We start from the raw sequence: 576,716 nt of genomic DNA on the forward strand, positions 1-576,716 counted from the left end.
GAATTTATCCAGGTCTACTGCTGAAATCTAGGGCAATGAAAGTTCTCCCAGCCTACCCATTATTGCGTTTTCCTTCATTAAGTTACGCTTAACAAGTTTATATAAAAGCCCCCTGCAAAGAGAATCTTTGTAGGGTAGAGTTTCAACTGACTGTACTTATCTGTAGTCATAAAGGTTTTTATTTTTTGACTGGTCACTATAGATCAGAAAGTATATAGGAGATCAGACTAGGTTTAGAGATTTCTTTTTTTCTTTTCTTCTTCTTCTTTTTTTTTTTTTTTTTGTGTGTGTGCATGTTCTCTTTATCGTTAGTAAATACACTAAAAGCTGATTTTCAGGGAGCTGCCTGGCCATGGTGGTTATTTTTTGGGAAAAAGCAACCACATGTCATCTTTCTTCTCTTTTAATTTAAGTTTTACACTAAAAATCTGTTTTGAGAAGGAAATGGAGCGTGTTAGGCTAATGACAGCTTTACCCTCTCTTATTTTTTCCGTTTAAGGGCAACGCTCCTATAGGCTCCCCGGCGTGCCTGGATGTGGGCACTGCAGCCTTAAGTGAAGGCTCCAACGACTCGAAAAAATAAAAACAAATAAACAGCCCCATTCCCCCCACTCCAAAGTGGGGGGAGGGCTTAAGAGGAAACTGTACAAAACGTGTCGGCAAACAGATGAATATATTTGCCAAGGTATAGTTTCTGTGACTACAGACAATCCCCACGTTGCCCAGAAACTGTTAGATGCGTCCTGCTGAGAAATGTGCTCGGCTAGTCCGTGATTGCCTTTCGGATCCGCCCAGGCCGTCCCACCAGGAGGACCCGCGTGAGGGCCCCCCCATTTCCATTCTTAGGGAGAGGAAGCCGGGGACCCACTTGAGCTCGGAAGACAGCTGATCATCAAGTCCCAATACTTGCCAAGCGTCCCCTAATTCCCATTTGGTTACAAAAATTCTCTCCTCCATTGCATATCCTCCTTTGGGCAGAGTGGGCCACGGCTCGAGAGAGAGGCCGCTATCTGGCAGGGATCATTCCTGGGCGGTAGGTAGGGTTGGACTCTTTGACACCCAGGGCTGCTGAAGCGACAACTCCAAGCTCCCGAGAACGCCGCAGCGGTCCCTGCCAGAGACTAGCCGCCGCGCGGGTCCCTCCCTCTTTTTCGGGTGAATGAATGATTAGTCAAACAGCACCTCCCTGCCCCTGTTCGCCCGAGGTTGGATGGGAGGAGTCATGGAACCACTGTTCCTTTTTTAAGGGCGGAAAGAGTTCGCATCTGTGCGTGCATTAATCTACCTTGTGTGTCGTTTCAAATTGTCTTCCCTAGTGTCGCGACGCACAGACACAGCAGCACTGAGCAGTGATCTCGAAGGCCCCTCGCCCCTCTGTCCGCTCAGGGACTGTCGGCCGTCGTGCCCCAGCCAAAGGAAGGCAAAGCAGAGTGAAAAGTTGCCCGCACCCCCACCCTGCCACAGGCGCTGGGTTTATCACTCCTTCCCAAAGCTGGGGCATCAGGGAACGAGCCGCGGTGGTCGGGCGCCCTGCGTCCCATCTTCTCCCTCCTAGGGTTGGAGCACAGGAAAGGAGCAGGGTTGGAGCACAGGAAAGGAGCAGGGTTGGCGCGGCATCTCCCGTAAGGGGAGGAATCCCTCCCCACCCGCCCCCGGGGAAAGGGAGGAGGCGCTGCGCGCTCCGGGTGGTGGAGACACGCCTGCCCGGCTCCGATCCGTGCCCCGGGGCAAGCGGCCTCCCTCGAGGGTCTGGGGGAGCTGGCTGGACCCCCGGCGGAGACAAGCGCCCAGCGCGAGGCTTCTACTATCCCTCTTGCGTCCGGGCGCCCCCAGCGGGTTCCCCGAGGCGCTCAGTGCGCCCGGGTCTCCGGCGCCGGAGCGAGCGTGCGAGCGGACCGAGTGGAGAGCCGGCGGGGCGGGTAGGAGGTGGGAGCGCAGAAGTGGAGGACGCGGCAGCTGCAGCAGCGGCGCGCCCCGGGGCAGTCGCTGCGGCCCCGGCGGCGGCGGCGGCGGCGGCGGAGCAGCGGTGCGCAGCGGGCAGCGCAGCCACTCCTCTCTGCCTATCTCCCGCAGTTCCGATACCCCCTCCTCCTGGCCCCCTCTCTGGCGTGGAGAAGCCGACGACTAAACCGCTGCGAGCAACTCCTTTAAAAAAAAAAAAAAAGCCGCATTGGAGGAGCCTGGCCGCAGGACCCCTCCTCCCTGGGCGCCCCCCACCCCTCGCCTTGCTCTCCCGCCTCTCCCCCCGCCAACTCCCCCCCCCCCCCACCTTTCCCCCGCCCCAGGCTCCCGGGCGCCCGCCTCCCTCCTTCGCGGACTGTCTCCCGACTCGCCGGCTGAGAGCCCTTTTGGACTGCGAGCGGCGGTAGCGGAGCACAGGCGGCGGCGCGGGACCTGCAGTCGCCCGGGATTCCCTCCAGGTGACGATGCTCTGGTTCTCCGGCGTCAGGGCTCTGGCTGAGCGTCCCTGCCGGCGCTCGCCCGGGATTACCTGCTGCGTCTTGCTGCTGCTCAATTGCTCGGGGGTCCCCATGTCTCTGGCTTCCTCCTTCTTGACAGGTAGGGGAGGGGTCGGGAGGGACCGACCCTCCCAGACGCTGGCTTGGTACCTGGGAGAGAAGGCGCTGACTAGCCCCGGGGACGGGAGGGTGGGGAACGAGCACCTTGGAGCCTGCTCCTCGCTGGCGCATGGGGATGAAGGAAGCCCTTCGGGGTTAAGGGGTGGGAAAGCAGTGAGTAGGCTAAGGAGTGGAGAGCGGGCAGGCTGTTGACATTAATACTGTAGTGATAACGGAAATTCTATTTGAATTTGAAAAGTTCCTTTATTATTTTTAGTTTTCTTCAACCTTTAGTTTGATCTCTTCTCCCGTATGCAATTAAAGAAAAAAACAAAACAAAACACTGCATCGTTTTCCACCCATAGGCCTGTCTCATTCTGTAAGGTTTACTGGTAGTGATCTTTAAAGCACCCGCCCTCCAGAACTGGATTTAAAGAAACTATCATATTTTAAAAGGGTAATAATAGCAGGATATAATAATTATATGCTTTCAGGCAGGTGAAGACCTCAGCTGCTATTCTGAAGGACATACTTTACTGACACCTGGTGCAGAAAAGAAAATATTGAGTCTATTTCTAAGAAAAGAGGAAAGAAGATTGTATTTCGAAAAGTAATTTCAATTCAACACAATATGAGGCAGATTCATATAAAGGCCTGTTTATTGACACAGTCCTGAATTCTGTTCAAATTTAAAATCTGCCTTAATGGCCAATTTGAATTTTTTGCTTATGGGAGTGTTTATTTAGTTGAAATGGTTTTATAAAGGAGGGCTATTATTAAAGATCCAATGAAATACTTGGAATTGTGCATAAACCAACCATCTGAGAGCAGAAAATATATCTATATAGCACAGGCTTTAAAAAAAACTTGTTCTAATAAAATTATTTAAAGTAGGTTTTTTTCAAGGGGACTTTTTTGAGTGAATTTGATTATTTAGAACTCATTAGGGATTTTTGAAATTTGGATATAGTTTTCTCAAAAAGTATTATTATAAAAATTCTATTTTTGTAACAAGGCCATGCAGCTAAATTTAAGTAACTTTTTTTCCCCTTTAGGTTCTGTTGCAAAATGTGAAAATGAAGGTGAAGTCCTCCAGATTCCATTTATCACGGACAACCCTTGTATAATGTGTGTCTGCATGGTGAGTATGGAGATCAGGTAATGGGAAATCAATTCCTCCCTCTGACAAGGTGAATCCTTTAGCTGTAATTTTATGACCAGATCTTAAAAATTGCTTTTGGTCATTACAAAACCATAGATGGCTGGTGAATTGAATTCCGTTCAATTTCCAAGTTTTATGGACTTTGGCAATTTCTATTTTATCAGGCTGGAGATGTTTATCTTTGACATCAGGTTGCAGAAGTTAACTTCAGATGGACTTGGTATAGCATCACCTCAGTGGTAATTACCACTTGCACTTCTGCTGCTGGGAATGGCTATTGCCACCAAATCATAGGTGCCACCAAACTTTTTGCTCTGATTCCATTGCCTGAGCTCAGTGTGAAAATGATAACATTTAGGTATAAAGGTCTGGGATAAGGTATGTGACAAGGGGAAAGAGAGGTTAGAGTCACAAAGCACAAACATGGGGACAAGATCTTGAGTTTTTTGCCTCTTATATCCTAAGCTCTCAAAAACAATCTTTATATATCTGATTTGGAAGCCATGAGTCAGAAAGGACATTCTGTCCTTAATAGAGGATGACACTTGGCTGTCAGCTGCTTAGTTAACACTAGCAGTGGCTGGTAGATTAAAAAAATGATTTGTTTCAGTTTATTTTAGCTTTATAGTAAATGATAAGATCTAATAAGTAACCACATGGGGGAGATTAAATTATATGAATAAGAATTTCTGAGCTGAAATAGCGACTCACAAAGAACATTTTTTGTTTAAAAGTGTTTTACATGCCAATCACTTTTGGCAAACCTTGATTAAAAACTACATATCACAAAACCCTGTTGGAAATACATTAAGGCAGTCAAAGTCAAATGCAAAGCCCCCAAATGATAGATGACTGCTTGTTATCAGATCAACATGCTGTATGCAACCAGAGAAGGGAATTTTCTCTGTTTAGGGGAAAGCCAAGCCATCTGGGTTTAAACTACCCGAAGTTTTTCATGACAAGAGATGAGGTCAATGTTGTGAAATGATAAATGGGTGAAGGTGAATGTCTGTATCAAATGATTATCAGGTTCTGAAGACTAAGGAAATCAGCAGAAATACAGGTAAAAATGCATTCCATTTCCAGAGATGATAAGTGTTGCTGCTTTAACAAAAGGGAGCTGAGAGAGGGACAATTAGGTTTGTGTTTATGAGCTGCCTTGTTAATGATCTTTCACCAATGGACCTGTTGAAAAGGAGCTTTGCATTAAATTTTGGCTCAATTGTGTATTTACAAATGTAGTGTGTCTGCCTCTGTGTGTGTGTGTGTGGTGGGGGCAAAAGGGAGATGATTTCTTTATTTCTCCTATCTGCATAGTGTTAGTGAATTACTTTATCTTAATCTCGTAAGATCTCAGAAAATGGGGTAATATTTAAATAAATTTGGAACTCCACATGTGAAAATACTGTTTTTCTCCTCAGCAATATTGTTACATTTATAATGTTTAAACACAGAGTTTGGGTTTTGCAAACTTTTTCCAAATAGTATGAAAATTCTCCATACAGCATTTCCCTTTTTTGGTGCTCTTGCCCTGGTGGAAATAGTGCCTTTCCCCGAAAGTACAGCTTACTGCTAATAAGACCTTGCTGTTTTGAAGGTAAAGAGTGAATCTGAAGAGAAAAGATGCGTCGGTTGGAATTCTGGAGTGATACTTATATTGATTATGTTCAGAAGGGTGGTTGGTTCATTTATATCTTTGAGTAACATTTGGAAGTATCTGCCTTCATGAAAGCTATCAGAAATCCTTCCCAAACACATAAAGTCGAGACTCGCATTCTGACTCACTAGCTTTTCAGAGGATGCCTCAAAGTTCCCCCTAGCTGAAAGGTTCGGTGATACGTTGCCATGACTTTTGCAGGGGTTTAGGATTATGGGGCCCAAGTTGTCATAGTTATTATTGTTTCCCAAACGTTTGTAGTACTTGATAAAGTTGAGTAAGGCTAGATGGACAACTGTTTCTTTATTTGTAAGTTTCCAAGGGACCCACTGCAGTATATGAATTTCGAAGCACCTAGCTTACCATGAGGCTAGTTGACAATTTTATATTTAGGCTGGATATTTAGCAAACAGATAATGTCAGAAATAACAACTAACACTTATGAAATACTTTATTTGCTGGCACTTATCGAAGACTGCATCGTTTCATTTAATCTTCACAAAAATCTTTTGAAGATTTGTACCCCTCCCTCCATTTTACAGATGAGGAAACTGAGGCTAGAGGATTTAGTAGCTTCTAAAGGTCATATTTTAGTAAATAGTGGAGCTGGAACTCACTCTCACCTGCCTCTAGAGTACATTCCTATAGTCAAGTGAAACAGGCTATTTTCTAAGTTAAAGATGTGAAAAAGCAAGGAAAAAAATAGATTGTTGAGTTATTTGACTTTTTGGCATTGCTTGAGTTATTTTGCTTTTTTCTTTTGAGTCTTTTAGGAGTTCGGTCAGCTAACATTTGTTAATCACATTATATGAAAGGAAAATCTCGTTATGATTTCAGTTGACCTGCAGGGAGCTTTCGTTGTGAGCTAGTTTTATGTATGTACGTTAAGAGGGTATGTAATAGTCAAAACTGTACTTTGGATAAAGAAAATAGTCATATTTAGTTTGTGTTGGTCCAGCCTTTTGGCAGAAAGCTACCTAAAGCTGAGTATAAGCTCATATCTTATTTCATAACACGTACTAAAAAAAAAAAGCTAACCTCAACGTATGCTTAAAAAAGACGTAAAATGTTACAGTTGAGAGGAAATAGGTGGCACAAAGTCCTGCATATAATTACAGTGTAAAAGCTAGAAAAATCCCACAGAATCAACTTGGCCTGATTTAAACTTTTAAGCTCCGAAATGTTTCAAAGGTGGAATGAACTCATTTCTGTGGGAATTTTGAGGATGACAGCTGATGCAGTGGCCACGGTGAGCAGAACTGAATAATTTTATTCTCATTTATCCTTGTCTGCCTGGACCTCCTCTTGCCAGCATCAGTTGTGGTCCAAGAATAACCAGTTTGTCAGCTGTTGATGGATATTATTTTAAAGTGTGTGGGTTCAACTGTTCAAGGGGGAAGGTGAGAAGTTGGACTATTGTCCCGAAATCTAGGGAAGCGGGTAGACAGTTTGGATTAAAGATGCAAGCGCTTCATTGTTCAGTTAGAAAGCAAAGCACAGCTTTTCCTCGTCTTACAAAACGGTCTTTTGTGGGGCTGGGGAAGGAAGGCCAGACTTATTGCTGTTTTGTGTGGTGTTTTTCCCTTTCTTGCTAGAATTATTTTTCCCGTAATGCCTAGAAAAACATACTGGTGCCTTACGTGAAGTACAGCTGATAGGAGCCAGCCCGTCTCAACTAATGAAAGTGGTCCTCTGGATCTTTTGGACATCCCCAAATCCATCCAGTGAACCTGAGGATGTGGTACCCCTGCTTCTCACCCCTTTTCCATCTAACCATAACATAGAAGGAAATGGCAAAAGCCAGTGAGTTCGGCCCAGTACTGGAAACCCGAGAAAACTTGGGAGGCTGGGACTCAGAGAACAGAAGTCAGTCCGAGCTTAGTTTGGCATACGTTTTGTTCAGCAAAAAACATTATTCTGAGGTTTAAATTTCCTCTTTTAAATCCAGAGGTGCAATTTAGAAATGGACCCTCTGCTCATAAAAAACAACGTGAAATTTGGTGTTACAAGAAGTGGGGCTCTACCTCGCTTGGAGCCAACCAAGGGGTGCAAACAGAGGGGGCTTTGTCTGCTGTCTTCTACTTTTAATCACAGAATCCTCTGTCACTAAACAAGCAGCTACCAGCATTTTTGATTCTCTAGGGTACTTTATCTCTATAAAAGCTTCATGTTTTTTATTGTTCAAATTAACTGGCTGGAGAATATTTATCTATTAGCTGAACAAGTGTAAGGCACGTGTTTGAGGATGAGGGAGACAGCGGTGCATCAGGATTCAATTCATGTATGTCTGCGTGTGTGTGTGTGTGTGTGAGAGAGAGAGAGAGAGAGAGAGGTGGAGAGAGGGAGAATGGGCATGGTGAAGGAAGGAGGGAGGCAGGGGAAATATAAAGTAGTCTTGATGTGTTCAGAGAGTATGCTTCATACATGCACATATGAATAGGTTGCTACAATTTTTTGAAAATTGTTTTGTATCATTTTTAGACTGGATATTGGATGCTCACTAAGACAATGATCAAGGTTTATTTATTTATGTGTTTATGTGTTTATTTATTTTTACTTATACTCTGTTTAGAAGATGGTATGACCAATTGCCTTCCCATATAATAAGGTATTCAATAGAGTTTTAGGAAAGGGTAACTAATTTAGTTAGAGAAGACTCTTGAGAGTACTTGGACTGCAAGGAGATCCAACCAGTCCATCCTAAAGGAAATCAGTCCTGAATATTCATTGGAAGAACTGATGCTGAAGCTGAAACTGCAATACTTTGGCCACCTGATGCAAAGAACTGACTCCTTGGAAAAGACCCTGATATTGGGACAGACTGAATGCAGGAAGAGAAGGGGATGACAGAGGATGAGATGATAGGATGGCATCACCGACTCAATGGACATGAGTTTGAGTGAACTCTGGGAGTTGGTGATGGACAGGGAAGCCTGGTGTGCTGCAGTCCAGGGGGTCGCAAAGAGTCTGACACGACTGAGCGACTGTACTGAACTGAACTAATTTACAGCATCTTACTGACAAATTCACCAATACCAGCTCATAGACGATTATTATCATTAGCACTTTTTTGAGGCTCATAGAAGTGGAGCAAATGCCCTGAAGTTATATAGTTACTAAGAAACAGACCTGTGATGTGAAAACAGTGTTTTCTCTGCTAAACCAATTTGCTTTTGCAGGTTGTTTACTATTTCCAAATGTCTACAGATCCCTCCAAGGGCTTTAGAGAGTTATCTCAACCTCTGCAAAGCTGACATAGGCTCACTCTAGGGAGTAGTTAGAGTGATGTTGTCTTATAACACAAACCAAGTCTGGCCTTGGAGGGCCCTTCAGAGGAAGATGCAGTGCAGGCAGCTATTGGCTTGTATCATATCATTTTGGCAAAGTGCTTTAGCCCTGGCATCAGACAGGCCTGGGTTCCAATACTGGCTCTGTTGTTAATTGCTAAGTGATGTCCAACTGTTTTGCGACCTCATGGGCTGTAGCCCACCAGGCTTTTCTGTCCATGGGATTTCCCAGACAAGAACACAGGAGAGGGTTGCCATTTCTTTCTGGAGATCTTCCTGACCCAGGGACTGAACCCTTGTCTCCTGCATTGGCAGATGGATTCCTTACCACTGAGCCACCTGGGGAGCCTGGCTCAGTCACTTACTGCTGGTGAACTCAGGAAAGTTTTTTCACCTTTCTAAGCCTCCATTTCCTTATCTGTAGAGTGGGATGGCTGTCATTAACAAACTCATAGACTTGCTGTGTGAACTAAATGAGATAGAACCTTTAAGAATTGGTCCAAAGCTTGGCATTAAGTCAGAATGATTCATTATTGTTATTGTTGATGATGATGTTAATGTTTAAATTCTTATTTCCTCACATGGAATTAGAGGCAAATGTTCATCAGAAACGAGAGAAAAGGGGGAACTTCACTGGTGGTCCAATGACTAGACTCTGGGCTCCCAATGTAGGGAGCCCAGGTTCTATCCCTGGTCAGGGAACTAGATCCCACATACTGCAACTAAGAGTTGGCATGCTGCAAGGAAGATTGAAGATCTCGCTTGCTGCAACTAAGACCCAGTGCAACCAAATAAATAAATATTCTTTAAAAAAAAAAAAAAAAGAAAGAAAGAAACCCTATGGGCTCATTAAAAAAGAAAGAAAGAAAAGGGAGGGAAGGGAAGCTGATGGAGAAGAGACCTAGGGATAATGATGCCAAGCCCACCCATCGTTATGAATGGAGAGGGCTAGGTGAGTAACGTTTTGTGGGGTTTCCTGTCCCTCCAGACTTGGACTAGGTTGATCTGAGCTGCTTTCTTATTGGTCCAGTGGTCCGTGAGCCCTGCTGTAAGTTTTCCCCTTGCTCTCCATTAAACACTAAAAAAACTTTCCATGGAAGAGGGGCCTCATTTTTTCTGCAGAGTATTTACATCTCCATGCCTGTGGGGTCACCTTCACTTGTACTTTTATTGGCAGAGGGATAGGGTAGGGACTCAGGAGCGTTGTAATTCTGGAAAAACTGCCTAGTGGTCTGGCATCACGGTGATTTTCCTGGACCGTCTTGTGCAAGTCTCTCAACCCTATTCCAGACCTGAGAAGGTTTTTGCTGCCTACTTACTTGTGTGCTCCCCTGCCCCATTCCCATTCCATTTTAAACATGCTTTCTTTTCATTTCAAGGTACCAGTCTTCATAGTGTGCACCACCAGTAAACTGCGTTTTAAGTGTGGGAAGGCAGGCTGGGGAAAGAGAGCCCTTCCCCAGATGAGGATTCAGATATAGTGAGGGCAGGAGAACAGCACATCATAGGAAAAGTCAGGCAACACAAAGTGATGGAAAATAAGCCAATTAATACCAATTCATTGAATAAACAAAAGATATCAGTTTCTTGCACCCTCTTCTATGGCACTTGGGTCCAACTGATAGTCTGTTGAATCCTTTATGCTATAAAAGAATACTAGTAACATCACCTTTTATGGCACCAGGAGGTCAAGTGTGCTTGTTGAACTTAGTTAAGATCAGCAAAATGAGCTGGGTGTATATTTTAAGACCTCCTGATTCCCAGTTCTAGTTCTATAAAACATCACTCAAAGCACTAGGGATAACAGGTTATACATTCAATAATATTATTCTTTCTTCCTTCTCTTCACACTTCATTCTCCCCTTCCTTTCTTGCCTTTTCTGTGTTTGAAGCATTGTGCTGGTTGGGCACCTTGGGGGGCCAGACCAATAGTACAGGTTCTTGCCCACAGTGGAATGGAAGAGAAAAACGCAGGCAAGGATGAGTTTTACAGGAGTGCCAGAAAAACACTCTGCTAGGCTCAAACCCAAGTACTAAGGGAACTGTAGACGAATTCTGATTGGATTATCTGGGACCTTGATGGGCAGAGAGAGGATAGTCTGGGCAAAGCATGATTGGAGCAAAGGCACAGAAGAGTGTGTGCTTGGGAACTGTGAAGATTGAGGAGTTCAGTGTGCCCTGTGTACCCGAAGCTCTGATGGAAGCTACAGTTAGAAGGCTTGGTGAGAAGCATCAAGGGGAGGACACTGAGTGCAATAATAAGGAGCTCAGTCCCACTTGTGGCGTTGTGGGAGCCATTTAATATTTTGGCTCACCCACATGACACAGTAAGATGTGCTTAGTATGAATTCCTCTAGAAGCTTTTGTGAGAGCTGTTTAGAGTGGAGAGGCCAGAGTTTGGACAACAGGCACCAGAAAAAACACAGTAGTTAAAATGCGGTAGTCAATACGGTGGGATGATGCACTAGTGTGTCTCTGTGGCAGTCACTTTGCTCATCACTTGGTGTGTCTGGAACAGCTCTCAGTGCTGCTATTTGAATAGAATGGTTTACTTCCAGACCTCACTCTCAAAATTTCACTTTGGGGCCATCTCTCTCCTCTTACCCACAGTGATACCTTGCTCTGCACTGTTGCTTGACACATTTGGCAAATTATTCAGTTTGACAGATACTATTATGGTGGTATGTATTCTCAGTGGTAGCACACATTTTTTTACAACAATCAAAATTGTATGACCCACCTTAAAGCAAGTATACCCCTGTGCTGGGACCCCCAGACTTGCAGAGGAGTTTTAGAGCCCAAGTTAATGTGCTGAGTCACTTCAGTCATGTCTGACTTTGTGACTTCGTGGACCGTAGCCCACAAGGCTCCTCTCTCTATGGGATTCTCCAGGCAAGAATACTGGAGTGGGTTGCCATTCCCTTCTCCAGGGGGATCTTCCTGACCCAGGGATTGAACCTGCATTCTCTTGGCAGGTGGGTTCTTTACTACTAGTGACACCTGGGAAGCTGTTGATAGAACTTGGCAATAAAATAAATGGCAAAGGTGAGAAATGGGGTGGATTGAAGGGAATTTTGAGAATTCTAGCCAATGTTATGCACAGTGTAGGAAGAGAAGAGGTCATGGATGTGGATGGGGGATAATAACTTCAGAACTGAAGTGGGCTTGAAGACCTTCCAATTAGGAAAACCTAGTAGGCTTTTCAAAATGTAGATCTTGATAGTAATAGAGACATCAAGACTAGAAACCAATGTGTTAACTGTTTGCACTGAAATAAATTTCAGAACTTTGGGGATTAATTATTTGTCTTTGGAAGGGGTCTAAATTGAGATTTCAAGAAATTAGCCTATAATAGTAAATAGAAGAAGGGCTATATTTAATAGAAGTTTAGGAAGGGAGAAGCCGATGACAGAGACTGAGGTATAGTTACAGAAGGAGAATCAGCAAAGTGCAGGCCAAGGCAGAAGGTGTTTGAAGAAGAGGAAGGTCAGTGGTATTAGATCTTCCAGAGTTAGACTGGACCTTCTGGGAGAACATCAAGGATGGAACTTTCTCATCATCATCTTGAACTATTTGAAACAAACACAATGGTGTCCAGGTGTTGCTCATTTTCCCATGGAATAGAATTGATCATAGATGGAATTTGGTGGAACCCGGTTTGAGAGCAATACTAAGATTGCTCTAGGGATTTTGAAAATTTAGTGCAAAAATCACACATTTTCTGAATATAAAGGTCTCAGCAAAAGTGAATAAATACCACATGACATTTTCAAAGGTCCCCAAACAAAACTAATTTCATGAATAAAAATAATAGACTTTGGAAGTGTCTTTGGAATGTTTCTATAGTTACATGCAAAATGGACAAAGCTACATGGAGGCAGTTCTTATTATGAATCAGAGCAGCAATATCAAAGAACTTGGCTAACATAAAATCTTACAATTATAAACTTTCAAGTTTGCCCTATGAAACTGTTAATGGTGCTTTAAAAATATTATGATATAATTTAATCCTTTAGTTAGATCTTCAGGAAAATATTTTCTTTTTTCACTAAATTTTTGATGTCTGTTTCATCACTGAAGAAGACCTGTGGAATGGCAGCCTTGGTGTCTTAAATTATGGGCTCAAGTCTCCCCAGGGCCAGCTTGTAGCTGTGCATAACTGGGCAGCCACCTTGGTCTCCCTGAGCCTTAGTGTGGGCACTGAGCAAGTCACAATGGTATGTCTGCCCTTTGGCTTCATTTCTAAAGAGGAATCGTAGTGGAGACCCCATCTGTGGGCTGTAGCCATTGACTGAGATGATGTGTATGGGTTGAATATACTAGTGTTTGTGAAAGACCTCTGTAAACAGTGTAAGTGGAACTATTATTAAGGGCCAGAACTTGAATAAAAGACAGTGAAGTGTATGATATAAACTAGTTTTTAGCACATACTTTAGTGAGTATATTTTTTAGCAATGATAGTGTAGTGACTCCTATATCCCCTTTAATAGTTGTACAGCTTTGCGTGAGTTGCCTAATATTTCTATATCTTGACATCTTTATTTTCATCATAGGGCTTTTGTCAGAATGGTGAGTCTAAACATTTCTTAAGTCAAGATTCTTAAAACAGAGTCTGGAAAAGTGGTAAGCACTTCAGAAATGATAGCCCTAGCCTGCCAGTACAGGAGATGTAAGAGACATGAAGGAGTTCAATCCCTAGGTGGGAAAGATCCTCTGGAGGAGGGCACAGCAACCCACTCCAGTATTCTTGCCTGGACAATTCCTGTGGACAGAGGAGCTTGGCTTACTACAGTCTATGGGTTTGCAAAGAGTCAGACATGACTGAAGTGACTTAGTACACATGGACACACGCCGCCATCAAAATGCTATGCAATTACTGCCTATCCTAGACTTCTAAGAAGTGCTTAAGTAGATGACTACAAGGCTTCTAAATCTTCTAAGAAATGATTAACTGGACTACTGCTTTTATTTCAGTGTATGGCCAGTTCCTATGACGTGTTTACTCTGAACTCCTATCAGGGCAGATGATGGAACTTTAGTAGAGGTCACTGCTATCTTTTCCGTAAAAGATAGAAAACCTGGGAAATATTTGGGGCTTAGCAAGATGGCTGCTTCTCTGTTCCTCATTTTCAGAAGTCTACCTGTTTCGTGTTCGTCTCCTGACGGCTAATCGAAACATTGCTTTCACAGTGAGGCCGACCTGTCCTTTGCTGCACTGCCATTGAATGAGGAAGTGGAAGGTGGGAGGCAGAAATGTAAAACTAATCGCTGGGTGGAGCCACTGAGACTGATGCTTCAGAATCTTCTCCCTTTTATTAAATTAATTTATTTATGTTTAAAAAAATTTAATAATTTTGTGTGCTTAAACTTTTATTTTTGGCTGAGAGGCATGGCTTGTGGGATTTTAGTTCCCCAGCCAGGGTTTGAACCCATGCCCTCGGTAGTGAAAGTACAGATTCCTAACCACTCACCACCAGGCAGTTCTCCCACTTTTAAAACATGCAGAGCCCTGCTGTGTCTGCCCAGCCCCAGTCACTCTGTGGCTGCTCGCGGTGTAGCAGGTGATCCCACATTAACTGATGTGACTGGATTTGGACTTGTAGACCCTCCACATTCACAGAGCGTTATGTGCTTTTGACCCGCTGTCTCGTCAACTCTTCTAGGAATCTGCCTCTTCTCTTTGAGAGCGTGTTCTGTGTAGTAATGTATGTGGTTCACTTGGGCAGATTTATCTTAGGAAATGAGGTCTTCAAGTGTAAGAACCTTGTCCCCTCATCTCTGGAAGCCCCATAGCTTCAGCGAGAGGTCTGTAACCTTGGGACTTGAGTGGGAGTCAGGCTGGAGTTTCCTGTTTATAATTTGGGTTGTTAACACTTGGGATCGCTACCCCCCAGAATGGAACTCCAAGTTCCAAAACAGGATTCTCCCAGTGAGTTTGTCACAGAAGGTCAACCCCGTCTATAAAAGACATCCTAAATAATCATTGCAAGAACACTTTTTTTCTTCCTTTGAAAGGAATGTACTCCCATTTGAGACCTCAAGTCATATAGACATTAAGTCCTGCTTTTATTTGTGACGAAAGGAACATTCTGTCTTATAGTAATATCCTGCTGCCGGGTAGGCAACAATGCAGGAGGTGCCTGAGAGGGGAGAATCCAGGATTATCTCAGTTCAGTTTTCAAAAATCACAATCAAAAATGCCTCGGACCCCCTTGGCTGCCATTCCCATCATTCCCTCCCCCTTCACTGAGCCTAACTCTGAAACCGGGACACAAGCCTCAGTGTTTATATTAGGTTTTGGATGTTAGCTCCCTTGGCTTCTGGGAGCCGACTCTGTTGAAAATTATGTTTTTCTTTTAAGGACAAAGGCCTTATTGTATGTACACGTCGTGCAATGTAATGAGTTTTCTGTTTTTTTTTTTTTTTTTTAATGTTAGGTAATGGGCGGGACTAACCCAGATCTAGCAAATGACCGGTTCAAAGGTCTATACCCTGAGTGGCAATTTGAAGGTTTCATGCAGGTAACTCAACCAGAGAAAGTGGGAGGGAGGGACAAGTGGCATCTTCCCTGACCAGAGCATGTCCCCTGAATGCCCTGCTTTGATGGAATAACCATAAAACGGCTGTGGGAGAGGGCCAGCAACATAAGTGATGATACCCCAGGGACACTCCAAAGAGAATGACAGCGACAGCAAGAATCACGCAGATAACTGTCCTCACATTTTCACTTACGAAAGCGCGTGTTTCCAAAATAACTCTTGTACTCTTGGTCAAGTAAATAGGTTTTGGCCAGATGGTTTTTCAATGGCCGCAAAGGCTGCAGGCGTAGGCTGAGCATCTTATTTTGAGATGCCGTGCAGTGGGCTCTCTGGTTGTGCTGCTGGCCTCTGCAGCTGTGGGTGACCTCAGAAGATTATTTCCAGGAGAGGTGGAGCTGGTTCTCTGAAAGGAGGCAGGAAAATTAGGAGGCCCGAAACTGTTTTTACATTTATTTGGGTCTCACTGAGAGGCATTTTTAGCATCTTTGTCTTAATTTTTTTTCCTTCTCTTTATGTAAAAAAAAATTTTTGGAACCTGTCCTCTCAGGTTCCTCTTGGAGGCAGATCTGCAGACAATAGCATTAGCAATAAGGTTCCTTTCCCTCCTCACTGCTTTCTTTTTAGTGAGCAAAGCAATGCCATTTGCATTCTTTTCTGTATTTATTCCTAGAACTTCTTACTAAAAAATATCGGGGGATTCCTTTTCCATTTTATTTTCTAATTGAACAGACCTGTTTGAGGCAAGTTATGACAACTGCTTCCTCTGGGTTCAGAGAGCAGGGCTGCATCTGGTCAGTGTCTTGTGGGACTTGCCACTTCTGCCTCCAGGAGGGCCTTGCTGTGCTGTTTGACTGCCTGTGGGCTTCCCAGGTGGCATAAGTAGTAAAAAACCTGCCAGCCGATGCAGGAGACGTAAGAGACATGGATTCAATCCCTGGTTTGGGAAGATCCCCTGGAGGGGGGCATGGCAACCCACTCCAGTATTCTTGCCTGGAGAATCCCATGGACAAAGGAGCCTGGTGGGCTAGAGTCCATAGGGCTGCAAAGAGTCGGACACAACTGAAGTGACTTAGCACACATGCACTGTCCCTGTACCTCTCAGAAATTCATGAATTCTAGAGGCTCTCACAGCCTGCTGGGTCTCTCCTGAGTTGTGGATTTATAGAGTGAAAGCAGTAGCATCAGAACATTCACATCCCGGTGTTTCTAGGTCTCAGTGGGATGCTGTTTTCCTGAATGGGAAGACTAATCAGATATTCTCCCACTTGACAGCTGCTATGCCATGTTCCTGGGTTTATGCTCCTTGAGGGAAACGGGCCTATTAGAATTGAGATGAGGCAATTTCCTGTTTTCAAGCACACGTGAATCAGGGGTTCCAGCACCCAGTGGTACCCACCAGAGCTCAACTTGCAGTCTCATTAGCACAATAGGTGAGCACCCAGACGGAAATTCCTTCCCCTTAAGAGGTGACTCAGTCAGAGTCTGGGGAATAGTTGGATGGCAGGGAAGGGGGCAGGAGCCTGCTTTTTGGGTAAGTGTCTCTAATTAGTTCCGAAGTGATGTCTGCTGGAGGAACTGGTGCTTCTTCCTTCCCCCTAGGATGAGCATGTGCCAGATAGCAGTGACCTCCTTTCTCCTGTGGCTGCCTGTGTGCGTGTAGGGAACTAGTTGGGATTTATTAAAATATGTGATTTTTTGTTTTCTGTTTCGTAAAAGCTGTACACTGGGCAAAGGCAAAGAGACATTTGATTAAAGTACTTTACACACCACTTGGCCAAGTTATAGAAACAGCTTCCAGATTTTGGATATTTGGTGTTGACCTATCAAAACAACAATTTCTTACAGTTCAACCTAATATGTACTTTAAGCACCTCGAGAATTTTTCACTGGAGATACTTATCCTGGCAGGTTATTTCAGTGTATCTTAATGAGGGGACCTTTAAATTCAGGGTGAACTGACACTGGTTCCACAAACTAAAAATAAAATGTGTTGATATGGTAAAACACCACCTCTCTTCATCTCTGAGTCCCCAGCTCTGAATTAATGGGTTCTGCACATCCTCACGATGCCTCTGATGGTGGGGTGGGGGGAGGGAAAGGGAGGAAACAACATTCACCTTGGTACCAATGAGAGGGGCACATGGTGACCTGCAGGAAACATGGGAACCGAATTGCAGGACTGAACTAGGAAAATGATTGATGGGTATTAAACGCAGCACATATGTACTGAGCATTTATGGTAATAATGGCCTGAGGCGCTGTGAGATGGAAAAAAAATTTTTTTCCTGCATGAACGAAAGAGATTAAATTATGTTCCAGATAGTTTTGAAGTTAGATCTCTTTTATTGCTTTCAAGTTCTTTGAAAATTGAAGAACTCATGCAGGCCATAGATATTAACTCTTGGTTGGAGTATCTGATTAATCAGAACAAATTATTCTTTGACTGTGCTGGATGACATATGTGTATGCTGCTGCTGCTGCTGCTGCTGCTAAGTCGCTTCAGTCGCGTCCAACTCTGTACGACCTCATAGGCAGCAGCCCACCAGGCTCCCCTATCCCTGGGATTCTCCAGGCAAGAACACTGGAGAGGGATGCCATTTCTTTCTCCAATGCATGAAAGTGAAAAGTGAAAGTGAAGTTGCTCAGTCGTGTCTGACTCTTAGCGACCCCATGGACTGCAGCCTACCAGGCTCCTCTGTCCATGGGATTTTCCAGGCAAGTGTACTGGAGTGGGGTGCCATTGCCTTTTCTGGACATACGTGTATATGCATATGTAAATATGTATTGTATATGTAGGCATTTGATGTAAAGTTTGGGTCATGTATTTAGTTTGCAAATGACTTTTTCTCATGAGAGAGTCTCAAATAAAAGTGTGAAAATGTGATTGAACCAGAGGTTGTATATGTGTTGGGAGAGACCCTTAGAGCATAGCTTTGAGCGCTCGTGACTAAGGACTCACAGTTGCGTTCTCATCATTGGCAGCCTCTCCTCCCTCCTTGCCCACCCACTTCAGTCTGATGACGTGTCTTCTCTCACACAGTTGTAGGCTATTAACAGGTCAGTGGTAACAATTCTCCCACCTGGGCCCCAGCAGAGGCGACTCTCAGTTTTAATGAACATGAGAACCCCCCAGGGAGCTTGTTAAAAATGCAGATTCTAAGAGATTCTGACTCAATAGATCTGACAGAGATCAAAGAATCTCCATTTTTTAAATTGCTGTTACTATCAGCATCACCATCTTTTTTGTTTTTTTAAGAATCTCCGTTTTTAATAACCTCATCCAGCGACTCCACGCAGGAGCCAGTATTTGAAAAACTTCCCATCTGAGATTAGGGGAAAGAGAAGGAACTATGAATATAACCATAGGTCAATTCCCCAATGAAGCAACATGTCCTCTAGTGGTCAGGTACATTTGAGATTCTGTTATTGGTACCAAACTTACCTATAGGTCAACTCATTTACAGAACTTTATTTTTGTGGAGCTTTGCAGTAATCTTGTACATCAGCCATCTTTATTGAAGTGCTACTTTTTTCTCTTTGTATCATCTTCTCTTCAAGCCTCCTCTAGTCACTTGATCAGAACTAGTCACTTGTTCTTTGAAGCCTCATGTTGATTTCTCATATTATAATCCTTATTCCTGCCTACCCTGAAGTTTCATTAATTATTCACATGGCTGTCTCCCTATTGGACTTTAGGCTTCTTCAGGGCAGAAACAGTGTCTGATTCTTCTCACCATCACTGAAAACATTTTGCATGGCACCTTGCGTTCTGTAAGTCTCAATAACTATTTTACGAATCAATACCATGTTCTTAAATTGGGGATAGCCTGACATTCATCTTCCTCAAAGCCACCCTGTGAAGGAGAGAAGGTTTCTCAAGAAACCTATTTCACAGTTGAGACAATGAAGGCTCAGAAAAGTGAAACAAGATGAAGCTCACACCGCTAATCAGTGAGAGTCAGGGCTACAATTCAAGTATGGGAATCGAGACCTATCCTGGGTAGATTCCACTGAGATGTCTCTCAGAATGCTTCCTGACCACAGGGGTTGAGAAAGCACCCCAAGGGGGCTAGTGAGAGAGACCCAGGAAATAACTTCCCTGGGGATTCTGTTTTTAACAGTCCTTGTAGTCCAGTGAGGTAGACACTGGCGACTTTGGGTGGGACAGGCTGACCCTCTGGGTTGCTGCCAGCCTTCTCATGAGATGGATTCCCATAGGAATACACTTTGTTTCCTGTGGTCTTTCTGTGATGGGCAGCAGCTGCAGGGTGAAGCTGATATGACGTTTGTTTGTTGCTTCTCCAGCCTGAGTCAACTAGATGTAGCAATTTGACAAAACAGCCAGGGTTTTATGACAGACTTGCTGGGATCCAGCAGCATCTGGAGGAGCCAGAGGCAAGCTGTAAGAGCTGAGGGCCAGGTGAAGCAGGATTTAGAGGTGCTCCCCACCCCCACCCCTTCCATTCCCAAGCCTCTATAACGGGAGCTATTTCCTTCTGATGGCAGCTTCCGCCCAGCAGGTCCCTTCCTCATCTGGAACAGACCCATTCTGGGAAATGTTTGTTCTTTCCGCTCTGTTGATGGCACCCAATTTCTGCCCACACTTTCCTCCCCGAGATCTGCTGCTGCTGCTAAGTTGCTTCAGTTGTGTCCGACTCTGTGCGACCCCATAGACAGCAGCCTACCAGGCTCCTCCGTCCCTGGGATTCTCCAGGCAAGAACCCTGGAGTGGGGTGCCATTGCCTTCTCCAGTGCATGAAAGTGAAAAGTGAAAGGGAAGTCACTCAGTCATGTCCGACTCTTCGCGACCCCATGGACTGCAGCCTACCAGGCTCCTCCCTCCATGGGATTTTCCAGGCAAGAACCCTGGAGTGGGGTGCCATTGCCTTCTCTGTCTCCCTGATCAGGGAGAGTAAAAAGTCAAGCTGACAGGGTTCTGATTTGTGTTACCTTCACATAATTCTGGTCATGTTGCTATTTTCCATACTTTTAATGAGAATCCCTTTAAAAAAATTTTTTTAAATTAGTCCGGCCTTCCATTGTTCCAGGGTTCCACCCTTATCATTTCCATCTTTATTTTTTTTTACCATGTTATTTTCTTTCTCTGTTATTAGCCCAGCGTTTCCATGATGTCACCACTCTCCAAGTTTTGTGTCTTGTTTTTCTCAGTTTCAGTTTTTAATTCTTGGTTCCAGCCCGATAATGAAATACATAAACAATTACAGTGGGGTGGTAGTGCTTCCTACACACCCCACGTGGACCAGACAGTTGAGGGATGGACTGTCCAGTGGGGAGCTCTCTGACATCAGCTGAGTTGGAAGAGTCAGTGGAGGCCAGAGGAGGGCCATTTGTGATAATGACGAAGTGGTTGAGAAAAAGAAGGCTGGGAATAACTGAAGCGCTAGCTAGAGCAGTGTCAAACACCCAGGTGGGGGTTTAGTAAATATTATTCACTAATAATGGTGTGCTGATATCATTTAGCCTGGTGGACAGAATGCCCAGGGGAACTTTAACGGCCTTCAAGTATGTGGGAAGAAATATGATGTTGAAAGGACAGAGAGGAGTACAAATTTCAAAGCTGCAACATATCCTCAGCTCTAGCTTCTCTGCCGGCTGCTCTCTGCTTCTTGCTCACTTTCAGAATGCTCTCCAAGGTGGTTGTGGGGTCTTGGCTTCCCTGCTTCTTGGCCAGTTCCTGCCTGTGAGCGCAAGCCACTTCCCTAGATCCCTGAGTCCTAGTTATCCTGCCGTAGATGAGATCACTCATGCTCCCAGCTTTGAGCCATGTTTGTTAGGATCAGAAATTGAAAGCAGGGTCTGACTATGGGCTCTGTTCTTTCCAGGGGTTTGACTTTAGGTCTTAGTTCAACTGAGAAGGAAAACCTAAAATGGGGGTTTTCCTTTTCCTTTTCAAGTCCTAGGGATTTAATGTTCTCTTACTCCCAAACTCATCTCTAACACTTGCCTAGCGTTTGGCTACTGCTCTCTGTTGGGTCTGAGCTCCCTTAGGACACAGGTTCTAGACCTTTCCCTTGGCGTTCTTAGATCTTCTAGGCAATCAGCATTTTCCTGAGCTAGAGTCTGTTCCCTCAGAGAGGTAGCTTGGCAGGCATGGCACTTATTAGCACTAGGGTAAGGAGTGGCCAGCAGTAGCCAAGCAGAAGCTCTCTCGTGAGCCTTAAATAGCCGCACTGACAGCTGTGCTGAGGCATCTTGGTTGGTAGGTATCTGACATAGTGGCAGGTGCTGAGAGAAAGTGACCTCTGGTGGTCACTGGGTTAATATAGTAGTCTGAACCAGTGATCTTATACAGTTGTGTGTGTTATTGCCTGAGGGGTGTGTGTGTGTGCACATGCATGTGTGTATAAAGACACACATATAAAATTTTCTATGGGTTTATAAGAATTATGTTTATTTGGCTACTCTTTCTCAGATCTTTTTATCCTGGGTCTTCCTTATCTTTCTGAACTTTATGTATTGGAGGGCCCCAGGATTTGATCAAAACATTCTCTCTGTTTATACTCCTTCCCTAAGTGATTTTTATATAAATTCATGGCTTAAAAACATCTATATGCTGAAAGTTCCCACATTTGTGTTCCCAGCTCCCTTACCCCTCAAGGCATGCATGCATGCTAAGTTGCTGCAATCATGTCTAACACTTTGCTCCCCTGTGGACTGTAGCCTGCCAGGCTCTTCTGTCCATGGGATTCTCCAGGCAAGAATGCTGGAGTGGGTTGCCATGCCCTCCTCCAGGGGATCTTCCTGACCCGGGGATTGAACCTGCATCTCCTGTGACTCGTGCATTGCAGGTGGATTCCTTTACTGCTGAGCCACCGGGAAAGCCTTAACCCCTCAAGAGTAGGCTTGTAAATTCAAATGCCTGCTTGGCCTCTCCACGTAGATGCTAGGAAGCATCTCAGACTTAAAATGGCCCAAGCAGAGATTTCATTTTGCACCTCTCCTCCAAATCCTGTTTCTTCCAGCCAGCAGTATCAGTTGCAATGCTCCATCTTTTCAGGGATCAACCGTGATGTCCTGAGTTCCTCTTTCTCTTATATCATATGTTCGATATAGTAGCATATCTTGATGGCAAAACCTTGACAATGTATCTGATAATTCCTATCTTCATGATCACTTTTGCCTCTGGACAATACATTATCAGGCAGTGGCCACTGAAATGTATACATCCGATTATTTCACTTATTTACAAAAATTCCCCCAGTGGTTTCTCATCCGACTTGGACTGCAGTCTGAAGTCTAACTGCAGGGCCTGCAGGATCTGGCTTCTGATGCTGTCTCTGACTCTGCCTCCCAGAGCATCCTCCCCTTTCGGTCCGCTACTCTTGCATGATCTCAGCTCCCTCTTAACAAGGGTGTCTGCTCTTTCCTGTCCCCAGAGCACATGTATCCAATATATTTGTTGTTGTTGTTTAGTCACTAAGTTGTGTCTGACTCTACTGCAACCCCATGGACTGTAGCCCTCCAGGCTCCCCTGTCCGTGAGATTCTCCAGCAAGAATGCTGGAGCAGGTCGCCATTTCCTTCTCCAGGGGATCTTCCTGACCCAGGGATCCAACCCCATCTCCTGCATTGGCAGGTGATCCTTTAGCACTGAGCCACCAGGGAAGTCCCATCCAATATAGTTACGCATTCTCATTTCTTCATTCTCACCTCTGGAGAAATGCTTTCTTATTTGAGGCCTTTTTTCTGACCTCTCACCCCTGAAGTACACAGCCTGTCATTCTTTTCCCTTGTCCTGCTTCGTTTTCTCCATAGCCCTTATGAGTATCCCTTGTATCTCACACATCTTTGTTTCCTGAAGGTCTCCCTACTGAATGTCAGCCCTGGAGGCTGTGGACTCTCTAGTCATGCTGTACCCCAGGGCCTGGACCACTGCTGGTCCCCTCCAGCATTGGTCCCCTCCACAGCATACCTGTTGGATGACTAAGTATATGCTGTGTTTAATTTATTTAAATTTAATTTTTTGGTTCAATTAAATTGAATTAATTAGCCTTTAATTAATTCAATTAGTTGTCTTTAATATTTTGGTTTAGTAATTTGAAGATAAAACTCATTATTTCTCTTCCTCAGGGTAAGTTATGTATTTTCCTTTCTGCTCTAAACTCTGCTTTTTCTATATTGAGAGCTTGCCATATTCATGGCTCACGTTACTCCACATATCAAGTCAGATGGTGGGGAAATTGTACCAATACACAGACAAAGCTGAAAAGCTATCTCCAATGAACCAACTAAAATTATAGTAAAATATATAATAGGCAATAATAACTGGAAAATAAAATGTGTGCCTTAGAAAAGTGGTTTTAAAAATAAGTATTACTGCTCATGGGCTTCCCCAGTGGCTCAGTGGTAAAGAATCTAGCTGCAGTGTAGGAGATGCAGAGGATGCAAGTTCAATCCCTCCCTGGAACAAGAAAAGATCTCCTGGAAGAGGGCATGGCAGCTCATGCCAGTATTCGAGCCTGGAGAGTCCCATGGACAGGAGCCTGGCAGGCTGCAGGGTTGCAAAGAGTCAGACACGACTGAAGCTACTGAGCACAGCACACAGGGTGTTACTGCTTATACTTGGTGACATAATAATGATTGGTTTGGGAATGTAAATTAAAATTCAGTATGTTGGTATTTAACAGTTTACTTAAAATATATGATGGAAGAAAGACTAGCAAAGGGTGTTAAACTTTACAGTTTCTTAGAGCAAGAGAAAAGTGGCAAAGCATTTCCCATAATATGCATAAGATGGGCTGCTTTTCTGTTGGTGGTGCCCAGCCATGTTGCTGCACCTACTTTGGAGGGCACTGGAATGGCATCATTGAAGGAGATCCCTTTTGTGGGTTCTCCGATTTCAAGGGTCTAACATAGGTAGATTGAATTGTCTCAGTGAGAGAATTGTATAACAAAGCTTTTTGGAGGCTCATTCAGGGGCCCACGTATGGTCTGAAGAACCAGGAGGGTTAGGATGATCTCTGGGGGTTTATGGCAATGGAGTTTGGTTGAAACAGACCTTTGCCTCTTCTTAACTAAGTCATGGCTGCCCTGTGTCCACTCATGTTGCAACATGTGAGGTGCTTCTGCCGTGTTTGTGCTCTGGCCCCTCTCCCTCTTGGACTGGAATCTCTTCCAGGGCAGAGGATAGATCTGATTCATATGTTCTATTCTCAGCAAAAACCTGGCACAGTGCCTGGCCCACCACAGGGGCTCAACAATATCTGTTAAACAAACTCATGCATTTTCAGTCAGATAGGTTTGAATCTGTGGAGCCAACATTTAACCTGCAGAAAAATCCAAGTTTGTAGCCACGATGTCACATTTTCTAAAGGCCGTTTGTCTTCTGTTGACATTTTTGTCTTATTTTAGATGTTAAAGCTTCAGAGAAGCTGTCTTAAGATGAAATCTTTAAGAGAAACCAGAAGGGTAATAATCTTGGCCAGTCATTTCTTTTTTAAAATGAAGCATGCATTGTGAGTCCTTTTAGCAACAAGTTTATGTTAATGGTGACCAGTTTATGTTATGGGTGACCAGTCACTTTTATTTCTTCATAACACCTTAATCAGAAATGGATTATATGCAATATTGGCATTCATTGATTGTTTCATGAGTTTGAAAGTGGAAGCCAGTGAATTATAATTGCATTCTAAACTTATGAAATAAATCTGTGGCTTCTCCAGTTCTTTCTGACATCTGCATGTGGCCCTTGGGGAAGACTTGGTGACGAGAACAGGCTGTTAATGGCCCTGGTGAATGAGTCAGACCATCCCCAGCTCACACGCTTGCTTTCAGATGAAGGATGCTGTCTGAGACTCACTTTCTCAGTTTTGTGAATTTCCATCTGGCCAGAGGGCTCCTGTCCCCTTGTTGCTCTGCCTGACATTCCTCGGGCTAACTGGACACCCTCTGCCCTCAGCACCAGAGTGAATATAGTCCAGGAGCAAGGATGTTTCCAGCACCTGATGCATCAGATAGCCTTCACTGTTATCCGCAGGCAGGACGGCAGGAACCAGCTCTAACGCCTGCATCCCAGGGGTCCCTTTGAAAGCCTCTGTGATTGCTGATGGTCAAGGTCAATTGTAAAGATGTCTTTAAAAGTGTCTCACTAGTGACCAGAAAGTTACTTTGTCAAGATGACAGATGGGCTGTGAGCAGTTCCTCTGCCCTGCCTGTTCCCTGTGATGTCAGCTCCATTTACTTGTCGAGGTTAGGTATTTCTGTAGCTCCTCACAGCACGTGGACTTTCACGGGCAACCTGTGGAAAATCTTCTGTTCTCTTCTGTGAAAAATCAGCTCAGTGGCTTGCCATTGACCCACCAGAATGAGGGGCGAATGCGGACCTGGTGAGTCCCACTCACTGCGGGTAGAAGACCCAGGCAGAGATTCCTGCTGACAAGAGGGTGACAGCCCTCCAAAGCTGGTCTTGAGAATAAGTGGTTTGTCACCACCAAACATGCCAGCAGGACACAGCCGGGGCCTAAGACATTTACTCAGTTCCATGTTTTGGATGCGTTCACTCTCCATTGCCCAGACAATCATCTATGTGTACAATTAAAAGGGTCCCTTGAGGTCGCAGTTTCTTTAGGTAGCCAGGGAGCCCAGCTTGTTATATTGTGGCGAGTCAGAAAAGGGGCTGCTGAAAGAATATCTCCAGGTAGCCTTCCTTAACTCCATATCATGAGCTTTCCCATGGAAGTGACTCCGATTTTCTTGTTGTCTTTAACTCCTGAACCCTCACACCTTGCTTCCTCCAGTGCCCCTGCTGGCCTAGGCAGCACCTGGTCCCAAGACTGAGAAGCCTGGCTAATGCCTCTGATGATGCCCTCTGATGAAGATCCCGCTGGTCGTTGGGGCTGGATGCCCCACCTTCTTGCTAGTTCGAAAGAACTCACCAGAAAGGCATAAAAATATTCTTAGAATCTCACGCCCTTCCCTTTTTTGTGTTTTAGGGGAGGGGGTCAGAGAAAAAGCTCATTTATTACTTGTCATGTGCTGAAGGGCGCCCGTCGTGCAATATAGTCAGAGATGCTGGGAAAGGCGACTGGGCCACTTGTGCACGAGACTGTGTTCCTCTGCAGCCTCTGTTCCCCTTCACCCTGGGAAGCGCTGGCTTCTTCCCATAGTGACCATCTGTGGATGCTTTCTCTGCAGCCCCAACTTCATCCTGCATCCCAGCTGTTTGAATCCCTTTTGATTTTGAGGAGAAAAAGGTAGACTCAGGAATTGTTGTCGTTCAGTCTCCAAGTCATGTCTGACTCTTTGCAACCCCATGGACTGCAGCACGCCAGGCCTCCTCGTCCCTCACCTTCTCCCAGAGTTTGCCCAAGTTCACGTCCATTAAATGGGTGATGCCGTCCAGCCATCTCATCCTCTAATGTCCCCCTCTGCTTCTGCCTTCAATCTTTCCCAGCATCAGGATCTTTTTCAGTGAGTCAGCTGTTGACATCAGGTGGTTAAAGTATTGGAACTTCAGCTTCAGCATCAGTCTTTCCAATGAATATTCAGGGTTTATTTCCTTTAAGATTGACTGGTTTGATCTCCTTGTTGCCCAGGGGACTTTCGGGAGTCTTCTCCAGCACCGTATTTCAAAAGCATCAATTCTTTGGCCCTCTGCCTTCTTTATGGTCCAAATCTCACATCTGTACATGACTACCGGAAGGACCATAGCTTTGACTAGACAGACCTTTGTCAGCAAAGTGATGTCTTTCCTTTTTAATACACTATCTAAAATCCGTCATAGATTCATCATTTGAATTGGGAATGTGGACCACATAAAGGATGCTGACAGTCACTCCGCTAAGGTCTCATGCCTGGCTCCTGTTCTCTGGTAGAAGAGGACGCAGTCAGCCCACCCTCTGATTTTCCGGTCTGCTTCTGGGAGCCTGAGTGGTGTCCCAGAGCTGCATCTGTGACGGGGTGCCCTGCACTCAGTCACTGGCTGCTCTGTGCTCAATTCATTCCAGTTACATTAATGTGGTGCTGCCAGCAGATCCCTTGCTTATACGACGTACAGTCTAATAAAAACCAGGCAGTGCTACTTTCTTTGGGCTACTATTTTTATTTGGTGGTTATTTCTTTTGTCTTCTGCCTTCTCTAATGCTTTGGTTCTATTTCAAAATACGATTAAACAGAATGAGGAGCTGTTTGACACTGCCCTGTTTTAAATCAGAGCTGTACTTGAGTGGCTGGGACAGTCTAATGGCTTGTTTCTCTTTGTTCTGAGAGGTCCTTGAAAAGGTGCCCCCCTCAAAAAAAAAAAGCCAGACCTAAATCTTTAAACAGCTTAGGACCCCCAAACAATCCCCCCAACAAACTAAAGCCCATTAAAATAGAATTGAAATGTTAGGTAAGTTAAATATAAAAAGGGCCTCCTTATTAATCCCCTGCTGCTTCTGCGGGCACGTGTCATATTTTCAAGGTACAGTATCAGGAGAATACTGTCATTTAGTGATGTATTAGGGCCATATATCATCAGAACATCGTCCTGGTAGAGGATATGGGCACTAAAAGACACGATTCTGGCCAGACAGAACAACAGGGGGTCTTACTTCTTTTCTCCAGCCCCTTGCACCCCCTCTGCCTTTTTCTTTAATCTCCCTCTGTTTTGTGTTGCAGAGAAGTGAATTTCTTCATGGGATATGACTTGTTGCAAAATAATCGGGGGGCCCCAGTGGACTTCATAAAGTCTTTTAAATGGCTGGGCTTCAAGGGCAGCTTTGTTCAGAGTTTGAGCCGTTAGCTGGGCTGGGGAAGGCCGCCTTTGCCAGGGTCCAGGTCTCTGGGGTAAAGACTTGCCGAGCCTAGACTAGAGGCAGAAAGAATAACACTCCCAGATGGAGTGCAATGAATTGTGAGATGTTTTGCAAGATGCTTTCACATTAAGTCTCCAAAACTATATTCTTGCAAGATGCTTTCATGTAAAGACTCCAAAAGTATGGCTATGGGATGCTGCCAGCCTCCTGGGAGAGGAACACTCTGTCCCTGCGCCCCCAAATCACGAAAGAAACCAGAGGACTTGGAGGATTTTGGTCCGGGCTCTGGTCTGACTTGCAAATGACAGGGCACTCAGAAGCTGACACTTGTTTTGAGTTTTAAAGTCAGAGACTTAATCTATTTTTTCTACAAGGCACTATTTTTACTCTTGTGTTCAAAACAGAATCATAAACTAAGGTTTGTAATGGTCTTAAAATGGGGAAGTGCTTAACAAAGGCACGCATTTAAATGTGTTGGCTGCAAGGAAGAGATGGCTCATCTTAACCTCTAAACCAGGCAAGCTGGTATAGCGATGAAATCACAGATTCTGATTTCAGCGAGACCTGGGTTTGAATCCCTGCTGCAGCTATGTGAAGCTGGGTGAGCCTTTTAACACAATTACATATAAAATGGATAACTAAGGAGAACCTATTGTATAGCAGAGGGAACTCTACTCAATGCTCTGTGGTGAACTAATTGGGAAGGAAATTGAAAATAGTAGATATATGTATACGGATGACTGATTCACTTTGCTGTATACAGCCAGAAGCTAACACAACTTTGTAAAGTAACTATATTCCAATAAAAACTAATAAAAAATAACCTCTCTGAGCCCCAGCGTTACCCATAAAATATGAGTAAATCAGTGCATTCTTTAGGTTTGTTGTGAGGGTTAAAAAGGACATAATACACAAAGCATGTTCAGCACGATCTAGCAAATAATAGGTTTTCTATAAATGTCAGGAGCTATTATTCTTAATAGTTCAGCAGCCTGCCTGGAAAACTGTTACTGCCACTTCATAGAATTTCGTTAGAGATGGGTCAGCTCTGGCTTTTGATAGTGAAGGGATTTGCAAAAGTGGTGGGGGTTGGGGCATTCAGAAAAATCTGGAAATGTTACTTTACATTAACAGCAAGGGCCATTGACACCCCTCACCTCTACTGACCTTGGATGTGTCCAGCCTCTTCTTGGCTGGGAAGTTTGGTTCATTTTCCCTGTTGAACACACTTTCTTCACCTTAAAAATGGTTGTGTTGGTGTTTTTTCAACATTCATTGAGCTGAGAAACATGGTCTGGAGCCCTGGAGCCTCATACTTGTACACTAAGACTTTGGAGTGGACCAAATTGCCTTTTTTTTTTTTTCCCTCTTAGCTCTTTTGGTGCAAGAGTTATGAAATCAATTGTACTGTCAGTAACAAAGAACGAGCAAGTCCAAGCTTAATTAAAATAATAAATCATCGATCAAGTTTACTATTGCCATTGGCAACCACTGAGCTATCTCAGTCTCCCTCACCTTCCAGTGATTCTTTTCTCAGAGATTAAGAACAGATTTCATCCAGAGGAGCCCGGCTGGAGCAGGTACAAACTTGTGTTGTCTCCTCTAGGAGGCTCATGCTAGCTTGCACGATTTCCCCAGATTGTATGTTCTGGAGAGGGAATCACTTCACTGTTTCAATGATCAAAACCAGGTATCAGTGATACCTACCCCCCCACCCCCAACCCTGGGTCTTTTCTTTCAGTTTCTTTCTGTGTCTCTGCATTCTAGAACTGTCATTTTTGCAGTTAGGTCTGTTTATTTGAGTTTTGACCCATCTCTTTGGTGGCATCTTTCACAGGTTACCTTCTAACAGGGCAGGGAACAGGAGCCCTCACGTGTCCGACCCAGGTGGCCTGTCTTTCCAGAAAATTTCCAGACTCGCTCAACTACATACTAATCTAGTCCTAAACTCTCAACAGTCATGTAGGAGCTAACCTAATTTTAATATGATACACTCATAAAGTTTAATGCTGTGCCTTAGCAACTAACCTCCCTGGCTGGCCCCTTAATCCCAGTCTGGGAACCAGGTTTTCTTCCCAAGTTCACTGCTAGCTAGCTCTTTGAGGGACCTGAGACACTTAACTTCATTGTGTGCCATTCCTCCGTCTGCAAATCTTAGGAAACCTGTGAGGATTAATGAAATAATGTCTGCAGAGCTCTTTAGAAGAAAAGTGCTATGTAAACATAAAGTATTATTCTTCTGTTTATGAGACGTTTTATAATATTGCCTAGGAGAAATTGTGACCGGTGTGCAAAAGTACCATAAAATTCCTTTTTGGTTCTTTTGGAGCTGGAATTGAGTTACAATGGGGGCACTTCGAGGAAAAGTTGACCTCTTTGACCACATGTGTGTGAAGACCTGGAATTCCAAGGAGAATACATGCGCTGATGTTGGATCACCTTCTTCCTTGGGAAACTTGACAGAAGACATCTGTATCCCTTAAAAAAATTTCCTCTCTGAGCAATTTTAAGACTCTCAAATAGTGCAACACTACTGTGTGTGCACTTCAAACAAGTTCTCTAATAAAGAGAATTTGATTAAGGGTCAAAGTGTCTTGTTTGTGCTCACCATCCATGATGGCTTTTGAGTTAAGGTGGAATTCTCTTCTGTAATTCTCACTTGGGGCCAGAAGTTACACTGCAGTGTTTTGTGATCCTGCTCATGTCTGGTGTCTCGTTTCCTCCAGGAGATTTCTGGAGCAGAGAAAGGAAGCTTGCTACGTGGTTTCTTTCTCCCTCCCATAACCCTGGGTCCAGTGGCACATGGACCATAGCTTTGGTTTGGCTACTTTAGAACTGCCCCTCCTCTCCTTCTCCAAGTCACTGTCCTGGACATATGTCCCCGATTGGAGCTGATGACAGAGGGAACGCCTTAGTCAGAGTCAATATGAGTCTAGCCCCATAGATATTTATATTTTAATAGGGGCTCCATCCCCTCCCTAAATAAGGCTACAGTGATGAAATGACAGAGAGTGTGTGCACACGTGCAGGGTAGGGTGGCGTAGTCTGGCGGGGACAGACTCCAGACTCCACCAAGAGCAGAGGACACTTAGTACCTGTGGGATAAGGCAGCCAGTGGAAAGGGAGTCCTGAAGACACGGCTTTGTATGTCCCCCTTCTCACCAAAGAGGCTGACTTGGAAACCAGTGTTTTTGTCTTTTGGTAATCTGGAGAGTTTCTAATTTAGGAAAGAGAATTCTACCTATGATAGAATGATACTACTCTAATGATACTACCTGGCCCATGTACCTTATTGACATATTTTGTTGTTCACTTGGGGCAGAAAAAAATATTACAACTTCACAGCCTTCTTGATTTTCTGAAAAAGGATCTGGCCCTTAGAATTTGTGAGTTCGCCAAATGACAGCTATTTGCCTCCAAGGCAGGCTTTGCTTTCATAAAAGACAGGAAAGGAGGGAAAAATCACACCATCTTCTGGATGGCCTGCCACCTCTCTAGTATAGCTAATCACAGCAGGATCAGCAGGCAAGGCACCCAGTACTTTCATTTTCCTTCTTATTTCAAGAAATGTGTGTTGCCATTTCATAGTCTAGAAATACAGCATCTGCCAGCTGACATTTCTCCCTGATCGCTCTATCATATCAGCTGCTGTGTTTTCTCCTCCAGATTTTTATTTCATTATTATTTTTAAATATAAATGAAAGGTCAGGTATGGACTTCCCATAGTCCATAATAGGATTGGGACTGGAAGAATCTTAGAAAAAAAATCTTCAAGACATTGGCTTGAAATAAAAAAAAAGCATCTCAAAAACTTTTTTTTTCTCGTTGAGAAAAGCAAACAGGAAGTTCTCACAGTGGCGATTTGCTGTCTTCTCTAACCTCCTCGCCCCACCCAGCCCGAATCAGTGAGAGACGATTTCCCTCCACACCAGACGCGGAAAAATGCTCAGGAAGCACTGGCAGGTCTCCTGGCCACATTTCTCGGCCCGGGGTACTCTGTGCTGCCATCTAGTGGCAGATCTTAGACACAGCAAGCTGGCTGCTGAAGTCCTGTTTGAACTTGGCTGTGGCCAGAGCTGTGGTTTGGCTTGCATCCTTATAGAGCTTTGTTGCCAGCCATGTAATTTTTTTCCCTTTTTACTCCTTATGCCCATCTTTAATGTTTGTTTGTTGGCACTTCATTTCATGTGCCTCCAGAGGCTGTGTTGTGAGTTTTGATATATTTGGTCTTTCCAAAAGAAGGCATTAATGCGAACAGATGCCTTTGACAACAGGTAAATGACAGGCTTGCTGATCCCAGAAAGTGGAAAACATGGGGAGACAGAGACTGAGAATGAAAAATGTGATGAGGTTTGTTATCCTTAGGCATGGGCTAGGTTGGGTTTTTAAAAATCTTCTGACATTTTCCTCCACTGCATGTTTACCACCATTTCTGTGGCGTAGATTTGGGAAGAGTCAAATTCAAGCTGAAATCTTGGGGAAGATTTACTTGGAGATACGAGCCTAGCCATCAGCGATGTGATAGGCACAGATAATGATCCATGTCCAAAATAGTGCATCTTTCTTCGTTATCAGAAACAAGCTGGTGTTTGTGGACCTTGTCATGGTTGGTGACGACACAGCACCTCGGAGTTATTCAGCTCTTGTCAGTGAGCTCACTTCATGTTTGTGGAACCACCTGCAAGGCACCAGTCTCCCCTGGGGCCTTGAAACTGTGATGTTCCTTAGTTCTTGTTAGTATCCCGAATGCCTGGGAAATAGCTGGTGGCGCATTTAAGTGCATGCCTTCAAACAGGTAATGCATCATATTTGGATCTTCTCAAAGTCATTTTAACGGCTAACCTTTCCAGATAAAACCAAAGATACAAATGCTCACCACACTTTCATTAGCATGAGTGCTAATATAGTGCTTCTCTCCAATCCCCTGGGAGTTGCAGAGCCTCTCAAGGCACTCCCAGGGTCTAATTCTAAAATGAATCCAGACTGTCATCTCTTCCCTTTCTGAATGAGCAGAACCCCTGAGAGTCTGAGAACTCCACACTCTCCAGCTCACCCGTCACCTGTCCCCTAGAGTGAGGCACATGGAGCCTGGGGATGGGTGGGCCCCGCCATCCCAACAGCTCTATTTCTACATGGTCTTGTTGTCTCAGTACCCTGATGGCTTTGCAAGGCCCCTGACTCATGGGAATAATAAGCCCACCCCAACCAATGTTCCATACGATGTTACAGGAAAACCTGAACGAACTTTTGGGCCAAACCAATACTCCAGATCTGCCTCTTGTGAGGCCTGGGCAAGTTGGCTAACTCTGGTTCCTTAGCTGTAAAATGGGGATGATGTGGATTTTTTTTTGTGAAATAATGCATATGCAGCTCTTAGCACAGAGCCTGATACATAGAAAGTGTTTGGTAAGCATGAATCAGTAACAGAAAACATTTCTTGAATGAGAAAAGGAACTGAATGAGCCGTGATCTTGAGTAAGAACAGAGGACACTTGGTGCACATGCGATGGGTGGCCAATGGAGAGGGAGTCTTGAAGGGACGGCTTTGTGTGTGTACCCCTTCTTACCAGAGCAGCTGGCTTGAAGACCAGTGTTTTCGTCCCTTGGCGAAATCAGGGAAAGCAAAGTGAGTGGTCTTAATTAACCTGTGCTTGAATTTACTCTGTAGCTGCTGGACTCAGTTAAGGGGATGGAGGAATCAGCCTTTCACCAGTGATTCTCTGAAGTTTTTCTTTGTTTCTTGGAGGGCCTGGGAATCTGGGCTTGTGCTCCGCATCCACGCAACCAGACAACAGGGAAATGATCAGATCTGGCAGCTCTGTACCTACATGACCCTTGGCAGAAAATAAAAAAAACCTCCCAAGTGTTATCAGAAGTGGGGGAAAACTCCCTAAACCTACAGCTAAGGTTAAGGTTTGTTCTGTGTGTGTGTGTGTATATACACAAAAAAATTCCAGATGTGAATCTACAAACCATCTGGTTGAAATAACTTTTGTGCTGAACTGTAATTACAAGCTATTTATTGTGGATCTTGGATCTATGGTTTTTGACTGCCTGCTGGGTTTCTAATTTAGCAGAGTTCTGACATGTAAGAGTATGTGTCTTCCTGTTCATTAGATCCCAAATTTTGACTTCACATCCACCCTGACTACCCTTAGAATTTTTAATTGCTTGTGTCTAAGGAGTTTTCCTTTCAGAGAGGAGATGCACTTGGGGTGACTTTTCCTTAAGGCTGCAGCCAGGTTTGCTGAATGCATAAAGCCGATTTAACAGATGCTCTGAGGTAATGCCCTGGGTGGGGACATCTGGTATCAAAACTATGGTTTTGTGTAACTGATGTTTGCGAAACTAAGTCAGTGTTCATCATGCCGAGCAGCGTATATACCTGATCGCTGTTCTCGATTACTTTGGTGGTGGTTAAAGGTCCCTATAATTTTTTTAAAAAATACTTCTTTAATTTGAAAGGTGACCATAACTATGTATTGCATTTGTAATTTAAGAAGAGAGTATGAACAGAAATTGCAGGGCTGAGACTGACAGTGAGTCATGCTGCCACCTTTATTATGAAACAGAGAGGGTGAGGGAAGGAGCTTTGCCCTGCTCAGAGCCAGGATATCTGGGTTCAGGTTGGAGTCAGCCGGTCACTCTGGGACTGTGGACAGCTCCTGAGCCCACCCAGTTCTTGCAGCAGGAAGAGCACTCTTCTCGTGGCAGTGGTTCTCAGCCTGGGCTGCACGCTGGAATTATCTGGGGAGCCTGGTCCTGAGAGAAATCAGATCTGAGCTTCAGGGGCTGGGAGACAGTGCCAGGCTTCCTGAAGAACTGCGCACGGATTCTGATTAGCAGCCCAGGCTGAGAATCACTGCCTCATAGTGTTTTAAGGAGTTGGTGAGATTCTCTATGAGAATTCTTATCACATAACAGACGCCAAAAATGGGGAAAGAAAAGGAGACTGGATTACTTAGCTCAACCACACCTTCTGATCAGACACCAATAACCAATAAACGAGAAAACTAGAAGTCTGCCTACCAGCCTTGCAGGAATGGGTACAATGCCTGAAGACTGATGCTTGCTCTTTCAGTGGCCAGGCAGATCCTGGGATGACCCCATCAGAGTGTTTACAATTGGCCTTGGAAATGATGGTCATTTTCTGTGTGTGGCATCCAGTGGGAATGTTTGAGCAACATTGGTTGGGGTGGGCTTATTATTCCCATGCTTCAGTGGCCTTGCAAAGCCATCAGGGTCCTGAGACAAGACCGGGGAGAAATAGAGCTGTTGGGATGGCGGGGGCCCACCCATCCCCAGGCTCCATGTACCTCACTCTAGGGGAGAGGTGATGGGTGAGCTGGAGAGTGTGGAGTTCTCAGACTCTCAGGGGTTCTGCTTATTCAGAAAGGGAAGAGATGACAGTCTGGATTCATTTTAGAATTAGACCCTGGGAGTGCCTTGAGAGGCTCTGCAACTCCCAGGGGATTGGAGAGAAGCACTATATTAGCACTCATGCTAATGAAAGTGTGGTGAGCATTTGTATCTTTGGTTTTATCTGGAAAGGTTAGCCGTTAAAATGACTTTGAGAAGATCCAAATATGATGCATTACCTGTTTGTAGAACAAGATACGTGTGAACCAAAAATAGTATGTTACAACACTTCAGCAAGATTGAGACTGTAGCAGCAGCAATTGAGACTGTTCTATCTTAGCACTGATTTACAGCTGGAATTTCGTGTATAGGCTGAACTTGGATTCCCAGCCGCCAACATACCATCCCCTCCCCCCCCCCCCCACACATACACACTTAGACAGTTACAGACACTCCTTACACCTCTCCTTGGTGCTAGAATAGAACTGGAGATCTTCTTTAGTCTCTTGACTTTGAAGACTACTGGTTACACTTGTAAATCTTCCCAAGGTCTTTGTCAGGGCTGAGTCTCCTGCACATGTTCCAGAAGTGTTCACCTCAAGGTAAGAGAGTTGGTCAGTTGCTCTTCTCTAGTCTGCCCCCAAATCAGGTGATGAATGTGGTCATTCCAGCCTTAACTCAGGGTAGGAGGTGGGCCTTGTGTACGTTTGTGAGCTCAATTTTGAAATCCACCTCTATGATTGCAAAATTATATGATCTTCAAAAAGTCAGAGCTACTCGGAGCAGCAATTTTCCTGTGCATAAATGAGAGAGTGATAATATTTATCTCCCAGGAATTTAATAAGAATGATTATTCACCTAGCATTTAGTAGACACTTTTCCAGTCCCAGTCTTGTTGAAGTGTTGTGACATAGTATTTTTGATTCATGTGCATCTTGTTCTGCAAACAGGTAATGCATCATATTGGGATCTTCTCAAAGTCATTTTAACAGCTAACCTTTCTGGATAAAACCGAAGATGCAAATACTCACCACACTTTCATTAGCATAAGTGCTAATATAGTACAGCTGTCCCACAGCTATAAAACACTGACGCCTGTGTCTCTGCTTGGCATGGGGAATATTATTTTTTCTCTTACTGAGCCGATTCAATACTCAACTTTGTCATTATTTGAGTTGGAACTTTAGATTGCTGCATGTTAATGCACTCTACTATTAAGGATAGTTGGACGGCCGTGTGCAAATATTTTTGTTCTCACAATGCAGTCCTGGCCCAGGTAGCCCAATGGGCAAAATATGATTTACACAAATATTATCATTTCTATAGTGTGTACCAGAAAGAAATGGTAGAGCAAAAGAAAGCTTCTCTCTCTCGGAGTTTGGTTATTTATGTTAAACTGGCTGGTCAAGAAGGGACTTTCCATCCTGTTCATCTGCCTCTAATCTCAATCTGTTCCTGGATGGGTATACCCGCTCCCGAAAGAGCAAAGTCTCGTTGGCTATCCCAGAGTTGCCTCGTGAAGATGAAGGCAAGATAGGAAGACGGAAGCTGGGAAAGGCTCAACTGTGTGCTAGGATTCTGGGGATTCTGTTTGAAGCTGATTTCAAATGTGTCTTGTCTTTTTTTTTTTTTTTTTTTTTTTTGCCTAGAACAAGGAAGTGACCTGTAAGAGAGAGAAGTGCCCAGTGTTGTCCAGAGACTGTGCCTTGGCCATCAAGCAGAGGGGAGCCTGTTGCGAGCGGTGCAAAGGTGATTTATGTCTTGGCTGCCTTTTTTTGGCTGTTCCTGCAGGCGTTTTTATTTCTCTTCCTCTCACCTTTCTATTCATTGAGCTTTTAGCTGGGATGCAAGGGGGTGTCAGGAGGGGCGCGAGTGAGTGTTGAGGGGCTGGTGGTAAGGAGGAATCTCCTAGTGGGGGATGAAACCATAGAGAGCATCTGCGTCGTTAGCCTATTTTCTGAGGCAAGTTGTTAAACTGTCCTAGAAGAGATGTGAACACGATGCCCCTGCATGTTGGTACACACACACACAAGCCTGTTTTGTCAAGAAGTTTCAGCACTCAGTTTTTCCAGGCTCTAGCTTGCCCTGCCCACCTCTGCCGGAGGAGTCTTTAAGACCAGTTTCTATCATTTTGGTCCCTATTAAAGTTTTTTCTTCTGAATTAAACCGAAGTTCTTCCCTTTGTCTTTGAAACGCCCTTAAAATTTCCTTATTCCACCCCCCCCCCTCCGCCCCGTCTCCTGTGACTCTCCCGCATGCCCATCTCTCTAGAGCCTGTTCTTCTGGCCTTGCTTCTGCCTTCACTCAGGTCTTTCCTCCCAGCCTGCCCAGATGCTGCCTGTGCTCAGGGTCCCCCAGCCCTCATCCGTCACATCATAGCTAAGTTTCCATGGCATCAGAAGGCCGCACAGACATTTCAGCGATGTGATTTTTCTCCTTCATTGTCTCGTGTGTGTTCAGTCGATTGTCAGCTCCTCAGGACAGGAGCCAGGTCCTGCTCTGATGATGCCTAGTGTATGTAGTATGGTCCTGCAGATGTCAAAATGAGCACAGGGCTTCAGGATGTGGCCCTGGAGTCTCACTGCCAAGTCCAGATCCAACAGTCCTGGGTTGCAAAGAGATTTCTCACCCCAAAGATGCATCCTGGGTTGCAGAGTATTCCCCAAAAGTTCACATCCACTAGGAACCCCAGAATGTGACCTTAATTGGAAACAGGATCTTTGGAGATATAATTAGTCAAGGTCATGCCAGATTAGGGGTGGCTCCAAATATATTATGCCTGGTGTCTTTATATGAAGAGAAGACAGAGACACACAGAGGAGGTGGCCGTGTAATGAAAGAAGCAGGTGTGAGTGCCTGGGCTGTGTTGCTGAGGTTCACCTTATTCACTTGCTCTGGGAAGAGAAGCTTAGCCTCTGTCTTTTTGAAAAGCTCCTGGGGGATTTAATACGCAGCCTTGGTGGGGACCTCTGAAAGAGATCTTGATCTGGTGATTTCTACCCTCACAGAAGAGAATGCAATTTTGGAGCAGCAAGAGAGGGGCCCTTCTGTAGAGCTCTCAAAAGCAGTTCTTTAGAAACCAGGTAAACTAAAGCGCCATTTCTAGTGGCAACCCCCAAGTCTCTATACTCAATTACGAGTTTGAACTTTTCAACACACACTATTATATGAAGTCCACATGTCAAGAATTAATGCCCAGTTGTTTGTGAGTGACTATAATTATAAGAGTAAACTATAATGTTTAAGGCTACAAATAAATACATGAGGCAGAGGTTGGAGTTGTGTTGCCACAAGTCAAGGAATGTCTCTGGCTACCAAGAGTCAGGAAAAGCCCAGGGGGGTTCCTCCCCAGAATCTTCAGATGGAGCATGGTCCTGCCAACACCTTCATTTGGAACTTCTAGTCTCCGAAACTGTGAGAGAATACATTTCTGTTGTCTTAAGCTCCCAAGCTTGTGATAATTTGTCACAGCAGCCTGAGAAACTAATACCTCAAGGTTTCCACTTGAGCAAGTAGAGACACGGAGCCTCTCTCTACTGCATCCCCTCACCTGTTAAACGAAGATAGCAATTGTGTTGGAGAGGTAGCTAATGGTAAGAAGCAAAGTGTTTAGCACAGTGTCTGGCGTGTAAGCATTTCTCAGTATAAATATAGTGGGTACTCTATAAATACCTGATGGCCTTGACTATAACTATGCGTTTTCTGAAGCCTTTTGGAGTAGGAGTAATCAGTCATTTACTTCTCACCTCTTTCCTGCGGAGTTGGGAGTCAGATGTTTTACTCACATGACATCGGAGAGCTATGGATGCAAGACTTGAAATAGTAATTTCTTAGGAATTTCCCAAGCTGATGGTCAGATAAAGTAGTTACAATGAAGAATACATTGTTGAATTAATGTGTGTCTGATTTACTGTTGATTCACCTTAAAGAACCTCTTCCATTTCATTCTCCATCTTTTAACTGGTGATTTGCCAGCTTCATCTTGCAAGGCAGCCTCGGCAGTGAGAGATGAATCGGATGCTACAGGGTGGAAGCAGAATGTGTGAAGGGACCATGCCCAAGGCTTTCAGTTTGTCTCTTGTTATCATGGGACAGGGGCCACCTTGGGTTGCTCTAGTGTGTAATCGCCTTTCTTTCTTGTCCTGTTGTTTCCTTTATCATCATTCTTCCTTCCCATCATCCTGATCTTCCAAGGGATAGGGATACTTTTCCTGAGTATTCATTTTTCTCTTAAGATAAAGCTCTTCAAATGGAACTGGACCCAAGAATAGACCATTGAATTCAGTGTCCTGAGTTCTCCGTTTTTTAAAATTAATTAATTTGTTTGGTTGTGCTGGGTCTTAGTTGTGGCATGAAGAATCTTTTTTCAGTTGCAGCATGTGGGGTCTAGGTCTCCGACCAGGGATTAAACCCAGGGCACAGAGTCTTAGCCACAGGGAAGTCCCTTGAATTCTCATTCAGACAGTAAAGTCAAGGCTTTCTGGAGAGGTCAAAATCCTCAGCCTGCCTCAAGATGGAACTTCCTGATAGAAGCTCCTGAGTAAATCTGACCTGTCAGGCTCTAGAGGGGGATCTTAAAGATGCCTCCTTTATTTTCTCAATTTCTACTCCATATTACAGTGTTTGTCCCCTGGGTTTTAAGAAACACAGTTGTATTTGCTCTTAGCTACTGGTTTATTTATATTTTTTGGATTAGAATAGTTACATATGCTCACAGAAGAAGCTTTTAAAAATAGGCTAAACTGTGGAAAAACAGAAAATAAATTACTCATAATCTTACCACCCAAAAGTAATAAATAATTGTTGATATTTGATATATTTTTCCTGTATTGTTTCCCATGTAAAGGTGTTTACCTAGTTGATATCTTGGGCATCCCTGGTGGCTCAGTGGGTAAAGAATCCACCTTCAGTGGATTCTTCAATTAGACATAGGAAATGCAGGCTCGATTCCTAGGTCAGGGAAGAGCCCTTGGAGGAGGGCATGGCAACTCACTCCAGTATTCTTGTCTGGAGAATCCCACAGACAGAGGAGCCTGATGGGCTATAGTCCATGGGGTCACAGAGAGTTGGAAACAATGGAAGAGACTAAGCACACACACAGTAGGCATCTCACCATCAAATTGTATTATTTCTGTTTTATTTTCTTCTCCCACTTAACATCAGGGGAGGAAGGAATAAAGTATTTTCTATAAAACTGAATCTTCTAAGAAATAACAATTGTTATCAATTTATTGTCTTTCCCAGACCTTTTCCAGTTTATTACATGTACAGACATTTATATATATATGTAATCTTGTACGTGTGGTTTTATTTTATATGTCATTGTTCAGTCACTCAGTTGTGTCCGACCCTTTGTGACCCCATGGACTGCAGTACGCCAGGCTTCCCTGTCCTTCATCATCTCCTGGAATCTGCTCAAGCTCATGTCCATTGAGTCAGTGATCCCATCCAATCATCCCACCTTCTGTTGTCCCTTTCTGCCTTCAGTCTTTCCCAGCATCAAAGCTTTTCCAGTGAGTCAGTTCTTTCAGATCAGATGGCCAAGGTATTGGAGATTCAGATTCAGCATCAGTCCTTCCAATGAATATTCAGGATTGTTTTCAGGATTGACTGGTTTGATTTCTTTGCTGTCCAAGGGACTCTCAAGAGTCTTCTCCAATACCACAGTTTAAAAGCATCAGTTCTTCGGTGTTCAGCTTTCTTTGTGGTCTGACTCTCACATCCATACATGACTACTGGAAAAACCATAGCTTTGACTATGCAGACCTTTGATGGCAAAGTAGTACCTCTGCTTTTTAATATGCTGTCTAGGTTTGTCATAGCTTTTCTTCTAAGAAACAAAAGTCTTTTAATTTCATGGTTGCAGTCAACATCCACAATGATTTTGGAGCCACAGTGATTTTGAAGAAAATAAACTGCTTCCATTGTTTCCCCATCTATTTGCCATGAAGTGATGGGACCGGATGCCATGATCTTCGTTTTTTGAATGTTGAGTTTTAAGTCAGGTTTTTACTCTCCTCTTTCACCTTCATCAAGAGGCTCTTTAGTTCCTCTTCGTTTTCTGCCATAAGGATGGTGTCATCTGCATATCAGGGGTTATTGATATTTCTCCCGGCAATCTTGATTCCAGTTTGCGCTTTATCCAGCCCTGGATTTCACATTATGCACTTTGCATGTAAGTTAAATATGCAGGGTGATGATATACAGCCTCGATGTACTCCTTTCCCAACCAGTCCATTGTTTATATACAATTTTAACTGTTGCTTCTTGACCTGCATACAGATTTCTCAGGAGGCAGGTAAGGTGGGTCTTGTATTCTCATCTCTTGAAGAATTTTCTACAGTTTGTTGCAATCCACACAAAGGCTTTAGCATAGTCAATGAAGCAGAGGTAAATGTTTCTCTGGAATTCTCTTGCCTTTTCTATGATCCAACAGATGTTGGCAATTTCATCTCTGGTTCTTCCTCTGCCTTTTCTAAATCCAGCTTGTACATCTGGAAGTTCTTGGTTCACATACTGTTGGAGCCTAGCTTGGAGGATTTTGAGCATAAATGAAATTAAATAGTACTTATTCTTTTGCTATTTGCTTTGTAAAAATATCTCTATAGCTTTTTTTGCTTTAAAATCTTGCTTATATAGCCACATTACCCCACACTGCCCATGTAACCAGTTATTTACTTGTTACTGCTACATGCACACTCCTGTCCCAAGTTTTTCCTGTTCTGGATTTCTCCCATAGTATAACGGGAATTTTTCTCTCCCTTTCTGTGGTTTTGTGAGAAATGGTATCAAGCTCCTTTTAAAGAACCTAGCTGAGGGCCAGACATTACTTTTATGTTTTTTCAACAATATGTATAAAGCACTGACAGTTGTCAATAAATCAAGACTTGAATGATGCTATTTCTGCAAAATCTTAACCCAGGCTGATGAACTGCAATGATAGGATCAACTGAATTTAGAATATAGGCTAGATGAAGAAAGGGGGGCTATTTTACATGCCTCATTTCTTTTTTTTTTAATTAAAAAATTATTTATTTTAATTGGAGGCTAATTACTTTACAATATTGTAGTGGTTTTTGCCATACATTGACATGAATCAGCCATGGGTGTACATGTGTTCCCCATTCTGAACCCCCGTCCCACCTCCTTCCCCATCCCATCCCTCTGGGTCATCCCAGTGCACTGCCCTGAGCACCCTGTCTTATGCATCAAACATGGACTGGTGATCTATTTTACATATGATAATATACATGATTCAATGCTATTCTCTCAAATCATCCCACCGTTGCCTTCTCCCACAGAGTCTAAAAGTCTGTTCTTTACATCTGTGTCTCTTTTGCTGTCTCACATATAGGGTCATCATTACCATCTTTCTAAATTCCATATATATGCATTAATATACTATTCTAGTGTTTTCTTTCTAAGTTACTTCACTCTGTATAATAGGCTCCAGTTTCATCCACCTCATTAGAACTGATTCAAATGCATTCTTTTTAACAGCTGAGTAACATTCCATTGTGTATGTGTACCATAGGTTTCTTATCCATTTGTCTGCCAATGGACATCTAGCCATGTCCTGGCTATTGTAAACAGTGTTGTGATGAACATTGGGGTATATGTGTCTCTTTCAATTCTGGTTTCCTCGGTGTGTATGCCCAGCAGTGGGATTGCTGGGTCATATGGGAGTTCTCTTTCCAGTTTTTTAAGGAATCTCCATACTGTTCTCCATAGTGGCTGAACTAGTTTGCATTCCTACCAATAGTGTAAGAGGGTTCCTTTTTCTCCACACCCTCTCCAGCATTTATTGTTTGTAGACTTTTTGATGGCAGCCATTCTGACTGGTGTGAGATGGTACCTCATTGTGGTTTTGATTTGCATTTCTCTGGTAATGAATGATGTTGAGCACCTTTTCATGTGTTTGTTAGCCATCTGGACGTCTTCTTTGGAGAAATGTCTGTTTAGTTCTTTGGCCCATTTTTTGATTGGGTTGTTTATTTTTCTGGAATTGAGCTGCAGGAGTTGCTTGTATATTTTTGAGATTAGTTGTTTGTCAGTTGCTTCATTTGCTATTATTTTCTCCCATTCTGAAGGCTGTCTTTTCTCCTTGCTTATAGTTTCCTTCATTGTGCAAAAGCTTTTAAGTTTAATTAGGTCCCATTTGTTTATTTTTTGTTTTATTTCCATTACTCTGGGAGGTGGGTCATAGAGGATCCTGCTGTGATTTATGGCAGAGAGTGTTTTGCCTACTTTCTCCTCTAGGAATTTTATAGCTTCTGGTCTTAAGTTTAGATCTTTAATCCATTTTGAGTTTATTTTTGTGTATGGTGTTAGAAAGTGTTCTAGTTTCATTCTTTTATAAGTAGCTGACCGGTTTTCCCAGCACCACTTGTTAAAGAGATTGTCTTTTCTCCATTATATATTCTTTCCTCCTTTGTCAAAGCTAAGGTGTCCATAGGTGCATGGATTTATCTCTGGGTTTTCTATTTTGTTCTGTGGGTCCATTTTTCTGTCTTTGTGCCAGTACCATACTGTCTTGATGACTGTAGCTTTGTAGTATAGTCTGAAGTCAGACAGGTTGATTCCTCCAGTTCAATTCTTCTTTCTCAAGATTGTTTGGCTATTTGAGGTTTTTTGTATTTCCATACAAATTGTGAAATTATTTGTTCTAGTTCTTTGAAAAATACCATTGGTAGCTTGATAGAGATTGCATTGAATTTACAGATTGCTTTGGGTAGTATACTCATTTTCACTATACTGATTCTTTGATCCATGAACATGGTATAGTTCTCCATCTATTTGTGTCATCTTTGATTTCTTTCATCAGTGTTTTATAGTTTTCTATATATAGGTCTTTTGTTTCTTTAGGTATATTTATTCCTAAGTATTTTATTCTTTTCATCACAGCGGTGAATGGAATTGTTTCCTTAATTTCTCTTTCTGTTTTCTCATTGTTATTAGTGCAAGGGATTTCTGTGTGTTAATTTTATATCCTGCAACTTTACTATATTCATTGATTAGCTCTAGTAATTTTCTGGTGAAGTCTTTAGCGTTTTCTATGTGGAAGATCATGTCATCTGCAAACAGTGAGTTTTACTTCTTCTTTTCCAAACTGGATTCCTTTTATGTCTTTTCCTTCTCTGATTGCTGTGGCTAAAACTTCCAAAACTGTGTTGAATAGTAGTGCTGAGAGTGGGCACCCTTGTCTTGTTCCTGACTTTAGGGGAAATGCTTTCAACTTTTCACCATTGAGGATAAAGTTTGCTGTGGATTTATCATATATGACATGCCTCTTCTTTCTAAGAATGATTTTTCATTGAGAAATATTATTTTTGTCATTCGAGTTGTCAAACATACTTCACATTTGAGGCCTTTGAAGAATCTTTGGGGTTACTACTTTTTGTTTTTTGTTTTTTTTGATTCTTCTAATAGGGGAAAGCTTGGGGAGAAGGCATATTATCAGCACATTTTTTCTTGAACAGTCTGTTAAGAAATTTGGGTAAAAATGAATTGGGGAAATTTAAAATTCCCACATTAAATTATGCTTATGTTTATGTCTACCTGTGTACTGATGTATATTTGGGAACATTTTTAATTAGTGTTCATAGTTTATCTATCATTATGTGGAGCCACATTTCATTCTTTTAAATAATTACAGAATAAACAAATAAAATAAAACTCAACATTCAAAAACCTAAGATCATGGCATCCAGTCTCATCACTTCATGGCCAATAGATAGGGAAACAATGAAAGCAGTGAAAGACTTTATTTTCTTGGGCTCCAGAATCATTGCAGATGGTTACTCCAGCCATGAAATTAAAAGACACTTACTTCTTGGAAGAAAAGCTATGACTAACCTAGACAACATATTAAAAAGCAGAGGCATTACTTTGCTAACAAAGGTCCATCTAGTCAAAACTATGGTTTTTCCAGTAGTCATGTATGGATGTGAGAGTTGGACCATAAAGAAGGCTGAGTGCTGAAGAATTGAAGCCTTTAAACCGTGGTATTGGAAAGGACTCTTGAGAGTCCCTTGGGCTGCAAGGAGATCAAGCCAGTCAATCTTAAAGGAAATCAATCCTGGATGTTCATTGGAAGGACTGATGGTGAAGCTCCAACACTTTGGCCACCTGATGCCAAGAGTTGACTTATTAGAAAAGACCCTGATGCTTGGAAAGATTGAAGGCAGGAAGAGAAGGGGCTACAGAGGACAAGATGGTTGTATGACATCATCGTCTCAATGGACATGAGTTTGAGCAAGCTCTGGGAGTTGGTGAAGGACAGGGAAGCCTGGTGTGCTGTAGTCCATGGGGTCACAAAGAGTCAGCCATGACTAAACAACTGAACAACAACAACAGCAATATTTATTATGGGCTTCCCTTGTGGCTTGGTAAAGAATCTGCCTGCAATGCAGGAGGCCTGGGTTCAGTCCCTGGGTCAGGAAGATCCCCTGAAGAAGCAAATGGCAACCCATTCCATATTCTTGTCTGGAAAATCCCATGGACAGAGGAGCCTGGCGGTTATAGTCCATGGGGTTGCAAAGAGTTGGACATGACTTAGCATCTAAACCACCACCACCACAATTTATTATATTCATAAAGACCATACTCATTCCCTATAGGTTTTTAATGGTCATTGCTATTCTTTGTTTGAGGCTAGGCTCAGTTATGACCTTGTTCCTACAGAAAACAAAATCTTCTGTATGTCGTTCCCCTTTTGGTGCGATAAAAGGTGGAATCTCTTTGTATTTACCAAGAACTCTGAGAAAGTTGTGGCATTTGCCTTTCCACATAGTGTTGAAGCCCTGTGGCTGGTGAGATGTTGATTGATTTTGAAAACTTTATCCTACCTGTTACCTTCATAGTAGTGGTCCCAAAGGCACCCACACTGCTGGACACTGGGTTACTTGGTTTATGCTCTCACTTAGTCCTCACAACAGCAAGGCCATTTCTATCTTTCTCATTTTATATATGAGGAAACTGAGGGCTCAGAAAACTGAATTCATTTACCAAGGTGTTAGTGACCCAGAGGTCAACCAGAGGGTGTCCATGCCCTCAAGGACCTTGCTGTACGAGAGGGACAAAGAATTACCATCTGGTGGGTGAAGTTCTCTAGGGAGGGTATGCCAGAGAGTAGAGGACAAGTGCAGTGCACTGGGGAAGGCTTTCCAGAAGGGGTGACTCATTGTTGTGATCAAGGGGTTCATCACATCCAAAGAGGGCTGTTGTGGGGAAGCTCTCAGGGGAAGGTCGTAATCCACACAAAGTCATGGAATATTTCTTCAGCATTGCCTTCCACTCATATCACCTAGGGAACTTGTTAAAATACCTTTTTCTGGGCTTTTAAGTTTTTGTTTGTTAATTGTTTGGAGGGAAGTAGAGGAGTCAGACAAGCGCATGAAGAATCTGAAAAGGATTGGTACTGAAAAGGAAGCAGTAGAGTAAATCTGCTGAAGCTAGAAATATGAAAACTCATTATTTCCAAAAGGATTTTGTGTGTGTGTATGTGTGTGTATAGGGATTTGTGTTCTTGTTTGCTTCAGTCACATTGCTCATATATTCCATTCATTCATTCATTCAGTCAAGTATTTACTGATCCCGTGCCAGGTATTTATAGGATGACACTGCTTACCAAATTAGTCTTATACCTTTTATGAAGCCAGATCATTCTTTAAAACAGAAAAAGCAAGTAAATTATAATGAATTCTTCTTAAGCAAATGTTTCAGTGTACTTTTCAGATTATTTTATGCTAATAATTGTTATACATTTTTATCCAAATAGCTTAAAAACTGGGCAAAAGATTAATCTAATTTGAAAAAACTCAATATTGTTTGATTAAAAACAAATGAGATCATTGAGAGTCAAACAGACAGTTTTGGCTGCTTTTCTGTATTTACTTGGACTGCAAACCACTCTTTAATCTGGGGTTCTTTCATGAACAATAATGTATTTGTTATTTGAATATGTTTGTTATTAGTGTATCATAAGTGAATAAGGTGTGTTTCAAACCTTTATAGGTTCAATTCCATTCTCTTTCTTCATATACAGCATAAAATATTAATGGTCCAGAATACTTTGATGAAAGATAGAAGAACATAGTTTTTCATTTGTTAAGTGGGATTTATTTTCCGTAGTCTTCTCTTGCCTTTGATTTCTCTGATTTCTTTGTGCTTCATCTTGTTTTTCTATGATTATGATCCCATGGATTGTGTTTTTTAATAGTTTAATTTTTATATTTGATTTTAAAAGATCCTATGGTGTCTCAGAAAATGAAAGAGACACGATATAAATATTTGCACACTGATTTCCAAAATTGGACACCCATCCTAGGTTCTAGGCTTATTTACAGAGACCAAGTGCTGACCAAAGTAACAAAGAGTATGAATAATGGTAAAAGATTGAGTATTATTAATTACAGACTGCCTTTCACATAGTGCAGGTTCACACAGAAGGGGTTACTTTGCCTGTTGCTTTGAGAATGACCTGGAAGATGACTATGCCTTTCAGAATATTGCTACGTGGCTGTTTTGGAGGAAGCCAGCTGATTACCATATACAGGAATGAACTTAAAAAAAAAAAAAAACTTAAAAAATAATAAATCCCTGTGTTGACAGAGTAAATTGTCCTCTTGTTTACATGTTTTAAGACGGAAAGGCTGAGTTAACCATGCTCGTGTCCATCTGGTTGTTTCCTTTTAACCAGACTGCTTTGGCAGTCCTAACTGTGTATTGCCTGCTGCCCAAACAAAAGAGCAGCTCTTTCCCCAGCCTCTGTTTTCCTTTCTTTTAGACATGACCAGATTCTCTGGTGGTTGTTATATATGATTGACCTGGATGCCGTTTGCCCCAGGTTTCATATTCCAAATAAGGTATAACCTGCCTTAAGGTTAATACTCCATCAGTCATATAAACTGTATGGTGATTCAGACAATATTTTGAAATAGACAAACTCCAATCTTTAGGTTTTCATAGATAATGTTATAGTCTCTGAGGTGGGGGTTATTATTATTCTGACTTAACAGATGGGGAAACAGAGATACTTAAAGAGGTGAAGAGATTTTTTTTTTAAAGATGCACAGTTGCTCAGAAGTAGTGGGACTCAGATTCCAAACACTCCATTCTTCTTCCTGGTAACACATATGCTGCCTATTAGACGGGAAGGAAGGAAGAGTGACTGGAGAATTAGGAGCACTCCAGAGATGAAGGAACCAGAGAGACGCTGGCATCAACTTTGCAGCAGTGTTGTCTCTGTCACACCCTTTCTGCTTCCCTGGACTTTTACACTCTGGGTGGATCAGCAATTTCAAAGGAATTATGTGAGCAGTGAAACTTTATGGAGGTATTGGAAACAACATGTGGCTTAGGAGGTGGTGGCTTTTCTTATGAACTGTTTTGGGGAACCCCTAGCTTACTTTCTTTTCCTCTTCAGTATCCATGACTGTACTGCAGTGTACTGAGACAATTTAGTTGATCTTTACTCTTTTGTGTGTATGCCTGGTCTCATAAAATATTTTTAATAGATAATCGATTCATAAAATTAAAAATACACAAAAGCATCCTACGGTAAAAGTAAGGCTTTGTCCTAGTCTCGACCCTAGCCACCTTGTACCCTTTCCTGGAGATAACCATTTCCCGGATTTGTGGGAATCCTTCCAGGGTCAGTCTCTGCATACAGAAAGCAGTCTCTGCTAGCTTAACTCTTAGCTTCTTTAATGCTGAGCCTCTGACATATAACTTTAAACATTTTAAGAAATTACATTGCCTGAAAAACATTCCCATCACTGAGCTACTTGATTCCAGTACTGCTGTCATTTTTTACCATGATTTTTTTGAGCTTAGGAGAATTCCTAATGTGTTTCTTGAAATTGTTGGGTTATGAGATGCTTGCGTGTGTGTTATAACCTATAACTATTTTAACTTTTAACAGTATAACTAATTTCACCTACTTGGCCCCCAAAATTTGAGTGGAGGTTGTTAATGTGTTTTTAAGGACAAGAAAAAAAAAAAAAGAAAACTTGAGGGGTTTGTTTTCCTCCCTCCTTTTCTCTAACTGAAAAAATATGTATAAAATGTTATGTTTCATAGATTGGTTTCCCATAATATAAACCGGGCTATTTTTGCATTTAAATAAAACAAAAAAGAAACTATTTGTATGAAAGGATCTTGTTAACATTAAAATCATACTTTACAAAAACCTGTTCTTATTAAAACTAGTAAGAAGACTTAAAACAGAGATCTGCTTTCTCTGTCACATTTGTTTCTGTCCTTTCATTTACAGCCTCTGTGTTTTAGACTCCATGGGCTTTGGAAGACAGTTTAAGTGAAAAGCTTGTGATTGCCTTTCAGTTAGAAAACTGCATTTCCAAGTCTTGCTGCTGACTTGGGGTGCATCAGTATTTACTTTTCTGAGGTGGGCAAATTGAAAATGTTTCTCATTGTTACGAAGTGTGGTCCTGGTTTCCTGTCATATGCAAAGCGTTGCAATCAAATGTGGACCTGGCACCTATATAAAAAGCATGGGAATCCTCTTCAATGGTTACCAGCCTAACAGATCTTCCTTCAGCTACCAATGTCCAGTTGATATATTTTCTACTGACGCATAGTAAGTTATGACAAACTTAGTGGCCCGAAATAGCAGTCCTTTATTATCTCATCATTTCCATGTGTTAGGATTCTGGACATAGCTTAGGTGGGTCTCATAGAGCTGCAATCAAGATCAGCTAGGGCCACAGTTTTATCTGAAGCTCAAGGTCATCTTCTAAGCTCATGTTACTAGAATTCAATTCTATGTGGTTATAGAATGGTTACTTCTTCAAGGTTAACAGAAAGTGTCTCTCTGACCTATAGACTCTTTAAGGGCTCACGTAATAGGTCAGACGCACTCAGGAAAAATTCCCTCTTTAAATGGCACCCCACTCCAGTACTGTTGCCTGGCGAATCCCATGGACAGAGGAGCCTGGTGGGCTGCAGTCCATGGGGTCATGAAGAGTCGGACATGACTGAGCGACTTCACTTTCACTTTTCACTTTCATGCATTGGAGAAGGCAATGGCAACCCACTCCAGTGTTCTTGCCTGGAGAATCCCAGGGACGGGATAGCCTGGTGGGCTGCCGTCAATGGGGTCGCATAGAGTCGGACACCACTGAAGCGACTTAGCAGCAGCAGCAGCAACGACTCAAAGTGAAATTGATGAGGGATCTTAATTACACCTGCAAAATTGCTTCGTCTTTGCATAACCTAATTATGGGAATGATATCTTTCACATCCACAGGTCTTGTCCACTCTTGGGATTATAAAAGGTGGATGTATAAGGGAGCGGAAGTCTTGAGAGTCACTTTAGACTCTACCGACCATACTCAGAGCAGCTTTGGTATGCATGGCAGTAGAAACATCTGTCATAAATGGTGCTTAGAGCTAGAATAAACCTTATGGGTCCTGCAAACAGCAAATGCTAGAAAGTGCTCACCCTTGGCTATTCCCTTTCATCCCTGTAAGGTCTGGCTCCTACTTGTCTTTCTAGCCTCCTCTTGTTCTGGACTCCTATGGCTGGACATTGTTTCTCTCACTGTTCTGTGCATGCTTCTTGTCATGGGGCTTTGTACACACTGTTCACTCTGTATGCCTGCTTTTTCACCCAGTGTCATCTAGTTGACTTTTATCCTTTCTTCAGCTCTCACTTTAGACATCACTTCCTGGCCTCAGTGCTACTTGCTGTGGAATTAACACTAGGCACAACTGTGGTTTAGTGTTTTGTTTTTCTGTAACTCCCACTAAAGTAGAGGTTCTGTGAGGGGCCATAGTATTCTCAGTTGTGATCACTGTGCGTGGCACATGGTAGGTGAATGTATGTTGGAAAAAGGCAAGGCGGAGAAAGGAAAATTGGAACCAGATTCCAGTCTTCCTTGTTTAGTGCATGACTCGTGAAATCAACTGTGTATTTAGTGTATTACTGTCGAGCCATATACATCTTAAATTCATTTTGGAATTCAGCAGGACTTTAAAAGAGTTGAGCGAGAATTTTAGGGAGAGGGTCAAAATGGATAATAGAAATGAAAAAATGGCAGCATGTCTCTAAACCATCCCCAGACTCCTGATGCCTTACTGTTTCTTTGCTGAATTCCATAGAGATTTTAAAAAGTCCTTAAAATCACCATAACCTAAGTGTATTTTCATGTGGTGGTAGCTGTAGTATATTTCATACTTACAGACTTAGTGATAACCTTAATATAATTTTTAGTAGATTTTTCACCAATTATAACTTCAGATTTCCTAGTTGCTGTCATTTTGATAGGATTACGTACTTCCTTTTGTGACATCACATAAAACACACTTTAAAATTGGCTTTGATTTTTCTACAGTGGCTCTGAAAACTATTCTGTGACTGCATCTAACTTGCTCATGGAGAGTAAGGTGCTCTGCCCTTTAACATGATTTTCCCCTCCTCTGCTCTGATATTTCACTTACAAGAATGAAATCACGATGATGCCTATCATCTTGAAATGTCTTAGAATCAAAACATTCTTATCTCCTCTGAGGCTTCTAATAGAATTGTTTCATGGAGATAAAAATAAAGGTAGGTATTCCAAGTGGAAAGTTGGAATGCATCTTTAAAAACTGCAGGAAAGCAGTGATTTGAAATAGAAGCTATCAACATCTGTTTAGGGTCTCTTTTACTTGCCGCCTGAGTTTGGCAGCTGCAAAATTGAAAGTATGTCTGTATGTGTGATACATCACTCTATGAAGATACATAAATCTATGCATCTATTTATTATTTTTAAGTGACCATCATGCAACAATTAGAAGTAGTCTTATTGGGCTTTGATCAGAGAATAGTCTCTTTCAGTCTCTTTAGAAGTTGGCACAATTGGTTTTTAGGATCAAATGTTTTAGGTTGTCTTTTTGACAGGTATCTCACCTTGAGAACTAATGTTTGTTTGCCTTAGAAATCTATCTGCCAGAGAGGCTCACGTTTTACTAGGGCTGATGTGGTAATAAAGGTGAACAAAGTACCTTGGTATGTTCATGAACTTGAGTGTCTCCTTCACTGAGATGAGCTTATTTACACCGGAGTCATCTAATTATGCTTTCAGTAGCTTGGTGGTTACAGGGCTGTGTATCTGTTTATCTGCAAACATGCGTGGGCATGAACTAGCTGATGTTTAGCACATGAGGCAGCCCCCTGATTCCCTGAGAATGTCTGGGCATTCTCTATGCCATACGTGGAGCCAGCAGAGGGATCAGATTTAAAAATACAGTTGGAATTTTTGATATTTGGGGTTTGGGTGTCTGCAGTGTGGCTACCTTGATGAGGCTGTGAATGCAAGGTAACAACTTCAAACCTCTAGAGGCAAGACCACATTGAGGTGCTAAATGCAGAAGCCAGGTCATATTTTCAGGCATCTAGACAGAGCTTGTGTGCCTTGGGACCTGTGGATTGGATAGTTGTAAAGATTCTCAGTCATTTGAAGAATGAAGTGAAAGGGGACTAGACTTGGAATTAGATCTGGAATCAATTCCTTCCTCTGCCACTTCTAGTTACTCGACTTTCACTCAGTGATTTCTTTCCAAAGCCTTGGTTTCATCTTCTGTAAAATGCAGGGGTGCTGAACCTGAATGTGCCTTAAAATTGCCAGGGCTGTTTGTGAAATACTCAGATGCTCCAGCCCCACTGCAGACCAAGGGAAACAATTTTCAGTGGGCAAGGCCCACGCATCTCTGTTTTTTATTAATTTTTATTGTGGTAAAATACACAAAGCATAACATTTACCATTTTAAAGTGTGTAGTTCAGTAGCATTAAATGCATTGTTATGCAATCTTCTCTGAAATATTTTTCTAGAACTTCTTCCATCATCCCAAACTGAAGCTGTATACTTATTAAGCAGTAACTCCTCATTCTCCTTTTCCTGCAGCCCCTGGTAACCTCTATTCTAATTTTTGTCTTAGTGAATTTGCCTATTCTAGGTACCTCTGTATAAGTGGAATCATATAATATTTGCCCTTTTGTGTCTGGTTTATCTCACTTAGCACAATGTCTTCAAGATTCATTTATGTTGTAACATGTATCATAATTTCATTCTTTTAAGGGCTGAATTATATTCCATTGTATATATACACCATATTTTTTTTATCCATTCATCCATCAGTGGACATTTGGGTTGTTTCCACTGGGTATCTATATTCTGAATCAGCCCTCACATGATGGTCAACAACTTTGACAGTCGCTGGAATGATTGTTCCCCTGGTTAAATGAGTTTGTGTATGCCAGGTTTAGGTGGAGGAGGGTGAGATATAATGTCATCACAGTGAGATATCATTTCTCACTTAGCAAAATGGCAAATATATATTCATATAATGTATAGCATGGGCCTCCCTGGTGGCTCAGTGGTAAAGAATCTGCCTGCAATTCTGGAGACCTAGCTTCGATCCCTGGGCTGGGAAGATCCCCTGGAGTAGGGCATGGCAACCCATTCCAGTACTCTTGCCTGGAGAATTCCATGGACAGAGAAGCCTGCCAGGCTACGGTCCATAGGGTCACACAGAGTCAGACATGACTGAGCAACTAAGCAGCAGAAACAGTGTATAGCATGATAACCCCAAATGGTGAAAAAGATGTAGAAAATCTCCTATATATTGTTGGTGAATATGCTAAATGTTTCAGCCACTCTGGAAATCAGTATGGCAGTTTCTTATAGAACTAAATATACACTTACTCTTCCCTGGTGGCTCAGAGGTTAAAGCGTCTGCCTCCAATGTGGGAGACCTGGGTTCGATCCCTGGGTCGGGAAGATTCCCTGGAGAAGGAAATGTCAATCCACTCCAGTATTCTTGCCTGGAGAATCCCATGGACGGAGAAGCCTAGTAGGTTACAGTCCACGGGGTCGCAAAGAGTCGGACACGACTGAGCGACTTCACCTCAAATATACGCTTACCATATAACCCAGCAATTGCATTCTGAGCTATGTATACCTTAAAGTGAAAACCTGCTTTCACTCAAAATCCTGTACTCAAATGTTCACAGCAGCTTTAATTGTAATAGGCAAAAAAACTGGAAGCTACCATCAGTGGGGGAGTGGTTAAACAAACTGGTGCATCCATACCATGGAATACTACTCAGCAATAAAAAGGAACAAAACATTGATCCATGAAGCTACATGGATTGATCTCGAAGGAATTATTCTCAGAGGAAAAAAAAACAAACCCATATAAAAAGGCTACAGAGTAATTTATGCAACATTCTTTTTTAAAATATAACATTCTTGAATAACAAAATTACAGAGATGGAGAGGTGATTCATGGTTGTCAGGGCTTAGGGATGGAGGCTGTAAGTGGAGTGAGTGTAGTTATAAATGAGTAGCTTGAGAAGGCCTTGTAGTGAGAGTGCAGTTCTGTATGTTGATTGGTTACACAAATTTGCATGTGTGATTCAACTGAATAGAACTACACACACACACACACAAATGAGTCCATGTAAAATCGGTAAAATCTGAAAAAGCTCAGTGGACCACATCAGTGTCAACCAGTGTGTTTCTTGATCCTGATGCTGTACTATCATGACCCAAGATGTTAACTAGGAGAGACTGGGTGAAGGGTGGGTGTAACCTTCCTGTAGATTTTTTTGTACCTCCCTGTGTATCTATAATTATTTCAAAATATAAATGAGAAAAAGGGAGATGTTAAGATATTCCTAACAGTATTTTTGCAGTGAGCCCTAAACATCCTATCTAATCAACCATGACGGTTGCATCTGTGCAATATGTAGCTCAAAGTATAAAACTGATGCAGGGTAATACATTGGTCCCACAAATGACATTTCAAATGTGTGTCGAATGTAGCTCACTCTTTAGCTCATCAAAGAGATTTTTACTGATGTCTTTGAAATTATGTTCAGGAAACTTAGGATGACTTCTCCCATTCATGACTTCTCCATGTGGCTGCCATAAGTTTTGTTATGAGACTGTTGGTTATTTTGTTGTATTCAAATAAATTTTATTTTCTTACACTGCTCCTGTGTACTCCAAATCATGAACTATGTTCCTGTTTTGGGAAATGCGTGACTCGGACCTGAGATGTTTGATTTTTGTTGTTGTTCAGTCGCTAAGTTATGTCTGATTCTTTGCACCCCCATGTACTTCAGCATGCCAGGCTTTCCTGTCCTTCACTATCTCCTGGGGTTTACACAAATTCATATCTATTGAGTTGGTGATGCTATCTAACCATCTCATCATTGGACTTTACTTTCACCACCAGACATAACCACAACTGAGCGTCATTTCCACTTTGGCCCAGCCACTTTTCTTTCTGGAGCTATTAGTAATTGCCCTCTGCTCTTTCCCAGTAGCATATCAGACACCTTCTGACCTGGGGACTCATCTTCTGGTGCCATAGCTTTTTGTCTTTTCATACCGTTCATGAGGTTCTCGTGGAAAGAAAACTGGAGTGTTTTGCCATTTCCTCCTTCAGGGGACCTTGTTTTGTCAGAACTCTTTGCTGTGACCCATCTGTCTTGGGTGGCTCTGCATGGCATGGCTCATAGCTTCACTGAGTTACACAGCCTCTTTGCCACAACAGGACTGTGATCCATGAAGGGGGTTTGCTCTTTTGATCCCTTGTTGTTTGTGGCTTCATCATGTCAAAAGGCCTGAGACACAGCATGGTTCATAGCCAGAGGTAAAGGCGTTTAGAACAGAGTAAACATAAATCCACAGAATAGGGTCTTGCTTCTTCCAGTTTTACTCTATAATACTGGTTTTCAGACATCACTGGAACATGATGTTAAAGGATCACGTAAATGAGCAAGTGAAAGGCAGCATGTCATCCTCTCCAGGGATGTTATTTCTACTCTGGGAGCTACTCTTTCTGTTTCTTCCATGCATCTGGCAGGACCCGGTGAATGAATGGAACGTGGACTTTGGACTAAAATATAGAGTGGCTGTGTGACCTGGACAGACTAATTTAGCTTTTCTGAATATTGGATCCTAATTTTAAAAACTAGGGGTAAAATATTATCTGCCCTAGAGTGCTTTTAATAAGAATAAAATTAACTTGTATATGAAAATTCCAAGTACGTTGCCTCACCTATAATAATTATGCAATGACTTTTCTCTTTCTTTCTCTCTTGTTGGAGGGTTGTTTATGTAATATTTCTGAAAATATTTTTGGAATTCATCTTTGGAAATGGCTTCTAGTGACATTTTCCTGCATTAGAAAACCACACTTATGACTTCACAGGACAATCTCTGCAGGTTTTTCTTCTTTTTTCATTTTTGCTCAATATGAGCTCAAAATAGTTATTTGTCTTTTGTCTTGTGAGAAACAGTGGATATTGGCTATTTGACAGTGGGATATGGTGGGTAGCATGGCTGCTGCAATACTGATTCAGCCTAGAGGTAGAAGCACTCCCATATTTAGAAGTGTTTGTTCCCTGGAAGGAAAGCTATAATAGATAGTATATTAAAAAAGTAGAAGCATCTCTTAGCCAACGAAAGTCTGTCTAGTCAAAGCTATGGTTTTTCTAGTAGTTAGGTATGGATGTGAGAGTTGGACCATAAAGAAAACTGAATGCTGAAGAATTGTTGCTTTCGAACTGTGGTGCTGGAGAAGACTCTTGAGAGTCCCTTTGACTGCAAGGAGATCCAACCAGTCAATTCTCACAATAACAACAATGAAAAGACCAGGTCAGATGCAGGAATGATGGGTGATGTGGCTTGTATTAAATAGTTGTTGCAGGCATTTTTGTCCTTAAGGCATTGCATATTTCTTTTGTTGTATCAGTTATATTAAAGTTTGAAATTGTGTTTTATCAAATAGAAGCCTAATTTGTTTGTGACTCATAGACTTTGTTCTATTATCTTAGCATCAATGCCAGATACTGTATGTATTACAATGTTATAAAGTCATGAGACAGGTTCTGTAAACCACAGTGTCATCACTTCAAAGTCTTCAGCAAGCACATGGATTAGAAATCCAAGCAGATCACATGGAGATTTTGCTTTCCTTTATACTGGTGAAGTGAGTTGAGTTTACAAGTCATCTGTATGCACCTGATATTTCCGTGTATTTAGGTTTTTATTCAGAAATCATCAAAAATTAAGTTACATAGCCTTCCACCATTTCTTTCTCTATTGTTAATTATTTTATTTCAATCATGTTTTTAACTCATAACTGGAAAACAAAACAAAAAAGCTATGGAAAATACTATTCTGACAGGGGGCACGCACCACTCTTCAAGAACTCACTTCACGGGTCTGAGTCTTTCTCTTGGGATTGAGGAAATGGTTTGACTATAAAATTCCCATTAGCTAAAAATAAGCAAAATTGCCTGCAGGATTCATTGTAGGTACAGCCTTGAAGAGTAATAAAAGGCTGTTTTAAATGAACTCCTGAGGACAAGATTTAAGCCCTAGAATGGCTAGTCAGGTTTTATGTTTATCCCTTTTGATTATACTTCCATATGTTCCTGGAGAGCAGTGTCCGAAAAATGGTTCATTAAATAAATTGTATTGGGCTGAAGTAATTTGGGGATTATTGACCAAGACCAGGGAGCGGGGGCTACCAGATCAGGTGACCTGGAAACAGCAAAGAATGGCAGACCGACCTGCTCCGCTTCCCTGTACCAGGTGGGCATGAACTGATTTCAAAGACCCCACAGTTGGTTTCTTTTAAATAAATACGGCAGTTTGCATCCTGCTCCCTACCTCCAAAAAAAAAAAAAAAAAGAAAAAAGAAAAAAAATAAACCAGTAACTTGGAGGACCAAAGTGGGTTTTGGAAAGAAAGGGGATCCTGAAAGTGAGGTGTGCCAGTATGGGAGAAGGGAGCTGAGGATGTGTTGATATGCTTCTTATTTCTAAGGGTGTGTAAGTACTGGGCTGCTCAAGGACTTTTCTCCACTGCATTCGGCTCTAGCTGACCTGAGCCATGGGAGAATGGGGACGGGGGTTGGTATTAGAAGAGACAGACTTTGGCATCTGAGTTGCTCCAGGAAAACTTTGTTGTTTCTGGAGGTGGAATAGTGACTTGAAGTGGACTACCTGCCAAAGGAGAAAACAGGACATCCAAGGAATGTCATCCTGTCTCCATTTCTTTTTCCTGGCGGTTTGCAGGAATAGTTTGTATATTGATGTTTACTATGTATTATTGGTGAAATGAGACATGATTAAGTACCTGCTAAATGCAGTGCTGTATCTTGAAATAGATGTTTGAAAGGCCAAGTCTTCCTGGAGAAGGAGCACTGGAACTTACCCTGAGCGGGGAAGTTTCTAGGAAGGCCTCTCAGAGGCTGTGACCTTGAGTTAAGTCTGGAAAGAGAAGTTAGCTACACAAGGAAGGAGAGCCTGGGTGACTTTTGTGTCCTTGTGAGGATAATGGAAATGGAGGGAAATGGAAGAGGTCTGGGTTTTTTAAGAAGGGGCCAGCATTTGCAAAATCACAGGGTAACATTATTTGGTGATTTCTGGGAGAAGTGTGGGGAGTTTCGGAGTAGCAGATAAGAGAACAAAGAAGTGAGTCAAGGCCAGATCTGAGAGTTGCATATGCTAAGTTTGAATTTTATAGTAAGAGTCAGTGATTTTCAATCCTGGCCACACGTTAGATTCCTCTTCTGCTTCCTACTTCCAGAGACTCTGATCCAGTTGGTCTAGAGAACAGAGATTGGAGATAAGTACCAGTGTGTACTTCAGCTAGGCTAAACCATCAGTCACTGATAAAGAGTTCAAGTGTGTGAATGAGATAATAAGACCTGGATTTGAAAGAGCACACACTGGTAGTTGTGTAGGAGGGTGCCTGGAAAAGGATCCCATCCCAGCCATAAGCAGTCAGTGAGCCTGTTGTAATAGTCCAGATGAGGAACACCCAGCAGCTTAAGTTGAGGCAAGAGTAGAGGGAATGGAAAGGCAATTGTATGAGAGCATCTGGAAAAGTGGGGTGATGGGGAGTGATGGAGGGATTGGGGGCAGGATGAGAAGGGGACGACAGAGGATGAGATGGCTGGATGGCATCACTGACTCGATGGACGTGAATCTGAGTGAACTCCGGGAGTTGGTGATGGACAGGGAAGCTTGGCGTGCTGCGATTCATGGGGTCGCAAAGAGTCGGACACGACTGAGCGACTGAACTGAACTGAACTGAACTGGGGAGTGATGGACAAAGGAAAATGTGGTCGACTTGCTACGGAGAAGTCTTCTAAGATAAGGGCTGAGTGTCCCCTTGGATTGGGCACATGTAGGCAGCTGCAGCTGAAAAGAGGGACGTTTCAGTGGGATGATGAAGGCAGGAGCCAGATAGCCTTGGTTGAAGAACTTGAACCTATTTAAAGAAGCATTCAAGTTCATTATGATCAGGTAACCCCAGAGACTTAGTTCCAGGAATGAGGGCAGAAGACTGGAAAGGTAGGTTGGGGCCATGTAGTGAGGCCTTTGGGTGCTGGGGTTAAGTTATTGGTAATGATAAGATCCGTAGGCTAATGTTAATGTGAAAAAAGAGAGGATTAAAATTAGAAGGATGAGACTGGGTGGAGCTATGATTCATTAGGTGGCCAGTGCTTTATTTGTTTATGGTCCTGATGATTTTTAACAGCTATTTTAATAACAGAATGATGAAAATGTGTGGCATTCTCTCTCCCTTGGGATAATGTGGCTTCCAAAAAAGGTCACAACTGATAAGAAAGATGAGTTTTATTACTTAATTGTGGATTCAATTTATTTATGTCCTTCAGCCTAACAGCATATTAAAAAGCAAGACATCGCTTTGCCAACAAAGGTCCATCTAGTCAAAGCTATGGTTTTTCCCGTAGTCATGTATGGATGTGTGTTGGACTATAAAGAAAGTTGAGCGCTGAAGAATTGATGCTTTTGAACTGTGGTATTGGAGAAGACTCTTGAGAATCCCTTGGACAGCAAGGAGATCCAACCAGTTCATCCTAAAGAAAATCAGTCCTGAATATTCATTGGAAGGACTGATGCTGAAGCTGAAACTCCAATACTTTGGCCACCTGATACGAAGAACTGACACATTTGAAAAGATCCTGATGCCGGGAAAGTTTGAAGGCAGGAGGAGAAGGGGATGACAGAGGATGAGATGGCTGGATGGAATCACTGACTCAATCGACATGAGTTTGAGTAGGCTCTGGGAGTTGGGGATGGACAGGGAGGCCTGGTGTGCTGCAGTCCATGGACACGACTGAGTGACTGAACTGAAGCTGAAACTGAACTGTTTCCGTTGCCATGCTGTTTTCCTAGTTGACTGGGCCAAGCTTCTCTATAGTAGTGTGTATGTGTTTAAAAAAATGCTCTGAAATTCTTCCTCACCCTGAAAATATTTAATATAAAAAAGCTGAAATAAATGCACAAGTACCATATAGCTTTTTTGTACTATTTTAGTTTTGGGAAGAAAAACCATTTTGGGCTTCGTGTGATGGTTTAGATCAGGGATTCTGAACGTTGGCATAGTTAACGTTGTGAGCTGGTTGGTTCTTTGTTGTGCATTGTGGAGTGTTTGCAGCATCTCTGACTCCTGTGAGGTAGAACCATTTAAGCCCCTTTATCCCCAGCCTGTGACATCTAAAAATATCTCCTAACATTATGAAAAGTCCTCTGGTTGGATATTGGAAGGGGAAGGCAAAATCATGCTAGATTGAGAGCTGCAGGTTTAAAAATAGTACAGTGACTTTATCAGAAAATAATCATTCTTCCTGCTACTGTATAGGTGGTTTTCATGATGCTCTTGGAATCTGGAAGGCTTTTTATCTCCAGAAGAAAACTAATGAATGTTTATAAATCTCCTTCTCGAACATTTATTTTAAAATATTTGAAGAGGAAAAGAGACTTTACTGGTTGCCTAACTATTTGTCTGTTGCCCAGCTTGTCCACTCTTTCATCAAGTTCCTGGATATTCTATCATTTAATTTAAAAGGACCGAGTTGATTTTTTTCCTGGGCCATTAAGTCCTCAATACAAAAGGGCTTATGAATTAGAAAGTGCCCAAATAATACTGTGAGTTTAGACCTGGATGTGAAAAGGTGGATTTCACGCAGGACCAGGTTTTAGTGTTAGTTTTACACCTAATGCCTTCTAATTTTGAGTAAACCACTTTAATCTTGTTTGTGCAGATTTTCTTTTATGTAAATGAAAGAGAGAAAGTTTATTATCTGCTATTTGACTTCTAGTTCTAAATGTCTAAGATTGAAATCTTTTGATTGTTTCTTTGGGCTGTTCCCCCATCCCATGACACATCCCTCAATGCAGAGCAACTCAAAATGTGCTCTGTAAGTCTCTATTGGTCCAGAGATGACCATGCTGATCTACAATGAGAAAAGTACAGAATTAGAGAGTAAGCCACTAGAAATGTTTCTCATGATTCTAAGTAATTTTATACCCATTACATATAATAATAATTACATTTTGCCATAGTCTTTTAAATTTAATTTTTATAGTAATCTATTTTTATTATATTTTATGAATGTATCGGCCCACACTGAATTAGAAAAACAAAAACAAAACAAACTTTTCCCTAGAAGTGGTTTGAGAAACACTGCCTTAATGTACAATGGACTTTTTTTTTTTTTTTGTCTTTCTTTCTACTCTGGCCGATAATAGATATTTAATATATTCCTCCTCTGGGATTTCAAGGGGCAAGATGTTGCCAGTCTTCCCTGCTAGCAGTATAAAGTTGGTGGCAAAAGAGATTTTATTGTAAAGAAGTTTGCCTTACAGAGAATAGGAAGTAATTCTGGAGTAAGTCTGAGGATCTTTTTGATTGTATGTATTTGTGACTCTTCACATAGCTCATGTTAGCGTTTTGCATTAAGATGGCATGTTTATCTCAGAACATGAACCCAAAGAACAGTGAAAATAGCCTTTTAAAAATTATCCGATTCCCAAGAATCCCTTACATCTGAAATCGACCTAGGATGCTTGGTCTACTGGAGTTGCCAAAACCAGCCAATGCTGTTGAGGGTAGGTGAAGAATGAAAAGATATAGCTTTTACTTTTGAAAGAGATTAATACTGATAGTTTTGAGTCTATTCAATCATTCTGACTCATCCAACATTTGGGAACATCTATTATATGGATTCAGGTGTTAAGCTGGTCATAATTTGATCTTGGTCTTTATATGTTAAACTGGTGTAGGAGCCAGACTTCATTTTGACTTATTTGAGGCAGGAAACATGGCTGGGTTCCCTGCACTGTGGACCACTCTGCCAATACCTTTTATTCCATACTGGGTGGAATAATCTAGAGACTTCTGCCCTACTCCTGGAAGTCATTTGCATATGGCCTGGCATTGTTCGGGAACAGTCTCTTGGCCTGCAGTTCCTGCCTGGAGTATATGGGCTTGCAGTGCACTTCCTCCTGCGAAGTAAAAAAGGCAATCTCTTTGCCTGCCCTATTAGAATCATAAAATCACTCTTTCTTTTAGTTTTTTTTTTTTTTTAATCCAGAGGATGAAAATGTATAACATATTTGGAAACTCTACTGGCAGACTTGGCAGGCGTTTCATATTTACTTGGACTTAACTTGAATTGGATTTGGTCCTCTGATTTCCCCACCTCCACCTCTCGGAACAAGTTATTTATTATCCGAGTGAGTCTGTGGTAGTGAATCAGACATGCACATGGCACGTCTATTGTTAAGTGTGTTTGTTCCGTAAGATTTATGCTAGCCCAAATGGTTTTATATTGGTTTTCATTGTTGAAAATTTACTGTATTCATTCTGGGTTTGGTGTTAAGTATTTGCAGTGTGCTAGGCGTCCCTGTGGTTGAACATTTTATCGCTGTAACACTTCATGCAAAGGAAATTAAAAAATATATAGTGAAAGCATTTCCCTAATATGTTTCCAATCAGCTGTGTACTTTGGTAATTTGATTTGTAGGAACTAGAGAGAAGAGTGTTACTGAGCCCTTTTCAATCATTCATAATTCTCTGGGAATTTGAATCATGGTTCTGAGTTTATGAAAATGTCTATTGAAGTTTTCTTAAGTCTTTATTATTCTGTTTGTATTGAGGTTTCTTTTTTCTTTTTTAATTACCACTGCAGTATCCAAAAGAATTCAGGGAAGGAGGTGAATCTTCTCTTTGTATCTTGGATAAGAAAAATCGTGAATTGAGGTGGAATGGGTTGACCGAAGCCAGTCACTTGAACAGAGGCAGACCCTTTTATATTTGCATTATCCCATCTGTGTGTTCCTACTGCTGTACTTTTTGGGCTAAGCAGTAGGGCTGTGCTTGGTGAATCCCATTTGCCTGGTGTACTCCTGATAATCCAATGGGCACATACTAGAGACATAGCTGGGTTCATCTTCCCTTGAAACCTAACTCACAAGGTAGAAGGCGTTATTTGGACAAACTAAATTAAGATCTAGGTTGTGATCCTTGCACCATTATTTATTTGGCTCTTTCTACAGAGGCTTAAACTTGTTTCCTTTTTTGAGACTCTCTGGCCTTTGACTTCTGTTTTTGCAAGTGAATGAGCATGACTTCTGTTTTGGCTAGTGAATTGGCGTGGGATAATCTATACATCATCTAGTTTCAGATTTCCTTAATCTAGTTCACCACTTAAAAGTAAAATCAAAGTGAAAAATGAAATCATAGCTCTTAAAGCTGGAGGCAAGTCTTGGAAGGTTTCATCTGTTGAAGACAGTAGCTTGTCAGGAGTCAGATGGGTATAGGATTTTGCGACCATTTTTTATATTTTAATTTTCTTGCTTTTGCTTCTTGCCATGTTTTACATTTCCCTCTTGACCTTCAGGAATCTTAAGTTCATTTAGTCTTGTGTAAAATCTCCTTTCACGGTGATGTTTTGAGTCCTGGTCCTCTTCATATTTACTAGGTATAAATAAAGTCACGAGGTTATGTATTTTGGCTTAAAGAGTTCATCAATCCATGGTTTTCCATTTGAAAATATAATCTGTGAGGTTAATCTTTTTGGTAGTCAAAGAATTAATGTAAGTAAAAGCCAAGTGGATACTTAGAAGGCTTAGTTGTGTTTAGAGGAAAATCGCCAAGGAGCATGGTGTTTCCTACGATCACTAGTTCTGGCTTAGAAGACATAACTTCTTTTGCTTCAAAGATAAATGAAACTCACATTCATTCTTGGCCTTTCTTCCTGCCTCTGTGTTTCTTCTAGGTTGTACCTATGATGGAAGTACCTATAACAGCTCCTTCAAATGGCAGAATCCTGCTGAACCCTGTGTCCTGCGCCAGTGCCAGGTAAAGTCCATTTATTTTACTTTCCAGTGACAAGAAATCCATAAAGTCCTTTTCAGAAACCCTTTCCAGAACACAGAACAAACACAGAATAAAACTCCAAAGAAACAAGCAAAAAATGAGAAACGAATGAAAAACCAACTCTATCCTTGTCTATATTTATTGTGACATTCACCATAACAAGACAGGTACAGGATAGTTATTGCATGGGTCTTAGTTCCAGAAGCACACAGCAGAATTGTTCACCGTTGCTAAATTGTGCCTGGAAAAGCTCCGAGAAGATGCATATGTCCTTGGGGAAAATTCATGTCTTCCTGTTGAGTCAGCTTTGCAAAACACAAATTCTTGCTAGCAGAAAGAGGTATTGTTAGAGGATATATGTTTTCCTTTTTCTTTTTTTATTTAGAAACATTTTGAACTGAAGCCAGTCTGTAAACTGTATTAACCAAAGCAATTAGGACATTGTGATCTCCATGATTTCGACCCAACCGATTTAAGAACCGCCAGTTCAGCTCCTAAGGAGCCCACTGTGCCTGGTGCTCGCTGAACTCTGAAAAGTGCACTGTTTCCACGTGACTCTAATCATTACACGTCTTAAACACAGGCAAGATAAACTAAAGGGGAAATGAAGAATCAAAATTTTCTAACTTATTTTCTTTAAAAGAAATACTCTGTTAAAAAAAATGCTCATCTAATTTTGACATAATTTAAAATTTTTTCTCTGTAGAGAAGATGCTATTTAATCATTTTACTCCAGGTTTATTTCACTGTCCAGGGTATTCTGTTGCATTTAAAGGAGAAAGCAGTTAGTATAATAATGCATATTTCTCTCTGATCTTATCTCAAATATATTGACATTTAGCTTATTGAAATCTGAATCTTATGGAATCATGTTCTTATTATAAGCCCACAGCAGGCATGTTCACTCATAAGATCTTCAGTTACTTATTCAGTTAAATATTCAATTAATTTATGTAGTAATCTAAATTATTTATGAAAATAAGCAGTAGGTAGAACAGATATGAACAATAGATTAATTGATTCAGTGAGTATTTGTTGAATTTTTTCTCTGGGTTATACATTCAGTCAGCTTCATGGAACCAAATGATGATGACAATGACTTTTAACAACATCAAAGCCCACACTCATTCTAAAATTTGCCCCACCCCATCACCACCCTGCTTCTTGACTGATGCAATTTCCAATTTTTGACAGGGATACTCTGAAAGTAGCAGCCGCTTGCCTTTTGGATTGGACTATAATATTTGTATACAATAGTCAGAGGTCTTGAAGATCCTCAAGTTGCATGAACCAGTGGTGAATTTTGCTGCCTTTGTTTGAATTAGATGAAAACCAGTATTATCTGGGAGGGAATATTCTGTTGAATGAATAACATATCAAGCCATCATCATTTGTGAACACTGAAAATCCTATTGCGTATCAGCTTTGGTCACTAGTCACTCACCAGGGCCCAGAGATAATATATAGGAATATCAAATTATTGTTGAAAGAAATCTTAAAGACCAACAGACCCAGGAGTCAGGAAGTGCTGAACTTTAGGATGAAGCACAGAGAGGAGATGTTCACCACCAAGGATGAACTTTGCCTTTTAATTTTTCTCCTTTTATAATACTTTGCCTAAGACCTGTTGCTGCTGCTTAGTCACTTCAGTCGTGTCTAACTCTGAGACCCTAAGGACTGCAGCCTGCCAGGCTTCTCTGTCCATGAGATTCTCTGGCAAGAGTACTAGAATGCATTGCCATGCCCTCCTCCAGGGGATCTTCCCGACCCAGGGATTGAACCCTGTTCTTCTACATTGTAGGCAGATTCTTTACTGCTGAGCCACCAGGGAAAATATCATTTTACTCAATCACCATAAAGGCAAACCTCTGTTAAATTAGTTACAAAAAGCTTCTCCTTCTCTTAGTTAGTACCTTCCCACTCCTGCTTACTTTCTTCCTTCTTTAGGGAAGGTGACCTCATCTATGAATGCAGGAAATGACTGTTTACTGGTACCATCAGGGAAGTCTTCATGTAAGATGCTCCTCTGCCGAAGGACACAATTGCAACCTCTCTCTCCAAGATCTTTCTTCTCAGGACACAGAATTAGTAGCAGAAGAGAGAGTGCAGTGTAGTGAGTAAAATATGGCTGTTGCCATTCACATAACTTATTACTTAGCCTCTCCAGACTTCACGTTCATGCCCATAAAATGAGGATAGTACTTCCTCATAGAGTGGTTGTGAGAATGAGCAACACTGTCATTTAAAACACTTCTGGTAGAGCCTGCGTATACTGAGTACAACTTGGTACCAGACCAGTAACAGCTAGTCTAATGATCCGGTTTATTTCCACTTGAGTTGAATTCTAGCTTATTTCTTATGTCTTCTTACTGAAGGAGTTTGATGGTGGAAAATTTACCTTTATTTTCCACTTTTAGTGTCTAACTGGAAGAGGAAAATCTGAAGATCAGAGACAGGAAATTCATGCTGGGGAGTAACCTGAATCCTGCATCTGCATTGCAGATACTAAAGGGAATTTGATCCTGGACTTTTTGCATTGCTTCAGTTATATAACTAAAGGCCAGTTCCTTTTTTGATGTTGCATATTGCTGGAATTTTGACATTTTTTCCTTCCCAGATGTGATATAGACCACAATAAATTTCTTGGTAGTGGAACCCTCAGGTCTGACAGATGTGAAGACATTTAGGATGTAACTTTCTTTGTTGGATTGAGATGATATAGTAGCAGGCTTGATGAAGAAAATTGTCTAGTTGTCAGATTGTTACATAGTGTTTTACCTTTTGTTACCACTCCCCTTGAAAGAAAATTAATAAACACACAAAACCATTTTGTAAAGGGGGTAGAGAATATAGAGAAAAACTTTCAAAGGCCAACTCTGAAAATTGAATTTAAAAAAATGTTTCAATCAACATTAAAGTACTAGAGTCAAAAGATCAGTTGCAAATGAGCCCCTTGATTTTGTTATTAAGACTGAAAGTCTCTATTTTAACATAATATAGTTTCCATTGGTCATGTATGGATGTGAGAGTTGGACTATGGGCTGAGGGCTGAAGAATTGATGCTTTTGAAGTGTGGTGTTGGAGAAGACTCTTGAGAGTCCCTTGGACTGCAAGGAGATCCAACTAGTCCATTCTGAAGGAGATCAACCCTGGGATTTCTTTGGAAGGAATGATGCTGAAGCTGAAGCTCCAGTACTTTGGCCACCTCATGCGAAGAGTTGACTCATTGGAAAAGACCCTGATGCTGGGAGGGGTTGGGGGCAGGAAGAGAAGGGGACGACAGAGGATGAGATGGCTGGATGGCATCACGGACTCGATGGACGTGAGTCTGAGTGAACTCCGGGAGTTGGTGATGGACAGGGAGGCCCGGCATGCTGCGATTCATGGGGTCGCAAAGAGTCGGATATGACTGAGCAACTGAACTGAACTGAACTGAGTATGATCTTTAAAATAGTTTTATCTGATCTCTTCATTTGCTGAGTGAGAGCCAGGCTCTCTGGGAAGCCCAGAGAAATGTCTACGATTGCAGAGCTGGTGTCTAGTTATTCCTGGAAGGGTGGTGAGGATTTGGGTCTCCAGATGCCAGTCTGGGATAGTATGTTTGCCCTCTGTGGCTTATAATTAATGGCTTAAAGTGTAACAACAATTATAGATCATATAATACATGTTGAAAACCTAAAACAGTTGTGAATGAATAGCTAGACTCTGTCAGCTACTGACAGACAGCAAGGAAATCTTAAATATTAGATTTAGAAAAAAGAAAGGAAGAAATCAGAGTCAAAGAGAAAGAGCCAGAACAGGGAAGAGAACAGGTTTGCGCTTGTTTGCAATGGACAAACTGGAGCCATCAGACCTCGTTTGTGCCACGGACCTAAGGACCTGACGCCTATCCCCCCTTTGCACTTTTCGTGTTTTGATTCTTCTCCTACTACTTTGGCTACTTTCCAGAAGTGAGTAAATCTCCGTGGGAATACTGGGGCTGACGTTGATTGTGGCATTCTGTTTTTCAGGAAGGCGTTGTCACAGAGTCTGAGGTGCGATGTGTCGTTCATTGTAAAAACCCCTCCAAGCATCTGGGAACATGCTGCCCCACGTGTCCAGGTAACCTCTCAGGAAGGGGAAGGCAGTGTGGCTTTCTGGTACATTACAGCACTGTTGAAATCCTTCGGGGTTCTCTCAAGCATGCATGATTTTCCCACTCCTGACTGGAAGTTTTCTCCCTTTACGTCTGTGTACCTAATGGGTGAGGAGAGCAAACTTCTTTGCATAGAAATGTCCGGTTGGACTCTGGCGGGCCCGGGATGACTGCAATGTGCTGTAGGTCTTGGCAAGGATGCTCCAGGCTCCGGAGGCCTGCTTTCCACTCCACAGGGCCACAGGTAACGCTTATTTTGGAAGGCAAGGTTGTGGCTTTCCCTTGCTTCCAGAAATGTCTTTTTACTGCTTCATATTGCAATACCTTGGCTGGGGCTCGCCGGCTCGCCTTGGTGATGAGGCGACCAGATGTTTTCTGAACACAGAGAGCTGGGTCCCTAAGTGGATTTAGCTTAAGGCTTTGCTGGTCTCAGTTTTCTGTGTGGTGCAGCGACTGGGAACCACTGTCTTTTTAGAGGGCCCCAGGGCCTAGCTGACAGCAAAGCGATCTTTCCTTTTCAGTGGCTGGAGTGTTTCCTCTTACTTCTCTGAACAGGATTACAAAGGCCTCCTGCCTCTTTTCTTGCCCTTAGGTACGAGCCCGGGGATTTTGAGGTGAGAGATTTTTTTCTGATCCCTTAAGCCCCTGGCCCATACTCTTCAACAGATGTTCTACATTTTGGGTTTTACTCTGAGTGCTTTTCCTCACTGGAGGCGATATTCACAACTACTTCTCTTTGCTTTTGAAGTTAATCTCCAAAGGGCCTTCTGTTCTGTGAGCCTTCCCAGGAAATGGCAAAGGCACCGTCGTCGGATGCTCTGTGAAGATGAGCCCCTGGTCCCTTCTCCTCCTGCCGTTTTCCTCCACACAGTCTGCCATGCTCCCAGACCTGAGTCCCTTCTAGGGTCCAACCTTCCCTCATCTTTGAATGACAGTGAGGACAGTCTCTCTCCACTGCTCCTAACCTTCCTGGGTTCCCTGGACAGTCTTTATTGAGCCAAGCTTCCTTTTCACGCTGCAATTTCTGTTAAACTTGTATTATTCGATAAACTTAAGTGAAGGCCTGAAACCAGTTGAAAGTAAAATAATTCTTTCCATAACTCAGTTATTTTGTATCTATCAAACAGAGTTTGCTTGAGTACCCTTCCCCTCTGAATGCACTGAATGCTTTGCATCATGTAACCATATTCTAAAATGCCTAAAGGATCTTTATTAAGTTAGCTCAGTCATTCTTTAGGCTGCACATGAAAATCACCTGGGAAGTTTTAAAAAATAAATCTTGATGCCCAGGCTGCATCCCAGACCAATTCCATCAGAATCTTGGAGGGTGGAACTCAGGCCTCCTGGATAATTTCTGTGCACAGCCAAGCTTGAGATTGAGAACAGAGCAAATTTTATATGCCATAGAAATTTAAAAGATATCAAAGCTGTTAAATATGAATTCAGCTGGGTTGAGTAGACTGTCGCTTTATTGGTGCAGAATCAACTCGGCATATATAACATTCCTTTTCACTTAGGAGATAGTCATATTTTTAGACTGCCTTTGAAAGTATGTGTATAGAAACAACAGAGTGAATTTATTTCAGCAGCTGAAGTTATCATATTTGAGCAATTGCTTCTCTCATTTTGTTTTTTAGTTGAGTTCCCAGGAAGGAAAGGCTGAGCTCTGTAATTGCACATATTGTAATGTTAAGCCTTCACCACCATTTCAGTAAGGGATGAAGCAGTGTTTTTCGTTCACACAGGCAGAAATTTGACTCAATGAGGATAAGTCCAAAGGTGGGGGTGGGGTCCCTGGCCTCTTTTCTTCTCTGGCCTCTATACTGTACTACCTGCCCCTACCCCACACTGTGATCATTGTTCAGCTTGGGTCTAGATGCCCTGGGAAGCAGTATTTAAAAGTTAGCTTGCCAGTCAGCCCTGATGGGAGGGAGTTTAGAGGGGAATGGATCTGTGTGTATATATGGCTGAGTTGCTTCTCTAGGCACCTGAAACTATTACAGCATTATTAATCGGCTATACCCCAATATAAACTAAAAAGGTAAAACATTAGGTTGCCAGTGCTGCACACTAGCCCCCTGACATCTGGGTAGGCACTCTGCCCTTGGTTATGGGGTCAAGAATCAACTTTATTCTTTCCCCTTAATTTCAAAGACCAACCTTTGGCATGAAAATCAGAAGACTCAGATCTGGCCGCATCCAGACTGCATTATCCTGTGTCTTGGGAAGGAGGCCTGAGCCAAGTCTAGAGAGGGACAGTGCATTGAGGCCTTGGGGTATTCTCCTTGTAATTCAGAAGGACTGGCATCTGTCATTGATCATGGAATGGTATTCCACATAATGACAAACACATACGGCTTGTGGTCAGTTTCTTCCTGAAACAGATTGCAGGACATTCTTAGTTATCTGCTCCTTCTTTTCTCGTCTGACTCTTTGCTTAAGGAGGATGGGCTGTAAAAGGAACAGTTTGCAAGAGTTTTCATTTAAAAATTTGTTATAAGGGAACAGCAGGAGGGTTTCTCTGGCTCCTCCCCTGGCTCTGGTTATGGGCATCAGAAAGATTTTAAAGCCACAATTCACCCAGCTATTCAGCTTCAGTAACATTTGTCTCCATGTGTTTCAGTTGAACAAAAGGCTTCACATCTAGCTTTAAAATGAACAGGTCCGGTGGCTTGATCAGGTGGTTATGGGCAATGCTCATATGTTCAGATGTTCCTTTTGTCAGGAACCAGCTGCTTTGAGAGTTGGTGGGTTCTCTTGACAACTTTGGGTTTCCCAGGGTGCACAGTGGTAAAGAATGCACCTGTCAATGCAGGAGATGAGGGTTCAATCCCTGGGTCTAGAAGATCCCCTTGAGGAGGAAATAGCAACCTACCCCAGTATTCTTGCCTGAAAAATTCAATGGACAGAGAAGACTAGTGGGCTACATACAGTCCATGGGGCCACAAAAAGTCATACATGACTGAGCATGCATGTTGATGGCCTTAGTGGACAGGCCTTGAATACCTGTTCTCAGGGGCATGAGTCGGTTTTTCACAAGAGCCCTCTTTGCTGAGTTTCCCCATTGGAAGTGCTGCTTTCCACACTGTCTATCTGTGGAAAGTGACCTCAGCTATTCTGGCAAGGCAGCTGGGGAGGGCAGTCCTGAGGAAGGAGGCTTGGCTGTAGCTGACGGTCCTCCTGTGCATGGCCCATGTGGCGCAGGGTCATTGGCCAGCCTGTTCTTCTGGCCATCTGTGACATTGCTTAAGAAAAGAGCAGTGACCTTGGCATCTTTCTGATAGGAGGCACCTCCTGGCTCTTGGGCCTATTTTTAGCCAAACTTGTTGTGGACATCCTGGCTCCTTCAACAACACACAGGGTGGGACTGAAAACCTGTGTGGTGCCTCCTGTCTTGCCTTTGTCCTTTCTCGTCTTGGTGTCTGGCCCTTTGTGTGGTATGGCCAGTGGGTTGGAGCTGAGTTAGCACCCAGTGCTGCCAGCTGGATGAGTTCCTTCCTCTCTCTGGGCCGCATGTTTCTCACCTGCAGGGGCAGTGATCAGAGTCCATGCTCTGTGGGCTCGCTGAAGATAGAGTGAGGTCAGGAGTGCGAAGGGTCTGGCAGGAGCTGGCCACTTCTGGCTACTCTCCAGGTGGCAGCTCTCCATGTCATTTGCTCCTAAGCTCATCCTTGACCTCTCTGGCTTGACCTTCTCTTTGCCTCTTCTAGCTCCTCTGGAGTTTGGTTCCCTGGCTGTTATTGGGGTGGTGCTGGTGAGTTCCTCAGACTCTTCATGGCTCAGAACCCTGTACTGCTGCTGCTCAGGCCAACCTGACTTCCAACATTTTGTTTGCTTTCTAGCATCTTTGGGTTTCTGGGTCCATGTCGATCTTTTGTACTCTACAGGTTTTTCTTTTTTTTTTTTTCACTTTGAAGCACTCTTGTCCTCTGATTGAAGACTATGCTGTACAAGTTGGGGGTGGAGGTGGGGATGGTTGCTCAGTGGCTAGAAGGATATAATGTCAAGCTGAGTCAAGACTGTGGCCCTGATTCGAAACTCTGCATTGCTTTCCAGGCTGTGTGTTTGAGGGGGTGCAGTACCGAGAAGGGGAGGAATTTCAGCCAGAAGGAGACAAGTGTATCAAGTGTTCCTGTGTTGTAAGTACTGCCTTGGATGTTCCCAGGGTATTCCTTTTGGTTAACTGTGCCTTCAGCTCACCAACTCCAGCCCTAAGTCTCTTTATAGTCTTTTCTCTCCCTCCTGATGTGGAACCAAGGAAAAAGCTCAGCACTCTAAGGTGGGTATCTCAGCCTTGGCAGTGTTAATATTCTGGGCTGGGTAGTTCACAGGTAGCAGCTGTCCTGTGCCTTGTAGGATGTTTAGCAGGATCCTTGGTCTCTATGCATTGGATTTTAGGAGCACTCACCCTCTCAGTTGTGACCAGCAACACTGCCACATGTGTCCTGGAGAACATGACCACTCCTGATTGAGAACCACTGGTCTAAAGAGTGAGGGAGAGGGGTTGATTTCCCTTCACCTGCCTTCTTTGGGCAGGCATGGATTCTCCAATCTTTGGGCCAGAGAAACTTCTTGTTTAGGCAGCTGTTGAGTTCTTTAGTGCGGTCAAATGGGAAGCAGATGGAGATAAATGTAGCTTGCTTTGGAAAGAAGCTGATTTGAGGATTGATCAATTATACTGAGGAGAATGGACAGGAGGAAATGACCCCTAAAACGTGGATTCAGGGCAGAGAAGGGATTAGTGAGACAAAGCCCGAGACTTGCCTTTCTAAGCACTGTTGATTTGTAATTCACAGACTAAGAATATCTTCATAGTGCTTAGGAATGAAAAAGGAACTTGGCATATGTTATAGTTTTAAAGGGATATTTTTTATTAATGTATTTTAAATTTGGAGGAAAATCATTGGTGATGATGGTGGTATTGATGATGATGGGGACTCTAGTCTTAACCAGCCGCTCCAAGTTATTTACAGTAGGGAGTTAGTACAACCATATATTTTTTAAGCTTTTAATCTTTTGCAGTAAAGAACACACAGTAGTCATTTCAAAATATTAAAAAAAATAATACATGGGGAACTTCGGCATCCTAACTTCACCAAAGCAGAATCATATGTGGGTCATCATAAATCATGGTATTTGTCATTTCTCCATGTCTTTTCCAAAATATTTCCTCCTTCCTAGAGCACACATACACATACAACTTAGAGAGTCCAGATTAAAGTAAGCATGACCAAGGGTTATAGTTTTTGCAAGGGGAAGAAGGACAGGAAGGAGAGAGAAGGAAGGAGACACAGGATATTTATATCTATACCTATAGATAGATAGTATTTATATCTATAGATAGATAGTATTTATACCTATAGATAGATAGTATTTATATCTATACCTATAGATACAGATGTAGATATAGATATAAAATAAATATGTAATATAAGGTATATGTACATGATATACCATGTATGTGTAAATATAAATATGTAATATAAGGTATAGGAAATACCTGATAAGAATATATAAAAACACAAAAGTAGCTAATTAATGAAGATGAACATGATTTTGCATATTCAGACTCAACTTCCATGTTTTTCCTTTCTTGCTAATTATGACTAAATAGCTCTTTGTTTTTGTAATAATTTCTATTTGCCACTAAATACTGCCCATTTCACAATTTTATTTCTTCCACACTGGTAGCTGTAAAGTTTTCTGATAATTAAAAGAATTATTTTCATCTCATTCTTTTGGGTAGATTGAGGAAAAACAAGGCAAACTTCAGTAGAAAACTTTAAATCTTCACCTGAATGAATTATTGTTTCCATAAAGGTGGGCCAAGTTTAGGCAACTGAGCCTCCTTGGGGAAAAAATTTAGAAGATGGCAGGGAGGATGGGAGGCTCTCGTAGTTTCGCCAATGACAGTCACACGAAGTTATCTGATGTTGGGAATGGAAATGAGTTTAGAGATTCTATGTAAAGGGTCATATACTCATGCACTCAAGGCCTTCAGACTTTGTGTGTTTGTAAAGACACTGCATGATCAATGAAATACACCGGAGGGCCAAATTCAGGCCCCTGCAAGTACCGCTTTTATTTTCAGTTGAAGAAAGAAAAATCCAAAGAAGTAATTGCTTGCCCAGGCTTTCCTTCTCATGAGTTCCTCCAGTTCTATATTCTATATCATTTTCTGTATCCCTATATATTCTAATCTCCTGTGTTTCTGTATTCCTAATCCTATATTTTTTCTAGTTCTCCATGTTACCACCCTTGGCACATAAGGGGCAGCTAATGGCGTTGGCTGTCCCTGGTGTCAGCTTGTCAGTTAATAAGGGAAGGAGAAGAAGATATGGAGCTCTTGCTTGGGGACAGGACATTTATGAGTTTGCTTGGGTATAGGTAGAGTCAAAAGAGCAGTTTTTCTTTTTGTGAATACAAAAGTTTGAGTCATAAGCTTTCTTGTTTGCAGCTTGTTATGAAAGTAATTTGGTTTTTAATGTGCTCTATTTTGCTATCTTTCAATGTAGTATGCTAAAAAAAGAAAAGAGAGAGAGAGAGGCAATGTCTTGGCAGCAGATGGCCCTGTCCTGAGACTGGCAGCTGGACAGATGTTTGCTTTAGAAGGCAATATTGCAAATGTGCAGCCTGGCCCTGGCACCATGAGACTCAGTGTGAAGGTTCTGCCTGGCCATGGGCTCAGACACCTTGCTGTGGACAGTGCGGGGAGTGAGGGGGTGAAATTGGACAAGGGCTTTGGACAGGACCTGTGCGAGGCTGGGTGGTCCACTGAGGCGGTTACAGGAAGGGTATGCCCCTGGAAGCTGCAGATCCTCCAGTTTAAAAAGAAGATTGTGTATAATTACCGACTATGCTTTGGTAAAAAGGAAAACAATGGTACTATAAGTAGAGAGATGGAAACACATCGATGCATTTGGGTGTATATGTGGTGTTTGTGTGCATATATATTTACATGCATAAATGTCTGTATCTATGGGTGTATCTCTCCACACGTACATATCCACATCTATAGAAGCATGCCTATAAATATAAATACAGACCCACATTTACATGTCTAACCTTGGATCCCCCCAGAAACAGACCTTGCAGCGAAGGTTGGGGTGTAGGAGTCTCATGGGAGATGGAGGATACTGGCCGAGGAGAGCAGAGATGAGATCAGAAGAGGGAGGCAACTAGCTGAGGGTATGTGACCAAGTGTGGATCACCATGCCTGACCAGAGTTCACCCCTGCCGGCAGACTTGGGAAGCCAAAGGAAGTCATGCCTCAGAATTTCCTGCCCGACAGTGAGAGAGATGAGTTATGGTTGCACCACCTCCCATCTGCTCCAGTGGGGGAGTTGATTGGGTACCCTTTTGAGCTGCCTCTCAGGTGGCAAAGTGCCCTCTAAGAGAAAGAATACAGGTGCAGGCAGCTGACGTCTGGCGTGTGCAGTCAAGTGTGTGGGCACAAAGAGGTGGGTGGGGCTGCAGCAGTTGGCTACAACATATATATGTGTATACACAGGTACATGTATGTATGCACACAAGCACAGACATTACTATTTTTGTATCTCTGAATATGATGCTGTGGAAGTGTTGCACTCAATATGCCAGCAAATTGGAAAATTCAGCAGTGGCCACAGGACTGGAAGAGGTCAGTTTTCATTCCAATTCCAAAGAAAGACAAGGCAAAAGCATGCTCAAACTACCGCACAATTGCACTCATCTCACATGCTAGTAAAGTAATGCTCAAAATTCTCCAAGCCAGGCTTCAGTAATACGTGAACCGTGAACTCCCTGATGTTCAAGCTGGTTTTAGAAACGGCAGAGGAACCAGAGATCAAATTGCCAACATCCGCTGGATCATGGAAAAAGCAAGAGAGTTCCAGAAAAAGATCTATTTTTGCTTTATTGACTATGCCAAAGCCTTTGACTATGTGGATCACAAGAAACTGTGGAAAATTCTGAAAGAGATATGAATACCAGACCACCTAACCTGCCTCTTGAGAAATCTGTATGCAGGTCAGGAAGCAACAGTTAGAACTGGACATGGAACAACAGACTGGTTCCAAATAGGAAAAGTAGTACGTCAAGGCTGTATATTGTCACCCTGCTTATTTAACTTATATGCAGAGTACATCATGAGAAACGCTGGACTGGAAGAAACACAAGCTGGAATCAAGATTGCCAGGAGAAATATCAATAACTTCAGATATGCAGATGACATCACCCTTATGGCAGAAAGTGGAGAGGAACTAAAAAGCCTCTTGATGAAAGTGAAAGAGGAGAGCGAAAAAGTTGGCTTAAAGCTCAACATTCAGAAAACGAAGATCATGGCATCCGATCCCATCACTTCATGGGAAATAGATGGGGAAACAGTGGAAACAGTGTCAGACTTTATTTTTTGGGCTCCAAAATCACTGCAGATGGTGACTGCAGCCAGGAAATTAAAAGACACTTACTCCTTGGAAGAAAAGTTATGACCAACCTAGATAGTATATTCAAAAGCAGAGACATTACTTTGCCAACTAAGGTCCATCTAGTCAAGGCTATGGTTTTTCCTGTGGTCATGTATGGATGTGAGAGTTGGACTGTGAAGAAGGCTGAGCGCTGAAGAATTGATGCTTTTGAATTGTGGTGTTGGAGAAGACTCTTGAGAGTCCCTTGGACTGCAAGGAGATCCAACTAGTCCATTCTGAAGGAGATCAGCCCTGGGATTTCTTTGGAAGGAATGATGCTGAAGCTGAAGCTCCAGTACTTTGGCCACCTCATGCGAAGAGTTGACTCATTGGAAATGACTCTGATGCTGGGAGGGATTGGGGGCAGGAGGAGAAGGGGATGACCAAGGATGAGATGGCTGGATGGCATCACGGACTCGATGGATGTGAGTCTGAGTGAACTCCGGGAGATGGTGATGGACAGGGAGGCCTGGTGTGCTGCGATTCAGGGGGTCGCAAAGAGTCGGACACGACTGAGTGACTGAACTGAACTGAAGTGAACCGAACTGAACTGATAGGTACATACGCATGCCATCTGTCCCTAGATTACGAGTTTTTTCCCTAAACCCATTACTTCCTTATGCCTCCCATTCTTTGCTCATGTCTCCACCCTTGTTTGGAATCCCTGTCTTATCCTTCTTCACCTGGTCAGTGCTTGGCCTTTCAAATTTGGTTATCATCACCCACAGCAACTCCCTGATCACTCCATGCCTCGAGGCAGAAGCATAAAAAACCGTTTTCTTATTTGTATTCCTGAGGCACAGGGCTCTCCCTGGCTGGCTTACTTGCCATATGATGTTCCTCCCTCCTTGCGTCATGTGCAGACACATGCACACACAACACACACGTGCACACACCTCCAGGTGAGGCCTGGCCCCATTGTAGCATGATTACCAGAGCATTTTCCTGTTCTGTGTTAGGCCATGTCCTCCGTAAGGGAGGGAGGTGTGTTTTCCGATGCTCATCTTGCTAACCTCTGAGCTTAGCCGTATGGCTGCTCTGATGCTGGCTATGCTACCTTGTAATGGTGTACACTGAACCAGCAATCTCTTTCCTTCCAAACTGCGACAGTTCTGCCCTTTAAAGCTGGCCAACTCCTTCTTGCCTGACAGAATGTGTGTGTGTGTGTGTGTGTGAGAGAGAGTCACTCAGTCATGTCTGACTCTTTGTGACCTCATTGACTGTAGCCCACCAGGCTGCTCCTCTGTCCATGGGATTCTCCAGGCAAGAATATTGGAGTAGGTTGCCATTGCCTTCTCCAGAGGATCTTCCCAATCCGGGGATTGAACCTGAATCTCCCGCATTGCTGGCAGATTCTTTCCTGTCTGAACCTCCTGAGAGAATAGTTATTGTTAGATAAATATCCTACTCTCATTAGGTTACTGTTTGCCTTGGAGCACACCCCAGAATGTGTAAACATCTCTAGTGTATATTACCCATCTCTGATGGATGAATTGCCAGCTCTTCAAGTAAATATTATATACACTGTGAAAATTGTATTTTACGTCCAGCCCCCTTTGTTACATTCTCCAAATTTGTGAAAATCTCTCTACCCGTGTTTTTCGGATGTGGTGACAGAAGCAGACCACCAGAAAGACACTCCATCTGACTGAGATGGATTCCTTGGGTAATGGAACAAATGCCTTACACATGGTTTCTTATCCTTGCTTCAGGTCAGGACAGTATATACAGCATTCCAGACAGCTGAGGACATGCTAATGTTTGATGATATCTGGAGAGATTTCACAACCTCTTGCTCTTACCCATTTTAGAAGCAGAGTGTCTCCCATTTTTTGGTGTGAAAAGCATTATGATTCATGTAGAAAATGCAGTGCTTCACTGTCACTTGTGAAACTGTGTCATCCCCATGCTCCCACTATACATAAATGACAGAGGCAAGAGTTACTTCCCTAGAGAGCTGGTACTTACCAGGGCAGTGGACATTTGAGTTCTTTGAGCTGTTCCTTAGTGTTGTCTGAGTCATAGCAGAGTGCATTCCTCATGGTGTGTGTTCAGTGAGAATGAGTCCTGTGTTCATTTTAAAAATGAAAGAAGATTCTTTCCTAAGACAGAAGCAAAGAGTAGTTTATAAAGTATATTGAACATTCATCTGAGCTTGAATTTTTATGACCTGCCTAACTGAACGAGAGCTTCCATCCTGGCTCAGCAGTAAAGAATCCTCCTGCAATGCAGGAGATGTGGGTTCGATACCTGGGCTGGGAAGATCCCCTGGAGGAGGAAATGGCAACCCACTCCAATATTCTTGCCTAGGAAATCCCATGGACACAGGAGTCTGGTGGGCTACAGTCCATGGGGTCGCAAAGAGTTGGACACAACTTAGCGACTAAGCAACAACAACAGGCTGAACAGCAAACAGTTCACTGTGCCTTTTTTCAGTCAAATGCTCAGGCTGGTGGCAGTTGGTACAGATATTTCTAGAAAACCTGATGTCTTCAGGCGTGTAAGGCTAAAGGCCAGGGTGCCAACGAGAGGTGTTTGTATTCTGTTTTACCAAACTATTTTAAGAACCCTATGGGCTCTATGTCCCTGGAAATCACTTACTGAAGTAGGGAAGCCCGCAGAGCTGTAGGACGCTCTAAAAATGTGGCAAGTCCTCAGTCTGCAAAACCAGCCAGATTAACAGGCCAAGATCAATTACTTTTGCTGACAAAGGTGTATTAAGTTCTGAGGATTTTTACTAATAAACATGGCTTGTTAATGGTCTGTCTGTGATGAAGGAGCTGAACTTTATTGGCTCTTAGAAGCCCCGGAGTCCATAAACACCTTTGCTCTCACTTGTACTTTAGATACTGCAAAGTGCTGTCTCCCAGGGAAATTGAAACTCCCAGCAAGGTTATTTATTTGGAGAGAACAAAGGAAATGGAGCTCTTCGTGGTTCCCATTCCTCTGAGACCAGATTCCTTAAGATGCTCTGCACAGCCTGGCATGGTCCAACCTCTGCCGGGCTCTCTGGCCTCATCACTGACCCTTCCTCGTTCTCTCTGCTCTGACATCTGGGCAGATCCTCCGGATCCTAGCTGCACAAAGCGCACACCCGACCAGCCATATTGACCTCACCTGAGAGCTTGCTGGAAACGCAGAAGTTTGGGCCCTACCCCAGGTCTAGAATTGAAATCTACAATGTGGGAAGATTTTCAGAAAACTCATTTTCCAAATAAAGTTTGAGGAGCTCTGGTCTAACAGCTCTTGGCCTTTCCCTGGGCTGCTTTTTCTTTCTTCTCTCTACTTTGCTCCTAGTTAACACCACTTATCCTGCGCTTGGAAGCTCAAACATTCCTTCTTTCCAGAAGCTTGTGTGACTCCCAAGACTAGATCGGATACTATTGCTAAACCCTGTAGAGCAGCCCATACTTTACTTCCTAAACATTTAAAAGGATTCCTAATTGGATATTTTTGTGTGCAATGATTTTACTTAACTCTTTGAGGGTAAATTGTTCAGTCATGTCCAACTCTTTGCAACCCCATGGACTGTAGCCCACCAGGTTCCTCCATCCATGGAATTCTCCAGGCAAGAATACTGGAGTGGGTAGCCATTCCCTTCTCCAGCGGATCTTCCTGACCCAATGGTAACTCTTGTATCTTCGGTGCTTCGTGCATAATGGATATTCGTACTAATTGTTGAATTCAGGAATGAATGAATGTTGACTTTGATTTTGATTTCTTTCCCTACTGCCTCTTTCCCCTCTCTGCTATTTCATATTCTGCTGCATGTTTTGTCTTTTCCATTTCTGGAAGGAAGTTGGATATATTTGTAGCCACTGTAGTACTTATTATAAATTGCTTTGTGTGGAATGTAGATGACTTCCCTAAGGATGTCTTGCTTGAAAAGTGTTGCCTGAGCCTTAAAGATTTCCACTACTCATGACAACAGAAAGATGCAGTGGCAGGAAGAATTGGCCAATGACTGGGGCCACTCACTGTGGCAGAGCTTGGAAAGGAAAGCATAATTTTCCACCCTCAGAGCTGACTTTGCCCTGAAATATGGAGAGATGTGTCTGACCTCTCGCCTCTCCAGTCTGTCCAGCTTCAGATTGTACTTCCCTATAATTGGATGCAGTGGGGTAGCTGGCCACTTTCCTGGTCATGTGATGCCATGGCAATCCCAGTTACTTATTCCCAGCCATGGCACTGCTCCTCTGACATGGGAACTTGGGACCCTCGATGCCTGAGTCCTCTCACATGGACTCTGCTTTACTCTTGATAATATGTGCAATTTGGCACATTTTAATGATAGGCTGTCGTTATGTCTTCCCTGTCCATGGGGAGAAATTTGGCTACATTTGGGCAATAAATTGGAGAATTGAGCAATTATTGAGTGAATTAGATCAATGTGGGCAGTTTCTCTAAGCAGTGTGGGCCAAAAACCCTGAGAGTAGTTTTCAAAACTAGTTTGAAATGTTGATGTAATTGCTGCAGAGTTCCATATTGCATTGTGGTTGTACCATCACTCTGAGGATAAAAAGATCCTGGCTTTGAACAGTCAATTTAAAAAAGAAAAGGCTTTTCTTTAAGGGCTGGATAGCACTTGCCACTAAAAGGGGCCTCAATTTGCTTGGTAAAGTGCCTGGTACTCTGCCTGCTTTTGGCTAGACCATGAGGTCCTGAATCTTGGGGTTTTATGTTAGGATGAATCTGAGCAATTGTGGTTTCTCTGTCAACCTTCTATTAGAGGGTCTATTTAATGCCATTCTCTTCAGGGTGACTATGTAAATGTGCAGCTGTTGTTATAAGGGTGTCAAATTCTTGCTTATTGAAAATAATACCAAAGTAAGGCAGAGCTAAGGATATTGCTTACTGTGGTCATCAATGATTACCTTGATGGAGCCTTAAAATATTATTTTAGAAGGAAGAGGACAAAGATAGGATATTTGTGAGGTTCCTTGGGGTGGGGGAGGTTTGGTTAAGGTGAGTTTGTTAACATAAGGAATTGACTTGGATTGGGCAATTTTCATGATATACTATATCATGATATACATATTGGTGGAAACTATGAAGTGAGCTTCATGGCTTGTCCTAAAGAGTTCATGAGCCTGGTTGAGTTATCTGTGTTACTAATACTTTCAGTAAGTTCCTGAAAGCAACAAGAAGCTCATTTTTTTTTTATGTTAAAAAGATTGAAATAACTGTTGTATATTTTAAATCCTATTTCAGCCCTGTCTCATGTATTTTCAGGCCAACACTTGAATTTTAATCCCTACACACTGTCTTATTTTTTTGTGGTTTCTAAGGTTCCTTATGTTTATTTCTTTATATGCTTTATAGTTGAAGCTTCTTGTAAAATTATTTTTCTACATTGGGAACCACCATCTGAAAAATGAGCCTAATGGGGTAAAGAGTTAGAAAGGAAAAATCTTGTGTGACATTTGAGCATTTATAGGAAAACACATAGTTTGAAAGAGATGAGCAAATGATTTATTTATAGAGGAATTACTGATACTAATAGCTGCTTTTGCTGAGTGTATACTCTATGCCAGATATAGTGCTATAATGTCCATTTTCAAGATAGTCCTATATATCTAGGGGGCATTAGCACCATTTTTTTGGTGAAGAAGTTGAGATTTGAGAAGTTTAATCGCTTGCCTAAGGTCAAAAAGTTAATAAGAATTGAAATCCTGAACTATGTGATTATAGTCACATGTTATTTCTATCCCATCTACCAACCTCCCCCCCCAACCCCTGCCAAACCCGTGTCATTTTGAGATACCCAATGTATGGTTTTTTTGTAGACATTTGAAAGTGGGACATGCCATCTGAATCTATGGAATGAAGAGCAACCAGATATTTTGAGGGAGAAATAATTCAGCCTTGGGCGTTCAGCCTAAGTATGTCACAGTGATGGCACAGTGAATGATGAACATGTATCTGCTACCCTCACATCAGTTGGAGAATGGAGACAGTGTGATCTATAGTGTATCTGTTTGCCAAGAAATTATGAATACACAAAGAGAATGTGATTGTTGCTGGGACAGAGCCATGCGCAGTGCTTCTGCTTTCAAAGATGATAGAAATAAATGTTTATCTGGTGGGTCTTATCTGTTCCTTGTAATAGTCACTGACGGAGTTTAATCATCAATTTTGGATAGCCTTCTTATCCATGTAAGAAGCAGATGCATTTGGAAATTTAAGTGACTTTCAGAATGGGTATTGATAGTTGGGAGAAAAACGTGTAGCTCAGATGGCAAAGAATCTGCCTGCAATCCAGGAGACCCAGGTTCTATCCCTGAGTTGGGAAAATCCTCTAGAGAATGGACTGGCAACCCCCTCCAGTATTCTTGCCTGGAGAATTCCATGGAGAGAGGAGCCTGGAGGTTCTAGTCCACAGGGTCGCAAAGAGTTGGACATGACAGCAATTAACACTTTCACTTTTTTTCTTTCCTTGGTGGCTCAGATGGCCAGGTGGTACCTGTGGTAAAGAACCCGCCTGCCAGTGCAAGAGATGCAGATTCAGTCCCTGGGTCAGAAAGATGCCCTGGAGGAGAGCTTGACAACTCCCTCCGGTATTCTTGCCTGGAGAGTCTTATGGACAGAAAAGCCTGGAGGGCTGTAGTCCATAGGGTCGTAAAGAGTCAGACATGGCTGAAGCGACTTAGCAGCAGCAGCAGCAGCATGCATGCATGCATGCAGAAAAACAAGCTCCGTTGATTAAATCTCATCCCATTATATCTTTGTAAAGATCGTTCCTTGTAATTTTTTCCTCTTTCTTTTATTCTTTCAAGATGTGTCGCATAATGAACGCCTTTCATGTCTGAAAAATCCCAGGAAAAATACTGATTTTACTAAAGAGTGAAGAACTTTCCAACTATTCCTTCATTTTTTCTTGTATCTTTTCATCCATCTCTTGTCTCTATAGCCAGCCAGCCATTTACTAATTTAACAAAGATTGAGCGCCTGCTTTGTGTTAGATCCTGTATTAGGTATTGAGTGTTCAAAGATGAAGAGGATTTCACTTTTTCTTTCCAGGTAACTCGATCTATTGACTTGGGCATACTTACTAAACTCAAATCAAGCCATACTGTAACATTTCTTTCCAGGTAACTCGATCTATTGACTTGGGCATATTTACTAAACTCAAATCAAGCCATACTGTAACATTTTTTGTGTGTGCCATGTAAAAGATAATAATATTATATATGATAATATATGCCAAATATAAAATATTTATAAAAGTCCAGATATATTGAAGAGTAGAAGTAATTGTAAAACTCAAGAAAACCAGTTAACATGATTTGACATATTTCCTTCCAAGATTTTTTCTCTATATTTTCATATAGTTATATAACTAGATCACATTCTATATTTTGCATCCTGGTTATTTTCATTTAGCTTTATGTTATGAACATATCTTTATTTCATTAAAAAGTCATTTAAAATAATTTTCATAGCTGCATAATATTTTGTCAGTATGTGCTCAGTTGCTCAGTCATGTCTGACTCTTTGTGACCCCATGGACTGTAGACTGCCAGGCTCCTCTGTCCGTGGGATTTTCCAGGCAAGAATGCTGGAGTAAGTCGCCATTTCCTTCTCCAGTGGATCTTCCTGACGCATGGACTGAACTCGAATCTCCTACATTAGTAGCAGATTCTTTACCGCTGAGCCATCTGGGAGCCCTCCTTTAGGTTACTCACATTCAGTGCTGTTACCAGAGCAGCTATATTCTCTTTTGCATCTCCTTGCTTCTGTCATTGTTCCCTGCTGTTGAACTTTAAAAACAACGTCTGCTAATTGAGAAGGATTCACTTCAAACTCACCATCTAATTTTTGTGATTTCTTCATCTCTAGAGTGCTTTGCCTGAAGAAGTTCATATTTACCGTCCTTACATTCTCAGGGGCCTCAGGGTCTATATTTGTGTAGCTCCTATAAACTTGATAAATCCTTTCTAGAAACTCTGATGTCTCCTCAGTTGGCTTTTGTTTTATCTCCCAAGTTTTGTTTAAACTCTTTTGTCTAGGTACCCCCTTGGGTCTTCTCTCAGACCTCCACACCATAAGGTGGTAGTCCTCTGACTCCTTTTTCTTCTGATGCAATAGCATAAGTGTTTCTACACATGGTATCTCATCTCTTTTCCCTGCTCCTTTGCAAAACACTTCTAACTGTGAGATGGCATAATAGTTGAGTGAGCCATTTAGGGGCCATTGCTCTTCTGATCCTAACGTGTTGGGTCCACACACTATTGCAATAGCATAGTCATAGGCTCACGATTATATTTTTCCCATTTATCCAATATATGCCCCAAAGGGCTCTCATTTGAGACAGATGGAGTAGTTCCCATTTATAGATGGAATACTTCCCATTTTTAAAAGTATGACCATACCACAACACAAAAGATGTATACAAATTCCAATATAAAAAATTCCACAAAAAACATGCAACATTGATACACCAACAGATTGGTTCCCAACTCCCAAACTTACACTACAAACCAAAGAACTAATTCCAACTAGGATAAGCTTATCCCCACATGAACTAGTTCCCCAGTGAACCAGTTCCAGCTCAAATACAGTCCAACAATTCCCTTCCCTAACAGGGTCCCCCAACAGAACTAGCTTATTCCCTAAAGGAAAAAGCACAAATTGAGGGTGAAAAGTGTTCCCAGTGTGCACACTGGAGTGACTTGCCCTACAAAATTGAATCCACTGACGGGTTCTTTGTCAGTATACTATGGTTTATTTAATCATTTCTTTCTGGAATTAAAAATTAACATTGTTTTCAGTTTTCACTATTATGAATAATGTAACAGACATCTTTGAAAACTAATCTTTCCTTAAGCTAACCTCATAGAAGTTTAATTAGTGGATCAAGAATACATTTTAAGATGTGTATGTGAGCGTTGTTAAAATACCTCGTATAAATGATGTCCTAATTTCCACTCCTGTCGACAGTACCTGGGTGTATATTTTCCTTACCAAAGCTATTTTTCCATCTGAGCATCTTGATTTCATTAACATTTGACTTCTGGAACTGAGCATCTTTCATATGTTTATTGGACGATTGCATTTTTTTCTGTAAATTGTGTGTTTTTCTCATTTTTCTGTTGAGTGGTTAAAGTTCTACTGAAGTTTATGTGTGTATGAAGGATAGTAATCTTCTGCTGTTTATATTAAGATGTATTTTTAAAAACACTGAAAAAATGCTGGATGTGTAGTTTGATCTTAGTGTGTATATTGCATGTCGGATAATGTTAGATTTTGCTGAAATCCCGTGTCTTCTTCCAGTCTTTTCCCCTCAAATCTTGATCCAAATATATTAACCAAGAAAAAAGTGAGTCAGTGTTGTCAGGTCCCCTGTTTAATTTTCCAAGGCTTTTCTTTGCTTAAGCTTCTCTTTTCCCTTCTCTGACTTCATTGTGAGAGTGACTTGGACCTGCCCCCACACTCAAGGGAAGTTATTCTTGAGTTTCTACAGCGCCTCTTCCCTTGCCTGTGGCTCAAGGCTTCCCATCTCTCTGTCTTCTCAAGCTTCTCTTTCTCTCTCGGCTCAGTGAGAAGGGTCCCTCCTGCTTTCCAGACCTGATCTTCCCCTGGGGCTCCGGCTCCCATCTCATCTGGCTCCATCCCATCTTTCCTGCTTCTCCTCCTCTGTGTTCAGCTTCTTGTGGCCAGGCACTGTGTACCTCCCATCTTAGAGAACAATGTCTGCACATAGGAAACAGTAAATACTTGACTACATGACTAGTCTTTCACTCTCTGATTTGAATATCCATGTTCTTAAAAATGAGTTATATGATTGAGAACTTTCTACCTTCTTACCTGGGTCTTCATTTCTATTTTGAAGGCAATACATTCAATATTCACATTTTTAATTGGTTCACAGTGCTTTTCAGGTCTACTATGTCCTTTTATATCACTGTATATTCATTCTATTAATTTTTGAGAGTTTGGTATTGAAACTCCAACTGAAAATTTTAATTTATCTACTTAAAAATAATTGTAATATATAGTAGAACTATATGTAGCCTTGTTCTATATTTTCCAAGTCTCCTGTAAGTGTTATCATACATAACATATCATACATAACATGTATGAACATACATACATTCATAATTTAAAAAATTAAAAAGAATGAGGAAAAAAATGTTACGTGTATTCCCGGACCCATTATAATATATTTACATTTTTTTCTTTCAATGATCATGGTAACCTGAAGGATATATAATAAGTCTGGAGAGGAAGGGACTCCACCCTAAAGCATTTAAAGAAACTGGTGAGGAGACTTCAGAGTACTGTGTGAAGTGGCTGGGGTTGGGGGTGGGGTGAGCTCTGACTGCTCAGGGCCTCAGGGAATGATGGCAAGTTTGAGCATGCATCTTCCCATGGGGTGGGAGGAAGAGAAAGGAGACATTCATTAATGAAATTAAAAGAAATATTCTATTTTGCCAGTAAAGTAGAATAAAATGTTAGTGTCACAGTACCTTAGAATATTTCCAGAACTTTTTTGGGTCATTTTCTTCATTATTTTTTCTTGATCTTTAAAAAAATTGGTATTTGGGGGTCTCTGACTCTCTTTGTCCCTTTCCTTGTTTCTGCTTCATAGCTCTCCCCTCATCCTCATCTCCCTTCATTCTTCCATCCTTCCTCCCATCCCTCATGCTTCTGTTTTCCCTGTCATTTCCTGATCCTCCTTAAGCTGACCCTTTCCCATTCTCATCAGTATCTCAGCACAGCAGCCTGTTTTATTTAGTAAAGTAGCAAAATTCATTTTCATTGCTAGCTTGGCCTCTCCTCAGATAATCATCACAGAGTTCTGTACTGCAAGATATTCACAAATATCTTTTGAATGAATTGGTTACACGTTTTGGCACCTTTTAAATGTCGTTTGAATGTTCAGTTTGGAGGGTGGCAGTGCTTTTGTGGTCCTGTGAATGGCTTCAATTACCACCATTCCCTTAAAGTGGAATTTTAAATGGTACCACTTGTTCAGTGTAAGCAGCGCTGTATTTATATCCCAGGCCGCACGATTCTCCTGAAAATGGGAGAATCAGTTCAGAGAATACTGGACCACAAATACAAAAGGGAAGATGGGGGTGCACACATCAGACATTGTCTTTAAAGCCCACCTCTGAGCCTACACTGAGTTACAGCTGTGAATCATCCCTTCTAAGCCCACCTAAGTTCTCTAGCTGTGATTTAGAAGAGCCAGCTGGAAATGTCTATTGAGTGGACTTCACTCTTTGGAAAGGGGATAGGCTTCCAGGAGTAGAGTAAACCTTTACCATGAAATGTACAAAACAACCTGACCTTATATCCAGCGTCAGACACGTCTGTTACATAATTCTTTGTGCTTATTTTTTGCTCTAGTGCCTTTCTTCTGTTCTCCATGGTACACATAGCAGAATGAGATAATATGATTGTGGTTAACAATATGATGTTCCGCATGTTCTGTGTGAGGACTTTGGAAAGCTTCTGAATATTGCTGGAGTTAAACAAAAGAAAAAAACTCCTATATTCACAGTGAATAAAAAGAAAAGCCCGTAGTTTGTCAGTGACATTCTCTTTAGTGGGGAGAAAAAGTACCAGTTTAATTTTTGGTTAGCTTAAATTTATAATATAGTCAAACATCAATAAAAGCTGTTCCGTATTATGAAGGACAAGTCAGAAGGGCTTCCTTCATAGCTCAGTTGGTAAAGATTCTGCCTGTGGTGCAGGAGACCTGGGTTCGATTCCTGGGTCGGGAAGATCCCCTGGTGAGGAAATGGCAACCCACTCCAGTATCCTCACCTGGAGAATCCCATGGACAGAGGATCCTGGCAGGCTACAGGCCTTAGGATCGCAAGAGTCGACACAATTTCGTGACTAAACCACTACCATCATAAAGGAATATCCTGGGCTCTTAGTTTAAGCATTGAAATTCAATAATAGAAGTAACACTTTAATTCAAAATGAGTATGAAAAATTACCCTCACCACGTCATTAGTACTGATCCATATCTTAATTTTTTTATGCCTTGATTTGACAAAATAAATATTTCACATACTTTCAGATTTTTGTTCTGGAGCTGTTTGATGCTACAGCACTTTTTTCTCACTGATCTGACTTGAGGGATGTGATTGGTAGATGACAGGAGTGACTGGTCTTGACATTGGTGGGAAATATGTTTCTTTTCAGTTTCAAGTTCAGGAAGAGGAGAGGGAGGGGACTCTTGAGAATTTTTGGTTTTGTTATTAGGTTTTCAGCATCCATAATATTCATAAACAATGGACACAGCTGTCTTTAATAATCCAGCCTGCTAAGTGAAAGAACAGAACACACGCCAGAAAAACATCAGGCTGGAAGAGGGTTTTTTCCAACACAAAAATGTTCATATATTGAAGCAAGGTTTCCCGTATAATCACACTGGATGCAGACCCTAAACTTCTATCATTAAGTAAAATCATTTGACCAACCACTAGGAAAAGTGTAATGGAGTTTTTGGTAGTTTTAGAAGTTTTGCTTTTGCTACTATATCATTTTGAGTAGGCTTAAACATGCAGATGTGTGTCCCTTAGAGGGAATTTTTGTGGGCAGGAGGCGTCTGGTCTGAGTGTGAAGAGACATGGGGTCCTGCTCGGCTTCTGTCACCGGCCTGTTGTGTGGCCTGGAATTTTCCCATTAACCTCTTTGAGACTCAGTTTCCCCATAAGTAAAAGGAAGAAGCCTTCCCAGGTCTGTAATTCCCTGATTACCCACTTCAGAAAAGGCTTTTATTTTCCCAGGCAGAAAATTATTGGACAGACTCAAAATACCAGTTAATAAAAATTATTTTTCTCTAATATAGTAATAGATCATCATCACATTTTAAAATTTGCCTTTTTAGAAAATTAAATTTGAATTAATACACAGTGGGATTTGCTCTTTGGCATACATACGTATGACTTTTGACAAATGCACACTCATGCACATTTGCGAATCATTCATATTATAAATTATGTTCAAAATGCAAAAAAGTCTTTACCTGTTATTCTAGCTATGCCACCACATGTATGCTCAGTCACGTCTGACTCTGTGACCCCATGGACTGTAGCCCAGCAGGCATCTCTGTCCGTGGGATTTCCCAGGCAAGAATACTGGAGTGGGTTGCCATTTCCTACTCCAGGGGATCTTCTGGCCCAGGGACGAACTCTCATCTTTTGTGTATCCTGCTTTGGCAGGTGTATTCTTTACCACTGTCCCACCTGGGAAGCCCCAAAAAGAAAAAAAAAATGAAAAAAGACAAGCTATTTCTGACTCTTTGATCATAATGCTTCTCTGAAATATTAAGACATTTCTGATGCTTCCAAAATGTCTAGAATGAGGAGCAAGAGACTCATCCATTTTGGATCACATGAAGTTCTTCACTCCTAGAATGGACTTGCAGGTTTTGTTTGTAGAGCAGTAATTAGAGACAGAGGAAGCTCTTCTTTTTCATCCCAAGGCAAGGGTATCGCAGTAAGATTGGCTGGCAGTGAGAGCCAGGAGAACTCTGGCTATAGGATTCTTCACTTATATTGCTGGATGGATCAGGCTTAGTGTGTCTGCAATTACTATACAATCTTAGATTCAAAGCTCAAAGATGGAAAGGCATTCCAGTAGGCTGACGTGCCTCCACAGTAGTGGAAAACCAGGCAGTAGGAGATTGATGGTTTTCTGGAAGAATTTTGAGGTTCTCTAAGGAAAGCATGTCCCTTGGCCTTCTCGGCAGCGTTTGTTCCCCGAGGCCTGTGCAGATGTGAGGGTTTGCTTCTTCCTCCGTGTTAACCCTGCTGCTTCCCCATTCCAGGTGTCGTCCAAATGTTGGTACAGAAGAGGCCTGAGTTTGCCGTGGGGTGGGGTGGCCATGACGAGAGTGTTCACAGAGTTAGGGGCCGACCTGTGGATTCTGTGTATTACACCTGGGCCCTGGCCAGTGGGCCCTGCTGGAAGGACATGGTTTTTGGACTCCGTGGGGAAAGGATTTAATCTAGTTCTGCTCCTCCCACAGTGAATACATTAGAACTCACTTTCTTCATTCATAAAATAAGGACCTACTTCTTGGCAAAAAATGCTTAGGAACCTTATGTTTTCTTCCTCCATCTCTAATATGGTTGCTGTAGAAAACAAGACCTACAAAGCTGTTCCATGCGTGAAGAGTTTAATGCAAAACAAAAAGGATACAGTTTCCTACAGAAATGAAATAGAAGATGTCAGAGAAACTTTCAAACTTTGGAATCAAAACTCCTCAGCCCCCATTTTTTGTTTTTAGGTTAAAGAAGTTCCAGGTTTTGAGAATTTCTTTGGCTGATATGTACAAAGTGCCTACTCTAGTAACTAGCACTTAGTAGATGCCTCTCTTTCCTGCAGGGCTGAATACTTTTCAGTAATAGCCCTTTCAGTGGTAACTTGTTTTCATTTAGGATATACATTTACATATGGAACATAAACAATTTAAACTGGAGTTTGCTGGATTGTTTTTCTGAGGAGAAACCTAACAGGTAGCTCCCTGGTGTCTGATTATTGCCATGCACTCACTAGTGATTCATTCACTTCAAATCCCAGAGTCTTTCTTTTTGTCCGCTGGGAGACAGTATTTTGCAGTCATTCTTTTTCATCACCTAAGGAGCTGCTAGCCTTTATCTGTTGCTTCTTTGTAAGGGAAAGTCTAAGCACTGTTATGATAACACTAACTCTACTCTGTCCAAGGGAAATGTAATTGGAGTCACATATGCAATATAATAAAAAATAAAAATTGCAAAGATTTTCATCTTCTACTAGTCACATTAAAAGAAGTAAAAGCAGGTAAAGTGAATTCTAATACTATATTTTGTTATTAGTCTCTCAGCTGTGTCCAACTCTTTGTGACCCCATGGAGTGCAGCACGCCATGCTTCCCTGTCCTTCACTATCTCCCAGAGTTTGCTCAGGCTTATAGTCCATTGAGTCGATGATGCCAGCCAACCATTTAATGCTCTGTTGCCCGCTTCTCCTCCTGCCTGCAGTCTTTCCCAGCATCAGGGTCTTTTCCAACGTGTCAGCTCTTTGCAGGAGATAGCCAATGTATTGGAGCTTCAGCTTCAGCATCAGTCCTTCCAATGAATATTCAGGATTGATTTCCTTTAGGATTTACTGGCTTGATCTCCTTGCTGTCCATGGGACTCTCAAGAGTCTATATTTAACCCATTGTATAAAAAATATTAACATTTCAACATATAAGCATTATAAAAATATTAATGGGACATGTTACATCTTTTTTCTTTTCTTATACTAAGCCTTCAACTTCTGATGTGTGTTTCATACTTATAGCACCCTTGTTTCTGATTAACAACATTTCAGTTACTCAATATCCCATGTGTCCCATGTCCCATTTTGGACATCGTAGGTCTAGTAAATGCTGCATCGTCTGGAGGGAGCAGGTCCCATATTCACACTCACAAGACCTTCCGTCCTGTTGACATTCTATGTGTGGCCTGCCTGGTTGATATTGTGCCAAGAAAGAAGGATGAAAGTGAAGACATTAATTACCAGTCAGAGGAATCTTTCTAAGAGCTTGCCTCGGTGTGCTCTGAATCCTCCAATGGCATCTCTTCTTTTTGGAGTGAAAATGACAGCTCTCTCCCAACCTTGTCTTCTAAGACTTTCCCTCACACCAGTCTTTCCAGACACATTGGACTCCTTGCATTTCCTTGAATGCGCCAGCCACATGTTCACTTCAGGACTTTTATATTTGTACAATGCTTTGCCCGGAATATTCTTCCCCAGGTGCCTACATTTGGCTCTTTCAGCTCCTTCAAGGTTTTGCCCAAATGTCACCTATTAGTGAGATCTTTCATAACCAATCAATGTAATCTAAAATGGGGACACGCTTTTGCTACCAGCTTCCTTTTCCACCTGACACTCCTTCTCAAACCAACCCCCTTTGAAATTTTTTTCTTTTATGTTACCATCTGATATACTTTTTTCCCCCCCCCCCCCCTCTTTCTCTTTTCTACCTTCCCTCTACCCTCATAAAATATAAGCTTCATTAGGGCAGGAACTGTATTTTGTTCACTGGTATATCTCCACCACCTAAAACGGAGCTTAGTACATTGTAGGCTTTATTTTCTTGGGCTCCAAAATCACTGCAGATGGTGACTGCAGCCATGAAATTAAAAGACGCTTACTCCTTGGAAGAAAAGCTATGACCAACCTAGACAGCATATTAAAAAAGAGACATTACTTTACCAACAAAAGTCCGTCTAGACAAAGCCATGGTTTTTCCAGTAGTCGTGTGGATGTGAGAGCTGGACCATAAAGAAAGCTGAACACTGAAGAACTGATACTTTTGAACTGTGGTGTTGGAGGAGACTGTTGAGAGTTCTTTGGACTGTAAGGAGGTCAAACCAATCAATCCTAAAGGAAATCAGTCCTGAATATTCTTTGGAAGGACTGATGCTGAAGCTGAAACTCCAATACTTTGGCCACCTGATGCAAAGAACTGACTCCTTGGAAAAGACCCTGATGGTGGGAAAGATTGAAGGCTGGAGGAGAAGGGGACGACAGAGGATGAGATGGTTGGATGGCATCACCGACTCAATGGACATGAGTTTGAGTAAGCTCTAGAAGTTGGTGATAGACAGGGAAGCCTGGTGTGCTTCAGTCCATGGGGTCACAAAGAGTTGGACATGACTAAGCAACTGAACTAAACTGAACTAAACATAGTAGGCACTCAGCAGATGTTTGCTGAATGGATGAACGAGTGAATAATATGAAGTATCTGATATTTCTAAGAAGTCAGAATTCTAACTGTTGATTAACGTTTGTGAAAGTGTTGACTACTACCCTGCCCAAGATTAATGGAATATTCTTGCTTATTTGGGAAACATGACCAAATCATTTATGTATTAGCTTTCTTCTGGTTTAGGAGACCCAGTAATGAGCCCCTGTGCTATTGTCTAGGTCAGCTAAACCCCGGTGGGAGTCTGGCCAGTGCTCTCAAGCACAAGCACTGATCACTTTTCAGTGGTGACTTGTGGGAAGGTCAGAATAGATTCAGATCCACTAGTTCTTGAATGCTTTTCCTTCTTTGGAAGTAGATATTTAGGAATTCTCAAAATTTGGGAACTCTCAACTTGAATATTTAATGGGGGCAGGTTGGATTACTTCGTCTGTGTTTACAAACCCACAAAGCCTTCCAGCAGACCTCTCCCACTCAGTTTTAGCAGAGTCCTTGTGAACATCATGAACATGTGCACAGGGTCAAAGTGGAATGGTAAGAGAGATTGTTGTTCTTGGCTGAGTCCACGTGGGGAGCAGCGCTAACCATGGGCTTGTGCAGCCAAACGGTGTGATGTGATCCTCTGGCTGCTGAGGGCCTGGCAGACACTGGAGTCTGGTGCAGCGGCTGCCCAGCTCTTCAGAGGAAAGGCCAGTCTAATTTAGAAGCCAAACAACTTTCTTTTGTCTTACTTGTTTTCTCTCCAAGAAGGCAAAGTTTTGAAGGCCTCAGCAGGAGGGAAGTCTCTGGTGTCAGAAGGGCTCTCTAAGCATTTTGAGACTTGTAATGTGGAGGTTAGCAAGGAGCTCTCAACATCTCTTTCCCCTCTGTCTGCCTGCTCACAGGCCCTGAACATAACATTGGCAATGATTGTAAATATATTTCATACTAAGTCATTCTTTCTAGCAATAGAGCGACCTCTCACCATTGTCTTACATGTTCCCAGAGAGAAAATAAAATCTTTATCAGCAGCTTAAGAGTCAAACACCTTCCCTGATGGCTCAGACAGTAAAGAATCTTCCTGCAATGCAGGAGACCAGGGTTCGATCCCTGAATGGGAAAGATCCTCTGGAGAAGGGAATGACTAATCACTAAGTCTCTAGTTTCTCTTTTTGACCTCGAGTTACCTGCCTGGGTTAACAGTGGGTTTCATGTACTCTCATTTTCTGGTGAATGAGAGCTTAGAATTCTAAGTCAGGAAGGTCTTGTGGTTAAAGTTTGATAAGATAGTTTTGGATTAAAACCAACAACCTAAAACTTTAACAAGGTATGTCTTCTCCCCATAAAAGAGAATCAAATATAGGAAGATTTGTTCTTGAGCCTCATTTTTTTAATGTAATAATTTTTGTACTTCTAAATTTTCATTAATGTGAAAAAGATTTTACTGTGCTTACTGGGGTTATACCATTCCAGCATTTGGAAAAGGTGTAGTTTGACAAGAACTTCTGAGAACCTTGAGAGAGAGGATTTTGTTTGCCTGAAATCAGTTTCCCCTTTCTTTCAAAGAGCCTTTCCTTCTGGGACCTTCATTCCAGACTTTGTAATCGAGATGAGAAGATGATATTCAGTCTGCGGACTGCTTAGTTCCTGACCTGTCCACAATCCTCATTGAACAAAGCCAAATGTGTTTTAAAGGCTGGTGTTGAACTACACATAAACCTGGGACTCTGGGGTGATGAAAAAATATGATTGGTACAGGGGAAGGAGGCCACAGAGAACCCATTTTATCCTCCGGCCTTTTTTTTTTTTTTTCCGTTTTCCTCTATTTCCTTCTTCCAAATATCATTTTGGTTTTTCCCACTTCCTCAGAACTTCAAAGGTAACCATTTTTGGAAATGAGGTGGTATATGTGTGCTCAGTTACTCAGTTGTGTGTGAGTCTTTGTGATCCCATGGACTGTAGTCCACCAGGCTCCTCTGTCCGTGGGATTTTTCAGGCAAGAATACTGGAGTGGGTTGACATTTCTTTCTCCAGGGGATCTTCCTGACCCAGGGATCGAACCCACGTCTCCTGTGTCTGCTGCATTGCAGGCGGATTCTTAACCCACTGAGCCATCAAATTCTCTAGTGGAGGGTTTCCTATACAGAGCTTTACAGTCAGGATCTGTAGGAGTTTTGTATATGTCTGTCACTAATTGGTTAATCACTGTGTTCATTTTTCTGATCTACTAAACGACCCATTTGTAATCCTTTTCTGTAACAAAACTGCACGTCTTATAACACTCACATGTTGAGCACCCAGGTGGGAGAAATGAAGGTATAAAGGAAATTTGAGGACAGTTTGATCAAACTGTATTTGAAAGGAAACTCTGTGACTCAAATATCCCCAGTCCCTAGGGCCCTTGACCCTGGTACATTTCATTGCAAGTGCAGGACGTGAAACCATCCATTCATTCATGTGTTAACAATTTTAATGCATAGCCATTAGAACTCTGATCCTGGTTGGGAGTACAACAATGAACTAGAAAGATAAAATTCCCACCCTCATGAGGCTTGCATTCCAGTGGGGAAGTAGGTGACAACCAGGAGAAATAAGTGAAAGATGTATGATAGCAGGTGACAAGTGTAAGGATGAAAAACCAGATCAGAGAAGGGGAAAAAAGTGTTGGGGATGATGTGGACAATGATTTTAAATAATGGGATAAGAAGAGGGCTCACCATTGTCTCACTGCTAGTGGTGCTAGTGGCTTAGAAGAAAAGAATCTGCCTGCCAACGCAGGAGACACAAGAGATGCAGGTTTGATCCTGGGTTGGGAAGATCCCCTAGAGAAGGAAATGGCAATTCACTCCAGTATTCTTGCCTGGAAAATGCCATAGACAGAGGAGCCTGGCAGGCTACAGTCATGGGGCTGCAAAGAGCTGGACATGACTGAACGGCTGAGGACACACACATTGCCTCACTAAAGCACTGGACCTCAGACTACCATGCTTGAAATTAATGGATACTCATATCTACTAAATGAAAAGAACTAACAGTTAAGAAATCCCCAGAGATTTGTATAGACCAAATAATGAATTTTGGTGCATGTAAATATATGAATTTCACATTGCTTATCTGTCTTTGAACTGAGAGCTGACTCTTTGTTCAGTTCAATCGCTCAGTTGTGTCCAACTCTTGGCGATCCCATGGACTGCAGCACGCCAGGCCTCCCTGTCCATCACCAACTCCCGGAGTTTACTCAAACTCATGTCCATTGAGTTGGTGATGCCATCCAACCATTTCATCCTCTGTCGTCCCCTTCTCCTGCCTTCAATCTTTCTCAGCATCAGGGTCTTTTGAGTGATGGTTGTTTTAGGGACTGCTGTTCTGTGATCTTTTTGAGAAATTATGGATGCAAATGAATTTTGGATGAACAGAATTTTGGTATTCCCTCTTTCCACATTTGCACAAAAAATAGAGGAATAGCACCACCATTCTAAAGAAACAAACCTGCCATATTAAGTAACAGTTGAAACATCACCTGTGTAGTACTCTACCCCAAATGTTTAACCTGAGTCTTACCATGATGAAGTATTGGAGAAATTCATATTTAGTTTTGGTCTAGATTCTTGAAAATGTCAGTGTTGCAAAGGAAAAAGGAAGTTTGGACAACTGCTTCAAAGTAGATGAGAGAGACATGACAACTAAATGTAATATATGATCATGGCTGGATTCTGGATTTAAAAAATACTATTAAAGACTTTATTAGAGAAACTGGGGAGATTTGAAGATAGACTGTATATTAGACATGCATGTTTTTGTATTAGTTGCTCAGTTGTGTCTGACTCTGTACCCTGGCAGGCTCCACTGTGCATGGAATTCTCCAGGCAAGAATATTGGAGTGGTAGCCATTCCTTTCTCCAGGGGATCTTCCTGACCCTGGGATTGAACCTGGGTCTCTGCATTGCAGGCAAATTCTTCACCCTCTGAGTCACCAAGGAAGTCCATATTAGATGGTTGCTGGTACTATTGCAAAAATATTAAATTCCCTGAGTTGTGACAGTTAACTTATGATTGTAGTAGATTTTTCTCATTGTTTCTTCTTTGACTTACTGGTTTTTAGAAATGTGTTGTTTAATTTCCATGAATCCTTGAATTTTCAAAAATTTCTTCTGTATTGTTTCTCGTTTTATTCTACTGTGATTAGAGATTGTATTTTTATGATTTCAATCTTTTTAAATCTGTTGAGATTTGATGTGTGAGATAACATGCTCTATTCTGAAAAATGTTCCATGTGCATTTGAGAAATGTATGTATCTTGCTGTTTTGGAGTGGATGGATATTCTGTATATGTCTGTTGTACAGTAAGTCAACTGTAAGTCAACAATGTCAAGTTCTTATTGATATTCTGCTTAGTTGTTCTATCTATTATTGAAAGTGGAGTAATGATGTCTCCAACTATTGTTGTTGAATTATCTGTTTCTTTCTTCAGTTCTTTTAGTTTTTGCTTCATGTATTTTGGGCTTCTTGTTAAGTACATATATTTATAATCAAAACTCAGAGATTTGTGTAATGAATTAGAAAGAAAAGCATCATGCAACTATGTACTGTCTACAAGAGACAAATTTTAGATTCAAAGACACAAGCGAAAAGGATAGAAAAAGTTGTACTGTGCAAATATTAATAGAAAGTAAAAGAGAGCTGCAGGGACTATGCTAATATCAGACAAAAATGACTTTAAGATAAAAATTGTCACTAGAGATAAAGAAGGACATTTTATAATAAGAGGGTCAGTCCATCAGGAAACCATGTTGTCTTTTGAATGAACATATTTGTAATAGCTGAGTTAAAGTCTGTCTAGTAAGTGCAACCTCCAGACTTTAGCAAGGACGATTTCTATTACTTGCTTTATGTGTGCACGTGTGTATAGGCAATGCTTTCTTTGAATATCTTACTTATTGCTATTGTTGACAACTGGCCATTTAAAATCATGTAGTTTAACAACTCTGGAAATCAGATTCCCTTCTTCCCCAGTGTTTGTTGTTGCTGTTTGTTTTTTTGGTTATTGTTGCTTTTTGTTTGTTTGACACTATTGTACTAATTCTGTGAAGTCTGTATTCTTCATCATGTGTGGCCCCTGAATCTCTAGTAATCAGCTAATGATTGGGTAGAGCTTTGCCTATAAGTTTTGCACCAATATGTCTTCCAGCCTCTGCCAAGGGACTCTGTGTGGGTGCTGGGGAATACTTTCAACACTCTAGCAGGAAGTTTACATCATTGCCCTGTACTCCACTTCCTGATGGAGCAAAGCCTCCTGAAAGATGTGGACTTTCTCAGGGGTTTCCTGGGGAGGTATAACCAGTTCAGTTCAGTTCAGTCCTCAGTCATGTCTGACTCTTTGGGACCCCATGGACCGTAGCACACCAGGCTTCTCTGTTCATCGTGAACTCCCTGCTCAAATTCACATCCATCAAGTCAGTGATGCCATCCAACCGCCTCATCCTCTGTCATCCCCTTCTTCTGCTGACTTCAATCTTTCCCAGCATCAAGGTCTTTAAAAAATTTTAATAAAGTCCAATTTATCAATTTTTTCTGAAAAGTTTTGCTTTTGATATTAAAAAATACTTATTTGTTTAATTGGAGGATAATTGCTTTACAATGTTTTGTTGGTTTCTGCCCTACAACAATTCAAATAAATCATAACTTTATGTATGTCCCCTCCCTCCTGAACTTCCCTCCCATCCATCTTACCCCTCTCCCCTAGGTCATCACAGAATGCCAGGCTGGGTTTCCTTCAGCTTTTCCTTTTAATATTTTTGTCAGTATCTTGTCAACCCCAATTAGTAATGCTGCTTTGGGCAGTTACTATTGATATATTAAACAATTACTACTGATCATTTTAAACAAATGCCTTGGGGGTAGAGTAGAATGAGCTCTGAGCTGAAGACAAACTCTGAGAGTGGAAAGCTTTTTAATTTTTAGTAAGTTGCCAGCAGATGAAATAGTGACAGACACTCTGAGATGAAATGTTTGGGGAATGCCGAACCCATTCTTCTTGTTGTAGTGGCTGCTAGGCAACCGCTGTTGTGAAGCTATTGATTTTCAAGGCTACTGTAGAGCTAGTTAGAGAGGGACAAGATAAGTTAAAATGACATAAAGTTTGCTGTTCTTATTGTGATTCAGTTATTGTTCACTAATAGATACTCCTTAGATTGTTATAAACCTTTAATCTGCAGAGCTCTGAAAATGTTGACTTTTATAATTTTTGTTGTTGCTTTTATTTCTTTGTGGAAGAACAGACTTTCTTAAGTCCTCACTCTGGCATTCTGGAATTTGTAAGCTTTCCAGAGTCATTCTATGTTACTTTTGCATTTTATTTTATCAACTTATTTTATTTAAGTACTGGGAAAGGCCTTGAGGTTAAATCTTTCATTGTATCTACAAGTTTTTACATAAGATAATATGTTTTTAGAAATATGGTTGCTAGATCAAGATATATTAATATTCTTCTATTTTCATTATGCTTTACCAGCTGGTGTTTCACAAAAATTCTCTCAGTGCACACTTTGGCCATTAGTATATATAAAGGTATATTTTCCTGCATGTTTAGTGACTCAGGATATTAATATGTTATTTTTCTATTGTGAAGTTACAAAATACAAATTTCTAATTCTCCTTTTTTAAAAAAATTACACTAACAACTAGGTTAGTGCCAAAAATAATCTAAGTAAATAATTTTTTTCCTGAAATAATTATTGTATCCTTTTCTATTTAAAAATACATATACAATTTGAATTTCACTTTTAAAATCTTAGAAAAATATAGATAAAATATGACAAATTCTTTTACACTGAGAAAAATTTTGGTTTATGTCTTCATAATTAAGGATTAAGTTTTACAGTGTGTGAGTGAATCCCTAAGATCATCATGTATTTTTGGCTCAGTTTCTCTGGAAATGAGATACCCTACTAAACTCTATCATTGGCCAAGAAAAGAGGAGGAATAATGATAAAACCATAAAGCCAAGCATATGCAAACAGCCTGCACTAAATCTGATGAGTACTCCAGAAACTGAAATTGCAAATCTGTGATCCTGTCTTTGGGGGAATCTTCTGCTGCTGGGAGTAGGAGGTGCTTTTTGGAAAGGGTCACTGAGATATTATGCTTAACTGGCAATAGGGTAGATTTGATAGATAAACATCACTTAGTCACCAGGAGTTCCCAGGAAACGTGCTGACAATGCTGATGTGTAATTTGGACAGTGGTGTTTTTTGGATGCCTGTGCTTTGTAATTTATTTCTTCTTCTTTGAGTTATAATTGGAGAGAAGTTCATGAATTTGGTGGTCATAGTTTGACCTTTAGTGCAAATTGGCACATTAACAAAGAAAGCAATCTTTGTGTTTCTGATTGTTCCTTTATACTAGAAATGGAGAGATTTTCCAGTGGCTCATTGGTGAGGAATCTACCTGCGAATGCAAAAGAACGCAGGTTTGATCCCTGGGTTGGGAAGATTCCTTGGAGAAGGGAATAGCTACCCACTCCAGTATTTTTTCCTGGAGAATTCCATGGACAGAGGAGCCTGGTGGGCTACGGTCCACAGTGTTGCAAAGAGTCAGACATGGCTGAGCTCACATGCTCTAGAAATGGAGAACAGGCTGGAATGAGGGAGGCTAGAAGTATTTCAGGTTCATCCACCTGCTTCAGAATGGGCCAGCCCTTCTCTGCCAAGATACCTTCTTTATACAATTTTCTGAGAATGCTTTTTTTGGTGAGGTCAGAATTCAATGAATGGGAATCAAATCTTGCCCTCCCATATTTACTCACTATATTCCTTAATGCAAATAAAATAAGATGAAATCATAGAACCTTAGAGTTAGAAAGGACATGGAGATAATCTGGTGATCCTGGGTCTCTTAATCATAGATGAATTTTCTTAATCATGAAAGGAGAGGATTATAGTAGTCAGTGATACTTAATCCTTTCTATGCCCTGCTCTTAAGAAGGTTAGAAATTTTATGCACATTACAATTGAATTTTTGATTTTACTTCTTTTGAGTAGGTTTTATGTGTACATGTACCTTCCTACATACAAGGTGGTAAACGATGGAAAGGAAATCCTCCACCCACCTCTGTCACTCAATCTCTTAGTTTTCTCGGGAGGTAGCTACTGTTACCAGGGTTTTGTGTATTCCTCACAAACAAGCTATGCATTTACAGCCGTAAACATGTTTGTATCCATTTGCCTACACATATTATCCTAACAAGTGGTAGTATTTTATATATACTATTCTATGTTAGTGTTTTCACTTAATTATATATCTTGTGAGGAGGAGGAGGTGTGTGCTCAGTTGTATCTGACTCTGCAATCACATGAGCTGTAGCCCGCCAGGCTCCTCTGTCCAGGCAAGGATACTGGAGTGAGTTGCCATTTTGCTTTCCAGGGGATCTTTCCCACCCAGGGATCAAACCCAAGTCTCTTAGGTCTCCTGCATTGGGAGGCGGATTCTTTACCACTGCACCGCCTGTGTATTGTTCCAAATTTGTGTATTTAAATGAGTTGCCTCATTGTTTTAAATGGCTGCATGTTATGTGTTTATAGATATAGGATAATTTAACTCATGGGTATGGGGTAGTTGATTTAAGAATGTAAGTATATATCCAATATTTTGCTTTTAAAAACAATGATATATAATGATATAAGTAATATATATTTATACCTATTTCATTTCAACATGGGAAAATATTTCTTTACCATAAATTCCTAGAACCAAAGTTGTTGGAGCATATGTATTTTATTTGTTTTGGGTTATTGCCAAACTGCTCTCCTTGAAAGTTGCAGTGATTTTCACCTCCACTAACAGTGTGTGGGTATGCCTGTTGGTCCATAACTTTCCAAGAGAGTATTTTTATTGTTTTATTTTGTTAATATGATTGGTAAAAAATATTATTTCATTGTAATTTTAATCAGATTTTCTCTTACTATGAGTGCAGTTTGATATCTTTTTATGTACTGAAATTCATCACACTTAAGATATCATTGATTATAAGAAATCCAGATTTCAGAAAAGCAACAAGCTTAGAATCAATGAAATCAATACTTGACCCATATGCATTTCCATTTTTGTGAGATGTCTTTTGTTTATTTCTCTACTGGTTATTGGTCTTCTGTATTGATTTCAAAGGGCTTTTATAAATTAAGGAAACTGACCCTAATATCTGTGATGTTTACTGCATTCCCCAATTTTTCACGGTGAAATTTTGTTGTTTTTCATGAAGAAAAAAATTTTATGTAGTTAAATTTATCTAGTTTTTCTTTATCAGCTTCTGGATTTTGTGTCACTATAAGAAGGCCTTTTCCTCACTAAAATTTAAAAAATACATTTTCCCAGGTTTTTAAACTTATTCTGGTCATTTTATTTTAATATTATATCATTTATCTTTTCATAATTTTCCAGAATTTTCTTACTATTATATCAGATTTATAAAGTCTGTTTAGTTCTAAATGTTGATATATTTATTGGAGTTATGCTTGGACTTCTGGAGTTCGATCCCTGGGTCAGGAAGATCCCTTGGAGAAGGAAATGGCAGTCTGCTCTGGTATTCTTGCCTGGAAAATTTGATCAACAGAGGAGCATGATGGGCTACAGTCCATGAGGTCTCAAAGATTCAAATAGGACTGCTCACACATGCAAATCTAGCTTGAATTCATGCACATTATTGATTTCCTGTGTGATTTTTAGGTGACCTGCTAATCTTAATGAACTTCAGTTTTCTCTTTTATAAAAAAGCTGAGAATGTATGCCTTACAAGAGTATTATGAAATTTAGAAATTACAGTATTCATACACACATGCATACATACATACATGCATGTGGGCCTGGCTGTGTCTAAAAGGCCCTCTTTATTATTCTCTTCCTTCAGAACTTCTTTTTCTTCTGCTCACATCCAAAGCACCTTTCCCTAGATTCTCTACACTGTCCAGTGTTTTTCTCTGCCTTTGGAGATGCACTGTGGCTGTCTACCGTCTGAAGGGACACTGTACTCTTTCTTCTTCCATCCTCCAGATTCTGGCATCTCAAGTGTGTAGTCCGTGGACTACAGCAGCAGCAGCACCACCACCATCTGGAATCTCTTGCCTCGTTTCTTAGACTTTAGTCTGCATTTGAATTATCTGAGGAGCTTGTTAAAATGCAGATTCTCATCCAATGGGTCTGAGGTGAAGCCCAAGATTCTGCATTTCTAACAAGCTCCCAGGTGTAGTCATGCTCTTGGTTCCTGGACTACAGTTCAAGTAGCAAGGACCAGGAATGTGGTTGTGCCTTTAAGAATTTATTAGAAACTTGTTTGGCTGCCTCTGAAGGTATCATTGGAAGGAAATAAAAAGCATACTGTGCATATGCTGTTTCACAATATGACTGAGCTCACTCATCCTCATACCACTCTCTATGGAAGATGAGTAAAAGTTTCCATTAAAGGAAAAATTTTAAACCAGAGTATAAATAAGGGCTTTGCTGCTTTCAGTTGGTCAGGGCAAGAAAAGCCAGTTTATACTGTACCTTGGAGTTCCTTTGGATAAGGAGAGCAATAGCATTCCTGAGAGCTGGGCCCTTCTTAGAAAAGACTGTTGATTTGCTGGGATTTTTACACTGCTGGAGATATGAAAAATGAAAGCCAAATTCATACTGCAGCCCAGAACTCAGTGCTTGAGGTTTAAAGCCAGTAATATTTTCCCTGTAAAATCTCTTTGGAAAGACTTTCAGAACTGAGTCAGCTAGGGTGAACCCATTTTCCAAAATTCTGTTTCTGGAAGCATTTAATTGAAAGGAAAAACCCCAAGAATGCATCCAGAGTTGAATGTTATGCAGCAATTGGAAGGGCTTTGAAATAGTAACAATGGGATTAAATGAAGCCAAATGAAGTCTGCAAATTATTAGGGTGAAATCAGTAAGGGGCATAGAAATTTAATACAAGGGAAGTAAGAGAAATCAGTTTTCCAATACAAACTCTGTTCTGAGATGTACAAAGGAGGACACGGAAGAAGAAACTTCTGTTAGCCAAAGAAATGGCAAAGGCCAAAAGTTTGGAGGAGACAATCTCTCTGATTTTAGTTTGATTTCCTATGAGGGATTTTAGCTTCAAAATCTCATCAAATGGTAGTCCTCAATACAGCCTCTTACAACTTCTCGCAAAAAGAACATCCTGCTGAAACCTCACAGAGTATATTCTTAAGTACTCTGAAAATTGAGATATGCAGAAACCTAGTGCTGGTATCCAGAAGGAACTGACATTAATCATAAAGCAAATAGGTCCTAATTAAGGAAATTGACAACTATCAATATAATGTATATTTAATTTAAAAAAATCTGCCAGAAAAAGAGCCGAAGATGTTCTGTTACTCCAGAACATGTTGTATCAACTGATACAACATGGGTACAAAAAACCAGATATCAATTCTTTCTACTTTCTGCAAGGTATACCCATGTGAGATGCGAAGGTACACACCATCTCAGACTCTGGAGAAAAATAAAATCAAAGAAAGCTTAGAATACTTAGAAACAAAATATGCTGCTGCTCCTGTTGTTTAGTTGCAAAATTCTGTCCAGTTCTTTGCTACCCCATGGACAGTAGGCCTCCAGGCTACTCTGTCCATGGGATTGCCCAGTCAAGAATACTAGAGTGGGTTGCCATTTCCTTCTCCAGGAGATCATCCTGACTCAGAGATCGAACTCACATTCCCTGTGTGGCAGGCAGATTCTTTACCCCTGAGCCACCTGGGAAGCCCTAGAAACAAAACATAAAAGCAGCAAATTATAACAATAAGCTATTCACATAATGACAGTCACAACCAAGTAAACTGATCAAGGAAATATGAACAAGAAGCCTAGAAAAGATGTATAGATAGAACATGAACGTTACCAATTGTGCAGTAATTCTAACTGGGTTAAACTCTCCTTTAAAGATGTCAAATGGAACCAATATTACAAATTTGAGAACCTATTATTTTAAAACTTTATTTAAAAAAAAAATTGGACTTCCCTTGTGGCGCAGCTGGTAAAGAATCTGCCTGCAATGTGGGAGATCTGGGTTTGATCCCTGGGTTGGGACGATCCCCTGGAGAAGGGAAAGGCTACCCACTCTAGTATTCTGGCCTGAAGAATCCCATGGACTGTATATTACATGGGGTCACAAAGAGTTGGACACAACTGAGAGATTTTCACTTTCACTAAAAAAAAAAAAAAATACTAGCTGAAGATTTTTGAAAGGACAGCATATTCTGTTCCCTTGATTTGGTTGTCAGACTTCTGGACTCCCCAGCTGTTTCAGTCTGGAAGCCCTGGCTCAACAATAGGCAGGCAATGCTGAAAAGGTACTGCACTTGGAACACGGCATTGAGTCCTCTTCTCTAAGCTCCAGCTGCCCCGGTTCGTCTCTGCTTATTGTTCCTCTGATACCAGAACAGAACTCATGATCATCCTCCACCAGCTCTGCTTCTTTACCATTCCCTGTCTCAGCAAGTAGCTAGATACCCAGGAATTCTACCCTATACCTTCTTCTCCTTGCCTACCTCCTCCCCTAGATTTATTGAGAAATAATTATCGTGTATAACTGTATACATTTAAGGCATACACCATTATTGAATATATATTGTTAAATGATTACCACAATAGGTTCAGCTAGCTTCCATCATATCATATAGATACAATAAAAAGAAAAGAAAGAAGGAAGAACACAGAAGAAAATTTACTCCTTGTGATGAGAACTCTTAAGATTTACTCTCTTAACAACTTTCCTGTATATCCTACAGCAGTGTTAGCTATAGTCAGCCTAACTAGAATTCAGTTCAGTTGCTTATTCATGTCTGACTCTTTGCGACTCCATGGACTGCAGCACACCAGGCTTCCCTGTCCATCACCAACTCCCAGAGCCTGCTCAAATTTATGTCCATCAAGTTGGTGATGCCATCCAACCATCTTATCTTCCGTCGTCCCATTCTCCTCCCGCCTTCAATCTTTCCCAGCATCAGGGTCTTTTCAAATGAGTCAGTTCTTCACATCAGGTGGCCAAAGGATTGGAGCTTCAGCTTCAGCATCAGTCCTTCCAATGAATGTGTGTGAAGTCGCTCAGTCGTGTCCGACTCTTTGCGACCCCATGGACTGTAGCCTACCAGGCTTCTCTGTCCATGGGATTCTCCAGGCAAGAATACTGGAGTGGGTTACCATTTCCTTCTCCAGGGGATATTCCCAACCCAGGGATCGAACCCGGGTCTCCCGCATTGGAGGCAGACGTTTAACCTCTGAGCTACCAGGGAAGCCCCATATTCCAATGAATATTCAGGACTGATTTTCTGTAGGATTGACTGGTTTGATCTCCTTGCAGTCCAAGGGACTCTCAAGAGTCTTCTCCAACACCACACTTCAAAAGCATCAATTCTTTGGCACTCAGCCTTCTTTATAGTCCAACTCTCATATCCATACATGACTACTGGAAGAACAATAGCCTTGGCTAGATGGATCTTTGAGGGTAAAGTAATGTCTCTGCTTTTTAATATGCTGTCTAGATTGGTCATAGCTTTTCTTCCAAGGAGCAAGTGTCTTTTAATTTCATGACTGCAGTCACCATCTGCAGTGATTTTGGAGCCCAAGAAAATAAAGTCTGTCACTGTTTCCATTGTTTCCCCATCTATTTCCCATGAAGTGATGGGACCAAATGCCATGATCATTTTTTGAATGTTGAGTTTTAAGCCAGCTTTTTCACTCTCCTCTTTCACTTTCATCAAGAGGCACTTTAGTTCCTCTTCACTTTCTTCCATAAGGGTGATGTCATCTGCATATCCGAGGTTATTAATATTTCTCCCAGCAGTTTTTATTCCAGCTTGTGCTTCATCCCACCTGGCATCTTGCATGATGTACTCTGCATATAACTTAAGTAAGCAAGGTGACATCATACAACCTTGATGTGCTCCTTTCCCAATTTGTAACTGACAGTTTATATCTTTTGCCCACTTTTCTCCAGTATTATTGTTGTTAAGTTGCTTAGTTGTGTCCACCTCTGTGACCACATGAACTGTAGCCCACCAGGTCCCTCTGTCTATGGGATTTTCCCAGCAATAATACTGGAGCGGGTTACTGTTTCCTACTCCAGGGGATCTTCCCAACACAGGGATTGAGCCCACGTCTCCTGCATTGCAGGTAGATTCTTTACCGCTGAGCCACCAGGGAAGCCCTTCTCCAGTACGCCATCCCGAAACCTCCTTCTTTTTCCTACCTCCCAGCATCCACCAAATCATGCAGAATTTGCATCTTCAGTATTTCTTGAATCTCTTTCTCTCCACCTTTAAAGTTCCCATTGCAGCTTTAGCATTTATCATCCTCCAGCTGATCGCCAGTGGAGGCTTCCTAACTAGTCTCCTTGTCGTTACCATTTTCACTTTTTTTCTAGTTTTAGTAGGCAATTCTCTTATTTTATATTCTTTTTCAGGAACAACTCTTGAAATGTATTTTACATGCCATAAAATTTACTTGATTCAGTGATTATTTTTAGTGAATTTAGAGTTGTGCAATTATTACCAAAATCCTAAATTCTTTCTACAAAATTTTTATTATGCAAAATTAACATATACACAAGTAGAGAAAGTAGTATAAGGAGCCCTTATATATCATGTTTAGCCATCAACACAGAGCCCATCTTGTTTCATCCATAACTCCATCTACTTCCTTCACATGTATGGAATATTTCAAAGCATATCCAGAATTAAGATAATTTCTTCTGCAAATACTTCAGTGTGTACTTAAAAAAATAAAGACACTTAAAAAGCATAACTACATTATCACATTTTTTAAAAGCTACCAATAATTCCTTAACACTATTAAATGTTCAAGCAACACTTCAATTTCTCACTGTCTTTTTTGTATGATTGATTTGTTTGGATTCAGACGAGGTTGATCCATTACAGTTGGTTTATATGTCTTCTAAACTTCAATTCAGAGTTTCATTATCCCTCTTTTTTGTTGTTATTGTAACTTACTTGTTGCAGAAATCACATTGTTTGCATACTAGAATTTCTCCAGCTTTAGGTTTTCTGATGATGTCTCTACAGTGTCATTTAATGTGTTCTTCTGTCGTTTGGATACCAGTTGTTATTAATATATCTACAGGATTGACTAGCCATAGGTTTGACTCTCTAGAAAGAATACATTATATTAATATTTGGTATCATGAACATATCAGGAGGCACCTAACGTCGGGTTGTACTTATTTTGGTGAGGTTAAGCTTGATCTGTAGATTCAGGTGTTGTCAGCCTGATCTATCCATTTTAAAGTTTCTCATCAACCTTCCACCTAAGAATTATAGCAATGGTTGATAATAATTACCTACAGCCAAAATACAGCCGTGAATTTTTTTTAACACAATTAACTTTTTGAAATGAAAGTCTGATCCTGTCTTTCTTCTGCCTAAATATCCTAGAGGTTTCCCATAGCTCTCTCTCTGTTTCCTTGCTGCATAGAATCTCTGTGTAGTATGGTCGGATTACTTCGCTGCCCTCTGATTGCTTTGCAAACCCCTTGAAGGTCCTGACTGTGTCTGTTGTCCCTCATCTTTGAAGGCCTAGGACAGCGTCTGACAAATGTTAGTGCTCATTTAATGCTTTTTGATGAAAAGAATGAATAAGCTCATGAATTAAGCCAACAGAAGATTACAGCATCTACAAAAAAAGGCATATTGTGTGATTTTCTTTTTTCCTGAATGTGGGAAAATATGAGAAAGGCAAGTAGAGATTGAAGAAACCAGAGAGAGCGAAGCCAAGAAGAGAGGGTTTTGGAAGAGTCTCGGAGTTTTTCGCAGTGGTGACAGTTTGTTCAGAGATGTGGAGCAGTGCTCACTGTTTACAGAGAAGAACAGGCAGATGGGAGGCTCCCTGGGATGCACAGGAGGGCCTGAATATTGGGGGAGGAGGCTGAGCAAGGAGGGAGATTCTTGAAACAAGACACGCTGTGTTCTATGAATGTGTGAATCAGCCTCGTGTCCCATTTCAATGGCCGTGGTAGGCATCATTTTAATGCAGTGAATTCAGGTCCCTCACAGCAGCCCATTCATTTGCTATTGGTCTCTAGTGTCTCCTCCCCTAACTGTGCAGGCTGTGCCAGGCCAGTAGCATGGAGCACAGGGTTTCCTCAAGACTGAGGGAGACTCGGGCCCTGCCAACACCTACTAGAAGAATTCTTGTTTGGGCAACCTAAGATCTTACAGGGAAATGATATGGGGAATGAAGGTTGTGAATAAATCTCTAAAGCCTTAATAAATGATTTATATGTTCACTACATAAGTCATCAGCACAATAGAAAGAATATATGTACATTTCACATGTTATAGGTTCATTTTCATTTATCACTAACTTTTGCTTACTGGCATGTTTTCAGTATTTCCCTGTGCCTTAAAGGGTGCTTGCAAATTTGTTCTGCTTTCTAACCAGCAATATGGACACTAAGAAGGAGTATTTCTGTCGCTTGTGATGTCTCCTATAGGGGAAACAGAATAGTGAATAGTCTTGTGATTTCACAATAGAGTCCCGCATTTCATGGTCTACATGTCATGACTGGGTGTACTCTGAAGATTCATCTAAATGTTCACTGAAATTCTTTAGATTATGGGACAGATACACAGAAAGAAAGCAAGTCAGTATACAGGCTAAAAAAAACTGGACTCTGGAGTCAGAATACCTAGGTTTGAATTCAGATTGCACCACTAATTAGCTGTATAACCTTGGATAAGTTACATAAGTGCTCTGTGTCTTCATTTCCTTATCTGTAAAATAGGAAATAATAACACATCACAGTGCTGGACAAAAACTGACTTGTTAGAAGTGCTTAGAAGGACTTCCCTGGTGGTCCAGTGTTAGAATCCACCTACCAACGCAGAGTTTCTTTGGTTTCCACTAACATACTGTTGCGTGTGTATGCACAAAGTCACCTCAGTCATGTCTGATTCTTTGTGACCCTATGGACTGTAGCGCACCAGGCTCCTCTGTCCATGGGATTCTCTAGGCAAGAATACTGGAGTGGGTTGCCATGCTTTTCTCCAGGGGATCTCCCCAACCCAGGGATCGAACCCAAGCCTCTTATGTCTCCTGCATTGGCAGGCAGGTTTTTTTTACCACTGGTGCCACCTGAGAGGACGCAGATTCCTTCTGTGGTCCTGGAAGGTTCCACATGCCGAGGAGCAACTCCGCCTGAGTGCTGCAATTACCGAGCTTGTGCACCACAACTGCTGAAACCCGTACGCCTTAGAGTCCACGCACTACAATGAACAGCTTAAAAACCACAAGTGGAGGAAGCTCGCGTGCAGCATTGAAGACCCATCACAGCCAAAAATAAATTAATTTTTTTTTCTTTAAAGTGCTTAGAAGAGTGCCTGGCATGTAGTGAGAGGTATGGGAGTGATGCCCATGAAGACTGATGTTGTTATCAATGAAGTAAATCTGTGCCTGTGAGACTTGTGCTTACGAGGACTCTGAGATGAGTGAGGGCTGCTCACAGTACTACATAGCCTGTCCATGTTTGTGGGTACAGCGCTGTGACAGTGCTGCCCACTTTCCTTCAGCGAGAGGCAAAGAGCAGAAACACAAAAAGTTGAGCTAATCATAAAAGGGGTAATGCACATTTCTTTTACATTTGAGCACATGAAAACTTTGATCGATTTGAGTGGTATCAGTTTCCCTCTACTGTCTGCTAATTCTGACCAGGAAGGGCTTCTGTGAAAGATGGAGCACTTTAAACCTATGGGGCTGAACAATGAGGGCATTTTTTTTTGGATCTGGAGCTCCTAGACTTTGCCCCAAAGAATGCAGCTCAACCAGAGGCATCTGAGGGTGTGCCCCACATTAGGCACAGTGCTTCTGGAAAATAGTGCATGTTTTTATGAGAAGTTACAGTAGCATTTTGGGAATAATGGTTTTGGTGTTTCATTCAGATATGACATGAAAAAGCTGCCCCTTCCCCTCAAAAGAAAATGCTGTAAAGTTTTAAGACTTAAAGAAAATTCAATCAGGACTGTTATCCCTTGATCATATTTATTGCACTGATGAAAACTTTTGTTTTGGGTGACGTTTAGCATTCATCTCAATTTTCTTCATCCTCTTCCCAGGAATATAATGGGATGTTTGCCAATTACCTTACCAAAATAAAGAAAAAAGCCCAGCTCAAATATCCTTTGATCCCCAGTGACTACATAAAACAGACCTGAGAGGGTTTTTTTTCCTACTGTGATTGGTTCTTTAATAATCTTTACGTGTGCCCATGATCACTTTACTTTCTTGAATGTTCAAAACTACCTGTTTAATACAATGCCTGGAAAAATTTAAAAGCAAATTGTTAAACTCATTGGTATGAAATTTCCAAATTTCTACTTTCCATTCTCTTTCAAAATTAGGGAAGTATTTGCCCTTGTCTCATCTCTGGCACTTTTCAAGCTCTCTGTGATTTCACAGATTACTGACTGCGTATTAAGATCGTATCTACATATTAAGATCATTAAGTTTCTTTTAGTTCTTGGGATGGAATTAATCTTTATTATTTCTAAAATCTTAACCTCACTCCCACCTATGTGACTGTTCTGGGACATCCAGGCTCCTCTGATGTCCATCCTCCATCCAAAGATACTGAAACATGTCAATGAAAACCGGTAGTTGAGTTTTATGACTGCATATTGGGCAGGGGTGGGGCCTCCCAGGTGGCTTAGTGGTAAAGAACCCACCGGCCAGTGCAGGAGCCATGGTTCCATCCCTCTGTTGACAAGACACACTGAACAAGGGAATGGCAACGCACTCCAGTATTCTTGCCTGGGAAATCTCATGAACAGAAGGAACCTGGTGGGCTACAGTCCATGGGGTCACAAAGAGTCGGACGGACACAACTTAGTGCCTAAACGACAACAACAAATCGGGCAGGGGTGCATTTACTTCATTTTGACCTAAAATCCACGGCTTATCTTATCAGCGCTGGTGTTCAGAACCACTGTCTGTGGCCTGAGCTGCCTTTACCAAGTTTGAAGTCACTGATGACCGCTTCCAATTTGCCATTCAACCTCATCTGCAAGGAGAAAAAAGAAAATATCTTGGTTTAAAATCTTTAATTATGGACTGTAGAAAAATACGTGGACTTCAGAGAAGAAGAGTACTGGGAATTTGAGGGAAAATTTCCTGTCTTTGCAACCAGATGGAAAGCTGCTCCTTCTGCCACTCCCCACCCCCCACTGCCTGAAAACCCATAAAGGGAAATCCCAGCTTTCATCCACATTGAGAAATTTCCGATGGTTCTAGCCTTTTAAAGTCAGCATGAGCAAGTGGAGATCTAGTGTTGAAGGTGGGCTCAGTTTTATAACCTTCAGATTCTCTTTTAGAAAATCTGAGTATGAATCTTACCATCACTTTGGAAAGGCTCTGGAAAAATTCTGACACCTCGCAAAAGTTTCAGGATGAAACTTGACACTGAGACAAGTTCCATGTTTCATTTCCAGTCCTAAATGTGGCTCGCACTTGTTTAATGCTTCGAGTTTCTGATCCTTTTGATGCAGGTCTGCCTTGACTTTATCAAAAATGCTTCTTGATATATTTCAGGCTGGAGAGAAACCATGTTGCAGTGGAATTTTTCCTTGGAATTTGTCTCACTTTTCCCCCCCTGTAAATTTGGAAGATGAAAGACAAATTCCCAGGAGGTAAAATCGCAAAACAAAACTGAAAATTTAAAAAAAAAAAAGAAAGAAAGAAAAGAAAACCAAACCTCTCTGCTTTTATGCCTCATGTTCCTTGCCTGACCTTGGAATTGAAACATGCTGCTTGCCTTGACTCGGAAAGGGGTCTGGCGTGTGAAAATAGGAGTTGGCGATAGGAAAGAGCCCAGTGCCTAATCTACTTGTAAAATCCTACTCATTGTCCAGGATGGGAAAAGAAAACTGCAGGTTTCCAGAAGACTGAAGAGCAGTAGCCCCGCAGATGGATGATCTGCCCAACCACTGATTTCATTTCAACAACTTCTCTGGAAGTTGCTGATCTTCAGGGAACGAGTGTCTTGTTTTGGAGATGTGTTGCCCACAAGATTGCATCACTATATAGAAATATAGCTTTGGAGAAACTGAGAAAGAACATCCCTCCCCTCTTTTAACCTCCAAACAGCTTGTAGACAGTGGAGACTTGAGTTTTGACTCCTTCATAAATCACGTTGTATGGACAGCTGGAATTAGGAGGAAAGTGTACGTTAGCAGACCAGGAGCCATTCTTTGGTCAGGGGACCAAGATCAAGGGCTCTACTATCCAAGGCTGACTCTTGTCTCAGTATCCCCCACTCACAGTGTACTTCTGGGAGCCAAGACACATTAAAAATTTATCCCCCTGCCCCAATCTGCGTCATTTGTACTCACAGTCTCAATAAAGTCCTTGGAGAGTGAGCTCACGCAGGCTTCATGGAAAACTGCCTGATGTTGCTGAGTTTAGTGTCCTCCTTGGAGTGAAAAGCAACTCTCCCATGTTAGAGGGGTTGCAGGCAGCAAGCACCACTCATCTGTTCACTGACTCATTTCACAAATACTAACGGAGCTTCACTGGGTGTTGCTTCACGTTGGGGGTACCAGTGCCATTGATAGGACAGACACGGCTCCTGCTTCACAGAGCTGTGGTGAGGGATAAAATGAAATAAACTAGCAATTACAGAACAGTCTAATAAGGACCATAAAATTGTATGAAGTACTTAGAAGCTCTGCACACGAGTAACTGGTGCTCAGAGACTAGTAGCAGGTGCCAGTGAGACTACACAGGAGGGGAACTGACTATAGTTGGGGGAAAGGAGGAGAAACTGTCCTTTCAGGTTTTCCAGAAGAGGACATGGCCAGCCTGAAGTCTGGAAAATGAATGTGGAGGTGCCAGAGGAAAGAATTTGGAAGGGACGCCGATAGAACTGCATGCGCAAAAGCGCAGGGACCAGAGAAAATATGAAACATTCTAGAAATTGTTTAGGATGAGTGGAGAGAGCAGTAGAAGCAAGAGAGGGAGAGAAATAGATGCAGATTTCTTTACTGACTTTTATCCTGAGAACAGAGGAGCAGGCACTGAAAAATTTAAACAGGTGAAAAAAGCTGATCAGATTTCCCTCCGGAGTATAGACCGTGGATTTGGGTGTGGGATGATGGCAAGTGTGTTCAGTTTCTTCTCTCTGCTGGACATCTAGATTAGAAATCAGTTGGCAGTCAGTTAGCTTTAGGGGATGGGAACAGGGAGTCGCCTGGAGTTACAGATTTTCGGGAGGTTCAGTTTTATCTCATGGCCATGGGAACAGATGACAGTCACCTTTGGAAGTGTGTGCAGGTCAGCAGTGCTGTGAAAAGAAGGGAAGTGAAAAGCAAAGGAGAAAGGGAAAGATATACCCATCTGAATGCAGAGTTCCAAAGAATAGCAAGGAGAGATAAGAAAGCCTTCCTCAGCAATCAGTGCAGAGAAATAGAGGAAAACAACAGAATGGGAAAGACTAGAGATCTCTTCAAGAAAATTAGAGATACCAAGGGAACATTTCATGCAAAGATGGGCTCGATAAAGGAAAGAAATGGTAGGGACTGAACAGAAGCAGAAGATATTAAGAAGAGGTGGCAAGAATACACAGAAGAACTATACAAAAAAGATCTTCATGACCCAGATAATCACAATGGTATGATCACTAACCTAGAGCCAGATATCCTGGAATGTGAAGTCAAGTGGGCCTTAGGAAGCATCACTATGAACAAAGCTAGTGGAGGTGATGGAATTCCAGTTGAGTTATTTCAAATCCTAAAAGATGATGCTGTGAAAGTGCTGCACTCAATATGCCAGTAAATTTGGAAAACTCAGCAGTGGCCACAGGACTGGAAAAGGTCAGTTTTTCATTCCAATCCCAAAGAAAGGCACTGCCAAAGAATGTTCAAACTACCACACAATTGCACTCATCTCACACGGTAGTAAAGTAATGCTTAAAATTCTCCAAGCCAGGCTTCAGCAATACATGAACCGTGAACTTCCAGATTTTCAAGTTGGTTTTAGAAAAGGCAGAAGAACCAGAGATCAAATTGCCACATCCTCTGGATCATGGAAAAAGCAAGAGAGTTCCAGAAAAACATCTATTTCTTCTTTATTGACTATGCCAAAGCCTTTGACTGCGTGGATCACAATAAACTGTGGAAAATTCTGAAAGAGAAGGAAATACCAGACCACCCGACCTACCTCTTGAGAAACCTGTATGTAGGTCAGGAAGCAACAGTTAGAACTGGGCATGGGACAAGAGATGGGTTCCAAATAAGAAAAGGAGTATGTCAAGGCTGTATATTGTTACCCTGCTTATTTAACTTATATGCAGAATACATCATGAGAAATGCTGGGCTGGAGGAAGCACAAGCTGGAATCAAGATTTGCGGGAGAAATATCAATAACCTCAGATATGCAGATGACACCACCCTTATGGCAGAAAGTGAAGAAAACTAAAGAGCCTCTTGATGAAAGTGAAAGAAGAGAGTGAAAAAATTGGCTTAAAGCTCAACATTCAGAAAACTAAGATCATGGCATCCAGTCTCATCACTTCATGGCAAATGGATGGGGAAACAGTGGAAACAGTGTCAGATTTTATTTTTCTGGGCTCCAAAATCACTGCAGATGGTGACTGCAGCCATGAAATTAAAAGACGCTTACTCCTTGGAAGGGAAGTTATGAGCAACCTAGATAGCATATTCAAAAGCAGATACATTACTTTGCCGACTAAGGTCCATCTAGTCAAGGCTATGGTTTTTCCAGTGGTCATGTATGGATGTGAGAGTTGGACTGTGAAGAAAGCTGAGCGCTGAATAATTGATGCTTTTGAAGTGCGGTGTTGGAGAAGACTCTTGAGAGTCCCTTGGACTGCAAGGAGATCCTACCAGTTCATTCTAAAGGAGATCATTCTGGGTGTTCATTGGAAGGACTGATGTTGAAGCTGAAACTCCAATACTTTGGCCACCTGATGCAAAGAGCTGACTCATTTGAAAAGACCCTGATTCTGGGAAAGATTGAGGGCAGGAGGAGAAGGGAATGACAGAGGATGAGATGGTTAGATAGCATCACTGACTTGATGGACACGGGTTTGGGTGGACTCCAGGAGTTGGTGATGGACAGGGAAGCCTGGTGTGCTGCGGTTCATGGGGTTGCAAAGAGTTGGACACGACTGAGCAACTGAACTGAAGTGAACTGAAAAATTACATGGGTGCTTGTTAAAATGAAGATTCCTGAACCCCGTCTGTGAGATTTTGATTCTGAAGATCTGGGTACTCCATAGGAATCTGCACTTCACCCAAACTCCCTGATGTATGTAGTCTGTGGGTCGCACTTGATGAAAATAAGCCATGGGGGTAAATGAGAAGTTTTCATCAGAGAAAACTTGAGCGGCAGAAACACTGGACTGAATTACCCAGAATTATTCCCTTAGGGTGGAGAAGGGAATGGCAACCCATTCCAGTATTCTTGCCTGGAGAATCCCAGAGACAGAGGAGCCTGGTGGGCTGCCGTCTATGAGGTCGCACAGAGTCGGACATGACTTGAAGCGACTTAGCAGCAGCAGCAGCATCATTCCCTTAGGGATGTGTCTGCTGACTCCCAGCAGACCAGAGTGTCAGTCGGTAATGGGATAATGAGGGTAGAGAGAGCAATTGTCTCTCTATAAATGCATTTTCCTAAATAGGAAAATTGAACCATCCTTCCTTTCTGAAGATCGTGTTTCTTTAAAAAAAGTGTATATAGATATACCCATGCACATATACATATATATATGCACACAAATATTATAAATACCGGGCTTCCCTGATAGCACAGTTGGTAAAGGATCTGCTTGCAATGGAGGAAACCCCTGTTTGATTCCTGGATTGGGAAGATCCCCTGGAGAAGGGATAGGCTACCCACTCCAGTATTCTGGCCTGGAGAATTCCATGGATTCTTTAGTCTATGGGGTAGCAAAGAGTCGGACGTGACTGAGCAACTTTTCTTTCTTTCTATTGTAAATATCCATGCTTGATCTAGAGGGGGATGGCTTCATAAACACTTTCAGTTCAGTTCAGTTCAGTCACTCAGTTGTGTCCGACTCTTTTCGACCCCATGAATTGCAGCACACCAGGCCTCCCTGTCCATCACCAACTCCTGGAGTTTACGCAAACTCATGTCCATTGAGTCGGTGATGCCATCCAGCCATAAACACTTTAGATAGTAGAATAAAAGCTTGTAGAAGTGCTCTGTATTTGGACAGAGCCAAAGGAAATATGGGATTGAAAATTTTGAAAGTTTTGGAAAAATATTTTAGAATAATTAGCTCTTTAACATGAGATCCAATCACTGATGTTTATCATCTCTGAATTCTTTGACAAAACTGAATGATCAATTGTAATGAACGTTTCTTTTATCTGATTATATTGTGTGACTTTTTAATAGTGTTTTTTTCTCTCTCAGTTCTTGACCTTTCCTCAGTCAAAAGACTTCAGTCTGACTTGATGAACTCAAATCTAAGCAAAATGAAAAATTTTTATAGTCATGCTCCTAAGGAGAAATATTATTTATTGGTCCTTACATACACTAGAGACTTCAAATGAGGGTTTAGGTGAGATGTTTTGCTTAGTTTTCACAACAGTCAGTTTACAACATTACAATAACGGCAATGGTAGTTTTGCCATTTCCAGATGAGTCATTTATACCCATGCTCACATAGCCATATACCTATGCTCACCAGGGATTGAATTTGCACCCCCTAAATGGGAAGGTGATGCAGGACCAGACCAGTGGAGTGCCAAGGAAGTCGCTGCTGCTGCTGCTGCTGCTGCTGCTAAGTCGCTTCAGTCGTGTCCGACTCTGTGCGACCCCATAGACAGCAGCCCACCAGGCTCCCCCGTCCCTGGGATTCTCCAGGCAAGAACATTGGAGGGGATTGCCTTTTCCTTCTCCAAAGCATGAAAGTGGAAAGTGAAAGGGAAGTCGCTCAGTCTTGTCTGACTCTTAGCGACCCCATGGACTGCAGCCTACCAGGCTCCTCCGTCCATGGGATTTTCCAGGCAAGAGTACTGGAGTGGGGTGCCATTGCCTTCTCTGAAGCAAGTTGCAGTAGCAATTAAACGACTGAGCTGGAACTGGAAGCAAAGTCTGGCTCCAAAGAGCAAATCTTCAAAGAGTTTGTTGGAGAACTGTGACTCTTGCATTCATTTTCTGATGCTTTACTGAAGACAACAGATTAGCATTCTTTCCCCACTGGCATTGAGGCTATAGAAACATAAAAGTTGTATTATCAGATTTCCTTGTTAATACTTCCTTCTTCTAGACGTGCTTTTTCTAAGAAAATGCCAAGTTGTCTAAGCTCTGCTCATCCTTTGCATTTGAAGCATTCATTCAGTTGTTCGTTCATCCACTGACTATTTATTAAGTGCCGGACACTATGCAGATGTTTAAGCATAGCAGTAGACATAGTGATGAGCCCCTTCTATTAGGGAACTTACTTTCTTGTAAAACATTGCTGCTGTTGAAATGCGGTGGCAATGATGGGATGCTAGTGAGCAAAAGAGAGTGCAATGAGTTAAAAAAAATTAATGACTGTTCTGCTCTGTGATGCTTATCAGTCATGGCTTCTAGAGTATCTTGATGTTAATGAAAGTTGTCCAACTTTCATAAGATGATGTCCTGTCATCAAGTGATGGGCCTTTTTAGGGATGCTTTCCAGATTACAGGATTCAGGAAGCTGCTTTAATTTTGAAAATTTAAGAAGCTTGCAACTGAAAATTTTCTTAGGACTCATTGTCCCTGTCTTGTTTTGAGCATGCTCTGTGAGGGATTACATCTAGGGATCACTGCCCACACTTAGCCTTCCCTTGTCCTGTGCTAGGTTTGGCGGAATTCACAATGAAGGGAGGTACTCAGGCAACATCCTTCTCCATTTTCACAGTCTCTTAGGGGAGATGAACTCTTGAATTCCGTGAGGCAATGGAGACTTCAAACACTGGAGTTTTCAAAACATTTGAGGAAGAAACTGAACTCCTTCATGACAGTTTTCTCAATCAGGAAACTACAACTCAGTATTAAAAATCAAATCTTTTAAAAAGCTTTACAAGATATTATAATGGACCCTCTTTATAGCCAAATTTCTGAGTTCCTCTGCTCAGCCTGAAAGATAAGAAATAGCATGTACGGGTAATTTAGATTTGGCTTGCCTTGGCAAGAATACACAGAAGAACTGTACAAAAAAAGATCTTCACGACCCGGATAATCACGATGTTGTGATCACTCATCTAGAGCCAGACATCCTGGAATGTGAAGTCAAGTGGGCCTTAGAAAGCATCACTATGAACAAAGCTAGTGGAGGTGATGGCATTTCAGTTGAGCTATTTCAAATCCTGAAAGAAGATGCTGTGAAAGTGCTGCACTCAATATGCCAGCAAATTTGGAAAACTCAGCAGTGGCCACAGGACTGGAAAAGGTCAGTTTTCATTCCAATCCCAGAGAAAGGCAATGCAAAAGAATGCTCAAACTACCTCACAATTGCACTCATCTCACATGCTACTAAAGTAATGCTTAAAATTCTCCAAGCTAGGCTTCAGCAATACGTGAACTGTGAACTTCCTGATGTTCAATCTGGTTTTAGAAAAGGCAGAGGAACAAGAGATCAAATTGCCAACATCCGCTGGATCATCGAAAAAGCAAAAGAGTTCCAGAAAAACATCTATTTCTGCTTTATTGACTATGCCAAAGCCTTTGACTGTGTGGATCACAAGAAACTGTGGAAAATTCTGAAAGAGATGGGAATACCAGACCACCTGACCTGCCTCTTGAGAAATCTGTATGCAGGTCAGGAAGCAACAGCTAGAACCGGACATGAAACAACAGACTGGTTCCACATAGGAAAAGGAATACGTCAAGGCTGTATACTGTCACCCTGCTGATTTAACTTCTATGCAGAATACATCATGAGAAATGTTGGACTGGAAGAAACACAAGCTGGAATCAAGATTGCTGGGAAAAATATCAATAACCTCAGATATGCAGATGATACCACCCTTATGGCAGAAAGTGAAGAGGAACTAAAGAGCCTCTTGATGAAAGTGAAAGAGGAGAGTGAAAAAGTTGGCTTAAAGCTCAATATTCAGAAAACGAAGATTGTGGCATCTGGTCCCATCACTTCATGGGAAATAGATGGGGAAACAGTGGAAACAGTGTCAGACTTTATTTTTTGGGGGTCCAAAATCACTGCAGATGGTGACTGCAGCCATGAAATTAAAAGATGCTTACTCCTTGGAAGAAAAGTTATGACCAACCTAGATAGCATATTCAAAAGCAGAGACATTACTTTGCCGACTAAGGTCCGTCTAGTCAAGGCTGTGGTTTTTCCTGTGGTCATGTATGGATGTGAGAGTTGGACTGTGAAGAAGGTTGAGCGCTGAAGAATTGATGCTTTTGAACTGTGGTGTTGGAGAAGACTCTTGAGAGTCCCTTGGACTGCAAGGAGATCCAACCAGCCCATTCTGAAGGAGATCAGCCCTGGGTGTTCTTTGGAAGGAATGGTGCTAAAGCTGATGCTCCAGTAATTTGGCCACCTCACGTGAAGAGTTGACTCATTGGAAAAGACTGTGATGCTGGGAGAGATTGGGGGCAGGAGGAGAAGGGGACGACCGAGGATGAGATGGCTTGATGGCATCACTGACTCAATGGACATGAATCTGAGTGAACTCCGGGAGTTGGTGATGGACAGGGAGGCCTGGCGTGCTGCAATTCATGAGGTTGCAAAGAGTCAGACACGACTGAGTGACTGAACTGAACTGAACTGAACCATATTATGATTGGGTAGACCAGTTCCTTTAACATTTTGGGGAAACAAAGCCAAGAGAAGAGGTGGGAAAAAATCTGTCACATGGGCAAAATGCTCAAGCATCCTTTGCCTTTTTCCTGCAGTGGTCCTGAGTTTGTTTCAGACGCAGTAGTTGTCTCAGGCTGTCTGTGGTGATAATCTGACTATAATCACCCGTCTGGGCTTCTTCTTGGAAGTCAGAAGTGAAAGGTAATGTATCTCTTGCCACAGAGGTTGATATGTGATCTGAAGGGCTTTGAGCCAACTTGGAACTCTCTCTGAAACCACTAGTAAAATGAGTTAAGACTGAGAGGGCCACAGGGGAAGGTATAACCTGATGAGACTTGGGCTGCCCTTTACCCAGGAAAGGTCTTCTCAAGAAACTGGCTTTACTTTGGAAGTATCCATTTAATCCCCTTAATGTATCGATTTCCCCAGGTGACACAGAAGAAACAGTGGCTTAATGATACATCAGTGGTTTATCCTGTTTGTACCAGTACCCGCAGCTGTCACAGTTTTTCACCTATGGCTAGTCACCATACATCTTTGGGATCCCAGACTCTTTTTAGTGAAAACATTTTCTCATTGTAATCCTTGATTGGCATTGATGGAGTATGTTAGATCTAAGCCGAATGAAAATTAACTTACTCAGTGTAGGAAACAAATCTGATGTCATTTGATCGTGTACTTTTCTGGGTGTGTTTTGTTTCTGCTAATAGAGGCACTGCTGCTACAGTGACTGGGGATGGGGGAAATGTTAGTTGTAGTCTTGAGTCTGCCCCTTTCTTAGCTGACTGTTTTTCCCCATGTTTCTCCTATTCTCTGGCTCTTTCCATATTTCTTTGTCCAGAGCACATTCCTGCCAACTTCCAGCATCCCTTGCCAAACTTCTAAATGAAATCTCAAGTTTCCTGAGTCCCTAAACATATGAACTCCAACCTCTATTATACAAATTTGACATAAAAATTGGGTAAAGAAAAATGATAGGACTCTCCAGAGAATCTTGAATTATGTCAGATGCAATGCCATTTTAGTAGTAATTATGTGACCATTAAACTGAAAATTTGAAGTGGTCCAAGTTATAACATATAAAATCCATTTTTAATTGCTTGCAGGAATTTAGTGGTATTTTTGCCCATTTTGGGGAAGATCTGATGGAGAAGGGAAAGTCTACCCAGTCCAGCATTCTGGCCTGGAGAATTCCATGGACAGTCTGTGGGGTCGCAAGGAGTCAGACATGGCTGAGTGACTTTCACTTTCACTTTTGCCCATTTTATTTAAAGAGACGGTTCTGTGAAATTTCTTGACTCATTTAATGAAGTAAACATCCAAGCTAAGCTCTTAAATAGTATGGGTATATTTTATCTTCTGTCAAAGTATACCCAAAGACAAAATTGAAAAAGTCATCCTTGATAGCTAGTTTTTTTCAAGAAGTGCCATTTATCACCACAGATTAACAGAAATAGGATGGAAATGCTACTTTAATAAAGACTGAATAATAGAGTAAATTATTTTCTTTATTTTTAATATGTTTTCATTTTTAATTAATATGTGGGTATTGAAAAAAATCAAATAGTGCTAAAAGGTTAATAACAAGTCAATACTACCCCCCACTCCCACTGTGCATCTTTTCCCTGTTAAATGTCTAATTCCATTGACTTTAGATGTTAATTCTGATGTCTTTCTCTCTACTGCCCAACAATATGCCTTTAGTGCTCATTCTTTTTTATTTTAATCTGCGAAAGTATCTCACAGGTACTTCGAAAGAATAACTTCATTTATTTATTCATTTTCCGCCTGTACTGGGTCCTTGTTGCTGCTCAGGCTAAGCTCTAGTTGCTGCAAGTGGGGGCTGCTCTCTAGTTGCAGTGCGTAGACTTCTCATTGTGGTGGCTTCTCTTATTGTGGAGCACAGGCTCAAGGGGCTGCTTGCAGCTCCTGGGCTCTACAGCCCAGGCTCAGCAGTGAGGGATGCGGGACCCTCCCAGATCAGGCATGGAACCCCCTGGGCTCTACAGCCCAGGCTCAGCAGTGAGGGATGTGGGACCCTCCCAGATCAGGGATGGAACCTCCTGGGCTCTAAAGCCCAGGCTCAGGAGTGCGGGATGTGGGACCCCCCAGATCAGGGATGGAACCTCCTGGGCTCTACAGCCCAGGCTCAGCAGTGAGGGATGCGGGACCCTCCCAGATCAGGCATGGAACCTCCTGGGCTTTACAGCCCAGGCTCAGGAGTGAGGGATGCGGGATCCTCCCAGATCAGGCATGGAACCTCCTGGGCTCTAAAGCCCAGGCTCAGCAGTGCGGGATGTGGGACCCTCCCAGATCAGGCATGGAACCTGTGTCGCCTGTATCAGCAGGTGGGTTCTTTACTGCTGAGCTACCAAGGAAGCGCTGCTGCTCATTCTTCATTCATCAGCTTTAAATGTTGCCTATAGACTTCTTATAGAGATTGATTAGGATTATTTGAGCTCTTTTGTGTACTCCTCTCTTTACTGACCTATTATCCCAGGGTGTGACATACTCATTCTATTAATAATACAAATCCTGAATTTGAAGTATTCATTAAAATCCCAGGCTCAGCACTCAGGTGCAAGGTGGTCTCATTTTTATGCGATATGCATTTTTAGCAAAGGACTGAGTAATTCTGATGCAGATGCCCAAAGAAATTAGGGTCTAGGGTTTGACTCTTGATTTTTCTCTAGGTGTCAGGTAATGCAGGATTTCCAGAATTGTGGAGGATTCAAGGGCATAGTTAATTTGCAAGCAATGACTCAGGGCTTCTGCTTTAATGAATAGATGAATCTGTAGACACCATGCAAATTGTTTGTATTGGGTTGGCCAAAGAATTTGTTTGGTTTTTTTCCTAAAGATGTTATGAAAGACCTGAATGAACTTTTTGGCCAACCCTATACATAATTTTGTTGTTTTTGTTTAGTCGCTAAGTTGTGTTTGACTCTTTTGTGACCCCATGGTCTGTAGCCTTCAGGTTCCTCTTTCCAAGGGATTTTCCAGGCAAGAAAGAATACTGGAGTGAGTCGTCATTCCTTTCTCCAGGGGATCTTCCCTACCCAGAGATCAAACCCGAGTCTCCTGCATTGGCAGGCGGATTCTTTACCACTGAGCCATCTGGGAAGCCCATGTTTAATTTTGTAGTCATTGCTTATAAATAAAGTAGAAAATGGCTTACTTCTTCTAAACATAATAAACATGTACCCTTCAAAATCGTTTGCCAAGGAAAGCATAAACTTGAACTTGGCCTGTTAGTCAAGTGATTTATAATGTTTAAAAAGATGCTCTGAATTGCTTTTTCTGCTTTCTTAATGTGTCTGCATTTGTTTTGGAGGTGCAGAAGCTCCCAGAAGTGACAGCAGGCAGAGGAGGCAGAGCACAGGCTCAGAAATCCAAAGTGCAACTAGGAAGAGGGGCAGGAGGTACCAGGAAGTGAGGCCTCCACAGCCCAGCTTCAGCCAAATGATCAATGCCTGACATGAGTCAGGAGAACGCTATGCTCACAAGTCCAGGGAGACAACTGTCAGAACCTCTTTAGGAGGCTCTATTCACAAGGAGGCTTTTACCCCTTAGCTTGGAGCTCCGGGGCAGAGAGAGAAGTGGTTCTAGGTCCTAGATGCTAGGAGGCATAAATGTTCAGTGATTTAAAAAGGGACCAAGGCAAAAGCCTAGCCTGAAAGCATCAGTCATTTTGGGTGAGAGCAGATGACAGGGACTAGTACACGTTTCAGGTCCCAGGCATGTTTTTCCATGAACCAGATTTGGAGTGTAACAGCAGGACCTAGAATATGTTCATGTACTCCCAGTACCTAAAAGAAAATCTTTGGAGATAGAGCTGCCAGGATATTTCTGACTATTTAGTAGGTTTCTGTGTTTGTTTGGAAGCTGGAGTACAGTTTATTAGTTAGCGTGTCTAGCTCCAGCGAGTTTGAGAGAGCAGGGAATGCCCATTACCTGGAGGTTTCGGGAGAAATGCTGGAGAATGCTTGGAATGTCAGGAATAATTCCAGAATCCCGCCTTTGGGTTCAGCATTAGAACATGACCTCCTTCCTGGTCTAGACTAGTAAGAAAGATGGTTGTGTACCAGCACCTCCAAGGAGTTGGGAAGGTAGAGGGCTTAAGACTGCTTGACATCCTACTTTCTTTGGCCCTGATTGGTGTGGCAAGTGCAACGGGCTGTGGCTTTGGGCTGGTAGCTAGATGTGGAGCGGTGGTGGGAAAACAGGACCAGGCAGAGTCAAAGGTTGACTTTATTAGATAATCAAACATTTCAGCTTCTCTCATTATCGTGAACCACAGGTTCTCCATTGGATTATTTCTTATTTGTGTGTCAACTTAATGCAAGGGTTTCTTTGATGTTGAAATGAGGGGTATATGGAAACTTCTCATTCAGTTTTCCTTAGGTAAAAACTCCAAGCTAAATGTGCCTTGTTGTTAAAAGTGCCAAGCTAAAAGTGCCATGTTGTTAAAAATTCAGCTGTAGATTCTGGTTTTCCAAGACAGTGACCATCGTGTGGACCCCTGCCTGAAGCATATCGGAGAAAAGTTAGCTGGCGTTTCTCGGCCATCAGATTGATTACTAAGAATTCAGAGTCACCTAAATGAAAATGGCCACTGTGTTTATTTATAAAAGTACTTTGTTGGTCTTCTAAGTTGAAGTTGATGACAGATGTGTTTTTAGAGAAAAAGTACAAACTCTAGAAACATAAGCATCTGCTCTTTCTCAGGCTTGCCTCCTAGGTTGATACTTCATTTTTTTACCCACACAAAGGGCTTTCTTTTTTCTACTGAATACCTGAAAATATGGGTGTAAATGACTAATATGGATTCTTGACATTTTTACTGGAACAAAACTGGTGTTTTCAGGCTTTGATTGCTCAAATCTGGCTGCCTCTGTGGGTGGTGTTGATTATCCCTGTTTTTTTTTTTGCTCTATAGTCCACTAAGTGAACTTGCCGATTTAAGTGATGATGTACAATGTTTCCCTGGGACCGTAGAGTTCAGTTCTGTGACCCAAATATGCTGCTGTACTTTGGTCTGTTTATCATGGTTATGAGAATTACTTCATGGAGGTAGACCTCAAGAATGTAAAAGTCACAGCATTTGAGTCAGCAGTTCTCAAAGTGTTCCAAAGACTGTTTCAGAGGGTATATGAGTTCAAAACTGATTTTATCATAATACTAAGACATAATTTGCCTTTTAGAAGGGCTGTATCAATGATGGAGAGTAGAAGTGCTAGAGCCTTAGTTAGCACTAATCAAGGCTGCTGCTGCTAAGTCACTTCAGGCGTGTCTGACTCTGTGTGACCCCATAGATGGCAGCCCACCAGGCTCCGCCATCCCTGGGATTCTCCAGGCAGGAACACTGGAGTGGGTTGCCATTTCCTTCTCCAATGCATGAGAGTGAAAAGTGAAAATGAAGTCGCTCAGTCATGCAGTGGCCCTAAAATGGTCATTGTATTGGTCACCACTGTGTACTCAATTTTTTAAAAAATTCAGTTTTATTTAAAAATGTTTGCCATGAAACTAAATTTTGTTTTAAATTAAATCTGACCTTTGAGGACACATCATTTTAACATGCTGCTGCTGCTGCCAAGTTGCTTCAGTCGTCCATCTGTGCGACCCCATAGACGGCAGCCCACCAGGCTCTCCCGTCCCTGGGATTCTCCAGGCAAGAACACTGGAGTGGGTTGCCATTTCCTTCTCCAATGCATGAAAGTGAAAAGCGAAAGTGAAGTCACTCAGTCGTGTCCGACTCTTAGCGACCCCATGGACTGCAGCCTACCAGGCGCCTCCATCCATGGGATTTTCCAGGCAACAGTACTGGCTGCTGCTGCTGCTGCTAAGTCGCTTCAGTTGTGTCTGACTCTGTGCGACCCCATAGACAGCAGCCCACCAGGCTTCCCTGTCCCTGGGATTCTCCAGGCAAGAACACTGAAGTGGGTTGCCATTTCCTTCTCCAATGCATGAAAGTGAAAAGCGAAAGTGAAGTCACTCAGTCGTGTCCGACTCTTAGCGACCCCATGGACTGCAGCCTACTAGGCTTCTCTGTCCATGGGATTTTCCAGGTTAAAAAAAGTCTGCTGAATTTGAATTACAATGGATATCTAAATTTAAAAAAGAAAAACCACTTAGATGTTTATTTGAATTTTGAGCAGAATGAATCACTTTTTTTTTTTTTTAGTGGAACTCCATTTTTACTTGGGCATTTGGCAGACATCTAAAAAAAAAATATATATATATAAGCATGTCACTCTAAAGACAATAAATGGTAAAGTCACCAGTGATCAAAACTTTAGCTTTCATGTGAAAATATGACTTTTGGAAAACTTTCATTTACCCTTGTGAGACTGACAGATTTTTTTATACTTAAAGACTTTTTATGAGTAAGTAAGAGATGATGATAAGTGTAATTTTTTGATATTTGATGATGAAATATGCTAACATTTTGAAGATCTGGTTAAATAAAGGATAAGATATGTTTTTTAATTCCATATCACAACCAACCTTTAAGATTATTGAATTTTGATATAGTATCAAAGAAGAGTATCCACCATTATATCAAATAGCTCTCAAAATCTCCCTCTGTCTTCTGACTGTGTGTCTGTGTAAAACAGTATTTTCCTTATAAACTTTAACCAAAACAGCATATTGGAATAAATTGAAAGAAGCAAATAAAAAAACTCAGTAACCTCTATTAAGCCAAACATTAAAGAGCTTTGCAAAAAGGTAGAACAGTGTCAGTTTTCTCACTATTTTTTGTTTGTTTGTTTTGGAATGTGTATTTTTCATTAAAGCATGTTATTTCTGTTAGTGTAATGAATTTTTGTTATTTTAAAGTCAACAAGTTTTAAAATTTCTGTTTCAACTTCTAAAACAGTAAATATTCATAGATGTATCTCATATAAACAAAAAGTTTTCGTAGGTTTAATAATCTTTCAGAGCGTAAAAGGATCCTAGGTTAAAAAGATCTGAAAACCATTGGTTTTAGTTATGTTTTCAACATATGGTCTAGATTAGAAATCCATATATAGTTTAAATATAAAGCAAATCATTTTTAACCACCCCCACCCCGCCCCCACCACCGAGTTTTCTTAGTATTGCCTTTGTTCTTAGGTTTCTGTGTGTCTGTCCAGAAATGCCCATAAGGAATCTTTGCCCCTAGATCTGTGCACTACCCTCCTGGGAGTAGGTACCAGCCACAATTTCCTCCTACCTGAAAGGAAAGCGAGTCACTTGTGTGCATTTATGGACAGATTGTCATTGTCTGTCACATCTGGCTAACTCCTTTATAAGGAAAGAGGGACAGCTAGCTGGGAATATGATTGCTGGTGGAATGATTCTGTGTGTAAAACCTTTATCTAGAGACAGAATTGGAATTTGGAGGGAGTGTTTATGAGTTCATCATAAAGTGGTTTACCTAATGGTACTGCAGTCTATCAACAAAAGATATAATTATTTATTTAAAAAGATATTGTGGTAGTCTCTGGGAATACAGTGAACAAAAGAGACAGCCCTTGACTGTAAATGTAAAGTTATGTGTGCACCTTGAGATGAAGTTGAAGGTCATGGGTAACAATGAAAACAGTTTAATGAGGAAGCCACTTCTTTTTTAGAACACTTTAAAAGAAAATAACATCTTGTTGATGGTATTATTTTAAGTTCAATGTCGGGGCAATGAGGGATTAGAGATGGGTGTGAAATTCATGCTATTTTGACCCCTGCCTCTTTAGAACAGTGGAGGAGAGGCCCTGCTCCCAACCTGGTGTTCTCGCCTGATCCCCCCTAAGCTCTTGTCTTCTCTGCAGCTCTTAACCTAACCCAGTCCAGGACTGTCACAGCCTCCCTTGTTGTCCCATGAGGTCCCACCCAAAGTGAAAGACAGAGGAAACAAACATACCTTTTCCTTGTATCCTTGTTTCTGCCACTACCGCCTACTGAGGAATCTGTAAGGGTTCTATTTGTTTACAACGTGTCTCTTTTTTAAGGCCACCCAGAGGCAAATTTGGAGCAAGTTTGCTAGGCAAAAAAATAAAAAAAAGATAAGAGAAAGACATGGCTGAAATATCCCTCAGTGTATCCTACAAACACCCTCTTTGAAGGCATGGAAACCACAAGCCCACAGAGCCTGCCTTGGGAATCTGTAGCCAGCTATGTTTTCAGAGAATGTGGGAGGCAGAGTTTTCCTACTATAGTGTTTATAAATATTCCAGAAATGCCAGGCATTGGTAGGGTGACCTGGTTTATGGAATTGGGAAAGAGCCACGAGGAAACCTAAAATTATTTTTCTATTTTTTTACCCCTATGGTAAAATGTATGAAAATTCTGGAAAAAAAAAAAAAAAAGGTGAAGATAATCCTGAAGAAAACAATAAACCCAACCAACCAACAAACACTATCAGAGTGGTTTTTGGAGTCTGTGAAAATAAAATATTAAATTGAATTTGAAGAGCATATTTTTTAATATAGTATTTATGGAGGGGAAGGCTTTGGGGAGTAGAACTGTTTGCTCAATTAAGGAATATTGATTGCTCAACATAAGGACTTGTTTACTCTAAAATCGTCACCAAGAAATTTGTGTCAAGGAGGAAGGCTTCTATAGCTATCAATACTTAGGATAGACACAAAGTAGTAAATTGAAGTTGATTAGTATTTTATGAATTGTGTTCCTCTTTATATTGTACCAGGATATGTCCATGTGCTATGAAAAAAGAGTTCTATGGCCATATGAGAAATCATCTTATATATTCTCCCAATTGGATATTTATATGCATTAAAGGATAAGAAAAGACCTACAATAAAGAAAACTCATTTAACTTTGTTCAACACAACCTTATTCATTTCTTGGCAGGAGTCTTATGTCGTGGAACCCCTAGCTAATCTCCTATGGAAAAAGATTCCACAAAATACTAGTTTAGGAAATGGTATAGGAGATAATTGAATATATTACCTCAATACTTTTGATGGACAGATTTAGCCAATCCAGAAAATTCTTCTAGTGGCTCTGAAAGAAGACTGAGGTAAATGCTGGCCTGTGTTGGTAAGGAATTGCCATTGTCTTTCACATCTGGCTACCCCCTTCATTGGAAAGCTGAAGAGCCAGCTGGGGTTATGACAATTTGCCTACGGGATTCAGTGTGCTAGAAGTCACAGCCAACTATTTAATCCTTCCCTCTGGACTTCAGATGGATTGTGGTTACGGCACCCTTCAATGTTTTTTTACCAAAAAAAAAAAAACCACATTTTTTAAAATGCTTATAGATTTTAAAAATGACCTACTATATCTATGGGGTTGCCTCACGTATTCATAGGGAACACCAGCTATTTGCGGTCATGGAGCAAGGGAGCATGCCAGCATGTGTTACTTTCTAGAGGGAGATGAAATGATTATTCCCACCAACCCTCAAACACACCCCTCCTTAGGAAAACAAACATTTGCAAGTTTATTTTATAAAATCCGCATAGAACTTATATAAATACATTGTGACAGCGGCTGTCATACTGCATATATCAAGAAAGTGCTTTGAAATTTTATGCAAATACATGGGTGATGTATACACTACTGTGCACCCCAAAAGACTACTCTATGTGTTCCTGGTGCCAAGGAAAACATGAATGTTCTCCAAGTAATTCAGAGGAAAAGTCACCACAGCCCTGTCCCTTTCACAGCCCTGTTCTCTGGGCCTGTGAAACCGACTTTGAATGGCTAATCCTAAAGCACGCAGGGTGGGAGTGAGAGTGCTGAAGGTTCATTTTTATCAGGAACTTCTATAGATTAAGTTCTGTGCTGGGTGCTTTAAGTACATTCACTCATAACGTTTTCACAACAGCTTTGTAAGGAAAGTGACATTGTTTAGTAATAAAATAACCAAGATGCACATTACATAAATTGCCAAGGTCACTCATTTGTTAATTTATGGAGCTGACTGAGATTTACAGTTAATTTGACCCTACAGTATTTGTAAGAACTAAACATTTAATGAGCACTTATTTGTGCACCAGACACTGAGCTAAACCCTTTACCTCCATCATCTGATTTTTTATATGAACTTGTGAGAATGGGTACAGGTTGTTTGTTGTTTTTTTTTTTTTTCTAATTTACAGATGAAGAAATTGAAACATAGAGAAGTAAACTAAATTTAGTGCAAAGTAGCAAAGGATTGAACTGGGGTAGGAGAGGGCTCTTAACCCCAGGGTTTGTTCCTTTGAACCATGTGGATTTCCAGTTTTCCTTCTCGATTTAGACTCTGGAAACTACCTGCTTGTACTGAGTTCAAGGAGTGGGCTTCCCCAGTGGCTCAGTGGTAAAGAATCTGCCTACCATGCAGGAGTCACAGGAGATGTGGGTTCGATTCCTGGGTAGGAAAGATGCCCTGGAGGAGAGCATGGCAACCCACTCCAGTCTTCTGGCCTGGAGAATCCCATGGAGAGGAACCTGGCTGGCTACAGTCTATAGGGTCGCAGAGTCAGACATGACTGAAGTGACAGCATGCACCCACTGAGCTTAACGCACAGGGAGATAGTGAAGGCTCATGCCTTCATAAACTAGGATTTCATAACTTTAAAAAGTAATTATTTTCCTGCAGATTTTTGATTCATCACCCATTATCAGGAATTTGGTATCCATGTGCATGGAAACGGTTATTTCTACAACTCTAATAAAAGACCACATTGGGGTTTTGAGAGACTGTTTCAGTGTAAAGACCTCATATCTAAGTATTAGGTGAAAGGAAAGTGAAAGGAAAGTCACTCAGTCATGTCCGACTCTTTGTGACCCCATGGACACCAGGCTTCTCTGTCCATGCGATTTTCTAGGCAAGACCCTGGAGTGAGTTGCCATTTCCTTCTCCAGGGAACTTCCCAACCCAGGGATCGAACCCAGGCCCCCTACATTGTAGACAGACACTTTACCATCTGAGCCACCGAGAACGGCCCCCTTATTAGGGTTTGCAGCTTTTTGTCCCAAACATTGGGATACATGTACATCTGAGGCTCTCCTCCTTCATTCCTGTCACCCTTTGGAGTTAGGAATACTTCTGAGGCAAATCATTTAAAATATTTGCTAGGAACAATTTCAGTGGAATACTGCTCCTTTCATTTGCAAGCGTTAAGAACTCTTCTGTTTTTCAAAGTAAAACTTATTAGACCCTTTGAGAACTATGGATTTTGAATCCATATGAATTTTGTGGTTGCCCAAGTTTCCCTAGGATGGCATTTTTATTAAATGAGAGCAACCCTTTTTAAAATATTTATTTATTCGGCTACACTGGGTCATCGACACAGCACATGGGCTTTCTCTAGGGGCTGCTCTCAGGGGCTTCTCTTTAGTTGCAGAGTGCGGGCTTCTCATTGCGGCGGCTTCAATTGTTGTTGCGAAGCCCTTGCTCTAGATGAGTGGGCTTCACTATTTGCAGCACTCAGGCTTAACAGGTGTAGCTTGCAGGCTCTGGAGTTTGGGCTCAGTAATAGTGGTGCATGGGCTTAGTTGCTCCGTGGCATGTGGGATCTTCTCGGCACTGACTTGGAAGTTGAGTTCTTAATGGGACGCCCGAGAGCAACCACCAGGGAAGACCACCAGGGACACCCGAGAGCAACCATTTTTCATGCAGATTTGATGCCAGAGAATGGAGCACTTGTGATTTCAGTCAGGCCACTTGGGAGGATTTACAAAAAAAGAAGGGAGACTTGAGCCTAAAGGCTATCCCAGGCTAAACTAGTTAAAAGGTCAGTGGATCATAGTCTTTGTCCTACACTACTGGAAACATCTTCCTAAAACAAAAGCATGAAATAGTCACTGCACATGAGAATCTCTAGGATGCATTTTAAGTAAAATATAGGACATAAATGTAAGTGTATTTTTCACTTAAGCAATTTTTCTGGGGCGGGGGGAGGAATGGAACCATTTTGGTTGTCTTACCCACAGACTCCCTAAAACATAAGATGTTATGTCCTATCTAAAAAATTAAGAGAAATCCTTCACTTCAAGGGCAATATCTATAATCTACACACTTGAGCATATGCCAGACTCTCTTCAGATTAGAAATATTTTCAACCAATCTGAATTAGCAATGTTCTGATCATGAGTTGGTCATATACTTTGACCTACTTGTTTATAACAGTTTTCTGAATTAGGCAACCAAACTTGAGTACTGGTTGATGAAGAACTTTATAAATAGCATAGGTCAATTTAAAACGTGACTTTCTGGATTTCTCGGTCAAGAAAAGAGCTAGATGTCCACCTTCAGTGTGTAAACTTTCACTCAATCTGCTTGTTTTTGAGACATTGCCATCATCCTCCCGCTGGTTTGGAAAAATAAAATGGTTGATATTTCTGAGTCACTGCCGCCCTGAGTCTTCGATGTCTGCCTTCCAAATACTCCGCTTCAGCACTGTATGGGTATTCAGCACTGGTCTTTAAAGAGAGAGGCTGCATGTGTTCTGAGTTGCTTGGCTCTGTTTCAAATGGATCGGCCTTCCCCTGGTTTCCAATCAAAGGTGATCTTCCGCTCTTTTTCCATTAGTATCATAGGAACCATGGAAACTGTCCTTGGCTTTCATTGAAACGTTTATGGTAATTCCAACAAGCGGCTGGCCTTCTGTTTGAGCTATGGCCTAAAATAACTTGTCCTGAACTGTTTTCTGTATCTTTTTCTGAAATAAGATACAATTGTTGCTCAGGTAGAACTTTTTTTTTTTTTTCATTCCTTTTAATAGGGTTAAGGGTTTAACCTTAACCTCTGGGTTGCTAGGCGTATTGTCATAGTTACAGAGCTGTTGTCTTCTCAGACCTCACCCATGACCTGGCAAACTTTCCAGCCAGCTGCCCCCTCACTGAGGTACCTACTCTCTTCCGGCTTCTCTGGAGCACGTTCTGGCCAAGACTATGAGACAATGCTTCTGAACCTCGTCTGATATTATTCCAGGAGAAGCTCAATTTAGCATAACATTGTTTCTGCAAGAAGCCAAGCTCTTTCTCTTTCTGCTTATGAGTCCATTTGCCAGAGAATATACGTATGTTTTGTCCCCAGGTACTATTTTATAATAGGTATTGCCAATGGTGATCATCTTCTTAGGCGGATGCCTAGTCTTCCTAAAAAGAGTTTATGATAGAGGAACTATGTCTTTTCTGCGCTGGACAAGAGTCCATCGTCTCTCCATGTCTGTCTGCCATTGCCCCCTCTGTTCCCCCCATTTTCCGAGTCACTCTGGTTCTCAGCCTGGCATGCCTACTGCATGCATCCTCTTTGCACATTGCCACTAATATCATGGAGACCTCTGATCACCAGCAGTGTCATCTGAATTTTCCTTTCCATGTGTTTTACTCAGTTATAGAAATCCCAAATCAGTGGGCCTGTACTTGAATATTTCAAGTTCTTTTCAGCTTTACTTTCAGCATCTTTCTTCCTCAGGACCAACATGGGCATCCGTGGCAGCCACTGGGCTTGGGATAGCTTGAGTGACAGATGCCAAGTTATATTCACAATAGTCCTTTCCGTCTGTGACTAGACTCAGTAACTAGGGGATTCTGTTGCTCTGCATCTCCTCCCTTAGGATGGAGTTTGCTCTCACAAGAAGACAAATGGGTGAACTTCTCTTTTTCACTGGAGTTGCCCAGACTTGTCAGAATGCAAGCTTTGGCTCAAGCTATGAGCCCCTCATCACAACTATTTCCAACAGCCTGTACACATCTTTTCCTTTGATCATGTTGGGCCTAGATTATGATCATCCCAAGAGCTAGCCAAGATTGGGTTACATCCTGATTGTCTTAAAACACAAACTTAGAATTGGTTGACAAGACCAATACCCACAGGCATCACTAGTTTAAATGAATAGTGCTAGAAGCCTCTAGTTTCTCTGGACAGTGTACCTCAATAGAGCTAGAGTGTTTATAGGACTCTGTGGGTATTATATTTACAGTATTTTATATTTTATTAGAATTTTAGGGAATTGTCACTTGATACAAAGTAAAGAACTGTACATAGTCATGTATACTGAATGGAAGTTTAGAAATTTTTCATTTAAAGATCAGTGTCTAACATATAGAAACTCAAATGTTTGTTGCAGAGATGAACAAAAGCCAAAATGCTGTGACTCATCAATTCAGAAATTTAAGTTTAAATATAATCTTTTTTCTGTAGTGTTTTCAGGTATACTATATTTATGAAAAATCTCGAAGACTTCTAAGTGCAATTTTGTCAATACAGTAAGGGGATCCAGATATATCTTCATTAAGACTAATTCATTTTAAGGCAACAGATATTTTTAGACCTTAGGAAACATTACTGGAGCACAAACATTTTTTAATTATTCCAATTTTAACCGACAACTGTACAAGTAGGTATTTAACTAAAAACCAAGCACTTCCGATGTTACTGTGGTCTAGCTGTGGAGCTGGGAGGAGAGAAGCACTTGACGAAGACAAAAGGAAGATTAACCTAGCTTCTATCCTTAGTGAACTCTCAACCCAGTTTGGGTAAATAATAAATCCAAATGAAAGACTGCGGAAGCAAAATAAAACAATATGAAGCATGTGGTATATTACATAAACTACTTCTGGTGTCAAAACTTAAAGGTCAACAGAAAGGTTTTAGATGAGCAGTCCGTGAGCATACTGTGGGACAGTATTTCTAGAGACACTTGCCTCCAGTCAAAGGCTTTCGTGTGGCTTCCTCCTTAGTGCATAACCAGCTTTGCTGCTGTGCAGACAGCCTGCGGAACATGAAAAATGCCCTTCCTCCTGCACAATGGTGTTATTTCCTTCCTTTCAGGAATGGCTCATAACTCACAGGAGGTGTGAGTTCTGAATGATCGGTCTTTTCATCTCCCTGGAAGTGGGCCAGACTGTAGATAAAGCGTTTGATGTGTCAGCGGTAGGCTGTAACAGCTTTGACTACTTACATGATGATGAAAGGTTGAACTTTGATAAAAATGGCAAGAAAAGGAAAAGGGCTCGTTTTCTTTCTTTTACTTTTTTTTTTTCAGAAAGGCAGTTGAAAAATGTCCTACCGGGGTGGTCTGGAAGGTGTCTGGGAATCTGAAACATCAGGAGGGTGTTCCTCTGTGGATTTGTTTGTTTATTTGTTGATTGTTTCAGAGAGGGAACCCCCCATGCTTGCCAGCAAGGCCAGATTCTCAGGGCCCTTATCGGCAAGTCCTACCTCTCTGTTCAGTGAGCCTTGAAAAGAGGGGTCACATCCTTCAGGGCAGATTACTGCTTCTGCTCCAGTCATCCCTCAGCCCTCAGCTCCCATATGCAGACATCAAATGAACCAGGGCTGGTAGATCTATTCTGATTCCCAGAGCTTTTTTATCCCTCAGGTTGCAGGGCATTTGCTCAAAGATCGCATTGGAGGTTGATCCTCAAGGGTGGTCTTATCTTCCTGTTTCTAAAATGGACAAAGACAGGGAATAAAATATTCATGGAAACTTCCAACCAGTTGGAATTTGCCTCAAACAGTATCCCAGTTGTTATCAGTGATTTGTGTGTCTCCCTGTGGGGAAAGCTGGGTTTGGGGAAGAGGAAGAAATTTGAAATTTTCTTTTTCAAAGCAGAAACATTAAGGAAAAAAAAATCCTGCCATTCAGCTAAGTGACAAGAAAGAGCAAAGAACCAGGACTCAGAGGAAGACAGATGAATTTTTACTTTTAGATATGAGGCTTAAGCAACACATAATGGAAACCCTCTTTTAAAATGGTGTTAGTAAAAAGAATCAACACATTTACATCACCTATTTATTTATGACTCTAATATTTGTTTCACAAAATTATGACCTTTGGCCCTGCCTCCACGTGCACTTGAAGTCCACTGTTGTCTCCATAGCTAGGCTGAACCTGCTCACCCCGGCAGCTGCTGATAATAAGCCTAGAGCTGGCAACAGGGGAGGCCTGGCTGTGGTACCATACAACCCCAACCCCGGCCTTCAGTTTCTCTGAAATCTCCTGTAGGTATCTCTGAACATGATGAATACAATCAGACTCTCTGGGGATCCCCTGTCTGGCCATCAGAGGACACTGAAGTCCCTGCAGGGCTTATTGTTAAGGGCCAGAGAGTGACAAATCATACAACTTGGCGGGAACTTACATATAGGGGCCCCGAAGAGACCTGCTGGCAAACAGGATGGTTTCCTCCTTCCTTAACATCCAAAATGTTCTTGAAGGTGTCCATCAGCACCGATGATCGGCCTGAAACAACAAGAAGAGAGTGAGCAAGATGAGAAACTCAGATTATCTGAATGGAGTGTTCACTTTCTGAAAGGGAGAATGAAATAACTAGAGATGAGCAGGGGGAGAGGAGCAAATGGGAAGTGAGGAACTTGTTCAGTTCAGTACCATATAACCAGGATTCAAACAAGTTCCTGGCTGTCTTTTCCTTTTTGGTAAAACATGGGAAAAACTAGCTCGTTCAGGGAGGGAAAAGCTGATAGGAAGGTTATTAGAGTGTGTTGTAGTGACGTTGGAGCTGAAACATTACATCTGGTGCTACACAGTGAAATGAAATGTCATTTCTTTAATAATAATAACTTTGGTAGGTATAATAATGTGCTCTCTAGCTCATCTAGATGTTCACATCCTAATCCCCCAAACCTGTGACTGTCACCTTATATGGCAAAAATGACTTTGCAGTTATAATTTTAGTTAAGAATGTTTCCAGTAGTCATGTACGGATGTGAGAGCTGGACCGTAAAGAAGGCTGAGTGCCAAGGACTGATGCTTCTGAACTGTGTTGCTGGAGAAGACTCTTGAAAGTTCCTTGGACAGCAAGGAGATCAAACCAGTCAATCCTAAAGGAAATCAACCCTGAATATTCATTGAGAGGACTGATGCTGAAACTGAAGCTCCAATACTTTGGCCATCTGTTGCGAAGAGCTGACTTGTTGGAAAAGACCCTGATGCTGGGAAAGATTGATGGCAGAAGAAGGGGGTGACAGACGATGAGATGGTTGGATGGCATCATCGACTAAATGGACATGAGTTTGAGAAAACTGAGGGAGATAGTGAAGGACCAGGAAGCCTGGTATGCTGTAGTCCATGGGGTCACAAAGAGTCAGACATGAGAGATTATCCTGGATTATCTGGATGGACCCTTTTTCCAACAGTCCTTAAAAAGGGAAAATGGAAGGGTCAGAGTTAGAGGAGGCATGATAATGGAGGCAAGGGCCAGGTTCAGAGAGAGATTTGAAGATGCTACTACTGATGGTTTTGATGATGGAGAAAGAAGACCAGGAACCTAGAAGTTGGAAGAGACAAGGAAACAGATTCCTCTTAGGAGTCTTTAGAAGGAACACAGCCCTGCCAACACTTTGATTTTAGCCGAGTGAAATTGATTTCAGACTTCTAATCTCCAGCACTGTAAGATAATAAATGTGTGTTACTTTAAGTCACCAAGGCTGTGTGGTAATTTGTTAGATCAGCAATAGGAAACCAAAACAATAATATGAGCAACAGTACGATTGGACTTGGAAACATTAATTGATGGGAAAAATGAAAGGAATTTGGTTCAGGCTTGATTCTTAAGGCAGGCCTTGATTTTCTGAATAGGCAGTGAAGAAAGAAAAAGGTTTTGTTTTTATCAGCTCAGTGGGTACTTCTCAGAGGTCATTGTTTGCTCAAGATTTTCATGGGGCAAAATAAGTACCGTGGCGAAACTTTGCTGACATACCTTTGATTCTCTGTGTGTAGAACTGAAGCTGAGTTTTATTTTATGACTTGAAAACAAAAACCCATGCATAGCATGATGTTCAGATTCTTGGGAAAGAAAGTCTCCAGGATCCATACAGATGGTGATGATAAAGCCTGAGTTGGACTCAGCACAGATGCCTCAGAGAAGCGTAATTCAACTCGATCAACCTCAATCACCCATTCCTGCCCTCCTTTCCATGAGCATGAGTAAAAGTAGCCTCTAGCCACTGAGGTGAAATGGGGCCCGATTCTTCTCTCAGAGAACTCTTCAACCTAAAAAATATTCTCCATCATTCAGAACACACGTCTTAATCATGTGTTATAAGCTATGATGTGTGCTAACTGTGAGGAACTCACAAGATAATTATGACTTAATCCCTAATTGATGGAAGCTCCTGTTAATTAGGCATTTGCAAAATGTGGTGCTTTGGACAGCAGCATTCAAGTCGGCTGGGAAAGTTATCAAAAATGCAGGTTCCTGGATCGTGGCTTGAGAAACGTTGGTCTAGTGTAGTAGTTCTCAACTTGAATTGATTTTGTACCCTGCCGTCATTTGGCAGTGTTTATTGCAACCAGGGGATGAAGGGGGATACTGGCGTCTAGTGGATAGAGACCAGGGATGATGCTAAACATTCTACAGTGCATATGATGGCTCCCTGAAGCAAAGACTTAAAACATCAGTAATGTCAAAGTTGAAAAGCCCTAGGCTAGTGTTGAGTCTCACAAACACACACACACGTGTACACACACACACACAAATTATTTTAGCATGTGGTAGTAGTGGTTTAGTCACTCAATCGACTCCAACTCTTTGCAACCCTATGGGCTATATATATATATATATATATATATATATATATATATATATATATACCCTGTCAGGCTCCTCTGTCCATGGGACTTTATAGCATGTAATATAAACATATATGCCAGTGTATTGTATGTGTATATGTGTATGTGTGTGTGTGTTCATATATACCTTTCTCTTGCCCATTGTAGTTGGCTTGTGAAAGTAAAAGTTGCTCAGTCATGTCCACCTCTTTGCAACCCCATGGACTGTAGCCTGCCAGGCTCCTAAGTCCATGGAATTCTCCAGGCAAGAATACTGGAGTGGGTTGCTGGTTCCTTCTTCAGGGGATCTTCCTAACCCAGGGATCAAACCCAAGTCTCCTGCACTGCAGGCAGATTCTTTACTGTCTGAGCTATCAGGGAAGCAGCTGATATCTCTGCCTTTGTCCACTCTTCTTCCATGCACTCAGCCTCACAACTCACCTGCAGCCTCTCTTCTGTGTTGATTTCTGATTCCACACTGGCCAAGAACAGGGGAAGCCAAGTACTAAGTCCTTCACCCTTGAAGTAGCTGTCATGATCCAGAACTTTATCAAAATAAATTTCCAGGTTGAAGAGGGGCATGGATAAAGATATCCATTTCTTTGGGGGAAGTTTTTTAACCCAATTTGTAATTCACATTTGGTGCTCTGCTCCCAAATTTGCTTTATACCACTGGTCGTTGTGATGTAAAAATTGTGAGTCACACATGAGCTCTTTGTACCCATGATTTGTTTCTTCCTTACGCTAGTTCCTCTAGTTTTTCCTTTTCTTTCATTCTCACCTCCATCAAGAATCAATGGAGAAGTCTATTTTCTTCAGAGTTGAATATTGTTTTTAAAAAATTACTCTCCAACAAACAAAAATCACTCTCGAATGTGGTTGCGTGTAGCTGACTGGTCTTAATTGGTTAGGCATGCACTGCTGTGCTTCCCACCTCCTGTTAGGTGGCTGCGATCTGTTTCCTGGTCAAGGAATGAGTGCCATGTCACGTGCTGCAGAACCGTTTCCAGCCCCCAATTCCCAGCAGACCTCAGGGACGGGAGAAGCGTCCTGCATGCACATGGCTGTGGTTTTATCATCTTGCACTCATCACTGCATTCAGTAAGATGCTTTCTTTTTCTGTTTTAATTATGCAACAGAACTGCTGCTTTAGGGTAAACTTTGACACAAAATAATTGTGTTCTTGACTAAATCAACTAAAAGAAAATTAAGAAAATAGACCTGGCATAAGTTCCATGTCTTTCTTTTTAAAACTACTTTTGGAGAAGCACTTGCATAGGCAATAGGAACAAAGAATCACCTCTAGAGGACAAGTTTGCCTTTTCAAGGAATGGGCTGCTGCTGCTGCTGCTGCTAAGTCGCTTCAGTCGTGTCCGACTCTGTGCGACCCCACAGACGGCAGCTCACCAGGCTCCCCCATCCCTGGGATTCTCCAGGCAAGAACACTGGAGTGTGTTGCCACTTCCCTCTCCAATGCATGAAAGTGAAAAGTGACAAATGGTGGAAATTGTAACTCTCCAGTATCATGGACGTTCCTGGCTTTTCTTGTTGATCAAATGGGAATACAGCCATTAGTCTCTATGCATTTTGACCATTTAGACATTTTCACACATTAGACAAAATACATGGATACTAGGACTTTAAAAATTGAAGTTGAGGGATGCTTTTTGAAATATTGGCACTAACAAACATTTAGCTGGTACCCAAATTATGCAAAACCCACGGAGGTAAAGGGATGCAGACAGCCCTGAACTCTGCTGTCTCATCAGCATCTTGTAGTTGAAGTGCTCTGAAAAATTTACCTGGGTTCTGGAGCTCATTATATGTGGTGGCTCTTCCTTTCATTCAGTGGATTTTTATTGAGATGTTTCCTTGAGTCCTTTGAAGGATATTAGGCTCAAAGGACTGGTTCCTGCCCATACCACAGTCTAGCTTAGAGACAAATCCAGTGTTGTCTGTCAGGGTTAAATGTTCATGTGTGTGTCAAAAATACCACAGGAGTAAAGATGAGAAAAGAAAAGATACAGGATTATAGAGGAGGCTGTTGGGAATTGAAAGGGTCTAGAAGACTTTACAAAACAGAAAAGGCATGAAATAGACCTTGAGTGAAGCAGGATTTCCATAGGGGTCAGTGATGGGGGCAGAAAGGGAAAGTTGCATGTATAAAGAAGAGAGAAGGCATGAGATATGTTTGGGGACAGGAAGGAAATAAGATATATTGGAATCCCCCCTCTGTGTTGGTAGGAAAGGAGATTGGAGAAAAGATTATGGAGTATCTTGACAAAGTTGCCTCACTGGGGCAATAAAGAACTGATGCATCCAAGTGTTAACATGATAAAATTTATTTCTTGCTCATTTAACAGTTCCTTGCAGGTGTTTACTGGGTAGACTTCCATATGGTGACTCAGGGAAGCAGGCTCTTCCACGTTATTGCAAAATTCGTGAGAGCATGGCACCTTGTTGTTCAATCACTCAGCTGTGTCCGACTCTTTGTGACCCCATGAACTGCAGCACACCAGGCCTCCCTTTCCTTCACAGTCTTCTGGAGCTTGCTCAAACTCATGTCCATTGAGTCAGTGATGCCATCCAACCGTCTCATCCTCTGTCATCCCCTACTCCTGCTTTCAGTCTTTCCCAGCATCAGGGTCTTTTCCAGTGAGTCAATTCTTTCCATCAGGTGGCCAAAGTATTGGATCTTCAGTTTCAGCATCAGTCTTTCTAATGAATATTCAGGATTGATTTCCTTTAGGATTGACTGGTTTGATCTCCTTGCAATCCAAGGGACTCTCAAGAGTCTTCTCCAACACCTCAGTTTAAAAGCATCAGTTCTTCGGTGTTCAGCCTTCTTTAGTTGTGAGAGATTTCCGTCTACCTCCCACTGGGCACCCCTAACAGTAAGGGAGACTGGGAAATACAGGTTGGCTCTGTGTCAGGGGAAGAAAAAAGATTCTAGTGGGCATCTAGTTGTTTCTACATGGACTTTTAGCTTGAGTGGGTTGAACTTTCTCCTGAATGTTATGGTTAAGTCATCCTCCACCTTAACATATGGACATGCTCTATAAAGAATGATTTTTTGGTGTATTATATTCACTGCTGGTAATCCCAACATATGGTAAACCTTGAATAAATCTTAGCTCAAATAATGAAACAGTTATGGATGCTAAATAAGGGTCTTAGAGATATCGAACCTTGTAGGATGGACTCGTGGAAAGAAAGCTGAGACAGGTCAGTTAATTAGGAAGCGATGGTGATAATCTGATAGAGTCGATTTAATGCAATTACAGTAGGAATTAGTGCAGTTTTAGAACCAGAAATGTTTGCTTCTGCTTTTTTAACTTTCTTAGTTTACAGCAAAGCCCTGGCTTATAGTTTAGCCAGAGTCCCTGCTGAGTTGAAATCATAGAAGCAGGTTGTGAGCTGAAAGGGCCTGGGACTTTCTTTGGAGGTATTAATTGGAATGCAGCCTCGGGACTTGGGCTATGCCACAATTCTGCAACCCAAACAAAATAAAACCTGACCAAAGCAGCAAACTTAAATTGGAGTTCAAGTTACTTTAACGGACTCTTGGGAGACACAAACTGCAGTTGTATTATGTATGCAAAATTCACTCTTTGACCTTATTGTAAGGAAAATTACTGGAGTGCACACAGTCTTTGGCCAGCTTTCCAGTGTGTTGGACAAGTTAACGGCCATGCAACTATGCAATATTTTTCTTGAATTTTTATTTTAAAATATGCTTGAAAAATAGATGCTGATCCAACAAGAACAGAGAAAATTGATGAAAAGAATACATTCTCTGTGCACCTAAGAGAAGCCGACATCCAGGCAACCTTGTGTAGCCCAAGGCTTCGCGATTTGAGGAAGTTAAAAGCTAAGGAGAGCCTTCTGCCTCCCTCTAGATTTAACTTTTGTGGTTTATGTATAAGCCGGGGCAGACCTCAGGGTGTGACCAAGACTCAGGTTATGCGCCTCTGAAGTCTGGTGAAGGGTCAGAGTCCAGGATTATACAGTCGAGAGAGGAAACTCACTGAGAACAGCTAGGGATTCCTGGGAGATTTTTAGTGATTCGTGCTGATCTGGAAATAATGTAAAAACAACAGAAGGACTTTTTGTGGTATTTTCGTGTGTTTTCTATTGGTTTGGGGAAGAAGCCAACCTTAAAGTGGCTTAAAAATAATAAATATTTTAAAAGACATAACATGCTCTACCCTTTTCATCTGTCCCTACCAAAAAATAAAGCCTGCACAATGAAAATGGCAGGAATAGGGAGGGAAAGCAGAAACAACAGGCGACAGTACTGTGCTCGGCTGGGAATGAATGGGATCCAGACGGCTAATGTCTGGTGTTAATACAGAAAGTGCTGGAGAAGGTGTGAGGAAACGCTATGAGGGAATCTTTCCCGTGCGAGGCCCAGGACTCTTTGAGGCGTGAGTTGCTTATTTCCTGAGGCCTCTCAAGATAAAAATTCCAGGCTTGAGGCAACGGGTACTTTTGAGGGTCTACTAGTTTGGTCTCCAGCTCAAATCCTAGAGAAGCCAATTCATTGAAATGTCATTTGTCTAGTGATTGATCTACCAAATTTGCTGATATTTTTTTTGGTAAAGGAAAAAAAAACTGAATTATTCACAAGTTTGATAGTAATTCATATTGCACTGGATAGCTTTCACTTGAGCCTTGCAAAGCTGTTGAATGTAAATTGACTGGAAAGCCCTAGGTTTTTTTTTTTTTTTGTCGGCTTTATGGGGATTCAGTTACAAGTTGTTGAGGCTGGAAAAACAGGCATCCCTGCTAAGGAACGGAGAAAGGAAGTTGGTATGCTCATCTTCACATCTTGGAGGGGCGAGAGATACTAAAGGGCAGAGAAGCAGGGGATACTGAGGAAGAGACGGAATGGATGTCAGAAGTGATGGATGCTGGAGGTCAGAAAGGGTCAAGAATGAGAGACAATGAAAGATCTGAAGACTCTAGAACATTTTCTGAGGCTGCTGAAGTCTTTTTAATATCAGTCATCATAAACCTTCTACTTGATTCATATTAGTTTGACTGAGTGACTTCAGTGAAATGATTCTTCTGAATGTTGGCTTCCAGTGTATCCATTTTCAGCAGATTGACTTACTTCCCCAAATCTGAACCTTGCGGAGTTGTTCTAGCAACACCTTTAAGGAGTGACCAAAAGGGAGGTCTTCCTGGAGGAAGCTTTACTGCAGGATTAGAAAGATGGGGTCCTGAAAGAGGAAGACACATCTCAGTAAAACCCCCAAAGTTGCTTTCTTGCCTTGGGCTTGGAAAGAGAGGTCAACTTGTCTGGGTTTGCCAGAGACGTTTCCTGGTTATAGTACTGAAAGCCTCAAATCTCAGCCAAACTGAGAGTGTTGGTTGGTCTTAAAAGCCAAAATGCTCAAGTGGCTCAGACAGTAAAGAATCTGCTTGTAATGCAGGAGACCAGGATTCAGTCTGTAGGTTGGGAAGATTCCCTTGGAGGAGGGCATGGCAACTCACTCCTCAATATTCTAGCCTGGAGAATGTCATGGACAGAGGAGCCATGGTGGGCTACAGTCCATGGGGTTGCAAGGAGTCTGACATGACTGAGTGACTTTCACTTTCACTTCAAGAAGGAAAAAAAACATAAAGAAAGGTGGTGGCGGTGGTGGTGAGTGGGGAGAGGTGATGCTGTACCCATCACTTCAGAGGCAGTCTTCTCGTGGGTACAATTCACGGCATCTACGGGGAAGAGCATGGGATGCCTAGGGGCAGTTGCCCAGGTCTGAGCAATCACCCTGGGACCAACCCCAGGAAAGGTCTAGGTTTGTTCCAAATAGTTTGGTTAGACACTATATATATGCACGTACTTTTCTAAATGTGCTTTTTTCTCCTCTTTTCTTTAGGGAGGCAGGACACAGTGCGTGAGAGAAGTCTGTCCCATTCTCTCCTGTCCTCAGCACCTTAGCCACATTCCCCCAGGACAGTGCTGCCCCAAATGTTTGGGTGAGTGATTGTTTTCAGGTCAAAGAACAATGTAATTTATTCTGGGAGTTTCTGTTGAGCGTTGTCCACTTTGTTATCTTGAGGTTTTCAAGTTGTGCTGTTTCATGGCTTCTTAGAGACAGATTACTTGAGTGTAAGGTGTGGTGGCTCAGTAGGTAAAGAATCCACCTGCAGTGCAGGAGACCTGGGTTTGATACTTGGGTCGGGAAGATCCCCTGGAGGAGGAAATGGCAACCCACTCCAGTATTCTTGCCTCGGAAATCCCACGGACAGAGGAGCCTGGTGGGCTATAAGACCATGGGGTTGCAAGAGTTGGGCACAGCTGAGAGACTAAACCACCACCAAGGTGTGTACAAGGGTTTATTTCACTTCTGAGCCTCCCCAGAACTTTCTTTTCTTTTATCTTCCCCTGTAGTTGTAAACTTGGTATACCAGACACCCTGGGATAATAGCCTGATGTGGGGAGAATGGTCCTGAGGAAACCGTCTTTAATTGGACATTTGATGATTAGTAGGAATGTATTTTTGTGGGGAGAACAACATTGAGAAACTGTCTTTAACTGGGCATCTGACATTTAGTAGGAATGTATTTTAAAGGCATGTGAGGACTTCCCTGGCAGTCCAGTGGTTAAGACTCTGTGCTACCAATGTGGGGGGTTGGGTGGGGGATGGGGGCAGAGGCGTGAAGGTTCAATCCCTGGTCAGGGAACTAAGATCGCACATGATTCAAAGCATGCCCCCAAAAGAAGTGTTATTTTAGAGGCAAAAACATGCAGGAGGATAAGGTGCCTCAAACAAGAGGTTTGGAAGGGAATAATGAATAAGTCAATAAAAAAGAGGGTTAGCTATTCCTTTTGGAGCAGTTATTATGTACTAGGCACCATGTGAAAACTTCAGGAACTTTTTTTCTCATTTAATTTTCTCAAGAGTCTGTGACATACAGGTGCTAAGTATAGAATTCTGATGTGTATTAATAATATAGGGACCGTGATTAGTTTTGTGCTGAGAAAGAAGTAGAATTCCTAGAAGGTAGCACAGCTAGTGAGCTATGGAGTTGACTCCTGAACATGAGTCTCTGTGATTCCCAAGTCCACGATTTAATCTGCTGCTTCTCAGCTTTCCAGGTAACATGGAGAGCAGCATGCATGTTACCACCTGAAGAGAAACACCCTGGAGGAGGGTCTCTAGAGCACAGAATCCTTTGGGTTTTGTTTGTAATCTATATATCAGCTTTTTCCATGTGGCCTTTAGGTCACTGAGTTGATTGAGTTTGACTGTTTAAGATTCAGATAAAAGTAGCTTGATCCTTCAAATGAATACAATAGAATATGCAGCATCCTCACCAGTATCTCCAGGGATCCTTGGCAGGGGGCTTGCATTTTCTCTAGTCACCGCTGGCTTTGTGTTTCTGCTCCTGCTGCTTTTTCCTATTTGTTCCCTACCTCTTCCTCTTCCACCTCCTCCTCCTTCTCTTCCCTTTTGTTGTTCCTCTTCCTTTCCCTCCTCCATCTGCTTCTTCAACATCATTTTGCTCTTTCAGGAAAACCTCCCCACCCTGTCTTTTCACATTCTATGGTGCTATTGAATCGAGGCTTGTGCAGGGGATTTAGCTGAAGGTTTACAGTAAGAGGCTGATTACTTTTCAGGGAAGCACAATGAATAACAGAAACTGAAATATTAAGCTCGCTTTGTTCTTAAAATGTCTCAGCTACTTTGCCTTTAGGAAAATATCACTGTTTGTCTCTTTTCTGTGGATCCCAGCGTCCAATCCTTATTGTCCACACTCTTTCCTGGAATCTTCTGTCTTTTCTGTCATACTTTGCTTCCTCCATCCAAAACACCTGTTAATTTATTTTTATCATTCCCAGCTTATCATACCCATACCCTGAAGTCTATCTTTCTACAGTTGAATTGGCCAATAAAGGTGTCTTGTTAAATGAAGGCAGCCTTCTCTTCTTTGAAGGATTCTGCTGCTAACTCTTCATCTAATAATGTTTGCCTTCCTTCTGTGTACACACACGCAAACACACACACAAACAAGCACCTGCTTTTAAAGTAATTTCATAGATATTATCAGAAGAAAGGAGAATTGCTTAGACATGACTGACTGAAGGCATTTCCACTGATGTGTGTGCTTCTTGGGTTGCCCATGTGTGCTTGTGCCCCCAGAAGAGAAGCAGCCAGTTCACTGCTGTTGAAATCATCATGCTGTGGGTCATGGTGGAAACAGGGCCCCATCTAAGTGAGAAAGTTGTCCCAGAGGAGGCGTGGCTTGGGGCCTCAACTTGAAGATAAGTAGGCTTGCCTAGAGAATCCTGTGGACAGAGGAGCCTGGTGGGCTGCTGTCCATAGGCTTGCACAGAGCCAGACATGACTGAAGTGACTTAGCATGCATGCATGCACTGGAGAAGGAAATGGCAACCCACTCCAATTTTCTTGCCTGGAGAATCCCATGGATGGAGGAGCCTGGTGGGCTGCCATCTATGGGGTCACACAGTCGGACACAACTGAAGCGACTTAGCAGCAGCAGCAAGCTTGATTAAAGCTCTGAAGCTGGTATCATGGATATGCTGAGTCAGATCAGATTCTCATATGAACAATGACTGTTGTACTAAATGCGGGTTTTTCTGTCTATTTGTGGTCATAAGTCAGACTACAAAAGGAACAGCAAGTCTTAGGACACTCAAAATCCTAATTCTCCCAAATGAGACCTTTACTGCTGGGCTAAGCCCCAGTGGAATAAAGTGGAAATGGCTTAGATTAGGCTATACACAGAGTCTCTGAACTGTTCTTTTGAATGTTTTATCTTATTTTGAGCCATGATGACTTTGGGATTTAGGTAAGATTGTATGTTCTTTGACAGTAGAAAGAAACATACCCACACAACAGAAGACAGGAAAAAAAAGGCGGGGTGGGGGGAAACACAGCAATGCTTAGTAGATGCTGAAATTTTAGACTAATTAGACTTTTGGATTTTTGGACACTGATTTGCTGTTGAGTTTTCCCTTGAGCAGGATTCATTCACATGACATACCCCTGCCTTTTGCACTATTTTCCTCTCTTTTCTCATTTTCAATGACAGCCTCATCAGAAGTTTCTATATAGAGAGCACCCGATGCACCTCTTAGAGTCACACAGCCCAAGATCATATTTGAATTATACGTGCTGTGTGCTCACTTGCTCAGTTGTGTATGGTTCTTTGCGACCCCCATGGACTACAGCCCATCAAGCTCCTCTGTTCATGTGGATTCTCCAAGCAAGAATACTGGAGTGGATTGCCATTTCCTTCTCCAGGGGATCTTCCTGACCCAGGAATTGGGCCCACGTCTCCTGAATTGGCAGGTGGATTCTTTACCACTGTGCCACCTGGAAAGCCTATTTGAATTATACCACCTCTAATAATGATAATACTTATCTGCCATTGGTCATATTTGCACAGGGAGATTAAACTCAAGCCTTTTTTGTTCAGTAGTCTACTGATGTATCAATCCACCAGTCTAATTATAATAATATAATATAATATAAATAATAAAAGGCAGGACAAGGCAAACCATATTATCACAATTTGAAACAAATACTCAGTTGAAGCAGAGCTATTTTTAATTCTTAAAGGACAGAAATATATCTTTGATGGAATAATATAGAGGACAGTATTTCAAGCAGTGAAAAATAACATCACCATCATTTTTGTAGTAAATTAAAAAAAATACCTGCTTAGGCGTGTTTCTTATACTTTTATAGAGTGTCCTAAATCAAGGTGTGATATGACAGGTGTGATTCTGATGGGGTGGGTGTCCTGTACACAGATTTTTGATGCTTCAGACAACCCTTGGGAGTTACCTAGAGGAAGACCTAGAGAAAGGATGAATTCTGTGTTTTTCAGGTAATCCTCTGATTTAATCTGTAAATTTTTACAAACTTCAAAAGACTTAGAACCTGAGTATACACAGAAGAATGCCTGTTTCAGTTGGGATATTGCTAATTGTTAGGTGCGCATACAGTCATTATGCTAAATTTTATCTAACCATAAAAAAGTTTTTGATGGTATACTTTAGCACTGACATTGTAGTTAGAGATGGTAATGTGTTATTGGGAGGAGGCATTTTGATATTATTTTATGACAAGTGAACTAAGTCAGGCCTGGAGAAATCAAGCTCAAGATCACCTGGGAGTCTGTATGTGGGACCCAAGTTAAAATTATCACAATCATCTTTTGAAGCAAGTTTGCTTCTTGTAGGGAGAACTAAACTAATGATTTAATTCTACATCTATACTGTATCCCAGCTTTGAGGTTGACTTTTAACGGGAAGATGGCATTTTTGTTGACACCTACTAACAGTAATTCCAACAATTCTAATTCCGAGAATAGTATTTCATATGTGTTTATAGATACTTAAGCATTTCATTTGGTCTCCAATGAAATAGAGACTGCTTTTAATCTTTTTACAGGAAGAGTGTGGGTATAAATCTTATGACTGATGATTAATCTTTGACTTCTCAACTTAGTCCTTAATTGAAGTAACATTTCAGAGATATTTTTATGTACTCCAGAGGGTAGAAACTCAAATACTGAAAGAAAGGAGGAAATTGAATTGCACTCTTTATTTGGGGTTGATTTTTTTTCGCCTTTTGGGTCACCAATCATATCCTTACATCAGTGAAAACCAAGGTAATTCTGCAAGAGGTGTGATGCCTGTGGGAGGTTGAACACTGGGTATATGGAACTGGATTCTTCCTTTCTGTGATCTTTGAGTTAGCATCACCCTTGATGCCAATGGACTTGTCATTTGTTAAACTGAGATATCTCATTAGTTTTTCTTCTTGCTCATCCTAGTCTTCTTTGGATATCTTGACTTCTCCTGCCTCTTCCCTGCCAACACCCACCTTCTGGATAATTTTACTCATTCCTTAAGATACAGCTCAGGCAACACATCCTCCAAAAAGTCTTCTCTGTCCTCCCATCCTCACAGTTCCTAGAGTGGCTTCTTTCCAGAACTGACTGTCTTATTGTATTGAAATCATCTTTTGTGGGTTTGTTTCCCCAGTAAGCTAAGCTCCACTGGGACAGGATGCCTTAGTCATCATGGCTCACTAAGATGAACTCATAATAAAGATTTGTTGAACTTACAAGATTCAGTATGGAATCAAACTCTCTTTAGCAAAAACTCTTTGAAGTCATGATTCCTGGGAATCCCCTGGAAACATGTGACCCATGGCTCTGTATTTGTGCACTGGATTGACCTGGTCTTGTGGCAATGCTCAACAGTCCTGTGCTATAATTGCTGATGATGAAGCGGGACAGTCCTGACCTCTGTCTTGCTAACACTATGCCGTTGCTTCTTTCTAGGTCAAAGGAAAGTGTTTGACCTCCCATTTGGAAGCTGCCTCTTTCGCAGTGATGTTTATGACAATGGATCCTCTTTTCTCTATGATAACTGCACTGCATGTACCTGCAAGGTAAGATGGTTCTGAGGGGCTGTGGTCCAAAATGGATAGCATTTTGGTTTTAATGTTAACGCTATAGCCAAACATAATAATGTGTTATTTATGGTAACAAAGCATTACTGATGCCACTTTATCTGTAAAATTATATTGCATGTTCACAAGGAAGTTTAGACATAGGATCCAAATTACAAATCACTGTTATCTTCCCAGGACCAATAAGTGAGCTCTGGGGGTGAGAATTAAACTCTGAGGGGCTGAAGCACTTATAAAAATCAGATAAATGCACATGGCAGTGTTCTCTGGCTCTAATTATTCAGTATGAATTCTCTGACACACCTGGCAATAAAAATGGCTTTAACCACACGCAAGAGAAAAGAAGCCAACTCATCAGAAAAAGCTGTTGCTGCGAAAGATCGAGAACAGGAAAAGAAGGGGGCAACAGAGGATGAGATTGTTGGACAGCATCACTGACTCAATGGACATGAGTTTAAGCAAACTCTAGGAGATAGTAAAGGACAGGAACGCCTGGTGTGCTGCAGTCCACGAAAAAAAAAATAGTTACACAATTTTCTCAAAACGCAACCACACATCTAGTGACTGGTAAAGAAAGAATTCCTCAGCTCCAGAAATTTAAAGGGATTATGCACATCACACATTCCTAGACTATGTTTATGTGGTGATTCGGTTCTGAAACCGAGAAGAGAATCATTTACACGGAGGACTTTAGGACCATTCATTAGCAAGTTAACCGAAACATCTGTGTGACATGAGTTTGGAATAATACATTTTGGGGGTGATAGTTGTTGTTTGTTTTTAATAAACAGAGGTCTGTAGAGGGAAAGAAGAACTTTTTTCACTGTCAATCATAGCTTGAATTAGAGTTCAGAAGTTCGCGATTACTCAAGGCATGCTTTGTTAATGAGCATGCACTGCATTTTCAAGGAAGTAGCCGAGTAAGGGCTGAACTGTCTGTTCCCTAGCACTGAACAACAAGTAATTCCGAAGACTAGAAGTACTTTCCTGAGGCCCTCTCCTCTCTTTCATGGTTCATAGACTCCTGTGCTAAACATATAGCCACTCCTTCTGTTGTCTTGACCTCCATCCTCTGGACTTCTCTTTCTCTCCTGGAATTTCACAGGTTATAGCTTCCTCTTGGGGATACTGAACCTTTGATGAAACATCACATTCCCGATTTTCTTGATTGCAGAAAAGTCAGGCATCCCAGGGGTGGAAATTAGTTATGCTTGCAGCGTTTTGGGTCTCATTCTTTGAGAGATTCGTTGAGTGGTGATTAGCCAATATATCCCAATACTCAAAAGAAGCGTAACTGAAACTGTTCCTTCAAGATGTTTTTTATCAGAGTACAAGTTCACGGTCATTTTTGGGAAATGGAATACTTGAAGAATCAGGCTGCAATCATTTGGGGTGATCAGGATTGTTTTGTACCTGTTAGAGCTTCCCTCTCCAGTATCCCCATCCAGTGAGTGCCTTGGCAGGTACAGGAAACAATTCTCTGAACACAATTCAGTTTTAGGCTTCTGTCTCCCTGCAGTGTCCTCATCTTCCTTGAGTTTGATTAGCAAACTCCTCTTCATTTACAGCAGCCTTTCTCAGATATCTCCCCTTCTAGTGAGGTTTTCCCAACCCACCTACATAGGTAATTGTTGCATCTTCTCTAGCCCTATACCTTTACCAGTTCTTTTTTACCACATTATTATATAGTCCTTGTTCAGATGGTTATCTCCTCTTTGTGAGTTCCTTGAGGACAGGCGCACATCCATCCATCTCTGTATTCTAATTGCTTAATCCAGTTCCAGGCAATGATCTAATGGTACTCTGTGTGTGTGTTTGTTTGTGTGTGGTGGGGGATGGTTGGTTGTGGGTGTATATTTAATGAAAGTTGGGCAATCTATCATGAAGTATGCATTATTCTAGAGCTGGTGAGTGCCCTTGTTTTTCAAACTTGAAATCAAAACATGCAATTTGACAAAGGATTTTTTTTTCCAATTTATGAGTTGACTTATTTCCATGTGCCAGGCACTGTGCCAAGTACTTTGCATATTCCATTAAACTACACAATAAACTTGAGAAGTGTTATCATCTCCATTTTGAAGATGAGGAATCCGGGGCACAGGGGGATGGATTTGTACAAGACAATACGCTTAATAAATGAGCTGGCATTCTACCCTGGTCTTATTCAATTCTATATCTTATCCACTGTGTGGTGTGATTTGAATAACAAATGCCTTTTTTTGAAGGATCATCTCATTGTCGTATTAATCTTAAGAGGATAAGTTAGTGAGAGCATAGTAGATGGTACCAGAAGTGCCTCTTGAAGTCACAGAATTGATGTAGTAGTTGCAGAAGTTACATCCGTCGATTTACACAACCTATTTGTATGCAAGGCTCCAAAGTGAGTCCTCTCTCCAAGCTTACTGACTGGGTCTACGTCTTGGAGAGGGGTTTGGTCTCTCATTTCCCTGCTCTTTGTTCACACTAACTCAGCACATTGAGGTCATTGCCAATCTATCCTGGGACACTTCTTTCCTCCATCCTGTCTTCTGCTAAGTTTCATAAATATTTTGCTCTTATAGTCATTCCACCTGATATTCTACTCCAGGTGAAATTCAGCTTTTGGCTGGGGAACTGGAAAAATTTACTTTTCTTAGGCTCCTCTGAACTTTTTGCTCATGCATTGTTGAATGAGTCAGTAAGTACAACTCACTTGACTATTTTGTCCATGGAATGCCACTTCTTTTGAATTCAAGCCACACTCCTTAATGTTACAGATATAGACTTGTCACCCTCAGAGTTTAAGTGTCCTTGATTAAGGTCACACAGTTGATGGAAGACCCCTAGAACCCAGGCCTAGCTTTAGAATTGCTTGTTAGGTTCCTTTGTGAACACAGAACACACTAAGGAATTTCATCTTCACATGGAGCATGAGCTCTAAATTTTTACTCTTTGATCAAAAATATCCTGAGTTTACTGTCAGCTCTTAGAAGGTGTCATAAAGCAGGGGGAGCCCTGAGGGAACACTGTTAAGGAAGGTTGCAAAAGACGAGAAGGGCAGGAAAAAGGAAGGAAACTGGTTGGTCCACAGTGCACTGGGCCTTCTTGCCCAGTGGCTGGAGCAGGGTATCCTGTTGGTCTCTTGAGCATTAACTGATAAGCCCTTGGAAAGTGGGGGGCATATGTCACACTCTTCATAGCTTCCTCTTCTAGTCTAGATGCTTAGTTAGCAAATAAAGTTTTGAGGTGAATGAAAGATTTATTGCAGTGAATTAGAATATGGTATCTTTGATCCCTGGGAAGATTCCCTGTAGAAGGGAAAGGCCTCCCACTCTAGTATTCTGGCCTGGAGAATTCCATGGACTGTATAGTCCATGGGGTCGCAAAGAGTTGGGCATGACTGAATGACTTTTACATACATCTTCAGCATATGTTTTAAAGAAGTTAATTGTGGGTTGTTAAAGGAAGACCAGGACTTCCTTGTAGCTCAAACAGTAAAGAAACTGCCTGAGTTGGGAAGTTCCTCTGGAGAAGGGAATGGCAATCCATTCCAATATTCTTGCCTGGAGAATTCCATGGACATAGAAGCCTGGTGGTCTATAGTCCATGGGGTTGCAAAGAGTCAGGCATGACTGAGTGACTAACACACACAAAGGAAGACCAGGTAGGATGTCTGGTGGAGGTGGAAATTGTTTTTAACTTCCAGTTTGCTTTTGGGCCCCCAGGACTCCACTGTTGTGTGTAAGAAGAAGTGCTCCCACCCTGGTGGCTGCGACAGAGGCGAGGAGGCCTGTTGTGATGACTGCCTCCTACGAGTGCCCCAGGAAGACATCAAAGTGTGCAAGTTTGGCAACAAGATTTTCCGGGTATGTCATGAACAAAGCTCGTGGGAACTACTATATGATACTGAGTTGTAGAAAGCTCCTAGCAAAGTGCAGACTGCAAAATTTCACATTTTGTGTATATATGTATGTATGTGTACAAAAGTATTTATTTATATGTACATATATGTTTAGAGTCAAGGACACTTAGGGGTAGAGAAGCAACTGTCTGTGTTTTTCTTGGCTTTACTTTTGGTTTATAACATGTTACACCTGTAAAACATTGCCTTTTCTAAATGTGGTGGCCAGTGGTTGGGGCTGAGCTGAGGAGTCCCCTGGATGGTGCAGCTATGGGTACCTGATGCCTGGGGACAGCAGTCAGAGATGCGTGGTGCTCCTTGGTGAGATCCTGATTCTCTTAGAACCTTTCCACTAAGCTCCTTTTTCAGAGAGAGATTTTCCCATTTGGAAGATGTTTGGGTGAGGTTGTGGCCAGCAGAGCAGTTGAACCAAGATGAGAGTCCTGCCCCAGCTGAGTGAGTAGGGTCGGCTGCTGCCCATCTCAGGTGTGTTTTACACTGTTTCCTAGTGGCGTGGGTGGGAAGTTGGCCAGTGACCATTTAAATGTTAGGATTAAGATCATTGACTTTGTCCAGAGTGCTGCCCATCTAGTCTGTTTTCCCCATGGGTGGAGGGAATTTCTCTGCACCTGAAGGTGTCATCTCAGGGTACCCTTGAGAATTGAGACCCTCAGAATCAAGTCAGAGAAGGAGGCACCTCAGGCCCTCCGCACTTGGCTAGATTTCCTATTACGAAGCTGGAGGGAGAGTCTTGATTCTTACGACATCTGTAAAAAGACTTGATGTGTCATGCCTAAGGGAAGGGCATCACGTGTGTATATGTGTGTATGTATCTGTGTGTTGTGGTTCCACCAGGCTTCCAGAGCTACTCATGTGTCCTCTTTACACGTCATCCTCTGTCTCTGGAGCATCCAGATGCGGTAGGCTCACCCTGATGACTCTTGTGCAAAGTGCTTTCCAGGCTCCTCGCAAAAAGTTTCCTTTGTATACATGGATGGGGCCTGAAGTAATTTATGGAGTCCTAGAAATGTGCATTCAGAGAATTTTCAATAGTCAGATACCCTTTAAAACAGATTCAATCAGAGAAATAAAAGGCACTAGAGACATAGGTAGTCCTTAAAATACCTTCCAAAAATGAGAAGGAAGAGTAAGAGGCATAGGTAACATCAAAGATCTGGGCTGGTTTTTCTGTTTTTAATAAAATTTGCTGCTCAGATCCAGAAGCCCAGAAAGGAATCCTTGCTCTGTTTTCAGGCCTAAATCTATTGCCCATAATCTTTTTTTCTCACAAGCAAGAATACACGTTCCTGCATGTTCCCAGAAGTACAGGATTTTTGTGGCTGAACACTTGGCAACTGCAGATTATAAACCCAATAAGCCAAAGAGATGCCTCAAACAGCCTTTTCTGGGCTAGAAAATGTGTCCCACGTGCTACCCAGCCCTTTAGGAGGAGAGTATCAGACAGGCAGGGACATGGGATGAATGGCTTTTGGGAGTTTTCTGTGCTCCACATTTTCAGATGGTTTGCTGGTCAGGTGTCTGCCTGGCAATGGGAGTCATATGGATTAGTCTCTGTTCTTTACATGTTCGTGCCCCATGTGGGCCAGAACCATGTCACATCTGGGAATGAACTAACCACCTCCGGACATCTCAATTAACTACTGGCATCTGGGAGAACTCAAACTTTTCAGTCCTATCAAATGGAAAAATTAGACCCTTGTTGCATCATGTAGGAAAAGTCTTGTTTGTCTCCCAGGGTGAAGCTAAGTAAACAATGCAAAAGGAGCAAGATGCAAATATGACTTGGTTTGATGTACAAACTTTTTTTTTTTTATACCCTGGAGGGGAAATGCATGCACACACACACACACACACACACACACACTAAGATCTAGCATTTCTATCAGATCAGTTAGATGTAGATAAACACCTCATAGTAATTCGATCTACTGATGGAAACCATCACTCAGGGAAGAAATGCTTTCCTTGACAGACAAATCCTAGCCTGGTGGACTAGCTCCCATCAGCCTCCAGCTTATGGAAGATTCTGTGGTCTCCCTTGCAGGATGGAGAGATGTGGTCGTCTGTCAACTGCACCATCTGTGCTTGTGTGAAAGGCAAGACAGAGTGTCGCAAGAAGCAGTGTGTTCCCATCAGCAGCTGCCCCCAGGTTCGTCTGCAGGTTGACTTTCTCTTTAAGCATCTTGAGAACCATCCTGTGTGTGGCATGGTCACCTCCCATCTTCTGAGCACAGAATTCAGATCCTCCAAAACTTCCAAGTTCCCAAATAGACACGTGTCGTTTGCAAAGCTTGCTCTTTGTTCTTTATGGTTCTCATCCAGATTCTAGCCTAACAGGGTAATATCTCTTACCTCGCTCTGTTTTTTACTGATCTCTCCTAGTTTTTTGTTTTAATGACTCCAACTTCTGTTTGATCAGCTCCCTCGTGTCTTTTGCTGGGTTTTCTTTTGAATATCATAAAAGATCCTTTCATTTTACCTCTCTTTTTCTTTCTTTTCAAATCAGTTTTCTTCCTGTAGCCATTCAAAGGAATATGTGGTTGTTTATTAATAAATTCTCCAAGGAGTTTCACCTGCCCAGTGGCACCCTCCAATCCCTTTTCTGAAGTTTTCTCTCGCCAACCCAGGCTCTGTTGTAGTCCTGAATGGAAATGGCGTCTTTATGGAAATATCTCTTTTCAGAAACCCATAGTTCCAGTGCCCTGAATAAAGCATCCATTATCTTCCAAAGCATGAGCTTCATTGAATTCACCTCAGCAACTTGAAACCTTTCAAGGTTTTATGCATTTTGGGAAAATGTCAAGCCTATTCAATACCTTCCAGTGAATGAAAAAAATACATCCATATATTCAGGCCATGTCTTCCTTTCTCTGTCAGAGACAGCTTTTAATTTTATTCACATCTGTTATTATTATAAACAAAAAGTTGCTGTTTTTACGTGAGTGCCAAATGAGGCACAAAAAAACAACAGCTGTTGCTATTGCACAACTGAAAAAAGGGGGGAGAAAAAAAGAAAGAAAGAAAGAAACCCTAATTAGTCTTGCTTTAAAAAGCCTCAGACATAAAACTGAAAACCTCCCATAAAAGAAAAAAAAAAAAAAAAAAAAAAACCCAACCAGGAGATACAATAAGGAGAGTTGAGCATGGTCTGCTTATAAATATTCATTGGGAAAAATGGTATCACATCATTTTTGCCCGTCCTTGGGGAACCCTCACTGGTAATGAACTCCTGCGGCACATGTTAGTAATAATGGGCTTCCTTATTCTACAAGACAAAAACAAAAGGCTGAGCCAGCCTGGTGGCTCGAGTAACCAGCCTCCGCAGGCCCTGGTGGAGTTCCTGGCTTCACTTGAGTCCTGCCACTTGCGGCAGGTGTGGTGGTCTGCATAGACCTCTTGCCGGGGGGAAGGCAGTGCTCTGTTACCAGCGTCTCGGTTCCTGTCTCTTCTTTGTGGACCATATTTGGGCCAGGAGCATCCGTCCCTCCAGGCGCAGGCCTGGCGTTTCCCCCACCCCCACCCCCACCCCATCCCTGTCTTCTTGTCAGAGCCCGTCAGGCAGTGCCTGGCTCCTGCCTCAGGGCCCACCTTTTTGTTTCTAGGCAGTTTTCCAATCATTCCTTTGGTTCACACTTTGCCTTCTCAGGGACCAGCACAAAGCACTTTGGAAGATAATTTAGTTTTACCATAGAAATCCTGTTAAACACTTACTTCCCCTCCCCTGCATTGCTTTGGGAAATTAAAAAAAAAAAAAAGATTAAAAAAAAAAAATTCCTGCTCAATCTTTCCTGGCTACTATACATCTTTTTCCAGAAGTTTGCATGCCTTGTTGAAGAAGGATTGTGTGGTTGCATTCCCTTCTTGACAGTCCCCCAGGGGCAAAGGAGTGCGTTTGGTGAGAAGGACCGAGGGTTCCACTGGGGACAAGTTCATTATGACAGTCATTCCATCACTGTAAATATGTCCTGAGACTTCCTCTGTAGTCACAGGACCAACCTCGTCTGATGCTGAGACCCTGCCCCACCGCCCCCGCCCCCCTGAGGTGGGTGCTGTTACTAGGCCCTTCTTACTGGTGCTTTCATGGGGTGTCCAGAATTCCTCAGCGAGTTCCACGTAACTCAGGAGCCAGACATCATAGCTTTCTCTTGATTTATTCCCTGGCTAATTTAGTGATGTTTCCAGCCCTTCTCTCACTTTCTGAAGAAAGGAACTGGCTGTTTCTGTCAAGGCACAGATGCAGGGAATCACAGAGTCACCCTTTGCTGGGGCCCTGGTTTAAACAGCTCTGTTTGGCTCAGACAGAGCACTGTATGCCATCATTCCATCAGCTGGAGCCAGTCTCCTTTGGATTTGTCCTCAACTGCTTTCAGGCATGAGAAGCCAAAGGAGTCCTCCCTGCCACATAGAAACAGACAACAGAGCTCTTGGCCATGAAATTGTCATGTTGCCCCAAACCATGGAAGGTGGCATGGCATGGAGTTTTGAGTCTCATTCAAACCTGTCATAGCCTTTAGTGTACCTTTTTAAAGCATCAGACAGGTTCTAATTCTTTAATTATCAACTGCCATCTTTGTTGTTGCTGTTGTTAATGTGATTTGTTTTTTAAGTACCTAAATCTACTCTTGATGCAGTTGACAGGTAGGGAAACAGGGCTTGACACAAATCTTGGGCCACCACTCTGTGGTCTGTTTCCTTAGTTTCCTGTAAAGAGGGGGAAGGGGCATTTGTATATAGAGAGTTGTTGTGAAGCATAAATGAGATAAAGAAAGAAGAAAGTACAGCATTTTTTTCCTACTATATAGATACCCAATAAATGTTAACTTCTCTTAAAGATTAAGATGAGACCTCTCTCATCTTAAAAATCTGAAGTGAAAAGTTGGCCTATAAGGTCACACAAAATTAGGTTTGATTTTGGGTTATAAGCTCAACATTCAGAAAAAGAAGATCATGGCATCCGATCCCATCAGTTCATGGAAAATAGATGGGGAAACAGTGGAAACAGTGTCAGACTTTACTTTTTTGGGCTCCAAAATCACTGCAGATGGTGATTGCAGCCATGAAATTAAAAGACGCTTACTCCTTGGAAGAAAAGTTATGACCAACCTAGATAGTATATTGAAAAGCAGAGACATTACTTTGCCAACAAAGGTCCATCTAGTCAAGGTTATGGTTTTTCCAGTAGTCATGTGTGGATGTGAGAGTTGGACTGTGAAGAAAGCTGAGCGCCGAAGAACTGATGCGTTTGAACTGTGGTGTTGGAGAAGACTCTTGAGAGTCCCTTGGACTGCAAGGAGATCCAACCAGTCTATTCTGAAGGAGATCAACTCTGGGATTTCTTTGGAAGGAATGATGCTAAAGCTGAAACTCCAATACTTTGGCCACCTCATGCGAAGAGTTGACTCATTGGAAAAGACTCTGATGCTAGGAGGGATTGAGGGCAGGAGGAGAAGGGGGCGACAGAGGATGAGATGGCTGGATGGCATCATGGACTCGATGGATGTGAGTCTGAGTGAACTCCGGGAGATGGTGATGGACAGGGAGGCCTGGTGTGCTGCGATTCATTGGGTTGCAAAGAGTCAGACACGACTGAGTGACTGAACTGAACTGAACTGACCCTTGTGTTACATGACATCAATGTCTTCATCTATATGAAGGAAAATGCTCAGCTCACTAAGTTTTTGTGCATCTTCATAACAAAAATTATAATATGTTCTAAATATTGACTTATTTTAAATCCTTACAGTTAGCCTGATGTTAGGTAACCTAAGGAATATATCTAGTAGGATGTCTGTTTCATAGCATGTGCTTCCTGAATGTCCATTTTCTTCCACACTTCTTTTCCCCTGCGATTCCACTGAGTCAGAGATAAAGCAATGTCATTCTCTGACAAGAGCTCTGAGATTATGCGTCTTCCTTTAAATGTCAATCATTAGAAGAAATGCAGTATAGGAGATTACACTGTTTTTCCAGAAAAGTAATGGAACACTACTCAGCATTTCAAAACCCTTAGCCCCATTTGGCTTTGACTACATAATAGTCAGGGATAGCATACCACTCTCTGAAAGAAGGAGTCAGGTTGAATTTCATTTGTGGCACAGATATTGTTCATATACATAGGCCCAAGCTTGGGTTACTGTTTATTTTTGGCTCCCTCCAATAAGCAGAGACAGAATGAAAGCTTTGCATAGATTGATAGATTGACAGCTAATTCCCATTTCTACGCGTGTGCACTTGGTCTCTAGAGGGCTAGATTTGAGTATCAGTGAAAAGGTGGAATACAGACTGTCTCCATCTTCCCTCCAGTGAGAAAAATCACACCAATGAAACCTTTAGGGATTATGTTTCTCTGAGGATAAAAACAGGAAAGCTTTTTGAATGACTTTGCCTGGCTGTAGAACCTGATACTTAAAACTTCATTTTCACCACCATCATCACCATCTGGGCATCGAGTTCAAATACAGCTTGGATGAATTTCATTGATTTATCTGGTATGAGATTTAAAAAAGAGTTCTGTCCTTAGCAGACCCTGATTTTTAACACTTAACTCTTGTTTTTTTTTTTTCCTTTTCTTGATTAGGGTAAAATTCTCAACAGGAAAGGATGCTGTCCTATTTGCACTGAAAGTAAGTTTATTGAAAATATGTTATTAATATTTATTTTTCAGTTTATAGTAAAACAAGAAAAATGGTGGTGTAAGTTTTCAGCCTCTTTTATTTCTGTAGGAATAGGATGGGATCATCTTACTTTGTTACAGACAATTAAAGTCAATGGTAATCCTTGCACAGAAGCACAACTAAGACAAATGTGGATGTTTCTGCTGGGATTTGTTGCTATGAGAAATTTAGAAGACAAATGGTCTGATGAGGTTTTAGGAAGGGCCAGGTGGCTCAGATGGTAAAGTGTCTGTCTACAGTGCAGGAGACCCGGATTCGAGCCCTGGGTTGGGAAGATCCTCTGGAGAAGGAAATGGCAATCCACTCCAGTACTATTGCCTGGGAAATCCCATGGGCAGAGGAGCCTGGCAGGCTACAGCCTATGGGGTCGCAGAGTTGGACACGACGAGCAACTTCACCATATTATCACTATAGATAGCTTAATGTGTCTTTTAACTGCTAATAGCATTTGCAGCCATAGCGACTAAAAGATAATGATATCCTGTAAAACCAAACATTATATATAACCTAGGAGAGATTCTCCTTCCTTCCTTATGAAGCCAAACAGTTGCCCGTCTTTCTCCCTTACCCTCACCACAGCTTCATCGCTGTTTCACTTGGGCACATCCTGTGATGCTCTTGGTAAAGAGAAAACAAGAAGTCATTTGGTTGGCAATGGTGTAGCCATCCTGTTATTTTTAACTGAGTTCTTGAAGGTTCTCTCTAACATGGCCATTTTGAAAGCCATCTGGGACTGTACTACCCACCACTTAGACAGCATAGCAACAGATTTCATGTTACCCCCACATGTAAGTGTGCCCAGATCTGTTAGCAAACCACTGTTTCAGTCCCCTCACATTCATATGGTTTCTAGATAGCTTTCTGAAATGTTTCACTGAAGGAGGAGTATTCATAATGTCACTGTCAAATTAGTATGATAAGCAGGATTAACCCAGCCATAGAACCTATTGGAGTGTATTTTATGAGCCATTCAGACTTAAGTGGGCTTTGATGATAGTTGAAAGCAGCTTTCACATGGAAACAGGTTTGTTTATTTCACTTGTCTGAAGTCAGAGTTTATATTACTAAGAGTTATCCTGGCTCTTCTTTTTAGACAAGAGGTACATAGGTTCATTATATATATTATCACATATACATATATTGCTATTCACACATACATATGTATATCTCACTATTTTTTGAGACTGAGAAATGTTAAACAATTATGCACTGTACACTGGATAAAAGTGCTGGCTGAATTAAGGAAAATTAAGTTATAAACTTACTAAAATATTTTTTTCTTTCAAGACAAGGAAGTACATAAATTAAGTCAAAGGAGGCCAACTAAGTATATTAGTAGAGCCTGGGAATTATGCAGAAAGAAGAATTAGCTATGATTAACACACCAGTTGATTTTAAAACATATGTATAAACTATTACATTTAATCATCTTCCCAGAGACTCTCTGAGGAAATTTTGTTTATGGATGGCTTGGAGGCCACTTCCAGCTTAATTCTTTTTTGGATGTGCAGAGTCAAGCCTAAATTGATGAAGTTTTCCTCTGTATCCATGTCAATGAAGATGTTTACATTTCCCTAGAAAGTATCTCCTAGTTTAAGTAGAGCCCAACCGCCAATGAACAGACAGGTTACATCTTCCCGCCTCATGCTGTCAGGCAGGAATACTGCTTATCAGCTTAATAAGAAAATGTATGGCCAGGCTTGTACAGAAATAGCCTAAATCTTAAATTACCAGACTTTATGTTACGAGGATAATTGTTGAGATCATTGAGAGGAAAGCTACATTTCATTATTAGTTTATCCACTATGGGCTAATCTTTGCAAATATATTGGGTTCACCAAAAAGTTCCTCCAAATTTTTCCATAACATCTTACAGAAAAAATACAAAGGAACTTTTTGGCCCACCTGATAGCATACTGGTGACTTATTAGAAAACAAAAAGGAAAGAAAAGAAGAATAGAGGATGAGTATGACAAAAACCAAACCAGATTTTTAACTGGTCATATTAAATATTGATTGGACATGTGTTGTACATCGTATTATAAGTATAAATGTTGTACATGTAAATGAGCCTGTGACTTCTGTCACTGAGAGAGGCAAGTTGGCAAGGGAGAAGTCACCCAGCTGGAGGGATGCCAAGGAGATGACTGACTCTGTGCACCTGCGTCCAGCAGGTCAATATGGGACGAGTCCAGGCATATGGTTCTTGGTCCAAATCGAGGTGATATCATCAGATGGCAATGTCTCAATTTCCTTTGGTGTTCTTTCCATCTGTTTACTCTTTCTTGCTCTCCAACAGTTCTTCCATCAATGCTGTAAAACACATTCTACTTGGAGAGGTTTATTTGTTCAGATTGAGTTGAGATGGGATGACTTCCAATTTTTTTTAAGCGATGCTTAGATTTTCATAGCACATTCAGGTAGACTTATTCTGATGTCCTTCAGCTGCAGTCTAAAGACCTCCTATTTTGAGATTCCTTTGTCATTATATCCAAGATCCAGAGTAAACCTTAGAGCTCGTTTTTTTTCTATGTCAATTATGAAAACTCTTCTGGTATATGAATTTCTAAAACAGGCAAATGAAGTTTGAAGTACAAACTAAGGCTAGTATTTTCTAGAACCAGAAAAATGACTGATTTCTGTCTCATTCAGATAAGATCACACATGCACATATATATACCCCGTTAGTTACTGCAGAGTTTTCAACCTCAGTGTTATTGATTTTTTGGCCAGATAATTCTTTGTGGTAGGGGCTGTCCAGTGCATTCTGTGATGTTTAGCAGTGTCTCTGGCCTCTACCAACTAAATGTCAGTAGCGACCCAACAGTATCTTCAGAAATTTCCAAATATCCCCTGGGGGGCAACATCACTCCTGGTTGAGAACCACTGGTACTCTAAACAGAAGTAACAGCATAGGTGAATCCAGAAACAAACACCTATGATACTAACAATAAATTGACTCTTTTAATTAATTAATTGTAATTAGAGGATAATTGCAATATGATGTTTCTTGTAATACATCAACATGAATCAGCCACAGGTATACATGTGTCCCTTAACACAGTGATGAGATGGAGCAGGGGCATAAAGTGAGGCTGACCTTTGCTGGTGTAAAAAATGACATTGCAGAAACCCCTGGATTTAATTGAATGTGTTTCAGTATTTTCATTGCCTAGCTCTAGAAAAAAATTATAAAGGTATCATTATGTCTCAATTGATTCAAGTCACCATCTTTGTTTTATTTGCTAGGAAGCTAGAAATAAATTTGTATCTCATCTCCAATAGCATGTGGCTTTTGAGTAATACACTTTCTCCTGACTTCATCTTATATGTCTTTTACCTTTGGATGTTTTGGATTATTTAGTACGGATGCATGTAAGCTATTTCCAATCCTCTTTTGGAAGGGGGCAAGATAAAAATAAGTGTTAGTCACTTGAGTCGTGTCCGACTCTGTGACCCCATGGACTGTAGCCCACCAGTCTCCTCTGTCCATGGAATTCTCCAGGCAAGAATATTGGAGTTAACCATTCCCTTCTCCAGCGGCTCTTCCAACTCAATGATTGAACCTGGGTCTCCTTCATTGCAGGCAGATTCTTTACCATGTGAGTCACTGGGGAAGCCCATATTATGTATGTGGAATGGCAATCCACTCCAGTATTCTTGCCTGGAGAATCTCATGGGCGGAGGAGCCTGGCGGGCTGCAGTCCATGGGGTCGCAAGGAGTCAGACATGACTGAGCGACTCACACACACACACATACACACACACACACAGACATGCACACATGCATAAATAAAATGGACTGACTACATAGCATCCAATCTAAAACTTGCTTTGGTTATCTGCAGTAGTTAAATGAGTATTGCATTATTTCCAATAGTGACATGGCATCATCTGTTTCTAAAATCCTATAGAATTCCTGCCTTATTGACTGGCTTAATCTGCCTTGGTAGTGTTTGAGGCTCTCCCAGACCTCTGAAAGGAACAGTGAAGAGAAAACTCAAACATGTAAAACAGTTTTATAGGCTTCTCCTTCAAGTCAGTGCTCACAGTAATTTATAGTTACCCAGGTACAATGATTGAGGTACAAAATTGTTATACTCCTCATAGTACAGTAGTCTTCAAAGTCTGAAAGACCAATGATGATTCCATAAAAAGACAGTCCTCTTAAAATCAGACCTGAAGAAAGTGTGTAAAGGATTACTATCTTTTACTAACATGGACATTCTCTTTTTCCAACTGAAAATAATTAAACTTGATTTGGAGGATTTATTGAAAATAAGATATTTGAAGTGAGCTAAACAAACTTTATGAAGCTTTGGTGCAAATGCTGTTTCTTGCCAAAGTATGAGCTATAGCTTAAAGCAAGTCCTGCTTTCCCTGAGCTGAGTGTCACAGGACTGTGAATTGGGTGCCAAGAAGGCCACTGTCTGTTGTGTGTGTAGCACTTGGGTTTGTGTAAAATGTTATCTTACTGTGTGTTGTCAAACCGTAGGCAGAATCTTGACCTAGCCACCCAACAGAGACCTGAATCAGATAAATTCTTTGCTGGCAGAATGTCTGTTTTCATACATGGAAATAGTACTCAGTGGCAAGATTTTCACTGATAAGAGATGGAGTGGCGTGTGTGTGTGTGTGTGTGTGTGTGTGTGTGTGTGTGTGTGTGTGTGTGTAGAGGTGGAGGGGAGGAGAAAGACTGACTTTGAGAAAAAATTTAATCTCCTAACCATCTGTTAGATCAGAGGCAACCAAAGGTAATCCAGACATAGATGCCCAGTCTCTGACTATCTCAGATCTGTTAAGCTGTGCCTGTGGCTACATCAGTCTTAACCATCAGAATCCCAACCCCAAAGGAAAGTTCACGATTACATAACACAGAGGAGGGTAGGGTATACTGAGCACAGATGTGCATTTAATTGAAATAACCTCAACGACATGTCCCACAAGTAATAGGAAATATTAGGTTTCAGCAACTTAGGGTGCGAGGAGGCTCACAGTTGCCAGGTGACTTTTTTAAAACCCCCAAGAGTTAGGTTTCCAGCTGTGTGCAGCACTGGGGTATCTGCTGTCCAGGAGGGCCCCTGTATGCTGCTTGCACCCACCATGGACATGGTGGAATTGCCCTAGCTGGTCTTGGCACATCTTTCTTAAGTTCTCGAGCATGGCTACAGCGATCTCCAATTAAAGAGTAGTTGTAGAAGGGGGGACTGCAACAACTTAATGAAATAGTGACCTTGAGGTCCATTTTATGAGAAGTCTCCACTGACAGAGGTTCTGCAAATTAGTAATGCTGAGTTTGAGCAAGGTTTCTGGCCTCCAAGACTGTAAGCAACTCCAGGTCCCTGGACGCCAGGAATCTGTCCTTAACTCAGGAAAGCGAGGAAATTTGAAACCGGAGCCCAAGATGCTTGTAGAATAAGAATTTTTGGTGTTGACTTTAGCCCTGCCGAGGAGGTGTTAAGCTAAGTAGCCACTGAAGTTTCTGCTCCAGCATCTGGAGGTGGGTTTTTCACTGCTCCTGAGGCTCAACCAGCAGACGGGGTGGCAAATAAAACCCAACTGTACCGCAAGTGGTAGCTGGGAAACCCCACACAGGCAGGAATGGCATTAGAAGGGAGTGAGGGAATGAGTTTATGTTCTGTTTTATATACTGCTCTAAGGAATATTGTTTCTTTAAATGTTCTGGCTCTAGACTGATGTAAAGTTGGAGGGCCCTGAGGTTATTAGGGGTTCTCTTTTATCCATGACCTATTGTCAGTTTCAACAGGGTGTTAGTACTTCTTAAGTTGTGACTATTAACAATCATCACCACCACCATCATCACTGTCTAACAATAATGGCAGTAACTGTAATAGCAACAGCAGCCAATATTTATTTAGCATCTGCTATGTATTGAAACAGGTCCTAGGCTGTCTTTTTTTTTATCTTATTCGATCCTCACAGTCATTTTGGCCATTTTATGGCCAAGTAAATGTCATTAGCTCCATTTAACAGCCGAGGAAACTGAGACTTTGAGGTTAAGAATGATGCCCAACGTAGGTCATGGAGCCCCCCAGGGCTTGGACTGGAAATTCTATCTTTGACTTTTCAGTCATTTTGTTTGATTTGGTAACCAGTTGCAGTTAGGAAGGGAAGAGAAGGTCTGGAGGGCTTTTTGACTGGTGGGGATTAGAGATTGGAGAAGGATTTTAAGAAAAGTTTCTAATTAGACAGCGTTTCCCTCTACACCACCCAGGAAGAAATGTAGATTCAGATGCCCATGCTTTCCTATTCCTGGCAATACCTTCACTTTTCTGCTCAGGTGCAGAGAAGTTGGTGTGCTCTGTGCTCAATGAAAAATCAAACTGGCATGGTTTTCCATGTTATTCATTTTTCCTCCTGGAAACTCAAGGTTGAGATGCTTCCAGCAGTAAGTGAAGATCTCCCAAATCTTCTTACTTACAATAATAAAAGACATGTAATTTGAAATTTGGAATAACTGTGTATAAATTCCATCAGGAGTAAGAAAGAACAAAATCTCTCTGCCAGTCAAGCTCATCACCATTCTAGCATCATGGGATTGTGTAAATGAATGGACCTTAATGTAAGGTCAACCTTCCCACTTCCTAGGTGAGGAAGTTGGGGCTAATGGTAGTATTAACTGGAAGAACGAGGATGAAAACCTGAACATTTTTTATTCCCTACTCCAGTATTCATTCTATAATATTGAATGTTCTCCCTGGAATTTTTCTTGGGAAAATATTTTTAACATTATTATTAAATATTATTATTATTAATAATACCATTATTAAATCATTCATTAAAAGTGACTTTCTTGCCTGATTTTGGAAGAGTATATTTTATACATAAAAATATGTATACATTCATTACTAGATATATGGTACATTTCACCAAGGCTGCCATCTTGAATCTCAAGAAAGACGCAAATACCAATTTCTAAAGAAACGTATGAACAAAATCTGTTAGCAGTAGTGAACATAAAACACAGCTAAGTGACAAACCAATACAAATCCCAAACTATGAAAAATATACTTTGTGGAAAAAACTGTATGGTAAATTACACATTACTGTATGCAAACCTGAGGCTGACTTACACCTCTCTGGAGGTCACATTTCCTCTGAGTAAAATAAAAACAACACAAAACCGATACTCTGCTGCCACTGCAATTGCTCCTATTACCAGCAGCAATTTACTGAATGTAAATCTGTGTCAAGTATCGTGATAAATGCTCTCCATGCATTCTGTTACTTAATCCTCACAACAATCCATGCAGTGGAAGCTACTGTTATTCTCATTTTACAAATGAGATCTGAGGGTCTGAGAAGTTACTAATAAATAAGGTGTATTTATTAATAAAAATAAGTCATGTCCGACTCTTTGCAACCATGTGGACTTTAGCCTGCTAGGCTCCCCTGTCCATGGGATTCTCCAGGCAAGAATACTGGAGTGGGTTGCCATGCTCTCCTCCAAGGTGTGTTAGCCAGTAGCCTGATCCGTGAGATGCCAATAGCCTGGTCCATGAGACTCCAGAGCCCAAACTTTTAAGCACTACTGTATATTCTTTGTTGACTACATGTTGGAGGTTTACTGCCAAATATATATGAAGTTTGCCAATTTCTTTCATCTGTACATGATTAGGGGCTTCTATTTTTTAATATAAATTTATTTATTTTAATTGGAAGTTAATTACTTTACAATATTGTATTGGTTTTGCCATAAATCACCGTGAATCCGCCACAGTTATTTGAAAATATTTGTATCTATTCACCTTTTGAAACCTTACCTGTGTCTTTGAGATCACTGAATCTCTTCAGTTTCTTGGATTACAATACTTGAATTCTAACCTTCCCTGGCAGTTGGGAGATATGATTTATTAACTACACTCTGTGGTTCCCCTTGATGGGAAGTTTATATTTATGAGTAGTATCATCTTTTCCCTTATCCAGGTCCCCTTCTTGGTTAATGCGCTCCTCCCCCAACCACTGCTCCCCTCCTCTGCTCTGCCCTTTCGTATTTCTCCTTAATGCACATGTCTGCCCTCCTTTTATTTTGTACCTTCTCATCTTGTGAGCTCACGGCCCTGCCTCCATGGTACCCCTTCTGCAGTTACTCTCTCAGTCTGGTTTCACATTTGTCTAGATTTCCAGGTCCTTAACACAGGACTTCTTGGCAAGATATGAATATGGCAGATCTCAGTTTCTCACTTTTTTGGAGGCTACACTCATCTTTCACAAAGGACTTGTTTGAATTTGATTAACAGTTGCTACCTTTGATTCTCTAAATTATCCGGGTTGGGAGTTGGATGGAGAGATGGATGGCTGTTTCCAACCCCTATCTGTTGACTGAATTCTGGCACCCCTTTATCCCAGCTGCACAGGTTTTGAGTCTTAATGTTATTTCTCATACTTTTTGGCATTTTTCTCCCATGTTGATCATCAGTCATCAGGTCTGGTTGATTGTCTCTTTGCATTGCTTTTCTAATAAATAATTTCCTTCCCATTCCCACAGCAGCCAGCCCCTCATCCTATTCCCTGTGGTTAACCTCTGCCTTTTCTTCTTCAGCCCTTTCTGCAAGCCACTGTCAGAACCCAAACTTGGCTTTTATGAAAACTACACCAGCTTTCTTGACTGGTCTCTTGCAGAATTTCTCAAAGTTTGTTTTAAAATGCTAGTGCTGAGGGATCCTCATGAGTAATATTTTCAAAACAAGTTTCTATGATTAAATACATTAGGGAAATGCTGGGTCAAGTAAACTTAAATGTGGTTCCTCACTGCAGAATTCTCAGAGCCCTTCATACGCCAGTGTGCAGGGTAAACTTTCAGGAGGATGATGGAATATAGAGTCCTCCCGAACTAATTTGGGCTGCAGAGGTTTTTTTTTTTTTTTTTTAATTTCTACTTATTTTGGCAGAGTAACAGGCAGGATTGATGTTTCATAGGAAACATGTTAAGAAATGCTGGTTCTTTGGAATAAATTTAAACTTCTCAGGCTGACAATAAATCTCAGGCCAGTTTATTTAGACGGCTGGGGTGTTTTACATCTCCTGAAGCAACTACCCATTCTGGGCAGATTGGTCTCCTGTTCTTGTGCAAGCTGCCTTCTTTCCCATGTCTGACTATCACGGTAACAATCTTCTTTTGGTCTAGAGACTTACTCCATTCAAGCTCCAAATCTACATTTTGTTTGTCTTTTATAGATGAACTCAACATTGTCTTTTCAACACATTTACCTTTTATGTTACAATCTTTTCCAGTTCTATTTCTGCCAGCAGCGGATTTGCAAGATTTACATAGCATTTATAATGATACAACCAGTAATGACTACTCTGTAAGCATGTATTATATTCTCAGCATTTTGACAATGCTGTCTTTATAACCACCATGCAAAGTAGTTGTTCTTTGACCCATGTTACAGATGAACAGACTGAGGTTATGTAGGTAGTATGCACATGATTTTGTAGTCAGTGGGTGGCAAGACTGGGATTCAAACCCAGGACTCTATTCTAAGCAACTTAATGTTCACAAAGCTCTAAAGTGGTTTCAAAGCTGGGAGACAGGTTAATTTAGAGATGAGAAACCCATCTCTCAGGTAAAAAGTTCTCTTTTCTGATAAACAGTAATTTCTAGCTTTAAGACAGCAGACATTTTAAGGTCAGGGCTTGGATTAGAGAGAGTAAAAAATACATCTTCTATAACAAGTTTGTGTTAACACCCAGTGAATTTCCAGCACTCTGGAAGGTGTCATGGAGGACATGGATAAAAGGTTGATACAGACCCTGAGTTGAGGAACTTGCAGTGTGGTTGGAGAGATGAAGTGTAAACGCGTTAAATGACAGAACCATATAATATAGTTTATAATTAGCTTCTAGATAGGGGTTCATGAACTCCTAGGAGGTCATTGGTTAGTCTTGGAACAGGGTGTTCAAATGAATCTCTACATTTGAATGGATACACTCATTTTCACTTGGAAGGAAGAGTGTCTATACCCATCTTCATATTTCCTAAAAGCTCTGTAATCCCAATTTGTTAACAACAATGACTGCATGGGATGTTGTGGTATAGGGTATAAATGGAAATATCGAGTGGAGGCACTGGCTTCAAAGCTACAGAGATTGGGTTGGACTCTTTCTACTACTAACGGGCTTAGAGACCATGGGCAACATGTCAGTTTCTTCAGATGTCACTGCTAAGAAATTAGGGTAATAATATACCATGTGTAGACAAGTAGTTAGGACTAAAGGAGATAGTGCAACTATGGAAAGCATCTGGTGTGTTGCCTGGTATAAGCTAGTCTCTCCAGACTAGTTGCCTTGATTTTTGCTAAATTCATTTTTTTGCTCTTACCTCTGTAAACAAACTGAGTGTTTTAAAAACAGTACACATTTATTATCTTCGCAAGTCCTGGAGGTCAGAAGTCTGAAATGGATCTGAGTGGGTCCAGATCAAGGTGCTGGCAGAACTGCATTCCTTCTCAAGGCTCGAGAGGATCTGTTTTCATGCTAGTCTAGATTCTAGAGGTAGCTCATTTTCCTTGATTTGAAGGAATCCTTGATTTGAAGGAATCAAATCGTCTTCAAAGCCAGCAGTGGCGAGTTGAGTTCTTTTCATACCATATCATTGTGTGACTCTTCTCTGCCTTTTTCCTTCACTTACAAGGACACTTGTGATAGCATCTGTCCTTCCTGGATTACCCAGGATAATTTGTTCATAATCCAACTAATTAACTGATTCAGCAAAATTCTATTAAATTATTTGCTGTACACCATTTATCAGACTTAACTATTTTTGTGAGTTCAGTGGGGGCAGTATATTTTTCCTACTGAAATTTAATATTTAATGAATTAACCTTTCATTTAGAAAATATTTGATATCTAATATAGATTATACCAGTCATTGCTGTTGGTAATGCATAGATAAATCCGTTTATCCAATATTAAGGTAGATCCTCCAGTGTACAAGGCAGTGTGTCAGACACTGAGAAATATACACAGAATTTATGTGTAAGGAGTTTAAGGCCTGGTTTAGGCATTAAAAATACATTATAACTAAAAGCTAGGGTAAAAAGGAACTATAGTTAACAATAGGGTCATCACAAGAGAAAAACACGACTGAACTGACTGACTGAACTGAAGGTGAGTGATGTTAACTAGACTTGTGGTTATACTTTCAAAATGTATACAAACAGAGAATTATTATATTGTACACACAAAACTAATATGAAATTATAGGTCAATTTTACCTAAATTTTAAAAATTAAAAAAATTGAAGTACAAAAGCTAGGGTAGAAAGTACCTCCTCATAAGCATACTGTGGGTTTCGTGACCAGATTTTTAACCCTCAAACTGAAAAACATAATGTGACTATGGGATAGAGTATTTGAAGTTGACCATCTCAGAAAATCTGAGCCATGTGGTCAGTTTTGCTTTGGGGACTTAGAAGAAAGAATTGACTTTGGCTGAGGCATGGGGAGTTGGTACATGAGCTAGAAGCTGAAGAATTCCAGTGCTGTGAACTGTGAGGTGTGGGCAAGCATGGCCGGTGCACAGCCAAGGTGAGAGGTGGGGTAGCCCTGGGCTCAGGTGGGAAGGCTGCACATAGGATGTCAACCAGGGCTTTAGGGTAAATTTAGTTTTTATTAGATCTCAAAGGTGTGTGTGTCGGGGGGGGGTTGTGTCCTTTGCTCTTCTGCTTGAGGTTGGTAAGGATTTGAGGTTATGGAAGTTATGTGAAAAGAAGTTTACATTCTTAGCACTCTCTCTAGCAAATCTTTTTTCTTTTTTTAAAAATTAGTTTCAGGTGCCTCTTCAACTTAAAAAGAAAAAATCAGCTTTTTATTTGTAGATTTGTAAGTCTGTCTGGTAGATTAGAGATGAGTGGAAAGAGATCCCACATTCACACAGTAAAGTCAGATTGAGTTTTGATTTAAAAAGCCAAGGGTGTAAAATCTGAAAGGAATCCAGGTGCCCCTCGGTGGCACTTCTGTTGGCTTTGCAGGCCCCCTCAGGGAAGCAGCTGTCAGGGACGCCTCTGAGCAAGGCCAGAGCCTCCTGCATGGGGAAGTTCAGTTCCTGCTGGGTCTGTTTATATTGGAGGCTTACATCATGTCAAGAGAAGCCTAGACAAACAGTATAAGGGCTTGTTTTCAGGGCAGTGTTTCTAATCCCAGCCTTTCCTGGTTCTTGACCCAAACTTGCCATCATCACAGCTCTTACCCACCTGGGGTTCCCAGGGGGCCCTGCATGACCCAGTGGCCCTGCAATTCCACAGGGCCCATTTCGCAGCAGTTCATGTGGAGGAAAGTTGAAAGCCATGTTTTTATTTGATAGACTTCCTCGTGGTTAGAACACAACTCTGGAAATGTACTGATCTGCGTGGTGGTGTGGTGCAAGGAGTTGGAGAGATGATTCTGTTCACAAAGATACTAACGGACTGAGAATGAAAGTCACCTTCTGTGTTTTCAAAGTGACTTTAGTGACTGGGGAAATCGTATGTTAAATGAAAAGGAAATAAAATTTCATGTACAGGATAATCTTAACTTCGTTAAAAATATACACAAACACACACACACCCCCACACTCCAAAATGGTAAACAGGGATTATTTCTTGGTGGTGGAATCGTGAATGATACATTTTTTATTCTTAGGCTTTTCTGGTTTTGTTTTATTGTATTCTGGGGGAAGTGGGTTAGAATCTCAATTTCTCTTACTTTTTTATGACATGAAGTTGTATGCATACATGTGTGCTAAGTCGCTTCGGTCATGTCCAACTCTGCGACACCATGGACTATGGCCCATCAGGCTCCCCTGTCCATGGGATTCTCCAGGCACAAATACTGGAGTGGGTTGCCATGCCCATCTCCAGTGAAGCTGTACACTTTCCCCTTAATTTTCACTGATGGATGTTTTAAGAATAATCACTGCTCTCAGAACAAAGGCATCTTATTAGAATAAATATACTCATGGCAGAAATAAATGTATCTGATGAGGATAAAAGCAAAACATTGGAATTTTTTTCTAGAAGCAGCTTGACTCTCTTAATTTTCCTAGCTTTCTTATTAAAGTATGCAACATCAAAGAGATACTTTTTAATTCAGTATTTTTAATTTTTAAAAACAAATGTCCTTATTCCAAGAGTATACATAGTGATTGTAAATAATAAAATGTAAATAATAATGTACACATAAACAAGAAAGAGGAAAATAAATATCACACATAATTTCATTACCTAAGAGAAAAAAAACATTCTTAGTATTTGGGTTTATGCACTTCTAATCTTTTTTTCCGGTGCCTAGACATTGTATACATATTACTGAAAACAAACCAAAACAAAAATGACATCTGATGATTTGACGTAAAGGACTGTGAAAAGTCCTTACATACTGCTGCTTGTAAACTGACATTTCCCCATCCTCTGACTTAAATATATTCAAGCAAAGATAGCTATGGAAGGGTCTGTTTGTTCAGCTCCATCACTCCAGGCTGCCCAGAAGAATGTGACTAGACATCAGGATGTCTTGGACTGTGGCTCCTTTTACTGGGTCTGCCGAACAAAAATTATATGCAGATACAGTGTTCATTTTTGTCCCCTAAGTATTTCTCTAGTTTTCTTTTTTCCTTTTCAGAGAGGCAGATTTGGTAACCCTGAGATTCTCACTTTCAGTTGTTCTCCAGCGCACGTGTTCGCTGCTTTTGCGGGATCTGGCATAGGGACCTTGAGCAGACAGAAAAAAGGGCCAAGGTTTCAAAATTATTTTAGTTCAGGATACAAAGCCCCCAAATGCAGCATGTACTTCTCAGGCATCTTCTTCCTCATGAATTTTTGTTGGCTTCTTCTGTTTTGCTGTTACAAAGAAAATCATCTTGTTCTCTGAACCCTTCTCTTCTACAAGTTAGGGCCTCTTGAAAAATATCTTTCCTTATAGCCCTGCTCAGATACAGTTTCCCTTGCCTGGTATCCCTGGATGTCCCTCACTGCTTCCTGCCCAGCTACAATTCAGCTCAGCTTTTCCCAGGACTCCTGGGCCATGCTGCAGGCAGTATATTTTCTGTTGCTTCTTTGAGGATTTAGTTTGTCATGTAATTGACCTTATTGACATATACCCACACTTGGACTCTTAAAAACAAAAGGACAACAAAAATGAAAACAGAAAAGCGTAAGGCAGAAAAAACAATATCACTCATAGTCCTACCACTAAGAAACAACCTCAGTTTATAATTTTAGGGTTTGTAGGTGTTTGGATATTTATTTTAACACGGTCAAGATTTGTTATATAGATAGAATTTGGTTTCCTATTTTTCATTTACCATGTCATAAATATTTCTTCAAGCATGAACATTAATTACAAACTTTTTCAGTGACTAGATAATAGTTCATTTTCTGGATTTCCTGCCAAAGGCTTAGCTCTTTGTTTAATGTTAGGAGAAAATCTAAATATCCATTTTCTTACAATGTGTCCATGATCAGTAGGCATGGAGAACAGTGCTAAGGTGTGTAGTGAATTCTTGGTAAATGTTAGCTATTACTGTGTTTGTTAGTGATAATTTTGATGCAGCTGCAGTCAGAACACCTGGAGAAGCCATACGATGTCCCCTGCAGACTCCAGGCAGAAATATAGGGATTCCCTGTGCTTGCTCAACAGCAGAGAGAGGATTTCTCAGGAGCATAATTTCAGCTCCTTCATTAATGTCTTGGCTGTCGCAAGCTGAAATCCATCTGTTGTGAGCTCAAGAGCTCAAAAGCCTTGATTGGTTCTGGGTTTTCTTGTTGAATATGTGGCATTAAAAACTCTGAAAAAGCCCTTTGCTTGAATTTGGTGCATCTGGTGGTCAGATTAACATTTAGTTCTTTTGTGGCATGTGGTAGTATTAACTTTGAACTATACTTCTCCTGATGCCACTTGGGGCGTCCTGAAGAACTTCCTTGCTTCCTATCGACCAGAAAGCACCATTCTCATACCAGGGAGGGATTCCATTAATCAGAATGTGAGAGAAATGTGTAGTAGGACAATTTTGAAAGTAATAACATGGAGAAGGGGACTGGAAAATGCAGTATGGAGTGGTTAGATAGGTGGGAAAACTAGTTGGAGTTGAGTACGGGATTTGTAAAGTGGGCACTGGGTGCCGTGTGATGCAAGAAACTGAGTAAAATTGGAGTCATACTGAAAGAGCAACCATAAAAAAGGATAAAAAAGAAATTGAAATGGAGGGGGAATTAAAATGTTGCTGCTGAGCTTTCAAGCTTTCTCTCCCACCTTCTTCCCCTAAGTAATCCTTTTCTATAATCCTTAAAGGATTTGAACCCTACGTATCAGAAACGATCAGTTCTGTGAGTCTTTATTAAATGTTGACAATAAAGGCTAACTTAGACAAGTAATTAATTTATAAAATTCCCAATACATCTGATATATGTGGAGTCACATGAAATTGACATATGAAATGACATAATGTATCATAAAACAACATTAATTTCCAAACACTTTAGAAATTAAAAGCAAATGTTTGCTTTGGATCCAGTTGGTCCTACCAGATCTGTTGGCACGTCCTTCCTCCTGATGGATGCTTCATTTTTCCCTTACATCTTCAGAATTATTATTTATATGGGATAGTGTCATGTTCTTGACCTGTTCTAGAAACTGATCTTTTCATTTTAGTTTGGACTAATTTCTCTGAATTTCTCATTTCCTGGTTGTGTATGCCTTCTTTAAAACAGATAAAATATCTTTATATGGGAAACAAATCAATGTCAAATTTTGTTTAGAAAAAAGAAATGATATTTAATTTTCTATATAAACCTTTGGAATGCCCTAAAGCATAAAACTTTACTTGGGTCTCATAAGTATTTGTATTACTGGTATTTTGAAGTGATGAATTCATTGAAATTTCTTAAACTTAATAAATGATGGGTTTTACTATTTATTTTTTATCCAACTTTTGATTTTGAATACAAAGATCAAAATATAAGAGGCTTGTATTTCTAAAAAATACACAGAGACAGTTTCTTCAGTGTTTTGTTTCTTAACAACATTAAACATGTATCTGTTTGGCAAGTCTGTTTATCTGTCCTTAGAAATATATGAGTGTTGAATATAATACTTTTTTAAGACCATGAATAACATTTAGAATACCATGTTCCCTGATTTTTTGAATCAGTTAAAAGGAAACAATATTGTTGCTTTGATGAATTGTCATATATGCTGCTGCCTTTTATTTCTATTTTTTTTTCTTGTTTATATGGGTTTGAAATTTGGCCAGTTCTGTTTACAAAATCATCCCAGTTTCATTTCTCTAACCTTGACATTAAGACCATAGAAGCATATCAAGGCTCTAAAATAGAGATGCTTTAAAAACTCAGAAGTGTTATAAGTAACTTTTAAGTATAAAAGCACCAGAGGTACTTCATATCCTATGAGATTTGGTACGAACTTTTGGAACAACCGAACTTTTTCTTTTTTAAAGTTGATTTTCCTTAGTGCATCTCTGCTCAGGCCCTCCCTTTACCTGGCAGGTGCCCCTATCAGGTTTATTGCAGAGACCCCTGTTTTTTCTCTTTGAATCCTGTGCTCGGCTTATGACCTGCTTTTGTCTCTCACTCATCCGCAGAGCCCGGTGTCTGCACGGTGTTCGGAGACCCCCACTACAACACTTTTGACGGACGGACATTTAACTTTCAGGGGACGTGTCAGTACGTGTTGACGAAAGACTGCTCCTCCCCTGCCTCGCCCTTTCAGGTGCTGGTGAAGAACGACGCTCGCAGGACCCGCTCCTTCTCCTGGACCAAGTCGGTGGACCTGGTGCTGGGCGCCGGCACCGTCAGCCTCCAGCAGCACCTGACGGTGCGCTGGAACGGCTCGCGCATCGCGCTGCCCTGCCATGCGCCGCAGTTCCACATCGACCTGGACGGCTACCTCTTGAAAGTGACGACCAAAGCAGGTGGGCTTCCGGGAGCAAGGGCCTTCTGTGTACCTCTGGCGCTTCCCTCTGTCTCACCAACTGGTGCCCGGGAGCTGCAGCTGCTCCCTCCCCTCCTCCGTGGAGGAAAACCAGAGGCAGAGAAGTCCACCAACTGCAGGGGCTGCCTCATTCTCCAGATGCCACAAAATAGCTGGAGAAAATCGGCATACCGAGGAGCCTTGCAATCTGATGCCGGTCACCCGCAACTTGCGATCTGTCCACATCCAGTGTCTTTTCATCCTCATTCCAAAAATAGCAGTTGTTCTCTCCGGATAACCACTGTCTCATGTTGTGTTGCTATTTTAGGTCATTGATGTCCAGCTTGGAATCGTCAGTGTCTTTCCCAGTTCAGCTAGTCAAGTGCAGTTTCACATTTGTGAGAAAGAGTGTTTCCTTATTAACATCTGTCCAAGAAGGAGGGAATCCTCAAAAGCAAACTGCAAACGTGTGGGTGTGCATATGGGAGTCGGGATGATGGGCTGCGTGACTAGCAGTCCTGTCCTTTCTGGACCTGGGGAAGGCTGCTTATTGAGTTGATGGGCACAACTGTCAGCTCCTGCTGGGAGACACTTAGGGTGCTTGCTCTGAAAGCACTCTCTCCAGCCATGGGCTCATGGAGCTGCCCACTGATGCTGAGACCTTTTCTCAGCATCACATATTGCCTGAGACTTGCTGGACTCTGTTGCCGCTCCACTGGCAGATACATTCCTCCTACGCCAAACTGTTCATAGTTGCTAATAAGTGACTCATAGGGGTTCACAGAGGCCCACATTCTTATCTGTGAGATGTTGCCTAAGAGAGACATCTTAGAAGCAGAACTCAACCCTTTGTTATCAGCCCCAAAGAATGAATTCAGGTTGTTCACATTTTATATGACATCATGAATGGTTCCTTCCATGGTGCCTTTGGTTAGTGCATATTTCGGTCAGTTGGATATTGAACTGCATGTCCTCTTAGCATGCTATTTCTTTAAGCATGATATTTGAGGAAGTCAGTGTGTATATATATATATATATATATGTATATTTTTACTTTTTGCATTGATGAGAATTTAACAATGTAAAAGCATCACTTGGGTTCCAGTTTCTTTATCTAATATGGATCAGAAAGGGAAACATTTGATAGAGCAGCCACTTTTGAGGGACTGCAGAGACTGTTCTCCTGGTACTTTCAGAACCCTGTTGTTTTCTGTTCAAGTCAAAATATATTCGGTAAATTGATTTGAGCTGATGAAATGCCAGCTTAGCTAAACAAAGGCAGGAAACCAAAGAGAAACCCATGGAGATTTTTATTTAGAGAATATGGCGTGGTTTCAGTGAGAAATGTTAAATATTAATGTATTCGAGCATTTTATAGAGAAGAATGTTCACTTTGAAAGTGGTAGATGTGAAGAGTTCTGTACTTTCAACTTCAGAGGGATTAATCCACCCCAGAAAATTCAGACACCAGTTGTTAACATTCAAATGACATGTCACTCTGCACATGTAGGCCTCAGCTCATCTCTTTGAAGGAGGCAACAATTTGTGGCTTCATGTAAAATGGATACAAAACAACCTATCATTACACAGTACTAATTAGAAGTACCTTGTTTATCTTTTTGCATGCTGGCTGAACATAATGGATACTACTGATATGGAAATTATTCGTCAGCCACAACCCAATTCTCAAAGGAATTCTGCATATTCAAAATTACTGACAGTCGAGGAGGTTCAGTACTGCTGCTCTCACAGCTGCCAATACCTTACGGAATAAGTGTACTCTTTGTAAGGACCTCACATGGTAAAAATGAGCAAAAGGATGAGGCTGCTAAGAAAATAATAATAGATCATAAATGCCATAATTGGATTAGTGTATTTAACTCTTCTAGGCCTTGAATTCAGCTTTGCAGTTTGTCTTTTTTCCATCTCTCTTGCCATGATGCAGCTAATTTATGTGGTACCTTTACTACTCAGGTGACCAACTTCCTGTAGCACACGGAGGGCACAAACTTTCTGTTTCCTGGGGAAGACTTTATATCTCTGGGTGCTAAAATTGCTTTGAAATTATCTATTGAATGAAACAATTCCATTTCCAGACAATAGTCCTTCCTACTCTGGTCCCCAAATCTCAGTTTGTACTACCCCTTAGGGATGTTTTCATTTTTATTACCTATTGATTGTCTATCTAAAATATCACAGTATATCCTTTGAATGTTTGTTCTTCCTCCATAATTTTTTTTTCATAAGCTCAAGTGATCAAAGGGTATTTCTTTGAAATAGCCGTTTAAATCAAGACTGCAGGTGTAAGTTGGGAGATGGAGAGAAATGACTCTTCACCCCTGTGGTTTATAGACTCAGCACTTCATGATAGAATCTTTTGGCAGAAGAGCACATGTGGCTGTGTAGCTTGGGTGGAATTAAGCAGTAGTTACATATCTAATAACAACTGGGTAGTACAGAAGGCAGAGCAAGGTTTGGTAGCTTGAGAAAGCTCTGCTCCTTCCTGTCACAACTCCCCTCTCTCCCCCACCCAACTCTCCGCACTTAGCGAATCATTTAAAATATTTCCTTTCTGCCATCTGTTCACTTCATCAACTCCACCTGAAACAGTTACGTCAGATCCACCTGAAAGTATTAACATGTGGGAGTGTGGCTTTGTATTTTACTTTTGGTAAAACTCTACATCTGAGGAAACTGGAGTATATATATGTTGTTGTTCAGTTGCTAAGTTGTGTCCAACTCATTGCAACCCTATGAACAGCAGCATGTGAGGCTTCCCTACACACACACACACAAACACATACACACACACACACACACACATTCCTTTGGTATAAACTCTAAGCAGAAACAATTCTCCGTTTTTAAGCATCACTATGGTATGTCTACAGATTTTGCACCTCCTCTCTCTTAAAAGTGGACTGCAGCAAAAGCAACAATAACAACCAAAAACAAATAAACAAAAGCAACCACAAAATAAAAGACCAACAACTTTCCCACCAAAAGAAAAAAAATCAGTAATCTGGAGCCAGGTCACACACTTGAAGGGTGAAAAACAGGTTGGTAAAACATTCACTGGTGAAAAGGAAAATTGGAAGACTCTTCATCCAGTGGAAGGAATGCAGCTGCTGCTCACATCCCAGATGAGACATGTGCTTCAGCTTTGGCCTTCTGACTGCCAGTTGTTTCTACCAATTTCCCATGCAGAGAATTGGGAAACTCATCCCAGCTGCAGAAAAGACTAACCCCAAACCCTCAAACACTTCCATGGCATTTTCATTTCATAAGATGCCTATTTAAAAGATCTTTTGGAAAAGCAATGTGTTTTTCAATTACAACTTATTCATTTTTTTTTTGCCTGTCACTACTGTAATTTACTTTGCATGGATTTTACTCGTGTAGAGAGTAAAAATAACCATGCAAATACATGTGTATATGATACAAGAATAGACAAAGTCATCTGTAGTCAAGTAAGTCATCCAAACACAATAGGAAGCCTAACATTGTTCTGTGAATATCTTCTTAACATAATGATAAAAAGAGGAAAAGGGAGTGAATTACAAATTATTCTCTTACTTTGAGGATTGTGTTTCATGAAAGAGATGTCAAGAGTCTTGAGAAAAAAAGCACAAGTGTTAGTCATTCGTCATGTCTGACTCTTTATGACCCCATGGACTATATGTAGCTTGCCAGGCTCTTCTATCCATGGAATTCGCCAGGCAAGAATACTGGAGTGGATAGGGAATATTACTGATGCAGGGATCGAACCCAAGCCTCCTGCCTTGTAGGCAGAATCTTTACCATCTGAGCCACCAGGGAAACCCCAAGAATACTGGAGTGGGCAGCCATTCCCTTTTCCAGGGAATCTTCCTGACCCAGAGATTGAACCTGAGCCTCCTACATTGCAGAATCTTTATCATCCGATCAACCAGAGAAGCCCAGAGTCTTGAGAAGAGTATATTTAAAACACAGTGGGCCTGCATCTTCTTAAGCATGCAGGAACCACCAGTCCATTGCAAAGAAAGAATGACTGACTTGTTCCCTGTGAGTTGAATTCCCATGAACTCAGTTGCCCAAAATCTCAAATTTATTGTATCACTGCCAGTAATTTTGCTGGAGCTCTTTTGGATGTAAATTCTCGACAAATGTGGCACTTGGAAAAGCTGTGTTTGCCTGCTGTCTAGGAAAGAGATTTGTAGTTTGGAAAATTTTGCAAGGTGGAAAATCTTTGGAATTATGCTCTAAAAGTTAGAGCGTTGTATGGAATTGATTTTCTCCCTTCATTTCTCTGGCTGGGCAGCTGCCTAGTTACAGGAGTATGAGGTCAAGTTTCTTCTATACCTTAGAGAGTATATTACAAATCAAATTATAGTTTGCTTGTCTTTTTTCAAAATGTTATTTCAGTGTCTTAACTGGCATGAAATTCACAAATTTCTTTGGCTCTGCTGACTCATTGTGTCAATTTGCAGGGTAATTCATTCATTTAGTGAGAATATACTATGTGCCAGATAATGTGTTCGATGATGGGGCATGAAGAAATAGAAATTGTTTTATACAGTAGTTGTGATTGTCAGAATTGACCCAATGTTTGAGATCCTCACAGAAGATCAGTCCAGTGTGTGGACAGACTAGCAGCATGTCCTTGCTCTGATCACCTTGTCCCATCATTGTCTTCTCTTCACTCAGTTACTCCCAAAGCCCAAAAGAGACTTTCTTATGACCTTCTTTCCTTCTTTTTACCTAATTCTATTCAATTGCTTTCGGGAACTGAGTTGCTTCTCCTGACCAAGAAACCTTCTCTACCTTTGCCTTGGGCTGCGAATACTTCCATTCTTTTCAGGTACCGTTCATGATTTCCATGTGAGTCTTTTGGTTTATTTCTTGAGAAATCCAGTTTTGGACCACTGGTTTATCCTTCCAATAATTTCCTCTAAAGCAGATCTGTAACTCCTTCTTATGTCAGTTGTGAGGCCTGCTCGCAGAATGCTATTTGGCCAGGTTTCTCTCCTCTAGGACCATGACCAAAGGAATATTGGCTTAGGGAATATTATCTGCAGCATCTTACTTCTGGGTGTCTCCTACTGCCCTTACATCACTAATGTTGCCTTATGCCAATTTTATATTCAAACAAGATCCATTCCATCCCTCCCCACCCCTTTTTTCTTTCTCATCACCACCTTATCTCCCAGCTTCTGAGCATCTTCTGAGCATTTACGCATCAGGCTAATATTAATCCTTCAGGAACAAAGATAAAGTCTTTTTTTTTTTTAAAAGAAGAAGAAGTTCTCTCTGGATACTCAGAAAGGACTAAATCAAAGACTAGGTTTTGTCAGAAATCCAAGAGGGTAAGATTGAAAACACACAGCTGGGGATATTTTCAATTTTTTCTGTTAAAACGGAGCTTTTTTTGTGGGCTGTCACTCTTAGGAGACAGTGACAGTGAGTAAGGAGGAGTCCCAGGGCAGAAATGCACCGTGAGCTGTTGCAGGTGTCCCCTTGGTGCTCATCTACAGCACTGGTACCTGGTTCATCCATTCACTGGGTGGCTCAGGCACTACCAAGATACTACCAAGAGAACAGTAAGAAGAGCTTCCACCACACACTTGAGACATACAGAAAATGTTAATACCAGAATCATCATTTGCTCGGGGTTGATTCTTGAAAGACTCTTCATGAAACCCTCTCCTTTGTCTTATGGGTAGTGTGATCACATACTGCATCATTTCTTCCTGACATCCTGATCAAACTGATCTGTGCTGTGTGACAGCAGAGACTGGCTGTCCGACCCATGACAGAAATTCCACTTTTCAGTGGGGTCACTTGTTACAGTAAATCCTAGATACTCAGGGCTAGTAGGTCAGGAGAAAATGAATGTTCTCAGACAAATTCTCCAACTGTTTAGATGATCAGTTCAGCAAACCAAGAGGGGATTATGTTCTCAACCTTGTGGAGTGAAGATCGTTTCCTCAGTGAACAGTGCTGTCCAGGTGATTCTGTCCAACACATGAGGAATTTTGACCTGTGGCCTGGTAGCCGCCATGCTGACTCAAATGTTGAAGCTCATGATCAGCCCAGATGTGCATGGAGACCCCAACCTAAGTCTCATAACATCTCAACCATGGAACCATGGATTAAACAGCTGTGTGTATCTCATGGATGACTGTAAAGTAATGAGGAGGCAAATGTTTTCATTTGTGTGAGTGTTGTCCTTTGAAGAGGATGTGTTCAGAAGCTTTATGTTTATTACTTTAATACTTCCACTATGGCAAATAATTTGGAAATTTTCACTTGGCTCTAAATATCATCATATGGGGAGAATATTAGATAAAGAGAAAATTACATTGCAAATTATCATCTTTGTTATCTTTCCATTTCCACATTATAGTAGTTGTTGGATAAATGAAAACATGATGTGAACCAAGACAATTACTCTGAAAAAGGGCAAAAATATAAACCCTAGAGTAACATGATCAATGAAGAATCATCTGTAAGTCACACTATGTAAGATAACACTGTAAGGGCAAAACTCATACATTTAAAAAGTTCTAAGCCCCAATAACTGATTTGTGTTATATCACACAATGTTTAATGTGGAGAGATTGAAAGGTAATCGTGATTTCAGTGAGGTCCTTAGTGTTCCTTGTTAGAGGACAGTCATATGTACTGTATAAGAATCTGCACTTGAAAAGTGTTGGTGGATTCAAGAGTGATTGCTCCTTATTTCCTCTAGGTTTGGAAATATCCTGGGATGGAGACAGTTTTGTAGAAGTCATGGCTGCCCCCCATCTCAAGGGCAAACTCTGTGGTCTTTGTGGCAACTACAATGGACATAAGCGTGATGACTTAATTGGTGGAGATGGAAGCTTCAAGTTTGATGTGGATGACTTTGCCGAGTCCTGGAGAGTGGAGTCCAATGAGTTCTGTAACAGACCCCAGAGAAAACCAGTACCTGAGCTGTGTCAAGGGACAGTGAAGGTAAAGCTTAGAGCCCATCGAGAATGCCAGAAACTCAAATCCTGGGAATTTCAGACCTGCCACTCAACTGTGGACTACACTACTTTCTACCGGTAAGCACAGTGCTTTCAGGAATGGGCTTGGGTTACACACCAGAGATAGACTTGACCTTGGAACAGAAACTGTCAAATCCCTTGGTGTACCAGGGCCCCCAAGCATAGTCTAAATACCCCTACTTCTTTCTTGTCTTGAGACTGATCTCCTCTTGAATCAGTCCCACATTATGTCTCAAAGTAAGAAATTGTAGGGAGTACTTCAGAGTTATCTTCTATAAGTGATTGTTTTTGTGTCTGCAGGTTCACTGGAAAGCTAGGGACACCCTAGGGTTTTTCCAGGTGTTAGCTTGACTCTAAGATTGAGGAGTGCTTCCCAAATTCTGGCCTGAAATACAATGGTATAGGGCAGAAGTGGGAATCTCAAATTGCTCTCGCTGCCTTTGGGTATTTCAGTGAGCTCAGTTATTCCAGGTTTGAGGAAGGGTTCATCAGGTCTTTCCCATGGTCTGGCCCCAAACAGATCTGCACATAGAAAACGAGGTGGCCAGATGAGAGTTCCTTGGATTTTAGCCAACTGTGAGACTTTGTGTCCAGAGTTAGAGGAGTATAGAAACAGGGCTTAAGAGATGGAGGAAGGAAGTCTCTCAGTAAGACTGTGGATTCCATAACCTTTTCTAATTCGTATTAACCCCCTTCCATACAAAGCAACTGGTTACAGAGGAGACTTGGCTTTGGCATCCATGCTACAAGGTTGCATTTGTGAATGGATGAATTTGGCCTGGTTGTACTTCCATTTACTACACGATTCCATGGGTTCAAGAGCTGTGACTATCTATAACTTTAACCACCACTGGGTGTGGGAGGAAACATGAGATGAACACAGCCCCAAAAGGCCTTGTTTAAGTGATTTGCCCATGCCTCTTAAAATGAGAAAACTCCTGTGGTCTGAAGCCACAGAGAAGTTATTTTTACTCTTTAATTGCCACCAGTTTATTTCCCCTAGTTCTTATTAAATGTGATTTTTAAAATTTTATTTAATCTTTGGATGTAAAAGATAAAGTTCTATAAAGTCAGCTCAAAGTGTGGTGAAAAAGGATGATCCCTGTCATCACAAATTCCTGAACATGACTGCATCTGTCAAACCGTTTGGCTCCAACTCATGTATTTAGTTTCTTCAAGCCATTTTCTGGTTGTAATTTGAATTCTCTGGGTTCCCTTCTTTCTCTTCCCTAAACCACCCAATAGACTGACCTCGCCCTTGTCTATTGAAACTGAAAGATCTTTAATACATTCTGGAGTGAGTTAAGCACCTGGATAGACAAACCAGGCTTCACTTTGAAACTAAATACCCATCACTTAAAAGTCTGATGGGAAGCAGTTGTTGTTTAGTCCCTAAGTCATGTCTGACTCTTTTGTGACTCCATGGACTGTAGGCTCTTCTCTCCATTTAATTCTCCAGGCAAAGATACCAGGGTGGGTTGCCACTTCCTTCTCCAGGGGATCTTCTGGACCCAGGGATTGAATCCATGTCTCCTGAATTGGCAGGTGGATTCTTTACCGCTGAGCCACCAGGGCATCTTGAATAGGAAGCAATAGAGCACAGTAATTAAAAACTTTGTGGTCTCTCTGAGCTAAAAATCCAGCCCAGCTTTACAAACTTAAACAGTTATTTAAGCTCTCCAAACCTTGGTTTGCTTATCTGGAAAATGCAGATGGTAAAAGACCCTACCTTGAAGAGCCATCATTCAGATTCTGTGAGATGATGAACGTAAATACATCTGCTTAACCCAGTGCCCCAGAGTAATAAGTACTCTGTAATTGTTAGCTACTATCGTATCTTCTATCATTAATTAAATGATTAGCCAGTGTTAAGGCCTCTTTTGGATGCTCTCCTAGCCCAGTCATGGATTTGGATTGGACCCTTCTTGGTCTGAATTAGAATGAAAAGGCTATACTTCTCCCAGGACCCTAGCAGTCCACACCTTTGGTCTTCATCCCATTTCAAAGGAATGTGTTGAAAGCAAAAATTGAAGAGCAGGCCTGTAGAGATTCATCCCTTTTTGCAAATTTCTATTTCTTTGCTCTTTGGTGATTTATTTTGTATTATGATCCCTGGACTGTGAGCAGGAATATGATGAGCACCTTGGCAGCAGTCGTGAGAAATGACGTTGACATGAACAGAGAGAATGGAAACTGTTAGGGGGCCAGACAGATGCTTGCCTTCTGCTCTTGAAAGTTGCTACAGTGGCACAGTAATGGATAGGGGAGTCACTGTGTAAAGGGCTGGGTGCCTGAGTTTGGAGAGCTTTTGAGAATGCTCTCAGGATCTTTGTGTACTGAGGTTTGGAGGATAGAGTATGGTGGGAAGTGAGCTTATGTTCTGCTGTGTGTGGTGTAGGGGCAGAGCCCTCTTCCAGGCCAGCCACTCCCTGGAAGAGGCAAGGGGAGCTCAGGAAAGCAGAGCTGGACGATCCTGACTGTCACTCACTTTGTTGATGACCTCACTCTCCAACTGAGAGGTTCACCTTCATGAATTTTCAAATGAGGGTCGCCAGTATTGGGTAGATCTTGGATTTCTTTCTTTCTTCCAAGCACAGATGTAGCAGGAGAAAGGAAAGAAACAGAGTCCACATGGAAAGAGAATTCTGTTCTCAAGTGATCTCCGGCAAGGACCAAACCTTAGGGAGCCTTTGAGAAGCAATGGACTAAGAAGGTATTGGGTGGTTCCAGGCTGGGTGTAACCTCAACTCTGCCACTTGCTAGCTGTGTGGTCCTGATAGCTTGCTGAGCTTCAGATTCTTTGTCTGTAGACTAGACATGGCAGCAGGTACCCGGTGGTGCTCCTCCAAGGCCTGAGGTCAATGGGCAGTGCCATGTTGGCATGCGATAGACAGGCAGTCTGCTTTATCCTATGTACCTTCCTTTTTTTGGAGAAACTTGCCCCTGCTCAGCCACTTACTTTTCTGATACTTGGTATATTTTCCTGTTCTCATTGTGGAGAACAGATTAGATAGAGTCTCACTGATGTATCTGCAGAGCAATTAAAAATGAAAAAAAATTCTCTTTTGTGACATTGAATGAAATATGTAAGTTAAGGTTGCATTGTAAATGTTTAAAAACTTGTTGTTTTTTGCCTTATCTAGAAAAACGGTACAGATGAACCTATTTCCAGGACAGAAATAGATGCAGATATAGAGAATGGATGTGGGTGGGAGAACGGGAGTGTGGGACAAATTGGGAGATTAAGATTGACATATATGCAAATGTTGTTCCGTTGCTAAGTCGTGTCTGACTTTTTGTGACCCCATGGACTGCAGCATGCCCATGCGTGAAATAGATAGCTAGTAGGAATCTGCTGTAAAGCACAGGAAGCTCAGCTCAGTGCCCTCTGATGACTTGGGTGGGGGGGTTGGAAGTGGGGGAGGGAGGAAGGCTCACGAGGGAGGGAATATTTGTATACATACAGCTGATTCACTTCATTGTACAGAAGAAACTAGATTGTAAAGCAATTATACTCCAGAAAAAGAGCACAATACATGTTCATTGTATAATATTTAAGTAACATGAAAAAGAATAAAGAAGAAAATAGCTATCACATGACATTCCACACATGTAAATTTTTTCCTGCCTATTTTATGTCATTGGTGGAATTTCTAAAACGAAGCTTAAACACTGTTCTGTGTGTTAAGCGCTGTGATCTTTTTTATGAGTCAATATAGGACTAGAGAGATATGTCTTGATATCATGAAAAGTCCTCTATGTAAATTGTATATAAATTCAATTCCTTTCATTTTCTCCTTATCCTTCAAAGAAATATCTGTATTTTCCTCTAAGACAAAGAATAAAGTTGCATAATATACGAATGCAACCTTCCAATTACCGTTGTATTTGTTACGTAGAGAGGGAGAGGATACAGGAGGTATTTCTCTGAGGAAATTTTACCGCTTTTGGGTTTCCTTAATTATGTGGCAGTTTCCACCGGGAGAATTCTATTATAAATATGAGATAGTTCTTCCTATAAGATCAAAATAACAATTCTGATTTTTCTGAGTTAGAGTTTACTTTTGAGATGTCTAGGACTTAGAACTCATTTGATTTTAGTCTTACCCACTTCAAAAATTTTAATAGTAAACTATTGTCTAAAAACTCAAAAACTTTTGCAAATAAATAAGAGATGACTACATAGTAGCCAAGACTTTTTTTTTCTCTCTTTTGGGAAACTTTTCTGGTTTTGCTTATTTTTTCTTCACAAATTAGTTCCACCGATCATGGCCTCATTTGGTATAAAAATGTAATATTCAAAGTCTTTGTGATCAGCATGATTTGGTTTCATTAACCCACTGAATATGTTTGGATGCAAAATAACTTGATCATGAATCACCTAAAAATTGAGTTGTCCTCCAGTTAATCAATCTCCCTTACAAGTGTTATGCATTAGCCTTCGATGGTGTTTTACTGAGACATTTCTGGTAGCAAAGGAGGTAGGTAGTATCCTGTGGAAGCATGAATGTGAAATCGTTTCAATTATATCTGGATTCCAACATAGGCTCCCCTGAGGAGAAGATGCTGTCTTTGTGTTTCTTCGCTCATCCTTTATTTTCACTTCCCTCCCCCAGCCTCGTGTTGCCTTCTCCATCTGTGTCTTGACTGCCAGCTGAGAAATCCAGGAGAAGTAGGCTGCCCCCAACCCCAGAGCCTCCCTGGAGGTCCTCAGCAGCCAGTACGGGGTCCACTGACCACCCTGACATAGACCATGCTGACGAGCCCAGCCCTGGCAGCCCCAGGAGAGAAGCAAGCCAGGAGATGGGCTGGGCTGTGTGGGCCACTCTGGGGAGAGAGAGACCACCTCTACCTTGGGCTGGTGAAACGCTAGCAGTGGGCTTCTTCCCACACTCAGGTCTGAATCTTGGATGAGGTAGCTGCAAGTGAGTGTATAACCTGTCAGCAAAGCGGGCCTCTTCCGTTAGGGCAGACCCACATCTCAGAGCAGCCAGGAAAGAATGTGCAGTGTCGCGAAGCCCAGGCATTTACAGACCACAGTTGTCTCAGGACTGTTTTCCTCTCCTCACTCCCCTTTGTGGGGTATAATTCACTGGAGTGAAAGCTCTGCTCACTTGTTCGGTTTGGGAAAACGGCTGGGGATCCCCAGTCTAGGAAATGTTCTTTTCTTTTCATGCAGTGGTTTTTACATCTGTAAGGAGTTGAAGGAAGGCCAGAGGATTCACAGACATGTCCTTCCTGCTGAGGTCCTGGGAGGTAGGTGGTGGGAGTTTGTGCAGGAGAACGTTGGAACCCCGACAGCACCGCAGTGTTGGACATAATGGCGTCCGGGGACTGCCGGTGGCTTCCTTCCAGGGGAAGATCACAGCCTTTGTGGATGACCCACTTTGTGTTTTCCTATAAAGGAAACTCACCATTTATTATAAAACAAGAGGAGGGATCCAGGCAAGGAATACAGACTTTATGTGTGTATGTCTGTTTGTATGAGAAAATCGTATAAGGCTAACTGCTATTCTGTAATTCAAATCAAGCCAATCTTGCCTTGTTTCAAAGAAGAACATTCTTGGAACATTTCTGTTTACAACTTTTAATGAGTTGTCTCAAATTGCCATTAGAACTAGGGTCCTAAATCAAATGAGATGTTCATTTTATAGTGTGATGTTCTAAACGTGCTTTTTCATTATTCCTTTGGCAAACTCAACTTTCAGGAAGAGCAGCCACTCTGTATCTGTAATAAAGGTGACACCAGGTGGCAGTAGACTTCAGCCCTTAAAGTTCAACATGTTTTTCCTCCTCAGTAGCTCACTCCTTTTTGTTTTGGTTTTTTTTTTTAGAGTCAGTCCTAGACTGCTCCTTCACTGTATCTAAACATATAATGCCAGTTCCTTCCTCTGTGTCCATGTCTTACCCCTGCCTGAGATGCCTTCATTTTCTACATTGATTTAAGCTGAAGGCACAGCTCAAGTTTCATCCTGGGCCTCTGTAAATGTTCTTATTTGCTTTCTTAGAGATGCTGATTGTGTTTATCCTTATTTAGCACATATACTGTGTTGTATTTGTGGCCGTTGTCTCATGCCAGCATTGGATTTTAGGTTTACTTGGTATTGGGAAATGTCTTTTCTCCTCTTTTGTATTTCATCTAGCATCACTCCCGGAAGTTCTGCTTTGGGGAAGGTTTTCTTAGCTCCCTTCATAGCCTCTCTGTCATCTTTATTCTCTCTGATCTCCTTGTGACTTCTACCCCCAGTGTCTACTTCACCTTAGGTCTTTATCCCTACGCTTGTTACACACTTTTGGTCAAAATGTGCACACTGTTCTGTCGTTTCAGAGAATAGACTAGTCAGAGCCTCTGTCATCTTTGATGCTTCAGAAACGATCTGCTCTTCTTACTGCATGAGTCTGTTACTGTGACTGCCAGGAGCATGCCTCTGAGTCACAGAATCTGCTTCTGAAGGTGAAGTCTCTCAGTCGTGTCCGACTCTCTGCGACCCCATGGACTGTAGCCCACCAGGCTCCTCTTCAGGGGATTCTCCAGGCAAGAGTACTGGAGTGGGTTGCCATTTCCTTCTCTGCCTACTCACAGCTCACCTGTAAGCCACTTGGACCTCCTGGATTCAGCCTGTCCTTTCTGTCTATGGATGGGTGGCATTTGTCCTCGCCATCTTCCTGTGTGGTATTTTGACCTATAGATATTTCTGCATTGACCTCTGCCACCATCTTATTCCGTGGAGTCATGAACTAGCATTGACTCTTCTTGTTACAGTATGTGATTCTATTTATAGAAGCATCACAAGGAAGTTCTCCTGAGCCTTTTAGAATCCCAGGTTTTTATTGGAACTCGATCACCCACTGCCTGTGTGGCTGACCTTCTGTAGCCCCTCCCAGAGGTCATACTAAAGCCTTAAGTCTCCAGCTCTTCTGGAGGTTGGAACTGTTATCAGGTGGCCCAAAGCCCCCAGCATAAAGCACATTATTAGAGTCTCATAGCCAAAAGTGTTAGTCCCCCAGTTGTGTTCAGTTCTACAACCCCCTGGTCTGTAGCCCACCAGGCTCCTCTCTCCATGGAATTCTCCAGACAAGAATACTGGAGTGGGTAGCCACTCCTTTCTCCAGGGGATCTTCCTGACTCAGAGATCAAACCTGGTTCTTCTCCATTGCAAGGCAGATTCTTTTTACCATCTGAGCCAGCAAGGAAGTCCCAAAGGGCCCAGGAAAAAAAAAAAAAAAAGACTCTCCTGTCTGGCAGGGCATTCCAGGGGCCTAGAGATTACTCTCCAGGAGCTAAAGGTCAAAGCCAGACCCTCTTTGGGCCAAGTTAATTCACTACACAACCTTCCTGGCTCAAGGTTACATGTAATTTCAATTTGATTTTAATGTTAGCTTGAAGTTTATTTTCAGCATAAACTTCCTGGAATCCTGCAGTGTTTCTCCTCAGAAAATTGTATTCTGGATTGTAATTAGATGGGGCTTTTGAACACAGATTTGAATGAGTGTCATTGTAGCAGGTAAAACACTAATTATTTTGTAGCAACTCTGTTGGTTGCTTACGGTACTTTGATGACTCTTCAATGAGCAGGAAGCCGTGTGGTTTAGCTTTATTATATTTTCATTATCAACAGGTAAAAAGCCCTTTCCAGCCACAAGAGTGGTGGCTGACATGAGGAATGTTTTCTTTACGTTACTGTTGAGCGAAGTGAGGCACTGAGAGGTGAGGGGATTCACTTCAGGGCCACCCATGAAACCTGAGCGGCCAGCCTGATGGGCACCTGGTCTTGGGTTTCTTTCTCAGAACTTAGCTGGAGCCCGTATGGCTGCTCTCAGAGTCTAGCGTTGTCCACTCAAGGTTTTGAATATCCTGCTTCTGCCATGAGCTTATAAAGGAGGATTTCATTAGTCATTTAATTCACTTCTTTTGCAGCTTTTGCGTGTGTGTATGCTGCATGCCAGGGACTGCTCTAGGGACTGAACAAGAGATCCAAAGGCTATTCCTTCAGACAGCCCATGGACAGACAGCGATAAATAAGAAACAAGGCATTGTCAGCCGTGAAAAGAGGAACGGGGGAATTGGTTGTGATGTGATAAGGTGGGCTGAGGGCACCAACTTGGAATAAGGTAGACGGGAAGGTCTTCGTGAGGAGTGCCCCTTGGAGTGGAGCCCACAGAGCATGGGAAGGACTGGGGGAGGGCCTGTAATGGGCGGGGGAAGGGCAGGCCCCAGTGCAGGAAGAGTGTGGCCTGTCGAAGACTACAAAGGAGGCTGTCAGTACTGGTGCCTTTAGAAAGTGATGGGTGTGCTGCCAATAACTGCATGAGCTTGGAAGTAAGTCCTCCCCCGGTCAAGGTTCAGATGAGATGTGTTTGTTGAACTTTATTGTTGAGCCTTTCCTGTTTTCCTCATTCAGTGAGTTTTCATTTTATTGCATTCTGCATGTCATTTTGTAAGCTGATATAAATCCTTTTTGGAACGAGTTGAGGGATAAGTGACAGTGGCCGGGGTAAGAGATCTAACAGCTCTGAATATCTATTTTTTGTGTGAAATAGAGATAATATCACCAACAGATTGCTCATGAGGCTGGATAAGGTTTCCCTTGAAATGCCCAGGTGGAAGCACAAAGGAATCCACTTCCCTTGACCGTGTCACTGTATCATAGCACAGTCTAGTGGCATTCTGCCCTGATCTCTGAGGTTGCAGGTTGTTCCATGGAAAGTTAAGGTATGTGCTTGGATGCCAGAATGCCTCAGAACCAAGGAAACCTGGGCACGGGTGTCCTCAGAGATGGCCCTGTGTGGGCTGGCTTCCATCAGACCCCAGACAGATGGGTTGGATCTTAGATATTTTGTGAGCCCTGCACTGTGAGTCAGTGAAGCCACAGGGACAGGGTCAGATCTTGTGAAATCAGTCAGCATCCTGGCAGGGCTCTGGGCTTTGCAGAGGTAGTTCACTGGCTTCTGTGCTCTGGGAGCTCAGAGCTGTCCTGGGTTTGATGGTCATCCAGGATTCTTTGACTATTTCTCAATCAAGCTGGCAAAAATTACAGTCGATGGGCAATGTGCACATATGAAATAGGAGGAAGGCTCTTGCGATGCTGGATCCTCCTACACATTGTCCTGTGTGGAAATATTATAGTCAATCTCAGTTTTCTTCTGACCTGGCAAACAAAAGGAGCAGTTAGCTTTCATACACAGGCTTTCACAGGGGCTGGTGTTTCAATCAGGGACCAAATATTCAGGAGTGTGTATGTGTTAAAAAAAAAATAAGACTGGATGTGGGGGCAGTTTTGTTAAGGAAGAAAATGCTCAATTATTATTCTTTTGTTAAGGAAGAAATGCTGAACTATTATTTTTTTATATCTACAGGTCTCTTTTCTAGACTAAAAGTCAATGATTCATGTCTATGAATCAATGAGATCAGTAATAAATTGAAACAGCTATATGTTATCTATTGCGAACACACACACACACATAGGTTATTTTATTATTAGGATTCATTGATTAAATAATTTAACAGGCGCTGTTCAAGGTGCTGGAGGTATGGCAGTGATTGAGATAAATGAGTCCTCTGGCTCACAGAGTTTGCAGTGCAGGCAAGAGTTTTGCAGTGGGTGAGAAAGATGAGTAAACAGGAGTGTAGGTAGGAAAGGGTACATCTTTAATAGAGGATGCATAGGATGCTATGGGTATCTTCCGGGGGCATGGCTTCCTGGAGGAGGTGACTTTCTAAGCTGAAACCAAAAGCATATGTGGGGATTAGCTGCACAAAAAGAATAGGGGTTTGGGGAAGAGCACAAAGGAAAAGATTCCAGCCATGGAAGACCGTGTGTTCAAAAACATGAAAGCCAGCGAGAGCCTGGCATAGGCAGCGAACAGGTGCTCAGTGGGGCAGTGTCATAAACTGAGAGGGGTTTGGCCTGTGGGTCAGGAGGCAAGGCCACGACCAGGTCATTACAGTTTATGCCCCAGCATTCAGGAGACATGAAGGGGGCACACAGAAATGTCTTTCAGCCATTACTTGGGAGCAGCTTATATTGGGCATTGGTTCAGTAAAGTTGAAGATTTATCATTTATTCATCATTCATTTACTTCTCACTTTGTGTTCACCGACTGTGTAGTCACCAACTTTGTAGACTGTGTATGCCTTAGGTCATAGTTCTCAAACTTTGGCAGGCATCAGAATCATTTAGACAGCTAGATTAGACATTTAGATGTTTAGATCTGGTGGGTCTAGGCCAAGGGCTGAGAATGTACATTTGTAACAAGTTCCCAAGTGATGCGGGATTCTGGGATCACACCTGGAGAATCTTAGCTTGAGTGGAGAAATTAGAACTGCTTCCGGGTGTTTGTGCATTCTCAAGGGACTCAGTTCTTTGAGCCTTGGCCTACTCCAAGACCTTTTTACGGCTGATGGGGCTGCTCTTTCCTTGTCCTATATAGTCAGGCTTCACACATGAGAGATGAGAACACAGAGTGTGTTCATTGGAAAAGGATTTGGAGCTAAGCACATGCCCACCTAGGCTAAAGTGGTCATTGGAGCTCAGTGGCATTTTTTGGGGCGGGGGGTGTGTTTAAAGTCCAGGCACCAAATGGAATACTGCTCAGCCATAAAAAAAAATGAAATTTTGCCATTTTCAGCAACATGGATAGACTTGCAAGATATTATCCTGAGTGAAATAAACCAGCAAAGAAAAACACTGCGTGATAACACTTAAATATGAAATCTAAAAAATCAGCAAACTAGTGAGCATAACAAAAAGCAGATTCATAGATACAGAGAACAAACCAGTAGTTACCCATGGGGAAAGGGAGGGGAGGGGGCAATATAGGTGCTTACGAGATACAAGGTATTAGAAATACAATGAACTACAAGAATATAGTATACAACACAGGCAATATAGCCAATATTTTACAATCACTATAAATGGAGTATAACCTTTAAAAATTGTGAATTACTCTGCTGTATACCTATAACTTAGATAACATTGTACATCAACTGTACTTTAATTTTTAAAAATGGAAAAAAAAAATACAGGTACCAAACTAAACCTTTTACTATCTTGTTTTATAAATAAAAAGGCCCTGGTATTACTGCTTCCTTATTTGAAAGGCCAAACCCAGCAGAAGTGCTGAACTTGTTTGGCTGGACCATTTGTGAATTAAAATCCAGAATTCTCCTGGCCACTGAAATAACTTTTCACAGAGCACCCAGTCCTGGGACCCACCTTGGTCACTTTGGGATGAATGACCCAGTGCCTAGCAAGTGCCCTCCCTGGAGAGAAAGCTGGACACAGTGCTGCTCTGTTGCTGACCCAGGTTGGAGCCAGTGTTCCCTGGCAGAGACAGAGCTGTCCAAATCCTCCCTTCCCCAGCACGAAGCACAGACAGGCCTGGAACTGGGAGCCAGGCTGGTGAGCCCAGGGATGGCCGACAGGATGTATCTGTAAAAATCTGCTTCCTTTCTGCTGGCTTCAGGCTTGAAAAGAACCTGGTCAGTGGGCACAGAGAGTAGAGAAATAAATACTTTACAAGGAAAGGGGGAAATGTGGTGACAATACTGGAATTAATAATTCTTTTAACATGAAAGAGCTTTTCTCTGTGATCTTTACTGTCTTACCTAGGGTTTGGAGTTTAAACAGAGCAAGAGGGTGAGCTGGTTTCTTCATTGTATCCCAAGCATCTAGCCCATGTGTGAGCACAAAGTTAGGATGCATCTGAGTTGCTCAAAGAATATGGGCCAGAAGACCTTTCAAAACCCCTGAAAGCTTTTCCATACGAATAAGCAATCAGGAAATTGGAGTCTTCATTTTGTCTTTGTGATCAAAGCCAGAGAGGAAAGATATTAAGCAGATACTGACCCGAAGTTTTGTGGCCACTGTTAGGATTTATTGACTGGATGGCAAATAAGGACTGTGGGAAAGCCGAGGTTGGTGTTTACTTGAAGGGAAGAAAAGATTTGGATTCAGAGGTTGACTGGAAACAGAAGCCTGCCCTACTACGGAAATGAGTCCATGGGCTTTGGTAATAGGAGGTAACAACACATTTACAGTATTGATTGACATGCGTTACGTGCCTGGAACTCCGGGACACCTAATAATATATGACAGTGTTAATAATAATGGGCAGTGCCACGAGAAGAGGAGTAGTAACAGCTTACATTTGCATGCTGTGTGCCAGGTGGCAGCTGAGGGCTTTCCCTGCATTTAGTGTTCCATTTGTGTGCATGAGCAACACGAGCTTAAAGGAGGTAAGAATATCACCCAAGGTCACCACGCAAGGAGGAGGCAGAGCCAGAATTTGAGAACAAATATGTTTGACCCAGAGATTGTATTTTTGATCATTGCCACCATAATCTGGTAATAGCTCCTCCTCCTAGCCCATCCCTGACCTGATTGTCTCCATTTTCTAATACTCAGTTTTTGCAAAAGCCTCATATACTGCTTTTCTTTTATTTTTGAAGGGTTTTTTTTTTCTTTTTAAAAATTTTCCTTTCTTTTGAGCAAAATTGTCTGCTCAGGTTTTGTAAGTATTGTGCTGGCTGAATTTTAAATAGAACAATTTCATCCTCGTGGTCTTTTAAAAAGAAAAGCTTGAATTTCAAAATAGTGGCCATTTTCTATTCAATTTTTTTTTTTTTTTTACTGATCCAGAGTATTAATTCTAGAGATAAGAATGCCTGATTCTTCTTGAAAGGCTGAGTTCATTATGGAACTGGGATCCTTGATTCTAATGCTATGTGCCTAAAAAGTATTTCCTTCCTTTTCATTTTCTTTTCCTTTTCTTTGGTTATAAAGACGGTTTAGAAACAGTTTCTAAAGAAAGAAACTGATTTTTATTTCACATGTTGCTTGAGATGTTTCGATTGATGTGATACTAGTAACTCAGTGCTTCTTGACTTTTGGGAGATTACCATCCTTTTTGAGGTTCTGATGAAAGTTAAGGGTCTCTTGTGTGAAAAATGCACTCATACTTGTGCATACAACAGGGAATTCTCTGCCTAGGTATCAGTGGACCCTCACTTCAGAAATCCTGCCTCCTTCCTCCCTCCCTCTCCCTTGAAGTCTTAAATAAATATTTTTTGAACCTTGTTAAATGTTAAGAACTCTGCTGTGTTAGGATTACAGTGGTGAATGAAACAGACATGGTTTCTGTCTTCAGGAAGACAGCAAACTAGCATCCCTACAAATAAACATGCTATGATGTGTGTGTACTTGAAGGACAACTTTGGTGTATCAGACCATGTAATGGGTGGGTCAGATCCTGTAGGTTTGCATATAGGGGAAGGGGGAGGCAGATGGATTGGAGAAGAAACTGCTGCTGCTGCTGCTAAATTGCTTCAGTCGTGTCCGACACTGTACGACCCCATAGACGGCAGTCCACCAGGCTCCCCCGTCCCTGGGATTCTCCAGGCAAGAACACTGGAGTCGGTTGCCATTTCCTTCCCCAATGCATGAAAGTGAAAAGTGAAAGTGAAGTCGCTTCAGTTGTGTCCAACTCTTAGCAACCCCATGGACTGCAGCCCACCAGGCTCCTCCATCCATGGGATTTTCCAGGAAAGAGGACTGGAGTGGGGTGCCATTGCCTTCTCCGGGAGAAGAAACTACACTTATGCAAATATATATATATATATATATATATATATATTCAAACAAAGGAGTTCAGGTAGCTGTGCTGTGGGACATCTGTAATGTAATTTGACTCCAGTATGTAATAAATGTGTGTACTCACAGAGGGCTGAAGGGCACACCATCACACTTCTGCAAAATACATTTTCACCTAGTCACTGGCATTGTTCTTTATTATCTATATCAGATGGAAAGTCTCCCAACAGAATTTTTGAAGTGGCTGATGATGCAGAGATAGAGCAAGGTAGTTGTCCAGCTAATCAGTGAAATAGTTCATGTTTATGAATTGTAAGGTTGTTTATGCTGGCTTCCCTTCTTGGTCTTTAAGGGGTCTTAACAGATGTTGGGCCACAAGATACCGCTGAAGGGCAAGCCCTCGGCACCAGCCCTGCTTAGACTTTTGACCTGTTTAGAGACATATTTCACTCCCCCCACACTCATTCCTTTCCGTCTCTGATTCCCAGACTCTGTCTGTGGTTACTGTTAATAGTGACTGATGCCCTGCTTTCCTGGACCATCTAATCACCCACTTTGTTCCACCTTCTGTCCTTTCCTTGATTTGAGCATCACCCATAGCATTAGGTAAGAGGCCCTCCCCACATGAATCTCAGGCCCAGAGCACCCCTCAGGATGTAGACAGTCCCAACTCTGGGAGCCCCATGTACTAATGTGGTGATATAATTTCTCTCTGCATTTGAATGGATCCTCTATTTTCTAAGTTTAGCTGTAGCATGTACTTTTACTCACCTTGCATTAACTAGATTTTTTTCCATTGCATAACAATAAAGAATACCCTAAGTAAGCTATTAACTAGCAGCATGTTTAATTTGTAAAAATGAATATTGATCAACTCATGTAACTAAGAAACTGGGAGAAAGTTTTCCTTCACTAGTGGCTCTATCCCAGACTTAAATGAGGCCCCCAGGATTTGTGCTCTCTCCAACTCCTAACACAGATCTTCTATGTTGAAACACAGACTCCTCCTCTCCAAATTCTTCTTGGTCATGGCTTCAGACAAATTATGCAACAGAGAGTACTTTGTTTCCAAAACCCAAGCAAGTCCTATGCACTTCCTCCATTCAGACTGGGTCTTATGTGCTCATCTTGTGTCTAAGTCAATCACCGCAGTTTGGGAAACAGAATGAGTTGATTCCTTTCCATGAGTGGTTCTCAAGCTTCTGCAGGCATGGCTCACCTGGAGAACCTGTCAAAACACAGATCACTGACCCCACACCCAGGGTTTCTGATTCAGCAGGTCTGAGGTGGGATATGAGAATTTCTAATAAGTTCACAGGTGGTGGCTGATGCTGCTGGTCTAAGGACCAGCTTTCAGAATCACTGGTTTAGACAAGTCAAGCCCACATCACAGAGACAGAGTGGAAGATAAATGGTCTCCCAACATAATTCCAGCTGCTCTTTTACCTGAAGAGGGGAGCGTGGATGTTTTTCTTCCCTCTCTAGAGTACTTGCACCCAGGTGGCGCTAATGGTAAAGAATCCACCTACCAATGCAGGAAACTCAAGAGATGTGGGAGATGTGGGTTCAGTCCCTGGGTTGGGAAGATCCCCTGGAGGAGGAAATGGCAACCCTTTCCAGTATTCTTGCCTGGAGAATCCCATGGACAGAGGAGCCTGGCGGGCCACAGTCCATGGGGTCGCAAAGAGTCAGACACGACTGCTGTGACTGTATCTAATGGCAGCTCCCACCAGTATGTGGGAGGAGCTTCTCTATCGGGTTCTTTGTTATCAGGCTCAGGGAATGCAGCTGGGATCAAGACAAAGTCGTTACTCTCATAACTCCTGGAGGTGTGGTGAGGACCATAACCATAAGTAAATACACATATCATGTAAGATACGATTTCATGTGCTACAGAGAAAGACAGCAGGGAAGGAGACAGAGGACGATGCTGGGGTCTGAGGTCTGTTCACATAGCACAGTCAGTGGAGAAGACCCTTTGGATAGGATATGATTTAACCTAAAACCTGAAGGAAGAGAGAGCATGAGGTCTGTTCAAGTTAGGGAAAAATATGCTTTACAGGCAGAGTACAAAGAACATGGACAGCTTGGGAAATATCAAAAGGTCACTGTATCTGGGGCAGAAGATGGCAAGGAGAAGAGGGAGGGAGAGGAGGTGGAGAAACACAGGGCTTTTCAGGCTGAAGGAAGGGCCTTGGGTTTTGCTGGGAGGAAGAGGAGAAGCCTCTCAGTAGCACATCTGGGACTGGGGCTTTGAAATGTGGTGGAACCAGTGTGGATGTAAGAGGATGAACTGTGCCCCCAAATTTGGTTAGTGTCCAGCTATTGAAAAGCCCAGCATGGGGCTCTAAATGGACCTGGCATTTATGCTCCCTTCCTTAAGTATTTCCCGTAACCATATGTTTTGAAACTTGGTCTTCTACAGAGGAGAAGCCACATCACCCCTCTGTCTTCTGGTCACCGCCTCTTGATCCTCAGTCTGAGTTTTTTTTCTAGTTCAGTCTAATGTAAGATTGTTTTCTTCCAAATCTGAACTCTGAGCGATTCCCCTGGCATCATATAAACTTGAAACTCAGGTATTTCTTTCATTCCTCCTTGAGGCAAAGGGGAAAAGGGATTGCTATTGAATTTTGCTTGGGAAAGCATTTTGGAAGCACACTGATTTTTAAAATAACTTCCCCTCTAAGAAAAGGAGGAAAATGAAAAAGGAGGTCTGATTAAAATACAGGTGTAGCTACAGGTTGACATGTTCACAGGTCTACAGGGCTGCTGGGGAGTAATGCCTCTTGGGACCTTCAAGAGAGTGAGTCATGTGGTAACTCAAGCAGAACATATATGCAGAGTGCCAGAGAGTCTCGAGGGCAAGCCGGTTCAGGAGCTCTCACCTCAGCCTGACGCTGCAGTGCTGGGGCCAACAGTGACACCTGGCATATCCATCCGGTGCCCAGAAATGCTTAGTGTCTCTGTCGTTTATACAGTCGAGCTCATAGTCCTGACTATGGCCGTCAAAATGGATGTGTTATGTTTTTGTGAGATTTTCTCATTTTTACCTACATTTTACTCCAGCCAGTTCAGCAGCCCCTGAGTGCAGCTGATACTTTCCTGTGAACGTGCCTTGTTTATGTGTGATGTTTGCTGGGACTGTCCCTTCCTGTTTCTCCTTGTTCCAGCCCAGTTTAAGGACCATTTCTTTTTGAAAACCTTTCTCCAGTGAAAAAGATCCATTTCCCCCTTCACCCACCCACCCAGCTTCTCTCTCTGTCTCTCTTGCTTCAGTTGTTCCATTTCATGCACTAATTCCGTTTGGCCCTGGATATATTACTATCGCTCCTCTCCTTGATAGCTCCCCTCAAGAGACAGACACTCTTGAGGGAAGAGGCCATTTGTCATTCACGTGTACGTCCCTCCCCCACACCCACCACATCCCCGCATATGCCGGAGGGAATCCGGGGAAATGCTCAAGAAATGTGCAGTGAGTTGCACTGAACCGAATCCTGGCTCTGGCTGAGAGATGGTGACTGTGGGACATTTCAATCCTGGGACTTGTCAAGGAGATTCCTTTGTTTTTTTTTGTTGTTGTTGTTGCTGTTTTGTTTGTTTTATTTTTGTTTTTGCTATATTTGTGTAATCTCTCTTTCTCTCTCTCTCTCTTTTTCTTTTTCTTTTTTTCCTGAGAACACCTGGATCACAGTTTTCTGAGCTCAGGGTCACTTTCTCTTTTTTTCTAGAAATTTGTAGAGCCACCTGTGAGAAAGAGAAATGTGATTCATTCCAACCAACGGTCTACCTCTCGAGTTGAAATATGGGCGTGTAGTGGTGGTTGGGGCAGCCAGCGAGAGCTCAGATGCTCCGCTCATGGATAAAGTCACCCTGCCTCCCATGGCAAACTCATCTTCCTTCTGTTGGCCTGCTGCCTGGATGGGAGAAAGGACGTGACGCATCACCGTCATGGGTCTCCCACCTGGCAAATCCGCCTAAGGCGTGTGCAGAAACACGTCTCGGCTTAGCAGTGGGGCGCGGAGAGGGCTGACTTGTATTGAATACATGTTTTCAGGGCTGTAGCATTCCCAGAGATGTCCCTGGCTGGATACATGGAGCTTTATTTACTTACTTTTGTTTAACAACCTTCTGATTGATTTGAATTGGGAGTTGCCTTCTACCTAGAAGTGATTGGTTAGGAACGCGTACCTGGTGTGCGGGTGGGCGGTCCATGGTCTTCTCGAGGGAGGAGGGAGGAGAGTGATGTAGCATGCCTTCTCGTCCTGTGTTCTCGGCTCTTCACGAGTGCCTTAGGTAGCGCCACGTGGCTCCTGACTGCTTGTCCTCTGTGACTGTCATCTCAGAGATGAATTACAGTTTGAGGCATGTTGTGCACAATTGTGGTGTCAGGGCCATCCTGTTGTGTGAATCCTGAACACACCCCCATCCATCTGTGGAGGCTGGCAGCAGACGGTGAGTGTGCCGCTGGAATGATGCATGCCTTCTTGTCCTGATCTGGACTTTCTTAAGAGAGGGCTAAGAAGACAGGTTCAATTTGGGTTTTGCTCTTCTTCCCTGTAGATGGCATTGGAAGAAAACTAAATGCACCTGAGGAACTGTCAGAGTGGATCTTATTTATGCTTATGAACCAAGCTCACCATAGAGGACCAATCAGCAATGTCTGCATTCACCAGTGATGAGAGCAGTTTGATCTTTGACTCATGAGTCAAGTTATTTTTCCAGTGGAAGATAAAATCATTTTTGTTATGTGGATTCCTCAGTGAGGATGAAGCTAATCCTTTCTTGTTTACAGCCTATGAGGCAATTTAATGTACAAAGGGAATATTTGCTTCACAATTATATATAAGAAAGGTGGTTGTGTCCTTTCTAAAGGGTCCATTTGCCCTGAAAGGAGTGGATAGACTGGTTTCCACATGAGCTGACGATACTATTCCATTCACACTGACATTGCCCTTAAGCCAAAGGAATCTTGAGAGGGTTCTTATTGCTTCAGTTTGACAGATTAGGAGAGCAGAGGGATCAGATTGCAGACTTGTTTTTCCAAGGTGGCCAGTCTGTGAGAGTTAAGTAAGCATTGGGTTGCTATTCAGGCCTTCAGTGTCTCAGCTTCCATGTCCGTCTTCCAGATAGTATTGTTGGTTCTTATCAATATAATACCCATCAATATAATATCTGACCACAGGTGCTATAACACTACATCTGCAAAGCTTATGCCAAGCAGGGGCTCATTTCAAGTCCCTTGAAGGGGAGCCTGCATTTTCTGTGTGCTTTTGTTGGTTCATATTTTTATTAGGAAAGGCCTTAAGCATTTTCTGCCTGAATCCTGCAGGCATGCGTGCTTACGTGGTACTAAGTTGCTTCAGTTGTGTCCAACTCTTTGCAACCTTATGGACTGTAGCCTGCCAGGCCCTTCTGTCCATGGCTTCTCCAGGCAATAATACTGGAGTGGGTTGCCATGCCCTCCTCCAGGGAATCTTCCCAACCCAGAGATCAAACCCATGTCTCTTATGTCTCCTACATTGGCAGGTGGGTTCTTTACCGCTAGCACCATTTACATATAATTGACACTATCCTACCTTTCACACTCAGGTACCAACTCTACTGACTTATTCTAAGAAATTATGTACGTTTCACTTCTGTGCATTTGCTGGTACTATGATTGGATAAATGCCCCGAGCATTCCTAGTCTGTGAAATGGGATGAATAAGAGCTGCACTCAGGGTGGCTGTTAGATCTCAGGGAGTCATGAATGTCCAGCATCTAGGCACAGTGCCCACATGGGGACAGGGCTTGGCCAGCACTGCTTTTCTCCTCTCTCTGCCTTTCTCACTCACAGATATAGTCTGAGGCCCTCATCCCCATGAGCTTTCACTACAGTCATGGACCCCTTAACTTGTCCCCTTTGCTAGAGTGCCTTACTTGGAGGACCACATCCCAACTCTTTAGCTTGGCATTCAAAATTTGCCCCAATCTCTGCCTTATCAAATACACACTTCATTTTCTAAACCATCTGGTCCAGCCAGACGGACAGACTCTGAGTGGGTCATGCTATGTTGTGCCTCTGGCCCTTTGCCTGGAATCTTCTTCCCCATCCCTCCATATCCTACCCATCTTTCTATATTTGGCTAAAGTATCATGACTTTTGTACATATTTTCTCTCTACCAAAGACGCATGATTTTTTCTTTCTTTCTGAACTCCTACGCGAATTGACCACTCCATTGCTTTGCCTGTTAAGCAGCCTCCCTAGCTTCTTGTTGTGGTCATTAATGGGCATTTAGATCCTCTGTTGCTGTGCGTCCTTTCTTCAGCTTCTTTCCTATCACCTCAACTAGAGGGTGTAAGTGTCACAAAACCGAAGACTGTATCATGTTTAAATTTCACATGTCCTAGAGTGATGTTCCTTGTATTACAGGCTCCCAGTAGTTGATTTGATGATTCGTCATGATTAGAACAAGTATCTTCTTCATAGTATTCTTTGTTTTCAGCATATGCAAGCTGTCCATGTGGCAGCTCAGTGTGCAGCATCTTAATCTCGATTGGGACATGCCAGTTTGAATCCCCTTATTAACTATGCAGTGTTCTCAAATTAATTTGTCACTGTATCCTCTGGACATTAGAATGCTGATTCTCTCAGATTTTATAATTTCTACCAAACCTCTGAGCATGGCTCTGTCTGACATCCTCCAGAGACTAAACTGGAACAGAGGCAACTGAACTAAGTAAGCCATTTGGAGTGTTATGTAATTTGGACTTAGATTTAGGTTTTTTCGGAAGTAGAATAGATATATGACACCAACTCAGGCCCAGGTGTTTTTTGCCTCTCTTCTGTATTCTGGTCTTTCAAAAATAAATCTAGGGCAGCTGTCTATGTTTTAGGATTGTTTTTCCAATGGGGCTTCTTTTCATTTTATGTCATATCAAGCTCCTTTTCTGGTGGAAGCTCTGTGACTTAGAAGGTTCAATGATCTAATATGAGGCTGTATACTTTGGGTTCTTTGGTGTGTTGAGTTTTGGTGTAAGGGCTAAAAGTGAGGGTTTATTTTCTAACCTCTTGGTTTCTGAAACTCATCTATTAAGTACATATACTATTCATATCTACCTCATAAGATTTTTGTAACTGTTACATGAGATAATATATTTAAAGTTCTTAGTACCAAGTCTGTGATATTGTAAATGCTCAACAAATGTTTGTAATTTAAGAAAACGCTATATATTCATCTACCAATGTAGTGATAGGGAATATCAGAACAAAACAAACAGAAATCCTTTTCAGATCTTGAGCCTGGCTCTGCAGGATTGCATAGAGATGTAAAAATCACAATGAAAGGCTTATGCTTATTCTGTAAATCTGTTTATCAACAGTGATTTTGACAGGTAAGTGAAGAATATCCTTCTTCCCATACACTCATCCCTGGCATATTGGACCTAGAGGAAGGTTACACATTTTTGGCTTTTCCAGTGTTATGACATGAGCTGGCTTAAGTGTTTTGCATCATAATCTTGGAATAAACAAGGAGGTGTTTGGGACCAGTGGAGAGCACTGTGCTGAACTGTTCCCTGAATGTGAAGCCAATGTATTCCTGCAGTCACCAGCTGCCGGCTGAGATCACACCAGAGGTCTCAGTTTCCACGTGGATTGTCTTTTACTATCTTCTTTAAGGTACCAATCCTCAGAATGCTAAAGAGTATCATTTATGTCAAGTGATGTATGGAAACATGTGGAGTGTATGTTGGCTACTCACTCCCTCACTTGGGAACAGGTACTGCATGTCCTCCAGTTTCCCTCTAGGGCTTCTCCATAACCTTGAGCGGGGATCTTGAGTAGGAGAGTAAAGGAGAGGGCTTTTCTGACGACATTGTTTCTATCTATAATTTTTTAAAGGATCTACACAGGACACGTGACGTTTAGAACTGTTTCCACCTGATGCCCCCTTCCTGGGCTGGAACAAGAAAAAGACCCTGACAATCCCCTTGTATTTTTAAATGTTCCTAAATGTTAGACTATCCTTTGAGTATTAAACAGTTCTAATTCTCATCCCAGTGAGGGTTACCTGGTGGCCTTAGTCTTAGATTAAGCCTAAAGTATGTCTTGCAAGACAGTGGGTAGTCTTGGGAGAGGTTGGCGTGTGATTTTCAAATGGATTGATTTGTCAGTCATGGTTCTCCAAAGAAACAGAACCAATAGGATGAAAATCCCATGGACGGAGGAGCCTGGTGGGCTGCAGTCCGTGGGGTCACTAAGAGTCGGACACAACTGAGTGACTTCACTTTCACTTTTCACTTTCATGCATTGGAGAAGGAAATGGCAATCCACTCCAGTATTCTTGCCTGGAGAATCCCAGGGATGGCGGAGCCTGGTGGGCTGCTGTCTTTGGGGTTGCACAGAGTCGGACACAACTAAAGCAACTTAGCAGTAGCAGCAGCAGTAACTCTCTATATAAAGAGAGTTATTATAAGCAATTGGCTCATGATCCATATATAGGCTTTCCAAGTGGGACAGTGGTAAAGAATCTGCCTGCCAATGCAGGAGACATAAGAGATCCCTGAGTTGGGAAGATCCCCTGGAGGAAGAAATAACAACCCACTCCAGTATTCTTGCCTGGGAAATCCCATGGACAGAGGAGCTGTCAGGCTATAGTCTGTGGGGCTGTGAAGAGTGGGGCATGACTGAGCACGCATGCGTGCACTTGATTATGAAAGCTGAGAAGTCCCAAATTCTGCCAGGTGAGTTGGCAAGTTGGAGACTCAGGAGAGCTAATGATGTAGTTTCAGTCTGAAGGCCAGCAGGCTCACAAGACCCAGGAAGGTCTGATGTTTCAGTTCAAGTCCAAAGGCAGGACAAAACAGTGTCCCAGTTTGAAGGCAGTGAGGAAGAATTCTTCCTTTCTCAAGGGAGGGTCAGCCTTTTTGTTCTATTCAGCTCTTCAGCTGATTGGATGGGCCCACCTACATCAGGGAAGGCAACTTGCTTTACTTAGCCTATCAGTTTATTATATCATTTATTTAATATAAATATTTAAAATAAATATAATAAATATTTATTTATTATATCAGTTATTAATATCATCCAAAAATACCCTCACAGAGACACCCAACATAATGTCTGACTAAATATCTGGGTATCCCATGGCCCAGTTGAGTTGACATGTAAAATTAACCGTCATAATTGAAGTGTGGACTTCTTTGATTCAGTTCTCCAGGTCCTCCAACAGGTGTCCTATTAATTTGTCTTTCCTTTGCAGGTTTCCTGGCTGATATAATATGTAAATAGTAAAGAGACTTCAGCTCGGAAAGTTGTTACTGAGTTTCCACTATATGTGGGTGCTAGTTAGACTTTGGTGGGAGACAGGGATGGGCTAGTTATGATTTCTGTCTCAAGATTAAAACTCCCTCCATGCCAAGATGCCTGCTGCCAACCTAGTTTTAGAAATTCATTTTCCTTAATCTACTTGAGCCTGGAGTGTGTCAGCACTCAGAAGATTTCTTTGAAAACTTGACTTTTCTCTAGTGAGTTTCACCAGTTCCATTGGGTTGTTTCCTTTCCACTTGCTCTAAGCTGCTTTTTCATCTTTGCAAAATGAAGAAGCTGCTTTTTATCCTTCTGGGTTTTTAGGGTTATGCTGACAGTTGCTTTACAGGAAGAGGGAAAATGCCATGCAAGGAAAACCCTCACTGCCCCAGAAGCCTTTCAAATGAAATCATTCTTCTGATGAGATTTTTAAAGCAGCAACCTGAGTTTGAACCATGTATCAAGGTTTCCACTGGCTCTCATGTGCAGTGGCCTTTGCTGGCTGTGTATCCATTGGCTCCGCTTTGTAGTTTTCATTTTTATCATCTTTGGTCTTCTCATGGGCAGAGGACACCTGGCTTTGTGAGTACCAAGGTCTTATTACTTCAAATTGTGAATCCCAGGCCAGTTTGTTCCAACAATTTCCCTGCAGTCCCCTCACCTTCCTTCCCTACTCTCTCAATGTCTGTATTTACTGGGGGTGAGGGTGTGGAGCTGCAGAGAGAGAAGGAAAGTGGTTGCACAGGTTAGCGTTTGCTTCCTGCTCCTTGTGATTAGTGTAGCACTGGGGGTGAGTGCCAGATTGCAAAGCCTCTGGAGGGTTCAGAAAAGGATGTAGTGATGAGAACAACAGCTGGCCTGCTGGTCTGGAAATCACAGAAGTAGTATGTTTGTCACTTTCCTCATCCCTGTTGTATGTGCTTTCAGACTTTATATACTGTGTTCCTGTGATATTTGGAAAAATGTGTTCCAGTGAATCTAGGGGGGAAAGGTTTAGTTGTGTCCTGTGGAGACCCTGGACGGAGCTGCATCTGGGAAGGGAGTTTCTTATGGGAGCCAAAAGTGCTGACCTCAAACTCTAAAGCTGTTCTTCCTAATCTAGATCAGATTGCTTTTTAATTAATGCATTTATAAGTTGAAGTTAGAAATGAATCCAGACTGAATAATCAGATAGGAGTGTGAAGATACAGGAGTAGTATGACTAGCATTAATCTTAGGGTTAGTGAGATGATAATAAAACTCCAGGTGAAGATATAGGAGAGACTTACAAGGACTCAGTGTGAAAGATAAAGACTGCTTTTACTCTTAAAATGTTTCCAAGGGAAAAAATCTTTCTGGTTCACTGGTTTTCTTATAAGGGTAATGGCTGAACCTGCTTTGCGAGCACAGCAGAGAGAGTAAAGGCTGGGATCGCCATAAGAAAAATTGATGCTTAAATTAGTTTTCAGTGACATGGTCCTGTTAGCAACTCCTTGGAAAAATTATTGAAGAGAGACAGCTTTTTATTATTTTTTGCTTAAGCTTTCATGGGATCTCCTGCTGTTCCATAGAATTTCAAATGGGAAATCAGAGACTCAATGGCACAATCTTTCAATTCTAGATTATTAGCAGAAGTTTTGTATGAGCTATACTAAGGTTTTACTTACCCATGGCCCCATATCAACCCTTTTTGTTCCGATTGTCCCCCAGTTACCTTATCATGAATATGGATTGTCTGCACAATCAATCAGATGGAATTTGCTGTTGATCCAGTTGGGTTGTACAGACTTTGTTGACTGGCTGAAGTCTGAATGTTTCAGTCATTTGGAGGTAGTTGGGTGGTCTGCTGAAAATAAACCTCATTTGGGAATAATAAGGTGGAGTAAATCTGGATCCAAGACTGTGGTTTGGATCTCAGCTGGCATTGGACTATGATAAATAATTCCTTGGTAATCCGTGTGAATCTCACAGGCTAAGACCCCTTTCAACTCTCTGAAGAAAAAACAATTTAAGGCAAAATTATGGTCTGTGGGACTTGCTGTCAATTCTGAAATGAACCTAAAAGAAGCAATCTTATATTATCTAAATGGTTGCTGAAAATGGATATGAGTGTTTTTTAATAGAATTTATAGAAGCTTTTGTATATATTTCACCTTTAACTCTTAGGGAAGTTTTAAAGATTTATAAAGTTCTTTTTATCAAGCTAAAATTCAAACAAAGTATGCTTTGTCTGTGCTTCAAAAATGTATTAGATGTACACCGTGAATGCTGCAGGAGAGCTAGGAGAGACAGACGGTGAGGAAAGCGAGAAGAACTCCACCGAGAGAACTGGTTTTTTATCATTTTGAGGTGTGCATGTATATGTATAAACACTTGCACTTATTTTATAACAGCCATACTTTATTGTATATACCATTATGACCTGTTTTTTTTTTCCCACCAAACAATATAGTATTCACATTCTTATATACCAGTAATTTTTTTCACCATTAATCTAAATGCCTATTTTTATTTTTCTTTTCATCTATTAAATACCTATACAGAGTTTATTATGTTTCAGGCAAAGTTCAAGTTGCTTTACAAATATTAATTTGTTTCATATAAAATAGATGTAATAAAGTTTATTTTGCCATTATACCAGTGGATCACTTAAGATGTTTTTCATAACAATTTTAAGTCTCATTGCAATGAATATACCTTGCAGCTAAAATAAATAGCTATGCTTATCATCATTTCCTTAGGATATATATTCAGAAGTGGAATTTCTAGGTCAAATGGCACACAAATTTTAAGGCTTTTGCTATATAGTATATATTTATTTTTAAACTGCCAGTTTTATGTTTAGAAAAACCAGTTTTATGTTTTAACTAGCAATGTGTGAGCAAGTGCATTTGCTAACACAGGGTATTTTCATTAAAACCAAACAATAAAAATCTAGAAAACTCAAAAGCAAAGGAAAAAAACTTTCCAAAATGTTAGGTAAAAATTATTTCTCATTTTTAATGGCATTTATCTTTTCTTATTGATTTTTAGGAGTTATTTTCATATTGAAGATGTTAACCTTTGTAATAGCCTGCTGTTTTCCACTTAGTCATTTGTTTTGTTATTCTGATTATAGTCATTTGGATCATGGGCAAGTGTTACTTTTTTGGTAGTCAAATATATTTTTTCTTTGTGGTTTGTGGGTTTTCCTTTTGCATTTATGCTTATATGGGGTTTTACTTGCCCCAAGATTGAATAAAAATATACGTAAATTTTATTCAAATATTCTTATGGTTTCATTTATTTTACTTTAAATCTTTAATCCATCTGGAATTTATTTTGGTCAGCATAGTTTTTTGAAACCATCTAGAATGTTTTCAGAACACAGGGACAAACGTTATCCATGTGGTTTTGGAGTAAGTTGTATAATTGAAATATCAACCCATGGGCTTAATTATAATTTTTAAAAATTTCACATTTATTAACTTCATATCATTTGCCAGGTTGTGTGCTAAGGGCTTTGCATGTATTATTTCAGGGGCTTCCAAGCAACAGGAATTTCAGTTTTAAGTGTCCTATGATTACCATGGTAACCAGTCATCTTTCCATAATGGCCCAGGACCCTGCTTGGTAAGAGGCATAATGACTCAACCACAAACACATTCCAGGTTTGTCTGTAGGTTCCCCCTTCTCCAGGTCTCCCTTGCTGCTGACATATAGTCTGGGCAGTATCACTGTCTTTCCTTTTTCTGTTAGAATTCTTCAAATGGCTTCTAAGTGCAGCTGTTCCTGTGAATGAGTGTCACTGCGTCTGCTTTCTTACTGACATTTATTGACACAATTGGCATTTCTATTGCCTTTCTGTTTTTAATCTAGGGCAGAAGATTCCTGCATAATAGGCGTGGATTTCCATTTTTAGACAGCTGTCTTCATGTGGCCCTTATTTCATCCCCTTCTTCCTATAAACACCACAAGCACCAACATCTGCACATGTTTTTCCAGGATCTCTGGGAGTTCACTTCCATCCCCGTGGACCCAAAGCCCCAGGGATTTACCTCTCAGACTGTGATGCTGCACATTCAGCCAGCCAAGGGCTACAGTCCTTGACTTTTTAATCCTGACTGTGTCCAATCATTGCCATTTATGGATTCTCCTCATTCCTTTGTACTTTTGCTTTTTAAACCAGATTTGACATGTGAATCACTCATTTATAAAGTCTTATTCATATTAGCACTGAGGTTCTTTTGCGCTTTCTTTTTCTTTATTGACCATTAAGAACCCAGTTCATGAATACATTCAAAAGCATTTCCCTAGTTGCCTAGTTGTTCCCAAAGCTGTGCTAGGCATGGGAGATACATATGCAGATTAAAGAGTCAAGATCCCTGTCCTCACTGAGTTTACAATCTAGCAAAGAGAAAAACATCAAGTAATTGCACAAGCAGATGTTATTGCAAATTGTGCTAAGTACAAAGTGTGATCAAAAAAGTGAGAGGAGTTGTGAGATGCTTTAATGTAAACCTGATGTGATCTTGGGCTATAGGGAAGACGCCCTGAAGAGGGGAGCCTTAAGCTGCCATCTAATAAGGAGTTGGCATCAATCAGACAGTAACCATTCTGCTGCTGCTGAATCACTTCAGTCGTGTCCGACTCTGTGCGACCCCATTGATGGCAGCCCACCAGGCTCCTCCGTCCCTGGGATTCTCCAGGCAAGAATACTGGAGTGGGTTGCCATTTCCTTCTCCAACACATGCATGCATGCTAAGTCGCTTCAGTTGTGTCCAACTCTGTTTGACCCCATGGACAGCAGCCCACCAGGCTCCTCTGTCCACGGTATTCTCTAGGCAAGAATACTGGAGTGGGTTGCCATTTCCTTCTCAAGATAGCCATTCTAGTGAGGGTAAAGTATTATCTCATATTGTGGTTTTATTTTGCATTTTCTTGATGACTGTTAATGTCCAGCATTTTTTAATGTGATGGCATTAATTCTTATGTTAAAAAATAATGAAAAACATGTATTCTTTTGCATTGATGGGAACACGAGATAAAAATGAGGTAGAATATAAGCTCCATGAGAATAGGGACCTTCTTGTGTTACTCATGTCTGTTGCCCCATTACCTAGTAGGCAGTAGTGGTATACAGAAAAATATTGGATAGATGGATGGATAGACAAATGGCAAAAATGAATGGAGAGATGGATGACTAGATGGATGATTGAATGCTTTCTTCTTTATAATGAAGATAAACTAACAATTTCTAAGATGGAATTTAACTTTTCCATCAGCCTTTTCCCTTGCCTTATTCAAGTTATTGATTCATTCCTATATTTACAAAGAAAAAAAATTTGTCAGATATAAGATCTCATTAGCCCATTAGATCTCCATAGTGAAAGTGAAGTTGCACAGTCGTGTCCAACTCTTTGCAACCCCGTGGACTGTAGCCCACCAAGCTCCTCCATCCATGGGATTCTCCAGGTAAGAATACTGAAGTGGGTTGCCATTTCCTTCTCCAGGGGATCTTCCTGACCCCAGGGATTGAACCCAGGTCTCCTGAATTGCAGGCAGACGCTTTAACCTCTGAGCCACCAGAGATCTCTATAGCTCTCTGAATTACTTACTTCTTGGAATTACAGAATTATGGAAGTTAGAAGAGATTTTGAAAGTTTAAAGATCAAGTTTTTAAATTGATTTTTCTTTTTACCTTTCCAAACAACTGTTGTCATCTTTGAACTATTCATCTGTGTTCATGATTCTTAACAAAATCGAGCAGCAGTAAATAACAACAACAATGACAAGAAAAGGATTATTCCAGCCCAGCAATCATGTATTAATAAATGTCCTAAAGCAAATTGAGATTTGCAAGTCATTGTTTTTCCTATTAATGGGTATTATTATTGGTACATAGACAATTACTCATTAAATGCTATAGGGTCAGACTCTTAAAAAAATGTTAATTCATACCCTGCCAAGCAAAATTTCATCTGCCCTTAAGTTTTTAGAAATTATTATTTATGATAAAGTAAAATGTTAGAACTTAAGGTCAAATTGCCTCATTTATCTTTAGGAGGCCACACCAGAAATTTAGGTATTTCTTAATTTAAAACTCTACTCTTTCCACTTGTGACAGCCATTTTTATAAGACCACCAGGGTCAAAAGTCCTAAACTCTTCAGAGTTTCTCTAAGGTCTCTTGAGTCAGAAGCACTGAACTCAGCTCCTCAGGAGGATATATCAAGAGGCCCTATCTTATCTGATGCCCCTCAGAGTCAAAAAGTCTAAAGTAATAGGAAACAGACAAGTAAGCTGTTTATTGACAATCAACCCTTGATATTTAGTTTCTAGAGAAAGATACAATAATTATCCCATTAACACCAGGACCTTTATGATAAACTGAAAAAAAAATATTCTAAACTGCTGTTATTATTGCCCTGTTTACTATTATCTTTTAATATTCATTTTTGTCAGCTGTTATTTAATATCTTGGAAGCTGTGGGTCTCTGAAAAGTCTTTGCATAGTGCAAGCCAAACTTGCTTCAGAAATCATTTTTCACCCCCAAACAGAAGGTTGAGATAGGAGACGTTCTGCCAATTTGGCATCAGAAAGGTTGCTGTAAGGCCAGTTAAAAGGACACTCTGCTAATGTAATAAATGCAGGCCATCCTAAGGGGATGAAAATGCATTTTTCCAGAACTTTTATTCCTTGTGTTAAAGATTTAAGCATAAACCTTTGAAAATCCCTGAGAACTGAATTTCTAACTTTAATGCTTTTTTTTTTTTGTTATGGTTTTCCACTTTCTCTTTTCTTAAGTAAGGCTTGAATTCATTTACCCCATTTTATTAAAACAAAACAAAATAAAACTTAGTATCACAAAAGGTAATTTAAAAGAAATTATGTCACTGTCTATGCACAATACTATTTATATTTCTATCTTCTCTTTCTTTATTATAGGACCTTCCCTGTTCGAAGGGAAGGAACATTCCCAGAGCAGATTCCTCATGGGTGGGAGGGTGGCCAGTTGATCTGGGATTTATTGCTATGAAAGGAGAGCATTGCCTTGAGTAAGTAGAAGATAGCAATACATGGCCCATATTTGGTATTCAGTAAGAATTTGCTGGCTGGCTGGATGGATAGAAAGATGAATGGATAACATGAACAAGGTGTGATGGTTAATTTTTTGTCAGTTTGGCTAAAAACTGACAAAACCAGGTAACGTTATCCAGATATTTGGATAAACATTCTAGATGTGTCTATGAAGGTATATCTTAGGTGAGATTAATGTTTTACTCAAAGTAAACTTTGAGTAAAGCCTATTACTCTTTGTAATGTAAGTGGGGTCTCATCTAATCAGTTGAAGACCTTATTGGGAAAGGGTGACCTCCCTCAAACAAGAGGAAATTCTACCAGAAGACTGCCTTCATGAACTACAGTATCGTTTCTTCCCTGTGTTTCCAACCTGCTGGCCTACCCTGAAGAGTTTGAACTAGCTAGCCTTGCAGTTTGTGAGCTAGTTCTTTAAAATAAATACCATAGATCTCTCAATCTTCCTCTTCTTTATACAAATGTGTGGGTGTGTGTGTATATATATACACATATATGTATGCTCTTATTAGTTCTGTTTCTCTGGAGAACCCTGACTGATACAGTGAATTCTGGAGAGCTTTCTGGATGAGGACATTTATCACTGGCTAGGGACTCCTATGGAGAAGGCAATGGCACCCCACTCCAGTACTTTTGCCTGGAAAATCCCATGGACGGAGGAGCCTGGTAGGCTGCAGTCCATGGGGTCGCCAAGAGTCGGGCACAACTGAGCGACTTCATTTTGACTTTTCACTTTCATGCATTGGAGAGGAAATGGCAACCCACTCAAGTGTTCTTGCCTGGAGAATCCCAGGGATGAGGGAGCCTGGTGGGCTGCCGTCTGTGGGGTCGCACGGAGTCGGACACGACTGAAGCGATGCAGCAGCAGCAGCAGCTGAGATTTAAAAACTCAGGGTACGTGACAGATGTTCAGAATGCGCATGCCAGAGCACACGCAGCACCCACAGCAGAGAAGGGCAGTGCTGTTCCAAGTTGAGAACCAGATGGGCTAAACATCATTCAACCAAACACCAACTATCTCTACTAGAAACAGAGGCACCCATGGAGTACCTGAAAATTTGTGTTATGCTTTTCCTCCTGATATAACATCACTCAGCATTTTCTCATTATGCTGCATAGGCTTTAGAAATATTTGTAGTGTTTGTAAACTATTTCATCATGTTTTCCATTGTGGGATATGTGTTTCTAGCATTATTAGAGATAATGCTTCATGGAACATCTTCATGTACATATGCTTTCTGATCTCTCAGTCGTTTCTATAAGGTAAACAACCAGTAACAGGACAAGAATAAGATGTTATTGTCCTAAAGGTAACAGAAGGTAGGATATAGGGATATAAGGAAGAAACACTATTATAAATAAAAATTAGAAAAAAGATAGAAAAAAATTCAAATAGATCTATAACTGGGAAATTAAATGTGGATTAAAGTTGCCTATTAAAAGTTGGGCTCTCAGAACAGATTTCTAAAAAAGTAGTTGTGTGTGGTTATATGTGGTGTGGAAAACGAATGCCTAATAGGATGGCATGGAAAACTGAAAGTAAAGGGATGGAACAAATATATCCTAACACGAACACATGAAAGCTGTTATAGCAATCATATCAGATGGAATAAAGTTAAAGATGAGAACAGTAAATACGAGATATTAGAAACAATATGCAAAGGAGACATTACAGTCATGCGTATGTCCATTCTTAATCATATCACCTTCGCATACATGTCAAAAATTTTCCACCTTACAGGCAGGATTTGACAACTTCTTAATCATAAGGAAAGATTTTAACACATTGTCAGAAATGGATATGTCAAGCTGAAAAATTGGTTTAAGAATAGCGAAAATTTGAACAATTAAGTGTGATTTAACAGACATATATAGAACTCTACATTCAAGGAATAGAGTATACATTTATTAAGAAATTCATGGAACATTGTCAAAACTCGATCATTTGTTAGACTCCAGGAAGTCTAACATGTACCAAAGATTGATATAACTTACAATTAAATTATTTAAATTCTCAGAAAGATAGCAAAAATACATATACATGGACATGAAAAATAAGAATATGCACAATGTGATACCATTATTGTGAAATTTAAAAATATAAAAGAATACTGCATATTACTCATAGATATAATTCTATGTAGTAAAAATTTGAAATTATTATAAAGAATAGTCATTTGCCTTTGGGGCATGGAATTAGGGCCAGAGGGGATTGAGAGGAACTTCTACTGTACCTCTAATGTTTTCTTTCTTTTAAAAGCCTAAGATAAATATAGCAAAATGTGAACATTTGTTAATTCTGAGTGCTGGTTACATAGCTACTCGCTATATTACTCTCTTTTTTTTTTCTGTTTGAAATACTTCATTATGAACAAAAGTTTGAGATACTTGCCCAGGGATACAGCTAGTACTTGGTACTTAAGATTCAATATTTTGGTTTCTTTATTTTTTATCGTACAAAAGTTCTTAATGTTTATAATTTCAAACTGAATTCCTTCCATTTTTCCTAAGTTTGCTTATATTTAAAGAGTGACTTGGTTTTCAGTCTTCCACTCTTGAAGTTTATCCTTTGTTTGCATTCTTATATACCTTTTTCCTTGACCCCTGAGAATTTTGGTCATGAATATTGAACAAGAAAGAATTATACAGTCAGTTTTTATTAGGAGAAACTTTAGTGTAAGAATGAAATACAAATCTCCCCTCATCACTGACTGAACTCTGAGTTAAGCTTGCCTGCTTTTTGATGAGCATCACCCAGGACTTCAGAAGAAATGTTTTCTTTTCCTTTTACTTGTCCATCAAGTAACAGTGACATGTATTGAGCATCTGTGATATATGCAGTGCAGTGTGTCAGTTCTAGGGTGTTGTGGAGGGCCAGAGAAATACAGGGTAAGGCCTCTTCCTGCACTCGAGAAAGGTGAAATGTTTGTCTATAAGCCTTCTCATTACTAGGAACTAGCAGACTAGGAGGAGCTAAAGAAGCCCCGATTATTAGCATTTTGAAAGAAAAGAAAAGCCTTTCTCTACTAAGGGCCAGCTGCAGGAACTCCATCTCTGACTTCTCAGACTGCTTAGTCCTCCTCAGCGCTCCCTCTGTCAGGACGGGACTCAGAGAAGGGCCCTCCTACAACATTCCTTCTAACAGTTTCCACTGCTTTTAATGCGCTAGTGAAAGCGTTAGTTGCTCAGTCGTTTCGGACTCTTCCTGACCCTGTGGACTGTAGCCTGCCAGGCTTCTCTGTGCATGGAATTCTCCACGCAAGAATACTGGTAGTCATTTCCTTTTCCAGGGGATCATCATCCCAACCCAGGGATCGAACCCACTTCTCCCGTGTTGCAGGCAGATTCTTTACTGCCTGAGCCATCAGGAAACCCTTAACGTGGTGAGTGCCTGATTACTCACTGTTCCCCGCCCCAACACTTCGCTCTTTGAGTGCTGCGGCTCCACCTGCCTAGCTCAGTGTCCTGGCCGCACATATAGTAGGTATTCAATGCATGTTTGTTGAGAGAGGGAGGGAATAAATGAAGCGCTTAGTAAACTCTCTGATGTACGTGCAAAGTCTTTGAGGAATGCAACTGTATTTTCCATACAACTAAATCACCATGAAAATAGGAACAAAATAAATTTGACCAACAGCCTTGATAGTAGGAGTATTTCAGAGATACATACATTAGATTTCTGTCATTGTGAAGCATTTGTTTTTAATATCTTTAGTGGGAATGGAAAAGTGGATCAAGACCCAATCTTTTCTTTTTTTTAAAATTTATCTGTTTATTTGGCTGTGTCAAATCTCAGTTGCCCCATGGCATGCGGGATCTTAATTTCCTGACTAGGGATCAAACCCAGTGAGAACTCAGGGTTCATCCTCAGATGATAAAGATAACCTCTGACTGTAGCATAGAGGATGGGTGATACACCATCCCATTCTTAAGCTACAGCCTCTCCTGTTTCTCTTCCATTTAGCTCCTGCTTATCTTTGGTCTTGGCCCAAGTTACCAGTATTTCAGAGAATTCCACTTCAATTTCCAGACCAAATTTACTCCTTCTCCTTGCTTCTCCCAGCTCTATGTCTGTAGTCACAGCCTTAGTCCCAACTGTGATGATGAGTTTGCTAGATTTTTGACCCAGTTCGAGCGTGTCATTAGGGCTAAAAGGTGGGATTGTATTTGTCTGGGTCTTTGTTTTATTCCTAGCTCTAGGAATATAGTAGTTAATAAATACCATATAAGTGTTTTGAGAATGATGGATAGATGCATAAATGGTCAATAGATGGACATGGCAGAATGGAAGTGACCGAGTCATATTATTATGGTGATAACTTCGAATTGAATTCTGCTTTATCAATAAGCAAATTGCAAATTTGTATATTTAAACTATTATTAGAAACAGATAAACTTGTGACATCTCTCAAAGCTAATTTCACTACACCAGTGAGTGGGTCAGTAGGACCAGTAACCAGTCTCTGAATGTCTTTAAACACTCACGCCTATATTTATATTTCACATGTATATTTATATATTATACAGATTTACATACATGTGTAGTGTATACACTTATATATTATAGCATACACATGCATATGTATCATATATAATTACTATGTATTTCAATATCAGCACAGCATGTACATTGTAAATTATAAAAATATAAATTAAAACAAAGTAGGATAATAAATATAAACAGAAGTTCTGTTTTTTCCCCCTTGTACTCTGGAGGATTTCCTTCAGGCTCAGCCTTATGGTGTACTGCTCTTTGAATGCACTGCTCTGGAGGTAGGAGTGTGATAGGGCTCTAGACTACAGTTCAATGGGTGGGAGTAGGACTGAGATGCTCTCTGTGTGTATTCAGATTCAGATTCTCTCTGTGTGCTCAGTTGGGTCGAACTCTTTTGCAAGCCCATGGACTGTAGCCTGCCAGGCTTTTCTCTTCATGGGATTTTCCAGGCAGATGTACTGGGGTGTGTTGCCATTTTCTCCTGCAGGGGATCTTCCTGACTCAGGGATCAAAACTGCATCTCCTGTGTCTCCTGCGTTGGCAGGTGGATTCTTCACCACTGAGCCACCTGGGAATCTCAGGACTGAGATTCAAAGTTTCTTAAGAAAAAAAAAAAAACTCAGAAATCAGATGAAGCCTCAAGTGAGGTCAAGGCTGCTAGTCCAAGTAGAAAGAACATGAAACAGAGCTCAGCTGATCCTTTAGCCCCTTAGTGAATCTACCTGCATAGAATGCCAGGCCTGCAGGGCAAAGCCAGGAGAAAGAGGTCACTTTTGTTCGAAATAAAGCCTTGTTAACAAGAAACCTCTTGCAGCTTTGTTATTTGCCCTTAACTCCATGATTCCTTCCTTCAAGAATTCTGGTTTTGCAGTGACCTTTAGTTGAAGGACAGTTGTAAGTAAAGGACTTTGAGGGAGAAGATTATAGTACCTTGTTTGAAATGTTTCTAATAATAACCAGTATTGTTCATTTTTCTAAGTTATGATATGTATATAGGGATGATTCTCATCCGAGATCTTAAATAACGTTTGCCTCAGCAATTAACTGATTCATGTGCAAAGATTAGTGAGCAAATAGAACATCTATCTTAGAGTTTATAGAAACTCTCTTTACAGTCTGTTTTTGTCCTTATATTGCATTCTTTGGCATCTGAATTCTTTCTTTATAGAATATTGCATAGACCAATACAATTGTAAGAGCTCAGTGTAGACCAGCATTTCTAAAATTAAGTAAAATTATTTCAATGCAAGTTTAGGAGGAGCAGGCTTATATTTTGATCCCATAATTTTATTTATACAACAGAGGTAGAAGAAAATGATCAGACGATAGTGTGCTTTCAGCACTTTTAAGGTTGGAAAAGCTTTTAGGCTTGGAGAAGATTCTAAAAACCTTTCCTTAGTTTCTCTATTATAAAAAAAAGTGAGTTTATTGATTATGATGATTCCTATGGAGAATTAGGGGCTAATATGATCTATGAATGCCAAGTATAGGGCTTCTTTAGCTGTGTTTCATTGAAATCAGAATCTACAACATGAATCAAGATATACTAGTATCAGATGAGAATCAGCATCTGGGGTTCCCCATCAGAGTTGTACCAGAGTCACCTGGGAGTTTGCTGACACTCTGGTCACATCTGGACCAATTAAGTCAGAATCTCTGCCAGTTGTAGCCCCAGCATTGGGGTTGTTTAAAGCTCCACGGTGATTCTAAGGTGTAATAAGGGTTGAGGCCCCGTGGTCAAGAGGCTTAGATTCTCTTTCACTTTGATATTTCACTTTGTAGTCCCCTGAATTATGGTTCTGGTTTCTGCATTTGAGCCAAATTCACAGGTTAGTTTTAAGTCTACCTTTTCCTGCAGTTTCTACATTCTTCTCCATTAATTAAACACTTGGCAGATTTCCTCTGGCTGTTCTTTAATTTGAAAGCATAATTTCTTCATACTTCCCAGTTAATTAAGTTCTACATTCGATTTTTTTTTGTTTGTATTTAAAGAAATACCTATAGGTTACCTGTGGGTTGAAACTTTATTTTTTAAAAATCTATTCTCTTTTCTAGCAGGTTGCAAACTAATGTGTCTACTCATTTAATTATGCATGGTTCCCAGGGACTAATTTAGTGCCTAGCACATAGAAGGTACTCGGCAAGTATTTGTGGAATGTATAAGCTGTCAATTTTTCTCTCTCCTTTAATTCTCATGCTCAAACAGTCTATTATTTTCTGTATCACGTTGATGTGTGCTCTTAAATATATCTAAAGTCCACTTGGTTGCAATAGTAACCATCATTGCTTTGGTGCAGACTGTCAACATCTTCGTGCTTCCGCTTTCTCGCCCTCTTCCTCTAAGTGCATTTGTTCCCCACTATTGACACAAATGCTGCTTCTTCACTCCAGTTTCCACTGTGCAGTCAAAGAGACTTAAAAAATTATTTTCTTTAAATTTATTATTTTGATTGTTACCACATCATAAATACTTACAGAATGCACAATTTTTTTTTAAAAATTTTAAAATCTTTAATTCTTACATGCGTTCCCAAACATGAACCCCCCTCCCACCTCCCTCCCCACAACATCTCTCTGGGTCATCCCCATGCACCAGCCCCAAGCAAGCTGCACCCTACGTCAGACATGGACTGGCGATTCAATTCTTACATGACAGTATACATGTTAGAATTCCCATTCTCCCAAATCATCCCACCCTCTCCCTCTCCCTCTGAGTCCAAAAGTCTGGTATACACATCTGTGTCTTTTTTCCTGTCTTGCATACAGGGTCGTCATTGCCATCTTCCTAAATTCCATATATATGTGTTAGTATACTGTATTGGTGTTTTTCTTTCTGGCTTACTTCACTCTGTATAATTGGCTCCAGTTTCACCCATCTCATCAGAACTGATTCAAATGAATTCTTTTTAACGGCTGAGTAATACTCCATTGTGTATATGTACCACAGCTTTCTTATCCATTCATCTGCTGATGGACATCTAGGTTGTTTCCATGTCCTGGCTATTATAAACAGTGCTGCGATGAACATTGGGGTACATGTGTCTTTTTCAATTCTGGTTTCCTCGGTGTGTATGCCCAGAAGTGGGATTGCTGGGTCATAAGGTAGTTCTATTTGCAATTTTTTAAGGAATCTCCACACTGTTCTCCATAGTGGCTGTACTAGTTTGCATTCCCACCAACGGTGTAGGAGGGTTCCCTTTTCTCCACACCCTCTCCAGCATTTATTGCTTGCAGATTTTTGGATCGCAGCCATTCTGACTGGTGTGAAGTGGTACCTCATTGTGGTTTTGATTTGCATTTCTCTAATAATGAGTGATGTTGAGCATCTTTTCATGTAAGTATAAAAATAAAGTCAACTGTATTATCTCAGGAAATCACTCTTTACTTACCCAAGTATGCACATTTTGTTGTTTGCTTCATATAGATTCTGCTTCTTTAAAATCTCCTGTGACCTTGACTTGTTGTTGTGAACTGAATTTTTATGTACAGCATATTTCCTAAGAATTACTGGCATTTAGTAAAACTGTTTTTACAACTTATTATTTTGAAGCTTCCTAGCTATAGACAATCATATCATTTGCAAGTAAGTATAATTTTGCTCTTTCCTTTCTAAAATCTGTATCTAGTGTTTGACAGCTTGTGTAATTTTAGATGAATACTTTAAGAATACTGTTAATGGTAGTAATGGAAGTCATCCTTTTTTTTTAAAATTTATTGATGTACTTATATTTTATTATTGAGAATAATTCTGGCTCCTTAAGTTGAAATAGATGCTATTCATTGTATCAAATAAACATTATTTTATTCAATTTTACCATGTTTAAAATCAGGCTTAGATATCACAGGCATGTGATGGGTAGATTATATTTTTAATGTAATGAGACGTCTTTGGAAACTTTTGGTTAGAGGAGTGCTATGATTCGTTTTATACTTTTAAAAGAACACTTGGCTGCTATGTGGGGAATGAAGAGTTTATGTCCCTGTAAGTATTATTATAAGAAGTGGTTGTACAAAAATACTCAACTGGCTGCTGTATCTAGAAGAAGGCGTATGATAGTATCTGTGCTGTCACTGTAAAGTTATAGGTGAGAAATTATAACTTTTCACTGTTGAGTCACAGTAAAATCCTTTTTGATCATACATTTTTGTCCTCTTTCCTCCTATATTCTTCCCCAGAGTGTGACTTTCAACCATTACCTTCATGTGGGCTATTCACTTCTGGTTTTTTTTTTTTTTTACCTGTTATATTTCTTCTTCCATACAATAACCTCATAGGATCATTGAATGCCCCAATAGTAATGTCATGTTGCTAGATTTTTATATACCTGGAAAGAGAAAAAGAGGAGCTTCTAGTTTTTTTTTTTTTTTTTTTTTAAGCCAAGTTGCACTCTATGATTGACTGAGCAGCATTATTACGAGTCATTGTAAAACATGAGTCAGACTAGCCCAGAGGTACTTGCGAAGGTGGCAGGGAAACAAAGCAACCTTTAAATTGATTTAGCAAAACACTTAGTTACCATTTCATGGTAGGCAAAACAATAGTAAATCGTAAAGGAGGAATCTTCCTAGGACATTACGAAGAATAAAACCAGCATAAACTCATCGGTTGCTGTCAGCACTCATTTTTATGGTGTTTACATGAATGCTGGTAACAGAGAATGAGAGAAGTTATTTGTGGCTTTTGGCTGACATTAGAACACATCAGTAGGGATGCTCAAGCCTGTCTGTAGCCATGGTGTTAACTTTGTCTTGTAAAGAATCACTTTTTGTTTACTGGGCAATAAGGAACACTCTTGGCTCAACTCCTGACTTCCCTCTCAAACATCTGTTAAACATTTTTACCGGGTGCAGTGGTGTGCTGGAGCTGGCTTGTAGTGGCTCTCTAGAGCCAAATGTTAGAATCTTTTCCCAACTTCATGTTTAGTCATCAGTGATGTCATGTTGGTAGCCTGAAAGCAGCTGCAGGGGGAGAATTTACACCAGAGAAATTGGCATAGGCTACAAATCAGGGGTGCTCTCGCCTCCTCTGCACCCCTCCCCCAAAAGCCAATTGCTAAACATTTACCACCACATCACTGCCTGAATGTTCCTCCAGAAACTCAGATTCTGTAAATGTAAACCTGGTGTCTCTCCTTCTTTCTACCGTCACCTCCTCTTCCCACATTCCTTATATTTGTTGATAGACTTTAAACCCAGGCTCAAATCTCCAGAGGCATTTTTTGATCCTTTCTTTTCTCTTTTTGCCCCAACAGGAGATCCTTTTACAGACTCTGCAGATTAGACTCCTCTTATCTCATATGCTTTACATCATCCCTCAATTTCTTCTGGTGCTCCCCCAGATTGGTCCCTGGTTGTGTCTGTTTTTCTCTAGCGATCCCTGGCTGAGTCATCTTCTATAGCTACTTAACTCCCTACTTAATCCCCCATCTCCACCTCTTTAGCCCATCTAACACACTGCTATCAGCTCACTTTTTGGAGGTGTGCTTTGTATTCTATCATTTTTCTGCTCAAATTAATCAATGAGTCCTCTGATTTTCAAATTAGGCTCGTACTTCATAGCTTGGCACACAAGGCACAGCCTACCTTTTCAGCTGATGTCCTACAATATCTGTTCCTCTTCTCAATGCTCAGGGATCCCCAAATGGCACATGTGACATTTCAAACAAAAGTATCTATGCTATTACTAAAATATGACCTTTCTGAAAAGCTCTTTCTTCTGCTTTGCCTGGGTCAAGCTTACTCTTTTTTTTAATAATTATTTATTTATTTTTGGCTGTGCTAGGTCTTCAGTGCTGCACACAGGCTTTCTCTAGTTGTGATGAGCCAAGGCTACTCTGGGTGCAGTGTGAAGGCTTCTCATTGCGGTGGCTTCTCTTATTGGGGAGCATGGGCCCTAGGGCATGTGGGCTTCAGTGGCTGTGGTTCCTGGCCTCCAGAGCACAGGTGGAGTAGTTGTGGCACGTTGGGTTAGTTGCTCTGAGGCATGTGGGATCCTCCTGACCCAGATATTGAACCCATGTTTCCTGCATTGGCATGCAGATTCGTTACCACTGAGCCACCAGGGAAGCCCAAACTTATTCTTTGTTTTAAGATATAACTCAAGGGATGACTCTTCCTTGAACTCTTTTATAATTCCTTCTCACTCCTTGTCTTCCATACCAAAATAACCTCTCTTGCACAGCTGAACTCACTTCCTAATACTAAACAGCTTTTTATCACACTCATCATTTTCCTCCATTCATTACAATTTATTTTAGCACATTGTGTTGTTTAGCGTAGCAAACCCCATCTTTTTCATCTTTGCCCCTAACTTGGGGTTGAGTACAATGCCCTGTTCAGTAGAGATTTGTTGGAAGAATAAACAAAAGGGAAAGAAGGTTTATACTCAGGCTGGACATTCTTGAATTGGTAGATATAAAAGGAAATGAAAGCGTAGGAAGTGAAAAATGGTACAATAGGAATATTTCTGGAAGTCCCCCCAGGGTTTGTTTTTAAGTGGAGCATTTTTAGTTTTCATCATGTATTTGAAGAAGATATATGAGTGCTGGGATAGAATAAAATAATACCATAGTTCAACAGAAGCTAGACTCTGAACAAGTGGGTAGAAGTTATGGAACACATTTTCACTTAATATATAAGAAAACTTCCTGAAAAAGAAGCTATAATTGTTTATCCCAGGAATGAGATTCCTAAAAAGCTGCTGAGCTCTTATCACAGACAGGATGCAGATGTATGACCATCTGTCAGGGATGTTATAAAAGGAATTTCTGCAGGGAGTAGATGTTCACTACGTCTTTTAAAACTCTTAATTCTTTGATTCTGTGACTGTTAATGAGTCATCCAGCTTATTGGTAGAGTTTTTGAGCTCTCAGTGTCTTAACCAAGATGGGTTCCCACAATGACTGCTGTGAAGATTTTTACTGTATAGTTGGGAGCATTAAAATCTTTAGGGAGACAGCATTTAGAAAAGTCCCTTCTCACCACTCCCTGCCATAAAAAGAAACAATTTTAAATTTTAGGCCCTCCAATTTGGGGGAAGACGTTTTATCACTATTTTTAGATTGTAAAATGTAAAATTAAAGTCTAGAAAACCTGCCATATTGCCTCTTTCTCCATAGGAGCTGAAAGGCAATTTTACCAGCTCTAAATTTCTGCCTGATTAGAAATTTGGCTTAGTTTTATTTCCGTTCATTTGCCGTGGGTCCCCAAGGGCTTGGCTTGAAAGACAGCAGAACTGTCCAGAAGGCAGTCTTCCTGCCCCTTGTCTGGACTCCTTCTTCACCTGGAAACACCACTTGCAAATGTCATAAAATCCTACTCACTCTCTTTGCTAGTTATTTGCACTGCATCACTGGTCTTCATCCACCTGCTGACCTATAGGGTAACCTTGGTTTTTACCCCATCCCCCACTGTGCCTTGTATAAGCATAGGAAGTTTTATGGGTTTTTCCCAGGATTTTTTTTTTTCCAGAAATTTACTTCCGACTATAAGTGAAGAAAAGGACAGTCTTTCTCCTGCATTCTTGACCCCATTCTCACCTATTTCCTTCATGACATTACTCTCCCAGTTATCTAACCCTTCCATTGCTTTCACGTCAACATCTCTTGGACGTCTTTTTCCCTGGTGTAAAGCAATTTCAGATCTCCCTGATCCTAACACACACACACACACACACACACACACACACACACGCTACACTTCACTTCCCTTCAAACTATTGCCCCATTTCTCTTCTTCCCTTCCCTGCCAACTGCCGAAAGAACAGTCTTCACTCAATGTCTCGTGTATTTTCTACCTTCAGTACATGCCAGGATGATTTCTGTCCTCATCACCCCCATGAAACTATTTCTCCTAAGGCCATCACTCATCTCCTAGTTGCCTAATCCAGTGGCCAGTTTCAGATCCTCTTCCCCCTGGCCGTGGGTAATACTGAAATCCACAAGATGCTCATTCCTCCTAGAAACTTTCTCAGGCTGTTTAACCATCTGCTTCTCATTGTCATCTTAGCAATCACTTTGTCTGGACTTGGACTATAAAACATCTATAAACGATTCATTCAGAAAAATAGACTTTGAGCATCTACTCACAACCAGGCCGTGCACCAAAGCTAGCAAAAGATGATAAGCAAAACCTGCCCACCCGGAAGTGTAGGGGGGAGCATGGAGTGAAGCATCGGTCCCACGAAGGCATGACTGCAGGCTGTGACAAGGGCCATCTTAGAACACCATGGGAAAGTTTAACAGCAGCCTCATCCAGCTTGGGGAGGGGCTTCCCAGGTAGTGCAGTGGTAAAGAATCTGCTTGCCATTGCAGGAGATGCAGGAGACATGGGTTTGATCCCTGGGTCGAAGATCCCCTGGAGAAGGAAATGGCAACCCGCTCCAGTGTTCTTGTGTGGGAAATCCCATGGACAGAGGAGCCTGGTGGGCTAGAGTCCACCGGGTCGCAAACAGTCAGACACGACTGAGCACAGAACAATAACTAGCTTGGGGATCTCAGAAGGCTGCCTTGAGAAAGCTTTTGGCTTGCATATAAAAGGAGGAGTACGTTTTAACCAGGAGAAAGAATATTTCATGGAAGGAGCAGCATGCCCTATAATAGGCAGTGTGATATAAGGCAGAGAGCATGGGCCCAGCATTGCCACTTACCAAACAGTCTGATGTTAACAAGCAAACAAACAAAAGCCTACTTGACCTCTTTGGGTCTTACTTAGTTCTGTCTTCTGTTAAAAATTTTGCAGTCAGAATTATATGTGCTCATATTTGCGATGTACCTGGTATATAGCTTTGGCATAGTCAATAACGCAGAAATAGATGTTTTTCTGGAACTCTCTTGCTTTTTCGATGATCCAGCGGATGTTCCTCTGCCTTTTCTAAAACCAGCTTGAACATCTGGAAGTTCACGGTTCATGTATTGCTGAGGCCTGGCTTGGGGAATTTTTAGCTTTACTTTACTAGCGTGTGAGATGAGGGCAGTTGTGCAGTAGTTTTAGCATTCTTTGGCATTGCCTTTCTTTGCGACTGGAGTGAAAACTGATCTTTTCCAGTTCTGTGGCCACTGCTGAGTTTTCTAAATTTGCTGGCATATTGAGTGCAGCACTTTCACAGCATCATCTTTCAGGATTTGAAATAGCTCAACTGGAATTCCATCACCTCCACTAGCTTTGTTCATAGTGATGCTTCCTAAGGCCCACTTGACTTCACATTCCAGGATGTCTGGCTCTAGGTGAGTGATCACACCATCATGATTATCTGGGTCATGAAGATCTTTTTGGTATAGTTCTTCTGTGTATTCTTGCCACCTCTTCTTAATATCTTCTGCTTCTGTTAGGTCCGTACCATTTCTGTCCTTTATCGAGCCCATCTTTGCATGAAATGTTCCCTTGGTATCTCTAACTTTCTTGCAGAGATCTCTAGTCTTTCCCATTCTGGTGTTTTCCTCTATTTCTTTGCATTGATCTCTGAAGAAGACTTTCTTATCTCTCCTTGCTATTCTTTGGAACTCTGCATTCAGAAGTTTATATCTCTCTTTTTCTCTTTTGCTTTTCACTTCTCTTCTTTTCACAGCTATTTGTAAGGCCTCCCCATGCAGCCATTTTACTTTTTTTGCATTTCTTTTCCATGGGGATGGTCTTGATCACTGTCTCCTGTACAATGTCATGAACCTCCGTCCATAGTTCATCAGGCACTCTGTCTATCAGATCTAGTTCCTTAAATCTATTTCTCACTTCCACTGTATAATCATAAAGGATTTGATTTAGGTCATACCTGAATGGTCTGGTGGTTTTCCCTACATTCTTCAATTTAAGTCTGAATTTAGCAATAAGGAGTTCATGATTTGAGCCACAGTCAGCTCCCAGTCTTGTTTTTGCTGACTGTATCGAGCTTCTCCATCTTTGGCTGCAAAGAATATAATCAGTCTGATTTCGGTGTTGACCATCTGGTGATGTCCATGTGTATAGTCTTCTCTTGTGTTATTGGAAGAGGGTGTTTGCTATGACCAGTCCATTCTCTTGGCAAAACTCTATTAGCCTTTGCCCTGCTTCATTCCGTTTATTGACTATGCCAAAGCCTTTGACTGTGTGGATCACAATAAATTGTGGAAAATTCTTCAAGAGATGGGAATACGGACCACTTGACCTGCCTCTTGAGAAACCTATATGCAGATCAAGAAGCAACAGTTAGAACTGAACATGGAACAACAGACTGGTTCCAAATAGGAAAAGGAGTACGTCAAGGCTGTATATTGTCACCCTGCTTATTTAACTTCTGTGCAGAGTACATCATGAGAAACGCTGGGCTGGAAGAAGCACAAGCTGGAATCAAGATTGCCGGGAGAAATATCAATAACCTCAGATATACAGATGACACCACCCTTATGGCAGAAAGTGAAGAGGAACTAAAAAGCCTCTTGATGAAAGTGAAAGAGGAGAGTGAAAAAGTTGGCTTAAAGCTCAACATTCAGAAAACTAACATCATGGCATCTGTTCCCATCATTTCATGGGAAATAGATGGGGAAACAGTGGAAACCATGTCAGACTTTGTTTTTTTGGGCTCCAAAATCACTGCAGATGGTGATTGCAGCCATGAAATGAAAAGACGCTTTCTCCTTGGAAGGAAAGTTATGACCAACCTAAATAGCATATTCAAAAGCAGAGACATTACTTTGCCAACAAAGGTCCGTCTAGTCAAGGCTATGGTTCTTCCAGTGGTCATGTAGAGATGTGAGAGTTGGACTATGAAGAAGGCTGAGCCCCGAAGAATTGATGCTTTTGAACTGTGGTGTTAAAGACTCTTGAGAGTCCCTTGGACTGCAAGGAGATCCAACCAGTCCATCCTAAAGGAAATCAGTCCTGGGTGTTCTTTGGAAGGAATGATGCTGAAGCTGAAACTCCGATACTTTGGCTACCTCATGCGAAGAGTTGACTCACTGGAAAAGACCCTGATGCTGGGAGGGATTGGGGGCAGGAGGAGATGGCTGGATGGCATCACTGACTCAATGGACATGAGTTTGGGTAAACTCTGGGAGTTGGTGATGGACAGAGAGGCCTGGTGTGCTGTGATTTGTGGGGTCGCAAAGAGTCAGACACGACTGAGCGACTGAACTGAACTGGCATATAGCAGGTACTCATGAAATATTGACTCAACCCAGCGTCTTTCACTCTTGGGGCTGTGAAGATTGTGGGGCCTTTCAAGTAATAGTCTCCTTAATTGCCTCTAGGCAATATGCCTCACATTCCAACTCTCTGGGGCTTATACAATGGTGTTGTCATTCTGACAGAGGGAGGGGGAAGCAGGTGAGGAAGCAGTCCGCCCAGGGTGTTTATGATTTGCCTTTGGGGAATATCTGATCCCAGAACCTCTTTTCTATGATTTGAGAGTGGCCGCCTGCCATCTCATGGGGCCCAGTTCTGATGGGGGTGTCCCTCAGAAGGACACTTTTCCTTTTAGGTCCAGTGGACTGTGTTTTCCTTGGGCAGCCAAGCTGCACAGAGGATGGAGTGCAAATAGTGCTTCTTTGAGCAGTGATTGGATGTGAATGCTGGTTGCTGGTGGGGGCGAGGCGGCGGACACTTGATGAAAGGCACCCACCATCTGAAAAAGTTCACCACCAGGTAGCCTCCTCTGGGGGCAGCCACCACTGTGCCCTTTTATTAGTGGAGGGTTTGTGGGGCTTGGCAGCCATCCACGGCCTAATGTGAAAAAGGCTCTGGATGGATCGGCCCCTTAGAAGCAGCTGGGCTGGTTGTGGCTGCTGCGTGTGGCTGGGGTGTGGCCTCCAGATGCCAGATGCCTCCTTTGCTTTCATGGATTTTTCTCATCACTCTTGCGAGAAGCTCACTGGATAGCTGCCCTCTTGGGCAAGCAGACCCATCCTGGAGCTTCAGGGGCGAGAAGACCCCGAGCGCAGAGGAGAGGGGAGGCCACCCTAGAATGAGAGAGAACGACACACCGTTTCCCATACCCTCCTCACTCAGAGAATCAGAATCCTCACAATGGGCTAGGAAGGTGACCATGGGGGATTCTGCCCTGGCTGCCTCTTACCCCCACTTCCAAATGTGTTTGAACTTCCCTCTCCTCTTTAGGGATGGCGGCTGTGGCAGTGGGAATCTGTTTTCTCCATTATTTTTCATGAGAATCCTTTGAGAGATTATACAAGGAAACCTGGCATAGAAAGGGGAAGCACCCCAAATGATAAAATTGGGGTTTTCACCAGGGTGGTGACTCCACAGTGCTCCTTACCTGGTCTTGCTTCCTCTCTGATTCCTGAATAACTGCTTTATGTGAGCACCCTCAGTCACTTGTGGGAGCACTCCACCCCCAATCCCCACCCCATAAGTACCATCTAAGGAGGCTTTCCCTCCAGAGCCATCCTGCACTTACAGGAGTCCCAGACTCAGCCTCCTTCATTGTGTTGGCTTGCCTGTCTTCCCCTGCCTCCCCAACACACTGTGAACGTCCCAAGTTTAAGGCAGTGGTACGTTATACACAGACACTCAATGAGTGTTGAATGGAACAGTTTCAAACATGGTGTGTATCTGTCAATATTGGGTGAAAAATATGATGAGACTAGTCACCCCAAAGAAGAGATACTGGGATTTTCTGAGTAAAGAACCTTCACTCTCTTATTTCCTGGAGGATCTTTTCCAAGTAGGAATATTACCTAGCTTTAGTCCATATTTAGATATAGTCATGGGATACTGGTACTGTAGGGACACTGCTTTATTACCAGTGAAGAGGTAAGGACATAGATAAAAATTGGCATCACACTGGTATCTTCTTCTGATTGTGTTACTGTCTCAGACGTGGTAGAGAAGATTTCTCCCCTGCTTACCAAGTATTCTTTTGTACTTGATATGTTAATTGGATATACCCCAATATAAAATTTAAAAAAAAAAACGTAAAAAAAAAGAACCCTATTAAATTGTACATACAATTTGTTTTAAAAAAGTGTATGAAGCTGGATGCAGTACATAGGGAAAATGAGATGTTACGAAAAATGGAAAAGCTTTTAGACCATTAGCACCGATGCTCCACCTTACCCCCCTCCAACAGAGTGTTCCAGTCTATATCCTCTCCCTCCTAGGGAGACACCCCATGCAGCCATTCATGATTATTCAGGGATTTTAGTCCACCAACCAGCCTGGCTTTCCAGGTGGCTCAACCGTAAAGCATTCTCTTGCAGTGCAGGAGATGCCAGAGACCTGGGTTCGATCCCTGGGTCGGGAAGATCCCCTGGAGGAGGAAATGGCAACCTGCTCCAGTATTCTTCCAGGAGAATCCCATGGACAGAGGAGTCTGGCAGGCTACAGTCCATGGGGTCTCAAATAGTAGGACACAGCTGAGCATCATGCAACCAGTCTTCTTGTTTCACAGTGAGCATGGCAGTGATGCATTGAATGTGTTTAAGAGAAAAGTGATTGATTTTCTGACAAGAAGCCATTCTTATGTCTTATCAGCCAGCCCCGCCCCCTAAACTGAAAGGGTAAGAAGCTAAATACTAAAACAATTAAGGTTACTTGACATTCTATCTCCTGGCCACTAGAGGGGGGTAGCGACCAGGCTTCTCTCTCCAGCAGGATGTGAGGCATCTTTGCCCAAACTGAAATGTTATCCCCTGAAGAATGACAATTCAGCATACCTTCCGTTCATTAGCTTTTCCCTCTGTGAAGTCAGTGTTTCGTACTCAAGTAAAGGTAGCTCGTCTTTCCTAAGAGGAGTATTTCCAACCTTGTTAGTGAGTATAGAGACTTTGGCCCCTTTAAGGTCATAGCTCCTGGATGTGGGGCAAATAGAATGGTGCACACACCTTCCCCACCCCTTCGCCACCCCTAAGACGCAATCTAACTTAACTATGAGCATAAGAACCATAGTTTCCACATATGATCTGATATACGGCCTTATCAAGGGAGAAAATATTTTAGGTTCCAGAACCTGGATGATTATTGTTTGGTCTCTGTTCAAAGCAAGAGTGAAGGAAATTAGCATCTAAGGAAAATCATAAGCATTGCTACTCTTTCGAGGAGATGTCTGTGTCCACAGATGCCTCTTATTCCACTAAGACCATCTCTGGTTTTTGAAGAGTGCCCAAGGCTGATGCTTACTTCTGGGATGCCTGTGTAAGGCTGGCTTCTGCTATGTAGGTCCTGGCATTCGCTTCCTGGAAAGTGTTACGAGGATTAAAGCAATCAGTTTTGTTCAGTATCTGGAGAATCTAAATAGTTGCAAATGTAGCATCCCTAGGTTTTAAATCGGGGATATACCTAAGTAGGCAAAGAATGCACGACAGGAACAGAATCCAGGCAATCAAAGGGGTTCCTTGTGAGTAATTATCAAATTGGTTTGGTAGGTTATTTCTGTGTTATTTTAGTATTCTGATTTTTATTCTTGCAAAGCAGGAAGAGAGCAGTTACGGAGAGAAGGACACTGAAGGCAGGAAGAGGAAAACACGCAGGACTGGGAGGGCGGAGCTTGGGAAGATCGCAGAAGAGTCAGTGATCTCTGCGATTTCTCGAGTCTGAGAGACTGAGTGGGTTCCAGCGCATTCACAGAGTCCGTGTGTCTCCAAGCGTCACAGCGAAGAGTTAAGGCTGCAGATTATGAGGCTCTGAACCCCTCAAAGAAAGAAATGCCTTGAGGGTAGCCCTGCCAGGCTGCTCTGTGAGGAAGTGAGGTCTTGAGGTGCAGGCTCCGTGACTGCCATCAGGGATCATTTTTGGTTTTGTTTTTAATATTGGAGTTTGGATCACATGATTATCAAGTCTCAAATCTGGTCATTTTCACTCTTGGCTTGTACTGGGGTCCCTGCCTGTGCCTGAAACTTCCTTTTCCTCATTCTCAAAACAAACACAATTACACAGATCCTTTAAGACCCAGTTCCTGTGTCTCTCCTGCTCTGTGAAGCCTCTGGACACCCTTGCCTGCCCTGTGGATCCCATTGCTCTGGCGCTTCCCAGGCGGCACTAGTGGTAAAGAACCTGTCTGCCAATGCAGGAGACATAAGAGACACAGGTTCGATCCCTGGATAGGGAAGATCCTCTGGAGAAGGGAATGGCAACCTGCTCCAGTACTTTTGCCTGGACAGTGGAACCTGGGGGCCTATAGTCCATGGCATCACGAAAAGTCGGACACAACTGAAGCAACTTAGCACATTGTTCAGTATCCAAGGGCTTCCCTGGGGGCTCATATGGTAAAGAATCTCTCTGCAATGCAGGAGACCTGGGTTGGATCCCTGGGTTGGGAAGATCCCCTGGAGGAGGGTATGGCAACCCACTCCAGTATTCTTGCTGGAGAATCCATGTGGACAGAGGATAGAGGAGCCTGGTGGGCTATAGTCCATGGGATCGCAAAGAGTCGGACATGATTGAGCGACTAACACTCATTTTTCTTTCATCCCATTGCTCCAGCTGTCTGCCATTAAAGCCCTCACGTCATTTCGAGTTTGGTTTTCAGTATCTGTGCAATTTTCTCTTCTGGCTGGGATCCATATCTGCTCATCTCTGAACCTCCCTTAGTGCCTGGAATAAGCAAAGCTCAATGAGTTCATTCTTCACACTCAGGAGTGAGCTCAAGGTCTAATGTGTGTGTGTGTGTGTGTGTGTGTGTGTGTGTGTGTGTGCAGGTGGGTGGGTGGTGGAGCTGGACTGCAGATAAATTCAAGATCCACAACCAGAGACACAGCTGGCCTCCCAGATTCTCCTGCTCCATCTCCTCAAATAGATTTCATGAAATGCACAAGATCATCCAGAAACGCCTGACCTTGCTATTCTAGCCTGGCAACCCTAGGCCACCTGGAACCAATTTAAACTTTCAGACATTCTCGCTCATAGTTAAGCCATGGTGGTGCCAACTGTGGCCGGCCCAGGAAGAGTCTGGAAGGAGCAGTAGGCTGGCTTTGCAGACTTGCCCCACACACTTATTAACAATTCAATAAAGCTACGTTACATTTCACATTATTAAATCTTTGAACCCCGACTTCTAGGTTAGAGTACTGTTATTTGTGTGTGAAAGCGTAAGAGTGCCTATATAGTATTGAGGAGAACTGAGGTAGCCACTTCTGAGTTAGGTTTGGAATTGTTTTCTTAGGTATAATGTAACATGGATATGCCTTCAGGTTGTGGCTGCTACCTCTAGTTACTTCCGTGGAACTCAGGTTAGGAAAGTCAGCACAGAATTTCAAGGGTTAAAGTATTTGTGAAATTTTAAGTAGTCCCTTGGTGTTAAATACTCTCCATCCAGTCAGGACTCTGTCTCTAGTAGCCTTTCCCATCTCCCTTTTTCATTGATTCCCAGGCACTAATAAGCCTGAGATGCTTTCACTTGCTTCTGTGAACTCTCCAAATACATGGAGTAAGGAAAGCCATAGGACCCCAGTGTGGTTTTCTAGTCATCTTCCAGTCCTGTTCTATTGTTGCTCCCAGGACAACTGACCTCCAGATTGAACAAATAGCCCAGCCAGAGACCCTTCATGGTGGCGGAGGGGAAAGCCGGAGCTCTGACTCTGGCTCCTAGATGGAGCTGGCTCTTGCTTTGCCTATCTGTTCCCCCAGAAACCGGGTGGAGCGTTCCCAGTGGTTCATATATCTGTCTTTCAGAACTGTATTTGGGTAGCAAAGTCATGAGCACTTGCTTCTCTCTGGCATGCGTGGCCCTCCTGCCAGAAAAAGCAGAGGGAAAATCACTTGGTGTGCTGTTGCTAGGAAGCAGAGAGGTGTTTGATGTTTTGATTTTAGCAGTGTTGGAGGCTTGCCTTTTTAATAACACGAAGAACTATAGGTTGTTCGTACAAGACTGAATATGTGCTTTCCTGAAAATGTGTTATGAATGCAGAATTCTCTCATCAAAATCTTTTTTCCCACCATTCACTAAACGAAAAAAAAATCCTCTGGGATACAGGAGAGGGGTACCAGAAGTTCAAAATGAAAATGACACTGGAAAGGTTCTTGTAGAAGCAGCTTTGTTCCAAGGTAGCCATGGGTAGCAGCTCCCATACCACAGCCAGCAAGTTAGGGGCAAGAATGGAATTTATGCCCCTCAGATATCAGTCTCCAACTGCCCAACCCCATGGAAGCCATGTGAAGGTTATCAGGCCATTCTCATCTACTCTTGGGATGAGTCACTGAATGTTTAATGAGCTGTGTGTCCAAGGCACAGTGCTTGGCTGGATGAGCGAGATATAGTTCTGCTGCTGAAACAGAGAAAGAGACCATAAGGATTCAGAGGGTCTGCACTAGAAAAAAGATGTGGAAGGCACAGGACCTGATAGACAGGGGATAACTTTTCCTGAGCCAGTCAGGGAGCACCACAGAGGAATCTGAAACTGTCTTAAAGGATAGGCATCTGATTTTTCCAGTGGAGAAGACAAAAAGGCACATTCGAGGCAAAAACAAGGCATAAGGAAGCCTGATGCTTGATGAGACGGCCCCATATGATTGGATGAAAGAATGAATGGGAAAGAAAGAGGGATGTTTAGATGGCCAGGGACCTTGACATTGAGGCCAAGAAATTTGAACTTCCTCTGTAGATGAGGCCTTAATCTCACTCCACCAATAAATCCCTCTGGAGAGGACAGGAGTGGTTTTCAAATACAGACAGAGCTGCATTCTTGGTACCACCGTCCAGTACCAGTACAATTTTCTGCAGTGATGGAACTGGTGGAAATGTCTAATATGGTGGTCACGAATTACAGATGGCCACTGAACACTTGAGGTATGGCTAGTGTATGAATTTTAGATTTATTTAATCATAGTTAACTTAAATTTCCATGTAAATGGCTCCATGTGGATAGTAGCTACCATCTTGGAGCTTTGCAGGAGGCAGTGGTTGTAACTTGACAGGGGAAAAAAGATGAGGAGGCTCCCCTGTAGGTAAATTGTGACAAGTCCTATTTCAGGGAGGGAAGGGACCACAGGTAGGTGCTGACACATGTACTTGCTGGGTGCTGTGAGGAAAGGTGTTCAAAGGGTCTTATTGACACGTGGAGCACGGCACATGCACGTAAAATGGATAGACAAGGGAGGCAGTTGGTATGTGACATTACAGTCCAGCACAGAGCCAGTTGCTTGGGGCCCTGTGATAGCCCTTGGCATCCTTTTCCTTATCTCTGCACCGCACAGCTGTGCAAACCCCATGGAACGAGAGTCCTGCCTGCACCTCTCTGCTGTCAGGAAAGATGCCAAGGGCAGGGAGGATAAATTAGAAAAGCATTTCTAGGTACATTAATTAAAAGCTCCCATGGCGGAAAGTATGCTTTACAGGGATTGCTCGGGCCGAGCCGGTGCTCTTTACCTGCAGGGCTTTCCTGGAAAAGCTCATTTGAAGTGGATCCTGTGGTTTCCGTTGGAGCAATGGGCGATGGTGTTTCCTGACCAAGAACTCAGCATCAAACAGAACATTACTGACAGAATAACGCCATGAAAGCAGAAAAACCAAAGCCATAAATCTCAGTAACTACTGAAAGTGATAACATTCTGCTACTGACTCCGTAAAATGAATATAAATGTAGAGTATTGGTGAATACTGACTAAGGCAAGGTCCATGATCTTCTATTAACATATAAAAATTCAGCTCCACTGGGTCATAAATTAGATTTCACCCAGGCTGAAGTATTAAGTGTGATAACATGAATTGAATACTTGAATAACAATAGTTTTGCCCCTCCCTGAAATTTGACGGGTCTATGAAGATGCTTGTATTTTCCTCTTAATAAATTCCTATGTTATCAGCAGAAGCATGCATAATTATTCTGTTATCCATTCCATTCACCCGGATGTCAAGCTCACAGCATCATTAGATCAACGAGGTGGAAATCTGAGGACAACACAAAGTGGATCAAATCACAGCCTAAGTCAGGAGGCCTCTGACATACAGATTAGAAAGATCTTAGCTGGAGAAATATTTAATAGCTAAAATCTACAATGGAAGCTTTATTTTTCTCCAGTTCTTTATTTTTCACTCACTCTAGTTCCTAAATTTGGATTTAAATATTAATACATCTTATGACATTCCTTTTGTTGTTTAAAAAATACACTGTTGTTATGCCCAGTGTCCGAGTCCCCAAAACTGAGAGAATAAGCCATCCACAGCAATGCAAAAGCATAAAGGGGTTTATTGCTAGCTCGAGCTAGGGCTCCCGTCTCATCCAGCGCAGTGGAGTCCTGACGAGAGAGCCCTGGGCTCTGACTCACAGCTCCTTTTATACAGGCGGTTCTTAGTACAGCTGGTGGGTAATGATTGGCTGAGCCGTAGGCGCGCGCGATTTCCAAATCCTGCATCCCTATCCAGATTGGCTCAGGTTCGGCGCCATCAGGGACTTTCCCAGGGTGTGGCTCCCCGGAATCATGACTCAGGTTTTAATCTGGTTTGGCGCCAGCGGGAACTCTCCTAGGGTGGGGCTACCTAGAATTGTGACTCATGCTTACAGGAACCTGAGGCTTAGGCCTGGTGTGGCCTGTTGAGCCTGTCATGGCTCAGGTTAGGTCCCAACACTGTAATTTTATCTTTTTAGAAAAGTGGTACATGTTCATTGTAGAAAATATGCAGGAAAATAAGAGAAAGAGCCAGCACTCAGGGTTGACTGCAGTGAATATTTGGGTATATCGTTTTCTGCGTGTGATCACTCCAGTATTCTTGCCTGGAGAATCCCGAGGACAGAGGAGCCTGGTGGGATATAGTCCATAGAATCACAAAGAGTCAGACATGACTAAGTGACTTAGCACATAAGCACGCGTGTGACTATACAAGACTGGAACAGTTTTGCTCTTTTTCCATTAATCCTTCCTGAATGTTTCCTTCAGTTTAAAAATGAACATCAGAAACACCATCGTAATGTCTGTAGAATATTTCATTGTAGAAGTCTCCTAAAATGTATGTAACTAATGTAGGCAATTTAGGTTATTTTTTTTTTCCCATTTTAGTAGTATTGTGATGACACCCCTATATATAAACCACATAAGTTACTATTTCCTTGGGTGTGAAATTTCCCTATCAGGATAAAAATGTTTCTTAGGGCTATTTGTGAGTATTGCTAAGTTACTCTCTAGAAAGATCTTCTAATCTTTTTAAGAACATGAGAGTTGAGATTAGAAAGGCCTGAGTTACAGTCCTGGTTCTGAAGTTCTGAATCTGTCATCAGCCATGAGACCCTGGGGAAATTGTTAACATCTCCAGGCTTCAGTTTCCCTATCTGTTAAGTGGGCTGGTAATACCACCTGCCTCCTATCTGGTTCTGTGTGGAGTAAATGTGATAATTCATGTAAAGGCTGAGTAGAGCAAAGTGCTCAACATAAGCGCTACACTTTTACACTTTTGCCAGCAGAGTATGGACTCTCTATTTCTTCATTCTCTTACAAACTCTGGGTACAATTTTGTATAACAGTCAACTTGACAAGTGAAAAAAGACATCTTATAGTTTTAACTTCTGTGACAAGACACATCTTTCAAGCCTTTAAAAATACGTGACATATTTCAAGTTAAGGACTGACTCTGACAAACGTTTTTCCCTCAAATGTTGTTTCTCATGAGTGCCAAGTAATAGAAGAAGCTCAAATCTTCCTTAGTCTTAAAGGGTAGATGTGTTATTGATTGTGTCTGAGAGTCCAGAGTAGTCTGTGGGTAGGGTAGATTATGTGTACATAGCAATTTGTGCTTTGAACATTTCTCTCAGCAGTCTCAGTGAATTGGATTGAGCTGTTCATAATTTATTTTAAATTGTATAAATACCTTCATACAACAACTGGCAGAAATATAGAGACGAGAAGGAAAATACTAGCCACCAGTCCTTTCACACAAACAAATTAAATTTTGTTTGCTGACTGTCCAAACAGTTTTATAGAATTACATTAGACATTCTTTCAAATCAGAGGGAGCATTTCCTCTGGTTGAGATTTTTCTCATATAAGTACCACCATTTTACCAGGTTCATGAGGTCCCATCCCCTTCCTGTCATGTCAGTGGGAGTTGAGTACAACAGCCAGGGTACCCATACCCCTGGGCCAGGAAAGAGGGTGAGAAACACGTGAAGCAGAAGTGGGCTCAGAGGGTAGGACCGGAGCAGCCAAAAATGGTGCCGTGAAGTCTGAGCGCAGATGTGGTGGGCGTGGGTTAGTCTGAAATGAAAATTGAAACAACAAAGGAAATAATGTTGAGGAGGATTTCTTCTCAGACATTCAGTGGCTGTTGTAAGGACAGGCTTTATTTGTCTTTTCTTGGAAACCCAGAGGCTCCACGTTAAAGACATAACATGTGTGTCTAATATCAGAAAGGGTTGAACATGATTTCACAGGTTTTCTGTAATACAAGTGGAGAAGGTATTAAGAATTACAGCTTTGATTATTGCAGAGAGCAGAGAGAGCAGTTTTTCTGTCCTGATTATTGTGTCTTAAGTATCAGGCATCAAACAGTCTCTCTTTGGATGAAATGAAAGCACTCTTGAGGTTTCAGACTTGTTTCTCTTTTGTTCCAGCATAGTTCCCATTTCCCAAGGCTGTGGCCTTGAGTGTTGAAATGTAATAACTTTGAAGGTACACGGTGAGGCTATTGATCTTTTAATATGGTTTCTGCCATTTAATTCTTGTTCAGAGCAGGCAGTTCTACCCAGAGCAAGCTGGTCACTCTCTATAATCAGGTGTGTACACATCTCACAGCAAGAGGGAATGCTTGTGTAAGAACACTGGGTGATCATGTCCTGATCACTTTCCAGGATCATCAGTGCTATTTATAATCTTGAATATTATTTTTTCTGCTTCCAGCCTTGAATTAGATTCTGTAAAGAAGTGGTTTCGCTGAACAGAGGATGAAAAAAAAAAAAAGGGTAGTCTAATCTTGGGTGTCTTATGTAAAATGTTAAGTCAAAATTGTTAGGCAATAAACTTGCTGCAGGGCTTCCGTGTGACTCAATGATAAAGACTCTGTCTGCCAATACAGTACACCCCTTGGGTTCATTGTCCTGGGTTGGGAAGATCCCCTGGAGGAAGAAATGGCAACCCATTCCAGTGTTCTTGCCTGGGAAATCCTATGGACAGAGGAGACAGTCTGTGGGGTTGCAAAGGAGTCAGAAACAACTTAGCAACTAAACGAACAACAGCAAAACTTGCTGGGAAGAGAGCACTAGTCTCAGGAGATGTAATTTAGTTCACTTTTTTGTCACTTACTAGTGTGACTTTGGGCCTATTTGTAGAATGACTTTTTTAAAATTAATAAAACAGGGACTATGCTATGTCCTATTTAGCACTCGTAACAGAATGAGAAAGGCCTTTGTAGACTGTAATATCATAGCCCAATGTGAGGTTATTATGTCTCCGAGGTCAATGTGTTTGAAAATATATTAGTTTGTGTTTGAAACACACTTCAGTTCTCTTTACATCCTGGCCAATCATTTCCATATTTAAATTCAAGCCCCTTAGGCACTTCCCAGGTGGCACTAGTGGTAAAGACTCGATCTACCTAGATACAAGAGATGTAGATTTGATCCCTGGGTCGGGAAGATTGCCTAGAATAGGAAATGGCAACCCACTCCAGTATTCTTGCCTATAAAATTCCATGGACAGAAGAACCTGGCGAGCTGCAATCCATGGGGTTGCAAAGAGACACAACTGAGCGACTGAGTAAAAAGAAAAACAAGAACCTTGGCTCAATCTCCTATATTTTTCAGTCTAACTAGTGGCCTGAAAGTTTTGCTTTATTTGGAATTTGTCACCCCACGTTCTAAAGAACGAGGTTCAGTGTTCCTCAAAAGACTGAGATTCTAAGATACTGGAAAAGTGAATCCTAATTGAATGTCTTCAGAAAGCCAAGGGATTTGATTCTCTCATCAAATTGGTCTCTATTTCAGTTATATCCTAATATATATCAGAGCTACTCCCAAAATAGCAGCACCTTGAACAGGGGTGTATTCTAAGAGCTGTGTTCCCAACATGGTAATAAATAGACATTTGTAACTGTTTACATCTAAATTAATTAAAATTCAGTCAAATAAAAATTTTGGTTTTTCATTCTCACTGGATACATTTCAAGTGCTAATTGTCCAGATATGATGAGTGGCTATAACTTTGGACAGTGGAGACTATAGAGTATTTCCATCATTAAGAAAGTTCTATTGACCAGTCCTGCTCTAAAAGAAAAGGAAACTGATGTCACATCATTCAGAGGTATCCAGTAAGGTTTCATGAAGTATTTTTTATATCATTTTTAGGTTTCCAGTTTAAAATAGCAGCCTTTAATGTCCAGACAAGGTTTGACATTCACTCACCCACTGCTTTTCTTCAAGTTGTATTTAGGATACTTGGTATTTGATAGTTTTGAATGTTCACTTCTTTCTGTTGGTCCCTTAGGTCCTGCGTGACAGACATGTGTGAATGTCCAGTCCATAAAAACTGTTACTGCGAATCATTCCTGGCATATACCCGGGCCTGCCAGAGAGAGGGCATCCGTGTCCACTGGGAGCCACAGCAGAACTGTGCAGGTGAGAAATTTCTGGCAGATCCACCCATCAGAAACTCAACTGCAGTGCCCAAGCTAGTAATGTGCTCAGTCGCTAAGTCATGTCTGACTCTGCAACCCCATGGACTGTTGTCCGTGAGGCTCTCTGTCCATGGAATTCTCCAGGCAAGAATACTGGAGTGGGTAGCCATTTCCAAGATAGCACTAAAAGAGAATTTGATGATAGGTGAATGGTCACATCCCCCCTTGGCATTATAAGTGGCCCAGCTGGATTTCAACTTGATGAAACACAGGAACTTCTCACTGGGCAGGATAGAAAACGTTTAAGAGAAGTGCTTTGTGATGAGCACATTTGCACAATTTAAGGATTTCCACTGGTGCAAAATCCTCTTAACCTCAAGCTACCAGCTTGATGTGCTTAGCACAGGGATAGTCATTGCTGTGGTTTAGGTTACGTGTGGAACAAAGGAGATCCAGAACAGTTACAGCCATTTAAGTTCTTCAGTATAGTTCAGTTCAGTTCAGTCGCTCAGTTGTGTCTGACTCTTTGAGACCCCATGAACTGCAGCATGCCAGGCCTCCCTGTCCACCACCAACTCCCGGAGTCCACCCAAACTCATGTTCATTGAGTCGGTGATGCCTTCCAACCATCTCATCCTCTGTCGTCCCCTTCTCCTCCTGCCCTCAATCTTTCCCAAGATCAGGGTCTTTTCAAATGAGTCAGCTCTTCACATCAAGTGGCCAAAGTATTGGAGTTTCAGCTTGAATGTCAGTCCTTCCAATGAACACCCAGGACTGATCTCCTTTAAGATGGACTGGTTGGATCTCCTTGCAGTCCAAGGGACTCTTAAGAGTCTTCTCCAACGCCACGGTTCAAAAGCATCAATTCTTTGGTGCTCAGCTTTCTTTATAGTCCAACTCTCACATCCCTACATGACTACTGGAAAAACCATAGCCTTGACTAGATGGACCTTTGTTGGCAAAGTAATGTCTCTGCTTTTTAATATGCTGTGTAGGTTGATCTTAACTTTCCTTCCAAGGAGTAAGCTTCTTTTAATTTCATGGCTGCAATCACCATCTACAGTGATTTTGGAGATGAAAAACATAAAAGTCTGACACTGTTTCCACTGTTTCCCCATCTATTTGCCATGAAGTGATGGGACCACATGCCATGATCTTCATTTTCTGAATGTTGAGCTTTAAGCCAACTTTTTCACTCTCCTCTTTCACTTTCATCAAGAGGCTCTTTAGTTTTTCTCACTTTCTACCATAAGAGAGGTGTCATCTGCATATCTGAGGTTATTGATATTTCTCCCGTCAATCTTGATTCTAGCTTGTGCTTCTTCCAGCCCAGCGTTTCTCATGATGTACTCTGCATATAAATTAAATAAGCAGGGTGACAATATACAGCCTGACATAGTCCTTTTCCTACTTGGAACCCGTCTGTCCAGTTCTAACTGTTGCTTCCTGTGTGATTTTTTTTTTTTTTTGAGAGAGAATCTGCTATATAAACACCAGTAAAATGTTCTTTTTCCTTCTGAGAGACAGATTGCTGTAATAGTCATTATAACGCTTTGATTTCAGGCAAATTACTTAGCTTATTTGATATCTGTAAAATGGGCTTCTTTGTTCATCCAAGAAATATGTTTTACAAAATGGCTAAGTACCAGGCATTGAACAAAACACTGTGAGTACTTTGGTGACTATGAGAGATGGGGTGAGATGCCTGCCATTGAAGTGCTGCCAGCCCAGTGGGAGAACCAGACAAAACTAGTAAATCTACAATAAATACTTGCTAAGTGTGGTGGGTATGGTGAAAGAAACAAATAAAGCAGAGCAAAAGAAAATAAATGGAGCCAGAGTGGGTGGCTACTTAAATGGTGAGGAGAGAAAACTTCTCTTCGGATGTGATAGTCCAGCTGCACATTCTAGAACTGAGGGGAGTCAGGGCAAGAGTTCTGTGTGGAAGAATCATATTTGTATAAGATAGCAGCTCTCAAACTGGAAGTGAGTCAGTGTGAGCACAGTAGGCAAGGGAAAGAAAGGCTCAAGATGAGAGTGGCGCTGAAGCTGGAGCTGACGTCCTGCATGCAGGACTTCACAGGTCTTGAGAAGGAGTCTAGCTTTTATTCCAAGAAGGATGGAAGCCACTGATGGAATTCAAGCAACCTTCCTTCTGCTTTTCAAAGACCACCCTGTTTAGAGAATGCATTGAATAGGGCAAGGTTGAAGGCAAGAGGCTGTTGCAGTAGTTGGAATGACAAAATGATGGTGGCTTGGATTAAGATGGAGGCAGTGTGTGGAGGAAGAAGAGAGATTCTAGATATATTTTGGAAATTAGGCTTCCCTGGTGGCTCAGAGGTTAAAGCGTCTGCCTCCAATGCAGGAGACCCGGGTTCGATCCCTGGGTCGGGAAGATCCCCTGGAGAAGGAAATGGCAATCCACTCCAGTATTCTTGCCTAGAGAATCCCATGGACGGAGAAGCCTAGTAGGTTACAGTCCACGGGGTCGCAAAGAGTCAGACACGACTGAGCGACCTCACATTCACCTATAGTAGTATCTACTCTGCAGAGTTATAAGCATTAGTAATATGTATGTGAAACGTCTAGAAGAGTGCTCAACTCTTCCAAGATAGTCAGTAGCAATGCTACTTGTAGACGCAAGATAAGACGACTGTCTTTTGCTACAAGGGCTGGCAAATGTATTTCTTTAAAGGACCTGTTTTGCCTAGAATGGAAAGACTGGGGTTTGCAACATTCTACATGAATCGGAGAAAACTTAACTCCAAAATTGGAAAAGAAGGCAGTTCATGGCACTGCTAACTTTAATATATACATTGGTGGAGTGCAAGAGTGGTCAGCTGGTTGGAAGAATTGCCTTGAGTCTTATTTTCAGGACATGGACCTGATGTTCACTTAGATAGTGGATCTCAATCTGCTCAACATTGGAGTCATTCTGGGAGCTTAAAAAATAAACCAGGAAACTATGCCTGGGCCCCAAGCCCAGATATCCTGCTTTAACTTGTCTTGTGTATTACTTGAAACCTCTCCGGTGATTCTGACCTGCAGTCAGAGTTGAAACCACGAAGTTAATTTGTGTGCTTAATGTGTGGCTTTGGGGGAGTAGAATGATGAGGGTTTAGGGATAGCTAAAGCTTCTTCAAGCCACCCCTTGACACAGTCACTAATCTATGTCCTTAGAAAGCACTCAAACCCTTTTATCTCCTCGTGACTTCCCTTTTCGATTTGCTCTCTCCTCTGAAAGTCAAGTCCAATCTATGTCTGAGTTCCCTTTCCATGGCAAGAGTACCTCTCTGTCAATGCTGCCCTTCCAGAGGAGGGCTAAGGTGATACAAACTCATATTAAGGTGTGGTTGAGGCTCCTGAAACTTGGGACTAAATGACTTACCTCCCTCTTCAGTGCAGGGTAGTATAGGAAGGGCAGGGTTTTGAGAGACTTGGTCCTTCCAGCACACCTTGAATATACCTGTCTCATTTTCTCTGCTTTGAGTCCTCTTTCCCTTGAATTTTCCCTGGTGACTCAGTATCTGACTGCAGTGTAGGAGATCTAGGTTTGATTCCTAGGTCGGGAAGGTACCCTGGAGAAGGGAGTGCTACCCACTCCAGTAGTTTTGCCCGGAGAATCCCATGAACAGAGGAGCCTGGTGGGCTACAGTCCTTGAGGTCGCAAAGAGTCAGACAGGGTAGATTTCCCTTGAATCTACCAGGAAATGAACAAAATAGGTGGACTCAAGGCCCAGCCATTCATCCTGGTGTAACATTGAGCTCAGCAGAACTTTATTAATTTTATTAGCTATGATGCCGTGACAAGGATCATATCAGATACAGAATATGTGAACCCTCTCTTACTGACGCTGAGCTATATTTAACACCAGTTCAGTGCACCCAGTGCGTTTGAGGACTACGCTTTCCTCCTGTCCCAGGATCCTGATTTCAGGGACTGAATCTCAGTAGCTAAAATTACTTTTCTAATGGAAAGGGAATATGACTTCTGAAAGGTTCCAAATGGAACCTTTAAGTGGAACCAAATTCCACTTAAAATGAGTGGAACCATCTGAGTGAAGTGTAACTGTCAATGTTTGGTTGCAGGGGACCATTTTACACACACACGCATACACACACACACACTGAACTTCCGCAGATTGACAGCTGGTATCTATGGAGATGTGCAGCATCTCTCAGTAGATTCATTTCTGTTTCATCTGGAAGATTGAAGACTCTAAGAATACTCTTTACTTGTTTTTAGCTCTCAGATCTTTTGGCTTATGACAGCACTTAAGACCACTTAATATAGAGAAGAGAAACTTTCCAGAGTAAAAAGCTTGTAAGTTGAGTAGATAAGCCAGCCAAGCAAGAAACTCTGAATGAACAAGTGACATCTCTCAGAAGGCTGGATTTTAGTATTACCATGATGCTACCACAAGCGCAGGCCCATCAGCTGTGGTGAGAAGGACTAATGAAACTCTAGTTAAGTACAGGAATTACTAAACACAGTATGATGTGCAGAAGGCTATTGTGAAGGTCTATAAAAGTTTAATAATGAACATTTATATTAATATGTACTATTTTCTAAGCACCTCCTTTGCCCCAAGGACTATTCTGGCACTTTATATTACATTTTATCTTATTTAATCCCCACTCTAATCTGTATTACCCACATTCTACAGTAAAGGGCATTAAGGCTTAGAATATTTAAGTAATTTGCTAAAAATCACAGAGCTAGAAAGTAAGAAAGCTAGGACTCAAACCCAGGTCAGTTTGCATTATAGCCCCTGTTCTTAATTATTAGGAGAGCACAAATAAGCAAGTACACTGTAAAAAAAAAGTCAGCCTATTGTAAGAATAAACATTACTTGTAAAATAGAAACAAAAATATGAGTTAAAAATTTATATATATATCCTTACATATGAGTGTATATTTGTATATTTATATAAGCATCAACTAATTTATTGAAATATCAATAACCTCAGATATGCAGATGACACCACCCTTATGGCAGAAAGTGAAGAGGAACTAAAAAGCCTCTTAATGAAAGTGAAAGAGGAAAGTGAAAAACATTCAGAAAACTAAGATCATGGCATCTGGTCCCATCACTTCATGGCAGATAGATGGGGAAACAGTGGAAACAGTGTCAGAGTTTATTTTGGGGGCTCCAAAATCACTGCAGATGGTGACTACAGCCATGGAATTAAAAGACACTTACTCCTTGGAAGGAAAGTTATGACTAACCTAGATAGCATATTCAAAAGCAGAGATATTACTTTGCCAACAAAGGTCCCTCTAGTCAAGGCTATGGTTTTTCCAGTAGTCATGTATGGATGTGAGAGTTGGACTGTGAGAAAAGCTGAGCACCAAAGAATTGATGCTTTGAACTGTGGTGTTGGAGAAGACTCTTGAGAGTCCCTTGGACTGCAGGGAGATCCAACCAGTCCATCCTAAAGGAGATCAGTCCTGGATGTTCTTTGGAAGGAATGATGCTAAGGCTGAAACTCCAGTACTTTGGCCACCTCATGCGAAGAGTTTACTCATTGGAAAAGACTGATGCTGGGAGGGATTGGGGGCAGGAGGAGAATGGGACGACAGAGGATGAGATGGCTGGATGGCATCATCGACTCGATGGACGTGAGTCTGAGTAAACTCCAGGAGTTGGTGATGGACAGGGAGGTCTGGTGTGCTGCGGTTCATGGGGTCACAAAGAGTCGGGCACAACATGGCATCACAAAGAGTCGGACACGACTGAGCGACTGAACTGATACTGAATTTATTAAAATATTTGTTGTGTTTGTTGTTGTCATTCAGTCACTAAGTCACTTTGTCCGACTCTTTGGGACCCTGTGGACTATAGCACACGAGGCTCCTCTGTTTTCCACTCTCTCTGATAGTTTGCTCAGATTCATGTCCATTGAGTCAGTGATGCTATCTAACTATCTTATCTTCTGCTGTTACGTTATGTTGTGTGGACCTTTCCAGTTTCTATTCACCTGTTCCTAATCATTGTTACTTGGTACCTTTTGACTCAATAACTTTCCTATGGTCTTGCTCCTGCATCTTGCTTTGCCATCCTTAGCAGATTTTCTGCTACTTGTCACTGAACTTTCAGGAATACATTTTATAAGCGGGAAAGATTCTGGGGTATTCAAAGTGGTATGTGTATTTCTGCAGCAAATGAGACAATCTGCTGGATTCTGTGGATAGTTTCCTCCTTGCTTTACTCTGCAGACTCAAGGTGATGCTAGCCCCTTCCCTGCAGCATCTCTGCTCTACTTATACACACTGATATCCTCCTTGGTGACTAGACATCTCCTATTAAGGATTAGGAGATACAGTCAGCACTGTAACCTTCAGCACAGAAGAGGGGTGTGGGAACAGCTGAGTCCCAAAGGGCACAAATCTATGCTTACTAATTGCATTGATAATGCCAACACATAATGCCTTCATGGGGCACCACATAAAGTGACATGTAATGCTCCTTGCATGCTTTATAGAATAGCTGTTTATGTGCCCCCTTAAGAATTTAAACCTGTTAACCCTAGCCCCAGACTTCCCCAGTGGCTCAGCTGTATAGAATTCGCCTGTAATGCAGGAGACCTGGGTTCAGTCCCTGGGTCAGGAAGATCCCCTGGAGGAGGGCATGGCAACCCACTCCAGTATTCTTACCTGGAGAATCCCATGGACTAAGGAGCCTGGCGGGCCACAGTCCATAGGGTTGCAAAGAGTCTAACATGACCGAAATGACTGAGCACAAATATACCCCTAACCACTCTGGTAATTTTCTAGTTTTTGAAACATGTATTTTATCAAATGAAACCTTTTCAAATGCACGTGTATGAACTAGATCACATTTACGTTGTCAGTATTGTTTGCCTTTTACAAGTTTGAAAAAATATTGGATACATGGAGGATAAAACAAGATCCAAGTCAGGATTAGCTTTCTAGGATTGTATAAAAGTTGTGCCAAATTGAAGGCAAATTTAATCATATTATCTCCCTAAAACCCTTCTAAGGCTCCCTCAAGGATTACAGCCCCTGCCCACCTCTCTGCCTTTGCCTCCTCCCACTCTCATTCTCAAATTCCTTGCTTCTCCTTCAACAAACCAAGGATCCTCCAGTTTCTGCTTGGGTCATGGCTGCTTGTTGTTGCTGATTGTACCCTCTTTGCCCTCCTACCGCCCTCCCCTGGCACCATGCTTTCTCTGGAAAACTTCTGCCATTGTCTGTCTGGCAGTGTCTTGTCACCTTTTAATATCTAAGTGGGATCTATTTTCTGAAGTTTTCCTAAATCCCTAGTTAAGTTCAGTTCAGTCGCTCAGTCATGTCCAACTCTTAGCGACCCCATGATTGCAGCACACCAGGCCTCCCTGTCCATCACCATCTCCCGGAGTTCACTCAGACTCACATCCATCGAGTCAGTGATGCCATCCAGCCATCTCATCCTCTGTCGTCCCCTTCTCCTCCTGCCCCTAATCCCTCCCAGCATCAAAGTCTTTTCCAGTGAGTCAACTCTTCACATGAGGCGGCCAAAGTATCGGAGTTTCAGCTTTAGCATCAGTCCTTCCAAAGAACACCCAGGACTGATCTCATTTGAATGGATGATTGGATCTCCTCAGAGTCCAAGGGACTCTCAAGAGTCTTCTCCAACACCACACTTCAAAAGCATCAATTATTCTGTGCTCAGCTTTTCTCACAGTCCAACTCTCACATCCATACATGACCACTGGAAAAACCATAGCCTTGACTAGACGGACCTTTGTTGGCAAAGTAATGTTTCTGCTTTTGAATATGCTGTCTAGGTTGGTCATAACTTTCCTTCCAAAGAGTAAGCGTCTTTTAATTTCATGGCTGCAACCACCATCTGCATCTGATTTTGGAGCCCCCCAAAATAAAGTCAGACACTGTTTCCACTGTTTTCCCATCTACTTGCCATGAAATGATGGGACCGGATCTATGATCTTATTTTTCTGAATGCTGAGCTTTAGGCCAGCTTTTTCACTCTCCTCTTTCACACTCATCAAGAAGGTCTTTAGTTTCTTTTCACTTTCTGCCATAAGGGTGGTGTCATCTGCATATCTGAGGTTATTGATATTTCTCCCAGAAATCTTGATTCCAGCTTGTGCTTCTTCCAGCCCAGTGTTTCTCATGATGTACTCTGCATAGAAGTTAAATAAGCAGGGTGACAATATACAGCCTTGACGTACTCCTTTTCCTATTTGGAACCAGTCTGTTGTTCCATGTCCAGTTCTAACTGTTGCTTCCTGACCTGCATATAGGTGTCTGAAGAGCCAGGTCAAGTGGTCTGGTATTCCCATCTCTTTCAGAATTTTCCACAGCTTATTGTGATCCACACAGTCAAAGGCTTTGGCATAGTCAATAAAGCAGAAATAGACGTTTTTTCTGGAACTCTCTTGCTTTTTCGATGATCCAGTGGATGTTGGCAATTTGATCTCTGGTTCCTCTGCCTTTTCTAAAACCAACTTGAACATCTGGATGTTCACGGTTCACATATTGCTGAAGCCTGGCTTGGAGAATTTTGAGCATTACTTTACTATCTTGTGAGATGAGTGCAATTGTGCAGTAGTTTGAGCATTCTTTGGCATTGCCTTTCTTGCTGGCACATTGAGTGCAGCACTTTCACAGCATCATCTTTCAGGAGCCCTGAATGTTGAGTTGATGTCTCTCTTACTGTTCCACTGTACTTCATTCTCACTGTCTAATGTGTTCATCTTGCATTTAATTAAGAATCCATCTCTGTGTCTCCTTCACCCATTTGTTGTTCCACTGTACTTCATTCTCACTGTCTAATGTGTTCATCTTGCATTTAATTAAGAATCCATCTCTGTGTCTCCTTCACCCATTTGTTTTTTTTTTTTAGATTTCCATCAATTTTATTTATTTATTTTTTTTTTAGTTTTTAATTTTTTAAATTTTAAAATCTTTAATTCTTACAGGCGTTCCCAAACATGAACCCGCCTCCCACCTCCCTCCCCATAACAATATTTATTTTTATTTTTTAGGATAATTGCTTTACAGAATTTTTTTGTTTTCTGTCAAACCTCAATATGAATCAGCCATAGGTATACATATATCCCCTCCCTTTTAAACATCCCTCCCATCTCCCTACCCATCCCACCCTTCTAGGTCGGTACAGAACCCCTGTTTGAGTTTCCTGAGCCATAGAGCAAATTCCTGTTGGTTATTTATTTTACATATGGTAATGTAAGTTTCCATGTTACTCTTTCCACATCTCACCCTCCCCTCCCCTCTCCCCATGTCCATAAGTCTATTCTCTGTGTCTGTTTCTCCATTGCTGCCCTGTAAATAAATTCTTCTGTTCGTTTTCTCTAGATTCTGTATGTATGCGTTAGAATATGATATTTATCTTTCTCTTTCTGACTTACTTCACTCTGTATAATAGGGTATAGGTTCATCCACCTCATTAGAACTGGCTTAAATCACCCATTTGATTCTACGTCCTGGCTCCTGAGACTAAAGCTCAGAGATGATATCCGATTCACATCAGATTCCCTGGCCTTAGAGGATGCCTGCCCCATAATAGATACTCAGTAAAAGTTTATTGATTTAATTTGAATTGAATAGCAATGCTGAAAATAATCCACTTTTCCCCTAGTAGTTCCGCATTTTCTGCCTACAAATGGTGAGGAAAATATCTGTTCAGTAGTCAAAGGTAAGATGTCACAGAGAAGCAGTAGGAAAGTACGTGGTGCAGTTAGAAGAAAGACTTGAGAGGTCAGAGAGAGGAAAAGACGTGGGGGAATGCATGTCTATAGGAGAAGGAGGGAACAGGAAAGAGCGCGGGTGAGAGAGACAGGAAATTCTGCCGAGTTTTCATAGTAGGAGGGATCTTTGCGAGATCTGAGGGGAATAAAGTATCTGGAGTGAAAAGTGAGTTGAAAGAGGCATTCTGGAAGCAGCAGAGTGGAAAATGAACTCAAGGCCAGCCAAATGTAATCCAAATTGGGAATCAAGATGATGGATGGAACTTCATTAAGATTAAATCATCATCCAACAGGCACAGGCGTTTATTAAGCTGCTCCTCTGTGCTTGGCCTTGTGCCAGAACTTTACATCATGGAAGACAAGGACTCTGCCCTCAGGAGCCCCAGCTTTGGTGGTTCATTCTGTTCAAGCAAGGGTGCTTGTTATAGTGACCTCTGGAACCTTTAAAATTTACAGCTGCCCAAGGTTCCACTGTGGACACAGAGCAAAATCTTTAGGGAAGGGACTGAGGAATATATGTCTTTTAAAAGACTCTTAGGAGACCCTTGTGAGCATCTCCAAATAGGAACTACAGATGCACAATGAGATGAAATCGCTCAGTGGTGTCCGACTTTTTGCGACCCCATGGAGTATAGAGTCCATGGAATTCTCCAGGCCAGAATACTAGAGTGGATCGCCTTTCCCTTCTCCAGGGGATTTTCCCAACCCAGGGATCGAACCCAGGTCTCCTGCATTGCAGGTGGATTCTTTACCAGCTGAGCCACAACAGAAGCCTACAGATGCACAGTATCTGGGGGATTAAAACAAGTAAACAGGTAACCATCATGTGAGAAGTGCTGCTGGGTGCAGAGCAGGGAAGGGTATCTTGGAGAGATCCAGGAAGCTACTTGAAGGAGAGGATGTTTGAATTAGGACTTGGAAAATGATTGATTTGGGGAGAGAATCCAAGCTAATGATAATCAATTTCAGAGTGTTTTGACTGGAAATTGGAGCTAATATTGTAATAACTGATAGAGAAAGAGAGGGAAGGGAAGAAAGAAGAAAGGAAGGTAGGAGAAGAGAATTAATGAGAAGAGAAAAGAATGTCAGGGAAAGGGTCTTGAAGGCAATTTGAACCTTTAGTGTTAAAGAGGTGTAAAGAAGCCCAAGAGAGAGAAGGTGTCTACAAGAAGTTAGTTGCTTTTCAACGTTGTGTTAGTTTCTACTGCATAGCAAAGTGAATCAGCTGTGTGCTGTGCTGTGCTCAGTTGTTCAGTCTTGTCCGACTCTTTGCAACCCCATGGACTGAAGCCCACCAGGCTCCTCTGTCTATGGGGATTCTTCAGGCAAGAATACTGGAGTGGGTTGCCATTACCTCCTCCAGGGGATCTTCCCAACCCAGGGATCAAACCCAGGTCGCCTGCATTGTGGGCAGATTCTTTACTGCCTAAGCCACCAGAGAAGCCCAAGAATACTGGAGTGGGTATTCTATCCCTTCTCCAGGGGATCTTCCTGACCCAGGAATCAAACCAGGGTCTCCTGCATTGCAATCAGACTCTTTACCAGCTGAGCTACCAGGGAAGCCTGAATCAGCTATATGTATACTTATATCCACTCTTTCTTGGATTTTCTTCCCACTTGGGTCACCATAGGACATTGAGTAGAGTTTTGAGATTAACTGCCCAGAGTTAGCATCAACCTCCACAGGTTTAAGGCCTCAGTCCCATAAGATACCTCATTTCAGATGCTGGTTGCCAAGTACTGAGTCCCTAGGTTACCCTCTCTCTGCTCCACTTGGCTACAGAGTAGGGGCAGAGAGCTGTTCTCACAGCCTCCTTCCCTTTTGGGCTTAATCATTTTCCAGAAGGGCTCACAAAACTCTGAAAAACACTTATTTACTCTTGAAAGTAAAGTGAAAGTGTTAGTTGCTCAGTTGTGTCCTATTCTTTGCTACTCCATGGATTATAGCTTGCCAGACTCTTCTGTCCTTAGGATTATCCAGGCAAGAATACTGGAGTGAGTTTCTATTCCAGGGCATTTTCCCAATCCAGAGGTTGAACCTGGTTCTCCTGCATTGCAGCTGGGATTCTCTAATGAAGTGTCTGAGCTGTTTATTATCAGGGATACAAATGAACAACCAAATAAAGAGGCACAGAGAGTAAGTTCCAGAAGGGTCCCCCAGACACAGGAGCTTCTGTCCCAGTAGAGCGGGGACACCATAATCCCAGCACCTCAATGTGTCCTCCTGTTCCAAAGTTTTCTGAACCCTGTCATTAGTCATCTAGGGATTTGTATGGAGAAGTCCCTATGTAGGCACAGTTGATTAAATCATTGACTGAAAGTGATAAGCTCAATATCCAGTCCCTGTCTGCATCCCTGGCAAAAAAGTGCTGAAAGTTCCAAGCCTTTAATCATGCTTTGGTCTTTCTGGTGAGCAGTCCCCATTCTGAGGCTGTCTGGGTACCCCAACCACCAGCCCTATTGGCATACAAACACTCTGGAGATTTCCAGGTATTCTAGGAGCTGCATGCCGTGAACTGAAGACAAAAACAGCTACAAATGGAGTTTGGATGGTTATTACTGTTCTTCAAGAGGATTCTTCTGAATTCTTACATGTGTCAACATCCCTCCTCCTGAGAATGAGGGGTACCACCTTTGATTGTCATTGGAAGTAACTCAGATGGAAAAGTCTATGTGTCATAAAACTTCCAGAATGTTGGCAGTATTTTTTTTTTCTGACAAATCTATTCATGAATTTGCAGTAAGTTTCAGAATACTGTCAAAATCATTTTAGCTCCAACTGAACAAAGATAGAAAATTGCTATGATTTGGCTACATCATCATTTTCATATTCTCTGACCAGCCAGCCAGCTACTTCCCTCTCCCCAGTCACACATCTAAATTTTCTCTGTTGGGCTCTACCCACCTCTCGCTCTAACCAGTTTCAAATTGATTAATTCAACACATGATAACTAGATTAAAGTATGTCACACATTTCTAATATCCTTGGCAGATTTTTTTCCTCTATGAGTTGTTGGTGGTGGTGTTTAGTCGCTTCGTGTCAGACTCTTTGCGATCTCATGGACTGTAGCCCACCAGGCTCCTCTGTCCATGGGATTTCCTAGGCAAGAATGCTGGGGTGAGTTGCCATTTCCTACTGTAGGGAATCTTGCCAACCCAGGGATCGAAACTGCATCTCCTGTATGTGTGATTCTGTATATCTGAATATCAAGGTAGTTGCAACAATGATTCCTATTCATTGCAGCTCAACAACTGGAAGTTAACTGGAGTTAACTTTTCAAACCATTCTCAATACCTAGGTAACCCGTAGATTTGCATGTAGCTTTACTCATGTATTAGTAAAGCTTCCCTGGTGGCTCAGATGGTAAAGCATCTGTCTACAATGTGGGAGACCCGGGTTCTATCTCTGGGTTGGGAAGACCCTCTGGAGAAGGAAATGGCAACCCATTCCAGTACTCTTGCCTGGAAAATCCCATGGACGGAGGAGCCTGGTAGGCTATAGTCTATAGGGTCACAAAGAATCGGACGTGACTGAGCGACTTCACTTCTTCTTACTAATGTATAGTCTTTCCTACCTGGGAATAAAGCTTTTGCGTTTTCTCTCATTTTGAAGTTCACTGGCTCAGCCGGTGAGTGTTTCCTGTTTCCCAGGTGCAGGTGATTCCGAGTGTCTGGGAAGTGCTGGTTCTTGTTCTTCTGTTTGGAGGCGATGTGCACCTGTGCTGTGGGGAGACCTGTGCCACGAGTGCCACGAGCCTGCGGGAATGGCATGGGCTGAGGGTGAATTAACCTGGTTGTTTCCTCACATCTCACCCTTCATCTCGTCTCTCTTCCAGCCACCCAGTGTAAGCATGGGGCCGTGTATGACACCTGTGGCCCAGGATGTGCCAAGACCTGTGACAACTGGAATGAGATCGGCCCCTGCAATAAGCCGTGCGTGGCTGGGTGTCACTGCCCAGCAAATCTGGTCCTTCACAAAGGAAGGTGCATCAAGCCAGTCCTCTGTCCTCAGCGGTGACCTTTGTTCCATTCCTTCAGACTTTGAACCTAGTGTCCTTGACACTGAAGTGGAAGAGCCAATGAAAGACTGCAGTATTTGTGTGCTGATTCTGCAAACACACACACATAGAGTATATATGTGTACATATATAGATATATTCAGAAGCATTTCATCATTTATATAAACTATAGGTGGATTATTATATGTATATTTTTTGCTATAAGACATGTATTGTTTCTAGGATCCTAATCTGTAAGCCATTGAAGACATTGTATAAATAAATCAAGTGTTTTTAATTTAATAAGGCAGCATGCAGATATATTGGATGGCTTTACCATCACACACATTTGTCATTTTTAAGGAAAGTTTTCTAAGAGATCAAAATTGCCTGCCTGAATTAATTTTTTCTTTGGATCAGGATTTGCTGTTGAATGGGGAGTGTGTTTTTTCTGGAGAAGGGCAAATTTATTTTGGGGTATTTCTGCTTCCAGAGAAAGGAAAGTATGCCTGAGAGAGATGGCTAGTGATTGGCGACAGGCTCTAATGGTGCATGTAAGCAAGGGATAGGCTGTTAGACTTTATTGGGTCATGGTCTGACATTATTTCCAAAACTGATTGGCTGGTTACCAAGAAATGTATATTCGTCACTAAAGCATAACCGAAGAAGCAAATGATTTCTTGCCCTCTTAGCATATTCCCCAAGTCTCCTAATTATATATGTGTGTATGATGGATGTGGCCACCTCTGTGTCCCACACTGAGATGATGGAGTGTCTGGATGTCTTGTTAGCTTAACTGGGCGTGAGCAGATATTTGGAGAAACTGTTGCACAACATATGAGAAAATATCCATTTCTCTGAATCTCATGGCAGTTTAGAATGAACAAATCCAGTGAGTCAAAGTAAGCTATCTATATTTTGTGACTGTTCCATGTATAAAGTGAAAGCCTTTATTTCCAGAAGACTCCTAGTCCAACACTATTTGCAACAGGGAATCTGTCCTAATTATTAGACAGAAAGAAAGGCTTTACTGATCAGTTGATTTAACATCAATCCAAACAAAGAATGGTCTACATGCTTGCTCTCATTTCCTGATAGGTTACTACTAGTCACTATGTGATTTTCCTGACTTTTGTTTTCCGCTGAATAAGTGAGAATGTAACAAAATAAAACCCACTGATGTCCAAAAATAAAATGTTCTGTGTTGTAGTAAATAAAGAAGTTAAGTTTTACAACAATGCATTTTCTATTTCAAAATGTGTATGTTATACTAAATGGCAACATCAGTTCATCCATTTTAGAAACTTTATTTAGAAATATTTTATATACCGTGCAATAACATTTTTATAAAGAGTATTATTAGCAATTAACAACAAACCTCCTAAGTTTTGATAGTCAGCATATTGCCATTGCTTGTTAAGACATTTGTGTTCCTGTTTCATATATTCATGACAGCTAAAGGATTAGTTTGGATTTTTTAATGGGGCATGTCCAGCTGCTTGAGTAAATTGAATAAGTTACACAGTTTAATAGTGACTGGCTGGACATCAGGAAACGTGGTTGTCATTGTTGTGCTTGGGTCGTGACCATCCTCAGTATCCGGGATGCAAGGAACCAGCGCTTCGGGGCTGCACTTGGAAAAGGGACTTTGATGTAAGAGAATTGGGCTCCAGGTGTGGTTTGTAATCTTGTCCACATTGTTTAAGATCTTGGGCCATACTTTTGCTTCTCCGAAACATAAAGAGGCTTGATAGTATATGGGCAGATTTGAGGATTAGGAGGCCTAGACACTCACTCCACCACAAGTGAGATAACATGAATAGAAATCTGAGACATGTTTTCCGAAACGTTTTACACTCATAATCTCATTTACTTCTCCCACTGTTCTCAAAGGAGGGGCAGGGCAAATCAGTTGCTCTTTTCTGGTTGGCTTCTTTTTTATTCATTTATTCATTCATTTATAGTACCTTTAAATTCATTTCCAGTTCACATTGGGTTTTTCTCCATGAAAGAGGGATGCAGAAGGGAAAATTGTAGGTTATTTATTCACTGCTCATGATTGATCCAAGAACTGAGTACTTCTACCCAGTAAGACGAAATAGCCTTTTTCCCAACACTTTTAATCATGGCTGCCCATGATTAAAATGATGAAGGCTCTTCTTCATGGACTGCTTCCATCCATTTGGGGGGCTCAATTATAAGGTTGTGTCACATACCTTATCAAAGGTTTAGTTTAATCTTTATACATTTTTTTATTCCTGAAGAAGAGGGTTATTACTGACGCCAACTAATCCAAACACATTGAGAATTACCAATTTTTCGGGTGAAAAGTGAAAGTCCCTCAGTTGTGTCTGACTCTTTGCAATCCCATGGACTATGCTATAGCCTGCCATGCTTCTCCGTCCATGGAATTCTCTAGGCAATAATACTGGAGTGGGTAGCCGTTCCCTTCTTGGAATCTTCCCAACCCAGGGATTGAAACTCCCACATTGTAGGTGGATTCTTTACTGTCTAAGCCACCAGGGAAAAGCCACCCCTTCAAACTCACTGTTCCCTGGACATCTGAGTGCAATAAGAAGAACAAATCTGACCACATATTGGATCCATTTCATATTTTATTGCTTTTGCATCAAGTTAAGAATGTTGCCTGTAGACTGAAATATATGGATACCCCATTCTCAAGGCTCTGACTTTTACACGTATAACTCCATTCATAGAGAAAGTTGCAGAACAGAGAATAACATTTGTCTTGGTGGTGGCTTATAGGAACATTGTGGCCCTGCCTATTTGACAACGGCAAAAATAAATAAATAAATAATTCTGACATCAAGAAGTTTGCAACAACTAGTCACACCCTCTTCCCCTTTGGTTTATATAAAAGAAGTCTGATTCCTTGTTCGACAACAGCAAAAAAAAAAAAAAAAAAGGATTCTGACATCAAGAAGTTTGCAACAACTAGTCACACCCCCTCCCCTTTGGTATATGGAAAAGAAATCTGATTCCTAACTCAGGTTAGATGGTTCCTTGGGACATTAGTCCACTATCTTCTTGGTCTGCAGGATTTCTGAATAAAATTGCTGTTTCTTGCCCCAACAATTCATCTCTAGATTTATTGCCTGTCATGCAGTGAGCCGTATAAGCTAGGGCTCAGTAACATACCACTAGCCTTTGAAAGGGCACCAAATGAGAAGGACCAGTGACTGACTCTTCCCCACCTTTTGTCGAACATGAAGAAACCATTTTTACTGGAAAGCTCTTTCTTACTATGAAGTATTTCAGACACAAAGAAGGAATAGAGAGTAATGTTGTAAATGTCCAAGAATACATTATCCTAATTAAGAAAAGTGACCTAGTAGCTTACCTATACATCTTTCTTGCATAGATAAAAACAAATGGTCTCATGGTTGCAATAGCTATGTGTGGAGTTTTTCCTTGCTGAGTTTCTGTTCACTTTGCTGTTCTTCGTTGCTCAAATTCATCTGGATCTGACAAGTTTTAAGAAAGTGAGTCTGAACACTCCTGGTGTGGGAGAAAGAGATGCCTTAGGGGACAGGCACCAAGATATTTTAATTAGCTACCTCCTGCAAACATAACCCTCAAGAGCAAGCAAAAACTGTCTCCTATTCTAAATCCTGAAGTACAAATGGTTTAAGAACTCATTTTACTTTTGAAAACTGACAAAGTTCAAGTGGCCAAGAAAGAATTATCAGGGGAAAGAAACAAATGTTGGTGCTTATGTTGACCTTGAATTAAGAACCCATACACTTAGTCCTTTAAGGGGAGGTTTGGGGCTTTAGAACTATATTGTTACGTGGGTTTAATTGAACCAATCAAATGGTGAACACTTGCATGAGATCTGTCTTTATCGTGTTTCCTTTCAGATGAATTTTGAGCAAACCGGCTTTGAAAACATTGTGAGAAATCTGCATGTAGAGACGCACCTGAATTAAAGGATAATTCGGTGTGACTGGCTAAGGAAAGGGGGAAGGGTGTTCCAGGTAGAGAGAAAGCAGACCGAGGCAGCCAGCGATTCTGTACCTGTGGCTGTACCACGTGCAGTATGGCCTGAGACGAAGGGTAACACACATGTGTGCAGGGCCCCATGGTCATGCCAAGAAGCTTGAGTTTTATCTTTATGGCAGAACCTCTGAAAGTGTATCATGTCATAGTGTATTCAGAAAATAACGTTTGGGTACTAAAGTAAATGGGTTTCCCTGGTGACTCGGGGGGTAAAGAATCTACTTTCAATGCATTAGGAGATTCAGGTTTGTAGACCCCTAGGTCAGGAGGATCCCCTGAAGGAGGGCATAGCAACCCACTCTAGTATGGGAGCATCCCACGGACAGAGGAGCCTCCAAGTGAGAGATGATGAGCTCCCAAACTAGGAGGCGGGAGGAAACAAGGGGAGAATTTTGTGAAGGTGGGTGGCCAACAGGCAAGTGATGGGTGATGGCAGGGCTAGTCCGCCACATAAAGAACGTGGGCCGGAGAGCAGATTTACAGATACTTCTATTTTAAATCAAAATCTAGGCTGTGTTCTGTTCAGTTCAGCAAACATCCTGAGCACTGCCACTAAGAAAGAGTTCAAGGTGAATGACGGGTAGTAAACCAGAGGGGCACAAGCTGGTCATGGGAGCCTCAGGAAGCCCAATTTGGGGTTTTCTGTTTGGGGGAAGTGTCTGAGAAACTTGCCAGAGAAAGTCAGTTATGTGATGAGCCTTACTAGGCTGAATATCCTCTATGTATGCAAAGAAATGTGTGTGTGTGTGTGTGTGTGTGTGTGTGTGTGTGTGTATCTGTGTCTGTGTGTGTGTATATCAGCAGGTGCAATCTGGGAGCTTAAGGCATGAGTGACTTGTGGATGAGGAGAAAGACAAGCAGGCAGTCTGGGGTGCAAAGAACAACAGGGCTTGAGTCCCAGTGGAATGTGTCAGATTTACAGAACTTTTTCGAGTCATAGCAATACAATTCACACACCCTGAGAGGTCTTATCAAACTTCCCTTGATATGTAGTGGAGGGAGCACAGGTAGGGTTTGAGGATACTTGGTCATCTTGTTACAAGCTCCTTCTGTTCCTATGCCTGGTGTGCTCAGGTTTCCTTGATGTGTCTTCTGAAAACCTAGAGAGGGAAGAGTGAAGAGGCTTCTAATGAGACTGTCCTGTCTGTGCAGTGAGTAAGCATCTTTCAGACCTCTAAGCTCTGGGTTCTTTAACAGAACTGGTCCAAGTTCTGCTTATTCATTTAACTACCGCTTTTGTTGACGTGCCTGTGGCCTGATGGCAGGGGTAGGGGCTGCTCAGGGTCCAAATAGTTGGACCACACCTACAGGTAAAACACCTGGAAACACAGCTCACCCGGAGTCCCGGTTGGAACAATTCCGTCACGTTTCAGCCACTCTATGTCATAACTAAGTCTATGCCTTGAAAACTGACATAAAATTCTTTTCTGCTTCCTCCAAACTGGAACTTGGCTTATTGAGCAATTCCTCTGAGGGTTCTTTCAGCAGTGAGATTTGGGGCTTTAGGAAATGTTTGTGGTGATGAAAAAAAATGTTCACTTTGGCTCTGAGAGTATAAATAATGTTTGTTATCTTGTCATTGTCACCATGCTCCTACATGTGATTTAAAGAATCAGATCCTGAACAGCTCCATCTGGTTTGGGTGCTTAAATAAGACTAGAGGGGCAGAGGAGGCAGCAGGAAGGCTGGCCGTAGCGTTTCTCACACTCTGCAGGCTTCCCTGGCAGTCTGTGGTGTGATGTGTCCCTGCTGGACACCTTGCACATGTCTGTGATTCAAAGGAAATTCACCACTCTGTATGAATTCCCATTGCCCTCATGAAGACAGTCAGACTGCGCGGATTGTTTCAGAAAACTGGCTTCATCATTTCACTTCTTCTCAGAGATAACTAGACGTGATAGGAAACTGAAGTACGAACAAAGAGAATTAAAAGACAGCTTTCTCCACAACATCTACCACTCATATCCATCCCAAAAAACTCCAGGAGGAGAGGGGACAGACTATTTGGTCCCACGGGAGAGCATTTTCTACTCCGTTTTATGGGATGACATTTGGAACATTTCTGTTTTCATGGTCAGGGCAGCTCAGCTTGAGCAATCTCATTTCTATCATGGATCCACACAGCTACCTTGATCTGGGATTTTCCAGGAGGCACTGGGGGAGAATGCTTCTAATGGTTGGTTGATATGCTGGGCTGTTCCACCCTGGCAGGTGAATTGAGACCCTAAACCAGTCTGGGTTTGCCTCTTGAGATCTCCTGTTGTGTCATGGCAGGATTGTCTTGCCATGAATTTCTTTGCCTTGCTATTGCCTTGGGCCACAGACGTTGATTTGCTTTGGTTAAAGGCAATAAAGAAGATGGCTAGAGGAACATCCCAGGGGAGCTGGAGTATCCGTTTGAGCTGGGAGATGTTTGCTATGTCTGAGCTGTTCCTGAGGGTCAGAGTGGATCCATCAGCTTCACCCTTTTGTCGTGGGAAAGGAGAGGGCGCAGCAAGAGGGGAAGGCTTTCTTAGTATTAATTCCCTCTGAATTTGCCATTTATTTCCTTCAGTTTTACTTTAAGGAAAAAATGCCACTGAACAACATGGTGTATACATAGTATTTTATCTTAACAGTGAGTAATTGTTTTTTTCAAATTTTGGGATTTTTATATCTTGTTGAATTCAAGATCTATCTACTCCTGAGAGGTTTAGCTGATTTCAAGTGCATATATTTTGAACGCAATTTTCCGAAGCAAAACTTGTTTTCCTTGAAACTGATTCCATGATTTATTGTTCATATGGCTCTTTCATTTGGGCTATCCGTTTCGTGACAGTAAGTGTATGGAAATGTTTGCCTAAATAATATATATATATTACTTTTCTCACATAGTAATATTTATTATTTTTGTATCAGTAAAGTGTGCAACTTTGTTTCTGCTCCTCCAAGCATAAGTACATAATCAATTTTACTTCTTTCTGCTCATGTTCCTTTTCTTGTAGAAAGAAGAAAGATTTCCCTCATAGGCCACAGAGTCTCAGCATCTAAAGCCAAAGACCCCAGCCATTGGATTACAGAATGCCAATGGCCAATTCCTATTCTTCTGTTAGAGAAACAGATCATAATGAATCTTCCTGAGGTTTTTTCACCAGGGATTAAAACAAACAGTTATGTCAGCTATTAATTTGTGGCACCCTTCTACATGTGCTTCCTTCCTTCACTTTTCAGTTTTTCCCCTTTTTCTCACTTCTCTCTTCCTCTGTCTAAATGGAATCATCACCATGCTTCTCTCTACCATCTCCCCAGCCCCCTACCAAACTGGCCTTCCTAATGACAGCATTTATGTTCCAGTCATTTCCTGGCACTTTAAAAAAATATTGCTGTCCTGGTTCCTAGTCCTTCAAGAATTACTTTGTCAAAAATATAGTTGAGCTACTCTGAGGTCTATGCATTATCAGTTTTAGGAACAATATTTTCGTTTTCTTACCTTGAGTGTTCTGGCATTTAATATCTTTAACCAGTAGTCTAGTTGTAATGTGAGCCCTTAAGACACTGTATCATATGAGAAGGGAAAATATTTTGAAGTTAGATGGACATTCTGTCGCCCCAGCGATGGCCATGTTATGTAGATGGTACCTAGTGGATGGCAGAGAGGACTGGCTCTGTTTGTCACGTGCCCTTTGAAACATTTTTTGTATATTCCTTACAACCTGAGCCACCAGGGAACCCCTTCCATTTTTGGACCACATATCTAGAATTTCTAATGTCAAAAATTCATTGAAAAAAGAAAGTATGATTCCATTTTTTCTCCTCTTGTGTCCTTACCCACATTCCCCTTCTCAAGAAGAGTGACTTCAGCTATTTCCCCATAGAAATATGAAGGAATTTTGTAACACTTTTCCTTCTAAAGGTCCTGGGTGAAATTCTAGAGATATGGCATCAAAGTGAAACTCAGTAAAATAGACTTTGTTGAATATCTTAAAGACAATATAGTTCAATCAGTTTTCTGATCCAAGGATAAAATATAAATTTTATTTACCATCCCTTGGCAAGGTGCTTTATCTCTCCATCCAATGTCAAGCAAATTTTAGTTAGTGTTTGTATTCTATGTTGGTATTTGACATCCTTCCCCAACACTGTAGGAAAGAGCACCTGAGTTACTATCGAAGTCTTCACAAGAGGAGACCAGTTTTATCTGCCTTCCTGGATCTCCCTGACGGATGGACTACTCAGCTACTGAAGATCACATTTTTGTCATCAATAAGGACCTCCTAAAAAATATAACACAACAACACATGCAGATACACACACACACACACACACACACACACACACACACAAATTACAACAGAAATTCATTATGCCTTTAGGAGTCTTTCAGATAGAATTTTATGTTCTATTTGACCTATTGTTTGAGATACAAAAATTCCTGAGCATAAAAATGTAGTGAACCAACTCAAGCTGCCTGTCAAATTGCAGAGTGGAAACCTCAGCTTACTACAAATTGGTCTAATTAAGCCTTATTAAAATTGATACCCCCAGGGTGAATTTTTATCCCTTGCACAAAGGATGGAATTGCAGATTTCCACATACAATGCAGGCGAATCTGGTGCTTTTATGGGTGAATTTTCCAAATGGGGATAGCGAATGTGCCAGGGATAGCATCCCTGAAGCATATGGGGATGTGTAATTGCTCAGTAATTGCAGTTTTCATTTGGGCCAATTAAATGCAAATGAAAACAAAAGTCATGTCCTGTCTCTGCAGTTTGTTGGTAGTAGTCCAGACTCAGGCTGGGGAGTGGGAGGTGGGGGAGGGCAGGATGGGGGAGGGGGAACCGGGAGATGTCAGATGTTCTCTCGGGGACATATCTGCTCATCTTTCATCTTCTCCACCTCCCCCAACTGTCTCATCTCACTTCTTTTTTCCTTCCCTGAGACCTCAGTGGGGATCCTCATAGAGGGAAAGGGTCCCATCTGACAACGTCCCTCTGCAGAATGGGGCCCAGCTGACATTCTCTAGCAAGCGTTCACTGTAATGTGACCGCTTGTCTGCTGTGAGGATACAGGGTCTGCTGGAGCTAGAAGCAAATGAGTGGAGCATGAAGAGCTGTTATCACCATACAGGGCATGCTGCTGTTTCGCTCCTTCCACCAGTCATTGCATCCTCTTCAGCAGCTCCTGGCACCAGGAAAAGAGTCACTCACCCAGGGAACAGTGCAAAATAGAGACTCTTGTTGGTGGAGTCTGTGAATGTGGGGGCACCTGCTACTCCTCAACAAGGGACTGTTGAAAACAAGTAGTCTAGTATTTTCTTCAGGCTGTGTTCTGAATTTCAGACTCAGGTCATCCAACTTCCTCCTCACCATCTCCACCTGGCAGTGTAATGGGCAACTCATTATATGTCCTATCAAAGCTAAACACTTTGCATCCATCCTCCCCTCTTGATTCTCCCCTCCTTCAGTCCCTTACATTTCAGTCATTGAAGTCAGTTTCTGGTGGTAGAGCTTCGGGCAAGAGCTTGCCTGGAGAAAGTTTATTTTGGGAAGGGGACCCAAAGACATTTTACTGGAACAGTAGAACGGAAAGAGGGCAATCTGATCCAAGGGAGTATGGTTGAGATGGTTACTGCTGTGGGCTTCTGGGGCCTCTCTACAGTTCCAGTAGGTACTCTCTGAAGAGGTGTGCATGTCACCCACCTTCCAAACCACCATGGGTCAGATGTTGCCCCTGCGGTGTGAATTTTCTGGGTTTCCAGGTTCCCACAGGTACTCGAATGCCCTAGGGTAGAGGGCTGGATGCAAAGATGCAGAGAGATGCAAAGGACGGCAAGGCCAAGGTACTGCCCGAGGCCCCGCCAGGGCTGCTTGTTGTCACAGCAACTGCTGGAATGAAAAGTTGCAGAAGAGCTTATGAAAGGGCACGATGCCTGGGAGGCATCCTCGATTCCATACTTTCTCTTCACCTCACATTCCACTCATCAGTTATTTCTGTAGATCCTACTTCTAAAATATGTTCCAAATCCGACTGTCTTTCACCATCCCTGCAATGACCACCCTGGTCCAAATTATCAACATTTCTATCTAGACTGCAACAGTAGTTTGCTGACGGAGCTCCCATTCTCACCCTTTCTTTCGGTTCCTTACCCCACCCCCAGCACACAACACACACAGCAGGCAGCAGCCAGGGCAAACCCTTATGAACTCTTATCATAGGGACCTCCCTGGCGGTCCAGTGGCTGGGACTTCACCTTCTAATGCAGGGGGTGTGGGTTCGATCCCTGGTTGGGGAGCTAGGATCCTACATGCCTCACAACCAAAACGTAAAACAGAAACACTATTGTAGCAAATTCAAAAAAGACTTAAAAATGGTCCCACAGTAAAAAAAAAAAAAAAAAATCTTAAAAACTCTTATCATAGCCATGTCCTGTTTCCTTTTAAAATCTGATGATAACTCATCTCAGCCAGAATAAAATCCTAAATCCTTTCTAACACCTGCAAAAGTCTGTATGTTTGGCCCTTTTCTCCTTTTCTGAACTCATAAAGTTCTTCCTTTCCCCTCCTGACTTCTTTGGACACTCTGGTCTCCATTGGCCTCTTTTGCTGTTTCCAAATTGCCAGAAACATTCCCACTTCAAGGCTTTTGTATTTGCTGTTCACTTTTTCCAGAATGCTATTCCTACACGAATGTGCTTGTTTCACTCCCTCACCTCCTTCAAGTCTCTGCATAAATAGCATCTTGTCAAAAAAGTATTTTTTGATCATCTTATCTAAAATAATACCTTTCCCTCCAACAATCCATTTTTGGTGCCTCATTTTTCTGTCTAAAATCTTACAGATTTATTCCTTTGTGTTTATTTTCCTCTTTTTTCAATTTAGTGTTAGTTCATCAAAGTAGGGACTTTGTTTTGTTTATTGACATAACTCTCATACCTAAAACAGCCCCTGGTCCAGAGTAGACAAACTTGCTCTCAAAAATGATCCTCCAGGGAGATAGGTGGCAGAAGAATCTAATCATGTGCTTCCTTTTATGTGTACAGGGAAGGTGACTGAGCAGAGATAGTGGGTTCCAGAGCCTGGCACATATCCTGAAGGATGCTGTGCTCGTGGTCTGTTGTGTTTTCATTTTTCATTTTGTGTCATATCGGGGCCAGGATGCCAGCACAGCCAAGAAGAAGCTAGTCATGGCCATCTCAAATCTGAGTATCCTTATCAAGATCTCCAGAATCACTGAGGGGAGTCTTAGCACACGTGCCTCTTCCTCCTGTCCTCCAAGAATCTGATGAATGGAGACATGATGTCAATGAGAGCCTTTTGGAGAACTCAACCACAAGACTTCTCTTAACACAAGTAAGCAATTTCTTCCTCGAGACCTGCTTCTCCATGTCTGTAATGAATTTTAAACTAAGAGAGGACAGAGGTAAAATTTTCATCAGAGTACTGATTTTAGATTTCAGATTCTTGCAGGAAGCCATGCTGTTAGGAAAGAAAGGAGGAAAGGCAAGTAGGTGCCTTAGTATTGAGTTGGGGAAGTAACTGGTGAAGTTACTGGGAAGTATAGGAACCTGGCTAAGTATGCAGATGCTATAGAAACCAAGGCATGGTCTCATGACTTCTTTGTTGTCATTTTTGTTGTCCATCCTGTATCTAAAACTTGGAAGAATCTTTGTTTTTTATGTTCTGTTTTGTATCTCCTTCATAAAGCACCTATTCCTGGTGCTATCAGTGGGGTGCCTGTATCCAGTGCCATGAGCATGGGATTTGCAATTAGAGAAAGCTAGCTTTATATTCCTGGTTCCTTATTAACATGTAGTGTGACCTTGAAAAGGTTGCTTAATCTTTCCAAACCCCTGTCTCATCGACTGTAAAATGAAGACAATCTATCCTCATTAAATAGTTGTGAGAATTTTAATGAGATTGTATACCTTCCCCCTACTATTCCCTCCCCGCCCTTTATAAAAATAGATCAGTTACAAATTAGATATTTTAAAGCCTGAGACAGCCTATTGTCATTTCTAAGAGATAAATCCTGATAGGCTGGGTGTCTGACTTTTTTTAAACTTTGCTAATATATATATATATATAGAAGATATGGGGGAGTTTATCACTCACTTCTTTTAGAACAAGCTCCCACAGGTCTGAGGATGTTTAAAACAGAAGCATATTTAAATGCAGACAACCCTCAGATGAGGACAGATGAAAGACTATTCAATTAGGGAGCAGATAGCCAGGAATCCCTAGATACCTGGGGCTATCTCTCCATTGCAGTTTCTCTGAAAGGCCTGTGCGAGGAGAATTGTAGAGAGGCCAAAAGTCTCCATTAGTATAAACTGAAAATTCTAGATACAGGAATGCATCACTTTTTGTTTGGCAGAGAACATTTTTACTTCAATAACTGTGTACCTAGGATTGTAATCTGGAAAACTCTGCTAGGATATTAGCATACTATGTGCATCACCCATTTGATGGAGGTCTCACTCCTTACAGATGAGCCAATGAAGAGTTAGATAAATGCAGTGATCTGCCCAAATACATGCAGCCAGTAAACAGCAGGGGGGGAATTGAAAAGTCCACCTGATACTCATGATTTTCCCAGTGACCCTGAAGCCACAACAACATGGGAAGGAAGGATGCTCTATTGAGTTCAAGCATCCTGCTTATTACCTGAGGGAGGAGATAGGTGAAGAGGAGCAAGCCACCACCAGTCATTGTTATGGAGCATGAAGACACCGAGGACACCATCTCCTTAAAATGGAGTCTGAAAAACAAGTAGGAAGTCCTGGACCAATGGGAGTGTCAAACAGCAGACCCTTAGATTGGTTTAGATGGGAGAGAAATGAGAAAAAAGAGATACAATTTATCCTACCTAGAAAGCCATACAGAAATTTATGAGTTTTGCCTGGAAGATTAGGTGGTCAAATGAGTCCTTAAAAGAGGGACTATAAAAATACGGTGAGAGGCCAGTGCCCTAAATGGGATGTGAACATGGAGAAATATTCTATGACAGAGTTTGTGTTTTCTTCAAGCCTTCATAAAACTGTGGAAAGCGCAAGTGTAGGTGAGGCAAAGAGGAAAGACTGCACTAGCCGCTTGGGATTCATCTAGCAGAGCAAGAATAGCAGCAGCAGGAGCTGAGACAGTGACGAGATGCTGAGAGTTTAGCCAGAGCTCAAAATCACAGCAAGAAGGCCCTGAGTGAACAATAACCTTCTGGGAAATTCTCTGAAATCCTTATGATATGATTGTGTATATGTTGTGAGATGAAGAGGTCACTGAACTTCCCTTGGTGCTGGGAGCTTAAGGCTTTTTATTTGGAAATTAAAGTCCCCCAGAGAATAGCAGAATTTGGAGGCAGCTGGCTCTGCATAGACTGTGTTTCTGCCTGTTGTAGCCCTCAATAATTCCCACTATTATCATTACAGCCTCCGCAGGAAATAAAGTGTTTTTGATTCAAGTCTTCTTCCATCTCCTCTCCTCTCTTCTCCAATCTCCACTGAACTGAATGGATGATGTCAATTAGGGACATTTATCTGGAATCGAATGTGGAGGCTTAATTATCACAGACAAAAACCACTAATGAGGAAACAACATTATCCTTCACACACGAAGTTGTTTTGATGGAAACTAATTTATGGCAAGTGTTCTATCCTGCAGGCTTCATTATAAGGGGTCTCTGTCCTCACGGCTTTCTCCCTCCCTTTCCCCCATCCTTTCTCTACTGTCATTAGCTCAATCTCACAGGAAATCAGAGAGCAGACAGTGCTCTCCACACCTTTTATAGGAAAGGAAGCAATGAGGCAGCCAGACTGGCTCCAGGCAAAGTCGCTACATTACAATGCTTCCTTGGGCATGTCTCACTTTTTGTTTTGGCTGCCTTCCCCTCATGTTTTTCTCTTTCTGTCTTCCTCCCATCTTCTCCTTGCCATCCATCACCCAGCTGATTGAAGTCTCTTTTGCCCTCACCTAATCAATCCTTTCCCAGCTTTTTATTTACTTATCAATAAGAACCCATTTGTCGGGCAGGAATAGAGCCACAGACAGAGACTGGATGTGTGGACACAGTGGGGGTAAAGGAGGGTGGCAAAAACTGGGAGATTAGGACTGACATGTATACACTACCATGTGTAAAACAGCTAGTGGGAAGCTTCTATTTAGCACAGGGAGCCCAGCCCAATGCTGTGTGATAACCTAGACAGGTGGGCTATGGGGAGGAAGGTTCAAAAGTGAGGCAATATATGTATATATATATATATATATATATGTACATAGTTGTACAAAATAGGTCATAATGACCTGGATAACCATGATGGTGTGGTCACTCACCTGGAGTCAAACATTCTGGAGTGTGAAGTCAAATAGGCCTTAGGAATCATTGCTGTGCACAAAGTTATTGGAGGTGATGGAATTCCAGCTGAGCTATTTCAAATCCTAAAAGATAGTGCTGTTAAAGTGTTGTACTCAATAAGCCAGCAAATTTGGAAAACTCAGCAGTGGCCACAGGACTGGAAAAGGTCAGTTTTCATTCCATTACCAAAGAAGGACAATGCCAAAGAATGTTCAAAATGAAAGTGAAGTGAAAGTCACTCAGTCATGTCTGACTGTTTGTGACCCCATGGACTATACATTCCATGGAATTCTTCAGGCCAGAATAATGGAGTGGATAGCCTTTGCCTTCTACAAGGGATCTTCCCAACCCAGGGATACAACCCAGGTCTCTCACATTGCAGGTGGATTGTTTACCAGTTGAGCCACAAGGGAAGCCCAAGAATACTGGAGTGGGTAGTCTATCTGTTCTCCAGTGGATCTTCACAACCCAGGAATTGAATCGGAGTCTCCTTCATTGCAAGCGGATTCTTTACCAACTGAGCCATGAGGGAAGCTATGAGGAACATTTATGAATGTTCAAACTACCATACAATTGCACTCATTTCACATGCTAGCAAGGTAATGGTCAAAATCCTTCAAGTTAGGCTTGAACAGTATGTGAACTGAGAATTTCCAGATGTACAAACTGGACTTAGAAAAGGCAGAGGAACTAGAGATCAAATGGCCAACATCCATTGGATCATAGAGAAAGCAAGAGAATTCCAGAAAAAAAAAATCTACTTCTGCTCCATTGACTACACTAAAGCCTTTGATTGTATGGATCACAACAATCTGTGGAAAAATTTTTAAAGAGATGGGAACACCAGACCATTTTACTTGTCCTGAGAAACCTGTATGCAGGATAAGAAGCAACAGTTGGAACCAGATATAGAACAAAGAATGGTTCAGAATTGGGAAAGGAGTATGTCAAGGTTGTATATCGTCACCTTGCTTATTTAACTTCTATGCAGAGTACATCACATGAAATGCTGAGCTGGATGAAGCACAAGCTGGAATCAAGATTTCTGGGGGAAATATCAATGACCTCAGATATGCAGATGACACCACCCTTATGGCAGAAAATGAAGAGGAGCTAAAGAGCCTCTTGATGAAAGTGAAAGAGGAGCGTGAAAAAGTTGGCTTAAAACTCAACATTCAAAAAAGAAAGATCATGGCATCTGGTCCCATCACTTCATGGCAAACAGATGGGGAAACAATGGAAACTGTGTCAGACTTTGTTTTCTTGGGCTCCAAGATCACTGCAGATGGTGACTGCAGCCATGAAATTAAAGAACACCTGCTCCTTGGAAGAAAAGCTATGACCAACCTAGACAGCATATTAAAAAGCAGAGACATTATGTTACTGACAAAGTTCCATATAGTCAAAGTGTGGTTTTTCTAGTAGTCAGGTATGGATGTGAGAGTTGGACCATGAAGAAGGCTGAGTGCCCAAGAATTGATGCTTTTGAACTGTGGTGTTGGAGAAGACACTTTAGAGTCCCTTGGACTGCAAGGTGATCAAACCAGTCAGTCCTAAAGGCAATCAGTCCTGAATATTCATTGGAAGGACTGATGCTGAAGCTGAAGCTCCAATACTTTGCCCACCTGATGAGAAGAACCGACTCATTGGAAAAGACCCTGATGCTGGGAAAGATTAAAGGCAGCAGGAGAAGGGAACAACAGAGGATGTGATGATTGATGGTATCACCAACTCAATGGAAATGAGTTTAAGCAAACTCCAGCAGCTGGTGATGGGTGTTGGTGAGGGACAGGGAAGCTAAGTGTGCTGCAGTCCATGGAGTCACAAAGAGTTGGAAATGACTGAGTGACTGAACTGAACTAAACTGAATGCAGAGTACATCATGTGAAATTCCAGGCTGGACGAATCACAGGCTGTAATCAAGACTGCCAGAAGAAATATCAACAACTTCAGATATGCAAATTATGCCAGCCTTTGACTGTGTGGATCACAAGAAACTGTGGAAAATTCTGAAAGAGATGGGAATACCAGACCACCTGACCTGCCTCTTGAGAAACCTATATGCAGGTCAAGAAGCAACAGTTAGAACTGGACATGGAACAACAGACTGGTTCCAAATAGGAAAAGGAGTACGTCAAGGCTGTATATTGTCACCCTGCTTATTTAACTTATATGCAGAGTACATCATGAGAATGCTGGGCTGGAAGAAGCACAAGCTGGAATCAAGATTGCCAGGAGAATTATCAATAAACTCAGATATGCAGATGACACCACCCTTATGGCAGAAAGTGAAGAGGAGCTAAAAAACCTCTTGATGAAAGTGAAAAAGGAGAGTGGAAAAAGTTGGCTTAAAGCTCAACATTCAGAAAACAAAGATCATGGCATGTGGTCCCATCACTACATGGCAAATAGATGGGGAAACAGTGGAAACAGTGTCAGACTTTATTTTTTTGGGTTCCAGAATCACTGCAGATGGTGATTGCAGCCATGAAATCAAAAGACGCTTACTCCTTGGAAGGAAAGTTGTGACCAACCTAGATAGCCTATTCAAAAGCAGAGACATTACTTTGCCGACTAAGATCCATCTAGTCAAGGCTATGGTTTTTCCAGTGGTCATGTATGGATGTGAGAGTTGGACTATGGGCTGAGGGCTGAAGAATTGATGCTTTTGAAGTGCGGTGTTGGAGAAGACTCTTGAGAGTCCCTTGGACTGCAAGGAGATCCAACCAGTCCATTCTAAAGGAGATCAGTCCTGGGTGTTCTTTGGATGGAATGATGCTAAAGCTGAAACTCCAGTACTTTGGCCACCTCATGTGAAGAGTTTACTCATTGGAAAAGACTCTGATGCTGGGTGGGATTGGGGGCAGGAGGAGAAGGGGACGACAGAGGATGAGATGGCTGGATGGCGTCACCAACTTGATGGACATGAGTTTGAGTGAACTCCGGGAGTTGGTGAAGGATAGGGAGGACTGGCATGCATGATTCATGGGGTCACAAAGAGTTGGACAGGACTGAGTGACTGAACTGAACTGAATGACTGAAAGGGAAGAAGAACTAAAGAACCTCCTGATGAAGGTGAAATAGGATTGTAAAAAATCTGGCTTAAAACTCAACATTCAAAAAACTGCCCAACACTTCATGGCAAATAGATGGGGGAAGAAATGGAAACAGTGGCAGATTTTATTTTCTTGGGCTCCAAAAATCACCGTGGACAGTGACTGAAGCCATGAAATTAAAGATGCTTGCTCCTTGGGAGAAAAGCTATGATAAAACTAGACAGCACATTAAAAAGCAGAGATATCACTTTGCCAACAAAGGTCCACCTAGTCAAAGCTATGAGTTTTCTAGTAGTCGTATACAGATGTGAAATTTGGACAATAAAGAAAGCTGTGCTGTGTTGTGCTTAATTGCTCGGTCATGTCTGAGTGTTTGAGACCTCAAGGACTGTAGCCCACCAGGTTCCTCTGTCCATGGGGATTCTCCAGACAAGTGTACTGGAGTGGGTTGTCATGCCATCCTCTAGGGTATCTTCCCAACCCAGGTTTCCCACATGGCAGGCAGATTCTTTACCATCTGAGAGACAAAGAATTGATGCTTTTGAACTGTGGTGCTAGAAAAGACTCTTGAGAGTCCCTTGGACAGCAAGGAGATCAAATTAGCCAATCTTAAAGGATAGAAACTGAAAATTCACTGTAAGGACTGAGGCTGAAGTTGAAGCTTCAATACTTTGGCCACTTGATGCCAAGAGCTGACTTATTGGAAAAGATCCCAACGCTGAAAAGATTGACAGTAAGAGGAGAAGGGGGTGACAGAAGGTGGTTGCCTGGCATCATCAGTGGATGCCATGATGTATGTTTGCACGCATCATCATGCATCCAACTCGATGGACATGAGTTTGAGCAAACTCCAGAGGACAGTGAAGCCTGGCATGCTGCAGTTCATGGCCTCTGAAACAGTTGGAACATGACCTAGCGACTGGACAAAAACATAGTTGATTCACTTCATTGTACAGCAGAAACTAACACAACCTTTTAAAGCAAAGATACTCTACTTTAAATAAAGAGAGAATTTGAGCTGGACTGAGGTGCTGGCCTTCTGGATTAAGCACGGGGTTTCCCTACCGACAACTGAGGAAATGATTAGTAGCCTTCATGGGGGTCAGGGAGGTAATAAGTTTCAGAAATCAAAGCTGCTTGTCAGAAAGACATCCAGTAGGACTTCTAGGTGCTTTTGCAGGAGAAAATGGAAAACAGCAATCAGTGACCAAGGCAGAGAAAACTTTAGTTATACAGCCCTCCCCATCCCTGTTTTCCTATAGAATCAGCAATAAAACCCATGCATTGGCCTTTGTAGCCCTCGGTGGGCTTGGCTAAGGCCACTCTGTTCTGTGCCAATGCCCGGCTCCAGAGAGGCCTTCCAGGAATAAGCTAGGGGCTCCAGAGTGAGGAGGAGGAGGAGGTGGAGGATTCCTGGTCTCTGGGGACTGTGACACAGAGGAGAGGAGAGAACCTAGTCCAGCGCCAGGCACTGTATCTCTCCTTCTAGAATGAATCCTCCAGGAAAGCGCCAGGTCTTCTCATTTTCGTATTCTCATTTCTTTCACAGATCTTGGCATATACCATATGAGCTCAGACCATGAGTGCAGTTCAAGAATAAAGAGATAAGTAAATGAAGGAGACAGTTTTCCCCTGAAGTGATGATGTCAGTATTGTACCTTGTATGTGTTGACTCCCAATAGTTCGGCCAGAGGGGTTTGCCAGTGTTCATGCTTCCTAACCCTGTTCATGCTCACTGCTGTGCTGGCAACAGTTAGAACCAGAGCAATCACTGTATCCTGTGTGTCAGTTCCCAGAAGGAAGGGGACAGGCTGCGGGCAGGCGTCTAGGAGGACCAGTAGCAGAAGCCAACTGTCTTTGTAATCTGAAGGCCAGGTGATAGAGAGCAAGTTGGAGAGGGGTGGTGGTCCCATTCAAGGCTAGTTGAACATAGCAAGTGTCTGGAACCATTCTGCTGATTCTGTCACTCTCAGACTGCCTAACCTTGGGCCAGTCCCTCATTCCTTGTCAGATGAAACCATCTAATCATAGCAGCAATGGCAATGCAAAGTTAATGTGCAGGACGAGACGGGAAGGTCGTATGTGTTTCTAGTCACATGCCAACTCCCTTTCATTAGAAGTGGTCAGCTGGAGCACTGGCCGTGGGAAAGGAGGATATGGGAGTGTCAGGCTGTGAATCTACTGATTCTGTTAAGGCATCTGAATGTCCCTGACCAGATTCAGACTGCCAGGTCCACAGTGGATTCGCAAATATCTCAAACACCAGATGATTCTTTTCTGAGTGAAATGACACACTGAGTTGTGAATAAATCAGTTCCACTTCCCTTAGTGGTGAGTGGAAAGGCAAGGAGATCTAACAATGATCAGTGTTCCATTTAGAGCTAAGATCATTTTCATGTTTGGGGAGAGAGGGCCCCAGAGGTGGATCTAAAAGGACTGGTGCTCAGAGCTCCCCCAGGCCAGGCTGGAGCCATCAGGGCCCCCGGGCTTCAGGCAGGGTGCAGTCTGCTTGGCCAGAGTCAGAATGCTTATCCAGACCAGCAGTCTTGAACCAGATCTCTGCCTGCTGTACCAGTCTTGCTAACAATAGTTACTCACAAGCCTGTTGTCATCATTACTTCCAGACTGCTGAAGAGAGTGTCAGCTCTACCTTTCTTTAGTTTTTTTTTTTTTTTCCTTTTGTTTTTCCATGGCCCGATGAACAGGCTTCCGGAGGAGACTAGCAAAGCATGGCTGTTGTTGCTGGCTGACCACACAGTGGCTGTTTTTCCAAACCGATGGCACGGCTTGCCAAGACTGAATTAAATGTTTCCACAGAATCATTTGCTTCACTCCTAATCGGCTCTGCAAATTATTTTCCTTCCACTAGTTTAAGAGGGGCACACTGGCTCCCTTGGTCAGGCACCTCAGGCTAGGGTTTTTGGGAAAGGAAGAAATGGAAAGTCATAAGAGGCCCTTCTAGAAATCTAAGGGGGAAAATGGAAAAGTCTGGGCTGAGTGCAGGCGTGGCGTTGGAGCAGTAGGTAGGACAGAAAACACATGGATGCTTGTCCAGAGCTCGGGGTGATGGAGAGGCTGGGAAGCAAGGATTTCTGGGTCATTGACCTCCGGGACACAAACAAAATCATTAACGAGAGTCACGGAAGCTAATGCCGTGACTTGCTCCTGCGGGAAGATTCTGTCGGACTAGCCCCACTTCCTTGGCTCAGATGGGAGACTTCCTAGGGTGTCTCACTCACTGTAATCTTCCTCCAGGTGGTCCTCCAGCCTTGCCACAGTGACCATCTGCAAATACCTTGTAACAGAACGCCCACCTTGCCTCTCTGCCCATCACCCCAGCTGTCCTGGGGTTAGCGGTTGGGGCTCTGGGCTAAACATCTCCAGTTCAGCTTAGGGCTCCCTCTCAGGGCCAAGTCAGTCTCCCACTCTCCTCAGGCTTCAGCGTGACTTCTTCTTTCCAGTATCAGTTGCTCCCCTCTGCCTGCAGTTGGAATATGATGAAAATGTTGCTTCTCCAGTTTTTCTTTACTTTATTGTCCCTGAAAACAAATTCATTTACTATATTCATCTCAACAGGTTGTTGCTATTTAGTCCAGGGGTTGAGAATAGCAGTCCTGGGCAAGTGATGAAGCTTTAAACTAACCAGGGCCCTTGGCCTGTAGTTTCTAATGCTTTCGTTCTGGAATGGTAGCTGTGCTCTCCCTTAGATCTTTACTCTTGAGAGGTGGACTCGATTATATAACCTAGTAACACCTTATAATTTATCATTTAATGGGGACAATTTGGGGAATGAAAGGGATGTTATTAGTAACATGCCAGAATAATAGGAATAAAAAAAAGGAATATTATGGGCAACAGTTATATTCTTACCCTGACTTTGCCTTTAGCAGCCCACATGGAGCAAAAGTCCCTTGGCCAAGAGTTATATCTGGGGTCATTTCTCTTGGAAGTGGTACATGGATGTGACAGCCACTATATGGCTTGAAATCCAGGAAGATCCTGGTGCAACTCTTGGACTCTTACTAAATGCATAGACTAGACAAGTAGTTTCTTTGGTGACTCTCAATTACCCTGTCTGTACAATGGTTATAATGGTAACTGTCTCAAAGATAACTTCAAAGAATAAATAACCTATAAAGCATTTTATTTGGAATGCCTCAATGAGTTCTAGTTTCTATTTCTTCATCTTTTCCCTAATGAAACCCACAAAGCATGCCAACTCTGTTTCCACTTCCTCTCCTTTCGAGGGAAGATGGTCTGTGATCTGCTACTCAGTATTCAATCTTAGAATGGATTTTCAACTTTGCATTCCTAACATCTTTTAATGTACCAAATAAAAGGGCTGAAATTCAATATATCAAGTGGGATGATTTTAATGTATGAGACAGAAAGAGAGATTTAGTTTATGTTCCAAATATGCATGAACATGAGATGCATTCAGAACAAGATATTGCCAGATGATAAAAATGAAAAAAGATGAATCTTGTGCTGGGCGTAATTAAATGATTGAGAAGACAGCTAATGGTTTTAGGATGAAAACTTCAGCTCCAGACCACTGATTTTAGTTCAGCACTGAAAGCTATTATGCCCATTGCCAGCTGCTAGGAAAAGAGACTGACTAGAACCAAATGTAATTTGCTATGGAGAGTATGGTCTTGGACAGGAGTCCTATGCCCTCGAAGTTCCTCACACTCTCTTGGCTTCAGTTTCTTGACCTGTAAAATGGGCACAAAATTATGAACTGAGTAGGAGTGTGATGAGAATGAAATGTGAGGCCTCACAGTGTTCAACTGTTAAACACAAACTGAAATACCTTAATAAACTAAGTTATTATTAGTTTATTTTTATTTCTTTAGGAATTTTAATGGAATCTGGAGAATCATATATTCTTGCATCTCTTCTTTTAACTTCAGCTAGGTTTTTCCACAGGATTTAATGGAAATTTCTTGTTTTTAGAATGGCTGGACCTAGATCTGTAAACTAACTGATTTCAAGTGAGAAGTTAAGAGGCACCTGATTAGAAATCCCCAAGACCCTCACTATCAAAATACTAACTCTGTGGGACTCTAATAGTTGTTCCTCCAAAAAGGTATGCATGCACAAATATCTTTGGGAAATGCTGGGTAAATAAAATGAAACAGATTGCTGCACAGCTTTTTAAATATTTAAATGAACCAATATGCATCTCCAAGATGGGGCCACCTACCATCCATTGTCTCCCAAGTGTGCTTGACCATGGCCCCCATATTTTTTGTGGGATATTTTTAGAGAACCGTGGTCCTTGGCATGCTTTGGCAAGCACTCATTTAATACTTTTTATGGATTTGGGAAAATGTTTGCATTGTAATATTAATCGAGAAAGCAAGCTACTAAATTTCATGTACTGTAAAATTCACAATTATGTTAAATTGTATATAAGAGCCTGGCAAGAAACATCAAAATATTAACGTATTATCTAAAAGCAGTAATCTCAGGGGCAATAATTTAGGGATTTTAAAAAATATCTATTTCACTTAATCCATATTTTTCAATTTTTCTACAATGACCATGTATTATCTTTATAATCCAAAGATTTTACTCTTCTTTTCTTTTGGTTAAACAATATTAGGAGGGATTGTTTCTTTTCCAACTACAGTGTTTGATCCACCAGTGTGAAATATGCCTTTCATTGTGTCCTTCAAAGACAGAAGAACTGTAAAAAGCTTTTAGAAGCCCTTGAGGAATTTTGTGGACAGTAAAAGTAAATATTATAAGCCAAAGAAAAATACACAAAGTTGTAAGAGCAGTAAGGAGAAATGTGGAGACAAGGGATAGTGAGCATCTAAAGAGGAAAAATAGGAAGCCTAGCCTTTCCAGGGAAAGAAAAAGGTCAAAAACAATGGTGAATTTTTGCGAGAACCCCCATGGTAAGGAAGAAACTCATCAATAGTCCGTAACCAGATTGCTGACCAGAGCATCCTAGATTACAGCCCACCTTCCTGCCTCAGCCAGATCACCTCTGAGTCATCATGAGACTATTTACATAAGGACAACACTTGGGATCCGCAACAGAGCTCCTCAAACCTGTGTCAGAACCTCGAATTAACGGGGCCTGATGAGGAACAGGAGACCTGATGAAAGTGAAAGAGGAGAGTGAAAAAGTTGGCTTAAAACTCAACATTCAGAAAACTAAGATCATGGCGTCTGGTCCCATCACTTCATGGGAAATAGATGGGGAAACAGTGACAGACTTTATTTTTTAGGGCTCCAAAATCACTGCATATGATGACTACAGCCATGAAATTAAAAGACACTTGCTTCTTGGAAGAAAAGTTACGACCAACCTAGACAGCTTATTAAAAAGCAGAGACATTACTGTGCCAACAAAGGTCTGTCTAGTCAAGGCTATGGTTTTTCCTGTGGTCATGTACGGATGTGAGAGTTGGACTATTAAGAAAGCTGAGTGCTGAAGAATTGATGCTTTTGAAGTGTAGTGTTGGAAAAGACTCTTGAGAGTCCCTTGGACTGCAAGGAGATCCAACCAGTCCATCCTAAAGGAAATCAGTCCTGAATATTCATTGGAAGGACTGATGCTGAAGCTGAAACTCCAATGCTTTGGCCACCTGATGGGAAGAGCTGACTCATTTGAAAAGACCCTGATGCTAGGAAAGATTGAGGGCAGGAGGAGAAGGAGATGACAGAGGATGAGATGGTTGGATGGCATCACCAACTCAACTGACATGAATTTTAGTAAATTCTCGGAGTTGGTGATGGACAGGGAGGCCTGGCATGCTATAGTCCATGGGGTTGCAAAGAGTCGAACACAACTGAGGGACTGAACTGAACTGAACTGAACTTACGAGGGACAAAGGATGGGAGGAAGAACTGTCTGTGGATGGGGACTGGGTGAATAGCAGGAGATATGAATAGTTTTGTGAGCCCCATGGATTCTAAACAATAGCTTTTTAGTATACTTTGAGGATCTGGCTTTAAATCTTGGCTCCATGCTTATATTTGTCTGACTTTGGCTTAACCTTTTTGTGCTTTAGTTTCTACAAAATGGAGATAATAATAAGAACTATCTCATTTAGTTGTTTTGAGGACTTAATGAGTGTTAGCTGCTCAGTCATGTCCAACTCTGCGACCCCAAGGACGGTAGCCTGCCAGGCTCCTCAGTCCATGGGATTTCCCAGGCAAGAATACTAGAGTGGGCAGTCCTTCCTTTCTCCAGGGGATCTTCCCAACTCAGAGAGGGCTTCCCTAGTGGCTCAGATGGTAAAGAATCTGGCTGCAATGCAGGAGACCCAGATTCAATCCCTGAATCCAGAAGATTCTCTCAAGAAGGGAATGGCTACCCACCGTATTGCAGGAAGGGGGACCCCCTTCCAGGGCCTGAGATGGGCTCTAGTGTAGCACTCAGAAATGAATTGTCTGAGAAGATATACATGCAGACAGAACAAGAAATTTTATTGGGAAGGGGTGCCAGGGCAGAGAACAGTAGAGTAAGGGAACCCAGGAGAAGTGCTCTGCCATGTGGCTGGCAGTCTTGGGTTCTATGGTGATGAGATTAATTTCCAGGTTGTCTTTGGCCAATCATTCTGACTCAGAGTCCTTCCTGGTGGCGCATGCATTGCTCAGCCAAGGTGGATGCCCGCTAGAAGGATTCTGGGAGGTGGTCGGACAGGTGCTGTTTTCCTTTGACCTTTTCCAATCTCTTCCAGTTAGTGGTGGCTTATTAGCTTTGTATTCTTTTCTAGGACTTCCTGTCATAAAATAAATCACACAAATGGTTACAATGGTGCCTGACCAGGATGGGTGGTTTCAATCAGTGTGCTTTCCCTAACAGCTCCAGTATTCTTGCTAGAGAATCCCATGGACGGAGGAGCCTGGCAGGCTACAGTCCATAGGTCACAGAATCGGACATGACTGAGTGACTAAAACACTCAATGAGATTACAGATATGGATATAGATATATTACTTAGCAGTGAGTCCTTTATAAATGATAGCACTAGTATTAAAAAAGGAGAGAGTAACACCTGTAAATGGTTATACAGGGCATGGCACCCACGGGTGTATTATCCTGGTTTCTGGACTTCAGGTTACTTATATAATGAGTGGCACTGTCTGCCAAATATAGGCCATATTCATACAATATTGAATGAGGTAAGTAGTTTCTTAACTGGTACAGTAGCCTCTGGGTACTAACAATGGAAGTGCAATTATCAACTGAGTTGAACTTCTAGGTCTTATGTGAAGTATCTGTAATTGGGGACCTGAGTTAGATGGATTTTGCTGCAATGCTACTATATAGAAAACAACCTGTTGCAGTGAAAAGGAAACAAAGAGGAATGAGTGTGTCTCTCTTTTCTTTCCTGAGAACAAAGATGATACAGAGAACAGCAAGCAGGCCTGATGGCTCATAATTATTTTTACTTTAACTGTTCCTAATCTGTAGTCTGAGAAAACTCAGCAGTGGCCACAGGACTGGAAAAAGTCAGTTTTCATTCCAATCCCCAAAAAAGGCAATGCCAAAGAATTCTCGAACTACCACATGATCACACTCACCTCACATGATTGCACTCACCTCACATGATTGCACTCATCTCACACGCTAGTAAAGTAATGCACAATATTCTCCAAGCCACACTTCAATAGTATGTGAACTGCAAACTTCCAGATGCTCAAGCTGTATTTAGAAAGGGCAGAGGAACCAGAGATCAAATTGCCAACATCACTGAAAAAGTAAGAGATTCCAGAAAAACATCTACTTCTGTTTTATTGACTATGCCAAAGCCTTTGACTATGTGGATCACAAGAAACTGTGGAAAATTCTGAAAGAGATGGGAATACCAGATCACCTGACCTGCCTCCTGAAAAATCTGTATGTAGGTCAAGAAGCAACAGTTAGAACTGGACATGGAACAACAGACTGGTTCCAAATAGGAAAAGGAGTATGTCAAGGCTGTATATTGTCACCCTACTTATTTAACTTATATGCAGAGTACATTATGAGAAACACTTGGGCTGGGAGAAGCACAAGCTGGAATCAAGATTGTTGGGAGAAATATCAACCACCTCAGATATGCAGATGATACCACCCTTATAGCAGAAAGTGAAGAAGAACTAAAAAGCCTCTTAATGAAAGCGAAAGAGAAGAGTCAAAAAGCTGGCTTAAAATTCAACATTCAGGAAACTAAGATCGTGGCATCTGGCCCCATCACTTCATGGCAAATAGATGAGGAAACAGTGTCAGACTTTATTTTTGGGGGTTCCAAAATCACTGCAGATGGTAACTGCACCCATGAAATTAAAAGATGTTTGTTCCTTGGAAGAAAAGTTATGACCAACCTAGACAGCTTATTAAAAAGCAGAGACATTACTTTGCCAACAAAAGTCCATCCAGTAAAAGCTATGGTTTTTCCAGTAGTCATGTATGGCTGTGAATGCTGGACAATAAAAAAAGCTGAGCACTGAAGAACTGATGCTTTTGAACTGTGATGTTGGAGAAGACTCTTGAGAGTCCCTTGGACTGCAAGGAGATCCAACCAGTCCATCCTAAAGGAACTCAGTCCTGAATATTCATTGGAGGGACTGATGTTGAAGCTGAAACTCCAGTACTTTGGCCACCTGATGGGAAGAGCTGACTCATTTGAAAAGACCCTGATGCTGGGAAAGATTGAAGGTGATAGGAGAAGGGGACAGCAGAGAATGAGATGGTTGCATGGCATCACCAACTGGATGGACATGAGTTTGAGCAAGCTCCGGGAGTTGGTGATGGACAGGGAGGCCTGGCGTGCTGCAGTCCATGAAGCTGCAGACAGTCGGATACGAATGAGCAATTGAACTAAACTGAATAGCGGCTAAACAACAGACTGCTGCTTACCTTTATCGCAGACCACTCCTTGTAGTTTTCTTTCTTTTCAAAGTTCTGAAAGAAGGCCATAGTACAATAAACCGGAGACAAACATACCCAATTACCAGGCTACCTGAAGCCAGCTATGACTATTTTGATACAAAGCAAGAAGAATTCAAGACCTTCGTTACTTTGAGACTTATCATTTACCCTAAGACCATGAGACACAAGCTATATGAAGTCTTTCTGCTCCCCCGAGGGAGGGGAGCAGTTCTTGAGGCAGTAGCCTGCTCTGTTCTTTCCCCTCGGCCAGGTGAGAATGAAAGTAATGTTTCTATTTCTTCCAAACTCCGTCTCTATAATTTTTTATTCAGCTTTGGTGGGCAGAGAAAGCCAGGATAGGATTTTGACAGCAACGAACTCCCTATAGATAGCAATATTTATTTCTTACTCACAGGTTTATGAATCAGCTCTGAACCTGTGATGCTTTGTTGGTCTTGGCTAGGCTTGGTTTCAGGCTGTTGCTTGGGTTCTGGTCTGCTCTTTGGAGTGTCCTATTCTGAGATTCAGCCTGAAGGCTACTTAGGTAGTGCTCAGGTCATGGTGAAAGAGACATAAATGCTTGAGAGTGCATGACAACTCTAGGGAATGCGCCTTGTCTTGGAACACAGTGCACTTCTGCAACTGTTTTTTTTGTTTAGAGTTTTCATCAGTTGAACACCTATTACTCTGGTAATTTTGTTCTTTTGGTCTAGTGTACAAGTGTATCTATATAGGAATGTCAGATGGAGAATGTCTATTTAAAATATTCAACAAGTAAATGATAGACGAATGAATGAGTAACCCTCTGTAAAAGTGCCCATTGTAGAAGCCCATAGATTCTGGGCTTCCTGATGGCTAACAGTGCAGAATCTGGCTGCAGTGTGCAAGACCCAGGTTTGATCCCTGGGTTGGGAAAATCCCCTGGAGAAGGGAATGGCAACCCACTTCAGTAGTCTTGCTTGGAGAATCCCATGGACAGAGGAGCCTGGTGGGCTATAGTCCATAGGATCACAGTCAGATGGGACTTATTTTACTTCTCCTTTTTTATAGCTACTGACTGAAGTGGGAGGCAAAGGAATTCTGGCCAGTGCTTTTTAGACTCTTCTCTCATACATATAAGTAATTTTATCTGTGATTACTTTCTGTTTCTTGCTACCAGCTTCCAACTCTCTTCACTTGCCATTCTATCTGTCCCAGAGCTAGGGTTTAAAGCTGATCTCACTTGACACAGTGTCATTCTACTTCAATTTTCTTTGGGAACAGTTCTTTTTCTGGGCAATGTCATTTGCTAAATTTTACCCTTTTTGCACTGAAAACACATGTCCTGCCCTGGGGAGGGAAGTTCATTCCTTGCTCCTAGAACCTGCCCCTCCTGGGTGTTCACTGTGGACTTATTTTTTGGAAGCACTCTATGGATGGGTGATCTCCTTGCCCAGACTTCTCAGTTCAGGGATATGCTCAGGTTGCTTATTTTGGGACTATCAGATATGCATAAAATACTGCATCTCAAAACTAATGGATTCTCAAACCAGCTTATGGGAGGCATGTCTGTTTTATGCAAGCACAAAAGGTGAATTATTGAACTAACAGCTTTCTCAGGTATGGGTTCTGTGGTGTGATCAATTATATATGATGTTCACTCAGGCAAAAAGAAAAAAATGAGGTGGCTACAAGCTGGCGAGCCTCAGGGCTTCTGGAGCTATTCCATGTTCAAATGTGTGCGAGTGAGCTGGCAACTTCTGTATTCTGTTACACTCTCTCACAATATCTGAATTGATAAGCGCCATGCCAGGCTTGTCAGATCCCCCGTGCTCCCCCCTCTTCCGTATTGATGTGGGTGTGGTGTTTGTCCCCTCAAAGCGCCTCTGTAAGTTTTGTCTGATTACGTGCTTGGCCCTTAAGAGTAACAGTAATGATAACAACTACCATTTCATTGAGTGTGTTAGGCACTCTATATGATGTTGGTATTCAACTCTCCTAACAAATCTGCGAGGGAGGTCCTGTTGGAAACCCCACTCTCCAATGGAGGAATTGGCATCTTGGAGAGTTTGCACTGCCAGTAAGAAGCCTAGTCAGCCTGGCCCTGGAGCTGACAATATTATACACTATATTATACTGCTCTTTGGCACTTAATATATTTTAATTAAGGTTGGTTGAGTGAATAAATGGGCGTATGAATAAATGTCAGAGTAAATGACTTCATAAGAGAAGTATGAAGGCAAAATGCTCAGTCTGAACCTGAAAGGAGGGGTTTATATCTTGTTTGATTCCTAAAGGAAGAGAACGGCAGCTGTCCCTTGGCCCCTCACCATGTATTCTTGAAAGCGAAGACAGTAAATGGAAGAGACCTTTGTTCAAGCCCAAGCTCCACTACAAGACCATCTGGATTGTCACAATACCCCCAGTTCATAGGATAGTGGCCTGCACAAATCACGAGTTCAAAACATTTGATGAATAAAGAAATGAAAAAAATATGATGAGGTATATGTAAGCATCTACTGGCTTCCATCACAAAGAGTTCAGTAAATGAATATACTTGAGCTAGCATTGAAAAAGGGAAAAAAGACAGGAAAGGAGAGAAGATGGGAACAACAGGAGTGCTCTGGAGAGATGGCAATTCCCTGGAGCCAAAGGGAACAGAATTAGTCAGACAAAATGTTCTTGCTTTGCCAAGTTCTCTATCTTTGTCCAAGCTCTGACTCAGGAAGAACAAATGTCCATCTGTTCCTCAGAGATTCAGAAAGGTCCATAAGGAGAATAAGCACTATTTGGCCCATTTATTTCTTTCCTTCTTCCCTCTTTTCCTTTCCCTCCATTTTCTTTCCAGTTTAGGAAGTGACCTGTTTTATAGCCTCATTCAAAAGCTATGTACAATTTGCAAGCACTGAGTCATATTTGGACCTCTGGGTCATGGCATTTGATGAAATTAACTTTAGAAAGATTTCTTTCCTTTTTTATAATGGGGGTGAGGATCTTTGGAGAGTCCTAAAAAGACTTCTTGCGTAACCACTGGCTCTTAAGAAGATTAAAAAAATTTAAAGCTAATGAGGAGGACATATTTGGAGCCTATTTTACATGGTTCTATTGAACTAGGGCTTATAAGCTTGACAGAGCATCTTGAGAGTTTGATTGAGCCCCAAATATTTGAAACATGATTTGAATTGATTGCCCAAACTATCTTGTCCTAGTCCTGAGTCAATAATTGATAATGACCTTTCTCCTTCTCTCCTTTCCTCCATACTACCCTCCAGTCCTTCCTTCCCTTCTTCTTTTCTTCCTTACTTCTCTCTTTTTTATAGGAGTGGGATGGGAGGGCAAGTATAGATAGCTTTGAAGGTGAAATGCCTAGAGTTCTTTAGGTTGGGTCTGATTTTTTTTTTATGCAGTTATTAATTTTCTACTTGGTAGGCAATTTGAACTATCATGTGTATCATTTTACTAAGATTTGATGCTGTATACCTCTGTCAGCTTAACTATCTGAGGCTCAGTCTCCATTTTAATAAAATGAATATCAAATGTGTAAGGCCTGGGATTACCGTATTAGGTGAACAGCTCGTGCCAAGCTCCCAGAGTAATGAGCCAGATTAATGCAAAGACAATGCTGTTCACACATCAAAACATAATTGTGTCCTCCAGTTCTCCATCACAGAGATAGGAGACCTCTAATCACAAAGATCTCTTGAAGTAGGAGCAGAATGTGCTAGAAAGACCTAGATTTGAATCCTGCTTCCACCACACATAACTGGCAGGTTACTTACCTCTCTGATTCAGTTTACTCACATGTAAAATGAAGATAGCAGTGCCCCCTTGGCATTTTGGGAGGATTCAGTAAGTAACTCAGAGTGTATAAAACGCTTTTCTTCATGAAGAACTCATGAAGGGAAGTGAAAGTCACTCAGTCATGTCCTACTGTTTGCAACCCCATGGACTATAGAGTCCATGGAATTCTCTAGGCCAGAAGACTGGAGAGGGTAGCCTTTCCCTTCTCCAGGGGATGTTCCCAACCCAGGGATCAAACCCAGGTCTCCCACATTGTAGGTGGATTCTTTACCAACTGAACCACAAGGGAAGCCCAAGAATACTGGAGTGGGTAGCCTATCTCTTCTGCAGCAGATCTTCCCCACCCAGAAATTGAACTGGGATCTCCTGCGTTGCAGGCGGATTATTTACCAACTGAGCTATCAGGGAAAGATGAAGAGTTCACAGTAGGTGCTTAATAAATGCCTTCCTCCTCTTTTTCCCTCTTCTCATTTCTTTTCTCACAAGTGGAAATAACTGTAGGAACCTTTTCTTATAGAGTTGTCATAGGATTAAAAGTAAAACATTTAGATTAGCGCTTTACACATAATAAATCCTGCCTTGGATAATCTTACTTTATATTCATATAATGGCATTTCTAGGATGGAGACAAGGCAGGGCAAGTTCCATACAAAAATCTTTTCTTATTTGGATACTGATCAGAAATCCAAATAAAGTGAAATAAAGAGCTCATGTATCTTAGCTGCTTTTTTCTTTCAGGCCGTTTGGTTTTTTGGTTGTCTTTCCGAGACATTTCAAGGTTGGTCAACTTAACTTGGAAATATTTAAATGAACTATGATGGAAAACATTTTCCATTCAGCCCTGGCCTAATGCCCCACTGTAGGGCTGATCCCAGATGCTACTGATATCCTTGGTCTATTTATTGAAATGCTCTGCCCAAAACTCAAATATGAGGGGACACAAATGAGGAAAAGATGCCTGGTGTCTACAAGGCATGACCTAAATGACTTCCATGCTCCATGAGGAAGACTAAACCTTGGTATGTATGCCTTCTCTGTGTGTTTCACAGCTGAGTAATACCTGCTGACCCCTCAGTATGGTCCTGTGGACTCCTTCCTACTTTGGCACAGGTATAATGGGAATAAGGCATTGATCTGGAGCCCTTGGTTTTATGTCTTGCAGGCTGTGTGAGTTCAGTTCAAATGAGTCAGGCTCAGTTTCCTTTCCAGAAAGTGTTCTAAAAATGCCTACCTAAAGAGTCTTCCTGAAGATTAAATGCAGCAAGTATAGAAAAGCTCATAGCAAATTGTAAAGAGTTTTATAAATGAGGGGCCCTTTGCTCTGTGGGCTATTTAGGTCTGTTCCTTGTTTCTGCTTTGCCTCCTTTTTTGGCTTCCTCCCCACTTGTATGCTTCCACAACTGTCCAGAAGTTTCTCTGAGCAGCCACCTTCTTTCTCCCTGTTTGGCCCTGTCTCTCTTTGAGATTCATTAGCTGAGAGACCGGGACAACACAGCAGCTGAGGTGGGAGATGAGTGGAGGACTGGGATACCTGCTTCCTGTTGCCTCTTTTGGAAGCAGATGAATAGTGGGTGGGAAATGTTTGCAGTGATTTGGGCAGCTGAAGTGGGACAGGGTAAGGTAGCTGGGATGGGATCCTAAGAAATGTAGGCATGCCCAGTAGGCAGGCAATTAGGAGGAAAATTTCTAGAACAGGGCTAGTAAAGTCTGATTTCCTCTTATATATAATATATAAACTCTGTCATCTTGTGTTTTTATTCTCTTTTCTCTGCATAAATCATTCTTGTTCAATCTGATACTAGGGACCTTGCAGCAAAGACTAAGAGCCCGTGTGACATTATTCAATATGGTGGGCCAGGAGGTCATTTTGAAGATCTGTGTAATTTATGTGAGTGCAGCAGAGTCTGTTATATATATAGGTGTCAACTCCAACATCGTAATCCATAGATCTTTACCCTGCATATCAGGACAATCTGGAATCCATTTACTCAGTGTGTCCTCTCCATCTCTTGAACCACTTCCACTCTAATCCAAGCCACCACTATCCCTTACCTGCACCAATAACTTCCCAGCTGCTCCTTATGTTTATTTCCTCCTCCTGTTATCTCCCTAGAATCCATTCTCTGCAAAGCAGTCCCCAAGGAATGATCTTTTTAAAGTGCAAACCAGATCATATTAATCTCCTGCTCATACCCTCTAATGACCTGGAGTAAAAATTCACACTCTTTGTCCTGCCTCACTAACTTCTATATCTGTGTGATCATTTGGAAGCCATAGTCACACGTGGCTATTGAGCATCCAAAATGTGGCTGATCCACAATGAGATGTGCTGTAAGTATAAAATAGAGACCAGATTTTGAAGACTGGAAAAAAAAAGACTCTGTAGGAACGGAAACTATATGAATAATCTTTATGTTGATTACATATAGAAATGATAACATTTAGATATGTTAAAGTCTATTGTGAAAATGATTTTCCCTATCAGAGAATTTTTCTTTATGCACAGTGACTTGCATTATATTTCAGTTGGACAGTGCTGATCTGAATGCTGTTGCTGCTGCCTGACTCTGTCCTGCCTTCACTCATTCTTCTGCTGGTCCTGGAGCTCAGCAACACTGCTCTTTTTTTCTGTGATCAGGCAGTGATCAATCCTGCGCTGGGACATCCATTCTGCTTACTCTGTGTGGAATGCTTTTCCCACTCTTGACAAGGATGGTTCTTTCTCTTCTTTCAGATTTGAGCTAAATATCAGCTGCTCTGAGATGTCTCTTCTAAATAACCCATCAAAATGATTATCCTATCACTTTTTATTCCCATAGCATTCTAGTTATTCTCTGCATCACATTTGTCACGAGCTGATAACTTCTTTCCTTCTTTTCCTTTATTTTACCCATTCTTCGCCTCTTATTCCTCAATAACACCTACAGAAGCAGGTATTGTGTCTTGTTCATAGCTGTACACTAGTGACAAAAATAGATCCTGATACACAGAAAGCTCTAACACAAAACTTCTTAAATTAACACTTTTTGAGACATAAGAAACATGAAGACAAAAAGACCAGAGAAACATTTCTGGAATATGTCTTACATGTCAGAAATTGACAAAATAATTATATTTCCAATTTAACAAAATGGCTCTTTGATATCTCATTTGGTTGGCAAACTATGGCTCGTGGATCAAATCAGATCTGTTTGTGTTGTTCTAAATAAATATTGATTGGACCATGGCCACACTTATTTGTTTACATACTATCCCTTGTTGTTTTTGTACTATGTGACTGAGTTGAGTAGCTGCTAGAGAGATTGTGTGGCTCATAGAGCCTAAAATATTTACTATCTGTTTTTTTACAGAAGAAGTTTGCTAAGGTAGTCAAAGGATGACTTGGAAGGGCTATCATCTTTTCAATAAGTCCATAATTGCAAAATCAGAGTGAAAGGAGTGTGGTGCACATGAAGCTTCAACACGAAGTCCTCCATCTCCCCCCATGACTGTATTTGAGACCTTGAGTATCCTTATAAAGACAAGAAAGAGTTACTTGGTGAAACCACCTCAACCCTGTGGGGGAGATATTATCACGCATATTTGACAGATGAGTTAACAGAGATCCCAAATAGGTAAGACACAGAGCCTGTATGGAAATCTAGAACTGTCTCATCACTTATCTGCAGTAGTTTCAGAATTCTAGACAGGATGCCCTCCACTCCTGCTGCAGACAACACTTTTAAAAAAGTCTCTCCAACTGCTCTTTTTCAGTGCCTTAGTTTTTGCCTCAGCCTTGGTAATTAATGTCAAGTCCTGGAAGGTTTACTATTGAATGCATCTGGCTCCCCTCCAAGCTATTAAAAAGTCTGAAGAGCCTGCATCCAATCAAGAAATAATAATGATCTTTGGCTTAGCTATAATGTGAAGCAAATGAAGGCGATGCTTTAAAATTGGTTCTGAACTTCCTTGGCACACGCTTTGCTCTTTGCATATTGTTAATTTTTTTATATATACATACAAAAGTTCTCCATGGTAATCAAGTTTTCCTTTACCACAACCCATAGCATTAATGCCTGTTTTTCATCTTTCTAGCTTTCTCTTCCTCTCATTACCAAAACTAAATTAAAATACTTTGAGTTGACAGATAGCCACCAAGATAAGCATAATGTGGCTCAAAAGAATCATTCATAATAGCAGAAAGACAAATTTTCCTAATTCTTTTTTTTTTCTCCTTAGACTCTGCCTCCTCTCCATGATGTGGAGATGGTTTTGGACCATCGCTACCTGTCGCTTCCTCCTGATCCAAATCCAGCTTCTAATGTTGTTGATCTGGTGACTTGAGTGCTGTATACAACCATCATCTAGCTTCACTTCTTCGTAGTTAGGCATCTCAGCAAATGACCCAACCCAGCTTTCTGCGTCTGGCAACTGTCTTCAGAATGGTTCAGAGAAGCTAACCTTGGTTACCCGATGGGGTTACCCAGATGGGGCCCATCTGCTTGGCAGTCTTCAGTCACAAATTAAAGCCTAGGCCCTGATGATGACCAAAACAAGTCAGATAAGAAAGGAGAGGTCTTTCTACAGAGAAAATTCCTGCTGATGTGACTCAGCACATTCGTTTCTGATACAAGAAGTACCCACAGATATTTGCTGGTTAGACGGATGGTTTGGGGAGTGACTGAGTGGATGAGTGTGAAGATGAATTCAACAAAGTGAAGAGTAAATTTGGTTCACCTAGACTTTTTTAAACTCTAGGTAGGATGAGCAAGTGGATATTTAATGGTTGTTCTAATATGCTAGAATAATAATCGTCTTCAGTCAATTCAAAAAAGCATGAGTATCATCTGCTTGGTCTACCATGACAGACCTTATTAACCAATGTTGTTCATTGCGTGACACCTCGAGCTGTCAAAACCAATCTGCCTATTTAATCAATTTTGGCTTGTTTCTGAAAACTGAAATTTAGCCTTTTAACTGTGAGCTGTTATCCCTCTTCCAGTTAATCTGAATTTTCACAGGTCATGGTAGATCACAAATCGTGTAATTCCATTACACTGCCATTCACAGATTCTGAGCGACTGAGAGTTGCATATATGGAGGTACTTGGTTTGGGACACAGTCTGACTTGTGGGTGCTGATGTAAGACGAAATCAAGTTATGCTCATGGGTGAGAGCAAGCTGGGTAGGAACATGCCAGAAATAGCCTTCCCTTGCTTAAGGTTTCCTTACTTGATAAATGTAAATATAATATTATATATATATATATGTATATGCCTGCATTTGCTTGTTTCAATCAGCACATCCATTTTATTTAGGTCGCTGTTATCTCTACTAGCTATGCCTCATTTTGTAGCAGGGCAGCCCAGCCCACATGATAGGAGAAAGTCTACTAAAGGCTGCCATTGCAATGTGGAAGTGTCGTGTGTGTGTGTGTGCGTGTGTGCGTGTGTGTGTAAGTGGTGCCTGGAAGCACTGACACTCCGACTACATTGCAGCCATAAATGGTGTCATGCTTTTCTGCTAAGTTCTCCCTACTATGAAATTGGCTTCTGGTCCCTGCATTACATCAGCAGATGCATCAGGAAACCCTGGGGTAAAGATACCAAGAAAGCCCTTTCCAGTCCCAGTATAGCTTATAGGAGGGAGGGACGTTTCATTCCTCCTTAATTGAGAGTTGGAGAGGACCATGGGTAGAGAGGAAGAGAGAGGAGAGAGGAAGCAACTTCTTTCTCTGAACACATAACCCAAAAGGTTCCCTTTCAACAACTTGAGGGGATGCCCCAACATGACCGTGGTTAGGACTGCAGTGAAGGGAACCTACAGAAGGCAGCGTGGAAACCAGGCAGTGAGGTCCCTAAAGAAAGGAATCAAAAGATGTCACCATTCCCTCTGCTTATTCTGAGGGCACAGGCCCTGCTGCAGGCTGGACTCCCTGCACCATTAGAGCCTGATTATGCCCCCACAGCAACCCCGACCTTCTAGATGGCAGGCAAAGTTCAGTCTGTGCAAGGCACAGCTGGTTTCTGACTTAGGGCTGTGAATTGACTGCAGCGGTGTTGGCCCCAGAAGTGTCAGACTGAAGTTCATCACCATTATTTCTTATGGGAAAATTGCTTTTGATCTGGGCTTGTTTAGGGGGATCAGTCATTTTCAAGGACAGACTGTGCCCAGCATTGCTGGAGGTGGTAACCATAAGCCTGCCACGTGCTGCCAAATCACGCTGCACGTGAAGAGCTTCACTCAACCTTGGGTGCCAGCCTAAGGAAGGACCGCAGTGATCTGGGGAGGCGAACAGATGAGAGGAGGCTCTAGGCTGGGTGTGTAGCCTGGAAAGCAAGCTCAGAGGTAGCATGTGTTCTGTGCCACACCAGGGAGCAGGAATGTGAGTGACCCATGAGCAGATGTTTAGGGACACAGCATCTTCGTCAGTGTGTTTGGGCTGAACTCTCATCTGTGTTGAGAACTGTGCGTATGATCAGATGCAAGGTGGACCAGACCATTTTATAGGAAGTGGAATGGGCAAGTTGCAGATGGTGTAGGAGTCTGGAAAGAGAGAGCTCCCTTCAGCTGAGTCCTGGCACCATGCTTGTCATGCTCTGTCTGTTTATTTCCCTTTCCTCATTTAATGCCACTTGATTGTGGAAGAAAATAAATCTCAGAGATGTGAAGAGTTAAAGCTGCTTATGTCTAGTTCTGTGCTCTTTTTCTCACTTGCTGCTGTTGGAGCCTTCCTACTGGGGAAGTTTTCATCCCAGAAGAAAGAAAATGATATCTTCTTGAGGACTGACTGGGCTCAGTATCCCCCATGTGGGAGTGTAACCAAGTACATACCCCAGTGCCAAGGCCATCCATGTGCATCTGTGTTCCCGGCTCAAGGAAGATCTTTTAAAACCAGAGGAAAAAATTCTTTTTTTGTGTGGTCAAAGGCACATGGTGTTGAGTCTTCACTGATGAGAAAATTACCACTGACATCCAAGGGGAAATCAACTTTTATTCAAAACAACAGTCTGGAGTCTTGCATATTTTTTTTCTCAGTGCTGCTTCTAATTCTTCCTTAAACTCAAGGGAAAATTTCACTGATTGTCTGGGCCTCATTTTCTCCACTTATAACATAATCGTCCTCAATCCTCCTTCAGGTTCATTATAAAAATGAATATAAAAGCAGTTTTGCCTTTAATAGACCCATTTGGATACAGATCACAGACAACTATAAAAAGGCATTAATAATAGTTTTGTTGTCATTAAGAAAAACAACCACAAATAATCATAACACTAATTCAGTTACAAAAGAATCCAACCTGCCTTTGATGGAAGGGAAAGAATGCGCTATTTTTCTTTTTATTATGGGTATTACATAATTAACTTATGTTTATAGAAAACTCAGGACAGATAAAGCATAAGGAGTACCAGCACTCATGATCTCACTTCCCAGATGTGAGAAACTATCGCCTACATTTTGGTATAAATTCTTCCTTCATTTCCTTCCCCTACATGTATGTGCGTGTGTGTGTGTGTGTGTGTGTGTGTATAAAATATTCCAGATTTTACCATTTTTTGAAATGGTATCATACTATATTCTTTTGTAACTTGACTGTTGACATAGTACTATACTGTGACCATCTTATCCTGTCAATAAAATCTATTTAATCAAAACTGTAAGTGATTGAACTATCCATTGTTTTGGTGTCCCATAATATATAGAAATAGTTTTTACTGTTGAAAATGAACAAACACCAATCATCCTACCCAATGATGCAATGAACATCTTTTACTCGCTGATCTGATTGTTTTTTGGGAAGCCTTCCTAGAAGTAGAACCATGGGGCCAAAGAGTATGTGCATTTTGTGGTTGGTGATACACAGTCCAACACTCTCTCCAGAAGGCTGTCCATGTGCTCCTCCCACCTCTGCGCCAGAAGAAGCCAGTTTCCCCAGGCTCTTGCCAACAGCAGGCATTTTCCTTCTCTTTAAATTTGCCAACTTGAGGGATGCAAAAATGGTATTCTGTACTCATTTGCATTTCTTATTTAGTGGTGAGTGGAAGCATTTTTTTCCCCATGTGTTTCTTAGCCATTTGAATTTTGTCTACTACAAATTGCCTATTTATTTACTTTGCGTATTATTTTTCCAGAATATTTTTCTCTTATCTAATCTTTCCTAAGAAAGTATATTTAGCAATATTTTCTATACCTTATTTTAGGATGTAGAGATTCATATCTTCTTAAAATGTGATTTCCCCAGTGCAGTCTCTTCTCATAGAACAAAGGCAGACAATAATTGTAAGAAGCAAAATGGACTGACACTAAAATTTCCAAAGAGCATATTTGATTTTTTAAACTAGTATTTTATCCCTCAATTTTTAATGTGTAATCACTCTCTCTCCTTCTCTCTATCTTTCTCTGTGTTGATGATCTTGTACTTATGGTTTGGGTTTGAAAATAAATAGGCTATCTAACTTCCCTGCTCAGTCTGAGCTTCAGAAACTTCTATAATAATGTGTTTGTGTATGTGTGTGGGTAGGGAATTGGGTATAAGCTGTAGTCTCCACAGTTGTCTTTATATCATTACCTGAAGGGCAACCGAACCACTTATGAAAACAGCACAGGCAACTAGTTGAAAATGACAGAACCTATATTTTGGTACTAGGAAAAGAACTATATATATAATTCAGTATATAGACAATTTAAGCAAAATTTCATGTAACAGATCATAAATGATACATCATAGCTTCTGATATTAATTTCTAAGCCTCCACCAAGAATTACAAAGACCTCCACCAAGAATTACAACTCTTCTGTTGTTTCAGATCTCTGATTTCAGCCTCTCCTCTTGCCCCAAGTTGCTATCAGGGCCCTGTTTCCTAGTCACTACAAGCTCCCATCTTCACAATTGCCTATGTTACTCTCCATTCAGTCTTGAATTGGAGCAGTTAAGCATACTAGCTTCCTCTGATGCTTTCTGCAGAACAATTGCTCTGGTTGTTGTTAGCCTTCACTTCCTAGTGCTGAAGCTTCTCTCTCCGAGAACACTCTGCCATCCTGTGCTTCAGTAGCACTGGTTCACTTCCTACCCCTGCTGTGGCAGTGGGAAGGGTTTTATAAGGTTGAGCAGAAGAGTATCCTCCAGACTGGGACCTGGGTGAAAATTATTTCCTGTTCTCATTCTTTAAAGATGAGAACACTATGTCACTTCAATGAGACACCCGTAAACAATCCATCTAGCTGCTTGACCATGTAAATCTCAAATTATAAGGGCTGTTTACACCTGCAGGGGTCCTGCAAATCTCGTTTACGTAAAAAAGTATTTTAAGTCTCTAATGAGCTATATATAGCTCATAATTTGGAGATATTTGGGACTTCCCTGGTGGCACAGTAGATAAGAATCTGCCTGTCAATACAGGGGAAAGTGAAAGTGTTAGTTGTGTCGGACTCTTTGCGGCCTCATAGACTGCAGCTCCCCCAGGCTCCTCTGTCCATGGAATTCTCCAGGCAAGAATACTGGAGTGCACGGCCATTCTCTTCTCCAGGGGATTTTCCTAACCCAGGGATTGAACCTGGGTCTCCTGTGTTGCAGACAGATTCTTTACGGTCTGAGCCACCAGGAAAGTCCCTATGCAGGGGATGCAGATTCGATCCCTGGTCGGGGAAGATTTCACATGCCAAGGAGCAACTAAGCCCATGACTACATCTAGTGAGCCCTCTGCTCTAGGGCTCATGAGTTTCAACAAGAGAAGTCACCACAATGAGAAACTTGGCACACTGCAAAGAAGAGTAGCCCCTATTCACCGTAACTAGAGAAAGCCCACACAAAGCAACGAAGACCCAGTGAAGCCATAAATAAATAAATAAAAATAATTTGGAGATGTTTACCAATTGTCCACCTCCATTTGAGATTTCCTGCTCCATTTGGAAATCTAGGGGTTCATAAGATAAGAGATACACTGACTTTGCCTAAATATGGACATGGCGCATTTTTCATTATTCTGCCATGCCATGTTTAAGACAAAGCAGGTTGTGTCTAATTGATTTCTACTGAAAATATTTAGAGATATCAGAGAAATAGCACTGAACAGGAAGAAACTTTAAGTTGCGTTGTCAGGGATGACTATCCCTAATATTTTATCTGCTGTTCTCTAACCCAGAGAAAACTTCCCCTGTGTGCCTCTGCCCACCATATTGCTGACTCCCCAGTCCCCCCTTGTGAGAGCTTTCTCCTGTCTCATCTCTCAATTGCCAGGCCTTCATCTCCTGTTAAACACCAAGATTATTATTTCACAATTAAGCAGAGCCTTTTATCTTTTTTTTTTAGAGGCTTACTTTTTAAAAATTAATTAATTTTTAAAATTGAAGTATAGTTGCTTTTCAGAATTTTGTTGTTTTCTGTCAACCTCAACATGAATGAACCATAGGTATACATATGTCCCCTCCATCTTGAACCTCCCTCCCATCTCCCTCCACATCCCACCCCTCCAGGTTGGTACAGAGCCTCTGAGTTCCCTGAGACATACAGCAAATTCCCATTGGCTATCTATTTTATATATGGTAATGTAAGTTTCCATGTTACTCTCTCCATACATCTCACCCTTTCCTCCCCTCTCCCCACAATTAAGCAGAGCCCTTTATCTTTGTTTTATCTTAAACTTCTTCTCTCAGATTATGCTAAAACTTTGTCTTATTCAATAGAGCCACTCATGTGTGTGTTATTCATTCAGTCATGTTCAACTCTTTGCAACCCTATGGACTGTAGCCTGCCAGGCTCCTCTGTCCATGTAATCCTCCAGGCAAGAATACTGGAGTGTGTAACCATTCCCTTCTCTAGGGGATCTTCCTGACCCAGGCATCGAACCCAGGTCTCCCACATTGCAGGTGGATTCTTTGCCAACTGAGCCATTAAGAAAGCCCCTGAACCACTCATCAAAGAGCTTAAGCTCTCTGAACACAGAACCGATGACAGTCGGTCAGTAAATATATAAAACACACCTTTTCCTGCACTGACCATCAAGCAGCACAGCCCTTAGAGACTGGTCTACCCAGGCTTCCATCTTGTCTCTCTGGGTTCACACATATTCCTCTCACTTTCTTTTCCTTTGCTTTCTCTCTCCTGTTGTATGTAGACAGCCAACTTTGTAGCCCTTCCTACCTTGTTGTGGTTTAATAAAACGATCCAGACACCAGCTCTCTCTGCTCACTCTTGAATAGCGGGTCCTGGGCCAGGATGTTTAATGCCATTCTCCTCAACACGTGCTATCAGCCAATATCCACTTCCTCTATTTCCATTTCCTCTTGCTCATGGGGTTTTTCAAACTGCTGGAGGCAGTCCAAAGGGTGCAGTAACCAGGTCTTCTCCAAGTTTATTTTTCTCTTTCTTTGACCTGCACCATTTAGTAAATGTTTTAGCATGCCACACGGTTGAAGTAGCCTCACAGAAGTACTTCACCCCGTTCTTGAGAAAATCCAATGCGATGTTTGCTCATCAGAAGGGAGCCTTAGCCACTGCTGCCAAGTGCTCTTACTCTGTTCTCCTTCAGAAAAGCCATACATCATCAGGCCTGGCCCAGTGCTGTGCAGCCTGATGCTCTAACTGCACTGTGATTACCTGCACTGGGCCTCTTGCCTGCCTTCGATGTGATCATTTCTCGTGGGTATAATTCATTGCCGTCATTGAGGGCTTGGAGGTGATTCATTTCCACTGTCTCCTGTGGCTTCTAAATAAAACATTTTAAGCAAAGAATAGACAAAAGGGGAGGCTGAGAACAATGATGAATCTCCCCGTCACTCCCAGCTGACATGTTCCCCTCTCAGACCAGGATCAGTGCATTAGGAGTTAAGAGATCACTCATTTCGTGGTATTTTTGTAATAAATTGCAATGTTCACTATTGTGTGATTGAAGTCTTTTTTTTCTAAAGGAAGATGCTATTAAAAGAAAAAAATTCTCCCACTATTCACTGAAGATTATACTGACTTTCTGAAGAAAGTCTTGCTGTTGAATCTGATGCCAAGCATTTAGCTGGGAGGATGCCGCCTCAGTCTGAGATGCCTGGGCCCTAATAATATTAATGTATTTTAGCTCCTCTATGCCTGAAACCAGAGCTTACCCCAGAGGGTGATGGACCTATCAAAGTGTGTCTCCATCTAATGTAAGTTTTCCTTTGTTGCTTATGCCCAGGTATGCTGAAAAGAGCTGCTTTCTGTTCTCTGGGAGGGGGAAATACTCACTCAACAAAAGGATTCTGTGCATAGGGTTGGAAGTGGGGAGAGTGTGATAGCCTCAAGGGGAGCTGGCATATGGATAAGGACACAGAGGGAGGGATAATAGGCAAATGATGTGGGAGCCTGCCTTCCTCCAGATAACAAGTGTGTAAACCATTCCATTTCCTCATTCCAGCCTGCTCAGCTGTTATTAGCAGCTTAAAGCATCTCACAGACACAGCTTTGATGCAGCAAATAAACTGCACTGGCCTAGTTTTGCTGATGGCCTCAACCCTCTCCAAACACAGGCATGATATTCAAACTATTCCAAGGCTGGTACAGTCCAGGCACTGACCAGTTGGAGGTGATAAATGAAACACTTTTGCTATTAGATTACTAGAGTCCACACAGATCAACCTTCTCTCTGATTGCTCCTGTAGCAATGAGGGCACCCTTCTACAATATGCCATCAGGGTAACGTCTAATTTCTTCTTTCTTCAGTGAGTAATTTTTGCTACAGCACGCTTCCTACTGAGAATTTCCTTGCACTTTAATATCAGTACTTTTTTTGCTTCCAATTCTTCTATACATGAAGAAGCAGCTAGTATTCATATCTTAATTAGCCATAAAATGCTTCCTTCAATTCTCTTCCTCCCTTTCCTTCTTAAATATTCAAATGTAACAAAATATTGATGAAGAGTAAAATTAATAAAACAAGTTATTTTAAAAGACTCATTAAAATTAAATCAGTGTTTAAAAAAATTTGTATCAGAACAATGCATGTAAATCTAAGGTATTAACTATTTTCAGATTATTTTAGTGTTGAGTTGATTTTGCTCTAATTCTTTGCAAATTGTTAATGGCTAGGTAATATGTTTATATGGTGAATGTTATCTATTAATTAGAGTATTCGATTCACCAGAAAATAACTCCATATATCTCAAATCATGTAGTATGGTATTTTAACCTAGTCTTTGAAGAGATGTAGAATGGTTAAATTAATTTATTAAAGTCAGAACTCAGAGCATTTAACATAATGATCATGGGTACTGTGGTGTGTGAGATGAGCCATACACGTTTTAATATAATTTTTGCATGTATAGCTATTGATAACAGCTAGAGCATGATAGCCTGAAATTGCAGTCTCTTTGCTGACTCCTGTTTCCCCTGTCCATCAAAGGCAGCCCATTTCACTTGAGTGTAAGAGATGAGCAATGAAGACTGTGATGATTAACAACTTCATCTCTCTCTTCTGGAAGAAGATGATACTATGTCATATCTTACAGTTTTCAAAAGGAAAAATACCATAGTAGGATTCTACTTTAACTCAGATCTGGATGTAATCCTGATGACACCGATAGATATGGAGACATGTCGCTGGGCAGAGCTGAGTGAATCATGGTGATGACATTTTCATCACCAAGCACTTTGCTTATTTCTAAGCAATCAGTCAAATATTCTAGAATCATTTGCAAATTCTTATGAGAGCAGTAGCTAGGAAGATATTTTTTTAGTTTTAATATAAAGTTTATAAAATCAATAAAAATTTTGTTTTTTTAAGAGGATATGTATAAAGTCACAGACTCCAACTTTCCAGACTGATCCAGATTAACAGTCCCTCATATCAAGATCACGTGTTTCCTTGAGGTTGGGCAGTCTATATCTGATGATCACACTATGCCACATAATAGATAACTTCAGAGATAGCCTTCCTAGTGACGTTAAAGCTGGTATCCAGCCCCTTGGAACAATTAATCAGAAACTATAACATAATCCAGAATTTCAAGTCTCATTCTTTGCACTTAAGCTTACAAAGAACATGACTGGCAGAGACCAGAGTTCATGGTGGGGTCTTCTAGGACCACTTCTTTCTAAACCCCTCAGGCAATTGAGGACATAGCTTTTAACTCCTGTTTTTTCTCATGCTGCTTGAATTCTAGAATCTGAAGCCAAGAAGCTGACATCTTTAATGTGAGGGGATCAGAGAAAATGTCTTTTTATTTCTTTAAGCATTAATTCTTTTGTTTACCCTTCTGATCTTCTTCCAGGTTTCTGACAGTGCACACACCGGCTCTCTTGAATCTATTCTTTGTATCTTTTCAATCTATCAACGTTCAGTTACTAAGTCACGTCTGATTCTTTGTGACTCCATGGACGGTAGCCCGCCAGGCTCCTCTGTCTATGGGATTTTCCCCTCAAGAAAACTGAAGCGGGTTTGCCATTTCCTCCTCCACAGGATGTTCCCAACCCAGGAGTTGGACCCACATCTCCTGCATCTTGGCAGGTGTATTCTTTACCACTGAGCCACCTAGGAAGCCCGTTTTTCAATCTGTCATTTTGCCCCAAATTCTGCAAGAGCAAGCCAGCCTTTAAATAAACTGCATTGATAGATTCTACTATTCAACATAGTTTTCTTGTCTTCATTACAAATATTTTAAGCAACTGTGTGTATTATTTGATTGTAATCTTGCCTGATCTTAGATCAGCTCTTTACTCTTGCCGGGAAAATCCCATGGATGGAGGAGTGTGGTAGGCTACAGTCCAAGGGGTCGCAAAGAGTTGGACACAACTGAGTGACTTCACTTTCTTTTACATTGATGCAGATTCCATCAAATGTTAGTGCTTTTCTGATGTTTTTTTGTGTGTGTTTGATATGTGGGCTGAGAGCAGCAGGGGCAGGTATAGTGAGCCAGTGTTAACTAAATCCGTCCCTGCTGAGTAACTTTGGTAGGATGCAACCTGGGAGATAAAAGGACCATGAATGAGTTAGAAGATGTCACTCAGTAAACTTCACAACACATTATGGTGAGAACCAAACAATTCCAGCGTAACAAAGAAAAAATTTGCATTCTCCCTCTCAGATTTCAAGAGATTGATGATCTTCCACTACCTCATGAGGACTGAGGTGACCAAGGAAAATCTACCAGCACCGTTAATAGAGACAGAAGCCCAGACAGGACATAGAGGAAGCCACTGGCCTTGTAAACAGTAAAGGTGAGTGTCAACATACTTTTGGATACACATAAGACACCTATTAGGGAGTCCCAGAAATTCACTGGAGGTGGGAATGTCTTTTTAAGAGACTGAATTAATGCAAGTGTTAAGCAGGGGCTTGGAGCTGTTTGGATTCAGCTGTAAGTATTAATGTGCCATCATTCAATTTTTAAAAAAATTATTTGTGATATTAATGAGTTTTAGGCTATGATTAAGTTTGGGTGAACCTATTATCTATATAAAAAACTAGCATGGGCTTTCCTGGTGGCTCAGTTGTAAAGAATCCGCCTGCCAATGCAGGAGACACAGGTTGGATCTCTGGTCTGAGAAGATTCCCGTGCCATGGAGCAGATAAGCTTATGTACCACAGCTACTGAGCTTGTGCTGCAGCTCAGGAACCACAGCTACTGAAGCCCATGTGTCCTCATGCTCATGCTCCACAACAAGAGAAGCCACTGCAATGAGAAGCCGACGCACTGCCACCAAGAGTAGCTCCCACTTGCCACAAGTAGAGAAAGTCCACATACCACAAAGACCCAGCATAGCCAGTAAATAAATAAAATTATTTTTTAAAAACACTAACATAAATAACACCATGGAATATATTTGTGGGCACCTCTGACCCTATCTTCCTCTCTGTTCTTTAGGTAACAACTATCGTGAATTTTGTATCTATCACCCATATTGTTATATATGTAGTTTATTCATTTTCCCTGTTATTTAATATTCCATGGTGTGACTATGCCACAGTTTACCTATGTATTCTTTTATCCAGGAAAGTTAGATTGCTATGGTTTTTGTTTTTAAAAACGATTCTGCTGTGATCATTGTTTACATGTGTCTTGATAGAAATATGCCAGCATTTCTCTAGAGTGGAGATGCTGGAACATAGGGCGTATACGTCCACAGCTTTGTAAGATAATGCCAAACTAAACAACTGGGGAAAGTGAAAGCGAAGTTGCTCAGTCGTGTCTGACTCTTTGTGACCCCATGGACTGTAACCTATTAGGCTCTTCTGTCCATGGGATTTTCTAGGCAAGAGCGCTGGAGTGGGTTGCCATTTCCTTCTCCAGGGGATCTTCCTGACCCAGGGATCAAACCCAGGTCTCCCGCATTGTAGGCAGACACTTTGCCGTCTGGGCCACTGGGGAGATCATACAATTGGTAGTACCAACTAATTCTCCGCTGTGAGTGATTAAGAGTTTCTTCTGCTCCAAATCCTACCAGGTTTGGTGTTGTCAGAACTTATTTTTTTCCAATATTGTAGGTATAAAATGGTTTCTTATTGTGACTTAGTGTAAATTCCAGTGTTATGAACAAAGGTGAGTGTATTTTCATATTTGTGTTGTGTTTTTGTGAAACGCATGCTAACGGCAGTGAGACTCAAAACACCTACAACTGTTGCCATCATATCAAATGCCTGAGAGTACATCAAATCAATGAAAATTGGCTGCAAATTAGCTCTATTTATATCTTTGGCTGAGTCTTCTATTGGGTCTTTTGACTACTTCTTACTGATTTCTAGAATTTTTTTTTACATATTCAGTATGTGTGTGTGCTTAGTCACTCAGTCATGTCCAACTCTTTGCAACCCCATGGACTGTAGCCTGCCAGGCCCCCCTGTCCATGGGGATTCTCCAGGCAAGAATACTGGAGTGTGTCATCATGACCACCTCCAGGGGGTCTAACGAAACCAGGTATAGAACCCAGGTCTCCTGCACTGCAGGCAGATTCTTTACTGTCTGAGCCACCAGGAAAGTATACTAATCCTACTATTTAACACAAGTTGAAAATATTCTCTCTTAGTCTGTGGTTTATTTCTCACTTACTGTCTGGTGGTATTTGATGAACAGGAATTATCCATTTTAATATAGTCAGATGTATAAATCTTTTCTTCTGTGTTTTGTGATATTTAAAAAAAAAATCATTTCTTGCAGCTCATGTAGCTCAATACCAGAAAAATAAATGACCCAATCAAAAAGTGGGCCAAAGAACTAAACAGATATTTCTCCAAAGAAGACATACAGATAGCTAACAATCACGTGAAAAGGTGATCAACATCACTCACTATCAGAGAAATGCAAATCAAAACCACAATGAGGTGCCATTTCACGCCAGTCAGAATGGCTGCCATCAAAAAGTCTATAAACAATAAATGCTGGAGAGGGTGTGGAGAAAAGGGAACCCTCTTACACTGTTTGTAGGAATGCAAACTAATACAGCTACTATGGAGAACAATGTTGAGATTCCTTAAAAAGTTGGAAATAGAATTACCATATGACCCAGCAATCCCACTGCTGGGCATACACACTGAGGAAACCAGAATTGAAAGAGACACATGTGCTCCAATCCTCATTGCAGCACAGTTTACAATAGCTAGGACATGGTAGCAACCAAATGTCCATTGGCAGAGGAATGCATAAGGAAGTTGTGGCACATACATACAATGAAATATTACTCAGCTACAAAAAAGAACACATTTGAGTCAGTTCCAATGAGGTGGATGTTCAGTTCAGTTCAGTTCAGTTGCTCAGTTGTGTCCGACTCTGCAACCCCATGAATCGCAACATGCCAGGCCTCCCTGTCCATCACCAACTCCCGGAGTTCACTCAGACTCACGTCCATCGAGTCAGTGATGCCATCCAGCCATCTCATCCTCTGTCGTCCCCTTCTCCTCCTGCCCCCAACCCCTCCCAGCATCAGAGTCTTTTCCAATGAGTCAACTCTTCTCATGAGGTGGCCAAAGCATTGGAGTTTCAGCTTTAGCATCAGTCCTTCCAATGAACACCCAGGACTAATCTCCTTTAGAATGGACTGGTTGGATCTCCTTGCAGTCCAAGGGACTCTCAAGAGTCTTCTCCAACACCACAGTTCAAAAGCATCAATTCTTCAGTGCTCAGCCTTCTTCACAGTCCAACTCTCACATCCATACATGACCACTGGAAAAGAGGTGGATGTAACTGGAGCCTATTATACAGAGTGAAGAAAGTCAGAAAGAAAAACACAAATACAGTATATTAATGCATATATATGGAATTTAGAAAGATGGTAACGATAGCCCTATATGTGAGACAGAAAAAGAGACACAGATGTATAGAACAGTCTTTTGGACTCTGTGGGAGAAGGCGAGGGTGGGATGATCTGAGAGAATAGCATTGAAACATGTATATTATCATATGTGAAACAGATCCCCAGTCCAGGTTCGATGCATGAGACAGGGTGCTCAGGGCTGGTGCACTGGGATGACCCTGAGGGATGGGATGGGGAGGGAGGTGGGAGGGGGGCTCAGGATGGGGGACACATGTACACCCATGGCTGATTCACATCGACACATGGCAAAAACCATCACAATATTGTAAAGTAATTAGCCTCCAACTAAAATAAATTAAAAACAAAAAGAAAGATGGTAATAATGACGACCGTATATGCAAGACAGCAAAAGAGACATAGATGTAAAGAACAGACTTTCAGACTATGTGGGAGAAGGCAAGGGTGGGATGATTTGGAGAGAACAGCACTGAAACATGTATATTACCATATGTAAATCAGATGACCAGTGCAAATTCGATGCATGAAGCGGGGCGCTCAAAACCTGTGCTCTGGGACAACCCAGAGGGATAGGGTGGGTAGGGAGGTGGGAGGAGGGTTCAGGATGGGGTGGGGCACATGTACAACCGTGGCTGAATCATGTCAATGTATGGCAAAACCCGCCACAATATTGTAAAGTAATTAGCCTACAATTAAAATAAATACATTAATTAAAAAGTAAAAAAATCATTAAACAGTAAAAAAAAATCATTTCTTATCCTGGGGTTAAAGATATTAATCTATATATATTATTTCAATGTTTAACTCTAGCTGCTCATATACTTGTCTTTAATTAACTAGAAATTGATTTTTATGTATAGAATATAAAGGGATTCAATAGAAGAGATGTGAGAAAGAGTCTGAAGGTAAATCCAACAGGATTTGCTGTTGAGTTGGATGTCAAGAGTGAGAGAAAGAGAAGAATCAAGTACAGCTCCGAAGTTTACGAACACGGGGCACTGTGAATGCAGTGTTAATAACCAAATGGGAAGATTTTTTTTTTTTTTAAGGCAGAAACCAGGAGCTTGGTTTTGATCATGCTAAATTTGACATGACTGGTATGTATCCAAATGAAATTATTGAGGAGATGGTTGGGTCTCTGAGTCTAAAGTTCAGAAAAGAAGTAGAGCTGGAGAAGTTATGAACATAAGCCCTGAAACTCTTCAACCTTCCTGTCACTTTCTGCTCGCTCTCAGGTGTCTTCTCATCCTGCACGTGAGTAGTTCAAGTGTCAGCCAAGGAGTGCAGGGTAATTAACATGCAGAATGGGGGGTCCCCCCTTTGGGGAACTTTCCGCATTAGAGTTTCAGCTTTCTAGCTACCCTAAGCTCTGACTTCTGACTCGTAGTGTCCGCAAACTGTTGCTCTCTCTTGAGCAATTCTCTAGGCCAATTGCAGGCAAACTGGCGTGTAACTTAGAGAAAGAGTTGTTTACATGTAGATCTCACCCAGCAGGGTCTTTTCTTTCAAGGGTCACAACCTCTCCATGTCTAGCAGCATTTTGTCAATCTCCAGAGCCTTCATATTGTTCTGGTTTTTAAAACAGTTCCCCACAGTTAGTAATTGTTATGAGGAGGAGGGTTGCTCTGATACCAACAAGTCCCCTGTTAGTGAAGTCTAAGTTTCTGCCTATCTTCTGTTGAAAAGCAGTCCACATTTTCCCCTATGCTGTGTCCTTAACTTTCTTTTAAGTGGTCCATCCTTTCTAGGAAATCTGACTGATGAGGAAAAGCTTTCTGGGGTCTTACACTCAACTTGGGGAAGAGAGAAGAGAGACCCCTGACCACCGGGCAGCTCATCTCTCAAAAAGAAAAAGCCTAAGTACAACTTGGGTACAGGAGAACACTTTTCCCCACACCCCCACCTCCAAGAGTTTTCCTCCCATGGTGGAGGTTTCCCACTAGGCAGGGTGGAATCAGGAAAATCAGCAAGAGCCACGGTGCATTTCCTGGTGAGTCATCTGTAAGCAAACCCACTCTACAGTGGGGCTTTGTTTTCTTTAAAAGAAAACGCAGATTGGTCTCTCACGAATAGTGCATTTGCTTCCTAATAAAGGGGTTTACCTCTCCTCTGAGAAGGAGCATTTGCCTCCTTCCTAATGATGCTCTGTTTTTAATTAATTTTTATTGCAGTATAAATGCTTTCCAATGTTGTGTCAGCTTCTACTGCGTAGCAAAATGAATCAGCCATACATATACATATATCCACTCCCTTTTGGATTTTCCTTCCATTTAGGGCACCATAAAACACTGAGTAAAGTTCCCTGTGCTGTGCAGTAGGTCCCTATCAGTTGTCTATTTTATACGTGGCTTCAATAGTATATATGTGTCTTCTTACACAGGTTCCCCTTTTAACTGAGATGGGCTGCCTGCTCCATCTGAGAACGATGCCAGGTTCAGACAGACTTCTTCTGGCAGCAAACCTCTCACCTTATTGGGCAGCTGAAGTTCATCTCACCACATGGTGTTGCTATGTCTACAGTAAGGGAACATGGCCTCAGCCTCTCTCACCCCCTTTCCAAGGCTCCTTTCCACATCCTTTTTTCACTGTACCTGCCTCATTCACCCTCCCCACCCACTTGTTCTTGTGCTTCTTCTGGTCAGAAGACAGACAATAAAAATTTAGAATAAAGTTGGTTCACTGGGGCTTTCTCATGTTCCAAAGCATAAGAAGAGAAGTTCTGAGGAGCTGCCTCTGCATGATACAATGATAAAAATTTCAGATGCTGCAACCTTGAGGAACTTTCTGGAGATTACCAATCCCCCTGCTCAGTGTGCTGCCCCATCTGTCAGTTTAGAAAGTCAGACCCACTGACAGAAGAGCTTTCCTAGAATGTGAGCTGCCCTGAATCTTGCCAGAAGCCACAGGAATCTCCTACTTCTTGTCTCCTATCTCCAACATACCGATCTGGAACCTCACGTTCAATAAAAACTAATATGCAAAGAATGCAGATAACGTGTAATGTGTTTCCACTAATCTTTTCTCCTTTTTTTTTTTTTTTTTTTTTTTTTTACCTTCTAGCGAGAAGGTGGCTGAAGATCTTAGAGATTAGTTGATTTAAGCACAGCCATGCAGCTAGTAAGGACTTAAACTGAGAGTTGATCCAAATCCAGGAGCACTGCAAATTTCTCCATATCGTGTAGTTATAGAAATTTAAAATCTCCCTTAACCTTGAAGGACTTGCTAATAAAACCATCTAGGTTCTGAGCTATATTTTCTTTTGGCCAATTTTTCAAAGGAAAATCTCTCAAAGATTCCCATCTCCAGGAATTGAAGGCTGTATTTGAAAGCAAGAAAGATTCTTAAATTTTCCTGTTAATCCCTATCTTCAGAAGGAAGCCCAGAGTCCTAACGCTTATATTTCTTTTCTTTCCATATGACTCTTTGAATCATAGGCAGCTCTTTCCATGCTACATAATTTTGGTTGAGCTCCCAAACATGGTTCCATAGACTGAATGCATAAGAATACCCTGTTCAATTCAGTTCAGTCGCTCAGTCGTGTCCGACTCTTTGCGACCCCATGAACTGCAGTGCGCCAGGCCTTCCTGTCCATCACCAGTTCGGAGTTCACTCAAACTCACGTCCATCGAGTCGGTGATGCCATCCAACCATCTCATCCTCTGTCATCCCCTTCTCCTCATGCCTTCAATCTTTCCTAGAATCAGGGTCTTTCCAAATGAGTCAGCTCTTTGCATCAGGTGGCCAAAGTATTGGAGTTTCAGCTTCAACATCAGTCCTTTCAATGAACACCCAGGACTGTTCTCCTTTAGGATGGACAGGTTGGATCTCCTTGCAGTCCAAGGGACTCTCAAGAGTCTTCTCCAACACCACAGTTCAAAAGCATCAATTCTGGGGAGGGAGGTGGGCGGGGGGTTCAGGATGGGGAACAAGTGTACACCCATGGCGGATTCATGTTGATGTATGGCAAAACCAATACAAAACTGTAAAGTAATTATCCTTCAATTAAAATAAATAAATTTATATTAAAAAAACCCCAAAGCATCAATTCTTCGGTGCTCAGCTTTCTTTATAGTCCAACTCTCACATCCATACATGACCACTGGAAAAACCATAGCCTTGACTAGACGGACCTTTGTTGGCAAAGAAATGTCTCTGCTTTTTAAATATAGGTGACTAGGCCCCCATCAAAGGTCTGGCCCAGCAGGCCCCAGGTAGGGTCTCTCAGTGGTTTTGATGCACCCCCATGTCTGGGAGATCTTGCACTGGCTGAAGAGTCAAGTCGCAACATTGGAGACTGGAGGTTTGGTCCCAGCATTACCACCACTGCCTGAGAATCAACATGTTCACTTGTGATTTGGGGATAAGTAATTTTTGCCTTTTATATACCCTCTGAGGCCAATGTATGAGAGCAGAGTATGCCATGGGTGTTAATACACATGGTGAAAATGCTTTACAAATTAGTTTATTTCTATTCTTCTTCACAGGTATGGCCAAGAGAGTATCTAAAGTGTGTTATTGACTCGATATTTAATACCCATCAAGTTTCTATTCAGGCTTCCCAGGTGGCTCAGTGGTAAAGAATCCATCTACGACTGTAGGAGCCACAGGAGACGTGGGTTTGATCCCTGGGTCAGGAAGACCCCCTGAAGGAAGAAATGACAACCCAGTCCAGTGTTCTTGCCAGGAATACTGGACAGAGGAGCCCAGGGGGCTACAGTTCATGGGGCTGCAAAAGTTGGACGTGACTGAGGGATTAAGGGTGAAAATGCAGTGACTTCCTCAACAGGGGCAGAGAATAATCTTGAGACCTGCTATATCACCAATCCCCAACCTTTTTGGCACCAGGGACCGGTTTCATGGAAGACAACTTTTTCAGGGATGGAGGATGGGAGGCACACAGTTCAGGTGGTAATGTAAGCAATGGGGAGCAGAAAATGAAGTTTGTTTGCTCACCTGCTGCTCACCTCTTGCTGTGGGGACCAGTTCCTAACAGGCTGTGGACCAGTACTGGTTTGCAACCCAGATGTTGGGGACCCCTGTCCTACATGATCTGTTGGCCGACATCTAGTCTATTGACCTTCTTCCAAATCTAGAACTTTACAACTGGTCTTTTCAGCTTCAATCCCACTCACACACTCACTTTAACAAAAAACTTCTTTTTGCCTTCAGGTAAGTGTCACTTAGGTTCCTTTGTCTGTAGGACTTTCTCAATAAGCCTCTATGACCATCATTTTCCTTTCTACCATTTGGTGTTTAGGGCTACTCCAGTTCTCCTCAAACTTGAATGTAAATTAGAAGGGCCTGGGAGTTTGTCATAAGTGCAGCTTCCTAGGTCCAGAGGGGCTGAAGTGATGTCAGAAAGTTGCATTTTACTAGTATTCCAGGAAATTCGTGAAGATGATCTAAAGGGCACACTTTAGGAAATACTATGCTATACCTTCTGTGTAGCATCAAGTCAGAATGTGCTTATTTTGATGCAAGACATGGGATTTGTGGCTTTTAGAAGGGATGGGTCAGAGGATGGCCTTTTTTCACTATGAAGCAAAGTTTAGCTGAGCACTGTAGAGCTTCAGTACTCAACTTGTGGTCTGCAGCCCACCAGTCTCGACTTACCTGGAAGTTTAGCACAAATGCAGAATCTCAGGCCCTTCTCCATACCTTATGATTCAGGTTCTGCATTTTAACAAGATCCCCAAGTGATGCACATGTTCACTGAGGTGTCAGAAGCACAGGGTTAATGACTAGAACATGGTTTTGGATGGAAGCCAACTTGAGTTTAATTTTTGGTACCCTAATCTATCAGTTGTGTAAACAGAATTAGGAGCTTCACCTCATTGAGTGCCTTTTTCCTAGAGAGTAAATGGAAATGATAGATACTGCAAATATCATTTGAGTTAATGTTCTCTGAAGGAAAGTTATGACCAACCTAGATAGCATATTAAAAACCAGAGGCATTATTTTGCCAACAAAGGTCTATCTAGTCAAGGCTATGGTTTTTCCAGTAGTCATGTGTGGATGTGAGAGTTGGACTATAAAGAAAGCTGAGTGCTGAAGAATTGATGCTTTTGAAGTGCGGTGTTGGAGAAGACTCTTGAGAGTCCCTTGGACTGCAAGGAGATCCAACCAGTCCATCCTAAAGGAGATCAGTCCTGGGTGTTCATTGGAAGAACTGATGTTGAAGCTGAAACTTCAATACTTTGGCCACCTGGTGTGAAGAACTGACTCATTTGAAAAGACTCTGATTCTGGGAAAGATTGAAGGCAGGAGGAGAAGGGGACAACAGAAGATGAGATGGTTGGATGGGATCACTGACTCAAAGGACATGAGTTTTGGTAAACTCCAGGAGTTGGTGATGGACAAGGAAGCCTGGCGTGCTGCAATCCATGGGATTGCAAAGAGTCAGACACGACTGAGCAACTGAACTGAACTGACTCTTGGAGAATTCCTGACAGAAAATCGTACTTCATAAACATCAGTTTCTCAGCACTCATTCTACCTTAATAGTGCCCCAAATTTATATGGGAAATGAGAAAATTGCTTAAGAAACCAAATTGTTTTTTAAACACTACAGGTGGAAAATTTAGATTTCTAGAGGTATACAGAGATGTCCTTGAGAGACCTTAAGCACTGTCTGAGAGGAGCAGACCAGGGACACTTTCTATGTGACTGAAAGGAAAGGAAAATGAGGATATGTAAGAAAAGACATAAGGGGTTATAACTGAGCTGGGCCTTGCGGGGTCTTCCTGGGACAGACACCTCCCCTATATCCTCGGCTGTAGCTTCTCTCTGAAGTACCCAGATAATAGTATATGACGTACATTTCCTGAGTCGTTCTGTAGGTGCTAAAACTACCACCAAACGGAAGAAATTAACTACTTGATGAGCGTGAGCACATAATTTGCAGACCTACTGAGACCTGAGGAATTTGATAATCTTAACCCTTGTGACACCACTCTGTTACCTCCCCATTATTCAAAGACCTATGCAGGACCTGATGACATACCCTGCAACTGCACTCTGACTTAGCCTTTAAAAATGCTTCTGATGAAATCCTTTGGTGAGCATGAGCTACCTGTTCTTATATTGGCACTTTACAGTAAACGCTACACTTTCCTTCATCACAAGCCAGGATCAGTAGACTGGCTTTACTGAACGCAGGAAAGTAGACCCATATTTAGTTCAGGAGCAGAAAGAGTAACAAAAATGACTGAGTTCTCTCCAGTGATTCTACAGGGTTTAGGCAGTGTGGAATTGGAGGCTGAGAGAAAATGTCAGGCACCCAACAATGACAGCCTGCCCATGACTTTCCTGAAGGTGGCTGAGAGACAGTTATGCTGAGGACAAATCAGAGGGTTTTCCACCTGATGCCCAGTCTCGGTGTGGGAAGTCAGGATGACATCTGTGGGTGTGGTGAGCTTTGGAGAGGCTCTGGCCAAGGCATTCAGGGACTTTCCATGAGAGCCAGGAAACAGGAAGGTTGCCATCATGGCCAGCACGCCCTCCTTGTATTACTTTTTTGCCTGGAATGGGAGTTACTCTATAATTCATGGCTCAGCCTCTAGCCTACCACCTACCTGCACACTCTGAGCTGGTGACTTCTTTGTGTCTCTTTTTATTTTCAATACACAGCTAATGATAGAACCTATGTCATAGAATAGTATGGGGTTCAAATCTGATAATGCATATAAAAGGTCTACCTGTGACTCAGTTATCTACACTTTTGGTTTATTTATCATTAGAGTTACTATATAACATCCATAATATGAACAGTAAATGAATATTTTAATGTGGATGTCAGCCAGGAAATCTTGTGCTTCTAAATAACCCCAAGGCACTTAGTGTTTGACCTGTATATAAAAGTAATTTCTGTTAGTTAAACTTAATATAATTTTATGATAAAATTATCATAAAATTATCAAAAATTATAATATGGTGCTCAAATTATAATTAAAACATTTCCAGGAGCTCTCAGAAAGGGGAATTTATATCCAATGATAGTCAGTAAAGCTAATTACCCAATTTGTGGAAAACTGCACTGATTTATCAGTTATATATCTGTTATCTCTGTGACTTGTTCACAGAGCTTAGCAAACAGAGAGCTTCCATCACTCTTCCCATGTTTTTCATTGTTTTGCTCCACTGCTCAGAAGAGAGCAGCCCTCAGTGAGGTACTCCAGGCTCAGCTTCCCATCAGCAGGCTCACTTGCCTGCAGTCTCCCACAGCTCCTACTGTTCAGATCGAAGCCAGGCATTCTGTGTTCTCAATTGAACAAGATACCTTATTTTTTTTAAATTAGATCCCCCTAGAAAACATCTAAGGAGCCAAAGTTTCAGCTGCTGTCAAACACTGACAAGTCTGTGTGATACGATTGTGGAGAATGACTTTATAGGCCATTCAAAAATGAATTCAACTAAACAGTGGCCATTTCTGTTAGATGCTTTCGAATTTATGTTAGTTTGTGTGACCTGAAAGATGCTTGTTTAGCTTTTGGGTGGAGGGTTAATTTTGACACTTCATATTTTACCTTTTGGGTTTCCCAGGTGGCTCAGCAGTAAAGAATCCATCTGCCAAGAAAGAGAAGCAGGTTCTATCCCTGGGTTGGGAAAATACCCTGGAGAAGGAAATAGCAACCTATTCCAGTATTCTTGCCTGGGAAATCTCATGGACAAAGGAAGCTGGTGGGCTACAATCCATGGTGTTGCAAAGAGTTAGATACGACTTAGCGACTAATCAATAAACCAACCAATTTTACCTTTTATAGGACGGATTTTTTACTCTATGGATGGAGGCCAGTTTGAGAAATATCCAGATGACGTTGATATCTCTGTGGCTGCCATCACTGTCATCATCATCATCATCCCAGCAGTTCCTATGTATTGAGCATCAGGAATTTCTGCCAGGAATTTTTGCATACAAAATAGAAAGTTTAATGTTAAGCATAGCACTTTCTGGTAAACCCTTTAGGGTAAATATTTGCAAAAATGTACTACGGGTAAAACTAAATAACTTAACCTTCCATTAGAAAAATGAATATACATCTTTTGAATATTGGAGGATGTCTGCCAAACCTAATGATTTTGGTTTAAGGTTGTCATCGTAAGCCATTCTTTTTGACAATAATCAGATTACAATGCAAATTATGAATGGGAGTCACTTGCATTACATCGTGATGTGTAAGAGAACAGTAAAGAATGTGTACATTGTTGAGAGCAGAAAGGAGTACTTGCTTATTCTGTCACAACTTACGGTCCAATCATTGAGACATAAGTTAAGAAGAACCAGGGCCAGAAGACAGTTGTTTCTTACTGCCCCAAATTGCTATTAATCTGTAATATAACTGTTTCCACCAGTTGTAACCATCACCTTGTTAAAGAACAAATTCAATAAAGACATCCATGATCTGGTCAATAAGGCTTCACCCATGACATATGAGTCAGAGCCTGGAGAAAGGTCAATTCAGATGGATAGATAACTACATTGTTTTTCAGACATGTACCTTCTCAAGGTGATAAGGAAGTGTAACAGACCACTAGTCAAGCATATTGGAATCAAATTTAAAGATTTATTGTTCCTTAAACTAAGTGTTAGTGTAAGACCCACCAGTCTTCCCTTTGTTCATGAATCAATTGGCATAAGGGGCTGGAGAGAGAAGGGGGCTTCCATTAAACTGCTCTGCTTATGGTCGTGAGAGCATCAAGGAAATTTCTTTAAAGGGTGAAACTTATGCAAGGCCTATACAGTTAGATCTGATCTGACAAGTTAGTGAAGAGAAGGGCTCAACAGAATGTCAACATTCTGGTGACTGAAAATCTTACTATGCATGTGTTAAAATGTGAACTTATAAATCACTAGCATCCTCTAGAAACAAAACAAGGTAAGGTAAGTTCCTCAACGTTCACTGGATTACGAAGTTGAGAAGAATGGGTGTCCTGGATATCAAATGAGATCTGGGCTTTCAAGATTTTGTTCACTAGTTCCTCTAGTTTCCCTCTCGTCTCAGTTTTCATTGAGCCCAAGTCCTCCCATAAGTACTTATTACTTGTGAGTGTTTTGTAGGAGATGATAGTTTTACAGTAAAATTTAAATTTAATATTATTCTGAGTAGACTTCATTGAATTCTTTCCTAAATTCTGTTTCATTCATCACATCACCAAACTGGCTCTGTTTTATCTGGCTTACCGACAATGCTTTATAAACCATTGACTGGAGGAATGATAATAAAACATCACCGGTGGAATTTAAATGTGCTTTGTTCTCTTTCAATATTTAATCCTCAGTACAAACCTTGGTCCAACTATAAGTAGACATAAACATTAGGACTATTTTAACAAGATCACACCAGGGGGAAGATTATCACCTTTGGCCAATTCAGTATACCAATCCTTAGAAGAATTAGCACTAGTTTAAAGCAAGTTTCCCCAATCTACCAGAATAGTTACCATTCAGCAAAATCAAATTATAGACGACTGTCATTTCATCCTCAGGGACCCTTCCACAGAGGCCCTTGGATTTGCTCCCAATGACATCTTCAGCACAGAGACACATGGAGTATTGATCTGATATCAAAGGCAATTTTACCCATGGAAAAGATACATCATAATATAGAAACAAAGCATGCTTAGCTTCTTAGAGAACTGAGTCAGCACCAGAAGGAAAAAACACTCCTGTGATTTGAACTACGGGGCTTAAGTTACATTTCCTTTATGTTCACATTCCTTTAAACTTACATTTTATTTAATCTTTAATATGAAGATTGGCCAGTCTACCCTAACTCCAAAAATGTTTCCCTTTTGTTGCTATTGTTCAGCCCGTAAGCCCTATCTGACTCTTTGCCACCCCATGGACAACAGGCTCCTCTGTCCATCACTATCTCCTGGAGTTTGCTCAAATTCATGTCCATTAGGTTGGTGATGCTATCTAATCATCTCATCCTCTGCCGTCCTCTTCTCCTTTTGCATTCAATTTTTCTTAGCATCAGGGACTATTCCAATGAGTCAGAAAAGGTGGCCAAAGTTTTGGAGCTTCAGCTTAGCATCAGTCCTTCCAATGAATATTCAAGACTGATTTCCTTTAGGATTGACTGGTTTGATCTCCCTGCTGTACAAGAGACTCTCAAGAGTCTGCTCCAGCACCACAGTCCAAAAACAGCAATTATTTGGCTCTCAGACTTCTTTATGGTTCAACTCTCACATCCATACATGATTACTGGAAAAAACCATAGCTTTGCCTATATGGACCATTGTTAGCAAAGTGATGTTTCTGCTTTTTAATATGCTGTCTAGGTTTGTCATGGCTTTCCTTTCAAGGAGCAAGCATCTTATAATTTCATGGCTGCAGTCACTGTCCGTAGTGATTCTGGAGCCAAAAATAAATAAATAAATAAATAAAGTCTGTCACTGTTTCCATTGTTTCCCCATCTATTTGCCATGAAGTGATGGGACCAGATGCCGTGATCTGTTTTTCTGAAAGTTGAATTTTAAGTCAGCTGTTTCATTCTCCTCTTTCACCTTCATTAAGAGTGGTATCACCTGCATATTTGAGGTTGTTGATATTTCTCCTGGCAATATTGATTCTAGCTTATACTTTACCCAGTCCAGCATTTCACATGATGTACTCTGCATAGAAGTTAAATAAGCAAGAAGACAATATACAGTTTTGTCATACTCCTTTCCTGATTCTGAGACAGTCTGTTGTTCTATATTTGGTTCTAATTGTTGCTTCTTGAGCTGTATACAGTTTTCTCAGGAACAAGGAGGATGGTCTGATATTCCCATCTGGGGCCAGCCTGGACTCCCCATCTCTTTAAGAATTTTCCACAATTTGTTGTGATCCACATAATTAAAGCCTTCAGTGTAGTCAATAAAGCAGTAGTAGATGTTTTTTCTGAAATTACTTTGCTTTCTCTATGACCCAACAAATGTTGGCAATTTGATCTCTGGTTTCTCTGCCGTTTCTAAACCCAGATTGCCCATCTGGAAGTTCTCGGTTCACATACTACCTAGGACTTTGAGCATAACCTTACTAGCATGTGAAATGGCATTGCCCTTCTTTGAGACTGGAATGAAAACTGATCTTTTCCCGTCCTTTTAGTACAGAATAATTTAAAAAGGTGCCTATATAATTTAAGGAAACATTTTTGGAATTTTACAGTAAGATGTGATGTTAAACTCCATTTTGAAAAGGATATTGTGATTTTTCTTTGGGATTCCAACTAGAAAAATTTGAAGAGAGGGCCTTCAAAAGTTTGAAGAGATTCCCATCATAATACTGGGAAATATATATTCTAGGGACTCAACTGGACATAAAAGAAGACAGTCACTGTGCATGCTGAGTCACTGAGTTTGGACTAAAATCATGGCTGTTTAATGAACAATTTGACTTACATTTCTCTAATCCAGTCCATCAAACTCAAATATTTTCTATGTCTCGAAGCCCTCAGGTCTCACCACAGTTGCAGGGTATTTCCTGAGATGTGTTTTTAGCCTCCAGGATCATTTTGTTTCTCTGACTTCTATCTTACTAGATTAAACTTGGTTTCTTCTTTTCCTCCTCACCCTTTAAGCTTACTGTGTTGTGTCAAAGGTGTATGCCTGACTGTTTCATTTTGATTTTGATCTGAGATGCAGACTTTCTGAACCACATACACATGTGGTAAGATCTATCAGAACTGAACACAGGTGTTAGAGTTCAGCAGACCGCCAGTGCCCCCAAGTTAGGGGTCCTGGGACTGACTCAAGAGAACACACTTTACAGCTCTGGTCATATGTGCAATGTTGGGGTGGGTCTGACAGAAGGAAATAGTTCCCTTCATCTGAACTAGGCAAGGGGAACCTTGACAAGGTCTATAGGGAGAAACCTGCCAGTTGTTGAAGGTTCAGCACTATAATGGAATCCTGATTATAGCGTGGAGGGTGTTTTCAGGCAGAGAGAATCACATTTGAGAACCCAACCACATGAAAAATGCTATTGCTTGATCAAAAGAACAAGAACATTAACACAGTTGGTGCAGCAGTTTTACGCAATGAGAGTGGGGAGTAGCCAAGGAAGAAGAGACTAGAAATATAGCAGATGATGAATAATCTTCTAAGCTATGCAGAGAGATTAAAACTTGATCTTGTACATGTTGGGAATGCTATGTATGATGGTAATGGGATAAGAATCAGACATATTTCCTGGTAAAATGTGTGGAGTGTATAACGAGTCTTCCAGAGATAGCAGAGATGAAGATGACATTACAGAAACATAAATGTCACAGATTCAAAGCAACTACGAAGCTAGCACTCTCCATCTCTCACCAACGGCAAAAACATCTGTATTTAATTTGATTGCTCTACAAATGGTTGTTTGAATTTCACTAATGGTGTCTTGATGGTCCACATTGGCCACTCCTGGGAGTTGACGGGGTCTTCTGTCCACTTGACTCCGTCTTCTGTTGATGCTCTCCTTTTCATGCTACCTCTCACGGCAGGTTTTCTGAACAATATTTTAAAATATTTAAAATTTAACAATATTTAAAATTCATTAAAACTTTTAAATGAAATAAGCATTTAAAAGTCTTGCTATGATTTAATTTCTGATCAGGAGCCATCAGTTTTCAGCTAGACATGCTGTGGGTATGAAAAATTGCTAGAACACTTTAGGATAGAACTTTCTATTTACAATTGGTGTCAGATGATAGGTGGATTGTATTTTTTTGTCTCTCAATGTTTTTCCATTTTTTACAATTCATACCGTGTCAGGAAAAAAAAAATCAGAACTCACTTCTGCTGCATTTTGGTGCATTTCCTGAAAGATTATTAGCCAAATCAGTCATACACTCAGAGAGATGATATGGTCCAACTTATTCTCATAACTTACAATTTGGACTCATTTTTCCTTTGCTTTCTTCCAAACTACTTTTTACTGGCAGAAAAAAAAAATGGACCTATTTAGCTATCAGATAATATTTTGGATCCAGTATCATTTTCACTCTCATAAAGGCCAGCTTGAAATGATCAGCAGGGTTATCAAAGTAGCAAAGTTTTGTCTTTTATAAATGGCTGGAAATGTTTGGAAGTCCTGCCCAAGGAATCTTTGGATTCAAAGATTATGATTTGTGGGTAGCGAATTATGATTTCAGGGTAGTGAATTATGATTTAATCTTTATTTTGAAACTGATTATCCTAAACTAATTTCTAGTTTGTGTCAAGGATTTCAAAGAAAACTGATATGTTTTACATAAGATTAGGCCACTGGCTTCAGTCAAATAATCTTGTGTAATTGCTGGTGGCCTCTCCTGAAGCACATGATTCTTGTTATTGAAAGAAAGCACATTTGCTTTAGTAGTCTCTGACTATTATTATCCATTACTATTATTCTACTGAGGGCTCTGTGTGTTTGTGTGTGGGTGTGTGTATGGCTGTAACTGTCCTCCACTGAAGCCTGGCATGACACAATGGGTAAAGATGGGTCCTTTATGATTCTATTCTTAAATGGGGTCTTTGAGTCTTTGGGCAGAGATGGTGGCTGTGAACATTCAGTCTGGTGGTAGGCCTTATAGATGACCACTTGTGACAAGAAACTCATCCTTCCATATGCTCTGTCCTCAGCTAAGCAGGAAAATTTTCCTAAACTCATATAGTCCTTGGCTTTGAAGCTCTGTCCAGGGACAATGGTAGGATAAAGATTCCCTTACCATAGGTATGATGTGAAATGGTACTACACGAATATTTTCACTCATGTGAGATTTTGTCCCAGGTTCCTTATAAGAATTTGAAAAGGTGTTTCAAATTAAGGAGTAGACACATAAGAGTGATAAGCTAAGAAAGCATGCGTTTTGCTTTGAGAGCCATGATAAATGGTAACACTAGCAGCTGACCGGGGCTCAGTCAGAGCAGTGTAAGTAGAAACAGAAAGGTCAAAAAGGACTGGGACAAGTTGAAAGTACCACCAACCATGGCCAAATTTTCTCAGAAAGTCAGATCTCATTGCCTGGAATAATGTCAAAGGCGGGTGATTAGTCTGCATGTAAGGAATTCCACAGTCTAGGAAAGAACTGGAAAGATATCAATACAGAAAACATTAGAGGCACACACCTTGGTTTTGGAGGGACAACATTATAGTTGAGGAAATGTTATAAGGCCATGGCATAGAGATACCTCTTTTTTTTTTTTTTTTTTTTTCCTGAAGGAGGCCCTCACTGGTAGCCATGGAAAAAGGAGCAAGTTATCTTAACAGTCTAGCTGGAGGTGGAAGGGGGGATGTGTGTGGTGGGCAGTAGAGATGTGAGCTCCAGGAATTCCGATGGAGAGGGCTCAAGTGAGACTATGGTTGATAAACCATGTGATGCTGCTGCTGCTGCCGCTCCTGCTGCTGCTGCTAAGTCGCTTCAGTGGTGTCCGACCCTGTGCGGCCCCATAGACGGCAGCCCACCAGGTTCCCTCATCCCTGGGATTCTCCAGGCAAGAACACTGGAGTGGGTTGCCATTTCCTTCTCCAATGCATGAAAGTGAAAAGTGAAACTGAAGTCGTTCAGTCGAGTCCAACTCTCAGCGACCCCAGGGACTGCAGCCTACCAGGCTCCTCCATCCATGGGATTTTCCAGGCAAGAGTACTGGAGTGGGGTGCCATTGCCTTCTCCAAACCTATGTGCTATCTAGTCTCAAATAAGAAAGAACTGGTAAACGTGAACACTTTATTAGAATTCACATGAGAAAACCACAGGAATGAACAAAGTACCACCCCTCCAACTCTTGACATGAATATGAGACAAAACTCCTTACTCTTTGAAGGTCCAGTTCTCATCTCAAACTGAGACCCCATCTCTTTGTGGGCAGTTCATAGAGCAGCAAGGTAATATTTTAATTTTGAATCACCTATAAAGTCTTGGGTAAGATAAACTTTGAATACCCCTGGAGATAGTGGCCTCAGCTTGCCCTAGACTTCCATATTTTGTTGTTTAGTCACTAAGTCATGTCTGACTCTTTGGTAACCCCATGTGCTGTAGCCTTCCAGGCTCCTCTGTCCATGGGATTTTCCAGGCAAGAATACTGGGGTGGATTGCCATTTCCTTCTCCAGGGGATTTTTCTGACACAGGGATCAAACCTGCTTCTCTTGCATCAATAGACAGATTTTTTACCACTGAGCCAATAGGGAAGTCCAGACTTCCATTTTAGGTAGGCTAATAAGAAAGAATAAATACATGGTTGGTAAGAGATGAGGGGTAGTGTCTCTTAACAAGGAAGCCACTGTCTTCATCCTCACTCTTAATTCTAGTTTCAGTTTCCTATATTGACATTAACGGCATGTCTATCCATAAATCTAGAATTGTTTCATACTTGATATGTCTTATTCTTATTACATCAATGCTTCACTTTTTATCAGCAGAATATCCTTCCATTCTCCCAACCTGGAAACATCTTTCATTCCCTTCTTAAGACTCTGAAAATCCGTAAAACATACATCCTTGAATTATTCTGACAATTGTTCTTAAAATAGATTAATATCTTGTTCTTCACATGGCCACTGTACAACATAATCAGAACATACACTGATTCACTTCTCCCCCATATCCATACATCCCTGACATGTTCGCATGTCCCTCTGCTCTTCAGAAATTTAGTGTTTTCCCATTGTTTGAGTAGTCAAGTTCAGTCTCATGTTCCATCAGGGACCTACCTCTTAAGTAGCAATATCCCCACCGCTTCTCAGTAAAGGACCTCAGTTCTGAAGTCAAAATCTATACAGACCCCATGCATTTTCATATCAGCACCACTCTTTAGCTAATTTCTGGGACTGGCAACTCCTTTCCTTCCTCTTCCTACCATAGCTTTACTACTTTCTACTGTCATAGAAAGCTCACTTTAGTTCTTTCCATGTTGGCAAAGTCATCCTTGGTAACTTTTGTTGCCACCAACCTTGAATAGCTCTGAGCTACACGTTTGTTGGCCCACAGTGGGCATTTAATAAACATTTAAATTAAATTACATTCGGGTATATTAATCTCAGTCTCCTTCATGTGTAAAAGTATTGTCCTTTAAAATTTAATAAACACTTGCCAAATTGAATTTATTCACTTATGTTGGAAATAATTTTAATTTTTAAGTACATGCTTGGGCAGTGGTCTATCAAATGTGGCCATTTAAACATAAATGAAATTTAAGGGAATATTTTTCTTCTATGGTTTATCAGAGGAGGAAAATTGATGTGATTATCCCACTATTTTTCCCTTTATGATATATAATATTCTCTTAAGAAGAGGTGGCAAGAATACACGGAAGAACTGTACAAAAAAGATCTTCACTACCCAGATATTCATGATGATGTGATCACTAATCTAGAGCCAGACATCTTGGAATGCGAAGTTAAGTGGGCCTTAGAAAGCATCACTATGAACAAAGCTAGTGGAGGTGATGGAATTCCAGTTGAGCTGTTTCAAATCCTGAAAAATGATGCTGTGAAAGTGCTGCACTCAATATGCCAGCAAGTTTGGAAAACTCAGCAGTGGCCACAGGACTGGAAAAGGTCAGTTTTCATTCCAATTCCAAAGAAAGGCAATGCCAAAGAATGCTCAAACTACCGCCCAATTGCACTCATCTAACATACTAGTAAAGTAATGCTCAAAATTCTCCAAGCCAGGCTTCAGCAATACATGAACCGTGAACTCCCTGATGTTCAAGCTGGTTTTAGAAAAGGCAGAGGAACCAGAGGTCAAATTGCCAACATCTTCTGGATGATGAAAAAAACAACAGAGTTCCAGAAAAACATCTATTTCTGCTTTATTGACTATGCCAAAGCCTTTGACTGTGTGGATCACAAGAAACTGTGGAAAATTCTGAAAGAGATGGGAATACCAGACCACCTAACCTGCCTCTTGAGAAATCTGTATGCAGGTCAGGAAGCAACAGTTAGAACTGGACATGGAACAACAGACTGGTTCCAAATAGGAAAAGTAGTACGTCAAGGCTGTATATTGTCACCCTGCTTATTTAACTTCTATGCAGAATACAGCATGAGAAATGCTAGGCTGGAGGAAGCAAAAGCTGGAATCAAGATTTCTGGGAGAAATATCAATAACCTCAGATATGCAGATGACACCACCCTTATGGCAGAAAGTGAAGAGGAACTAAAAAGCCTCTTGATGAAAGTGAAAGAGGAGAGTGAAAAAGTTGGCTTAAAGCTCAACATTCAGAAAACGAAGATCATGGCATCCGGTCCCATCACTTCATGGCAAATAGATGGGGAAACAGTAGAGACAGTGTCAGACTTTATTTTTTGGGGCTCCAAAATCACTGCAGATGGTGACTGCAGCCATGAAATTAAAAGACGCTTACTCCTTGGAAGAAAAGTTATGACCAACCTAGATAGTATATTCAAAAGCAGAGACATTACTTTGCCGACTAAGGTCCGTCTAGTCAGGGCTATGGTTTTTCCTGTGGTCATGTATGGATGTGAAAGTTGGACTGTGAAGAAAGCTGAACGCTGAAGAATTGATGCTTTTGAAGTGTGGTGTTGGAGAAGACTCTTGAGAGTCCCTTGGACTGCAAGGAGATCCAACCAGTCCATTCTGAAGGAGATCAGCCCTGGGTGTTTTTTGGAAGGAATGATTCTAAAACTGAAGCTCCAGTACTTTGGCCACCTCATGTGAAGAGTTGACTCATTGGAAAAGACTGATGCTGGGAGAGATTGAGGGCAGGAGGAGAAGGGGACGACAGAGGATGAGATGGCTGGATGGCATCACGGACTCGATGGACGTGAGTCTGAGTGAACTCCGGGAGATGGTGATGGACAGGGAGGCCTGGTGTGCTGCGATTCACGGGGTCGCAAAGAGTTGGACACGACTGAGCTACTGAACTGAACTGAACTGAACTGAATATTCTCTTAGGAGTCAGCAGAGGTTCTGTCATTTTTAGCTTTTGATAGCATTAGAGCACACATATTCTGATATATGGCATTGTGTGGGAAGACAGTTAAAAAAACAGTCCCTAGTTTTTGGATTTCAACATTCTAGTTAAGAGAGTGATGAAACTATGCAAGACTTTGTGCCCAAGTGGATGTTTTTGGCAGTGTGCTAGAGGAGTACATAGAGGGATTCTTCAGTTCAGTTTAGTTCAGTTCAGTTGAGTCACTCAGTCATGTCCGACTCTTTGTGACTCTTTGACCCCATGAATCGCAGCACGCCAGGCCTCCCTGTCCATCACCAACTCCCGGAGTTCACTCAGACTCATGTCCATCGAGTCGGTGATGCCATCCAGTCATCCCATCCTCTGTTGTCCCCTTTTCCTCCTGCCCCCAATCCCTTTCAGCATCAGAGTCTTTTCCAATGAGTTAACTTTAACTCTTCACATGAGGTGGCCAAAGTACTGGAGTTTCAGCTTTAGCATCATTCCTTCCAAAAAACACCCAGGGCTGATCTCCTTCAGAATGGACTGGTTGGATCTCCTTGCAGTCCAAGGGACTCTCAAGAGTCTTCTCCAACACCACACTTCAAAAGCATCAATTCTTCAGTACTCTGCTTTCTTCTCAGTCCAACTCTCACATGCATACATGACCACAGGAAAAACCATAGCCTTGACTAGACAGACTTTGTTGGCAAAGTAATGTCTCTACTTTTGAATATGCTATCTAGATTGGTCATAACTTTCCTTCCAAGGAGTAAGTGTCTTCTAATTTCATGGCTGCAATCACCATCTGCAGTGATTTTGGAGCAAAAAAAAAAAAAAAGTCTGACACTGTTTCCACTGTTTCCCCATCTATTTGCCATGAAGTGATGGGACCGGATGCTATGATCTTCGTTTTCTGAATGTTGAGTTTTAAACCAACTTTTTCGCTCTCCTCTTTCACTTTCATCAAGCGGCTTTTTAGATCCTCTTCACTTTCTGCCATATTAGTAGGTACAAAAACAGAAGGCTTCATAGGGAACAGGGGCACTGGAGATGAACCTTGAGTAAAGGGGTAAGATTTTAGTGGGGAGGAGTAAGTCTCTATGAGAGTTGATGCAAATCAGTAACTCTATGTGTCTTAGTATTCCCTTCCATAAAATGTGGAACTTGGGTAAGGTCATTTTCAGGGCTACTTCCAGGGACCCAAAGTAAGGAAAGATCAGTGGAGGTGGGACAGTGATCAGTGGAGATGGGACGTGGTGGGAGAGGGACAGTGATCATAGTAAAATAAGTGTTTCAACAAGTCTGAGCAGGGAAACTGGTGAGGGTTAGAAAAGATCTTTGGCTAACATTTCATCTTGAGGAAATAGGTAGCAGGGGGGCAGGGAATATTCAAAGTAAACAGTTAAAAGAAGACTGGGCTATGTGGTTTCTTTTGGTCAGGTATAGTTCCTGACACCAAAATCCCAAGGATTTTGGAATTTGTATATCAGACTCAGCTTGAATGATGGTTTCCAGTTTTATTTTTATTTTTTTCACTTTCTTTTTTTTAATTTTACTTTATTTTACTTTACAATACTGTATTGATTTTGCCATACATCAACATGAGTCTGCCACGGGTGTACACGTGATCCCAATCCTGAACCCCCCTCCCACCTCCGTCCCCACACCATCCCTCTGGGTCATCCCAGTGCACCAGCCCCAAGCATCCTGTATCCTGCATCGAACCGAGACTGGTGATTTGTTTCTTACATGATATTAAACATGTTTCAATGCCATTCTCCCAAATCATCCCACCCTCTCCCTCTCCCACAGAGTCCAAAAGTCAGACTTTTGGTTTCCAGTTTTAGATAAATGTGTTACATTAAGGGGAATGAAGAAAATTCATCTGGCTAGGTTTTAGAATTCATTTTGAAGAAAAGAGTAAAATAAAGTCACACTAGCTACATTTCAAACACTCAGTAGGCACACATGGCCAGTGTCTACCATAATGGACAGAAGAAATGTAGAACACTGCATCATCATAGAAAATTCTATTGGACAGCTGTGCTTTAACTCTCCTGTAAGTTCATTCTAAGCTCCAGAGGGAGATCAGAGAAGAGGAAATGCTCCCCTTTTCAAAGCTATCTTTGATTTTATGGCACTTCAAATATTCCCAGAATATCTTAAAGAATGTAACCAAATTATTTTTAAATTAATTTATTCCAATTCAGGTCAATTAAAACAAACAAAGAAAAAGGTGTCATGCTCCACTTTTTTCTGAGAAGAGAAAAACTTATATTGTTCATATCTTCTCAGAAGAGCTATTTGAGCAGGTCTGAAAACAGAATCTGTTCCGAGAGGGCTTGTTTGTTTCACCAATTACATTACCAGCACCTTTTGGAAGCAGCAAAGGGCACTGGGCCCCTTGGTGCTGCTAAAGTGTTTCATTGATCTCTTTGGGTTTTCTGCCTTTTTCATTGAGAGTTTCTGGTGCCTTCCAAAGAGTAGGATCCAAGGTTAACTGATGAGTATATAGAATATTCTTATGAAGGAGTCACAGGCTTGTCAGGTCGGCATCTTGAGTGGAAATGTCCCACCTGGCCTTGGCTCACTTTAAAATAGACTAATCATTTTCCGGACTAAAATCCCTCTCCTTGTCATTTAATGACTTGACAATGGAGAGGTACTTTGATTTCCTTTTTTTCTGGGACAAACACTAGACACACCAGGCTGGCTAACACGGAGCTAGGAGAGGAGGTGCAAGAGTAAAAAGTGAGGGACATGAAGGTATTCCTGAGGACTGGAGGAGAAAACAATAAATGCAAAGCCTGTCTCACAATCTCCCAGCCCCTCTGGCAGCTGCCATCTCCCTCTTCATTCTAACCCTCAGGCGGACCTGCTGTTATTTCCCAACGTGGCGGGAGTGAGGGTGGTGGGGCAGGAGAGTCACACCTCAGTGAACACATCTTCGGCCACAGAAAGCATTCTTTCTGCAGGGGTCCATCTGATTCATTACAGAGCAAAAGACAGAATGTGTACCATGACTTGGTCTTCCTCCTTCATGCCTCACATCAGCACAGACTCTTTGAGCTTTACACGTCTTTCAACAGTGCATTTATATAGCAATAATATCTTGTTCAATAGACTAAATGAGGTGACAAAGACACTAAGAGAAATAAGATGTTGTCCTTCCCCTTGAAGAGTTCAGTGGCTATTAGAGGAATGTAAAATATCCAGCATGACCGTAACCACCTAAGCCTCTCTTGCTATAGGAGACATCGCGAACTTACTACTCTTTCATACAAATGAGCATCCACTGTGTACTCAGGCTGAAACAGGCACTATAGACATGTGTGCTTAGCTGCTTTATTCCTGTCTGACTCTTTGCCACCCTGTGGACTACAGTCCACCAGGTTCCTCTGTCCATGGGTTTCTCCAGGCAAGAATAGTGGAGTGGGCTGCCACGTCCTCCTCCAGGGGATCGTCCCGACCCAGAGATCAAACCTGTGTCTCTTACATCTCCTGTATTGGCAGGCAGATTCTTTACCACTAGTGCCATTGGGGAAGCCCTGGCACTACAGATACTAAGATGTAAAAGTCAGGTGAGGTCTCTGCCTTTATGAAGTCTGCATTTAACAGCCTGATGGGCTGCTGTCTATGGGGTCGCACAGAGTCGGACACAACTGAAGCGACTTAGCAGCAGTAGCAGCAGCAGTGAATTCAAATATGCCTTCAAAATTCCTTCTCAGCCCAGTGATCTAGTACCACTAATTTCTTAGACTGGTACAGAAGAAACCCACTATCTGAACCATGCTCTGGCAGCAGAAACAGATTCATACATAAAATAATGTGATACTGAGTGACAAACACTACAACCAAAACGCACATTAAGCTGTATTGAAGCATAGAAAGTGAATGACTCATCTGTGCCCAGAGAAATCAAGGTCATTCCTAGAGGGCACATGTTTTAAGGGACTTACATGAAAGAAGGACAGGAGTCCATGAAGAAGATGAGACGTGGTCAGTGGAAGGATAGCGCTGCAGGCAGAGGGAAGAAGAGCAGAGCCAGGGCAGGAAAGGGCGCAGGTGATATTCAGGGATCACGAGATGAGAGTCCCTTGGGTGGCTGGTGGGGGAGGTGCTGTAGTGGCCAGAGTTCAGAGGAGGGAAGACTGTAGAGACAGGATTAGGCTTCATCATGAAAGGCAATCTACTCCACTTTGTGGAGTTTGGACTTCATGCTGGTGGTGATTCTGGGAGAAGCACTTTAAGAAAAGTGACATGTTCAAACCTACAGAAGCAGTAGAATTTAATACTTTTGAGAGCATGGACACCCAGCCAACTGCCTAGGTTTGATTCACTCTCTGTTACTCACTAGCTGTGTGGTCATGCCTATTAGTACCCCTGAGCCTCTGTTTCCCCAGCTGTAAAGTAGAGATGATAATAATTGCATTCACTGCTTCATGATGATTTAATGAGCTAATATATGTAAAGTGCTTAAACACTGGCACACAGAAGCCCTCTTTGTGAATTGCTTCTATGCTTATCACTCTGTTTTTGCAAAGTTGGAAGCTGAGGCACAGAAAGACAAACTAATTTACTCAGGACCACGATGCTCCTTTGTGTTAGAGGCTGGATACCTATCCATCATAGCAAACTGCTTTGAATGTGAGTGTTATCAAACATTCATCTCTCCCAATGGTCCCAGAAGATAAAATTTTTGTTTGTTTAGATGATGAAGAGGAAATTAATTATTTTCAAAACTCTTTGTCATTTCTACTTCCCTCTTTTATCTTAAGATGCTCCAGCTGCTTTCCATATTGTGTTCTTCCACTCTGTTCTTTTAACATGTACCATTTCAACTTCCCAAAACACAATGCAATTTATCATAATATAAAACAGACAAATAAATAAAACTGAGCAGAAATACAAAGCACGTTTTTCTCTAGGAAATTACCCTGTTCTCAAACCAGACAGAGAAAATCCTGTGGCACCTTCAACAAACATATACATCAATAAGTGCATTAATCATCACAGTATGAAACTGGCCCAGCTCTGCTGGAATTTCTTGCTTAAGATTGAAAGAGAATGCATGTCTTTCAAGATTGGGCTGATCTATCTAATCGCTGCACCAATCCAAGCCATTTCAGGTTTTGCAAAGCTTCCCACTTTGCAAAATAAGCATAATGACTGTTAAGCTGTTTTCAAGGAGGCATTTCTCTGGATTTCTATATATAATAACCAAAATCCTTTGCTCCCCAGATGAATCCTATAATATCTGTGGTCAGAAGAAGAGATTCTTACCATCACTTTGTGTTAAAATCAGGCTGTCTGTCCATTCCCAAAGTCCTGTGAGTGATTAAGAATTGGGATCTGTGATCAGGAGCAAGAAGAGGAGTCAAAGTGGAGAGGAGAAAAGGAAGTGATATTTTTAGTTGTTAAGCTTTGTACAAGGTAAACTTCTTAGAAGTTTTGCACATAGGGGTCTTAGAATTCTAAGTTTTCAACTTTGGAGGAAGAGAACAGCTGAAGCTTATTTAAGGGGAATTGATATAATGGGACTTATATTTGGTATGCTCTGTTATTATCTAGAGGAAGGATTTTAGGAGTAGAGCAGAAGGTGAAAAATTCCATGGGTTGGGGTACAGGGCAGGTATTTGTTCAGGTGAGGGGTCTCCAGCAGTATGGCTATGCCCAGTGGTACTTAGATTAACCAAAGTGCCATGAGTCCAGCAAGGCTGCAGTTAGTCCAGCTGGGAGTCGGAGCCTCACATACAGTTGGCTGAAGAAGCACAAACACCAGCCCACTGTCAAGGGTCCCAGAGCTTGTTGTTCTCTAACCTGAGGCACATTAAAATTCCTTAAGGAGATACTTTTTTATTTGCTTATTAAAAAAAAAAAGAAGCATAGTACATTCTTATAAAGTACAGAAAACCTAAGCATATATCCCATGAATATTTAAAGTGACCTCACCCCTACATCACTTGGAACAGAACATAGAGCACTGCAAGTACACTCCTACAAGTCTCCCCTGAGCCCGTTACCAGTATCTGCTGGACCACAAAGGAAATTGACATCAGGCTTGCCTCACCAGAGAGTTCTTTTGCCTGCTTCTGAACTTTATTTCGATGGGATTAAACAGTATATAATTTTTTATGCCTGGATTCTTCTGTCAGCATGATGACATTAATTCATGTCGTTACATGTGGGAACTGTTTGCTCTCTCTCTTTTTTAAATTTTCTGTCTACACTGTAAACATGTCATTCTCTTGTCTGGTGGCTTCCATTGTTTCTATTAAAAATTCAGGTGGCAGTCTTATCGCTGCTTTTAGAAGGTCGTGTGTCTTTTTTCTCTGGCAGCTATTAAGATTTTCTTTTTCTTATTATGAAGTGCCAAGCTGTGCTTGTCTTTGTATTTACCTTGTTTGGGTTTAAGAGATTCCTGACTCTGTGACTTTTATTTTTTCACTAGTTTCAAATAGTCTTTGGCCAGATTTTCTTTGAGTATTTCTTCTGCTCCATTTTCCTGTTCACTTCTTCTTAGATCCTAATCACATAGTCTGTACATTTCCACTATATTCCATTTGAGACTTACCCTTTTTTAATCCCCCCCCCGCCCTTATTTTTTTGTATGTACTTCAATCCAGATATTTTCTGATTACCTTCCAGCTGCTTAATTCTCTCTGGTTTGCCTAATCTGCTGTTGCTGTTGTTGGTTAGTCACTAAGTCATGTCCTACTCTTTGTGACCCCATGGACTGTAGCCCTCCAGGCTCCTCTGTCCATGGGATTTCCCAGGCAAGAATGTTGGAATGGGTTGCCATTTCTGTGCCCAGGAGATCTTCCAAACCCAGGGATTGAACTCATGTCTCCTGCATTGGCAGGTATATTCTTTACCACTGAGCCACCAGGAAAGCCCAATCTGCTGTTACACTGATCTATTTAATTCTTAATTTTAGTACTGTATTATTTTTGGTTCTAGAATTTCCATTTGATTCTTTTCTCTGTATTTCAGTTCACTGGAGGAATGACTCAACTTTTCATCTTTTTCTTGAACACATTCATTGTGAGTATTTTAAAATCCATGTCTGATAACTTGAATAGTGTGATTACCTATGATTTATTTCCACTATGTTTTCTTTTTTCCTTTATCTCTTGCCTTTTAATCATTTGGGTACAGTTTCCTGGCACACCAATTAATTTGAATACCAGTCATTATCCATGAAAAATGGTCTGAAAAAAATGGGGCTCCAGAAGATTTTATCTTCCTCCAGAATGAACTTAATATTCTTCTGGCAGGCAGATAGAATAAAGGCAGATCATGTTAATGTAAGCAGCAATTGCTATAATTTTAGGATTTTTGAGGCACACGTTTTTTGCTTGTTTTTACTCTTAGGGAGTAGCTCTTTTAAGGGGGTATTTCAACTTAAATCATATTTGTGATAGCTTCACCTCCCTGGCAGCCCTAACTCCAGTACCAAGAGACTGCCCGAATTTCTATTTAGCTTTTTAGCTTCTCAGCAGATGCTTTTTGCTTGATTTCCTAGCCTCTAGCAGCAGCAGCAACACCACCTACTCCTACCACCCCACGCACCACTTAAGAACTGACAAATGTCTTAAGAGGAAATGGTGTACATTTTGGGCTGTTTCATTTACGCCTTCGAAATCTCATACACATTCCTTCCTTTGGCAAAAGTCCAACCTAGGAAGGTCAGTGGATGAAGTGTATCTCCCCAAATTCATATGTTTAAGCCATAACTCTTACTATCTTAGAATGTGATCTTATTTGGAGATAGGGCCTTTAAAGAGACACTTAAGATTAAATCAGGTTATAAGGGTGGGCTTCTAATCTCATAGGACTGAAGTCTTTATAAGAGGAGGAAAAGATGTCAGACACATGAACATACATAGAAGAAAAGCTTTTAGGAAAAAGAATGTCTATTTTTCTTAAAAATATTAGTCAAGCATTTTTTTTTTTAATTTGCACCTATGAAGAATCATTCTGAATCTCTAAGCCAGTTGCTGCTTAGAGATGTTCTGACAGCATTCGACCATTTGGGTTTACTACTTATTGGGTCAATTATAGTCACTAATGGGATTTCTTTGGAAGGAATGATGTTAAAGCTGAAACTCCAGTACTTTGGCCACCTCATGCGAAGAGTTGACTCATTGGAAAAGACTCTGATGCTGGGAGGGATTGGGGGCAGGAGAAGAAGGGGACGACAGAGGATGAGATGGCTGGATGGCATCACTGACTCGATGGACGTGAGTCTGAGTGAACTCTGGGAGTTGGTGATAGACAGGGAGGCCTGGCATGCTGCAATTCATGGGGTTGTAAAGAGTCGGACATGATTGAGCGACTGAACTGAACTGAACTGAACTGAACTGAATGGCTTTCCAGGAAAGTATATATGTCATACTATGTTTTAGGTGCATTGACATTGCCTCTTGTTTTCCAAACCACACCCCCCACAATTGTTATATCCCTTATGTTGCAAGTTGAATTGTATCTCACCAAAAGATATGGGCTTCCCTGGTGGCTCAGGTGTTAAAGAATTCGCCTGTAATGCAGAGACTCAGGTTCGATCCTTGGGTCGGGAACAACTCCTGGAGAAGGGAATAGCTACCCACTCCAGTATTCTTGCCTGGAGAATTCCATGGACAAAGGAGCCTGGTGGACTACAGTCCATGGGGTCGCAAAGAGTCAGACACAACTGAGCAATTAACACACACAAAAGATATGTTTAAGTCCTAACACTAAGTACCTGTGCATGTAATCTTATTTGGAAATATGGTCTTTGCAGATATAATTAGTTAAGGTCATACTGAATTAGGGAGGGCTGTAAATAACATATGACTGGACTCATTATAAGTAAAGAAGACACAAAGATACAGACAGACACATAGGAAGAGGGCCAGATGATGATAGAGGCAAAGATTAAGGTTATGCAGCCACAAGCCAAGTAAAGCCAAGGATTGCAAGCAACCATCAGAAACCAGGAAAAAACAAAGAAGGATACTCTCATAGAGCTTTCAAAGAGAGTATAGTCCTGCTAATACCTTCACTTTGAACTTATAGTGTCTGTGACTGTGAGAGAATAAATCCCTGTTTTAAACTACTCAGCTGGTGCAATTTGTTTTGACAGCCCTAGGAAACTAATACTAATGCTGATTTATATCTTATATCAATTCTTGATTAGATTTGCTTATTCTATTAAAAGTTTAAAAGAAAAATAGTCATTTTTACTTCTTTTAAATTCACTGGTTTATGCTTGTATTTTTAGCATTTTCTTTTTCTTACCATTCTAGCTTTTGTCTGACTATATTCTTATAACATTCTGTAGCTGAGTAATTAACACTGTTATCACATGCAGACTCCAGTGGTTGAACTTGACAAAGATTGAGAAAAGTCTGATGAGGCCTGACTGGCCCTCTTCTCTCCTCTAGTTACATATCTGAAACACTAGCCACTTTGGTGCTGGAGTAGCAGAAGAGAGAGAGAAGACATACAGTCTTCTAACTGCCTCAGTGCTGGAGAGAACTACATCCACTCATTTTATTGGTTAGAAATAGTTGCAAAGCCTCAATATGATTGCAAGGTAGGATGTGGAATGTAAGGGAGCACTGGAAAACTTATTCAGATCTGTGTTTCTGCAGCAATCTTTTATTTATTTTTTCATTAAATAGTATTAAGCTAATGATTTTTTTTGCACATATAGCTTAGGTACATCTCATACATTTTAGACCATAGTTAGCCGGTAACTCTTCAAAAATGTATTGTCTCCAATTATACATATGTGGGATCACTACAATTGTCCCACAGGTCTCAGATGTTCTTTTCTGTTTTCTTTTCTTTTTTTTTTTTTCATTTTATGTAAGTTTGGATCAGGCTTCCCAGGTGGTGCTAGGGGTAAAGAACCCGCCTGCCAATGCAGAGGATATAAGAGACATGGGTTTGATCCCTGAGTCAGAAAGATCCCCTGGAGGAGATCTTGGCAACCCACTCCAGTATTCTTGCCTGGAGAATCCCATGGACAGAGGAGTCTGGTGGGCCATGGTCCATAGGGTCACAAAGTCAGACATGACTGAAGCGACTCAGCATGCACACACAAGTCTGGAGCATTTGACTTATCTTTGGTTCACTGACCTTTCTCAATGTCACCTGAAAGTCTAGGGTATTGACCAAGGTCTCTCCCATTCAATTGACTCAGAACTCGAACATGTCCCCACTCCATGTAGCCTCACTAATCCCCATTAGTCCTTGTCAGAGAGCAGCAGCTGCTTTCTGCTATGCCTCCAGAGTCTTACTTTGCACTGCACAGTTAGGATTCTACCCAGGATGAGACCCTACGTTTGATGGGGCTGTATCTTAGAAGCTTCCTTCTCTCAGGTGTCGTGACTCACAATTTCAGATATTTTAGTGATCCAGCCACAGTGTTCCCTTCACCAGCCAGACTTAATTCTGCACAAAGTCTCTACTTCCGTTTGGGAAATTTCCCAGAGAGGAACCCAAGATGGGTGTGGTAGTGCTTACCTTGGTACTCCCTGCTCAAGCAGTTACATCCTCTTTGGGCTGCTCTACAATGGCACATACTTTATCCAGTTTCACAGATGTTCACTGTAATACTAGCAACTCTGTCCCAGCCTGAATGGAAATCTGTATCACATACATTTTAAATGTATTCTTTTTTTTATTGAAGTACAGTTATTTACAATATTGTATTAGTTTCAGGTGTAAAATATAGATACATATAAAATATATATCTATATTTTTTTCTGATTCTTTTTCATTACAGTTTATTACAAAAGATTGAATATAGCCCCCTGTGCTATACAGTAAACCCTTGTTGTTTGTTCATTTTATATATGGTAGTATGCATCTGTTAATCCCATACTCTTAATTTATTCCCCCCTTCCCCTCTCATAACTATTAAGTTAAAAAATAATACAAATGAACTTATTTACAAAATACAAACAGACTCAGACATAAATGTGGTATTCTTTTAATATTTTCATGGTCTTCTAAAAAGTGTAATTAAAATTTTTATTTTTTATCGGATGAAATGGTTCTTTAGACTTTTTTCACTTTTTTTTCATTTTTATACTTTATAGTTTTATTATTTTGACACCAAATAATATAGCTGATACATTTATAACTTTTCAAAATGCACTGAGGCTAATTTTTGGTTTAATAGAAAGTCAGTTTTAAGATAATTATTTCATATTTCATGAAATGTTTTTATAACAATATCCAATATTAATTTATTCAGCCATCAATCATGCTATTAAAAATTTCTATGTTCTTACTTGATTTTAGTCTATTGAACACACGTAATCTTGTGTTAAAGTTTCTCACCATTATTGCATTATTGTGTTCTTATAAATTTATTTTCTTTTTTATCTAATAGTGTTTGTTTTATATATTTTACTTACATATATTGCACCAGTCCAATATGAATTGCTTTATTAAAATAGGTACTTAGCAAACGTTGCTGTCATGCTTTAAAATGAGGAAACAGAACTATAAGGAAATAATTTCAGGTTGCCTGATGACATTGTTCATCAAATGGCATCAATCATTCATACTAATGTAATATTCTCTTGAGTTAATAAGAAAACCAAATCATATAACCAAATTTTACTATGGTAGATAGATCACTATAATTCATTTTAATACAATTTGTTGGGTGTCTACTACATGCTTGATTTTTCTTTCCTGAGTGAATGATACTTTGGGTCACAGGAAATATTTGACTAAATATGTTGAGTAAAGTTAACCAAAACTGATTCATCATCTTAACCAATTTTTTCTTTATAAAGGTAGAAATTTTATTTTTCTAGCTTTTCACATACCTACAGTAAGTTGCATTCATGAAAGCTGACTCATTAGCAACTCCACACCCTTAAAACAGCAAAGCTTTTCCACCTGCTAACTGTTCACCAGCAATAACAGTTGCTAGGTGTGGGCAAGATTGTAAGCCACCAACACAATAGTCATAACTCATAATTTTCCTTACTAATAGAATGCCAGTATTATTTGGGGTGCCAAGTAGATCCAGATGAACCTTGCTACCTGGTCTCCCCTGTGTTGCTATACATATTTAGATGCTTTGTTACTGGTTGAATAAGAGCTCATGCCTTGCATTCCTAATTTTATATTTCATCCTTAACTATTCTTTTTATTAGCATAAAATGATCTTCCTCACTCAAGTTTAATAATTTTTGCTTTGATTTCCAGATTGGCTGAAATTAATTTTGCCATTTTGCCTTCTTTTTCTTTTGCTTTTTTTGCCAGATAAATTATTGCCCAGCCTTTTTAAACTTCAAGGTACTTCATTTAGACCTAGTATGTTAGGGAGCATGCAGTTTAATTTTACTTTTTAAAACAACCTGAATGCCTTTGAGAGCTGCATCTAGCCATTTTAGCTCCTGCCACAACTGGTATGTTTGATTTGACATTGTCTTGCAACACGATCTGCGCCTGTGTGTGTGCTCAGTGTCTGTGTCCAACTGCAACACAGTAGTTCTGTTGCGACCCCATGCACAGTAGCCCACCTGGCTCCTCTGTCCAAGGGATTTCCTAGGTAAAAACTGGAGTGGGTTTCCATTTACTTCTTCAGGGAATCTTCCCAATCCTGGGATCGAACTCACATCTCTTGCATCTCCTGCATTGGCAGGCAGATTATTTACCTCTGAGCCACTCGGGAAGCCCATAACATGCTCTGAGGTCTCCTTTAATGACTATATGGTGCTTCATAGCCTATTTTTGTTGTTATGTTTATTTTTATTTTAAATAACTAGCAGGGTTTATTTGCTTTTATTTTCTCCAGTAATTTTGAAAGTATTATTGTCAGTCACTAAGTCGTGTCCAACTTTTTGCCACCCTATGGACTGCGGCATGCCAGGGTTCCCTGAACTTCACTATCTCCCAGAGTTTGCTCAAACTCATGTTCATTGAGTCGGTAATGCAATCCAACCATCTCATCTTCTGTTGCCCCCTTCTCCTCCTACCCTCAACCTTTCCTAGCTTCAGGGTCTTTTCCAACAATTTGGCTCTTCGCATCAGGTGGCCAAAGTATTGGAACTTCAGCATCACTCCTTCCAATGAATATTCAGGGTTGATTTCTTTTAGGATTGACTGGTTGGATCTCCTTGCAGTCCAAGGGACTCTCAGGACTCTTCTCCAGTACCACAATTCAAAAGCATCAATTCTTTGGTGCTCATCCTTCTTTACGGTTCAGCTTTCACATCTATATATGACTACTGGACAAACTATAGCTCTGACTAGATGAACTTTTGTCTGCAAAGTGGTGTCTCTGCTTTTTAATATGCTGTCTAGGTTTGCCATAGTTTTTCTTCCAAGGAACAAGCATCTTTTTATTTCATGGCTGCAGTTACCATCCACAGTGATTTTGGAGCCCAAGAAAATAAAATCTGTCACTGCTTCCACTTTTTCCCCATCTACTTGCCATGAAGTGATGGGACTGGACGCCATGATTTGAATGTTGAGTTTTTTGAATGTTGAGTTTTAAGCCAGCTTTTTCACTCTCCTCTTTCACCTTCATCAGGAGGCTTTTTAGTTCCTCTTCACTTTCTGCCAGAGTAGGATCATCTGCGTATCAAGGTTATTATTTCTCCCAGCAATCTTTGGAAGGTATATATCTACTTAAAAGTTCTACTAGCAGTTATCTTTAAATTACATACACACACAAAACACTTTTTATAGTAGACATCAATGGAAGTGATGAGATGCTATTTGATTTAAAGCACCTGAGGAGAGAGGATGCTAAAAGCATCTAGTGAGTGGAGGTCAGAGATGCTGCTAAATACCCTACAGTGCACAGGGTGGTCCCACAGCAAAGAATTATCCAGCACCAAATGTCAACAGTGCAGAGATTAAGAAACTCTGATCTAGTTAAATCTTTTTATCTTGCATGTGAAGAGTTTAATACTCACAGTTGTGAAGTGTCCTATTCAAATTCAGTTAGCTAGTTTGTGTTGGAATGAAGGCAATAACCTGACTCTAGCCTTTTCCACTGCAGCACCCTACCTCCTTAATAGGCTGTTCATTTAAAATAAGCCACTACTTTGGCCACCTCATGCGAAGAGTTGACTCAATAGAAAAGACTCTGATGCTGGGAGGGATTGGGGGCAGGAGAAGGGGATGACAGAGGATGAGATGGCTGGATAGCTTCACTGACTCGATAGACGTGAGTCTGAATGAACTCTGGGAGTTGGTGATGGACAGGGAGGCCTGGCATCCTGCGATTCATGGGGTAGCAAAGAATTGGACACGACTGAGTGACTGAACTAAACTGAACTGATATATGTCAGAGAATTTTGCACAAGACACTCTTGTTGACTGAAAGATGGCAGAAATAGTTTGTTAGGAAATGTGAGATCTTATCTGCTTATTCAGGTTTTCACTTGAGTAAGACCAGCTAAAATGTGGGTAGTACCACAAAGCTTCAGTAATTTAGAATAGCAGTGTGGGCACCAAGCACTTTTGTGGTTTTGCAGGATATTAAATGTGAAATACACAGAATTGAGAGGAGAAAATTGGCTTAGAGGTCATCTTATTCCACCTCTCATCCATCATGGTCATCTAGACTGTCTCTGCTTGGACAATTTCAGGGAGGGGACGCTTAAGACACTCAGATGTAATGGAGATTACTGGAAATACAAGTTATAACAGAAATTGTAACTGTGATTATGGTGACCATAAAGTAACAATTGAATTTACATTCATAAATCAATCAGAGAAGACTGTGTCGAACAGAACAATGTGAGTATTGTTGAGAAAATGATCCTAAGAGGGTGAGGAGGAAGGTATGAGGTTGGAAAGTGCTTTGGCATGACAGGTGATACAATCAACTTTCTAGGTCCTTAAAGGAGTCTCTACTTCCAAAGACAAAGGGGCTGACTCCCTTTGAGGACCTATTTCTGGATCAGAATTATTATTCCTGCAGGGAAAATTGTAGGGAGAATTCCAAGATTTATGTCATGATGGCTGACTAACTGCCTAGTTAGTCAGTGGCTGCAAGAGACAGAATCAAAGTCCAAAATGTTTCTTAGAAGAAGTCAAGCTGGTAAGATCTCTGGGATATTGTCTGTCTTCTGTATGGCAAAAGAAGAGGAGGAGAAAATATTCTTTACTTGGATTAACATTTTGGATGTGGACAAAGAGAAAGAAATCACCAAAATTAAAATAAAAATCTACATTTTGGTTTTGAAAACTATACTATTAATTTCTCAGTGTGTGTGCTAAGTCACTTCAGTCGTGTCCAACTCTATGTGACCCTATGGACTCTAGCCCTCAAGGCTCCTCTGTCCAAGGGATACTCCAGGCAAGAACACTGGAGTGGGTTAGCATGTCCTCCTCCAGGGGATCTTCTCAACCTAGGGATCAAATCCAGGCCTCCCATGGTTCCTGCACTGCAGGGAGATTATTTACTGCTGAGGTAACAGGGAAGCCTCCACTATTAATTTCTAAAAGTGGACTTTTGTCCTATCATCAAACTTTGTATTTCCCTCCCACCTTCAACCTGGCCTGTCCCATCAGTCTTCCCCAACTCAACTAATAGTACATCCATCTACCCAGATGTTTAAGCCAGAGACCTAGAGTGCTGATTCCTTGCTCCTCCGCAACCTCTTACAACCAGTCTAATACCAGATTATATGGATTCTACATCCTAGAGTCATCTTAACTCTAGATGCTTGAAACATCTACACTGCTGTGATCTAGGTACCGGCCACTATAGTCTCCTATTTGGAAAACTGCCATCATTTTTCTGGTTACCCAACTCTTGACCCCTTTTAAATTATTTTCTATACAACAGCAAGAGGTTGCTATTGTTTGTTTGTTTGAAAAATGAAATGGCAGCCCTCTTCCTGGATATGGCCAAATTTTCCATTAAGAAATAGCTTCAATAATAATAGTAATGCCTTTAATTTATGTATTATTACCAACTGACCCTAAAACAACACTATGATGTAGTTTTTTTTATTGATCCCTGATCTATGAATGAGAATATTGATGTTCAACAATGCTAAGTAACTTGTCCAAGATCACAAAATTAGGGAGTGCCTGAACTGTGATTCAGCTCTGTTTGATTTCAAGATGATATTGGCTGTTCTTGCTCCTTGTGTTTGGGAAATGGCACACCCTCTCCCTTTTCTTGCAAGGAAAAAATTTTTTAACATTTTCCCAAGCTGACTCTTCCCACAGGCAGAAGGGTGAATTCTACTTCTTATATGTTAAAACACTGAATGTAAGCTGGATGTTGCTATTAAATTTTCAGTAGTTCTGCACTATTATTTAAGAAAATAACTGAAGGAACAAGAGAAATAATCATGGCATCTCTGAGGTGAATCTTCAATGATTCTTTTCTCACAATGAAACATAATTCTAATTTTCCTTACATAAATAGGGTTTAACAAAGACTATCAGCCTGTCAGATCCATGAATCAAGACAAATTGGAAGTGCTCAAACAGGAGATGGCAAGAGTGAACGTCAACATTCTAGGAATCAGCCAACTAAAATGGACTGCAACACGTGAATTTAATCCAGATGACCACTATATCTACAACTGTGGGCAGGAATCCCTTAGAAGAAATGGAGTAGCCATCATGGTCAACAAAAGAGTCTGAAATGCAGTACTTGGATGCAATCTCAAAAATTACAGAATGATCTCTGTTCGTTTCCAAGGCAAATCATTCAATAGCACAGTAATCCAAGCCTATGCCCCAATCAGCAATGCTGAAGAAGCTGAAGCTGAATGGTTCTATGAGGACCTACAAGATCTTTTAGAACTAACACCCAAAAAAGATGTCCTTTTCATTATAGGGGATGGGAATGCAAAAGTGGGAAGTCAAGAAACACCTGGGTAACAGGCAAATTTGGCCTTGGAGTACAAAATAAAGCAGGGCAAAGGCTAATAGAGTTTTGCCAAGAGAACACACTGGTCATAACAAACACTCTCTTCCAACAACACAAAGAAGACTCTACACATGGACATCACCAGATGGTCAAAACCGAAATCAGATTGATTATATTCTTTGCAACCAAAGATGGAGAAGCTCTATACAGTCAGCAAAAACAAGACCAGGAGCTGACTGTGGCTCAGATCATGAACTCCTTTTTGCTAAATTCAGACTTAAACAGAAGAAAGTAGGGAAAACCACTAGACCATTCAGATATGACCTAAATCAAATCCCTTATGAATACAGTGGAAATGAGAAGTAGATTTAAGGGACTAGATCTGATAGACCAGAGTGCCTGATGAACTATGGACAGAGATTCGTGACATTGTACAGGAGACAGGGATCAAGACCATCCCCATGGAAAAGAAATGAAAAAAAGCAAAATGGCTGTCTGAGGAGGCCTTACAACTAGCTGTGAAAAGAAGAGAGGCGAAAAACAAAGGAGAAAAGGAAGGATATAAGCATCTGAATGCAGAGTTCCAAAGAATAGCAAGGAGAGATAAGAAAGCCTTCCTCAGAGATCAATGCAAAGAAATAGAGGAAAAGAACAGAATGGGAAAGACTAGAGATCTCTTCAAGAAAATTAGAGATACCAAGGGAACATTTCATGCAAAGATGGGCTTGATAAGGGACAGAAATGGTCTGGACCTAACAAAGCACAAAGAAGAGGCGGCAAGAATACGCAGAAGAACTGTACAAAAAAGATCTTCATGACCTGGATAATCATGATGGTGTGATCACTCACCTAGAGCCAGACATCCTGGAATATGAAGTCAAGTGGGCCTTAGAAAGCATCACTACAAACAAAGCTAGTGGAGGTGATGGAATTCCAGTTGAGCTATTTCAAATCCTGAAAGATGATGCTGTGAAAGTGCTGCACTCAATATGCCAGCAAATTTAGAAAAGTCAGCAGTGGCCACATACTGGAAAAGATCAGTTCTCATTGCAATCCCAAAGAAAGGCAATGTCAAATAATGCTCAAACTACTGCACAATTGCTCTCATCTCACATGCTAGTAAAGTAATGCTCAAAATTCTCCAAGCCAGGCTTCAGCAGTACGTGAACTGTGAAATTCCAGATGTTCAAGCTGGTTTTAGAAAAGGCAGAGGAACCAGAGATCAAATTGCCAACATCCTCTGGATCATGGAAAAAGCAAGAGAGTTCCAGAAAAACATCTATTTCTGCTTTATTGGGTATGCCAAAGCCTTTGACTGTGTGGATCACAATCAACTGTGGAAAATTCTGAAAGAGATGGGAATACCAGACTACCTCACCTGCCTCTTGAGAAACCTATGTGCAGTTCAGGAAGCAACAGTTAGAACTGGACATGGAACAGACTGGTTCCAAATAGGAAAAGCAGTACTTCAAGGCTGTATTGTCACCCTGCTTATTTAACTTCTATGCAGAGTACATCATGATAAATGTTGGGCTGGCAGAAGCACAAGCTGGAATCAAGATTGCCGGGAGAAATATCAATAACCTCAGATATGCAGATGACACCACCCTTATGGCAGAAAGTGAGGAGGAACTAAAAAGCCTCCTGATGAAAGTGAAAGAGGAGAGTGAATAAGTTGGCTTAAAGCTCAACATTCAGAAAACGAAGATCATGGCATCTGGTCCCATCACTTCATGGCAAATAGATGGGGAAACAGTAGAAACAGTGTCAGACTTTATTTTGGGGGGCTCCAAAATCACTGCAGATGGTGATTGCAGCCATGAAATTAAAAGATGTTTACTCCTTGGAAGGAAAGTTATGAGCAACCTAGATAGCATATTGAAAAGCAGAGATATTACTTTGCCAACAAAGGTCCATCTAGTCAAGGCTATGGTTTTTCCAGTAGTCATGTATGGATGTGAGAGTTGGACTGGGAAGGAAGCTGAGCACTGAAGAATTGATGCTTTTGAAGTGTGGTGTTGGAGAAGACTCTTGAGAGTCCCTTGGACTCCAAGGAGATCCAACCAGTCCATCTTAAAGGAGATCAGTCCTGGGTTTTCATTGGAAGGACTGATACTAAAGCTGAAACTCCAATACTTTGGCCACCTCATGCGAAGTGTTGACTCACTGGAAAAGACTCTGATGCTGAGAGGGACTGGAGGCAGGAGGAGAAGGGTACGACAGAAGATGAGATGGCTGGATGGCATCACTGACTCGATGGACGTGAGTTTGAGTGAACTCCGGGAGTTGGTGATGGACAGGGAGGCCTGGTGTGCTGCGATTCATGGAGTCGCAAAGAACTGGACACGACTGAGCAACTGAACTGAACTGATCAGCCTAATAAAAAAAATATGGATTTTAAAATGCTTTAGCTTGGTGTTCCATATAAATTTGGGAATTTTACTATCAAGAACAATTTAGTTTTGAATTGCATTTTGCATTTCACATTCAATTAAATGCAATAAAATATATCAATATGTAGTTTGGGAGGGCAGGCTGTGGAGAAAAGGAAGCTGATGTTCCATAATAGGCCAGATTTGGGCTAAAGACCCATGTTTACCATCTACTCAGTGTATGAAAGTATAGCCTCAACAACTCTCTGTAAATCTCAGTTAAAGTCATCTGAAGAATGGAGGCCAGTTCTTACCTCAAAAGGTTACTGTAATGATCTGCTGAGACCATGTGGCCTAAAAGGGCTTACCATTGTGCCCAAACCATGGAAGATTGCCAAAGGATTGGTTTTATCCTAGGTGTAAGAGATGTACAAACAATCAGGGCTATAGAAACTAGAGGAGGTCATGGTAAATGAGTGATATTGGAAAGATTCCATGGAGTAGGTTATGTTTAAGTTGACATTTAAAAAAAGAGAATTTCCATAGGTGGATATTAGTGATAACAAAATTTCAGTAGAATAAATGGATTAAATAAAAGCAGGAAAGTAGAGATGTGACTCAGGAATCATTAGTCATGAGAACTGGCTTGAGGTAATAGGTTAACTGGGGGAGAGATGAGGAATGTATGTGATGATTAGGCTGATATTTTCCCATTTGAAATCTAAAAAACACCATCCACTGTAAGATGCACTTATTTCATGCTCCATTGAGAAAGAAAAAACCCAGCCAACTAAACAGTGACAAAATATTTATTTTGTTGAAGGAGCTTTTCAGAATTCATCATACATCATTCTTATGCATGAGCAGGAAGGAATAAAATAGAAAAGTAAGTTGGTTGAAGAATGCCTAAAGCATCTTCGCTTTCAGTATCCTGAGTCACTTGTGCATTCAGAACAATGTGGTCCTCTGTGGCACCAAGAGATCTGAAGATGCGATGTTTCTTAAAGGAATGCTCTGCAGTTGTCTCTGGGGTTTCCTCCAAATTGCTGACACCCATTCTGCAAATTCTGATGTGTGTTCTTCGGCAGTGGCAACCGTATCACTCCCACCACATGGCTGCCAGAGACTTTAAGGCACAAACTGATTTCAGAGATGTTAAATATGAAGGGAAAGGTGGGAAATGTTCTATTTAGAAAATCTTTTGAAGCTGGTGGCTGTGAACGGTCTTGAAAATTCGTTATGCTTTGACTTTAATCTGTAGCCAATTGAGAAGCCCAAAATGCCTTTGAATCAGATGGGTGTTTTGGGTGACTCATTCTGGCAGTAGGATGTGGAGGGATGGGAGAGTGGGGAACTCCTTGAGCTGTAGGCTGCTGAGAGAAGAAGAGGCTGGCAACCAGGGGAACAGCTGAGACAATGGGAAGAAAAAAAGAGACTTTTATGGGGAGGTCACTCTCGAAAGTTCATAATATTTCCCTGTGTTATTTATACATAAAGTCAAATCATCTAAATTAAATTTTGTTTTTCAGTAATCATAGGTCTGGGCCCTAAAAAAAGAATGAGAATATTTATAGAAGAAATCTGGGAAACTTCAGTTATGCAGATTGACAACAAATTATTTCCATCTTTTAAGCCGTTCGTATGTTGCTGGGCCCCAAACTAGGTACGGAATAGGCAAAGATGGGTATGACTCAATCCCCAGCCCTAGGGAACCCACAATTCTGCAGGGAGTATAGAGAAAACAAGAGTCAGAGTACATGATGCTGGGGAGGAAGAGTGGGTGCAGAGGAGAGAGAGGGAGTCTGATGGGTGGGGGCAGAACTGCTTTTTGGTTAAGATGCATAAAAGCAGAATTGGAAGCAGGATGGGGTGGGTTTTCCTGCCCAGAATTCACATCATTTTCAATGGGTAGCTTTGTTCCTCAATTCCTTCAAGGCCAGGTGTGCGTACGGGTTCTGAGCACCATGAGGCCCCATGGAGACAAGCATGACCAGCACAAGATTTGCTCATCTTGTCTCCTTGTAAGGACTCAGGATGTGTCGGGACTTCATGCGGCCCTGACAGTGGTTCTTCCCTTCTCCTAAGTATGAACCAGGCTTCCCAGGTGGTGCTCGTGGTAAAGAACCCACCTGCCAATGCAGGAGACATACTCGGGCTCGGCCCCTGGGTCGGAAAGATCCCCTGGAGTGGGAAATGGCAACCCACTCCAGTATTCTTGCCTGGAGAATCCCATGGACAGAGGAGCCTGGCGGGTTAGGTAGTGTCACAAAGAGTCAAACAGGACTGAAGCAACTGAGCACCTAAGTAAGTATCAACCAAGCTGGGGACAGAGCACCTTCCCTCACCAGCACACCCAGTGTTCCGGAAACCTGCATTCCCTATGGAGGATGAACATTCAGGCTGCTCTTTTTTCAGGCCAATATGTAGCTGCCTTGCAAAAGATTTGCCTCTTGTGATTTTCACTCTGACTTAGTGAGAAGGTAGATAGAATTTTCTGCTAGATCAATATGACTGACTTGGATCTAGAAAAATTTCCAGGGAGGGGATGTGGTGATAAATGCAACTCCACCGTCTTGACTCATTATGCCAGTGATTGGTGTGTTCTCTGCAGGATTTGTCTCCCTGAAGGAAATCCCAGCCTGGACATAAAGATGCTGCTTGAGGCGAATGCCTGTCAGTTATTGAGAATAACTCTGCAAATATATATTTCTAATGCCAAAATAGAGAGTATGAACACTGAGAATAAAATATGCCTAAATTCAGCACCCTACTGATGCCTGGGAATTAAATCTCTGGTGGCATTATTATCCATATGTTTATGATGTTTTAGATTTAATCTTCTATATTTAATGTTAAAGAGATTTTCTAGCTAGGATGAGCCCAACTGTGTTAATAACAATTGGAAAAATGCAAAATAGCTCATGCAGATGATGGGAAAAGTCTATTTGTTACTCACACAGAGTTCAAAATGTGTGTTTATAATTGACAAGCAGCGGTCAGCAACCCAGGCTTGCTCCTGCTGCTTCAAAATTCACCATGCTCACTTGTAAGAACCTAGCATGCAGAGAAAGGCATCAAGGATGATGTTGTTCAGTCGCTGAGTCATGTCGAATTCTTTTGGATCCCATGGACTGAAGCCTGCCAGGTTTCTCTGTCTTCACCATCTCAAGGAATTTGCTCAAACTCATGCCCATCAAGGATGATGTGCGGGTGTTTTCTAGGGGACAGGCTTAAAGGGAGTGCATATCACTTTTGATCACATTTTGTAGGTTAGAACTCAGTCACCTGTATACACTTTACAGCAAGAGAGTTTGGGAGATGCAGATTAGTTGTGTGTTTAAGAAGAAGAGGAAATATATTACAGGTTGGTAAAGAGTCTCTGCTATCTGGTAACCAGTCCATCTTCTGGTCACCAAACACAGCATCTGTCCTACTTTTCTTCCCACACAAACAATACACTCAACTTCCTTATTAAGGGAGGAAACTAAAGTTTCACACTGTCCTCACATCCAGTCTTGATCTCTGTGTCATGTACAGTACTGTTCACTAGTTACCAGTGAAAATATGCTAAGTCCCTTCATCATGTCTGACTCTTTGTGACCCCATGGACTGTAGCCCACCAGGCTCCCCTGTCCATGGAATTTTCCAGGTGAGAATACTGGATTGGGTTGCCATGTCCTCCTCCAGGGGATCTTCCCAACCCAGGGATGGAACTCGTGTCCCGTGTCTCATATCTCCTGCATTGGGAGGCGGTTCTTTATCATTAGCACCTCCAGTGGAAGTGAAGTGAAAGTGAAAGTCATTCAGTCGTGTCCAACTCTTTGCGACCCCATGGACTGTATAGTCCATGGAATTCTCCAGGCAGCATTACTGGAGTGGGTAGCCTTTCCCTTCTCCAGGGGATCTTTCCAACCCAGCGATTGAACCCAGGTCTCCTGCATTGAGGGCAGATTCTTTACCAGCTGAGCCACAAGGGAAACTGGTGAAAGTAACCTATAAATAAATCATTTGAGTCTAATGAACTCCATGGGCAACAGTGGAACATAGAAAGAACAGTAGCAAAGCTCTCATTCAGGAAAAGAAAACACGCCTTCTGGTCCACAGGAAGGATGGAACCCTGCTTGACAGGCACTGTGAAGGCCATCTCATTTGGAGGCTTCTCCATCAAGCCCTGATTCTGCTGAATGGGAGGACACCATGGTACCTGGTCCCATCTACAGGGAGACTCTTTCTTAATATTTTTCCTCTCTCAGTTTTGAAGTGGATACTGGAGAGTTTGCCTTCCCTGGGGCATGTAGGATTTTTCCTAGCCCATTTTCTTTCCCATGAACTTTTAAAGATTAAACTGTCAAAGATGTTTTCACGCCCAGGGCCATGGTTTCTTGGCAACACAAGTCCCTCAAAAACTGTGTAAGCTTCTGGTCTATTTACTTCAATAAATCTAACGTACTAGCAACAATGTCCAAATCTTTCCCTACCCAATTTTTAATCAGCTTTGTTTCTTTATCCCTCCCTTCTGCCTCCCTCTTCCCCACCCCTCTTTCAATAAAGTTAGTGGTAGCCTTATTGATGCTATCTAAATACTGACATATTTAGATATGCTATAGCGTACACTTTGGGGGTACCCCCTACACTTTGGGGGTAGGAAATGGTGATTGCAGCCATGAAATTAAAAGACTCTTACTCCTTCGAAGAAAAGTTATGACCAACCTAGATAGCATATTCAAAAGCAGAGACATTACTTTGCCGACTAAGTTCCATCTAGTCAAGCCTATGGTTTTTCCTGTGGTCGTGTATGGATGTGAGAGTTGGACTGTGAAGAAGGCTGAGCACCAAAGAATTGATGCTTTTGAAGTGTGGTATTGCAGAAGACTCTTGAGAGTCCCTTGGACTGGAAGGGGATCCAACCATTCCATTCTGAAGGAGATCAGCCCTGGGATTTCTTTGGAAGGAATGATGCTAAAGCTGAAACTCCAGTACTTTGGCCACCTCATACAAAGAGTTGACTCATTGGAAAGGACTCTGATGCTGGGAGGGATTGGGGGCAGGAGGAGAAGGGGACGACAGAGGATGAGATGGTTGGATGGCATCACTGACTCAATGGGCGTGAGTCTGAGTGAACTCTGGGAGTTGGTGATGGACAGGGAGGCCTGGTGTGCTGCGATTCATGGGGTCGCAAAGAGTTGGACATGACTGAGCGACTGAACTGAACTGAACTGAACTCTATTTATCTGATATTTGGGGTCACTCTATGCTGTCACCTCTGAACTCTTATATTACTGGACAGCTAGATCTCAGCATTACCACTTTTGAAAAATAATTTCACACCTCTTTGAGTGTCTTTCAACTGAGAGCACTGATTGTGTTGGTTAAGTGCTTGTTTAACTAAAGGAGAAACTGGTCTCATTGACTTCCTGTGTATTGAGGGGTGAACCTCTGTCTTACCATGATTCAGTCCCTTAATCAGCCCAAGAGCCATATATATCCTTTCCATTTTAAAAACAAAGCTGCTATCTAATTATTCTCCTAACAGAAAAACATAGTCACCAGTTCCCTGAAAGGAGACATCTCAAGTTACACTGAGTGTTGCATCCTGTTCAAAGCCTATGATCTCTAGGTTATATTCACTTCTCCTCTATTTTCTTTCCCAGTAAGTCTGATATTCTACATCTATAAACCAAACTGTAAAATTCAACATCAAGAACCTGTAATGTGAGAAAGAAATAAAGCAAAATGGAATTTATGGAAAATATATAAATATGTATGCTTGAGAGAATAAGAAAGGGCTTTCCAGTAGATGACATGTTTTAAAGTAAAGAGTTATACAGACTGTACCTTGCTGGAATTAGTCTTCTCTTGCTTTTCTACCAGATCTATTCTTCCTTTGCTTCAGTACATTTGCTTGTTGATACTCTTAACCCAGGGGAACTGACCCAAACCTTTATTCCTGAGAGATTTGAATCCCTGATAGTCCTTCCTGTTATATGAGGACACACTCTGGGTTTCATATGCCATATTACTCTTCAGCTATACAGCATGCAAAAGCATCTCTATATCTCCTTGATAATTATGATCATTATGATAATTACTAATTAGAGTCAACACAGTGACCTCCTTTTATTATGTTTGTTTGCTTAGTGACATGAAATACTCCAAATGGCCATGATCTAATTTGATGGAATCAATTTGAGTCTCCTAAGAGAAGCATTACTCTTTCATGCTTTTATGTATGTAACTGACTAATGTAATCATGGACTTGTGAGTTGGTGGCGTGGTAAATTTTCCCATAAATAAACCGTGCTGCACATCTGCAGAGAAGTAACCCTGTAGCAAAACATACTACTGCCTTGTCTGGTACAACCATTCTGTTTCTGGTTATTTATCTTTAGTTGTTGTTGTTCAGTTGCCAAGTTGTGGCAGACTCTTTGCAATGCCATGAACTACAGCATGTTAGGATCTCCTGTCCTTCACTATCTCTTGGAGTTTGCTCAAATTCATGTTCATTGGATTGGTGATGCTAACTCATCATCTCATCCTCTGCCACCTCCTTCTCCTTTTGCCTTCACTCTTTCTCAGCATCAGGGTCTTTTCCAGTGAGTCAGTTCTTTGCACCGGTGGCCAAAGTATTGGAATTTCAGCTTTAGCATTGGTCTTTCCAATGAATATGCAGGGTTGATTTCCTTTAGGATTGACTGGCTCAATCTCTTTGCTGTCCAAGGAACTCTCAAAAGTCCTCTCCAGCACCAGGTATTGGAGCTATAGCTCTTGTGCTGATTCTCAACTTTAATTGAGCCATTTCACACAGTCACCCTCATAATTATTTTTTTCCTTTCACAGATCAACATGACTTCTATATGTTTAACTTTAGACAATTGGAGTATGAGGGGAATTACCATCCCTGCAAGTTTCGAGACTGAAAGTGGAACCAAACTCTAAATCACACAATGATGGAGTATTGTTTTCGATCTATTCCTTTGACAGGATGGATGAATTCCTAGGGTGCTAGCTTGCCCTTCCGACCACAATAGCTTCAATAATAGACGTGGGAATCAATGCAAGAATTCCCTCTGTTGCTGAAGGTTTTATATACCACAAATGAGAACTGCATCTCACCTTGTCTACCAGGAGATGGTCTAAAGTAAAAACTCCTTATTATTTCATTTTACTAATCTCCCCCAATTTTCATTAAGAAAGGGCTAGGAGGTATAGTTCTAGTTTTTTGTTTGTTTGTTTGTTTGTTTTGTTTTGTTTTTTAATGACTGTGATTGTAGTATTCTTCCTCAGAGGTAAACAATCAGTTCTATTTAAGGAGCTCTCCAGGTCTGGGAGTGGATGAGTGGCCCTTGTGTAGATTACAGTCAACTTCAACTTGATTTTGATAATTGACTCTCTTCTTCCTTAGATAAGCACCCTCAGAAGAGATTTTGATAAATATTTTTTGTTCTTGCCTATAATACCAGTCGACTGAGCAACTTCACTTTCACTTTTCACTTTCATGCATTGGAGAAGGAAATGGCAACCCACTCCAGTGTTCTTGCCTGGAGAATCCCAGGGACGGGGGAGCCTGGTGGGCTGCCGTCTATGGGGTGGCACACAGTCAGACATGACTGAAGTGACTTAGCAGCATAATACCAGTCATTAGTTATTTTAGCAGTTTATTATGGACATTTTCAAATATAGAGAAACAATGAAAGAATTTTACAGTGAACACATGTATACCTACTATCCATCTTCTACATTTATCACATGTGTTTTATAACATTTATTTCTTATCCTTGTATCTTTCTTTAATCTTCTTGTCTGCATTTCAAAGTATGTTGTATATTTGATACACTTCTGCCTAAATTGTTCAGCATGCATCTGAGTTTTGCAAAACACATGCAAATGTTTAACCGAACTCACGATTGGGATATAGAACTTAAGTCCTTCATATATAAATTTTCTCTTTTTGAGTTTAATTTTGTAATGATCTCCGGGAAAATGGTGAGTTATTACTTTCCTTATGACCTTGGGATAGTGAAAGGTGGATATGGACCGGAGTATGAGGAGAATTGATTTCCTCTCATTTAGTAACTTACTCAGGCAAAGGAAACTCCATCAATAAAGCAGAGGAGCTGCTTCAGCAGGCAAAGGAGGGTCAAAATTTATGTAAAGTGAGATTCTTATAGACAGAGTATCATTTGGCCTGCCATTTTATTCAACATTTCTGTTTTTCTTTTTCCTGTCTTACTGTGAGATGCTAAAACCTTTCCTTGGAATTCTATTTTATCTTTACTGCATTTTAGTACAGCTCTGTGTATAAAATTCTAAGTGACTTTTCTAGGTATTATGTTATACATACATAATTTATCAACAGCCTACTAATGTTAACATTTTGCCAGCACATGTAAACTGTAGAAGCCTTATCTCACTTAAAGTTCCTTTACCCTTTCCCATTTATAATACAATGTCTTACATATTTACCCTGCATACATCAACAATCACATCAAATAATGCTACAATTCTTTTGCCTCAAACATCACAAATAATTTAGGAAACTGGAGAAGAAATGTGTTTGGTACTTAATCATATGTACTCTTTCCATTTTTCTTTATTCTTTCCTGATATACTTATGTTTCTTGTTTTACCATTTCCTTTCTGTCTCCAGAACTTCCTTTAGACTTTTCTTTTTAAGATAAGTCTGCAGGTGACAAATTCTCTTACTTTTCCTTCATCTGAGAATGTTTTGATTTCACTTTCGTGAGAAATTCTCATTCATGAAGAATGTTTTTCCTGGATATAGAATTTGGGTTTGATAGCTCTTTCCTTTTAGCGCTTATAAATTATAGCGTGATTTCTTCCTGGTTATTTCTGATAGAACTCTGCTGTGATTTGAGTTGTTTTTTTTTCCCCCTGTAGATAAGGCGAAACTTCTTTCTCAATGTTTTCAATATTTTTGTCTTTAGTCTGTATTTGTTAGGCTGCATCGGGTCTTGGCTGTGGTCCGTGGGCCCTTTGTTGCGTCATGTGGGGACTTTCACTATGGGGCACAGACTCTCTGGTTATGTCACGATGGCTTAGCTGCCCTGTGGCATGTGGGAAATTAGTTCTCCAACTAGGGATCAAATCAGCATATCCTGCATTGCGAGGTGAATTCTTAACCACTGGACAACCAGGGAAGTCCCAAGTTTAGTGTTCAGAAGTTTGATTATAGCAAGTCTTGGTGTACATTTTTTGAATTCATCTTCACTGGGTTTCACTGATTTTCTTGGATCTAGGTTTGTGTAGTTTGCCAAAGTGGGAAAATTTGACTCGTTTCTTTGAATATTTTTCCTCTTCTTCTGAGACTCTGATAACATAAATATTAGATTTTTGTTATACCAGAAGACTCTATTTTATCTCAGTCTACTTCTTATCTTGAATTCAGTCTGAAGAATTTCTGTTATTCTATCTTCCAATTTACTGATTCTTTCTTCTGTCCTTTTTAGTCCACTGTTGAGCTCATCCATTGAGTTTTTCATTTTGGCTTCATATTATTCAGTTCTAAACTTTCCATTTGGTTCTTCTTTATAGCTTCCATTTATCTGCTGAGATTTTCTTCTTTTTCATTTATTTCATTTATTCACAAAAGCAATTTTATAATGGCTTCTTGAAAATCTTTGTGAAATAATGTTAACATCTGTGTGGTCTTGGTGTTATCATCTGTTGGTTGTCTTAAATTATTCCAGTTGACATTTTTCTTAGTGGGACAAGCAGTATTTGATTGTATCTTGGGCATACTGAGTATTATGCTATAAAACTCTGGATTTCTTTTTTGAAACTCTAGATTTTATTTAACTTATTGAATTTTCTGTTTCAGCATGCCTCCTCTGACACCAGATGAGTGAAGGAAGGGAGTTTCCCTTTTGTTACTACCTTACCTGTTCTTCATTTGACTATGATTTAAATAATAGATTTTTACTGTGTTAGGCCACTAAGATTTTAAGATTGTAAGTGTAGCTCATATTAATTAGCCTAATACTTTAGGAAAACACATGTTTGTGTATCTGAGCTATACAGATCACTGACTTATTTCTCCATTTTCTAAAAATTAATGGGTACAATACAATGTGTGGTAGGAGACGTGGGGATGTGGGTAGGGAGGTGAGGGGATAGCAGTTTCTTTCTGTGCTCCTTTAGGGCTATTTAATAAAATAATGTTTTCATACTGGGCCATAAAACTCCATGTGATTATTTCCCCACACCTCTCTACTCCCCCAAGAGACAGCAGTCTCCAGTTGTACCCTCATGAGCACCTTGCTTTTTGCAGTACTTTTCTGCTATTAGGCCAAAGCAGTACCCCTTGCAATCTAAAAAAAAAATGCTATACCCTACCCTGAGGAATGTTCTCACTTCACTGCAGGATCCAACGTGCTGTTTGTAAGCAACTCTGAGATCTGTGTGTGGCAGGTGCAGCTTACCAAGGGGGCGTGTCAGGAAGCATAATCATACTGCTGTGGTAGAGTGGGGCCCATGGAGACTGTTCAGGGACACCGTCTGCTTCTTTCTCCCACCGAGATCCTGATTTCAGGAGAAGAGAATAGAGTCCTCTCTCCAAATTAGATTTTCCCTCTTATCCCTGGTTAAGGAGAAAGAGTAAGGTGACTGCCTGCCCACTCTACTGAGGCTGGGGTCCAGTGTGGGCATCAGAAGTCCTGGAAAGACCTGCTTTCCAGATGGTGCAGTGTTGGTTAAATTAGAAATCTCTCCAAACTTCAGTTTACCTGTATGGAAAATGTCAGTGATGGCTTCCACAGAAAACATGGTGAAATACAAAATCTATATATATTCACGGAGCCATTGGCTCAGATGGTAAAGAATCTGCCTGCAGTGCGGGAGACCTAGGTTCAGTCCCTGGGTTGGGAAGATTCCTTGGAGAAGGGAATGGCTACCCACTCCAGTGTTTCTTGCCTGGAGAATTCCATGGACAGAGGAGCCTGGTAGTCTATAGTCCATGGGATCTCAAAAAGTTAGACACAACTGAACAACTAATACTTTTCATGAGCATAAATATAAAGTATTTCAGTAAGCTTCCAGGATACCTTTTTTCTTTCTGTCTGCCCTGTTTTTCTATGCTGCTGAGTGGCTTGGGCTCCATGCATCTTTTCCAGACCCATTGAGCAGCTGTGTTTTATACACAAGGGTGGTGCTTTGGCTGGACTCCCATCACCTTTCTTTGCTCATGTCAAGAATGGTTTGGTTTCAGTGTATGCTACTTTAAAACATCCCCATCAAAGTGGAGCACAGTGAGAACATACTATCTTTTCCGGAAGATTTTATTTTTTGTACACTTGCTTCCATTCATCCATAGATCTCTAATGCGGTTTAAAAATCTTTGTTAAGGTTTAGTGAAGTCTCACCCCAATTCAGTGCTGGCCATTTTACAAGTAGAAAAGTGTAAAAGCTAACATAGCCAGCAGACATGAAATACAATGTATGGATAAGCTGTCTGAGATATTGTTACCAGGGGAGTAATCTATTTGAATTTTCTGACTTGAGTTAAAAGCCTAACCACCTTGATGTTTGTTTAAACTTGAATTCAATCCATTAAGGGGTAATGTTCCCATTGTCTCATTTATATATTAACAGAGCTTTGTACGTTGGAGAATATATTTTCTTACAGTCGGAGGCTTTCGGATCTCTGCTTTATTTCACAGCTGTCTACACTTGAGGCCATGTTTTTGGACACTGACTTTTAATTTTCCTGCCTCCAGCCTCTTTGGATCCAATTCAAGTTCTCCTCCAAAGCTACATGGGGACTCACTTGGGGAGCATGTGCCTGTTTTCAAGGAAGAACACTGACGTTTGAAAACAGTAGAATAGTAATATAGAAATATCATGTTCCAACTCCGTTCTGACTCATTAATTCTCTCTATGTGATTCCTTGATGATCTGAATCATCTACCTGCCTTCAGACAGGCTTTGATTTCTTGGATTGAATTCGGTCCCTTGTATGTTTCTTCTGCTGTCTAGAGTTTTCCTCAATCCTTGGACTTTGACACTGCAAAATTATGTTCAACTTCTGCTGCTTTTTTTTTTTTTCTTTTTCTCACTCGGGTCTCCTGAGCTAAATGGATCCTGCACAATTTACCTCATGCCTTATTGCAGCTGTTACCACTTTGCTCTGAAAATGTTTTCCTCATATTCGATTACTTTGTCACTCAGGTTTAATGTTATGTTGACATGCTATTCACTCCTGTGTCTCATTAACTTTAACATTCTGATGTGCTGCATAAATAGCAAACATATTTGATGTCTGGAAACTGTAGTCCTGTGTGGGAAAAATGGTTGATTTGTAAATTTGTCACTCTAATTGAACATTTTGCAAATCCATTTTACCATCATTTCATTTCTTTTGATTCTGTTTAGGAAGCAAAGAATAGTAACTTTCAGGGGACTACTAAAATTCTTTTATACAACAATAGATATTCCAGAAAGAAAAAAAGTCCATTTATCTCTGTTTTCTTCCTAGACTTTCTTGTTCTCAAAGGCTTTATTAGGATGCTGGTATTATATGCCATGAAATTTGTCAGGGTTTATTTTTTTAATTTCTTTAAGCAAGGAGGCTTTAATCTCTCCCCTTTAAGAAAAATTCTATATTCAATTAAGCTTTGACTAAAGAAGTCTATGTTTTAGACTAACCTTAACTTTAATTTTTCTAATTTTATCCTGTTGTTTCTGGTTAGGAACTGGAGGAGTTTTTGCCTTGTTCTTTGTTCATAGGATTTTAGAACTGGTGGGAAACTTATTGGAGGGAATGTCTCATCTATTGTCTCAATTTTTCAGATATCAAAGTTCAGTGTGGCTGAGTGTCACAAAACTGGTCTTAGCAGGACTGAAATTTTGCAACTAAACAACAACAATTTCCCTTTCTAGGGATAGGACATTTGGATAGCTAAATACTGAGAAGGATATTCATTGATTCTTTTATTGCTTGAGGCCAGGAATGGCACTATATTCATTTGATAGTTCTAAGCTGAGTGCCATTCTTCATACATAGACAGTTCTTCATAAATACTTGATGAATAAATGAATGGATGAAGAAAATATCTCTTATCTTACAGCTCTTTGTAAACTATGAGGCATGTAAAAAAAGGAAAAAGATTTATTGCCATCAGTGAAAAGGTAGTCTTGTACAGGTGGAAAGTAGCAAGGTTAGAACTACATTTAATTGCCAGAATGAGAGAGAGTGCTATAGAAGTTTCAGAAATAAAAAACTAATATAGCTAAATATATAAAATGGTAAGAGCTGGATAGAGTAAACATCAATATATGTTGTGAAAAATCAGGACATGTCTCCAGTTTGAAGGGTATATCCTCTTGAAAAATAAAGAAAGGAGAAATAAGGGAGAAAATTCCTTTGTACAGAGAAATAGAGAAAAATACCTCTCTCCTAGGTAAGAGAAAAAGAGGAAGCAGAATTTGTATGACTAATTCAAATAAATTCATGAACAGATCTATAGCTTTTAATTCATAGTTTAAAAATATGCCATTTTATTATGTAGGTTTTAAGAGCAGCTCATGAATACACTCTAGGGCCCTTGTCTCATTGTTGAGAACTTCTTCTACTAAGTAGGACAAATAACTTTCCCAAATAACTCATTATTATAAGTTAAATTCTCATTAATTCTTTGTAGTAGATTAAGAAGGGGCAAATATATTTCTTGGCTATTGATTAAAAACATAGTGTTAGTACTTAATTTGGTAAGTAGTTTAGATTTTTAAGTCACAGATGACATATCTCTTCATAAAACACAAAATATCAAATGACTTCAGTACTGAAGTTGGCCACTCTTAGGGTCTGGGGCTGCGGGTGATTTCTAAGGATGGTAACAACAGTCCATCTCTCTGGACTTTGATTTCTCTATCTTCATCTGAAACATTAAAATTCTATCTCAATTCTGCTTCTCCTATGGAATGGAGGAAAGGCACTGGATTGAAAAGCAGAAAAGCTGGGATTTGATTCTGGCTATATACTTGAAGCAATGAAATTAAATGTCCTAAGGCCTCAGTTTACTCATCTACTAAATTAAAGCTATATTCTCAGATTACTTTCTCTTAAGATTTATGTACTTCTTAAGGCTCTTTGGTGGCAAGCATCAAAGGAATTCACTGAAAGATAGAATCAGAATTTACAAAGAAATTATCTATGTATTTTTTAATTAATTAATTCATTTATTTATTTAAATTTTAAAATCTTTAATTCTTACATGCGTTCCCACACATGAACCCCCCTCCCACCTCCCTCCCCATAACATCTCTCTGGGTCATCCCCATGCACTGGCCCCAAGCATGCTGTATCCTGCAAGACATAGACTGGCGATTCGATTCTTACATGATAGTATACATGTTAGAATGCCATTCTCCCAAATCATCCCACCCTCTCCCTCTCCCTCTGAGTCCAAAAGTCCGTTATACACATCTGTGTCTTTTTTGCTGTCTTGCATACAGGGTCGTCATTGCCATCTAACAACCAACATAACCAGGCTTCAGAAAGAAGACCTAGGATAAGTCACGAGGAGGAGGATGGAACCACCTATCCCCTCAGGATGACTTCCCTAGGGAAGCATGAAGCTTTCATGTCACATTACTTAAGGCTCAAGTTCCCAGGAATAAGCATTTGATTGTCTGACACTCATTCTTGGGCAAGGGGAGGGCCTCTAACTCTAGGTAGGCTTAACCAATGCTCTCTTAAAATGACTGAAATGTTCAAAGGTAATGAGCTATGTTCCCAGGGAAGTTGAGGCTGTAATTTTTAAGGACTTAGGTCCAAGATCTTGTCTCCCAGTGACTCTAACATTTTTTTTCTTCCCAAGGATATACATATTTTTGATATAAATAGTAACCAGATTTTGCTTCAGAGAATGTTCTTCCTATATCAAATGCAGGTTTTGGAGATGTTTCAGACTGCAGTAAAGCCACCCTTAAACATAGTGGCAGGCTGCAAACAAAAACCATGACTTTGGCCATGGTACTTTGGCTTGAGATTTGGGGCAGGGCTGCATGGTGATGGCTTATCTCAGGGTGGTGCCAGCCAGGAAGGTTTGATGGGGCTGGGGCATCCACTTTGGCCTTACTCCCATGCTGGGAAGCTGGTGTTGGCTGTCAGCTGGGGAGCCCAAAACTACACCTATGCTTAGCTTCTTCCCTTGCCTAGCCTGTGTCCCCACTCCCTTCCAAAAATCCCATCTCAGGCCCTGATTCCAGGGAAGTTGGTCTAAATCTCTGGGCCTCCATGTCTTTACAGGCACGTGAGAGGCAGGGTTAAATTGTGTGTCAAGGCCTCCAGGCTGGGCGTGGGCAAGTTACTCTCTTCTGCTCCCCTCTCTCCTCCTCCCTGAGTGAAAGGGGAGTTTCCCCTAAATCCTGAAACTGTTAACATTAATGAGAAGGAGACAGTTCACAGTCCTCAAGTCACAGAGATCTAAATTGACTTATAACTGTGGAGCCTTGATTTTCCTGAGCTCCATTTCTTCTTCAGGAAAATGAGGGTATTCATGTCTATCTCAGAGGATGGTTATGAGGATTAACTGCTGTGAAACATAGGAAGCACTAATAGAGGACTTGATACATAGAAAGTCTTTAATCAATATTATTTTTCTTTTTCCCTTAGCTCAAAGGCTCCATCCTTCTGAGATATTGCATTCCCCTTGAGAAAGCACACAATAAAAATTCCAGTACAATGCATTTTCCCATGGTATAACTTGATGATTCAGTTCAGTTCAGTCGCTCAGTCGTGTCCAACTCTTTGCGACCCCATGAATCGCAGCACTCCAGGCCTCCCTGTCCATCACCAACTCCCGGAGTTCACTCATACTCACCTCCATCGAGTCCGCGATGCCATCCAGCCATCTCATCCTCTGTCGTCCCCTTCTCCTCCTGCCCCCAATCCCTCCCAGAATCAGGGTCTTTTCCAATGAGTCAACTCTTCACATGAGGTGGCCAAAGTACTGGCGTTTCAGCTTTAGCATCATTCCTTCCAAAGAAATCCCAGGTGGATCTCCTTTAGGATGGACTGGTTGAATCTCCTTGCAGTCCAAGGGACTCTCAAGAGTCTTCTCCAACACCACGCTTCAAAAGCATCAGTTCTTCAGTGCTCAGCCTTTTTCACAGTCCAACTCTCATATCCCTACATGACTACTGGAAAAACCATAACCTTGACTAGACGGACCTTAGCCAGCAAAGTAATATCTCTGCTTTTGAATATGCCATCTAGGTTGGTAGCATAACTTTTCTTCCAAGGAGTAAGCGTCTTTTAATTTCATGGCTGCAATCACCATCTGCAGTAATTTTGGAGCCCCCAAAAATGAAGTCTGACACTGTTTCCACTGTTTCCCCATCTATTTCCCATGAAGTGATGGGACTGGATGCCATGATCTTCGTTTTCTGAATGTTGAGCTTTAAGCCAACCTTTTCACTCTCCTCTTTCACTTTCATCAAGAGGCTTTTTAGTTCCTCTTCACTTTCTGTCATAAGGGTGGTATCATCTGCATATCTGAGGTTATTGATATTTCTCCCGGCAATCTTAATTCCAGCTTGTGTTTCTTCCAGTCCAGCGTTGCACTGCTTAAATGATTGTTCTCAGAGAGTACAGTGATTAAGTCTAAAGTGTCAACAGTTGATATTTGATCTTGACTCCTAACCCAGGGCTATGGTAAAGTTCTGAGAGCCACGATTCACTAGCATGTAAAGGAATCTGCTTGCATGTGTGCTAAGCTGCTTTAGTCATTTATTTTACTCTTTGCACCCTATGGACTGTAGCCGGCCAGGATCCTTTGTCCATGGGATTCTCCAGGCAAGAACACTGGGGTGGCAACCCAGGGCTCAGTAACAACCTAGAAGGGTGGGATAGGGAGGGAGGTGGTAGGGATGTTCAAGTGGGAGGGGACATGGATAAATCTACGGCTGATTCATGTTGATATTTGGTAGAAATCAACACAATATATAAAGTGAAGTGTTAGTTGCTCAGTCATGTCTGACTCTGCGGCCCCATGGACTGTAGCCCGCCCGGCTCCTCTGTCCATGAAATTCTCCAGGCAAGAATACTGGAATGGGTTCCATTCCCCAATTATCCTTCAATTGAAAATAAATAAATTTTAAAAAGAAATAAAAGAATACATGGTGGGTTGCCATGTCCAGGGAATCTTTCCAACCCTGGGTCAAACCCGTATCTCTTATGTCTCCTGCATTGGCAGGTGGGTTCTTTACCACTAGCACCACCTGGGAAGCCCATGTAAAGGAATAAAAGCTATGTAATTTGAGCTGTTCGTTGACAAGGTCACTGAATTCAAAAATGAAAACTAGATGAGATAACCTTTTTTTTTTTATTCATTAAAGAAATGCATGTCTATCAGCCCCATTCCTGCCTCAATTTAGTCTGTGCAGGATTAAAAGAAAAGCTATTCAGACTCCAAGTTAGAACCTCATACCTATCTGCTTCTGAGTCAATAAAACTCAATACTAACTTCAGAAATGAAACCAACAAATTTGTTCCCTTATTTTACAACCAGGTTCTCAGCTTCTCTATCCACTAACTGATAAACTTTCTCTGAATTCTTACATTTTTAATGTTTTGCCAATTAAAAGTGAGCATGACCCCTTTCTACCTACAGGGAGCAAGCTGAAGATATATTTACCTGAGAGTTCAGACTGCATGGCTCCATGGTTGAATTCATCCCACCCTAGTGCCATTGTGAAGAATAGCCTTTGAGGGCCATTTTTTATTATATGTCTTTTGGAGACATCATTTTCTCACTCACATGGCTCGCCTGACAATTTGAGTTTCCTTCCTTCACTAGAGAGCCATAAATGCTGATTGTTCCATTAATTTTAGAGTAAGACTGCATGGGATTCACAAGAGTGTTCTAGGATCATTTGTTAAGCACCATGCTTCACACACCAGGAAGCAACTCAAACCAGCTTTCAAAGCATTTACTTTAATTTACACTCATTGCAGACTTGCTTAGGAAGTTAGATAGCATGCAGCAACGGAGATTGCATGCATATAGACCTAATAAATAACTTAATAAACCACAAGAGAATTTACTAACGGGGTTAAGTTTTTATGTATAATTTATATTCTTATATCCATAGTTTAAGAAACCTTCATGCTTCTTTAAAGGAGCTCCACTTTAAAGACAAAGCACAGAAAAATAAATAAAAGGAACATTATATGTGTTTAGCTTCACTAATATTCAAGGAATATACTAGCTAAAATAGCTTCAGCATTTCTATCCATTAACTTGGCAACTTTAAATTATAAGGGGAGAGTTTGAGGAAAATGGGCGCCATTATGCACTTCTGACAAGAGTATAAATTAAGAAAATCTTTGTGGATGGCAGTTTGACATTCACATCAAAACCCTCAAAAAGAAAATGTTTGATCACTTCAGATAGTTTCATTTCAAATAATCAGTCTAAAGAAATAATCAGAGACATGCTCAACAACCTCTTGGCAAAGATGTTATTGAAAGTGTCACCTTTAACAATAAAGAGTGAAAAGAAATGACTAACACCAAGAAATTAGTTCAATAAATGGTGACACATCCATTCAATGAAGTACTGTACACCTATCAGAAGTGATTTTTCAGGAGAATAGATGAGAAACATAATTATTACAAGAAAAACATGGCATGAAGTCACAGTATGGAGGCCATTTCATTAAATCAGAAATATATTTATATGTTTATATATATATATTTCTTTGTGAGTATGTATATATGTTGAGGTTCCCAATGGTTCAGTGGTAAAGAATCTGCCTGCCAATGCACAAGATGCAAGCTATGGTGGTTTGATCCCTGGGTCGGGAATATTCCCTGGAGGAGGAGAGGGAAACCCACTCCAGTATGCTTACCTGAAAAATCCCATGGGTAGAAGAGCCTGGTGAGTTACAGTTCAAAGGGTTGAAAAGAATTGGACACAACTTGAGCACACACACATACACACGTGTATGTATGTATCCAAACGTATATATTTATACATATACATGTGCGAGTATAGCACATTATCTCTTTCCTGGACCATCTGCACTAAACTGGTCCTGTTTCCACTCTGTCAGTCCAGGTAACTCTCCATAAAGCACTGAGAGTGACCTTTTTAACCTTGTTGTTTAGTCACTAAGTCATGTCTGACTCTTTGTGACCCCATGGATTGTAGCCAATCAGGCCCCTCTATCCATGGGATTCTTCAGACAAGACTACTGGAGTGGGTTGCCATGCCCTCCTCCAGGGGACCTTCCCAACCCAGGGATCAAATCCACCTATCTATGTCTTCTGCATTGGCATGCGGACTCTTTACCATTCAGCCACCAGAGAAGCCCAGATCATACTCCCTTGCCTTGACTCTCCAACACCTCCTTTTCACATTTAGAATAAACCTAGATTTTTTACCAATGCTTTCAAGGCCATATATGGTACGACTCCTTTCCATCTTTACGGCCTCATCTCTTTAACTCACTAATTCTAACTTGGGGGTGAGGGTGTGGACCAAGCCTCCATATTTCAGAGTTAGCCTTTTTGCAAAGACAAACAAACAAAACAACAACAACAAAACACATAAACATTACATGTTGTGTTGGACCCTGGGGTGGGAGGGACCAGGAAACAATGGGGCAGTAGAAGCCTGGGGATCTACCCTGCTGGGGAGGAACTAGTCCTCACTGGAGGAAGGCCAGAACACAACATGCATTTTTTAAATTAATATCCTGGTGGAAAAAGGAGAGGAAATACAGCAGAGAGGGTGCAAGCTGCAAACAGTTGAAGCAAGAACTCTGATGGCTTCTCAAAGTTTTGAGTATAATTGCAAAAGGAAGAAATCCATCACTGGAAGCACCAATTTACCAAGCACTTATGAGGCATCACCTTTAAGTACTTACAATACATCACCTTGTATAATTTTTAAAAAATTTTTCACATGGATAATCACTAATCCCATTTTAAAGATGAGGTTACTGAAGCTCTGCAAGGCTAAGTAACTTGGTCAGAGTCACTTAGCTAAATAGCAGCAAGTTGGGATTTGAACCCAACTTTATGAGCTTCCAAACGCATGGTCTCATCCATTTGGTTACACTGACTCTGGGTGGAGATGGGAGTGGTAGAGGTACGGCAATACTTCCTGAGAAGAGGTAGGGAAGGAGGTCCCTACCTCCTGATCCGAAATAGGCAGTAACTAGCCTGGAGCAGGATATACCTCTTTGCTGCACTGCTGGTGTGCGTGTGTATGTGTGTGTGTTGGTGGGGGGAAAGAGAGCAAAAGAGCCCCTGTAGCTTCTCTGTTCTGACACTAATCAAGGAACACCCCTGCTTCTTGAGGACATAGCCCAGGAGATTCAAGGATTGTGGCTACTGACAGGAAAGTTTGGGACTTAGCTGGACCCAGTCCAGTGACAACGGCTGTCAGGCCATCAGCTACTTCAATAGGAAGAGGAGCTCTGGCCATGAAGACAGGGGAATGTGGAGTGTCACCAGCAGGGGAGGTGCTAGCTCATAGCCATTGATGGTGTGGGAAACTGAGGCAGAGAAAAGGCCGCAGTTACAGGAAGCTACTGAGAAGAGATACGGGGGGAGAACACTGGTTCTTGCTGATAAGTTGGTAAGTTGAGCTCAAATACCTAGCCTTGTGTTTACTTACTCTCTAACTGTGCATCTTAATCCTTGATCGGAGATCCTGTTATACAGGGTCTACATAAATACCTGTATTGAAAGCGGGTGAAGGCCCTTCACTTCCCCAGGGTTTACTTTGGAACACAAAATAAAATATGGATTCCTCCTGCTCTTCGGCACCATTTTGCACTGACAGCTGTGTCTGAGAGAAAGAAAGCTCTTCTACATCCTAAAATTTTAATTAGAGGTTTAGGAAGTTGTTAAAGGAAAGCTAAAGAGGAGAACCATGAGACTACTCAGTTCAGAAAAACATATTAATAATTCTTTTACTGTGAAATGGAAGCGATGGGAGAGGATGAAATCCTGGAGGCTAAGTTGCTCTACTTAACAAATTAATAGGAATTTTGAATGTTTCCATGGTCAGCTGATATGAGAGGGATTTATGACCCTGCAGAATGGAGATAAAAGAAGTAGAAGAAAGATCTTAGTAGGGAGGGTAAAAGTGGGTCCCCATATAGTGAAGAGGACTAACTGGGGTGTAGGGAGGAAGATGCACCAATAAGGGTCTCTTTCTAATTGTGAAAGCTAATGAACTTAAACATCATCGTCGTCTGGTGTTGTATTCAAGCTGTTTCCTACCCTGTGCTTGTAGTATGTATGAACTGCAGAAGCTATAAAGCCAAATGTGCAAAAAAAAAAAAAAATTTTTTTTCTAAAGTGAAAATTAGTATTACATTTTTTCTTGAGCCTGTATATCTTATCAAGGGCCAGAAATGTAGTCTAATTCAATTTGGTAATCAAGAGAGAAAACCAGCCTTTTTTTTCTCTTTCTCTCTAGATTTGCATCTAAGTTTAGAAGACTTATGGAGTCTAAAATCATCAGGAGAGTAGGGACATTGCATCATGGGGACTGCATGTGGTAGCAAGTATGAGAAAACCCAATTAATTAGTGACTAGCAATAATCAGAGATGTAACTTTTCTCATTTGATAAAAAGACTGGAATCAAGGGGTTCAGGGCTGATATGATGGCTCTTTGATGTCATCAAGGGCCCAAACATTTTCTATATTTCTACTGAGTCATTATTTGTATGTGAATTTTATCCCCATGCATGTCTCCTAGTAGACACTAGGTACGTGCGGCATCTTCAGCATCTTGTGTCCATTCCAGGAAGAAAAAAAGAGAAATAGCAAAGGTCAAAAGGCACATACTAGCTGACTCAGCATCTGTTGGAAAAATTTCCCCAACTTCTGTTTATATTTCAGTGGCCTGATTTGTGTCACATAGCCATTCCTAGCTTGAGCAAGGTTGGAAAATGTAATGTTTCTTCAACATTTCCAAATACAATAGCTGTGTGAAAGGAAAGAAGAAGAGATCATGGTGATTAGGCTGGCAACTTGTGATGTCTTGCACAGGCAGCACACTCTGAGACATTGCTTGTCCTCAAGTCCTCAGTTAATGGTCTCCATCTCCACTGACACTTAGTTTCTTTCTCCATTGAGACACAATGATCTGAGATTGTGATGGATTTTGTGCAGGAGTCTGGGTGGGTGAAAGGATGATGTTGCTGATTTGGGCACTTAACACAAAGGGAACGCTCAAATGCCCCATTTCAAAAGCTGCTCATTTGAGTAAGAAAACCTCAGTGGTGTTTAAGCCAATCTCTTTGATTATTGGTTACTCTTGGGACCTGGACACTGAAGTAACATTTGCAATTGACTATAGGCTAGAATAGATCTAAATCTCATGGAAAATAAATTGTTTCCTCTCTTGCTACTTGCAGATAACTTTTAGTGTTTAATTAACCTCAGAACCTCAAACAACACTCTGTAAATCCTCTTTGAGCAGCACAATCTTGATAATGTCCTGCTATTCTGGGGTGCGAATGTCTTTGGTAAAAAAGAAAAACACATGATCCGTTTTCTCCAGCTAGTGAAAAGCAAGTCTCCAGATAACTTAAAGTTAAAAGAATACAAGTTGTTTCTGCCCTCTGACAGGATTAGAAGATGATTTGAAAAGAAATAAATTGATATTCTCAATATCACATATTATCCCAAGTTTTCTTAAGCTATTGTCTGCTGTGTCAAGGGAATGCTTTGGGATCAACATGTTTGCACAACACTTCTTGAGTTTCTCTTGAGTTAGTGATTACTTAGGATCTTTTAGGATTCTCAGGCAGTCTGGCTTTCCAGACACCCAGCATCCCCTTCTGATAGCAATGGATTCACAACAACTTCAGGGAATCCTCCCCGAGAGCCTGGTGTCTGCAGGTCTTAGTTTATGACACGGGGAAGGCTTTCCAGGGAATGGGTCCAAAAGAACTGTTGTTCTTAGAACTCAGAAAGGAACAGGATTCCTCTGGGAGAGGATGGGGAGCTATGAAGACTTGAGAAACTAGAGCAATGACCAGTCACAGACATTTCAGGGGATCTCAGGAAATCTACTAATCCTCTATCCAGACACACAGATGCTCCAGGACTCCTTTTTTGAGTATTCTTTCTGGGGAGTCAAAGAATAATTTAAGGTCAATTTAAAAGGCTTTGCTCCTAGACACTTGCTACAGCGGCAGAAAGTGTGATCATGTCTCACCTATCATGGCATGTTTTGAGGTGCTACTGTTGCTGCTGCTAAGTTGGTTCAGTCGTGTCCGACTCTGTGTAACCCCATAAACGGCAGCCCACCAGGCTCCGCCGTCCCTGGGATTCTCCAGGCAAGAACACTGGAGTGGGTTGCCATTTCCTTCTCCAATGCATGAAAGTGAAAAGTGAAAGTGAAGTTGCTCAGTCGTGTCCGACTTTCAGCGACCCCATGCAGTCAGGAAGAAAGGCTGAGTAACAGCAGAAGGCAACAATGGGGAGATTGTGGTCTGACCTGACTTCTGCCCTCAAAGCTTTCAGCTTCAAAACTAGGGATTTCACCCTCCCTTTCAGTTCCTGCCATCTCAGATGTATGGACCAAGCCTGGCATTTGGTCTGCTCTGTTCTTTCACTTGAGGTTTAGATCTAGGATCAAAATCTAGGAACCAAGATTTTGTCATGCTGTTATGAGCATGCCCCTGCCATATATTCTATTTTTCAGGCCTGACTCTCATCTTTTTCCCTTTTGAAGTTTCAGAGTTCTGTCCCCAAGATGTGATTGGGTCTTAGATTTTTTTCCCTATAGCTCACCTCTAGCCTTTCTGTGCTGTTGGCCTTGATCACAGGCTGATTACAGTTCCTATTGCTTCCAGATGACTCCAGGACAAAGTGTCAGCAAGAAGCAATGGATTTTCTTAGGTCTTCTGGAGTTTTTCAGGTTCAAGCTTATCAGTGAGATAGATACACTTTCAATCCCTTTGTACCTTCTATCCTTCCCCTCATGAAACATTAGTTTGCTCAGTTCTATTAGATGCAAGGTCTTAGCTCCTGTCTTCAAAAAGTTCATATTCTAGTGGGACAAAAAGAGACGTAATGTGATATCATGAGACTAAGGTAGATAGTGAGAAGATAGTTTTCTAAGATAGTTTTCACTTCGGTGAAACACAGAATTCTCGGGTGTATGTGGGGGGCGGGGCGGGGGACGGGGGTCGGGGGGAGAGTACTGGCTGTGAGCCAGAGGCTTCGGGAAGCAAGAGATTTGACCAGAATTCTGACGGATGGTGATGTTTTCCACAGGCCAGCCATTCTCAATCTTTTCTTTTATAGACCTTTAAGAACCTGATGAAACAGGGGAAGAAAGGCTAAAAATGTCTATGAGAGCTGTGGTAAAACCAGCTCAGAATTAAAAGTTGAGGTCCTGAATTGCAGTCACAAAGAGTGACCTGAACAAGTCATTTTTTAAAATACATCTTGATTTTTTTTTTAATCTATAAAATATCATTGGAGATATGACTGGGTATCAATTCAGATCTCTACTTGCTTTAAAATTATATAATTCTATATGATGACCCAGTTCATCACCTTTGGATGGAGTCATATTTAGGGTGTTTCAAAGAAACAACACTTTCCTATCAAAAGACAAAAATAGCCTTTCTATCTCATCCAGAAGATTGTAAAATTATTGGAAAATCTATGATGCACACAGTGGGATCTTTTAAATTAATTTATTAATTTTAATTGGAGGTAAATTACAATATTGTGGTGGTTTTTGCCATATATCACCATGAATCAGCCATGAGTGTATATGTGTACCCCCCCCCATACTGAACCCCCCCACCTCCATTCCCACCCCATCCCTCTGGGTTGTCCCAGAACACCAGCTTTGAATGCCTGCTTCATGCATCAAACTTGCACTGGTCATCTATTTTACATATGATATTATACATATTTCAATGTTATTCTCTCAAATCATCCCACCCTCGCCTTCTCCCACGTAGTCCAAAAGTCTGTTCTTTATATCTGTATCTCTTTTGCTATCTTGCATATAGGGTTGTTGTTATCATCTTTCTAAATTCCATATATGTGCGTTAATATACTGTATTGGTGTTTCTCTTTCTGACTTCCTTCACTCTGTATAATAAGCTCCGGTTTCATCCACCTCATTAGAACTGTTTCAAATGCGTTCTTTTTTATAGCTGACTAATATTCCATTGTGCTATGTCCCACAACTTCCTCATCTATTCATCTGCTGATGGACATCTAGGTTGCTTCCATGTCCTAGCTATTGTAACCAGTGCTGCAGTGAACACTGGGGTACATGTATCTCTTTCAATTTTGGTTTCCTCGGTGTGTATGCCTAGCAGTGGGATTGCTGGGTCATATGGAAGTTCCATTTCCAGTTTTTTAAAGAATCTCCATACTGTTCTCCATAGTGTAGTGGCTGTACTAGTTTGCTGTACTAGTACTAGGCTGTACTAGTGGCTGTACTAGTATAGTGGCTGTACTAGTTTGCCTGCCCATCAACAGTGTAAGAGGGTTTCCTTTTCTTCACACCTTCTCCAGCATTTATTGGTTTTAGAGTTTTTGATCACAGCCATTCTGATCAGCATGAGATGGTACCTCATTGTGGTTTTGATTTGCACTTCTCTGATAATGAATGATGTTGAGCATTTTTCCATGTGTTTGTTAGCCATCTTATACCGTGGGATTCTAACAAACCTAACATTTTACACATGTTCAAAGCCTGTCATAATAATGAAGGCCATCCTTTAATAAGCAATTAATATGTGTCAAGCAAGTTGCTAAGTACAAGCATGCATTATATTATTGAACCCTTGCATTATTCAATGGATTAAGTGATATTATTATTCCCATTTTATAGAAGAGGAAACTAAGGCTTGGAGAGATTAAATTACTTTCCTAAGGAATCTCGTTTGAATTTGAATTTAGGCATTCTGACTCTACAACCCAGGTACCCCATCTCTGCCATGGCTTATTTTTCCAGTAGAGTGAGATTTTTTAAATCAAGAGTTTATAATGTTTCTTGGGTCACAGACACTTTGAAAATCCAATGAATTTCCAGTCTGAAAGGTATCATCCAGAAAGATGAATATATATATATATATATACACATATACACACATACAACTACCTATGCCCACTTATACATGGGCACATGCACACATATTTCCTATATATATCAGGATCCTAAAAATTCTTGAGATTTGTTGCACAGACTTCAGTTCAAGTTTTCCTCCTGAAAGCCAAGAATAGTTGGAGGAGACTGAGGAAGGTCAAGATTAGTCAAGAGCATAGATAATTCACCACGCCCATCTTTTCTGAAGAGTATAGGGTTCTGGCTGCTGGTTCAAACAGGCGTAGAGTTCGCAGAAGATGCTGATACAAGGATTCCCAGGAGGAATCCAATGAGGCTTCAGATCTGCCCCTGTTCAAGGCACATTGGGACTCACTTTGTCCATAAAAGTGGAATCAACTTTCTCTATTTACTCTTTTACACCATGAACTTGATTGGCTTGTCCCCAAATCCAATGTCTCCTAGGAAGGGACTTAGGCCTTTCAAAACCAGTCCTAGACTGAATCAATTGTGTTGTAGGTTGTAGTACCAAAAACTTAAAAAATGTCCTTGAACTTGGTTAGCAATTGTTTCTAGAAATTTACCCTAAATAAATAGTTTAAAATATGAGCAAAGATTTTACTACAAGAATTGTCTTTGAAACTTCCCATTAGTTAAAAATTGGAATAAATGAAGTATTGGAAAAAAAAAAAACCAGTCCTAGCATTCTATCGACTTATTTATTCTTCCTTATATTGAGACGTAGAGTCATAGTCAACTGATAATAGCAAACACTCTAAAGGTAAAAATTCACAAATGATATGCAAAATATTCAACTCAGTATTATTTTCCACTGAAATGAATCCCTTAGAAATCAAGACTGAACTACATATCATAATAACGCTTTTTCTTCTCTTAACAGCTCTGCTCTATGAATTTTTGTTTCACGCCAATGAGGCCGTCTCTGCAAGTGCAATGTGATGTCATTTGTCCACTAGGGGGAGACTTGCCCACACTTATAACCTATTCCTCCAGCTCCCTTTCCCTTCTTTAGGTAAGAATTGGAACTTGATTACAGCAGCAGCTCGTTTACCAGGTTTCCTTTGCTAAGCAAGGCATTTTAGTTTGATTAACAAAATGTACTAGTTAATGTTCAACTCTCAGGTCAGGAAGTGAAGAGGAAGGTGAGAAATGACTCTTAGGCAAATAAGGTAGTGACTTCCCTCCTTTTCCCTGTCCTTTGAGATGAGTGACTCTAACTGGACCCTGGAAGGCTCCAGCAGTTCGCGCCTCAGGAGAGAAGGCACAGCTGCAGCGTTGCCAGCTCCAGTGTGGGCAGGACAGCGGACCCAAAATACGCACTCTGCAGCCAGCCCTGTCCCTGCCTTTTTTAGACTGTTTCCGGCCAGGCTGACTCATAGCAGCTAAGACAGCAAAATGTACCTGGGGCGACTGCTGATGGTATTCAAACAGCCTTATTTTTCTTTCCTGTTTTTTTCTGCTATACTCTGCCCTGCTTCTTTCCCTTTCCATCACCTCTGCCGACTTATTCCTCAGGCCTCTGAGCTGCCCTTGGTAATGGCCAGACCTTTGAATAGTTCTCAGCAGTAAAAGAGCAAGGGACCCGACCTTGTCTAAAGGTTATTCCTCAAGTTCATAAATTTTCTGAGCAACGTGTATCCACTTTATGTCTGGGATCGTATCTGTTCTACTGAGGTTTGCAATACACACTTATATGCACACACATCATCGAGTTTTATTTTTCTGATTTCAGGAGTCAGTTGAATTGCAAGGCTCAGATGGTAAAGCGTCTGTCTACAATGCGGGAGACCCGGGTTCAGTCCCTGGTTTGGGAAGATCTCCTGGAGAAGGAAATGGCAGTCCACTCCAGTACTATTGCCTGGAAAATCCCATGGACAGAGGAGCCTGGTAGGCTACAGTACATGGGGTTGCAAAGAGTCGGACACGACTGAGTGACTTCACTTTGAATTGCAAGAATTTTCTCTGCTAACTGGAAGATGAATGCATGAAAGTCACATCACATGCCCATTTTTATCCTTACTCCTCCTTTAATTTCAGTTTGTAGTAGGCACACACACAAGAGAATAGTCAGGGAGCTGAGCTACATATATCTCCATTTTCTTTTATTTCCCTTACAAATGTAGCAATTGATTCCAAAGCAGGAAGGTTATCCTTACATGTCACTATCCTCCCATCTAAGAATACAGTCTTAATTTAATACCTACCTAATATCTACTTTTAAAAAGAGTTGTTTTAAATGGCACACTGCTGCAAATGGCATTATTTTGTTCTTTTTCATGACTGAGTAATATTCCGTTGTATAAATGTATCACATCTTCTTTATCCATTCCTCTGTTGACGGACCTTTAGGTTGCTTCCGTGTCCTGGCTACTGAAAATAGGGCTGCTATAAACATTAGGGCGCATGTATCTTTTCATATTTATGTAAAGGTTGTCACACTGAGTGAAATCAAACATATATCATATGATATCACTTATATGTGGAATCTAGGAAAAAAAAGGGTACAAATGAACTTATTTGCAAAACAGAAGTAGAGTCATGGATATAGAAAACAAACATGGCTACCGGGTGGTAGGAGGGGGAGGGATAAACTGGGAGCCCAGAACTGACAGATGCACACTATTAGGGCTTCCTGGATGGCTCAGTGGTAAAGAATTTGTCTGCCAATGCAGGAGGCACAGGTTTGACCTCTGAGTCAGGAAGATCCCCTGGAGAAGAAAATGGCAACCCATCCCAGTGTTCTTATCTGGAAAATTCCATGGACAGAAGAGTCTGGAAGGCTACGGTCCATAGGGTTGTAAAGAATCAGACACAACTGTGCACATACACATATATAAAACAGATAACTAATAAGAACCCTCTGTACAGCACAAGGTATTCCACTCAATACTCTGTAGTGGCCTATATGGGAAAAGAATCTAAAAAAAAGACTGAATATATGTATGTGTACAACTGATTCACTTTGCTGTTCCCCTGAAACTAATACAACATTGTAAAATGTCTATACCCCAGTGAAAATTAAAAAGAAAAAATAAATTGTTTTAAACCAAAACAGATGGCAGGTATCTTGCCTTCTAAGGGGAGAAGGAAAAATTCATCAATAAAGAGGATACCGGGGTCTCCTTTTTTAGCTGTGGAACAACATCATAATCAACCCAAACTGCAAGCAGATACACACATACCTGCTAAGGATTACATGGCATTTAGCCTGGCAGGCTAGAGTCTGCAGAGTAGCAAAGAGTCAGACATAACTGAACATGCATGCGTGATGAAGCAATCTATCCCAAGACATTGGCTGATACAGCTGTGGGGGCTGACTGACAAGCCCAAATTCACATGGGAAGGCCAGCAGGCTGGAAATTTTGAGGCAGGAGTTGATGCTCCAGTCTTGAGGCTGAATTTCTTCTTCCTTAGGGGAAACCTCATTAAGTCCTTCCCATTGATTGGATGAGGCCCACCCACATTATCAAGGATAATCTCTTTCACTTAAAGTCAACTGTTTGTAGGTGCTAACCACAGCTAAAAAATACCTTCATAACAACACCTAGATGAGTATTGTTGAGGAGCTGGGTACCACAGCCTAGTGAAGAGACACAAGAAAACTTTCCATCACTGGCATGTACCTGTTTAACCTCAAACTTAATGAAGATACAGAACAGTCCCATCATCCCAGAGAATTTGCTCATGCCTCTTCGTGATCAATCTTTCCAACCTGCACAACCTACGCACAGCCAACCCCCTGAACTCCTAATCTGTTTTCTCCCTGTATTGTTGTCTTTTCCAGAAAATCATATAAATGGAACCACATGATATGTAGTCTTTCAAATCTGGCTCCTTTTGCTTGGTGTGATGCAAATGAGATCCCCCCACATTGTTGCATGTGGGTAGATTGCTTCTTTTTATTGCTGAGAAAATTCCCTTGTATGGAAGTACCATGATTCTAAATTAATTTTGTTAATGGGAGAGATATTATCTCTCATATTTCTCCAAGTCAGGTACACTACAGAAGTTTGAAACTGTATAGGCATGTACATGGAATAGCTATAACCCAATGAAGAATCATATCTGAAGCACATTCCTCCGTGCCTGCACAGGTATTTTTCCTTGAAAAAAAGATGATTTCATTGGCCACACAGAGTCAAGGCCAGGGTGGATATTAAAAGCATCAGTCTTTATAATCTTCTAATTGGCCATATGGCATGGCTAACTATTTCAGAGCAGACTCAGTTGGCACTGATTATAGTAAATGGTCAAAGGCTGAGCCACAAAATCAGATCAGGGAAGAGCTGGATTCCTGAACTAGTCATGAAGGTGCTAAAAGGCATAACACTGATGATCAGACATGACAGATGGCCAGACAGGACAGACATACATGTTACAGCATAGGTGTCAATCAGTCTTCATAAAATGGAAGTGGGACTTCCATCCACACGATCTGACATAAGACCTGTGCTTAAGAAGTCAAGGAAGTCCACAGTCTCGCCTGGTCCAGGGGGGCCAGCTCCTGTGTATCTGATGGACCCTCAGTCTGCTGTGACTAAACTCTCACTCTGTTTATGATGTAGGGGTGGAGTGCTTTAGATGGAGCAAGATCTGAGTGTCCTATAAGCTCGATACAAAGATGACCTCGTATCTCCCAATGTCAGTAGTGTTGGGCTGTGGTCTTCCTTTCTCAGTCAACACATACTTATCCAGAAGTTTCTATGGATTCCTCATGGTGCTCAGCCCTGGGGATATCAGAACAAATCAGACTCTCCTGGTCCCTCTCTTCATGGAACATAAATTCTGTTGTAGAAACGTGTATGATCAAGTAATGTGATTTTTAATGTGAATCGTCCTGGTTCCTGGCTCATAGCTCCCCAAACCTTTGAAATTTCCCGAGTGATAAGAACAATGGAATCACCTTCTGTTATAATCTTCGGTCTCTTGTCCTCTGTTCCTGAAATTGATTCAGAGCCATAAAGGTGAAATGGGTGTCTTATTATTCATTACAGGACATTTTCCTCTAACAATCTGGTTTGTGTTAATGAGGTGACTTTTAGAAAGCACCTAAGGAAAAGGCAATGGCACCCCACTACAGTACTCTTGCCTGGAAAATCCCATGGATGGAGGAGCCTGGAAGGCTGCAGTCCATGGGGTCACTGAGGGTCGGACACGACTGAGTGACTTCACTTTCACTTTTCACTTTCATGCATTGGAGAAGGACATGGCAACCCACTCCAGTGTTCTTACCTGGAGAATCCCAGGGACAGTGGAGCCTGGTGGGCTACCATCTATGGTATCACACAGAGTTGGACACGACTGAAGTGACTTAGCAGCAGCAGCAGCAAAGATGAGGGTGGGAACCAACTTCAAATAGAGGATTGAAACTTTCTGTCTCACTTCCTGCTTTCTATAGGGAAGGGTGAGGAGCTGAAATTTAATCAACCATCAATGGCCAGTGATTTAATCGATCATTCTCATGTAATGAAGCCTCTATAAAAACCCCAAAGGAAAGTATTTAAAGAGCTTCCTGTGTGGAGAACCAGAATACTTTCACACATCACCAAGCTGAATTTCAAACTTCAAGAGGACAAAAAAGATCCTTTGTTCAGGAGGTTATCCTATGTATCCCTTGATCGGATTGTTGAATCATATCCTTTAATATCCTTTGTATTAATAATAAACCAGGAATCTAGTGTGTAAACTGGATTTTTGAGTCCTGTAAGCAGCCCCAGCAAATTAATTGAACCCAAGAGTGGGCTGTGAGAACCTCTCATTTATAGCCAGTGGCTGAGAAGCACCTGGACCTGTGTGATTAGAGTCTGAACTGGAGGACAGTTGTGTGGGACTGAGTCCTCAGTCAGTGGGATTGGATACTATTTTGAGGAAATAGTGTTAGAATTGAATTGAATTGTAGGACGCCTAGCTGGTATTGCTTGGTGGGTATCAGAACCCTTAATTAGCAATTTAGTTATATTTATTAATAAATAACTCCAACCATCCCCTCAATAGTGCCTAAAGAATGATATTGGCTCTCTTATTAGAAAAGCAGCATGGTATATTGAAGAGAAAATGAAATTTAAGTGTAGATGGATCTGACCTTGATTCCTGACTGCCACTAGTTGGCTACGTATTCTTAGGCAAATTGTTCAAATCTCTGACTCTCAATTCCCTGATCTGTAAAGCGAGGATGATATTAATGTTTATCTACATACTTATTCTGAGGTATACATTAATTAAGGTAAGTAAACAGTTTGTAAAATTGCAAAGTCATATGCAATGTTAGTGTAGTAGGAATGAATCCTAGTCCACAGACAGGTATATAAGAAAAATAGTTTTATGGTTTTACTTTATATCATTTTATTCTGAATTTGGGTACCCACCCACTTCTGAAATGGGTGAAAATTCAATTTCAGCCACTATTCAACTTCCATCTACTCCTACTGTAATACTCAGTCAAGATTCTTAAGGTTTTCCATAAGACCACAACATTACTTGGGTACCACAGGTCCCACTAGTTACCATGGAAACATCATATGATTCTTTCAGGCCCAGCAACTTCTGTGCCACACTTGAATAAGGGGCAGCCTCCCCAGATAAACTGCGCAGTCATCCTTCTACAAGGACTCCTGCAAGGGAGAAAGCCCAGCCTACTGGCGTGAGTAAAGGACCTCTCTTTCTCCTCAGCCTTGGGCAATCTTCCGTCTCTTTCCTTGCCCTTAAAAACCTTCCAATTATTATGCTGTTCTTCTGGGACACACATTTTCTTTGGAAATGCCATTAATTGAGAGTCATTTTGCTTTCAGTTTTACCAAAATTCCTAAGATAAGGAAGCCCCAAGGGTCCTGGCTATCTCTAGAAAAGGATTAGGAGTTGGGAAGGTAACAACAGGACAACCAAAACTATTTTAACAAATTATGTTCTATGATAGTTTATTTTATTAATTTGCACGGGATCTTTGGTAGTCTTGTTGGAACATCTGCCTTACACAGGGATTGGCCCATTCAAGATCTTGGAAAATATTGGCTTTAAGAGTACAGGGGATATATGTAAAATTTTTAATTCTTTAAAGGAAGGTGCTTCTCAGATACCAAGCATGGAGTAGGAAAAACTGGCCCACTTGCTGATGCAGGTATTACCTCTCTCGGTTGGGAACAGTACTCTTTGTTAGGCACCATTTGAGAGATCACTGGGGCTTCCCTGGTGGCTCAGAGGGTAAAGCATCTGCCTGCAATGTGGGAGACCCAGGTTCGATCCCTGGGTTTGGAAGATCCCCTGGAGAAGGAAATGGCAACCCACTCCAGTATTCTTGCCTGGAGAATCCCATGGACGGAGCAGCCTGGTAGGCTACAGTCCATGGGGTTGCAAAGAGTCAGATACGACTGAGCGACTTCATTTCACTTCTTCACTTCACACATTAACTTAACACATAAATGGATACTTACAAGGCAATTTCTTCTAAGAATGGCTGTGGAGGAATGAAGCAAATTTCCTGGTGAGGGCCTGGTTGCCATGTTCAGTCAACCAAGGAAATGAACATCATTATCTATTTGACTAGATAGTGGTCCATTTGGCTGCCCACACGGTTCCATCCTCACCTAAGTTTCTGTGCCTGAAACAGCAGTAATAGATATCTCACTTAATACACTGGCCTATGAGTTCAGAACAGCAACAAACTGAGGGTCAGTATAGGATGTGTACAATTCACCAGTATAAAGTCCCTAAGGAGATGCCAGACACCAGCAGAAAAGCCATCTCCCCAAATTACTATATAATAGTGAAAATTCGCGTTCATTATTCTAACATCAAAATAAGAAACTTTGAAATATTATGTAGTGTTTATCTTTACCTGCATGCAGCCTGCATGCAACGTTTATCCCAAGTCTCTGGACAAAGGAAGTCTGGTGAGGCACAAAAATCCCCTTTCCGCCCGTTGCCGTCTCTGTATACTCCTATAGCCTGTTTGAGTGCCCAGTGAAAGATCCCCAAACTTACCAATGTCTCAGGTAAAATCAGGTGGCTGGTAAGTGAGATCAAGGTCTCAAGCCAGCATTCAGATTTGGAGGGCTTAAATATTTTACAGATAGGTTAGTTAATTTGCAAAGAAAACAACAATGTACTACATTTATCTTACAAAATAATATACAGAACACTCTTATCCTTTTGCCTAATTTTTTAAATGTGGGATTGTATGTAATAAAACGTTTAAATATATGCCAATAATACATTGTCTCATGAACTACAACAACGTTATTAAGGTAAGTTTTGAAAGGATACTCAAACCCAGAGGGATAAAGAAAATGCCCCAGGGACTTCCCTGACAGTCCAGGAGTTAAAACTGTGCACTGTTAATGCAGGGGCATGGGTTTGATCCCTGGTCAGGGAACTAAGAACCCACATGCCACACTGCACAGCCAAAAACAACAACAAAGGGAGAAAAAAGAAATTGGCCCAATGTCACACAGCCAGATGTGGGAAAGCCTTGATTTAAACCCAGCTGTGATCAAATGCTTTATGATGACCAAGCATTTTAAGAATAGTTCAGAATACTTTCTTGCTTTCTGTCTCTCCTTGTTTTTCTTTAGTTTTGGTTAATTTAGATTTAGATTTAATTTAGATTTTGAACACTGTAAAGTACTCTATCATATTTGTTCAAAGAAAGAGTGAAACTCTTGGCTTCCCTTTTTATTCCTGAACTGGTGGCCGGGGTCCTCACAGCTGTATCAGCAGTGGGACATTGAGGCCCACCAGGTTTACAGCTTCAGCCTAAATTTGACAACTTTTGTTCTCCACTTTCTCCTTTAATTCTTTAAAGCTCAAAACAGTTCAGCTGAACCAGTGTGTTAATTCTATCTATGAGAATAAATAAAAATTCACATTGATGAAACACAGTGTCTGGGTGGGAGGAAGGAAAGCATAATCGGAACCTGCTTCTTAGGAAGAATAAGAGGTAGCTCAGCTTTAAAGAATCTGCCTGCCAACGCAGGAGATACAGGAGGCACAGTTTCCATCCCTGGGTCGGGAAGATCCCATGGAGAAGGAAAGGACAACTCACTCCAGTACTCTTGCCTAGAAACTCCCACAGACAGAGGAGCGTGGCAAGCTGCAATCCATAGGATCTCAGAGTCAGACATGACTGAGAGAGCACAGCGCAGCGCAGAGCAGCCAGCTCCGGAACACACACACATCTAAATTATCCCCCCTCACACACCTATATCTATGGCTCTTAGTCCTGACTAACCTCGTTTGCATGGTCCATTAGCACCTCTTCCGACAGCTGAAGACTAGTTTGATTTAGTCCCAAGGGGCATCCTCATCAACATTGTCTTGCTACCATCCTAGAATTCCTTGCCTTCCAAACTTCAGAGACCTGCTTTGCTAATCTCCAAATCAGTATCTGTCAGTGGACATCTGTCTCCAGTGCTAGAGGAAGACTCAATATTATGCAGCTTTTTCTGTTCCAAGCACACACTGTCAAAGATGAGGCACTTGGTGGCTCAGCAATACTTTATATCATCTTTTGTTGATTCCCTGGTATAATGATCTTGACCTCCATGCTATCTCAGCCACTTATATCCAGAGATAAACCTTACACACTGTATAGAATAATAATTGTAGAATCTCAGTTTCCATCATCCCAATTTTGATCATCTCTACTCCCTACGTTTTCCTGCCCACTTCCTCTACTACTCTAATAATTTTTCAACCCCTCAAACACAACTAATCCATTAACCTTAACACGCTTTCTCTACAGATCTCCTCACATCCTTGCTTCCCTAGTTTTCCCACTTACATTCCATAGCTCATGATAATAAGCACTCTTGTACATGCTCTTAAGAGTACATTACACTCACTAGGAAAACACAAACCCCGGTTAAATCTCCACTTATTTAAATGCCTTGAACTAGTAAGTCTCTTCAGCTTTTGTTAAAGGATTCTATGTTTGTTCTCAGAGCATGACTCCATTGCTCTGCAGATAGTTTACAATTCTATTTTAGCCTTCAATTCCTGTTTGTGCACAGCCTCAAGATTAGGTGAGAGGTTAGGAGAGTTTCAGATTTTTCCTGAGGATATGTACAACCCAGCATATGTGTGAAGTCTTTTAGATTCTCTAGAAGATGTCAAAAGTTTTTCAAACTATTGAAATCATGTTTTTAAGCTATTCCTTTTAACAGTTCTTATCAGCTTTCCTTTTAACTGTTCCCGATCACTTATTGCACCTAGGCTGCTATGATATTAAACAATTACCACTGGTTGTTTTGAAAAAATGCTATAGGAAACATGCTGGTAGCAATGAGTAAGCTCAAGTTAGGTCAAATAAAGACCAGCTTTGTAAGCTGGGGTTCATAAGCAGCTGTTACACAAGTCAGGTAATAACAGTTCTTGGGGACGGGGCTTTTTTCATGGCTCCTGATTTGTTCTTCCTTTCTCCATGTGCTGGTAGGCCATTGCTGGATTTTTATGGCTACCTTGAGTGGAGGAGAAGGAGATGAGAAAAATGTAGGTTAAAGCATCATGAAACTTCCTGTTCTTATCTTAACACCCTGTGACTTATCTATTTTTCTTGGATAAAAATTCCTCAGATTTTTGCAAGCCTTTGGTTAATTTCCAGAATTCTGAGAAAGTTGAATTTGTTTTTTGTAAATGTTCTCATTGCTTTTGGAGAAGCAGAAATTCAGAGATTTTCACACTGCTTGTCTGAGCACTGTATTATTTTTGTATCACACAAACCCAGCTTATCTCCCATCTTAAAAACTAAATCCCTTATCACCACACTGAGGAACACTGGGAAATGTTAATGTCACATTTGTATTTTCCCAGAAACCTTCGGTGAGGATGTTTTACCTTAAAGTAATGGGTACTTACAATTGTGCTGCAGTAGATTCTTAACAGAGTTATCTGGAAACAGACCATCTTTTCTTCAATCCTATGTTTGAAAACCTACTCCATTTCATCCCAGCGACCCACTTAAATATGTAAGCCCTATTTTCATGCTCATTTGAAGGAGACCTATTAAGTAATCATTAATTTTAATCAACAAACAGCGTATTAAAAACCAAATACATCATTTTGCCGACAAAGGTCCATATAGTCAAAGCTATAGTTTTTCCAGTAGTCGTGTACAGATGTGAGAGTTGGACCATAAAGAAGGCTGAGAGCTGGAACTGATGCCTTCAAACCATAGTGCTGGAGAAGACTCTTGAGAGTCACTTGGACAGCAAGAAGATCAAACCAGTCAATCCTAAAGGAAATCAACCCTGAATACTCATTGGAAGGACTGATGCTGAAGCTGAAGCTCCAATACTTTGGCCACCTGCTGTGAAGAGCTGACTCATTGGAAAAGACCCTGATGCTGGGAAAGACTGAGGACAGGAGAAGTGGGTGGCAGAGGATGAGATGGTTAGATAGCATCATCAACTCAATGGACATGAATCTGAGCAAACCTCAGGAGACGGTGAGGTGAAGACAGGAAAGCCTGGCATGCTGCAGTCCACAGGGTCACAAGAGCTGGACACAACTTAGTGACTGAACAACAATTTCGATCAAAACATTCATTCTCTGTAGTCTGTTTTACTGTTTTGAACTAAACACAAAGGTAGGTTTTAAAAGTCTGTTTAAGGAAAGTTTAAGCCTATCAAAGGAAAATGTAATAAACTGGATAAAAGGGGCTTTCTTAGATATATTCATGTCTAAAGTCTTCTGAATCCATGCTACTAAATATAAGTTGTAATTTAAATAGCCTCAGGTTACAAGGACAGTGACTAATGAATTATAAAGGAAGATAATTAACTTCCTACACTCTCTAAAAAGCTTGCTTTGAGAGACCCTCTCTGACACTCACTTAGAGAAGACCAGAATATCTGATCAGCATTGTTAAGAAAACTGCCCACTTCTCTCCTATTTTCAGACTCCTTTCAGACTGGGGGTGTAGCTGCAGCAGACTGTGGAAATTTTGGAGTGGATCAGAAAAAGAAGCATGGCATGTCAGAAGCTGTTTTGCTATTAACCAGCAGTGGTATTGGGGAGCAGGTAATTTAAACTCTCTATGCCATGGTTTCCTTATTTGTAAAATGAAGGATTAAGACACAGTGACACAGAGAGCTCAGCTCAATATTATGTGGCAACCTAAATGGGAAAAGAATTTGAAAAGGGGTGGATACATGTGTATGTATAACTGAATCACTTTTTTGTACACCTGAAACTATTACAACATTGTTAATCAACTATGTTCCAGTACAAAATTAAAAGTTTTTTTTTTTTTAAGACACAATAACCCATAAGCTTTGTTCCCCATCTTATGATCAATGATCCAAGTTTTCTCATCCCAAAGCATGTGAAGTATGGTAGGATATTCCACAGCTCACAAGGCTTTAAATAATATTTCAAATGAAATAAAAACTGAACAAACTTTCTGACCTGGATGACTTATTTCTGTGACTTATCAGAGCATTAAGAAAGGAGAATGACTATTTTTCTTTATGCAACTGACATATTGATCAAACTCAATGTGTGGTTTGGAATTAAAACATGATTTAGTTTTTAATGTCCCCCCATCCCTTTAAGGATTATCCCTTGGTGGGAATCTTTTATCTGTGATAATCTCTCTTCTGCATGTTTCCTTCACTCTTAGGAAACAGTGCAACATTTGCTCCAAGTATCCAACACTCTCAGTTCAGAATATATAGATGAAGTCCAGCTTCCTACGATTAGCAAAATGTCAAAACTGGTATAACATGTTCTTCCCATTACCAACTTGGACATGCTTCTCAGAATAAGGAGCCTGGTCCTGCTGACTTCTCCCACTTGTGTTATTCTTTAGCAGAGTCCTGGTAGCGAAGGCTTAGAAGGATAAGTGACAGGACGAGTCTCTCTAGGTGCGTGGTATTGTCCTTTATGGGCTCTGCAGTTGATGAAAACTGTTTCCCACTTCTCCCTTAAAGTGCTTTGAGAACGCCCTTGCTGCCTGTTAGATTTCCCCTCTTGCGTTTTCTTTGATTCAAGCAGAAACATACTTAACCTGACTTGCCCAGTGAACCTCCTCTCTCAGCCCTTGGTTCTGTTGTTAATGCTTCCAGTTTCCCCCAACACCCCAACACTTCCAGTCTCTCTCTGCTGGACAGGATCTCAAACAATTCCATTCCAGTTTAATTTCACCTCTTCTCTCTCTCACTATGGGAAAACTCAATGTCCTTTGCCCCTACAGACACTGGGAGACAAGTCAGTTGCAACAAAGCAACTATTCAGGCCCTCTCTATTCTTCAGATTTCTGGAGCAAGCTCAGACCACACTCCACAGCTGGCTTTACTTTCTCAATAGTACATCAAGGACCAGTCTTGATGTTAGGGAACAGAATTTCAAAGCTTTCTGAGTGAAGACCTTAGAGATCACCCCATCCACTCTAAGGACGACCACCTTGCATATCTCTAGGCTGGTGGCTTTTTGCCTTCTGATGCCCCATGTGCTCCCCCAAAGAGGAAAATGGGGAAGCAGAGCAAGACAGCACATCTCTCCAGGAATAAGAAAATCTTCTTCACTAAACTCCTCCCCAAACCTTCTGTCTGATGTTTTATATGCTTTTGATTTCATGGAAGTGTCCAAACACTTCAGTTCAGTTCAGTTCAGTCGCTCAGTCATGTCCGACTCTTTGCAGCCCCATGAATTGCAGCACTCCAGGCCTCCCTGTCCAACACCAACTCGCGGAGTTCACTCAGACTCACGTCCATCGAGTCCGTGATGCCATCCAGCCATCTCATCCTCTGTCTTCCCTTTCTCCTCCTGCCTCCAACCCCTTCCAGCATCAGAGTCTTTTCTAATGAGTCAACTCTTTGCATGAGGTGGCCAAAGTACTGAAGTTTCAGCTTAGTGATTCCGATTAACTATAAATTCTGCGTTTGGAAGTGGTGGACAGATTTCTCTGTCTTTGTAATCCAGTATCTATGGTAAGTCGTTCTTCATTTTAAACTAATTATAAGAAGATTCTCATTCTAAAATCCTGTAACAGTTATATTAAGCTCAGGGCTGACATGCTACAAAAAAAAAAATTGAGAAGGTAATGAAATAAAGAAAAATATTTTAATTACCCTAACATAAACATGATATTTTATTGGTGGCTCAGCAATATAGAAGATTCGGTTTCAATTCCTGTGTCAGGAAGATCCCCTTATTTTGGAGGTCAGTAAAACAATACTTCTTTTATAGCTGTAATCTCATTGTACATATGCTTTTGCAATATTTTTTTTTAGACTTAACTCCTCACAAACATTTTGTGACATCATGCTTGGAATTTTAACGTGTGCATATTATCGTGAATATTGAGGTGTCATTCATTTATCAAAGACCCTTTGAATGTCTACTCTGTGTCCAGTACTGGTTCAGGTGCTGAGTTTGCAAAAGTTAAAAAACTGAGTAAACAGTCTGTTTAGGGAAGTGCAAATTATTATAAGGCAATACTGTATTTGTTGCAAGTCAGTTAACCAAATACTGTGTTTGTCACAAGACAGTTAACCACACGAGGTGGGAGTAGAGAATAGAATGTATTTATGTTTTTTAAAGGAAATTCGAAAGGAATCACAAAGGAAGTGTTGAAGCTGAAATGTTTATGGAGGGTGCGTGGGAGTTGGCTGGGTAGGCAAGTAAGAGGAAATCACCCTGGGTGGATGGAGCAGATTGTACAAGGCAGGGAATTTATTTTGATCTTGTATAAGGTGTGAGCGTTTTTCTTTCTTTCAAACTGCTATTGAATCATTCTAAAATGACTCATTAAATAATCCTTGCTCCTCACATATAGAGTTATACTGGAAAGCTTGTTTTATTGTAGAACTGGACATGGAACAACAGATTGGCTCCAAATAGGAAAAGGAGTATGTCAAGGCTGTATATTGTCACCCTGCTTATTTAACTTATATGCAGAGTACATCATGAGAAATGCTGGGCTAGAAGAAGCACAAGCTGGACTCAAGATTGCTGAGAGAAATATTAATAACCTCAGATATACAGATGACACCACCTTTATGGCAGAAAGTGAAGAGGAACTAAAAAAGCCTCTTGATGAAAGTAAAAGAGGAGAGTGAAAAAGTTGGCTTAAAGCTCAACATTCAGAAAATGAAGATCATGGCATCTGGTCCCATCACTTCATGGGAAATAGATGGGGAAACAGTTGAAACAGTGTCAGATTTTATTTTGGGGGCTCCAAAATCACTGCAGATGGTGATTGCAGCCATGAAATTAAAAGACGCTTACTCCTTGGGAGGAAAGTTATGACCAACCTAGATAGCATATTGAAAAGCAGAGGCATTACTTTGCCAACAAAGGTCCATCTAGTCAAGGCTATGGTTTTTCCAGTAGTCATGTATGGATGTGAGAGTTGGACTGTGAAGAAAGCTGAGTGCTGAAGAACTGATGCTTTTGAAGCATGGTATTGCAGAAGACTCTTGAGAGTCCCTTGGACTGCAAGGAGATCCAACCAGTCCATTCTAAAGGAGATGGGGTGTTCCGTGGAAGGAATGATGCTAAAGCTGAAACTCCAGTACTTTGGTCACCTCATGCGAAGAGTTGACTCATTGGAAAAGACTCTGATGCTGGGAGGGATTGGGGGCAGGAGGAGAAGGGGACGACAGAGGATGAGATGGTTGGATGACATCACCAACTCGATGGAAGTGAGTTTGAGTGAACTCCAGGATATGGTGATGGACAGGGAGGCCTGGCGTGCTGTAATTTATGGGGTTGCAAAGAGCTGGACACGACTGAGTGACTGAACTGAACTGAACTTTATTCTGTTGCTTGGTCTCGCTATTGCAATTCCAAGGATTTATAGTCTTTTGAGAGGGCCAAAACCACACTTCTGAAAGTATTGTTGGTTTTTAATAGTTTCAAATATCTAATATGCTAATCTGCATCATAACTTCTTTGCCAAGAAATTCTTTTCTAAAGCATTCTAAAGTTTCCTTAAAGGAACCCAGCTTTCTTTTAATATTTTGCGACGTCAACAATATTTTTGATATCTCAAACACCTGAAGACAAAACTGCTTCAAATTTTAGCTGAATTAATCAATTTTTTTACTTTTTCTCTGCTTTTGGCTATAGATTAAAAACTTACTCAAAAGTTTTGCAAATCCTACAGATTTTTAGAAAATGTTTTGTTGCTGTTCCTTATGTGTGTTCTTTTTGTTTGTTTCTTGACATAAGCCTAAATGTATATGCCTTCATAATCTCCTAAATAATTTCATAATATTGGTATCTTTTTTTAAAGCATGGAGTTTAGTCCCAGTCTTCCAAACTGTGTAATTTGACACATATTGAGCAAGACCACCAGATAACTGCGAACATCTCTACTTTACTTTACATATGTGGGCATTCTTAGGAACATTTGAGGATGGTTAGGTCGTTATTTTTATGCTTAGTTTTAGGTTTACATAAATTTAGCTCCACAAATTTCTCCTTACTCCTAAAGCTCAGAAGAAAATAACACATACAGTGTAAAGGGACCCATTCTGACAAAACTCTGGGTTCAGATGTGCCCCCAAAATACCTGATCAACAGATGGTCATTGACTTGCATGAGGACTGTAGGCCACAGGAGAGGGAGGAGGAGGTGATCATTCCCTGAGGGAATGGCACAGAAACCCAAGACTCTTCCCCTGATTCTTTAGAAAGTGGGTAGGATTAAAGTTTTCAAAAGGTATATATGCTCTACAATATGTGCACCCAAGCAGTACTGCCAAAACAACAGAATGGCCCTGGAACTTCAACACTGCAACCAGGGAATATTTGCAGCAAATTATCACCTTTTTGAGGCTTCCCAGTTGGCTCAGTGGGAAAGAATCCGCCCATCAATGCAGGAGATATAAGAGACGCGGGTTTAATCCCTGGGTAGGAATATCCCCTGGAGAAGGAAATGGCAACCCGCTCCAATATTCTTGCCTGAAAAATCCCATGGACAGAGTAGCTTGGTGGGCTATAGTCTATAGGGTCACAAAGAGTTGGACATGACTAAGTGTGCACACCCAAATTGTCTTTTTTTTTACTTTAACCTTCTCATCTCCTCCTCTTTGTTCTATAAAAAAAAATAGTATCCAAATCTGGGCAGTATGGTTCTTTGGGACACTATTTCACCATCTTCTTGGTTTGCTGGCTTCCCCAATAATGTTCCCATTCCTTATTATAACAACTTGCCTCTCAATTTATTGGTCTGTCATGCACTGAGCAGTATGGAATTGGTCTCAGTAACACTTAGCTAATGAGGGTGACACTTTCATGAATGGGATTGGTTCCCCCATAAAAGAGGTCCCACAGAGCTTTCTAGCTCTTCACACCATGTGTGGGCACAGCGAGAAGTCACCACCTATTAAGTAGGAAGCAGGCCCTCTCTAGGCACTGAATCTATCAACATCTTGATCTTGGACTTTCCAGCCTCCATAACTGTGAGAAATAAATCTCTGTTGTTTATAAGCCACCCAGTAGCTTTTTCTTATTATTATTACCACTGCCCAAACAGACTAAGACAAAAGGTTTACTTCAGACTTGGAAGCAGAGATCAAGGTTGGCAATTCTGTTAATGGAATTCATTACATAAATATTTTAAAGGAGAAAACGATAAAACATAGGGTTATCTTTATAAATTTCAGATTATTTTGGACACTAAGCAGCACCTATTGTGATAAACAAAACAAAACAAACTTCTATGCATGGTAGATCCTCCTTATCTTGATAAAAGCTAGAACCAACAACAAATATCAGTGAAGAGCCTAAAACATTCTTGTGGCCAGAGTAAAGATAAGAATGTCCACTGAGGTAGTTAGTCTGCAAAGACACCACCCAGTGGACACACTCCTTTATTCACACTTCCGTGCAGTCACTGCCATGTTGAGTCCAACCAACCAGAACACAGCAGAAGTAATGCGGTGGTTACATGGTCCTCAGTTAGAGGCCTATGCCTTAAAAAACCTGACAGCACACGCTTTGGTGTTGCTTGGAAGCCATCCACCATGTAAGCATCTGAGTCCCGTTCTGGAGAGGCAGGTCACTGGAAGACGGTCTGGTGGATGAGATGACACATGGAGAGAGGCTTATGGAAAGGCTCCAGGCTCATGAGTGAAGAAGCCAACATATTATGTGAAACCTGCTATTGTAAAATTTACATTTCAGTGACAACACTGAAGGCTCATCAACTATAAGAACTAAATCATCACAACATTTCTATAAAACTAAATATATAAATAAACTGATTAGGGAACCAGGTACAAACTCAAGTATCTAAGAAAGTCTAAGGTACATATATATATATATATATATATATATATATACATGCGTATATATACAAACACATATGCAACTGTATACATACATAGTTAAAAGGGAATCAGACTGATGCAAAAAAGATGACTCTTGCTGCTACAAACTGTTGGGACAAGTAACATTCAGATGTACAAAACTGAAAAAAAAAAAAAAGAAGAAGAAGACTTAGATTGTGCCCATAATAAACAAAAATGAACTACAGAGAGATAAAAGATTTTTAATGTAAAAATGAAATTCTGGAAACACTAGGGAACATCATATGCAAATATTTTTTACTCCCTTGGAATGCAACAGCCATTACAAACAAATAAAGCGGTCACAAACTATAAATGAAATAATATAAAGAGACTAAATAAAAATGAAAGCTTTGGTAATATTAAATTATACTACAAACAAAATTAAGTAACAAACTGAGGAAAATATTTGCAATCTGATTGACATAAATGGATAATCTCCTTACTATACGTTGTTCTCAAAAATCATTATAAAAATAATGAGTACCCCATGAAAATGAGAAAAAAGTATGTTTAAGCATTTTATAGAAAATGAATAAAAATATTTCATAACATCATTACTAAAAATGAAAAATTACAAATGAGAGGTTTATTTAGCTATTCATTCTAGGAAATGGTCACTTCTAATTGTTCTCTGGGTTCAAGATCTCTTTCTTAAAAATTTCTTTAAAATGTTACTGAAGAATAACAAACAGTGAAAAGTGCTCAAAACCTAGTGTGATTATTCATAAAGTATCATGAGGTAAACATCTATATAATCCACAGTGGGTTAAAGAATAAAATCTTCCCAGCATCTCAAAAGCCCACTTCATGCCACCCCAATTTCTACCCCTTTCTTCCTATTCTATGGTAATTAGCATTCTGATTTCTAACACTCTGGTCTAATTTCACCCATCTTTGAACTTTATATTTAATTGGAGTCATTCTCTTATGTCTGCCTTGTTTTGTTCAATTTTATGTTTACAAGATTTACCTTGTTATTACATGTAATCAAAATTCTAATAGGTTAAGTGAATAAAATTTCACTGCTTGAATATATCCAACCTACCATTATGCTCTTGAGATTCAAGATGTTTCTAGTTTGGGGCCATAATGAATAATGATTCTTTGCATATTCTCATATGTGCCTTTTGATATAGTGTTCAGATATTGCTGTTCAGTTCATACATAGAATTGGAAACACTTACCCAGAGGGAATGTGTACTTTTGATTTGAATAGATGTTTCCAGAATGTTTCCCAAAGTTGTACCACTTTACATTTCTATCAGCATTGCCTAGGGGTTCAAGTTGCTCTACATCACTGTCCACTTCTTATGTCACACTTCAAGCCATTCTACTATGTGTATAGCTTTAATTTTCATATTCTTGATGACTAATGAAATCTAGCACCTTTTCATGTATTTCATTAACCATTTAAATAATCTTTATACACAAGTGCTACAGTTCAAGTATCTTGTTCATTTCGCCCTTCCTGTGCTTTTCTTATTGAGCTACAGGAGTTCCTTAAATATTCCACAAATAAGCCCTCTTTTTTAAAGGTATAGCTAACATATTTTCCCATTCTATAGTTTTTTCCTACTCTTTTAATGGTATCATGTCATTAAAAAATGTTCCTAATTTTAATATAATAAAATTATTGATATTTCTTTTATACTCTGCTTTTCATGTCCTGTGTAAGAACTCCTTTCCCTGTCTTAGGTCAGAAAATAGTCTTCCATATTATCTTTTATAATTTAGCTGTTCATTACAGTAGCAATTAACCACATATGGTTAACTTGCTAAATTAATTGAAATTAAAATAAAAAGTTTTGTTTCTTTGTTTATTCTAGTTATGTCTTTAAGGGCTCAATAGCCAAAGATTTAGAGCATCTCTATCAATGCAGAAAGTTCTATTGGTCAAATACGTCCTAGAAGGTCCTTTTATTTTGTCTTTTGTTGTAATAGCGGTACGAATGTAGGCGGAAAGGTTGTGGGAGGAAATGTGAGAACATTAATGTTCTCATTGTTAGCAGAAAGGCAATCAATGTTCTCTAAAATGAATGCAAGTAGAAAAAGTTATTTTTATGACTTTTTACCATTAAAAAAAATAATGAATTCCCTTAGCTTTGGAAGGAATCTTTTAGAATATATTTATGTTGTGAGGAAATATTGAAAAAAAGTTTGTTCATTGTTTTGGTTTAGCTTGTCTCTTTTTATTGTAAGTTCAGGTACAACTAAATTCATGACTGAGTAAGTTACGATGATCTCTGGAAATGAATTAAATCAGACGCCTGTATTCTTTCTTTTGACTCTGGCCTCCTTTCCTTTGTTTTTCTTTCTATTATGTCCCTCTTATCCGCTGCTTCTTCTGAACCTTGACAAACCACAAAGCTTGCAAAAATAGCTCTTGAAAGAATTGTTCTGACAGTTGCTTGAATGGCATTTACCAAAAATCCTGAGCAAAAAGCGTGGGAAACCAGTACATTCTCCACCTCTCCCAACCACAAGTTTGCAATAGCTAGAGTTTTTTTTTTAAGGCAACTCAAGCCAGACCATGAGAAAACATAGGCCTCCCTTCTTCTGTAAAACTCCAAACCTCCTTTGTTCTGGGGAGTTACCTGGTTTTCAGGTTTCCTCTGATGTACAATAACTAATAAAGACTTTGTTCTGTATTTGAATCACTTAAACTATTTGTTTCTTTCACTTCATGCCTTGAGGCTTGAAAAAAAAAAAAAAAAATCAAGGTCTGAGTAGAATACCTTGTTTTTGCCAGAACACAAAGATGCCATCAGAAAACCCCTGAGTATTGCTTGGGGCACTAATTCACCAAGTTATGGCAATTTTATCATCAAACAGCCTAAAAGCAAGTGTCATTTAATCAAATGTATTAAAAGACAGCTGTAAAATAAAAACAATGTAGTAGTATATGCTTATTTTTCTTAATTGTAATGTATAAAGGGTAAGTGTTGTTCATGAAGTTTATATTGAATTTTTATTGAATATATTGAATTTTATGTAGGCAGGAATGGGTATATTTTGGGAATGGTGAGCAAACAAAATATTTCCAGGAGAAGAGAGAATTTTATTCAGACTAGGAAGGATTGGTGGAACTTAGTGCTCATACACTACCCAGGAAGAAAAGGAATTCCAGAGAGTGCATGGAGATGGCGGGCCAACCAGAGGAACTAAAGGGGAAGGCAGACTGCACACACTAAATTCTCATCTCATGAATTACAAAACCCTGGGCGACACTTTTAATCGTAATAAGACATGGATAAGTGAAAGTGAAGCCGCTCAGTCGTGTCCGACTCTTTGCCACCCCATGGACTGTAGCCTACCACGCTTCTCCATCCAGGGGATTTTCCAGGCAAGAATACTGGAGTGGGTGCCATTTCCTTCTCCACAGGATCTTCCCAACCCAGGGATCAAACCCAGGTCTCCCGCATTGGAGGCAGACACTTTACCATCTGAGCCACCAGGGAAGATATGGATAAAGCATCCTCAAATTTCCAGAAGTTCTAACAGATTATATCAGAGCTATAAATAAACTTGAGAAGATAATGGGTTTTACAATGTAGGGTGTAAAAAAGTCCAACTTTTCTTCTGGCAGGGAGTGGTGTTGGGAGTGTGTGTTGTTTAAGGGGATGAGCATGAAAAATCCCATTTGCAAGTGAAGGTTAATTGTAAAAAAGAGGGTCCATTGTGTACCATCTAGGTTTGAAAGAGCTTAGACACAACCAGATTTCATTCCATGACCAAGAATCAGTTATTTAGTGGTCCAGAAACTATCATTTTAGCAGATTTGTTGGAGATTATATTTTCTTTTGAGTGTGGCAAGATTACTGTATTCCTTAGGAGGTAAAATATAAATACAGTGAAAAGTGAAGAAATAAATCAAAATCATATCATCACCAATTTGTATTAAAGTAAGTAAATATAATAAAAATAAATTGTGAAATCATTCTGGTACTCCATGCTGCTGCTGCTGCTGCTAAGTTGCTTCAGTTGTGTCCAACTCTGTGCAACCCCATAGATGGCAGCTCATGAATATCGTCTATTTCTCAGGTAGTTGGATAAATTAACAAGATGACAAATTAGACTTGATTTTTATTAAAATATTTTGGAGAACTTAATTACATTTAAAATCCATGTGTAAATGTTTTCTGTTTGTGATGTTTAAAGGTCTAGAAGATTATATTAAGTAGATGTATACATTTTAACAAAAATAAAATAGAGAAGCCATAAATATAAGTATTTTTCATAGACAGGCACTAAATGTTCATAAAACAAAAGCTGATTTTCAACCCAACAAAAGATATCCTGAAGCACTCACACGAGGCAGTCAGTCTCTTTGTAATGATGGGACAGTCTGTACCCTGATTACAGTGGTAATTACTTGGATCTGCATATGGGATAAAATTTCATAGTATTACTATTCACTTTCCCAAAATAAGTAATGTTAAGAGAGAACGTGTGAAAACTGATGAAATGCAGATGTCAGGGTCCTGGTTTTACGTGTTCATGTAAGATATTATCACTGGGGGAAGCTGGGTGAAGGGTACATGGGAATTCTTTATACTACTGTTGAAACTTGTGAATCTTACACTATTTCAAAATAAAAAGCTTATAAAGTACATTTAGAGATATTAGCTATTGCATAAGAAATAGGCATAGGCTGTCTCGGTGCAGACAGATGGGTCAGCTGAACGTATGTCAGCTTTGCCTCATTTGCTTGCTCTGCGTATGAACTCAGCTATTAACATGACACAGGAGTAGATCTTGCTGAGTCTGCTAAGGTAGATTAATATTTTTTACTGGTATTAATATTCTTGTAGGATGTAAACAAACAGGAACAGCTATAAGTGGAAGCACTACAAAATAATCATATACAGTAATTCTTCTCTCTGGAGGATACCCCCTTGAAAATGAAATCTTCAGGCATCCTCCTAGATCATTTCTCCCCACCCAAAAGCTTTTTGGCTATTAAAGATGCCACTCTCCCATTTAGAACCACCCAATCGTTTCTCTCGGCATTTAGAAAACACAAGTCTCCTTACAATGTCTCAAGGACTTAAAAAAAGAGTCTGCCTCTGAGAGAAGGAAATGTCAACCTGCTCCAGTATTCTTGTCTGGGAAATCCCATGGAAAGAGGAGCCTGGCAGGCTACAGTGCACGGGGTTGCAAGACTCAGACACAATTTAGCAACTAAATCACCACCACCACTATTGACTTTCTGGCTGCATTCTGTACACTCTCTCCTCCTCAGAGCATCTGAACTGCTTCGGCCCATTGGCTGTTCCTAGCACGCGCCTAGCACACTCCTGCGGGGCCTGCTTTTGCGGCTCCCGTTGCCGTGTGGTCATCTTCTCCCCGGAGATCTCACTTGTCACTCTCAAGTCTACTCTAGACCACTGTGCTTTATTTTTCTCTGTAGCACTTATGACTGATATTATTTTGTATATCTATTTATTGATTTTTGAATCCCTGTCTTCATCTACAGAGTTTAATGTATAATTGATGGTCAATAAATTTTCTGAATGAATGAATGCAAGCTCCTATTAATGGTGCTTATCCTGAGAAGTATGACTAGGGGATGATTATACTTACATTATATTTCTTATATTTCAAGGTAGTTTGATATTCTTATATCAAGCATATGCTAATTTTGCAACAAAGTTCAATAAAATATACACCCACATACACATATTTATGTTTGGAACAACAGATGACTACAAAGGTCTCTATATCTTTAGCATTATAAGATCCTAGATTTTTCCAAGTTTTTCTTGTAAGATTTAAGGAAGGATTGCATGGCACAGCTTAGTTCTAAATGGTAAAGTATCAAGGTAAAATCAATTCCATTTTTCAATTGTGAATTAATATAAAAGCATGAATCATAGTCAATATGTAAGAGCCTGCCCAGGTATCACTCAATACATAGATTAATATGAGCACCTGTGTTCTCACCCTTAATTCCTACAAAGAATAGGTCAAGGACATCAAGCACCTCTGAACACCGATCATCCTTGGGAGAAAATAGAAGCAGTATCATTTTGGAAGATGGAGGCAGGTATTGTGTGATGATTGCTTGCGTATTGATTCTTTCTTTCTCCATCTGGTCTTCACAAACAAAAAAGCAAAATATGCGCTCCTATATCGTGGCCCTCATTTTGACCATAATGACTGTTATATTTGAATGATTTGACTTATCTTTCAGAAGTAGGAAGAGTTCAAATACAGTGATCATCAAGTTTTTGGTATGCCCTTTCCTTTTCCATAAAGTGTCTAGGCATTTTTTAAGGATCTAGAAGATACTCCAAGACAAGATTAAGGCAGAAGACAAAGAAAGGGCCAAAGGGGCATGAATAAGAAATGGAAGCAGAAATGAGTTAAATAAAACTGTGCCTCTCAGAGACCTACGCTTTTTGCAAATGGGGTACAAATATTGGCTATAACCTTTCAGAAATCCAGTCTAGAAAGAGAAACTGAATTAGTTACACTTTTTGCAATATTTCTAACATAAGTTAAATCAAATCAACTGCTTTGTCAATTCACAGCTATTCTGCATAGCAAAGCAGAAAGGGATTTCCGAAAGTTTCTGTAAAGAAGATGTTATTTTGAATTTCCTTGCCATGATGTTTAACTTCTTTTAATATAGGGCAATGGCATAACTCCAAGATGCAATTAGGTTGAAACAATTATCTGGCAATGGAAGTGATGGTGGAGTGTGAAGTGGGGGTGGAGGCTGTGAATGACACTTTAATATAAATATATGAGCCTTTAACATAATCTTGTACATTTTCTTTCCTCAGTCATTCCAGAATGGAAATTGGCAGGAGTACTTTTTTTTTTTTTTTTCCTGTACCAAATTAGCATCTGCCCCTAGGACTGAGGTGAGGGAAACAGAACTGGGGAGACTGATAGTTAAAAGCCAGTAAGAATCATTATTTCTGCCTCACTGGTCAGGCATATTTTGAGCAAATGAGTCAGCACAGTGTGAGAGGCATGTTGGGGCTAGACTTTATCAGAAGTTACATAAATTTTTCAGAGTGACTAAAGCTGTTCTGGCTAGTTATTTAAAGCTTTGGGGAGCAGAAGGACTGAGGAGGTAGGAGGGGGGAACTGAACTTATTTTGTACCTAAGACAGCTCTGATTGGGCAACTTCTCTGCTCTAGTTCTCTTGGAAATGCCCTCTTTCCGGGGTTTATAATGTCACTGACTTAAGTTTAAGTTGTTCAAATTTTCCAAAACCCCATGGGTTCTCAACTCTGGAATGAATATCCGACAAAGATCCCAGCTTGTAAAATCCATTCTTCCGTATCAGATCAGTTGCCCAGGGTGTTTGCTGGCCCTTAGGGATAAGGCTGGAGAAGGCAATGGCACCCCACTCCAGTACTCTTGCCTGGAAAATCCCATGTATGGAGGAGCCTGGTGGGCTGCAGTCCATGGGGTTGCGAAGAGTCGGACACGACTGAAGCCACTTAGCGGCAGCAGCAGCAGCAGGGGTAAGGCTATCTTGGTGATTAGTTCTGATTCCTCAGGCATTAACTAAGTATGAACTCTGTACTTGATATGCATGTGATTCTTAAAGAGATGACAAAGCTCAAAACATATTTTCTGTCCTCAGGATGCTCATGATAAAGGGGTAAAGACGGCATGAAGGTAATTAACACTCAGAGTGGGAAGTAGAATATGATCAAGCAGACGCAGACCAGGGATTCTGGAGCTAGGAGAGAGCAGAATGCATGTTTTGGGAAGGTTCTCCTGTGTCTCTTTTCCGGAGGCATCTTAGTATGGAGCAGATGCTTAAAATGGAGCAGACAACCAAAATTGGCTAGATACATGAATTAACAAGAGAGATGTTGACTGGAAGAGTCGAGTATGAAGAGATGGAGACAGGCAGAGAAGACATCCAAGGAGAGAAAGACACATGGAACCCATCCAGCCCACATGAGGAAGGAAGGCCAAAGCTCCTCTTCCTCCCAAGACTTTGGGAGGCCCCATTTATTCACCTCATGACTACTTTGATTACCATGACATTGTGAATTTATGGTCACTTCTGCATAATTTAAAGGCTAGACATTTCAACAGGCTAGACTGTCCATGATACAGAACTGTCTGCAAGCTCTAGCTAGCTCATTCTCCTATGTACTAAGTGATCCTCTCCCACAGCAGTCAAGAATAACATTATTTTCTCAAGTGTTGGTGACATGTGTAGGTACAATATCACTAATGAGGTGGTGAAATTGCCAGATGACACAGAGGCTTCCCAAGACAGGTGGCTCTTTTTAAGATGCCACAAATCTATTTCTCCTTCACCCCAAAACAGCATTCATCCACCCAAAGCCCTAAATCCCAAACAGTTTATCAATCTGCAAGGGAATAAAGGGTAACCTTTATTATAATTATAAGGCAGGCTGTAAATAAACCTCCAAGTAATATATTCAGATGTGCGCTTCCAAGGTTAGTTTAATATGCCAGATCTGGGGAAGGGCATTTTATGTGAGAAAAATGTTTTGCAAGGAGAACAAAGGAAGTGGAGGAGGCTGTCAAGCCTTGGAGAAAGTATTACTCATCTCAGAGGCCCCTAGCTAGGATGACAAGAAAGAGGCAGGCAATTAAAGAAACACTCTCACCTTTAGAGAAGTTCAGTCTAGTTTGTTTTGAACATTAATTTATTAAGGGTGAATTTTCAACTATAACCTCTTATATAAGAAGTGTTAAAATATTTTCAAAATAAAAAAGTCTGGATTTGCATCTCTATAATGATGGGCCCACAGGACATAAAATATCAGCACTGATTGCTCTGGATTCTCCCCATTCCCAAGAGTCCACGTTCTGGGCTCCATAGCCAGAGTCCCTCCCCATCTGGCTACCAGGGGCAGAACCACAGGCTCCAGTATTTGGGGAAACCACTGCCTCCATTCTCTTCTATTTACTGAGAATCTTCCAAAGGCACTCCCTCTCTCCCCTGCTATGTAACATAACCTCAGTGAGTTTTGTTGTTTATCCATTGCTAAGCCATCTCTGATTCTTTGCAACTCCACGAACTGCAGCAGGACAGGCTCCTCTATCCTCCTGTGTCTCCTGGAATTTCCTCGAATTCCCTTGATTCAGTGATTCTATCTAAAATTCTCATCCTCTGCTGCCTGCTTCTCCTTTTGCTTTCAGTTTTCCCCAGCATCAGGGTCTTTTCCCACTGAGTCAGATCTTCGCATCAGGTCACCAAAGTATTGGAGCTTCAGCTTCAGCAATAGTCCTTCAAATGAATATTCAGGGTGGATTTCCTTTAGGGCTGAATGGTTTGATCTCCTTGCTGTCCAAGCGATTCTCAAGAATATTCTCCATCAGTCAGTTCAGTTCAGTTCATTTCATTCGCCCAGTCATGTCCGACTCTTTGAGACCCCATGAATCGCAGCACTCCAGGCCTCCCTGTCCATCACCAACTCACAGAGTCTAGTCAAACTCATGTCAATAGAGTCAGTGATGCCATCCAGCCATCTCATCCTCTGTCGTCCCCTTCTCCTTCTGCCCCCAATCCCTCCCAGCATCAGAGTCTTTTCTAATGAGTCAACTCTTCACATGAGGTGGCCAAAGTACTGGAGCTTCAGCTTTAGCATCAGTTCTTCCAAAGAACACCCAGGACTGATTTCTTTTAGGATGGACTGGTTGGACCTCCTTGCAGTCCAAGGAATTCTCAACAGTCTTCTCCCACACCACAGTTCAAAAGCATCAATTCTTCAGCTCTCAGCTTTCTTCACAGTCCAACTTTCACATCCATACATGACTACTGGAAAAACCATAGCCTTGACTAGATGGACCTTTGTTGGCAAAGTAATATCTCTGCTTTTCAATATGCTATCTAGGTTGGTCATAACTTTCCTTCCAAGGAGTAAGCGTCTTTTAATTTCCTGGCTGCAGTCAGCATCTGCAGTGATTTTGGAGCCTCCCAAAATAAAATCAGCTACTGTTTCCACTGATTCCCCATCTATTTCCCATGAAGTGATGGGACCAGATGCCATGATCTTAGATTTCTGAATGCTGAGCTTTTTAAGCCAACTTTTTCACTCTCCTCTTTGACTTTCATCAAGAGGCTTTTTAGTTCCTCTTCACTTTCTGCCATAAGGGTAATGTCATCTGCATATCTGAGGTTATTGATATTTCTCCCAGCAATCTTGAGTCCAGCTTGTGCTTCCTCCAGCCTAGCGTTTCTCATGCTGTATCCTGCATAGAAGTTAAATAAGTAGGGTGACAGTATCCAGCCTTGACGTACTCCTTTTCCTATTTGGAACCAGTCTGTTGTTTCATGTCCAGTTCTAACTGTTGCTTCTTGACCTGCATATAGGTTTCTGAAGAGGCAGGTCAGGTGGTCTGATATTCCCATCTCTTTCAGAATTTTCCATAGTTTATTGTGATCCACACAGTCAAAGGCTTTGGCATAGTCAATAAAGCAGAAATAGATGTTTTTCTGGAACTTTCTTGCTTTTTCAATGATCCAGTGGATGTTGGCAATTTGATCTCTGGTTCCTCTGCCTTTTCGAAAGCCAGCTTGAACATCAGGGAGTTCACAGTTCACGTATTGCTGAAGCCTGGCTTGGAGAATTTTGAGCATCACTTTACTAGCATGTGAGATGAGTGCAATTGTGTGGTAGTTTGAGCATTCTTTGGCATTGCCTTTCTTTGGGATTGGAATGAAAACTGACCTTTTCAAGATCTGTGGCCACTGCTGAGTTTTCTAAATTTGCTGGCATATTGAGTGCAGCACTTTCACAGCATCCTCTTTCAGTATTTGAAATAGCTCAACTGGAATTCCATCACCTCCACTAGCTTTGTTCATAGTGATGCTTTCTAAAGCCCACTTGACTTCACATTCAAGGATGTCTGGCTCTAGGTGAGTGATCACACCATCGTGATTGTCTGGGTCGTGAAGCTCTTTTTTGTACAGTTCTTCTGTGTATTCTTGACACCTCTTTTTAATATCTTCTGCTTCTATTAGGTCCATACCATTCTGTCCTTTATTGAGCCCATCTTTGTTGAAATGTTCCCTTGTTATCTCTAATTTTCTTGAAGAGATCTCTAGTCTTTCCTATTCTATTGTTTTCCTCTATTTCTTTGCATTGATTGCTGAGGAAGGCTTTCTTTTCTCTTCTTGTTATTCTTTGGAACTCTGCATTCAAATGGGAATATCTTTCCTTTTCTCCTTTGCTTTTCGCTTCTCTTCTTTTCACAGCTATTTGTAAGTCCTCCCCAGACAGCCATTTTGCTTTTTTGCATTTCTCTTCCATGGGGATGGTCTTGATCCCTGTCTCCTGTACAATGTCACGAACCTCTGTCCATAGATGATCAGGCACTCTGTCTATCAGATCTAGGCCCTTAAATCTATTCCTCACTTCCACTGTATAATCATAAGGGATTTGAATTAGGTCATACCTGAGTGGTCTAGTGGTTTTCCCTACTTTCTTCAATTTGAGTCTGAATTTGGCAATAAGGAGTTCATGATCTGAGCCACAGTCAGCTCCGAGTCTTGTGTTTAGCATCGATTCTTGGGCACTCAGCTTTCTTTATGGTCTAACTTATATATATGTACACGGCTACTGGGAAAAACATAGTGTTGACTATTCATGCCCTTGTTGGCAAAGTGATGTCTCTGCTTTTTAATATGCTGTCTAGGTTTTTCATAGCTTTCCTTCCAAGGAGCAAGCATCTTTTAATTTCATGGCTGCAGTCACTATGCTCAATGATTTTGGAGGCCAAGAAAATTGCCACTGTTTCCATATTTTCCCCTTCTATTTGCCATGAAGTGATGGAACTGGATGCCATGATCTTAGTTTTTTGAATGTTGAGTTTTAAGCCAGCTTTTCACCCTCATCAAGAAGCTCTTTAGTTCCTCTTCACTTTCTGCCCTTATAGTAGTATTATCTGCATATCTGAGGTTGTTGATATATCTCCTAGCAATCTTGATTCTAGCTTGTGACTCATCCAGCCTGACATTTCTCATGATGTGATCTGCACATAAGCTAAATAAACAAGATGACAATATATAACTCCTTTCCCAATTTTGAACCAGTCAGCTGTTCCACGTAAGGTTCTAACTGTTGCTTCTTGACACACATACAGGTTTCACAGGGGACAGGTGAGGTGGTCTGCTATTCCCATCTCTTGAAAAATTTTCTGGTTTGTTGTAATCCACACAATCAAAGACTTAAACGTAGTCAATGAAGCAGAAATGGATGTTTTTCTAGAATTCTCTTGCTTTCTCTATGATTCAGTAGATATTGGCAATTTGATCTCTGACTTTTTCCTCTGCCTTTCCTAACCTCAGCTTGTACATCTAGAAGTTCTTGGTTCACATAATGCTGAAGCCTAGCTTGAAAAATTTGACTTTATAAGATCATAACTTTATAAGCATGTGAAATGAGCACAATTGTGTGGTAATTTGAACAATCTTTGACACATTCCTTCTTTGGGATTGGAATGAAAATTGATCTTTTCTAGTCCTGTGGCCACTGTTGAGTTTTCCAAATTTGCTGGCATATTGAGTGCAGCACTTTAACAGCACTCATATTTTAGGATTTTTAATAGCACAGCTAGAATTCTATCATTTCCTCTAGCTTTGTTCATAGTAATGCTTCCTAAGGACCACTTGACTTCATACTCCAGGATGTCTTGCTCTAGGTGAGTGACCATAGTGTTGTGGTTATCTGGGTCATTTAAGACATTCTTTTTATAGTTTTTCTATGTATTCTTGCCACCTCTTCTTAATCTCTCTGCTTCTGTTAGGTCCTTACCATTTCTGTCCTTTATCATGCCCATCCTTGCAGAAAATGTTCCATTGATATCTCCAATTTTCCTGAAGAGATCTCTAGTCTTTCCCATTCTATTGTTTTCCTCTATTTCTTTGCATATTTCATTTAAGAAGTCTTCTTATATCTCTTTGATATTTTCTGAAATTCTGCATTCCGTTGGGCGTATCTTTCTCTTTCTCCCTTGCCTTTCACTTCTCTTCTTTTCTCAGCTATTTGTAAAGCCTCCTCAGACAACCACTTAGCCTTCTTGCATTTCTTTTTCTTGAGGATGGTTTGGTCACTGACTATGAACCTTCGTCCATAGTTCTTCAGGCACTCTGTCTACCAGATATAATCCCCTGAAGCTATTTGTCACCTCCACTGTATAATCATAAGGGATTTGATTTAAGGCATACCTGAATCTAGTAGTTTTCACTACTTTCTTCAATTTAAGCCTGAATTTTGCAATAAAGAGCGTATGATCTGAGCCACAGTCAGCTCCCAATTTTATTTTGCTGACTGTATAGAGTTTCTCCAATCTTTGGCTGCAAGGAGTATAATTTACCTGATTTCAATATTGACCATTTGGTGAAGTCCATGTGTAGAATCATCCTTTGGGTTGTTGGAAAAGGATGTTTGCTTTGACCAGTGCGTTCTCTTGACAAAACTCTGTTAGCCTTTGTCCTACTTCATTTTGTACTCCAAGGCCAAACTTGCCTGCTACTCCAGGTATTATTGACTTCCTACTTTTGCAATCCAAGGCCCTGTGATGCAAAGGACACTTTTTTTTTTTTTTTTGGTGTTACTTCTAAAAGGTCTTGTAAGCCTTCATATATCTGGTCAACTTCAGCTTCTTCAGCATTAGTAGTTGCAGCATAGACTTGGATTATTGTGATATTGAATGACTTAGGAAGTCTGTACCTTGTTTCATCAAATTTTTATTCTCACCATCTATCAGGATTCGAAGTCTAAGTTTCTGGAGAGCAGCCTCTCTTCCAAGTATTTAAGAAAATCTGAACGCACTGACCCCTTCAGAGATCACAGCTATGTCATGGCAAAGGGGCATGTGTAACTCAGTGGAGCTATGAGCCACGCCCTGCAGGGCCACCCAGGATGAACGGATCATAGTGAAGAGTTCCGACAAAATGTGGTCCCCTGCAGGAGGAAAGCAGGAATTCTCTCATCCTTTCCAAATCTCTTAAGACAGGAAACAAATACAAATTAATAATATCTACAAAAGTTACCCTGCCCTAATGGTCTTTCCCAAAACCCTCCATGCCCAGTGAGCACTGGAGAATGCTGATCTCTCCAGTGCTGATGATCACGGAAGTGTAAGGCATTGTGTTAAGCCCTGGGCTGAGAGATAGGACTTCAATCTGCTGCCAGTGAGTTTATTGTCTAAGGGGCAGCAGCCATGCCCACAACTCCAAAGTCAATACCTGGGATAAATGCTATAATGGAGGAAGGTGCAGTGAGAGGAGCATACAACTGGAACCATTCATCAGAGGAACAGCAGAGATGGAGGATATAATATTTGGACTGCAGGTGGTGTCAATGACCAATATGACTTGGCTCAGCAAACATCAGATGTGTGGGGTGGTGAAGGATTGTTCAGAGCAGAAGGCATAGCATAGGTAAATCTATCAAACAAAGGAGAATCCAGCACGTTATGGAAATAAAGGATCTCACTGGTCAGGTTCCCTAGGAAACAAACTCTGCATCAGAGATTTGCATGCAGGAAGCTTACTGGGGAGTCATCCAAATGGGAACACAGACTTAAGAGAGAGATGGAAGCAGGATTGAGCAAGTTAACCTGCAAGGTAATTGCAGCAGAAGGCTTGGCAGACCTCATGGGGAGTCTAGAACTGGGATGGTTCTGCAGAAATGTCTCATATTGAGGCAAGGGGACCAAGGCTTACAAGACAGGGCTTTTCTTGGTAAGGGGGCATGTAACATTGGGAAGGGAAATTCCTTTTGGCTAAAGGCAATGCCTGGGAAGCACTCAGCTGTGAGCCTGGGGCAGACAACACTCCCAGGAGCTAGAGGAGGGAATTCCTCTGACCTGAAGGAGGGGATCTGGGTGATAACCCATTGCATCCACTGCAGCAGCCACAACTCAGCACTGCTGTGTCGTGTGGCGGGTCAAGAGAAGACTAAGTATTAGTCAGAGTATGCTCAGCTACGCTGCAGGAACAGAAACTCTCATATCTCATGACATAACAAAGCTTTCTTTCTTGTGCATGACTCTTTTCTCAGGATTGGGAAGTTACCTGTGGTAACTCAGGGACTCAGACTCCTTGGGTCTGTCCAGAGCTGCAGTAAAAGAGAGAGAGAGAGACAGGATGCTCACGCAAGGGCTTCATGGTCTGGACTGCAAGACATATATAGTGCTACCTTCTACGTTTCACTGGTGAGATTCAGCCACATGGGCACAACTTAACTGCAAGAGAGACTTGGGCATATACTCTTCTACATGTCCAGAAAGAGGAAATGGAGTTGGTAGTGTCTAGCCAATCTCTGCTTCAGGCAACCATGTTTGATGTCCAGTCTAGAGCAAGATTACTGGGTGGCATTCACTTGCTAACATCCAGTACTGAAGAGGACAATTCAAGATTTTTCCTTTGTTTATAAGCATTAATATTTTAAAATTGTCCAGATTAGCGTTTTCCTCAGCAACACCAAGAATTGCTCTAAAATTATAGAAAGGTGAAAGGGTTAGTCACTCAATCTTGTTTGACTCTGCGATCCCATAGACTGTAGCCTGCCAGGTTCTTCTGTCCAGGCAAGAATACTGCAGTGGGCTATTTTCCTAAAACTTGAAAAATCTCATGAAGCATACATTGCAAACAACTTATTAAAATGAGCAAAGCAATATTTTTAATCTGTGACCAATGCTCCATTCCTGGCTGGTATTTTTATATTTTTGTACAGAACATCTGTCAACCCAGCTGTGAAGGAAGGTAAAAGGGCTGCTGGGGAGGGGTATCATGGGTCGGGGGCAGTTCTTGAGACTTGACTCAGTCCTCTTGACCTACAGACACTTGAGCCTTTCCAAGGGCATTGAGCATTACTCGGAGGGAAATGTAGGTCTGGAGGTTCAAGCAGGATGATAATCTGACACCTTCTTTTAGAATATGGTCACCATAGAAGCAGGCAACATGTGGGGAATGTGCCAGCACTTTATGGTTGTTGGTTCTTTATTTTTCTGCAGGCAATAGCTGCGTAAGAACAGGGGCCTCGCCTTCTACATGTTATTTGCCCCATAGTATTTGGTGGGCTTCCCCAGTGGCTCTGTGGTAAAGAACTCACCTGCAATACAGGAAACGTAGGAGACATTGATTCAGTCCCTGGGTTGGGAAGATCTCCTGAAGGAGGAAATGGCAACTCACTCTAGTATTCTTGCCTGAAAACTCCCATGAACAGCAGAGTCTAGTGGGTTATGGTCCAAAGGGTTGCAAAGAGTTGGACATAACCAAGCAACTGAACACACACACAGCATTTGGTGGAGCTCCTTACCCTCTGCAGAGAATAGATAACTCTTTGTTACAAGGGTAGGAGTGGGAGCCACGATTGCCCAGTAATTTTTTCTTACCACTACTCCCCTGAGTAGATCACAACCTTTTTAGTCCTCATCTGTGATGAGGTCAGACTTCTCTAGACATCTTGCTTGCAAGTTGATGAATACAACAATTCAGTTTTGGGAAGAGATTGTGATAAAATGCTGCTCAGGAGTGAGGAAGATCTGTGTTTGAATCCCAACTCTGCCACCAGCTGGGTGACTCAGGCAAGTCATGTAAACCCTCTAAGGAAAACATTTTCAATTCTGTGACTTACAGACAGCATGAAGCAAACACAGACTTAATAACATGAGTCTAGCAGTAATACCAGACTAACACTAGGTGTTACCACATCCAGAATTTCTAAATGCAAATTAATGATTGTGGCAAAAGTGTATTCAGGTTTTTGACACCTACTGGGGCTAGGCTCTTAAGATGATGCTGGACATAAAAGATGCCTAAGTTTACTGATAATCCAGACAATTAAACAGAGGATTATAATAAATTACGATGTGAGTGCAACAGATCATGTTTTATTTGGGTTGTCTTCTTCAGAAGGGTTGGTTGCTCAGTTGTGTCCGACTATTTGAGACCCAATGGACTACAGTCTACCAGGCTCCTCTGTCCACGGAATTCTCCAGGCAAGTATAATAACCCAGGGATTGAACCTGGGTTTCCTTTATTGCAGGCAGGTTCTTTACCTTCTTGAGCCACCAGCCTGGTAATAATAGCAGGTAAAAGAGAAAACAGTTCTGAAAAGTAGGAACCATTTTATCAAGAGTAAAGCCAGAAAGCTGTACTTTTCAATATTTGAACAAACCTTTGTAAAGCTGATCTGTGCCTAGACTTCACCAATGATGTTGCATGTACTGGTGTGTGTGTATGTGTGCACATGTGACTCTGTGTGACTGTGTGTGTGTGACTGTATGTGTCACACATGCGCACACACTTGCCTCTTCCAGCAAACACCCCCCAGATTTTGCAGGCATGTTCACGCACTCAGATGGCAAGAGCATCAGCAGCTGTCGTCTTTTCACACCAAGAGAAGTAGAGCATGAGCACACTGATGTAACAAGAAAACATGTCCCTCATCAGTTCTGAAGAAAGGACAGATGACAAATAACTATATTTCTAAAGCTGGGAACAATGCAACTTCCAAGCAATGCTGGTAAAAGGTTCACTTGCTCATAAATACAGAGACTCAGCTGGCAGAAAGGGGTAGATTTTCCCAGCAAGATGCCCCTAAATGGCAACTGCCTGATAGAAAAAGATATATGAGATGCTGAGTTAATTTAGCTGTTGTTTGTACCCTGCATGGCCCCCTGGTTGGGTCCAGTCCTGGAATACAAATGTGAGCTAGAGGCAGCGGGCTCCTATGCATGATTTCTGCATATGGAAGGTCTGGGCTGGTGCTAAGCGCCTAAAGCTCATGGGAATGGGCAGGGTCTTTAGGAGATCCCTGTCCCCCTTGACCTCCATCTCCAGAGTGTGTGAAAATCCATTGTGAACCTCGTGCTTTAGGAACTTTGTAGGACTGCATGATATTTTGAGATGTTGTTTTATTTGTTGTGTGCTTACTGTCTCTGATTTTCCCTTTTTCTCTTTGGCCCATTTCTACAGGCTGTTTGTGCTTCACTGCACAGATAAGGTGTATGGCCGAGAAGAAAGCAGAAGTCACTGACAAGAACACCTGGCTGTTTCTTTATAAGCACAGAGAGTCTAGGGGTTTGTGAAAAAAAATAGAGGGATGGAGCATGTTCAGTGGCAGAAGCACAATGACATGGAAGTACAGGGAGAGTTGGGCTCATCAGAGTCCCGCCCTACAAGGACTTGAGCTGCAGGAAGAGAAACGTGGAGTGCAAAAGTCTGGCGCAGTGGGGATCAGCTTGGCTTCCTAGTAGCATCCTGATGAGGGGCTAAGACCCCAGAAAGGATGTTGTGTGCAGTGTCTCAGCAGACAGGGCGACAGGTGATGTTTCCAAAGGAGACCAGGTATGCCCAGGTCTGAAGACTGGATGTCCCTACCCATCACCAGGCAATCCGTCTAGGCTTAACCCTAAGGATGACTAAGGTCAAGTTTCACAGTGGTTTCGGAAGAATAAATAAATGCAATCTATTTTTTTGCACACCTGAGTTTGTGAGGTGGCATTTCTACCTGCTACATATGGATAACAAATATTTTCCAGACTAGCAACTGGTCTTTATTGGAATGCTTATATATAGCATCTAATGCTAAGAATCTCTTAGAAGGGGCAGGAAACCTGTTCATAGGAAGGGTAGGAACCAAGAAAGGCTTACTAGAAGAAATAATTATTAAATAAACACTAGCCATATGTAAGGAGTTCAAGGTAGGAGAAGAATGTTAGGGAAAGAGAATGGCAGAGCTGGGAAGAGAGGGAAGGTGTGAAGTGTTAGAGGTATTTTCTAAAAAGAATATATTTAATAAACTTATAGTGCTTACTGTAACCAACCCCATGGAGTCGATAGTATTATTATCTACATTTTACAGATAGGGACACTGAGGCACATGGATGAATTTGCCTGAGAAGTTCACTGTGGCTGCCCTTACCTTAGAGTGATTGCCTATATCATGGCTTCATGGGTGCTGTGGGGTCAGGAAAGCCATGGTCCCAAATAGCAGAAATCTAGAAATAGGGTTAAATAGGCTGACTACTGTGATGGTCAATACCAAATCAGATTGATTGTATTCTTTGCAGCCAACGATGGAGAGCTTTATACAGTCAGCAAAAACAAGACCAGGAGCTTACTGTGGCTAAGATCATGAACTCCTTATTGCCAAATTTAGACTTAAATTGAAGAAAGTGGGGGAAACCACTAGACCATTCAGGTATGACTTAAATCAAATCCCTTATGACTATACAATGGAAGTAAGAAATAGATTTAAGGGACTAGGTTTGATAGACAGAGCACCTGATGAACTATGGATGGAGGTTCGTGACATTAAACAGGAGACAGGGATCAAGACCATCCCCATGGAAGAGAAATGCAAAAAAGCAAAATGGCTATATGAGGAGGCCTTAGAAATAGCTGTGAAAAGAAGAGAAGTGAAAAGAAAGGAGAAAAGAAAAGATATACCCATTTGAATACAGAGCTCCAAAGAATAGCAAGGAGAGATAAGAAAGCCTTCCTCAGAGATCAATGGAAAGAAATAGAGGAAAAAATAGAATGGGAAAGACTAGAGATCTCTTCAACAAAATTAGATCTACCAAGGGAACATTTCATGCAAAAATGGGCTCAATAAAGGACAGAAATAGTATGGACCCAACAGAGCAGAAGATGTTAGGAAGAGGTGGCAAGAATATACAGAAGAATTGTACAAAAAAGATCTTCATGACCAAGATAATCACGATGGTGTGATCACTCACCTAGAGCCAGACATCCTGGAATGTGAAGTCAAGTGGGCCTTAGGAAGCATCACTATAAACAAAACTAGTAGAGGTGATGGAATTCCAGTTGAACTATTTCAAATCCTGAAGGAGGATGCTGTGAAAGTGCTGCCCTCAATATGTCAGCAAATTTAGGAAACTCAGCAGTGGCCACAGGACTGGAAAATGTCAGTTTTCATTCCAATCCCAAAGAAAGGCAATGCCAAATAAAGTTCAAACTACCACACAAATGCACTCATCTCACAGGATAGTAAAGTAAAGCTCAAAATTCTCCAAGCCAGGTTTCTGCAATACATGAACCATGAACATCCAGATATTAAAGTTGGTTTTACAAAAGGCAGAGGAACCAGAGATCAAATTGCCAACATCTGCTGGATCATGGAAAAAGCAAGAGAGTTCCAGAAAAACATCTATTTCTGAACATCTTTTTCTGCTTTAGTGAGTATGCCAAAGCCTTTGACTGTGTGGATCACAATAAACTGTGGAAATTTCTGAAAGAGATGAGAATACCAGACCACCTGACCTGCCTCTTGAGAAATCTGTATGCAGGTCAGGAAGCAACAGTTAGAACTGGACATGGAACAACAGACTGGTTCCAAATAGGAAAAGGAGTACGTCAAGGCTGTATATTGTCACCCTGCTTATTTAACTTATATGCAGAGTACATCATGAGAAACGCTGGACTGGAAAAAACACAAGCTGGACTCAAGATTGCTGGGAGAAATATCAATAACCTCAGATATGCAGATGACAGCACCTTTACGGCAGAGGAACTAAAGAGCCTCTTGATGAAAGTGAAAGAGGAGAGTGAAAAAGTTGACTTAAAGCTCAACATTCAGAGAACTAATATCATGGCATCTGGCCCCATCACTTCATGGGAAATAGATGGGGAAACAGTGGAAACAGTGGCTGAATTTATTTATTTATTTATTTTTGACTCCCAAATCACTGCAGATGGTGATTGCAGCCATGAAATTAAAAGATGCTTGCTCCTAGGAAGGAAAGTTATGACCAACCTAGATAGCATATACAAAAGCAGAGACATTACTTTGCCAACAAAGGTCCGTCTAGTCAAGGTTATGGTTTTTCCAGCGGTCATGTATGAATGTGAGAGTTGGACTATAGAAAAAGCTGAGCACTGAAGAATTGATGGTTTTGAACTGTGGTTTTGGAGAAGACTCTTGAGAGTCCCTTGGACTGCAAGGAGCTCCAACCAGTCCATCCTAAAGGAGATCAGTCCTGGGTGTTCATTGGAAGGACTGACGCTAAAGCTGAAACTCCAATACTTTGGCCATCTTATGCGAAGAGCTGACTCATTTGAAAAGACCCTGTTGCTGGGAAAGATTGAGTGCAGGAGGAGAAGGGGATGACAGAGGATGAAATGGTGGGATGGCATCACCAACTCAATGGACATGGGTTTGGGTGGACTCTGGGAGTTGGTGATGGACACGAAGGCCTGGCTTGTTGTGGTTCATGGGGTCACAAATAGTCCAACACTACTGAACTGACTGACTGATTATGATGGTGCCTTGATGAAGTACTAGGATCCCTGGTCAAGATCAATGAAGTACTACTCTGCCCTTAGGTCCTGGGCCCAAATAATCAAATTTTCTTAAAAATTCCCTTTGCTCCAAGCAGTTCTCAATCCCTTGATCCCATATTTATGCCAATGGTTTGCTCAGCAAGGCTTTTCACAGAGAGAATTCAAAAGGGAAGCAGCAGTCAAGACTCAACTCAAATTATCATATATTTTGAGTGAAAAAGTTCGAAAAAACAATTCTTAATTTGCAGATACATCATGATCGTTTCATGAATAAGTTAAATAAAGCATAACTTGGAGAATGATAACCAACCTGAAAGTAATTTATGTTTCAAATCGGTGATTCAGTTCAGTTCAGTTCAGTTGAGTCGCTCAGTCGTGTCCGACTCTTTGCGACCCCATGAATCGCAGCATGACAGGCCTCCCTGTCCATCACCATCTCCTGGAGTTCACTCAGACTCATGTCCATCAAGTCCGTGATGCCATCAAGCCATCTCATCCTCGGTCGTCCCCTTCTCCTCCTGCTCCCAATCCCTCCCAGCATCAGTGTCTTTTCCAACGAGTCAACTCTTCGCATGAGGTATGGCATCCCAACCCAACAGCTATTTATTTATTAGCTCTTATCCTACAGTTTCATACCCTGCCCTCCTCTGATTTTGGGTTAATGGTCTCTTGCTTTGAAATGTCCTTGCCTTCTTTATTTGGTTTATTTGATGAGATTTGGTGAGATGAGGACATATTTTAAAATAAATGTCTGCAATAATATTTGGGTAACTTTTGAATTTTATGATCATATGCCTCTACTGGAATTTTGTAATTAAGATACTTGTAAGGAGGATTATGCCAAGCAAAGTTTGCATGGAGCCAAGTCCTGTCAAGTAGGACAGCCAAGTCTTTTCATACTACTGTTATCTATTTATAGGAGAGAATGTGGTTCATAATGATTATCCTGAGACTTATCCTAAAGTCTCAGAGGGCAACTGAAAATTACAGACCATCAATATACTTTTGAGAAACTTTATTTTGGGGGGCTCCAAAATCACTGCAGATGGTGATGCCAGCCATGAAATTAAAAGACACTTGCTCCTTGGAAGAAAAGCTATGACCAACTTAGACAGCATATTAAAAAACAGAGACATTACTTTGCCAACAAAGGTCCATCTAGTCAAAGCTATGGTTTTTCCAGTAGTCATATATGAATGTTAGAGTTGGACCATAAAGAAAGCTGAGCGCCCAAGAATTGATACTTTTGAACTGTGGTATTGGAGAAAACTCTTGAGAGTCCCTTGGACTGCAAGGAGATCCAACCAGTCCATCCTAAAGGAGATCAGTCCTGAATATTAATTGGAAGGACTGATCCTGATGCTGAAACTCCAATACTTTGGCCACCTGATGTGAAGAATTGGCTCATTTGAAAAGACCCTGATGCTGGAAAAGATAGACGGCGGAAGGAGAAGGGGACAGCAGAGAGTGAGATCGTTGGATGGCATCACCGACTGGATGGACTTGAGTTTGAGCAAGCTCGGGGAGTTGGTGATGGACAGGGAAGCCTGGCGTGCTGCAGGCTGTGGGGTTGCAGAGTCAGACACGAGTGAGTGACTGAACTGAATATACTTTGATGTCATGATAAGTATTCATTCATTCATTCATCCAGCACTTTTTAGTGCTAACTCTAGGCCAGTCCCAATGTGTCTTTGACCTGCTATCACCCAACTGACAAGTATTCAGACCCATAAACTCTAAAATAGATACTTGTGTGAAGTACTGTCTTTGTCAACAATGCTTCTTCAGAGGAAGGGAACTTCAGGCAAGCCCTTGAAAGAGAAGAAAAGACAAAAGAAAATTCATGTAAAGGAAATGTGCAAAGTCATGGAGGTAGAGTAAAAAGGGAAGAGGCTATAGGACACTTACAGATTATGGTAGCTGGCTTCCAATTTGGCTTCCAACGATCCTCATCTCTGATATACATGCAATTGTACAGTCCCCTCCCACACCTAAGCAAAGCTAGTAGTGCACGGTAGAAGTAATGGTATGTGACCAATGCAATTAGTCATGAAAGACATTGTGTCTTCCACCTTGGTCTTTGGATTGCCCACCGTAGAAGTCAGCTGCCATGTTTTAAGTACCTTATGGAAAGACCCTAAGGGGAGGAAAGAAGGCTTCCCACCAACACACTTGCCAGCCGTGAGAATGGCACACGCTGGAGGATATACAGCCTCCAGTCCAAGCCAAGGCTTCACAGCCTGTAGTCCCAGTGAGCCTCTAACTAAAAACTTAAAAGAAATGCTATGCCAGAATTCCAAATCCAAGCTTCTCTGGAGGTCATGACTTGTAGGAACCATAAGATAATAAATAATTGTTGTTGTTTTAAACCACTAAGTTTGAGATGATTTGTTGAGAATCCGTGGATAAGTAATATGAAACATTTCAGTGGTTTTTAGCTCTACCAGTGGGACATGCCCTTCTTGTCTGTCCTGGGGAAAGATGCTTCCAGAACTCCAGAGAACCATAGTTCCATGGTGAATGGAGTCTTGGAGAGGGAGTAGGTAGATTTTACTCCTCCCACAATCTCCATTTGCACCGCTACACAAGCCACTCAGAATCAACATAAAATCTACATATAGTAATGTGGTGGGAATTTGACTTCAAACCTAACAAACTCCCTGGTCTCCTTTGAAAGGTCAGTTTGTGGTTTTTCTACCAGGCTTCCCAAGCCTCTCCTGGAGAATGCACTACTCCAGGCATTTCCCTCCTTCGAGAAAATGAGTTCTCCATTTCACAGTATGGAATCCCTGCTTTCATTACTTGAGAAATTCTTTCTTTGCCAAGTGCCTGCTTGAAAGTTGTCTCCTTAATCAAAGTGTCACTAATTTTCACCTCTTCCTTAAGACTTTCACAGACTTTTGTTCATATTTCCATGATGTTTTTTTAATTTATTTTAATTCATTTTGCTACAGGATTATATTTTGTAAGTGGGTGGGCTTCATGCTTTATATGTAACCCCAACAGTTTACAAGTACCTCAGGACATAGTAGGTCCTTACTTTGTAGAATGGTAATGGAAACTGGGCAGGTTAAAGTCAACCAGCAGTCTCCTGTCTTTTGAGACTACATGGATTTTTCTTGTATAACATGTTGCCTCTCACTCTGTTGTTTAGCTCATTTAGTCTCTGAACATGAACTGTTTCACTTCCTCCTCCTTTGCCTGGCAAACTCCTGCATATCCTTTAAGATTTGGTTTAGGTATCATTCACCAAACTTAGGAAGCCTTCCTTGACCCTTTCAGGTAGTTTTAGAAACTCCCTGTTAGGAATCTCTATATCTGTCCATGAACATACTGCACATATTACTGTACGTTGTTCTAGATTATCTGTATGGGTTGATGCCTTCATGAGACTGTGAGCCTCAGTGGCAATTTTCAACACACAGTTATGCAACAAGGAAATGTCTATGAAATGAATGAATGAATTTTTGTTCTCTACCACATGACCCTTATTGTTAAAATTCGAGGCAAATCTGTCCACAAGGAGGACCATTATCTTGAGACAATTTTGTAAAGCTCTGATCCTTAACACCACCCAATTAAAAATCACAAAGGAAGCTGAAGGAAGGAGCACGATTCCTAATAAAACTCTCAGCCTCGCCTTTTGGCTCCTGCATTAACATTTCTAGGCTTGAATTTAGAAGGAGGTAACTAGAATAAATTGTGTTACATGCCAATGCACTCAACTGCAGTTCAATTATAATTTATGGATCGCTTTGGTCATCAGAGACCATTATCATAACCAAATGCCACAGCCTTATTATGGCACCTGCACTCATCCATCTTGCACAAATGGACACTCAGACACCAAGTGCCTATTGAGAAGGCCATTCCCAAGCTGTGCAGGTTAATGCTGATCTCTGATTAGTCCCAGATTATGTCTCTGGACTGACATTGTAAATCTGAGTTCCCCTTTTAGGGGAAAGATGACAATACAACATGGTATAGGATTTGCACATCTTTTTAACCTTCTCAGTTTGTTTCAAGATACCCCTCATTTTCTTCTAAGACTACAATCATGTCCTCCTCTTTTATCACATTGGTTTTCCCTCTTTCCAAAATGTGGCTACAATTGGATATAGATCCCTACTAGACCTTAAATGTTACTTTCATCTTAAAATGGGGTTTTCTCTTCTTTTAAAAAAACTACAGTTAGCAAAAATGAGATTGTCAAAATCACTTTATCAAATTACGGTTGACATATAAAGAGCTGCACTTATTTCTTGCATAAAACTAGATGCATTTGAGGGTAAGTATACACCCGTGAAAACATCATCACCAAGGCCATACACATATTCATCACAAAGATTTCTCCAGCCACAAAAACAAGATTTATGGACTATTTAATAGCATACGGAAATGTTATATTTATCGGAAATAACATTCACAGAGGGAAAAATCAATTAATTAAGAAATAGAGTCTCTGAGAGCTGTTTGTTCCCTGTAAACATTAACAGATTACTTGGAATTTATATTCTGCAAGTTGATGTTCCTCTCTAGGAAGATTTCTTATCTAAAAATCATTTTCTGTTTTGTTTTTAGTTGAAATGTTACAGTCTGGGGCCCTACCCATGAGAATCACTTCTGAATCCCAATAATGTATTCCAGGTGACTTTGTCTGGTTGGAAAGATTGGAGGCTAACCTCAGAACAACTCTGGGAAAGGAAGCTCTGCTTTGCTTGGCATGGTGCTTAGTATCATTGCACTTCCAAAGAACAGGACTGGAACTCTCTCAGCTGCACAGCCTGTCTCTCATGGCACCTGCTTCTCACTACACAGCTGCTAATTGCTTCTCTGTCACCCTGCTGGCATCTTTTCCCCCTGCTCTTCATTCTTTTGTGTTATTCAGGTACACTTGGCATTGCCATGTCCTCAACTCAACATCAGGAATTTGATTACTGTCTACCCCTACTACTAACTCAGGTTCAAAACTGCCAAATTCCAAATTCCCAAGAATAGAACCTGAATAGCACAGCCCATCTTTCTGAGCCAGATCTCATAAGGAGTTGGTCACTAGCCAGCCTGTCCATGATTCTTTTTGAGTAAGATGTGCAGCATTGTTCCAATTGCCTGTGACTTTAATGAGGGTCATATAATATAAACATGACCTATTTAAGCAGAGAGTCTGAAGATGGCAAAATGTATTACAACAGAGGTGTCTGAAGCATACGTTTATCTTTAGCATTTGTTTTAGGCCTGAAAACAATGTTTGCTTGGGCCCATATAGTTTTTCTATATGGGAAAAAAAAGGACAGTCATCACTTTTTATGAGTGATCCTTCAGCCAAGTGGTCTCAAGAGACTACCTCAGAAAAAAACCAGAACTGGAACCAGTGCTGACTTCTTGCAATCCCAACAACTTGCTTGAAAGTGACACAAGGGCACTTCAAATTACTTTAGCCAAATTAACATAAATATGAACACCTGTAACCTCGCAGATCACCTCGCTGGCCTATGCACAGGTACATGAGATGTCCTAGAAGCTGGGCGGTGCACACGGATGAACAGTGCCACACGGACAGGAAGTGAGACAGGAGGATAGTCACTTTACACAGTCTGTAATCGCCATGCAGTCTCAGCACGTGCTCTACTTTTTCTTTTTTGTCTTGCCTTCTGACAATAATTTGCTTCTCATAGACTCCAAGGATTAACAAAATGTCTGGAAGAAACAACACACACAAAATCATAATGCAATGTATTTATTATCAATAGACAACACATACATTAATAATCAACAAAAATTAAACGATGCTACAATTTCCAAACAGTGAGCATGACTCATGCTATTTTCTTTATCTCAGAGTTATACATCACTAATTCATTCAAAGGATGCATTGTGAGTGCAGCTGTTTGACAGCAGCTGTGTGGCAGTGGTGATGCACAAGGCAGTTAAGATCTTTTATGTATTTCTATCCTGGCCCCTCACCCCTTTATTGCTTATTTATCCACACGTCTATCCCATCTATCCCATTCTACTTGAAACAAAAAAATGGAGTTTAAGTGAACTACTTGAAGTCAAGGTCTTTTGACTTTGAGCCCAAGGCTATTTAAAGGGTGTAGCCTCACAAACCCACAGCATCAGGATTATCTGGGATATCATGGGAGATGCAAAGTATTGGGTTTATTAAATTAGGAAACAGTGACAGATTTTATTTCCTTGAGCTCCAAAATCACTGCTGACGGTGACATGTAATTAAAAGATGCTTGCTATGACAAAATTAGACAGTGTATTGAAAAAGCAGAGACATCACTTTTCTGACATAGGTACATATAGTAAAAGCTACAGTTTTTCCAGTAGTCATGTACGGCTGTGAGAGTTGGACCATAAGGAGAGCCAAAGAATTGATGCTTTCAAACTGTGGTACAGGAAAAGACTCTAGAGAGTTCCTTGCACAGAAGGGAGATTAATCAATCCTGAAGGAAATCAACCCCGAATATTCATTGGGAGGATTGATGCTGAAGCTCCAATACTTTGGCCACCTGATTGGAAGAGCCAACTCATTAGAAAAGACCCTGATGCTGGGAAAGATTGAGGGCAGAAGGAGAAGGGGATGACAGAGGATGAGATGGCTGGATGGCGTCATTGACTCAATGGATATCAATTGGAGAAAACTCCAGGAGATAGTGAAGGACAGGGAAGCCTGTCATGCTGCAGTCCATGGGGTCGCAAAGAGTTAGACACGACTGAGCGACCGAACAGCAGCAACATCAAATCAGGTTCATCTGGACTTGAGAATTGGTGAATCATACTTGCTGGGGGTGGGATTCAGGCATAGGTTTTTTAAAGTTAATTAATTTGGCTGCATAGGGTCTTTGCTGTGGCACGTGGGATATTCACTGCATCATGTGGCTCTTTCATTGTGGTGCAGAGGACTCTTTAGTTGTGGTGCCTGGGCTCAGTAATTGCAGCACACCAGCTTAGTTGCTCCACGGCATGTGGGATCTCAGTTCCCCAACCAGGGATAGACCTGGACTCTTCTGCATTGGCAGGTGGATTCTTAACCATTGGACCACCAGTGAAGCCCTAGCAGGCACCTGTCTTAAGCAAGCTCTCTAGGTGACTCATGTACCACCAGAGTCAGAGAAAGGTTTTAGGCTACTTATTTTTATCTTCTGCACATATGCAGGGTATTAGTAAACCTTGCTTTAATTGGACTGATTCACTGTCTCAGATCTTCTCAGAAGAATCTCATTTTAAGAACTTGAACCAGTCTGTTCTGTGCTGTAAAGCATCCCAACACTCCAGTCAATCAGCATCTGCATTGTCCTAAGGCAATGCTGCTCAACTGGGGGCAATTTTGTCCCATAGGGGACATTTGGCAATGTCTATAGATATTTTTCTGAGTGAACTCCAGGAGTTAGTGATGGACAGGGAGGCTTGGTATGCTGCAATTCATGGGGTTGCAAACAGTCGTACATGACTGAGCGAATGAACTGAACTGAACTGAACTGATAGACATTTTTGATTGTCATGGCTTTGGGGGGCATGATATGACCAGCATCCAGTGGGCCAAGGCTAGGGATGCTGCTAAACATACAATAATGCACAAGGCATCTCCTTATAACAAAAATTATCCAGCAGAGAATAGCAATAGTGCTGAGGTTGAAAAACCCTGCCCTAGAGGATCCTAAACAGTCGATGACCAAGATGCCTCATGAAGGCATTTTGACCTGTTTTCTTCCCTCTCCACTCCCCAAATTATTAATTGCCACTTAGAAATGGCAAAGTTTGCTTGCCAGGCAGAGAGGTATTCTGAATTTAAACTTGATTCAGAAAAAAAAAAAAACTGCCACTTGACAGCAGAATCACAATATATCATACCAAACTCATCCATCGTCGTCCTCATTTTTTTCAAATCGAATGAGCCAACATCACCCTCATTAATATTTTACATAGCTATGCTATACATTTAATAAAATGCATGCCCTTTAAAAGTCAAAATGTTCCCACCAGGACTTGTATATGAAACCATATAATTTTTCTTGAAACGGGATCTGGCTTGGAGAATGACTTCAATTTGTTTTCCAGACACATGTGACATAAATCACTATTTCACTGACTCTGATCACCAGACCATTGCTGGCCTCCAATAAATATTTTCCAGCCTGCAAGCCTTTTACCACAGAAAGTTCTTATTTTTGAAAGCTATAAACTGAAACGATGACCCTTGACAGGCAATGAAACGTATAGCATTCCTTGTTAAAGTTCTAATTTTTACTATATCTTAGTAATAAAATTAATAATTGAAGAGAGAAAATACAGTAGTGCCATCTTAGCTTGGTGTCACCCAAAGCAAAATCTGTGGTGGAGGTTTATGATGAGCAGTTAATTTGAGAAACTGATTACAAAAAGGAGAAGCAAGGGGCTAGAGAATGAAGCAGGAAAAGTGGGAAACCCAACTACACCTTAAGGCAGCTGCACCCTAAGTTGGCTACCCGATGGACAACTGGTCACTTCATACCATGAGCCTTTGGGAAACCTTATGAAATATATCTCATTTTTTATGGGATAAATGAAAAATCAAACAGGGGCTCTGTATCAGCCTAGAGGAGTGGGTTGGGGAGGGAGATGGAAAGGAGTTTCAAAGGGGAGGTGATTAAAAAAAAAATGAAATGTGTCTCAGAATCATCAGCCTGGGTAAGAAAGGAGGAGGCAGTTTCCTTTCACTGCCAGTCTCATAGGTCAATGTTGTTGTACAGGATGCCTGAGTACTAACTGTTTCAGAGATGCCCAAAGACAGGAAATGTGAAGGGCCTAAAACAAGAAAATATTAAGTTACACCTGTCAGAAATTTGTGGACAACTGTAGAACTTGCCCTTGTAGAGCCAATTACAATGAGAGGTATGGCCAGAGTACTTCAAGAGATGAAGAGGTGTCTGCAACAGAACTCTTTAATGACATGCTTATATTACCCATCCATCTGTAGTGTATACAATGAATATACAGATGTCTGGGACATGTTCTATACACCTTATATATATATATCTTATATAGCCCTGTAAGTATTAGGTACATATGATACACACATACACACATATGCATGTACACATACAATTTATAAGTATATAAGTCAAATAAATATATACTAACATGTTAAATGCTTATATAATACTTGATAATCATCATAGAGATTTTCAATGTTTTTCTTGTCTAAGCTTAAGGACTTCCCTGATAGCTCAGATGGTAAAGAATCTGCCTGCAACATGGGAGACCAAGGTTCAATCCCTGGGTCAGGAAGATCCTCTGGAGAAGGGAATGGCAACCCACTCCAGTATTCTTGCCTGGAGACTCCCATGAACAGAGGAGCCTAGCAGGCTAAAGTCCATAGGATCACAGAGAGCTGGACATGACTACCACAAGCTTAGAGTTGCCTAAGATGTATGGAAGAACAGTTAGAACTAGACATGGAACAACAGCCTGGCTCCAAATAGGAAAAGGAGTACAACAAGGCTGTATATTGTCACCCTGTTTATTTAACTTTTACATAGGGTACATCATGAGAAACGCTGGGCTGGAGGAAGCACAAGCTGGAATCAAGATTGCCAGGAGAAATATCAATAACCTCAGATATGCAGATGACACCACCCTTATGGCAGAAAGTGAAGAGGAACTCAAAAGCCTCTTGATGAAAGTGAAAGAGGAGAGTGAAGAAGTTGCCTTAAAGCTCAACATGCGTAAAACGAAGATCATGGCATCTGGTCCCATCACTTCATGGCAAATAGACGGGGAAACAGTGGAAACAGTGTCAGACTTTATATTTTGGGCTCCAAAATCACTGCAGATGGTGATTGCAGCCATGAAATTAAAAGACGCTTACTCCTTGGAAGGAAAGTTATGACCAACCTAGATAACATATGTAAAAGCAGAGACATTACTTTGCCAACAAAGGTCCATCTAGTCAAGGCTATGGTTTTTCCAGTAGTCATGTATGGATGTGAGAGTTGGACTGTGAAGAAAGCTGAGTGCCGAAGAATTGATGCTTTTGAACTGTGGTGTTGGAGAAGACTCTTGAGAGTCCCTTGGACTGCAAGGAGATCCAACCAGTCCATCCTAAAGGATCTCAGTCCTGGGTGTTCATTGGAAGGACTGATGCTGAAGGTGAAACCAATATTTTGGCCACCTGATGCAAAGAGCTGACTCATTTGAAAAGACCCCGATATTAGCAAAGATTGAAGGCAGGAGGAGAAGGGGACGACAGAGGATGAGATGGCTGGATGGCATCATCAATTCGATGGACATGAATTTGGGTAAAATCTGGGAGTTGGTGATGGAAAGGGAGGCCTTCGTGCTGCGATTCATGGGGTCACAAAGAGTCGGAACAACTGAGTGACTGAACTGAACTGAACTGAACTGAAGATGTATGGTAACTCTCATTTTGGCCTCATTTGAAAGGAATTATCATTTGACACTGAAATGCATGGCTACACATCTTATTGGAAGTTCATGACTAGTATACCTTTCTAGTGGATGTTAGTCTTATATCCTTTGGATAATATATTTGATACTGACCCTTTTTGCTGTTTTAACTTAGAATTTGAGTACTTCTGTTTAAATCCTATCTATACAACATAACAGCTGTGTGACCTTGGGCAAGTTATTGAACCTTGTGGGCATGAGTTTCCTCAATTATAAAATGAAGACAATGATAACACCTACCGCATATGATTTTTATAGGAACTAATAGTTAAATATGAAAAACCTTTAGGTTGGGGCCTGGCACATAGCAAGAGTTCCTAGTATCTTAGCCATTCATACTGAATAAATGTTAGCTATCATTTTTATACATGCATATCCAAACTGTACGGAAGGAGATAGGAGAAGAAAGAGGAAGAAATTAGTTGGCCTAACATTTCTCGGGTCATTTCCTACCAATAAGCAATCTTCAATGTATTTGTAAACTGAACAAACACTTTAAATTGCATGTCTTTGTTTTGTTTTTAAGCACTTTGCTTATCCTAAGTTTTCCTCAGAGATAAACTTTTAATGTGTTTTGGAGAGCATTTAGCATGTCATCTGAGAATTGCTGAGTCACACTAGGGAGTTATTGAAGGGAACAGAGCCTTTAAAGTAAAAATCCAAGAAATGTTAAAAGCAAAACATCACATAAGTGACTGCAGATAAGTTGACTTGGGAGTCATACTTGCAATTAGGTGACTGAAGGGTAGGAAAATCCTCAAATGAGACAAATCAGAAACATTCTCTGTCCTTTTTTCTAAGTCCTGTGTTAAGGCTAGATAGAAGAGTCTGTAACTCAAGAAGCTCATAGCCTAGTAACCCTGCTACTTAGCTTTAAACCAAGTGTATATGAACCAAATGTAGAAATATGTTTTAGATATGAAACAAAAAATAAATCAACCAATGTTTTGTCTGAGTGGTCTCAGTAAAAATTCAGCCATTTGGTACAAAGAATATGATTCAAGGAGGACTATATGGGGTTTTAGAGTTAATGCTTACATGTGTCTTGGTTCCACTATTAGATATAAAGGGCAATCTGGAGCCACACCCAGGCTGTTGTATTCCTACAGAGAAAGAACAAGAGTCCAACCCTAGTCCTTGAAAATGAGAAGAAAACCTAGAAGGGAACAGGAAAGCAGATTGTAAATGAAAGTTGTAAAGCTCTTCCAACTGAAACACATTCTGTCTAAAGCAAGAAATGTCACATTAATTGAGCACCTACTATGTGCCAGTTCTCTACGTAAGAAATATCATCATTTCCATTTCCAAAGATCTCTAATATCTCAGAAGTTAAGTTAGCAATCCTCAAAAGATTATAAATATAATAAGAAGCCAAAGAAGAGCTGTAACCCCTGCCTATCCAGTAATACACATCATCAGAATGCTTTTTCATCTATGTGAACACCAGTTTACCAAATAAGCAGTTGACGTATCATAGCCAGCTGGTCAATGACCATGTGAGGTCATCGGCAGTGACTTGGTATTAGTCATTTTTAAGCCCTGGCAGTGACAGAAAAATGCTCTTGATATTTCAGAGCTATAGAGTGGGAATCATTTACTGAATCAAGTAATTGCCTCTCAATGTCTGCAGCAAGTTAACTACCTAAGGCAAGTGAGACAAATACCCTCAAGAGAATTGTATTTGTTTATCCTGTTGAGCAGGCTTTTAATTGTGGTATGTCCCTTTGCCTAACCTCCTTGACATTTAAAGGGTGATGGTCGATTCTATACTTATTATTCATGCTGACAATAAATAAAACAAGGCAAAGAATTGATCTTCTACTAAAGGCCAATTATGTGCAGGAAAACAGAATGGTGAGCACAAGACTTTCTGTACTGTCTCTGTCCTCTGCTATCTATCAAGCTAAGCCCAAATGGTTTCTTCTTTTCTAGAGGTATTGGGATTGGAGCAGAGATCATGCATCAGTCTCTGGTCCCAGGATCACCACTGCTCTGCAACCTTGGGAAGACCTTTAACCTCTCTGATCCAAGTAACCGCATTAGATGTAACTGATATTCATTTACACACTTTGAGAGTGGCTGAAATTTTCACATACACATATTCTTTTACTTAGTATAAACATCCTCCACAAATCCTGCCATGCTGGTGATACTACCTCTGCCCTTCAGGTAAAGAAACTAAGGTTTAGAGATGGAAACTTTTTTTTTAATCCAGGTTCCAAGAAAGAACTGAAATGACCCCCCAGTTCCTCACACTGCCTACTATAGTGAGTTGGTCATGGCCCTCTTCACTTTGGTAAAATTAGAATTTTCTTATTTCAAATTAAAAGCAATCAGATGTTCAGTTCAGTTCAGTTCAGTCGCTCAGTCGTGTCCAACTCTTTGCGACTCCATGAATCGCAGCACGCCAGGCCTCCCTGTCCATCACCAACTCCCAGAGTTCACTCAAACTCACATCCGTCGAGTTGGTGATGCCATCCAGCCATCTCATCCTCTGTTGTCCCCTTCTCCTCCTGCCCCCAATCCCTCCCAGCATCAGAGTCTTTTCCAATGCGTCAGCTCTCCGCATCAGGTGGCCAAAGTACTGGAGTTTCAGCTTTAGCATCATTCCTTCCAAGGAACACTCAGGACTGATCTCCTTTAGGATGGACTGGTTGGATCTCCTTGCAGTCCAAGGGACTCTCAAGAGTCTTCTCCAACACCACACTTCAAAAGCATCAATTCTTCGGCGCTCAGCTTACTTCACAGTCCAACTCTCACATCCATACATGACTACTGGGAAAACCATAGCCTTGACTAGACAGACGTTTGTTGGCAAAGTAATGTCTATGCTTTTCAATATGCTATCTAGGTTGGTCATAACTTTCCTTCCAAGGAGTAAGCGTCTTTTAATTTCATGGCTGCAATCACCATCTGCTAAGAACATTCAAATGTAACTTTCTTCTTAGTGCACTTTGCTCTAGGAGCAGCAATCAATTACTTAGATTTAACTCCTCTCCCTTCCTTTCATGCTCAACTTCTGCTAAGACCTTTTGAGTATCTGCTGTAAACTTTCTTGATTCTCTTTTCTTCCATTCTCCATCCCACTGCCTAGTTCAGACGTGTGCCAAAGACTTTCCTGGGCCGCAGCCTCCTCCTCACTTCCTTTCAATCTATTCTCTGCACTTTTGGCTGCTTGACTTTCATATTATAGTTTTCTTTGCTGTGAGAAACCCTTGACTCACTCCACTACTCTCCCAGGTTCAGCTCCTATACAGCCCTCATCCCATCTCAACCCAACACCAGCTGTTTTCAGCAGTCTCGGCACCCTGGGTTGCTTCACGCCTCCATGCAGTTATTTCTGTTGGAACCCTACTGTCACCTTACCAAAGAAAGAATTTTCTTTATCCTTGAAAGCTCAGCTACCCCATGACTTTCCTCCCCCTCCTTCTCCTCCTTACTCACACCCACTTCCCCTTTTAGTCAGATCTACTATTCACCCACAATTGTCAATTTTATGAAGATGACAGTGAAGAGTTCCCACCAACTGGGAAACAAGGTAAGTAAAATGATTCTCTGAGAGCTAAACCTTAAAACCAATATATAAAGAATCAAGGCAGAGAAGTGCAAAGTTATCTTACAGAGAATAGTTTTCAAGCTTTAAAGATTGGGTTATAATAATCTGAAACCCTTAGGGCCAGATTTGCTTTGGAATTCAGAGGGGCGGTTTTGTTGTTGTTGCTGTTGTTGTTGTTGTAGTACAATGCAACTACCTTATATTCTATATATAACGTGTGCGTGCTCAGTTGCTCAGTCTTGTCTGACTCTTTCCGACCCCACGGACTGTAGCCTACCAGACTCCTCTGTCATGGAATTTTCTCATGGAATATTCCAGGCAAGAACACTGGAGTGAATTGCCATATCCTACCCCAGGGGATCTTTCCAAGCCAGGGATCAAATCCACATCTCTTGCATCTCCTGCATTGGCAGGCAGATGCGTTACCACTGCACCACCTGGGAAGCCCCTCTGTATATAATATTCTCAATATAATGCATCATGGAAATCATCAGTATTTGTTCAATGAAAGTATGAACTTCACACTGCTGCTGCTGCTGCTGCTGCTGCTGCTGCTGCTGCTGCTGCTGCTGCTGCTGCTGCTGCTGCTGCTGCTGCGTTGCTTCAGTCATGTCCGACTTTGTGTGACCCCATAGACGGCAGCCCATGAGGCTCCCCCGTCCCTGGGATTCTCCAGGCAAGAACACTGGAGTGGGTTGCCATTTCCTTCTCCAATGCATGAAACTGAAAAGTGAAAGTGAAGTCGCTCAGTCGTGTCCGACTCTTAGCGACCCCATGGACTGCAGCCCACCAGGCTCCTCCATCCAGGGGGTTTTCCAGGCAAGAGTACTGGAGTGGGCTGCCATCGCCTTCTCTGGAACTTCACACTAAGAAGCATAAATAAAGATTATGAATAGCTTCATGTTATTTCAGGTCACATTTGCCCTCAATTTACTTTTGGTTTCAGAGCTTTGAGGATTTCAGAATTGTGAATAATGGGTTGTGAACCTGAATCTCTCTAAATAAACAAATTCTCCATCAGGAAGGGAAGCAGTCAGCTACAAAGAACTGAGTCAATAAGCCCATATTCAAGAGGAGGGGCTTATACACGGCATGAGGACTCGGAAGCTGGACCACAGAGTATTGGAGGCTGCCTACCCTACAAGGGATTGTGAGGTATTCCAGGATTAGATAAAACTGAGCTGTTTTCATCCCTAGAGAAAGGGTCAAGGAGAGAGAGTAGTTTACAGAACCTGGAAGGATAGAGTCATGTGGAGAGGGCAGCCTTGAAAGACATGTGTCCTTGGTTAAGGGAATAGACATCTTCTGATGACCCCATAGGTGGAAAGCAGGTGGAATAAATACCCCGATCTCTTTTTTCTCTCCTCTTCCATGTCTTGATGGACCTCTAGACTGGCAGAACCCAATTAGACACCCTGAAGCAAGAGGGCACATTGATGTAGTTGGTTCAGGTAAAACTGCAAGGACAGAGAGTGAGTCTGGAGGGATTAGAAGATAGCAACCAGCACATAATACTAGTATCTGGAAAATTACCTGTCAGGGACATTTAGGTCCCAGGGAACTTGCATTTGAAAGGCTAATTTGGTACAAGATATTAATGGCTTATAATGGAAAATAATCTGAAAATGAATATATATACATATGTTTAAAAGAAACTGAATCACTGCCATATGCCTAAAACTAACATCAATACTGTAAGTCAACTACAGTTCAATAAGAAAAGGTTAACTTGAATTATGATTATTTTTAAAGCATGAGATAGCTTAACAACTGCATTATAAATTTCTGGTCATCAAGAATGGAGCCAAATTTACCTCTGAATATTATGTAATAATTTGTTCATGCCAACACAGGTTCTCAAAAATTTCAGTATTTGAGAACTGGAAGGAACCTCAACTATTACACAGTAAACACACTTTTATTTTAAGAATGAGAAAATTGCTGAGATGTTAAGTGAATTGCCTAAGACCACACAATGCTAAGCCCACATGTTCCAACACTATCTGTAATTTACTAATTCCTTAATAGTAATGATAATAACTTTGCAAGTATACAACATTTGAAAGTTTACAAAGAGCTTCCACCCACATGATCTCACAATAATTCTGAGTTACTTAGAAGGTAAATGCTATTTCCATTTTATAACTCAGAGAGTGACGGACATAGATGCTATTTTCAACACAACAAAAATGCCATAATAAGCATAGAAAATAATATAGAAGTTTGGAGTTTATTGAATTCAGCCATTCATTCTCATTACATAGAATTATCTTCTCTAATTGGCTATGGCAATTCTCTGAACTACAGACTGAAGGGCTGCTCAATGAGAAACCAATATAGGATCATGCTGTATGAAATTGCTGAGAGCAATGTTATGTTAGTTTCAGGTGCACAGCAAAGTAATTCACTTGTACATATATATGTATCTATTCATATATACATTCTTTTCCATACATCTGAAACTAATACAACATTGCTAATCAACTATACTCCAATAGAAAATAAAAACAATTTTAAAAAGGAAAAGGCAAGAGCAGACTGAAATAGATCTCAGGGAGTCTTCCAAGGGGAGAAAGGGAATAAAACAGCCCTGCCAAGGGCCTCTCCTTCTATACCGTAGATAGAGCGCCTCCTCGTGACATATCTGTAGCATTCTCCAGGAAACAAAGCCTATAATCTCTTGGAGGACTCTACACAATGAACTTGTGTACACACATACAAAAGACAAAAAAATAAATGAAACAGTAGGCTGAGGGGCAAAACAGGGTAGAATTTGAAGCCTATAGTACTGTTCTAGTTTAATCCACTGCTATTTAACAAACTGTAAAACTCGATAGTTTAAAATAACATTCCTTTTTATCATAGCCCACAATTTCATGGGTCAAGAATTCCCATAGGGCTCTGCTGGGCAATTTTCCTGTTCACATACCAATGACTGGAATGATTTAGTGATATTCAGCTGAAGGCTGACCTGGTCTGGAAGAGTCAAGAGACTTTATTCACATATCAGCATCTTGATGGGAATGTCTTGAAAGTTTAGCTCACCTCTGCCTCTCTCCCTCCATTTAGCTTCAGGGCCCTCTATGAGATATCCAGTAGCATAGCTGGATTTCTTACCTGGCCATTCAAGATTCCCAAAGCCTTAGCAGGCAGTCACTAGCCTCTGTTCAAGGACAGGCCCAGAACTGTTACAGCACCAATTCAGCTGTGTAGTTTTGGTCCAAGAAGTCACAGGTTGACCCCCTTTAAGGAGAAGCCAAACAGACTCCACCAATTGGTGGGAGCAGCACCAAAGAATTTATGACCGTCTTTGGTGGTGGTGGTTTATCACTAAATTGTGTCTGACTCTTGTGACTCCACGGAATATAGCCCGCTAGGCTTCTCTGTCCATGGGGTTTCTCAGGCAAGGATACTGGAGTGGATTGCCATTTCCTTCTCCAGAGGATCTTCCTGATCCAGGAATCAAATTCGGATCTCCTGCATTGCAGGTGGATTCTTTACTGACTGAGGATTAAGGGAAGCCCCCATGACCATCTTTAATTCCATATGATTCTTACCATAAACTGCTCCTATTTTCTCCATTCTTTTCACTGTTACCACTTATTCGATGTTTCTACAGTTATAACATGAAGAAAATAATGAGGGCACGGGCTGGAGGTAATTTTTATTTCCAGGAACATGCCCCATCAACTGGGGACATAAGTTGAAATAATTGATCTCTCTAGCATCACTGGTATGTGTGTTGTTTCACCAGCCTGGGTTTAAGTGATGTAATGTATTCATAGCCTTGAATATGATGCCCTTCTTTCCTCTAACCACCTACTCATATTGCAAAGGTTTACAGACTCTCCATCCCAGGTATTTTAGGAATCCTTAGGCTTGTTTATCCATGTCTGTTGCTCACTTCCCTCTGCCATGAAGGTTGGGGCAATCTCGTGGGAGTGGCTATTGCTTCTGTCATTCTCTCTGGTTTTGATACTCGTTTACTTCAATACACCTCCCGAGCACACATTATTAAGGGAATTTGTTATTGTTATTTTAATCCTCATGGTGCTAAAGAAGAAATGACCCTTCCTTTCCAAATGAATGGGACAAAACTTCCTCTCTATTTTTATTCTTACAGAAGATGTGTCTCTTTGTGCAGCTGCCCAATTGTCCAGTGTTCAGTTCAGTTCTGTCACTCAGTCATGTCCGACTCTTTGGGACTCTATGGACTGCAGCACACCAGGCCTCCCTATCCATCACCAACTCCCGGAGTTTACTCAAACTCATGTCCTTTGAGTCAGTGATGCCATCCAACCATCTCATGATCTGTCGTCCCCTTCTCCTCCACCTTCAATCTTTCCCAGCATCAGAATCTTTTCAAATGAGTCAGTTCTTTGCATCATGCGGCCAAAATATTGGCATTTCAGCTTCAACATCAGTCCTTCCAATGAATATTCAGGACTGATTTCCTTTAGGATGGACTGGTTGGATCTCCTTGCAGTTCAAGGGACTCTCAAGAGTTTTCTCCAACACCACAGTTCTAAAGTATCAACTCTTTGGCACTCAGCTTTCTTTATAGTTCAACTCTCACATCCATACATGACTACTGGAAAAACCATAGCTTTGACTAGACACACTTTTGTCGACAAAGTAATGTCTCTACCTTTTAATACGCTGTCTAGATTGGTCATAACTTTGCTTCCAAGAAGTTAAGTGTCTTTTAATTTCATGGCTGTAGTCACCATCTGCAGTGATTTTGGAGCCCCGAAATAAAGTCTGACACTGTTTCCCCATCTATTTGCCATGAAGTGATGGGACTGGATGCCATGATCTTAGTTTTCTGAATGTTGAGCTTTAGCCAACTTTTTCACTCTCCTCTTTCATTTTCATCAAAAGGCTCTTTAGCTGTTCTTCCCTTTCTGTTGTAACGGTGGGTGTTACCTGCATATCTGAGGTTATTGATATTTCTCCCAGCAATCTTGATTCCAGCTTGTGTTTCATCCAGCCCAGCATTTCTCATGATGTACTCTGCTGCTGCTGCTGCTGCTGCTAAGGCGCTTCAGTTGTGTCCGACTCTGTGAGACCCCAGAGATGGCAGTCCACCAGGCTCCCCCGTCCCTGGGATTCTCCAGGCAAGAACACTAAAGCGGATTGCCATTTTCTTCTGCATATAAGTTAAATAAGCAGGGTGACAATATGCAGCCTTGACGAAATCCTTTTCCTATTTGGAACCAGTCTGTTGTTCCATGTCCAGTTTTAACTGTTGCTTCCTGACCTGCATACAGATTTCTCAAGAGGCAGGCCAGGTGGTCTGGTATTCCCATCTCTTGCAGGATTTTCCACAGTTTATTGTGACCCACACAGTCAAAGGCTTTGGCATAGTCAATAAAGCAGAAATAGATGTTTAGAAGTAGAAGTTTTTCTGAAACTCTTGCTTTTTCGATGATCCAGTGGATGTTGGCAATTTGATCTCTGGTTCCTCTGCCTTTTCTAAAGCCAGATTGAACATCTGGAAGTTCACAGTTCATGTATTGCTGAAGCCTGGCTTGGAGAATTTTGAGCATTACTTTACTGGTGTGTGAGATGAGTGCAATTGTGCGGTAGTTTGAGCATTCTTTGGCTTTGCCTTTCTTTGGGATTGGAATGAAAACTGACCTTTTCCAGTCCTGTGGCCACTGCTGAGTTTTCCAAATTTGCTGACACATTGAGTGCAGCACTTTCACAGCATCATCTTTCAGGATTTGAAATAGCTCAACTGAAATTCCATCACCTCCACGAGCTTTGTTTGTAGTGATGCTTACCTAAGGCCCGCTTGACTTCACATTCCAGGATGTCTGGCTCTAAGCGAGCAATCACACCATCATGATTATCTGAATCATGAAGATCTTTTTCATATAGTTCTGTGTATTCTTGCCATCTTTTCTTAATATCTTCTGCTTATGTTAGGTCTATACCATTTCTGTCCTTTACTGAGTCCATCTTTGCATGAAATGTTCTCTTGATATCTCTAATTTTCTTGAAGAGATCTCTAGTCTTTCCCATTCTATTGTTTTCCTCTATTTCTTTGCACTGATCACTGAAGAAGGTTTTCTTATCTCTCCTTGCTATTCTTTGGAACTCTGCATTCAAATGGGTATAACTTTCCTTTTCTCCTTTGTTTTTTGCTTCTCTTCTTTTCACAGCTATTTGTAAGACCTCCTCAGACAGACATTTTGTGTTTTAGCATTTCTCTTCCATGAGGATGGTCTTGATCCCTGTCTCCTGTACAATGTCACGAACCTCCGTCCAGTATTACCATATGTTTCATTCAGCTACGCAGAACCAGATACCTTGGGGGTGCTGATGCAGCCAGGGAAGTTGGCACTAGAGGAGCTCCCGCACCTACGTGGCTATAAGTTATGTTCGGATCTCTCCTCCCATACTTTGATCAGACAACTGTGCTACCAGTGGCTCAGGGTGTAACTTTCCCCTTTACTTATGGTGTGTCCTCTCTCAGGAGTGCTGTCTGCCCATTTCCCCTCCCAGCTTCTGTTAGGACATGCCGTCTCCCTACCCTTCACTCCCCTTTTTGCAGTCTCTCATGTATGTCTCTATACCTGGAGCGTTGATGTTCATAGACTTCTTTAGTTACCTTTGTGAACCCCTTTCAAGCTCTAAATAAATCAATAAATGCAAACAGATGTGTGATGTGTGTCTGCATGTTTGCGGGTGAGATAGTGCGTCTAAATCCCTTCAACAGAAACATCTTTTTTACAGTCCCTGTCAACCAAAAATTTTAGATTGCTGCATTCTATTCAAACCACATATTTGCCCCATTTCCTTCACCTTTGCCTTGGCTAGAAACATGAGTTGGAAGAAAAATAATTTCTGCATTTATTTCCAGTATAGAGATAATTCTCTTTCCTATTTATCATTCAGGGGACTAAACCAAAATCTGCTGTCCCTCAAAGTCCATTCTGATTGGCCTGGTTATGAACACAGGTGCTTGGCACAGAGTAGGGCCCATTTGCTGCTTCTGCCCAGCCTGGGGTGGAGACGGGGATTGTCTGATTCCTTTTTTGGGGGGAATATAATTGGTTTGCAGTACTGTGTTAGTTTCTGCTGTAACACATGGTGAATCAGCCATATGTATGCATATATCGCCTTCCTCTTGAAACTCCCTCCCCAGTCCACTCCTCTAGATCATCCCAGAGCACTGAGCTGAGTTTCCTGTGTTATACAGCAACTTCCCTCTAGCCATCTATTTTATGCATGGTAGTGTACATGTATCAGTGCTACTCTCTCAATTCACCCCCCGCCCCTTGCCATTCCCCTACTGTGTCTACAAGTCCCTTCTGTGGTTCTTTTAAAGGCTGAAGTTTGAGAAATGATCCCCAATGTTCCTCCCTAATTCTCAAGTTTGGTCGTTCACATGCATGGGGAAGATCTGTCCCTCGGGAAGGATCTGTAGTGTCAGGAGTTATCACCACTTCTATGGATGATCACAATGATTTGAGAATGTACCACCCACAGAATCAGTGTGTGAGTTTGTCCCTTTTTCTCCTTCACACACAGAGAGAGCACAAAAAGGGGCCCTGGCATGGGATGAACTGCTTTCTAAAGTCATTCAGCCTTACAAACAGTTAGATAATTCTAATTATACATGAATCATCTGTGTCTGATTTATTTCATCAACATATCTCTCAATTAGTTACCATTACATACTTTGAGTTCTCACAGCATTGTAAATGCACAACCCCATGGACTGTAGCCTTTCAGATTCCTCTGTTTGTAGAATTTTCCAAGCAGGTGAGTTGCCTACTCCAGTGGATTTTCCTGACCCAGGGATCAAATCTGTGCTTCCTGTGGCTTCTACAATGGCAGGTGAATTCTTCACCACTGTGTCACCAAGCTTCCCAAGAAGCCTGTCATTCATCGCTGAATGTTCTTTTGCCTTGTGCTTTTTTGGGTATCTTTTGACACCAACATCATCTCTCCCCTAGAGGTGCAAATATCCTGATCTCAGAACCAAATTAGATTCTGTAGAACACCACAGGCAGTTTCAAAGAAGGAAGGAAGGAAGGAAGGAAGGGGAAACTGAGGGCAGTTTTGACAAGAAATAAGAGGATCTTTAAAAGAGACTTCCCACAGCCCCCACTGCAATCTCCTTACTGTCTGTTGACAGAAAGTTCCTGGTAGGTCCCTGTGAATCTCCTAAATGCTTTTTTTTTTTTTTTTTTTTTAAGGAAAACAACTTAATGATTTTTTTCTTGTTATCAGTGCAATACACATTCATGATAGGAACTGTGAAATTTCCATATAAGCAAACAGAAAATTTTAAAAATATCATTGGGAAATAAAATCTATTGACACTATGGTAAATGTTCTCCACGTTTTTTTTTTTTTTTCTGTATATATAAACAGATTTGAGAGCATATGGATCACACTATACATGTTTTGTAACCAACTTTCTCATCTGACAAACTATCTTGAATATTCTTCAGTTCAGTTCAGTTCAGTCACTCAGTCGTGTCCAACTCTTTGTGACCCCGTGAATCACAGCACGCCAGGCCTCCCTGTCCATAGTATTCATATAAGTAATTTTTTAGATAATCATTTAAAATAGATTATAGCATCTCCGTTTATGGATTCACCATTATTTCACTATTTCCATGCATGCATGCTCAGTTGCTCAGTCATGTCTGATTCTTTACAATCCATGGCCCACCAGCCTCCTCTGTTCATGGAATTTTCCAGTCAAGAATACTGGAGTGGTGTTGCCATTTCCTCTTCCAGGTTGAACCCTAACCCAGGGTTCAAACCCATGTCTCTTGTGGTTTCTGGATTGGCAGGAAGATTCTTTACCACTGAGCCACCTGGGAAGTCCCATTTCACTATTTACTTACTGGTAAAAATGTAGGTTGCTCTATTTTTCAGTCTTATAAATTATGCTGTGTGGAAAATGCTGTATAAGTACATCTGAAAATACACCTATTTTTTTTCTTAAAATCAACCCCAAACTCCCATCTGTGCAATTGCTGGGTCAAAGAGTTTGCACACTTTAGGACTTTTGATACATAGTACTAGGTCTCTATTGAAAGTGGGTTCAAATCATCTTGAGTAGTAACGGTATATACAGTGAATATTATCATTATTTATAATTTTTGCCAACCAAATTAAAACTAGCATTTGTTTAATTTGTAATTCTTCTTCTTCTTTGTTTTTTTTTTTAACTTTATTTTACTTTACAATAAATAAAGTAAAATAAAGTAAAATGTTGATGTTGGTTTTGCCATACATCAACATGAATCTGCCATGGGTATACACATGTTCCCAATCCTGAACCCCCTCCCACCACCCTCCGCATACCATCCCTCTGGGTCATCCCAGTGCACCAGCCCCAAGCATCCTGTATCCTGCATCAAACCTAGACTGGCGATTCGTTTCTTACATGACATTATACATGTTTCAATGCCATTCTCCCAAATCATCCCACCCTCTCCCTCTCCCACAGAGTCCAAAAGACTGTTCTATACATCTGTGTCTCTTTTGCTGTCTCACATACAGGGTTATCGTTACCATCTTTCTAAATTCCATATACATGTGTTAGTATACTGTATTGGTGTTTTTCTTTCTGGCTTACTTCACTCTGTATAATCGGCTCCAGTTTCATCCACCTCATTAGAACTGATTCAAATGTATTCTTTTTAATGGCTGAGTAATACTCCATTGTGTATATGTACCACAGCTTTCTTATCCATTCATCTGCTGATGGACATCTGGGTTGCTTCCATGTCCTGGCTTTTATAAACAGTGCTGCAATGAACATTGGGGTACACGTGTCTCTTTCAATTCTGGTTTCCTCAGGGTGTATGCCCAGCAGTGGGATTACTGGGTCATAAGGCAGTTCTAGTTCCAGTTTTTTAAGGAATCTCCACACTGTTCTCCATAGTGGCTGTACTAGTTTGCATTCCCACCAACAGTGTAAGAGGGTTCCCTTTTCTCCACACCCTCTCCAGCATTTATTGCTTGTACTAGTTAAATTGAGTATTCATCCCTTTATATATTACTATTTTCATTTCTTCTTTTGATTTATCTATTAAAAATATTTATCAAATATACAATACGTGTCTCTGATGATTTTGTGGGGTTTTTTCCTTATGTACAGAGCTGGTGGCTCAGCTGGTAAAGAATCCGCACACAATGCGGGAGACACGGGAAGATCCCCTGGAGAAGAGAATGCCTACCCACTCCAGTATTCTGGCTTGTCCTATGTAAATTGGGCCATCCAGGAGTGTTGTTTGTTTTACCTGAGGTCCTCACTCCGGTCCACGGACCTTCTTTTGTTTCATTTTCACGGGCTTTTCCCTTCCTTGTCTTGTAGCCACTGCCATTTTGGACTCCTTTTCCCTGTTCTACCTACCTAACACTTCCAATGAACACCCAGGACTGATATCCTTTGGAATGGACTGGTTGGATCTCCTTGCAGTCCAAGGGACTCTCAAGAGTCTTCAACACCACAGTTCAAAAGCATCAATTCTTCAGCACTCAGATTTCTTCACAGTCCAACTCTCACACCCATACACGAGTACTGGAAAAACCATAGCCTTGACTAGATGGACCTTTGTTGGCAAAGTAATGTCTCTGCTTTTTAATATGCTATCTAGGTTGGTCATAACTTTCCTTCCAAGGAGTAAGCGTCTTTTAATTTCATGGCTGCAATCACCATCTGCAGTGATTTTGGAGCCCCCAAAAATAAAGTCTGACATTGTTTCCACTGTTTCCCCATCTATTTCCCATCAAGTGATGGGACCAGATGCCATGATCTTCGTTTTCTGAATGTTGAGCTTTTTGTCAACTTTTTCACTCTCCTCTCTCACTTTCATCAAGAGGCTTTTTAGTTCCTCTTCACTTTCTGCCGTAAGGGTGGTGTCATCTGCATATTTGAGGTTATTGATATTTCTCCTGGCAATCTTGATTCCAGCTTGTGCTTCTTTCAGCCCAGTGTTTCTCATGATATACTCTGTATAGAAGTTAAATAAGCAGGGTGACAATATGCAGCCTTGACGTACTCCTTTTCCTATTTGGAACCAATCTGTTGTTTCATGTCCAGTTCTAACTGCTGCTTCCTGACCTGCATATAGGTTTCTCAAGAGGCAGGTTAGGTGGTCTGGTATTCCCATCTCTTTCAGAATTTTCCACAGTTTATTGTGATCCACACAGTCAAAGGCTTTGGCATACTCAATAAAACAGAAGTAGATGTTTTTGGAACTCTCTTGCTTTTTCAATGATCCAGTGGATGTTGGCAATTTGATCTCTGATTCCTCTGCCTTTTCTAAAACCAGCTTGAACATCTGGAAGGTTACGGTTCACGTATTGCTGAAGCCTGGCTTGGAGAATTTTGAGCATTACTTTACTAGCGTGTGAGATGAGTGCAATTGTGCGGTAGTTTGAGCATTCTTTGGCACTGCCTTTCTTTGGGATTGTAGCTTAGGCTAGAGATTCAATGAATTTTCCCATTTGTAAACAGTATCTTAGCTGATTCAATACAATCTAATGTTCCTTCATCCCCAACAAAGTTCTAGAGGAGATGGAAAAATAGATACCAAGAGAAAGTACTGAACTTGCCTGCATGTCAGCATGGCAGAAATTTACGACGAGGCTGGAATGTCGGAGAAGAGAGCTCAAGGAGATGTACCCAGGGGTGTTCTAAGGTCCTGGGTTTCAGGTCAAGGCTCCTGCTCAGGCCACCAGGTGTAAGAAAGAAAAGAAGAAATTAGCTACTTCTGACCTTCTGGTGCTCAGTGAGTCTATCTATTAGAAACAGGGCCCACAAGTTGTCTTGGGGCCTGGCTTTTGAGATGAGTTTTGGAGAGCAGAAGTAGGGGACATTAATGATACAGCTTCCTCTTCCATACAGGCCCATCCTCTTGGTCAGGAAAAGGCTATTTCTTTGAGCTAAATTTGCAAGGGATAGCAATAAAAGGAATAGGAATTGATTTCCATTTATTACTCAGGTGACCTCAGGGGCAGAGTGACTCACCAAAGACAAAATTCAAATGCTCTGGGACATTTGAGACCAAAGCTATTTTTACATCACCCCTTTAAATGGGAGTAAAGTGGAACACAGGAGGAGAGACTCTTCGGGGCCCTCGTTTGCTCTGATTCTTCTGATTCTTTGCTGTCTGAAAGGCTGGCAGAGATAGGGAAACGGCCTTGAAAGGCAGGCACTCTGATGGTGAGGCATATTCACTGATAACCTGAGCACAGAGGAGGAAGAAAATCCACAAGAATCAGGAACTCAACCATGAGAATAGCTTATAGCTATGAAATATAGAGACATATCTCTGAATAAGGCCTGTGAGTCAAGACATCAGAAAACAGAGAGCTATGTTCCAGAAACTTGTCTTTAGGGGGAAGATAATGCAAGTTAACTTGACATCCACTTTGGGAACAGTTCAATCCTAAATGGTTAAAAGTCAAATATTTTGGTGTTTAAAGTTAACGCTCAGTTAAGGGATGTAAAGGAATCGATCGCCTCAGAACCATAGATAACATGGAGAGCAGTTGCTAAAACAGGGTCTTATGGTAACGCAGTGTCCAGGTTCTTTCTCAGCACCCAACAACTCACCAACAGTGCACCCAGAATCATTATTTTTGTCCAGAATTCATGTTTCTTGTTAACCATTGCCAGCATTAGGGTGCTTCTGGGAAAAATAAGCTGTGTAAAATAGATATTTGAAGATGAGGAGGAAGAGGAGTTGTTTAATTGCCATATGTGGCAAAATTCATTTGGATTTGAAATTCTCCCTCTCTTTTTTCATTTTGCTATCCAGTGGGGTACTGGGAGTTCATACTGTTCATGGGGTTCTTGTGGCAAGAATATTGGATTTGGTCTGCCATTCCCTCCTCCAGTGGGTCATGTTTGGTCAGAGCTCTTCGCTATTAGTCATTTGACTTGGGTGGTTCTGCAAAGCATGGCTCATAGCTTTATTGAGATACACAAGCCCCTTCACCATGACAAGGTTGTGATCCACGAAGGGGTATGATCTAACAATGGCAAAAAGCAAAGAGGGACTAAAGAGCCTCTTGATGAAGGTGAAAAAGAAGAGTGAAAGAGCTGGCTTAAAACTCAACATTCAAAAAACTAAGATCATGACATCTGGTCCTATTACTTCATGGCAAATAGATGGGGAAAAAGTGGAAGCGGTGACAGACTTTATTTTCTTGAACTCTAAAATCACTGTAGGCTGTGACTGCACCCATGAAATTAAAAGATGCTTTCTCCTTGGAAGAAAAGCTTAAACAGACTTAAGTGAAGTTAAGTGAAAGTCGCTCAGTCGTGTCTGACTCTTTGCAACCCCATGGATAGTCCATGGAATTCTCCAGGCCAGAAAACTAGAGTAGGTAGCCTTTCCCTTCTCCAGGGTATCTTCCCAACCCAGGGACTGAACAGCATATTCAAAAGCAAAGACATCACTTTGCTAACAAAGGTCTGCATGGTCAAAGCTATTGTTTTTCCAGTAGTCATGTATGGATGTGAGAGTAGGACCGTAAATAAGGTGGAGCACCTAAGAACTGATGCTTTCAAACTGTGGTGCTGGAGAAGACTCTTGAGAGTCCCTTGGCCTGCAAGGAAATTAAACCAGTCAATCCTAAAGGAAATCTTCCCTGAATATTCATTGGAAGGACTAATGCTGAAGCTGAAGTTCTGATACTTTTGCCACCTGATGCAAAGAGCCATCTCATTGGAAAAAGACCTTAATGCTGGGAAAGATTGGGGCCAAAAGGAGAAGAGAGAAGCAGAGGATGAGATGGTTGGATGGCATCATCAACTCAATGGACATAAGTCTGAGCAAACTCCAGGAGATAGTGAAGAACAGGGAAGCCTGGCGTGTTGCAGTCCACGGGGTCACAAAGAGTCGGACACAACTTAGTGACTGAACAAGAACAACAACTGAGAGATCAGTGCCCATGCCCCTGGTAGCATCCCCTCCTCCAGGCCTGCTTGGTCTCATCGGCTGCCCCAACACACATTGACCTCTTTCTTACCCAGGGTTCTTCCATACTGTACTTACCCCAAATTGGGACAAAAAGGCAGCACATTCCTTTAGCTATTTTTTATATTAATACCATAGACAAGGATCTTTTTTAAGGACTAGAGTTAGTAAATCAGATAAGCAAAAGAGATAATACCATATGATTTCTCTTATATGTGGAAACTATACAACAAAACAAATAAACAAACATAAAAATTTGCATTCGTCTTTAAAGAGCATAGTCTCTGTTTCCCACAGCCCTCCAGCTGTCCCATATCCAAGCTCCACTGCTCTTCAAAGCCATGCGTCTGAGTGCTTATCTTTCTGGTACAGGATCCCCAGACTGGGGAGTTCGATGTAGGTCTCAGACCCCTCATACTTTGGAGAGAACCTCTGCACTTTTTATCATTTTCCCATTTGTGGGTCGACTCCCTGGGGGTATGGATCTTGACTGCCGCATCTCCACCCCTCCTACTTATCTTGTTGTGGTACCATTTTCATACCTTTAGTTGTAGAAAATCCTTTCTACTAGTCTTTAGTTTGTTCTCATAAATAACCCTTCTGTAAATAGTGGTAATTTTGATGTGCCCATAGGGGGAGGTGAACTCAGGATCTTGCTACTCCACAATCTTGGCAAGTCCCTCTAACTCCCACTTTCTGGATTCATATAGAGGTTGAAATTTTATTTCAAATAACCTTTTTTAAAATTTTTTATTTACATTTGTTTTTTGCTGAATTTATCCCCAGGCTGGAAGCTTTTGTTTCTTCAGTTTCTTCTGGGTTCTTTTTCTTCTGTGCAACCTCTTTCGGCTTAGGAACAACCTGTCCTCTTTCAGTAAAAGCCGTCTCAATGCGGCAGGGATGGCTCATGTATGGGTTGATTCGATCATGAGCTCTGTAAGTCCTGTGCCATATCTTGGGGGCTTTGCTCTCTTGGATGAGCAAAATGACCAGAGAGTCTACATCTAAGCCCTTAAGTTCAGCATTACTCTCTTCAGTTTTGAGTATGCACAGTAAAAATTTAGCACTCTTCTTGGGCCACCAACCCTGTGTTCAGCCCCACTGTTTGGCCAGAGCACACCTACCAAATCCACCACTGTAACCACACACTGGCACACATTGCTTCTTTGAAGTGACAGCCTTCACATACTTGGTGGCTTTTCAGATATGCATACCCTTAATGGCCTGTGGAAAATTCTTAAAGTGATGGGAATACCAGACCACCTGACCTGCCTCCTGAGAAATCTGTACGTAGGCCAGGAAGCAACAATTAGAACTTGACATGAAAAACAGACTGACTCCAAATCAGGAAAGGAGTACATCAAGGCTGTATATTGTCACCCTGCTTATTTAACTTATATGCAGAGTACATCATGAGAAACGCTGGGCTGGAAGAAGCACAAGCTGGAATCAAGGTTGCCGGGAGAATCTCAATAACCTCAAATATGCAGATGACACCACCCTTATGGCAGAAAGTGAAGAAGAACTAAAGAGCCTCTTGACAAAAGTGAAAAAGGAGAGTCAAAAAAGCTGGCTTAAAACTCAATATTCAGAAAATTAAGATCATGGCATCCGGTCCCTCACTTCATAGTAAATAGATGGGGGAAACAGTGGAAACAGTGACAGAATTTATTTTTAGGATTCCAAAATCACTGCAAATGGTGACTGCAGCCGTGAAATTAAAAGATGCTTGCTCCTTGGAAGAACAGTTATTACCAACCTAGATAGCATATTAAAAAGCAGAGACATTACTTTGCCCACAAAGGTCCATCTAGTCAAAGCTATGGTTTTTCCAGTAATCATGTATCAATGTGAGTGTTGGACTATAAAGAAAGCTGAGCAGCAAAGAACTGATGCTTTTGAACTGTGGTATTGGAGAAGACTCTTGAGAGTCCCTTGGACTGCAAGGAGATCCAACCAGTCCATCCTAAAGGAAATCAGTCTAGAATATTCATTGGAAGGACTGATGCTGAAGCTGAAACTCCAGTACTTTAACCACCTGATGCAAAGAACTGACTCATTAGAAAAGACCCTGATGCTGGGAAAGATTGAAGGTGGGAGGAGAAGGGGACGGCAGAGGATGAGATGGTTGGATGGCATCACTGACTCAATGGACATGAGTCTGAGCAAGTTCTGGGAGTTGGTAATGGACAGAGAAGACTGTCCATGGGATAGGAAGCCCCAGGGCATGCTGCAGTCCATGGGGTTGCAAAGGGTCAGACACGACTGAGTGATTTAACTGAACTGAACTGAACTGAACTGAATGGCCTGGGCAGTTTCAGGAGTGTTAAAGTGAACACAAAGATTTGAGCTTCTTGATTTGCATGATTTTATGGGGTTTTCTGGGTCAAGTGAATAGCAGCTACTATTGTCCTATGGAAACCTGAAAACTCTCATATTTTTACTGATTTTTAAATGTCCTTTATACATAAAGACAATTGATCAGATACACAAATGGTACTGTATTCATTATTTCCTCTTAATTTTTTGTTAAAAATTTGAGCCATCAGATTTTTAAAAGTTTATGTCAAATTAATGAGTACATTTTGTGACATTTACCAGTTTTTACGTGTGTGAAAATGCACTTCTTATCCAGAGAGTACATAAATATTTGGCTGTAATACCTGCTGATTTTTTATCTATCTACCTATCTGTCATCTTATTTTTAATAATTGAAAATGCCTGAAATATTGAAATATGTTTGGCCTATAGAATGGATTGATAATCTTCAGGATCCCCCACCCCCTACATAGCTATTTTTCATACATTTGTAAAACATAATTGCTTCCTCAGTGATTTATGATGATCTTTCTTTATGGATGTGACTTTCTTATCAGTGTATATTAAAGTGTATTTCAGAGATAAGTATTGTGGAGCAAAGTTATTTATTATTGTTATATTTTTATATAGTGTAAATTGGAGAAAAACTTAGCTTTTAACTAAGCAGTTATATTATATATACTCAAAGTAATAATGTTCTGTTGCAAAGACATGCTGCTGCTGCTGCTGCTAAGTCGCTTCAGTCATGTCCGACTCTGTGCGACCCCATAGACGGCAGCCCACCGGGCTCCTCTGTCCCTGGGATTCTCCAGGCAAGAATACTGGAGTGGGTTGCCATTTCCTTCTCCAAAGCATGAAAGTGAAAAGTGAAAGTGAAGTCGCTCAGTCATGCCCGACTCTTAGCGACCCCATGGACTGCAGCCCACCAGGCTCCTCCGTCCATGGGATTTTCCAGGCAAGAGTACTGGAGTGGGTTGCCATTGCTTCTCCTACAAAGACATAATAGAATCCAAAATTGATATATAAAGTTGTTTACATCAGCAATCCCCAACCTTTTGGGCACTAGGGACCAGTTTTGTGGAAGACAATTTTTCCATGGGGGTAGGGGGTAGTTCAGGCAGTATAATAGCATGAGTGATGGGGGGAAGTGCTTCAGGTGGTAATGCAAATGATGAGGAGAGATGGAGAAGGACATGCTTGCCCGCTGCTAACCTCCACCCATGAGGCCCAGTTCCTAACAGGCTGCAGACCAGTACAAGTCCACAGTCTGGGGGTCTAAGGGACAAATGTAGGTTTTATACATATGGTGGTTGTGGTTTACTCACTAAGTCATGTCTGACTCTTGTAACACCGTGGACTGCAGCCTACCAGGCTTCCCTGGCCATGGGATTTCCCAGGCAAGAATACTAGAGTGGGTTGCTATTTCCTTATCCAGGGGATCTTCCTGACCCAGGAATCAAACCCACATCTCCAGCTTTCAGGCAGATTCTTTACAGACTGAGCTACAAGGGAAGCCCAGGTTTTACATGTGTGTGTGTGTATATATATATATATATATATATATATATATATATATATATATATATACATATACACATATTTTTAAATATTTATTTTTTAATATTTATACACACAGGCAAATATCTGGAAGAACATTTTCAAGTTGAAACTGGTGATCATTGAGAGTTGAAGTTCTGGTTAAATTATAATTTCTGTATTTTTATATTTCTCAATTTTTCTATGTAATCTAATATATATGCAATATTCAGAAAACAAATGTTATGTATTTCTATTTCTGTTGCTTAAATATAACTAGATTAACATTTTGTTAAACTTTATTCCAGTATATTGGATTAAATTTTGCCTTTGGCATTTTTATAATTAGACTTAATTAACCTCTGTATCCGAGAGAGGGTTTTCCTTAAGGGCTACTTTTTTGCTCAACAAAATTAGCTGTAATAATGAGAAATAATAATTTGCAATAAAATAGAGCTGTTTTATAGCCCTATCTCCAGGCCATGGTTGATGTATCTTTACCATTTTTGAGTGAAGTAAGTTGTAGGTTTTGAGGTGATCTTGAAGGGCAGGGGGCAGGTGATTTTCCCCTACAGACTTTTCTGGTAAGTCAAGTGTGGGCCTCGTGGCTTTCTCAAGGATGGGCACCCAGTCTTCTCATCCAACAGGTTCCTTACCTGGGTTTTCATATTTTTAAATTTATTTCTTTAATTGTGAAGGCATATCTTGAAGAAATTTTGTTCCAGGTAAACTCTGGCATATCTAAGACTACCTTTACATATAAAAAGAAATTTGGCCATGTATAAGATTTTTCAGACATAACTTTTTTCTTCAAAATTCTGCAGCTGTTGCAGTCTTGTCTTCTAGTGAAGTTGGTTCCTATTTTAGAAAGACTATAATTTCTGTCTGGAAACTCCTGAAATATTTTTTAAACAAACTCATCTTATTCAAATATCCTGCTAGTATATATATTCGGGTATACACCCATTTTCCTCAGTTTGATCTGGTACGTATTTCATATTGAGTATATAACAGAATTGGATTTTTTTGTTTCTTTTTCTTGGTGTATTTTATTTAATTTTGTGTTATTGCTTCTGTTACAATGTCCTAGCTTCTTCCTAAATCACACCTATATTTTATATTGGATCTACGATTTTTGTTGGTCTCTGTTACTCTCACTCATTTGGGATCTTACCATTTTCATTGTGTTTTCCTTTCACTTTTGCACTTTGAGAAAACAGTTGAAGTTGTCTTCAGTAAAAGTGATTACATTTTCTTCAGTATGAATTATACTTTTTACCAGCACCAAAGATGCATTTGTAGCTTACTGTTACATATTTACTTTTATGGTATTAATTCTTTATAGGATTCAGCTGTTTTGTGAATCTTGATTGCTTTTAAATCTCAGTTTGTCCATAAGACTGTTTTTCCACAGAAGTCCAGGCTTCTCAGTGATGTAAGGAAGAAAACCTTCTCCACTCCCTCCTTCATTACGGTTCCAATAAGAAATCATATTTGGGGACTTTTCTCTGAAGTCTTTAGTATGAATTCCACTCTTGCTTTTACTAGGAGGTTTTGGGGTGTTTTGTGTTTTTTTGCATTTTTAATTTTTGTTGTTCTTGCTATTAATTTACTCCTTGTATATAAGGCTTATTCCATGTTGGAGCTTACTGCAGAGAAGGTAATTGCTCTTAGCCCCAGCATTTGTTTACTGAGAGGTGCTGACTGCATATTCCTCTCAGTTCTAGAGTTGGATCAAAGATTGGCCCAATTTTTGGCGATTAAGTATAAAGCTGTTATACACATTTGAGAACAGGTTTTTGTGTGAACACAGATCTCATTTCTCTGGGATAAATGCCCCAGGGCATAATTACTGGGTTGTATGGTAGTTGCATGTTTAGTTTATTAGCAAAGTGCCAGACTATTTTTCAGAGTGGCTGTATCATTTTACAGTCTCATCAGCAATGTATGAGTGATCTAATTTCTATACATTCTTGCCAGAATTTTATGTTGGCATTATTTTTTATTTGATCCATTCTGATAAGACATTTAATGATATTTCATTGTCATTTTATTTGCATTTCCCTAATAGCTAGCGATGCTGAATGTCTTTTCATGTGCTTATTTGCCATCTGTACATCTTCTTCAGTGAAATATCCCTCGTGTCTTTTGCCCATTTTCTAATTGAACTGTTTTTTGATGGGTATTTTATTTTTTGGAATTTTAGGAACTAGTCTTTTCTCATATATATGGTTTGCAAATATTTTCTCTCACTTGCTAACTTTTTATTTTTATCTTCTTAACAAGGTTGTTCACAGGGAAAAGTTGTTAAATTCTGATTTATCAGCTTTTCCCCTTATGGATGATGCTTTTGATGTTAATTCTAAGAACTCTTTCGGAGAAGGCAATGCAACCCACTCCAGTACTCTTGCCTGGAAAATCCCATGGACAGAGGAGCCTGGTAGGCTGCACTCCATGGGGTCACTAAGAGTTAGACACAACTGAGCGACTTCACTTTTACTTTTCGCTTTCATGCATGCTTTGGAGAAGGAAATGGCAACTCACTCCAGTATTCTTGCCTGGAGAATCCCAAGGACGGGGGAGCCTGGTGGGCTGCCGTCTATGGGATTGCACAGAGTCAGACACAATTGAAGCAACTTAGCAGTAGCAGCTAAGAACTCTGCCTAGCACTAGATCATGATAATTTTATCAAATTTTTTTAAATGAAAACTTCATTGATTCATATTTTACATTGAAATCAGGAACCCATTTTGAATTATTTTTTTATTAGGTGTGACGTGTAAGCCAAAGTTCAATACGCAACCTATAAATGTTCTATTGCTCTAGAACACTTGTTCAAAAAGTTTTCCTTTGTCTATTGAATTGTTTCTGCATCTTTGTCAAAAGTCTGTTGGAAATATTTGTGTGGGTCTACTCAGTTCTCTATATGTTCTATAGATCTGTGTATCTTACCTTTTGTCAATACCAAGTAGTCTTGATTATTCTAGTTATATAGCAAGTCTTGAAACTGGTAAGACTGATTCCTACTTTATTTTTATTTTTCAAAATTATTTTAGCTATTTTATCATCTTTGCTTAGAATAATATCTATAATATCTACAATATCTAATAATATCTTAATGTCTATATCTACAAAAAATTTTATTAGAATTTGAATAGGAACTTTTCAAATTGTTCTACGTTTCTTTTTCTGGTCCAAGATTCAATCCAGGATGTCACATTGCATTTAGTTTCATTTTTTCCTTACTCTCCTACAGTCTGGAATAGTTTCATCATTTTCCTTTCCGTTTATGACTTTGACAATTTTAAGAATACTGGTCATTTTTTTAAGAATGTCTCTTTTACTTCTTAGAGTAAATTTAAATTTAATATACAGTTAAAATATATATTTAAATTAAAAATAGACATTTATATTAAGCTTTCACTATGAAAAATAAAGTAACAGTCCTTTGTTTTCCTTTTGTGGATGATACAGGCTCTATATCCAACCTCAAGAATCTTTGTGTGTCTCTCTTAAACTTTCTATAAGTTTAGAACATTTTTGACATGTGTTTATCATTAAAGTATCATACAGAGTAATTTCACTGACTAAAAATGCTCTGAGCTCTAATTATTCCTCATATCTTTAAGCCCTGGAAACCACTAATATTTTTATTGTCTCTATAGTTTTGTCTTTTCCATACTGTCATATAATTTGAAACACATCACATGTAATCTTTTCAGACTGGCTTCTTTCACTTAGCAATATATATTTAAGATTCCTCCATGTCTTTTTATGACTTGGCAGCTTATATATTTTTAGTACTGATTAATATTCTACTCTCTGGGTGCACCACACTTTACCCACTCATTTACCAGAGAACATCTTGGTTCCTTCCAAGTTTTGACAATTATTAATAACGCTACTATAATCATCCATGTGCAGGTTTTTGCATGGATATCTTTTCAACTCCTTTGAGTAAGTACCAAGGAATGTGATTGCTGGATGATATGGTTAAGAGTATGTCTAACTAAGAAACTGGCAGACTGTCTTGCAAAGTGTCTGCACCATTCTGCATTTCCACCAGCAATGAATGAGAGTTCTGTTCTTCCATTTTTCACCAGCAAATGGCGTTGTCAGAGTTCTGGATTTTGGCCATTCTAAAAGGTGTATAGTGGTATCTCACTGTTGTTCACACTTTTTGAAGACATATGATGTGGAACACATTTTCATATACTTATTTGTGTATCTTCTTTGTTGAAATGTCTGTTACAATCTTCTATTTCTTAATTGGGTTATTTGTTTTATTATTACTTAGTTTTAAGAGTTCTTGTATATTTTTGATATATATTTTGCATATATTTTCTCCCAGTCTATGGCTTGTTTCATCATTCTCTTCACAATGTCTTTCACAGAAAATATTTTTTTAACTTTAACGAAGTCCAGCTTAATGATTATTTCTTTCAAGGATCCTGCCTTTGGTACTGAATCTAAAGAGTCATTGCTATACCCAACATTATCTCTATTTTCTCCTTTTTCACCTTCCAGGAGGTTTGCCGTTTTGCTTTTGCATTTAGGTTTGTGATCCATTTTGAGTGTGTGTGTGTGTGTGTGTGTGTGTGTGTGTGTGTGTGTAAAGTGATAAGGTCTACATAAAAATTTATTTTTTTGCTTGTTAAGGTTTGGCTTTCAAGCAACCTTTTTGGAAAAGACTGTTTTTACTCCAATGTATTGCCTTAGCTGCTTGTCAAAGATCAGTTGACAATATTTATTTGAGTCTATTTCAGGGCTCTCTATTCTTTCCCATTGATCTATCTGTCTCTACTTTTGCCAGCTCCACACTTCTTGATTACTGTAGCTTGTAAGTCTTGGCTAAGAGTGTCAGTCCTTTGACTTTGTTCTTCTACTTCAATATCACGTGGACTATTTTTATTTTTTTGTCTTTCCATGTAAACTTTAGAGTCACTTTGTCAATAGCTACAAAATATGTTACTGAGATTTTGATTGAGATTTCATTAAATCTACAGATTGAGTTGGGAAGAACTGATATTTGACAACACTGAATTCCTATCCATGAATATGGAATATCTTTCCAATTTTTTAGTTCTTCTTTGATACTTTCATCACAGTTTTGTAATTTTCCTCATATAGAACTTATGCATATTTTGTTACTTAAGTATTTCTTTTCTTTTTTGGTGGTATTGCAAAAGATAATGTGTTTCGTTACCTTTTGTTTGTATTTCATGTCAAACCCCGTTTATTCTTTGCTGGTATATAGGGATACAACTGACTATATATTAACCTTTTATCCTACTATCTGTTATAATTGCTTGTTAGTTTCAGGAGGGTTGGTTTTTCTTTTCTTTTTTTTTTTTTTTGGAAATTCTTTAGAATCTTCTATATAGACAATCATGTGCTCTATGAACAAAGATTTTTATTTCTTCCTTCTAATACGTAGATCTTTTATTTCCTTTTATGTCCTCATTGCATTAGTTAGCAATTCCAGTACAATTTTGAAAAGGAATGGAGAGAGGAGACACTCTTGCTTTGTTGCTTATCTTAGCAGGAAAGTGACAAAGAAGTATAATGTTAGCTGTAGATTTTTGTAGCTATTACTTATTAATTTTGGGACATCCCCTCTACTCCTAGTTTATTGCGAGTTTTTTACCATGAATTGGCATTGAATTTTGTCAAATACATTTTTTACATCTATTGATATGATCATATAATTTTTCTTCTTGATGTGAGAGATTATATTAATTGACTTTTTAAATACTAAATCAGCCTTGTATACTTGGAATAAATCCCATTTGCTTGTGATATATAACTTTTTTAACACTGTTGAATTTGATTTGAAAACAATTTTTTGAGAATTTCTTCATCTATGTTTATGAGAGGTATTGATACATGTTTTTTTTTCTTTTAATGTCTTTGTCTGATTTTGGTTTAAGATGATGTTGAGTTCAAAGACAGTTAGGAAGTATTCCCTCTGATTCTATCTTCTGAAATAATTGGTATAACCTCTTTCTTAAATTTTTTGATAGAATCTACCAGTGGTGCTTTCTGTTTTGGAAGATTATTGATAATTGATTCAGCTTCTGTAATAGATATAGGCCTGATCAGATTGTTTATTTCTTCTTGTGTGAGTTTTAGCAGATTGTGTCTTTCAAGGATTTTGTCCATTTCATCTAGATTAGCAAATTTGTGGCCCAGAGTTGTTCATAATATTCCTCGATTATCCTTATAATGTCCTTAGGATATGTAGTGATGCCCTTTCCTTCATTTCTGATTTTAGTCATTTGTATCCCATACTACCTCTTTTATCTTAGTTAGCCAAGCTAGAGGTTTATCAATTTTATTGACCTTTTCAAAGAACCAATTTTTGGTTTTATTGATTTTATATAGTTATTTCCTATTTTTATTTTCATTGACTTCTGCTCCAATTTTTATTTCTTCCTTTCTGCTTGTTTTGGAGTAAATTTGCTCTTCTTTTTCTAGTTTTCTAAGGTTCAAGCTTAGATGATTGATTTTAGATTTTTCTTCTTTTCTACTACTTATTCAATGCTATAAATTGTGCTTATTTCCCTCTAAGGACTTTTGCTGCATCTCACAAATTCTGATAAGTTGTATTTTCATTTTCATGATATTTTAAATATTCATTAATAGTTTAAAATATTTTAAAATTTCTCTTGAGATTTCTTCTTTGGATAATGTGTTATTTATACATGTGCTGTTTATCATCCAGGCTTATTATCCACGTATTTGGGGATTTTATAGCTATTTTGTTTCTGTTTTAAGTTCACTGTGGTCTGAGAGAAGACACATCTTTTCCATTTTTAAAAATGTATTAAGTTGTGTCCCAACCCAGGGATTGAACCCAGGTTCCTGTATTGCGGGCAGATATCTGAGCCACCAGCGAAGCCCTGTGTTACGGCCCAATCTTGGTAAACACTCAATATGAGTTGGGAAAGAAGGTGTATTCTGCTACTGTTGGATTAAGTAGTCTGTAGATGTAATCATATTCAGTTGATTGATGGTGTTGAATTTACTGTGTTTCTGGTTGCCAAAGCTGTCTATTTTTGAAAGAAGGGTGTTGAGATCTTCAACTCTAATAACATACATATTTGTTTCTTCTTGCACTTGTACCAGCTTTTGTCTCATGTATTTTGACACTTGATTGTTAGGTATATGCATGCTAATGATCTTTACGTGTTCATGTCCTTGATTCCAGTTTCTTCTGTTTTCTGCTGGTTGTTTTTTTGAATGAATCTTTAGTGTTTATCATCAACTCCTATTTAAGCCTCTTTGTCCTTTCTCTCTGCTGTGGGGATAGTCAGGCCTGTTTGTCTTCTCTTTCACTAATATGATTCCTGATAATATCCATTCTGCTTTTTACTGCCTCCAACCAATGGATCCACTTATTGTGGCTGTTGGGCTGTTGGCATTTACTTTAGGAGGTTCCTGAAATGAATGAACTCTAATGATTCTAGTAAGTCCTTGATCACTCAGCTCAAGATTCAGATTCCTTGCCTGGCTTAAGAAGGTCAAGAAAGGCATGGTGATTTATTATATTAATATTGCAAAACACAGGGTAAAGAAGTTTCCCCGAGAGGAAAACAATGCAATTGCCAAAATAAAAATGGGAAGAGGCAGGATGGCAGAAAACAGCAAAGTCTATTGCAAACTTTTAACTAGGTACCTCAGTTTTAATTGGAAAGAGTCATACTGTGTAGTGCTGCTGAATAACTAAGAGAGAAAAATGCATGACTGACTCTTTACCCTGGCATCTTTCTCTTCCATACGACCATGCTGGCAAATTACATTTTCTAACATCTAAGATTTCTTTATCTACAGTTAATACCACCAATGAACATACATCCTGTACTTCATTTTATCTGTACTTTCTAATAATTTTGTACTTGTTTTGGAGTCACTACACATTCAAGAGGTAATCTTTACCATACACACGTTTATCATGTCATCATCTGTAATCCCTAGTGGTTCAGTCGATAAAGAATCCACCTGCAATGCAGGAGACCTGGGTGCAATCCCTGGGTTGGGAAAATCCCCTGGAGAAGTAAATGGCAACCCACTCCAGTGTTCTTGCCTAAGAAATCCCATGGTCAGAGGAGCCTGGTGGACCACAGTCCACTGAGTCACAAGAGTTGAACATGACAAAGCGACTGAACAACACATTCAAGATGTAATCTTTACCCTACCCATGCTCATCATGTCATCATTTGTAATATTAGTAATGAATGAGATCCTTAGATCATTGGGTCGGATACTCAGAAATGAGCACAGGTGCCCAAAACTCCCCTTTTCCTCCTTTAGGACAAATGTCATCTTCTCATAAAGTCTTTCCCACCATTGTGGTATCTAACTGGCCCATTATATCTACCCACCCTCTGTTTAATTTCATTGTAGCCTTTATCACAAGTTGGGATTATTTTGCTTATTTGTTCCCTTGCTTATCTTTGGGCTCCCTCCATGAGGACAAGTACCATGACCCTCTCTCTCCTCTTGTATCCCCGATTCTTAGCAGAGGACCCTGCAAACAGGAGATGTTCATCTTACCTGAATGTTGATGCTACTGTTTGTCAAATTTGAGTTTCAAGTGTGAAATGCAGGATTTAAAATATTTAAGTGTACTTGCTGAAATCTTCTTGTCCTTCTATGCTTATTAAACAACTCTCTAGCACTTTACATCTCTCATTTTTTCCTTCTAAATGCCTCAATAATTTGACCTCACAAAATAATCATAGTGGAATAATTTTCAACAAATTTTCTTGCTGCACTTTGCACTGTAAAAATAAAATAAATGTGAAAATAATAAAAGTAAAAAGAAAAAGTAAAAATAAATGTGCTGACATCTTGGAATTATGAAATTTACTATATACTATCCATTACTTATAGGAAATAATGATTTTGACTTTAGTCTCCCCTAATTCCTGTCTCATGATACTTTTATAGATAAGGTGAAAACTGTATCCTAAAATTTAAATGGCATTATTTGACATTTCAGGAGGCTGAAAACTTTTTTTCATTAATTATAGTGGCAAGGTAATACATGTTACTCCATTCCCAGCTATTTATTTTACTAGAACAGATTGTACACAACATATAAATTAGAGACCTGATGGTGCAACAAAGAATTACCACAAAACTATGTAGCAAGTAACTTCAACAATGCAATGTACTCTCATGTTAGGTAATCCAAAGTTGTGAAAATACAAAAATGTAGAATTATATATTGTTTTTTTCACAAATGATATCTTCTATTAAAAACTGAATTGCCACAAGAGTTTCCTGAACAACTTACTGCATAAAATAATAAATAATTAGTTACTAACTTGCTTGAGAGGAAACCTGTAAATGACAGGGGGAAATACCATTAAAATTATTTTAAAAAGTAATGAAGGTCAGGAGTTAATGGTTATTCATTCCTCCAGTTACATAACATTATTAGGTGCCAGATGCTATTAAGATCAAAAATCACATGTGGGAATAAATCATGGGTTGTATAGCCACTCATGAAAATTTTGTGCTATGAATTCAGTACCCAAAATCAAGTAATAATAATTAGCGTTTAGTTTTGTTTTGTTGCGGAAAGCTAGACACATTGGACTGTATTCTACTAAAATCCAACTCAGATTTACTAGAGAAAATTATAAGAGGCGGCTCAGATGGAAGTGGCCAGCCACCACCTACCTTTAGTCACAAAGACATTTGAATTTGTGAATATTTCAAACCCATGTGGTCTGTGATCTTTTTCTTTTTCTCCCTTGGCATGTGGTAAAAAGTTCATCTGTTTACTAAGCCTAGATTTGTTATGCAGAGGCAATGTCATTTTGTTGTATGCTTTATGTGCATACATGATCTGTAGTTTAGTTCAGTTCAGTCACTCAGTCGTGCCTGACTCTGCAACCCCATGAATCGCAGCACGCCAGGCCTCGCTGTCCATCACTAGCTCCCGGAGTGCACTCAGACTCACGCTCATCCAGTCGGTGATGCCATCCAACCATCATCCTCTGTCATCCCCTTCTCCTTCTGCCCCCAATCCCTCCCAGCATCAGAGTCTTTTCCAATGGGTCAACTCTTCGCATGAGGTGGCCAAAGTACTGGAGTTTCAACTTTAGCATCATTCCTTCCAAAGAAATCCCAGGGCTGATCTCCTTCAGAATGGACTAGTTGGATCTTCTTACAGTCTAAGGGACTCTCAAGAGTCTTCTCCAACACCATAGTTCAAAAGCATCAATTCTTCGGCGCTCAACCTTCTTCACAGTCCAACTCTCACATCCATACATGACCACAGGAAAAACCATAGCCTTGACTAGATGGACCTTAGTCAGCAAAGTAATGTCTCTGCTTTTGAATATGCTATCTAGGTTGGTCATAACTTTTCTTCCAAAGAGTAAGCATCTTTTAATTTCATGGCTGCAATCACCATCTGCAGTGATTTTGGAGCCCCCAAAAATAAAGTCTGACACTTTTTCCACTGTTTCCCCATATATATCCCATGAAGTGATGAGACCGGATGCCATGATCTTCGTTTTCTGAATGTTGAGCTTTAAGTCAACCTTTTCACTCTCCACTTTCACTTTCATCAAGAGGCTTTGGGTAGTGTCATCTGCATATCTGAGGTTATTGATATTTCTCCCACAAATCTTGATTCCAGCTTGTAATTCTTCCAGCCCAGCATTTCTCATGATGTACTCTGCATATAAGTTGAATAAGCAGGGTGTCAATATACAGCCTTGACGTACTCCTTTTCCTATTTGGAACCAGTCTGTTGTTCCATGTCCAGTTCTAACTGTTGCTCCCTGACCTGCATACAGATTTCTCAAGAGGCAGGTCAGGTGGTCTGGTATTCCCATCTCTCTCAGAATTTTCCACAGTTGATTATGATCCACACAGTCAAAGGCTTTGGCATAGTCAATAAAGCAGAAACAGATGTTTTTCTAGAACTCTCTTGCTTTTTCTATGATTCAGCAGATGTTGGCAATTTGATCTCTGGTTCCTCTGCCTTTTCTAAAACCAGCTTGAACATCTGGAAGTTCATGGTTCACGTATTGCTGAAGCCTGGCTTGGAGAATTTTGAGCATTACTTTACTAGCGTGTGAGATGAGTGCAATTGTGCGGTAGTTTGAGCATTCTTTGCAGGCCTAAATTAAACTGTGCTGTGTGTGTGTGGGTGGGTGTGGGTGTGGGTGTGTGCATATGTTCTAAGTTGCTCAGGATATTCATATTTATCCAGAAACATTTCAAGTTTTCTAGGATACGCGCCAGATGTCATAAAATTCTGAAAGATAATAAGAAAGCAGGTGAAATTATGTAATTACATTACCCAATTAAGGTTTTTTTTAATTTGCTTTGTTTTGTTCTGTTTCATTTGGCTTTTAATTCCTCCTCTACCTCTTAATAAAGACCTCTATTGCTTATTGTGAGTTGTGAGGTTTTATAACAGTAAAAGAAGCATTAATAAGGAAATTAAAGAAAGATGTTTCAAATCAGAGATGAGTTTAACCAGGACATATCTTTTGAGTGTTCACTCCTTGAAATTAAGCTCCAAACTCTCCACTACCTCTTCAATACTGCTAAATTATAATTATTATGGGGAGACGGAAGATGTAAAGATTATTTTTGACTAAGGACCTAGGGACTGATTCATGGAGAATTTGCCTGGCAGAGAACTTCCACTGTATTATTAATGAAATGCCCTGTGACTTTTTATTTAAGAACTCATTTTGTGTTAGAACCAGAAGGACAATTATAGACAAAAGTAGTATAGCCCCTACAATTTACACTTATAAAACTGAGTCTAAACAGAGTAGGAAAAAAGACTTACTCATGATTATAAGTAGTTACTAGCGAAGTTGGAATTTATTCTGTGATATAGTGTACTTTGCAGCTATGTTAAAGTGAAAACACTGGTCTTGAGAGGAACAGTCTGGCATCAGTGAATAACTTCCTCATTATGTATAAACAGCCTTACTCAGGGTAAACCCAATATGATCTGTTTTCCCTCTGGGAGTTGAAGAGGCTTCCGTCTATGTATGCGAAGTGCTATTGATATCATAAGACCCATTTTACCAGGTCAGCTTCTATTAACACATCTTTCAAAAAAATCATAATAGCCACTTTTGTAGTCATTCATTCTGTGTTCTTTTCATCAACAAAAATTTTTGAGTTGTATATTTTGGAATAATTAAGATTTGTCCTAGGGAAAGAAAAGACATGTTTTGACTGGTAGAAGAATTCATGCTTGCTTCATGAGAGATAAGCATCGAGTTTTTTAAATGTTTAGCAGGCCTATTACATCCTTTTAAAATTCTTCATGAAGTTTTAAAATGTGTACCATATGTTTACTGTGAGCAGGTACTATGGTGAGTAAAAGATAATAATAATTATATATTTATGAATTAAAGTACATAGGAAGTTTCCAGTACATGATAAATATCCAAGAAATATTACTTTTTTACCTTTCAAACTTTTTGTGGCATATAGCACTTGTCCATAGCCACAGTACAACTTTCAGTCCCTTCTTTTACTGTTTCTCCTTGAAAATTATTAAAAATATAAATATATCAGCTTAATATCTATCAAACTATATAAGCTATCAACATTCCTGCTGGAATCAAATGACCTCTTTGGGTTGAATTCATCAATCTTGTTTTCAGAAAATCATCAAAACAATTCAAAGAAAATAAAAGTAGTCACCATGAGAATGAGAAAGTAGATAAACTCAATATTTGGAGGGCATTAAAATTTCATATATGAATTCTACTAAATTTTTTTGAAATCTAAATGAATTGGTAAATATGGAAGAGAATATAAATGGCTAGAGTTGGCTCAAGAAGCAGCAGCAAACTTAATCAATAAGTTAGTAAAGCTATTTAAAGACTTGTTTATGAACTGTTCTCAAAAAGATGACAGACCATTTTGGAGAAGGACTTTCAAACTGTCAAAGGATGTATCATCTCCATTACATTAAAATGTCCCAGAAAATAGGGACAATATTAAAAAATACAGCTTCATTTTGCATATATATGTATATCTCTGATCCCCACATTGACAAATGTAACCCAGAAAAAGATCCATTTCACTGATGAACACAGATATCAAATTTTGGAATAAAATTCAGCTGAGATATTAAAAGGAAGAAAATCAATGACTAATTCTGGGTTTATCCAGTAACACAAACATGATTAAAACCTTAGAAAATGTGTGTGCATACAAAGTCTCTTCAGTTCTGTCCTATTCTTTGTGACCCTATGGACTATAGAGGGCCAGGCTGCTCTGCCTGGGATACTCCAGAAAAGAATACTGGAATGGGGTGTCATGCCCTTCTCCAAGGGATCTTTCTAACCCAGGGATCAAACCTGTGTCTCCTGCAGCTCCTGCATTGCAGGCAGATTCTTTACTGCTGAGCGACCAGGGAAGCCCCATAGAAAATGTATTCAGTTCAGTTCAGTTCAGTTCAGTCGCTCAGTCGTGTCCGACTCTTTGCAACCCCATGAATCGCAGCACGCCAGGCCTCCCTGTCCATCACCATCTCCCGGAGTTCACTCAGACTCGCATCCATAGAGTCAGTGATGCCATCCAGCCATCTCATCCTCGGTCGTCCCCTTCTCCTCCTGCCCCCAATCCCTCCCAGCATCAGAGTCTTTTCCAATGAGTCAACTCTTCGCATGAGGTGGCCAAAGTACTGGAGCTTCAGCTTTAGCATCATTCTTTCCAAAGAAATCCCAGGGCTGATCTCCTTCAGAATGGACTGGTTGGATCTCCTTGCAGTCCAGGGGACTCTCAAGAGTAGTTAATCCCACTAGTGGACCAAAGGTGAAAAAACTGAATCATCAATCAACTCAACAGATCCCGAAAAAGACCAGGTAAAATTCAACAACGGCTCCATTTTTTAAAATCCTTAATAAAATACAAATCTAAGGATACTCTCTTAATATATTTTTTAAAAGTGTTTTTTTCAAGGTACATAGTAGAAAGCATTCCTCCATCACTCCTCCAAGTCCGAAACAGAGACTGATAATCCAACTATAGCATGCTCGCTTACAAAGACCTCAGAACTACTTTCAAGCAAGAGCTACAAACAGTCAAAGTAGTAGATTGGAGTGGACACTGAAAACAATACTTTTTTTTTGCCATCCTGCAAATGGTTTCCCATTAAGGACAAGAATAAAACAAGATGCCACTATGATTTCAGTCATTTAATGCTATTCTACTAGTGCTGCAATTAGATAAGAAATAAGGGGAAAAAGAGCCTAAAACAAAGGAAATTTAACTTTGGGAGCTCTTAGTTTGCTTCTTTTGCTTACAATCGACTTTTGAACAGCACATGTTTGAATTGCTCCAGTATATTTTACAGGCAGATCTTTTTCAGTAGTAAATACTACAGTATTACATGATCTGCAGTTGGTTGAACCCATGGATGGGGAACTGTAGATATGGAGAAACCACATAAATGGAGGAACTGTGCATATGAAGAGCCAATAATAAATTATGCAAACGTTTTCAACAGTTCAGAGGGTTGGTACCCTTAACCACCACATTGCTCAAGGGTCAATGTATTTTGTGTTTAATTTTGCTGATAATTTAATGGTCTACTGGAAAACGTAGGGAAAACAAAAGGAAAAAAAATACTGTATAAGAAAAATTTATGCTTTGGTTGATTATAAAATAAATACACAGGAAGTTAGTACTTTTTTGTATATCAGTAATAGGCACGATGTCTTCATTGGTACATTATATATAATAAGTTAAGAGTTTGGAGATTTTGTTGAAGTTATGGCCAGAATTCCCATGAAGAGTTGGGGGAAGATACAGTCTCCTGATGTGGGAAGGCAGCTTAATTAACATTATTTTCCCCTTAACATAATAAAATAATATCCTTTAAAATTTTTGAAAGATAAAGAAGACTAAAGGTCAAAGAATTGATGCTTTTGAACTGTGGTGTTGGAGAAGACCCTCGAGAGCCCCTTGGACTGCAAGGAGATCCAACAAGTCCATCCTAAGGAAAATCAGTCCTGAATATTCATTAGAAGAACTGATGCTGAAGCTGAAACTCCAATACTTTTGTCACTGGATGCAAAGAGCCTTCTCATTAGAAAAGATCCTGATGCGGGAAAGATTGAAGGCAGGAGAAGAAGGGGACGACAGAGGACGAAATGGTTGGATGGCATCACTGACTCAATGGACATGAGTTTGAACAAGCTCCAGGAGATGGTGAAGGACAGGGAAGCCTGGTGTGCTGCAGTCCATGAGGTCGCAAATAGTTGGGCACGACTAAGTGGCTAAACAACAACAACAAAAATTTTTTGAAATATGTATTAATATATGTTTAAAATATGTATTTTATATTTATTCAAAATTTTGAAATATATACCCCTATTACCATCACAGTGCTATGCACTGTATATGTATATATATGTATATACACATATACATATATGACTATACACATATATATGTATGACTATACATATAATATCTGACTATATAATACTGTAAATCCGGATTACTTACATTATAAATAATGTTGCTTTATATTGGCTTATAATATATTAGTTTCAGATGTACAACATTCAGTAATTTTATACAGCATGAAACGATCACCATGTTGTCTAGTTACCATCTGTTACCATACAAAGTTTTTACAATATGACTGACCATATCCTCTCTGCTGTACATTACATCCCCATGACACTTATTTTAGACGTTCGTACTTCTTAATCCCTTTCACCCATTCACCCACTTCGTATTCCCTTTCCGCTGGCAATCACAAGTTTAGTCTTTGTATCTGTGAGTTTGTTTGTTTTATATTTGTTCTTTTTTTTTTTTTTTTTTAGATTCCAGGTCCATCCATATTGTTGCAAATGGCAAGATTTAATTCTTCTTTACATACACATAGAACTTTACCGAGTTCATTTATTAGTTCTAAAAGATTTTTTTTGGTGCCATATTTAGGGTTTTCTATGTATAGTATCATGTCATCTGCAAATAGTTACAGTTTTACTTTTTTATTTCCATTCTGGATGCTTTTTGTTTCTTTTTTACTTTCTGAATGCTGTGGCTAGGACTTCCAATACAATGTTGACTGAAAGTGGTTTGAGTCAGCATCCTTGTCTTGTTTCTGATCTTAGAGGAAAATCTTTCAGCTTTTACTATTGAGCTGATCATCCCAGCCATGTCACCCTAAACATATCCATTTTTTTAACCTCACTTTAATAATATGAGATAACATCTCAAGGCTTTATGGTTCTAAAGTTACATGGTTCTGCTTTCTGATAGATGCCTGAAGGTATACATCAATCATCTCTGCAATCAAAACTAGAGATGTGGTATTTAATGAATATTTGCACAGCATGGAATTTGGTAAATACCAGATTTTCTAATTCTAAGGTGTCATTGAACCTTGATAAGATGTGGGGAACTATTTAAAGCAAAGGGAGATATGCCTTAGATATATGGTTCTTCATCTTCTTGAGAAAGTGGCTTTCACTGACAGATTGATAAAAGATTAGATCCTTTCCTCAAAATATGTACATGTACATACACAAACACTTTTCTCATAGAACCATTAAAGCTCACTCAAATGTTCAGCCAAGGTTAAAAATTTTGCTCTGTATGTTTTTGAGAAATTATCCATTTTTGTTTCTGAGAAAGTATAATTTTGGATTTCAGGTCCTTTCCTCTCTAAAAAAATTCTACATTCATCCTATATCCACAAGTGTTTCTAGCATAGCATTACAAATATGCTTAAAAAAATATTGTTTTGTTAGGCTAGCATTTAAAATAAAGAATACTATTAAAAAATGAAACCTTATTTCAATGTTTATTCTCAACCCTACTAAAATAGTTACTCATCTTACTTTTAGGACTATAACCTTTATTGTTACTTATGTCAGCCTCCTCCCTGTATTTATCATGCTAGTTCATCAGTTTCTAACTAGTAATATTTGTCAATATGTAATTGAATGTTTTTAATTTATTCAAAATTCTACTAAATGTTTTCTAAATTTCAGTCATATATATTAACACTATCTGTAGCATAACACAGCATTTATTCATCAAAACATGAAGAATCACACAGCTGAAAAATATAAAACAGCAACAAAAAATATGGGTTTATTGCTTTCTTGCTATATTAGTTTTTCCTTTCAACATGTTAATATAAAGTTTTGCAGTTTCCTAAAGCTTAGAAAACTTTTGTCAAACAACAACAAGAAGATAATTGGGTAAAAAGGTAAATAATCCCACTGTTTTTCCCCACAGTTAAATCATATGAGGACAGGAGAATCAGTTAGAAGACCCAACCCAGTTTCCCAAGTCGGCTTCTCTGGGCCATGGTTAATTTCCTTCCTTTCATTATGTTGCTTAATTTGAGAGCTAAAGCTCATTGCACACAACAGTCTTTCCAATTTACACTGACTTTGGGCCAGAGACTCTGACAAGCAACTTGAAGGAAAAAAAAAAAAGCAACAGAATTTCATTTTTATTAGATTTTCCAGAATTCTCTTTTATTTGCTCCAAAGAACTTTAATTCTAATTGAAGGCTTAAAATGTCATAGGACATTCATTTTGAAGATGGAAAATAAGAAAAAAGGAGCAGTTCCTTTCATTATATCAACTGAGCGTAAGGAATGTAGTCTTCAGATTTCAGTCTCACTTGGTTCTCATTTTGTAAGTGAACGTGAAAGCCACTCAGTCGTGTCTGACTCTTGGCTGCCCCATGGACTCTGAAGTCCATGGAATTCTCCAGGCCAGAATATTAGAGTGGGTAGCCTTTCCCTTCTCCAGGGCATCTTCCCAACCCCAGGATCAAACCCAGGTCTCCCACATTGCAGGTGGCTTCTTTACCAGTTGAGTCACCAGTGAAACCCAAGGATACTGAAGTGGGTAGCCTATCCCTTCTCCAACAGATCTTCCTGACCCAGGAATCAAACTGAGGTCTCCTGCATTGCAGGCCGATTCTTTACCAACTGTGCTGTCAGGGAAGATAAGATTATTTTCTAAATTCTGGGGTAACTGATTCAATGGTGGAGAAAAGAGTTCCTCTGATGTTACTTTTGCAGAATCTTTGAGTCAAAAGTATAATAGAACTTTCGGGAAATTTTAGATGGTTAGAGATTGTTAGCTATATCCCTTACAGCAAAAGATTGATCAATCTTTTGCTTGATTGATCAGTCAAGATTGATCAAATCTATACCCAACTGCCTTTATAAGGTCACTTTAAATAAGTAAGTAAAGTCACTCAGTCATGTCCGACTCTTTGTGACCCCGTGGACTGCAGCCCACCAGGCTCCTCAGTCCATGGGATTCTCCAGGCAAGAATACTGGAGTGGGTTGCCATTTCCTTCTCCAGGGGATCTTCCCAACCCAGGGATCAAACCTGGGTCTCCCACATTGGAGGCAGACGCTTTAACCTCTGAGCCACCAGGGAATTTGATGCACTATAAATGATCCAAAAATATTTATTTAGTGATTAAAAGCTAGACTTATTGCTGATGCTTGTCCAGTAGTATTATCTCTTGGGGGTCCATAAAGTTTCTATATCAAAGACAAAATGATGCAAAAGCAGAAATATAAATGCATGGTATTCAGAGCAAAAGAAAATTTACTCAACAGTGGATAGCCATGTCTGCTAATTAACCAATCCGTTAGCAATCAGAACTAAGAGTCTTGGTATTATTGGTGTTTTGAATTATTATTTGTAAGTTCTTTATTTTTTATAAAACACTTTTTGATCAAGTAAGTTAATATAGTCACCATTTACATTTCCAATTGTGAAATGCTTTGGTATGCATGCTGTTAAGTCACTTCAGTCGTGTCCAATTCTTTGTGACCCTATGAACAGTAGCCCATCAATCTCCCCTGTGAAAAGGATTCTCCAGGCAAGAACACTGGAGTGGGTTGCCATTTCCTTCTCCATGCTTTTGTGTATACATGCAGCTTAAAATCTCATAGTTCAGAATCAAATCCTCTCTCTTTTTATTTCTGTACAATTACTTGAAATGCCCTGAGCAGAGATATTTGAAAGGTCTTAAAGAGGCCAGCCAGGGTCAATCTGGTTCTGAGTTGTTGTTAATCAGTGTTGTTGCCTTGCTTCCTAAAGGAGTCAGGTGCTTTACAACTGAGCAAGTAAGAACTATGGGCTCTTAGGACAAAGCCTAGCAAGCAGGAACCAAGACCACTTTTCTTAGCCTATCAGAGTCTTGGTGTTATTAAAGGAAATCTGGGGACAGTATAAAATATTAAGGATAAAATGAGATGGAATCTCTCTTAGATTTAAATCAGATTTCATTTGAACCCTCAGGCTGTTTTCGCTAGAATCACTCTCGTCTTGTGGACAGATTTTACGTCTTGTTTTGCATGTTTTAGCCTCTGGACTCCATTTCAGTCTTCCATAGCTGGTAGCCATGACAACTCATTGATTAGGGTGAGGGAAGGAATCCAGCACACAGCCTGCTGCAGTCCAGTTTTATCTCAGATCTTGAGGGTCCTTGCTCCATTTCCCCAGCCAATCTGGCATATGGGAAAGGCCATCACGTGAGCAAACACAAGCTAATCAGAACAACTGCTCCTCAACACTTCAACAGTGCCCTTTAAATTTTCCACTGGAGAGGTGGCTAAGTCAGTATGTCAGCAACATATCCATTGCTCCTAATATGGGGCAATGCAGTCTTTAAATATTTAAAGTGGTCAGTTCCATCCACTGAAGATGGTTCTTGATATGGTTGCATTTTCAGCAAGGCTATGAGAGATGAAAGACTACCTATCCCTAACCTTTCAGCCTCTGCTGCTGCTGCTAAGTCGCTTCAGTCGTGTCAGACTCTGTGCGACCCCATAGACGGCAGCCCACCAGGCTCTGCCGTCCCTGGAATTCTCCAGGCAAGAACACTGGAGTGGGTTGCCATTTCCTTCTCCAATGCATGAAAGTGAAAAGTGAAAGTGAAGTCATTCAGTCATGTCCGACTCTTAGTGACCCGGTGGACTGCAGCCCACCAGGCTCTGCCGTCCCTGGAATTCTCCAGGCGAGAACACTGGAGTGGGTTGCCATTTCCTTCTCCAATACATGAACATGAAAAGTGAAAGTGAAGTCACTCAGTTGTGTCCGACTCTTAGTGACCCCATGGACTACAGCCTACCAGGCTCCTCCATCCATGGGATTTTCCAGGCAAGAGTACTGAAGTGGGGAGCCATTGCATGAAAACTCAAGGAATTTATTTCCATGAATTCTTGAGGGCAGAGTTGAATATTTGACTATAATATTTTTTTTTTTTTTGCTGGTGGCTTGGAGTTTGTAGTAATGCTACCCTGCTGCTGCTGCTGCTAAATCACTTCAGTCGTGTCCGACTCCATATTCGGCAGCCCACCAGGCTCCACCGTCCCTGGGATTCTCCAGGCAGGAACACTGGAGTGGGTTGCCATTTCCTTCTCCAATGATTCTACTCTACAATCTGTTTATTTCAGAACCAACTGATACGTGTGGTCCTGACTACTCATTGTTCATGTTTGTGTTCATGATAGCAACCACTAAGAATGTATTAATAGGAAACACTTGGCTCTTCTTTTTCATGTTTCTTTATGAGAGGTTTTTCTCTGCCTTCAAAACATGGAGAATGTTAAAGTCATTTTTCAAAAATTGTGAGTTACTGCTTATTCACTTTAGAGTAGGAATGACCTTTCAGATGGGTAAAATTAATGAGAATCTGACATCCGTTTGGCCATGTTTACATTGGGACTAGTTGTTTGACCCTCTCCATTTGCTAGAACCTCAGATTTTAGGACAGACAATGGTCCTCAGCTTAAGTAACTGAATAAGTGAGCTCTGAATCCATTCATACCCAAGTCTCTCTGCAAGTTTGTGCCAAGTTCTGTGTTTGGTTTAAATTTAGAAGGAGATTGGGGAAACTACTTGTTATGTTCCTGAGTGCTCTCCACTTGAACATTACCCAAGGAATTCTATGCTTTATGAGTTATTGGGCCTTCATGAATAATGATGCTTTGATATGTATTTCACTGTTCTGCTTTATTGGTTCTCTAGTGCATGGAATCTGACCAGAAGAAAATCTCAATCTTTCATTAGAACATTAGAACAGAACAATTTCTGATAGTCCACAGAAATACTGCCCTAACTTCAAGAAGGCAGAATGCTTCTGAAGATATCTTCAACAGAATGGAAGGTTTGGCTACAACTTCCTACTTGACAAAACTGCAGGAAAAGGATGGTGACCCAAATCTGGGAAAATTAAAATTGGAGAAGACAGTATGTGGAAGTTATCATAGAATTTGCTACTTTCTGAGAACCAGTCATATGTTTTATTAATAGAACTGGACAGAGATTCTGGAGATACTATTTATTATTTATAAGGCATATTTAGACACACCTGAATTGTCAAGGCTTCTGATGTGACTGATAGTAAAAAAAAAAAAAACACAAAAAACAAAAAAAAACTATGGAATGGAGATAATTATTAGAAAAAACAGTGAAGGTATCATTTTGTGAAGAGCCTTTGCATCAGCAGAAACTTCTACTTTCTGACTTTACCGTAGTAATTCTGCATGTTTGTGGTCTGATTCTTTTCTATTCCTACTTTTATTTTGGATAGTGTTTAATGTTTAGGAGCATCCCTTTATGTCCATTATCCTCTTTTCAGTGGCATTTCTATAATGGATGATGAGAAGGTTGGCAAAAGAATGGTTGCTGTGTCTAGTTTCTCTTTTATTTTACTGGCTTCTTAAATTTCAACTCATTTCTTTCTTTCTTTCTTTTCACTTCATTGTCTCCAAGGTATATCACACCTTCTCTATACATCTGATTCTTCCCCAGAAGCATCATGTCTCCGCTTTCACTTGTGATCTCATAATAGGGGGCCCAGGGAATAGAATATAAGGAAAAGAATCATGCTCCATGGCTGGACCAAGCATGTAAAAATGTTCCTGAGTGTAATGCTGTACCACTCATGTTGGCAGAAGACTCATCACACCAGAGACTCTCCATAGATGGTTACAGGAGTTAAAAAAAGGGAAATTATCAAAAATTAGTATCAGAATTTTATATTATGCTAAGTGCACACTGTTTCCTATGCATTAGAACCACTACCTGAGATATTCATAGGCTACATTATGTTGCCCTTGGACTTATATAGTTTTGTGTTATTTTTTACCCCATTCTAAAAATATTTGTTTGGTTGCCTCTGCTTGATACACATGTAATATGAGTTAAATTTATGTGAAGCAAAAGAACTCTGAATGGTCCCAGCTCCACAAGACGTGCAGAGTCAGGTAACTGAAGAAGCTGACAGAGGTGCTGCAAACGCTCCAAAAATACACTATTATTTCTATTACTGTTTGGAATAATTCACCATTTTCTCTACCTTAGAATGGAAAAAAAATCACATCACAGGAATTGAAAAAGTAAAATATTTTTCACTATTTCTTTCATTCACTGAGAGGATAGCATGCATATGTACCCTCCCTGAGAAACTTATTATAAAGCACAATCTTCGTTCAAACAAAGACTGAAAGAAAGTTCTTTAAAAGGACGTACAATAAGGATTTAACATATTTTTAATTGTACAGCAAGGACTAAAACAAGATGAGAATATAGATTTAAAAACAATATGTCAATATTCTAATGAAGTAGGGAGAATGCAGATTTTAAAATGGGAGGAGAAGGGACAGATAATTAAGAAAATAGAATAACACCATTGACTGATGTATAGGTCATGGGAAGAGTCAACAGATTCTTTTTAAAACTGAGGATCAGAGACTAGAGGGATTAGAAAGCAAAAAGGAGATTAAGGGCAGTATAAACAGCATTCATATTATAGGAAACTTTGCAATAAAAATACTTAGTTTCTTAAATATCAAAAGCAACTGAGATTTAAAAAGGAGGGACAAACAAGACACAGAATTAAACTGATTTGGCTTTAAATTTAATGTAATTCTGAAACAACTTCTGATGAATTTTTGTTTTTAACTTCTCAGTTCAGTTCAGTTCAGTCGTTCAGTCGTGTCCAACTCTTTGCGACCCCATGAATTGCAGCACACCAGGTCTCCCTGTCCATCACCAACTCCCGGAGTTCACTCAGACCATGTCCATCGAGTCAGTGATGCCATCCAGCCATCTCATCCTCGGTCATCCCCTTCTCTTCCTGCCCCCAATCCCTCCCAGCATCAGAGTCTTCTCTAATGAGTCAACTCTTTGCATGAGGTGGCCAAAGTACTGGAGTTTCAGCTTTAGCATCATTCCTTCCAAAGAAATCCCAGGCCTGATCTCCTTCAGATTGCATTGGTTGTATCTCCTTGCAGTCCAAGGGACTCTCAAGAGTCTTCTCCAACACCACAGTTCAAAAGCATCAATTCTTCGGCACTCAGCTTTCTTCACAGTCCAACTCTCACATCCATACATGACCACTGGAAAAACCATAGCCTTGACTAGACAGACCTTAGTTGGCAAAGTAATGTCTCTGCTTTTCAATATGCTATCTAGGTTGGTTACAACTTTTCTTCCAAGGAGTAAGTGTCTTAATTTCATGGCTGCAATCACCATCTGCAGTGATTTTGGAGCCCCCAAAAATAAAGTCTGACACTGTTTCCACTGTTCTCCCATCTATTTCCCATGAATTGATGGGAACGGATCCCATGATCTTCGTTTTCTGAATGTTGAGCTTTAAGCCAACTTTTTCACTCTCCACTTTCACTTTCATTAAGAGGCTTTTTAGTTCCTCTTCATTTTCTGCCATAAGGGTGGTGTCATCTGCATATCTGAAGTTATTGATATTTCTCCCAGCAATCTTGATTCCAGCTTGTGTTTCTTTCAGCCCAGGCTTTCTCATGATGTACTCTGTATAGAAGTTAAATAAGCAGGGTGACAATATGCAGCCTTGACGTACTCTTTTTCCTATTTGGAACCAGTCTGTTGGTCCATGTCCAGTTCTAACTGTTGCTTCCTGACCTGCATATAGGTTTCTCAAGAGGCAGGTCAGGTGGTCTGGCATTCCAATCTCTTTCAGAATTTTCCACAGTTTCTTGTGATCCATACAGTCAAAGGCTTTGGCATACTCCGTAAAGCAGAAATAGATGTTTTTCTGGAACTCTCTTGCTTTTTTGATGATCCAGCACATGTTGGCATTTGATCTCTGGTTCCTTTGCCTTTTCTAAAACCAGCTTGAACATCTGGAAGTTCACAGTTCACATATTCTCAAGTTGATGTTAAATTTCACACAGAAAAATAAACTTAGAAAGAGATTTATCTCTGAGTGAAGATTAGCCCTTACCAGATATAAAAACAAACTACAAAGCCTCTATAATTAACACAGTGTGGCATTGGCTTATAAATGTACAGATGAAATAATGCAATAGAACAAACCAGAGGATACCAAACTACAGCTCACAGGCCAAATACAATTCACCATCTCTGTGTAAATAAAATTTTGCTGGAACAGAGACATTCCAGAGAGACTCATAGGGTTCACAGAGCCAAAACTACTTGCAATCTGGCCTTTCACAAAAAATTCCCTGACCTGTGGAGCAGACTATTCAAAAATAGATTTAGTTACATAAAAAAATATAGTATATGATAAAGATAATACCTCAAATAACTTCAATCTTGATTTTTTTTTTTTAAATAAATGCTAGACAAATGAGGAACCATTTGGAAAAAGGTAGAATTGGGCTCCGGAGAAGGCAATGGCAACCCACTCCAGTACTCTTGCCTGTAAAATCCCATGGATGGAGGAGCTTGGTAGGCTGCAGTCCATGGGGTCACTAAGAGTCAGGCATGACTGAATGACTTCACTTTCACTTTTCACTTTCATGCATTGGAGAAGGAAATGACAACCCACTCCAGTATTCTTGCCTGGAGAAGCCTGGGGACAGAGGAGCCTAGTGGGCTGCCATCTACGGGGTTGCACAGAGTCGGACATGACTGAAGCGACTTCTTAGCAGCAGCGGCAGCAGAATTGGGCTCATTCAGTATACATATATACATTCATATGAACTCCAAATGGATCAGAGATTCAATTAAGGCAAAAAAAAAAAAAAGTCACCAACTATGAATACTAGAAGAAAATACAAATGAATTCCTCTCTAATTATAACTAAAAATTCAGATGCATTAAGAAAAGACTGTTTAAGTTTGACTACATAGAAACCAAAAAGGTTTGCAAGACAAAAACATTACAAGTAAACTAAAAAAAAAAAAGATAAACTGGGATAAAAGCCACCTATATCAAAAATAAAATTATATTGTCCCTAGTTTATAATAACTTCTAAAAAGTGAAGAACTTTCTATAGCTATCTCAATAAGGATGTAATACCCCAATAAGGAAATTACACATATGTGGTATTGTGGCCAAGAATATGTAACTGGAGTATAATGATGAGAAACACCAAACAAACCAAAAATATGGCAAGTTCTATTTGAAAAAGGAGGGTGGGAGACTCTATACTTTAAACTGTTGATGTTTTAAAATATATGAAGACACATGACAGTTGAAAGCAAAACCAGACACTAGCCTGGATACTGTACTGAAGTAGGGAAGTGATATGAAGAATTTCAGATCAGTTGATATCACTGAATTATACATTATAAATTAAATAAAAACATTATGGTAAATTTACTTATAACTGTTAGGGACCAAACGATGGGCTCTAGGACCTGAGTCATGTTTACCAGAAAGAGACAGGACATGCGCTTATCCTGCCTGGCCAATCATGTAACGCCAGCTACTACTGTAACTGAGACAAAGAACTGCCTGTATATAAGCCGCCATACTCCTTTGTTTGGGGCTCTTGTTGGATTCCACCGTTCTGGATGAGACTTGGGCCCTAGCGCGCTACAAATAAACTCCCTTCTTGCCTTTGCATTACTGTGGTGGACTTGCTCTCTCTGTCGGTTCGGAGATACAGGCTCGGTGCACAACAATAACTGTGTTCTAGTTATTAACACAAGAGCATATTCTTAATCTTAATAAATGTAGCCTAAAGTATTTAAGAGTGAAAGTATACAGTTGTTTTTGTACTATTTTAATATTTTTATTATTATAACTTATCTATAATTTTAAAATTATTGCCAAACAGGAAGTTTTGAGAGCACCATACCAGCATTTTGGAGTTTGCTTTCTCTTGCCATCCTTCTCCCCAGCTTCCCCTCCCACCCCAAAATGGATTAGTGAGATATGTCAATGAGTACTGCTTTCTTAGGGTGATGCAGAAAGACAAATAAACCAACAGAACAGAAAAGAGAATTTGCACAAATACCAAACACATATGGCCACTTGATATTTGACAGGGCTTCCCTGGTGGCTCAGAGGTGATATTTCAGTTGAGTAATGAAAAGGATTAACCTTTCAATAAGTGGTGCTCCGTTCTTTGGATATTCACTTGGAAAAGAATAAGGAGACTGAAAGGGGCAGGAGGAGAAGACAAAAAGGAATACAGATCCCCTCTCTCACACAACAGAAAATCCATTTTAGGTAAATGGCAATTTTTAATGTGAGAGGTACAAAAAAGTTCAATGAATAAAAGAAAACATAAGAGAATAACCTCACGGCCTTAGCATGAGCAAAAACACACAAAAACAGTAAGCATTCATCATAAAGGAAGTAATTTAACCAGCATATTCTGTTCATCACATTTTTTAACTTCAGACACGACTGAGCGACTGAGCTGAACTGAAAGACAATGTAAACTATATACTAGTTCAGTCTCCCGGAAATCTCCTCCCCAAATGATACAAAACAACTTCATAATTACGGGATTTCTGCATAAGTCCATACCCTCAGCATTAATTCAAGACAGAGGATGCCGCAGCAACAAAGCAACCATGAAAAGAAAGAGAAAAATCAACAAAGTCCTCAGTATACTCCCTCATCTTCCCGTCACTCCCTTGTCCCATTGGAAAACTGGCGAGCCAAGGCGGATCCAGATGAGTGCAGGGAAGAAAGAGGCCTGGCAAAGAGGCCTGGGACGTATTTGCATCAGTCACTAGAAAGACTGGCCATTCCTAAATCTGAAAATACTACCAATATTTTGAGGCATGGATTATAAAGCAGAGACTTTTAAAGTATATCTGACTTAAAGGCCCGATATCTAATTTAAGGACGGCTACCTCACATAAGACTGTTCAAGCAGGCAGGTAACTGTTCAAGTTATCTAGATAGGAGGAGAAAGAACCCGAAGCTGGGGCAGCGGGCAGTGGTGGGGGGTGGGGGTGCGGGGGAGTTGCGGCGGGGGCGGGGGGGACCAGGGCGGGCAAATAGGAGGAAACCGTGCATCTTTTAAACAACCTGGGTCCTTGCGGCATCTCCAGAATGACAGGAAAGCACACACTTTGGGCAATAAGCGTCTGGGGCTCTCAAGCATCTGAATGTTACCATTTGCTCACTATGCCTTTATAACAATAAAATTTTCCTTGCAGATAAGAGGTTCCCATCATGCACTGAGGCCATGACCCCTCTGATCACGGATTAAATGAGAACCAAAAACCTTCCTCCTTTCAGTAAGGTGGACCTGAGATGAAAATCAGGGGAAAGATGTCCAAATCCCTCCTAAACAACTGAATATTCATCTCTTCATTTCTGCAGCTCATGTAACCTGATAGATAACCAAAGAAAAACAGTGCAGCTGCTAACCTGAGGCTGCCTCCTCTCCCTTGGGGATGTACTTTAATTTAAATAACTGCTCACTTTGCTTTCTTGACCTCAGTCTGTCTCTGAATTCTTTCTGCCACAAGACTCTACCCTGGGTACTATCTTTGGCAGAACCATCCAGAACCTTGCAGAATTTGGTGAGCCTCAGCCTCTCACCTCCTTTGCACTTGAATGGCACCGCCTGAATTCTCGCCATTTGTCTCTTTTTTTTTTGCCTGTCCCTGGCTGGCTGGCATCACCGACTTGATGGAGGTGAGTTTGAGTGAACTCTGGGAGTTGGTGACGGACAGGGAGGCCTGGCGTGCTTCAATTCATGGGGTCGCAAAGAGTCGGACAGGACTGAGTGACTGAACTGAACTGAACTGATCTCTCTGTTACTTTCCATTCTTACTTTCATGCCTTGCTCACTGGTAGTGGGGAGAAAGAAACCAGCCAGCATTTTCCCAGGCTGAGTCTGGCCCTCCTTGTTACCCAGGTGCAGAGCAAGCTGAGAAAGGTTTCTGGCCATTCTCACTGGCCATTAGGGACCGAACCACAGGAGCCTTGCCCTCAGGGTTTGCCTAATCTACCATTTAATTAACTACCATCAGGCGAACTCGGGTGGGGCTGAGTTTGGCACATGGACGAAAATAGGAAAAAATGTAAGAGGAGATTGAATTCAGGAAAGAAGTAGAAGGAAAAGATAAAAATTTCTGAGCAACGAATGTTGCAAGAGTCCAAGGTAGAATAGACGCCAATGAAAATTTAATAAGAGGCATTAAAGAAAGGTGATAAAACAAGTAAGAAATTAAAAATGACACAAAGAATGAAGTAAAAAATAAATTCAAAGAGTAGTGGAAGAGAAAGACTCACAGAGAGGTAATAATATCCACATTACTGGAATACATAAAGAAGAAAAAGTAATGGAAGAGAGTTAAAATAATTAAGATTATAATTCACTTTCCAGAAATAGGAAAACATCTGAATCTTCACATTGAAATAGCTCCCTGAATACCTTGGAAGATGAAACCAGAGTGATTAACTCTGAGGCATATCCTAGTAAAGCTATTAAATTTCAAAGATAAATTCTTTGTGATCTCCAGACAGAAAAGATAAAATATTTACAAAGGGAAAGTAATTAGATTAACAATTCCCTTCAAAATTAGCATTAAAATGAGGCAATGATGGAGCAGCACTTTTAGAAACCTCAGTGAATGAAAATGTGAAGTAAAGATTCTATATCCAGCCAAGCTGTCCTTCAAATATCAACAAATATATAAACAGTTTTGGACATACAAGAACTTGGGGAACACTGAGCCCTCCAGGCCTTCCTGAGGAACCTACTAGTGATGAATTTCATTCAACAGAGGGATGACTGGGGGAAATTCAGTGAAAGAACTAAAGTGAGCATTATAGAATAGGTATATGAGGTATATGTATTAATATATATAAGAATAAAACAAAGGTGGAGACAAGAGTGGAAGAATAATATGTAAATGTTATATATTGTGACAAAGTAGAAATAATGCAAATTTGGGGAGGATGTTGGTGAAGGAAAGATCAAAAATGGAAAAAGCTCATTGTTATTTGAACAGGTAACATTAATTGATGGGCTTCCCAGGTGATACTAGTGGTAAAGAACCTGCCTGCCAATGCAGGAGACATAAGAGACAGGGTTTGATTTTGATCCCTGAGTCAGGAAGATCCCCAGGAGAAGCAAATGGCAACCCCTTCCAGGATTCTTGCCTGGAGAATCCCATGGACAGAGGAGCCTGGCAGGCTATGGTCCATAGGGTCACAAAGAGTCAGACACAACTGAAGTGACTTAACACAGACACACATTAATTGATACAAAACAAAAACAGAAATCTTTGAAACATCAAGAAGTAAAAGGCCAAATAAGGAAAAGAGAGAGTAAAGACTTTTAAAAGGCATAAATGCAAAGGTTAATCTAAAACAAAAATATACATTTTCCTAAATACCGAAAATAGGAAATGTATACAAACGCATGCGTATGCTTGACTATATACTATATGTGTGTGTGTATGCTCAGTCGCTCAGTCACATTCGACTCTGTGACCCCATGGACTGAAGCCCACCAGGCTCCTCTGTCCATGAAATTTTCCAGGCAAAAATACTAGAGAGGGTTGCCATTTCCTACTCCAGGAGATCTTCTCAACACAAGGATCAAACCTCCATTTCTTGCATCTCCTGCACTGGCTGGCAGATTCTTTACTAATGTACCACCTGGGAAGCCCATAGATTATTTGCAAATAAGTAAATATATGTATAGTATACATATGCAAAGAAATACACATCTCATAGATAAAGAAGCATAACATATAGACCAAAATACACAGAATTATAAAATATTATGATAAAGTTCAGATAAAACATATTGGTCATAACAACAACAGAAAACTTACTATCAAACAAATAGATTTTCAGTTTGGTTCACACAATGTAACCCGACTCTGCGCTGTATCGAGAGACACACTTAAAATGATTCAGAAAAGCTGAAAATAACAGAATGGACACACTTATACCAGGCAAATGGAAATAGAAAAAGAGCAGGGTAGCTCTGCTAATACTAAACAAATAATTCAAGTCCAAAAGCTGTGACAGGACAAAGATGGGTATTTTTCAATGCTAAACACTAGAATCCTCAATGAAGATACAAGACATGAATATTTATGCATAAATAAAAGATCAATCATCTTCATGAAACAACTACAAAACTTGCAAGGAGACAGAGACACATGTGTAAAAGAAAACTTTAATATATCTCTTTCATTATAACTTAGATCAAGAAGACAAAAATAACTAATGAGACAAAATATATAAACAACATAATTAATTGAGTTAGGGTTAGGGTCATGTGGCTGTAGATACAGATCATGTGGATATCTATCAACCCTTGCACCACAATGGTAGGGACTGTGTATTCTTCTCAACTGTCCATGGCACATTCAAAAAAAAAAAAAAAAAAACTGATCATATATTGAGAAACAAAGAAAATGTCAGTGTCTCCCAGAAAGTATAAATAGTGTAAGCAACACTCTGCTCACAATGCAATAAAACTAAAATTTACCATAAGACAGAATGCTTCCCTGGTGGCTCAGTGATAAAGAATACACCTGCCAATGCAGGAGACCCAGGTTCGATCCCTGGGTCAGGAAGACGTGGAGAAGGAAATGGCAATCCACTCCAGTATTCCTGCCTGGGCAATCCCATGGACAGAGGAACCTGGAGCACTGTAGTCCATGGGGTCCCAAAGAGTTGCACACGACTTAGTGACTGAGCACAGAAAAGACAAAATATTTATAACAGTAAAGAGAAAGTCTCTTCTACCTTGGAATTTTTAAAACAAAGAATTTCTGAATTCTCATTTGTTTGGAGGATTTTACTATTAATCGAACTGTTGTTATGAATGATTTTTAGATGAAAGAGAAGATGGTTCAAGAGATTCGGAAGGAAGCCTTTTCCCTCTGCTGTTTCTTTTTCCCTGTACTTGTCTTATAAGAGAGTGATGAGTCAGAATGAATCTTTTCATATACAGGCAGAATTACATAGAATCGAAATGACGACAGGAGCGAAGCTATCCTAGTGTAGCTATAAACCACAGAAGGCAGAAGCATCATCAGATAGATAGAAGGTCCGCATTTGAGCATGGCCATAAAGACATGCATCACAGTTAACTTGGCAATCATATGAGTTAGAGGAGGAGAAATGGGAGAGAGAAGGAAGGAGAGAGCTAGCATGGGAGAAAAGGAAACCTCTCTATGTCAATTTTTTTTGTTAAATGCTTTAGCATGTATCATCTCATTTAATCATCCCCTGTGTAGTGGGGGAAAGATATTTCCTCCTTGTTTTATATTTTAGGGATCTGAGTCTTTGAGAGATCCGTGGAATCATAAAACTAATTAGTGATTGAAGTACAATGTAAATTCACATTTTTCTGTGTCCAGAGCAAAATACTCTTTTCATAACTCTGCCTTTGCATCCTTCTCTTCCTCCCATTCTTCCCATTCTTTCACTCATTAAATATTTACTGACTAGCAGTGTGTCAGGGACTGCTCTCCCTACTAGGGGTGGAGCAGTAAAGAAGTAGGTAACAGTTCTGCTCTCACAGACTAAAATGCAATGGAGGAGGCAGAACAGGAATAGATATGTAAATAGGAACGGTACCAGATCATGATACGTGATGGGAAGATTATTAAGATAACATGATAAGACAGAATGGTTGGGTGACTGCTTTAGATTGGAGGACAGGGAAGACGTCTCTGAGTTATTCCAGGCATCAGCCCTCATGGGAAATAAACTTATGTGTCTGAGGGGCAAAAGGAATGCTAGTGGCTCTGGGGTACAGAGAGCAAGGCAGAGTGATTAGACATGAGGTCGGAGAGGTAAGGAAGAGGCTGATCTTGTTAGAAACTGTAGACCGGAATAAAGAATTTGAGTTCGATTTTGAGATTGATGGGAAACTTTTGAGTGTTTTAAGCTGGAAGTTGATAAGATCTGCTTCACATATCGAAATGACATTGGGGCAGTGGGATTATGCCAAAGATGTAGTTTTAAGTCATTGCAAATCATTTCCACCCAAATGGAGCACCTAGGATAACAAAGGAAAAACTCCCACAAACTGTATCTTCAGTAAAATAATGGGCAATCCTTGGGAATGCTTTCATGAGCTCTGAGGTAGGGAAAGGGTGCAAGCCGCCAAAAGATACAGACACATTAGTCCAAGCCCACTCTCAAAATTATCCAGTAAACATTTTCTCTCCAAAAGACTAACCCTAACTCTCACCTTGAGCAGTTAGTTATAGAAAAAGGATAAAAACTTAGCAGAAGACAACAAATGTGGGTTAAGGGGTAAAGGAACCCAGAGGAAGCAGATCCCAGGAAATACTGAGCAGGAAATGCATACCAACTAAAGGTGAGAAGACTGTTTTGGAAGGTGAGGCCTTTGGGTCCCTGGTAAACACAAGTATGGAGGCAGAAAATCTCTGAACCAGATCAAACTCTGAAAGAGTGGAGTTTGGTGATAACACTGAGACCATATCCTGGTGCAATAAGGAAATTCTTGAATCTTAAAGCTGGGAAATCACCCCTACCTATCCTTTTCCCATCACAGAAAAACCTACCTCACTTAAACATGAAAACAAAGGAATATGACATATTTGATCACAGAGCAAACAAACTGTAACTGTATTTCAAACCAAGTTAAAAGAAATTTTTTAAATGATCAGAACTTTAAAATTGACACAAATCAAAACTAGATGAATTTAGAAATTATATGGCTAGACAAGAAGATATGAAATGAGAACTGACATAACACAGGAAATGACGTTAAAATGAGATGAAGACATTGTTACCGAAAGAGTGTGTGTGGGGTCAAGCTACTCACTTTTCAAAAACCAAATGTTATGCCCAGTGTCCGAGTCCCCAAAACTGAGAGAATAAGACATCCACAGCAATGCAAAAGCATAAAGGGGTTTATCGCTAGCTCGAGCTAGGGCTCAAGTCTCATCCAGCGCAGTGGAGTCTTGACGAGAGCCCTGAGCCCTGAGCCCTGAATTGCAGCAGTATTTATAGGTTTAGGACAAAGACAGGGAGTTGGCAGGGGCGGATTGGTTGCAAGGGTTCCTTAGCATCTACTAAATTGGCTAGATTTTGCTTTCTTAGAGGATTTTTATCCTCATCCTGATAGGCTTGAACCAGGCTACAGGGAGTACACTGATTGGTCGAGTCCTGGCGCCGGCAGAAGATGATCTCAGCGCCTCCTTGGCAATAACTCAGTCCCTCTGTAAAGGAGACTTAGGCCTCCCTTGGCCCCCTGAAGCCTGTCATGGCGCCTGTTTGGTCCTAACACAATAAACAGGCTAGATCGGTGGAACGTTTGATTTATTTCAGATGCTGGCAACTGGCAGTGTAGAGCAGCGGGTGGCAGACATCTGTCCAAAGGCAAACTTCCCCCACTGACAGGCAGGGGGTGAGAGCCTTTATAGATAGATTTGGGGGTGGGGGGTGGCTACATGCAGAAACAGCACAGTCATCTCTCACAGTCATCTTCAAATTGCTCATCAGTAGTCTGACCAGCATCACCTTGGTTGTTTTAGGTACAGTTAATCTTCAGTTCCTAGGGGCTTCCCAGATGGGGCTAGTGGTGAAAAATCTGCCTGCCAATGGAGATATAAGAGAAGCACATTCGATCCCTGGGTTTGGAAGACCCCCTGGAGTAGGAAATGGCAACCCATTCCAGTATTCTTGCTTGGAGAATCCCGTGGACAGAGGAGCTTGGCGGGCTACAGTCCACAGGGTCGCAAAGGGTGGGACACAACTGAAGCGACTTCACTTCAGTTCAGCTCAGATGAGTCGCTCAGTTGTGTCCGACTCTTTGTGACCCCATGAATCACAGCACGCCAGGCCTCCCTGTCCATCACCAACTCCCGGAGTTCACTCAGACTCACGTCCATCGAGTCAGTGATGCCATCCAGCCATCTCATCCTCTGTCGTCCCCTTCTCCTCCTGCCCCCAATCCCTCCCAGCATCAGAGTCTTTTCCAATGAGTCAACTCTTCGCATGAGGTGGCCAAAGTACTGGCGTTTCAGCTTTAGCATCATTCCTTCCAAAGAAATCCCAGGGCTGATCTCCTTCAGAATGGACTGGTTGGATCTCCTTGCAGTCCAAGGGACTCTCAAGAGTCTTCTCCAACACCACACTTCAAAAGCATCAATTCTTCGGCACTCAGCTTTCTTCACAGTCCAACTCTCACATCCATACATGACCACTGGAAAACCCATAGCCTTGACTAGACAGACCTTTGTTGCACGTGTAATCTGTAGTTCCAGGGTCCATTCTTCCCATTTCTCTGTGGCCAGGACTGGGAATTGTGGCAGCTCATGGCCTGGGTACAGTCTGGTCACCATGCAGTTAACTTCTCCACCTGGTGTTTTAGTGTCGATAAGACAGCTCATAGGATATGGCTCAGAATATTATCTATAGAGCCCTTGAAAAAGAACTAAAGGTCCTTGACTATGCTTAGTGACTACATTATTATTATTTAGTCTCCTTTGACTGTTTTCCTTTGTTTCCACGTTTCTCTGATTAAACTTATTCCTTGACCAAAGTTTTCCACAGACAAAAGGAGGCAGAGGACATGGTGAGGAGGCAAGGACCACAGGATCCTGCTCTGTTTCAACATAATGAGCAGGTACACAGGAAGGAATAGACCCCCATGGAAAATATAATAAAGGGAGATATGGGATGTAAAGAAGAAAAGTGAAAAAAATCAAAGGGAATTTTTAAAAAAGGGAAAAAATAGATTTGGGGGAAAGAGATATTCATATGAAACTCAAGAAAAAGGAAATCAAATATTCATATAATTGAAGATACTGAAGAAGCTGTGAAACAGAATAAATATTTAAAAAGCATAATTCAATAAATCTTTCCTAAAATAAAAGAAGCTTTGAATTTTCATATTCAAAGGGCACATCATCATGTACCTTGGAAACACAAACCAGAGCATTCAAGAGAGAAATATATTATGGTAAAGCTAAAGGACTTTAAAAAAAGAATCTGAGAATCCAGGCAAAGAGACGCATTATTCGTAAAGGAAAGAAAATCACATTAGGATGATATCATGACAGGTTCCCTTTTTGATGTTTAAAAAACAATGGAACACTGTGTTTAAGATATTCAGAGAAAAAAAAGAAAACATGAACTAGGATTTTATAGTTAGAAAAATTCTTCTTTAATTATAAAGACTACATTCACACAATTAAGAATATAGAAGGACTCTGAGAACATTGATCCCATAAGCCCTTCCAGGAGCATTTATTAGAAACTGAGCTTTAGACAAGCCCAGAGACTGAAGAAGCTTTAGCATGAAGTCTGGGGGTAACCACTGAGTATATTTCACTATGACACTAAATTAGAACACAAGTATCTGGTGATAAAATACGTAAATGTTTATGCTTAGACAATGTAAAAACAATAAAATTAACAAAAATGGGTTTGGAGAAGGGGAAGATTAATTGAAATGTGAGAAATTTACTGATTGCATTGTGTATATTAGCTGGGAATAAAATGATACCGTTTAAAGCGAATAACAGGGTCATAGTAGTTAAATATATTTTAATTACTCTCATTAACCCTAAGATAATACTAGGGAACTAAAATAGTGAGAAAGAAGGAGGGAAGGTATAGTGAGAAGAAGTTACAGGTTAGTTCAATATTGGTTATAATGTAAGTGATACTATTTAGGGAAAGAAAGGACTAAGAGGGTGCTAAATAAGTATTAGTAACCATTAAAACAAAAATACAACCTTTCCTAAGCACACACACAAATAGCCTCACAAACGAGAAAATAAAGCAGACATATGGTTAAGGATTTTAATGTATCAGTAAATATACATGGTATTATCTCCCCTTCTAAAGAATGAGATTTTCAGACAAAGCGAAATCCAACAGTGTACTTTATTCTTGAAATGCATCTAAGATAAATTATTCAAAAAAGTTAAAAACAAAAGCATGCCCAAAAATTTCCTGGGGACATTCAAAGAAAAAGAAAAGAGTAGACTTAATTTTGTTATCAAAGTAGAATTAAGATCAAAGACTATTAAATGAGACAAAGAAGGACACATTATACTAATAAGAACTATAATTTACAGTGAAGATGTAATTGTTAATATCTATGCATTAAGTAATAGCATCAATTTTCATAAAGCAGAAAATACAGGGAAAAGAAACATGTAAGAAACACACTGTAAAAACAGAAGATTTCAACAGTCCTCCCACAGATATAGACAGATCAAAGATGAAAAATTCTTAAGGATTACAGAAGATCTAATAAAGCTTAATAATTAGTAAGGAGCTTATAGATATTTATTGAATAATGTAGTTGCATGTGAATTATTTATGAAATCGCTCAGATAACTGGCAGGCTTAAAGAAAATTTTAGCAAGTCCCAAAGAATATCTGAAAAAAAGTATATAGAGAGTATTTTATATCCATATAGCATTCTTATGCAAAGCTTGAACTTAATAACAAAGTAAGAAAAGAAATTCCCTTCCATATTGATATCAAAAAGACTTAAATGACTAGCCTGGGATAAGGCTTGAGACAATAGAAAGTGAGTGACTGTGCTGCGTGCTTTGGAGATAGAGAAACAATTAGCTGATGGATTGCATATGGACAGTAGATATAAAAAGCAATCAAGGACATCTACTAGATTCTAGCCTTAACAAATGGAGGACCAGTTATTGAGGTGAGAGTAACTGGAAGCAACTTTAGTGAGGACAAGATATTAATGGTAGAACTCGTCTATTTTGATCATATTAATATGAGCTGCTTACTTACTCCAATTTCCATCAGAGTTGGATATATTCCTCTTTGTCCTGGGTGGCCTATCGAATGTTCCTTTTGAACACATCCATTAATCTTCTTGAAAGGAGTCCTGGTCAACACAGTTTACGCCATCTATTGCTTTCCCAGATAGCCTGGGGCTGTAGTGTTTCAGTACTCGATGTATAGTACTGACCTCAGCAGCTGCCCAGCTAGCCCACCCCTTGGTCTAACTCTTCTGCTAACTGGTGACTTCTCATCCTTTCTCCTCATTAATGGCACCAACAGAACAAAATGAAAGTACATTTCAAACAAGTACACTGCATTAGCGGTTGCTAACTGTAAAGCTCTTTTCAATTTTTTTTGTGCTCTCATTTTAGTTATCTATATTTTTTATTGAAGTATAGTAGATTTACAATGCTAATTTCTGGTTCAGAGTAAAATGATTCAACTATATATCCGCCGTATATATCCTTCATATACCTTCATATCCTTTTCCATTATGGTTTATTACAAGATATTGACTATAGTTACCCGTGCTGTATAGTAAGAGCGTGGTGTTTATTTTTTTAATTTTTATCATTTAAAAAAATTAATTGGAATATAATTGCTTTACAAGGCTGTGTTTGTTCTGCTGTACAATGATGTGAATCAGCTACATGTATATGAATATCCCCTTCCTCTAGAGCCTCCCTCCACCCCCATCCGACCCCTCTAGGTCATCACAGAGCTCCCTGCGCTATACAGCAGCTTCCCACTGATGATCTGTTTGCACATAGTAGTGTGCATAAGTCAGTGCTACTCTCTCTATCTGTCCCACCTTCCCCTTCCTCCGCTGTGTCCTCAAGTCTGTATTCTACATCTGCATCTCTATTCCTGCCCCACAAATGTGGTCATTAGTACCACTTTTCTAGATTCCATATACATGTGTTAATATATGATATTGTTTTTCTCTTTCTGACTTACTTCGCTGTGTATCACAGGCTCTAGTTTCATCCACGTAACTACATATGACCCAATTTTTGTTCCTTTTTATGGCCAATTGTACCATATATGAACCACATCTTTATCCATTCATTTGTCAATGGATATTTAGGCTGCTTCCATATCCTGGCTATTGTAAATAGAGCTTCAGTGATTTACCCAAATATATGTGCAACTGCCTTCCCTTTGGTTTTCAGCAGTTGCTTTGGCATTTATTTTGGAAATGTGAAGAATCTTGCTACCAGTTGGTGTTGGAAACCAGTAAGCTAAGACAAATGTCTTCTTGTCACCCTGAGCTAAATTTGATAGCTTCTCTTGGGACAGAATAAGTTTTGTTTTACTTACATCTTTGGGATTCGATCACACAGTTTACAAAACCCAATGCAGATTCCAAGGCCAAGGATCCAAAAAATGTCAGGAAAAGAACTAGAAAAGGAAAAAAAGGGAATCCGCAGGACTATTACTTGGGATGGAGTAGTCATGACTTAACAATATTCTTAAAGACTCCAGCAGATCTACCTTGGGTCAAAGCATCCAAGCTAATCCCTGGTCAGAGTAAGAGTGGGAACCCAAAAAAAGGGGCAAAGCCAAGTCATTACCATATCTTCCTGCCACCATAAATCTTAGAGTTAGAAGAGAACTTAAAAATCATCTGGTATTGAATTTCTCGACTGTAGAGCAGTAAGTTGTATTATCTTTACTTTAGAGATGAGATACTTCAGATCAGACAGTTCAGTGGTTGTGTGGAGGTTAGAGTCAGACAATCCTAACTCTTAGCACAGTGTTTTTTTTTCTGGGTCCATAACTTGGATTGATTAACTGTTGTCACAGCTACCACTGGGCCACTGGTCTTAAGACTTCTAGAACAAAGGAAGGAAGTAAGGACAAGATCCTTTTTCTTTTTATTTTTTGGAAGGAAGTCATTGACTATGTGTAGTCCACACATAGTGAGGAATTATGCTCCACTTCCTTGAGGGAGGAGTATCTCCATAAATGACTTGGAATTTTTCATAAGAGAATTGTCTCTTTCTACCCATTTATTTGGGTTTCCCTGTCGCTCAGTGTTAAAGAATCTACCTGTGATGCAGAAGACACAGGAGACACAGGTTTGATCCATGGATCAGAAAGATCCTTTGGAGAAGGATATGGCAACCCCTCCAGTATTCTTGCCTGGAGAACCCCATGAACTAAGGAGCCTGGCGGGCTACAGTCCATAGGTTTGCAAAGAATTGGACACAGCTGAAGCAACTAAGCATATACACACTTATTTATCCAGTTATTTGTTTACGTGAGTATGGACTCAACAATTGCTTTCTTTTATAGTAAATTATAATCCATTACTACATTGTTTGTTGATCAAACTGTTCCAACTTTAGCCACTGGGAGTTTTTTTAGTTGGATGCTGTGTCCCTTTGACATATCCTCATCAGAGCTGAATATCTAGATTTCTCTCTCTCTCTTACACACACACACACACACACACACACACTTTCTTACTTTCTGGCACTCCAAGATACTCCAGGCTCATCTTAAATATTTCTTTTCCTTATTATAGAATCAGTCATTTCTTTATGGAGCTCTGGTTTATTTTATTGGTATTTGGTATTATTTATTGGCAAATGGTATTAAAATCAAGATATGGGTAGTAGGTGGACTTGTTGCTGTTAAGTGAGTGAGTGATAGTCGCTCAGTCATGTCTGACTCTTTGCAAGCCCAGGGACTATATAGCCTGCCAAGCTCCTCTGTCCATGGAATTCTCCAGGCAAGAATACTGGAGAGGGTTACCATTTCCTTCTCCAGAGGATCTTCCCAACTCAGGGATCGAACACCAGTCTCCGGCATTGCAAGCAGATTCTTTACCGGCTGAGCCACCAGGGAAGCCTTGCTAATGAGGTGTTCTATTAATAGATTAAGTTTACAGAGCAAGGAAATATATGTATGTTTACTAAACCATATATGTAAATGTATCTATAAATATTTCTATATATAGCCATCTATATTGGCAGTGAGCTAAAAATGAAATACTAGTATCTTTAATCTATTATCATATAGATTATTCTAGCCTCTTTCCCTTGCTTCTGTATAACCTCCCACTCCAAAAGTGAGAAAGTTGGTTCCTACCATTTGCTGTTAATTTACTTCATTGTTCCATTCCAATTTATATGTACAGTGCTATCAGAATTCTTAACCTGTAAACTGTGAGAATTTTATTAACTAGAATACAGAGCTTATGTACAGTTTTGTGGTTTTCTTGTTTTGTTTTTGCTTTAAATCTTACAGATGCCACTCGTTTATAAAGTTACTTAGGTTAGTATCTTTTCCCACCATCTCCTTCAGTGAGGTTGCTTCATATACCTATAGCAGTTGAATTATTTTGTCACATTCGGCATTCCATGCTGAGATTCCCTAAATTTCTAAATGATTTTTTAAATTGCTATTTTAAGGTTTATTCTTTGTTGCAAAGTTCTATGCGTGTGTGCTCAGTTGCTTCAGCTGTGTCTGACTTTGTGACCCTATGGACTGTAGCCTTCCAGGCTCCTTTGTCCATGGGATTCTCCAGGCAAGAATGCTGGAGTGGGTTTCCATGCCCTCCTCCAGCAGATCTTCCTGGCCCAGGTGTCAAACCTGCGTCTCCTGTATTGCAGGTGGATTCTTTAACCACTGAGCCACTTGAGAAGCCCACAAAGTTTGCAGGTTTCAATAACTGCACGGTGTCATGGATCACCACTGCAATATCATACTGAAGAACTTCTCCACTCTAAAATACTTTGGCCACCTGATGCAAAGAACTGACTCATTGAAAAAAGACCCTCATGCTGGGAAAGACTGAAGGCACGAGGAGAAGGGGATGACAGAGAATGAGATGGCTGGATGGCATCACTGATTCAATAGACATGAGTTTGAGCAAGCTCCAGGAGCTGGTGATGGGCAGGGATGCCTGGCATGCTGCAGTCCATGGGGTCGCAGAGTCAGACACAACTGAATGACTGAACTGAACTGAAGATATCCCCTGTGCTTCCTTTTTTCAACTCTCCTCTATAACCCTGGTAACCACGGATCTTTTTACTCTCAGTGTAGTTTTACCTTTTGAAAAGGTCATGTAATTGGAATCATACATTAGAAAGTCTTTTAAGTTTGGCTTCTTTTACTTAGCAATACATATTTAACATCTATCCATCTTTTTGTAGTTTGATTATTAATTTCTTTTTAATTAATAAGTATGTACATTCCATAAGTACATACACATAGATGTACCACAGTTTGCTTATCCATTTACCTACTGAAGGAAATCTTGGTTTCCTCCAACTTGGGGAAATTATGAATAAAGCTGATATAATCATTCATGTGCAGGTTTTGTGTGGACATAATTTTTCAAATCTATGAGGGCTTCTCTCATACGTAGCTCAGTCGATAAGGAATCTGCCTACAATGCAGGAGACTCAGACTCAATTCCTGGGTTGGGAAGATCCCCTGGGGAAGGAAATGGCAACCCACTCAAATATTCTTGCCTGGGGAATCCCATGGACAAAGGAGCCTGGCAAGCTACAGTCTATGGGGTCAAAAGAGTCGGAAACAACTTAGTGACTAGACTACTAACTACTAATTTTTCAAATCAGTTGGGTAAATACTTAGGATGCAATTGCTGTATCATATGTTAAGACTATGATTAACTTTGTAAGAAATTGGCAAACTGTCTTCCAAAGTAGCTGTACCACTTTGCATTTCCATCAACAATGAATGAAAGTTCTTGTTGCTCAGGATTCCCACCAACTTTGCTCTTGTTGGTTTTACGCACTTTATTCTAATAGATGTATAGTGGTATCTTATTTTTATTTCCTTAATTTATATTTTTAATGCATTAAGGCTATTTATTTAGTCACAACTCACAATTCTAGGGTATATAAGAAATTCATTAATTTTCTTTTTAACATCTGTAACAATATATCAATACAGTTCAGTTCAGTTCAGTCGCTCAGTCGTGACTCTTTGCGACCCCATGGACTGCAGCACGCCAGGTCTCCCTGTCCATCGCCAACTCCTGGAGTTTACTCAAACTCATGTCCATTGAGTCGGTGATGCCATTCAGCCATCTCATCCTCTGTTGTCCCTTTCTCCTCCTGCCTTCAAGGTTTCCCAGCATCAGGGTCTTTTCAAATGAGTCAGTTATTCCCATCAGATGGCCAAAGTATTGGCGTTTCATCTGTATACTCAGTTATATTTTCAACATAAGCCATGTGTTCTTCAGTTATATCTTTCAACTGTTGCTTCTGTTCCAATTCTTGTGATTTATTTTTCAAGAAATTCATAATTCTTAAATTGGATTTCCATTTATTGTCTTTGCATTACTATGATATTAACTATTTTCATTGTTTTTGTCATTTTCCCCTACATTACATGACATCTTTTTAAATTTGACCTTTATATCCCTTATTCAAGATTCTTCTAAATTTGTAATTCTGTCTTCTAATTGAGGTTTTTAATTTAACTGTTGATTTTGTTTGCCTAGTTTCCTTATAGCATCAATTTCCTGTTAAATTTCTGTTCTTATTTTATCTCTTCTCTTATAAAGATTTCATGTCCTTGTTTTTTAAACCTTGGTTTATCCACAAAATTTATTTTTAGTGATATGATATCCTCCAAGTCTTCAAAACGATGAGAAGAGAATCAGCTTGGTCTAGTGTTTGCCTATAGTCAGGTTTTGTGGCATGGCTTTCTCTTTACCTAACTTTTGTTGCTGTTCAGTCACTCAGTCACGTCCAGCTCTTTGTGACCCAATGGACTGCAGCACACCAGGCTTCCCTGTCCATCACCAGCTCCCAAAGCTTATTCAAACTCATGTCCAGTGAGTCAGTGATGCCATCCAACCATCCTGTCCTCTGCTGTCCTCTTCTCTTCCTGCCTTCAATCTTTCCCAGCATCAGGGTCTTTTCAAATGAGTCTGTTCTTTGCATCAGGTGGCCAAAGTATTGGAGTTTCAGCATCAGTCCTTCCAATGAATATTTTTGTCATTGTTGTTTTCCAAATTTTAAACTTTTTATTTTGCATTGGGGTATAGCCGATTAATAACCAATAGTTCCTTTTAAATACAAATCAATAAGTTCCAAAAACTTACCACTTTTTGAATTCTTCAATATAAAAATCCTTAAACTAAAAGCTGTCTCTTTTTTTCCCCTTTTCTTTTTTTTAATTTAAATTTATTTATTTTAATTGGAGGCTAATTACTCCACAATATTGTATTGGTTTTGCCATACATCAACACGAATCTGCCACAGGTGTACACATGTTCCCCATCCTGAACCCCCCTCCCATCTCCCTCCCCTTACCATCCCTCTGGGTCATCCCAGTGCAACAACTCGGAGCATCCTGTATCCTGCATCGAACCTGGACTGATGATTCGTTTCTTATATGATGTTATACATGTTTCAATGCCATTCCCCCAAATCATCCTGCCCTCTCCCTCTCCCTCTGAGTCCAAAAGACTGTTCTATACATCTGTCTCTCTTTTGCTGTCTCACATACAGGCTTATCGTTACCATCTTGCTAAATTCCATATATATGCGTTAATTATACTGTGTTGGTGTTTTCTTTCTGGCTTACTTCACACTGTATAATAGGCTCCAGTTTCATCCACCTCATTAGAACTGATTCAAATATAATCTTTTTAATGGCTGAGTAATACTCCATTGCATATATGTACCACAGCTTTCTTATCCATTCGTCTGCTGATGGACATCTAGGTTGCTTCCATGTCCTGGCTATTATAAATAGTGCTGTGATGAACATTGGGGTACACGTGTCTCTTTCAATTCTGGTTTCCTCGGCGTGTATGCCCAGCGGTGGGATTGCTGGGTCATAAGGCAGTTCTAGTTCCAGTTTTTTAAGGTATCTCCACACTGTTCTCCATAGTGGCTGTACTAGTTTGCATTCCCACTAACAGTGTAAGAGGGTTCCCTTTTCTCCAAACCCTCTCCAGCATTTATTGCTTGTAGACTTTTGGATCGCAGCCATTCTGACTGGCGTGAAATGGTACCTCATTGTGGTTTTGATTTGCATTTCTCTGATAATGAGTGATGTTGAGCATCTTTTCATGTGTTTGTTAGCCATCTGTATCTCTTCCTTGGAGAAATGTCTATTTAGTTCTTTGGTCCATTTTTTGATTGGGTCGTTTATTTTTCTGGAATTGAGTTGCAGGGGTTGCTTGTATATTTTTGAGATTAGTTGTTTGTCAGTTGCTTCATTTGCTATTATTTTCTCCCATTCTGAAGGCTGTCTTTTCACCTTGCTTATAGTTTCCTTTGTTGTTCAGAAGCTTTTAATTTTAATTAGGTCCCATTTGTTTATTTTTGCGTTTATTTCCAATATTCTGGGAGGTGGGTCATAGAGGATCTTGCTGTGACTTATGTCAGAGAGTGTTTTGCCTATGTTCTTCTCTAGGAGTTTTATAGTTTCTGGTCTTACGTTTAGATCTTTAATCCATTTTGAGTTTATTTTTGTGTACGGTGTTAGAAAGTGGATTTTGGAGCCCAAGAAAATAAAGTCTATCACTGTTCCCATTGTATCCCCATCTATTTGCCATGCCCTTCCCTTAGGTGAAAACCATTTGCCAATGTCTCTTTCATATTTTAATTCTCATTTCTGCTTCATATGTTTTTACATAACTAATTGCAGTTTTTAAAAAAATTACTTCTTTTTTCTTAGAAAACATAAATTATAGATTGGACATACGAAAAGCTTTAATGCCCAAGGTGCATTGTGGCGTTTTCCTCCAGAGGACAATATAGCAAAGCCTCACAGTGCCCGCCTGTCACTGTCTGACTCATTTTCTGGGGGTTGGGATCTCTGAAGCCACTTGACTTAAAGGAATTTTGGAGTAGGGCTTGGAAGAGTGTCTCACTACCTCAAAATTATAACTCTCTGTAGCAGAGAAGTAGATTTGCTATTTGGGGATGATAAAGATTTGTGTTTCTGATATGCGAGCAAAGATGTCAGTGAGAAATTTTATTTTCTTTATACTGCAGGTAAGAATGTTTCCCTTCCCTTAGGTGAAAACCATATGCCAACGTCTCTTTCATATTCTAAGTCTCATTTCTGCTTCATATGTTTTTAATTAACAAAAATGCTCCCTATGGTCAGGCAATATGTTGACTGTCAGCCTTAGTTTCAAATGAAATTACAAATTATAATCATTTCCTGAGTTCCCATAGATATTCCATTAGGAATTGAGCAAAACTGAATTAAAGCTAGCCAAATGTTATAACATGATGGTTAAAAAAAAACAAACAAACAGTATTTCAGTAGAAATAAAGGATTTTCTTTACATATATACACATATATATATCATAAAAGTGGGAAACCTTATAAAACACAAAATAAAGTTTAAGAAATCATAACAGATTACATCTGCAACACTTTAATAATTAAATCTCTAGTATATGCTTTTAGTAAAATAAAATATCTGAGATGCAGGTATTAATCCAGTGCTGACAACACATTGTTATGATTTGCACAGAGACTGAAACAAAGATTTTGAGATATACAGAGGAAACTGAAAAGAAATAAGACATTGTAACAAATCATAATATGACATTAGTAAAGAGGGACTTAAAAAATTAGCAGTTTCTAGATACTTTCCTTTATTCATAGAGATTATTAGCAAATGAGAAAAGGACCTTTAGGTCATGTTTTTGTAAATTTTTAGACGTGTGCTTTTTATACAGTAAAGTTCATCCATGTTGAGTGCACAGGTTGAAAACCTTTAATAATGTATATAGTTGTGCAGCTACTAGCATTTTCAAACTTAATATTATTTCCATCCCCTACTCCAAAAGTCCCTGATACCTGTTGCCGTACCATGCTCAGTCATGTCCAACTCTTTGGGACCCCATGGACTGCAGCTCTTCAACTCCTCTGTCCATAGAACTTTCTAGGCAAGAATATTGGAGGGGGTTGCCATTTCCTATTCCAGGGGCTCTTCCCCACCCAGGGATCAAACCCACGTCTCTTGCATCTCATGCATCAGCAGGCAGATTCTTTACCTCTGAGCCACCTGGGAAGCTGATATCTCTTATATCAGATATATCTGATATCTCTGATATCTACAACTTGTCAACACGATAACATCAGTTTTTTAGATGTGAGAAACACATTCAAAGGCAAAGCATGTTTTTATGTCTCTCCAAGCTTGCTTGGTTCCCTGGGGTGTCACATACACATGTGTATTTTATCAGCCAGACAGGCAAGAATGGAATATTTATTATCTGTACTTTGACAGTCTCTTGGCTCTCATTACTAAAATTCTTCTGTAAATTCTTAGCTGTCCTGCAGCCTATTCCACACTAAGCCCACGCTCTTTGTCTGGTAAAGTGATAGGTTTTAACTACTTAAGTGTGGGAGGGATAGGAACAGGCATATTGTAAGAAAGCTATAAAGTCACCATTATTTAACAAGAAAGCATCAGTTATTCCTGAGTAAATTTTTTCAAGTTGTTGTTTGCATTTGGTCATTTTCCTGTGGCTGAAATTTTTGTTTTTAATCATTTTATCCAGTTTATTCTTGTTTTCATGGAGGAGAGTATCTTTTCCCTCTGCCTTCCACCTCTCATTACCACCACTGGGAGTAGCATGATCAGTCCATTTTTGTGAAGAGGAAAAAAGCTATACATACACACACACCAAAATGATGCTAAATACCATATAATATCTGCCTCAGCAGGCTGTGTAGGTTTTGAAAAGCAGTGATGCTGAGGCTGAGGATGTAATGGAGTTGGGTGTTTTTCAGTGCGTGACAACAGGTCTTATACATAACTGGTCAGAGGAAAGAGTGTGCTAAGTTGCTTCGGTCATCTCCAACTCTTTGCAACCCCATGGACTCATAGTCCTCCAGGCTCCTCTGTCCATGGGATTCTCCAGGCAAGAATACTGGAATGAGTTGCCATGTCCTCCTCCAGGGGAACTTCTCAACCCAGAAATCAAACACCATGTGCCCTGCGTCTCCTGCATTGCAGGTGGACCCTTTACCACTGAACCACCGGGGAAGCATAAATCATAGCAAGAATAAGCTTTATCTTCAACTTGGGAGAAGAGTCAAGAAGAACACGAAGAATAAAAATGATGAATAATTCAGTTGTCTGTGGATGGTATCCCATGTTATTTTAATGATAATGACAGTCCATTATTCTTTGTCATTAGTTATGATTTTAATACAAAAAAAAGACCAAAAGTAAAATTAAGAATAAAGAGAAATTTCTTTTGTTAAATATTTGAACAGGCCAAAGGGGTAAGTTATAAAATTTCTTTTTCTTTAGCACATTATGCGTAGAGAAAAAAAAAATCTCTGGCAAGGATTGAAATCAAATTAAGATAAAGTTGACAAATACTTGATACTATTGCCAGGTGCAGATGACTATAAATTATATTAGGCTATAAACTGTGATGAGATTTTGTATATCAGTACTTGGCAATTAATTATGATTGATACACAGTATCTAAAGTACTACTAAGCTAATACTTGTTACAATTATTTCCTACCCTCTCTCAACTTAATATACAAAACACATTACACATTTTGTATTAGAATATTTAATTACTGAGAATCAAAAGTATTATGTAGCTAGAATATGGGTTTTAAGACAAAAAAAATCATATATAGGCAAAGGCTTCGTATTATCACTCACTACTTATTATCTGCTGACTACCACTTTTGGGCTCTAGCCACTGTATCCTGTGCCTTTCATAAAAATGACTCTACTGAGATAAATGAATCTGCACAAATAGCTTAAACATGGGCAAATCACTATGTATTCTGAATATTCTCAGAAGAGTAAATGTTGCATGTAGGTCTGACAAAGAAAAGAAAATTATATGTGTAAAACACAATTGTCCCTGATAATAGATGCCAGGAAATCTCAATGAAGCCATTTAAAATGGTGCAAAATTATTACCCTCCCACCCACATTTTTGTAATTCTTTTTTGATTAAGGCTGGAATTTTATTTTCCCATTTGTTTACAGATTTTTCATTTACCTGTGCTAACAATAGTGCTTTATATACTTTGAAATTTTTTTATATACTTAATATACTTTGAAATATTTTCACTTGATATGTTTGACTGCAACAGCTCTGCTATTATCCTCAGTTCAGTTCAGTTGCTCAGTCGTGTCTGACTCTTTGCAACCCCATGGATCGCAGCACGCCAGGCTTCCCTGTCCATCACCATCTCTCAGAGTTCACTCAGACTCACGTCCATCGAGTCTGTGATGCCATCCAGCCATCTCATCCTCGGTTGTTCCCTTTTCCTCCTGCCCCCAATCCCTCCCAGCATCAGAGTCTTTTCCAATGAGTCAGCTCTTCGCATGAGGTGGCCAAAGTACTGGAGCTTCAGCTTTAGCATCATTCCTTCCAAAGAAATCTCAGGGCTGATCTCCTTCAGAATGGACTGGTTGGATCTCCTTGCAGTCCAAGGGACTCTCAAGAGTCTTCTCCAACACCGCAGTTCAAAAGCATCTATTCTTTGGCACTCAGCCTCCTTCATAGTCCAACCCTCACATCCATACATGACTACTGGAAAAACCATAGCCTTGACTAGACGGACCTTAGTTGGCAGAGTAATGTCTCTGCTTTTGAATATACTATCTAGGTTGGTCATAACTTTTCTTCCAAGGAGTAAGCGTCTTTTCATTTCATGGCTGCAGTCACCATCTGCAGTGATTTTGGAGCCCCCAAAAAATAAAGTCTGACATTGTTTCTACTGTTTCCCCATCTATTTGCCATGAAGTGATGGGACCGGATGCCATGATCTTCGTTTTCTGAATGTTGAGCTTTAAGCCAACTTTTTCACTCTCCTCTTTCACTCTCATCAAGAGGCTTTTTAGTTTCTCTTCACTTTCTGCCATAAGGGTGGTGTCATCTGCATATCTGAGGTTATTGATATTTCTCCCGGCAATCTTGATTCCAGCTTGTGCTTCTCCCAGTCCAGTGTTTCTCATGATGTACTCTGCATATAAGTTAAATAAGTAGGGTGACAATATACAGCCTTGACGTACTCCTTTTCCTATTTGGAACCAGTCTGTTGTTCCATGTCCAGTTCTAACTGTTGCTTCCTGACCTGCATATAGGTTTCTCAAGAGGCAGGTCAGGTGGTCTAGTATTCCCATCTCTTTCAGAATTTTCCACAGTTTCTTGTGACCCACACAGTCAAAGGCTTTGGCATAGTCAAGAAAGCAGAAATAGATGTTTTTCTGGAACTCTCTTGCTTTTTCCATGATCCAGCAGATGTTGGCAATTTGATCTCTGGTTCTTCTGCCTTTTCTAAAACCAGCTTGAACATCAGGGAGTTCACGGTTCATGTATTGCTGAAGCCTGGCTTGGAGAACTTTGAGCATTACTTTACTAACGTGTGAGATGAGTGCAATTGTGCAGTAGTTTGAGCATTCTTTGGCATTGCCTTTCTTTGGGATTGGAATGAAAACTGCCCTTTTCCAGTCCTGTGGCCACTGCTGAGTTTTCCAAATGTGCTGGCATATTGAGTGCAGCACTTTCACAGCATCATCTTTCAGGATTTGAAACAGCTCAACTGGAATTCCATCATCTCCACTAGCTTTGTTCATAGTGATGCTTTCTAAGGCCCACTTGACTTCACATTCCAAGATATCTGGCTCTAGATGAGTGATCACATCATCATGATTATCTGTGTCGTGAAGATCATTTTCAGAGGAGTTTAAGAGAATTAGTTAGTGGTTATATTAGTGGATAGCCATGATTCTATCCAACGGCCAAAAGTTAAATTAAACAAAATCCAGACTTTGCTCTCACGTACTTTTTTAGGCCAAGTCAAATGTGATTTTTTTCCCATCTTGCATGCTAGAGAAAATACTGTTTCTTTTATAGTCAGAAAAATGAAGGCATTTGTAATTGTCAAAAGGAGGTATCCCTTTTCTTAAATGTATTTTTAGATGCAGACACCCTAGCAAGACATGACCATTGCTAAAGAGTCAGTTCAGTTCTGTTCAGTCGCTCAGTTGTGTCCGACTCTTTGTGACCCCATGAATCACAGCACACCAGGCCTCCCTGTCCATCACCAACTCCTGGAGTTCACTCAGACTCACATCCATCGAGTCAGTCATGCCATCCAGCCATCTCATCCTCTGTTGTCCCCTTCTCCTCCTCCCCCCAATCCCTCCCAGCATCAGAGTCTTTTCCAATGAGTCAACTCTTCGCATGAGGTGGCCAAACTACTGGAGTTCAGCTTCAGCATCATTCCCTCCAAAGAAATCCCAGGGCTGATCTCCTTCAGAATGGACTGGTTGGATCTCCTTGCAGTCCAAGGGACTCTCAAGAGTTGCTAAAGATTAGGAAGACGAAATTCTGGGTAAACATCCATTTTTCCTCTCTTATACTTGGTCCATCGCTTGTATGTTACAACATTTGCCATGCCTTGGCAACTGTCCCTGGCCTCAAGTGATTTACGTGATAATACTAAGTTCTAGGAAAGTGAAAGTGAAAGTCACTCAGTCGTGTCCGACTCTTTGAGACCCCATGGACTGTATAGTCCATGGTATTCTCCAGGCCAGAATACTGGAGTGGGTAGCCTTTCCTGCTCCAGGGGCATCTTCCCATCTCAGGGGTCAAACCCAGGTCTCTCGCATTGCAGGTGGATTCCTTACCAGCTAAGCCAGAAGGGAAGCCCAAGTTCTAAGAAGTCAAGTGCAATGTTTTTTTCCTAAAATTTTTTGCTTTTTTTTTTCTTCCACAACAAAACTTAAGAAATATTCTGAGTTTAAATTGAACTTAATTTTTCCCTTCTAGTTGGTCTACACATGTTTAGAATTTGTTTCTATGTTTTTGAAACCCAGGTTATAAGAAGAAATGACTAGTTAGTTTGTGAGATTTGCTTCATTCTCTGGAAAAACCTCATTACTTACACAAATATGATGTCTTTTAACAGACATTCAGATCTTTTTCTCTTTAACCTGTTTGTTACGAAGCTTTTAACAAGGCAGAGCTCTTGAGTGGGTTTTGTAAGACAGATATGTTAATCCCTCAGTGGGAATGCAGACATTTAGAAACAAGAGAACACAAACGAAGGCAAGCACACTGCTTCTCAGGCTTGTTTTCCTCCCAACAGGCTTGAGAAGAAAGTAGAGAAAGCCTGCTAAATTAGCTGGCACAGAACATAAAAAAACTGGATGGGGAATTTTAAAAGGCAGAAAAGACTTTTAATGAGGCAGTACCCTGAGGGAGATCAAAAGCCTGTTAGATACAATAGTTGTGATGGAATTAAGTAGTAAAAGGGCCATTTGGATAATTAAAGCCTCCTTTGTGACTGTTCAATCCCTGTGTCGGGAAGATCCCCTGGAGAAGGAAATGGCAATCCACTCTAGTATTCTTGCCTGGAAAATCCTATGGATGGAGCAGTCTGATATGCTAGTCCACGGGGTCGCAAAGAGTCGGACGCAACTGAGTGACTTCACTTCCACTTCCACTTGTGACTCTTAGGGCTTCCCAGATGGCTCAGTGGGTGAAAAATCTGCCTGCGATGCAAGGAGACTCGGGTTCAATCCCTGGGTCAGGAAAATCCCCTGAAGAAGGGCATGGCAACTTATTTTAATAGTCTTGCCTGGAAAATCCCATGGACAGAGGAGCCTAAAGGGCTACAATCCATTGGCTTGCAAAGAGTTGGCCATTACCGAGCATACACACACGCACATGTGACTTTTATAGCCTCCATCCTTAGACATCTCTGTCCTTGTAGATAGAGATGTGAGCAGAAATCCAGTTACAGATTCTGCACTAGCTGAGAGCAATGTGGTTGGGAGGGGTAGCCTGGCAGCCCAGGGACCACATTTGACCCAAATATAATTATTTTTTGACCTGTATGGTGTTTTGAGATTCACATAATGTAGGGAGGGAAAAAATCCAGTTCTATGACTTCCCTTGAAAAACCAGATCTAGAAACTCTGGTCCTAAACTCCCTCATAGTAGCTGCTGGCTAGTTCTGAGTAGCATCAGTCCCCTTTAGACAGGACATGGAGACTTGATACCCCATAAACTTAGTGCATGAATTATTGTTTTAGTAATAGTTTCTATATTGTTGTCTATATAAAAATGGGAAACTAAACACTGAAAATTAGACAAAGATGACACAATTTTTCTTGCAAGTGGTCCTCCTCCTCTGTCTGTATCATCTACCTAGTCTCTACTGCATTTCATTCTGTCACCCTTGCCATGGAAAATGCTTATTAGCCTGAATTTGTTGGAATGGCTTTGAAGATACCCATGAACAGCTGCCTTTTAGAAAAAAAAATTGATTCTGTTTTTAAATATATTTTGCTGTAAAATGGATTGTTGCCTTCCTAATTCCTGTTTGGTTTATTAATGTGAGATGACAGTGTGATAGGAAAGAGAAAAACAGGTGTTAGAGTTTGGCAGCCTTGGTTTAAGTTCCAATTATTAGCTTTGCTAATAATCATGGATAGACCTGAGAAAAGTCTCATTCTGGCCACAGTTTCCTCCATCCTAAAAATAGATATAATAAAAATTGTTACACAGTGTGATTCTGTACGTTAAATAGGAGCATCACATAAAGCTCCCAACTGCTCATTAAATGACACTTTATCAATTATAATCAAATGATTTTATATTCTAACTCCAGATTTAACTAAGATTTTGTGACAATCAAATTAAGTAACCTGAAATATGTCAGAAGCAAGCAGGCTATACAATGAGTAGCCCCCTCAAGAATGTATGAGAAATATGATTGCTCACTCAGAGATTAATAAAATAAAAATAATGAATTAGAGCAAGGGTCAGCAAATTTTTTTCTGTTAAGAAACCCATAGTAAATACTTTAGGCTTTGCATGTCACAGGGTCAGTGTCACAGCTTGTAGGTTGCTGCCCTTGTAGCAAGGAAGAAGCCCTAGACAATGCATAAATGAATGAGTACGGCTGCCTTCCAATAAAGCTGTTTGTGAACACTGAAACTCGAATTTCATATAATTTTCACATGGCATGAAATATTATTCTTTTGATTTTTTTCAACCATTTGTAAAAGTAAAAGCTATTTTTAGTTCTGGGCAGTATAAAATCAGATGGCTGGCTGAAGCTGGCCTGTGGGTTGTAGTTGGCCAACTCCTGTATTAAAACAGTAATATGAAAAGTCATAAAAAATATTCTGGTTCACAGAGATACACTTAAGGCTTTGTATCTAAATAATCAGAAGCAAACAGGGAGTTCCAGAAACAAATTTTGGCAGAATCAATCCTCTCAATGTCTACCTGGCTCCAAGCCCATCTGGAAGGACTAGCCCCGTCTGGAAATCGATGTGTTGGACTAACACAGCCTGATGCTACTCAGTAGTCAAATCACACCAAACTCCCCTTACTCACCATGAGTCCTTTTATATATCATTTGGCTTTACTTTTTTCTGCAGTGTTGTTTACAGGGAGGGAATGTACTGGTCAAGCTGACACAAATATCTATTTTGTTTGACAGGTATTTCATGTTGCAAATGGATAAACTGTGATTCTGATTTGCTCATCTGTCTTTTACAAGTCCTTTTTTTTTTCTTTAAGCCTGAATCAGCATTTCCAAATCCAATTAACTTGAGGATATATTTGAGAGTATTTTTATGAGCCTACATGGTGGAGGACCATGTCCTCAACACTGGTTAATTTATGAAGGTAATTTTGCTTTAAAGACCCTCTCTGTGTGGCCAGTCATCCTCCCATAGGAAGTCTGATGCTCAGTCTGGGCTACATTGTCTTCATCCAACGTCAGACTCTTTTCAGAAGGTTAGTGCAGCAATGTGTTGAGTTATTACAGGTAAAGGAATAGGAAGTGCTCCATTAGTTTTCACTATTATGATGATCAAGGCTATGATTATTGACAGTGCTGTCACTTTACCTTGGTGTCTTAATTATACCTATAAGTAGGCCTCACTCCTTTTTATGATCCTGATATTAAAAGACTATAATTCATTTAAATTGGTTGCTGGGATAGGGTGAATTACATTAAGACTGTTTAAATTCCTTACCTAATTTAAAACTACTCTGAAATAGCTCATTTTTCCATAAGATGTTAAAAAGTGCTTTCTACTTACAATCAAGGTTACATTTAGCAGAAAAGGAGAGAAGGGTTCAAATGCATTGAGCACTTACTCTTTGTTAGAATCCCTAGGCTTTAACGTTTTTGAGAGTCCTATTGGTTGTTATAGCTGTTCTCTTTGTATCAGCAAGGAAAACGGTTGCTCAAAAAAATAAAATCATGTTTGTAAGGTCACAAAGCTAGGAAGCTGTGGCTCTGGGATTTGACTTGGAACTCCCTCCTCTCCCTGTTTGTAAACAGTATAGATCCATTTATGCATACATTCTTTGTACAGGAATTGTCCTATAGATTACATCTAGATATGCTATAAACTCTACCACACAATGCTATAATTTTACTCTAAACTGCCATATGTCTTTACAAAAAATAAAGAATAAACAAAAGATAATATTTGTTTATTTTCACATCGCAACAATTTCTGATATGAATCTGAGTCTCTTTGGCTTCAAGGTTGAAGGTTGTCTGCTACATGATGACAGGCAGCTCCATCCGATCCCCAAGCTCATTTAAGCTTAGACATAGGACTACTCTACTATGGTATAAGCCACAGTCTGTAGAAAGGCACAAAAAAGAATAAACTGCCCCACAAGTTTAAAACAAGAGTAGGAATAACATATTTACTTAGGGCTTATGATGTGTCAGGATTCCACTTAGTGCTTTACAGGTACTTTCTCATTTAATTGTATTGCTATTAATAATAAGCAGGTAATATTGTTAGCTCCAGTTTGTAGATGAAGGAACTGAGAATTAGAGTGGTAATTTTCTCAGTATAAAAGAGCTAGAGAGAGGCTGAGCTGAGATTAAAATGCAGGTCTCTCTGGCTGGAGAGCTTATATTTATTTTCACTAAGATATCCCCATTATTTTGTGTTCTGTGGTTGTATCTACAATCATTACATTGCCACGTACTTATTCAAATCAATGAACACAGGATTCATCTTGTAATACTCTAAACAATACTCTAAAATTGCCATATATTCACAAACATAAGGTAATGTCAATTATTATAACGTGTTTCCAATTTTTTCTGATAGAAAGAGTCCCCCAAAGTGGGTTTCAGATTTTAGCTTTTTCATAAACTTTTAGATTATAGATTAATTGCCTCATTGTTTTCAGTCTGTTAACTTACTTATGTATAGATATGCATATATATCTAAGTTGCCATAGAAAATCATGGATTAATTTAGAAATATTCTTTTTTTTTTTTTTTTGCTTTTGCAGTTCATGGAATGATTTTTTTTTCCTCAAATTTTCCACTTGTATCTTTAACTCCAGGGCTGTATTCACAACAGAACTACTTTTTGAGTCATCTAACATGGTTTTCCAGAACACATTATCTTTATTTCCATATAAGTAAATTGAGACATGGCCCATTTTAAGTTTTAGTTTGAATATGATGTAAAAAATTTTCCTAAGCCATGAGACTCATTTTCAAAACTTAGAAGTTTGTTTTTAATGTGCCCTGTAATCTCTTTGACTTAACCATTAACCATACTGTGTTTACGCCCTGAAAACTTTACAACTAGATCCGTCACTGACAACAATATAAAAGTAAACCCAGGACTAACATTATATCTGTCAACATTATTTATCTTTTCCTCTTTTTATTTTGAAACAGTATACACTTAGATGTATTAATCCTCACACAATTGACTGGAAGCTTCAATGAGACAGCAAATGATGTCTAGAGTGAGGGCTCTGCACGTAGTAGGAACTCAGTTGTTAGTTCCACAAACCAATGCAGCTCATACTACTGATGAAGGCAATATTCTGACTCTGCCTTTTGTGGTTATAGTACTTTTGACCTTGAAAAAGTTAGTTGATGGATCATCTCCTTTATAATCAGAAGACTAAGAGGCAGTGCATTCAGCTGGTGCCTGCTGTTCCATCTGCTTGCAATCTGGTCACTACAACTTTTCTTCCCAGAAGAGGCCTTAAACTGCTTCTCTTGGTTTATTGCCCCATGGTTCTCATAATAATGACAATGCCAATGACAATAATTTTTCTGATTTGGGTGGAGAGATACAATCTACAAGCTCCTTTACATGTGTTAGAGCATTTGTATCTAGCAATGAGGCTGCAGCCAAGGTATTAGTATCTCTTATTTTCTAGATGAGAAAATTGAGGTATGCAAGAGGTTTGATAAGTTTCTAAAGTTCCCAAAGCTAGTATCAAACAGCTGTCACATAAACCTTTTTGGGTCAAAAAATGAGTCATGTAGGGCAAAACCTACGATGACCGCAGTTATATTCAATAATACTGTGCAGTATACACACCCTTTCCTTTTTCCACTGTCGAAATTAGATGGAATGAAAATTAAAACTTATGTCCAATGGATTAAGACAATGCTATATAATTCTCTACATAGAAACAAGATATTCTGTTGCCCAAAGAGTATGGTCTCTGAATCAGAGGCAAGGGAAATCCTCCAGACAAACCCAATCAGTCCTTTCTGTAAGGGCTTCTAACTTTTGAGCATTACTTCTCTATCAAAATACACTTCATCTTTGTCTATCTACTTTCATTGTTGGGCGAATTTCTGAGCAGTCTTGAAGAAACCAATGCAAAAGCCAAGTCCTCTATCAAACCCTCTGATTACCCCTAGATGTAAGTAGATGTTCCTTCTCTGTGCTGCCATGGTCTATGTGATCCCTGGGAGCTAGGACAAAAATTTATTTATAACTTTCCCTGTGCCCAGCAATGGTGGAGTTTCCATGTAGTGGATATTTGATGGCATTTTTCCCAGAGTCAGCCATATGGTCTGGGGAAAAACTTATCCACCCCCAGCTCCAGGATTGTATTTTTAAAAAAATAATCAGTGTATCTGATATCCAGGCAATGTGGTTGATCCTTGAAAGGCAGCAGGTTCAATTCAACTCAATAAAATATAAGATATTTGCTAGAAGTTTCTGAAATGAATAGAAACTTCCTTCCTTGCCGGGGTCCAGCCCTGGTGGATCCAGGGAATTCGAAGAGTGGACGGAGTAGGCGAGGAGAGATTTATTTAATTAGAAATATAAGATTAGATTAGGAAAGAATAGTGTAGTAGGAAAAATAGTGGAGAAAAGAGGCTGAATAACTTGGTTTACGTGGAGAACTAATAAAACCTCGAGACAAGAGGTTTGCACCATCTATGTTAGGCCACCGGCACCCACTTGAATAGCGGAGGGTGCCCCACCTTGAGCTCCCTCTCACGTGGGTCTTAGAAGCCAGGGCAAGTAAGTAGACATGGCGAGCCTCCATGCCCCAGATGGGAATTCAGCCAGAAAATAGAGTAAAGAAGACATGGGGAGACCAAGCTGCTTCAGTGAGCTAGGCCCCAGTAACTTTATTTTTAAAAGGACTTTTATACCTTTCCCACAAATGATGTTGTGTACATTATCTTCTGGCCTTGGAGGCCTCTGAACATTTTAAGACCCTCTTTTGATAAAGGCTGTTCAACTAGAAAACTTATTTTCCCTTGAAGTTTTTTTTCTTTATATTTCTAATCTATGTCAGCCTCAGAAAGTATCAAGCAAAGTTACATTTCCATGAAGCAAAGGTGCAGTAAGTTACAACAAAGTAAGAACCAATTAGCTCAAAAGTCTGATGTGGTCAGTTTTAAGGCTACACTTGTTTTTCTTACATTCTAACTATGTTAACGAATGTGCTCCCAAGTGCACAGTGGATAAGAGATATGGGAACTTAGCAACAAGTATTGGCTCAACAGTGAAATCTTACACCAGCACCACTCTAATAACTCTTTAACTCTTTGAAAGGCTTTATGTTTTAGGCCTCCTGTGCCTCTCACAGTTGGGGGGTTGTAAACAATCACATGCGTAGTTGTAAAGTCCAGGTAAGGCAAGTTAGAGAGCCATCAGAGGGGTTTGAGCTGAAACACTCCTTTTATATGCAGGAGACTGTTAACTGGGGCTCTAAGTTAACTTTTTCCAGAGAAAGGTGGTGGGAATAGCCCCCTGTTATGTCAGAAGAGTGGAAAGCACAGTACAATAAAGCAGGCAGACTCTGGTTTTGGGGGTAGATGCTCAGGAAAATCCAGGGGTACCCCTCAGGCCTGATCTCAGCCTCTGCCTTTTGCCAGGCCCCCTTCCTCATGACCTTTGCTACGGGTGGGATTTCCCATGCTGGCTCCCAGCACTTCTTCTGGGCGAGCCAAAGGAAAAAAAGTGGATTCTTTTCCTCTGGACTCCCAAGCCTCTTAGGTAACCTCTAAACACTTCAGACTCAACACCTGCCAAGCAGAGGCCACCACTCTTTAACCTTGCCTCTCCTTCTGCCTTTCCCGTGTTTGCTACCTGCACTCAGACCACACAGGTATTTGGGAACCTGCTACTCATAATGACCCCTCCTTCTTTTTGACCCCATAATTTCTCAGTGTCCTGCCACATTTTTCCCTCCTAAATATTCCTATAATTTCTCACTTTATTATTTTAATCTACACTTCACTTTCTGGGTTCAATCCCTCGGTGAGGAAGATTCCCCTAGAGAAGGGAATGGCTATCCACTCCAGTACTCTTGCCTGGAAAATTCCATGGACAGAGGAGCCTGGAGGGCTATGGTCTATGGGGTTGCAAAGGGTCAGACACAACTTGAGCAACCAACACTTTTTTAGTACAAAGTAATTACCATTACTACTTCCAGTACCAGTACTCCAGTACTCTTGCCTGGAAAATTCCATGGACCGAGAAACCTGGTGGGCTACAAACCATGGGGTGGCAAAGAGTCAGACACAATTGAGTAACACTTCACTTTCACTTCGTGCTTTGTTTTAAAATTTTTATTCTCATAATTTAATGAAATAAATAGTATTATCTTACAAAAAGCTATTCAGAGAATGTGAATAAATTTCCCAAAGATACTTAGTTCCTATGTGATAAAAGCAGAATTTGAAACCAGTTTAATTCAAAGTCTGGTGCTATTTCCAGACAATTCACTCTCCATGGACCAGAACCAGCTTGTCTATTAGAACTACATGGAGTGAGTAATTTTGTCAAGGAGTAATTTCAACTTCCAAATTTTATCATTTAAAAAATACATTTCATAAAGCTATAGCTGTCATTTCTAGTGATTCCTCTGATGGATTTGGGCAAAGTCAATTGCAAATATTTTGGAAAGGATTCACCACTTTAGAAACCATTAAGAACATTTGTGATTCATGGCAAGAGGTCCAAATCTCAAATTTAACAGGAGTTTGGAAGAAGTTGATTCCAGTTCTCATGGATGACTTTAAGGGGTTTAAAACTTCAGTAGAGGAAGTAACAGCAGATGTAGTGGAAATAGCAAGAAAACCGGAAGTAGGGCTTGAAGCTGTAACTGAATTGCTGCAATCTCATGATAAAACAAGCAGGTGAGGAGTTCTAATGGATGAACAAAGAGTGCCTTTTTGAGATGGAATCTACTCCAAGTGAAGATGCTGGGAACATTGTTAAGATGACAACAAAGGACCTAGAATTGTACATAAGCCTATTTGCTGTAGCAGGGGCATGGTTTGAGACAATTAACTTCAATTTTGAAAGAAGTTCAACTGTGGGTAAAATATTCTCATACAGCATTGCATATTACAGAGAAATCGTTGGTGAAAGAACAGTCAGTCGATATAGTAAATTCCTTGTGCATGTAGTATACTCCTAGTAAACTGACCAAATGGACGGTAGGCTCCTCTGTCCATGGGATTTTCCTGACAAGAATGCTGGAGTGGGTTGCCATGCCCTCCTCCAAAGGACCTTCCTGATCCAGAGATCAAACCCATGCCTCTCCCATCTCATTCATTGGCAGGTGGGTTCTTTACCACTAGTACCACCTGGGAAGCCCAGAAACTGGCACAGCCATCAATCTCAAGGCAAGACCCTCTATCAACAAAGAGATAACTACTTACTGAAGGCTCAGATAGTGGGTAACGTTTTTAGCAATAGAATATTTTAAAATTAAGATATGTACATTGCTTTGGGGGGCATAATGCTATTGCACAGACTATTAACAGACTATGGTGTAGTGTAAAAATAACTGTTACATGCATTGACAAATTTAAAATTTTGTGTGACTTGCTTTATTGTGTTATTTGCTTTACTGTAGTGGCCTGGAACCTAACTCACTATATCTCCATGGTATATCTGTACTTTGTTAGAGATTCAAGGGACATATTTTGCATGGGAAACATTTAGGAGATGTGATCCAGAAGAAGCAGGCAACAAAATGCCATAGGGAAATGTTTACAGAAAGCTGTGTGTTCAACTAAATAGAAGACCAGATGTTACCATAAACTGCTCCACGTTAGAAAAATTCTTCTTTAGAGTTCTGGCTTGGAAAAATAATTGGCATCTTCTTGAAAACATGGGTAGCTTTTAGTACTGGCAATTGGGTACCTCAATTTCTTTCAGTTATCATGTAGAGTTATCACTTCTTTCAAGTCAAATACTAACAGGTTTGGCCATGTTTCAACACAAATTAGAAATGTTCAAAGAATATCAAGATTATAATTCCCAGTGAACCTTTTAGTTTTTGTCTTTCCATGACCTAAATTATGTTAGATAAAGAAAAATTAAGCTATTATCCTTCAATTCAGTTCAGTCGCTCAGTCATGTCCAACTCTTTGCAACCCCATGAACCGCAGCACACCAGGCCTCCCTGTCCATCACCAACTCCCAGAGTTTACCCAAACTCATGTCCGTTGAGTCAGCAATGTCATCCAACCATCTCATCCTATGTAGTCCCCTTCTCCTCCTGCCCTCAATCTTTCCCAGCATCAGGATCTTTTCAAATGAGTCAGCTCTTCACATCAGGTGGCCAAAGTATTGGAGTTTCAGCTTCAGCATCAGTCCTTCCAATGAACACCCAGGACTGATCTCCTTTAAGATGGACTGGTTGGATCCCCTTGCAGTCTAAGGGACTCTCAAGAGTCTTCTCCAACACCATGCTTCAAAAGCATCAATTCTTCTGTGCTCAGCTTTCTTTATAGTCCAACTCTTACATCCATACATGATTACTGGAAAAACCAAAGCTTTGACTAGATGGACCTTTGTGGGCAAAGTAATGTCTCTGCTTTTTAATATACTGTCTAGGTAAATTCAGAGACAACTATTTAGGGTGGATCAGTGAAAACTTGCCCTGGAAACCTAAGGCTTCCATGTAACCAGTTGGTAAATTCTTTTGGGAAGAGTCAAGCTAGACATGAAAGGAGGAGAAACTCTCCACTAAAGATTTAAGATCAGTCTCTATGAGGAGAAAAAGAAAGGATGTTCAGTTTCATCCTCTACTGAGCAAGGTAGTGAGGCCCATTGACACTGTCCAAGGCTGAAGTGAGCAGCATTCCCAGATGCTTTTTTCCAAATAAAGTAGCCTTTACTGCAGTAACATACTAGTGTATTGGATCTGGAGCCAGGGTACAGAATGTATCAATGGGCCTGGCTTTGTGAATTTACATTCTAGCTTTATGCATAGTCTTCAATCCTCAGGAGCATCCTAACGGTAGGCAGTATTATCATCCCCATTTTATCAATGGGGAGATGGAGGTATAGAAAAGTCTCAGTCTGCCAGTCAGTGGTATTGTGCTGTGCTTAGTCATTCAGTTGTGTCCAACCAACTGTGCAACCCCATGGGGTATACAGCCTGCCAGGCCCCTCTGTCCATGGGGATTCTCCAATTAAGAATACTGAATTCGGTTGCCGTGCCCTCTTCCAGGGGATCTTCCCACCCCAGGGATTGAACCCAGGTCTCCTGCATTGCAGGCAGATTCTTTACTGTCTGAGCCACCAGAGAAGTGCAATCAGTTGTAGAGCTGGGATTTGATCCTTGGCAGAGCAAATGCTTTCACCTACCATGCTATGCTGCCACTGCTGATGTCTGATGACAGTCACTCTTTATTATTCCCAGTATGACAAAGGGAGCTAAAGAAAGTAGGACTTGTATAATTGTTAGGTCAGATGGATTAATACAATTGTTAGGTCAGACACATGCTAAACTAAGTGGCAAATTATCCTGTGTGGAATAACACTAAGCTTCAAGGCTACCTCTGTTCATTAGCGGGATGGAAACGTTAGTTCCTAAGGCAGTGAGTTCAAGTCTGCTTGGGAAGGATTGGCTCAAACCCCCAAGGTGATGTTAGGGCAGTGTAAGGCCTTAGCACCCAGAGGGCATACCTTTGAATCCCAGCCCAGTACTGGTGTGAATCTTAGGTTCTTCATCTATAAAATGAGCATTAAAATGTCATTTTCCACACATAGGTTTATTGTAAGATTAGAAGTGGTAATGCATGTAAGTGGAGTCCTGGGACATAGAACGTTTCCAATAAATCGTTATCCATTGTGTCAAATGGACTTAATATTCCTTTTTACACAAGAATTAACCAGACTTTAGCAGTTACTAGTTCAGGAAACTTGAAAGAGTGAGAGTAATGTGTGGAATGGGAGGATGTTGAGAGGGTTACATTCACACAGACTGCCAAGGCTCCTTCTCCTTTGCTCAAGAAACAAGTTCATATCATACAATTCTCCTCAATGTCTGCTTTGTCAGACTTCCAGCATTCATTTCTGTTGTAATCACATTTTGTCTAATTAACATCAAAATCTAATCTGTAAACACTCTAGGAAAAACATCTCCTGGGCAACATTTCTTTTAATCCCTGGTGGTGTGCAATCAAGCAGGGGATTTGCTGAGCCCGGGACAAGTCCTACTAGCCCAAGTTGTAATCAAAGGGGCAGAGAAACTCATAGATTGAATAAGAGCACCTGAACCACCACTAGAAGAATTTTCTTTCAAAAGCTATTGGTCCCCTTAAGGAAAAGTATCAAGTATTACGAAAGAGAGAATTTGGGACAATTTGCTCTCAAGGGGCTCAATTATTTCTAAATATATTTCCAAATAAATGAGACTTTCTTAAACCATTTATCACCATAGCAACTAAGCTGGCAGAGTTGGTGGGAGTCTCAGCTTCTATCAACTGTGAAATATGCTTGTTGCTTGCAAAGCCTGTAGAAAAAAAGTGCTATATTGAATAAGTAAGGCAGTAAATTCATGAAGACTCACAGGAAATGAATGAATAAGGAATGATGGAAACATTTGCAAAGATGTACAATCTTACTCTGAGAGTTTAATAATAAAATTTCATTAGAAAAAAACCTTATTGTGCCCCCAATTTGGTTATCTCATAAATAAAATAATTCTCTTAAAAAACAAATATGTTTCTCTAATCATACATCCCAGCATACATGGCGCCTAAAAGGTTGTGGCCTGGAGATTGAGATTTGAGTTCTAGTCCCAACGTTGATGCTAATTAGCATCTGTGTTGAATAAGGCTTTCAACCTCACAGGAACTGTTTCCTTTTCTGTACAATGAAAGAATGTGGGATTCTATTACTCACCTTGAATAAGTGAGGTAAACACTAACTTTTAAAACTCCTTTATGGCTTTAAAAAATGTCTTTCTGTTTGCCTGGTTGTGTGTGTGTGTGTGTGTGTGTGTGTGTGTGTGTGTGTGTGTGTGTGTTTAAGTTCTGGAAAATGAATCAGGTATTCAGGCTCACGGATTACCTGTACATCTAAGACCCTGACTTCCTATGTGTCTTCTCAGTTTCAGTCAACCTCAGAAGGAAGGCAGGTAGACCACTACAAGGCAATTTTGATAAAGGGTGGAGGTAGATATTTATATTTACTGTACAATTTTGCACTTAGCTTACTTTTACATATTATCTCCTTTCATCCTTACAACCTTGTACATTGTATGTATAATTTCCATTTTAGATTATAATTCCCATTTTGAGGAAAGAAAGTGTTTAATCCACTTCCTCACTGTCCCACCACCAGCAAATGAGGTGGTTATGACTTTACTCCACATCTGCTGAACTCCAGGCTACCTCTCCTTTAAAACCATCTCGGTCAATGGCATAATGCTGTGCAAAAGGCTTGATCAGGAAGTCAAGACTTGTGCTTAAGTTCCAGCACAGTCACCTATAGCTGTCTGACCTCAAGCAAGTCAGTACTATCCTTGGGCTTTCATCTTCATCTCTAAGAGACTAGATCATAGGGAGTGACTACCCCTTGAGACAATGGGCATCTTCAGATGAAAAAGGATCAGAAAGCACCCAGAGGAGGAGTAGGAGGGTGAGGGTTTCAGACTCCCTGGGGCCCTGGGTATTTACTGCCGGAAGGCAGTGTGGTGACCACACGTGGAAGAGGAGGTTCAGCCTTTTGAAAATAAGGATGAACTCAGGTAGCACAGATTTTGAAAGGGGTTCACTCAGCATTCACAATTGGAAACAAAAGTCATACACTGAAATAAAATAAGCTAGAAAAGAGCTTTCTGACAACTGAGGCAAGGGTTAGGTTGAAAGCAGCAGGCTGCATTCAGCTGTCTCTATATTTCTCTGCAGGTGAATTACTTTCAACTAAACCCAGTGTCCAGACTTGAGAGGAGTAGACTCTACTGGAAAAGTAGACCTTGCTTAAATTTGTTAATATATCTTTTGGGGGTTTTTGCTTATAAATTATCTCTTAATGCTTTGATAGTATCGATAGGATATGGTCATTGGAATCACATCACTTCCTTCTATTGCTGTACACTCTAAAGGGATAGTCAGCTGCAGTAAAGAGAAGAAAAACATATGCAACCCTCACCTGACCGCTGGCACCTTTTCAACCAGGCTTAGTAACTCTAGCAAAAAGTACTTGATAGAAGTCCATCAAGCCCAGCTCTAGCTCCCTAACTCACAGCTTAGAAGAGAAGCCATTAGATATACTTCATGACTACTAACCCTCTAAATACAAGAGGAAGAGAGAATTTCTGCTTTGAGAGGAATAATGTAAATAAAACAAAAGTCAAGGACCTGGAGTCAGCCAAGAGTGGATCCAGTTCTGATTCCTTCATTTGCTAGTGTGTGACTTAAATAAATTACCTAAGGGACTTTCTTGGTGGTCCGGTGGTTAAGACTTTGTTTTCCAATGCAGCAAGTGAGGGTTCAATCCCCAGTAAGGGAGCTAAGATTCCACATGCCTTGAGGCCAAAAAGTACAACATAAAAAAGAAGCAATGTTGTAAAAAACTCAATAAAGGCTTCAGAAATGGTTCACATCAAAAAAATCTTTAAAAAATAAATAAAAATAAATTACCTCATCACTCTGTACTTCTTTCTCCTCCTCTGAAAATGGCTAGGAAAATTCTAACAGCTGTCAGTTTCATAGAATTTAAACGTCGAGCTGAAAGCAAAAGATACAACAAGGAGTCAAAAATGAGAATCCTGGGGAAAAGTTGGAAGATAAGATTCAAAGGATGAAGTTTCAAGGCCAGAACACGGATTGTGTTAGGAAGTTTCAAGGCCAGAGTCTCCAATTACCAGCCAGCTGCAAAAATGTTGGCAAGCCTGCTGTGACTATCCACATTGAGACCAAAATCACCAAGACAAAGGAGGAGAGGAAGCCTTTAAACTGAGAAGCAACAACAAATGCTTTGGACAATAGGAAGGAGCTTGACTGCAACTTGCTTTGTTAGTATAACACTGTTTAATGGTGTATTTCATGGGGCATCAAAGGCGGAAGAAATCATGCAAAGGCCTCCAATTCTTTTTTTTTCTTTCTTTTTAAAAATTTATTTTAATTGGAGGCTAATTACTTTACAATATTGTGGTGGTTTTTGCCATGTATTCACATGACTCAGCCATGGGTGTGCATGTGTTCCCCATCCTGACCCTCCCTCCTACCTCTCTCCTCATCCCATCCAACTAGTACAGCCACTATGGAGAACAGTGTGGTGATTCCTTAAAAACTGGAAATAGAACTGCCATATGACCCAGCCCTCCGATTCTTATGCTTGTTCTTAGCTTTGCTTTAATGTCACATACCACAATGATGACATTCACACTGTTCTTCATACAGCGTGAATCCAGGCACCCCTCATGCCTGAACCCAAGAAGAAAGATGGAGGCTTTGTGAGAGGTGGTCTTCTGAACATGGCAGAATTGGAAGGTGCAAGAGCAATCCTTCTTTCCACAGGAAGTGGCTTTCAGCCTTAGTCTCCATCTGTGCACCTCCTTGTCACTTTGGCCTAAGCAGCTATACTCCCAGGCCTAGAGGGTGTGGGTTAGGATGTCCAGAGTCCTCCACATAGACCCAACACTGGCAAGCCAGATGGATAAGCCCAAAAGGGGCTTCAGCAGCATCTGTGCGTAGTCATGGATCACTCACTTCCCTAGGGCTGGGCTTCACACTTGCACAGTGAATTACCATTCATCTAGGCCAAGGCCAAAGTTTTTTTTAATTTTGCTTTACTTTGTATTCTTTTAATTTTTATTTTTGAAATAATTCCAAATTTTAAAAAATTACAAAAATAATGCAATGTACTCTCATACAGACTTTGTCCCAGATTTAGTTTCAAGAAGCAAGAATACATAAAGAATTCTCATATATCTGTCACCCCAGTTCACCACTTTTTCACAATTTGCCACATGTGCTACATTATTCCCTGTCTCTCATATGGCTTCCCTGGTGGCTCAGTGGTAAAGAATCCACCTGTCAATACAGGAGACGAGGGTTCCACTCCTGGGTCAGGAAGAACCCCTAGAGTAGGAAAATGGCAACCCACTTCAGTATTCTCGCCTGGAGGATTTCATGAACAGAAAAGCCTGGAAATCTCAGTCCATGGGTCACAGAGTCAAATATGATTGAGCAAATAACATTTTCACTTTTTTCATATATATATATATATAATGTATATATATTATATATATATAATGTTCCACTAACCATTGAAAAGTAAGTGGCAAACACCATGCCCCTTTACTCCTAACCTGTGTAGTATATTAAATATATTTCTAACGGCAGAACATTCTTTTGTATAATTACAATACCATTTTCAAGATCAAGAGATTTAGTATAGACACAATACTATTTTCAAATCCACTGTCCAGATTCAAATGTTGCCAGTTTTCCTAATCGTATCCTCTATAAATTTTTTCCAAAAATCATATGCTGCATTTAGTTGCCATATCGTTTTAGTCGCTTTTAACCTGGAACTATTCCTTCATATTTCTTTGTCTTTCAGGAATAATACTGACATTTTCAGAGAGTACAGTACATTGTACCTTTGAAAAAATATTTCTCAGGTTCTGTTTACTGCATTCCCTGATAATTAAATTCACGTTATGCCTTTTTTTTTGCAGGAATATCTCAGAAATGATATCATGTCCTTCTCAGCACATCACGACAGGAAGCATGGGATCTCACTCTGGCTCATTATTGGGATGTTAACTTTGATCTCTAGACAATTTGTCCTGATCCTTACAATACTACGTGCGAGTCTGGATCAGTGGCACTCAATCTTTGTTGAGCATTAAAATTGTCCTGGGAACTAAACAACAAGCTTGAATATCCAGCCTTCACCCTCAAGCAGTGACTCTCTACCTTACCTGTGCATTGGAATCACCTGAAAAAAATTTTAAGATGCCATAATGCCTGACTCTTACATTTAGAAATTCTGGCATGTATAGTTTGGGTTTTTCCTGGACATTAGAATTTTTAAAAACTCTCCAGGTCAAGCCAAGTATGAGAATCACTGTTTTAGATCAGTTAGGTCAGATTTTCTGTTGGTGGGCACTGGAATATTTTCAAAGCTCACCCGGGTATCTTGATGCATAGGCAGAGTTGAGAACCACAGGTGTACATCTAGAAGATCAGAGTCCAACTTTAATCAAAGAGGCAACCTGGAGCTGGGCTGGTTTTCTCAAGATCATATAGCAGATAAGTTGTGGGGTCATGTACAGCAACCAAGGCATTCTTTCCTGTTAACCATAGCTTTTCTGTGAATGAAGCAGAAGTCAGCTAGTTGACATTTATTTCACCTGAGAGGAGACCAAAGGGGCTATATTTCTGCCCCAAGCCCCAGAAATCTGAGAAAATCAGACAGTTATTTTCACACTGTTCTGTTCTGCTAACTTCAGGTTGTTCTGTCAATGGCTACATCCTTTCTGCTCAGTGTGGTCCATGAACAGCAATATCAACATCAGAACTTCAAGCCTCACCTCAGATAAATTATTCAGTTTGGTGCAGGTAATCCTTACATAGAATCCCAGAAAGATGGTCCATGCATGAGGCTATTTGGTTACAGAAAGCTTAGTTGTGAGACATCTAATTTATTAGAGGGCCACTTTAAGACAAGAATTGCTGGGTTTTCCATTTAGGATGATAATTTGATCACCTTTATTGTGTACTTCTCTCTACCTCATGAGCATCCAAGTGACTGAGAAAATAAAATAGACATCCCTAGATCCTGGCAAGTATATCACTCAGAATTCAGAATTTTGGAAATTCTGGGAGGAAATGTGGTTAAGGGATTAGCAGGTCCTTACATATTATCTGGTACAAAGAGAAAATGTACCTGGGAAATAAGTGGATATAAATACCTGGCAGAATTCTAAGCTAATAGGAATATGGGGAGAGGGGAGGTAGGAGTGGGCTACAAGAGACAAAGAACTTGACCTTGATTCAAGAAGTATGCCAAGACTGAGTCTACAATTCTCCCTCCAAAGTTACAGGTGCATGCTTTTCTGAGGAAAATGACATTTCTTTTTTTCTGCTCTTATATGTAAGAATAAACAAAATCCACCAATTGAAAGGATTTAGCTGTTCAAAAGAAGAGGAATAGAGGTAAGGAACTGAAACAAAAAGAATTTTGTAATTAATATTTTCAATGCGATGCCAGATGGCTTTGTAAGGAAAAATTGTTAGAAAATAAATAGTCAATATCAGGAAAACATTGTTCCAGAATGCGCTTCCCAGCTGGCACCGTGGTAAAGAATCTGCTTTCCAATGCAGGAGACGCAAGAGACGGGTTTGGTCCCTGGGTCGAGAAGAAAAAGCAACCCACTCCAGTGTTCTCACCTGGAAACTCCCATTGACAGAGGAGCCTGGCAGGCTACAGTGCAGGGGGTTGGAGAGTCAGACATGACTGAGCACACTTACACACAGAAGTGTTTCAGATAATAACCCCAATCCCTGCATTTAAAACACGCTATGGAGGCAGTCACTAGCAAGTTGGACAACAAAGGAAACTGAGAAGCTGATAAAAATTGATCACAAAACATTGCCTCAGGACTCAGAGAAAAAAATAAAGGTAAGAATATACTAACAAGCAAACTGGCAAGACACTAGGAAAAATGATCCAGGATTTCCAACACACATGATACATGGAGTAGTTAGTATTATTTGCTCAGGCATGTCCAGCACTTTGCGACCCCACGGTCTGCAGCTCACCAGGCTCCTCTGTCCATGGAATTCTCACCAGGCAAGAATACTGAAGGGAACTGCCATTTTCTACTCCAGGGGATCTTCCTGATGCAGGGATCAAACCCGGGTATCCCACATTCAGGGCAGATTCTTTACCATCTGAGCCACCTGTTAGGAGTCACTACATAGTCTTGAGTACAGGAAGATGAAATTGAGCAGGTGATATTTACTGATTTGAAAATTTATATCCACACAGAATTCTTCATATTTGGGTTTATAGCAGCTTTTGTCCTAATTGCCCAAACTTGAAAGCAACCAAGATGTCCTTCAGAAGGCTGATAGATGAGTAAGCTATGGCACATCTGGACAATAGAATGTTATTCAGCACTAAAAAGAAACCACAGTAATGGTTGTCAAGGGTTAGGAAGAAGAGAAAGACAAATAGGCAAAACACAGAGGACCTTTACGGCAATGAAACTACTCTATATGATACTGTAACGGTGGATACATGTGCCATTTTACATTTGCCAAGCCCATAGAATGTACATTCTATGTTGTAACAGTGAACGTAAGAGTGAATCTAAAAGTCAGCTACAGACTTTTAGTGACTGTAATGTGTCAGTGTGTGCTCATCAGTGGTAACGTACCACTCTGGTGGGGGGTGTTGAGAGTGGGAGAGGCTGAACACGTGAGGATAAAAGGTATACGGGAACTCTCTGCATTTTCCACTCAATTTTACTGTGGTTGTAAAACTGCTCCAAAAAACTAAGTCTATTTTTAAACATATCAAGCATCAGCAAGTGATCAGAAGCGTTTTCCAGAAGAGATCTTTCCAACAGCCTTTGCATTTATATCACTGGCAGCTACCTTGCTGCTGCTGCTAAGTTGCTTCAGTTGTTTCCGACTCTGTGCAACCCCATAGATGGCAGCCCACCAGGCTCCTCTGTCCCTGGGATTCTCCAGGCAAGAACACTGGAGTGGGTTGTCATGTCTTTCTCCAATGCATGAAAGTGAAGAGTGAAAGTGAAGTCTCTCAGTCGTGTCCGACTCTTAGCGACCCCATGGACTGCTGTCTATCAGGCTCCTCCACCCATGGGATTTTCCAGGCAAGAGTACTGGAGTGGGTCGCCATTGCCTTCTCCGAGCTACCTTGCCAAGGCCTCTCAACTCAGAGTACAAACACCATTTCTATGAGGTCAACATGAGTTGTTTCACTTTCAGTTCAGTTCAGTTCAGTTGCTCAGTCCTGTCCAACTCATTGCTACCCCGTGAACTATAACACACCAGGCTTCCCTGTCCATCACCAACTCACAGATCTTGCTCAAACTTATGTCCATCAGGTTGGTGATGCCATCCAACCATCTCATCCTCTGTCATCCCCTTCTTATCCTGCCTTCAATCTTTCCTGACATCAGAGTCTTTTCCAAAGAGTCAGTTCTTCGCATCAGGTGGCCAAAGTATTGGAGCATCAGCTTCAACATCAGTCCTTCCAATGAATATTCAGGACTGATTTCCTTTAGGATGGACTGGTTGCATCTCCTTGCTGTCCAAGACTCTTCAAGAGTCTTCTCCAACACCATAGTTCAAAGCATCCATTCTTCAATGCTCAACATTCTTTATAATCCAACTCACATCCATACATGACTACTGGAAAAACCATAGCTTTGATTAGACGGACATCTGTGGGCAAAATAATGTCTTGATTTTTTATATGCTGTCTAGGTTGGCCATAGCTTTTCTTCCAAGGAGCAAGTGTCTTTTAATTTCATGGCTGTAATCACCATCTGTAGTGATTTTGGAGCCCCCCAAAATAAAGTCCGTCACTGTCTCTGTTGTTTCCCATCTATTTGTCATGAAATGATGGGACCGGATGCCATGATCTTAGGTTTTTGAATGTTTTAAGCCAACTTTTTCATTCTCCTCTTTCACTTTCATCAAGAAGCTCTTTAGTTCTTATTTGATGTCTGCTATAAGGGTGGTGTCATCTGCATATCTGAGGTTATTGATATTTCTCCTGGCAATCTTGATTCCAGCTTGTGCTTCTTCCAGCCCAGCGTTTCTCATGATGTACTCAACATATAAGTCAAATAAGCAGGCTGACATATCAGCCTTGACATAATCCTCTTCCTATTTGAGACCAGTCTGTTGCTCTATGTCAGGTTCTAACTGTTGCTTCCTGACCTGCATACAGATTTCTTAGGAGGCAGGTCAGGTGGTTTGGTATTCCCATCTCTTGAAGAATTTTCCACACTTTATTGTGATCCACACAGTCAAAGTCACATATTGACTATGTGATCCGCATAGTCAATAAAGCAGAAGTAGATGTTTTTCTGGAATTCTCTTGCTTTTTTGATAATCCAATGGATGTTGGCAATTTGATCTCTTGTTCCTCTGCCTTTTCTAAAACCAGCTTGAACATCTGGAAGTTCACAGTTCACATATTGCTGAAGCCTGGCTTTGAGGATTTTGAGCACTACTTTTGCTAGTGTGTGAGATGAGTGCAATTGTGTGGTAGTTTGAGCATTCTTTGGCATCACCTTTCTTTGTGGTTGGAATGAAAACTGCCCTTTTCCAGTCCTGTGGCCACTGTTGAGTTTTCCAAATTTACTGACATATTGAGTGCAGCACTTTCACAGCATCCTCCTTCAGGATTTGAAATAGCTCAACTGGAATTCCATCACTTCTACTAGCTTTGTTCAAGTGATGCTTCCTAAGGCCCACTTGACTTCACATTCCAGGATGTCTGGCTCTAGGTGAGTGATCACACCATCATGGTTATGAGTCATCAAGATCTTTTTTGTATAGTTCTCTTGTGTATTCTTGCCACCTCTTCTTAATATCTTCTGCTTCTGTTAGGTCCATACCATTTCTGTCCTTTGTTGTGCCATCTTTGCATGAAATGTTCCCTTGGTGTCACCAATTTTCTTGAAGAGATCTCTGGTCTTTCCCACTATGTCATTTTCCTCTATTCCTTTGCATTCATCACTAAGGAAGGCTGTCTTATCTCTCCTGCTATTCTTTGGAACTCTGCATTCAAATGGGTATATCTTTCCTTTTCTCCTTTGTCTTTAGCTTCTCTTCTTTTCTGTTATTTTTAAGGCAAGCTCAGACAACCATTTTGCTTTTTTTTTCATTTCTTTTTCCTGGGGATGGTCTTGATCATTGCCTCCTGTACAGTGTCATGAACGTCCATCCATAGTTCATCAGGCACTCTGTCTAGCAGATCTAATCCCTTGAATCTATTTCTCACTTCGACTGTATAATTGTAAGAGATATGATTTAGGTCATACCTGAATTGTCTAGTGGTTTTCCCTACTTTCTTCAATTTAAGTCTGAATTTGGCATAAGGAGTTCATGATCTGAGCCACAGTCAGCTCCCAGTCTTGTCTTTGCTGACTGTATAGAGCTTCTCCATCTTTGGCTGCAAAGAATATAATCAATCTGATTTCGGTATTGACCATCTGGTGATGTCCGTGTGTAGAGTTTTCTCTTGTGTTGCTGGAAGAGGGTGTTTGCTATGACCAGTGCATTCTGTTGGCAAAATTCTATTAGCCTTTGCCCTGTTTCATTCTGTACTCCAAGGTCAAATTTGCCTGTTACTCCAGGTTACTCTCTTGACTATCTGCTTTTGCATTCCGGTCCCCTATTATGGCAAGGACATCTTTTTGGGGTGTTAGTTCTAGAAGTTCTTGTAGGTCTTCATAGAACCATTCAACCTCACCTTCTTCAGTATTACTGGTTGGGGTATAGGCTTGGATTGCTGTGATGTTAAATGGATTGCCTTGGAAATGAACAGAGATCATTCTGTCATTTTTGAGATTGCACCCACGTACTCTATTTTGGACTCTTTTGTTGACTACTCCATTTCTTCTGAGGGATTCTTGCCCACAGTAGTATATATAATGGTCATCTGAGTTAGATTCACCCATTCCAGTCCATTTTAGTTTGCTGATTCCTATAATGTCGATGTTCACTCCTGTCATTTCCTATTCGACCACTTCCAATTTGCCTTGATTCATGGACCTAACATTCCAGGTTTCTATGCAATATTGCTCTTTACAACATCAGACTTAACTTCCATCACTAGTCACATCCACAACTGGGTGTTGTTTTTGCTTTGGCTCCATCCCTTCATTCTTTCTGGAGTTATTTCTCCACTGATCTCCAGTAACATATTGAGCACCTACTGACCTGGGGAGTTCATCTTTCAGTGTCCTATCTTTTTGCCTTTTCATGCTGTTTGTGGGGTTCTCAAAGCAAGAATACTGAAGTGGTCTGCCATTCCCTTCTCTAGCGGACCCTGTTTTGTCAGAACTCTCCACCATGACCTGTCTGTCTTGGGTGGCCCTACACGGCTTAGCTTGTAGTTTCATTGAGTTAGACAAGGTTGTGGTCCATGTGATCAGTTTTACTTTATCAGTTTGTTAACATCGGATATATAACCTTGAGCACATCATTTAACCTGTTTCTTCTCTCCTTTGTAAAATTGCTGTAATGATAAAAGAGATAATTCTATCCTGACAGGCCAGTTCAGTAAAGAGTAGTTATTGTGATTTTTGTCGTTACTTAATACATACCAGAAGAATTATATGGTTAGTGGTAGGAAAATTTGAAAGAGAAGGAGAGTCAATGATTTTTTTGTACCTACCACACACTCATTTACATACCTGCATCCCTGTCATGTAGCTAGCTCCTTAAAAGTCCAATGCATTTATGCCAATGCCTTCCAACAAATGTCATCACATATCAGATCTGATGGAAGAGTTAATAGTTCAGAGTGAGAGCCCCAGTACTTTAGTTCTACTTTTCTGAGATGTTAATCTATTCATCAGTTTATGGAAAGAAAAGAAATAAATGAGAAAATAGAGAAAAAATGGAAGGAAAAATATGTTATGAAATATGTGCATAAATAATAAAAGTGTAGTTTGTAAGAGAAGGGGAAAATGATGTGCAAGTATAAAATGTTGTTACCTACAAAAAGTAATTGTTTTTCTCTTTATTAAATCCTGGTTGCTATGGAAACTTTTTTGCATTAAGTTAAAACTTTAAAAATACTTATGAATTATCTTGCTCCAGAATTTGCATTTAGTTTTAATATTTTAAAATAATAAATGGATTTTAAATGCTGTTTTGTTTTTTTTTAATCAAGACTGTGGTTTGACAACTTTGATATTCACATTTCTCCATGAATTGCCCCAGCCAAACTTCTGCAAAGGCAGTCACTTTCTGAAAGGGTCCTATGCATGCCTCACTGCTGTTCAGCCACTCAGTAGTGTCTGACTCTTTGTGACCCTATGGACTGTGATCTTCCAGGCTCCTCTTTCCATGGGATTCTCCAAGCAAGAATACTGGAATGGGTTGCCATGCCCTCCTCCAGGGATCTTCCTGACCCAGGGATCAAACTCTCATCAGCCTCCTGCATTGGCAGGTTGGTTCTTTACCACTAGCGCCACCTGGGAAGCCCACCTGACATTTAAACTTGGAGGGAAAAGACAATAACAAATAATCTGAATAATTTCAGAGAGATTAGAGTTCTATGAATAAAATAAAACAGTGTAATGGGGTAAAAAAAAGAGGCAAGAGAAGTAAACTTTTTGAGAGGGTAGTCAGGCAATTTTAAGAGAAAGAAATATTCGAGTAGAAACTTGAGTGAGAAAAAATATTTCAAAGAGAAGCCTTTCAGGGAGAAGAACTCCCTGCAAATATAAAAACCCAAAGCAGAAATGAACCTGAACTGTTTCAGGAAAATTAAAACAGTCATGATGGCTGGGAGCACAAGGAGTGATGTGGTTCAAGATCTGGTCTGGGAAATAGAAAAGAACAAGATCATTTAAGGCTTGCACGCCCTGCTAAGGACATGGGTTTTAGGTTGAGTATAAAGGAAAGTCATCATATAATTTAAAATTGAAAAGTAAAAATTTCTTATTTATATTTACAAAATTACTCTGATAAACAATAATGAATTCTAAGAGCAAGAAATATACAGAAGACCAGCAAAGAGATTATATAGCAGTGAACCAAGTAAGTGAGGATACAGAGATAGAATGTTAGGATTAGAAATGGTAAAACATGATTAGTTAAAAAGGATACATTTCAGAATGTTATGGGTCCATGCTGAGGAAGATGGGTAATTTATATTATATGTTACTGTTATTATTTAAGAGATGCTAAATTTTATGAAATATAACTTCAGAATTAATAGGGATAATATTATGATTTTCCCATTTTATTATTAAAAGGTACTTAATATTAACACATTCTTGCATTTTTGGAACCATAGTTAGTCTTGCTTTATTGATTCATTTAAATTGCTACTGCATTTTCTTTGCTAATAGTTTACTCATTGACATTACAATGATACGTATAATTACAATTAACTTGTAATTGACGTCTTTGTAGGATTCCTGAAGCAGTATTCATGTGTGTGTAAGAATTTTCACGTTCTATATTAAAACATTTTCTATGGCTTTAAATAATCACTTCCTTGATGGTTTGTTTGAATTCCCTTGTGAAATTACTTGAACCTAGTGCTTTTCATTTAGATGTAGCTCAATGATAGCTTTTAAAATTTCTTCTGTGATATAATTAGTCTGTTTAGGATTATTTTTATATTTTGAAGTCCATTTTGCTTATTTATATTTTCCTAGAAATTATCATCATTGTAACAAAAATGGGGAAAAGCCACCTTTTGAGACATTTGGAAAAGCATCCATTGTATTACCAAATGTATATTCATTTAATAATTCTTTCCATTTCTGCTCCCTTCTCAAAACTTCACTCCCTCACAATAAAATAGATGGTAGGAATCTGGCCAGAACATTATTTGAAAGTTCAGCTTTCCAGCTCAGACTGTTCGTTGTTCCAGGACTGATGGAGATTTGAATGAATCACTGGGAATTCTCCAGAGATGGCTTTTAGTGGTGGACTCATGCCGCCTGTGTCTTCAATCACAACATTGCCTTTGGGCCGCTTGTATCCCCAGCTGAGCAGAAGTCCACCTGCCCAATCCCTAAGCTCATAATGAGGAAGTTTTGCAGGAAGCAGAACTGACTTTAGCATTTCTTCAAAATATTTCCATTCAAGTTTATTTCTAGCTCACTGGACAAACTTATGCTTTTTTATTTTTTGATTGTCACATGTGGTGTGGTTTAAAACAGACATTTCTTCCTAATATATAAACCTTCCATATTTTTTAACTTCCTCTATGGAAAATCCATAGACCCTTTAAAGTATATCTCCCCATTGTCCTAGCCACACTTCTGAGTATATTCCCATTCTCCAAAGAAGAGGTTCTGAGGTAAGGATGAAGTTGTCAGGTCTCTCAGTTCAGTCGCTCAGTCATGTCCAACTCTATGCAAACCCATAAACTGCAGCACGCCAGGCCTCCTTGTCCATCACCAACTCCCAGAGTTTACCCAAACTCATGTCCACTGAGTCGGTGATGCCATCCATCTCATCTTATGTCATCCCCTTCTCCTCCTGCCTTCAATCTTTTCCAGCATTAGAGTCTTTCCAAATGAGTCAACTCTGCATCAGGTGGCCAAAGTACTGGACTTTCAGCTTCAACATCAGTCCTAGAAATGAACACTCAAGACTGATCTCCTTTAGGATGGACTGGTTGGATCTCCTTGCAGTCCAAGGGACTCTCAAGAGTCTTCTCCAACACCACAGCTCAAAAGCATCAATTCTTCAGTGCTAGCTTTCATTATAGTCCAACTCTCACATCCATACATGACCACTGGAAAAAACATAGCTTTGCCTAGACAGACCTTTGTTGACAAAGTAATGCCTCTGCTTTTTTATAATATGCTGTCTAGGTTGGTCATAACTTTCCTTCCAAGGAATAAGTGTCTTTTAATTTCATGGCTGCTATCACCATCTGCGGTGATTTTGGAGCCAAAAAAAAAAAATAAAGTCTGACACTGTTTCCACTGTTTTCCCATCTATTTCCCATGAAGTGATGGGACCGGATGCCATGATCTTACTTTTCTGATTGTTGAGCTTTAAGCCAACTTTTTCACTCTCCTCTTTCACTTTCATCAAGAGGCTCTTTAGTTCTCTTCACATTCTGCCATAAGGGTGGTGTCATCTGCATATCTGAGGTGATTGATATTTCTCCTGGCAATCTTGATTCCAGGTTGTGCTTCTGCCAGCCCAGCGTTTCTCATGATGTACTCTGCATATAAGTTAAATAAGCACGGTGACAATATACAGCCTTGACGTACTCCTTTTCCTATTTGGAACCAGTCTGTTCCATGTCCAGTTCTAACTGTTGCTTCCTGACCTGCATATAGATTTGTCAAGAGGCAGGTCAGGTGGTCTGGTACTCCCGTCTCCTTCAGAATTTTCCACAGTTTATTGTGATCCACATCAATAAAGCAGAAATAGATATTTTTCTGGAACTCTCTTGCTTTTGCCATGATCCAGCGGATGTTGGCAATTTAATCTCTGGTTCCTCTGCCTTTCCTAAAACCAGCTTGAACATCAGGGAGTTCACAGTTCACGTATTGCTGAAGCCTGGCTTAGAGAATTTTGATTATTACTTTACTAGCATGTGAGATGAGTGCAATTTTGCAGTAGTTTGAGCATTCTTTGGCATTGCCTTTCTTTGGGATTGGAATGAAAACTGCCCTTTTCCAGTCCTGTGGCCACTGCTGAGTCTTCCAAATGTGCTGGCATATTGAGTGCAGCACTTTCACAGCATCATCTTTTAGGATTTGAAACAGCTCAAGTGGAATTCCTTTCACCTCCACTAGCTTTGTGTGTAGTGATGCTTTCCTAAGGCCCACTGACTTCACATTCCAGGATGTCTGGCTCTAGGTGAGTGTGAGTGAGTGTGAGTGATCACACCATCATGATTATCTGGGTTGTGAAGATCTTTTTTGTACTGTTCTGTGTATTCTTGCCACCTCTCCTTAATATCTTCTGCTTCTGTTAGGTCCATATCATTTCTGTCCTTTATCGATCCCAACTTTGCATGAAATGTTCCCTTGGTATCTCTAATTTTCTTGAAGTGATCTCTAGTCTTTCCCATTCTGTTTTTTTTTTTTTTTTCTATTTCTTTGCATTGATCACTGAAGAAGACTTTCTTATCTTTCCTTGTTATTCTTTGGAACTCTGCCTTCAGATGCTTATATCTTTCCATTTCTCCTTTGCTTTTCACTTCTCTTCTTTTCACTGTCTATTTCTCAGTCTTTTTGCTTTTTTGCATTTCTTTTCCATGAGGATGGTCTTGACCCCTGTCTCCTGTACACTGTCATGAACCTCCGTCCATAGTTTATCAGGTACTCTGTCTAGCAGATCTAGTCCCTTAATGCTATTTCTCACATTCACGGTATAATTAAGGGATTTGATTTAGGTCATACCTGAATGATCTAATGGTTTTCCCCCACTTTCTTCAATTTAAGTCTGAATTTGGCAATAAGGAGTTCATGATCTGGGCCACAGGCAGCTCCTGGTCTTGTTTTTGCTGACTGTATAGAGCTTCTCCATTTTGGCTGCAAATAATATAATCAATCTGATTTTGGTGTTGGCCATCAGGTGATGTCCATGTGTATATAGAGTCTTCTCTTGTGTTGTTGGAAGAAGGTATTTGCTATGACCAGGTCTCTAGGTATTTGATTCTTCCATGGGGGAGAAAAAAACAGAGTGTGCACATAGTAGATTTGGTTCAGTTCAGTTCAGTTCAGTCGCTCAGTCTTGTCCGACCTTTTGCAACCCCATGAATCACAGCATGCCAGGCCTCCCTGTCCATCACCAACTCCTGGAGTTCACTCAGATTCACATCTATCAAGTCAGTCATGCGATCCAGCCATCTCATCCTCTGTTGTCCCCTTCTCCTCCTGCCCCCAACCCCTCACAGCATTAGTCTTTTCCAATGAGTCAACTCTTCTCATGGGATGGCCAAAGTACTGGAATTTCAGCTTTAGCATCATTCCTTCCAAAGAACACCCAGGGCTGATCTCCTTCAGAATGGACTGGTTGGATCTCCTTGCAGTCCAAGGGACTCTCAAGAGTCTTCTCCAACACCACACTTCAAAAGCGTCAATTCTTTGGTGCTCAGCTTTCTTCACAGTCCAACTCTCACATCCATACATGACTACTGGAAAAATCATAGCCTTGACTAGATGGACCTTAGTCAGCAAAGTAATGTCTCTGCTTTTGAATTTGCTGTCTAGGTTGGTCACCTATATTTAAAAGTGTGCATGCCAATTCCAAATTTACTTGATCACATGGCATATGACCATCCTGGTAACTGACAACTCAGTGAGCCACAGAGATATATGGGGATATGCATGTCTTGGATATTCCATTTTGGAAGGGAAATGTTTCTGACACCAGAATGGAAATACTAGTTTAAACCTTCTATTGTTAGATTTCTCCCTCTAAATATAATTGTGGATTTGTCAACTTCTTCTTTAGTTATGTGTTTGAAGCACTGTAATTAAGTACATATCAGGGTTGTTATGTCTTCTTGATGAACTGGCCTTTTCATTCTTATGAAACATTCTTCTTTATCTCCAGTAACACAGTCTTTTTCTTGAAGTCTGTTCGGTCTGATATTAATATATAATGTCTCCAATTTACTTTCGACAAGCATTTGTATGCACATTATCTTGTTCTACTCTTGCCTTTTAACCTCTCTGTGTCTTTTTTTAACTTCTGTCTATGGTAGATTGCGTTTATGGATCTCTGTTTTTTTATCCAATCTGGCGACTTTTACATTTTAATTGATTATTGACTCTATAGCTAATGTAATTATTAATATGATTGGATTGAAGTCTACCATTGTCTTATTTTTTCTGTTTAGCTCATACTTTTTTCAACTTTTTTTCTTTATGTTCTGCTTTTAAAAAGTTAACTATTTCTTAGTATTCCATGTGATCTCCTCTACATTTGACTATTTCTTTTTTTTTAGAGGTTACAAGAAGCATTTCAATCTAACACAATCTATCTCAAATACCACTACATATGTAACATAAACCATTACAAGAACATGTCTTCTTTTGCCTTCTCTTGTTCTCTAGTTTATAGTTTCCATACCTCTTACATCTGTGAATGTAATAAATCCCAGAATCCAGCTGCCTCAAAGGTAGAGAACACTGCTTTGCTATTATTCTTTCCTATGTATTTCTTATCTTTTGGCCAAATTTTGTCGCTATTCAACTATATACCTACCAAAAAAAAAAAAAAGCTTTGCTCTAACATATGACTAAAATTCAAAATATTAATCAATAAAATTATTATTTATCATTAATAAACTCAACACAATGAGATCCCTAAAATGAAAGATTCCAAGAATTTCCACTTGATTTTTAACATATTTGTATAAATGACCAACCTTTCTTAACAAAGATTTTTAAGAAGAATGTGCATTCAGAAGGCAGAATCAGGAACTGAAATACACTACAAATAGCACTGTCAAGCAACCAAAGTTTCCTTTTGCATATGAACATCAGAGAAAGAATAGATAGTTCACACCACTCTTTTTGACCCCACTACTACTTACAGGGCGTTCTCTTTGATAATGATGGCCACAAATGCAATCAGTTTTACCTTTGCCTATTATGTGAGTGTTCTCTATGCCCAGAAATTAAACTCCAGTTGGAACAACACAGAAAAAAAGAGTTCTAGTTTTTTAAAACAGTCAAGTGAATGGAGAAAATGTATGGCTGTTGCTGTGTTTACAGGTTGGGTAGGCTTTGGCTTGCAGAAAATTTTCTCTATATATTTTGTCAAGAGTATTGCAACTTTTATTGAAATGGTTTCTGCAATGATAAAGAGCCAAACTTGATAAAAGACCCTTTTATAAGTTAGATATAGGGTGATACTAGAGACCCTCTGAAATGTAACAGTTAAGTTGCAAGAAAACAGACAGCATGTCGAAAATAGGGTAATTCCAACAGAGTTTTTAAGAAGCATGAATTACAAAGGCATCAGAAATATGTAGAGAAATGATGAAGAATGATGCAGTCCCCTGGGTATAGGAATAGTGAAATGCTCTTACTAACCCTGAGCCTGAAGGCTTAGGGGGAAGAAGTAGTTACTTGCATGAAAAGGAATACTCATACAGAGAGTCTCAACTTGAGGGCCTATATCTGATAGATAGAGTACCTGATGAACTATGGAATGAGGTTCGTGACATTGCACAGGAGACAGGAATCAAGACCATCCTCATGGAAAAGAAATGAAAAAAAGCAAAATGGCTGTCTGGGGAGGCCTTACAAATAGCTGTGAAAAGAAGAGAAGTGAAAAGCAAAAGAGAAAAGGAAACATATAAGAATCTGAAAGCAGAGTTCCGAAGAATAGCAAGAAGAGATAAAAAAGCCTTCTTAAGTGATCAATGAAAAGAAATAGAGGAAAATAATAGAATGGGAAAGACTAGAGATCTCTTCAAGAAAATTAGAGATACCAAGGGAACATTTCATGCAAAGATGAGCTCGATAAAGGACAGAAATGGTATGGACCTAACAGAAGCAGAAGATATTAAGGAGAGGTGGCAAGAATACACAGAAAAACTGTACAAAAAAGATCTTCACAACCCAGATAATCACAATGGTGTGATCACTCACACTCACTCACACTCACCTAGAGCCAGACATCCTGGAATGTGAAGTCAGTGGGCCTTAGAAAGCATCACTACACACAAAGCTAGTGGAGGTGATGGCATTCCAGGTGAGCTACTTCAAATCCTAAAAGATGATGCTGTGAAAGTGCTACACTCAATATGCCAGCAAATTTGGAAAACTCAGCAGTGGCCACAGGACTGGAAAAGGGCAGTTTTCATTCCAATCCCAAAGAAAGGCAATGCCAAAAATGCTCAAACTACCGCACAATTGCACTCATCTCACGCGCTAGTAAAGTAGTGCTCAAAATTCTCCAAGCCAGGCTTCAGCAATATGTGAACTGTGAACTTCCAGAGGTTCAAGGTGGTTTTCGAAAAGGCAGAGGAACCAGAGATCAAATTGCCAACATCTGCTAGACATGGAACAACAGACTGGTTCCAAATAGGAAAAGGAGTACGTCAAGGCTGTATATTGTCACCCTGCTTATTTAACTTATATGCAGAGTACATCATGAGAAACACTGGACTGGAAAAAGCACAAGCTGGAATCAAGATTGCCGGGAGAAATATCAATCACCTCAGATATGCAGATGACACCACCCTTATGGCAGAAAGTGAAGAAGATCTAAAAAGCCTCTTGATGAAAGTGAAAGAGGAGAGTGAAAAAGTTGGCTTAAAGCTCAACATTCAGAAAACGAAGCTCATGGCATCAGGTCTCATCACTTCATGGGAAATAGATGGGAAAACAGTGGAAACAGTGTCAGGCTTCATTTTTGAAGGCTCCAAAATCACTGCAGATGGTGACTGCAGCCATGAAATTAAAAGACGCTTACTTCTTGGAAGAAAAGTTATGACCAACCTAGATAGCATATGGAAAAGTAGAGACATTACTTTGCCAACAAAGGTCTTTCTAGTCAAGGCTGTGGTTTTTCCAGTGGTCATGTATGGATGTGAGAGTTGGACTGTGAAGAAGGCTGAGTGCCGAAGAATTGATGCTTTTGAACTGTGGTGTTGAAGAAGAGCCTTGAGAGTCCCTTGGACTGCAAGGAGATCCAACCAGTCCATTCTGAAGGAGATCAGCCCTGGGATTTCTTTGGAAGGAATGATGCTAAAGCTGAAACTCCAGTACTTTGGCCACCTCATGCGAAAAGTTGACTCATTGGAAAAGACTTTGATGCTGGGAGGGATTGGGGGTGGGAGAAGAAGGGGACGACAGAGGGTGAGATGGCTGGATGGCATCACAGACTCAACGGACGTGAGTCTGAGTGAACTCTGGGAGTTGGTGATGGACAGGGAGCCTTGGCGTGCTGCAATTCATGGGGTCGCAACAAGTCTGACACAGCTGAGCGACTGAACTGAACTGAACTCAACTTGAGAAGAACTGTGAACTCATTTGAAGGACATGGCCAGTTTAATAGTAATACACTGAGGGAGCTGGAGCAATAAATATCTAAATTTACTCTTCTTTTTCCAAAATTTAATTCAACAAAATACAAAATTTGTTGAATTAAAGACTTCAACAAACAATAAAATGTTTTCAATTTTAATGAGAATCTATGAAAAAATTTTAGCAAATATGATTCTGTAGTCTGAAGATAGACCATTTTAGCCATAAGATTGGGAGGAAGGCAAGTCCATCTTTTCTTAACACTCTTAAATAACATTGTATGTGAAACTTTTCCACAATAAAACCTCTACATACCAAAGTCTACTGACAAATTTCTACAAACATTTAATAAAGAAATAACAACTCTACACCAATTCTTCCAAAAATTTGAAGAAGACATCTCCACCTATAGACTAGCTTTCCTTTAATACTGAAACCAAACACATAAAAAGAAAATTACAGGGATTCAAGAGGGAGGGGACATATGTACACTTATGGCTGATTCATGATGATGTTTGGCAGAAACCAACACAATTCTGTATGGTAATTATCCTGCAATTTAAAAATTAATTAAAAAAATAAAAAGATTACATCAATCATGAAAAAACACATTTAAAAATCAGCAAATTGAGTCCAAGAATATACGAATATAACACATTATAATCTATAACACATTATAATCTATTCTATAATCCTTGTAATGCAAGATTAATTTCACATTTGAAAATTTATTAATAAAAGATATTATGTTAAAATAATTGAAAAGGAGAAAAACATATGATGGCCTTGATAGATGCAGAAAAATTATTAGACAGAATTCAACATTCATTTCTGATTAAAACTCTTAGCACACTGGAAACAGAAGAGATCTTCTTAAACCATATTAAGAACATCTAAAAGCATAATGAGTATCACACTTAATAGTAAAGAAAATAAATATTTTCCTCTGGAAATTATGAACAAAGAAAGGATTTAACTGTCAGTATTCAACACTGCATTGGAGTTTCTAGCTGTTCAGAAGGGCAAGAAAATAAAGTAAAAGGAATCCAGACTGGAAAGGAGGAAACAAAACTACCTTATTTGTAGAAGACATGAGGATATACAAAGATTGAATATATATTGAATATATAAAATATATATATTTATATATACTAAATATTAAATATATTATTACATATTACATTATATTTTATATATAATATGTTGAATCTATAATAAAAGTTTCTAGATTTAATAAGCAATTTTAGCAAGGTTATAGGATATCAGTTATATAAAAAACCAACTGAATTTTAATATACCAGCAATGAACAATCAGAATACTGAATTAACATAATACTGTTTAACAATACCATCAACACAAGAAATCTTTATGGATATACATGACAAAAACTGTGAAAGATATGTTCACAAAAAAACTACGAAAACTGATGAGAAAAATTAAAGACATTAACACGTGGGAAGATATGTCATGTTCATGGATTAAAAACACACAATATTTTTAAGATATCATCTCTTCAAGTTGATCTATATATTTATTACAATCCCATTCAAAATTTAAATATGGATGTTATAGAAGATGACAAGTTGATTATGAAGTTCACTTGGAAATGTGAAGCACATAGAACATCTTTGAGCTCAGTTCAGTCGCTCAGTCGTGTCCAACTCTTTCCGATCCCATGAATCGCAGCACACCAGGGCTCCCTGTCCATCACCAACACCCGGAGTTCAATTAGACTCATGTTCATCGAGTCTGTGATGCCATCCAGCCATCTCATCCTCTGTTGTCCCCTTCTCCTCCTGCCCCCAATCCCTCCCAGCATCAAAGTCTTTTCCAATGAGTCAACTCTTCGCATGAGGTGGCCAAAGTACTGGAGTTTCAGCTTTAGCATCAGTCCTTCCAAAGAAACCCCAGGGCTGATCTCCTTCAGAATGGACTGGTTGGATCTCCTTGCAGTCCAAAGGACTCTCGAGAGTCTTCTCCAACACCACAGTTCGAAAGCATCAATTCTTCGGCACTCAGCCTTCTTCACAGTCCAACTCTCACATCCATACATGACCACTGGAAAAACCATAGCCTTGACTAGACGGACCTTAGTCGGCAAAGTAATGTCTCTGCTTTTGCATATACTATAAGGTTGCATATACTATAAGGTTGGTCATAACTTTTCTTCCAAGGAGTAAGCGTCTTTTAATTTCATGGCTGCAGCCACCATCTGCAGTGATTTTGGAGCCCCTCAAAATAAAGTCTGACACTGTTTCCATTGTTTCCCCATCCACTTCCCATGAAATGATGGGACCAGATGCCATGATCTTCGTTTTCTGAATGTTGAGCTTTAAGCCAACGTTTTCACTCTCCACTTTCACTTTCATCAAGAGGCTTTTTAGTTCCTCTTCACTTTCTGCCATAAGGGTGGTGTCATCTGCATATCTGAGGTGATTGATATTTCTCCCGGCAATCTTGATTCCAGCTTGTGCTTCTTCCAGTCCAGCATTTCTCATGATGTACTCTGCATATAAGTTAAATTTACATACTTAAAAAAATAAACTCAACAATAATTCCAGAAAAAACATCTATTTCTGCTTTACTGTTTGCTAAAGCCTTTCTCTGATTGTGTGTATCACAATAAACTGTGGGAAATTCTTCAAGAGATGGGAATATCAGACCACATTACCACCTGCTGAGAAATCTGTATGCAGGTCGAGAGGCAAGAGTTAGAACCTGATGTGGAACAATGGACTGGTAACAAATTGGGAAAGTAGTACATCAAGGCTGTATATTGTCACACTGCTTATTTAACTTATATGCAGAGTACATCATGAGAAACACTGGACTGGAGGAAACACAAGCTGGAATCAAGAGAGAAACATCAACAACCTCAGATATGCAGATGACACCACCCTTATGGCAGAAAGTGAAGAAGATCTAAAAAGCCTGTTGATGAAAGTGAAAGAGGAGAGTGAAAAAGTTGGCTTAAAGCTCAACATTTAAGAAACTAAGATCATGGCATCTGGTCCCATCACTTCATGGCAAATAGATGGGGAAACAGTGGAAACAGTGGCTGCACCATCATTGCAGATGGTGACTGCAGCCATGAAATTAAAGACACTTACTCCTTGGAAGGAAAGTTATGACCAACCTAGATAGCGTATTGAAAACAGAGACATTACTTTGTCAAAAAGGTCTGTCTAGTCAAGGCTATGGTTTTTCCAATAGTCATGTATGGATGTGAAGTTGAACCATAAAGAAAGCTGAGTGCCGAAGAATTGATGCTTTTGAACTGTGGTGTTGGAGAAGACTCTTGAGAGTCCCTTGGACTGTAAGGAGATCTAACCAGTCCATCCTAAAGAAAATCAGTCCTGAATATTCACTGGAAGGACTGATGCTGAAGCTGAAGCTCCAATACTTTGCCCACCTGATGTGAAGCACTGACTCACTGGAAAAGACCCTGATGCTGGTAAAGATTTAAGGCAGGATGAGAAAGGAATGACAGAGGATGAAATGGTTGGATAGCATCACCAACTTGATGGATATGAGTTTGAGTAAGCTCTGGAAGTTAGTGATGGACAGGGAGGCCTGGTGTGCTACAGTCCATGGTGTTGCAAGGAGTCAGACACAACTGAGAGACTGAACTAAACTGAACTGATATATTTTCCATGATGTTTTTTGTTTTTGTTTTTGTTTTTGTTTTACTATCCCCTGCAGCATATGGGAGCTTGGTTCAGGGATCAAGGATCTAATCTTCAGTCCCTGCATTGGAAACTTGAAATCCTAATCACTGGACCTCCAGGGAAGTCCCCCATCTCTACAATTTGTATAAGTATAAAGTTGGAGAACACAAATTATCTGATGTCAAGAAGAGTTTTTATTATTGCTCAAGTAATGAATACAGCCTGGTATAGTGTCATGACAGATAAATCAATCAAGGGAAGAGTGTCAAACATTTTTGACAAAATTGAAAGTGTGATTTGCTTCTTCAACAAATAGTACCAGAACAATTGTAGAACCACATGGTAAAGAGAGAGGGAGAGAGAAGTTAGGAAGGAAGGAAGGGAGGGAGAGAGGACAAAGACATAAAAAAGTTGCCTTCCTAAGAGGAATAAAAGTATATATCCATACAAAGATTTTTTTCAGACTATATGATTCTACTTTTATAAAATTCTAGGAAATACAATGTAGGGATCTACAATGACAGAAACTCGGTCATTGTTTCTTGAGGAATAGGTTTGCCTTAGTATATAGCCAGAATGGGTGGATTTCAACAGAGGACAAAGAAGCTTTTGCAGTGATAAGTATATTAACTATACTGTAGTGATGGCTTTATGGGTGTATATATATATAATATCAAAATTTATCAAAATGCACACTTGAAACATGTGTAGTTTATTGTATGATAATTACACTGCAATAAAATTGTTAAAAACCACTATTAAGAACTGAATAGGCAATGAAACATGGGTAGAAAATATTTCAAGTGTATATATATGGAAAAGGATTTGTAACCAGAAAATACTTAGTTTAAAAATGTTCTACATCTAAAAAAATAACTAAAAACATCCTTTAAATGGACAAACATTTAAACAGATATTTCACAAAAGAAGACATATAAATGGCCAATGTTAAGCATAGGAAAAGATGCTAAAATTTTTTAACATCATGGAAATGCAAATTAAAACCACAAACATATAACTATGTATCCAGTACTACAATAAAAACACAAGGTACTGGAAATATACATTGCTGGTAGAAGTGTAAAATTGAAATAATTTTATAGAAGTGTTTGGAAATTTCTAACAAAGTTAACTCTACATCTTCTCTATGACTGGAATATTCACACATAGGAATTTGCTTAAAAGAGATAAAAACATTTGTGAACAGAAAGTCTTTTTTATAAGAGTGTTCATAGTGGGTTTTTTGTTGTTTTTATTGCTGTTTTACATTAAAAATTAAATGATCTTAGTATAAACATCTGCATAGCTGATATATTTGAGAAATTTTGAAAATTTTCCTTCTTCATTTTTTTCTTTCTGTTATCAAAACAAAATTAACATCTAACATTATTAGTTTCAGGTATACAATATAATTATTTGATATTTGTGTATAGAGCAAAACAATCACCATAGTAAGTCTGGTTAGTATCCAACATCACACATAGTTATATTTTTTCCTTGTGATAAGAACTTTAAAGACTTATTCTCTTAGCAATTTCAAATATGCTATACTATTTTATTAACTATAGTTACAATGCTGTACATTACATCTGCATGATATTTATAACTAGAAGTTTGTAGTTTTTGACCACATTTGCCCATTTTACCCACTCCCACTCCCCAAGCCCCAGGACCCTTATATTCTCTTTTTGCTATCATTTATTTTAAACAATTTCTGTGAAATCTCTCAGTAAAATGGATTTTGTTTTTACATTGTTTTATTTTATTTTATTTTATACATCCTTCCATCGTTTTCAGGATGGTGTCCATCTTTAGACCTATCCAGACCAGGAAGAATCTTTCAGGAAGAAAGATTTTGGCTCCAGAATCTTGGGGCAGAATTTTGAACTCCAGTTCTCTTAAGCAACATCAACCTCCCCAAAGGAACTAATAATGACTTTCAGTGCAGCTATGGACCATTCTCTGTGGAATCTTCTTGTTCCTGCTGCCTGTTTTGCCAGGACTCTGTGCTCCTCTGGGAATCCATAAGGAATACTTCCATAGAGCCACGAAAGGGACATCAGACACACCTTCTCAGCTCCTCAGGGTGGTCTCATGTGACCCAGGGACAGAACTGCCTTCTGTGGAACATGGTGAAGGTGGTCAGATAGACAGCAAGCCACCTCCTCCAGCAGTGCCCAGTTCTCACCAAGAATGGTGCTGCGCACGGAGCCAAGCGGGGGCTGGGGGACTGACAGCAGCACACCAGGAAAGAAGAGGGGAAACACTAGGCGTGGCCCGGGCTGTGAAGCCAGGACTCCAAGTTGGGAGGAGCGAAAAAGAGAGAAAGAGCAAGAGAAAGGAGGAGTCTGTAGTCAGAAAGGACTCCACAGACAACGTGGAGGAAGGCTCTTGTCCACAGACCAGTCCTTGGTGCCAACCTCCTTATCGCATTGCTAAGCCAGCTAGAGTCCAGGCACCAGACCAGAAGACCAGAGAAGCCTAAGCTCTTCTGTCCTCTCACCTAGGCTATTGGCACTCATGTCTAACGGCAGGGAGCTTGCTTACCTACCTTCTCTGCAGGCTAAGCCTCAATCAGACCAAATTTTAGAACCTTAAACAGAATGCAACCTTTCAGACAATACAGTAAGGTGAGTGTATGGGGGGGTGTTCAGTTGTGCATGACTCTTTGAAATCCCATAAACTGTAGCCCCACAGGCTCCTCTAACCATGGGATTTCCCAGGCAAAGAACACTGGAGTGGGTTGCCATTTCCTCCTCCAGGGGATCTTCCTGACCCAGGAATCAAACCTACATTTCCTGCATTGGCGAGTGAATCCTTTGTCACTAGCACAAGCTGGGAAGCCCCACAGTAAAAACATAAGCTCATCTAATTGCTCTCTGAAGTTTTTGGGCCCAGAAATGGCAACCCACTCCAGTGTTCTTGCCGGGAGAATTCCGTGGATGGAGGAGCCTGGTAGGCTACAGTCCACGGGGTCGCAAAGAGTCGGACACAGCTGAGCAACTTCGCTTCGCTTCATAGGTGGTAATATAGTACACCATCAATCCAAACCTTGTCAGAGAGAATATTCTAAATTGCTTACTTTTCTTTTACCTTTTCAGAAGTTACCAAACCTGACTACACATCAGAATTACCTGAGAGAGTTTCTTAAGTTACAGATTCTCAAGCCTTATCTTTACCTGGGTACATGGGAGTAGGGCCTAGAAGTATAATTTTGAACACCTGGTCCCCATGCATTCTGAAATTAATTGTCCAGTGAGAACTGGGTTTGGGGAACCACTGTGCCTACTGGGAAGGTCTTGGGACTGAGATCCTGTCTCAGTCATGTTCTCTCACTCAGCCTCTGACGTCCTGCATAGAACATGGGCGACCCCACAAGTGCTTTCTGTCCTGAACTGAATTAATAAATGCACATCTGAAGTGCAGTCAAGATGCTTTGGGGAACACTTGCAAGAATCAGTTGCACTGACTAAGGGATTTTAAGAAGAGTATCAAAAGATAAGCAGAAGAGTGGCAGGCAAATTTGAGGTGGAGGATAAAGAACTTCCCAAATAAGAAATGTTTACAAAGAAGGGATATGGAAGAAGGTAGGGGCAGGTGATGCGAGTGGGCTTTGGGGTTACTCAGCCCTGCTATTTCTCATTAGGCACAAAAATAGGCGAGGTCAACTTAGCCAGGAGAGCACCTGGGTTCAGCCATGTATTAGTCACTCAGTCGTGTCCGACTCTCTGCAACCCTGTTGACTCTAGTCCACCAAGCTCCTTTGTCCATGGGGTTTCTCCAGGCAAGAACACTGGAATGGGTTGCCATATCCTCTTCCAGCGTTCAGCCATAGGGGCTGACTATAGGAGGCAGGTGATCTATATCTCTTTGACCTCCTCAAGCCTCAGATACTGCCAGTGCCAATACACTTCCTAACTGCAAAACCTTTTCTTTTATCAGCTCTCCAAGCCCATTCCTCTCCCTTGCTGCCTGCGCTTTGCCCTGTTCTCTGACTTTTCTCTCCTTCCCTCATAGTGCCCGGAGTCAGTCTCCTCTCTGTCTAGATCTGCACGGTTCTTTCCTGTAAATATCAGCTCTATCACAGAAAGAAGGGAGGAAAGGGGAGGGGATGATGAAAAAGGAAGGGAGAGGAGAAAGAAAGAAGGGAGGGAGGGAAAGAGAGAGCAAGGATGTGAGGAATGAACATTTATCAGGCATCTATTCTGGGCAGATTGTTTTCCTAGAAGGCATTTTGTTCAATCCTCATGACAAGTTTATGGGATAGCTGTTATTAATACTAGCAACACCCTATCAGGCTCCTCCGTCCATGGGATTTTCCAGGCAAGAGTGTTGGAGTGGATTGCCATTTCCTTCTCCAGGGGATCTTCCCAACCCAGGAATCAAACCTGGGTCTCCCACATTGCAGGCAGACGCTTTACCATTTGAGCCACCAGGGAAGCCCCCTATACATGCGCAAACCAGGTTAATTACATGTCCAGTATCACACAAGGATTTGCTTCTCCTGGGTAGATGTCTGCTAAAACAGTTGGCCCCAGATAGACACAATTTCAGTCATCATTTCCAATCATGTTATAAGAGGTAGGTTTGCATTTTCTTGTTTTCCAGTGGTAATTATTAAATGCTAATATCCCATTGTCTTAGAATGCAAGATTGCAAGAGAAACATTTCCAGGACCAGTTCCCTGTTGATAAATATGCTCAAGGAAAATGTTGAGAGCTTTTCACTATTCAGAAGCAATTGCTGCAAAGGAGAGAAAATCCCCAGTAGAATTTGGACTCATTTCCTGGTTTGAGAATTCATTCTGGCTGGAGTCAGAGTTTCAGTGAAATTCCTCTGAGAGCAGAGGATACTGGCTCCTAAAAACTCAATCAATTATTCTTAGTGGACTCTTTTAGAGAATGACATGTTTCTCTTTGAAAAGGTTTTATTCTTTCAATTGCCTGATAAAAAGTGGGGACAGCAGGATGGACCCAAATATTATATGATGTTGAATATGGAATGACAAGACGGGCCAGAGAGTCTCTCCCCTGAGAGAAGGAAAATGACAAAGAATAAGCTCACACATCTCATCCCTCACAATCCCTGCAGCCACCACTCCCTCATGTTTCCACAGCATTCTGCCCGTATCCCCAAAAGAGCAGCAGCAGGATCCAACCACAATCTCTATCCACGTGCCTGTCTGACACATAGCAAGTTCTCAGTCATTCTGTTAAATTTTTTCCTTTTATATCAGTTATGGAGCTAACCCATTTCTTCTCGGTCTGACTGTGTAAACAGTTGCTGTGAAGGGAAGGAAAGAGGAGATTGTGTGCTTCAGTTTCTGACTCCTTCCCCATGTTCTCTATACCTTTCTGTCAGCTGAGACATATAACGCAGAGGCCCTAGGAGGTCCTTGAATCCTAAATAGGGGAGAGCTGCCCATCATACAGAATGATTCATCTCAAACCCTAGAGTAAAGAAATAATTTTTTTTAAATTTGGTGCCTATTTGCGAAGGTAACCCAGTCTACTCAAACTCCAACAATAGGAACATGGGTTGCATGTTAAATTTGTGACAAGTGGTATTCTTTCATACACCAACATGAGATCCTGCCACACAGCTGGAATTCTACATACATTGCACATTAATGGGTTAGTTTGGCCTTGTTTAAATTAACCAATAATTAATTTGGCCCAGTTTAAAAGTTCAAGGCATGGGAAGTAGTTTTGAATTTCACCCAAGTTCACAAAGAAACAATTGAAGTATATTAAGTAGGGAGGCAGCAAGATTAAATTCATATTTTTGAATGACCAATAGAGCAAGACCCAAAGCAGGGAAACTAGGTTGAACCCTGTTGCTGGAATCTAGGTTCCTGGCGGTACTGACAGCAAGTAGCAGATGTATTCAAAACACATCTAGGAGGGAGAAGGGGGAAAAACACTAAAGAATGAGTGGTGTGAATATTTAAGAGATAAGGAGAGACTCAGGAAGCTTGCTAAGGAGACTCAGGGAAAGCATCTTGAGAAGCAAGAAAACACAAAGATGTTTTGCCCAAGGAAGGGAGCCCAGGAAGAGACTTTCCAGGAGTGGGTTATACACAGAGACAGAAAATGATGCAGGGCAACTAAGCCAGGCACAAAAGGGTGCCCATCGGATTCAACAAATAACCACACCATGGGGCAGTGGGGCCAAGTGGGGGTCACTAACTCACATTACTGTGGCCTGAGAAATGAATAATGCATGAGAATATAGAGACAGAAAATTTAGAAAACTTTTTCAGGAGGCTTGGCTGTGGCGACCAACCAGGAGAAGTAAGGAAGTAGTCAGAGGAAAACATGAGTCAAAGGAATTGCGTGTGCACGTGTGTGTTACATTTGTTTTAAACATGAGAGAATTTTTGAAATGCCATTGGGAGGGAGCATGCAGAGAGGAGAGAATAATCAATGGAGCAAGTCCCTGCTGAGAGAGCTGTGGGGAGTATGGGAAGCAGGGTAGATAGAAAAACTAACTGTTGGCAGGATGAGGAACACCTTTTATGATAAACAGAAACAGCAAAAAAAAAGGTACAAATGGAAGTAATTTTTGTTCGGTAGATTTAACATAAATGGTTAATGGAAACAATGTATTGGCAGAAAATGAAAGAGAAACTATCTATTAAGCCTATTCGAATTTCTGTTCATTGAAGGGAATGCAAAATGGCCCTACATAAGGGTGGTTCAGACGAGAAACACAACTGAAAATGAGCTAGGCAGGACTCACAGTAAAATTTTAGAAACTGTGTGACCATATAAACTAATGGTTGAAAACATGGGCTTTGAAATCAGCAAAACAATGTTTTGTATTCCAGTTTCATTATTTAATGACTTCACGATCTTGTGCAGTTTGCCTGACCTTCATAAAACTCCAATTCCTAATACCTTCAGTGGGATTATGTACACAAAGCAATGACCATTTGGGGTAACACATTATTACTCAAAATTCTTTTGACATCATTATTATTTGTCAAAAGTGTTTGAGAAATTGTGATCTTCATGAAACAAGCAAAAAAAAAAAAAAAGCAGGGGTTATAGGTAATGATGAAGAGGCAAATGGGATAGCTTCCCAGAATATTCAAAAAATAAACAGATTTAAACAATAAGAGAGTTGATGAATATGGAGGACTGATATGAGTAGTCGATGTTCAGAATGAAAGATCAAAGAATAACAGAAGCTTTAATCAAAGACAGACATCCATTCATTTGCCACCTTTATGAGCTTCCACACTGTATACCCATACATTTATAAACCACCCTCTTTTGCTATACCAAAGAGGATTTCTTTCACTTCTGCAACATTGAAGCTGGTTTTAGTCAGCTCAGAGGCATATGGCATAAATTTTCGCACATGTTCTTCTCAGTTTTTAGAGCCTGTGTGCTTAGTCACTTAGTGATGTCCAACTCTTTGTAACCCTTTCGACTGTAGCCTATCAGGCTCCTCTGTACATGGGATTTTCCAGGGAAAAATATTGGAGTGGGTTGCTATGCTCTCCTCCAGGGCATCTTCCTGACTCAGGGATCTAACCTAGGTCTTTTGCATTGAAGGTAGATTCTTTATCATCTGAGCCACCAGTGAAGCCCTTCTGAGCCATGAGGCCTCTTTAATAATATTTTACTTTCTTTCAAAAGTGTGTCCTAGTTACATTTCAACCACCTCTTGTTTGCACAACAGAAACAGAACAATAAACTGGAAAAATGCAAACACTAATGTTACCACCATTGTCAAAATCCCTAATTTAGTTTTTTAATTTAATTGCATAATAATAGAGATTGTGATTATCTGCAGTATGTAATTACCAACACATTACTGATATTAACAGTTTAACGCTTGAACATTTCTTTTCATTAATAGAAGCACAGCAGTTTTCACATTAATGTTAAAAATAAATGTGTTTTTGCCCACTAGCTAAAATTTTGGAGCGAATTATGCTTGTGCGGCCGGAATTAATTGTATCAAAATACTCTGATGACCCAGGGACATCTGTACATAATTGAAATGGCTCCTTGCAATGGAGACAAGATCAGTGACAAGAGATCCTTATTAGGGTCCACATCCTAGCAATTTTTCCAATTACATAGACAAAGGAAACTTTTCAAGTGTTGAGGTTTTGAGTGGTTGCTAGTATATCAGACCTCTTTCCCAATCCCCGCTTTAAGGTTGAGAAACCAGACAACATAGACAGATGAAGAACACAAGAAGAGCCTTATCACTGATAAAGCTAGTTGCGGAATGAAACTTAGAGCTGGTGCCCAGGGGACATCCTTAACCATCTATTGCTCTCAATGCCACTCTCAAAACAGACATTAAACCTGCCATCCTGATTGCTAATAGAGTGGATGACCTCGTGGTTCCCTTAGAGAGGTAGATGCCTTACACGTGGCAGAGGAAGAGAGACCAAATGTTCTCGTGGAGGAAAGTCACACACGGGGAACTTCAGAGCTCCAGCACATGACCTCTCTTCCAGAAGACTAGCCTAGGATTCTTCTATGCAGCTCAGGGCTTAGCAGGGAAGAAGCAAAAACTGCTAGTCCTCCTAAAAACTAGCCCCATAGTTGGCACAATGTCACTTCTACCATATTTTACTGGTGAAAACATTTAGGCCAGCCAAGAATCAAGTGAGTGGAGGGATAAACTTCTCTGCTTGGCGCAGAACTGGTAAGAGGGTAACAGGAAGGGAAAGAACTGACAGCAGTCAAGAAATCCCACACTCTAAAGGATGGAGGGAGAATGCCTCACAGTTGCCTCTGTGTGCAGAATCTGCCTGCAGTGCGGGACACTTGGGTTCAATCCCTGAGTTGAGAAGATCTGGAGAAGGGAATGGCAATTCTCTCCATATCCTTGCCTGGAGAATTCCATGGATAGAGGAGCCCAGTGGGCTACAGTCCATGGGGTTGCAGAGAGTCAGACACAACTGAACAACTAACACTTTGATTTTCATCAATGTCAAGCCCATCCACACAGTGTCCATAGTCCCAGTGAGCAGTGTTGGTCTGGGCTCTGAGAGCAGAATAAAGAGAGCCCTGGCATGCACAGGATTAATAAAATTCTCCGCAGCTATGGAGGCTTACCACTCTTCAACTGAGAGAATGACATATGAAGCTTGTTATGCTCTGACTATTCAGTGAAAAATGAGTCTCATGAAATGTGGATCAGTAGTGCCTGAAGATTTTATTCATACTGAGTCTCACATTCTTAATGCTTAAAATCACCTCTTCAATTTGAAAAGCTGTAAGAAAACTACCGTAATATATGTTATCATTTCCTCATTTTTTCCTTTATAAAATTGTTTTCTCATACATTTGAAACTCTTGACAGTCCTATGAGACAAGCATACATGAAAAAGCTTTGGACATGGATTAAGAACTTGGGCCTCTTCCTTTAAAATAAAGTGTTTTGTGTGTTCATAAAAATAACAAATGTTCTTGTAGAAAGTCTGGATATACAAAATGCTTTAAGAATTCAAGAAAACAAATTCCCCATGAAAGCACATCTCAGAGATGAGCATTATTACCCTTGTGATTTAACTTCTAATATACTCTTATTTGTTTCCCCTTAGCTATCACCAATGGAAAGTGAAATCGCTCAGTCATGTCTGACTCTTTGCGACTCCATGGACTGTAGTTTACCAGGCTCCTCAGTCCATGGAATTTTCCAGGCAAGAGTACTGGAGTGGGTTGCCATTTCCTTCTCCCAGGGGATCTTCACAATCCAGGGATTGAACCCGGATCTCCCACATTACAGGCAGACGCTTTACCATCTGAGCCACCAGGGAAGCCCAATTGAAAGGTCTTACAAACTTCATAATCACATATGTAGTTTTCCAACTGTAATCATATCATAAAACAATGACTAGGTATATTCTTATTTCCCCCAGTTATTAAAGACTCCTTAAAACACAATTTGTAAGTGATATGTTTTTTAACCTGCCTATATAGACGGATACATTGTGTAATGGGCTTCCCTGACAGCTCAGATGGTAAAGAATCCTCCTGCAATGCAGGAGACCCCGGTTCAATTCCTGGGTCGAGAAGATTCACTGGAGAAGGGACAGGCTACCCACTCCAATATTCTTGGGCTTCTCTGATGGTTCAGCCTGCAGTGTGAGAGCCCTGGGTCCCATCCCTGGGTTGGGAAGATCCCGTGGAAGAAGGCATGGCAACCCATGCCCGTATTCTTGCCTGCAGAATCCCCATGGGCAGAGGAGCCTGGTGGGCTATGGTCCATGGGATTACCCTCAGATATACAAATGACACCATCCTTATGGAAGAAAGTGAAGAGGAACTAAAGAACCTCTTGATGAAAGTGAAAGAGGAGAGTGAAAAAGTTGGCTTAAAACTCAACATTCAGAAAACTAAGATCATGGCATCTGGTCCCATCACTTCATGGCAAATAGATGGGGAAAGAGTGGAAACAGTGACAGACTTTAATTTGTTTTGGCTCCAAAATCACTGCAGATGGTGACTGCAGCCATGAAATTAAAAGACGCTTGCTCTTTGGAAGAAAAGCTGTGGCCAACCTAGACAGCATAATAAAAAGCAGAGACATTACTTTGCCAACAAATGTCCATCTAGTCAAAGCTATGGTTTTCCCAGTAGTCATATATGGATGTGAGAGTTGGACTATAATGAAAGCAGAGCGCAGAATTGATGCTTTTAAACTGAGGTGTGGAGAAGACTCTTGAGAGTCCCTTGGACTGCAAGGAGATCCAACCAGTCCATCCTAAAGAAAATCAGTCCTGAATATTCATTGGAAGGACTGATGCTGAAGCTGAAACTCCAATACTTTGGCCACTTGATGTGAAGAACTGACTCATTGGAAAAGACCCTGATGCTAGGAAAGATTGAAAGCAGGAGGAGAAGGGGATAACAGAGGATAAGACGGTTGAATGGCATCACTGAGTTGATGGACATGAGTTTGAGCAAGTTCCAGGAGTTGGTGATGGACAGGGAGGCCTGGTGTGCTGCAGTCCATGGGGTCACAAAGAGTTGGATACAACTGAGTGACTGAACTAAACTGAACATTGTATAATATTTAGAAGTTCAAGAGACACAATAAAAATTAATTAAAAAATTTTTATATGCTTATTACTCACAGCCAACAACTGCTATCTTTTTGCTATTTTTCCTTCCAGAAGTATTTTAATACAGGTAAAGATATTGAAAGTGCTATATACATACCTATCTCTATCTATCTCTATTGGAGAAGGAAATGGCAATCCACTCCTGTATTCTTGCCTGGAGAATCCCATGGACGGAGAAGCCTAGTAGGTTACAGTCCACGGGGTCACAAAGAGTCGGACACAACATATATATCTATCTCTATATATGTGCATATACTTGGCATATATAAATATACATATGCATTTTGTGTTTACAAAAATATGATTATAGTGTACACTGCTTTGTAAACTTCACTTTTACTGAACAGTGTATGGTAAATATTTTCCCATCTCTGGTTTTTACCATCCCAACCAATATGTTACTCTGAAAATTTTCAAGCTTTCAGAAAAATGTGAAGATTGTGCCCTGTGTACCCATACACCACCACCTAGGTTCTATCATGGATGACGCCAGTTCCCATTACTCTTCAGTGAAGAGTGTTCCTGGGACTCCCACCAGCACTCCTGACCTGCTGAGCAGTGGAGATGGGTGGGTGCAGCACCCTCTCCTACAGACAAATACCCCCAGGAAGTTCAGGACCTTTCTTCCAGTGACACTGGAGTGGGTGAGGGTCTTTAGGCAGGACACTGACAAAGTTAGCTGCAGAAAGAAATCATGTCTGCCTATATAGCCCATGGTCAACGTTCTACTCATAACAGTTCTCAGAAGCCTTTCTCTCACGTGTGTATAGCTCTTCAACTTTCTTAAGGTGGTTGAAGAGGAAACAATTTCTGGTTCTAGTACTGTCAGTGTGAGGCAGTCATTTCTACGTTGACTGGTATTTATTGTACTGCAAAGAAACTTCATTTTTGTGCTTGAAAATGGTTGATATTGGTCTTTTAATCCTATTCATGTAGTCTGTGCTGTGCTGTGCTTAGTTGCTCAGTCGTGTCCGACTCTTCGAGGCCCCATGGACTGTAGCCATCTAGGCTCCTCTGTCCATAGGGAATTCTCCAGGCAAGAATACTGGAGTGGGTTGCCATGCCCTCCTCCAGGGGATCTTCCAAACCCAGGGATCGAACGCAGGTCTCCCACATTGCACATAGTCTAGAAACCCCTAATCCCCTTGCTATTTGAGAATACAACAATCCTCTAAGAAAGCACAGACTTTTATAACAACGGCAACAACAAACCACACCGTCTATAAAACAGATATAGGAGTTAGGGAAAAAAATCCTGCACTCAAATTCTTTTTGGAACTGCCTCGTGCCTGGTCTAACTGGTACCCAAAAATCTGCAAAGAGATGGATACAGCTGAGTGGCTTCCCTAGAGTTCACTTTCTGCAGATGGAACTTCAGAAAGAGCTCTGCTGTTCATCAGGGGACTAGATTCCACACTCTCACTGAGCAACAGAATGACTTCGATCTTGACTTCTTCCCTTCAATAACCCTTTCTCAACGGTGTAGTGAAGTCTAATAGAAAACAGCTTTAAGCTTTTCTTTGAGAAAAACAAGTGATAACTACAAACTTTCAATAATTTGTTTCCACTACCTTTGTGTAGTGCAGGAGACATAAGAGACTTGGGTTTGATCCCTGAGTCAGGAAGATCCCCTAAAGGAGGAGGGCATGGCAACTCTTTCCAGTATTCTTGCCTGGAGAGTCCCATGGACAGGGGAGCCTGGGATGCTACAGTCCACAGGGTTGCAAAGAGTCAGACACAACAGAAGCGACTTGGCACACACAGATGAAGTAAGGGAATATATAATCCCTTTCTCTCATGCTGGAGAGCAGGACTCACGGGCTCAGACAGGTGTTCAAACCTAGTTCTCTTGACTCCTAACAGACAGCTCCTTCCACTCCTCTACTCTCACTTGCTGCTGCTGCTGCTGCTAAGTCACTTCAGTCGTGTCCGACTCTGTGCGACCCCATAGATGGCAGCCCACCAGGCTCCGCCGTCCCTGGGACTCCTCCAATGCATGAAAGTGAAAAGCGAAAGTCAAGTTGCTTAGTCGTGTCCAAGGCTCCTCCATCCATGGTATTTTCCAGGCAAGAGTACTGGAGTGGGGTGCCATTGCCTTCTACTCTCACTTACCTCTCCTCAAAAGCAAAGAGAAAACTGATCAACACAAAAGACTGAATAAAACATTGGGCAAAGCAATTTTTTTAAAAAACCACTCACTTGACAGCTCTCCTGCTTGTACAATATGGTGCCTATAAAATGTGCATGGCCTTCAAGGATTTTAAGAGATTCAATCTTCCTCCTTTTTCTCATGTAAGTCCCTGAAAATTGAAAACTATTCTGATGAAATGATTGAAGGCAGCCATGTGCTTGCAACAAGGTCCCTTACCTCTCATTCTGCTAAAATAAAATTATGAGGCAACTGCCCACCTGAGAAACTTCAGACAGTAAGTAACAGAGATGGGCCCATTAATCGACTGGGCATTTGTTTACCCCAGTCTGGTTCCTGGTCTCAGAGGACCACCTCCTCAGCCTATAAGCCACAAAAGAACCTTAATACTTTATAGTCATAAAAATGAAAAATCACTGCCTGGAAGTGAAGTAAATGAGTTCTGCGCAACGAATAGGAAATGCCTTTTTTTCCCTCCTCCCACAAAGTGTTCCTATCAAAGGAAAGGACTAAATCACGGAATTTCTGAAGTGCTGTCTCTTCTCTTACACAGATCAGTTAACCTGACTTCCTGATTTACACTCACAGCAATCTGTCATTTGGCTGTGACGAGTTCTCTCATGAAAAGAGTTCTATGGACTTTTTCCTGGGAGGATGCTGACGTATTTAGCCAGATAAATTAAATCATTTTCCTTTAACTGTTGATGTATGCATTCTCTCCACAGTGTTGGACCACAGTGATTTGGATATTAATTGGCTTTTGAAAGATTAAAAGCTCATACCAGAGCCACTGGCAGTCTGTAATCATTCCTCCCAGTGAGTGAAAAAATACAGAGGCAGAAAAGTGGAAATTCTGAAAAAGTATGCTTTTCCTCAAATGAAACAAACATGAAAACTCAGGTGTCAGCAGCTTTTTTTCATAATCCTACTCTAGTACAATTAGATCTCACTATTTATTTCCTCTGATCTTAATTAAGGAAGCACTTGAGACTCTCAGGCCAGCGCAATTATCTAAAGACAGAAATTCCAGGAGTTCAACAGTCTCACCCACAGGAATGTCTGCAACAAATCAGGGTAAGCAATTATCATGATTTCCCTTGAAGACTAAACATAAGCACCTACCAAACTTCCTCCTTCATTCAGTTCCAGGCTTCCATTTCAAACTTACAGCCTCAGGCTCTTAATCTGCTTGAAACCCTAGTCAACATGGAAAATTGAGACAAAATCTAGCAATACTTCATGGGGTGATATGGCCGCTTTGGGGTCATGTGGGCACATTGCCTTGTTTCCTCAGCTGTAAGATAAGCCTGTGGCATCAATTATTGTGCTTCCTATAATGTGCCTCCTTTGCTTTCTCTGTCTTCCTGACTTCTGCACACACTAACCTTCTCCTCTCACATTGCTGTTTACATTTTTACTTTAATAAAGGTTGTGCCACTGGCCTAAATGTGTTGTAATTAGCCCTGGCAAATCGCACAAAGTTAGAGTGGTGAAATTTTTTTAAAGGTCACCTAGTGAAACTTTTTCCTTTTTAAAATGAAGAAACCAAGCTCAGAGAGTTAAGCAATTTCTCAGTGTCATTGTATGTTTTGACAGAAGATCGATCCTGGTCTTCTGACTCACCACTTCACTCTTTACTCACACACCACTCGTTCAAAATATTTTTAGCCACTGGAATCTTTCTGCAGATGAAATAAGAGGGGGAAAGCAATACAAAGATGATAAATTCAAAGCAAGAGTGGGGGCTGGAGACACACCTGGTGGGCCTTCTCCATATCTTTCTTTGAGGCATGGCCATAAGACCTCTGGGGAAGGTGATAATAAGAACTTTTAATAATGTGGTAAGGCAAAGTCACAAAACAATCAAAAGAGATGCATCAGTCACCACTGTCAGCCACTCACACGTGCGCTCGCTGAGCACCGCTGCTGCCTCCAGGAGTCCATCAGCACAGTTTGTAAACCACTGCACTAACCATGTTCATAGGGCTGCAGGCAGAAAAAAATTAGCCATCCAGTTTAACACCAACCAGAAATTTCTAGAAATTGGACTTTACAACATTGCCTGACAGTGTTATGTCTGGTTACTGATGAGTCACAGTGTCAACTTCTCCTGAAAGAAACTATATACAGAGTTAAAGTTAGTACCAGTAATGCTAAAGAAGCTGAAGTTGAACGGTTCTATGAAGACCTACAAGACCTTTTAGAACTAACACTGAAAATAGATATTTTTCATTAAAGGGGACTGGAATGCAAAAGTAGGAAGTCAAGAAACACATGGAGTAACAGGCAAATATGGCCTTGGAGTATGGAATGAAGCAAAGCAAAGGCTAATAGAATTTTGCCAAGAGAACACATTAGTCATAGCAAACACCCTCTTCCACAACACAAGAGAAGACTCTACAAATGGACATCACCAGATGGTCAACATTGAAATCAGATTGATTGAATTACTTGCAGCCAAAATAGAGAAGCTCTATAGAGTCAGCAAAAATAAGACCGGGAGCTGACTGTGGCCCAGATCATGAAAATCTTATTGATAAATTCAAACTTTTAAATTGAAGAAAGTAGGGAAAACCACTAGACCATTCAGGTATAACCTAAATCAAATCCCTTATTATTATACTGTGAAAGTGAGAAATAGATTTAAGGGACTACATCTGATAGACAGAGTACCTGATAAACTATGGATGGAGGTTCACGACATTGTACAGGGGACAGGGATCAAGACCATCCCCAAGAAAAAGAAATGCAAAAAAGCAAAATGGCTGTCTGGAGAGGCCTTACAAATAGCTGTGAAAAGAAGAGAAGCAAAAAGCAAAGAAGAAAAGGAAAGATACCCATTTGAATGAAGAGTTCCAAAGAATAGCAAGGGGAGATAAGAAAGCTTTCCTTAGCAATCAATGCAAAGAAATAGAGGAAAACAATAGAATGAGAAAGACTAGAGATCTCTTCAAGAAAATTAGAGATACGAAGGAAATATTTCATGCAAAGATGAGCTCAATAAAGGACAGAAGCAGAAGATATTAAGAAGAGGTGGCAAGAATACAAAGAAGAACAGTACAAAAAAGATCTCCACGACCCAGATAATCATGATAGAGTGATCACTCACCTAGAGCCAGACATCCTGGCATGTGAAGTCAAGTGGGCCTTAGAAAGCATCACTATGAACAAAGCTAGGGGAGGTGATGAAATTCCAGTTGAGCTGTTTCAAATCCTAAAAGATGATGCTGTGAAAGTGCTGCACTCAATATGCCAGCACATTTGGAAAACTCAGCAGTGGCCACAGGACTGGAAAAGGGCAGTTTTCATTCCAACCACAAAGAAAGGCAATGCCAAAGAATGCTCAAACTACCACACAATTGCACTCATCTCACATGCTAGTAAAGTAATGCTCAAAATTCTCCAAGCCAGGCTTCAGCAATATGTGAACTGTGAACTTCCAGATGTTCAAGCTGGTTTTAGAAAAGGCAGAGGAACCAGAGATCAAATTGCCAACATCCGCTGGATCATGGGAAAAGCAAGAGAGTTCCAGAAAAACATCTATTTCTGCTTTATTGACTATGCCAAAACCTTTGACTGTGTGGATCACAATAAACTGTGGAAAATTCTGAAAGAGATGGGAATGCCAGACCACCTGACCTGCCTCTTGAGAAACCTGTATGCAGGTCAGGAAGCAACAGTTAGAACTGGACATGGAACAAATGACTGGTTCCAAACAGGAAGATGAATTCATTAAGGCTGTATATTGTCACCCTGCTTATTTAACCTATATGCAGAACACATCATGAACAACACTGGGCTAGAAGAAGCACAAGCTGGAATCAAGATTGCCGGGAGAAATATCAATCACCTCAGATATGCAGATGACACCACCTTTATGGCAGAAAGTGAAGAACTAAAGAGCCTCTTGATGAAAGTGAAAGAGAAGAGTGAAAAAGTTGGCTTAAAACTCAACATTCAGAAGATTAAGATCATGGCATCTGGTCCCATCACTTCATGGCAAATAGATGGGGAAACAGTGGAAACAGTGGCGGACTTTATTTTTTGGGCTCCAAAATCACTGCAGATGGTGACTGCAGCCATGAAATTAAAAGATGCTCACTCCTTGGAAGGAAAGTTATGACCAACCTAGACAGCATATTCAAAAGCAGAGACATTACTTTGCCAACAAAGGTCCGTCTAGTCGAAGTTACGGTTTTTCCAGTGGTCATGTATGGATGTGAGAGTTGGAGTATAAAGAAAGCAGAGTGCCGAATAATTGATGTTTTTGAATTGTGGTGTTGGAGAAGACTCTTGAGAGTCCCTTGGACTGCAAGGAGTTCCAATCAGTCCATCCTAAAGGAGATCAGTCCTTGGTGTTCGTTGGAAGGACTGATGTTGAAGCTGAAGCTCCAATACTTTGACAACCTGATGAAAAGAGCTGACTCATTTGAAGAGACCCTGATGCTGGGAAAGATTGAGGGGTGGAGGAGAAGGGGACAACAGAGGATGAGATGGTTGGATGGCATCACCGTCTCAATGGACATTGAGTTAGATAAACTCTGGGAGTTGGTGATCGACAGGGAAGCCTGGTGTGCTGCGGTTCATAGAGTTGCAAAAAGTCAGACAGGACTGAGTGGCTGAACTGAACTGCACTGAGACTACTTCAGCTAGGCAGAATAAACTCAGTGTGGAGAATAATAACTTCACCAATATTCTACACAGTGGGAGAGCAGAAATTGTCAGCATTCCACAGAAAATGGCAGACATTTGAAAAAACTTAAAAGTTTATATATTTTTAAAATTCATGTATGAAATAAATATGAAAAAAAAGATATAAATATGTCCGTGTGTGTGTGTGTCTGCATATGTATAGGTAGATCTGAAAAGTAACATGGCAATTGCAAAATGCTTGTTTAAGTGCATTTAAACACACACACAAAAGCATTTAAATACACACACAAAATCCCAAGACACCTCTCCATCACTTGGCAGATGGAAAGAACGAAGAGGCTGAATCAATGTTATTTTTGCTCACATCAAAACCGTATTTTCTCTTAGCTGGGAGGGTAAATATAGACATGAAAGTTTAGCATATCTTAAAAATGACAAGAAAATAGGTTTGAAATTCTAAAATTTTCCACTTGTGCATTCCTTTGTTTCTGTCCTGGGGTGTCCATCCTGTGTACCTCAGAGTCAGTGTCACCCAGCAGGTCTGATGGTTTTCTTCCAGCTGAACTTATGACACAGAGGACAAGCCATGAGACCACAAGTGGGAATCCAGGCTCTGTTGGATTACATTTCTCTCCTGAATCTAGGAAATCCTTAATTTTTAGAAGCCTCACTTTCCTCATCTGTTAAATGTCATGAAAGATTTGCATTCACTTTGTTGCTAATGTAATAGCTGGGGATTATAAATTAAGTGCTATTGTTAATATTTCATGTTTAAATGTATTTTATTTAATGAACATATATACCCCTTACTATATATGTATGTTGGAAGAGGGTGTTTGCTATGACCAGTGCATTTTCTTGGCAAAACTCTATTAGTCTTTGCCCTGCTTCATTCCCCATTCCAAGGCCAAATTTGCCTGTTACTCCAGGTGTTTCTTACTTCCTACTATTGCATTCCAGTCCCCTATAATGAAAAGAACATCTTTTGGGGGTGTTAGTTCTAAAAGGTCTTGTAGCTCTTCATAAAGCCGTCCAACTTCAGTTTCTTCAGCATTACTGGTTGGGGCATAGACTTGGATAACTGTGATATTGAATGGTTTGCCTTGGAGACGAACAGAGATCATTCTGTCGTTTTTGAGATTGCATCCAAGTACTGCATTTCAGTCTCTTTTGTTGACCATGATGGCTACTCCATTTCTTCTGAGGGATCCCTGCCTGCAGTAGTAGATAAATGGTCATCTGAGTTAAATTCACCCATTCCAGTCCATTTTAGTTCGCTGATTCCTAGAATGTCTACGTTCACCCTTGCCATCTCTTGTTTGACCACTTCCAATTTGCCTTGATTCATAGACCTGACATTCCAGGTTCCTATGCAATATTGCTCTTTACAGCATCGGATCTTGCTTCTATCACCAGTCACATCCACAACTGGGTATTGTTTTTGCTTTGGCTTCATCCCTTCATTCTTTCTGGAGTTATTTCTCCACTGATCTCCAGTAGCATATTGGGCAACTAATGACCTGGGGAGTTCCTCTTTTGGTATCCTATCATTTTGCCTTTTCATACTGTTCATGGGGTTTTCAAAGCAAGAATACTGAAGTGGCTTGACATTCCGTTCTCCAGTGGACCACATTCTGTCAGACCTCTCCACCATGACCCACCCATCTTGGGTTGCCCTGCAGGCATGGCTTGGTTTCACTGAGTTAGACAAGGCTGTGATCCTAGTGTGATTAGATTGACTAGTTTTCTGTGAGTATGATTTCAAGAAAATGCACTGGTCATAGCAAACACCCTCTTCCAACAATACAAGAGAAGACTCTACACATGGACATCACCAGATGGTCAACACCAAAATCAGATTGATTATATTCTTTGCAGCCAAAGATGGAGAAGCTCTATACAGTCAACAAAAACAAGACCAGGAGCTGACTGTGGCTCAGATCATGAACTCATTACCAAATTCAGACTGAAATTGAAGAAAGTAGGGAAAACCGCTAGACCATTCAGGTATGACTTAAATCAAATTTCTTATGATTATACAGTGGAAGTGAGAAATAGATTTAAGGGCCTAGATCTGATAGACAGAGTGCCTGATGAACTATGGAATGAGGTTTGTGACATTGTACAGGAGACAGGGATCAAGACCATCTCCATGGAAAAGAAATGCAAAAAAGCAAAATGGCTGTCTGGGGAGGCCTTACAAAGAGCTGTGAAAAGAAGAGAGGCGAAAAGCAAAGGAGAAAAGGAAAGATATAAGCATCTGAATGCAGAGTTCCAAAGAATAGCAAGGAGAGATAAGAAAGCCTTCTTCAGTGATCAATGCAAAGAAATAGGGGAAAACAACAGAATGGGAAAGACTAGAGATCTCTTCAAGAAAATTAGAGATACCAAGGGAACATTTCATGCAAAGATGGGCTTGATAAAGGACAGAAATGGTATGGACCTAACAGAAGCAGAAGATATTAAGAAGAGGTGGCAAGAATACAAAGAAAAACAGTCCAAAAAAGATCTTCACAACCCAGATAATCACTATGATGTGATCACTAATCTAGAGCCAGACATCTTGGAATGTGAAGTCAAGTGGGCCTTAGAAAGCATTACTACGAACAAAGCTAGTGGAGGTGATGGAATTCCAGTTGAGCTGTTTTCAAATCCTGAAAGATGATGCTGTGAAAGTGCTGTACTCAATATGCCAGGAAATTTGGAAAACTCAGCAGTGGCCACAGGACTGGAAAAGGGCAGTTTTCATTCCAACCACAAAGAAGGGCAATGCCAAAGAATGCTCAAACTACTACACAATTGCACTCATCTCACATGCTAGTAAAGTAATGCTCAAAATTCTCCAAGCCAGGCTTCAGCAATATGTGAACCATGAACTCCCTGATGTTCAAGCTGGTTTTAGAAAAGGCAGAGGAACCAGAGATCAAATTGCCAACATCCGCTGGATCATGGAAAAAGCAAGAGAGTTCCAGAAAAAGATCCATTCCTGCTTCATTGACTCTGCCAAAGCCTTTGACTGTGTGGATCACAATAAACTTTGGAAAAATTCTGAAAGAGATGGAAATACCAGACCACCTGACTTGCCTCTTAAGAAATCTGTATGCAGGTCAGGAAGCAACAGTTAGAACTGGACATGGAACAGCAGACTGGTTCCAAATAGGAAAAGGAGTACGTCAAGGCTGTATATTGTCACCCTGCTTATTTAACTTGTATGCAGAGTACATCATGAGTAACGCTGGACTGGAAGAAGCACAAGCTGGAATCAAGATTTGCGGGAGAAATATCAATAACCTCAGATATGCAGATGACACCACCTTTATGGCAGAAAGTGAAGAGGAGCTAAAAAGCCTCTTGATGAAAGCGAAAGAGGAGAGCGAAAAAGTTGGCTCAAAGCTCAACATTCAGAAAACGAAGATCATGGCGTCTGGTCCCATCACTTCATGGGAAATAGATGGGCACACAGTAGAAACAGTGTCAGATTTTATTTTGGGGGGCTCCAAAATCACTGCAGATGGTGACTGCAGCCATGAAATTAAAAGACGCTTACTCCTTGGAAGAAAAGTTGTAACCAACCTAGACAGCATATTCAAAAGCAGAGACATTACTTTGCTGACTAAGGTCCATCTAGTCAATGCTATGGTTTTTTCAGTAGTCATATATGGATGTGAGAGTTGGACTGTGAAGAAGGCTGAGTGCCGAAGAATTGATGCTTTTGAACTGTGGTTTTGGAGAAGACTCTTGAGAGTCCCTTGGACTACAAGGAGATCCAACCAGTCCATTCTGAAGGAGATCAGCCCTGAGATTTCTTTGGAAGGAATGATGCTAAAGCTGAAATTCCAGTACTTTGGCCACCTCATGTGAAGAGTTGACTCATTGGAAAAGACTCTGATGCTGGGAGGGATTGGGGGCAGGAGGTGAAGGGGACAACCGAGGATGAGATGGCTGGATGGCATGACTGACTCAATGGACGTGAGTCTGAGTGAACTCCGGGAGTTGGTGATGGACAGGGAGGCCTGGTGTGCTGTGATTCATGGGGTCACAGAGTCGGACACGACTGAGCGACTGAACTGAACTGAATATATGTATGTGTGTGTGTTCAGTTCCTCAGTCACGTCCAATTCTTTGCAACCCTATGGACTGTAGCCCACCAGGCTCCTCTGCCTGTGGAATTTTCCAGACAAAAATACTGTAGTGGGCAGCCATTCCCTTCCCCAGGGATCTTCCCAACCCAGAGACTGAACCCAGGTCTATTGCATCTCTTGCGTTGGCAGAAGGATTCTTTACCACTAGCACCACCCGGAAAGCCCTCCTATTTGTAGGGACTATTTTTCAAAGCTCTATGAACATGAACTTATTTAATGTTCAACTCTATAAGGCAAAAAATTTTCCCACTTTATATAGAAGAAAACAGAGACATATAGAGGTTCAGTCATTTTCTCAAGATCACACAGCTAATAAGTAATAGAGTTGGAATTCAAACCCAGGTAACTGACTCCAAAGTTCTTGTTCTTACTTATTACACTCTGCTGCAGTATTAAAAGTAAAATGTTCCTTTAAAAACATTTCTTGACATTGTAGAAACTGAAAAGTAAATCAACAACCTTAAGCAATGTCCCAGGGGTAACTGGGAGCCAACAATCAAAAGGTAGAATGATTTTCCTAATCTCTTCTTGACTGCTGGAATTGTGTAAGTATTTAATCCTCTTCATGCAGAGTATTAATCTTTAGCAAGTGGATGCCTCCTAAAAATTTGGAGGGATAAGCTAAAGTGAGTCTTACAGACAAGGTTACATTTTCATTGCACTCTCTGCATTAGCAGAATGGCAAATGAGTAGATTTGGGACTACAGTAGAGTCCCTTTCCAACAGACTTCCTCCAGCTTTAGAGAATCTGTTTGAGCAGAAGCTGCACTCAGTGCTGTAAACATGAGGTTGCAATGGCTATTATGTGGGGGTGATCCCTTTCATGGGGACTTAAACCTAAAGTAACTCAATCAGAGTCCTAAAACCTACAATGTCTGTATATTTTCTCTGCAAACATTAAAGAGAACTGTCTCTCCCTGCCACGTTTGTCTCAGAGCCCCAAAATCTTAAGAGTAAAGCATAATAAGACATCAAGAAAACAAATGACTGAACTGAAGCATGTAAAGGACATCTCCTTGGTGATGGGGCCTCCATCTATGATCATCTGCTAACATGGGCCTTTGTAATGAAGATAGGTCCAGAAAGGATGCTACTGTATCTTCAGCAGAAGACCAAGGTAGGGTCAATGTCATTGCTAATATCCAAATGTGAGTTCCTCAAGCAAGTCAACCCTAGTTTCTGTTTGGAAGAAGGTACATAATTATGGTAGTTAATGTGTTTTTCTTTAGTTGACTCAGGAGAAAATAAGTATATCCTCACTGATGGAGAAAGCAGACATATAGGGTAAGTCAAGATGTGCTGATGTTGCCTAGCAAGGATCTACTCCTCCTGCCTTCTGCGAATTTCTGAGCATTAAATACCCTAGGACAAAAAAAATGTCCACTTTTGTGCCATACTTCATTAGGAGAACCTTAAGTGTCCTCAAGGACCATGCCCCATAATGAGACCTTCTTGGTTTTGGAACACTGCTTCATAAATAAGGAAAGTGGTTTTACTTACCTAAAATTAGAGTATCTATTTTTCTCCTCTAATCATTGCAACTAACTTTGATAAATAACTTTTGACATTTAAAATGTAGCTCTTGAATCTCCCTTCTCATTAAAAGAAAAAAAAAGAAAGAAAAGAAGTTTAGGAAATAGCCACCCCTCCTGGCTTTATTACTGGATGAATTGCTTTTTAAATAAATGCTTTCAGTATAAAAGGAGAACACACATATTAGACAACATTTGGAAAATCCAAAAAGTACACAGAAGGAAAAACCATACTTAGCCCCATTACCCAAGAAAAAAATCACTGATAGCACTTCAGTGTTTTCATTTATGATTTCCTCTTAGATTTTATGCTTATATTTCCTCAGGTTGAAAATAAGTCAATTACCCATAAATTAAGCTATGCAGTTAATGTAACTCTAAATTGCAATTCTTAATTAGAATGTGATTGTATAATAAAAATCCCTGTAGGTTTCTCCTAGAACTTGATTCATTTTAAATTCAACCTACAGTATAAATGGATGAGACTATGTAAGAAAATCTTCTGAAACAGCAAAAAAGGGAGTCTGATAATATATATTAAATTTAAAAAGGCATATACCCTTTGACCTAACCATCTTATTTTAAGAAACTTTCTTGAAAAAGTATAACACTTGTGTGTATTTTGGAGTGGATTATTTGTTTTGCTTTGGACCTTCGGGTACAGAGCATTGAATTCATCACACTTCCCAATTCATGGAACATTAACATATTATCCACACAGGGAAGGAACAAAGGCCTCTTGTTTTCCCTTTTCCTATTAGTTTGGTTCCTTTTGATCTTTAGTCCTCATCTCTCCCCCATTTCCTCCTTCCCTAGTAACCACACATCACATTACAATAATCCAGTCTTTTAGGAATGACATTTCATTGCCCTTAGACCCTTTTTATCACAAACAATGCGGCAATGAACATCCCCAGGCACTTTTCCTTATGAATCTATGTACAAATTTAGCTGGCATGTAGGAGGCAGGGAAGAGAGACTTACTTTTGTAAAGTACTTTTGAATTGCTTTTCATATTGCTTGTATCTATTTTATTCTCACCAGTGGTCCATGAAGTTAACCCTCTCATTCTTGCCAATTCTTGTTATCAACTTTTGTCAATGTAATGGGAATAAAGTAGCAGTTCACAGTTGTTTCATTTCACATGTACCCAATTAACTAATAACTTTGACTATCATATCATACACTTAACGGCCATTTGATTTCTCACATCTGAGATTCACATATACATCATGTTCTTTGTCCACTGTTTCTTTTCAGTGTCCTGACTTTTTCCTAATGTTTTGTAAGAAATTCCCTAACTATTCTAGATTTTAATATCTAGCCAGTCTTAGATTTGGCAAATATCTTTGTTTAGTACATTTTGCATCTATTAATTTTGTCCATGATGGTTTTAGCTTAACAGAAATCCAATCTTAATATATTTGATTGTAATCCAATCTTAACATTTTATATGTGGATTATACATCTTTGAGTCTCCTTTAGGAGTATTCCTCTGACTTGATGTCAGAAAAATAACCTTCTGTATTTTTTCTATGAGTGTTTCTCTTGCCCCAGATGCTCACCAGCATTAGGTGTTGTCAGTGTTCGGGGTTTGGGCTATTCTAATATATGTATGTGTGCATGTGTGTGTAGTATCTCATTGTTGTTTTAATTTGTAGTTCCCTAGTGACATATGATATGGAACACCTTTTTGTATGCTTATTTGCCATCTATGTATCTTCTTCGATGAAGTGTCCGTTAAGGTCTCAGCCTTTCTTTATGTGGGTTGTTTGTTTCCTTACCACTGAGTTTTAAGAGTCCTTTGTATAACAGTCCTTGATCAGATGTGTCTTTTGCAAACATTTTCTCCTAGTCTGCAGCTTGTCTTCTAATTCTTTTGACCTTGTCTTTTGCAGAATGGAAGTTCTTAATTTTAATGAAGTCTGGGTTATCAACGACTTCTTTTATGTGTTATGTCTCTGGTTATATCTAAGACATGCTGAACTCAAAGTCATCTAGGTCTTCTTCTATATCATCTTCTACAACTTTTATAGATTTTCATTTTACATTTAGGTCTGTGTTTCATTTTGAGTTAATTTTGTGAAGATGTTTATGACTTTTTTATTCAATGTTTTATAGGAGTCTCTATTCAGAATAGTAAAACATGAGAAAAGAAATACATTAAGATGAAAAATATAAAACTATCATTATTTACAGGTAGCATGATTGTATACAAAGAAAATCCAAAAGACAAGACAATTTTGTTTTAGATTTAATTCATGAATGTATCAAGTTTGCTGAAATCAAAGAGAGTATGCAAACAATGATTGTATTGCTATATGACAGCAACAAATAGGAAAAAAAAAATTTTAAGAGTCTATGTAGAATAGCATCACAAAATACCAATTAGTCAAGAATAAATCTAACAAAGATATGTGTGACCTCTAGTTTCAAAACTACAAAACATTCCTAAGTGAAACTAAGGAAGATTAAAATAAATGGAGACATCTACCATGTTTGCATTCTCTTGCTCAGGCTACCATAACAAAACACCACAGACCAGGTGACTTTAACAACAGCTATTGGCTTTCTCACAGTCTGGAGGTTAGGAAGTCCAAGATCAAGGTTCCAGCTAATTCAGTTTCTGATGAAAGCTCTATTTCTAGCTTACAGATGACTTTCTTCTGTTTGTGTCATCACATGGCAGAAAGAGAGCAGTCTCTCTGGTGTCTCTTCTTATAAGGATAGTAATCCTACAGGATCAGGGTTACCCTTATGACCTCATCCTACCTTAATTACTTCTTTAGAGGTCATACAAGAAGTCAGGCTTCAACATATGAATTTGGAGGGGAACAAGTATTCAGTCCATAACACACAGTGTTCATGACTAAAATCTTCTATAACCTAGATGTAGGAACAGGCAGTCTAAGACACAAAAGAAATAGAATTCCTAAGTTCTTTTAAAGTTTTAATAAATTTTTAAAAGCTTCTGCATGGCATGTGTGTGTGTGTGTGTGTGTGTATGTGTATGTATATGTATGTATGTGTGTATATATATATATATATATATATGAGAGAAGGAGAAAAAGAGAGAGCAAAGCAAAAGATAAATTGCAAGGTTGTAGAAAATACTAGGACAAATATTGTAAGTAAAGATTTAATATCTCTAATATACAAAGAACTCAAAATTCTGATAGAAAAAAATGGATAAATGACCTGAACAGAAAATTCACAAATAAAAGATATAAAAATGACTTAAACATATGAAACAATGTTTAACTTTTTTCTCACACATAATAAATGAAATGTACACTGAGATACCATTTCTCACCACACAGTGTGGCAAATATTAAAAACCTTGGCGACAAATGCTATTGGTCAGGCTGTGGGGAAGCACGCACTCCCCTGTGCTGATGATGTGAATGCAAACTGTTACAGCCCTCAAGGAAGGCAATTACTAGCAAAATTACGCATGCATTTATATTGTGTCAGGCTTCTCACTTCTAAGAGTTTACACCTCAAGCAGCATGAAAATACATATCCATAAATTTATTCTGGGCAGCTTTGTGATTGCAAAAATCTTGTTAATAATCTAAGTCCCTATAAAAGAAAGTGTATGAATAATCTATGGTACAGCCACACTATGGAGAACTATTAAAAATAATGAGAGAGATTTTTAAAAACCGATACTTTGTGCAAACCTAGAGACGGATTAGGAAAAGTGGTTGCCACTTTTGGGTGCAAATTATGAAGTCGTCTCGGAGAGTACAGAAGGACAAACTTACCAGGATGGCAGACTCCTCCCTGTCTCTCTTCATTTATAGATCTCAACTCTCCTAGGCAGGCCAGTTCAGCACACACTGTATAGGACCTGGCACTTCATCTGTGAGAGGACCACGTCCTGGGCACTGGTTCCATCACTCGTGAGCTTTCTTGCTCTGAGAGTGTTGATACCAAGTCAGGACTCCAGTGCAGGTAGGTTAGCACCATTCTCAGAGTTATAAACATCTCCTGATGAATGTGTTTTCCATGGTGGGATTTCTATCAGTCACTTTTGCCCTTTTCCCAAGAATTACACCCTTTAGGAGGCTTACTTGGAGGACAGAGAACGTTGTCAAAAATTAATGATACAGAAAAGAACAGGATTTTGTGACCTGGAAAGTTGAATGCATACAGTGACTATCTTCTCTCTTCCTGAAACCATCAGACCAGGAAGGAATACATGGTAAGATACTTTCCTAAGAGTCTAGAGAAAGTTCTAGAGAAAGATGACAAGAAGGCTTCAGTCTTCCCCAAAGTGGATGGAAAAGGAGAGAAAGAAGCCCCTTCAGAAGCTCTTCCCTGGAATGTAAGCCTTGGGGATACTCAAGAAGTCCTAGGATGGACAAGAATGGGTCCAACCTAGAGAACAGGGCGAAGCAACATGAGCCACAGAACTGGCCCCTGTTCTTTCTGCTTCCTCATGTTTACCCTTCATCTCTCAACTTCAGAGAGAGATGATTACAGAGCTGTAAGGAGACTGATGTACTTAAGAGAAGGATGCAGGGCTGTTCTCAGCAAATTGCCATCACTTCCTTTCAAATGGTTCTTGAGCAGGTGGCAGCCTGAGATCCCTGTGGAGAGTGTGTGGCCAACCACCTCGTCCCTTCCATTTGAGCACTGGAATAGTCTAGGAAGCCAGCTCTTCATCTACTATGAAAAATAAATATCTCATACCTAAGCTTATGGAAAATTTGAGTTTGGTAAAACAATTCTATTCTCTCCCTCCTTATGAAAGGAAATAATCACATTTTTAATGAAATTTTAAAACATTCTCTTGTCTCATTATGGAATAAAATGCAAAAATCCATTAAGAGTTTATGTTTCTTGTATATGAAAGGTTACAGTAGAAAATACCATAATAAGAGAGCTCCAGATGAAAGAGAGCCAGAGATAACCTTAATAAATATTCATTTCAAAAATATCCCAGTTTCCAGATCCCTATCTTCTTTATTTTCTTGCAATAAAAATTGAAACAGTAGCTGAATGAAAGTGCAGATCAAAATAAACTGTTCTAAAAGATTATATGAACACCATCTGTCATAAGGTCATAATTCATAAAAAGGGCATGTTCAAAATAATTTTTTTGTTGTCAACCTGACAGTTTGTCTTATGGAAACAAAACTTTAAAGAAAACTGGTTTATTGGTGTGCTGTGTGCTCATTTTTGTTCTGGTCAATGTTTTTGTTATGGACTGGGGCATGGATAGCAAAGGTATGCTGACCTGAAAACCCTGGCCAAAGAGCAAGGAGATCAGCCTGACTACGCCAGCATGCAAAGCAGAAATCACTGATATATCAGAAGGTGGAATGAGGGTCCAGTATGTATCATCATATTGACTGGGAGCCATTCTCTGTCCACCAGGGTTAGGGTTTGTTTGGTTGCAAGTTCAGTAGAAATCTACAGTTCTGGATGTTTTCCAGTCTAGTTGATGTTAAGTCTTAGGTTTGCATGGTATGCAGAAAAAGGAAGGTCATCACCAACACGTGTGCTGAGCCCATCATAGAGTCTAACTCTGGGACAGGGTTTAATTACAGATTCCACTTATGAAGAGTTACTCAGAAAAACTGGATCCAGTTCAGAGCACAGCTGAGACGGTGAAGACACGAAAGTGTTCTTACGTGGGGAGCTGTTGAGACAGAAGAAGAGAAGATTTATGGAAGACATGATATGTCCTCAGATACTTGAAGCACTGTCATCCAGTTAAAGGACCAGAGTGACTGCTGCTGCAGAGAGGCTGGCTGCAGTTCTGTGGGAGGCAGAGCAGGGGAAAAAATACATAAGCTGCCTGAGCAGGAAGTGAATGCCCAACGTGGAGGAGTGCAAACAGACCAGCATCTCTTAGGGATATTTGCAGGGATTCTTGGCTTTAGAAATAGTGGTGGCTACAGGATTGGAAGACTGGCCTGGGAAGCCTCTGCAAAATTCTACAAGTTACAGATGTCAGTGGGGTTTCCTCTGAAGTCTCCCTACCTCCTCTCACTGCTGCCTGACGCTCCCTCTTATGTGTGCTGCCTTCTTCGGGGACATCAGACATAGAGCACTTTTTCTTCTTGATTTTGAAGACCCCCTGACAGTACTTGTACATTCTGTTCTGTACCACACTGCTCGTGTATCTGTCCCATATTTCTCCCCATCCATCTGTGAGTTCTGACATGTTAGGAGGAGGCTTGCACTCCCTGTCCAGTACATGCCCTTTGCATAAAGCTTCTTGTCAGAAGAGAATTTGTGTATCTTTGTAAATATTTACATAAACAACTCAGAAAACAGAAGAATCTGCTTTGAGAAAGGTGGGGGTAAGGGATTGGTTAATGAGAGACTTTTAATACTTTTAATAAAGGATGAAAACTTAAAGACAAGTCAAAGCACAAATGTTCCATTATGTAATCAAATAACATTTTACTTACATAAAAAATCTTTTCTTCTGAACTGGGAAATCTCTTTCACATACTGAGGAAGCTAGTGTTTTCTGAGGTCAACCGTACCACTGACTAGAAATGAAAAGAATAAAAATCAGGAACTTAGAAACACAGAGTAGGAGCTCCTTAGAACATTGTGGGAAGCCCAGTGTTCTGATTACAGGTCTCACATGCTGGACCACCAAACCCGAGACAACAATGGTCAGTTTTGAGAATCAAGTGGAAAATTTTGTCCAGCCATCTTCTGGATGTGCGACCTCTGTATGGGGTTCTACTTAGGTGTACCTGAGGCCCAGAGTTGGCTTGTGAGTGCGTGGCCTTCACTCTGTGGGGAGAAATTGCGGGATGGGTTTCTTCAATCCCTGGGCGGGCTGTGCTGTGGATATAGCCTAGGGAGCTGCCAGCCTCACCCTCATGATTATAGTGGCTGGGAGCAAAGCAAGCATGCTCATGTTAAGCAAGAACAGATATACTTGAGACCAATATATTGGAAGCAGTCAAAAGTAAAGTTTTAGAAAAGTTTCTCATAATGTCAGAATTAGAATATGCCTCCATGTCATTGTTTGGAATTCACTTTAATTTTTAAATGATTTGCATCAACATTTGTTCATGTATTTACTACTTTACTACTCAGTAGCATCACATTAGGAGAAGGCAATGGCTCCCCACTCCAGTACTCTTGCCTGGAAAATCCCATGGACAGAGGAGCCTAGTAGGCTGCAGTCCAGGCGGTCACTAGGAGTCGGACACTGAGCGACTTCACTTTCACTTTTCACTTTCTTGCATTGGAGAAGGAAACGCAAACCCACTCCAGTGTTCTCTCGGGGGAACCTGGTGGGCTAGCCGTCTATGGGGTCGCACAGTCGGACATGACTGAAGCAACTTAGCAGCAGCATCACATTACACAGACTAGGGGCTTAAAGCAAGTAAAATAAGGAATCTGTGGCCTCAGGGAGAGAGCCCTTTGGGGTGTAAGTCTGGAGTTTAATGGGCTGCCCAGTTGACAGTAGTGGTAAAGAATCTTCCTGCTAGTGCAGGAGATGTGAGAGACGCTGGTTCTATCCCTGGGTTGGGAAGATCCCCTGGAAGAGGAAATGGCACTCCACTCCAACATTTTTGTCTGGAAAAGCCCATGGAGAGAGGAGCCTGGTGGGCTGCAGTCCATGGGGTTGCAAAGAGTCAGATATGACTGAGCACTTGAGCACACAGCACTGGGTTTTAATACAGATTAATGTTGGGAAATAAGGGACAGAAGAGAAGCCAAAAGAACTGAAATAGTGAGTTCTCCTCCTTTAAAGTGCCCATGCTGAGAGGACCAGGAGATACAAGCAGTCTTCTGTGATTGTGTCTGGGCATCCTGGACTGCGGGGTCTAGGCAAAGATCAGAGAACAGATGTCAAATCATAGGTCAGGTTATCAGAGCAAGAGAACCCAGGCTCCCGAATCCAGCATGGCTAAGTTGTGCCATGCTTCCGGCTCGTCTGACTTTTCATGGCAGGAGACCAGTTGGGATCAGGGGACACCTCAACAGAAACTCTCTGTGGCAGGAGGATGACAAAAGCTGGTGACCATCAGGGCAGGACCCAAGGAGGCCAACTGGGTGCATCAAAGACATCATTATATAGATTCCTATAAGGCAGCAGTTCTCAGTGTTTCTCTATTGGGCTACACAGGTTGAATGATTTTCACTTGAACAACATAAACAACAATATAAAGTACATAAATGTAATCCCAACTTAGGCAAACAAACCAGCCCTCTGTGCCCAAATTATTTGTCATGGCATTTTTGAAGCATTTAGTAATAATGATAATAAAGAAATCAAGGACTAGTCTTTTAAAAAGTTGTCATTAAAAAGGAAGGATATTTAAATGTAACTAAGCTCATTTTTAAAATTTTTGGAATTAAAAAATGAGTAGAACTCCAGTAGGGCTCAGCTGAGATAGGATTAGTGGAGGACTGTATCAGTTATGACTGAATTACCTGTCAGAACTCCTCTTTCTCTCTTGCTCAGAGTTCAAGTACTAACAACAGGCTGATCTCTCATCTGTGTCATAATCTCTAATTGCTGATAAAGTTAAAGTATTTGCACACCTCAGTACTGAAGTACCAGCAATCCCCCTCACTATTCATCACAGTATACCGCTGTGTCTGCAGTAGGGATAGTGTGTTCTGGGACCTGATGCACTCTTCTGAGAATTCCATTTTCTCTAGCTGTGCAAACATGCTCACATCCAGGGTCCATTCTCCTTGCTGATTTCCCTCTGGTCCTGGATGTACAAGAGCAGGACCTTAATCCAGGAATAAGTGAGAGAGGGGATGGACAGGGAGATGGAGACAGAGAAGGAAAATTAGGAGTTTTTCTCTCCCACTCTCTCTCTCTCTCTTCTTTATCATTCTGTCATTTCAGGGAGGAGAGAAATGTCTTAATATTTGCATGGGATTATTACGAATATATCCAGTTAATGTGTGATAAAAGCACTATCTTTTTTTTTTTTCTTTCCCACAAACTTTTCCGGAAATTGAAGGACCAGGTTATTATAGCCTAAGATAAAAACCAGAAAATCAGTTAGTTCTGAAACCCAGTCACCTTAAAACTGAGTTCCCTTATTGAATTTATGATGAACCTCTTTATCCAAACTTTATTCCATTTCTTGTCCCCTCTGACCTCGATCCTGAGCTAACTGAATACCAATCAACCAGAATCGGATTATTAAAATTTCTGTTGTTGATAATATCTTTAACGTACTAAAATTACTATCATAGATATCATCATTAATGTACAAACTCAGATTGCTCCCCAGGGCAAGATAAGTTAATAGACCCCCTAAGCCATGGATCACCTGGCCTGAGGATTGTAAACCAAAGACATCCTGATTCCTGAAACTATGATTAAGAAATGTCACAAAGGGACTTCCCTGGTGGTCCAGTGGTTAAGAATTCATCTGTCAATGAAGGGGACGTGGGATCAGTTCCTGGTCCAGGAAATAAGATCCCATATGCCACAGGCAACTAAGGTGCCCCCACAGCAACTGATCCTGAGCCTAGAGCATGTGCTCTGCAATGAGAGAATCCACTGCAATGAGAAAATTACATATTACAACAAAGACCAAGTGCAGCCAAAAAAATTTTTTAATTAATTAATTCAGGAAAAAAAGAGAAATGTCACAAGAAGATGATGAATCCCAGCCTTTCTGTTCTTCCTTATGAAAAATACTTCTAACTGAGAGACCAAGTTGGGGAGGATCTGAGGCTCGTCTCCCACTCCCTTGCTTGGTGCTGAAATAAACGCTTTCCTTCCCAAGGACGTCAATGCTAAGCGTTGAAGGAGTGGACTCAAGTTCTGTTTGGTAACAGTTGCACCTACTTGGGTTGCTTGGTTATTTTTCAAGTGAGGCAGAACTGTGCAATAAAACAAAGGCAAAGACTTAGGCGTAGGACTGATGCATTTCACGTCATGGCCATTTTGTTTATCAGCTGTGTCATCCCGGTCTTCAGTTTTCCCATCTGTTAAATAGAAGTAAAAATATTATATCATTGAGTTTTAAAAGGAGATACTATATGTAAGTACAGTTCCTGACATGCAATAAGCAAGCCCCTTAGGTCAGTTGGTACATAATTGTTAACAAAAATGATAATCATGTTGGCAAAACACATGGATTCTGAAGTCAGTCTGGTTTCAAATCCTAGCTTTAGTTCTTTAGGTGACATTGAGCAGGTTACTTGATTTTCTGTGCCTCAATTTCCACATCTGTGAAAAGGGATAAAGGTAGTAACTACTTTATAGGGTTGCTATGAATAGTAGATGATATAATCACAAAATGCTAATAAAATAGACTCTCATAATGTTAACCACTGGGTTTCCCCGATGGCTCAGAAGGTAAAAAATCTGCCGAAGATGCAGGAGGTGCAGGTTCAATCCTTGGATCTGGAAGATCCCCTGGAGGAGGAAATGGCAAGCCCCTCCAGTATTCTTGCCAGGAGAATCCCAAGGACAGAGGAGCCTGAGAACTACGGTCCATGGGGTTGCAAAAGAACCAGACATGACTGAAGACTGAAGTGGCTGAGCACACACACAATGTTAGCTATTAATTGCTACTACCCAGTTGAGGAGAGAGACTTGTTTCTGCCCACACCCCCTTCCCCTCTAGATGTATAGGGATCAGCACCAGTATTTCCCACCCAGACTAATTTATGGTTGGATTGGAAATTAAAGATAGTGGCTTACTTGGGCTGATTCTAGGTGGTTGTTTTTGTCCCCTCTTGTCAATGGGATATCTCACTGATATCTCACTGGGTTCTCCTACTAGCAATGGCAATCACCACTTCTTTAAAAATTCTGAACAATCCTAAACAATTCATGCTCCTGGAGCCCTGCATATCAGATTCCTCAAGGTCATGACTTTCCTGTCCCCTGCTCATTCACCTGGCACATTCCTACTCAAAATGTAGCTTTGACAGTTACCTCCTCAGTGACTCCCTCAGTTGGAGGTAGACCTTGCCTCCTCTGGGTTTCCTGGCTCTTGTTCATAATTATTACAAGATTTATTACGTGGCATTTTTACTGTTTTATCATACGTCATCTTTCCAGCTAAAATGTGAGCTCCAGGGTAGTGATTGTTCTGTTCATCTCTGCTTCCCCAAGCTTTCCTGAGGCTGCCACAAAGTATGCATAAAAGTCCATGGTATTCTCAGATTGTTCCAAACTCCCCCACAAGCCTGAAAGTCCTTTAGTGCGAGGATAGTGGACTTTTAAAATCTCTGTAGCCCCAGGATAAGTGAAATTCACTCAGTTGTGTCCGACTCTTTACGACCCCATGGACTATACAGTCCATGGAATTCTCCAGGCCAGAATACTGGAGTGGGTAGCCTTTCCCTTCAGAGGATCTTCCTAACCCAGGGATTGAACCTGGGTCTCCTACATTGCAGGCAGATTCTTTACCAATGAGCTATAAAGGGGATACGGCCCCAGGATAGCCAAGTACAAAAGAGGGGCTTAATAATCATTTATGGAATAAACAAAAAAGATGAATTTGCAAACCGATACCTTTTGAATATAAGCCTTTTAATAGAGTATAAAATAAATGGATAATTTTCCGATAAATAATATAATTTAATCAAAGTAAAGGGAAGCCGTATAATTTAATCAAGGTTAAGGTAGCATCTGTTAAGTAGAATGTTTACTTGATGTAACAAATCAGCAGTTGTCCAAAAATTCTTACCCTTGCTCCTTTGGCAAATTATGGCAGTGGATCACTCTCACTGAGTTTTAGTTTCAGTTCTTAAGTTCCACTCCAATTTATTGAGTCAAAGTATCTAAATGTTTTGGGGTTTTTTTCCAAATATCTCCAAGATCACTGGAGAAATGCTGGACTGGATGAAGCACACACCGGAATCATGATTGCCAGGAGAAATATCAATCATCTCAGAATGCAGATGACACCACACTTATGGAAGAAAGTGAAGAACTAAAGAACCTCTTGATGAAAGTAAAAGAGAAGAGTGAAAAAGTTGGCTTAAAACTCAACATTCAGAAAACTAAGATCATGGCATCCGGTCCCATTACTTCATGGCAAACAGATGGGGAAACAGTGGAAACAGTGGCTGACTGTATTTTGGGGGACTCCAAAATCACTGCAGATGGTGACTGCAGCCATGAAATTAAAAGACACTTGCTCCTTGGAAGAAAAGCCATGACCAGCCTAGACAGCATAATAAAAAGCAGAGACATTACTTTGCCCACAAAGGTCCGTCTAGTCAAAGCTATGGTTTTTCCTGTAGTCATGTATGGATGTGAGAGTTGGACTATAAAGAAAGCTGAGCACTGAAGAATTGATGCTTTTATTCTATGGTGTTGGAGAAGACTCTTGAGAGTTCCTTGGACAGCAAGGAGATCCAACCAGTTCATCCTAAAAGAAATCGGTCCTGAATATTCATTGGAAGGACTGATGTTGAAGCTGAAACTCCAATACTTTGGCCGCCTGATGCGAAACGCTGACTCATTTGAAAAGACTGATGCTTGGAAAGATTGAAGGCAGGATGAAAAGGGGATGACAGATGATGAGATGATTGGATGGCATCACCAACTCAATCAATGTGAGTTTGAGTAAACTCCAGGAGTTGGTGATAGACAGGGAGGTCTGGCATGCTGTAGTTCATGGGGTCGCAAAGAGTTGGACATGACTGAGCGACTGAGCGACCGAACTGAACTGAACTGATTTCCAAGATTAATGTGAAACCAGGGTTGAGAATCATGCTGGCCCTCTAACTAGCCAGACTTGAGCAAGCTTTAATTTCTCAAAGCCCCAGTATTCTCATCCATAAAATGAAGATAATTATCATGCCTCTCTTTTTAAGTTGAGCAACGTTTAAATGAAAACAATCCCATTAAAAGTATTAAATGCAGCACCTAAAATGTGAGATGCATGGAACAAACAGTTTTCATTATTTTATTAGCAGTATAATTTTCAATATCAGAGCATGTGTCACTCTGCCAGTCATGAGCCAGCATGCAGGTTCTCATGCTTTGTGTTCAAATAATTGAAACTGAACTCACTTGCTAGTCCTAACTCATCAATTAAGAGGGAGGTTAGTTCATAAATATTCCAACCATCCTCTCTTCTACTAATCTCTGCTATGAAGTCCCTAAATTTCTTCAATTATTCCTAAGAATTAAATTATGCAAGTTTTATTCAGACTTGAGGTTACTTCTACTGGAAATAGCAACAGAGAAAATGCTCTGGGACAACACCTCCTAACTATTATCTATCCCCAAAGAGTAAAAAAGATGGCTTGAGAAAAATCTGCTTTGTGGGAAACTGTTTTGAAAGATAATTTGGATTTATACATTAATTTCCTCTCTTATCTCTCTAAAGTCCTTATAGCTCTGGCAAGCCTCTGATGTTTATTTCCATTGAAAAGGAGCCAAATTAGCACATACTATGCAAATTGCAGCAGATGCAAACTCTTTATAAATTCAGATAACAATTAATCTAATACCCTTATGGAAAACAAGGTAAATACAAATACAGAAAATTAATGTTTCAAGTAGAAAAAAATTTTCCTTGATGAAAATGGCCCAGGCATTCCTATGTTAAGAGAGTGGAGGGGACAGGGAAACAGAGTTCTGGAGTTGAGAAACCATGGATAGAAGGTCTACCGTTAGAGACAAGGTCAGTCGTTGTTTAGTGGCTAAGTCATGTCCGACTCTTTTGGGACCCCATGGACTGTAGCCACCAGCGTTCTCTGTCCGTGGGATTTCCCAGGCAAGAACACTAGAGTGGGTTGCCATTTCCTTCTTCAGGATCTTTCTGACCCGGAGATGAAACTCGCATCTCCTGCTTAGCAGGTGGATTCTTTACCACTGAGCCACCTGGGAAGCCTGCAAGATTAATATAATGTCTATTATATACTCCATCTTCACATTTATTATCTGAAGTAATCTTCCCAGTGACAATGAGAGGGCAATGCTGTTATCCCAGTATTAGAGATGAGGAAGTGCAGACACGTGAAGGTGAGTCCATATAACTGTTAGTGGCAAAATGGAGTGAGACTCCACGCATGGCTTGCTCCATTTCACGGTTCATCCTCTTTCTATTAAACTGTCCTGTGTGGTACAGAGAAGAAGCCTAAAACTACCAAAGAACGCTGCTGACTATAACAGAAAACTGTAATTGATCTGTAAGAAAAGCTCCGGAAATGAACTCAAGGCTCTGAGGGAAGCGTTTGCCTCATGGGAGGCTACCCTGGGCTGCGGAAGACAAACAGGTCAGAATGGTTTTCACACACTTGCAGGACATGAACAAAACAATTGTAGACTTTGGAACAGAAAGAAATTGGTCAGGATGTAGGGAACGATATTTTCTCCCTTGGGTCTTCATAATTTAATTTGGAGAATTTTTCTTAACATATTCCCTGATAGCTCAGTTGCTAAAGAATCTGCCTGCAATGCAGGAGACCCCGGTTTCATTCCTGGGTCAGAAAGATCTTCTGGAGAAGGGATAGGCTACCCTCTCCAGCATTCTTGGGCTTTCCTTGTGGCTCAGCTGGTAAAGAATCTGCCTGCAATGGGGAAGACCTGGGTTTGATTCCTGGGTTGGGAAGATCCCCTGGAGGAGGGAAAGGCTACCTACTCCAGTATTCTGGCCTGGAGAATTCCATGGACTCTATAATCCATTGTATCGCAAAGACATGACTGAGCGACTTTCACTTTCATGAAAAAGAAAAGTGAACCTCAGGACCACACCGACATTTTTTTTTCTACTTTGTCAGATAAGTAGGACTCTACATTTTTTTTCACTCTCCCTCCATTTATACGAACAGAAAAACAAAGAGTTTACTCAAGATACTTGATGTTTTTCTATCAGTTCCTCAAAATCTTTACCCTACATTGACTGGAAACACCTCCACCTTAAGGCTCATTTGTTCTCTCTTACAAAGGCCTGAGTGGGAAAGAGGGTTATAAAAAGATGACACTCAGGGAGACCCCTACCTGTCCAACTAGGTCTGAAGCAATTACCACAGGCTTACTGCAGTGTCCTTGAATTATCTCTGAGCTTTGTGTTCTAAAACTGACTTCTATCTCACAAAGTTATTTGGGGAAAAAGAAAAAATGATTGACAAATGAACCACTTTGCAAAATTTTACCAGTATTAAGTGATGGTGCTAAGTTCAGGTCCAAGGTAAGGAGCAGCAGCTGTGCCTTGCTGGAGCAGCCGTGAAGAGATACCCCACGCCCAAGGTAAGAGAAACCCAAGTAAGATGGTAGGTGTTGCAAGAGGGCATCAGAGGGCAGAAACACTGAAACCATACTCACAGAAAACTAGTCAATCTAATCACACTAGGACCACAGCCTTACCTAACTCAATGAAACCAAGCCATGCCTGCAGGGCAACCCAAGACCGGCGGGTCATGGTGGAGAGGTCTGACAGAATGTGGTCCATTGGAGAAGGGAATGGCAAACCACTTCAGTATTCTTGCCTTGAGAACCCCATGAACAGTATGAAAAGGCAAAATGATAGGATACAAAAGAGGAATTCCCCAGGTCATTAGGTGCCCAATATGCTACTGGAGATCAGTGGAGAAATAATTCCAGAAAGAATGAAGGGATGGAGCCAAAGCAAAAACAATACCCAGTTGTGGATGTGACTGGTGATAGAAGCAAGATCCGATGCTGTAAAGAGCAATATTGCATAGGAACCTGGAATGTCAGGTCCATGAATCAAGGCAAATTGGAAGTGGTCAAACAAGAGATGGCAAGGGTGAACGTTGCCATTCTAGGAATCAGTGAAATAAAATGGACTGGAATGGGTGAATTTAACTCAGATGACCATTATATCTACTACTGCAGGCAGGGATCCCTCAGAAGAAATGGAGTAGCCATCATGGTCAACAAAAGAGTCTGAAATGCAGTACTTGGATGCAATCTCAAAAATGACAGAATGATCTCTGTTCATCTCCAAGGCAAACCATTCAATATCACAGTTATCCAAGTCTATGCTCCAACCAATAACTCTGAAGAAACTGAAGTTGAACGGTTTTATGAAGAGTTACAAGACCTTTTAGAACTAACACCCAAAAAATATGTCCTTTTCATTATAGGGGACTGGAATGCAAAAGTAGGAAGTAAGAAACACCTGGAGTAACAGGCAAATTTGGCCTTGGAATGCGGAATGAAGCAGGGCAAAGACTAATAGAGTTTTGCCAAGGAAATGCACTGGTCATAGCAAACACCCTCTTCCAACAACACAAGAGAAGACTCTACACATGGACATCACCAGATGGTCAACACCAAAATCAGATTGATTATATTCTTTGCAGCTGAAGATGGAGAAGCTCTATACAGTCAACAAAAACAAGACCAGGAGCTGACTGTGGCTCAGATCATGAACTCCTTATTAACAAATTCAGACTTAAATTGAAGAAAGTAGGGAAAACCACTAGATCATTCAGGTATGACCTAAATCAAATCCCTTATGAGTATACAGTGGAAGCGAGAAATAGATTTAAGGGCCTAGATATGATAGATAGAATTCCTGATGAACTATGGAATAAGGTTTTGACATTGTACAGGAGAGAGGGATCAAGACCATTCCCATGGAAAAGAAATGAAAAAAAGCAAAATGGCTGTCTGGGGAGGCCTTACAAAGAGCTGTGAAAAGAAGACAAATGAAAAGCAAAGGAGAAAAGGAAAGATATAAGCATCTGAATCAGAGTTCCAAAGAATAGAAAGAAGAGAAAAGAAAGCCTTCTTCAGCGATCAATGCAAAGAAATAGAGGAAAACAACAGAATGGGAAAGACTAGAGATCTCTTCAAGAAAACTAGAGATACCAAGGGAACATTTCATGCAAAGATGGGCTTGATAAAGGACAGAAATGGTATGGACCTAACAGAAGCAGAAGATATTAAGAAGAGGTGGCAAGAATACACAGAAGAACTGTACAAAAAAGATCTTCATGACCCAGATATTCATGATAATGTGATCACTAATCTAGAGCCAGACATCTTGGAATGTGAAGTCAAGTGGGCGTTAGAAATCATCACTACGAACAAAGCTAGTGAAGGTGATGGAATTCCAGTTGAGCTGTTTCAGATCCTGAAGATGATGCTGTGAAAGTGCTGCACTCAATATGCCAGCAAATTTGGAAAACTCAGCAGTGGCCACAGGACTGGAAAAGGGCAGTTTTTATTCCAACCACAAAGAAAGGCAATGCAAAAGAATGCTCAAACTACCGCACAATCGCACTCATCTCACATGCTAGTAAAGTAAGGCTCAAAATTCTCCAAGCCAGGCTTCAGAAATATGTGAACTGTGAACTCCCTGATGTTCAAGCTGGTTTTAGAAAAGGCAGAGGAACCAGAGATCAAATTGCCAACATCTGCTGGATCAGGGAAAAAGCAAGAGAGTTCCAGAAAAACATCTCTTTCTGCTTTATTGACTCTGCCAAAGTGTGGGTCACAAGAAACTGTGGAAAATTCTGAAGGAGATGGGAATACCAGAGCACCTGACCTGCCTCTTGAGAAATCTGTATGCAGGTCAGGAAGCAACAGTTACAACTGGACATGGAACAGCAGACTGGTTCCAAATAGGAAAAGGAGTACGTCAAGGCTGTATATTGTCACCCTGCTTATTTAACTTATATGCAGAGTACATCATGAGAAACGCTGGACTGGAATAAGCACATGCTGGAATCAAGATTGTTGGGAGAAATATCAATAACCTCAGATATGCAGATGACACCACCCTTATGGAAGAAAGTGAAGAGGAGCTAAAAAGCCCCTTGATGAAAGTGAAAGAGGAGAGCAAAAAGATTGACATAAAGCTCAACATTCAGAAAACGAAGATCATGGCACCTGGTCCCATCACTTCATGGGAAATAGATGGGGAAACAGTGGAAACAGTGTCAGACTTTATTTTGGGGGGCTCCAAAATCACTGCAGATAGTGATTGCAGCCATGAAATTAAAAGACACTTACTCCTTTGAAGAAAAGTTATGACCAACCTAGACAGCATATTCAAAAGCAGAGACATTACTTTGCCGACTAAGGCCCATCTAGTCAAGGCTATGGTTTTTCCATTGGTCATGTATGGATGTGAGAGTTGGACTGTGAAGAAGGCTGAGTGCCGAAGAATTGATGCTTTTGAACTGTGGTGTTGGAGAAGACTCTTGAGAGTCCCTGGGACTGCAAGGAGATCCAACCAGTCCATTCTGAAGGAGATGAACCCGGGGATTTCTTTGGAAGGAATGATGCTGAAGCTGAAACTCCAGTACTTTGGCCACCTCATGCAAAGAGTTGACTCATTGGAAAAGACTGATGCTGGGAGGCATTGGGGGCAGGAAGTGAAGGGGACGACCGAGGATGAGATGGCTGGATGGCATCACAGACTCGATGAACGTGAGTCTGAGTGAACTCCGGGAGTTGGTGATAGACAGGGAGGCCTGACGTGCTGCGATTCATGGGGTCGAAAGAGTCGGACACGACTGAGCCACTGAAGTGAAGTGAACTGAAGTTCAGCTCTTCACATCTGTCATCTCATTTAATCCTTAAAACCATTGTTATGATCCTCTTTTATCAAAAAAGGACACAGAGGCCTGGAGGGGTTGGTTAGCTTGTGCAAGGTCAAGCAGATCCTGAGAGGTCCAGCCAGCTTTCTCTGACCCCTGACCTGAGTACTTGTGCAGTTAAGGACTTTAGATCCGAAATACTTGGATTCAAATTCTGGCTTCACTAGCTGTTTAACCTTGGGAATGATTTCTAATCTATCAATGCCTTTATCTCCAAAGCAGGGAATAGTGATAGAGACAGTAAATCAGAGAGCTATCTCAAAGATTAAATGAGTTAATACATAGGAAGTTCTTAGATCTGTGATTCCTATCTGTGTGCCAAGGTGCGTCAGGGCACTACGATGAACTCTAGGGGGTGGTTGGGACTATTGAAGTTTTCAAGGGACATGTGGTGATACTTGACATCTGTTAGACACTGAGCAGACTCCTAGCTGGAAGTAGTTCACAGTTACAATATTAGGTCACACTGCATTCCTTTTGATGATGATAGATCTTCACAAAGTTAGATTTTCAATAAATACTACAAAAAGAAGGCAAATGCCACCCAAAAATCAATGCAGAGCAGGGTTAAGCATGCCACTGTCCAATCGATCCCATTTGCAAAGTTGTGCAGCACCCAAAAGCCACACAAGTCCCATTATAAGTAATTGTGTTATTTTAAAATGAAATAAAATTATCTTTTCTTTATATGTGTATGTCATTTTTTTTCAAATGGCTGCATAAGTTGTCAGGACATAAATATTATAATATATAATTCTATAAATAACATATTATAAATAATATTATAATCTATAATACTATAAATAACATTGTTGTTGAGACCTAACTACTTAGTAAATGGATATTTTTTTTGGTCCCAGATGTGCCATGAAAAAAAAGTTATCGTCACTTCAAATGCCATAAAGTGAGAACGTTTGGAACTGACTTGGAACAATTTCACATGGCTAGTCACAATGTGTCAGCTGTTCTCATCAACCCCCATGCTTTACTGAGTCTCATATTAAGTTCTGTCGGTTCCATATGAGTAACAGAGCTGATGTGTATGTCTGCAAACTGCCTAGCCAGGTTAGGAGAGAGGGACCAGCTTTTACAGCTGAAGAGATGAGCTTAAGACTGGCGTGTGACTCATCCCAGATTACCTAGCTCACCTGTGTACTGCTGGAACTTCCACAGGCCACTTGCTTCCCTGAACCAGGATGCTTCTCCAAAAGAAAGAAAATGACACAAAACAAGAAAAATGTGTTACAACAGATAAAATTATTTGTGCTCCCCACAGTATCCCCTGAGGATGGGGGGAGTTGCATCTCTTCCTTCCTTTAATGATCAATTCATTTGAAAATCTTATTTAACAATTCTAATGAGCATCATTCAACTGATTAGAAAGATGCATTAATTTTCCTCTCTAACTGAGAAGGCTCAGAGTAAGCTCCCCACACAGAATTCTAGGACTCAGATTCCCATCTGCTACTTTTACCTCTGGGAGATTCATGCCCCGTGGAGATGGGATCTTTCTGTTGCTTTTTAGGAACATGATTGGATTCTTCTGAGACCTGGCCTGGGGTGCCAACAAAGAGGAGAGGTAGTAGCTTGGCCACTTTGGTCAAAGGACCTTGTTCTGTTTGTCCTAAGAAGCAAGGGAAAATGTGAAGAAAAGATTTCATCTGATACAGAGGTGCTTCTAGTGCTAGTAGCTCAATCGTGTCCAGCTCTTTGCAACTCCATGGAGCATAGCCCTCCAGCTGCTGCTGCCGCTAAGTCGCTTCAGTCGTGTCCTGAATCTGTCTGACCCTGTCCGACCCCATAGATGGCAGCCCACCAGGCTCCGCCGTCCCTGGGATTCTCCAGGCAAGAACACGGGAGTGGGGTGCCACTGCCTTCTCCCATAGCCCTCCAGGCTCCTCTGTATATGGGACTCTCTAGACAAGAATACTGAAATGGATTGCCATTTCCTTCTCCAGGGGATCTTCCCAACCCAGAGATCGAACGCAATGCTTCTGACAGTTTCAAGAAGCTACCTTGAAGACTGGATGGGAGGGAAGTTTGGGGGGAATGGATACCTGTATATTATGGCTGAATCCTTTTGCTGTCCACCCAAAACTATCATAACATTGTTAATCAACTGTACTCCAACATAAAAAGTACTTTTTAAAAAAAGAAGCTGCCTTGAGGGGGGTGTGTTTGTTTATATTATTTTTTACATTTCCCCATAAATGTTTAGGAAATTGGTTTACCCTAATATTTTCATAGCATCCCTGGGGGTATCCCAAGGGAATGCTTCAATTCATATCAGTGACAACTGTACACACTTATCCCTGGACCTGTGATGCTGTTCCATTATATAACAAAAGGGATTTTGCAAGTGTAGTTAAGGTTATGAACCATAAGATAGGGAGATTACCATGCATTATCCAGACAGGCCAGTCCAATCATGTGATGCCTTAACAGCAGAGAGAATGCTCCAGCTGGAGTCAGAAAGTTGCGGCAGAAGGGAAGTGGGAGAGATCTGAAGCATTAGAGGGCCCAACTTGCCCTTCCTGGAGGGCCCACGTGGAGAATATGAGAAGGAGCTCAGGTAACTTCTAGGTGCAAAGATTTGTCCCCAGATGACAGTCAACAAGGAAATGGAGACTTCAGGCTCACATCCATAAGGAAGTGAATTCATCCAGCAGCCTGAAGGAGCCAGGACGCAGATTGAGTCTCAGGACAGCAACACAGTTTTTCCAGCTCCCCAATTCCAGCCTTGAGAGACCCAAAGCTGAGGGCTCAGCTGAAGCACTCTATGCCCAAACCACCAGCCCACACAACTGTAAAACAATACACTGGTATCGCTTTAAGCCACTTGATTTGTAGTCACTTGGTACGGCAGTGATAGAAAACTCATACAGAACCTGGATCAGGTCAAGGTCGGAAAGCGACTTCTAAGGAAATGCAGAATTTGAGTCACCACCAAGGGTTGCCCCTCAGAGGCTATGGGGGGCGGAGCAGCACACAGCAGCAGCAGCGAAGCGCCTGTCATCAGGAGGCAAAACTCAAGAGCAGAGGAATCTGCACAATAGCGCTGCTCTTACAGAGGCTGATGGCTACAGCCAGAACTGTGACACGTCTGACACCAAGGGTGAAGCGTGGAACATGGGGAGCTGGCATGCTAGCCCATAGGACTCAGCCCAAGGCTGAGGCGGCCAGGGAACCATATGTTACTGCCAAGAATAATACAGTTAATCAGCAAAGATTGGTATGATGCGTCCACATCATCGCTAACACACAAATTAAGTTGGCTTTTCTAGTATTTCTTGCTCCTGCACATATTTGGTGAATATCTTATTTAGCACTTTGCTCCACTCCTTGATACCCACTTCAAGGGATAAAAGACAAGTGTCCCAGTGCTTGGAGAAATTAACCTCAAGGAGATCTGGGTTTCAGACACATTTAGACTTGATTCCAATATCAGAGCTCACATGTCTCCATTAAAATTTACAGTCTGCCTTCACCCTGTAATGTAATTTATGATAAAGCTGCCTCCTGCTCTCTCTGAAGCTACCTCTTCTCCTGGTCCACAGACTGAGAGCATCATAAACTTAATATTCTTATTTTATTCTATAAGAAACACCATCACCAGCACTTATTGGAGGAAAAAAAAAATAAGAGCTCCATGATCTGGCTCCTGCCAATCGTGAACTGCTCTGGAGGTGGGAGAGAGGGCAATGCTGAGTCATGACTTCATTCTTCCTGTGTATTGTTTTCTGTCTGAAATGTAATTCTGTCTTCCTCGTCTAATTTCTACTCATTCTTCAGAATTTAACTCAAGGAAAAAAGAGAAAATTATAAACCTGAACATGAGTGGAAACAAATGAACTCAAATAAATATACACATATGTGATTTTCAAAAGATGAAAACATCATAGTGAAATGAAGAATGGAGACTTTTAAAGAAAGTAAGAGACTCTATAGTCAAGTTTAATATGTCAACTTTGACTGGAACCTGGTTAAAAGTAAACAGTAACAAAAGATTTGGGGTCAACTGAATACGTTTAAGTACACAGAATATTAGATAATATTAGGGAACTACTATGGTTGGATGGCATCACAGACTCGGTGGACGTGAGTTTGTGCATGCTTCAGGAGTTGTTGATGGACAGGGAAGCCTGGCGTGCTGCAGCCCATGGGGACGTAGAGTCAGACACGACTGAGTGACTGAACTGAACCGAGGAAACTATTAGTTTTCCTAAGTGTGACACTGTAGCTAAATGGAAGAGTGTCCTACTCTGGGGCACTGCATGAAGAAGTATTTAGCAGTGAGATTTCAAAACTGGAACATGCTTTCAAATAATTCAGCAAAAACAACATATATGTGTATAAAATGAGAAATATGTGCCTCCCAGGTGGTGTAGTGGTAAAGAATCTGCCTGCCAATGCAGGATTTGCAAGAGACATGGGTTGATCCCTGGATCGGGAAGATCCCCTGGAGTAGGAAATGGCAATCCACCCCAGTATTTTTGCCTCAAAAATTCCATGGACAGAGGAGCCTGGCGGGCTACAGTCCATGAGGTCACAAAGAGTTGGACACGACTGGGCGAGTAAGCAGACTGAGAGAGTACGCACACACGCACGTGAGAAAGAAAGGCGAGCAAGTGTGATTAAAAACAGGAGCAATTTTTAACCTACTTGTAGTTGTACCATCCTTTCAAATGTTCCCCGTGGTTGGAATGTTTTATAATAATGCATTAGGGGAAAATAAAGAATTTAGGATATAGTATTGAAGTCCATGGGGTTAAAGTTTATATAAAGTTCAAGATAACCAATGTTTGAGAAAAGGTTTAGCACAAAGGTGGGGATGGTGACTGGAGACATTTGAAAAGGTGCTGTCCTTGTACAGTAGGGATAGAAATCAGAATAGAGAGGTTTTGGAAAGGAGCAATGTAGTCTGAGAAGCTCACTCACTCCGGAGAGTCAGAAGCAGAAAGAAGGAAATGAGTTGAATAGCTTAATCAAGTACTGGATCATTGATTTTTAGCAGGAAAGACAATATCACAGTAATATTACAGGGCCTTTGAAAGTGATAATGATAATAAACCATCCATCATTCTGCACTCGTGTTTATTAATATTGCCATGCTTGCTATTTTATAGTCAAGTTTAACTATGTATTATGTCAAGTATTTTCCATGTCGATAA

General features: G+C 40.8%; 1 protein-coding gene and 1 non-coding gene across 3 annotated transcripts; both read left to right on the top strand.

The window, feature by feature from the left end:
- Nucleotides 2,303–258,982, top strand: BMPER (BMP binding endothelial regulator). 2 transcript variants are annotated; one of them, XM_005679197.2, is made up of 15 exons: nucleotides 2,303–2,559; nucleotides 3,614–3,699; nucleotides 36,966–37,065; nucleotides 64,436–64,518; nucleotides 68,547–68,637; nucleotides 72,728–72,810; nucleotides 146,031–146,130; nucleotides 151,477–151,586; nucleotides 155,312–155,452; nucleotides 157,553–157,657; nucleotides 162,086–162,131; nucleotides 178,782–179,111; nucleotides 185,841–186,177; nucleotides 243,882–244,012; nucleotides 257,583–258,982. In XM_005679197.2, the coding sequence occupies exons 1-15, from the start codon at nucleotides 2,427–2,429 to the stop codon at nucleotides 257,762–257,764; spliced, it is 2,058 nt and encodes a 685-aa protein (XP_005679254.1). In that variant the 5' UTR covers nucleotides 2,303–2,426; the 3' UTR covers nucleotides 257,765–258,982. The 2 variants fall into 2 exon arrangements, with proteins under 2 accessions (XP_005679254.1, XP_013818781.1); XM_013963327.2 differs by lacking the exon at nucleotides 178,782–179,111 and having other exon boundaries at nucleotides 257,583–258,974.
- Nucleotides 246,335–246,406, top strand: TRNAW-CCA. Its single transcript has one exon. It is a non-coding gene; the product is annotated as a tRNA-Trp (tRNA).

The sequence above is a fragment of the Capra hircus genome, chromosome 4 (genome assembly GCF_001704415.2).
Source record: "Capra hircus breed San Clemente chromosome 4, ASM170441v1, whole genome shotgun sequence".
NCBI lineage: Eukaryota > Metazoa > Chordata > Mammalia > Artiodactyla > Bovidae > Capra > Capra hircus.

What these genes read in the sequence shown, in the direction of transcription:
- BMPER (XM_005679197.2), top strand. Translation starts at nt 2,427, where the DNA reads ATGCTCTGGTTCTCCGGCGTCAGGGCTCTGGCTGAGCGTCCCTGCCGG. An exon ending in ATGCTGCCCCACGTGTCCAG is followed by an intron (nt 68,638 to 72,727) that starts GTAACCTCTCAG and finishes ATTGCTTTCCAG; the next exon opens with GCTGTGTGTTTGAGGGGGTG. An exon ending in GCCACAGCAGAACTGTGCAG is followed by an intron (nt 244,013 to 257,582) that starts GTGAGAAATTTC and finishes TCTCTCTTCCAG; the next exon opens with CCACCCAGTGTAAGCATGGG.